This window comes from Dromiciops gliroides, chromosome 4, assembly GCF_019393635.1.
Source record: "Dromiciops gliroides isolate mDroGli1 chromosome 4, mDroGli1.pri, whole genome shotgun sequence".
In the NCBI taxonomy this organism is placed as follows: domain Eukaryota; kingdom Metazoa; phylum Chordata; class Mammalia; order Microbiotheria; family Microbiotheriidae; genus Dromiciops; species Dromiciops gliroides.
The window spans coordinates 201,082,634-201,570,220 of NC_057864.1; the positions used below are offsets into that span (position 1 = coordinate 201,082,634).

The 487,587-nt window shown below is 42.7% G+C and overlaps 1 protein-coding gene and 1 pseudogene across 1 annotated transcript; one reads left to right on the top strand and one right to left on the bottom strand.

The window, feature by feature from the left end:
- The first annotated feature begins 23,772 nt into the window (after positions 1–23,772).
- On the top strand, positions 23,773–486,287 carry SDK2 (sidekick cell adhesion molecule 2). The gene is made up of 45 exons (XM_043963496.1): positions 23,773–24,219; positions 233,835–233,994; positions 281,747–281,853; positions 308,569–308,716; positions 324,631–324,764; positions 342,176–342,287; positions 343,517–343,707; positions 343,899–343,982; positions 347,000–347,194; positions 350,698–350,814; positions 352,217–352,384; positions 359,781–359,883; positions 365,767–365,943; positions 367,134–367,270; positions 367,685–367,832; positions 370,901–371,041; positions 371,968–372,149; positions 372,534–372,649; positions 378,418–378,613; positions 378,814–378,912; positions 380,418–380,609; positions 384,253–384,374; positions 384,986–385,095; positions 385,268–385,418; positions 390,308–390,545; positions 391,718–391,833; positions 392,819–393,008; positions 394,029–394,127; positions 396,581–396,775; positions 404,606–404,807; positions 407,832–407,935; positions 408,570–408,640; positions 414,024–414,159; positions 418,779–418,835; positions 421,295–421,396; positions 421,654–421,769; positions 431,391–431,577; positions 434,057–434,194; positions 437,394–437,555; positions 442,278–442,403; positions 455,621–455,785; positions 457,157–457,297; positions 458,481–458,619; positions 462,217–462,343; positions 480,557–486,287. Exons 1-45 carry the CDS (start codon positions 24,156–24,158, stop codon positions 480,908–480,910), a joined length of 6,519 nt encoding a protein of 2,172 aa, XP_043819431.1. The 5' UTR covers positions 23,773–24,155; the 3' UTR covers positions 480,911–486,287.
- On the bottom strand, positions 452,557–452,866 carry LOC122726059 (annotated as a pseudogene).
- Positions 486,288–487,587: the final 1,300 nt, after the last annotated feature.

A 487,587-nucleotide genomic window follows, 5' to 3' on the forward strand; every position in this document is an offset into this window, starting at 1 on the left:
TCAGAGGTTTCCCTGAAAAGGCATGGTTGGGATGGGGGGGGGGGAGGCGGGATATTTATATTCCCTTGTGTGAGCACCTTGCTCGCTCTTCTAACAAAAATAAAAATAGAAAATCCACAAAAACAAAGCATTAACATGATCTTATCTCCCATTTGTCTGGCTAAACAGACTAAAATCAGAAATAAGGTACTTAGGGAGTTTAAAAGATCCATTTGAAAATTTAAAGTGAAAACAGCCAATACTTAGCAGTACTTTCCAATTTAAGGGGACAGGGTAGGGGAAATTTCTTACCCAACCGGAAGATCAGAAGAAGGAGATTCAGCTTGTCCCTTTGTGGTTGCCATCTGTTAGAGGCTAAAATTCTAGCTAGTCTGTCTAAAATATCTAATGAGTGGTCACCAATAAATTATAAACTTTAGCAAGAGTTAGACTTTTAAGCATTTATTAAGAAGAATAAGAATTGGGTGATGAGAAAGAGAATGGCCTAGATTAATCTATTAAAGGGAGAGCACATTTCTAGCTCCACTCTCCACCAGAGTCCAGACAAAAGAGTCAGCCTCGCCCCTTCTTCCTCCCACAAGCAAATGTCACTTCCTGACGCCAAAGAAAAGCCACATGGCTTGCCCTCAGGCACCTTCTCCTCATGGTGGAGCTTTCCTACAGTAGCTCTCCAGCAAGTGGTGTCATTTCAATTGTTACAATACAAAATTCCACCATCCCATCAAAAGTCTTCATGACTATGTGGGACTGAACCTGATATTGTAGAAGAGATTAATGAATTCAGGCCAGAGTATCCAGATAAACTGACATGAATTCAATCAGCCAGAATGTGGGGGGGGGGGGGAGAGCTCAGGGATGAAAGATACTAGGAAAGAATTCCAGTCTAGAAGGATCCATGAGGGAACAAGTGAAGCCTTCAGGAAAATGTAGCTATCTTAAATAGATTAGAAGCTTTCAGTCTGAGATTGGATAATTTGTCTTTTTATGTATTTCTAATTGTCATATTATTTCTGGATTTATATGTAGGGAAATAATTGAGGCAAAAATACAGTACAAAAGTCAGAAAGTAAGGAAAAGAAATAAGCATTTATTACACAGTATGTAGGGATAATGCTAAGTATTTTACAAATATCACATTTGAATGTCAAAACAACCCTGGGAGGTGGGTGTTTTTGTTTTCCCCATTTTACAATTGAGATTGAGGAAGACAATGATTTAGTGACTTGCCTAGTGTCACATAGCTAGTAAGTACCTGAGGCCAAATTTGAACTCAGATCTTCCTGACTCCTAGTTCAGTGGTCTATTCACTAAGCCACCTAGCTAGGATCTCTTACTTATAGATATGCTTGATAAAGACAGGAATGTGGATTCTGCCTTCTTCATTTAGCTTCATTTACATGCCTAAGAAGATCAAAAGAGGCTTAACCTGGAAGCACATAGCTTCCATGTTATTTTTTGTTTGGTTTTATGGGAAAGAGGAAGAGGGATTTGACAGAAATAGGTCTGAGGGACTCAGGTTTAAAATGAAGAATTAAGAATGAGTGAAGGAAACTTTCTAATCCAAAATCAGATAGCTGTCTGGGACCATGGACCTGAAATCAGTGCCAGGTGATTAAATGTCAGTCAAAGCAAAGATATAATCTTAGATTATTCTTCTGGCTTTTGTTAACTCCTTATCTAGATGGAACAACTCATAACTACAGGAAATAAGAGAATATTAGCCTAGTTTTTTAAGGAGAGGCTTTCTACTCACTGTCCTTCAATAGATGGAAGAGAACAGTAGATAGCCCTGAAGAGAGCATTTTGACAATCATGAAACCAATGGAGATGCCCAAGAGGGACAAAACCCTAGAGGGTAGAGACATGACATCCATTAGGGAACAGCAGAGTGCAGCTGTGATGGTAATACCAGGAGACATTGGCAGCTCTGCAGCACAGAGATTGTGTGAGCTGCCCCAGCTAGATGTGTATCATGCCAGTTTATGTCTCTACATGTGTGGCCTGAATCCACTGGTTCTTGGCATGTGCTCCTTCACACATGCTTAATAGCTCCATGTGTTCCCAGCATGTGTGCATTTCATTCATATTCCCTGATCATATGTTCATTGTGTGTGTGTCCTTCCCCACTGTTGGCATAGTAACCAATGAGAAAGTCTACCACATGTGTGCATAGGTTAAAGGGAGAACAGATCTTTTTTTGTCATTTTCTTTACTCTCTTTTTTTTTACTTTTTTTTATTCATTTTCTAATTGAATCTCTTTTATTTTGAATTAACATGGAGTTATGGTTTGATTGAGTAATAATAATTATAGGTAACATCTGTACAGTATTTTAAAGTTTGCAAAGTGCTTCATATACATCATCTCATTTGATCTTCACAACCACTCTGGGAAATGATATTATTATTATTCCCATGTTACAGATGCAGAAACTGAAAGCAAGAAGGGCCAAGTGATTTGCCCAGAGGCTTATAGCTAATAAGGATATATAGCAGAATTCAAACCCAGGTCCTCCTGTTAAGAAACCCAATGATCTTTCTACTGCACCTACAAAGTATCGTGAATCTGAATAGCTTTTCTGAGGCCCAGGAAGGATGGTGCCTGGTGCTACATATGTCTTACCTTAAAAATAAAAATTAGAAAACACACTCATGGTCCAACTTGTGTGCCAACAGAAAGAAAAAGGGGAAAAGAGAAATAGGTATCAGAATGGGTACAGTGTTCATTGAAAAAGAAAGGGAGGGGCAGCTAGATGGCACAGTGGATAGAGCACCGGCCCTGGAGTCAGGAGTACCTGAGTTCAAATCCGACCTCAGATACTTAACACTTACCACCTGTGTGACCCTGGGCAAGTCACTTAACCCCAATTGCCTCACTAAAAAAAAAGAAAAGAAAAAAAGGGAAATACATAATTAGAGACTGTGTGGAGCAGATTCCCTGAATCTGGGGAGCCAAACAAGTTCATGAGTCTGAAAGTTAATCTTGGGTTAGAATTTAAAGCTTAGAAAAGTTCATAAAAATTAATGAAAAGCAGAGGTCCCCAAAGCCCTATGACTGAAGGTCAAGGGACTCTGTATACTTCCAAAACAATAATGCCAACAATAATTACTGGAACTTGTAAATCCTGTTTATAAATGATTTTATCATTTATAAATTATTATAGCACTATATATAGCATTTAATGTTGAAAAAGTACTTTAGAAGTATTATTTCATTTTATCATCATGACAATCATGGGAGGTAGGTGCTATTTTTATCCCCACTTTACAGATGAGGAAAGTGAGGTGGCCAGAGGTTAAGTGATTTGCCCAAGGTCACATAGCTAGCAAGTATATGAAGTCACATTTGATCCAGTAGATCCCCTTACACTACCTAGTGGTCTCTGAAATTTTTCATACTTCAGATCTCAAACTGTATTATGAAGTAGCAATTATCAAAACAATCTGGTACAGGCTAAGAAATAGAGAGGTAGATCAGTGAAATAGAATAGATAGAAATTACACTATAGTAAATGACTATAGTAATCTAGTATATGATAAACCCAAAGATCCAAGCTTTTGGAACAAAAACTCAATATTTGACAAAATTGCTGGGAAAACTGGAAAATGCTATGGCAGAAACTAGATATGGACCAACATCTCACACCATATACTAAAATAAGGTCAAAATATGTACATGATTTACACATAAAGGATGATACCATAAGCAAACTAAGGGACTATGGAATCATTCATCCATCAGATTTATAGGCAGGGTAAGAATTTACAACCAAAGAATATATAGAGAATAAAATTAAATGTAAAATAGATTATTTTGATTATATACAATTAAAAAGCTTTTGCACAAACAAAACTAATGTAGCCAAGATTACAAGGAAAGTAAAAAATTGGAAAAGAGTTTTTGAAACAAATATCTCTGATAAAGGCTTCATTTCTGAAGAACTGAGTCTAATTTATAAAAATACAACTAATTCCCCAATTGATAAATGGTCAAGAGACATGAACAGTCAGTTTTCAGACAAAAAAAAACCAAACTATCTATAATCATATGAAAATATGCTCTAGATCATTATTGGTCAGAGAAAATCAAATTAAAACAACTCTGAGGTATCACCTTATGCCTATCAGAGTGGCAAACATAACAAAAACAGAAAATATTGGATGTTGGAGGGGATGTGGGAAAACTGGGACATTAATCCACTGTTGGTGGAATTGTGAAAAGATACAACCATTCTGAAGAGCAATTTGGAACTATGCCCAAAGGGCTATAGAACTGTGCATACCCTTTAATCAAGCAATACCACTGCTAAGTTTATATCCCAAAGACATCCCCAAAAAGAGAAAAAGACCTATTTGTACAAAAATATTTCTAGCAGCTCTTTTTGTGGTGGCTAAGAACTGGAAATCAAAGGAATGCCCATCAATTGGGGAGTAGCTAAACAAACTGTGATATATGATGGTGATGAAATATTATTGTGCTATAAGAAATGACAAGCAAGATGACTTCAGAAAGGCCTGGAAAGACATGTATGAAATGATGTATAGTGAAGTGAGCAGAACCAAGAGAACACTGTGCACAGAGACAGCAACATTGTGAATGACTTGACTGTTCTCAACAATACAATGATCCAAGACAATCCCAAAGGACTACTGATGAAACATACTATCCACCTCCAAAGAAAGAACTAATATTGATGGAACAGACTGAAGCATGATATTTTTCACTTTCTTTCACTTTTTTCCTTTTAATCAAGTTTTCTTGTACAAAATGACAAAAATGACAAATACGGTAATGTTTTACATAATCATACATGTATATCCCATATATGATTGTTTGCCACCTCAGGAATGGAGGGATGGAAAGAGAGCTAAAAATTGGAACCCTAAACTATAAATTAAAATGTTTATTATTAAAATAAAGAAAATTGTCATACTCTAGAAAAGTGATGTGTATCAGCAAGGCCTAAGGCCCAGGGTTGTATCCTACCCTTTTGCCCCTGTGTTCTTTAACCATCTTCCACCGGGATTAAAATGTTGAGGTTAGGGGCATCTAGGTGGTGCGGTGGATAAAGCACTGGCCCTGAAGTCAGGAGGACCTGAGTTCAAATCCGACCTCAGACACTTAACACTTACTAGCTGTGTGACCCTAGGCAAGTCACTTAACTCCAATTGACTCACCAAAAAAAAAAAAAATGTTGAGGTTGGAGGGCAGTGAGGAAAAGGTGAACAGAGAGGTAAAAGAAAGGACAACCACATGTCATTTATTTTTGGCCCCAGGGGTACCCCCAGATGCAGACAGACCAGTGCCTTCTGGTGATGTCATTGCACTACTCTCTGCTAGGCAGAATATTCTTTATTGGCTTTTAGATTTTTCCTCTTGTCCTCTGTTTGGTGTCCCTTCTGGTCTCCTGGTCACCTAGCTTCTTGCTGTAACCATACGGTGGGCTTCCTTTCTTTAAAACTCTCATAATAGGTCCCTTCCCATTCTACGTTTGTGATTCTACAATCAACACATTTTCTAGGAGGATTTCAACATTTCCATTAAAACACTAAGTTAATGTTTTAAAAAATCATATGCCTCATGCTTAGGCCTGTTGGCATCACTGGTGCTAATTAGGCCAGGATTTTGAGTTTTATGCCTGCATTGGCAGATGTTTGCTGAGGAGGGTGTAAATTTGGCGATCATAGGGAACACCACGGCAATGAGAGCCATAAAGAAGCAAAAACAATTTTATTAAAGTGAGAGAAAAGATAAGAGAGGGAGATTATAATTCTAACAGTAGAAAATCAAGCTGGCTTACATGGGGAGCTCCCAATATTATGGGTTTAATCTGGGTAGAATCTTTACTGAGCAAAGCCAGGGCAATCCTTTTTATAAAGAATCGAATTCTTTGTCTGGGAACCATGTCAGCAATTGGATCCTGCTAAACAGGTGTGAACCAGTGGTTCAGTACTTGGGCGTTAGACAACACACAAGGTCAAAAAAAGGGGAATTACACTGGCCAGGTTCAAGCAGAGGCCCCTACATGCCCGAAACCAGGAGAGACTTATTTATTCAGCTTGTCTTGATGTAAATAAGCTCTTCTACAAAATTATCTGTCTGCTACAGCAGAGATCTTTGGCCTCAAACTGCAACCCTCCCTTTTCCAGGTTGGGTGTTATTTGTAATGGAATGAGGGTGGAAGGAGGCAGAAGGATGCGGGGGGGGGGGGGGGGGGGGGGGGGGGGGCCGGGGAGGCTAAGTTCAGCACTATCCTATTAGACTTGGTGTACTGTATGTACTAGAGTACTGCTTTTGGAGTAAGGAAGCTCTGGGTTTGAATCCCACCTCAGATGCTTGATACATGTGTGACCCTGAGCAAAGCACTTCACCTCTGTCTGCCTCAGTTTTCCCAAGCTGTAAAATGGGGGACACTAATAGCCCTTACCTCCAGGAGTTGTGAGGATCAAACAAGACAATATTTGCAAAGCACTTTATGGACCAAATAAGGCCCTCTGCAGAGTATTTTGTTTTTGTTTTTTTTGCAGGGCAATGAAGGTTAAGTGACTTGCCTAGGGTCACACAGTTAGTAAATGTCAAGTGTCTGAGGCTGGATTTGAACTCAAGTCCTCCTGAATCCAGGGCCGGTGCCACCTAGTTACCCCCTGCAGAGTATTTTAATAACCTTAAAGGGTTATAAATATGTCCATTATTATTCTTATTGGGGGAGGGGAAATCACTCAAAAGAAAAGTTCTCCAGAAAGTAGATCCAAGCATCATTTTTATTCAATCAGTAAGACCCAGGCACCTAAGGTGACATAACATAGTATTTGTGGCTATGGGGGATAAAGAAAAAAGAGAAGGGGCAGCTAGGTGACGCAGTGGTTAAAGCTCCGGCCCTGAATTCAGGAGGAGCTGAGTTCAAATCTGATCTCAGACACTTGACACTTACTAGCTGTGTAACCCTGGGCAAGTCACTTAACCCTCATTGCCCTGAAAAAAGAAAAAAAGAGAAGCTATCTACTCTCCAGTTAGATCATAATATAGTTGGGAGAGAAAATACAGGCAGCTAGGTAACAGTTAAGGAATGAGACAAGAGAATATATGATTTGATGCTGAAATGAGTGGTACTAACCTGAAGTGTAGAAAACAGGAAGATCAATATAGACAGGTACATTTAGTGAAGGCAGGAATGGGACTCCCGACTTCAGACTTGGGCTGGGTACAGAAGGATGAGTAGGATTTAGGGAGGCAGAGGAAAGGGGATGCAGTAACACCCTCAACTTAATACAACACTTGAGATTTATGAAGGCCTTCACCTACAAGGTTTTATTTGTTTCCTAGAACAAGCTCATGAACTAGACAAGGAAATATGATTATTCCCATTTTATAGATGAGAAAGAACTCAGAGAATCTAATAATAATGGTGATAGCCAATATTTATATAGCACTTTAGGTTTGCATTAGAGCTTTACAAATATTCCCTCATGTTAATCCTCACAATACCCCCTCGGAGGTGCGTGCTAGGGACTATCCCCATTTTACAAATGAGAACCAAGGCAGACAGGTTAAATGTAGTCCATGGCCACACAGCTAGTGTCTGAGGCTAGATTTGAACTCATCTTCTTGCCTGCAAGTCCAGCACTCTATGCATCCACCTTCCTCATGCCTTTCATCTTCTGCTGCTTGTGTCCCCTGAGGGAAGAAGGCAAGGGGCCAGGACTGACAGACATTCATCTGGAACCACACCAGGTAACTCCCACTTCCTGTTATCAGTCTGATCTCCCATCAGCCCCGTGGAGAACTTCTGGTCCAAAGAAGAGCAACCCTCCCTTTGACCTCAGGGCCTTCCATCTTCTGCTGTGCCTTATCCCCCTAGAGAAAAAGGACAGAGCAGGTGGGGAGAGGGACTTACTTCTCCCATACAGGTTCCATTTCATCCTCTGCTGCACCATTTCCTATTAATCATCCCCCCTCTGAAGGAAGAAGAATAATGAAAGGGCCTCTAATATTGATTCACCTGACTAGTGCCTTCTATCTACTACTTCATTTGTCTCCAGGCTTGATCTATTGCCTGTTTGGGGAAGAGGAGTGGGTGGTACACTCCCACTTAACATATACTTTCTCACACCTGTCCATGGCCTTACTTATCCCAGTGATTTTGAACCTCTATAGGTCATCATCTAAATTCATTTCCCATCCCCTCCACCTGAATCTTTATTCCCATCCCTCTCAACCCTCCCACCCTAAGTTTGAACCAAAACACCACATTCCCTTCCCACTATGCCTGCTAGAATGCCTGGTCCAAGGCAACAAACTTTCCTTCCTCCTAAATCTTTTCCTCTCTCACTCCTTCCATCTTCTAGCTATTACTAAAGCCTGATTCCCCTCTGATGATACAGCCTCTCTGGACACCCTTTCCAGTACTGGTTTTGCTTTCACTTATTCCCCTTAGTTCACTGATTGAGGTCAGGGTGTTGAAATACAACTTGTTTTCTGTTGCCACTTCCAAGTTCTCCCCCTACCTCCATCACTCAGGAACCTTTCCACCTTTGATTTTCACAATACTCATCTCCACTACCCAATCAAAATCCTGGTAGCAGTTGTTTAAAGATGCACACACAGCCCCAAGTCACTCCCCTTCTATCCTCAATGAGTTTGGCACACAGCTCACAATTTTTCTCTTCTTCCCAACTCCTGCCCCCAAACTAGGGGATAATAAAAGCACTTACTCCTCAGGGCTGTTGTGACAATCAAATGAAATAATCATTGTAAAGCACAGTGACTGGCACATGGTAAGTCGGGTGTAAATTGTTAGTTATTATTATATAAGGGAGTAATGAGACAGAAGAATGCATGTAAGGTGGAACCAAATCATATAGAGTATTGACTGTCAGATTTGCGGATCTGGACTCACCCTGTAGGCAATGGAAAACCATTGAAAAGATGTACACAGAGGAATAACATCATGAAAAATGCTTTTGAAAGGTCAATCTGGTGTCAGTTATTGTATAGAGTAGTGGCTGAGAGCATCAGTTCCAGGTAGTTTTCCTTTCTTCACATGAAGAATTCCACTTCAGAACAGGTTACCCTTCTAGTCTAAATAGGCCCTTTCACTGATAGGGCCTATTGGTACAATGGCCCTGTCTAAGTTCAGATATCAATTAGGGCCCTCTGTATTCTGGCCTGGTTAGACCCTCATCAGAAGTACTGTATATGAGAACTGTGCCTTAATAACTGTAAAGAAAAACAGCAACAACCAGCTGAACAGAGAAGAGAGCACAATGTAATAGAAAGACCACTGAATTGGGAGTCAGGAGTCCAAGATCCTGGGCTATGTGAACATTGGTTAAGTCATTTTAATCCTCATGACTTCTCTGTTCCTTACTGTAAAATGATGGGATCTAAAATTCTGTGTCTGGTTCCAATTGAATGAAACTAATAATTTTTAAAAAATGTGTTATAATTAATAATAGAGTAAGCTATTGCCTAGTTCAGAGACAATGGCCAAGACACAGCAAAATGTAATGGGAAAGTGCCTGGATTTGAAATCAGAAGATCTGGACAAGTCATTTGAGCTCTCAAAGTATCAATTTCCTCATCTACTATAAAACAAAGGAAATAATACTTACACTATCTACCTCTTAGAGTTGTTGTGAGGACAAGTGCTTTGTAATTGTAAAGTGCTCTAGAAATGTGATCTATTATTATTCCACTTGGTGGGGCACATCTGGCTAATTCAATTATGGATACACCTACCAACAGGTTTCTGTATTAAGGGCATACCTTAGTAAGGCCTATGTAGTAAGAATGAAGCATGAAGAAAGAAGAGAGAGAGGAAGTAAAGAAGGAAGGGAGGAGAGAGAAGGAGAAGGAAGGAAGGAAGGAAGGAGGAAGGAGAAGGAAGGAAGGAAGGAAGGAAGGAAGGAAGGAAGGGAAGGAGGGAAGGAGAGAGAGAAAGAAGGAAGAAGGAAGGAAGGACAAAAAAGGGAAAGAAGGAAGAAAAAGAAGAAGAAGGAAGAAGGGAGGGAAGAAAGAGAAGGGAGGAGAAGGAAAGAAAGAAAGAGGTTTTATCATAAACTACTACAACATCCATTGTTCCTGCCAAACACCTTCTTCCTTCCTGCATAATAGTCTCTACTTTCCACTACTGATACTATACCTTCTCACAAGTCGAGGGAAATTGGATGTTTCTGTCAAGCCAAGCCATTCAATGCACCTGCCTGAGGGAATTTGTATAATGTACCCCTTTCCTATTTCCCCCTTCTCCCTTACATTGTTTGAATTAAGTGACTTTTGAGCTATAAAACAAATGGCCTCCTTCTCCCACCCCCCTTCTCTCAAGACACATGACTCTTTATCATAAAATAATCCAGTATGCTGCTCCAATATTCATGTTTACAGCTAGCCTGCTCATGCTCTTCTTTTTCAGCTTCTTTCCCTCACATACTGGGAAGAAAGGGAGGTTAGTTGAAAAACTTCCCCAAAGGTAGGATGGGCTTATCTACCTATAGGAAACAGATGACTAGACAGAGTGTTCAGAGACTCGGGATTCTGATGAGCCCTTTTCTTCCTGACATTCTTGGATGTAGAAAAGAGTACTGATTTGTCATCAGAGGTCCTGGGGTTCAAATCCTATATCTCAGACTTATGAGACCTTAGGTAAGTCACTTAACTTTCTGGGCCTCAGTTTCTTCATCTACAAAACAAGAGAGCTTAGAATAGATTATTTTTAAGGTCTCTTCGAACTCTAGATTTATGATTTTAGGAAGTCCCAGATACACATCCACTGCCCCCGACATGCTCAAATAAAAGGTATTTGGAAAGTGGAAGGTTTTTAGCAGTTAAGTGGCAATCCAATTTTCAAAGGACATATTTAATCCTATTATGTACACCTTCCTTTTCTCTATCTTTTAAATGTAACAAAAGTTGTAATAGTCTCTCCCATAGATATTATGTATAGTGTTGCTGTATATTTAAGACACATTGATTGGACTCTTAGGGAATTGCAAGTGAATTGCCATTCTGAATAAACTGTTAACTATGATGAGTGTAGAGATGTTCTGAGAATGCAAAAAAGTGGAATCAAAGAACTCTTCCTGAGAGAACTGTTTTAACCCTTATCTTACAAAGAAACATTATAATGGACAATTCTTGAGAAGACACTTTATTGCTATTTTAACAGAACTGAATGGTGGGGCTATGTTTCCAGAACCAAGAAGTAGTAATACATTAATGGTTAGATGCAGTCAGACTGTGAGCCTTTTTCAGCTATACATTGTGAATAATTATTTATGTCTTTGCTTTATTGTTTGTTACATTGTATTTTATTGTTGTTTTGTGGGGCAATGAGTGTTAAGTGACTTGCCCAGGGTCACACAGCTAGTAAGTGACAAGTGTCTGAGGCCACATTTGAATTCAGGTCATCCTGAATCATGGACAGGGTGCTTTATCCACTGCATCAACTAGCTGCCCCCCTGTTACATTGTTATAAATAGTATGGCCAGTTTATTTGAACCCAGGAGATTAGTTGATTTGACAATATAGAGAGATGAATAAAATGTATAGGAAAGCAGATTTCTCCAGTTTATTTGGTAAAAATATTCAGTGAAGACCTTGGAGCTAAATTGGTTCGTTAATGAAAGAAATGTTGTAATTTTGGTAATGAGAAATATTAGAACATATCCTCTGATTGTCAGAATCTGTGAGAGAATGAATAAGAAAAAATGGCAAATAGCAATTAAAGAGAGGAGTGACCACTCTATTAAGACTATACTTGGTGGGTATTTGTCCTAGGAAAGGGAAAAAGGGAGATAGAGGAAGAAAGGAAGGGGGATGGGGAAAAAGAGCGGGAGGGAAAATGAAATGGAGAGGGAAAGTGAAAGAGGGAAGACAAAGAAGAGGAAAAGGAGACAGAGGGAAAGAAAAGAGAGAGGGAGAAGTGGAGAGGAAGAGTGAGAGGGGAGAACATTGATTATTTAAGCCTGGAGTTTTGAGACAATTAGCTGCCAGAGCTCCCTCACATAGAAATCATATTCACTAAGATGAAACTCCTTATTCTAAGGCATACTTTTCCTAAACAGAAATAACCTGAGGCCTTGGGTTATTTTCCTTTTGAAGTCCATTGATTAAGAGGACCTATGACGTTCTACTCCATCTTAGTTAAACACAGGGATGATCACACCATTGATCTGGCATATACCCATGCGTTCCATTTCTATGACCATAAAGAGGTTATATAATTCCTTTGTTACATTTCACTCCTTTCCTGAGGTTCACAAGTCTCCTTAAAGGGCCTTAGAGGTGTCTATTCTCTACCATTGACTCCAGCCCTAATCAATGGTGTTCCTTCAATCTTAGGGGCTCTCTATACTCCCATTTTACTAAATCACTTAACACTGAGATTAGCATTAGAAAGAAATATTTACTTGGAAAATAGAGACATTTTTCTATGAGCTACCTTTTTGCCCTTTCTCCATTTCTCACAGGTTATTGATATCATCCCATATTCCAGTCTTTTATTAAGAGGTAGACTTTATGCTTATCCTGGCTAATCCCCATACCTGTATCTTTGCATGTTATTCCCTTCTTTCTTCAGGAGATTGCCCCGACAAATTTTCCCAGCCCCCTCTCTAATCTTCAATCATTCCTTATCTACTTGTTCCTTCCCCGCTGTCTACAAACGGGCCCAAGGTTCTGCCATCCTGAAAAAAATCCTATTTAGATTCTACCATTCCCTTAAGATATTTTCCTATATCTCTCTTCCCTTTCTTAGTCGGTCAGGCAGTCAATTATCATTTATAAACTAACATTTATTGAATATCAACAATGTGCCAGGCACTGTGATAAGTGCTTTTTTTTTTACAAGTATTATATAATCTTTATACCAACCCTTCAAAGAAAGTGCTACTATTATCACCCCCATTTTATAGTTGAGGAAACTGATGCAAACAAAGGTTAAATGACTTGGCCAGTGAATGTCTAAGGATGTATTTGAATGCAGGTCTACCTGACTCCAGGCCCAGTGCTCTATCCACTTAACTACCAGCTGCCTCTAACAACTATCTAGGAGATAACATGTGAACAACTGCATATCTATATCTATATAGATATATATAGATATATATATACACACACATATCTATATCTATATCTATATAGATATATATATACACACACACATACATACATATGCATGTATATGTGTATATACACCCATATACACATACATAATATACACATATATAATATATACACATACATACATACATACATGCATACATACATATGCAAACAAGGCTAAATTGGAGATCTTCTCTGAGAGAAGGCAGTAAAACTGGGAAAGACTTCTTGCAGAAAGTAGGATTTTCACTGACTGTGGAGAGTAGGAGGGAAAAGAGTTCAGGCTGGGAGGAGGCCAATGTCATTGGGTGACAGAGTATCTGTGTATTGAGGAGGGGAGGTAATAAATTATAATAAGACTGGAAAGGTATGAAGAGGGGGCGAGGCCAGATTATGAAAGGCTTTTAAAAATCACCAGAGAATTTATATTTGATTTTGGAAATAATAGGGAGCTACTGCAATTGACTGAGGGATTGGGGAAGGGCAGGGTGACATGGTCAGAACTTTAGAAAGATCAGTTTGACAGCTGCGTGGAGAATGGACTGAAATGGAGAGCGACTTGAGAGAGGCAGACCAATCAGAAGGCTATTGCAATAGCCCAGTCTTGAGGTATGAGGGGGCTGTGCCATCAGAGGGGAGGCAGTGTCAGAGGAGAAAAGGGGATATTTAAGAGAGATATTATGAAGGTAGAAATGACAGGACTTAACAACTAGTCAAACTGCTAGAAAAATGTGTCAGCACTCCTTGTTACCACTTCACCTCTCACTCATTCCTTAACCCTTTGCTGTCTGGCTTCTGACCTCATCACTCAACTGAAATTAACCTCTCTGGAGTTAACAGTGATCTCTCTTTTTTTTTTTTTTTTAGTGAGGCAATTGGGGTTAAGTGACTTGCGCAGGGTCACACAGCTAGTAAGTGTTAAGTGTCTGAGGCCGGAATTGAACTCAGGTACTCCTGACTCCAGGGCTGGTGCTCTATCCACTGCGCCACCTCGCTGCCCCAACAGTGATCTCTTAATTGTCAAAACTGACAGAATTTTTCTCATTCCTCATCTTTTAAAAAGAAGTTATTAATATATCTTTCTTTGGAAGCACTTATATTTTTGAATGTAGCCCTCCTTCTCCCTCTCCCTCTCTCAAAGAGTCATCCCTTATAATGAAGAATAAAAAAGGAGGGGGGAAAATTTCAGCAGAACATATTCAAAATGGGGGGGCAGCTAGGTGGCGCAGTGGATAAAGCACCGGCCCTGAATTCAGGAGTTCCTGAGTTCAAGTCCGGCCTCAGACACTTGACACTTACTAGCTGTGTGACCCTGGGCAAGTCACTTAACCCCCATTGCCCCGCAAAAAAAAAAAAAATCAAAATGGCTGACATTATAATCAGTGTCCCACACCCATAGTTCTTCACATCTCTGAAGAAGCAGAGGGAGGTGCCTTCTAATATTTTTCCTTTGATTGTTATTCCCACAACACTTTGTTTTGTTGTTGTTCTTTCCATTTATGTTGTTGTAGTCATTGTGGATATTATTTTCCTGATTCTTCATACTTCACTTTGCATTAGTTCATAGAAGCCTTGATGACAGAGATGTTATAGATGCTTCCCTGGATTCATCATTTTCATAATTTCTTATAGCACAACAATATTCCGTTACATTCATGTACCATGATTTGCTTAGACATTTCCCAAATGACAATCCTCTTCCTTCTTGACCTCCATGCATCACTTAACGCTGTTGACCATTATTTTCCACCAAGACACTCTCTCCTCTCTGTTTTTGTGGAGCTGCTCCTTGACTTCTTCCCCTACTTGTCTGACTGCTGCTTCTTGGTCTCCTTTGATAGATCATCACCCATATCCCTGACTCTAATTGAACTTCAGTTCTTTGTCCTGGGCTCTCTTCTCTTCTCTCCACTCTCTCTTGGTAACATCATCAGTAGAAATTTAAATTACACAGTATTACTACCAGGAACAAATATAAATTCCTATGTTAAGCATTTAAAGCCCTTCTCAAACTGGCTCCAACCAACCAGCCTTTCCAACTTATTATATGTTATTCGCCCTTCAAAACATGCTACAGTCCCAGACAGACTGGCCTGTTTTTATTGTTCCTCAAACATAGCACTTTATTTTTCCATCTCCAATCTTTTGAACTGGTTGTTCCCTATGACTGTTGTTTTTATCCAGGTCAATCTGCTTGTTCAGGTTTAAGATGAGAACAAAATGAGACATCTAAAGTCCATTTAACAGTTAATAAATGGAAGTCTACTTAGCTATAGTATAGTAAAAGATCATCAGCAATGACACAACACTGGCTCATGTCTTGTCAGCAGGGCAGGGTGGTGGCATGGCCCTTGTGTAGGGTTTCCTCGAAAAGCAATTAGCAAGGTCCCTTCTGAAGAGATACTCAGTTTACAAATAGATATGGGACAGCTATTGATTTCCTCTACCACAAAATAAATACTTAAAATATAAAAGACTCATAAGTGTGCATTAACAAATGCTTAAAACATAAAACAATAACCCATCGCAATTATTATACCTTCCTAGAGACAAAAATGACTTTGTAAGACTTGCTGGCCAGAGATTTCACTTTCACCATAGATCTATACTATTTGTAAGAATTGGAAATTAGAGAGAACTAGGTGGTACAATGGCTGAAGTGTTGGGTCCAGAGTCAGGAAGACCTGAATTCAGGGCTGACCTCAGACCCTTACTAACTGTGTGACCCTGAGCAGTCATTTTTCTCACCTGTAAAATGGAGATTATAATAGCACCTACCTTCCTAGGGTTGTTGTTGGAGGATCAAATGAGATAATAAGTGTGAAGTGCTTAGCACATTACCTGGCACCATAGTAAATGCTATACAAATGTTAGCTATTATTAAAACATTTGAATTTAATATTATTATTAAAACATTTAGTATAGTGCCTGGCTCATTGTTGGGTGTCTGACTCTGTGACCCCAAGTACATGAGGTTTTCTTGACAAAGATACTAGAGCGGTTGTTTGCCATTTCTTTCTCTAGTGTGTCCCCATTTTACACAGATGGGGAACTGAAGTAAATAGAGGTTAAGTGGCTTGGCCAAGGTCACACAGCTAGTAAGTCTGAGGCAGGATTTGAACTCAGATCTTCCTGATTCTAGGGCAGGTGCTCTATCCCCTGCACTACCTAGTTACCCTCACCTGATACAGAGTAGGCCGCTTAATGCTTATTTCCTTCCTTTACAAGGTCTATATCTCCCGGCAAAACAGGGATGGCTCTTTAGTCTATTCAGGTTCAGAAGGATCCAACTAGTCGTCACCCTTTATACCAAGAAGACATTTAGCTGCAGGAAGTACCTCTAGGACTGACTCAAGGAGCTTAAAATATTCCAGGTGGCCAATGCTATTAGATATATACATTTCTCGGTATCACTGTTTTGGTGATCAGTCCTCGGGGTAAAAAAAACCCAAAGCAGAAGAGGCAACCAGGGACTTGAGTACTCTCAGCTTCCACTAGCCAAGCATATCTTCTCACTGCCACTACAAAGGGTGATGGTGGGAAAGAAAGGGAGAGAGATGGCCTCCCCTCCACCAGTTATAGGCAGGAGGGAGAACTGACAGTGAATGTTTCCAAAACAGAGACAGCCAAGTCCTGATGATGTCCCTTCCCCATCCTGTTGCTCTGGTTGAGAAGGTGATCTGTGTTTTTCAATGTTGTTCCAGTTCCTGTTACATTTGAAAAAAGTAAAAAAGAATATATAATAACTGCTAAAAATCTGAATTGTGCCTTTTTTTTTCCCCTCCCCTGAGGAGAGGGGGAGAAAAAGAAACAAGTTTTCTGCCACATACTGACCTTTAGCTGTTATCTCTTCTATGTGTGATGGGCCTCGTGGGGTGGGGATTCTATTCTTCTGTGAGAATGAGATGATCCCGCTGCCTTGTTCTCCTCCCCCTCTGCCCAGGACACAGTGTAACTCGACTTTTGCCTCTGTAGCAGGGCATGGCTGTTAAATTCTGTACTGTTAATGAGGAGATACACGGTGAACAGCTATGATCTCTAAATTTTTTTAATTGAAATCCTGATAGTCAGAATATTTTTGCACTTACACCCTTCCCCCAATACATTTTTATATATTGCTGTTATTGTTCAGTCATTCCAATCATGTCCAACTCTCTGTGACCCCTTTTAGGGTTTTCTTCTCAGAGACACTGGAGAGGTTTACCATTTCCCTCTCCAACTTATTTTACACATGAGGAAACTGAGGAAAACAGGGTTAAATGACTTACTTAGGGTCACATAGCTAGTAAAGAGTTTGAGGCCATATTTGAACTCAGGACTTCTTGACTTCAGGCCCAGTACTCTATCCACTGCGCCACCTAGCTGCCTACTAATAATTATGTATAGTATAAGACTTACACAAAAATAAAAACATAAAAAAATGAGATAATGATGAAATAATATTTTATCCTATTGTCAATAGGGATCCACTGTAATTTATTGAATAGGGGACTGATATGATCAGACCTGAGCTTTAGGAAAATCACTTTCCTAGTTGAGTAGAAAATGGATTGAAGAAAACAGAGATTTGAAACAGGAAGATCCCTTAAGGGGTTGTAGAAATTGCTAGGGGCAGCTAGGTAGCTCAGTGGATAGAACACTGAACTTGGAGTCAGAAAGTCCTGAGTTCAAATTTAGACTCAGATGCTTGTTAGTTGCGTGGCCCTGGGCAAGTCATTTAACCTCTTTTTGCCTTAATCCACTGGAGAAGACAATGGAAAACCACTCTAGTATCTTTGCCACAAAAACCCATGGACAGTATGGCCCACAGGGTCAAGATGAGCCAGGACACAACTGAACAACAGCCCCAAGAAACTGGTCCTAGCTGAGAGGTGATAAAGGCTTAATGAATTAGGGCTGTGTGAGTGGACAGAAGGGGAGAGATGGGAGAGATGGGAGCTAGAAGTAGCAAGATTTGGCAACCGACTGGATATATGGGGCAGGAGAGTATGATAAGTCAAAGATGGCAACAAAGTAGTTAATTTGTGTGTTTGGAAGAATGGTTGGGTCCTTGACAAGACTAGGGAAGTTCAGAAAAGGAAGAGGTTTTGGAGCAAAAATAATGTAATGAGATCTTTGACCTGTTTACAACCCATCCATGTCTTCTTGTCTTTTTAGGACTCACTATGTTCTACCCAAAACAAAAAAGGGACAAGCCATCCTCTTACTCACTGATTATTGCTCCGGAGTATAGAACCTGCCCTCCCAAGAGTATTTGCTTATGCCCATCAGGTGATCTGGGGGCAGGAGGTAGGGAATGCTTGTTCAAGTGGAATAAATTTTCCCGGTGGCATCTCTGGAGGTGTCTGGGTAGTGGTTAGGTAAAATTGCCCTGAGGAACTGAACTTAGCTCTGGAAGGAAGAGGTTTGGGTAGTTTGTATAGAGAGTGTTAAGGAATAAAAAAGGTAAGGTTACATTGAGGGCAGCTGGGTGGTAAAGTGCACAGAGTTCTGAGCCTAGAGTCAGGAAGACTCATCTTCCTGAGTTCAAATCTGGCCTCAGACACTCACTAGTTGTGTGACCCTGGGCAAGTCACTTCACCCTGTTTGCCTCAGTTTCTTCATCTATCAAATGAGCTGGAGAAGGAAATGTCAAACCACTCCAGCATCTTTGCCAAGAAACCCCAAATGGGAGCGCAAAGAGTAGGACCAGGACTGAAATGACTGAACAATAATAACAATAATAATAATAATAACAATAGCTAGCACTATATATAATATGAGGCAGCTAAATGTCATGGTGGATAGAGTGTTGGGCCTGGAATCAGAAAGACTCATCTTCCTGAGTTCAAATCTGGCCTCAGATACTCACTAGTTGTTTGACCCTGGGCAAGTTACTTCACCCCGTTTGCCTCAGTTTCCTCATCTGTCAAATGAACTGGAGAAGGAAATGGCAAAACTATTCCAGTATCTTTGCCAAACAAAAACCAAATGGAGTCATAAAGATTGGACAAAACTGAAAAAACAAATGAACACGCAAAGTTGTATTGAAGAACAACCCCATGAATGTCCATGGAAGAAAGATTGGGATGAGACCCATCTTCCAACCCTCTGATTGGCTGATCACACAGCCTGTGATCCTTGGGATCACATGACCCCACTCTGGTTCAAGCTCCTACTTTAGAGAAAGGAATCTGGATTTGTATTCAGAGGACTTAGGTTCAAAGCCTGGCTAAAACATAATCTGACATCTGAAAATAATCTTAGAGTTCCTTTTTCTACCTAATCAAGAATCTTCCTTCTTCAACCAGCTGTCATCCAGCTTTTGTTTGAAGAAACAATTTGTCTAAGTTGTATAATCTTGGACAAGTCACAACTTCTCTTTAATTCAATTTGCTTTTCTGTAAAAATGAGAACAGAGGGCAACTAGGTGGTGCAGTGGATAAAGCACTGGCCTTGGATTCAGGAGGACCTGAGTTCAAATCCAGCCTCAGACACTTGACACTTACTAGCTGTGTGACTCTGGGCAAGTCACTTAAGTCTCATTGCCCTGCAAAAACAAAAACAAAAAACAAAATGAGAACAGAAACACCAAAAGGCAGCTAGGTGGCACAGTGGATAGAGTGCCAGGTCTGGAATCAGGAAGACCTGAATTCAAATCCAGCTTAGATACTTCCTAGCTGTGTGACCCTGAACAAGTCACTTAATATCTTATTTGCCTTTATTTCCTCATCTGTAAAATGAGCTAGAGAAGGAAATGGCACCACTCCAGGATCTTTACCAAGAAAACCCCAAAAGGGGACACAACTTAATAACCACAATAAAATTAAGAGGCTGGAGTAGATGATCTCTTCACCCATGAAACTGTACATCCTTGAGAAATAGAATCCTATGAATATGATACTCCAAAATAAAGTGTGTGGGATGCGAAGATGAGGAAGCAGCTCCTAGAGAGCTCAGTGTGTGTTACTTTCTGGGAAGTGTGATGTCTTCTATACTCATTAAAGGTTTTGTGAATTTTGATGAAGATTAGTAGGAACTGCAGGGAGTTCTGGGTATTTTATGGATAAAGGCTTAACTGGGTAAATTTTTTTTTTGGTACCTTATTCCAGAACTCCTTTGGTAAAATTTAGAGGAATCAACTATGGAACAACACTCCATTAGAAGTTAACTGTGGTACAGAAGAAATAGTGCCAGATATAGAATCAGAAAACCTAAGTTCAAATCCTGACTTTGCCTCTTTTTACCTATATGACCTTGTTGTTGGGTCATTTCAGTCTTGCCCAGCTCTTCATGATCCCACTTGGGGTTTTCTTGACAAAGATACTGGAGTGGTTTTGCCATTTCTTTCTGCAGCTCATTTTACAGATGAGGAAACTGATGAGCAAACAGGGTAAGTGACTTGCTCAGGGTCAAGTAGCTAGTAAGGGCATCTGAGGCCAGATTTGAACTCATAAACATGAATTCAACAAAACAGTATGTCTCTATCCCCTGCTTTATGGGCAGCTGGGTGGTGTAGTGGATAGAGCATTTGCCTTGGAATCAGGAAGACTCATCTTCCTGAGTTCAAATCCAGCCTCAGACACTCACTAGCTGTGTGACCCTGAGTAAGTCATTTAATGCTGTTTGCTTCAGTTTCCTCATCTGTAAAGTGGGCTGCAGAAAGAAATGGTAAAAACCACTCTAGTATCTTTGCCAAGAAAACCCTGAATGGGGTCACAAAGATCTGAACAAGACCAACACCTGAACAACAATTTGTTGGAAGAGTTTCTGGTTTGGCATAACTCTAGCTCTTCTGTTTCTGAGTTGAGGGTGCCATGGATCCTGAAATGAGATGTCTCTCAAGGTAAAAGGGACCTCAGAATCCCGCTCCCCAATCTCCAACTAAGTTTTTCTATTCTAGTATTTTGTGGTATTAAGTATCTGGAAAAGAGTGGATGGGTTTGGAGTGTGATACACAACGCTTAATGCCTACACTTTCAGAACAAAATTTGTTCTGGCTTCCATTAAACTGCAGTCTAGATTTCCTAGCCATTGGTTGTTTGGGGGAGTTAAGGCATATGAGAATAAAGGCACTGTGGAGCTCAGTTGTTTATCTATTTCCCTGTGTAGGTGTACACTTATGCTTTTTACCTTTTTCTGCCAACTTAGCTGTGATATTTCTATTGTTTCTTCCCTCAGTTGAAACATAGAAGCAGTTCAAGAATCTGGCTCTGGAAGAATCCTGGAACACACCAGCACAGATTCACTTGGACCATGCCCAACAAGGGTCCCTTCCTAACATAAAGTCTAACTGCTTCAAGTTCAACTGCTCTGCCAATTTGTATCTCTGGGCTATGGTGGGGGGAGAAACATTTGAAGTTAGAGCCCTGAGCGACCTTAGGTATGGTTTTTTTTTGGGGGGGGGGGCGGGAAGAATAGAGGACCTGCTAGGTCCATTCATGCTATCTCTCCCCTACCTTCATCTCATGCAGTTACTAATCAGTGCTGGACTGGGGTGCTTGCAGCCAGGATGGAGTGGAGGTTTTGATGAGAAGCTATCAGATTTGGTCTAAGAGAGAAGACCGGAGGACTGCAGAGAGGCCATACTCCCCCGCTTATTTCATCAAATGTCCATGGTTCTCATTCCAGGGCTTTTGAAATTAAACTAACAAAATGTTCTAGATCAGGAGTTCTTAATGGTTTTTGTGTGTCATGGACTTCTTCGGCAGAAGGTCCCCTTCTGATAACAATTCTTTTAAACACATAAAATACAGAGGATTACAAAAGATGCCAATTACATTGAAAGTTATCCCAAAAAAATTTTTTTAAGTTCACAGACCCCAGGTAAAGAACCCCTGTTCAATGTGGAGCCTAATTTTCCTTTGCCAGCGAAGGGAATTAGAACAGCTCAGTAGTTGAGATGGGAGGGAAGGGGGTCCACAGAATGAGGGGTAGGACTAGACGGGGTGTCATACGCTGAGGGCAGGGAAGACAAAGAGTTCAGAGACTAGCCGCAGTGTATCTCCAGGCCACGCCGACACACACAGGTCCTTTGATTTGCAACAGAAATAGGCAGACACAGAGAACCAGTACGAGTAGACCAGAGGAACTGCTACAGCGCCATCACCTGTTGAGACTTCCAAAGAAGGTAAAGGGGACCTTCTCTCCACCCCCACCCCCCAAACCTAGCTCCCGGGCGAGAAACGCTTTGTGATGACTCAGGGTGGCTCTTCTGCCTTTTCCTGAGGGGGGAAGGGGGGCGGGGCTCGAGGTGACCGAAGCTCCAATGCCACGTTCTCGCGCCCCTTACGGATCCCAATCTTCTATTTTCCTTGTTCCTTTTCCAAGTGTTTCCAAACCCTTTTGAACAGGCACAGGAGAACTCTGCTCCTGACCTTCCCCTCGGTCTTCCCTACCCTGTTGGCCTTGGCTTGTCTCCGCCATGCCATTTCTACCCAGGCATTAAGCCAGACTGGGCGTGTGTGAGGAGGTGGGTCCCCCCCTTAATGGACTAGGGCTGAAATTGGGGGAGGGGGCCATGTGAGGGGCCTGAGAAGGGCTCCTGGGAGGGAGGGAGTGGGAGTGTAGGTCATGTAGCGCTCTCTCTGGGCTCGAAGTGCCCCACAGCACGCCAGCGGATTCCTGAGACGCGGGGGCCGTGGCACTGGAGACAGATCGTGTCTGTGTGGGGCTCACTCCCGGCCCCCCCGGCCCTCCTTCCTTCTTTCTCGGTGCGCGCAGGGCTGCTCTCCAGTCGTGGCCACAGGGTAGCGCTCGGCCCCCCTCTCCATCTCTCCCTCCGCCTCCGCCGCGCTCGTCCCCGGCTCCGGCTCCCCCCCGCCGCCGCTCCCGGCTCGGCAGAGACTCGAGCCTCTGCTCACACTGCAGCCGAGCCCAGGGAAGAGGAGAAGAGCGGCTGGATCGGACGAGTGACTCCGTGGCGAGACCGAGCGGGGTTGGCCGGGGCCGCGGCGGCTCGGCGGCGGCGGGGACAAAGGCGCTTCTCCTCCTTCTTCCCGGAGGGCGCGGAGCCGGGGAGAACCGGCTGCGCGCCTAGCGGACTGCAGCTTTGCCTTCTTCCCCAGATCTGTCCTCTCGGGCTGGGGCCGGGGACTCGGGACTCGGGCAGAGCCGGCCGTCTCTTGCGCCTCCAGGCCAGGCAGAGCGCTCAGTTGCCTGGCTGCCGGCCGGAGCGCGCCCCTCAGCCACACCAACTTCCCCCGGCAGCATCGGGGCTGGGCTGGACGTGGTGGCGCCGGAGCTCCGCACTGGGCTGCGGAACGTGCAAAGTTTGCGAGCCGGGTAGGCGTGGAGCGGAGAGCTTGCTCCCGGCGGCTTCCTTCGGCGTTACAACCACGGGTGAATTCTCTTTTCCAAAAGGGTTGGGGTGGGGACGCAGGAAAAAGGGGGGAGAGTGTTTTAACTCGAAACGGTCTCTCTGCCCGACTTGATGCATTCTGCAAAGTTAAAGAAAGAGAAGAAAACTTGAAGACTTGGATCGATGTGCTAACCTACCCCCAAGCCCCAGGACCCCTAAAATCTCACCTTCACCCTCCACCCCACCTCCGCCCCGCCCCCTCCTCTGGCGCTGGTAAACGGGGACCAAACAGTTCAAAGAGCCAGGACTTCGCCTGGAAATCCGAACTAGGGGGCGGGCAGGCGGGCGGGCAAGCGGAGGGGGCGGGGGGGCGGGCAAACGTGGCCACTGGAGGAAGTTTCTTAAAGTTGTCTATTTCTCCAGAAGCTGGAGCTGAGGCTTCTACCCCGCCTGAGAGCAGCCGTGGTGGCGCTGCCTTTTGGGGGAGAAGGGAACTGAAAAGGAAGTGCTCGATATCAGTGAGGTGGGGGGGGGGGCGGCTAACCCTCTCAGCCCGGTCCAACCCCTTGTTGCTCTTTGTCTTCTGGGAGATTGAGCACAGAAGAGACAAGGGGGTCACCCGTTGTGCCCCTTCTCTCCAGTACGCGGCCCCGAGGACCCGGGCCCCTAGTTGATTCGCCGTGGGAAGAAGCCGCGGGGTGCGCGACCCCACGGGGATTATAAACCGTAGAGGCGAGGTAGGGAAGCCCGGAGGGGCACCTCGACGTCCCGACACCATGCGAGGACTTCTGTTGGGCACCCTGCTGATCCTGCTGCGGATACGTTCTGCCCAAGCCCAAGGTAAGAAGGCACGTGGGCTTTGGGGGACCCAGCGATGGATTTAGCGGCCGCCGCCGAATCCGCCCCGGGGCTTTCCGGGACTTGAGTATGAGACCCTTATTTGGGGTGAGGAGATCTTTCTGGGGCGCCTGTAATGAGGGGAGATAAGGAGATCAGAGAGCTAACGTAAGCTAAGACTTCACCAAAAGGTGGAGAAAAGAGCCGCTATCTGTGGATTGAACCGGACTGGGGGGGGCGGGAAGCTGAGGGATCGTGCGGCTCCCGGCTCCCTAATCCTCCCCGTTCCTCTCCTCTCTCCCCCAGGCTCCACTTCGTGGTGTCGTTCCTCAGGGCTGGAGTTCACCCGGGACTGGAGAAGAGCAGAGCTTGGGGCGGGGGGGCGGGGCGGGGGGGGGGGGAGAAAGGGAGGCAGTAGGGGCGAGTTTATGTCTCTAACCTGATCAGAACCTTCTTCCCGCTCTGCTCCCTGGGGCTGGGAGAGCTGGGATCTCCCTCCTCAGAGCTGTATCTTCCTATCCTGTCGGACTGGGCAGGGGGAAACAACCTGTGAACAGCTCGCAGACCTCTCTGTAGCCAGGCCACTGCGGATGGCAGGGAGGCATAAAAAGGGGGTGCGTCGGCAAGGTACATTATATCAGGAGTCTTACCTTTTCCTCCGTACTGAGAGTGTGATCCTTGTATATACGTACATAACAACTCCCCCCCCCCCATCGTCGTACCGTGTGTTGGCTGAATCCCCAGTGTGTGATCTCAGTATAGCTCTCTGTGAATGTGTGTGTATATATATATATATATATATATATATATATATATATATATATATATATATATATATATATATATAGTACTGATGCATGCAGCCACAACGTAGTTAGGGGTCTCTGAGAAACCTTTGCCCCCCACCCACCATGACATCTACTCAGCTCCCTCCTACCCCACAGTCTGTCTCCAGAGTTGCATTGGCCTTAATGTATATAGACATCAATCAACAAGTATTTATTTATTAAGCACTTACTATGTACTGGGCACGTATAATTTATTGGGGAGGTGGGGGAGGGAGATGACAAGTTTTGTCCTTGGTATACCCAGGACAGAGGAAGAACCGTGGGTCTCACGACTAGTCCTGTATCTTTCTGGAGAAGTGGGGTGGGTGGGTGTGTCTGGTTTGGTGGAAGGTGTATCAGTGGGGGATTACAACTCAGTGTGCTTCCTTTCTGTCCTCCCCAAGTAAGATGGTGTCTTTTGAGGAGAAGCTTGCAGTACCTGAAGGGCATGAAGAGAAAAGAAAGTAAACAAAGAAAGAAAAAGACAAAAAAACAGGAACCCTTTGCTGCTTGTTGCTTGACCTTGGGAGAAAGTATAAAGTACTGAGTGGGTTAAGGCCCAGTTGCAAGTATTTTACACAAAAGGTAACTGGATACCTCCCCTGTATCTAGCAGATCCCATTATAGCCCTTGTCCCTTCTTTTCCAGGTAGGAAACTGTGGATCCAAGGGTAAGGAAGGGGGAGGGTAGCAAGTTCAATGATGTTGTCCAAGGAGATCTAGGAATATAGGAGAGGCAGAGAGTTGATGACATAGAAACCTTCTTTCTCCCCAGCCCTGACTTTGAAGAACTCTACTAGAACGAGAAGGGATTAAATGGGAAGGGGTGAACTGGTCATTTGTTCCCACTCAGAGACCTCAATTGTAATCTTTAAAAAACAAAACAAACAAACAAAAAAACCCAGCTCTTGCCAAGAGCAAGTTGAGTGGCCTGGAGGATAGAGGACAATCGCTGGGAGGGGAGATAGGGAGGAAGGAATGAGGGTGGGGGAGTGGGGGCTTAATTATGCTCTGTTCAGTTTTTCCTCCGACTGCTACTTTACCACCATACTGCTGCTTACCACCAGGCAAGGCACTGAAACTGACACCCCCCCCCACACACACACACACGGTACTACTCCAACTATAGGTGTCACCACACCCAGTTCTTTAAAGTCTTTAGTAATTTTTAAAGGTCTTTAGTGCTGGAAGGGACCCTAGAAATCATCTAAAGTCCCCAGTTCATTCGTTTCTGACACTCTGTGACCCTATTTGGTGTTTTCTTGGCAAAGATACCAGAGTAGTTTGCCATTTTCTTCCCCAGTTCATTTTACAAATGAAGAAACTGAGGCAAATGGGGTTAAGGACTTGCCCAGGATCACCCAGCAGCTAGGAAGTGTCTGAGACCTGATTTGAACTCAGAAAGATGAGTCTTCATAACTCCAGGCCCGGTACTCTATCCACTGTACCACCCAGTTGCCCATACCATTAGGTTTACCAGTAGGTCTAGGCCCCCAGATATAAAATGTGGAATCTTGAGACTATTACCCTATTCTTAGTACTAGATATGGGTTCTAAACTTCTCTGCAGCCCTTAAGCCATAATTGCCTCTTATATCAACCCCTATCCACAGCCCTCTTTCTTTTTCCTTGACTACAATAAAAGGCTATTTGGTACCAGCCTTAGTTATGTTCTGGTGTTTCTCCTCAAGCCCGTTTCTTGAAAGGCCACCTAAGAGCAAAGAAAGAGCCAACCATGGCTGGAAGAGGTTGGGATCTGGGTTGGGACACCAACCTGTGGCTTGCATTTTGTTTGGAGAACTCCCAAGAGCTGGAATCCCTGGGAGTGAATTGGATCCATGGTTAGGTCCCCTCTTTTTCTGCTTAAACCACTTTACAAAGGTGAGATGAGATGACAAGGATACCTCCCACCTGGAAAATGGGAAAGTCATTTTAGGACACTATGCCCTTCAGAAGACTTCAGTCATGGTAGCCAACAAATAGCCAAGATTTAGTCTGTGATAACCCTGCACCAAGGTCCGTGCTAAGGGCTGGGGAGACAAGGCAAAAAACAAAAACAAAACCAAAAAACAACATGGTCCCTGCGCTCATGGAGCTTACATCCAAACAGGGGAGGGCACTCTGGTGTCCTGGGGCCGTATCCACTTCTAAGCCCTAGTCTCTTCAAGGCCTGCCCATAATTTCTTCCTGATGTAGTGAGGCCAAGCAGCTGCCACTCTTAATGCTTCCTAAAGGAGAGGCTTTCTCTGTCAGGAGAGGTAAAGGTCTGATTGATTCTCGATCACTCCCGTTTCCCTTGTTCTCTACCTTTTGAGTGCTTGACTCCCCGCATCCCCTGCTGTTCCATTCATGTTCCCTGTCCAAGAGTATTTTCCAACATCAGGGTTTTTGCTCTTCTTCCATTTGTCTTCAGAGTGACATGCCTCCTTCCCGAGGAAACGACTTTGTTCCATCTCTGGGTTTGGGGCACAGGGCTGTATGAGTACCAGCACCAAGATTATTTATTCTTCTGCTTTTGTGGTTGGTGAGTGAAGTTTGAAATGGGAGTTATTATTAGGTACTGAGGGGAGTAGACCAAGGAAAGAGCAAAGGAGTAACACCAGCCAGCCCCTCTGAATCTCCCTCTTGTAGAAGGGTACAGAAGGAAAGGGGGAATGTGTCCCATTTTGAGCAATAAGCTCCCATTTCTTTGTCTTATTAAGAGTTACAAAAACACTTCCCCCACAACTCCCCAGTGAATTGGGGATTGGAAGAAGAATTATCCTTACTACAGAGATGAAGAAACTGAGGCTAGGAGAATTTACATGAGTGGGTAGTGTGGATTGAGTGCCAGGTCTGGAGCTGAAAAGACTCATCTTCCTGAGTTCATATCTGTCTTCAAACACTTCCTAGCTGTGTGACCCTGGGCAAGTCACTTAACCTTGTTTGCTTCAATTTCCTCATCTGTAAAATGAGCTAGAGAATGAAATGGCAAACCACTCTTTGCCAAGAATACCCCAAATGGGGTCGTGAAGAGTGGGACACTACTTTAAAAAAGACTAAACAACAACACTGGCTTCCAGGACACTGTCTTTCTTCAGTATCTGGCTCAGTTTCTCTTTCCACCTCAGTCCCTGCTGAAAGGTGTCACTGCTTGGAATCCCATCTCTACGACTTACTGTCTTAATTCTAGGCAAATTGTTTGAGTCCTCTAAGCATCCATTTCCTCATCTGCAAAGTAGATCTAATGCTCCTTGCATTTCCTAAATGAGGGGGAATTGTTTTATAAACCTTTAGGTGCCAGAGTTCAAAATGCACACATCTCCCTTTCCCTGAAACATACATACCCTGAAAGTTCCCTGCTATGAGGCATTGGCCTTGGTCTTGGCCTCTGCAAGGGGAGATTTGCCTAGGTACTTGTTTTCATTTACCTTGATCTACCCAGAGCCTCACTTAATGCCTAATAACTCCCATATATATCTATAGTTATTTAAGGTATAAAAGGTACTTCTGGGGGCAGCTAGGTGGCGCAGTGGATAAAGCACCAGTCCGGGATTCAGAAGGACCTGAGTTCAAATGTGACCTCACTCACTCGACACTAGCTGTGTGACCCTGGGCAAGTCACTTAACCCTCATTGCCCCGCAAAAAAAGAAAAGAAAAGAAAAGAAAAGAAAAGAAAAGAAAAGAAAAGAAAAGAAAAGAAAAGAAAACGTACTTCTGTGAATTAATGAAAGAAAATCTGTTTAGTGTTTACCATGTGCCAGGCTCTTTGCTTACCATTTAGGATACAAATAGAAAATTGAGACAGTCACTGATGTTGAGGAATCACATTCTCATTAAGAGAGAGAACATAGAGAACATAGGAGGGTTGAAGCTACAGGGCAGATGGAAAGGCCTGATGGACTACCATCTTCCTAGAAGGATTATTGTTGGGAACTCTGCTCATCTAAGCAACCTCATGGGTCATATCTCCTACCTACACTTGTTGGGAAGGGGGTAGTGAGCCAAAGAGTCAGAGTGCATTGGAGACCCTTGGTTCCTTCCTGAAGGGGTGGGGATGAGAAGGATCAGCACACAGCTGGGCAGGATCATCCAATATCAGCTGGGAACTAGGCAGCAACAAGGGTTGGATTGGGGGGAGATGAAGGGGGGGTAGCCTGCAGCCTGCTCTTCCTTGGTCCTTGGACACTCATTGGGATCTGGGTATCAGTAGGACAATTTCTTCAAAACAGGTCTATGTGATAAGTAATATTGGGATTGCTAACTTCATTAGAGAATGGAGACTCTGATGCCCATTGTATTACCAATATCAAATATTAGGGCTAGGGTTCTGACATTGGTCTTCAGAACCCCAAGTCCAGTTGTCCTTCTATTACCCTGCCCTTGCTCTAATGTTCAGAGAGAGACAGAGTAGAGAGTGGCAACCCTTTCAGCTTGATTCCCGCTACCTGGACCAGCCATGGGAGAGGGAATGGATTGGTTACTTTGCAGAGACCAGGGGAGGAAAGGAAGGAAGGAGGGAAACAAGCATTTATTGAATGCTTACTACCTTCCAGGCACTGTGCTTAAGTACTTTTCAAAACAACCCTGGGAGGTAGATGCTATTATCATTCCTATTTTTCATTTGAGGAAATTAAGGCAGAGCTTAAGTGACTTACTCAGGGTCACACAGCTAACAAGTGTCGGAGGTCAGATTTGAACTCATGTCTTCCTGACTCCAGGCTCAGTGATCTATCTGCTAAGATACTTAGCTGCTGCCTAGGAAAAAGCGAGGAGAAGGTGGTGGGAATAGAAGTCAGAAACAGTAGCCAACGATGCTGCTGGTAAACTCCAAAGCAGTAAAGTTTAGTGTTGGGAGCTAATCAAAATAAAAATCAAATGACCCACAAGGGGAAAAAATGAAAGTTTAATTATAGAAGGTAGTTAAGCTGTAATTATTAATTACTGATGGCAAAAAATACCTTATTGATTAGAGCTTCTTGCTAATTAATGAGGGGCTGGGTGTAGTTTGCATCAGGCTGATCTGGCACATGTCTAATGCCCCCAAGTAGTGTTGGTTAGGGTATAGGGCCCCCAAACCCTTTGCCATCTCCTTCCCATCCCTCACTTCAGGATAGCTAGAATGGACTCAGTTCTTCTCCTCACCAAATGTTGGTGACTCACTGGGGGATGGGGAATGGGTTTGGCATTTTACTAATGGGTTGGCCCAGTTTGGTTGGCAAAGGGAGTCCTTTCTATTACTCAGGTTATAGGAGATCAGTCAGGATGATGTTATTCCATCTTTTTCAGTCATGTCCAACTCTTTGTGACCCCATTTGGGTTTTCTTGTCTAAAGGTACTGGAGTAGTTTGCCATTTCCTTCTCCAGCTCATTTTACAGATAAGGAAATTGAGGCAAAAGGGGTTTAAGTGACTTCTCCAAGGTCACACAGCTGTTAGTGTCTGAGGCTGGATTTGAACTATCCCACTATATCTACTTTGACACCTAGCTTTTCTTCAGGATGGTATATTACATCAAAACACCCTCTGGGGAAGAAGGGACGAGTTCTCGTGGGAGTCTCTGTGTTGTTCTCTATTGAAAAGATGGGATGGGGAACCAGGAACCTTGAGCCTAGGCAAAGGGGGATACTGGCCAAAATTTACTTCAGGCCTGTTTTTATGAAAGCACGTGGACAGGGGAGTCATGGGAACATAGGACTTTGAGGCAGGATGGGTCTTAAACTCCCCATTTTACCATTGAGAAAACCAAAGCCCAGTGAGGGGTGTTGACTTTGCCAAGGTCACCGACATAGTAAGTAGCTAGCAGAACCAGGCCTAGATCCCAGCTCTCCTGACTACAAATCTGCTGTTCTTTCCACTGCCCTCCCCCCCCACCCTGACTCCCAAAATAATGTATTGATCTTTAGGCTGCTATGCTGATGGCATGCCATGTTAAAATGCCTTTGGGGCCCTACAGATTTTAGGTAGGAGGAGGAGAAAAAGCAAACCTGGTCTGTATCCTTGGAACAAAGGTGGGCATTCTTGGGCCTGTACTTTGGCCAAAGAGTTCAGCTGATTGGCTGGAACAAAACTGTTCCTGTGGCCTCCCTTCCCCCTCCCCCAGGGGCAGGTTGGCATTGAGTTAGGGGGTGCATTGAGTGTGACTGTGCTCTGTCTGAAGGGAATTTCCATTCCCTGTTCCCCCAGAGCATGTCGCCACAGATGGCTCCAGGACAACCTAAATCGGTAGGAATTAGTCATCGTAATTTGGGGCCTTGGGATGCCAACAGTAGTTACTGCAGGCAGCAGCCCCAACCACCTCATCGTGGAAATGAAAAGGAAAACAAGGCCTGGGGCTGGGGCATCCTCCCCTGTGTCATCCAGGCCTCCTTGTTTGGGCCTCCCTTCCCTTTGGGCCCTGGAGAAGGTATGGGAAGGGGAGGCTCTGCTTTAGGTAAAGTTTCCTGGGCAGCTTATTGGGGCAGGGGCAGGGGGGGGGGCAGAGAAAGAGCTGTGGGAGATGGAGGCTAAAGAATTCAGAACTTCCAGAACTACCTCAGGGTCACAAAAATACCCGTGTGTTTGCTTTGCTGGAATGTTCCCCTTACCTGGGCCAGAATGGCATCGATGGGGGAAAAGACCCTCCAAAGTGAAACCCTGCCCTCATTTACTGGGCATTCATGAGGCTGGGTAGTAAAACCAGTGAACAAAAGTGAAGGAGGCTTTGTCTTTAAAAGCCTTTTCTACAATATGTCAAGAATTGGTGGGTATGGGGGGGTACCTTCCCAAAAAGCAGATTTCAACCCATCTATAGCTTAGTAGATATGTTTTAAAGAGTTCCTTAGAGTTTGGAAACTTTCTTATTGTAATTTTGAGTATTAATTACATTATATTAATTAAAGTAATGAGTATAGTGCTTATTGTCGTTAATGAGTACCAGACACCGAATTTGATTCCAGATCCTAAATACGAAACCCACATTCTATCCCCTATAATGTGCAAGGTCTCCTAACTAGTAAAATAATAAGCCTTCACATTCTGTGCTGCTTCTAGGTTTACAAAGTGTTTTTTTTTTCTCACAACAGCTCTATAAGGTAGATAGTACATATATTATTCTCCCCATTATAAGGTTGGTAAAACCAAGGCTTAGCAGGATTAAGTGACTTGAATAGTAAGGAGAGAGTTGAGATTCACATTTAGGTGTCTTGATGATGATAGGTCCAGTGTTTTTTCTGTTATGCTACTATACTACCTTTCCCCAGGATAACTGTGGATGACTTTCCACAAACCCACACCTCTTTCCTGGAAGAGGAATCGAACTGAGATTTGGGTAGACCAATTTGGGGATGGACCCTTCTCATGTCTTCTGGGATGGTGAGACCTACCTGAGTAGATTCTTCTTACCCAGTATCATGGTGGCGTCAAGGGCAATTTAGGAAAGTAAGTATCTTTCCCTTTTTTCCCCAATGCCTGTTACTCTAGCTGTTGGGTTAACTCTACTCAATCCCCCTATCTTGTCTCTTGAATGTTACTTTCTGGGGATACATCTTGAGAGATCTGGATAAAGAAAGATGGGTCAAGACCAGCATTGAATAACCAGGCTTAAGCAGGGCTGGAATACACGCAGTGGTTCTCCGTGTTATTTCAGATTTTCTGCCCCTGCGGATACTGCCTTGAATTTCTTTCTGTTCTAATTCTACTCAGATCTGCCCATTCCTTTGGGAACTTGAAGCCCCCCTACTCTTTGCCTTTCTTATACATCCTAAGATCTTTATTGCCACGGTGGTTTACTTTGTATATCTGGGTACCTAATCCTTCTTTCTCATTTTTGACTACTGTTGAGCTTCTAAATAGAACTATTTACTTAATATGTAAAATAGAAGGATATTCAAGTGCTCAAGTTACCTGACTAGAGACAACTTGATGGTACTGAAATTCCTATTTCTAAACTAGTTTCCTTGTAAAATATCATCTGAAAATGATGTCAGGGTCTCATGGCCACTTACTGCCAGCGTCCCTTGACCTCTGACACAGTCATGCCCAGGAGAATAGGGAAAGCCTTAGGGAGTGTTGTCTCTAACCCAGTAATTTCTGCTCAGACCTTTGGTGATGTTTGCCCAAGATCTCAAGCAGAACACAGCAAAACCCAATGCACAAAGGTTTTTCTCCAACAATATACAGATATACAAGGAAATTCACCCTGCTAACCCCACTCCCCAGATGGACCTCTTTGTTAGAAGGAACTCTCACCAACATGTCTTCCTTCCTTATAAAAATCCTGCAGAATTACAGAACGACCTAATACCAGCTTGGAAACTTGGGCTCTTCCTTTTTTTTTTTTTAATCTGTTTCCTCCATTTTGGAGTGGGAGGCCTAGCACCCTCATGAGTGGCTGCTTCTTCTTTACTCCTCCCCCTCATTTCTGCTTTCCCTCCTCACTCTCTTCTCTGCTCACCAGTAGCTGGATGCACCAGAATAGTTTACTGCTTTGTGGATCATCTACTACATTAGTGACTGGCCGGCCACTGACCTAGCAGCATGAGTTGCTTTTAGGCAGAACAAGGGGTATGGAGGGGAAGAAGGGAGATTAAAATTTGATGCTGCTTAGGAAGCTATTAGTAGCCCAGAGGGGTGATGAAAGTTTGATAAAGGAAGGAAATATTATTTGCAATAATGCAGACCATTTAGGAAGGTCAGTTCTATTCTGTCATTCTCCATCTGTGGGGCACAGGTGGGTAGGAGAACAGCGCTATGGCCAACAACCTAGATGCATTCCCTTCTAGGCAATAATTAAAACATTCTCATATTATCCTTTTATGTACATTTCTTGTTGTTGTTCAATAGTTTCAGTCATGTTTGACTTTGTGACTCCATCTGAGGTTCTCTTGGCAAGATACTGGAGAGATTTGACCTTTCCTTCTCCAGCTTATTTTATAGATGAGGAAACTGAGGCACACAGGGTGAAGTGACTTGCCCAGGGTCACATAGCTAGTAAATGTCTGAGGCCAGATTTGAACTCAGGAAGATGAGTCTTTCTGGCTCCATCCATTGTGCTTCCTACCGATTTATTATCTCATTTGATACTTCATTTGAAGCCCCCCTACTCTTTGCCTTTCCTATACATCCTAAGCTCTTTATTACCACAGTGGTTTGCTTTGTATATCTATTACACAGGAGGTAGGAAGTATAGGTATAATACTCACTTTACAGGTGAGGAAACAGGTTCAGAAAGCCAGCACCTGAACTCTGCAGGTATTTGAACCCAGGTGTTCTGACACCAAGTCCAGTGGTCCACCTGGGTATTTGTGTAGCTGGAAAGAAGAGCCCACTTGTTTCTTTGGGGGAGGGGAGGGGAGGGGGAGGTCATGCACATACAGTCTTACCTCTTCCAGGAGCAGTTTATTATCATGTTGAGGCATAGCAGGGACCACAGAACACAACCATGTCTCATATCCAGGCACGACATCGAATGTGGTAGTGATTACCTCCCAACTTTGAGGGCTTCAGGGGCTGCAGAGTCATTGATTGTCTCATCAAAATTAATGTACTCTGCAGGATCATATTCAGAGGTCCCTACTCAACTCAGAGCCCCCTAAACTCTGAATATCTTTGATTTTTTTAATCCTACACACAAAATAAATGCTGACCAAATAGAGTTTACAAAGCATTCGAGTCTCTTTTGTATTGGGTGGCATTCCATGGACAAAGAGGATCCTCCATCCATCCTCTTTTCCTTCCTCCCCTCTTTGTTGCTTTTCTACATGTATTCATTATTGTGACCCCCCTGGATGTTTTTGAGCTTCTACTGTGACACATGTGATTTGAATTATCACAATAGAAGAGAGCCAGGCCATGGAGCATGCAAGGATTTTTCTGGCATTAAAAATAGGTATGTTTATAAAAAGTCAAAAACAAAAGTGTCCCTGTGTTTTTTACCCAGAAGTAACTCTGCCTTCCTGAGCCCAGGTCCTTGTTCTGACTGTGGGGCTGTCTTGTGAGCACCTAATCACTGGGACCCACTAATCTGGCCTACAGAGCAGGAACAGGCAATGGGATGAGCATAAGATCTACAGCAAAGAGAATTCTTGGTTAAAATCCTGATTCAAAGCCTTACTGGGTCAGCTAGCTGGAACAATGGATAGAGTGCTGGCCCTGGAATAGGGAGGACCTGAGTTCAAATTCAGCCCTTAGACACTTATTTAGCTGTGTGACCTTGGGCAAGTCACTTAACCTTGTTGGCCTCATTTTCTCATCTGTAAAATGAGTTGGAGAAGGAAATAGCAAACCACTCCAGTATCTTTGCCAAGAAAACCGCATAAGGGGTTACAAGGAGTCAGACAGAATTGAACAGCAACCCTAGTGGGAGGAAGCTAAGTGACAAAGTGTGGATAGAGTACTGGGCCTGGAGTCAGGAAGACTTTAATTCAAATCCAACCTTAGATACAGACTAGCTGTGGGACATTGGGCAAGTCGCTTAACCTCTGTATGCCTCAGTTTCCTTAACTGTAAAATGGAGATAATGATAGCACCAGTCTCCCAGGGTTGTCATGAGGTTGTAAAGTCGTTAGCACAGTCTCATGTACAGAGTAAGAGCTTAATATATGCTTGTTTTCTTTCCTAGGAAAGTTACCTCATTCTCTGAGCCTCAGTTTACTCTATAATAGCACTTATTGCCTGGAGTCCTTCTTTTTATATCATAGCCCTCTTTGGCAGTTAAAGGAAGCTGATGGACCTCTTCTTAGAATGTTTTGATGAATAAATTAAAATACATAGAATTATAAAGGAAAGCAATTTTATTAAAATACAGTTATCAAGATATATTTTCCTTGGGGCAGCTAGGTGGCACAATGGATATAGCACTGGCCCTGGATTCAGGAGGACCTGAGTTCAAATCCGGCCTCAGATACATGACACTTACTAGCTGTGTGACCCTGAGCAAGTCACTTAACCCTCACTGCCCTGGAAAAAAAAAGATATATTTTCCTTAACATGTTCACAGATCCCAGGAAACCCTGATCTATGAGGAGGCAGCACAGTGGATAGAGTGCTGGAACTGGAGTCAGGATAGATCTGAGTTCAAATCCAGCCTCAGATACTTACTAGCTGTGTGACCCTGGACAAGTCACTAAACCTCTTTCATTCTCAAGTTTCTTCTCTTGTCAGATGGGGATAATAAGAGTACCTGACTCCTAGGGTTATCAAATGAGATAGTATTCGTAAAGCTCTTTTGCAAACCTTAAAGTTCTATATAAATGCATGACGGTGATTATGATGTCAAGGTTGTTGTGAGGAAGCTATAAATGTCATTATTATCAATCTTATAGTAGTAATAGCTAGCAATTATCTAATACATTAAAGTTCAGAAAGTGCTGAATGAGTTTTAGTTAATCTTCACAACCACACCACCATGATGATACAGCTGAGGAACTGGAGGCTGGGAAAGGTTAAGTGACTTGCCCCTGAGTGTCTGTGGCTGGATTTGAACTCAGATCTTCCTGAGTCTAACTCTAGCACCCACTGAGCCCCACCTAATTGCCTACCTTAAGGCTCTCTAGAAATGTGAGTGGGGACCTAAGCTGACCTAGGGCTTGGCAATGGTTCCCCCCACTGTCATTTCTCTGGGTCATCTTCTCACTCCCCCTTTTCACACCCCCACCATGACTTTAAGACCAAGCACTCCCTCTTTTCTGAGCTGTTTAGCTTGAGGGATCAGTGGCAGACCTGTGGCCTCTACTTCTCCCTCCTCCCACATCGGCCTCTTGGGAAGCCTGGGCCTTCCCCGTGCCCCCCCTCCACTCCTGTCCTCACTTTGCTATTGAACTGTTGACCCAGCTAACTGTACTTCAGTTGGCAAGAGCCCGGAGGGTATGGGATTAAAAGGGTCAAACCATTCTCCTGTACTAATTATGGGGATTAGGATTCTGTGTCTGTGCAACAGGTCAGGAGCAGATGCAGAAGGTTTAAGGTGAATCTCACGCTTGAGAGTTAATGGTGAAAGCTGAAGATGGAATGGGGGGAGGGGGAGGGGGCCAATGAGATAGCTGAGGGTGACAGGAAGCAACACCAGGCTCTGCAAAGGCCTAGATGAGGCCGGCTCATGGTGCCCTGAGCGTGACAACGATGCCCCTGCCCTGGAAAGGAGGCTGAGCTGCTCCTCGCACCATTTTAGGCTTGCCTAGGTTGCTGGTCAGTCTATTGTTAGTTAATTTGGGGGACCATGTGCCCTTCGATGGTAACCACAGGAAGAGGAGGAGAGCAGACTAGACTAAGTGACTCTACATAACTCACTCTCTCTAGGTCTCACTGTCTCTTACTTGCAGAATGAAGATGTGGGTCCTCTACCTTCCATGTAGGTGATTAGTAGGAGCAAATAGATAAGGTAACACAAGAGACAGTGCAATAAAGTGCTTAAGTTAAGAGAGACCTGAGGGGCAGCTAGATGGTGCAGTGGATAGAGCACCGGCCCTGGAGTCAGGAGTACCTGTGTTCGAATCCGGCCTCAGACATTTAACACTTACTAGCTGTGTGGCCCTGGGCAAGTCACTTAACCCCAATTGCCTCACTAAAAAAAAGAGAGAGAGAGAGACCTGAGTTCAGATCTGGCCTTAGAAGCTTACTAGTTGTGGACCTGGGGCAAGTCATTTAACCTCTGCCTGCCTCAGTTTCCTCATCTGTAAAATGGGGATAATAAAAACGCCTCCTTTCTGGTGAGGATAAAGTAAGATAACATTTGTAAATGTTTAGTACAATGCCTGGCACATAGTAGGCATTATATAAATGCTGACACCACCACCACCACCATCATCATCTTCATCATTATCATCATTGTATATGCTTAGGGTTTGTAGCCACAATTGGCATTGAGTACATGAGAAGAGGGGAGAAGGAGAGAGCTCACTCAGATACTGCTGAAGACTATAGGTGGCAGCTATGAATGCAACAAAGCACCACCTTGGGGCCTGGATCGGATACCTTATTTGTTGGTATCTGTGGTTTCCACCAACTCCCAGGTTTTAGGGATAAACAAAACCATAAGCCATGGATCAGAGCCAGAACTCTGTATTTATGTAGACTGATTTTACTTTGGAGAGCTTCTCACTAAGCAACTCTTTTGGGCTTATGCCCTCACAAAGGTTTATCCTTGGAATATCTGAATCTGGCTCATGTTTAGATCTCACCAAAAAGGGGTAGTGGGTCTCAGTCCCCATATACTCATTCAGGCTAATAAAATACTAAAGACAGAAAAAGCTTTTTAATTTTTTTTTAGCCTGACAAAAATGCAAAGGACTCATGCCCAAGCATTTAAACAGTTGAGACAATTCTCTTTCCCTTTCCAGTGAGCCCTACCAGTGCCCAGGGGCATACATGATTCTCTGAATTTTATACCATCACCCTAGATTGAGGTGCCCCTTAAGGGGGAAGCATTCAGGGTTCATTATTAGGGAAATGACTTCTTTTCCAGACCCTGCACAGTCTACCTAACTCACAGTACCGACAAAGAACAAGGTCTAGGTTGTTCTTCCTTAGGCTCTGTCCTTTGTTGCTCATCATCTTCACTTTCTGCAAGGCCTGAAAGCTTGGAACTCTTCCACTGGGTCCAGGAGTTTTGGTCTGGGAAACCTTTTTGCTGGGCCAGTAATTCTGCTCCTGAATTTTGTTCACAATGGCATGTGACTCTTGTACTTTCTCTTTAGCCTCTCCCTTAAAAGCCAAGTCCAAAGATATAGCCCAGGTGTATGAACCAGCCATAAATCGACCTGTCATCCTTAATGGGATGTCAATGGGGCAAACCAGAACCAGACAAGGAAATCGCACCTTACCAAGGAGAGACATCATTATTTCGCGAACAAAGTCTTCCACCTATGGACTATTATAGGGAGACATCAATACCCAAACAGAATCATCAAGAACACTGCTCAGAGAAGGTAAATTTACTTCTCCAAATTACTGATCCTTTTAAGGGAGGGAGTTATGGCATAGCAATAAATTGGCAGGGCAGTAATGAATCATAAAATCTTCGAGTCAGAAGGGACCTTAGTTCAAACTTTCACCTAATGCAATAATTTCTTCAGAAATAATCCTAACATGTTGTCATCCACGATCTACTGAAAACCATTTCAGTGATGAGATGCTAATTCCCATGAAAGAGAGATCATTCCTCCTTCAGAAAACTTTAAATATTAGGAAGCTTTTCCTTGTGTGGCACCACAAGGTACCCTCCCTGTAATTATTGCACATTAGTCCTAGTTCCATCCTCTGGAATCATACAGAATAAGTATCATCTGAGGGTATGCTGGTAAATGTTTAACAACTAGGTCTCAGGGGTGAGGGGTGGGAGGAAGATGGGGTTTGGAAATGTCTGCAAAGGCACATTTTAAAATTTAATCTGAATTGTTAACTTTTTCTTCATCACTTTCTTAAGTCTAGAAAAACAACACAACAGTAAAATCAAACCCAGATTTGTAGCTTTCCCCCCACACTTTCATAACACCAGACAATCAACAGAATAATAAATCAAGTCCTTTTGCCAGTTTCCAAGGGGCAAATGCTCACACTGGAAAAAAATTTGGGGGGAGGAGGCTAGTGTCTGAGGCCAGATTTGAACTTATAAAAGTCTTCCTGACTCTAGTCCTGGTGTTCTTTGCACTATGGTGCCACCTATCTGTCCCACCACAACATATAGTTGACATTAAAAAAATACTTGTGGATTGATTTGCAGGGGTACATAACATAATGGAGACTCAAAAGACCTGAATTCAAGTTCTGGCTCTGCCATTTAGTAGCTGGGTGACCTTGAGCAAGTAATTTCTTTTCTCTGAGACTCAGTTTCTTCATCTGCAAGATGAAGATAAGAATAACTACCTAATGAATCTACTGTAGGTAGCTAGGTGGCACAGTAGATGAAGTACCAGGCCTGGAGTCAGGAAGACTCACGTTCCTGAGTTCGAATCTGACCTCAGACACTTCCTAGCTGTCACTTAACCCTGTTTGCCTCAGTTTCCTCATCTGTAAAATGAGCTGGAGAAGAAATGGCAAATTACTCCAATATTTTTGCCAAGAAAACCCCAAATGGGATCACGAAGAGTCAGACATGACTGAAAAACAAATGAACAAAAGTCTACTGTGAGAAAATGGATTTAACATCAACCTTAAAGCAGTATAAAAATGGGAGTTGTTATTGATTTGGCTTCCCCTGCAACTCCTCCATCCCCTTGATGCTATGAGATTTTTGAATCCTGTGACCTTAGGAAAGTTATTCCCCTTATCTGCGCTTCATTTGCTCTTTTGTAAACGGAAGAGGTTGGACTAGATTCAGTTCAATTTAATGAGCATTTATTAAACACCAACTATATGCCAGACACTGTACTGAGTTCTGGGGGTATAAAAAGAGGCAAAAGACAATTCCTGCCCTCAAGGAGCTTACAATCCAATGGGTGAGACCATATCAAACAGATATATACAAAACAAGCTATAGACAGGATAGATAGGAATTAATTCGTAGAGAGAAGGCACCAGAACTAAGAGAGGTGGGGGAAGGGGACTTAAAGGAAGCCAGGGAGGTCAGAGTGGAGGAGGAAGCACATTCCAGGCCTGGGGGACAGTCAGAGAAAATGCCAGGAACTGAGAGATTGAGTGACTTGTCCATGGAACAGCCAAGAGGCCAATGGCCCTGGATCTCAGAGTACATCTTGGTGAGCAAAGGTTCTTAACCTAGAGTCTTTGAACCTTTATTTTTTTTGTCTTGGTAATTGTATACCAGTATGCAGTAACTGATTTCTTTTGTAACCCTATGTATTGAAAAACCTTATCCTGAGAAGGGGTCCATGGGCTTCCCCATACTGCCAAAGGAGGGGTCCATGACACCCCTGGATTAAATGATCTCTAAAGTCCGTTCTGGCTTAAGATCCTATGATATGACATTGAGCTGTAGCTGCTGAAGTCCAGGCCAGAATCTCAGGTTCTCCACATGGTCTTTACCCACATCAAGAGTTTTAAACATGGAGGTAGAAGGAAGAGGAGGCTCATTCTCTTAGAAATTGATAGTGCACTGAATTTAGAGACATACTTCTAAGTCATCCCAGAATTCTCCTGTGCTCTTTGCCCTCTGGTGATCCTAGGTAGCTTAGCTCAAAGGGCTTAAACCCCAGGGATTTCTTAACCTTTTCAGGGTCATGAACCCCTTAAGCAGTTCTGTGAAACCTATGGACCCCTTCTCAGAATAATGTTTTTAAATTCATAAAACAAAGTACAAAAGATTACAAAGAAGCAGATTATTTTGAAATATAGTTATAAATTTTTTTTTAAAACAACCACATTCGTTTGTGCCTGGTTAAGAAAGCCTGCTCTGAGGGCTCACTTTCCCGATGTGAAGCCCACTTCTTCTTACCCTGGTCACTAAGGCGAGGTGACCATCAGTAGTGCCCGGAGCCACTGGAGGGCACCCTCATTAGCTCGCCTCTAAGCTCATTATCAAGTTTCGCATCACTGGGTGAAAAATAGTCATCACTGGGACAGTAATAAATATGCGGCTGTCAGTGTTGATATGATTGAACTAATGAAGAGAAATCAACCACAGCTCAGGAAGCCGCTCTCAGCTACAAAGTGAGCTGTCGGGAGCACTTGCTTCTCTGTATACACATACATACACACACGCACGCACATCCCTCCCCATTTTCTATTGGGAAAATGGGGTGGTAGAGACTGGCTTGTGTTTGCATTTGGTCTTTTATTCCAAGTCTCTCTGGAGGAAGGAACCAGAAGGTGTTTGGAGGGGAGGTCACAACCCGTAGACCGAGAAGGAAGAATTTGAGTGGGGGAATATGTTGGCCCCAGCCTGGTCTCAAAGTCATTTGGATGTAGACAGTGGTCCTTTTGATGTTCCGGTCCTCTAAAAAGTGCTTCAGAAAAAGTCACATTCCAGCCTGGCTTTGCTGGAGAGTGTGGGAATAAACACAAGGCCTATTATCCAGGCCCCCCCACCCCCACCATGCCCACCCCCAAACACGACTTCAAGGCCTAGAATGTGAGATCTTATTGTATATCAAGCAACTTAGAATGTCCAGTTACAGAGCTTATATCTTCCCCGCCTTCCCCCTTTCATCTCCGGAAGTGTTCTCAAGGGCTCTCTTTGGGAGTTGGAGTTTTAAGGTTATCTGCTGATGAAAAAAGATAATGAGAAGACAGACAGGCTCTGAAGGAGATGATGTAATAATTTTTATATTGTTATACCACTTTCTGGTCACAAAGAACCTTTGCTTACAGTAGAAAATATAATTTGATCCTTATAATACAATAGCCCTATGTAGTAGGGCATGCAAGTATAATTCCCATTGGAAGGAAGGAAATAAGCATTTATTAAGCACCTACTATGTGCCAGGCAGTTAGGTGGCACGGTTGATAGAGTTGCAGTCCTGGAGTCAGGGGGAACCTGAGTTCAAATCTAGCTTCAGATACCTATTAGTTGTGTGACCCTGGGCAAGTCACTTAACCCTGTTTGCCTCAGTTTCCTCATCTGTAAAATGAGCTGGAGAAGGAAGTGGCAAACCACTCTAGTATCTTTGCCAAGAAAACTCCAAATGTGGTCACTGAAGCGTCAGACAGAACTAATTGGCCAAAAGCAAAAAACAGTGCTAGGCACTGTGATAAGTACCTTGCAAATATCTAATTTGATCTGCATGATAACCCTGGGAGGTAGGGGCTGTTATAAAATGTTATAGGGAGAATTAAGTATCTTGAACTCAGGTCTTCTTGACTCTAGGACCAGTGCTCTATTCCCTCTGTCCACCTACTGTCGCCTTTGACATCTAGATGGAGAGATTAATCTCTGCATAGACAAGTCTTCTGACTCTCAATTAAGTCTACAGCCTGGGCACAATGCTGCCCTTTGTGGTCTTTAGTGGTACCCTATGAGGCAATGGGACTAGAGGTTGTCACCCCTCCCACTGTGGGGAGGGAGTTGGAAAGCCACACACCTGGACCCCAAATCATTGCAAAGTGCTTTACATAAATTATCCTTTTTGATCCTCACAACAACCCTGCGAGGGAGCTGCTATTTATTATTGTTCCCATTTCACAGGTGAGGAAACTTAGGCTCAGAGAGGTTACAAGACTTGCTTAGGGTCACAAAGCTAGTAAATGTCTGAAATAGGATTTGAACTCAGGTCTTCCTGATTCCAGGCCTGGCAGTCTGTGCACTGCAACACCTACCTGTCCCACAGATTCTGATAAGCCTCAGAGAAGCAAAGTGATTTTCCATGGTCATTCAGCTAGTGTCAAATGTAGGATTTGAACTCAGGTCACCTTTGTGCTGAGCCTCGTACCCTTTCCACTATACATTACATTATATTACAGGACAGCAGACAGCTTCTTCCTCTTCTTCCTCCCTCTGTTTTCCAGGACATCTAGCTGCACACACCATTCCACTGTAGTAAATGATGTGGACAGCTGTAGCTTCTGCCCTTTGGGACCTTAGACTGACTGCAAAAGAGACTCTCTGACAAAAACCAATTCCTCTCAGGCACTGAGACTCAAGGAGAGTTGAAAAACAGAAACATAAATGATGGCAAAACTTTTCTGTTCAATGCATTTGAAGATTGACTACACTTTAGGGTGGTGAACCGGAGAATAATAGCAAGTGGAAGTCTGGAGATCCTACAAGCTGGAGTCAGTGGAGGTCCTCATTCAATTCAATACACACTAGATTAAGTGTCTTCTGTGCAGCAGGCACTGGCCCAGTTGCTGGCTGGGGGTAGGTTGAGGCAGAGGGGGGCGGACAATGACAAATAAGACCCAGCCTCTGTCCTAGAGGGAAAAGACACTGGACTGGGAATCTGGAATCCTGGGGTCTTTCAGCTTTGTCATTTACCAGCCAGGTGACAGTAGAAAAATAATTTTCTGTCTCTGTGTGACCCTGGGCAAGTCACTTAACCTCATTTGCCTCATTTTCCTCATCTGTAAAATGAGCTGGAGAAGGAAATGGCAAATTACTCTGGTATCTTTGCCAAGAAAACCCGCAAAAAGGGCCACACAGAGTTGGACATGACTGAAAAACAACTGAACAATATCATTAGCTATTATTATTACTTTGTACCAATTTATGGGATGATGAAGAGCTGTATATGACTAATTAACCAAAAAAAAAAAGAAGAGGTACAAAGTACCTGCCTTCTGCATGAGGCCTTTCCTAATTCCCCCAATTCCCTAGTTCCCCTAATTCCTCTCCTTCCCCAAATTCTGAAATTACTTGCTTTGAAAATGTCTGGTTTTGGGGCAGCTAGGTGGTGCAGTGGATAGAGCACCGGCCCTGGAGTCAGGAGGACCTGAGTTCAAATGCGACCTCACTTAACACTTACTAGCTGTGTGACCCTGGGCAAGTCACTTAACCCCAATTGCCTCACACACACAAAAAAAGAAAATGTCTGGTTTGGTGCTTGCCCTCCCCAGTAGAACATAAGTGCTTTGAAAGCAGATACTGTTCCCATTTTTGCCTGTGTAGCCCCAGCACCAATCATTCGTGCCTGACACATAGTGGGTATTTAATAAACGCTTGTTGAATTGAATTGAATTGACTTTGAGGGAGAAGGTCAGCGAAGGCCTCCGGAGAGCTGGGACTTTGGAGCCAGTGTGGGGGAAGGGGGTAGGTTAGTGGGGTCTGTGGGATGATGGATGCACAGCCACATGAAGGATTCGTCTGTTTCACAACAGGAAGGCCAGTGACACTGACGAATGAGGAGGCAGCTCCCTGGGTTTAGGTTTTCAAGGACCAGCCAGAGGAGTATGGTTTGAAGCTAGGCCTTTCTTGTCTCCTTGTGTCCTCAGAGTCTCTATGGAAAAGGAATGGGGTATGAGCATCCCTTTGCTGGTGGGGAACTCCGGAACCTTGTATCAGCTGCCTTAATCCAGTCCCTGGTCTTGGGGATTAGGAGCAGGGAGGGCAGGTCCTTGGAAGCTGCGGTCCCAGGTAGTCTTCTTCTCAGTGTTCCATACTTTTGCTCCATCTTCTCCTTCAGCCGGCTCCCGGAGAGACACAAACAGCTCTTGGGCTTTCAAGCTAATTAGTTCTCTTTGCTAATTAGCTGCCTGCTTTCTAGGTTTGGAACTAGAGTGCTAAGTCAGTGAAGATGGGAGCCCAGTTTGGGGGGGAGGAGAGAGAGATAGTTCTCTTTTCATATCTTCCAATTCTCACCCTGCCCCCTTTTCCCCACCCTTCCTGAATCAGGAGTCCAATGTCTTCCTTTTTCTTTTTCTTTTTTCTGGGGCAATGAGGGTTAAGTGACTTGCCCAGGGTCATGCAGCTAGTAAGTGTCAAGTGTCTGAGGCTGGATTTGAACTCAGGTCCTCCTGAATCCAGGGCTGGCACTTTCTCCACTGTGTCACATAGCTGCCCTGAGTTCTATGTCTAGGGCCCCAAATGTTGGGCCTTGGAGGCAGGCAAAAAGGAAGGCATTCCTACCCTCATGGTAGTAATCTCCTGGCCTACTTTGGGGTGTGGTCCTTACTTAGAGTGAAGAGAATTCCTACTCCCCCCATAGCCTGGTCCCTCATCTCACGGGGAGTAACAATTCCTCCATATGTAAACCGTATTCCTACCAATTTATGCTTAGGAAGGACTCAGGCATTCACAAGCTGCTAGTCAGTGTCCACAATGAGGAGAAAGCCAAGCCAATTTAGGCCTAGTATCTCCCTTGCTGGGATTCAGGAGACCTACCCCTTTCACTTACCTTGTGGCTTCATCTCCTATTGAATCAGATAGAGAAAGCTCAAGGTTGGTGGGACAAGGGTGGGGAAGGCAGAGGTGAATGTATCGGACTCAGGCTCAGCTGTAGATATTAGCTGACAGTTCTCAAGCACTTATTTATTATGTCATTACTATCTCATTTGGTCCCCACAACAACCGTGGTTAGTAGGGTGCTATTATTCCCATTTTACAAATAATCTTGGCCTGCCTCAATTTCCTTAAGTGACTTGCCCAGAGTCACATAGCTATTAAGTATCTGAGGTCACATTTGAACTCATGTCTTTCAAGTTCTGACACTAGCTTCTGTGGGAAGTTTCACCAAAAAAATACCCTGAGACATATTAATTATTGGCCCCACTATCTCTAAAGTTTGTTGTTCAGTTGTTTCAGTCATGTCTGTTGTTTGATCGTTTCAGTCTTCTCCAGCTCTTCATGATGCCATTTGGGGCTTTCTTGGCAAAGATACTTGGAGTGATTTGCCATTTTCTTCACCATTCATTCTTCTCAACTCATTTTACAGATGGGGAAACTGGGGCAAACGGGGTTAAGTGATTTGCCCAGGGTCACGCAGCTAATGTCTGAGGCAATATTTGAACACAGGAAGAGTAGTCTTTCTGACTTCAGGCCTGGCACTCTATCCACTGTGCCACCTAGATCTGAGAGGCCCAGTTTTTGTGCTGACATTCTAAGTGACTCTCCGAATGCACAGACCCACTCTCCCCAACCCTCACCCCAAACTATTTCTCCCTTTCTCAAAGTCCCCTACTTTCTGTTGGGTTAGCCCTACCAAGAAAAAAGCAACAAAGGGTGGGGTTCAATATTACTAATGATAGCAACACCTCAGGTTTACAAAGTGTATTCCTCACAGCAACCCAGTGAGGTAGGAATTCAGGTGTTATTTCTCCTTTCATAGATAAACTGAGGCCCAGGGAGCTGAAGTGCTATTGATATAGTCAATATAGCTAAAACAGTTAAAATAGCTAACAAGTGTTCAAGCTAAGTGGAATTTAAATCCAGGTCTTTTGACTTCCAATCTAGTGCTTTTTTTCTGATACTCTACAAGTAATACTCATGGTTGGGCTTAAGGAGCCTCTTCACCCATTTCCTTCCTACACCTAGCAGGATTTACCCAGAGCCATATTTTCCTTGGAAGTAATGAGTGGGACAACCTCTCCACAGCACACTGAACTCATTCCCAGAAAACCAGGCCACTGCTGCTCCCTCCCTACCTAGAAAACAGCAAGCTGGGCAGATTCCTCTCTGGTTTCCTGGGCTTATACTCCACAACTCCTTGGGAGACACCCAGGCCTCAGAGTTGGGCTGCGGGTCTTCTCAGAAGCCTCCCCTCCCCCCCCCCCCACTTCATCTTTCTCCCATCTGCTTGTTAGAATGAGGGGTTGTCTCCTTCAACATTGCTTTGTGACTCTCCCATTCACTGCCCCAGCTTCAGGCTCTATGGGGAGCAATGCTTCGCATTCCTTCTCTCCTTAGCCTGATGCAGACCACCTGTCTCCCTGGAGGGGAGAGAAGGAAGGAGGGGGATATGGGGACTAAGGAAATCTCTGACTGGCTACTTGGGACTTAGGGTAAGTAACCAGATCCCAGAAGAGAAGCGAGCAGGGAACAGGATAGCAACTTTGGCTGGGGGAGGGTGGGACTCCTCTGCTGGGAACCATCTGCCCAACCAATTGGTTTTAAAGTTGATTCCCTTTGGAGGGACTATGACCTAAGGTACAGCAACCTACACCTTCACTCCTGCATGATAAATCCTAATACATAAATCTCTTTGTTCAGATGGATGGACGTTCTGTTTTTAAAGATCAACTTCAGAAAAAAAGATTCCATAGCCTCCTTCAACAACCCATCCCAATACTTCACTTTCAGTTATAGTTAGAAACTTCATCATATCTCATTTAAGTCTCTCATATTCCAGTTTTAACCCCCATCCCTCTCTTCTTTTGGTCTCAGTGGAGGGATGGAACCATGCCAGTGAACTACCATTCTGCCTGACACATAGTAGGTGTTTAACAAATGATTGATTGAACTGTCAACTCTCTTTAAAAATAGCTTTACTGATATTTGTTTTTGTGTCATCCAGATGTCTCTCTGTATCCCTTTCCTCTCCCCCTTCCCAAAGAGGTATCTCATAACAATTTTTTAAAAGAAACAAAGAAAAATAAGAGAATTTTAAAATCAGAACCAATCAATCCATCAAAAAAATTGGGCATTATTTTGTAATGTTCCATATCCGTGGACCCCTTCTACCTCTGCAAAGGAGTCAGGGTAGGTGTCTTCTTGTATCTCTTCTTTGGAGCCAAGATTGTTTGTTTGTTTGTTTTTAATTCACAACTATCATTTTTATCGTTTTGTAATTGTTGAAATCATGTTTTTCTGGCTCTGCTTTCTTCACTTTGAATCAGTTCCTATAACTCTTTCCATGCTTCTCTGTATTTATTATGTTCATCATTTCTTATGTCATAGTAACATTCAATTACATCTTGTACCGCAGTGTATTTAGCCATCCTCTGTCTTGTAGACAACACAGATCTTTCCCTAACTTCCCAGTAGAGGCCACACCATCATGGACAGACATCAGTCAAGTGAAAAGAACTCTGGCCTGGGAGTCAAAACATTTAGTTTCTATTGCTGGCTCATTTCCTGTATGACTTGAGCCTGTCGCTTCCCTGTAAAGCAGAGGTTGAGCTGGGTCACACCCCTAAGGTTCCTTTAACTGCTAATACTCTGTTATTGTGGTTCACCTCACCAGCTTATTCCCAAAAGTTGTCACTTTTTAGGAGAGCCGTGGAAGTAGGGCGGGTCTTCTTTCCTGGAAGGGAGGGAACCCAGAGGAGGAAAATGAATTGTTTTCCACTCTTCCTGGTGGAGTTTGCTCAATATTTGTGTGGGTGAGGAAGGGGAAGTTAGAAGAGATAACAAGGATTTATTAAGCACCTACTATGTGTCAGGCACTACTCTAAGCCTTTTACAGATATTATCTCATTTGATAGGAGGTAGGCACGATTATGATCCCTGTTTCACTGTTGGGGAAACTGAAGCAGACAAAGCTTAAGTGACTTGCCCAGGGTCACACAGCTAGTGTTTAAGGCTGCATTTGAACTCAGGTCTTCCTGTACCAACCAGCTGCCTAGATTGTCAAACACAAAAGACATGGAAGCCCAGAATCAGGGACCAGCAGGATACCATGCAGCTCCCCAACTATCTTTATTCACACAGACCATTCTCTCTCCCTCCACCATACATCACTCCCTTCTAGGCATCCCACCGGCCAACCTCATATTCTAGTTTAATGTTGCTGCCTCAGAGTAAAAACTCCATAGAGGCAGGTTCTGTCTTCAAAAAGTCCTAAAAATCAGCCTGTTACTGTGCTGTTTCAAGCACTGGGTCCCTGCATCCCTGTTGCTATCCTGAAAAGGGAAACTAGATAAAAGAGTATCTGGTTCACTGCACCCCATTCCCCACCACTAGAAAAATCCCAATTCAGAGCACCTGCCTTGCTGACATTGGCATCATTTAAGCAGAAGCACATGTCCAGCATGGGGTTATGGGAAGAACCACTGGACTCAGTGGACTCAGAAGATGTGCATTTGAATGCCATCCATCCCTCATTTACTCTTTGGTTCTGAGGTGACTTTTCTGGGCCTCTGTCTTTTCCTTTGTAAAATTGTGGAATTGTTCTAGAGCAGGGATGTCAAACAGTTGGCTTCATGCCAGCCATGAAACTCTAGAGTGTGGGCCTGCATGAGATTAAACTATAACTGGGGAAATGTTTAATAAAATAAGTAAAAATACAATAGAACGGAGGTATCATTACATTTTCAAACCAAGTCAATACACAGCCCAAAGGAATCCTTAGGTATGGATTAATGGTCCCTGTTTCTGTTTATTTGATGCCACTGTCAGAGAATCTTAACCACCTTTTGTGTCATGGACCTTTTTGCAGACTGGTGAAACCTATTGCCCCTTTCTGAGAATAATGGTTTTAAATGCATAAAATAAAATGCATACACACAAAGGAAACTGATTATATTGAGATGCAGTTATCAAAAAGTTTAAAAAAAAAAAGTTCTTGGATGGCAGGTCAAGAACCCCTATACTCAATAGATGGATTGATAGAGCATTTTTATTAAGTGTTTACTCTGCGCAAGTTTGGAGCTAGTTCCTGGGGATATAACTTTAAGACAATAAGACATTTCTTACCCTCAAGGAGGTTACCCTCTGATAGGGAAAGACAAAACTTTTGGATAAGTTTGGATAAGGATGGGTAGGAAAGGAACCTGGGTGGGGGAGAGGGAGGCAAGGAAGCCATTGAGGAAGAAGTCTGGAGAGTGTGAATTGAGGTGTGAGGGAAATAAAATATGGCTGAGGTCTTTCCTGAAATAGGCAAGAAATCACCAATATGGGGACAGGGAAGAAAGGAGGGGAGCTCAGGGTACAGGTTTCTATAGGGTGGGAAGTTTGGGGAAGAGGAGGAGGAATACAGCAAGTTGTTGTTCTTCCCTCATTCTCAGAGGACTAGTGATATCAGGAGGGAGATGTCATGACTTGCAAGTGAATTGGATTTATGTCATAAGCCTCACTCTGAGTCGGGAGGCAAGACATAGGTCAAGATGGCTGGTGACTAGTGATGGCCCACAACCTAGCAAATGAGTTGAGTTGTTAGGGGGAGTGAGATGAAGCATGTCTGGGGCCCTTTCCAGCTCTAAGACTCCATAATTTATAAGATCTTTTCTACCTCTAAATCCAATGGTTTTCTCCAACTTTAATATTCTGTATTTCTAAAAAGCTGGGGGAAAGTCCAAAGCCAACCATCTTAGATTTGTAAGGGGCTTGACCTGAGTCTGAGACTTCCCAGGACTGATTTATTCTGAGGGAATCAAGGACTGAGTTTAGGTTGATGAGGGAGATTGTCCAGGTCAGCAAAGAACCAGCGGGCCAAATGTGGAAGTGGAAGTGGAAAAGGGAAAGGGGAAAGGGAGAGGGAAGGGCTGAACTGTGTGAAGATAACGTGCTTCCCTAAAAACGCCTGACTGAGCTCTGGAATCCCACTTGCTGGCAGGGAAGACCAGGGAGGACAGCTGGGGTTAATCAAAAGTGCTTCTCCCCCCCCCCATTAGTCACTGACCAATGGGAGCAGCAGTGCTACTCTTCTCTTGTTCTTCTCCCTTTGTCATAAGTCTGTGGGTGGGTGGGATGGGATCAGTATGGACAAGGGTTGATGAGAGGAACCTGCAAAGGATCAAGGTCGCTGTTCTGAGGAGTAACATTGGTGGGGGTATACCCAAGGGTCGCCATTCAGCTGTCCCAGCTCCAGGAGAAACGTCACCTAGAGATGCTTCCCTTGGGATCCTTTCATGCCTGTCATCTTCTTGCTGTTCCATACCACATTCCACCCATCTCCCATTTCCATACCTTTGCACAGGCTGCTTATCCCCAAGGTCCATAAGGCTTTCTTTTTTTCATCTCTGCTTCTTAGAATCTTGTGCTTCCTTCAAGGTTCAGGTCAAACAACACCTCCTACAACGAAGGCTTTTCTGATCCTCTTCCCCTATTCTAATTGCTAGTGTCTCTCCTCTCCCCACCAAATGATAGTCTATTTATTTTTAATATATTTTGCATGTACTCATGTGTTTTTTCTTGGCTGATAACTTTAAGCTCCTTGAAGGACTTCCTTAATCTGTATATCCCACTACATTGTACAATGTCTGACATTCAGTGGATACTTAATAAATGTCTGTTGACAATGTTTGTTCCCTTAGCTCATTTTCTTTAACATATAACATTTAGATAACGTCTTAAGGTTTGCAAAACACTTAGCGACTATTATTTCATTTGATCTTCACAACAACCCTGGGAGGTAGGTAGTATTTTGAAGGGAGGGAGGGACGGAGGAAGGAAGGAAGGAAGGAAGGAAGGAAGGAAGAAAGGAAGGAAGGAAGGAAGGAAGGAAGGAAGGAAGGAAGGAAGGGAGGGAGGGAGGGAGGGAGGGAGGGAGGGAGGGAGGGAGGGAGAAAAAAGAAGGAAGGAAGGGAGGACTTATGTGCCTGCTACATGTCAGACACTGTGCTAAGTACTTTACAACTCTTATTTCATTTGATCCTCACAACAACCCTGGAAGGTACATATTATTAGCCCTATTTTACAGATGAGGAAACTGAGGCTGAGAGAGTTCATGTGGCTTGCCCAGGGTTAAAAAGCTCTTAAATATCCGAGGCAAGGTTTGAATGCAGGTATTCTTGATTCCAGGTACAGTGTTGAATCCCCTTCAAGAAGGGATAAGTAAAGGGGCAGCTAGGTGGAGCAGTGGATAAAGCACCAGCCCTGGATTCAGGAGGACCTGAGATCAAATTCAGCCTCAGACACTTGATATTTACTAGCTGTGTGACCCTGGGCAAGTCACTTAACCCTCATTGCCCCCCCCCCCCAAAAGGATGAGTAAAAATGGACATCCTTGCTCACTGCTATTGTATTTAGACTTACCCATTTCTAGATAATATGACATTTGAGTTTTGGTCCCCCAAACTTACTTGGTTATCATATCAAAAAGATGCCAAGGAAAGTAGGGGGTGGAAAGAGATTAAATCATTTTTAGGAAGAAACCATTGATTTCCTCTTCTCTAGGAAGGTTCCTCATAGCCCTGAAAATAGACATCAGCTTATGGGCCCAAAGAAAACCTGAAGGAATTCAGACATGAGACCAGAGGAAGTCAAGCAAGAACCTTTATGGTCCATACACTAGTTTTTGCAGAATCACTGGACAAATGTCCAACGTGAGGTTGTCTTTCTGGATAGCCTAGTGGCAAGGCCATTTACTTGGGGGGTAAATTGAGGCCCCTGAAAGGGAAAAAATGACATACCCTTTACTGAGATCAAATAGCAAATGATCTATGAAGAACCTTCCTGGAGCACCATGTTATAAAGATACACCCCCCCAAATAATCTCAATCACAATAATAGCTGGTGTATATATATTGCTCCCAGGCATAAAAATCAAAATTATTTGAATTCTATCTCATTTAGGCTCAGAACCACCTTTTGAGCTACATCCTATAATTATTATTAATGCCATTTTACAGATGAGGAGACTGAGACTGAGGAAAGATCAAATGAGTTGACGTGTCAAGTCACAACCCAGGTCCTTCTGACTCCCAAGTTAGCAATTTGTCCCTTAGGTGCTTCCTGCTCATTTGAGTTTTTCTTTTTTCTTTTTTTTTTTTTTTTGCTAAAATAATATTTGACCCCAGAGCTATAAGTTTGGGTGCACTTCTTGCTACTGCCTCTGGGCTATGTCGCCTTTAGGATGCAGCAGGCAGCACACCTGTTTGGTCTCTCTGTATAGCACCCCTTCCTTACACTCTCTCCTTCCCCAAATCAAGGTCAGACAAATACCCTCATGGAGCAGTGTGGGAGAATGCTTTGAGACCTATTTGGTAATGGAACCTGTTGGCACAGTGGTTCAAACCTTTGGTCATACACTACCCAGTGCCAGACATCTCAGGGATGTCCCAGGTTTTTTCAGGGTCATTCATTCCCTAAGGCCATTGTCAGAACCCATTGTCTGGGAACAGTTGTCGGAGGACACAGAAGGCACAATACTTTGGGGTCTTGGTCCCTGTCCTCAGCTCCTAGTAAAGATAATCATGGTGGCAGCTAGGTGGCTCAGTGCATAAAGCACCTGACCTGGATTCTGGAGGACCTGAGTTCAAATCCGACCAAAGACACTAGCCATGTGACCCTGGGCAAATCACTTAACCCTCATTGCCCCACAAAAAACAAAAACAAAAACAAAAGATGCTCATGGTGTGGAGTAAGCAGCATTTCTCTCCTAGGAGAGGTCTTACTTGGCCCAAGCAGTCCTTGACCCAGCCATGCTTTTCTCCTTTCCATCCCCAGCATCATCCTTGAAAAGCAGGCAAAAGGGCAGCTAGGTGGCACAGTGGATAAAGCACCGGCCCTGGATTCAGGAGGACCTGAGTTCAAATCTGGCCTCAGACACTTGACACTTACTAGCTGTGTGACCCTGGGCAAGGCACTTAACCCCAATTGCCCCCCCCCAAAAAAAAAGAAAAGAAAAGCAGGCAAAAGCTTGTTTCTAGAAAACAACCTATATGAGACACCCTGGCTCACTGGGGACACAAATTAAATCTTTGCTCTTCTTCCCTGCCCATCTCTGCTAGTCCAGTTCTGTGAAAGGAGGAGCTCAGTAATTGCTTTGTTTAATGAGTAAATGAATGAATGGAACAAGACCAAAGAAAAAGATCCTTCTCTTGTTCCTTCTGAACATCTCACAGCTGGCTCTTGCAACCCACCTGGTGGCGTGTTGCTTTCTCATGGGCATCCCAAGAAGTTGGAAGCCTATTTTTAGAGTCCTAATTTGTCCTGTTTATAAGTGTGTGTTGGGGTTGGGGGTAAGGGTGTCAAAACCCCATCCCCGCAGACTGGAGGGAATAGGAGAAGGGAGAGGAGGAGACTGTCGGTTGGAACAGCCAAGCCAGAGGACTTGAAAGTGTAGTGGGGACTAATTAAGAGCACCAGTCCTGTCAGAACTGTCACTTGCTGGGTAATGAATAGGTTTCATTTAACAAATCACCATTTTGTTTACCCACAGGTGGGCAAACCTGCTTCTTGGTTCAGATCTCTCCTGCTTGGTTCTGATTAAATTAATGTCTACTTCAGCAGATTTCCCTTGATCTTCCTTCCCTGACCAGCTCCCTTGGGCCACCCAGTCTGTTCTTCCTAGTTCTAGGTTTCCTGGGCCATGTGATAGCCAAGTGTGGGAGAGCCAAGGACCAGAAATAAGGCACAGCAGAAACAAACTTCCCTTGTGAAATCTTCATTTTCATAGACAATTCAGACCTTGGTGCTTTCTCCTGCTTATGAATGGAGACATTTACCCACGTCCTACTTCTATCAATGGCCACCTGTGTGACTCTGGGCAGGTTATCTGACCTCAGCTTCTGGGCCTCAGTTTCTTCATCTGTGAAATGGACTAGATGTCCCCTTTGGGGACCTGGGGTAGGTAGAAGTGGGCTCAGTGGAGAGCTCAGCCTGAAGGCCAGGAAACAGAGGAGGTACTTTCTGAAGATCCTTCACAGCCCTCATGATGAGGCCCCCAAGCCCCTGAGGCACACAGAGGATTCTTTAGTTAATGGCCATAAAGTGCTTTGAAAATAACTAAATGTTAAGTGGCCACGGGGCTGGGGTTCAGTAATTATTTATGAGTTCAGATGAGCTGGTTAATTCGCCAGGCATGGGCTGGCCATAGGAGTAAATCATTTAGGAGAATGTAAATAGCAAAGACTCACCCCACTCTCCCAACCTTCTCCTGCCCTCTGGGGCCCCTGGCTGTGTAATTTGGACAAGCAAAATCTGCCTGATGATGCTGCATTCCTGGCTTTGAGTTTAATAAGGCCTGTTAGGGCTTTCTCTTCTCTCTGCCACTGAGAACCTTAATGCCAGTCCTCCAGGTTGAATCAGAAGCCTTGGGAGGAGAGGGCACTGACCCTTAGAAGTCATTAGGTCCTGCCCTCTACCTCTGGGCAAGATGTTCTTCCAAGTACCTGGAAAAGAAAACCTCTTTCCTTCATATCAGTAAGGTACCCTCTACTCTCTGGGTACCCTGTGCCTGCATCGCATCTCACAGTGCTCAGGAGTGGGAAGTTTGTCCTAATATCTCTGCCAAATCTTTCTCGCTGCTGTTAAGAAACCACTCTTAACACCACTGCCCCCCATCATCTCTTTCTCTCACCCCCCATTCTAATATCACATCTCCCCATCTGCCATCTCTAATCTCCCCTGAGCAGGAGCTCAGCTGTCTCACTCACCCATCCTCACAAGTGTGCTCAGCTGATGTGTACACATTCATTCATGCCTTTCAACAAATGCTTAGTGAGTGGCTACTATATGCACAGCACTGTGACCACAGGCCTGGATTGCTGGACGTCCATCTTCTACTGACGCTGGAGTCAGAAACCTTTTTTTGGAATTTACGTCTCCCCATCCTTTCCCATCTCCACTCCCACTCCCTGCCCCTCATTCTCAGCTGTCCTGGGCCTCAGAACTCTCCTCTCCCACCTCTTCTACCCCCCTTTTTCAACCAATCACCGTTTTCCCCCCTCCCCCAGGCCAGATTAAGAATCCTGTCCCTCCCTTCTGTTGGAGATCTGAATTGAGAAGTGGAATGAAAATTTCCCATCTGAAATCTAAATTACTCCCCTTCGTTCTGTTCTCCTGAAATGAACTCCCCTCCCCCCAAGGTCTAGGGGGAAGAGTAAAAAATCAACACCCACAGCAAAAACTCTGATCTTTCTCTCAGCAAACTCATCACTTTCCCTTTGCCCATTCCCTCCATCCACAGTCACTTAGGCCCGATTTCTCTACTCACTCAACCCCATGTCCTTAGTGGCAGTTACTTACAAGGTAAGGTGGCCAGTGAAACAAAGAAGGGCAGGACTTTGTGATGGAAGGGTGGGAATATGCTGGAGGGGGTGGGGAGAGGCCCAGGCAGTGGCTCAGATTTCAGAAACCTGTATCCCAAATGCCTGAAAACAGCTGACAGCCATTGAAAATGGATAAAGCAGGATTAAGACATCCCTTCCAGAGAAAGAATGATGTGTAGAGAAGCCTAATGTGATCCCCTTTCCCTATAGCATCATGGCTAATTCCTTAGGCTCCACTCACCTCTCTGTCTTGGGGACCGGGCCAGGACAAACTGAGAAGGAGCTGGAGGAAGAGAGAGACAGACGGAGAGAAACGGAGAGAATATTGAGGGGGCCGCTGCTCAGGGCCCTAGCACAGTGATCCTGGCAAGGAGATTGAATCTCTGAGTTGCTGAATCCTAGCTCATCCAAGAATACTCCTCAGCTCCTTAATTCAGTCTTTTGACTTTTCAGGAAGGCCTTCTTTCTATCTAACCTAAATCCCTCATGCTGTAGACAGAACAGAGGAGCCTTACTCAGAAGCTCTGGCAGAGTTATCTATTACAGCTGACAAGTATCTATCATTACAACTTGCTTTCAGAGTTTTTACCTGTCCTCAACTGCCGAGGACAGTTCACGGCTGGGGAGACCAGGCCAGAACCTCTACACTCAGCAGATCCCCTGTGCAATGCATCTCCTGCTTTGGTTGGGATGGGGTCTTGGGAGCACTTGGGATGAGACTTGGGTCTTTCTTGCAGGGGGAAGGGGGAGAACTTGCATCCCCAACATGCTTGGGCTGTGTTTATAGTATATATTTGTGTTTATTTTCTCCTGTTAGAAGTAGCTGCTGCAGTGGTGAAAGGAATTGATGTTTATTTTGATAACGAGTTCTCAATGCATTTGCAAACTAATAAAATCATCTCATTAGGCTGCATGTTTAATTCACAACTGTACTGTGGGGAGACTTCCCTGGTGGCTGATGGGTAATATTAGCTTCCTCCTGAGACTAGGGGGAATGTGTGTATGTTTTGGCTACACTTAGTCTCTCACTCTGGCCATGTGTTTCTCACCCCCCACCCAGGTCCAAGCCATTTCTTTATTGTTCTCCTACCCCACCAAGGACCCCTAACCTTAGTGGGTTATCCAGGACAGTGTGACTATTCTTAGCCACCTTCTAGGAATTCCTCCTCAGCCCAGGAGAGCTGGATCCCACTGACATTGCTTTGCCGAGGGAGGTCTAGGAACAAAGGGAGAGGCAAGGGACAGGGCCACGATGATCCAAGAAGGCTTTGGGGGTTGCCAAGTGTCTAAGCCCCTGTTGTGCCAGCTGGCAGAGGGGACAGAATTGCTGTGGAATCTATTTGAGGGACACAGGGGAAGCATTTCTCAGTGGGTTAAACAAAGGGCAGAGGAGGGTGTGAGTAGAGTCAGAGGCAGACAAGGCTCAGGGCTAGACTTCCCAAAGCTATCCTACTAAAACCTGGGATGCTTCCTGGGAGGGGGCCCTGCTGACTTTGGGGAATCTGTCATTCTCCCTTAGTGATGACCTCCTGGAGGAGCTGAGGCTCAGATTCTCAGGTGCAGACCTCGAGCCCTTCCCTAACTTGTGTGACCTCAGGCATATCAGTCAACCCTTATGAACCTCAATTTCCTTGTCTATAAAATGGGCACAAGAACCTCTGTGCTGCTTGCTTTTACAAGGTTGTTATGAGGCCCAAGTGAGATAATGTGTGTTAAGTACTTTGTAGATCATAAAAACCAGCTATATAAATGTCAGCTATTATTATCGCTACTTGGCCCACTTACTCCACTAACATTGAGGGAAGCATTGCCTCGGATTTGACTTTTCCGCAGCATTGGAAGGAGGAAGGGAGGGACTGCAGAGCCCAGTGGTCAAGAGGGGAATCCATCTTCTTGACCCCATTACCTCTAGAAAGCATAGGGTGAATGTTCTGGGCTAGTGATAGGGCAGATAGGTGTCTCAGTTGATAGTGTCAGACCTGGAATTCCGGAAGACTCATCTTCCTAAGTTGAGGCACTTAACTAGCTGGGTGACCCTAGGCAAGTCATTTCCACCCTGTTTGCCTCAGTTTCCTCATCTGTAAAATGAGCTGGAGAAAGAAATGGCAAACCACTCCAGTATTTTTGCCAAGAAAACCCCAAATGGGGTCATAAAGAGTCAGACACGACTGAAAAACGACTCAACAACAAAAGTGATGGTGATGCACCAGGAAAGGTTTTGGGGACATTGCATATCCCAGTCACAAGGGGATTCCCTTCTATCTAGAATCTCAGGGACACTGTTGCCTAAAGCTGGACTTGTGGCCCTGGGTGTCAGTATTCAATATGAGGGAAATGAAGCCCAGTGGTTTGACATGCACCAGAAAGACTGAGGTTGTCTGCACCCGTCATTTCATTTCATCTGCTGTGGGGAGCTCCTGATATCAAAACTTCCTCCAACTTGGCTGTGATTTATAGTCTTAGAGATTTGTCTGGGACATCCACACAGACAATATAAGCTTCTTGAGAGCAAGAACTGTTTTTTATTTTGTTTTGTTTTTGTTTTTTTAAGGAACAAAGTACCTCTAGTGCCTAATGCAGTCTTTGACAAGTCAAGCCAAGTCAGCAAGCATCTATTAATTGCTTTATATTTATATTATTTATATCTATTATATTTATACTATGCTAGACACTGTGCTAAGCTCTGGGGATACAAATACAAGCAACAAGATAGTCTACCCTCAAGGATCTTCCATTCTAATGGGGGAGGCTAACAAATAAAGAGCTCAGTAGTAGGGCTGGGCAGAGGTACTTATGGAGGTAAAGGGGGGGAATCCTGGTGAGGTCCAGAGGATCCAAGATAGTTGGTCTGGGCCCTTCCAGGAAGTACTCACTTATTAGGCACTTAATATGTGCTTGTTGAATGAGCTAATGAGGAGCCGACTTGCTCATGGCTAGATGGCTAGAGTCTCTCTAGGGTAGGATTTGCATCCCAGGCAGACTCTTCTATCCTTTACCACAATGATGCGCTCCCGTTAACTGTGTACAACCAAGGAGCTATAAAGCTTGTTAATTGTGTGTTTACTCAGAGAAGAGCTTTTTCCACCCTTGTTTTGGATAAGGAAGATGGAGATGCATTTATTAAGTGTCTATTATGTACCAGGAACTTTACAGTTATTACAATTATTATTACAAAGTATTATTATAATTATTATCAACAAGCCTGAGAGGATGTTATTGTTTAACTATTGTAAACTAATCTTTTTTGGGGGGGCAGTGAGGGTTAAGTGACTTGCCTAAGGTCACACAGCTAGTAAATGTCAAGTATCTGAGGCCGGATTTGAACTCAGGTCCTCCTGAATCCAGGGCTGGTGCTTTATCCACTGTGCCACTAGCTGCCCCCTAGTACTAATCTTTCTTAACCATGTAATTCTGTCAGTAGCTTCCTATTGCCTTCTAAGTAAAAAGTCAAAAATCTTTGCCTGGCATTCAAGGCCTTCACATTCAACTCCTTTCCCCTTTCCCAACCACATTTCCTATTTCATATTACTTTCTTCCACATACTCTAAGGACCAACCAAACCACACAACTTTATGTCTCCCAAATATACCTTATGTCTACCAGCTCTATTTCATTACCTATATCTGAAATATTCTTCTTTCTATTCTTTTGTAAAATGTTTTGGATTCTTTTGTTTTGTATATGTCACTGTCACTCCCCATAGACTTTTCCCCACCCTCACCACTAATAGAAGGATCCTCTTCAAATCAACCATAAATAGATTTTTGTTGTTGTTGTTCAGTTGTGTCTGACTCTTGGTGACTCCATTTGGGGTTTTCTTGGCAAAGATATTGGAATGGTTTGCCATTTCCTTTTGAGGCAAACTGGGGTTAAGTGACTTGCCCAGGGTCACACAGCTAATAATTGTCTGAATCTAGATTTGAACTCAGTTCTTCCTGTCTCTAGACCCAATGCTCTAGCCACTGGGTGGTCTAGCTGCCTTTGGCCAACTGGGGTGGAGGAGTATGGAAGATGTCCTTTCATTCTGCACTTCTCCACCTCAACTCTGATCTCATGAGGTTGACTCTGCCAATATCCCACTCAGAACCCAGTCACACTACTCATAGAGCCTCTCTGTTGCTTCTTGTTTTTATTGGCTTATGAGTTTCTTCTTTTGCCTTTTGGAAGGAACATCTCTACCCTCTCTGCTTCATTTAGCACCCAGAATCAGTGATATGTTTTCTCTTGAGTCATCTCCTCAAGGTCTAGCTCCTAGAGGAAGAATGGAGGGGGGGAGTGGGGGGAAGGTAGTGTAAGCTCTTATGTTTTGGCAGGGGAGTGAAATGGGGGAATGTTGGTCAATCACAAAACCAAGGAGAACCAGAGGGAGAAGGAGTGAAGGAGAATGGTCAGGGAGGGGTAGGAGCCAGAAAAGCAGACAGCACAGCAATTTTTGTTTGTCTTGCTCCCAGTGTAGTGGAAATGTGGCAAATTATTATTTGCAAAGAAAAGTTGGGTCTTTTTTTTTCTCTTTTTTTTTTTTTTTTTGAGCAAATCACCAACTCAGAAGGGACTTTGGGAATTGTCCAAGGATTCTCAACCTGGGGGTCTGAACTTGTTTTGTAAAAAAAAAAAATTGATAAATGAATTTCATCGCACTTGCTCTCTTTTGTTATTTTACTTAATGCATTTAAAAACATTATTCTGAGAAGGTGTCCACTGGCTTCACTGGTATTGTTATCTTTATCTTGTGTTAGTCCAGCACGTAAAGGCTCAATGAGGTATTTGCTGAGTGAATGAATTAGTCACATTTTATAAAATGAATATCTGTTGGCATCCTACCACCATTTTCAGGGTTCAGTTCAAATCCTATATCCTCCATGAAGCTTTAGGAGGATAAAGATCTCTCCCAGCTCAAACATCTGTTCTTATGATCCTTGTTACACATTCAGTTGTGTATATCTGTAGGTGTGTGTGGTTTTGCTTTCAACTCAAGTGGGAAAGATTTTCCTGATTGTGTGTTTATGTCCTCAGCTCCACTTCCCCATTATCATGCCCTCTCTTTGCCCCCTCCATCTCACCTCTTGCCTCTGGCTACTCCATCATCTTTATGTCTCCATGGCCCTAGTTCATCTTCTCCACTTTGTCTCCCTTCTCCCCTTCTCTTCCCCTCCCCCCACTCCCACACCCTGTCTCATCTCACTATATCCTATCCCACCCCATCCTATCCGTCCTTTTTTTCTTTGCAGTCATTCCTGGGACAATTATCTTTGTGAGCTGCTCTCTTCTTCGTCACAGCTCTAATTGCATGGAAGAAATCCTATGAGTCAGAGAGACTGAAAGAGTGACCCAGATAGAGAAGATTCTGCCTTCCCTAGGATTTGTAGCATCTTAAGAAGTTGGAGGGGAAAGAATGTGGGGCCCACAACAGAAGCTTCTCATTGACTGATTTCTTTTATTTGCCTTCCCTAATATCTAGGATAGGGGTTGGCAACTTTAGAAAGTAGAGGTGGGGGAGGGACTTCCAGAACTGCACACAGAACTCAACAGAGTTTTCTAAACATCTCTGGTGGTGGTAGAGGGAGGGGCTGGGGGCTTGCTTCTTAAAGAATTAACTAGGTGGCTTGGCTTTCTCTTACCTCTGGCAAACATTTATTCCTGCTAGGAAATGAAGATGGAAAAGCAGGATCATCTTCCCTCTGAAGGATTGGTAGGGGGAGGGCTTCTCTGAGAATCTTCTCTGCTAAGCAAAGAACCAAAAAACAGGAGTCTTTTCCCAGAGTCTCCTCCCACCCTGAACTGTGGCTGAGACTGACTAGTTGAAGACCTTCCTTACATTTTCTTGACATTTCATTGATATAGATAACTTGACTTTTTTCTCCTTTCCTCCCTTCTTCCTTCCTCCCTCCCCTCCCTTAATTCCTTTTTTCTTTCCTTCCTTTCTCACTCTTTTCTTACCCTTCCTTCCTTCCTTCCTTCCTTCCTTCCTTCCTTTCTTTCCTTCCTTCCTTCCTTATTTCCTTCTTCTTCTTTGAGATGTATAAATGTCTTGCTGGGGGCAGCTAGATGGTGCAGTGGATAAAGCACTGGCCTTGGATTCAGGAGGACCTGAGTTCAAATGCGGCCTCAGACACTTGACATTTACTAGGTGTGTGACCCTGGGCAAGTCACTTAACCCTCATTGCCCTGCAAAAACAAAACCAAAAAACAAACAAAAAAATGTCTTGCTCTCCAACTTGGGGGCTAGCTCCAAGATCCAAAACAAATTTATTGAAACTTTGTTTATTCTCTTCTAGAAGATATCCAGAAAATGGAGTCTTTATGACACCATCTAGGTTACTTATAGACTATATGTTTCTCACTTAATAACTACTGATACAAGGCAGTGTATCTTGTTTCTAAACCTCTTCTCCCCAAGGATGGAGACTTTGCTGTGTTCATCTTGGTATCCTTCAAGGGTGCCTAGCATAGAGACCTTCCCATTGTACATGCTTGGCAAATGTTTGATTCATTGGTTTAAAGCCACCCCAATTTTTTTTCTCATCATGACAGTCAAAAAATTCTTTGTTTCCAATACTATACTCTTTTTACACCTTTTAACGCATGTTGGGGGGGAGGGGGAACTACTCAGCACCTTGCTCATAAAATTATGGAGCAACTACTTGTTCTGATTTTTTTTTCTGGAGAAACACCCCCCATCCCAATTCCTTTACCCCTAAATACTTCCAATTCTTTTCTTTCCAGGGCTTATTTTTTAGCCTTTTGTTCATATTTCTTTTCACTCTTTCTCTCAGATGCTTCAAAACAAGTTCCTCTGAAAACTTCTCCACAGCTGTCCATGCTAACTACCTCACACCATACATGGAACTCAGCTCAAGACCTTCCTCCCTCCCCTCTCCTCTTACTAGGCCCAGAATCCCACAGGGGAGCTTTCTCTCCTCCCTCCCACCTCTTCCTTCAGTCTCTGAGAACCACAGACTTTCATCTCAAGTCCATTCGTGTTAGCTGAGGCGTGAAGAAAAGTAATAAGAAGAAACAAGCCCAAGGTGCCCCCCCAACTCCCCACAAATAAATAGGATGTTTGCAAAAGAAAACCAACACAGCCCCATCTCTGCTAATTAGATCTCATCAGCATTTAAACACAGCCACCTCATTTTGTTTGTTTGTGATGTGGGGTAGATTTTTTTTTTCTTTTTCCAGTTTCTTCTTAAAATGGAAAGAAAAAAAGCAAACTCTGCAGCTTTTTGTGGTCCTGTGTGTGTGTGTGTGTGTGTGTGTGTGTGTGTGTGTGTGTGTTTTGGGAGAAGGGGGAGCACCTCTTCCAATTTCCCTGAAAGTATAAAGTATCCCTGAGTATAAAGTGTTAGGAAAAACCTGGGCATTGAGGAAGAGATACCAATCCCTGTTTCTCATACTGGCTCTCAAGAAGTTTTCTTCATTTATGACCTGAGCCCTCAAACCTCTTGTGACTAAGAGATCTTCTAGTAACCATCAGCAGTACCTTTCTGTCCAGTCCCAGGAAACGGACTTTTCTAACCTCTGAATACTTCCTGAAACAGGATGGAGTTTGGAAGGTGAGTTTGCTAGTTAATGAAGAAGAGAAGTAACAGAAGACAAAATAGGGTGCAATTTAAGGGAATCAATTACAAAAAGAAGGCATAGAATTCATCATTCCAAGGCCCTCATCAGACCTTCCTGTCTTCCCTGGCCCTGACAACAACACTCCAGGTTTTGACTTTTTCCCATCTGATTTCTCTTCCTCACACATCTGGTAAGAAGAGAGCCACCCTGTTGGGTCCCAGCTCATTCATTGTCCCCACCCATCAATCACCTGTTAACTTTTCTAAGGGTTTTCTTTCTTTTAATAAGACACTTTCCATATCAAGGGGTCCCCTGGGACTTTAAGAAACACTGGGAAAGGAGAGGGGACCATTCTTATTTAAACACATTTCATGACCCCATCAGCTCTTTCTCCATGGGCAGTCACCCTGATGCTATGATATGACATGTGGTAGGAACTAGCCTCCAAACATCTGAGTCACAGTGGTCACTGGGAATATCCAATTGCTTCCTCCTTAGTCTTTCTCTTTCATTTTACAGATGAGGAAAATGAGCCTTATAAGAGATAAGATGACTTGCCCAAGGTCACATAACTTGTTAATGGGGATGCCAAGAATAGAATCCAGGTCTTCTGTGCTCATGTCCTCTGTCAGTCAACAAGCATTTATAAGGGCCAACTATGTGTCAGGCACTGTAGTAAGAATTAAAAGAAGTGGATGGGGCAGCTAGGTGGCGCAGTGGATAAAGCACTAACCCTGGATTCAGGAGGACCTGAGTTCAAATCCAGCCTTAGATAGTTGACACTTACTAGCTGTGTGACCCTGGGCAAGTCACTTAACCCTCATTGCCCTGCCAAAAAAAAAAAAAGTTAAGAGATACAAAGAAAAGCAACAACACAGCCCTACCCTCTAGAAGCTCACATTTTTATGAAGGAGAGAACATATAAATTGCTAGATACATACAAGATCTATACTGGTTGGTAGTCTGAGAGGAGAAGGGACTAGCAGCTGGAAGGAGCAGGAAAGGCCTTCATCAGAAGGTGAGATTTTGAGCTGAGTCATGAAGGAAGCCAAGGTGAGGTGAGATGGGGAAACAGCTCAGGCTTGGGGGGAAATTTCCATTACACCCCCTACCATCTGTTATGATGCTTGAAATTCTACCATTAGGAATTCAGTTCTAGTCTTGAATGCATTTTGTTCTTGGAGAGTCTATTAAAATGCAAATGTCCCTAGAAGGAGTTAGCCCCTTGATAAGTCATTAACACCTTCCTGGACGGAACCAAGTCCCAAACCAACTTCTCCAGAGCCTTCACTCTCCACTGCCCTTTCTAGACCCTCCCTTGAGGTTCACTTCCTCCATCTGACTACATGGCCCTGCTTCTGGTCCTTGTGGCATCTTCTAGCTTCCAGGGCATCCCCCATCTTTTCTAGAGGAATTTAGTAATTATCTTGAATCTCTCTCTTCCTAATCTTGTCCTCATTCTAGGTTGGTCAGTCAGTCAACTTTTTAAAGATTCTTGCTCTGTGTCAGGCATTTTACTGGTACAATTCGGGAATACATGTTAATGTCCTCTTGAATACCTTAGTTTCAATTGATTGATTTCTTCACCATCCATTCCATTTCAGTCATCCTGTAGAGGGGTGGTCTCACCCTCAGGTCTCACCATCATTTAATTGTGTCAACTCTAATCAATCAACAAATATTTATTAATCACCTATGTACCAGGCCCTTGCAATACAAATACAAAAGTGAGATAGTTCTTGCCTTCAAGGAGCTGATATCCTATTGGGTGATATGTACAGGTTCACATGTAAGTTAATAGTGTATTTGCAAAATCAATACATTAATTATAATGAGTGGGGTCATTAACACCTGGAAGAATCGGGAACATCTTCTTGAAGGCTGAGTCCGGAGGGGAGTTGAAGGGCACAAGAATTTGATTTCACGATTTCAAACTCTGCAATTTCCCTCCATGATCATAATGTGCCCTTCCATCTCTCCCTCACTACAGTTTTCCCTTCCACATCATGGAGGTTAGGGGCCTGGTGCCCCCACGATCTGGAAAATCCACAGAAAAAATTTTTGGCCCTCCATTTCTGATTTAAATGACACAAAATACAAGAAACTCAAGATGCAGAGATCACCATAAGATGTCACCTGAGAGATTGCTGTAAACATGCTTGGCATTCCTAAAACAGTGTGGAGAACCACAGTTCTTTTGCTGCAAATTTAATTTTAATTTGAAAAAACTGTCTAGCTATTCCTTTATGCTATTAAACAGTAAAATACATACTATACAGGTCATATTTTATGCATTTATAAGTTACTAAAATTTTAAAGATATCTCTACATTTCTAGTCTTTGTGTCTTCTGCTGCTTCCATGTCCTTTTCACAAACTTTACTTATTTTAACTTTAAAAGGGGAATTGTATAGTTATGGTATTAAAAGAAACACTGTTGATATTATACAATACTGTACATATATTTTCCTCTATCTCTGTTCTCAGAATCTACAACCCTGGGTTTCTAACTCATTCTCCTTCTGTTGGTCTTGACCCTACCCATGACTAGTTAAAAGATGCAGTCATTCTTTTTCTCCAGCTGCTGTTCACACCTTGCCAGTCCTGATCCCTGGATCATCTCAACCATTCACCTCTTTTTGTGTCTGGTCTGGTAGAGGATATCACAAAACCAAGAAAGCTACACATGCTAAGTGGGTCTTAGGACAAATTCACTTTCTCTAATCTCAGCTTGTGCTTCATTGTTTCAACACTAATCCTTTTATTCTTAATGATTGATTCTCTGTAACAAACCTCTTCTAGCCCCCACTGCCCCACCCCATCTCTCAGCAAAAGGATAGGGTGTCATATTGCAATAGAAAAAGTGCTCATTAGGGCAGTTAGGTGGTGCACTGGATAGAGTACCAGTTCTGCACTCAGGAGGACCTGAGTTCAAATGTGGCCTCTTGTTAGCTATGTGACCCTGGGCTAGTCACTTAACCCCAATTGGCTCTCCTGAAAAAGAAAAATCCTGAGTCTCTGATCCCAAGTTCAAATCCTAACTCTGCCACTTTCTACCAGTGTGACCTTGGGCAAATCTTTTAACCTCCATGGACCCTAAGGTCCTTACCTGTAAAATGAGAAGTTTTGTACATGGGGACTGTGGAACTCCAGCTCTGTTTTCCTATGATATAATTCTGAAAAAATCAAGGTCATTTATCAGGAGTTTCTTCATCACCCATATGTCACACCCCTAAATAAATCCCTCTTGATCTTCAGTAGTCCTTTCCTCCTTGGAAAGGAACAGGTGCCCTTCTAACCTTGAACTTTCCATCCCATTCCCTCCCTTTTTTCTGGGAGCTTGCTACATCAATCATTCCTCTCTCCTTTCTTTAGTTTCTCCCTATCTACTCACTTCTTCCCATTTTCTACAAACATTCCCAGACTTCCTCTCCTTAAAAATAACAACAACTTTCACCTGACCCTGCCAACCTCTCAAGCTGTTGCTTTTATCTCTTCAGCCAAGCACATAGAAATAATCATCTGTTCTCAATACCTCATTACTTTGTCACTTCTCATCCCCTTATAGTCTGGCTTTCAACCCCACTTTTTTTATTGAAACTGTTCTCCCCAGTGTTACTGATAAATTGCTAAACTGCTAGAGCCAAAGGCTTGATCACTGTGAACTTTCTACAGTTAGGGGCAGCTAGTAAGTAGATGGAATTGTGGGCTGGAGTCAGGAAGACTTGAGTTCAAATATGGCCTCAGTGGGGATGATAATCTCACCTACTACCTCCCAGGGTTGTTGTGAGGATCACATGAGATATTTGTAAAATCCTTAGCACAATACCTGGCACACAGTAATAGATGCTCTATTTTTATTAACTCACATTCCATTCTTCTCCCTAGGTTTCTGCAGAAGTAATTCTCTGATTAGCTTTGTGGATTCATCATTCATCTCTCAAGCCTCCTAATCATGGGTACCCATCAGGTTTCTAACCGGGATCTTCTCCCTATTGTTCTCTTTGTTCTTCTTTTTTTTTTTAATTTTTTAAATTTTTTAATTTTTAAATTTTTTTTTTTTGCGGGGCAATGGGGGTTAAGTGACTTGCCCAGGGTCACACAGCTAGTAAGTGTCAAGTGTCTGAGGCCGGATTTGAACTCAGGAACTCCTGAATTCAGGGCTGGTGCTTTATCCACTGTGCCACCTAGCTGCCCCCTCTTTGTTCTTTATCTTGGTGATCTCATCAGCTTCCATGGGCTCAATTATCATCTCTATGCAGATGACTTCCAAATACACACACACACACACACACACACACACACACACATAATTTCCAGCCATAATCTCTGAACTCTCATCCCATCTCTTTAACTGACTATTGGATATTTCCATCAGGATGTCTCATTTGCATCTCAACATGATCAAAATAGAACTTATCTTTCCACCTAAACCTTTCTCTTCTCTCAATTTCTGTCAAGGATATTACCATCACCCCTGTCATTCCTGTTCAAAGCCTCAGAGTCATCCTTGACTCCTCTTCCACACACCCTTTTCCCCATCCAGTCAGTTTCCATGTCTTGTCAGTTCTACCTCCACAATATCTCTTACTTGATGACCTCCTTAATTCAAGACCTCATCTAATCTTGTCTGAATTATTATCATAGCTTCCTAATCAGTCTCTTTCCTTCTACCTTCTCCTTTCCCCAGTCTGTCTTCCAACACAGCTGCTGAAGTAATATTCCTCGAACACAATAATATTCCTAAGACCCTGTGATTTCTCTGCTCAGTATACTTCACTGGCTCCTACCAATTCTGGGCTAAAATACAAAATCTTCAACCCCTTCCAGATTCTAGCTCCAATCTACCTTTTGTGCCATATTTCATGCTATCCTACTTTACTAGATTACTAACTGTACTCTCAAATTCTCCTTCCATGCAATTGTATAACACATCCCTCATGCCTGGAAGGGGAAGATGGAATACTGATTGGAGAGTACAGCTCATGCATTCCCTCCTCCCTTTCCCTCTCTGAATCCTTCCACCAAGGCTTAGCTTAGGTAGCACCTTTTTCTGATTTCTCCCAGTAATTCATGCCCTCTCCCTCTTCATATTACCTTGTATTTACTAATCTGTGTACATTTTTATCTCCTCAATAGAATAAGCTCCTTGTGGACTGGGACTATTACCATTACAAGGGTTTCTGATTCTTGTGTATATCCAAGGCACAGTGCTGTGGATCTATTGGGTGCTTGACAAATATTGGTTAAAACAAGTCCTGTCTAAGCAGTTAGAGCAGAGCAAGACCCAGTGTAAGTAATGAGTAAGTGGAAGAAGGGGGACTGCCAGGGCAGTAGAGGAAAGAGAAAGCACCAGAAGGAGAAGTGAACATGAATTGATTGCCTGTCATTACCAGCACTCTCCCTTGCTGAAAACCTTCTGCCTCTTCCCTTTTGCCCAGGAGACTGAATGAAGGCTACATAAGAAGAATACACTAAAATTTTCAGTTAGGAGACAATGAGGGGCAGCTAGGTGGCTCAGTGGATAGAGCACCGGCCCTGGAGTCAGGAGGACCTGAGTTCAGATCCGACCTCAGACACTTAACACTTATTAGCTATGTGACCCTGGGCAAGTCACTTAACCCCAATTGCCTCAACCCCCCCCCAAAGGAGACAATGAATGTGGGGTTGGGGAAATAAGCTTCATTGGGGCATGATTTATAGAGGCTTGGAGTCTTCTTCAGTCCACTCATCTTGGCATACCCACAGCCCAGGGGACCCCTAAGGAAACAAAGCCCTTTTCTCTCCAGTCCCCCATGCCCAAATCAAAGAGCTGAAGCCCTGAACGGGACAGGATAAAACAAAGAGGAAAGCTAACCCTAAACCCAGTATGGAAGGAGCTGCCCAAGACAGAATTCCAATAAAGAGTAGTCAAGGGGCAGCTGGGTGGCACAGTGGATAAAGCACTGGCCCTGGATTCAGGAGTACCTGAGTTCAAATCCAACCTCAGACACTTGACACTTACTAACTGTGTGACCCTGGGCAAGTCACTTAACCCCCCATTTCCTCACAAAAAACAAAAACCAAAAAAAAGAGTATTCAAGACCCCAGCGTATCATAAAATTTAGAGGCTGGACAGGACCTTAAAGGAAGGAGCCAATATGAGAACCCAGCTAGCATAGTGGATAGAGCCCTGGACTTGTAGTCAAGGAAGAAGACTTAAGATTCTGCATTAGGTATTTACTACTTGTGTGACTCAGTTTCCTTATCTGTGAAATAGTGATAAGTAGCAGGTATTGTAAGGCTCAGATGAGAGAAGAGCAGGAACATGAATGTCATTAATCATTAGTTCTTCTGGTTCCCGACTCCTTCAGGAAGATATGTCCAGAGAAGTACACTGACTCCCTTTGAACTCACTGAATTGCCTTCCTCCTGGAGACAATTGTCATAGTGACTGGGCCCAGAGTCAGGACTGGCATATTGGAACCCCTGTACCCCATGCTCCTATCCTCTTCCAAATTCCTAGGTGGAATGGGGAAGGAGGGAGTTTGTTTCCCAGTCATGACTACTCCTGAAGCCAGGAAGAAGGTGGCTTGGAAAGTTTGGAGGTGGGGTGCTTCCAAAAAGTCTCTGCCGGCCAGTTGTCTGAAGGCAGATGAGAGCAGTGTGGTGAGCGCTATCCCTTCCTGCTCCCACACGCCCTGTCCCAGGATCATGAAATCCTAGGCCTTTCTGTCTAGTCCAGTAGTCATCAATTGCTTCCTCTATTCCCCTTGGGGGCTTTCAGTAAGGGGAAGGTGGGGCATCAAAGGAAGGATGGCAAGGAATTGGGCATGGTGGGCCTGACTCACACAGATTTTCCATTTATGAATGAACTTTTCCATGCTCCTCCCACCCCCAGTCCCTACAGCATCTTAGATCAACCAGGCGGCCTGACTGAATGGAACTCTGTTCTTGAGGAAGAGAGAGAGCATGTATGTTTTTCCACAGACCCCCACCTGGAAATCTCTCCTCCAACCTCGCCCTGGAAAAAACCACTTTGCTGGCGTTTACTTCCTGGATTTGGAAGGGAAAGCGGGAAGAACAAACATGGCAGGTACTAAGGGGCCCTGCTGCCCATTTGGTCCTGGGCATTGAAACAGGCAGTGCCACTCCTGTCATGTAAGGCAATGCCAGGCAGCAGTTAGGGTTATTAAAATGGTTCCAGACCTTTCTTCTATCCCCTCTCCTTCTCTTTACTTTTTCTTTCATTTGCTTCTCTCCAACACTGTTTTTAAGAAAATCCTGTGTACTCCCTGGTCTTCTTCCAAATTCTTCCAAGATGCCAAGTCTAAGATGGCCATCCCAATGATGTTAATAAGCATGATAATAATAACCAACAATTATATAGTGCTTTAAGATCTGCAGGGCACTTTATACATGTAATGTCATTTAGTCCTCACAACAACCCTGAAAGGGTAGATACTGCTATTTTTTTTTTCATTTTACAGGTGAGGAAACTTGAGGCAAAGAGGGGTAAGTGACTTGCCCATGGTCACTTGCCCAACTAGTAAGTATCTGAGACAGATTTGAACTCAGTTCTTCTTGACTGCAGGCCCAGTTCTATAGCCACTATACCAGTTGCAATGGAGTAAAGGTCCAAATTCTATGGAGGGAGTGGGAATCAGAATGGGGGCCAGGGAGGAAACCTGTCATAATTGAACTTTTTCTTGAGCCAGAGAGAGGGAGCATCAGGGGCTGGTGCCCCTGGATAGAGGCTCATGAAATGTTAGTTCTAGAAGAGACCCTAGAGGCAAGTCTCCTGATTTTATAGAAATGGAAAATGAGATCTGCTAAGGGGCTTTTGGTATTGTGTGATCTACACCAGAGAGCACTGTGCTCTTTGGACCTCACAGGTGACTGTGTAGGTATTAAGGCTCTTTGCCTAATCTGTACGCTTTTTATCCTGTCTCCTCCTTCCTTCTCTTGGGGAATCTTCAATCCAAACCTCAGTCATTGCTTTGACTAACTAAGTAATTGTTCCATCCTCCCTTAGATAACCTATTTCAAGGATCCAGACAGTTTGATATCGTGGAAAGAAAGCTGAATCTAGAGTCAAAGGATCTGGTTTACTACCCGTATGACCTTGGAGGAGTCACTTTTCTGGGCCTTAATTCCTTTATCTGTAAAATGAGGGTTTGGGAGTGGGGATGAGGGCCTTTGAGATCCCTTATGACTCTTAACATCCCATGATTCTGTGATCCCATTTTAAGACTAAAGGCTTGGTGGTTTTAAGACTAAAGGCTTGGTGGTATCTCTGAACCATAGAATCTCGAGATTTGGAAAGGATTTTAGACATCAGCTAACCTGAAGTCATCTCCTCTATTACATCCCCGATATAGAGTCATCCAGCCCCTAATGGAGCATTTTCAATGATAGAAAGCTCACTCCTTTGATAGTCAGCCAATTCCATTTTCAGAAAGCTCTAATTGTTAGAAAGTGTTACCCTATATCTGCCTCTCTGTAACTTACGCACATTGGCCCCAGATCTCCCCTTTGGAATAAGTCTATCACTTCTTTTCATAACAGCTCTTCAAATACTTGGAGACAGAACTCATCTCTCTCCCCCCACCCCCCTCAAGGCTTCTCTTCTTAAGGCTAAATATACTCCATTCCGTCAACTGGTGACTATGACATATTCCCTATCTGGAACCTTTAGAGCATGGGTGGGGGCTGGGGGTAGCAGACCTGCATTGCAGGAATTCTCATCTCCTTTATTTAGCTAGACTCTAGTTTATTGATGTCTTTCTTAGTATGGGAACCTAGATTGGAGCACTTGGGAATAGACAGCTCTCCACGATCCTAAAGCTAAAAGATACAAGAGTTCATCCATTTTTATTCCTCTTTGATCTCGTTTCATGTCTCAGAACTTGTTTCCTTATCTGTAAAATGGGGGTAATAATATTTATGCTATTGAGTTCACAGGGTTGTTGGGAGGAAAGCACACTGTAAACCTTAAAGGGTTATATAAATGGGAGGAACTGTGAAAATGGAAGGAACCTTGGAGATCGTTAGTCAAACACCTTCATTTTATAGATGAAATGACTTGCCCAGGTCTACCTTGTTAATTAGCAATGGGGGCAGGGTTTGAACCCAGTTCTTCTGATTCCAATACACGCTGTATCATGCTGCCTTTGAGCCTCAGTTTCCCCAGCTGTCATTTCTCTATCTGTAAAGAGAATAAGTAATACCTGCCCAACCTACTTTGCCAGATGAAATTGCTGAGGATAAAATAATAAATAAATAAAATAAAATAAAAAAGGACAACAGCTAACCCAGTCTGTGGCTGGAAATATTCTATAGCCACGTTATTACAGTTGTGTTCTCTGCCTAGAAACCCATCGCAAAAGTGCAGGGAGAGGTCCTCCCTCTTTCTGGAGACCTCTTGCCTCCCACTCACAGGGAAGGAAAGCTGTAGCCTGTTACATCTTTCAGAAAGATAGCTTGCCTTGCCCCCTGGCCTAGGGCAAAAAGAGGGGCTCTGAGTTGGATGTGATGCCTTTCTCTCCTTCTCTCCCAGGTATCCCTGGGAAGCCCCCCTGCAGGGAGGACATGGGCCAGGCTGGTGGGGTGGGGGAGAAAGGACTCCTCAGGGCCAGAGGTGTTGATTGGGATGCAGAGCGATAGTGTCCCTGGATTAGTAGCTCTGAGCTGCAGCAAGGGCAGACGAAGGAGATTGGGGAGAGAGGGAGGATGGGAGGTGGGGAGGACTGTTTGTTTTCAGGAAAATAAATGCCTCTTCATGGGCTGTGGTTTGCATGGCAACTTAGTGCCAGATCAAGTTGTTCCACATTGATTGGGCAGCTACAAGGACCTGTCACTGGAGCAGAGCAGAATGGGGAGCTGTCTGTCTGATCCTCTCCCTGGTCTAGGGGCCCTTTGACTTGGCCTGGGGAAGGAGGTTAGGGAGAGAATGACCTCTTGGAACTCTCCACCCCAGAAGATGGGGGGGGAAGGGGTCAGGAAGAGATGGCTCTGCTCTCTCAACACACAGCCCTCTTCCAGCAGCAGATCCTCTCACCATTGCCTAGGGGACAGGCATTAGATCCGGGGAGATGCTTTTTAGGAAAGTATCCCACTTTTAATTAACAAATTACAGTCCTTGTTAGTAGTGCCACCCCAGGGGCTGCTGGAGACCCGGGTGCCAGAGCCTTGGAAAAGAGCTGCTAATTTAAGAAGAGGAATAAAATCCAAGCAGGCCCAGCGGTACCCAGCAGGCAGCTTTTTGCCTTAGTCTCCTGAGCAAGAGAGCCTAGTTACTTGTGGGCTTTGGGATTGAGGAGTGAGTGTGAGATAAGGTTAAAAAAAGAGAGAGGAGGGAATTTCTAGCAGGACCCATGGCCTAACCTCTCCACCAAGGGTTAGCTCCACACAGTCCAGCCCAACATTGATCTGAAGGGTGCGTATGAGCTCAGTCAGCCATTACAAAGCATTCTGGTGTTATGACAATGGGGCCCAGAAGGTACTGAATTAATTCGTTCAGGGGATCTATGGAATTGGACTGAGATTGGAGAGAGCAAATCAGTTCACATATGTAAAGTTTTTTTTAAAGAACATTAAAGTTTTATGTAAATGCTATTATTATTATTTATTATTATTATGGAAGGGAGGATATGGGCCTGGGTAAGAAGGTCCTCATAGGGGAGGGGACTGAGTACATGATGAAGATTTTGAGCAATAGATGAAATGAGAGAAATTAATCAGTCGGCAAGCATCTACTAAATGCCAGGCACTGTTAAACAATGGGGATACAAAAACATGGTCCTTGTCCTTGAGTAGTGTCCATTTTAACAGAAACAATATGTGAATAAAGAAATTCATTGTGTGGATTAATAGATACGTGAGCAGTGTGCATAGAGTGGATGGGAGCTGTGGCTTCTGTTTTTTTTGTTTTTTTGGGGGGGGTTTTTGGCGGGGCAATGGGAGTTAAGTGACTTGCCCAGGGTCACACAGCTAGTAAGTGTCAAGTGTCTGAGGCCAGATTTGAACTCAGGTACTCCTGAATCCAGGGCCGGTGCTTTATCCACTGCGCCACCTAGCCGCCCCCGAGCTGTGGCTTCTGGAGAAAGGAGAAAGGTCTGCTACAAAAGGAAAGGAATGGGCTGATTCATTTAGAGAAATAAGGAATCTGGATTGGTCATCGATAGGGGTAATCAGAGACTTTTAGAGCTAAAAGGGACCTTCTTCAATGTTGATCTAATCCCATTCTGTGTTAGTCAATGAGGAAACTGTGATTCTGCAAAAAGTGAAGTGACCTGCCCAAGGTGACGTTGCTAATTAGTAATAGATGTGGGACTAGAATCCAGGTCTTTCCTGACTCCCAGTCAGAAATGAACCCTGGTTCTGTCCACTACCCCACATAAATCCTTTTGAGGTTAAGTCAGATAAAAGTTAAGGGAATGGTTCTGGGTCCTTCTCAGACAAAGAGGAAGCAGAAGGTATCTAGCTCATCTTCATCCCTTTGGTTTTTTAAGTCCTAGTTTTCTTATCTGTGGTCTCCTCTCCAGGATGGTCACTTAACAAGATCCAGTGGGTTAGACAAGCATCCAGCTTGGCAAATGATTTTTACAAAGAGCAGAGCAGCATCCCTGGGGGATAGCAAGGAGAGGCCAATGGAGAAAGGCTTCTGCTCTCCCCCTGCCTGTGCTATGGATTTTATTGGGTCATAAACAGGGCTGGAGGATAAACAATTAAAATTGGCTGATGCACGGGGCTTCAGTGACCAGCTGGCTGTCAGCGTGATGTGCGCTGCCTGAGCAGAGAGTGTGGCCCTGGGAGCAGCTGCTGTTGAGTGCCCCTGCTGCCCTGAGAGGCCAAGACCAGGAGGGTTCCCATCAAGGGGAAAGAGGGGAACACATCAGGGGAACTGGCTTCTTGAAGTTATCCTCAATTAGTGAGCCTCGTGTCTAAACCTTGTCCAGCTAACTGCATTTACTAGGCCCATTCCATGGCTTTGGGGAGGGAGGAATGAATGAAGATTGGAATAAAGCAGGGGGGAGGGAGGATGCTGTTGGCCACACGGTTAGGGATGGAAATTCTTCCAAAGTCCTAGGTTCTAGTTTCCAGCAACCCTATCATTACCACTAGTATTAAGGAAAACCCTGATCAGAGAGTATTACAAAGGAAAGACTTGTGGTGGTCTGGAGTCCCAAGTGTAGGAGGCTGCAAACCGTGGCAGAAAAAATTCCAGTTTGAGGGTGAATGGGTTAAAATATTCATTCTTCTACTCACTCCCTGTGTGATCTCAGACAGGTCATTTAACCTTTCTCAGCCTCTGTTTCTTCTTATGTAAAACAAAAGGATTGGACTAGATGAGATTCCCTCTTAGGTTCCTTCTGGCTTGGAATCCATGATCCTATGAGTGACCCAGCAGCCAACACCCACGGACAGAGCCCCGACTCTGTACAGGCCTGGTTCTGACTGTTTGGTTTCATCAACCTTACCTGAGGGAACTCCCAGGGTAGACAAGATGAAATTCAACAACTCTGTAAGCCTTTATTAAACACCTACTATATGCGAGGTCCTGGGGCTTCACAGACATAAACAAAACAGCCTTCACAGAGGTTACGTTCTCCTTCAGTAGAGGGGAACCAACATAGAAAATTAAATACAATTTTATATATATATATATATATATATATATATATATATATATATATATATATATATATATATATATATACCTCCATAGAGTCCATATAAATCACCCAGTGTATATATAACATGCATAAATACATATATATGCAATATATGCATGGAACAGATAATGACATACATCTACATACATATGCATGTTGTTCAATCGTATCCTACTTTTTGTGACCCCATTTTGGGGTTTTCTTGGCAGAAATACTGGAATGGTTTGCCATTTCCTTCTCCAGTTCATTTTACAGATGAGGAAACTGAGTCAAACAGGGTGAAGTGACTTGCCCAGGGTCACACAGCTAGGAAGTGTCTGAGGCCAGGTTTGAACTTTAGGGCTTCTTGACTCTAGACCGAGCACTCTATGCACTGAGTCCTCTTGCTGCCTGTGTATGTATGTATGTTTGTTTATATGTATGTATATGTATACAAAGTTGCACTAGCAACTATCCAGTATGGGATTATGAGGGAAGAGTTTATTATAGACACATACACACACACACACATGCATATATATATATATATATATATATATATATATATATATATATACACACACACACACTGTAAATGTATATATACATGTATATATATATATACACTGTAAAAATGTACATATGTAAATGTATATATCCATCTATGTCTGTGTGTGTTACTCTAGGAGGTAGTGTTTGAGCTGAACTCCGCAGAAAACAAGGGGTTGAATGAGAATAGAATGCATACCAGGCATGAGGCCTAGCCTGGGCAAAAGCATGGGGGCTGGAGATGGAATGTCACATGTGAGGGACACCAAGGCCTGGTCTAGAACAGAGGAAGGGGCGTGATGGGTGGTAACTCAGAGTTAGCTTGTGAAAGGTTTTAAAAGCCAAACAGGAAGAAACCTCAAGGCTTCCTCAAGAAGCTGCTAGGGCTTCTTGATCCAAGGAATGACCTCGGGTGTGTGGAGAATACTCTTTCAAGGAAAAAACCTCGAAGAGTGGTGTAAGTAAGGGAGACACTAAAGACTCAGGCAAGCATAAAAAAGTCAAAGCAGGCGCTACAAGAGGTATGGGGTGGCAGAGTGAACCAAATGGTAAAAACTGTCTGGGGGTTGTCTCGGGGGTGCTCCTGGCAAACAAAGTCTCTGGGGTGGGGGAAAGACAGAATAAAGACATGCATCAGCAGGCGCCCATCATTGCCCGCCAAGGTCCCCGGGAAGAAAGTTGTTCATGGACCTGCCAGTGTGTTTCCTGGGCTGGGAGAGATTCAAGGGAGCGAGGAGAAGCCACCCAGCCCACGTTTTGTCATTGTCTTCGATGACAAGGTCAGGCCACTCTCTTTTCAAGTCAATCCAACCCTTTTCTCTCTCTCTCTCTTGCCGCTTGGGTGCTGTCAGGCATTGAGCTGTCACTAGGAGAAGCTGTCACACAGCCATGGTGGAGGGAAGATGAGGAGGTGGGAATGCCTGCCTAAGGGTATAGAGGCCCGGGAACAGGCAGCCAGACCTCCCAGAATTCTACAGACAGAGAGGGGGAGAGGAGGTTCTGCCCCATTGCCAGGGTGGCCCCCACACACTTTTGGGAGGGCAACAGAGGAAGGGTCTGAGGTGGGGTCCCTAGGAGTATCAGTATAGATAGGAGCCCTACACATCCACACCCATGCCCTTGACACAAGGATACATGCCGCCTCATGACCGATGCTGAGATTGAGTTGTCCATCAGAAGCTGCCGGGGACCTCTTTCCATCCATCTTCCCTCAATAACCATGTACCAAGACCTGTAAACCATGTGTTATTTTGTCTAGGATTGGCAAACTGTCTGTGTTAGTGAGGTAGGAGAAAGATAGCGTTGGGTAGGGGAAAGAACATTTGCATTTGGGGTCTGAGGATCAGAGTTTCGGTGTCAGCTCTGCTAATTACTGCCTGTGACCTTAGCCAAATCACTTCCTTTCTCAGCCTCCTCCCCCGCCCCCCCCCCACCCATTACCTCTCCATTAAGTGATGGGGTTAGGATAGATCAACGTTGAGGTCTCTCCCAGTTCTGAATCTGTGATTCCCCATCAAAAGGGCTGAGTATCTACATCTCTGTTCACCAACACACACACACACACACACACACACACACACACAAATTCCCAGGGGCACAAAAATTGATTTCTTGATGTTGTAGGAGGTCCCAAAGAACAACTGGGTTAAAGAACTGGGATTTAAAGGGAGAGAGCAGATAAGGCTAGATGGGGCTTTTAGGGTAGCCTGCCTTATGGTCCCAATTCCCCTGGCTTTTAAGGGTTCAGATCTTGCCCCTGCTACTTACTACCTGTGTGTCCTTGGGCAAGTCACCTAACCTTTATAAGTCTCAGTTTCCTTATCTGGGACCTAGATGTCACTGTGGATAGAGAGCTGGACTTGACGTCAAGAAGACCAGAGTTCAAATTCTGCCTCAGATACTGGCTGCATGACTGTGGGCAAGTCATTTAACCTTTCAGTGTATCCATTCCCTCATCTGTAGAAATAACGTTGTGGACTCTGGTCTCCAAGGTCCCTTTCAGCTCCAAATCTATGATCTTCCAAGGCCCTTCTCAGCTGAGCTGTGATCTTATGTCCTAAAAAGCTCTCTTTTCATGGCGGGGACTGCATCACATCTTTCCACACCTTTGGGCTGCTTACTCATAGACAGAGACTTATCATCTCCATCTCTCCCCAGCCTAGGCCTGTATGCTTAATAATATTAATAATAATAAAGTTAACATTTACATTTGACCCCTACAACAACCCTGTGAGGTAGGTGCTATTGTTATTCAGAGATGAAGAAATTGAGACTTCAGGGAGCACATGTCTGAGGTAGGATTTGAATGTGGGTCCTCCTGAATCCAAATCCAGCACTCTATCCCGTGCATCATCTAACTGCTTGGTTCCATTCCTGGGTCTGTATCCAGAGTCCTGTCTGTGAGAGTCTAAGTTAATACTGCCCCCACCAGGACCTCTTTCTGGAGTCCCCACAGAGCTGTAGTAGTCAGGTCTTTGCCTGAATCCCTACCCTTTATCCCATTCCTGCCCCTTCCCTGGGACTATCCCAAGTAAGTGGGGCTGCTGGGGGCCTCTGCTGTCTTAAGCTCAAAAATCACCTCCCTGGGGATTCTACAGCCCCTTAGAAAATGGTTTCTTCCATTAGCTGGCTCTATACCTGCTAGGGCCTTTTCTTTTCCTTTGACACTCCAGTCTGGGTGACTGTATGTCAGTCACAGTCTCAGGCCTTCAGAGTGGGAAGGGCTCTCAGAGGCCAGCTAGTCTGGCACAAACTGGCACAGAAGTTCCTCTGGGGCTAACCCAATAAATGACCAAGCATCTTTTGCTTGAACAATGCCAGAGAGGAGAAGCCCACTACTCCCCAGGGTCTCCTTTGGGATCACTCTGGCTTGGTTCTTCTTATTAGGGAGATTTTCCTTATCTCCAGCCGAAATGTGTTTCTTTGTGACTTTCATCCACTGTTTCTAGCTTTAGTCTGGTCCCTCTTCCAGCTTTTCAAACACTTAAACAGATAATCTTTTCTCCTCCCCCTACACCCCCATCTCCTTGTCTTTAGACCAAACATTTCCATTTCCATCAACCAGTACACATTTGGCATGAACCCATTCCAACACATTGACCATGCATGATAATAAGAGGCCTCATTCTGCACCTGTAGTCCAGCACCCTCGGTCCTGACCCATCCTTGTCTAGTCCAGAGCAGAAGCCTAAGATTTAGAGCTTGAAGAGACCTTGGAGACCTCTTGCCACATTAATAAGGCTTCTCACCTTATTGCTTCAGCATTCACCATCTTGCTGGGTCTGCCATAGACATCCTCCGGTTTTCAATGGCCTTCTTAATTCATCACACAGAACAAGACACAATACTCCAGCAGGATGGAATACCACCATCACCTGGCCACTGTGACTTTTATTGAAGTCTAAGATTTCATTAGCTTTCTTGGCTAACCTATTATGCGTTGACCCATATTGAACTTGTTGGTCACCCAGATTAATCACCTTCTTCAGATTCATTAACTTATGAACAATATTCTCTTTGAATTATATATAGCCTTAAATCTTCTGCTACTGAGGTCTTTACATCATCACGGATTGTCTGGCCAACTCTCTAGTGATGGCAGATTAAGCTCAGTCATGAAGCTGAACCTGGGGCTACATCATCTTTGCTTGGATCCCTTCTTCATAGTCCTCTGTGCCCTGGCCTGTTTTTAATGATGCAGTAGCTCTCTTTGTGTATGCAGAGGGCTTCTTAAGGTCACACCCATGCATAAAGCTATTGTTTCTCATAGCTAGTGACAGCCTAGAAAACAGGTATGGGAATATAGATGGGGTGATCACTACGTGACTTGGTAATGGCAGACCTGTGTTTTCCCTGTTACGACAGCCAGATCACATGTCTCCCCTGTCTAAGACCACACAGAGGGTGTGGTCAGCATGGAACCTCCCATGTGCTCAGGGGATGGAGGAGATGGGCTATTACTGGTTTAAGACATGTTAAGTGACTGGGGTTATTGAATGAGCGCAGGAATAACAAATTCAACTTTGGAGTAGTCTCAAGAATACCTGGACAGAGCCTTGCTATTCCCAGGGGTCTTGACCACAGAGCTTCTGCTGTCTCCATTCCTCTTGAGCTGGCCCTGAGGGGATGGATGTGCATGAACACTGGTTCTGGAAATCTGGTCTGTATCACATGCCCAGACCATGTGTTGCTTAATAGCCACTTTCAGCCTCTGCCCCTTGGAAGCATTCTTTCTAATCTGGTTAACACTTCCTGCAATCCAATTACTCTATGTAAGAAACCCCAGATCTGATCAGTGGGAGGCATAGGGATGGTTGGGACAGAGGCACTGCAGAGAAGGAATTTCACTGTTTTAGATGCCAAATGTTCCTAGGAAGAGCCCTGGCCCCATCCCAGCAGATTGGCCTCTCCCAAGGAAGAGCCAAGAATGTACCCAGGAGACCAGGCCACTCAGCAGAGTTTCCAGGAAGGAGTTTGGGCCACTGAAAATTGACAGTTTGGGTTACTCTCTAGACTCCAGGACACGTTATCCACTGTACTGGTGAAACATGAGTGCTTAAATGGGTATTATTCCTGGGAGTGGTGATGAAGACTGACTGGGTGTTTCTGGAGTAGAACTCACCCTTCCATCCCATCCTGTCCCCCATGCTAATCCTGCCCCACCCCCCAACTATGGCTAGTGCTAGGAGAAGGGAACAAACGTATTAAGCCAGGAACTGTACTAAATACTTTATAAATGCTGCCATATTTGATCTTCACAACAACCCTGGGAGATAGGGGCTGTTATTATCTCATTTTGCAGTTGAGAAAAGTTGAGTCAGACAGAGGTTAAAAGACCTGCCCAAGATCCCACAGCTTGTGTCTGTGGACAGATTTGAACTCAGGTTTTGGGTTTTGGTTTGGTTTGGTTTGGTTTGGGGGGGCAGTGAGGGGTTAAGTGACTTGCTCAGGTCACACAGCTAGTGAGGCCAGATTTGAACTCAGGTCCTCCTGAATCCAGGGCCAGTGCTTTATCTACTGTGCCACCTAGCTTCCCCGCCCCCCCCGAATACAGGTTTTCTTGAGTCCAGGCCCTATATACTGTACCACCTAGCTGCCTCTGACTAAGGTCTCTATCCTTCTGTGGGATCTGGAATGGAGCTATTTGCCCTCCTGTGCCCAAGAGATGACAGAGCAAGTGAGTGGGTGAACAACAGCAGGGAAAATTCTTCCCAGGTGGGGGTGGGTAAGAATGGGATATAAAACCAACTGTGATATGAGAGTCAAAAAATGATGGCAGGGATGGGGAGGGACAGAAAAGGCACCCACCTGTTCCTTTGTCTGAGGCCCCCTTTAATACATCTACTCTGCTAACCTTGGTTTGGCTTTCCCCTCCCACACTGTGCCCAGTGTCTGTTTGATCGTTCCCAGCGTGTGCCTGGTAGGTTCTGGGCAGCTACATTTCAGTAAGCAAGGTAAGCACTGAGCTGGCAGGGACAGATGGATGGAGGACACGGGGCAGAGTAGAGAGGGTTAGCTCGGTGGTAGGTGCTGTCATGGGGCCTGATGCAGGACGCCTCAGCCAAAAGACTCCCTTAGACCCTCCCCACCAATCTTCCATGGTCCTGTTATTGATCCCTCTGTGGTTATTTTTATTTTTATTGCTCAGAGGAAATCTGCACTTAACACAATAGGACTAGAAGGGTACTATTACCCAGGCCCATCAGAAGAGCCTGAAGCCACCCCTCCTCAATCCTGAGCTCTAATGGAGAGAAGCAGGGAAGCACAAGATGGTCCCAAATAGCGGATGATGCCAGAGTCATTTCCATTTGGCTTTGGGATACACTATGTAATGCAAGGAAGCGTTCAGGGGAGGGGAGGGGAGGGACGGGGAGAGGAGAAGGCTTTGTTAGAGATTTTCTTTCCCAATTTTTCTGCTTTGGCTAATATTAGGGCAAGCTGGCATTTCCAGGGTTCACCCCCGATGGCATAGCAAGAGAAAGAGCCGGGAAGGATACTGGTTGGTAACTGAAAATGGAAAAAACACGGAATTGATGAGGGGGAGAGGTGACTAAGTTCCTACCACAGTTATACCTTTGCTTAATTATTTTTAAAGCACTTTGAAAGCTATTAACTTTATTTGATTTTCTCACTACTACTGAGAAGTGAGTGAGAATAATATAGGGATCATACCCTATTATTCCTCAGGAAAGAGTGTCAGGCCTGGAGTTAGAAAGACTCATCTTCCTGGATTCAAATTTGTCCTCAGACACTAGTTGTGTAACTCTGAGCAAGTTTTTTAAACCCTATTTGCCTCAGTTTCCCCATCTTATTTTTCTATGGAGCTCAGCACAAGTGCCAGCTCCTAGAGTAACTCACACAGACACAGATGGATATATACATACGCGTGTACATGTACAGTGTATGGGATATGTATATGTCTGTAATAAACTCTTCCCATCCAACTTTGTATACATATACATACAAACATACATACATACATACATACATACATACATACATAGGCAGCAAGGTGACTCAGTGCTGGGCCTAGCGTCAAGAAGCCCTAAATTCAAATTTGGCCTCAGACAATTACTAGCCATGTCACCCTTGGCAAGTTACTTAATCCTGTTTGCCTCAGTTTCACCATCTGTAAAATGAGCTGGAGAAGGAAATGGTGAACCACTCCAAGTATCTTTGTCAAGAAAATCCCAAATAGGGTCACAAAGAATCGGGTACAACAGAACAACCCAAAGTGATTTTTCTAAAGCACAGGTCTGATCATCACTCTCACACACACACACACACACACACACACACACACACACACGCACACACAAATACAGAAGTGCTTGGTTTGGCATTCAAAGCCCTTTATAACCCATCCCCCTCCTACCTTTCCATTCTTCTTATAACTTACTTCCTGCCTCATATTCTTTGATCCAGTGGCATCCTTGCTGTTCTACGAACAAGACTCTACACCTCTGGGCTCCAGGCATTTTCTCTGACTGCTCCCCCTCCCCCATGCCTGGAATGTTCTCCTTCCTCAGCTCTGACAACTGACCTCCCTAGCTCCCTTTGAGTTCCAAGTAGAATTCTACCTTTTACAGGAAGCCTTCCCCAACCCCATATATTTCCAGTGTCTTCCCTCTGCTAATTATTTCCTATTTATCCTATATATAGCTTGCTTTGTTTATATATGTTTACATATTATCTCCTTCATTAGATTTTGTGTGTGTGTGAGGCAATTGGGGTTAAGTGACTTACCCAGGGTCACACAGTTAGTAAGTGTCAAGGGTCTGAGGCCGGATTTGAACTCAGGTCCTCCTGAATCCAGGGCCGGTACTCGATCCACTGTGCCACCTAGCTGCCCCTCCCTCATTAGATTGTAAACTCCTTGAGGGCAGGGACTGTCTTTTGCTCCTTCTTGTATCCTCAGCCCAGTGAACCAATCAGCTTGAAGAACCTCCCATTATTTCTGGGAGGAGAACAGGAAGGAGGAGACGTGCAGAGAGCTCACTTTTTTTTTTGGCTGAGAGAGATTGTGGTAGTGGCAGAGGACTTCAGAAGTGGAAGGTAGGGAAATTTAGGATTGTCAGGGTATAGGAACTCTGTTCTCAGTCTTTCTCTTTCTTTTACTATCTTTTTTTTTTTTTTTTGCAGGCAATGGGGGTTAAGTGACTTGCCCAGGGTCACACAGCTAGTAAGTGTCAAGTGTCTGAGGCCGGATTTGAACTCAGGTACTCCTGAATCCAGGGCCAGTGCTTTAACCACTGTGCCATCTAGCTGCCCCCCTACTATCTTTCAATAAACCCTTAAAAACCTTAAATTCGTTTATCAGTGATTTTAATCAGTTTCCGCCCAAACTGGGGGGACAGATTAGAACCCACATTTAGAATTTTAAATTATACAGCAAGCAGTGTCTGGCACATAGTTATTGTTTAGTCATTCTTCAGACATGTCTGAATTGTTGTTCAGTTGTTTCAGTCACGTTGGACTCTTCACGACCCCTTTTGGGGTTTTCTTGGCAAAGATACTAGAGTGTTTGCTGTTTCCTTCTCCCGCTCATTTTACAAATGAAGAAATGGAGGCAAAGAGGGTGAAGTGACTTGTCCAGGGTCACACAGCTAGTAAATGTGAGTTTGAACTCCCATCTTCCCAACTCCAGCCCCAGTGCTGTATTCATTGAGCCACCTAGCTGCCATGATCATCAATTATCTCTATCCAGATTGCCGTCAGATCTCTATATCCAGCCCTAATCTCTCAACCTTGTCACCAAATGCTTTGTAGATTTTTTGAATTGACTATCTCCTAGGCATCTCAAACTCAATATGTCCAGAACATAATTCAGCACCTTACCTCTCACCCCCACCAAGCCCTGACTTCTGCACTGCTTTATTTCTCTTGAGGACTACAACATTCTCTAAAAGTCGTCCAGGCTGACGCCATCTCTGTCATCCTTTACCGTTCATTTGCAGTCACCCCACGCCTCCAACCTGTTGTCAGGTGTTGTGATCGCTACCTTCACCACATCTCTCAGGTGTCTCTCTCCACTCATAGTCACCACCCTATCACAGGCCCTCTTCACTTCTGTCTTAGACTATTCCAATAGCCTTCTAATTGGTTTTCCTGCCTCAACTGTCTTCCCACTATAATACATCCTCCATGGTGATTTTTTCCAAAGCCCAAATCTAACCATGTCACTCTCCCATTCAACAAATTCCAGTGATTCCAGGATCAAATATGAAATCTTCCATTTGGCATTTAAAGCCCTTTAATAACCTGCCCCTCTCCAATTTTTCCAGTCACTTTACTTTATGCCCTTCTATGAACTCTACGACTGGCAACTAGGTAGTGCTATAATGCACAGAGCACTGGAATTACAATCAAGGAGACCTAAGTTCAAATCCACCTCAGACACTCAACTGTGTAACCCTGGAGTAAGTAAGCCACTTCACCTCTGTTTGCCTTAGTTTCTTCAAATATAAAATGAGGATCATAACAGCATCTAGAAAGGCCTAGGAGCAGTTAGGTGGTTAAGTGGATAGAGGTCTGGACCTGGAGTCTAGAAAACCTGAGTTCAAATCTGGCTTCAGACACTTCCCAGCTATGTGACCCTGGGCAAGTCACTTAACTTCTGTTTGCCTTAATGCACTGGAGAAGGAAATGAAGAGTCAGACATGACTGAGTGACTAAACAACAACAGCATCTAGCTTGCAGAGTCGTCAAGATCAAGCAGGATATTTGTAAAGCACTTAGCGCAGTGCCTGGCACAAATGCTTATTTCCCCCCTCCACTCCCCACGCCATTTGCTGTTCCTTACATACAACACTCCAGCTCCCAGCAGTGCCTTTGCATGGGCTCTGACCCATCCCGCAAAGCTCTCCATCTTCACCTCTATCTACCCTCCCTAACTTCCTACCCAACTCAGCTCAGATCCATCTTTCTACAGGAGGTCTGTCCTAGTCTCCCATCCCCCCACTTGCTAATGCCCTCCCTCTAAACTTCCATTTATGCCATATATAATCTTCTGTGTTCATTAGAGTGTAAACCCTTTGAGGACAAGGACTTTTTCTAACTCTGCATCACTTAGCACCTTGTCAGACATGTAGTAAACAATAAATATTTATTGGCTCACCAACTGACTGGCTGAATCGCTCAAGGTCTAATGAGTAACAAAACCTCCCAACCATCCAAATATTCCTGACTTTTCACTGCCCAAGTCAAGTCCCCCTTCTTCCAAGTCCCCCTTTGCTTCTGAATTCCTCCAGTATTTAGGCGGGATCATGCAATTTGCAACTTATTTACATACTGTCTTGCATGATTTGCTCTTGTTTTATAGATGTTATTCTTGTCTTCCCAGGCACATCCTAATCTCTATGAGTTCAGGATCATGCCATATACATCTCTGTCTCTCACAGTACCTAGCAACTGCGTTGAACACACAATAGGTGATGCTTGGTGATTAATTGATGTCTGTGCTTTGCTTGTCTAACGTGACTCAATAATGCACTTTATCGTATTATTATTAATATCTTTTGCTTTTATATCACCTTTATTTATGAATATATCCCTCCCCTATCTCTCCCCAACCCAGAGAGTTATCACTTGTAATAAAGATTTAAAGACATACACAAAAAACCCTGTTCAGCTAAACCAACCAAACCAACAACCTTATCTACTAGCATATTCAGTATCCCCCACCCATAGCCTCCCATCTCTTCAAAGAGAAAAAGTAACTGCATGTTCTTGATTCTTCTCTGGGATCAAGCTTGCTCACTGTAATTGTATAGAATTCCATTTTATGCTTTTTGTTCTTTCCGTTTACATCGTCTTGGGACTGTTTACTTCACTATGTATTAGCATATAAATCTTCCCATGCTTTCCTAAATTCTTCATATTTGTCATTTCTTTGTGTAGTTATTTATCCCCATTATATTCCTGTCCTGTCATTTAGCCATTCCCAAAGCAGTGGGCATCTACTTGTTTGAATTCCTTCCTACCACAAAAAGTGGTATGAACATTTTTTGATGTGTGTAAAACTTTTCTTTTAATCTTTAATTTCCTTGGGATAAATGCCTACCGTTGGGATCTCAGTTGCAGAGGGTATGAATATTTTGATGACTTTTTAAGCGTTATTTCCATTTGTTTTCCAGAATGATTTGGCTAACACTATATTAGTGAACCTGTTTCTCAGCAGCCCCACCAAACATTTTTTATTTCCATCTTTTGTCATCTCTACCAATTTGCTGCTTGTGAGATGAAACCTCAAAGTTATTCTGATTTACTTTTCTTTTATTACTAGTGATTTGGAGCAGTATATCATATGGTTTGATACTTTACTTTTGATATTTAATTTTTTGTTAACAAATGGATGGAATGGATTGGCCAACTAACAAAAACAGATCACCTCATTGTCACTTTAGCTAATGTGCTGCTATTCTTCCCATTCATTTGTGTTTGGTGGTGGTGGTGGTGGTAATGATGATGGAGGGATGGGGAGAGCAGAACTATGAGCAGAAGGCCAAAGACCCTTTACCTCACCCCATGGTGTTTTAAGCAGGAGTAAAAACACTAGCATTTCTCTATTACTTCTCTTCTAAGGTTCCTAAGGACTCTCCAACTAAACCAGGTTCTATTGAAACCAGGTAGAGCAGCAGACATAATTTGAGGATGTATGCTGATTTGGGTGTCCCATTCTATCCTCTAGTCAACAAGAATTTGGTGCTAGGTGCTGAGGAAATGAGTACAAAAAAATGAAACAATTTCTACTCACAAGGAGACTGTGTTTTCATAGCCTCTCCTCCCTAGAGCAATCTGTTGGCACAGTAGATAGATCCCTGGGGAGTTAGGAAGTTGTTTCAGTCCTATTCAACTCTTCACGACCCATTGGGGTTTTCTTGGCAAAGATACCAGAGTGGTTTGCCATTTTCTTCTGCTCATTTTACAGATGAGGAAACTGAGGCAAACAGGCTTAAGTGACTTGCCCAGGGTCACACAGCTAGGAAGTGTCTGAGGCCAGATTTGAACTCAGGAAGATGAGTCTTCCTGACTCCAGGCCCAGTACTCTATCCACTGTACCACCTATCTGCCCCAATGGAGCTTATCATCCAGTTTTGGAGTAAGGGAATTAATCACCTTTGTATTTCAATTTTCCCATCTCTGAAATGGGAGTAACCATGCATCCTGCTTCTCTGGAGGGTTTTTTTGTTTGTTTGTTTTTGATGGGGCAGTGGGGGTTAAGTGACTTGCCCAGGGTCACACAGTTAGTGTCAAGTGTCTGAGGCCAGATTTGAACTCAGGAAGATGAGTCTTCCTGACTCCAGGCCCAGTACTCTATCCACTGTACCACCTATCTGCCCCAATGGAGCTTATCATCCAGTTTTGGAGTAAGGGAATTAATCACCTTTGTATTTCAATTTTCCCATCTCTGAAATGGGAGTAACCATGCATCCTGCTTCTCTGGAGGGTTTTTTTGTTTGTTTGTTTTTGATGGGGCAGTGGGGGTTAAGTGACTTGCCCAGGGTCACACAGTTAGTGTCAAGTGTCTGAGGCCAGATTTGAACTCAGGTACTCCTGACTCCAGGACCGGTGCTTTATCCACTGCACCACCTAGCTGCCCCGATTCTCTGGAGGGTTTTAATTAGCTCTTGAGGGACTCCAGGGAATAATATTGCTTTCCTACTTTTTGCCAATGTGTGGTTACTGTCACTGAAAAATGTCAGTGCTGATAGAAATTGATAAGATTAAAGTAGATTCTTTACCCCTAAGATGTTTGAATAACATCTGTAAGAATTCCTCCTCTTTAAGCATGACTGAGAGTACAGCTGTAAAAGGAATAAGGGAAAGGTGGACCTGTCTCTGGGGGTCATGGAACCTACCCCTCTGGGTTATCCAGGCTGTTTTTCAGGTCAAGAAAACAATGGTGGCTTGTGCCCTTAGGCTCATTGCCCTACTGTTTGTTCCCCCCTCCCGAGAGGGTAGTTCAGACTGGCTTTAGGGATCTCTCAGGTGATTATGTGGCAAACTTCCTCTCTTCCAAAATTATGTGCGGATTTCAAAGTAATTTCTGGGTGGAATATAAGAGTAAGGGAAATTTAAATAGATTTTAGAGGTGCTAATGTTGGCAACAAAAAGAGACAACAGGTTATGAAATAAGTGAGTAGGAGAGGTAAATCCCCTGTGGTGTTTCGCTCCAGGTGAGGTGGGTAAAGTTCTTAAGAAACTTAAAAATCTTAGGGGAAAAAAACTGTTTCAGAGAAAATGAGAAGAAGCAGGAAAACCCCTGGGGACCAAGTCCTGGGGCTCAGGAAAAGGTGAGTAGTGTAGGGAAATTCTGTGTTCTAAAACTATGGAGTTAAGTTTTGTGTAGCAGGAGAAAAGCAATTTTGAATCAGTACCAAGGGATAGGATCGTAGATTTTAATCTGGAAGGAACCTTAGAGGTCATGTAGTCCAGATTCACTATTCATTCCACAAGCATTTCTGAAGCACTCACAGTGGGTCAGACTTTGTGCTAGTTGCTGGTGTACGAAGACAAAATGAAGTAATCTGTACCCTTAAAGGTTTTCCATTCTATCTGGGGAAATAAAAGCGAACACATCCATGTAGATCTAAATGTATACAAAGTAAATATAAGCAAAAAATGTATTTATTAAATGCTCAGCATATATGGGGTTATTTCGGAGGGTAGATTCTAGCAGCTGAAGGGATCAGGTAAGGCCTTATATAGGAGGAGGTATTTAAACTAAACTTTGAAGAAGATGGTGGTGGTGGTGGTCCTTCATTCTCGAAGAGGGCCATGACATTGGGGGTGATTCACAGCAGTGAATTGGATTTAAGTGAGGGAGGGCTGTGCAAGGCCTCACTCTCTCCTCTAGAGCCATCTGGGTGCAGTGGCAAGATATACATCAGGACAACTGGAGATGGCTCCAGATGTTTGAGGCAGTTGAGGTTAAGTGACTTGCCCAGGGTCACACAACTATTACGTGTCAAGTGTCTTGAGGCAGGATTTGAACTTAGGTCCTCCTGATTCCAGGGCCAGTGGTCTATCCACTGCACCACCTAGCTGCCCCCAAATTTTGAAGAAAACCAGGGCTTTTGGAGGTGAAGAAGGAGGCTGTTCCACTTATTGGGAACAGCGAGGAAAAAGGGATATGGTAAAGGATAGAATATGTGTGAAGGGCAGTAAGTAGGTGAGTTTGGCTGAACCACGGAGTGTGAGAGAGTGAATCATGTGTGGTAGGTCTGAAACGGTGGGTTAGATTGAGATTATAAAAGCAACAAGAAGGGGCAGCTAGGTGATGAAGTGCTGGCCCTGGAGTCAGGAGGACCTAAGTTCAAATCTGGCCTCAAACACTTGACACTTAATAGCTGTGTGACCCTGGGCAAGTCACTTAACCCCAATTGCCTCACTAAACAAACAAATAAATTATTTAAAGGCAACAGACAACAAGCATTTAATTAAGAGCATCTATGTTCTGAGGACACAGCAGAAGAAATACAGAAAGCCAGGAGCAGAGCTGGCAGGGGAGTAGAGATTGGCCAACCTGGGCCCCTCCACAAAATAGAGGTTCTGAGAGGAAGTCCCCAACAGAAGAGGGTAGCCCAGGTGAAAGGAGTGAGGTTACAGGGGTGACTGGATTTTCCAGGATGGGGAGGTGCAGGTGCTGAGGAAAGTCCCAGAATGAGCCAGCACCTTGAGGCATGATTTTGAAGACCAGCAAACCAAGAACAGAGCTGGGAGGGGAATTAAGTTTGGCCTCCCTGGGCTTCACATGTGAAATAGAAAGGGGTTTTTTGACATTGAAGGCAATAAAGAGCCACCGGAGCTTCTTGAACAAGGAAATGACGTGGTCAGACCTTACTTTTGAGGAGTATATATTAGTAAGGAGAGAGACCTTGGTGTGAGATACTGTTGCAACTAGCCCAGGTGAAAGGCAATAAGAGCCTGAATGAGGGTATTGGCTATCTCGATAGAGAAGATAGGTGCAAGCTCTATTATGGAGGGAGCATCGATAAAATTTGGAAACTGGTTGGGTATGAAGCATGAAGGAGAGGAAATGGGGACACACAGAGGTCAAATGTCCTAGCCAGAATCACAATTTGGTAAGAAGCATAACCAGAACTTGATCCCTGGTCCTCTGGCATCAAACTCTAGTACACTTTTTGTTGTTTTTTGTTGTTGTTGTTCTGTCATTTTTCAGTCGTGTCTGACTCTTCGTGAACCCATTTGGGGTTTCCTGGAGTGGTTTGCTATTTCCTTCTCCAGCTCATTTTACAGATGAGGAAACTGAGGCTAACAGGGTTAAGTGACTTGCCCAGGGTCACATAGCCTGTAAGTGTCTGAAGCCAGATTTGAACTCAGGAAGATTAGTCTTAGTGCCAGGCTTGGAGTCAGGAAGACTCCACTAAACCACCTATCTGCCCTTTTAACTGAGCCAAACTAACTTCCCCCCTCGTTTTACAGGTGAAGAAACTGAATTTGAAAAAAAAAATGTAGGATTGCAAGTTCAATAGGAGTTAATCATTTGATAGGGTGACCAAGAAAGCTAATATAATCTTAAACTGCATTAAGAATGGCATGGTGATGGGGCAGCTAGGTGGCGTAGTGGATAGAGCACTAGCCCTGGAGTCAGGAGTACCTGAGTTCAAATCTGCCCTCAGACACTTAACACTTACTAGCTGTGTGACCCTGAGCAAGTCACTTAATCCCAACTGCCTCACTTAAAAAAAAAAAAAAAGAATGTTCAAATTTTGGGGGCAGCTAGGTGGCGCAGTGGATAGAGCACGGGCCCTGGATTCAGGAGGACCTGAGTTCAAATTCGGCCTCAGACACTTTATACTTACTAGCTATGTGACCCCGGGCAAGTCACTTAACCCCCATTGCCCCGCAAAAAAAAAAAAAAAAAAAAAAGAATGGCATGGTTTTCAGGACTAATGGACCTGCTGGTCCCGTTGTGCTTTACCCAGTTGTGGCTAGACCACATCTGGAGGTGCACTGTGTTTAGTTCTGCACACCACATGAGGGAGGATATGGATAATTGGAAAGTGTCCAAAGAAAGGCAACCAAGATGGTTGCCAATATGGAAATACATTGAAGGAGCTGGGAATGTTGAGCCAAGAGAAGAGGAGGCTTAGGGGTAGTTATTCACAGGAATTTGAGTGAGAACAATTATTCTCCTTGTTCAGAGACAGCAGAACTAAGGAACAATGGGGTGGAAGTTTCAGAGGAGCCAATTTATCGTTGATGTAAAAAACAAAACAAACAAAGCAACTGGGATCCGAGCAGAAAGGACTTTTCTTTACATCCTAGCCAGAAGAACTCCTGAAGAAAAGATACTCCTGTCTGAATTGGGAATCATTGTGAACAATTTGTCTTTAGGTGGGATTTCTGCCCATCTGGTGTGAGGATACAGGCTACTACCTAATCTGCATACAGTAAATTGCCCAAAATTAAGATTCCCTGGAACTCTTAGGCAGTTGGATTTTAAAGAGATAACTGGTAGTGGGGAGATGCTCTGGAGGACACAGTGAGGAAGACATAGGATAGGTCAGTATTCCATGACATACCTTACTGATCTTCCTTAGGTCAGTGGATCCTGCATCAGTACAATCAGGCTGTCAGCCTGAGTAGCAAATAGACAGGCTCAAGCAAACTCATTATGGGGTAAACTGCCAGTAATTGTACCCCCAGGGAGTAATTAAAGGAAGAGAAAAAGTAGCTTCAGAAATCCACTGGTTCTAATCTTTGTCAAAATCACTCATAGTGTTTTTGGACCTCCAAGACAATCTCACCATCACTGGGGTATGCTATTTCGTGGACAGCAGTTGGAAATGGTGTCAATATCCTGGTATCATTTCTGTTCTCTTGGTGGTATTAGAACCTAATCATTCACCTTGTGTGTTGGTTTTATTTAACCTTAAATGGTTTCTCTGGTAGAATGAGGATCCCTCTGAAGACTTCATTTGTCATTGTGAATTCTTTTGCCTCAGGAGTAATCTGGGAATTCACCTAGCTAGCCTGGGGGAATTTAACCGTGAGACTACTCAACTTTGCTAGATAATATGCACCTGAGAACAGTTCTTTCCCCTCCACTAGAGGACAATTTCATGAAAAAACAGTAGTTTGCAGGATCATGGCCGTTAGAGCCGAAAGAGACTTCACATATGACTTACTCTAGTCACCTTCCTTTTACAAATGAAAAAACTGTAGGTCAGAGTGAATTTCCTAAAGACATACAAGCAGTCAACAGTAAATTGAAGATTTGAACCTAGATCTTCTGGTTCCAAATTAGGCAATCTTTTTATAGTATCACAAATAGGGGAAATGTGGTCTTTGGAGGTGAAGCCCCTGATTCATTATGTAGTAGTTGCAACTGAAGATAATACTAGCAATAGTGAAATTGGTCCAGAGGCCTTCTGCTTGCATTTGGCCACAGAAGAGTTTTGGATTTTATCCACATCCCACAATCTTTATAGTAAGTGTCCAGGGCACAGGGAGGCATGAGGGTGAGGCATCAATTAGAAGCAGTGACTACAGTTGGGCAACAGCAGAGATTCCATCCCTTTGTGCTAGAGTTTTCTGATTCCCAAATAGTAGACCTCTTGAAAAGGCCCTGAAAAAGGTGTAAGGCATTCCAGCTTCCTTAGGGATTTAAGAGCCAGAAATTGTCAGGTGGAATGAACATCCCTGACCCCAGAATACCAAGAGAGACACCTCAAGGAAGGCTGCTCATGGTACCTGTGTGAGTTTATAAAAGCTATGGCCATCAGGATATGGATGTGGGGGCAGCTAGGTGGTGCAGTGGATAGAGCACTGGTCCTGGAGTCAGGATGACCTGAGTTCAAATCCAGCCTTAGACACTTGACACTTACTAGCTGTGCGACCCCAGGCAAGTCACTTAACCCCAATTGCCCCACCAAAAAAAAAAAAGATATGGATGTGCTCCAAACATATAGCTATACATATCTGTGTGTGTGTGTGTGTGTGTAAAAGAGAAAGGGGGGGTGTCACCTAGTGGATAGAAAATTGATCTCAAAACAAGAAACAAATGGGTTCAAGTCTTTCCTACAGAGTGCCTATGTGACCCTAAGTAAGTCCCTTAAACTCTCAGTGTTTTTAGGCAACTCTCTAAGACTCTAAATTTCCAAGAAACTGATAACCTGAGTTGGCAGAGATAGATTCTTCACTTGGAAGTTCTCTCTATACCAATGAAATCACAGACTCATTCCCTATCACAGGCCTGCCTCTCTCTCTCTCTCTCTCTCTCTCTCTCTCTAACACACACACAGAGTATACCTATTTCTCTATCTGTATGTATGTATCTATATGTATATACATATGTGTATATTTCTATACATGTGTGCCTGTATATATGTATTTTAGTATATATGTACTTCTACACTACCAACAGTCTTCCTTTCAATGTCTCTCTGGGCCTAGAGGATATATGTGCACGTACACACACAGACACACACAGACACATATCCTTTCCACTGAAATGTTAGAAATTAAATTTCATACAGTGGAGATACTAACTCCTGCTCCATATGTGTGGCTCGGAGGAGGAGATAAGATTTGATTAAGAAGGCCGCTATTAATTTATGGCAAGTGCACTCAGCTCAAGGAGAGGTTTCTTTTAATTAATAGCCAAAAGGAATTTAAACTCTTGGTCTCACTTGGAAGCCATTGGAAGGAGGGGAGCAAGAGGAAGAGAAATAGAACAAAATGAGGGAGAAAGACAAAGGGATCTATTCACAATTTCTTTTTGGTTATCAATCAGTCAGTCCAAGGAGAGGGAGAAGAGGAGGTAAAGGATGGTGTGATGTATGAACTGCGCCCACCCCAGGGCAAAGGAAAGGTGCCCCAAGACTAGGCGCAGGTTGTGATGAATATCACCTCGAGATGGGTCTCCTAAGTGTTAATGACTGGGCTAATAGCAAGTACCACCTAACCTAGAGGATAAGGCTGTAAGGAATCCAGGCCCAGTGACATCTAAACACGCTCCTGATGAGAGGCAGCTCACACAAGCCCCTTCTCCTTGACAAGTTTGGGCTAGAAGTTAATCCACTCCCTGACTTCCCAAAGGTGGTGATATTCCCCCAAGACCCTGGAACCCTTGAAGAAGCACTGTGTTACAGTGGATTTGGGAGCTCACCCCTCATGTTCTTCCTCATCCCTCTGATTTCAAAAGGTGACTGTAGAGTGAAAAGAACACTAGATTTGTCACAGAAAGACCTGGATTCAAATCAAACCTAGGCCACTCCCCTGTGTGACCCAGGGTACATGGCTTCATTTCTTTTGCCCTAGTCTCTTCATCTGTAAAATGAGAGGGTTCCTTCTGTCTTTTAAATACTCAAACTCTAAGAAATCAAAGATTTGCTATTCTATCATTTTTTCTAGTTTGCCTTATAGTCTACTTCAAGATGTCCAAAAGGCAGTTGGAGATGCAAAACTGAAGGTCAGAAGAGAGATTAGGATTAGATCAGTGCTAACTTGAGAATCATCAGCATAGATGTGATCATCGAATCCATGAGAACTAAAATGATCACCGGGCAAAATAATATGGAGTGAGAAGAACTGACTGCCCCAGATGGAGCTATGGAGCTATGGAGCACACTCGTAGTTAGTGAGCATGACCTGGGTGAAGACCCACCAAAGGAAACCAAGAAGCAATAGTCAGACCATTAGAAAAAAACCAGGATAGGGCACTGGAATAGAAACCTAGAGAATAGAGAGTCTCAAGAAGAGAGCAATCGACAGTGTCAAAGGCTGCAGAGAGATCAAGAAGGATGAGGGTTGAGAAAAAAGGCCATTAGATTTGGCAGTTAAGAGATCATTGGTAAGTCTGAAGAGAGCAGTTAAGATTGAATGATGAGGTCAGAAACCAGACTAGAGAGAATTAAGAAGAGAGTGAGAGGAAAGAAAGTAGAGGCACCTATTGTAAATGGCCTTCTCAAGGAATTTTAACCACAGAAGGGAGGAGAGATATAGGATGATAGCTAATGGGGATGGAGAGATCAAGAAAAGGTCTTTTAAGGATGTGGGAGACATAGGCATGTTTGCAGGCAGTCAGTAGACAAGGGGAGATTGAAGATTAGCAAAAGAGTTGGGATGATAGAGGGATCAATCTGCTGGACAAGACAAAATGGAATGAAGTCACATGTGCAGGTAGAAGGGTTTGCTTTGCCAAAGAAAAGAACTACCTCGTTATGTGAGACAGAGGCGAAGGAGTAGATAGTGGCAGAAAGCATCTGGGTGATGTGAGATAAGGTGAATGTGGGAAGGAAGGGAATGGCCTTAGAGAATGGCTTCAATTTTTTTTCCAGTGAAAGATAAGGCAAGGTTCTCAGCTAAGAAAGTAGGGATGGGAGAGACACATGGGAGATTTGAGTATGGATGGAAAGATTTGGAAAAGCCCCTGTGAAAGAGTCACATACCTCTACTTTCAGTACTTCACCATTTGAGGATCAGTCAGGATACCAACACCCATTTTGTAGATGAAGAGTCATAGAAAAATAAAATACTACTACTAAAAAAAAAGAGCCATAGAGGTTAAGTGTTGTGCCTAAGGTTATATGCTTTGGAGAAAAAAGAACCATCAGTCAACTAGCATTTATTAAGCTCCTATTATTTGCCAGGCACCATACTCAGTACTGATAAGTGCATACTCAGTGCACTAAGTCATCCAGCTTTTCTGGACCTCAATTTCCTCCTCCATAAAAGAAAGGGGTTGAGCCAGATGATCTTGAAAGTCTTTTCCAGCCATAAGTGCTAAGCCTGTAAACACAAATCCAGAGGAAACCAAGACTTATGTTTGACCTCACTCATTATTTCATTTCAGTATAGGGAGACTTATTTATAATCAGCAAAGACCATGAAGATGATGGATCTTAGAGGATCCATCACTCGGAGGAAATAAACAGGCCCCTTTAATCTTCATCTTGTCTTACCAGCCTTTCCTTCACCTTTGTTAACAAGACTGGAGGGACAGAGGAGGGGGATGGGAAGAGTATCCTGTGGAACTGCCAGGAATGTAGGGGAGAGGGGATAAGAGTAGCAGATATAGCTTAAAGAGCAAAATAAATCCCTTGTGACAGTTTCTCCTACCTGAATGCTGATAGTAGTCATAGCTGGTGAGAGAATGAGGGCACAGGGCATGGAGGGTGACCCTCAGGTCTTGCACAGCAATATAGTATGCTAAACTTTAGAATTGTTAGGGGAGGTTCCTTTCCCAATGCTAGGTAGAGACTTCAGTATAGGAGTGGGGAGTAGCTGGTATCTGTTTGAACCATTCATAATTAGAGTGGAAAGAATTCTGGAGCTAAATTCAGAAGTGTTTGAACCTCTATTTTGCTGCTTACTACCTACTACCTGGCTGTGAAGAAAGCGCATGGTAAACTTGAAGGTGCTATGTAAATGTGGATTATGTCCAGAGAAGAGTCTGAGCCGCAAAGGGATTCCCTAGAGGCAATGAAGTCCTCCATATGTGTGTTTGTGTATCTTACTGATTGCCTCAAGCCCTAGGACATTGGAGAAATTCCTAAATGAGAGCCATAATCCCATGAAAGAGTTCATTTCCAACTATCTAAGTGGATGAAGAACACCTTTTCACCAAACAGTGATATTCAGTTGAGTAGGCAGCCTGTAGAGCTAGTCCACAAGTGCATATATTTTAGATAGACACCACAGCTGGACAATGAGCTAAGCCTAGAATTGATTGGATGGAGAAAGGTAGACAGGAATGCATTTGGAACATTATGCTGCACTTTGAATGACTCCAAGAATCTCCTTGAAACAAAGACTCAACCTTTTTAACATTCATTATTCTTCTGGTGATACTATATAGCCAAGAGGCATGAAATACCACCATCTCCAAAGAATAAAAAGATTACCCAAAAGGCATCTATCTGGTCAACCAGTTTATTAACAAGTATTTATTAAATGACCACTGTGTGCCAGGACAGCTCCTATGCTAGGAGCTAAGGAGAGTCATGCAGGAGAAGTTGCTCAAAGGAAATCATTAGAGAGATGTATGACAGGAAGAGAAGTGGTCTGGGCATAAAATGAGGGGAGAAAGCCAATGAACAGATTGTCTTCACTCTTAATCTGCATACAATGTTAAGGTAACACAGAGACTTCTAGATCATTGAGTGAACCTCCTACAGAGTCATGGAACATGGATGAGAGCTGCCCAGGATAAGAATATATGGCTGAGGGGCGGCTAGGTGGCACAGTGGATAGAGCACCGGCCCTGGAGTCAGGAGGATCTGAGTTCAAATCTGGCCTCAGACACTTAACACACACTTACTAGCTGTGTGACCCTGGGCAAGTCACTTAACCCCAATTGCCTCACTAAAAAAAAAAAAAAAAAGAATATATGGCCGGGGTGCAATTTACACCATCTACAGTACTATTCACATGGTCACAAACACATCAAAGTATAGGAATACATACATACATATATACATTTTATGTAAGGATAAATGGATGGATGGATGAGTAGATGGATGGATGGATGGATGCGCATTAGTCAGTAAGCATTCACTGAGCACTTACCATGTTCAAGACACTGTTCTAAGCCCTGGGGATATAAAAAAAGATAAAAGACCCTTGTGGAGCTCACAATGTAATGAATTTGTTATTTCTTGTGTGACCTTAGCCAAGTTGCTCAACCTCACTGGGCTTAGGTTTCTTCCTCTATAAAATAAGTGAGCTGAACTAGAACAGGGCTTCAAGCTTTTTCCACTCATGACCTTTTTTTTGCCTTAGAAATTTTTACATGACCCTGGGTATATAGGTATATAATATAGGCAAACATAACTTTTTACTGTTGCCAAATTTTTCATGACCCCCCCCACATTCAGTTATGAGCCCCCACATGGGGTCGCAACACACAGTTTCAGAAGCTTTGAACTAGAAGACCTTGAAAGCCCTTCCCAGCCCCAAATCTTGCATTTTCATCAGGCACAGCCCCATCCTTTATGACAAGGTGGCCCAGAGGTGGAGCTTGGAGGCATGAGAGTTGATGCCCTTCCAGGTAGTCTTTGGGGGGGGGGGCAATGAGGGTTAAATGACTTGCCCAGGGTCACACAGCTAGTAAGTGTCAAGTGTCTGAGGCCAGATTTGAACTCAGGTCCTCCTGAATCCAGGGCTGGTGCTTTATCCACCCTGCCAGGAATTCTTTAGGGAAGTCGAGTCCTTATGTTGTCATATTTTATCTTTCTGAATATATGTCCATTATTAACAGTAATGCATAGAAAACATTTTGATAATTGTAAGTCACAGACTTTGAGATTCATCACCAGCTGCTGGTAAAGGAAAAACACATAGATGCACTCATGCACACAGACACCCACAACTCCCACCTTTTTCCATCTCTCTCCCTGTGGACTTGCATCCACGAGAGGGAGAAGTGGGCAGGACACACCTGTACAATTCAAAAACACTCAATTAAACAAATACAGAGAAGGTGTTCCTTACCACAGCTGTAACAGAGTAGGGAGGTGGGGGAATCATGAGGATTGAATTCAGGGCATGAACATGTGGGAAATGCTTCCTCACCACAGCAGTCTTCCACCCAGGGCAGGGAATGGAAAGAGGAACTCCAAGGTGCCATAGAGTAGAGTAGGTCCTCAGGTTAAAGAGCAGGCAGTGACAGTCTGCTGGACTAGTGTTGCTCTTCCCATACACTAGTGGGGGCTGAAAACTGGTACCCCTCTTCTTCATGCTAGCCATCTGGCTCTAGTAGGTTTGACCCCTAGCCACCCGGGTGCCAATGGGCTACTTTCTCCACTCAGTGAAGTTTTAAGATGGGAGGAATATATCAAAAGATTTTATTGGACAATAAATCCAACCTCCAATGACAAGAACAGCCCCTGACCCTCCCCATCCCAATCTTGGATATTGGTTTCTGTAAAACTTCAAAAGTAAAATACAATCACCCATACCATTCTCTTCTGCAGGGCATGAAATATTATGAAAATAGATTCTCCTCTAGCCTTAGGGTTATATAGATGTACCTAACCATGGCTCATGGGAGGTCATTATTCTTTTATAGTGCCCCTTCAGGTGGCCGGGTCTCAGAGTGATTCCTGGGTAGCAGCACCCAGGGGAGGCAGAGAGGTCTCATTGCTCCTGACCTGGGAGATACCCAGGGTTGGATGTGGTTCCACTGAGGTCCTGACTACTTAATGGTTTTAGAGATAGTTGTATAATCACCCACACCTTACTACACTTCCTCTTAACCCAGCACACAGGAATCTTGTGCAGCCCATTATTATTATTTTTTAATTTTTAAAATTTAAAAATTTATTTTGCCCATTATTCCAGAGATCATGATGGGTCTTGGGTGGCTCCTCTCTCAACCAGGCAAGGGTTTCGTTCATTGAACCTGACTCTATGGCACTGTCGGGGAGGCTTGAGAAGTTCGTATTGGGCAGCATTATCGGGGTCCTTGAGGCATCAGTAATATCAATGTCTCCATTTGCAGGGAGATAGTTAAGGTTGACGGGTTTACACCTTGACTATAAATATTCACTGGAGGATAAAACTGGATATACTGTCTCATCTGGGGAGTAGGGAGATCCTATAGGTAGTGGTAGCTGGCAGAGGAGGGTCAGAGAAAAGCCACCCAAGACTGCTAAGAAAGGACCTTCAGAGTAGGGGAGACTTGGCCAGTGAGCTCCGTAGCAGCAAGCGGTGGGGAGCTCATCATAGAACCGGGGTATGTTAGAGGAGGCCATGTAGTAGAGTGGAAAGAGTGCTGTCTCTTTGGTCAGAGATCCTGGTTCAATTCCTGTCTTAATACTATTTAATACTTCATTGTGTAAACTTGAGGGAGGAAGTTCCGCCACATCCTGTTATCCTCCACTTTCAGACAGTGTCATGCTGGTCACTCTACCTAATGGAAAAAGAGTTCTCTCCGTTAGGCAAACTTCTCAAATTGCGTCAGACCAATTCCCAGAAAACTAGGCCATGATGTGGGATCTGGGGGTTCAGATATGGGTTCGGGGCAGCTAGGTGGTGCAGTGGATAGAGCACTGGCCCTGGATTCAGGAGGACCTGAGTTCAAATCCGGCCTCAGATACTTGACACTAGCTGTGTGACCCTGGGCAAGTCACTTAACCCCAATTGCCTCATTCCCCCCCAAAAAAAATTCCAAAAAAACCAAAACAAAACAAACAGGTATGGATGGGTTCTACCAAAGGCCTTCTTGAGTTCATATCCCATTGCCTTTTGGTGGATAACCAGTCCTGATAAGATCTGACCTCGGTTCCTCCCTGTGCCCCAAGGTCCAGCCTGGTAGACTTAATCAAAAGCCTGAACATCAGTTTTGCCTCCTCAGACCTGCCCCTTCCATTCTCTTTTAGAGCAGAGGTCTCAAAGACCTGGCCTGAAACACTTGAATGCTAACTGAAACAGATTATGATGTAAATTGGGCAATATTTAACAACATAAATAAAATTACAATAGAACATAGGTAAGGTGGCACAGTAGATAACACACTAGGCCTGGAGTCAGGAAGGTTCATCTTCCTGAATTTAAATCCAGCCTTGGCCATTCACTAGCTGGGTAACCCTGGACAAGTCACTTAACCCTGTTTGCCTCAGTTTCCTCATCTGTAAAATGAGCTGGAGAAGGAAATGGCAAACTACTAGTATCTCCACCAACAAAACCCCAAAATGGGATCACAAAGAGTCATATAGGACTGAAACAACTGAACAACAACAGCAATGTTAATATGTGGTTTTCTAAGTTGATATAGAGCCCACAGGGATCCTTTTCTATGGCTTAGTGGCTCCAGTTTCTATGTGAGCTCCTACCACTGCTGTAGAGAATAAAGAATTTGAAAGGAAGAGAAAAGTTTGAAAACAGTGCTTCCTAATCCTTTGGTTCTCAGAGGGACTGGGCTCTATCTCTGAACAGCCTCTCAAGATTCAAGAATTCAAGAACAAGGGTAGACTTAACAAGCAATACCTATTGCACGCTAGGCTCTGGTAATTCTAAAAGAAAAATGAAAGAGAACCTGCCCTCAAGAAACTTACACAATAGGTACACTCCTGAGTAAATACAAGGCAATTGGAGGAAGAATTGGAGAAGTCGGCTAACTTAGAGGTTGAATGATTAAATGCCATGTCATCAGCACTTAGGTACCTTCAGTTTGCAATCTATTTTATTTTTGCTTGGTTTTTAGCATTAATATTCAGGGCCTTTCAGAGTCTAGCTGTGACCCACCTTTCAGATCTTCTTTCCTACCATTTCCTAACAAACTCCAGGCAGATGGATCTGCCAGCTTTTATCTCAACAGGCCACATAGTTCCATCCTGAAAGCCTTTCCATTTATTCACACTTTACTCATCATCCTTAGGGCCCAGATCAGATCCTTCCTCTTCACTCCCTGTACCACTCATCTGACTTCAATATGGATATGAATTGTTTGATCATGTATGTATATGTATGTCTTGTTTCCCCATAGTCTTGAGGTCAGAGACTGTGACTTCATTTATTTATTTATTTTTAGCGCCATTGCTGCTAACATTTGCCCAATACATTTGCTGATTTTTTTCCCACCCTCCCTTCAGATTGCCTCCTCTCAAAGCATAGGAACTGGGTCTTCCCTCTAAGACTGGGAACTCTCTGAAACTTAGCATGTATTATTTTGTAGTTTAGTTATCTCTGTGTATGACATACTCCTATTACACTAATCTCTATGAGGGCAGGAATCTAATCTTATCTAAATTTTTGTAGCTCCCCTAGTACCTAGCACAGTGTTGTGTACTCAGTAGGCATTTAATACATGGTGATTGAATTCAATTGGACCTCATTAAGGAAAACAGACATAAAATTTGCATGCTTGCCTCTCAGGCTTCTTGTGAAGGAAATGCTTTGGAAAATATTAAAGTCCTACTTAGGTGTGAGTCATTGTGATCATTATTATTAATAAATGGATATTGAATCAAATTGGGGAGCATATCTTCTCCATCAAATTGGGAGTTCCCTAAGGGCAGAGGTTTTGCCTCTCCCCTATTATACTAAGAGCTTTTCCCCATCAGAACAGGGACCAAAATCTTCCACCTTTAGACCTGTCTTCATTTCTTGGCACCCCTGAACAATCCTTAAAACAACGGTCAGAACAAGAAATACTGGCGGCCTGATCTTGAGTAACCTCTTCCTAGAACATAAAGAGGAAAGTAACTCAAAGTAAGGTCAAGGTCCAGACTATAACTGATTGAATAGACTGGTTTGCAGGGGGTAAACTGGTTTCAGAAGGCTCTCCCAGAGACTATAGTTACTGTAGCTTTAAGAGCCAGATGGAATGTTGAGGATTGGGCAGTTGGGCTGGCAGTTTTGAGACATTGAGAAGAGAGAAAAAACAATATAAAGAGACCTTCTTTCCTCATAAAGCTGTTTCAACTTTTATCTTTTGAAAAAGATGAAGAAAATTCTTAAAGTGACTTTAATTAAAACCCCAAGTTGATTGAATGTTAGGACTGTCTTGTCAGAAGATATCTGCAATTACAATAATGGTTTGAGGTGACTCTGGCTATGGTCTTGCTAAAGCATTCTAAATAATTATTTTTCTTTGTGATATTACTAAATACATTGTTAATAAGTTGCATATCCATTAGCTTTAATGCTTATTTTTTCTAGGAGATTAAGGGGTTTTGATATAGAGAGATATGATCAATTACTTATGGGAAAAGAGGTTTCTCCAGTTTATTAAATAAATAATTTTATAATAAATTGGGGTGGCAACTCTGAGTTTAATTGATTAATGAGAGAAATTACAATTTAGTGTGATTAATGAGGAGATAGCCAAATGTACTTTTGGATTACCCTAGAACTTAGGATAATGAGAATGAATATGGTAGCAAGTTAAGTAGCAGACTGAGGGGTGACCTACAAGTGTGGTCCACCAGTGCTTCTTGTGCAGACCTTGGTATTAACTACTACTTATGGGTACCAAAAAATGAGAGATTTAATGGGGACAATGTGGTCCTCATTCTGATGGTAAGAAACTCTTAGTATGATAAGAGAGGTAGAACCTCTGCCCTTAGAAAACATAGGCCCTAATTTGATTTGGTCAACACAGACAGGAATAGAAAAATTATATAGGAAATTACAAATTTGAAAGCATACTAGAATTGGAGTAAGAAGACACACATTCGGGGACAGCTAGGTGGCACAGTGGATAAAGCACCAGCCCTGGATTCAGGAGGACCTGAGTTCAAATCCGGCCTCAGACACTTGACACATACTAGCCGTGTGACCCTGGGCAAGTCACTTAACCCTCATTGCCCCCCCCCCAAAACCCACACATTCAAAGCTCAGCTCTGTCTCTTACTATCTATGTGACCTTGGACAAGTCACTTCTAATCTATAAAATGAGGACCTTGGACTTTGGGTATAGTTATTGGATATTTTCCATTCTGGCTCTAAATCAAGGCTCTATGGTATATAAATGGAACACCTTTCCTTGACCTTGAACCCTCCCTGTGATACTTCATTTCTATTAGTCCACCTTCCTTTGCCTGGTAACTCTTTCTCAATTTTCTGACTGCTCAGGTAACCTGCCCATGGCCATTTTCCCCAGTTAGTGTCTCATGCTCTGCCTCTTAAATCTTGGAATCTTGGATATACTGTGGTCCTACCTTGACCTACACATTTAGTTAAGATGATGTTACAGTAATGGAAAGATAGGATTAGGGATTCAGAGCTAAAAGGATCTGTAGTGTTCATGTAGTTTAACCCCCTGATTTTTTAGGGCTGAGACTCAGAGAGGTGTCACGCAGGTTAGCAGGTGGTAGGTTCCAGTCTAGGTCCGCCAACTTCAAATGCAGCACTCATCACTGTACCACACTGTGATGTAGAAGATGCCAGCACTTCTATCTAGCATCTTGTAGCCTGCAGGCCTGGCTCTCCTTGTCTTCTGGAGTGGTAATTACTAATCTGTTAAGCTTAACAGCAGTAACATTAATTAATAGGAGAAAACTAGAAGAGTTTCTCAGGACCTTCCTTATGCCTTATAGGTAAATTGCTATTGACAGTGGTCTTCTAATGGTGGGAATATCTGACCAGTTTGGGGAGGAAGGGGGAATTGTAGCCTGCTGCTGGAGTAGTTATTTGAAAGTGGATGGTGCCTTTCTGTGCAGTGATTTCAGACAGGCCTTTCTAATTAAGTTTTGCTTAGGCCAGTTATAAATATAAGTTACTGGGGGAGCTAGGTGGCACAGTGGATAAAGCACTGGCCCCAGATTCAGAAGGACCTGAGTTCAAATTTGGCCTCAGACACTTGACACTTACTAGCTGTGTGACCTTGAGCAAGTCACTTAACCTTCATTGTCCTGCAAAAAACAAAACAAAACAAGTTACTTTGTGAAAGACAAACTTAGCAGGAGGTGACCCAGGAACATTCTAAGTGGCTGAGAGGAGAGCCTGTGATACACATTTTCATTCCCAATATCCAGAGTATTTCTACTCTAGTCAATCAACAAATATTTATTAAGTGTTTACTATGTACCAGACACTGAGCTAAGCACTAGGGATACCAAGAAGAAAAGCAACCTTTTCCCTTCAAAAAAAAATTAGTCCCATCCCCCAAGGAACTTACATTCTAATGAATGGGAGAGGAGGCAGCTAGGTGGCACAGTGGATAGAGTGCCAGGCCTTGAGTCAGCAAGATTCATCTTCCTGAGTTCAAATCTGGCCTCAGGAACTTACTATCTGGGTGACCCCAGGCAAGTCATTTAACCCTGCTTGCCTTAGTTTCCTCATCTATAAAATGAGCTAGAGAAGAAAATGGCAACCACTCCAGTATCTCTGCCCAAGAAAAGACCAAATGGTCTCACACAGTCAAACACAAGTGAAAGAATACTGAACGACAGCAAATCTACCTTTAGATGGATAGCTAGGGGGCAGCTAGATGGTGCAGTGGATAAAGCACCAGCCCTGGATTCAGGAGGACCTGAGTTCAAATCCAACCTCAGACACTTGACACTTACTAGCTGTGTGACCCTGGGCAAGTCACTTAACCCCAATTGCCCAGCAAAAACAACAACAAAAATAGATGGATAGCTAGATATTGAGAGAAATACACGTGTGTATGTGTATGTATATAATAAATATAAACGTGTGTGTGTATATGTGTGTGTGTGTGTGTGTGTGTGTGTGTGTGCATGTGTAGTGGAAGAGAAGTCACCTTTATGGAAGTAGGAAAGACTTCCTGCAGAAGCTGGATCTTGAAGGAAGCCAAAGATTCTGTAAGATGGAGATGAAAAGGGAGAATATCACAGGCATGGGGACCATCATTGAAATGGCACTGAGACAAGAGATGGAAGTATTCTATGTGAGGAGCAGCCAGTAGGCCAGTAGATCCCAACTGTCGAGTGAGTGAATGAATGAATGAATGTACAATTGATTAAGTATTGTGCTAAGTTCTATGATATGTAGTGAAAAGCAGGAATATTCCCTGCTATCAAGGAGCTCACATTCTAATGGGGAGGGGGGGACAACATATACAAGGTGTCCCTGAATTCTTAGTTCTGTTTTTTAAAAACACCTGCAATGGCACTAAGATTTATGGGACATCTTGTATGGGTGATTTCAGCTGCAAGTCAGGTAGAAAGGTTCCATGGTGCTTAGGGTATAGCAGCAAAGCAGATAGTAATGCCTCTTTTTTTATAAAATCATGTGTTTCTGACATTGAACCATTTGAAAAGTGCCAAGGACTTCAGTATCAAGAGTTTTCTTTTCTGGGTCTTCTATAATTGAAGGTGTTGAGGGAGACAAGGGCTACAGAAGTTTTCCCACTGCGTCTCTGAAATGGTTGCTTCCACAACAATGGCTGAGTGGTCTGGACTAGAAACAGGACCAATGGTTTAGGGAGCAAAGGCTATTCCCAGGCTCTTGGGCCTCTCTGCCAATAGGTGGCAAAGTCAATGGCTGTTGGATATGGTGAGTATATGTGTAAGAAGCCTGGAAAGACAGGAAACTAGAAGATAGGAAGATGGATGGTAGTTTGTGCAACAGTGTTTAAAAGGGGTGGAGTGAAGGTAAAGTTGCGTTCTATTCTGGACAAGTGGCATTTGAAAATCCTATGGGAGGGGGCAGCTAGGTGGCACTGGCCCTGGATTCAGGAGTACCTGAGTTCAAATCCAGCCTCAGACACTTTGACACTTACTAGCTGTGTGACCCTGGGCAAGTCACTTAACCCCCATTGCCCTGCAAAAAAAAATCCTATGGGACATATAGATTGAAATATTTCATAGACAGTTGGTGACAAGGGACTCTCAGGAGAGAAGCTAGGGCAGGATATATAGAGCTAGGAGTTGCCTGCATAAAGATGATAATTGAACCCATAGATGCTGATGAGATCATCCAGAGGGTATCAGGAGAGAGAAGAGAGACCAGGGTAGAGCCCATAGTTATGGGCTAATATGGGGGAATCCCATAGATAGCAAGCATAATATTGTTGAAGGGGCAGTGACAGTCTTGAGAAGGAACAGCAAGACAGGTAGAAGAACCAAGAGTGAGAGGAGAGTACCCAGGAGAAGATGCTCAACAACGTCAAGTACTACAGAGAAATCAGGAAGGCTGAGAACTGAGAAGATGCCTTTAGGTTTGACAATTAAGAAATCATTGTTAACTTTAGAAGGGGGAGGTCATTTGAATGATGAAGTTGGAAGCCAATTTGCTGAGAATTTAGGAGAGTAAGAGAAAGGGCAGTTAGGTGGTACCATAGTGGATAAAATGCCTGGGTCTAGAGTCAGGAAGACATCTTCATGAGTTCAAATCTGGCCTCAGATACTTACTAGCTGTGTGACTCTAGGTAAATCACTTAAACCCTGTTTGCCTCAGTTTCTCATCTATAAAATGAGCTGGAGAAGAAAATGGCAAACCACTCCAGTATCTTTGCCAAGAAAACCCCAAATGGTGTTAGAAGGAGTCAGACTTGACTGAAAAATGACCAAACAACTGAAAGATAAGAGAAAGCTCAGGGTGAATGGTCTCAGTTTTTTCAGCGAAGTATGTGAGGCTCTCAACTGAGATGATGAGGGTGCTGTGGGAGGCTTGATGAGAGAAGAGAAGGTTTTGAAAAGTTGTGGTGAAGGGAATTCATGAGAGGAAGAGAAGGATTGTCTTGCAGTAATAAGGGGTGAGGAGAGATTAGATAATATAAATCCAGCCCTGGATAATCCAGAGTTGATTTACAGAGTTGTCTTGAGGAGGCAAATACATCTGGGGATGAGTTTATCTTTAGGTGCTGTGCTAATGGCTGTTCTCTATGATGAATTTCTCTTCGTGTTAGGTTATCAGCTCCCCTTCCCAACGTCCCTTCCCTTCCCCTGAAGCCCAGCTGCTGTGTCTCGGAGAAGCTCACAGCCAACTGGCAGCCAAGAAATGCTTATTAAAGAAGCCCAGTGAGACACTTAGCATGTCTATTGATCTAGGAGCGGTGGTAGGAGGATGGAGGAGGGAGGCCACATTCATGGGGACCATTTGTTTGCTGTCTGACGGCTGAGCGTGATTGGGAGAGGGAGGGGAGGCACTGAGTGACAATTGCAGCTATTGGGTCCCCACCAAGATTAGCAAGAGCCTTGAGAAAGAGGAACAGATTCACTCTCTGCGTGGGCAGACTCTCAGGTCCTTTCCAGCCTCATGATGCTGCCCCCTCAGGGCCTGAGCTCTTGCTTCTAAGAATTCCATCATGTAGATACCCTCCATTGAGCGTCAAAACTGCACAAGAAATTCATACCACTCTGGGACTGAAGGGTTGGGGGGGGGCATCTTTGCTCCATGGCGCTTTTCCAAGACTAAAGAAATGGCAGTAGGCCAGTCCCTAGGCTCTGCTCAGTGACCAGTCATCTTTAGGGGAGATAATGGGAACATAATCCCACCCTACTTGCTGGGTTAAGGTCTATCCAGACCAACCTGGAAAAAATGCCAGCTTTGGCTCATCCTCAAGGCTCTCCTCCTAGGTAGCCCCCTTATAGACGATACCATCTGGATAACCAGTGGGAAAGGCAGAGAGTTCACTGGGTTGGCAGCGTCTTTGCCTTGGAGATCCCCACAAACAGAAGCAAGACCTTGGTCTGAGGGCACTCAAGTTAGGGGGAGGGAAGGGTGCTGGCTGAGCCCCAGCTGGGTTAACCTTTCTGGGAAGAGCCTGCCGGCAGGGAAGCACCACTTCCAGTAAGTAGAAGGCAGCTCCCACTCACCCCACCCACCCCTCTTTGCAGGGGGATAAAAAAAAAAAAGCCCTTTAAGTTCCTCAGTAGAACATAATGAGTGCAGACGGCTGCTGCTGGGGACTGCTGCTTACAGTTAAGTGAACCATAATGGATTTCAGCGGTCATTAAACAGAGCCAGCATGGAGGCTGGGAGCTGAGGCTGGGCCTCCCCACAAGCTCCAAGGGAACATGGGATGATCAATAACCCAAGGAGAATGAGGCCTGGGAGGGCAGGTTTGCTTATTGAAGAAAAGCATTCACTGGCGACCAACCACCCTGGGGTTCAAGGAACTTTTTCTGGCATTGTAGGAAGATTCCATCCTAAAAATTCAGTCCTTTACCTGGTAGGGGGAGGGGAAAAGAACTGTGGTAAGGTCACCACTTAGGTATCAGGCTAGGACGTGAGGAGATCTTGAAGCAGGCATCACAAGAAGTCTGAATTCGAATTCTGCCAGAGATTTGGAGGAATTCTCAGAATGTCAGAATTGGAAGAGGCAGCTAGGTGGCGCAGTGGATAGAGCACTGGCCCTGGTTTCAGGAGGACCTGAGTTCAAATCCGGTCTCAGACACTTAACACTTACTAGCTGTGTGACCCTGGGCAAGTCACTTAACTCCAATTTCCTCACTAAAAAATAAAAATAAAAAAGTAAATGGATACCCTCTCTCCCCCCTGTCTGTTTCTTTAGGTTAAACATCACTAGTTCCTTCAACCGTCCTCAATATGACCTAATCTGTAGACTTTTCACCATCCTGGTCACTTTCCTAGGGATACTCCACAGGTTATCTGGGTCCTTTCAAAATTGTGGCACCTACAACTGAACCCAAAGTTTCAAGAGACAATGTGATATAGTGGATAGAGCATTGAACTTGGTTTGGAAGACCTAGATTCAAATCCTGCCTCAGTTGTTTATTACCTTCTGACCTTGGACAAAATCACTCAACCTCTCTGGGCCTCAGTTTCACCATCTGTACAATGAGGGATTTTTGGTCAGGTCTGTTGCCCTCTGAAGCTCCTTCCAGCTCTAAATCTATAAACCTATGACGAGGTGGGGGGGGTGAGGGGTCAGTGGTGTGTGGGGGGGAGGGGCTTACAACAAAACCATCACCTCCCTCATCCTGGACTCTGTGCCTCTCAGACAGCCTAAGTTTATATTAGCATTTTTGGCTTCCATATTGCACAATTGATTCATATTGAGCTTTCAGATAAGAACCAGGAGAGGCCAGTGTGTCAGAGAAGCCAAGGGAAAAATGTGTATCCAGGAGGAGTGGATAATCGGTAGTGTCAAAAGCTACAAGGAGGAAAAGAAGAATGAGGTCAGCAAAAAGGACATTGGATGTAACATCTAAGAGATGCAGCCTTGGAGAGAGCAGTTTCAATAATGTAGAGGATTTGGAAGCCAGATTGCAAGGATTTGAGAAATGAAGTTAGAGGTAGTGAGTGGTAGAAGACTAAGGATTTGGTAACAAAAAAAAGGTATAAGGGAAGTAATGGCTTGTGGAGGTTGCAAGGTCAAATAAAGGTTTGGGGGTGCAGTTTTCTTTTTAAGAATGGGGAAATCTGGGAATGTTTGTAGGCAATGGGAAAGGAGAGGGGGAGGTTGGGAATGAATGAATCAATGAAAATATGGGTGTGTGTGTGTGTGTGTGTAGGGGGAGGGAGGGGAAAGAGACAGAGTTTGAGCAGAGAAATGAATTACTATGAGAAAAACTCAAATCAAAGATGGGAAAGGAGAGAATCAAGTGCCCAAGTGGAGGGGTGAGTCTTGGCAAGAAGGCTTACCTTTTCCTTAGTGCTTGGAACAAAGGCAAGTATAGCTGATGATGCAGAGAGGTTCGAAGATATGGATGATCTGAGTTTTCTTAGTAAAAGTAAAAGGTAAAATCCTCTGTGTTTGAGCTTGGCATTGAATTGAAAGTGTTGAGGAAAAAATTTGGAGAAGTTGACACAGGAAACATAATAAAGAAACAAAGATAACGGGGCAGCTAGGTAACAGCAGTGGATAGAGCACCGGCCCTGGAGTCAAGAGGACCTGAGTTCAAATCCAGCCTCAGACACTTAACACTTACTAGCTATGTGACCCTAGGCAAGTCATTTGACCCCAATTGCCTCACCAAAAACAAAGAAGAATCAAAGATAAATAGAAATTTTTATGTGCCATAGTGAGGGCCCACTTGAGATAGATGAGTTAACATGGTTTTTTGTTTAGATGGTCACACAGTCATAAAGACTTGTCATGCATCCAGTCAGCAGGGTTGTATGAATCCCTTCAACACTGAGTAGGCATGAGATGAAGAAGGAAGATGTTGTAGAGGGCCTGGGCTGAGGATTGGCAGGCCCATCAACACTAGGACAAGAGGGCAAGTGTTTCAAGGACAGGAGATAGTGCATAGTTTAACTGGTGAAGTGAAGGGGGGAAAAGGGAAGCTAGAGCAGGAGTATAATGGGATGGAGAGATGAGAGGTCAGGGTGAGGACAAGGAGTAGGTTAAGGAAGAGGCAGAGATGTAAGACCAGGTTATGATGAGAGGGAGGGATTTCAGAGTTCTGGATCACACCTATGGGTGGTAAGATCTGAGCTATCTATAACCATCCTTGTGAGTCACTGAAATGAAGAGTCATGAATGAATGAATGAATGAATTGAACATGTACTCTGTGCTAAGCTCCGTGCATACAAATAGAAAAGTAAGTCGATCCCTGCTCTTGAAGAGTTCACATTCAAATGGGGGAGAAAATACACATGGAAGGTTGCAGGTGCAAATCAAATGGAAAGGTTCCGTGGTCCTTTGGTTGTTGTAGCAAAGCAGATGGTAATGCCTCATATTTAATGTCATTTCTACTGATAAAATCACATTAGTTTCTGATGTTGAACCATTTGAAAAGTGTCAAGGACTTTGATAGCAAGGACTTCCTTCTCTGGGTCTTCAGTAGCTGTGGTGTAGCACCTCCAGGAGCAATTTCCAGGCTACATCTCCACAGGAGTTGCTCCCCAAGACAGTGGCTGAGGGCATTGGAATGCAACCATTGCCAGTGCTTTGGGGATCAGGGTCTTAAGCTGTTTCCATCAGTCTAAGGGGAGATGGTGGTGAAGGTAATGGTAATGGTGGTAGTCTGACTTGCTTGGTATATGCTTCTTCCTGTCTTGCTCTCCAGATGCCTTGCTTGGGCATCCTTGTCTACCCTGTTGGTGGGTAGTTGGTATGGATGGCTGACCTATTCTCCATAGGAGTTCCTTCCCTTGGCTGCTAGCTCTGAAGGCTGGGATGGAAGCATGACTGGTCAGCTGGGGAGAGGGGGTGCTGCCACCCCCCCAGGGCTCCTTTGTTATTCCTGATGGGAATTAAGGTTGATAAATTGGGAGTCCAGCAGTGTGTATAGTGAAGTCCCCAAGTGTAAGAGCAGGGGTTGAGGTAGAGAGAAACTGAGTCAGATGTTGAAGAAAGACAGTGACCTGGAAGCCAGTGTTGTTGTTTAGTCCTTTCAAGTGGACCTGACTCTTTGCAAATCCATTTAGGGTTTTCTTGGCAAAGATCCTAGAGTGGTTCACCATTTCTTTCTCCAGCTCATTTTACAGATGAAGAAACTGAGGCAAACAAGGTTGAGTGACTTACCCAGGGTCACACAGCTAGTAATTGTCTGGGGCCAGATTTGAACTCACAAAGTTGAGCCTTCCTGACTTCAGGCCTGGCACTCTATCCACTGCACCACCTACAAGGAGGAAAAATGGCAAAATGATCCTGGTGTTTGTAATTGACAGTGGAGAGGACTCTTTCTTCTGTCCTGGGGCAGGGAGAAAATAGAGGGATCAGTCTTAACAAGAAGGACCAGCTTTCCATCAGTAACTTTGGAGCAAAGCAAAGGACAGTCAAAGCTGTAGGGAATTTTGAAGGTGGAGAGAATGGATGATCTCTCTTTTCTTAGTAGAATAGAAAACAAGGTCCACCGTTGAGAGACAGGATTGTGGGGGGCGGAGAAGGTGAGAGGAGAAAGGCATGAGAGAAATAACTGCCTAGACTGGAAAATGGTGTCCAGGTGTCCCATCTTACAGAGTGAGCCAGGTTTCCATGAGCACAAGAATGCAGGGAGAATAAAAGGGAAAGTAGGATGAAGGGGAGTTTAATAAGAAAACAAGACAAAGCAGAGTGTTTATTTTAGAGAATGTGATGGGAAAAAGCAGAAGAGGAATGGAACAAGGTGGGGAGGGTAAGATGAGAAGAGCAGAAGGCATGAGTTTGCCTTAAAAAAGGATAAAGGAAATACCAGTCTTTATGGGGCTGTGCCCTTCTGAGTCCTGTGGCAAGGTCATTAGCAGCCTCTATATTCTCTTTCCAAACACAAAAAAGCTTGGCGTAAGGGACAGGAGGGATTTCTGACCAGGCATCTCGGTGTCTCCAGGAGACATGCCCAGCCTGCTGCACTTGAAATTGCTCTGTCCCCATGGATGTGAATGAGGCGGGTGGATGTGGAGATCAAGAGAAATGGGCAGTGATAGTAAGGGCTGGACAACCTTGCTAACCATGGGACAAGAACCCTGTGTATCTGACTCCTGCCTTTAGGTAGGACCTGCACCAGACAGGCCCGGTAAGAGTACACGGATATAGGGGCAGCTAGGTGGTACAGTGGTTAGAGCACTGGCCCTGGATTCAGGAGGACCTGAGTTCAAATGTGGCCTCAGATGCTTGACACTTACTAGCTGTGTGACCCTGGGCAAGTCACTTAACCCCAATTACCTCACCAAAAAAAAAAAAAAAGAGTTCGTGGATAAGGGGCAGCTAGGTGGTGCAGTGGATAGAGCACGGGCCCTGGATTCAGGAGGACCTGAGTTCAAATCCAGCCTCAGACACTTGACACTTACTAGCTGTGTGACCCTGGGTAAGTCACTTAACCCCAATTGCCTTGCAAAAAAAAAAAAATCAGAGTCAGATATTGAAGAAAGACAGTGACCTGGAAGCCAATGTTGTTGTTTAGTCCTTTCAAGCAGACCCCAATTGCCTCACCAAAAAAAAAAAAAAAAGAGTAAGTGGATAGTGGTAATGAGGGCTGGCTGGCCTTGCTATGCATGGAGCAAGGGCCCAGTTTCTGTTCTCACTATGTACTCCTTCCAACAGGCAGGCACCTCACTGGCAGGCCAGGGAACAGAATTAGGGGAGCAGAAGGTAGATTGATCCAGTTAAAACAAAAGAAATACAAGTCAACATGGATCCTCTCCTGTCTGAGACCTGTGAAAAGGATACAGGTGTCCTGGCCCCTAGCCAGATATACCAGGGTGCTTTGAGACAACAGATGAGAGGTGTCTGAGGTCTCTTCCTCTCCGCAGGCTAAAAGCTTGGAGTTAGAGCTCTGGAGCCTCTCGGATCATCCCTCACCCAGATTAAATGGTCTTTCCTGGCCCTAGCCTAGGCCTCCAGTAACTCATCCCATTCCACAGAGATTCTGTTCTGACATTTTTATTGGATCCCATATCTTCTGTAGTTCATTTGGGATCTAACTCTACTATCTTTGGGATGACCTGCAGAGAAGAGGGTGAGGAAAAGATGGAAAGGAACAGATACTGACCTGCCCAGGCCAGGCTGTCTCAGCTTGGGGGTAGGACAGTAGAGGCAGCAGAATTGGGTTCGTACCTACCTGCCCCTCTGGGTTTATTCCAAATGACATTGAAGTGAATTCAAACCTCTTCCCTATGCTACCAACCAACCAGCAGGAGCTGGTACTTAGAAAAGCTATGTAGGATTTGCATATGCATAGCACAGAGATAGAATCTGTTCCCCAGCAGTTTTCAAGATAAAATTTGATGATAGACTGTTACTTTAAAATTTTGTTCTTTATTGTTTCTCCACCACCTGCAACGAGCTTGTGGATGGAGACAGATAAAGGGAGTTGGAAGTAAAAAGGCCACTGGTGGTCCCAAGATTGTTGTTTGGGAAATTCTCCCAGTAGGATTACTTGGACATTTCATTCTCCCTTCATGGTCAGCATGGGCCCATACAAGGGAACTCAGGGCCTCGGAGAGAGATGGACATCATTTTAAGCAAACTTTATCTAGGTAAATTTCACCTTAAGTAAATGTCAAATATAAAAATCTGGTTTTTTAGTTTTTGTTGTGTTTTTCCCCCACGGAAAATAAACAGTGAATTGATGTTTTACTTTACAAAAAAAAACCATAATAAAAGAGATTCGCTCTAATTTGTCTTTTTAATAACAGGCATTTAAAATAGCATTTGGATTACAAAAAAGCTTGGTTTATGTAGGATTTTATAGCAATATATTTCCTTTCCAAATACGACAAGACTTTTAATTGGGTAGTAGTGTAAGTCTCGTTATATTGGTGGTATAACTGAGGAAGCAGAGGTGCAGTGCCTCGCTGGTTCCCCTTGCTTGGGATAGACTTCCTGTCTTCTTGTTTAGTTCTTGAAGACCTTCTCTTCCTTAAAGCCCTAACTCAGATGCTTCGTCCTTCATGGTGCCTTCCTCAACTTGACTGTTGGGGATGATCTCCCTTCAAATTTTTCCTATCACTTTGCCTCACTCTCCTCAACTCCCACTCTACTTTGGGCCAGTCATGGGGCAGCTAGGTTGTTCAGTGGATAGAGAGGGATGAGCCTGGATTCGAGAAGACTCATCTTCCTGAGTTCAAATCTGTCTTCAGACACTCACTAGCTATGTGACCCTGAGCAAGTCACTCAACCCTGTTTGCCTCTGTTTCTTCATCTGTAAAATGATCTGGAGAAAATAGCAAAACCACTCCAGTATCTTTGTCAAGGAAACCCCTGATGGGCTCATAAAGAGTAGGACACAACTGAAAATGACTGAACAACAATGACAACACATATGCCAATCATTATGCTAGCTACTGTGATATAAAGGCAAAAATTTAAAAGTCCCTGGCCTTATAGAGCTTGCATTCTACAGGGGAAACAACATGTATACATCTAAATATACACCGAGTATATATAAAATATCTACAAGTTAATTTTGGTAAGCAGTCGGTACTTGATCTGGGCTTTGAAGAAAGCAAGTGATGCTAAAAGGAAGAGATAAGGAAAGAGTATGTTACAGGGAAAGCTTGGGGTGGGAATGGAGGACAGGGGATGATATAGGCAAAGACACTGAGACTGGAAATGGAATGTTGTGTGTGAAAAACAAGAAGGCAGCCAGTTGGGCTAGACCATGGAATGCATAAAAGGAAATATGTAACCAGCCTAGAAAGGTAAACTGGATCCAAGTTGTGAATCCAGAAGAGTCCATTTTTGATCCTAGAACCACTGTAATTTCTTGAACCTGGGAGTGACCTGTGCTGTAGGAATGAATATAAATTTGGCATTTGTATTCAGAAAGACTCCAAAAGGAAAGAGACTTAAGGTAGGAAGCCAATTAATAATCTCCAGCAATAATCCAGGCAAGAGGTGAGCTAGATTTTCACACATCCTGAGCTAGGCTGGTGGCTGGATTGCAAATGGAAGAAGTGTGATAGGGGCACAATCAACAAAACTTGGCAACTGAATGGCTGTGTGGGATGAGGGAGAGTGAAAAGTCAAAGGTGACTCTGAGATGAAATATTGAAGGCACCTGAAGAGTAATTTATATTGTTTTTGTAAACCTTAATTAGTCTGTTATTATTATTATTATTATACTTAATTCAAGAACCTACAATAACCTCAGAAGAGTAGTTTGTGGGGAAAGATAATGAGTTCTGTTTTATATATGTTAAATGTAAGGTGGCTATAGTGCATTCAGTTTGAAATATCCAATGGGCATTTCTTGGTAATTCAGAATGGGATCTCAGGAGGGAGTCATTGGAATAAATATGATGAATAAATCCATGGGAGCTGATGAAGTCACCAAATGAAAGTGTAGAGAGAGAAGAGGAACTTAAAGATGCTTCAAATGTTAGGGGCTGGGACATGGATGATGAACTAGCAAAAGAGACAGGGTCAATCAGACCTTACACTTTTTTTTTTTAAGCAGTATATTGGAGGAAAGGGTAATAAAGAAAGACAGAGACTGAGAAAAGATCATTGGCAATTAAGAGATCTTTGGCAACTTTGAAGACAAGTCAGAAGACAGATTGTAAAGGGGAGAGAAATGAGTAAGAGGATGGGAATTAGGGGCAAAGAATATAAACAGTTTTTTCCCTAGGTTGTGAAAATGAGGAGAGATATCTAGAACCATAGCTTGAAGGCTGGTAGGTTAAATGAGAGTAGTTCTCTTTTGTTTTGTTTTGGGTTTTTGTTTGTTTGTTTTTGGTGAGGCAATTGGGGTTAAGTGACTTTCCTAGGTCACACACCAAGTAAGTGTTAAGTGTCTGAGGTCGGATTTGAACTCAGGTTCTCCTGACTCCAGGGCCCGTGCTCTGTCAACTGCGCCACCAGCTGCCCCTTGTTTTGTTTTAAGAATTGTGAAAGACTTTGGTATATTTGTAGGCTGCAGGTAAGGGAACAATAGTTAGGAGAGGCTGAAGATCAAAAAAAGGGGATGATTATGTAGTCAGTGTTCCAAAGGAGATTTAATGGAATTAAAGGTTACAAGTTAACAAGCATTTATTAAATACCCACTATGTTCTAGGAATTATGCTATGCTTTGGGGATACAAAGAAAGATAAAAACAATCCCTACCTTCAAGGAGCTTACATTCTATTGGGGAGATAACATAGAAACAATTTGGCAGATAAAGGCATTTGGCAGATGTTGTAATGCGTTCAAATGTTGCCTCAGTTTCCACATTTATAAAATGAGAATAGTAGCACCTACCTCCCAGAGTTGAAGTCCCAAATGGGAAAATATATGTAAAATTCTTTGAAACACTATAGAAATGTTAGGTGGTGGTAGTAGTGGTGGTGGTGGTGGTAGTGGTAGTAGCAGTAGCAGCAGCCACTTATATAATATATTGATTTACGGATGGATGGATGGAAATATGGGGAACAAGAGATTAAAGATGAGAGAAAGATTATTGGCACAGGTCCATAATAAAAATTGAGGGATGTGAGCAAGAAAACAGGGATTAGCCATATCTAAAGAAGGAATATCTCTTTATCTGATAGAAGAGAAGGGAAACTGAGTGGGTGATGATGCTAAAAAGTTTTAAGTATCAGAGAGGGAAATTGAGGTATTCCCCATCTCTCAGGCTTTTCAGAGGTTAAACAATTCTCCCACAGGAACACAAGAAGCATTCCACCTCAGATCAATTCATCAGTCAATCAACATTGGCAGCTAGGTATATAGAACACTGAATCTGGAGTTAGGAAGACCTGAATTCAAATCCTACTTCAGACACGAACTAGCTGAGTGACCCTGAGCAAAAATCACCTAACCTTTCTCAGCCTGTGTTACTTCATCTACACAGTGGGCTTAATAATAACACTTCTCTCATATAGTTGTGAGGATCAAATGATCCTCACATTTGTGAAGCATTTTGTAAACCACAAATCACTATGTAGATGCTAACCATTAACTGTTGTTTAATAAATACTTATGTGCCAGGCACTGTGCTAGGCCTATTGGGGATTAAAATACAAAGAATGAAATAGTTCCTATTCATAAGGAACTTTCCATCAGTGATGGGGGATGATGTTCAGGGGAAACTGGAGCTGGATATATAGCCCTGGGAATCATCTACATGGAGATAATAGTTAAACCTATGAGAGCTGATGAGGTTACCAAGAGAAAAGGTCCAGAGGAAGAAAGGGGCCTAGGACAGAACCTTGGAGAACATCCACAGTTAGAGAGTGTATTGTGGTTGATGAGCCAGTGAAAAGAGCTGAGGAGTGGTCATAGGGGTAGGAGGTTAGCCAGGTGAGAATAGTGTCAAGATAGGAGAAAGGGAGCCAATTGATAGGGAGAGGCTAGAGATTGGGGGCTGATGACTGAAGAGGCAATCTACTAGACTACACATGTAGTACAACATATAGAGGGGTGGCCTGGGCAAGAAGAGGGACCGCCTCTTTGTCAGAGACTGAAGGAAGAGAAGAGAGTGTAGGATATGATGTCAAGGGGGGTTTGAGATGAAAAAAAAATGGGAGGAGGAGCTCACACTGAATGGCCTAAAATTTTTTTCTGTAAAATAAGAGGCAAAGTCTTCAGCTGAGAGAGAGGAGGAGGAGCAGGAGGAAGGAGGTCTTAAGGAAAGAAGAAAAGGTTTGAAAGATCTTGTGTGGGGAGTGAGGTAGGGAATCCATTAAGGAGTAACCAAAGGACTCCCTCATTGCAGTAAGATTAGATAATATAAACCTGTAATGTACTCAGTCAGCATGATTGTGAGATTTCCTCTAGCTTGTTTGGTGGCTAGTGAATAGGAACAGAAGAGGCAAACAGTGGGAATGATACAAGGCTGAGGTTAGACAACAGGAGACCAATGATAAGAATAGAGGCAAGAGATTTAAGATCAGGTAGCAGTCTAGAGTTGAAATGGCTAAGTATGGGGTTAAAGCCAAAGGGGGAGGAAGTAAAGCCAGAATGCTTACCATATGTGTTCGAGTCACCAGGATTCCTGTCTCCAAGATAGTTGAGAAACTGGGCTATGGTTTATTCATAAGCTTATAGGCTCATAGATTTAGTTCTTCCTTCTTTCTTGAAAAACACCACTGACATCTGGAGGGTGATTTCTTGACTTGCAACTGAATTGGATTTAAGTGAGGCAGGGCTATGCAAGGTCATCAGCCTCATTCTCTCCTCCAGTCATTAGAGTCCAGTGACGAGACATTGCAAGACAAATGGCGATCATCAAGTACAGTCCCTTCATTTTACAGATAAGGAAACTGAGATGTAGAGAAGTTAAATGACTTGTCCAAGGTCACATACGGAGTAAGTGGTGAAACTTGAGGTTTCAACCCCAATCCTTTGTGTCTAAAGCCTATGCCCTCCCTTTCTACTAAGCCAAGTTACCTTTTTATTTATTTTACAAAAGGATTCGCTGCAGGATTCCTTTAAATGGCAGTCCTCCTTAGGACATTTAAAGTAGGAAATCAGTTGACAAAAAATGGATTTGGCTATACCTTTGTAGGAACACATCCATTACATAAATTGAAGTGTCCCTGGCTTAATATCAACCCTACTTGCTGGTAGCCATGTTTCTCCCTGAGAGTGGGCCAGTGTCCAGGCTTCCTGCCAGGATTTTCTCTGGCACTGAGACCGGGAGTCCCTTGCAAGCTAGAATAGAATAGAGTTTCCCTTCTTTTCTTCCTCCTCCTCTTTCCCTCCCTCATATCAATGTATGTTTCAAGCCTCCCTTCTCCCTTTTCTTTCTGTCTGGGGCCTCAAGCTCCAAAGCAAGGTCTTAAGGAAGCAGTCGTTCTTTGAGACAGTCTCTTGTCCTCAGGGAGTGACATTTCACTAAAGTCCATGAGACAAGAGGAAATATTAGAATGAAATCAAAAGCTTTTGAAAAAGGAGAAAATATATCTACTATCAAAAACAACTTGAGAGATCATTTGAGAATTATCAGACTCTAAGAAAACCATGACCAAATAAAAACCTGGACATCCAATTTAAAGAAACCAAAAGAAGCCCCAACTATGTATTCATCTCTAATCCTGTACCTTTCCTGATTTCCCTTTGGCTCCTCATTCCTCCCATACCTACTCATGAGGACCTTCTCCCCATAATTTATCAATCAGTATTCTTTCTTTCTCTCTCTCTCTCTCTTTCTTTCTTTCCTTTTTGCAGGGCAATGGGGGTTCAGTGACTTTGCCTCAGGGTCACACAGCTAATATGTGTCAAGTGGCTGAGGCTGAATTTGAACTCAGTTCCTCCTGAATCCAGGGCTGGTGCTCTATCCACTGAGCCACCTAGCTGCCCCAAAGCAGTATTCTGTATCTCACTCTATCAAGTGTTGTCAATTGATTTCCAATAGCTTTGTTCTCTCACCAATATGCCAGGTTTTCTTAGGAGGCCCAAAGAGATGAAATATGTAATAATACAAAGAGATAGGTAATGAGAAAAAGGGTCAGGGAAGATCTAGATTAGAGGAGTCAGCCTTTGGGAAGGGGGTAATGTTAGATATCTCTGAGCATGGATCTTCTTCCTCAGCCCTCTTGGATCATCTGGCATATTCTCTCTGGCTTCAGGGATTAGAGCCAAGGATTGCCCTGTTTGAACTTTCTTGAGAAAACTAGCAGTGCCATTCATGGGTTGACCCAATAGAGTTTGGAAGTTTGAGTCCAGGCCCAGTTCACATACCATAAGATGGAAAGGTAGTAGCTGAGAATCTCAAAGGCTCCATGACCTTGACCTCAAGAGACAAAGGTAACAGATACATAAGGTAAATTCATTGGATCATAGATTTAAAGCCAGAAAGGATATTAGAGGTTGTCTATTCCAACCTTCTCATTTTACACATGAAGAAACAGAGGTACAGAAAGGTCAAATGATTTGCCCATAGTGTGTATATGTGTGCTGTGTGTGGTGTGTGTGTGTGTGTGTGTGTGTATTCTGGCTAAAACCATGGACTCCTCGGAATCATGATTGTTGCTTACATTCATAAATTAAAGAAATGCTAATTTACTATTAGAGGTCAGTGAAAATAAAGATGTCATTTTTTCTTTTTTTTAAAACATAATATCAATTTAATATTTTGTTGTCCCAAGGAGAAAGAAATAACACATGATCATGTGTGGAGTCTTCCCTAAGAGAGAAGCTCCACGATGTCATTTTTCTAGTCAAAGTTCACAACCCCCCTGAGTCTATCCATGGTTCCCTTGGGAACCTACAGATTCCAGGTTAAGAATCTCTTACATAGGGGAGTGCCCTCCTGTTTGGCAGCAGTGGCCAATTATGACTTCAGAAAACTTCTCCCCACCTTTCTCTCTCCAAACTCTCTTTTTTGTTCTTTCTTTACTTTTCCTTTTGTCTCTCTATGACCCTTAATCAAGCTTAACTGAGGAGAGAAAAAGGGAGTGGGGCAGGAAGGGCAGAACCTTCATTCCTGCCCATCCTATGCCAGCCCTGTTATTGTCTCACTTACATGGCCACCAACCACAGTGAACTTTCCAGGTCAAAAATAACTTTCAAAGCCCCTGCTGTGGCTTTGTTGCTAGGGAATAATGTGCCCCAAGCTCCAGGAAGAGGAGGGGCTATGTCAAACAGGCAGCTAAGGGTAGGGAAGGATGTGGGTTCTGGAGGTATATACTCAACACACTCTCCTACAAAGCCTGGGCAAATATGGAATGTGTTGGGTAACTTAGTCTAGCCAAGGATGTCCTTTTCTAGATTGCTCCTTCAGCATTTAATGTGGGCATATAGAGTTTTATGCCTCCCTTATACCCTCCTCCCCTTCTTAACCTAACCCAACTGGATCCAGGACACAGTTTCTCCAGAGGAATTTCTGTTCCTTTGGGCTAGTGAAAGGTTTAGGCTTCTTGGGGACTCCTGCAGAAGGGATGTGCAGAAGGTGTGTTGAGTGGGAACTTTTGTTCAAGCCATGTCTTCTGAGAGTCCATCATTTAAGTAATGGCTAGAGTCCAGGTAGAGAATTGAAGTTGTTTGTCATAGGGCCCAGTAATTCTTTTGTTCATCAAGCTATTTGTTGGACATCCCAGAGCCTTGTCTATTTTGCAGGGATAAATAAGTCAGAACAGGATTCTTCAGAGGGTAGCAGGGCAGGGGGGAAGAATCAAAAGAACCACTGATGAAATAAGTAGCTAGTGAAAAACAAGCAAATGTTTGTGACATAGTAGAAATCAGAATGTATTTACCTGGTGAAAATCAAGCAGCAGACTTCCAGTTAAGATGGCATCATAAAAATATAAGTGGGAGAAGCCCAGCTCTCTGGGCTTCTCTGACACATACCTGAAAACAGTCCCAGAGAGACCATTGATGAAGAAAACTGAAAAGAAATGGAACAAGGGAGGGAGGGAGGGAGGGAGGGAGGAAGGAAGGAAGGAAGGAAGGAAGGAAGGAAGGAAGGAAGGAAGGAAGGAAGGAAGGAAGGAAGGAAGGAAAGAATATTCTTTTTGAAAAGGAACAAAAACTCCTTCTTCCAGTACCAAATTATACAAAAAGAAGGCATTTTAAGTGGGTAGGTAGTAAAAGTAAGAAAGCCATTATAAGCAAAACAATGATAGGACAGAAGTGGGCAACTCAGTCTCTCTAGAAAAGTGAACTCTGATAACCAGTAGAAAAAACTAGAGAGAACAGGGAAAGTAGGAGAGCTAGCATAAATTCCCACATAGAGATCTGAAAAAGTACTCTGAACAGTGCTAGCTCCAGTAATTGGGTACCTGAAGCCAAATCTTGAATCTAACCTCTAAGAACGTAAGTTGGAGATAGAAAAAAGGGAGAGTGGAGACTATAAGACCAACTTAGTTCCTAGACAACAACAACAGGACAGCTGTGCAGAAGTCCAAAGTGATTTCCGGCATCTGACTTGGCCTTATAAAGCTACAAGGAAGTATGGATTCAACTCCTGATTGAGGATCATGCAAAGAGAAGGTAAAAGGGACTAATGAAAAACTAAGATAGAAATTAGGGACTGAGACAGAAGGGTAGGGCTTAATGCCAGCCACCCAATTCAGATCAGCAGTGGTGGAGAATTCCTACTATACAGGGACTGAGCCAAATAAGGCCGGCCCATCCCCTCCAGGGGAACCCAAGGGAACCATATTGACCACAAAATCTCAAACCAAGAACTTGAAGCTGAAGATATGAGCAAACAAAAGTCCTAACACATTGAAGAAATCTATGGGTTAAGACAAGCGCAGGGAGGAGCTAGGTGGCTCAGTGAATAAAGCACTGGCCTTGGATTCAGGACAACCTGAGTTCAAATCTGGCTTTAGACACTTGACACTTACCAGCTGTGTGACCCTGGGCAAGTCACTTAACCCTCATTGCCCCACCAAAAAAAAAAAAAAAAAGACAAGCCCAAAAGATTAACCCAGAAAAAGAGCATAACCTCACAAAACCTTTAAGCAAAACTTCAGAGGGGGAAAATGGCTTGGACAACAAGAATTCATAAAAAAAAAAATACAAGCAAGATATGAGATTAAATTAGAGTTCAAGCATTTTTTAAACAATAAAATGATAACAGTTTAGTACAGACAATGGAAAATTTCCCCCAAACAATGGACTCTATAAAAAATAGAAGGGAACAAACAGAGTTCAAAAACTCCATGAGACAACAAGGATCATTAGCATGAAGTCAAAAGCTCTAAAAAATAATTGACTTGGAAAACAAATTGAGAGATCATTTAAGAATCATCAGGCTCTAAGAAAACCATGATTAAACAAAAACTTGGATATCAAATTTCAAGAAATCAAAAATTGAACTGCTTAGATCTCTTAGAACAAAAGGGCAAAATAATAATATCAAGAAACTACTAAGCAATTCCCAAACTGAATATATCCAGGAATATCATAGCCAAAAAATCTAGAGTTTCTAAAATAAAGAAAAAATATTGCAAGCATCCAAGATGATGCTTTGATGAATCAAATACCAAGGACCCAAAGACCGAGTTGGGCAAGTCTTGATATCAACTCCCTTTAAGGACACCAGGTCTTAGAATACAAAATCCCAATAGCAAAAGAATATACAAAAAAGGAGGTAATGAGAATAGCAGATATCTCATGACCTCTCTCTTATCTGAACCAGAAAAAGGATGCTTGAACAAACACACACACACATTCATAAAATTTGTTGTAGAAATATATCATATTCCACATTGACATAGGTGAGGATAAGGGAAAAGAAGAGGGAAGTTGGAAGAGCAGAATTGGGGAGGGAATAATCACAAGCAAAATAAAATTTAAATTCAAAGTGTCAATTCTAAAAGATAAATAAAAAGAGAGAAATTATAAGAACCAGAGATTGAAGTCTAGGCTTAGTGAAGCTTGGAGGGACAAGGGACTAGGAATAGACTACTCTAATTACAAATTATTAGTGCTTATCTCCTTCTCTTTGTTCTTTTTTGTAAAGAGGGACCTGGAAGGGAAATAGGGAAAAATAAGAGGATCTGATGGAGGTTAATACACAATTAAGTCAAAACAGTGAATGTGAGTGGGATGAACTCATCCATAAAACTATATTATTCTACAAAGCAGTAATCATCAAATTAATTTGGTACTGGTTAAAAATAGAAGAGTTGATCAATGGAATGGATTAGGCACACAAGATCCGGAAACAACGGAACACAGAATCATAGTGTTATATAAACCAAAGGATTCCAATTACTGAGGTAAGGACTCATTATTCCACAAATACTCCTGGGAAAATTGGAAAGCAGTCTAGAAGAAATTAGGCTTATGTTCATATCTTATACCATATACCACAGTGAGTTCCAGATGGATGGATGGATGGATGGATATGTGTGTATGTATGCATGCATTATATATATATACATATATAATACATATATAATATATATATGGCTAAGATCTGAAAGATCATGATTAACAAATTAGAGGAGAATGGAAGGAAATCTCTTTCACTGCTATGGATAATGGAAGAGTTCTTGACCAAACAAGAGGTAGAAAGGATCACAGTGGATAAAATGGATAATTTTGGTTCCATAAAATTGAAAACTTTTTCTACATTGTTGCTACAGGTGTAAATTAGTACAAACATTCTGGAAAGCAATTTGGAATTCTACTTCAAAGTAATTCAATTAGATATACCCATTGACTCTACATAGACTCCAAAGACTGAAGGTAATATACAAAATATAGAAACAAAATGGGTATGCATCAGTTGAGGAATTGATAAATTCTGGTAGATAAATGTAATGAAATATTATTGAGCCATGACAAATGGGACCATTCCAAGAAAGCCTGGAAGATTTGAACTGATGCAGTAAAGCAAGCTGAACTGGGTGAACTATTTAAAACAGTAACCACAGAATTTTAAAGGAAAACAACTTTGAAAGACTTAAGAACTCTAATCAGTGCAGTGACCAATTTTATTGTTGCTCACTTGTTTCAGTTGTATCTGACTCTCCATGACCCCATTTGGGGCTTTCTTTTGCAAAGATAGTAGAGTGGTTTGCCATTCTCTTCTCCAGCTCATTTTACAGATGAGGAAAATGAGGCAAACAGGGTCAGTGACTTACCCAGGGTCAAACAGCTTGTATCTGAGGAGTTGAATTCAGGAAGAGTCTTCCTGACTCCAGGTCCAGCACTTTATCCACTGCCCACAATGACCAATCCAGACTTCAAAAATGATGAATCATGCTTCCCACTTCTTGGTGGAGGGATGCTAGACTAAGGTACAGAACATGACATGCATTTCCAGACATTACCATCACAAATTTATTTTGTTTAATTATTCTTTTGTTACAAGGGAAGGCTTTTATGTGGTGGTGGTGGTAGAGGAAGGGTAAAGTTAGTAGAGGAGTTGACAGAGGGGGCAGTGATAACAATGGGAAGAGAGGAAAAAAAAGAGCACCAACCTTTTAAAAAATACACAGAGGACACAGGGTGGGGGGAGGGGGCAAGTTCGGAGTGGGTCACAGACAAGCAGAGCAATGTTGGCACTAACCTGTTAAATTTAATTTATATTAAAAACTTTAAACTGTATGTAGCGGTTTTGTGGTTTCATGTACAATCCCCATTCTCTGACCACCTTTGTATATGGAAATGTTTATGTTTCTTGCTGGTGGTGTTCCAATCCATAATAAAACGAATACATTTTTAAAATAAATAAAAGTATGCCACAAAGAAAGAGACGCAGACAGCAGGCTTAAAAGAAATTGAGTAGACAACCTCTCTTCTATTCTATTTCTAACTTGTCTTCATTTTCAGGGAACTTTACATCTAGACTGGAGCTGCTCCAAGTGAACACTCAGCCCTCCTTTAGCTTAGTGAGAAAAGGAGATCAGGAAAGGGAAATGGGGACAGAGGGAAAGTGTGTACACATTTTTCAACCAAGGAGAATTTCTATTCACAAACCATTTGTAAAAACTGTTGAAAATTCTAAATGGAGGTTTTAGGTAGCAGGTTTGGGGTGGAGGCTATTTAAATAATTTACTAAAGCAGAACAATGGGGTGACCTGTGGGTTTGGATTCTCTGTGTTGTTTTGTGTGAGTCATGGCGGCAAGACCTATGGGCTTAAATTCAAATTCTGGCTTTGCTATTTACTTATCCAAGTTGCCTAAACTGGGGGCTGAGTTTCATCTTCAGTCAAATGACAGGGTTGGACTATTCTTAATCTGGAGTCCATGAATTTTTTTACATTTTATATTAACTTATATAATTTTTAAAATACAATTTTATATTTTATGTTAATATTAATTGGAAAACTATTTCCATATAATTGGCTTCCTTTGTATTCCTATGTATTTTGTTTTATGCATTTAAAAAAAATTATTCTGAGATAGACTCCATGGGCTTCACCAGACTCCCAAAGTCTTTAAAAGTTAAGAACGGGGCAGCTACGTGGCGCAGTGGATAGAGCACCGGCCCTGGAGTCAGGAGGACCTGAGTTCAAATCCAGCCTCAGACACTTAACACTTACTAGCTGTGTGACCCTGGGCAAGTCACTTAACCCAATTGCCTCACTAAAATTAAAAAATTTAAAATTAATTAAAAGTTAAGAACTCTGGGGTTAGATGATTTCCAAGATTCCTTCCATCTCTAAATCCTTTGATTCTCAGAAGACCATGCCCAGCAACTATGGGGGCTGACTCACTGGTCCCACTTGCCCAGGCCTGCCCCGGACTATACTACTGTCAGTAGCTAGCCTAGCCTGCTTCATAAAACTCTGCTTTTATGTGACATTTAACAAAAGCATAAAAATTAAGTACCAAACTACTCCCTTGAAGCTACATTTTACACTTTCACAAATGTTTTCTGAGCTTAGCTGTGAGCCAGGGAGATTAGAGTGGGTATGGGAAACTGAGGGAAATTTTGATGACCAGTACCAACGTGAAGGGAGGGAAGCCTCTTTTTCTGTTGTTTTTCATGTTTATTCTTTGTCTCTGTCTCCATGTCTCTGACTGGCTATGTCTTTGTCTGTCTGGCTGGCTCTGTCTCCTTTTCTCTCTCCCTCTCCCTCCCCATCCCCCTTTCTTAGGATGATATTTTCCACCTGGGCTTTGTACCTGCTTCTGCTTGCCCTCCGAAGTGAGGTACTTTGGTGGAGAGCTTTGGCTCCAGGGCAAGAGTGAGGTGGCCATAAAGTTCTCTCTCTGTCATTCTCTGGTCAAATGAAGCCAAGTAAGGCAGCATCTCCCCCTGCCTTTTCATATATCCTGTCATTTCATATGACAACTTCACATGTGACCTAGAATGACACTTCTTTGAGGCAGGGATTATGTCTGGGAAGGGAAGGAAAGGAGGGAAGGAAGGAAGGAAGGAAGGAAGGAAGGAAGGAAGGAAGGAAGGAAGGAAGGAAGGAAGGAAGGAAGGAAGAAGGAAGGAAGGAAGGAAGGAAGGAAGGAAGGAAGGAAGGAAGGAAGGAAGGAAGGAAGGAGGGAAGGAGGGAGGGAAGGAGGGAGGGAGGGAGGGAGGGAGGGAAGGAAGGAAGGAAGGAAGGAAGGAAGGAAGGAAGGAAGGAAGGAAGGAAGGAAGGAAGGAAGGAAGGAAGGAAGGAAGGAGGGAGGGAGGAGGGAGGGAGGGAGGGAGGAAGGAAGGAGGAGCAAGGAAAGACCAGGGAAGGAAGAGAGGGAGAGCAGGAGGAAGAGAAGAAAGCTCTACCTCAGGCACTAACTGATTGGATGTATGACCCTGGGCAACTCTTATCCTCTCTGATTTGGTTTCTCATCTATAGAATAGAGATAAACCAGTAATACCCAACTTAACAAAGTTGTTTTGATGTTGAAATAACAGTTGTGAAAATACTTTTAAAAAGTTTAAGGCATTATGCAAATTATTAGCTATTATTTGTATTACTATTAGTGATTTTGCCTTGGAATAGGCCCCTGCAATTCTTCTCCATCTCTCTGTCTAGGCACCAACCTTGTTCATATCAGGTATGCTCTGTGATAGTGCTTATTTTATTCTCAGGGAGTTAATTTCTCTACCATATGCTTAACAATGATGAGGAACATTCTTTTAGCAATTTCATCAGGAGAACCTGGTCATGAATTCACCATCAGGCAGGTCTTTCTCATGTCTTACCTGCATCATTCTTTTTTTTTTTTTTTTAGTGAGGCAATTGGGGTTAAGTGACTTGCCCAGGGTCACACAGCTAGTAAGTGTTAAGTGTCTGAGGCCAGATTTGAACTCAGGTTCTCCTGACTCCAGGGCCAGTACTCTATCCACTGTGCCATCTAGCTGCCCCCCCCCCATCATTTTGCTGTGGCAGCAGTAGATTCACTTAGTGAAACTAAAAGCAGTGGGTAAGTCACTCCCTTCCCTATTTAGGCCTGATAAACTGTGCTGATACTGAGGTTCCCTGCCTTTAGGTTGTTGGGAAAGGACAGATCATTAGTGAAGCCAGGAGCCTCTGTCTAAGAGGAAGAAAAGGGCTTTGTATTTCTGGAGATAGGGCTGGCAGTCCATTGATGTTATAATCACAATAGGCCAAGTCTAGTTTCTCTTGATACTATGTGGTGAAGTATAGAAGGATAGTGCATTTGAATCCACTTAGTACCTGTGTGACCTGGGGCATATGAATTCACCTCTATGAGCTTCAGTTTCTTTCATTTGTAAATAAGGTACGACTGAGATTATCTCCAGAGTCTTTCTGATAAAAATCTAGATTTGATCTCTGTAGAGTCTCCAACTTGAGAATCTTCTCCAAAGCATGTGTGACACCTGATAGGCAGAAAGGGCCCCGGGGTCTGGACAGTCAGGAATTCCTGATGCCTTCTTCCATCAAAGAGACAAGAGCCTGGCCTTTCTGAAGTTTGTGAGAGATGAGAAATACAGACTTTACTGTTATCCTGGGGAAATTATCCACAAGTAGATTTCTACTAACTGACTAAATTTTCCTCATTTAGTTCCGTTAGAAAATTGGAGATGTGAGCCTACAGGAACAAATTTGGTTTCATATATAATTTTTATAGTGTCTTTTAAAATATGCTTAAAAGAATAATGATGATTTTTCTGATTAAACATGAATTAGATTTTTGTTGTTTAGCTATTCTTAGTCATGCCCAACTTTCATGACTCCATTTAGGTTTCTGGCAAAGATACAGAAGTGATTTGCCAACTGATGCCAGCAGGGCTAAGTGACTTGTCCAAGGTCACACAGCTAATGTCTGAGGCCAGGTTTGAACTCAGAAAGATGAGTCTTCCTGACTCCAGGCCCATCCCTCTATCCACTGCACAACCTAGCTGCCCCATGAATGTGATAGTGACTGAATATTTAATTTCAATAGGATAGGGAATTCCCTCTACCAAAACAAATCCGCACATTCTCTCCAACTTATACTTTTAGAGTTGTTTGGGGCATTGAGACAGTAATTACTTTGCTCAGGCTCAACATAGCAAGTATGTTTGTATGTATGGTTTACTTAAAGCCAGGTCTTTCTGAATGTGAGGCCAGATCTCTACCCACCAAATCATGTTGCTTCTTGAAGCATAAATGACATTAAAATATATTGTAATATAATTATTTTATACATTTATGCTTTATGTATGTATATACATGCTTTATCTATCTATGTATAAATATATGTATAAATCTCTGAGAGGCTGCTAGGTGGTGCAGTGGATAGAGTACAGGGCTGGAATCAGGAAGAATCTTCCTGGAAGAAATCTGACCTCAAACACTTAATTGCTGTGTGACCCTGGGCAAGTCACTTAACCTCGCCCTCAGTTTTCTCATCTGTAAAATGAACTGGAGAAGGAAATGACAAAGCACTCCAGTATCTTTGCTAACAAAACCCCAAATGGGGTTACAAAGAGTTGGACAAGACCCAAAAAATGACTGAACTGAAAATCTTTGATTTTCCTATCCATAGTAGAGGGAAATCATCATGTGGAGTGCCTGATTGCTTAAATGCAATCAACAGAAAGGGTACCATAGCATGAGCTGCTCTGTTTTCTTCCTCTCTAGCTTAGATGAACTCTCTCTAACCCCAAGGAAGTTTTATCTTACAAAAACTCTGGGAAAACTTGTATGAACTGATTCAGGGTGAAGTATTAGAACCAGGAAAACAAGTTACAAATGATCCACAATCAGATTGAGCATGGAACCAGGAAAACTGGCCCTGAACACTTCTCAGTTCTCCAAGGGACTCTCTTTCAGAGAAGAGGCCAGTGATCTGCATTGGTTGAGTTTCTTCACTAAGGACTTCCATATACCATTGAAGTCACAGTCCTTATCCTTATCCCTATCTTAAAAACATTTCTTAACAGCTGAAATAGGAAAAATCTTATGATATCTCTGAAGCATTTCCATATTTGATCAAATGGTTAAGCTTGGAATCGTGTATTTTTTTTGAACGTGAATACTTTAGAAGGTATTTGCTCTTTTTGTTGTTGTTGTTGTTTTAGTGAGGCAATTGGGGTTAAGTGACTTGTCCAGAGTCACACAGCTAGTAAGTGTTAAGTGTCTGAGGCTGGATTTGAACTCAGGTACTCCTGACTCCAGGGCCAGTGCTCTATCCACTGCGCCACCTAGCTGCCCCGGTATTTGCTCTTTTGATCTATTTGTCAAGAAAAGGCTTCTTAAACTTTTCTTTGTTTACTAACCCATGGGTAAGTCTGTGTGAAGCCTATGGACCCCTTCTCAGAATAATGTTTATAAATACATAAAATGTCACCAGAGGACTGCAGAGGAAATCAAAGGTTAATGAAAATAAAGATGTATTTTTTTTCCTATCCAGGTTGACAGGTGTCTTAAAGTCTGTAAAAAGACCCCAGGTTAAGAACCTCTACTATAGAAAGAACCTGGCTATTTATAAGCAAAAATCAAGGCATGCCTTTCACATGTGTCAGGTGTTATTAAAAGAAACCAATCTCCTAACTTATCATTTTCCAAGTATGACTTCTTCAGGGTAGCTTTTCTTTTACAGCTGGCCCCTGGAGCCAGAGCCAGAGTCAAACAGGAAGTAATCCAGTCTCTTCCAGAAGCCCTGGGATTTTCCTGATGCTCCCTGGGGCCATCTCCCTAGGAGGGCTGTCTCCCTTGCTTCCCCCATAATGGGGAGTTGAACTCATCCCCCGTCTTCCTCTGGTCCCCTTGTAGGGGCCCTCTTTATGTGATCTGATGCTTTAATATTCCATATCTCCTCAGGTGTTTGGAGTCTGCAGCATTTCAGTGCCGTGTTTGCTTTTTATTAAAGGGAAGGGATCTCCTCTGCAGAATATTAAGTGGCCCAGGCAGCTTTGGGAAGTAGTGCTGTTAATCCAGCGACAGCTGCTGCTTATTCGATCTTGGTGACTGGCGGCTCTGCTTCAACCTGTCCCACCCCCACCCCCACCCCGACAGCCCAGCCCTGGTCCTCTGGGACTGTGGGAATACAAGACAGGAGGCTCATTTATGCAAATTCCCTTCAACTACCAGCCTCATTCTAAAATCCTAAAAACAATTTAAGGTACCAACCCTCTCATTTTCGATGAAGCATCAGGGCTGGTGATCACATAGCTAGTTTGTAGAAAAGCCAGGACTCTTAAGTGTGACCTTGGGTAATTTACTTGAGGAGCATGAACTGGACTATTTCCAAAGACCATCTCACTGCTATCTTAATGTGGAGCCACCAAGCCAATCTTGATGGGCCCCTCAGTTAACTCCTGAACATGTCGGGGCAGCTAGGTGCCGCAGCAGATAGAGCACCAGCCCTGTAGTCAGGAGGACCTGAGTTCAAATCTGGCCTCAGACACTTGACACTTAATAGCTGTGTGACCCTGGGCAAGTCACTTAACCCCAATTGCCTCACCAAAAAAAACAAAACAAACAAACAAACAAAAAAAACTCCTGAACATGCCATACTCATTTCTGCCTTGGCTTCTCTACCTCAAATACTTTCTTCCTATTCTGCCTATCTAAAACCTATCACCCTTCAGAGTCAAGCTCAACAATTGTGAATGACTCAACTACTTTCAGCAATATAATACTATCCACTCCCATAGAAAGAACTGATAAAAAGAGCCCTTGTGGATTGTACATATATAACCTATATCAGATTGGTTGCTGTCTTGTGGGGAGGGGGGAAGGAAAGGGAGGGAGGGAGAAAAATTTGGAACTCTAAATCTTATGAAAATGAATGTTGAAAACTACCCTTACATGTAACTGGAAAAAATTAAACAAATGTTTGTTGCAGAGTCAAGCTCAAGTCTCACTTCCTTCACAAAGCCTTCCTTGACTAGTCCTGGTCTCTAATGATCTTTCCTGTCACTTTAATAACTCTTTGAGCATCATTCAATATTGTTCTCCAAAATGTTTAGATGAGTTCACAGTTTCACCAACAATTAATTAGTGTTCCAATTTTTCCACCTTCCCTCTGACATTTATCCTTTCACTTTCAATCATTTTAGCCAACTAATAGATGTAAAATACTATCTCAAGGTTGCTTTCATTTTCATTTCATTAATCAATAATGATTTAGAGCTGACCCTCAGGGAGCTTCTATTCCAATGGGGAAGACAGCGTAGATAAATCAGGATGTGCAAGATAAACAGAATGGAGGGAAGATAAACATAGAGTGGATGGGATTAGCAGCTGGGGGACCAGGAAGAGCCCCCTGGTGGAGCTGACTTGACATATCACCAAAGAAAGACTTGCATGAAATCTAGCTCTAGACATATTGCTCCAACATGGAATGAGTTCATAGGTTAATAGGTTTAAAGATGGTTAGAGAATCCAATCTCTTCATTTTCCATTTGAGGAAGTTGAGAAGGAAAGATATTAAGTGATTTGCCCAAGGTTATATAGTGTTGAAGTCATGATTTGAACCCTGGTCTGGTTCCAAATTCAGCCCTTTCCATTGTATACCTACACATACATTTAGATAAAATGAGAAAATAGTATCATGTATTCCCTACTAGGTTGTGTTGAATAGGATTTTGAACTTCTACTTCTTTTGAAAAACTCCCTCTACTCCTCCCAAAAGGATGTAAAACTCCTTAAGGGCAGGGACTGGGTCATTTTTAGCTATACCCTCAGCACCTACCTGGTACATAGTAGGTGTTTAATAAATGTTGAAGAATAATAATAATAAATTATATAATTTAATAATAATAATAATAGATGAATGGGTAGATAGATGCCTCTCCATCATCTATCAAAGTCCTGAGCACAGGGTTGACCTGTGGGGATAGTTTACTAACTGGCTAAGACCAGGGATAACATGGTACTGTCAGAGTGGCAAGACTAGGGCATAATTCACATTTCCATCTTACCCCCCAGACCTGTTTATTGAATGAGTCTGTAAACAGAGCTCTCCAGATCTAGATCTCGATTAGAGTGAGAAGATACAGAAAAAGAAGAACACGAAAGCCCTGTCCTTTTGCCACTCAGTTTATCTGGGCTAACAGAACATACCTCTGAGAGTGCCCTAAGGATGCTCACTTCAGAGACTGCATGCAGTGGTGCCAAATGTATGCTGACTTGGGTGGTGTTAACTAGGGAAGGCTTCTTGGGGGGAGGGGGGCTGAATTTTGAGGCAGGATTTGAAAGCTTGGCATCCCTAGATAGGGAGAAGGGAAGAGGGAATGACAAGGAAGTCAGCTTTCCAGATTGATTTGAGCCAATTAGCTGTGATAATGAGATGTGAGGGACAAGGGAGCATACTTATAAAGGACGTGAGTCATTTTTATAGGTTCCCCAAAACTCGAGGCAGGCTCAGATTCCAAGAAATTAAGAACCAAAGTTGGAGGTGTGTTGTGTAGGAGGAATGGGTGGCGCAGGGAGTGATTTATTGGAAGTATAACAGAGTCAGCACTAGGTATTTCTGGGTCCTAGACAAATTTAGAAAATTATTCCTGTTTGTGACTGTCCACCTGAAGCTTCGAATTAATAAATTAATGACAAAGCATTTTGAATAGTAGCTAGCTTTTATAGACCCCTATGGGGTTTGCAAAGTGATTTACAATTATTATCTCGTTTTATTCTCATAAACACACCTGGGAAGTAGGTGCTACCATTATTATCTCCATTTTTTGTTGTTGTTCAGTCATGTCTGACTATTTAGGTTTGTTTTGTTTTGTTGGGGTTTTTTTTGGCAAAGATACTTCAGCAGTTTTCTATAGATGAGGAAACTGAGGCAAACAGGTTTAAGTGACTTGTCCAAGGTCACACAACTTGTAAGTGCTTGAGACCAGATTTGAACTCAGGAAGATGAGTCTTCCCGACTCCAAGCACTGCACTCTATCCACTGTGCCACCTAGCTGCTCCATCTTACAGATGAGGAAACTGACGCAGATAGTGGTTAAGTGAATTGCCTGAGATCACACAGCTAGTAAATATCTGAAACAAGATTTGAACTCAGGTCTTCCTGGCTCCAGGTCTAATATTGTTGTCCACCAAATGTTTCCTATGTGCTATACACTATGCTAAGAACTGGGATTTTTAAAAATGCAAAAGCAAGGACATTTTTGGCCCTCAAGGAGTCCACTAGGGTAGATAACAAACTTAGGGGAGTGGTGGCCTAGGATGGGCACTCTGTTCAGAAAAGTTACAGATGGTGGCTGTGGGTCCATAGGAGGAAGAGAGTGCTTGAATCCCCTTCCCACCAGTCCCGCCCCCTCCCCCCATTTAGGAACACCCATAGAGTCCATTTTATGGTGATTCCAGAATTAGAGGAAAGGAGAGAGAAGAAAGAGTTGGGTGGCAGTAAGGACATTGGAGAGGCTCTGAAGAAGAACAAAATGAAATAAAACATGACAACTGCATGAGGTAATATTTGTAAATCACTTTGCAAACTTTATAAGGTTCTATAAATGCTAGCTATTATTAACAGCAGCAGGGAGCAATGGGGGCCTGAGGGTAGAAGTCCCTCTAACACCTGCCATGGTGGGGTTGGCTGTGCAGAAGCTAGATAGAGAATAAGAAGGGAAACCGAGCTTTCTACCACTTCAATTGATTAAGCAATAAGCAATAAACATTTATTTGTTTGTTCGTTTTTATTATTTTGGGGGCGGGGCAATGAGGGTTAAGTGACATGCCCAGGGTCACACAGCTAGTAAGTGTCAAGTGTCTGAGGCTGGATTTGAACTCAGTTCCTCCTGAATCCAGGGCCAGTGATTTATCCATTGGGCCACCTAGCTGCCTCCTAAATATTTATTTTTAAAATTGAAATCAAATTTATTAACTTAGCATTTATTTTGAATAAATTTTAAGTTCTAAGTTCTCTCCCATCCTCCACACTCTCCCCTACCCATTAAGAAAGCAAGCAGCATGATATCCACTATCCATGTGAAGTCATGCAAAGACATTTCCATATTATCCTTGCAACAAGCATTTATTAATCACTTATTATTTGCTGGGCACTATGCTAAGCACTGATGATACAAAGAGAAAATAAAGCCAATCTGCGTCCCTAAGTAGTTCATATTCTGATGGGGAAGGCAACATATATAAATCAGAACATAGAAAAGTAAATACAGAGGAGAAAGAATATAACCTTATTGGGGTTGTTGGCAATGGGCACCCTTAGGGTCACAAGGAAGGCCTATGGGAGGGGGTGACAACATAAATAAATACCTATAAACACTGGAGAAGGATTTTCTACCTTTAAAAAGATGTGCTCTTATACAAAATGTTAAATGTATGTGCATATATGTGCACTATATATAAAATAGTGTGTATACATACATGTATGTGTCTATGCATGTGCATATGCATAGATATGTCCTTGTATATGCATGTATGTATATTTATATAAACACATGCATATAAAGGTTTACTGGTATGGGACATAGTGAACAAAATACTGGGTTTAGGCTGGATTTGGGACTGACTGGATTCAGGAAGGCCTGGGTTCAAATTCTAGCTGACACTTCTTAGCAATGAGACCAGGTCACTTAACCCTTCTGAAGCCCAAGATAGTTGCTGAAGATCTGTCTACTAAATTATAGACAAATTGAGATCTGCCTCATGGAAAGAATTCTTAAACTTTTGAAATCACAGATACTTGACAGGTTGAGATAATATTAAAAAGCATCATCCAGCACACCTGCCATTGTGGTACTGTAGGTAGCTGTCTGTCTTGGCTTTGCAAGGCTATGGGTAAGGGCTTTTGAATTTAGAGATCCCCTAGGGGGCTGGGGATGGGGAAAGGGTGCACTCTTATAGTTCAGGGTAAATGAAGCAAGAACATGGAACTTAGGTGGTGAGCTGAATGATGATGGGATTGAAGGGTGGACTAGGAGCAGGGAGAAAGATTCGGTGATGCTCAGGCACAAATCATTCCCCACTTTGAGGATGATCTGTGCACTACTTTATGGGTTGTTCTAGCTAGGTTCCATCAGCTAGGAAGAAGTGGGGGCTGGGATGTCTCTGAAGGGGTGTGATTTTGATTTTATTCCAAAGTGAAGGAACTTTGGGTTTGGGGATTACCTGCAGCCTTGAATTATCAGTGCTTCATTAGTGAAGTGAATGGAGTTAACAGTGGCGCATCCCTAGAACTGATTGCCCAAATGTCCATGGAGAGAACTGGTCTGTGTGGGAGGCTGGATGATCCCCTGCTCCTGCCCAAGACTTGAATTCAGGCATATTAGTGGGTATTTTCCTGGAGTCCAGAAGTTGACTTACCTCAGCACTTAAGGCCTGTGAGTCTGCCCTGTGTCTCCTAACACATGTATGTTCCGGGATGTGTGCCTCTTCCCAGTCCCCCTACCTACTCTTATTGAAAATATGTTTCAGGTCTCCTCCAAGCTGCCTTAACACCAGGCAATTATATCTCAAATATGTTGCACAAATGAATAATAAAAACAAAGGAAAATTACTCTCTTTATTGAAACTCATTTTATGAATAAAACAATTATTCTGGTAATTGAAAAAATGTGTCATTAAATTAAATGCTGTGGTTCCTATTAAAATTTTAGTGCGTTTTTGCTGCTGCTGGCTAGAGACTGGTAATTATAGTCGAGAGTTTCGCTTTCTCTTTATTGTTTTTTAATCTCTCCGTGCCACAGCTCACCAACGATATTTTATATCAGAGAGATTTAAAACTGTGCTCTAGACGTGGGAGGGGAAAGCTGGCAGGGGGTGAGGAGCAGGGGGAAGAAGGAAATGAGGGGAAAACTGCATCAACATCTGCCTCTGACATTTGGTTGATTGTCACCCTGCTGGCCGACAGAGTTTGGTTCCTCGGCTCATTCGTCAGGCCGGTAGCAGCCAATCGAAGGGCTGAGAATCCTGTGCCCTTCCCGCCCCCATCCCCTTATCCCTGACCCCTCCTCTATTTGAAAGGGGTGGGAGAAGGGAACCTAGACTTCTGTCTCCATTCTAGCTTTGGTGGTTGGAAAAGGGCATTTGGGCATCAACCAACTCTTGAAGACTCTGCCTTGGGAAATAAAACTACAACATGTGACGCACATGTTAAGGGCCTACTATGCTCAGAGTGATGTAGAGGCGGCATACAGTTTCTGCCCTCATGTGGATTACTGACTGGTAGGAGGAACCACAGTGAGAGTGAACTGTGGAAGATGAAGCGAGAAGGAAAACAGGTCAACCTTTGACCCAAAGGGAGTGTGATTAGAGATTCTTAAAAATTTACTGACTTTTGGGGAGACACTAGTGATTTTTATAGGATGAGCGGATTCGTAAGAGATGCTTCCTTGATCCTGATCAGATCGAGTCAACTACAACCACATTCAAATGAGATATTACTTGTACAGCATTCAGCACCGTTCCTGGCACATAGTAGGTACTTAATAAATGCTTGTTCTCTTCCCCTTCCCTCTCTACAACCTGGAGTCTATGCTACAGACCAGTTGATAAGACTTCTCAATGCCTCTTCTAGGCCAACGATTTCTCTGGGCGTTATTAATTAATAATAATAACTAGCATTTATAAAGTGTTTTTCATAGGTTAACTCCTATGTAACATGTCTCAACTCTGGGGGGGGGTGGGGGTAGGTGCTATTATTAGCCCCATTTTTACAGATGAGGAGACTGAGGTGGACAGAGGTTAAAGTGACTTGCCTGGTATCACACAACCATTAAGTGTTTGAGGAAGGATTCAAACTCAGATCTTCCTGAATCCAAGGCCAGTGCCTTATCCACTGTATTCCATAGCTGCCAACAAGGGAACTATATATCAATTAGGAGTAATATAACATCATACTCTGCCACTCATTAGGTGTTCAATGATGCCCAGCAATTAGGAAGGTATGGGAACACGGAGTGTTTCTCAGTCAAGAGCTCGGATGGTTTTTGCAATGGTGCCACAGGTCTGGCCCCACTTCATTAATCTTCCAGAGGAGGAGACAGAACCATAGAATCTGGAAGCAATCTTAGAGGTCATTGAGTCTTGTCCCCTTATTTCACAGTTGGGGAGGTGAAGTCACACTGTGAGTCAATGTCAGAATCAGACCCAGAGCTGAAATCTTCTCCCGCCTGCCCAGTGCTTCTTTGCCTCCCTTGTTATTTGCAAGACATCCTCCCTTTTGGCTAACTTGAATTCTGAGGGTTCCTCCCCAGAGACAAGCTTTGCTGTAGTTCTCTCCCTCTCTCCCCTTCTCTCCAGACATTTATTTCTCTATCTAGCTTCCTGATTCTCCCCTTCCTTGCTGGACACTGCTTTTGTTCAGCCGGGGCTTCCAATTACAGACTAGCTCGGCTCCATTCCTTCTTGCCCCTCCAAACAAGCAGCTGGACATGTCCAACCCATTCTAATTATCTTTTTTATGATGAGCCATCCAGATAGGGTCGGTACTTCATGCTGCCATAATTGAGCTATTTCTTCACCAGGGCAAGAGGTTAAAGGAAAGGGAGGCTGGGGAGACCCTATTCTCTCCCTGGGGAACTGACACCTAAGCAGAGAAAATTAACCACCATTAACCCTGAAGTTAACTGGGCTCAGAGTTCACTAGGGATGAGTCGGTAGCTCTGTGTCCCCCAGTTCCTTTCTCCAGGACCACAGACAGGGTTATGTAGAATGAGCCAGAGCCCTGCCTGTCCTGTTCCCAGCCTATCCAGTGACCCAGCAATGACCACCAACCTTTGAAGACGAGAAGCAAGAGTCTACTTGTATATGGATGGAGGTGGGGAGGTACAGGGTGGAAATATAAGCATAGGATTTGGAGTCAGAGAAAACTGGAGGACCTGGGTTCAAAACACAGGTCTGATATTTCCTATCTATGTAACTTTGGGGAAATTATTTAACCCTCAGGACCTCAGTTACTCATCCATAATAAAATGAGTGGGTTCAATAGTCAGTGAATCTCCAGCAGGTTCCATACATGCCAGCACTGGAGGTTTCAGAATTATTTAGATCAGCTACAGATAACAAGAGTAACTCGATTTTCTGTCAGTAGACTGGGTTTGAGTTCTGAAGGTTCCACCATTTACATGACCTTGGTTAAGCTCATTGATCTTGTTTCTTACCATATCCACTTCAGAGGGCTCTCATGAAGATTGAATTCCTTTTTGTTTGCTTGTTTGTTTGGTTTTGGTGAGGCAATTGGGGTTAAGTGACTTGCCTAGGGTCACACAGCTAGAAATTGTTAAGTATCTGAGGCTGGATTTGAACTCAGGTCCTCCTGAATCCAGGGCTGGTGCTCTATCCACTGCACCACCTAGCTGGCCCTTAAAGATTGAATTTCAAAATATACATACCACATTCTTTAGCCATGAAGTGCTATATAAATCAATTTTTATTTATTTGTTTGTTTAATTATTTATTTTTTCAGGGCAATGAGGGTTAAGTGACTTGCCCAGGGTCACACAGCTGGCGTCAAGTGTCTGAGGCTGGATTTAAACTCAGATCCTCTTGAACGCAGGGCCAATGCTCTATCCACTGCACCACCTAGCTGCCACTATAAATCAATTATTGAAAAATTATTGTTACTGTTAGAGATATTGCTTGATTGAGCTTGATAGTCCTTAAATGAAATCTGGCTTACACCAGTCCCCTACTCAGTGAACTCCAGTGGCTCCCTATTGCCTCTGGGTTAAAATTAGAAACTCTTCTGTTTGGCTTTTGAAGCCTTTCACAACCTGGCCCTGACCTACCTTAGGAGGCTCATTATAGATTACACCCCTTCCCGCAGTCTAGACAAACTGGCATTCTTCCTTACATGTGTCATTCCATTTTGGATTTTGCCCTGACTTTCCCCATGCCAGGAGTGCATTCCCCACTCACATCCACCTGGGAAAAGCTCTGGCTTCCCACAAGTCTCAGCTCAAGCACTGCCTGCTCCATGAAGCCTCTTCCCCAAACTGCTGGTGCCTTCCCTCCTTCCAATTCCTTACATTTATTCTATATCCATTCTACGTATTCTTGTGTACGTACATATCATCTCCCCTGATCAAATGTAAGCTCCGTGAGAACTGGGATGGCTCCATTTTTGTCATTGCATCTCCAAGCCCCAACACAGGGCCTGATGCGTAGTAAGCACTTAATACATGTTTGTTAGTTAACTTATTGATTAGGGAGAGTGCCACAGTCCCAGACTAGAAGAGAAGAACTCTAATGCAAGACTTTGGGGCAGCTACTTCCCAGAAAAGTTGTCTCCATTGGGCAGCTAGGTGGCACAGTGGATAGCGTGCCATGCCTGGGTTCAGGAAGACTCAGGTTCCTGAGTTCAAACCTGACCTCAGATACTTCCTAGTTGCATGACCCTGGGCAAGTCACTTCACCCTGTTGGCCTTGGTTTTCTCATATGTAAAATGAGTTGGAGAAGAAAATGATAAACCGCTGCAGTATCTCTGCCAAGAAAATGTTACAAAGAGTCAGACAGGACTGAAACTTCCGAACAACAAGAAGAATGGGAGGCTTCACAGGAGAGGAGAGAAGCTATTGTACCAGACTACTATAAGACATCTGAAGCTGGAATCCATTTCTTATTCACTGTTGTGTACCCCACAATAATTAATTCAGCGCATAGCAAATAATAGTCAGAGAGTAGCAATAAATATTTGTTCAATAAATGAATGAATGAAGCCTCTAACTTCTTGCAGAATACTTACTAAGTCCCTTTGCTAGGCTAGCTGGGTGGTACAGTGTTTAAGAGTTCTGGGACTGGAATCAGGAAGACCTGAATTCAGTCATGGCCCCTCCAACATGTAATATCTGTGCGACCCTGGGCAAGTCATTTAACCTCTGTCTGCCTCGGTTTCTTCATCTGTAAAATGGGAGTAAAAATAGCGCTTACCTCAAAGCATTCTTTTGAGGATCAAATGAAACAATATTTGCAAAGCACTTAGCACATGTGGTAGGCGTTGAATACATGTTTGTTCCCCTTCCTCCTCTTTCTCCATATTGAAATCAATTATATCAACCAAGGTAAACCAATCCATTTGCTGTCTTCTAGGTGCCTGTGGTCCAAGACAACCCTTATAGCGCAAGAATAGAACAAATAATTGTTAATACTACTAATTATTTATTGATAATAAATTGATAATTGATAATACTACTAATTATTTCTATATAAGAGGTTGAATTGTATGGTAGACAGATAGCTAGCCTTGTTGTCAAGAAAACTAGGGTTCCAGGTCCTATTCTCTCTTATGACCTCTTTATTATTCTCTCTATGATCACAGGCAAATCACTTAAGAGTTCCCTGGGACCTAGGGGATAGAGAGGTTTAAGTCCAGTCTTCCACCCATCTCCTGGTCCATAACCTAGGCCCTAACTTCTTTCATCTGTCTGTACTTCAATAGTGTGTTCTCTTCTCAACTGGGACTTGCGAGCTCTTCTCTACTCAATTTCCTTTCTTTTTTTTTTTTCTTTTTTTTTTGGGTGGGGCAATGAAGGTTAAGTGACTTGCCCCATGTTCACACAGCTAGTAAGTGTCAAGTGTCTGAGGCTGGATTTGAACTCAAGTCCTCTAGAATCAAGGACTGGTGATCTATCCACTGGGCTACCTAGCTGCCCCTCCAGTGAACTCTTTAAGACTTAAATATTACAAAAGAGTGGCAGATCTGATTCCACTGAGACAGTTCCCAGTATTTATGAACTCTTGGGTTTGGCTCCCCTGCCCCAAGATAAATTATATAATATTCAGCATATTAATTTATTCTTACATTAACCCTACGAGGTAAGCAGTTCAAGTATTACTATGTTCATTTTAAAGATGAAGAAACTGAGAATTAATGTGATTGTCACTTGCCCAATGTTACATGGGAATTAAGAAGTAGAATTTGGAACTGGGTCCCTTGACTAGGAGGCCAAACTTCTTTCCATTGAACTACCAAATAGGTGGGGCTAAGAGATACTTCATGTGTAGCCCCGTTGGGTGAGCAGAGTTATTCAGCCCTACTGTTTGCTCTACACTCTATTAATGACTCATTGCCTAGATGGGTTTCCTGGTTTAAATAATCTCTAGCAGCTCTGGGAAGTTATAACAGAACAATCTATAACTCTCTCTATTTTTAGCTCTGAACCCCCAGCCAGAGAAGGAGCTCTGGCAAAACACTTCAGTGTCAAATTTATTTCTCTCTTAAATCTATTTCTTTCTCTTCTCCATGGGTGCTCCCTCTCAGCTGCCTCTTCCCAAGCGAAATCCTAATAAGTACACCCAGACTTGCAAATGCCTGTGGTTAACACTGTTTTTAAAGACCAAGTAAATGTTTAAAACAAAGAAAGGTAAATAGACTTTTTCCATGCCTGGAGGAAAAGGCTTCAGACTCCTTTGAGGGGTCTCAAGGGGGGAAAAACAGATACAGAATTACCATCTTGGGATCTGTACATCATGGGGAAGAGGGTTGAGTTTCAGCAACATAGCATCTGTCCTAACACTCTCATTCCTGATTGGCCCCACAGCCTCTCTTTAGAGTCCTGGCCCCATTTCATGTGGTGGTTGCCTCTTTTGCTTTTCCAGCTTCATGCAGCTTCCAGAGTCTCTCATCATTTCAGCATTCTCCTTCTCTAGGTACTTCCTAAGCACCTCAATGGAAGATGAATTCCTTCCAGAGTCTGGCTTATTCCTAGACTGACACAAATTGTTCTACTGTCTTTTAAAGGTCACTCTGGGGAGTGGCTAATCATTGTTTGTCCAATGACATGTCTCCTGTTCTAATTCACTCTAGGGAGTTGTTCTTAACTCATAAAGGGATCAGCTACCATGGTGACATTTTTATGGTTAGTTTAATGCTTCCTTATCAGACCCTTTTTGGTGATTAGGTCCTCGTTATTCAAAAACCAAATCTCTTACACATGTACAACCAGGATGGGATCCTGGGGAGATCACCACCTGTTTTCATCTTAGTCAGGGAAGCCTGCCTAGGGGAAATGAGATTTCAGGAGCTGCCAACTGTCTCTCTCCCTATCCCCTTACCATCATTGACAGCTGTGTCCCATGAACTCTCCCCCTTCTTGATCCTGTCAGCTTAGAGATTCCTAGAGAATGAAGACACCTTGTTGGGTTTTATTTTTTTCTCCTTCAGGACCTTATTCCTTTATCAGACAGCACCAGGAACTATGTTCCTGGCATCCGCTTGCCTCTGCTAACAATGAGAAGGCTGATTCCGTCAGCAGTGGCTGGAGTCCTTGATGTGTCTCTTTAGGAGTCGAATGGGGTCATTATTGAAACCTACAGGTGATGAGCAAGAGAGAGCTGTCTGCTGCTGCCGATAACGGCTCACTGGCTGCTTAAGCCCATAATTGAGGCCAAGAGGAGGCACACAAAAGCTTAAGAAGCAGGTGGTGGCCCAATCCCTGAAAGGAGGAGGGGCCTAGATAGATGAAGATTAGAACCCCTGGGCCTTCATGTTTTAGGACTGGTCAAAAGGTATGATTCCTTCCCCTCTCCAGACCACCTGAACCATTTTTGAGGAAGTGAGAATCATAGAGTGTCAGAGGTAGGATTCAACTAGAGACCTTCTGGTCCAATTTGAAGGATAAGGAAACTGAGGCCAGAGAGGTAAATTGAAATAGGTCCTATAGCTACTTAGCAACAGAGCTGGGATTAGAACTCAGCTCCTGTGACTCCAAGTCCAAGGCTCTTGCCATGTTATCACACTGACACAACATATAAGAGGACAGGAAATCATGTTAGACTCATCCCAAAGAGATCAGGCCACTTAGGAATACTATTCTGAGGTTCAGTTTCCCTTAGAAAAAGTGTCTGAGGTCATATTTGAACTCATGGAGATGAGTTCCTGTCCAAACCCAGTGCTTCAGATACTGCACTGCCTGCTTGCCCCTAACTGGGATTGTACAGGTCCTAAAATTCATGCTATTTGAGGGTCATTTGAAAGTTCGACTCAGGGGGACATATTAACTATGTTTAGGTAATTAAAAGGCTGTCATGGGGAACAGGGACAAGAACTGTTCTACTTGGCCCCTGGAGGGTACATCTAGGAAGAATGAGTGGAAGTTATGGAGGCAAACACTTCCTTACCATGAGAGCTGTCCAGCGGTGGAGTGGCTTACCTAGGGAGATATTTAAGCAAAGGCTGGACAGCCCATTATGGAGCGTGTTGTAAAGAAGACTTAGATGGCCTCTGACATGCCTTCCAACTTTGAAATTCTGTGATTCTTGGAGAGATCCACCCTGATGGTGGAACAAGAAAATATGATCTCCTTGGCACACTGAGGTACCAGACCTGTTTGGTGTCCATGTACCTGTGGAGACCGGTAAAACAGGCTCAGGAGGGTTAAGTTGCTGGAGACCAAAAAGAGAAGGGTTCTAGACTGAGAATCAGAACTACTGGGTTCTGTGCCTGGCTCTTGTGTAAATACCATATGTTGTGATGGTGGTAGTGGGGGTCCTTTGTTCTCAAAGAGATCACCAGGATGATGTCTTGACTTGCCTGTGAAATGTATTTAAATGAGGCAGAGCTGTGCAGAGTTGTTGACCTCACTCTATCAGTGTCCCGGCATGCAATTTAGGTTGCTCAGTAGATAGAATCCTAAGCCTGGAGTCTGGAAAACCTGAGTTCAGATATGGCCGCTGATGATTTATAGGCTGTGTGACCCTGGGCAAATCACTTAACCTCTGTTTGCCTCAGTTTCCCCCTCTGTAAAATAGATAGCAAATACCTCCCAGGATTGTTGTGAGAACCAAATAAGATATTAATTGCGAAGTGCTTGCCAAGTGCCTAGCATATGGCAAGCACTATATAAATGTTAGCTATTATTGTTGTGGTGGTTGTTATAGTCTTCCCAATTACCCGATGGCTGCAACTCCTGTTCTGCTCCCCAGTTTAAGCAGAAAGTCTGAGGGTTTGTGGACTTCTTTGCTTTGTGTGATGGCCATGCCCATGAATGAACTCCAGCCTTCATCAGGACCCAGTAAGGCTTCAGCCTTTGAAGCCCCATAAGGTAGCAGTAAGATATCTAGTTCTGCTGATTCTGACCCAGCCGTGCTGTAAAGGAAGCCACTCACCTCTTCATGTGTAGATTCTCCCAATTGCAGAAGAGAAGAGGGTCCTAAGACACCTGTCAGACACACTCTTCATTTGAAAAACCTGTGGCCAGATTTCATTATAAACTCACATTCAAAGTAAACTGACCAAACACTGACTGGTCCCCAGCTTCCCTCCCCCCTTTCCCCATAAATAAACACAGACAGACAGGGTCTTTACCAGAGAACCTGACTTTCATGGGAACATATGAACAGCCTGAACAACCTGCCCTGGAAATTAGCTAAATGACACCAGAACCCAAAGAGACGCATAACTGATAAACAGTTAAATAGGAAGGCAGTCGCTGGACAAGCTGTGGCTAGAAATCCTTCAGTTCCCAACTCAGAGCAAATGTCATTAAACCTGCCAGGCTCACAGCAGTTATCCTGTAGTACACCCTGGCATCGATGAGAAGGGCCCTTGATCAACAACAGATTACCAAAGCCAAATTTACATTCACTGCGCTTTTATGCCCTGATTGGTGATGGGTTGTTCAGACAAAAAAGGTCGTGTTGTGTGTGGTTTTTTTTAAGTAGCACCAGAAGCAAGGAACAGCAATCCAATTGGTAGGCAGCCTCCTCCCTTCATAAGACAGCTTTATTTGATAACTTGATTATATATGGACTATGATTTTCCCTCTGACTGTTTTATAACCTCTTCCCACCCCTTGCTCTGTGAAAGGTCGATTCTTGACAATGTCTCTTTCTGGAGAGTAACTACAAAATGGTGCCTCTGAACATGGATAGATAGACAGATAGACAGATAGACAGAAAGGAAGAAAGAAAGAAAGAAAGAAAGAAAGAAAGAAAGAAAGAAAGAAAGAAAGAAAGAAAGAAAGAAAGAAAGAAAGAAAGAAAGAAAGAAAGAAAGAAAGAAAGAAAGAAAGAAAGAAAGAAAGAAAGAAAGGAATATGGATACATAGATGGAAAGACAGATAAAAAGAAATAAACAGATAAAAGAAAGATAGGTTGATAGAAAAATGGATTGATTAAAAAACAGGAAAATAGAAAGATGGGCAGATTGATAGAAAGATATGGATAGATAAACAGTACAGATAAAACGAAAGATAAACAGATTGATAGACAGATGGCTTGATAGAGTAATAGATAAAGATAGAAAGATAGGCAGATAGAAAAATAGATAAAAGGACAGATAGCTAGGAAAAAGATAGAAAGGTAGGTAAATAAACAGAAAGATAGTTTTCTAGACAGACAGATAAGTAGATATTTAGACAGACAGATAGGAACTTTACCTCTGCAGTGACTGGTAGTGAGCCTACCCTTACTTTTGAACATAAGTGTGTTTCCCTTTGGGTCAATAATAACAAATGAAAATAGCTAACATTTATCTAGCACTTTAAGGTTTACAAAGTGCTTTACCTATACTATCCCATTTAATCTTCACAATAACTGGGATTGTCATTATCTTCTTTTTACAACTATTTAAACTGAGTCTGAGAAAGGTTAAGTGACTTGCTCAGGAACACACAGCTGGTAATTGTCTGACTCAGTATTTGAACTCACAACTTCCAGACTCCAGGTCTTGCACTCTCCCCACATCACTGACTCAAACTTTCAGTCAGGGGAATTGTTTCACATCTTTCGTGTCCCTGGAAGCATGTGGGTACTAAGCAGGGTCTGATTTGTCTGGGGAGATCTGTGGGTGGCAGGAGGTGGCCTGGTCTGAGCTGTTCCTATTACTAAGGCCATGGCAGCTGATGAGCACTGGCACCAGACTAGCCTGGCTGGACTTATGTCTGAACATATGCTTCCAAGGTCCCAGCTGTCTCTAATAGCTGGGGAGGCTATGGAGGGAAAAAAGAGTATGATCACAATGTGTGAACTTGAGTAGACTCCTGGCCCTCTTTGGCTTCAGTTTCCTATCTTAAAGAGAGAGGGGGGGGGGAATGTCTCTCTGTCTTTAATTCCCTCCTTCCTTCCTGTGCAACCCACTGCAAACCAGGATGTGGGGTCTAGAGTCAGCAGCAACCTTCAACAAAGGGGCAAGAGATCTTCTTTCTGGCAAGAGGGTCAACCCGAGGGTCCACCTGTCTTCTTTAATCTCATCATTCCCAGTGACCCCAGTGGCTGAGGGGAGCCAGAAAATCTGCTTCTCTGGAAGTCCAGTTGGATTTTCTTGCAGAATTTAGAGTTTGAAAGGGACCCTAGAGGTCATCCAATCCAACCTCATTTTTTTATAGATGAGAAATATGAGGTCTAGATAGGGGAAATGATTTGCCTAAGGTGTCCCAGGAAGCAAATAGAGGTCAAGATTGGAACTTAAGTCTGTTGACTCCAAATTCAGTTGATCTGCCTTCTACGCCACACTGCTCATATCAGAGATACAGGATAGACATGATGCCTTCTCAAGACCACTTCTAACCCCAGGACTCTATTACTTCTTCCCAGCTTGCCTTCTTTCTGATGCACTGCCTCACACCCAACCCCTGTCCCATACCCCAACCTTTCTGTATGTCCTACTCTTTCAAATTTAGAATTTGAAAGCTAGTGCCTCATGCAGGGCAAACGTCATGAGCAGGTTATGCAAAACATGTCCTCAGCTTCCAGTTTCCTATTCTGAACTACTCAGGGGGTGCAGGGTGGGTTGGGGGTGAAGGTAGTGGCACAGGAAAAGAGGAACAGGAATCTTATTTCTATTTGGCAGATGAAGGAAAAGGGGAGAGACACAAATAAGAGAGAGGAAAGGGAAAAAGAGGAAGGAAGGAAGGAAGGAAGGAAGGAAGGAAGGAAGGAAGGAAGGAAGGAAGGAAGGAAGGAAGGAAGGAAGGAAGGAAGGAAGGAAGGAAGGAAGGAAGGAAGGAAGGAAGGAAGGAAGGAAGGAAAGATGGATGGATGGATGGAAAGATGGATGGATGGATGGAAAGATGGACGGATGGAAAGAAGGGGGGAAAATCACCTTTCAAAGCCAAGCAGGGTCATCCAGAGAGAGGATGCTCTGGTCTTCATTCCACCCTACAGTTCTTGGCCCAAGCAATATTTCATTGAAATACCAAGAGGAAAACAGTGAGCAGTATGAGTGAAGAGTAGGAACCTGGAACCTGGAACCCAGCCACTTTGGGCATAGTTGGTAGTGGGGGAGATGTTGGAGTGAGAGATCTGACTTGTTCCCTAATGGAGTAAAAGTTTAGAGAGTTAGGATAATGTTTTTGTTACTTCCAATTGAGGTCTTCTGCACCAGAGGTATTGAAGGGAACATGATGTAGGTCTTTTCTCACAATAATACCAGCTAAATTGGAGAGAATCATAAGATTTAGAGAAGATACTTTGACGACTATTTAGTACAACTTTCTTATCTTTATTTTTAAGAGGATTAATAGCTTTTGTTTTTATATAGCCTTTATTTCTGCCCTGCTACCCTATTCAGCAAGCGATATCTTGTAACAAATAGTTAAAAAAAAAAAAAAAGGAGGGGAGGAGAGTGGGGTGTGAAAGAATTTGAACACATCCACTGAGTCTGGAGGAATAGGCGGTGTTCCACCCCGTAGTTCCCTGTAGATTTAAACAAGGAAGGGGATGCGTTTTCTCATCTTTTTTTTCCAGTGACAATCAACCAACAATTATTTATGAACTATGTGCCAGGCATTAAGCTAGGCACTGTGGGAAGTCACTGAATTTGATTAGATAGAGGCCAATTCTCTGTTTAAAGAAAATTACTTTGGCCACATTGTGTAGATTGGACTTAGAGTAAGGAAAGACTCAAAACACGGATGCCAGTTAGAAGTGATAATCAAGGCCAGAAGCCAGGAAGGTCTGTTATTCATTCAAACACATGCACACACCATGTGAGAGTAAGGAGTTAGATTTAAAAGGTATTGTGAAAGTAGGAACAGCAGTATTTGATAACTGATTGGCTATATGGGGAGGAGCCCAGGATAATGGAGAGGTTTTGATCTTGAGAGACTGAAATGATGGTGGAAGCTTCAACAGAAATTAGAAAGTTTGAAAGAGGGGAAGATTTATTTTGGGGTGGGGAGATGATGGAGCTCGGTTTTAGATATGTTGAGTTTAAGATGTGTCCCAGGGGCAGCTAGGTGGTGCAGTGGATAGAGCACCGGCCCTGGATTCAGGAGGACCTGAGTTCAAATCCGGCCTCAGACACTTGACACTTACTAGCTGTGTGACTCTGGGCAAGTCACTTAAAAAAAAAATTGTGTCCCAAATACATCTATTTTGAAATGTTCAGTGGGCAATTGGTGATATGCTACTGAAGCTCAGAGGAGAGACTGTGACTAGATATATAGGGAACTGATGAGGTTCAAAGAGAGAGCATAGAGGAAGAAGGTAGGAGAGCCTAGGACAAAACATCAAGGGGTAGCATTAACTAGGGAGTGTGATTTGGATGAAGATACAGCAAAGGAAACTTAGAGACAGGTAGTAGGCAAAGGAGAGATCTGTGTTATGAAATCCAGAAAAGAGAAAGTATCCAGGAGGAGAGCATGGTCATAGTTTTGGAGGTATAAGATGCAGCGAATAGGTTGAGAAAGTTCAGAACTGAGAAGAAATCATCAGACTTGGCAATTAAAAGATCATTGGTAACTTTATAGAGAACTGTTTCAGTTGAATTGATGAGATCCTTGAAATTACATAGAGTGCAGTTAGATTTTTAAAAAAATTTCCATCTTCAGTGTTGTAGGCAAGTCTGAATCTTCCCATGCTTCTCTGAATTCTTCATTTTTTTCTTATGTGCAATACCTTATATTCTTGTATCACAATTTGTTTGGTCATTGAGGGGAATCAACTGGATTTTCAGTTAGTTCTTTGTTACTACAAAAAGTGTTTCTATCAAGATGATGGTGTATATACATACAACCTTTCTCTTTGTCATTACCTTTTTGAGGTATACTCCTAGCAGTGGAATCTCTGGGTCAAAGGTTATGGGTATGTGAGTCATCTTTTATAATATTTTATAATATATAATAGAATATGTATCATAATATAATAATAAATTTAATAATAATTCCAAAGTACTTTCCAGAATGGTTGACTCTTTACAGATGTGTGCAAAATTGGATCCCTTTATCTTACAGAAGGAGAAACTGAGGCCCAGAAAAGTGAAATAACTTGCCCAAGTTCACCCAGGTGGCATGTATTAGAGCCAGAATTTGACCAGACTTCTCGTTTCATGCACTTTCTACCACTACTATGTTGCCAGAGCTTTGTAGGTAATGTACCGCGGTAGACCTGCCACCTCAAGAAAGATAATGAGAGATTTCTCTGGTTTAGGCTCTGATTTATCTAGCATTTTAAAAGCCCTCAGATAGCAAAGTTAAAATCCCTTTCAGGATCAGAGATTCTAAATAATAGGATGTCAGACCAAGGAAGAATCATCTAGTCAATCCCCTCGTTTCATAGTTGGTAAGACTAAGACCCAGAGAAATTAAATGACTTGCCCAAATCCACAGAAACCAAAATGAGACTAGAACCCAGGGCTTTTCATTCCTAATCCAGTGCCTTTCCCTCTACACCATGCTAATTTTCAAGTTCATAATTCCCCCATTCAAATGTGAAATCCTTGGAAGCTGGGGCCCTCTTTCTTTTTGCTTATTTTTATACTTAGCACAGTTCCTGGCACACAATAGGTGCTTAATCAATGCTTGTTGACTTGACATCAAAAGGCCCAAGGGAAGCTGGGGAAGTTCATTCTCCTTGAGTCTGAATAACTGTTTGTTTGCCTGGAGTTGAAGAGCATGGCCCCGAATGTATAGGCAATAGACTAGAATCACAGAAACCTCAAAGGTCAGCCAGTCCAAGGATTCCCTCTACTACACATCTGCCTAGGACTATTCAAACCTCTGTTTGAAGATTCATTTGCTTCAAGTCTCCTACTGAGAAAGAATCTACTCATTGGTGTGCTGGTGCTGGCTCCTACGGGCTCTGATAGGTTGGTTGTTAAATATTTACTAGCATACCACTGAGTCCATTACCTCCTAAGGTGGTCTTTTTGGGAGCACTCATTATAAAGAGGTTTTTCTTCACATAGAGGCAAAACCTGCCTCTCTGAACCTTCTACCCACTGCTCCTAGTTCTGTCTTTTGGGACCATCTGAACAAGGCTTGCACGTGACAGCCCTTCAGCGATTTGAAAGTAACTTTTCCCCTCCAACACCCTTCAAACCTTCTGTTCTCTAGAACAAGCACCCATCGTTCCATTAACCCATCTGAGGTGGCGTTTATGGAGCTGGCATGGAGATCTGGTCCTGGGCAAGCTCATCTATTAGAGCCCAAGGTGTCAGGCCAAGGCCCAAGGAACATAGAGACAATGGCCACAGTGGAGGCCCCACGGTGATGGCACCAGGAAAATAAGAATAATATGTAGTACTTTATATTTTATCTTCACAACAATCCTGTGAGGTAGATGCTATGATCCCAATTTTACAGAAGAAACTGAGGCTAGGAGAGATTAAGTGACCTGCCGCCAGTCACACAGCCAAAAAGTATTGAGAGAAGATTTAAGTCTTTCTGACGCTAAGTCCAGCACTCTACTCTCTAGACCACATGACTTGACTCTGAACATCACCTGGCCTCCTCCCACCATCTCTAGGGTCTTATTTTGCTATGGTGTCCTGTCCTAAGGCCTGGCTCCCCTCCTACTCCCTACCCCAATTCCTGCAGCATCATGGACTCTGAGTTGGTGTCAGAAGGAATGCTGATAATCCAACCCAGAACTGTGTTTTGTATGCAGTAAGAGCTTAATATATGTGTTTTCATTCATTCATTCATTCATTCATTCATTCATTCATTCATTCATTCATCTCCTCCATCCCCCCACCCCAGGCGTGAACTAGAAACTCTTCACCATCCTGTTTGCCCTTCCCTCATTCCAAAGACTGTCCCTTTTTCTAGCTTAAGCCCCCTTGCTCCTCCCCACAGGTAAAAAGCCTTTCCTCTCCTCCCCCTCTCCCCACTTTGGAGTTTCTCCATGGTACGTTTCCCCATGGGCATCTCCCCTCCCCCCATTCTTCTGCCTCCCAGGCCACAGCAGGAGCAGATGGTGCAGGTGTCATTTCAGAACAAACATCCCCATTAAACTGCCATTTGCTGCCAAGGATTTTTAATTATCCCAGAAGCTGTGTTTGCCAAGGGAGCTACTTAATGAATTAATTTATTATTTTTTTTCCCTTTACTGACCATTGGAGGGAAGGGTTGGCTCTTCATGCCTGGCCTTCACCCTTGTCCTGACATTTGGCCAGGATCAGGGCAGAGGGTTCAGGGATTGGACAGAGGCAGATGGGTTTGGAGGGATTTGGAGATTTAAGGGCCCCTCCCTTGTCACCATTCCTCCTCCTTCCCAAGCTCACCAGGCAGGGAGCAAGACAACCCAATAGCCTTCCACTAATAACCGGGTTATTAGTTTAAAGGCAGCAACCTTGGGATTGTAATATCCCAAAAGCAAAAGAGGAAAGAGCTTTGTAAATCATAAATAGATATAAAAATGTTGTCATTATTTTTACCACTGTGACCCTCATTCCCATCCTCCCCAACCCCCAGTTGAAACCTTGGATTCTGAATCTGAATCACCTAGCTCTGAGGGGGGAATTTTTGCCATATCTTGTCAGGAACCAGGTCCCACCATGCCACTGAGCTCATACTCCTACTCTCACCTTTTAAATCTCCTTTATATGTTGAATTCTGACCCTGGGACCTTGAGTTCTGACAGGTGACCTTTATTTCCCAGAACCTTCATGCCACTTCCTGGCCATTTCCACCTCATGCTCCCTCTCCCTGTCCCTCTTCTAGATCTCCATTATGTGTTGTGTTCCCCTACTAGAATGCAAGTTCCCTCAGAGGAGGAACTCTCTTGTTTGGTTGTCTTTGTACCCTGCCCCCCACAATTTTTACACATAATAAATTCTTAATAAATGTTTTCTCTGTCATATTTATTAATACATTATCTATCTGTCCATCCATCCACCCACCCATCCATCCATCCATCCAACTAGCCGTCCATTTACCCATCCATCTATCTATTTATGTAGCCATCTGTCTATCATTACAATAACCCATTCCTTCCCCCCTTTGCAAGGCCTTGATTTTCCTAAATCAGGAAAATTGTGTATTCAGGAATAGGCATGGGAGTTGTGTGGATTTGGGGTCTTTGCTATGTACTACCTTTGTCACCTTTGGCAAGTCAGTTAACATCTCCAGACCTCGCTCAGCTTCTTGATCTGTAATATGAAAGGATAACACTGGAAGGTCTCTCAGGTCCCTTTTAGCTCCAGTCCTATAATCATATAAAGTGCTTAATGACATTCAGATGGCAAGGCTGCCCATAGGAAGTGAAATATTCTGCATTCTCCTACTCAAGTATTTTGCCAACCTCCGTCTTTCTGTAGGTTACCCCAATTCCTGCTCCAACTTCAGTGTCTTTTACTACAGCTTGAGCCAGTTTCTTCAAATGGTATCTTCTGAGGAGACAGAGAATGACTAGTTGGCCATTTATGGACTAGGCACCCATTTTGAATCATAAATCTTGCCCTCCCCCCAAGCCTTCTTTTCTCCCAAGTAGCTCAATCCTCTTCTTTACCCCTTCCTCATATCCATTTTCACCTTGGACTTGAGCCTATCTCCTGTGGTCTAATAGTTCCTGGGTCTTTTAATAGTTCCCTCTTCCCTTCCACCCCCCTTTTCAGAGAACATCAAGGGAAAACTTGGTGTATTCTTTCTTACCCACCTCTATCCCCTCTGTACCACTGCCTCCCTGGGGTGCTACCTCTCTCTTCCTCATACCTGTGTATGCATGTGTGTGTGTGCTGGGGCTAGAGTGGGTTGGAGAGAAGAAGAAAAGAGAGAAGAGGAAGTAGATTGTAGGAAGCTGACTACAGCACCACCCTCTGAGACTTTTCCCTCTTAATTAATTTATGCATCATCATCTCTGCTTGATGGGAGGATGGAGAGCAAGAGAAAACCAGAGAACCAGAGAGGGAAAAGAACAAGAGAGCCTGAGCAGACCTTTCTTTGTCAATCAGACAAAAAGACCAGAAATGGAGAGAAATCATTGTCATCACCCCCACCCCCAGGCTGATTACTGAATATCACGCTGTCATTAGGGGACAGAGTCACTACTTCCAGCTGTTTCCCCAGCCTGATTAATGCCAATAAATGGAAGGCTCCCACTGGGCAGGATGTTACAATGGGAGTTCAACTCTGTGGTAAGTGTCTCCCACTCTCTATGGAAGGTTTCCTTGCCTGGTCACAACCTTTCATTCTGCCAAGGAACTGGACCCATCCGTTGGGCAAATCTGGATAGAGATTGATAGAGGTGCATCAAATGCCATGTGATGTATCATATATACATACAATCAACTGTTGTTCGTCCTTCATTCTTGAAGAAGACCACTGATCAATTATATATAAACTATAGTTATGCATATGTATGCATACATATTTATATGTATTATACACATATGTGCATGTGTTCATGTGTGTTGTGACCCTGTTTGCTTCCAAGCCAATAGTGCTGTTGGATCCAGGGGAAGGGAAGATGAGCAAATGCAAGGACCATGTCTCCACTGTTACCCTGGGAGCACCTTTCAGAAGGCAGGGACAGAGTCAGAAGTCTCCAGAGCAGGACTGTCTCTTCTATCCTTTATGTCATCTGCCTGTCAGTATGCAGAAGGTCCTTAATGGTGCCATCCGCCAAGCTGAATCTCCCAGCTAGATGCAGACAGATTGTGCTGGGCCCTAGAAAGGGAGAAATGGAGGAAGAGGAGGAAGAGGAGCTGTTCCCTGACCTCAGTATTTGCTCTATGCAGAGGACATGCCCTCAGGAGAGCTGGGACGGCTGTATTTCTGAGCATTGTGACTCCCCTCACCCTTCCTTTGCTGCACCCAGAGATCAATGGATCTCTCTTTTTTCCAGGTCTCAGACACACAGCTGCCTCTCAGCCAAGGTGTAGCAGACACTTCCCCAAGCCCACAACTTCTCCTTGTAATTATAACTCCATCACTGATTGGTGGAAAGGTTTAGGAATGTGATATTTTTTTTCTTCCCTTTGCAGAGTGAGTATGCAGTAAAGGAAGCCATAGCTTTGCTAACTGGCTATTTTAAAAGATTGACATTATACAAGAAGGAGTTAGAAGCTGGGGTATGAAACACTGGGAGTTTCTGAGCCCGAGAGATTGAGGTTTGTTGCCTGGTCTCAAGGAAGAACAGCAGGCCTCCCTCCACTCCTGTATGAGTGCCCTGGCGACGCTGGGCCCCAAACAAGGGTGAGATTTCCAGAAGCATCCTGATGGAGGGAGGCTCTAGGTAGCAGGGAGTCTGTACTGGCACTGTTCCCACCTGCTTGGGTCAGTCAGAGACTCTCCCTGACCTCCAGCTTATCTTCACAACCTCCAACCTGGAGAGCCCCATGTTCAGTGTTCACTCTGTTTGTGACCTAAGTAGGAGGATATGAAGATAGAGGAGTCATGCTGTCAGAAGATAAGGACAAACTGGAAAGTCCAGGTTGGTCCTTGAGTTACTTGGCCAAGCCCAAGTACTTTCAGCTAGGGAAATGTACAGTCTGGGGCTCAAGCCTTTTGGATTTGGGACCCATTCCTTGGAAGAATACAAATAAGGGCAGGAAAGGAATGAATAGGGCAGTATCAAAAGATCCTCCAGATGTATCATTTATCCTGCTACAACAGGAGCGTGCCCACCTTTCCCTATTCATGCCATATTAGAATTAAGAGGAGATTATTTGGCCCTACCCCACTTTCACAGATGGGAAAACTAACTCAAAAAGGGAAAATACAAGTTAGTGACAGTAGTGGAATTGAAATTCACATCTCCTTACTGCCCATTTAATGTTCTAATACCCCAGGATGCTTCTCTAGAGCAGTATGGTCATAGGCTCAGGGTAAGAGGATCATAGATTTAGAACTGAAAGGAACCTTAGACATAATCTAGTCCAATCCTTTCATATTTTTGTTTGTTTGTTTTAGTGAGGCAATTGTGATTAAGTGACTTGCCCAGGGTCACACAACTAGTGAGTGTTAAGTGTCTGAGGCTGGATTTGAACTCAAGTACTCCTGACTCCAGGGCCAGTGCTCTATCCACTGTGCCGTTTAGCTGCCCCTCAATCCTTTCATTTTAATGAAAAGGAAACGGAAGCCTGGAGAAGTAAGGAGACTTTTTCAACTTCAGGTATAGTAAAGAGCAAAGCCAAGATTTGAACCCAAGTCCTTTGTCCTCATATCTAGTACTTTTTCTACTGTGCTGCAAAGGTGGAAAAAATAGGAAAATGTTTCTGGATGTCTTCTGAACCTTTCAGTACATTCAGTCGGTTTTCAAATCCTTTCAAACATCCTCTGGGACAAAGAGCTAAATCCCAGAGATGGGAGATTTAGTATCCAGGAGACCTCAGGAATCCATAGCTAGACACAAGCCAGCTTCTGATCATGAGACTGTCTGGGCCTCTGATCCCACCTGGGGCACTATCTTTCTGATGTCAGAACAAAACCCCAGAACAGTTGGTTCTTGAGCCTGGCCATTGGGGTATTTGCTCAGCAGCAAATATGAGTCAGGACCTCTGGCCGGCTAAGTGGTTCCTAGTCATCCTAAGAATATTTCATGGCATCTCGCTGCCCTCTGGGGCCCTTGAGCTTGTGGATTTTGTCTAATTTCATATAAGATCTATCAACATCTCCCTCCAGAGCAATAACTAGGATGGAGTGACCAGGGCTTTGCCCAAGGGTGCAAGATGCTGCCAGAAGCATTGAAGTATAGAAATAACATAACTGAGTATCTTAGCACTTAGCGAGAAGAATTAGTTAAGAGAGAAATCCATCAAGTGGCCTGTTTGGTTTCCATCATGTCCTCCCCAGCAGAGGCCCTAAGCAAATATCCTTTGATGTTTAGCTCTGTCCTAACCCATACCTCAGTGTTGCTCTGGCCCTCTACTCAACTGGAGGTCTGTAGTGCCCTAGTTATAGTTTGTGGTACTTACTCCAGGTAGAAAATTTTCTAATTTATAGCTTTATCTCCTTCCACCAGAGTTGGCCACCTCACTATGCTCACACACACCTCCTCTGACCCTGGAATCTACACTACTTGACAATGCTATTGTTTCACCACCTCCCGTTGGGGAAAGTGTCAGCAGGGCATGGTCAAGCCATCAGTCAACAACTGAAGACCTACTGTGTACTGGGTACCATGCAGGGTACTAAGGATACAAAGACAAAAATGCCAAATGCTCTCCAGGAGCTTACTTTCTGTTGGAGAAATCATATGTGCCTAAATATACAGAGTATGTAAAAATTAATAACAGAGTGAATTTGGGAGGTGACGGCATGAGCAGTGGGAGAATCAAATCAGTCTAAGGGCCTACTTTCTTTTTTTTTTTTTTTACATATAAGGTATTTTATTTTTTCCGTTACATGTAAAGATAGTTCTCAACTTTTGTTTATACAAACTTTACAATTTCAAATTTTTCTCCCTCCCCCCTTCCCTAGACAGCAGGTAATCTGATATAGGTTATATCTATATATCTATATACATATACATATACATATACACATAATAACATTAATCCTATTTCTGCATTAGTCCTGTTATAAGAGAAAAAAATCAGAGCAATGATGAAAAACCTCAAAATAGAAAAAAAACAACAGCACCAAAAACAGAAGAAATAGTATGGTTCATTCAGCATCTATACTCCACAGTTCTTTTTTTTTTTTTTTTTGGATTTGGAGATCCTCTTCTATCATGAGTTCCCTGGAACTCTTCTGTACCATTGCATTGGTGAGAAGAATATAGTCCATCACAGTAGGTCAACACTCAATGTTGATGATACTGTGTACAATGTTCTTCTGGTTCTGCTCATCTCACTCATCATCAGCTCACGTAAGACCCTCCAGGTTTCTCTGAACTCCTCCTGCTCATCATTTCTTACAGCACAATAGTATTCCATTGTATTCATATACCACAACTTGTCCAGCCATTCCCCAATTGATGGGCACCCCCTCAACTTCCAATTCCTTGCTACCACGTAAAGAGCAGCTATAAATATTTTTGTACATGTGGGTCCCTTTCCCCTTTCCATGATTTCTTTGGGAAAAATCTAAAAGTGGTATTGCTGGGTCAAAGGGTATGCACAGCTTTATTGTAAGGGCCTACTTTCAGTCAAGCACTGTGCCAAGTGCCAGAGGTATAAAGAAAGACAAAAGATAGCCCCTGTACCCAAGAAGCTCACAATCTAATGGTAGATACAATATACCAATAATTACATACAAACAAGCTAGATATAGGATTAATTGGAAGGAAGCAACAGAGGGAAGGCACTGACATTAAGGGGGATCAATGGAAGCCTCTTGTAGTAAGTAGGATTTTAGGAAGAACTTGAAGGAAGTCAGAAGATATGGAGATGAAGAGGGAGAGAACTCCATGCATGGGAAACAGACAGTGAAAATGCCTGGAGTCAGGAGATGAGAATTGAGGAAAGGCTTTCATGAGCAGAGCTTTAAAGATACAAGGGATTCTGAGAGTGAGAGGTAGAGTTGAGGTGGGAGTACATTCCAGGCATGAGACCAGGCCAATGCAAAGGAGTGGAGATGGGAAATGGAGTTTCACATATAAGGAACAAGAAGGTCAATTTGGCAGGATTGTATAGTGGAACAATGGGAGTTATGTATAAAAATGTTGGAAAAGTAGTTTGGGGCTATACTAGAGGTTTTAAACACTGGATAGAGGGTTTCTCTAGAGGGAATAAGGAGCCATTGAAGTTTATTGAGTAGGATCAGGTGGGCACTTTATAAAAATGGATTGGAGAAGGAAAGGGAGACCAATTAGGAAGCTATTGAAGTAGCCCAAGTGAGAGGTGATGAGGGGATTAAATAGGATGGTGGCTGTGTAAGTAGAGAAAAGGGGATGGATGTAAGAGATTGTGGAGCTGGACTGAAGAATTAACAACAGATTAGATGTGTGGTGTAAGGGAGAGTAAGAAGTAAATGGTGGGGCAGCTAGGTGGTACAGTGAATAAAGCACCGGCCCTGAATTCAGGAGGACCTGAGTTCAAATCCATCCCCAGACACTTGGCACTAGCTGTATGATCCTGGGCAAGTCACTTAACCCTCATTGCCCCACAAAAAAAAAGAAGTAAATGATAATGCCAAGGTTGCGAACTTTTGTGTCTGGAATAATAATGATAATATCATTTTATAGTGCTCTAAGGTTTTCAAAGCACTTTTTAACTTTTGGTCCTCAAAACATCCTTGAGAGATAGGTGCTATTATTATACCTTTTTTATAGATGAGGAAACCAGGCTGACAGGAAGTTAAGTGACTTGCCCACACAAGTTGTCACACAACTAGGAAATGTCAGGATAGACTTGAAATTAGGCCTTCCTAATTTCAAGTCCAGCCTTCTCTGAACTGGAAAGATAATTTGTGATTTCAACAGATTTTGGGAAGTTTGGAAGAGGGATCGATTTAGAGGAAAAGATGATACATTCAGTCTTGGAATGTTGCATTTGAGATGTCTGTAGTCCATCATGCTTGAAGTATTAATAGGCAAGTTAGAAATGCTGACCTGATCTGTAGTGCTCATGTGCTCATCCAACCATCTTCCAGGGAAAATCCAGCTTGCTCATAGCTGGTCCTTCCTTGAGCTCTTTGGCCAAGTCCAAGTACTTTGAGCCAGGGAAATGCACAGTCTGGGTCTCAAGCCAGGGAAATGCACAGTCTGGGTTCATTCCTTGGAAGAATCAAATTGAGGATAAGAAAGGAATGAATAAGGTAAAAGCAAATGATCCTTCAAAGCTATGGCCTGAGGGTGGGGCAAGAGGGGAGAAGGTGAGGAGGTCTTAAAGACTGTAATGTCTTAAAGACATTAAGGGGAGCTGCTGAATCAGCTCTTTATTTCTCACTCCCCTCACCCCAACACATACACAGATGGGGAGGAAAGGGACTGCAGCCTGGAGAAGCAGAAGGGGATAGAAGCAAATAGGTGAGGATGGAGTTGGCTTGGGTCCCAGCTACTTATTAATCACAACAATAATAAAAAACCTTAACACTTTCATTTGTGTGTGTGTGTGGTACTTTATAGTTTACAACGCATTTTCATATTACATTATTAGAGTCCTATGAGGTGGGCATGGTGGATATTATTATTATCCGCATTTTACAGAGAAGGAAACTGAGGCCCACAATCATACAGAGAGTAAATGGCATACGTAGTAGGGACTCTAGCCCTGGTCTGATTCCTAATCATGTTTCTTCTACTATGTCACACAAATTCCTTTTCTTCAGAAGCCCCTGATAATGAATGATACCCAAGTGAACAGCTATTTGACCAAGATCTCCTAAAGAGAGGCATATAGTGAACTATCACTTAACTTTTTACTCTTCCCTGCTTGCATATATCTCATAGTGTCTATTCCAAAACTTCTCTTCTTTCCTTCAGCCACCCACATTTCTCCCTCCTTCCTCCCTCTCAACAGTGGTCTCACTTCATACCTTTTCCCCTTCATACCCTGTATCTTCTGGCCAAATTGACTTATTTCCTGTTCCCATACTTCATTTCCTACCTCCATGCCTTTGTCCAGGCTATTCCTGGACTGTTCTCCCTAATTACATCTGCCCCATAGACTTTTTTGTCGTTAAGTAGTTTTTCAGTCATGTTCAAATCTTTAAGACCACATCTGGGGGTTTTCATGACAAGGATACTGGAGTGGTTTGCCATTTGCTTCTCCAGCTCATTATTTTTCAGGTGAGGAAAATGAAGCAAACAGGGTTAAGTGACTTGCCCAGGGTCATACAGCTATGAAATGTCTGAGGCTATTTTTGAACTCAGGAAGATGAGTGTTCCTGACCCCAGACCTGGTGTTCTATCTGCTGTGCATCCTAGCTGCCTCTTAAACTATCTAGCTCCAATCATACCTCAACTCAAGGCTTCCCTGAACCCCTCTAGTTGTTATTTTTTTCCTCCTACCCCCAAATGACTTTGTATTTACTATTTGTATATATCTTGTATTAATGTCTCTGTTGACATGTTGGTTGCCAGAAGTAGAATTCATTCACTTAACAAGCATTTATTAGATGCCTACTATGTACCAGGTGCTGTGCAAGACTCTGAAGATGAAAAAATGAAAAATCAGTTTCTACTCTTAAGGAACATGCATTTTATTAGTGGAAGCAAAGATAAAGATTGTGGATGAGACTAGCAACTTTGAAAATTAGAATAGGCCTTGCACATAGGTCACAAGTTGGGATTCGTGGACCTGTCATTCATCCTCTTGAGTGGAATTTTGAGGAAAGATGGAGATTCTATGAAGTGGCAGTGAGGAGAGGTACAGGCATGGAATACAGCCTGTGCAAAGGTACGAAGGTAGGCGATGGGATGTGGAAATGGGCAGCAGATCTCAGGTTTGCTGAGAAAGTATGAAGAAAAATAGCATACAGTATGCTAGCAAAGGTAGGTTGGTTAGAGCCAGATTGGAAAGGTCTTCAGATGTCAAACAGAGGAACTCATATTTCCTTGAAGGCAAAGACTTAATTTTTTTGTCTTTCCACTATCTAGCACATATTAGGCATTTGATAAATGTTTGTTTAATTGAATCGAGTTCATGGTAGGTTGTTTTTTTTTATTTATGATCTTTCCCCCCTGCTTCTTCATAAACTTCTTGTGTAATTTATAGTCTTCAATTGCTCTGGAACACTTAGAGGTTAAGTGACTTGCCCATGGTCATACAATCCGCATGTGTCAGAAAAGGGCTTTGAACACAAAACTTCTTGAACTTTGAACCCAAATAGAATGAAAAAATAAAATAAAAGTAAAATCAGAAAGGTTAATGTCTCACACATACACTCACAAGTCATAATAATGCATGCCCAATTTAAGCAACTTTGGAATTATTTGCTATTTTGAATAGATAAGCTCTCTTAGAGCTTTGATGGGTTCAAATAGCATCTCTCCAAAGATGACTCATAAATCTATATATCTGGCCCTAATCTTTCCATTGAAATCTAGTCATGCATCATGAACTCCCTGCAGGCTATCTCTTCTTTGATGTGACAGAGACATCTGAAATTCAACATGTCTAAAATGGAACTCATTATCTTCTTCCTTAAACTTGCCGTTCCTCCAGACATCTCTATTTCTTTTGAGAGTTCTACCACATTTCCATTAGCAACCATAATACTTCTACTAAAACAGGTTCAGAACCTTGGAACCAGAATGTTGGCCTTGGAGACAGGGAAGTCTGAATTCAGATCCAGGCTATGGAACTGTGGATGAGTCCCTTAACTTTGAGCAACTTCAGTTTCCTCATCTCTCTCAAATGGGATAATAGCTCCCATTTCATTGGTCTATTGTGAGGATTGAATGAGATAATGTGTATAAAGTTCTTTGCAAGCCTTAAAATGTTCCAAAATGCTGTTTATTATTGTTATTATTACTAGTATGACTAAAACAGTTTCATTGTTTCCATGGTCACTCTGACTCTTTCTTCACACAGCTACCAGAATAATCTTCCTAAGACTCAGGTCTAATTCACCTGCTAAAAAGTTAGTGGCTTCTCATTATATACAAGACAAAACACAAACATCTTAGCCTGGCATTTAAGGCCTTGCCTCCCCTCTTTCTCCCTTCTCTCTTCCTCTACTGTCCCTCACTCACTGCCCAGGTTTCTCTTCTTTGGAAGGAGTTACAGTAGACGGGTACAGAGAAGAGGGGAAGATACTGATGTACTGCCTTCTTTTTTTTTTTTTTTTTTTTGGTGAGGCAATTGGGGTTAAGTGACTTGCCCAAGGTCACACAGCTAGTAAGTGTTAAGTGTCTGAGGTCGGATTTGAACTCAGGTCCTCCTGACTCCAGGGCCGGTGCTCTATCCACTGCACCACCTAGCTGCCCCATACTGCCTTCTTTTTAACATTAGGTGGGGAAGGATGAAGAAGGAAGGAAGGGTCTGTGGAGCATGTAGCTGCCACCAGGGAGGTAGGCCCAGTCATCTCAACTTCCCTAGTAGTTGGAGATTGGTCAAGCAACAACAGCCTACTCAGTGGACTTTGGGGAGCTGAGGAGTCTTGTGCCTTCGTGTGGCATGACTGGAAGCCTAGGAAAATATCAGTGGTTTGAGTAATTATCAGGGGAACTGGGTGTAGGGTATTTCAGTCTCTTCCTCTGTAGCCTTCTCCATCTCCAACTCAGGTGGCGTCCAGTTAGACTTAGAGACACAATCTAGTATTGCAATATGGGGACAGTGAGCAGATGATAATTATAACTCAGCAACCTCCTTAGTCCTCATAGATTTAGAGAGCTTGAAGGTATCCTAGAGACCACAGAGAAGGCAAGTAATTATCTAAGGTCACACAGGTAACAGTTTGCAGCAAAGCCAAATGTGAGCTCAATTCCTTTGGATCCAGAAACACCATCTTTTCATTGCACTGACCATGCTATAGGCAGCTAGGTGGCACAATAGATATTGTGCCAGGCCTGGAATCTGGAACTCATCTTCCTGTGTTCAAATCTGGCCTCAGACACTTATTAGCTGTGTTGACCCTGGGCAAGTCACTTAACCCTATTTGTCTCAGTTTCCTCATCTGTAAAATGAGCTGGAGAAAGAAATAGCAAACCACTCCAGTGTCTTTGCTCAGAAAACCTCAAATGGGGTCACAAAGGGTCCAACACAACTGAAACAAATGAACAACAGCAACCATGCTACTATCCTTTATACCCAAAATATATTTCATTTATATGCTAAATTATTTTGGATTTAATTACTTGATCACATGGTGTAGCACACACACCCAATCCCAAAGAATGTAAGCTTCTCGAAACCAGTGAGCATTTAATTTTTGTCTTGGTATCTCAATGTCAGGCTCAGTGCCTTGTATAGAACAGGTACCTAATAAATGTTTGGAGAGAATTGAATATATCCATTTAGCATTATAGAAATGGCTATCCTAGGTTGGATCATAGGATTGAGAGATGGAAAGGAATACAGATGCCATGTAATCCCAGGGTTCCAAACTTTTTTTGTGTCTTAAAGGTTTTGAGCAGGCTGGTAGAGTCAATGGATCCCTTCTTAGAATAATATTTTTAGATGCAAAAAAATAGGATTACAAAAAGAACCAAAAGTGTGTGAAAATAAAGGTGTCATTTTTTCCCCAGTCAGGGTCATGAATGGATCTTCAGAAATGTATTAATAGGGGGTAGCTAAGTGGCACAGTGGATAAAGCACCAGCCCTGGATTCAGGAGGACCTGAGTTCAAATCTGGCCTCAGGCACTTGACTCTGCCTAGCTGTGTGACCCTGGGCAAGTGACTTAACCCTCCTTGCCCCGTAAAAATTAAAAAGAAAAAGAAAGGAAGAAATTTATCAATAAAAACATTTTTTTAAAAAATTAATGTATTTATAGACCCCCTCCCCCAAAGTGGTCCATGGACACTAGGTTAAGAATCCCTCTCATTTTACAGCTAAGAATTCTATCTAGGGGTAGCTAGGTGGCACAGCAGATAGAGCACCAGCACTGGATCCAGGAGGACCTGAGTTCAAATCCGGCCTCAGACACTTGACACTTACTAGCTGTGTGACCCTGGGCAAGTCACTTAACCCTAATTGCCTCACCAAAAACAAACAAACAAACAAACAAAAAATCCTGTCATATGATTTAGTAAACTAAACTGAATCCTATTTTATAAATGAGTAAGTGACAGTACCAGAATTTGACATCGGGTCCTCTGGTTTCTAAATCTGGCTCTCTTGTCACTACACAAAGAATCATAGGCCTTGGAGTTACCTTGAGGATAACCTGATTCAACCTTTTCATCTTATAGAGGAAACCAAAGCCCATCAAGGGAAAGTGACTTGTCCAAAGTTATACAGTTAGGTAATGTTACAACCAGGACTAAAAACAGATCTCCTGACCTTTATCAATTCTTTAGACAACATTTGTTAAGCATCTACTATGAACAATGTACTGAAGATACAAAGACACATGTCCTATCCTCAAAGAACTATGATTGATGCTGAAGCCCCCATTTGACCATAAAGAAATATGAGGCAGGCCACTACTAGAAATATATTATAATAAGGTCAAAGCCAGGAAGAAAGTGAATATTTATTTACAGCATTGCTTTTTTTGTTGTTCCAAAGAACTGGAAACAAAATAGATGCTCATCAGCAAATGGCAGGTTAAACTGTATCATAATATATAAAAGAATATTATTGTATCATCAGAAACAAATATAAAGAATTCAGAGAAACTAAGACATAAACTGATGCAGAATGAAGTGAGCAGAAACTTGGCAGGATGGGGGAGAAATCATTTTAATACCACTGTAATCTTAAAGCAAAACAACTTTGAGGGGCAGCTAGGTGGTGCAGTGGATAGATCACTGGCCCTGGATTCAGGAGTACCTGAGTTTAAATCCGGCCTCAGACACTTGACACTTACTAGCTGTGTGACCCTGGGCAAGTCACTTAACCCCAATTGCCTTACAAAAATACAAAAACAAAACAAAAAAACAAACCCAACAACTTTGGAAGGCTTCAGAACTCTGAACAACATAATGACCAAGCAGAACGGTGATGGATTAGAGATACATAATGAGATATATTCTCAGACATAGTCAACATGTTGATTAGTTTTTCTTAATTTAAATTAGTTATGAGGAATTGGAGGTGGGATAAGTTAGAGGGTAATAATAATAGAGATGAAAAAAGAGATATTGTGTCAATGAAACATTAAAAATACATAGAAGGAAACAAAAAGAAATTCAGAAGGGAACACAAACTGAGAAATATTGCTGCTACCCTGTTTGATTTCAATAATAAATATTAAATTTAACAGGAGTTAAATATAACAGAAGTTCACAGGTTCATTTACAGTCCTCCATTTTTGTTCTTTATTGAAATATTTGTGTGTTTGTTGGTGGTTGTCAAGGTCATAATAAAAAAGAAAAAAAAATGAAAACTGAGGCAGGATAGAATTTTCTCTCAAGCCTGGCAATCCAACCCAACCATGACATCTGTCTCTGTCTTTTGGTATGTCTCCATCTCTCTCTCTCTCTCTCTCTCTCTCTCTCTCTCTCTCTCTCTCTCTCTCTCTCTCTGTCTCTCTCTCTCTCTCTCTCTCTTTTCCTATCTGTCTTTATGCCTCTGTCTCTATCTCTCTCTGTCGATTACCCACGCTCCAACTTATCCTATGGTGTTCTGTGACATAATACACATACAGGTATTTTTAAGGTAGTCCTTTCAAGCTCCTCTGTCTCAAAGACAGAGGGGACAAGACCAAATCATCTTTTTTTAAATTTTATTTTATTTTTTGGTGAGACAATTGGGATTAAGTGACTTGCCCAGGGTCATACAGCTAGTAAGTGTCAAGTGTCTGAGGCCTGATCTGAACTCAAGTCCTCCTGACTCCAAGGCCAGTGCTCTATCCACTGTACCACCTAGCTGCCCTCTCCCTGTGTATCTTTGTCTCATTCTGTCTCTCTCTGTATCTGTCTCTCTCTCCCTTCTTCTGTCTCTGTCTCTCTTTGTCTCTCTGTCTCTGTCTTTCTATCTCTTTCTTTCTTGTTTCTCTCTCATGTTGCTGTTTTTAATTTATTTCCTTTCCTACCAATCCTAGACTCAGTCCCTTATAACCTTAGCTCCTTCGAAGAATTCCCTTTGTTGGCAAAAGAATGATTTTTCACTCTCCATTTGTTGTTTTTTCTCTTTAAAGGGCTTTCTCAGCCTACCCCAGTGAGAGAACTCCAAATAAATTTGAAGTGATAAGCTAGGGAGATAGTTCATCAGGAGGCTGAGCTTTTCATGGTGAGGGAAATGAAGAGTGTCCCCTGTTCTTTCTGTAGGAGTAGACGAAGGCAGAGGTGGTGTGGAAGAGACAGAGCACAGGCTAGGAGGCAGAGACAGGACAGGCTCATAAAAGAGGGGGGTGCTTGATTCTACTTGTCCTCTCCTGGAAGGTTTTGGCTTGACACCAGAGGGAAGTATTAGAAATAATAACTAGAAGTAGCAGAGAGGAAGATTTAGGTAACATAAGTGGAAATCACATCCAGTGAGCCATCCAAAATTAGAATGGGGTGCCTTGGGACAGATTGTATTTCCTGTCACCTGAAGTCTTCAAGGTCTTGGTGACCACTTTCTGAGGATGGTGTAGGGAGGATTCTTAGTGTGGTATGGACCAGATTGTTCTTTCAACTGAGATCATGTGATCTATCCCCTCTGGTCACTAACCCCAAATATTTTTCTTCTCTCTTCTGAGGACTCACCTTTATAACAAGAGCTAGCATTTAGATTGTCTTTTTTTTTTAACCAGATGCATGATAATGTGAGTGTAAGTTCCCTTTGAGATACTTCCTTTTCCAATTCAGATTAAGACCTTTTATGTAACTTAGAGAGTTGTCCGACAGTGCAGAGAGGTTGTGACTTCCCCAAGGTCACATAGCCAGTAAATGTGTGAGGCAGGATTTGAACTCTAGGCTCTCTAACTTCAAGTGTAGTGCTCTATCTACTAGGTCACCCATATGATCTGTGATGAATGAGTGCTCACCTTGCTTTTACGAAGACTTGGCCCTGAGAACCTCTCTATGTTCTAGAGCATGTGGTGATAGTTGTGGGGAAAGGGATATTAGCCACATAGTCAGTGAATTTGGGGTAATTACTGTTTCAGAGAGCTGCCACCATCAAGGCTTCTCTGCTGGGGGTGATAGATGAGGGAGCAAGAAAGGTAAAGAAGGAAGGAAGGAAGGAAAGGAGGAGGGAAAGGAGGAGGGAGGGGGAAGGAAGGAAGAAATGGAGGGAGGGAGGGAAGAAGAGAGGAAGGGAGGAAGGAAAGAAACCAGCTTTTATTAAGTTCCTAGTATGTGTTAAGCACTGTACTAAGCACTTTACAAATTTCTCCCTTGATCCTCACAACAGCCCTGCAAGGTAGGTGTTATTATTATCCCCTTTTTACAGTTGAGGAAATTCAGGCAGAATTTACCCAGTGTCACACAGCTATTAAGTGTCCAAGGAAAGATTTGAACTCAGTTCTTACTCCAGCCCCAGTGCTCTCCACAATGCTGCCTAACTGAAATTGAAAACCCCCAACGTTGACCAATAAGTTAACAGAGGGGTGATGGACAGTGACCTATCTCTATGGACTGAAGCATCAAACACAGGCCTCCCCAAGTGGGTAAGAGGATATACTTGACCATATGAGTGGGATTCTCTATTTATCACCTGTACAGTGGAGATAATGGTAGCATCCGCTTTCACAGGGGTGTTGTAAGACCCAAATGGGATCATATATATAAAGTACTTTGCTAACCTTAAAGCACTATATGAATTCTCATCATCATCATCATCCTTGTTGTCGTCATCCTGCCTCACAGGTGCCATTCTATTTTGCAGTTCCTGATTTCAGGAAGCCTAACCTTTTCTTCCCCATCCCTTACTACTCACCTACATGGCTTTCTCCTTATGGAGTAGACACCACAAGTCCCATTATCTCACTCTGTCCCAGTCTCTGGAGCCCTCTCATTTCTGGGTCAGGATCAAAGAAGGCATTCAAGTGTTAACACTCAAAAACTTTCAGTAGTTCCCTCTCACCAAGTATCCTACAAACTGGGATTTAAGCTTCTTTTTTTTGAGGGGGGGATTGAAGCAATGAGGGTTAAGTGACTTGCCCAGGGTCATACAGCTAGTAAGTGTCAAGTGTCTGAGGCTGGATTTGAACTCAGGTCCTCATGAATCCAGGGCCAGTTCTTTATCCACTGTGCCACCTAGCTGCCCCCTGGCATTTAAGCTTCTTACTAGTTTGAAGCCATCCTGCCTTTCCAAATTTCTCTCATCAGCCATGTGACCTCTCTGTCCATCTCTGTTTTCCTCTCTCCATACCTCTGCTTACAGTGTTCTCTATGTCTGGAATCTATCTTCCCCTTTAAAACTCATCTTTTTAAATAACATTTTTTTTCTATTAACAAACTTTTTTCTCCCTCTTCCTCCCCCCTACTTCCTTACCCAACCACATTGGGGAAATTAAATAAGAAAACACTGTAAAAAATATACAGTCAGATAAAACAAATTTCTGTAGTCATCATGTTCCAAAATTTATGTCTTATTCTGTATCTAGAATCCATCTCCTCCCTGTCAGAAGGTAGTCCATCCATTTTTTGTTTGTTTTGGGGTTTGGGGTTTTTTTGTGGGGCAATGAGGGTTAAGTGATTTGTCCAGGGTTACACAGCTAGTAAGTGTCAAGTGCCTAGGGCCAGATTTGAACTCAGGTCTTCCTGAATCCAGGGCCAGTGCTTTATCCACTGTGCTACCTAGCTGCCCCCATCTGGTTTTTTTTGTTTGTTTGTTTGTTTTGTTTTGTTTTGTTTTGTTTTGTGGGGCAATGAGGGTTAAGTGACTTGCCCAGGGTCACACAGCCAGTGTCAAGTGTCTGAGGCTGGATTTGAACTCAGGTCCTCCTGAATCCAAGGCCAGTGCTTTATCCACTGCGCCACCTAGCTGCCCCTCCCCATCTTTTTTTAAAAGCTTGACTGAAAACCACCACCTCCAAGAAGTCTTCCCTAATCCCAAAGTCAGTAATGCTCTTCTCTCTCTCTCTCAGACCTCATCCCTTTGTTTTATACCTTTCCCACATACTCATTCTGTAATACTGCATATTGTCTGTGTGTATCCTATAACACTACCAGAAGATAAACTCAATGATGACAGGGACTGTGTATTATCTCAATTTTCTACACAATACAACAGTCAGTCAATCAACAAACATTTATTACACACCTACTATATTTTGGGCACTGTGCTAAATTTTAGGAATAAAAAGAAATGCAAAAGATAGTCCTTGCTCTCAAGGAGCTCACATTCCAACAAGCAGCAGAATTTATAGTTAAACATTGTGTGTCAGATGTTACTTTTTCTTTAAGGGACCTCCAATGGAAAAGATAAAATGTATAAACCAGTGTAAAGAGGCCCCACACCCACAAGCCAAAGGGGACTTCTTTTTTGCCCCATCTAATTACTCTGTATTCATCATCCCAGTCTGGAGAACTCCTCCCCACTGACATAGCACACCAAATGAGGCCATATGTCTCTGCCAGCCGGTGGTAGAGGAAGATTGGAGAAGACATGGAGCCTTCCAGGAGAGAATGCTGAACCGTATTCAAGGTGCTAGTGAACTTACCCTCATAGGTGGCCCCAGTGCTGTCTACACTGTGCCAGGCTCCCAGCATCCTCCCCTCTTGCTTCCCCTATTCTCCCACTGTAAGGCTTCCAGTCTCTCCATTGTCAACTATCAGGGATGATAAAATGAACCTTTGCCTTTCAGATCAATAATTCCAACTTTGAGAAATAAAAACGTATGGGGGATGGGGAGGAGGATAGGGAATAAAGTGGAACATGGAGAGAGAGTAGAAAAATGGCAGAGATGAAATGGGGTAGAAGGTGGATGGGGGAGGTAGACAGTCGAGCTCCAAAGGGCAGAAAGTAAAATCAATGGATTTAAAATCTACTTTGATGGTCTCTTCATTTATCTCCCTTGTTAACAGGCTCGTCCATTTGGCAGTGGTGATGGGAGCCAGGGCCCAGTGGCTGGCAACGTTTCAAGTGTGATTTCTCAGGATTTAAAACCTGCCATCACTTTGCATAAAAAAGAGATTAATATATGTGAATATACATTATCTAGACACCTAGACACACACGCTACACACACACTTTATTTGGCAGGACAGCTGACCCAAGAGGGCAGAGTATTAAGTTCCATTACACACCATCTAAGTGGTCCCCATACCTTTGGAGTGGTCCAATGCCCCTATGGCCTAAATAGCACTCCTTCCTCTCCCTACAAATGTACAGGAAGCTGTTTGAGAGAAGAGCTCCTGCTGCCAGTTATGTAAATAAAGCACATTGGCAAAGATTTTTATCCCATTAGGAGGGATTAGTTACTTTGGTGGTTGGCAGATTAAAATGTCAGCAGAAATGGAATGGGGAAGGGACAGTGGGGGAAGTAGAGAGGGCCCCAGTCTGCACCTCCTTTCGCCAACCATTGCTACCTTTGTACTTCCCCAGCATTAAAGGGGCTTCTACTTGGCATTGTGTTACCTACTTGCCTGTTCCTCATCTGTGAAATGAAAAGTTTGGACTCAATGCCTTCTAATATCCTTCTATCTCTAAATCGATGATTCTCATGATCCTTTGATCTCTCTTTCCCCTTCTTTCCTCCCCTGGGATGGATTGCTGGACTTCAGTTCAGAGGAGAAATGTGTTTACACAGTGAGAACAGCACCCATTTGACAACCCACCCCATCTACGGGGGGGAAAGGTGTTTTATCTTCCTTGGGTGGGCCTAGAGAACACTTGGGTGTTATAGAGAGAAAGCTGGGCTTGTAATTAAGTTGGCCCATTCACCAGTTGTACATATCCGGGTCACAGTTTTCCCTCCTATGCTTTTATCTCCTAATTGTATAGAATGAGAAGGGTAAGAATGCTTCTTTCTAGCATAAACAGCACAAAAAGGGAACAATTGGCTGGTCATGTGCAGATCCTGGGTGTCCAGGTTTCCCCGCCCCCCAACTTTGCCAATAACATGAGGCCATGTAAAATGATCTCCATGTCTCTCTCTGTCATCTCAGTCTTGAGATGACATCTGGCTTTGGCTGCACTGAAAAGCAAAAGGACTTGTGCTTTTGAGAGGTTCAGACATCTGCAGGCATGAAGGGGAGATGCTGCTATGCCAAAACCACATAATATCTGGGATCAGGTTTTTTTTTTGGTTTTTTTTTGGGGGGGAGCAATGAGGGTTAAGTGACTCGCCCAGGGTCACACAGCTAGTAAGTGGTCTGAGGCTGAATTTGAATTCAGGTCCTCCTGAATCCAGGACCAGTGCTTTATCCACTGCACCACCTAACTGCCCCTGGGTTCAGAGTTTTTACTTATCTCCTCATTCCTTTTTTCTTATACCTAACTCCTTGTTCTCTCAATGACCTCTGATCCTCCCACCTCTTAGTATGTTCCTAGGCCACCATTCCTGCTCTAAACACACTCTCCTCCCTTTCCATTCTATACCTCTAAATGAACCAATTCAACTTGCCTCAATTCTCTGCCTTGTTCCCTTGTCCTATCCCTGCTCTTGCCTTTACAAACCCCGCCCTGGCTTCTTCCCATCTGCCTCCTCTCCTCCTACGCATGTGTTGCTGAACAAAGCTGGAAGAAATCACTGGTTTCACTGCCAGTTGTTGACTAGGTCCACTACAGAGTTATGTTATCTGATCCCAGTGGAGCCTCACTGCAAGGAGGTCCTTTTACTTCTCTCTAATTGATTCCTTCTTTTAGTCATTGCAGCAGCTGTTCCAAACCTTCCCTTTTTAAAAAATCTGCTATCCTGGGCAGCTAGGTGGCACAGTGGATAAAGCACCGATCCTGGATTCAGGAGGACCTGAGTTCAAATCCAGTTTCAGAAACTTGACACTTACTAGTTGTGTGACCCTGGTCAAATCACTTAACCTTCATTGCCCCACCAAAAAAATATCCAAAAATAAATAAATGAATGAATGAATAATCTGCTATCCAATAAATAGTGTTTATAAAGTACTTAGTGCCTGGCACATAGTAGGTGCTATGTAAAAACCTATTCCACTCTCTCATGCTCAAATCTCCTATACCACCTCTTCCTCCCACCCTCTCAACTTCAAACTTCTCACCTTATACTTAACTGTGAATATTGAGGCTGCTATTCATGATTCCCCTTTTTCTCCTCTTCACATCTTACAACACCTCCAGTCTTCTGTTTTACTCCAGTTTCTGATGAAGAGGTGGACTTTCTCCTCTCCAAGGCCAACCCTTCCGCATGGATCCTTGTTCTATACTCTCCTGCCTCCTCTAGGAGCAGGGGCATCTACCTATACAGTGTTTGAGGAAAGGGACAGCTGAAAGAAGCCAAAGAAAAAATACTCAGAGGTTAGTCCCTCCTCATTTGTATGTTCAACTAAAAAAAGAAACAGTTAGGGACCCAGGCATTTCCATTCTTAGTTGCCATGTCAATGGCTTGTTTCCATCAAGTGCCAGTGTTTGCTTTCCATCACAAGGGTCCCCAAAGGCTAAAGAGATTTCTACCAGATGCAATCAGACCTACTCATCTGGGTGCAACTGATTGTTTGTCATCTGTCCCTTTATCCGGATCCCTCCTTTTCTCACTGCCCTACCTCCCTGCTCTTTGTTCCTTTCTGCCTACATCTGTCTTTAAGCTTCACACTTTCTCTTTTCAGAATGTCTCTAAATATCCCACAATCTCTTCTACCCCCTTTGTCCCTTCTCTCTAGTTCTGGGTCCTTTATTCCTCCCTCAGCTAAGTTGAAGTTTCATAGAATCTGAGATAGAAGGTAACTCAAAGGTATTTCCCCTGGTCCACCCTCTTATTTTTCAGAGAAGAAATCGGAAGTCAAAGAAGTTAAGTAATATTGGTGATAATATGTGACAGAGTGAGAACTTGAACCCGAGACTTCTGACTCCAAACTCAGTTACCTTTTTTTCCTTTTTCAAACCATTACAAATTTAATAAAACTGAAGGTTTTACTCACATGAAAAACCCAAGCTCTTAACTTTGGGAAAAAAGATCTATTGGTATTGCATTCATGGTAGGCTAATGACCCATCTAATCTCCAGAATGGTCCAGTGCTCCTCCCCTACCAGCACTCTAGTCCACTATAACAATGCTTCTTTCTCTTCTCTTCATTTCTAATTCCCCAACCTTCAAATTATCCCACACCTTTCCTTAATGACCTCTCCTTGATTCTTTTCCAGAAATAATTCCCATCCCACATACTTGCTGCTCCACCTGCATCTGCCTCTCACACCCCTTTACCCACCACTACCACCACTCTGCAGCCTTTTGCCTAGATATCAGTTTGGTGCAGAGACAGATTTGGACTTGGCTACTACCAGGCCTTATTTAAGCCCTTCACCTGCTCCTCCTTACCTTATCCATCCCAAAGACTCAGGGTGTCTGTCCTCTTTGGGAGACCCAATCACATTTTTTTCAGATCCCTAACAGAAGGAAGTCCTGCTTCTTTCCTTCATGGGTGAGGGGAAAGGGAAAGGGAGGGGAAGCAAAGAAGAGGGGAGAAGATGAAGAAAGGAGAGGAGCAAAGGTATGACCCCCTCCTGGAGCTGCATCCACTACAGCTGAGGAAAGAGAATGATGTCTTGCTCCAAGCAGATGTACAGATGTTGTCTTAGGCAATAAGCTTCTTCTTGCAGTGGGGTTGTGTTTGAAAAGTGATGAATTTCAGCACCAGCTTAATAGTCTCTAATTAGTAAGTGGAGTGTAAACAATCACAACAGTGGGGGAGAGAAAAAGGAACTTTGCAGTAATGACCTTCTTCCAGGGCAAAATCTCCCAAGAGAGAAATGTCCCTTGGTGAAGCCAGAAGATAGGATAGAGGAAGTAGGCAAAGCTGGGATGGCTGTCCAATGCTAGCAGGTGCCTAAGGAGTGATTGGCAGGCATAGGTGTCTCGGGTCTACACAGGGAAACCTGCTAGTGCTGTGGGAGTGTGCGCTGTGCACATCATGGGAAAAAGAGCTAGGGAGGAAGGTGAGTATAATAGCAAACAACGTGAGCAGGGGGGCAATCCTTAATGGTTGATAGCAGACCCTTAAGGACTAGGCTTAGAAGAAAAAGGAAAAAAGGATGGAAAAGAACCTTGGTGATCAAGAGGAAAAGACTGGCAATAAGATGAGCTTCCCCTCCAAGAGACAATGGGGCATAAGTCTAAAGCGCCTCCCCCAATACTGCCCCAGTGATTTCATCATACTGAGAACAGATAGGGCTTGCTCTGGGGAGGGCCTCTATCCCTGTCTTTTCCAGACAGCCAATCAAGCCATAGTGAAAGTCAGCCATATTGAGCCTGTCCTAACTCAGGGCCTAGCCTTATCCTCCTCTCTAGAGCCATGAAAATGTAAACTCATTGCATAGTAGGACATTGCTTCATTCTTTGTACTTGTGTCCTCAGTTGCCCTACGCACAGTGCTTGGCATATAGTAGATGCTTCATAAATACTAGTTGATCGATAAGAATGAAACAGAGGGGCAGCTAGGTGGCGCAGTGGATAGAGCACCAGCCCTGGAGTAGTACCTGAGTTCAAATCCGGCCCTCAGACACTTAACACTTGCTAGCTGTGTGACTCTGGGCAAGTCACTTAACCCCAATTGCCTCTTAAAAAAAAAAAAAGAATGAAACAGGACCTGGAGCTGGGACAGGGCTCATTGGTGGAAACCCTTCATCACAATGCCTTTGGCCCATGGAGACATGGAGGGAAGCAAGCCTTTGTTCTTTCCCCCAGGCTAAGCCCTGGATTTGAGAGATTCCCTATTAAATTTCCCAAGGAGCAAGGAAACTGGCTGGATATTCCATTTGGTTTCTTATTAAAGAGCTGGTAAACTGAGAAGTGATGGGATAGGTGAAGATATAAAAGGTGAATATATTGGCTCCCTTTCTTTTCATCTGCCTGGCCTACATCAACTTCTCCATCAGGGAACAACAAAGTATGCTGTTTCCCTGTTTGTTTGTAGGAAATAATGCATCCCTTCTAGGTGTTCTCTTTGACAGCCCCAGAATGACACCCCCTTCAGCTCTGGGGTCCCTGGGCTCCTAAGCCCCTAAGGTGGCTACCACCCCACCTGCATTGTAGGGACTGAAGTGATAGGTAGAGATGAGAGGAGATAGAGGAAAGGAGGTGCATAGAGACAGAAATAGAAACAGTGTCAGGAAGAGGAGACCAAAAAGGTAGTCATCCAGGTAAAAGAGCCAAGAGATGAGGGAGTATGCTGAAGGAGAGGATGGTCAATAGCATAAAATATCTGCAGACAGGTAAAGAAGGGCTGAGGATTGAGAAGAGTCCATCAGATTTTTCAGTTAAAAGATCTCTGGTTGGATAAAGCACCAGCCCTGGATTCAGGAGGACCTCAGTTCAAATTCAGCCTCAGACACTTGACACTTACTAGCTATGTGACCTTGGGCAAGTCACTTAGCCCTCATTGCCCTGCAAAAAAAAAAAAAAAGGTGGGGCATTGATTATGGGAGCAATCTGCCCAAGGAGACAGGAGAGGATCGAATCAAAGGAGAAGGACTATCTTTTCATGAGAGACTGGAGTTAAAGGAAGAGAGAATAAGGGATGATAGAGAAAAGAGGGAATTTGTGCTGAATACCCTCTATTTCCTCAGTAAATTATGAAGTGAGATCCTCAGCCATGAGGGATGGAGGGAGTCATTGGGAAAGTCTGAGAAAGAAGAGATGTTTGGAACATTTGCTGTGGTGGCAAATGATCTAGGAAATCAGTTCAAGAAGGATAAAAGGGTTGCCTTGTTGTGAGGGCGCCGTTGTTGTTCAGTCACATCCAACTACTTTGTGACCCCATTTGGTGTCCTCTTGGCAAAGATACTGGAATAGTTTTGCCATTTTCTTCTTCAGCTCATTTTACAGATGAGGAAACGGAGACAAACAGGGTTAAGGGAATTGCTCAGGGTCACACAGCTATGATGTGTCTGAGGCCAGATTTGAACTCGGAAAGATGAGTTTTCCTGACTCCAGGCCCAGCACTCTCTCCACTGTGCCACCTAACTGCCCTAGTGAAGGCTCACTTGAGGTCAACCAGCATAAATTTGTTGTGAATCCAGTCAGCATAGCTGTGTGACTCCTCAAGCACCATTTAGCAGCACATGAATAGGGGGCTAGGAAGAGAATAGTGGCAACAAGATTGGGGTTTAAGTAGGCATAAGCAGCAGGTGGAAAAAAGGAGTGAGGGATTTGAGGAAAGAGGATGGTGGAATATTGAACTTGTTAATTATAGGATTGAGATTGGGAAGGGAGGAAAGTTCATCAAATATAGGAATAATGATCTGGAAGAGCACCAAAGGATGGAGGGAAGACTAGAGATAATGGTGCGGATAAAGAATAGTATTAGGAGGACTGAGGACATAGGGAGAGATGGAATGTTAGGAAGGTGGAGTCAGATGGAAAAATCAGAACTCATAATCATGGAAGTGGAAGATGGAAGTGACAAGATCAAGTGCAAGAGAAATAGGTTGTGGGAGTTCAGGTTATTGAGGAACTGGAAGATTAAGGCATCTGAACATCAGCATATGTTTTAGTCCTGTAGTCTGAGGGCAGGAGCCACAGAGAAAGGAGGGAGAACAACTTGAAAGCCAGGGTCTAGATTGGCTCATATATTTGGATGGAGCCAACCTTACAGGACAAGAGGCTGTGAAGTGATGGTGGCAGACGAAGGCATCAGAGGTGGCTTTGACAAGGAATATTCCATTTTCTTTCCCTCTAGGACTAGTAGGACCTTGAGGACAGGAAAGGGGAGTATTTGTATTTGTACTGGACTGGTGGTCAGGGATTCAGTGTCTTTTGATGGGAGCCAAGACTCAGCAGATGACAGAAGATGACAAGAACGTGAGGAGATCAATAGGGAAAACTAAGGATGAGAAAAGGGGACTGTGGATTTTATGTTCTATTATGGAGAAGAGAAGGGTCAAAGAAAGGGTAAGAGCAGTGTTAAAAGCAAGGACTCTGAACCAAAGTTAAAAACCCCTGGCATAGGGTAATGGTAACTGAGAAGAGAGAGGACAGAACGACTCAATTCCTATTGTTTCCATTTTTTCTGCCAAGGTTCAGAATGTCCTTTGCCATGAAAAATCATGCAACAAAAATAGCTAAGGAGGAGTTAAAAATCTCCAAATAATTAAGGAGATGGTAAGAGAGCACCTAATTGTCTCTGATGAGTTCATATCACCTGGTTCAGAGCAACCACTCAATAGCCTTGGATATTAAAAGAACTGACAGCTGTGAGAGCTAAGCCATCATGAGCGATGTTTGAAATATCATGGAAAACAGAAGGTGCCAAAGTTAAGTCTGTTCAACCTCAGTTCCCAGTACCTTTGCTGAAGGTCACTATTTTTTGGCCGCAGGTGGGATGATGGTGGTGACATAGGGTAATGGAAAGGTGTGATCTAATACATATCTCTGGCAGAAAGTCCAGGGGTCAGGTCACAGCACCTACTTCCCAGAAAGCAAAGTAGAAACAACCGAAGAGTTCTGGGTTGCTCTCTGAAATACAGATACTCCCTTTATCCCACTAAGAGGTGATGCCAAGGGGAAGGGAAATTGAGGGAGAATCTTCCCACCCCCAGAGAAGGAGTGAGGAGAGAAGGATAAACTCCTTATCCTTCTTTTTGTGCCAATCCAAGCCCTAATTAGCAGCCTCATTTGTCTCAGCAGCCCAGTAGTAAGTGGTTTTTTGGGGGTTTTGTTTTAAGACAGGCAATTTCATTGTCTGGCAACGTTAACACAGCCCTGGCAACTTCCCTGGCTAAATTGGTTGCATCCGCCTTGGTTCTTGAAGAAATTACTCTCTGAGGGAGGGATGGAGCATGAAACTAAGGAACTGCTACCCTCAGTCATCTTTCCTAGCTTCTTGCCCTTTTATCCTGCTAGATCACAGACTAGGCTGCAGCTGTAGGCCTGTGGTTTCAATGAACTACAAGATTGGACCCTGGTGCTGAAGGTGAAGGAGGAGGATGCAGATTGGGGAGGAGGCAAGTTTTCCATTGGCTGTGTCTGGAGATGGGCGGCGGTCAGTGTTCCCCTTTTGTTCTAAGAAGTCATCAGCAATCCATCTTCCAAGGAGTTAAAAGTATTGTACTATGCTTGAATTTAGTGGTTGTAATGAGGGTGAGGGGGGGTGAGGGAGGGGGAAGGTGTAGAGGGAAATGTTTTAGTCCATCCCTCTGTCTCTATGAGTCCTATATATCTTAACTCCACCAAGGCAAACAGGAAATAGATCTACCACTTACTACCTGGGTGACCTTGGGTACGTCAATTCCGTTCTAAGATTCTTTCTAGTTACTCATGATGGAAAATGTTCTCCACATCCAGAAAACAGAACTGTGTATTCTGAATGCAGATTGGACCATACTGTTTCTCCTTTTTGGTTGTTGTTTTTTTTCTTTTTTGAGGTTGTTTCCTTGTGTTCTGATTCTTCTTTCATAACATGACTAATGCAGAAATATGTTTAATGTGATTGTACATATATAACCTATATCAGATAGCTTTCTGCCTTGGGGAAAGGGGAGGGAAGGGAAGGAGGGAGAAAAATTTGGAACTAAAAATCAAGAAATAAATGTTGAAAACTATCTTTATATGTAACTGGGAAATTATAAAAGACTTTTAATGAAAAAAAAAAGATTACTTCCAGTTGTAACATCTTGTGATTCCAAATAAATGCAAAACCTCTGTTTATACCTCATCTCAAGTATTTCTCTCCCTTCCACCATCCTTCAGAGGATATGCTTTTAGGTTTATCCTAAGTCCTTTTTGCTACAACTTCAACTTTTTCTCTTTTTTAATTTTGTTATATAACTTTACAGCATGCCAGAGAGTTAGGCCTTGGCCAGAATAGAGTCTTGTTTGATGAAGGAGGAAACTGAGGTTCACTAAGTCCCAGTAACCAAATAGGGATTTGATAGAACAGATTCTTAGAATTAGAAAGAATCTCAGAGAGTATCTAATTTATTTTTTGACATGTCCATTTTTATTATATTTTTAAAACATATTTAGAAATTTGCGGGGCAGCTAGGTGGCGCAGTGGATAGAGCACCGGCCCTGGAGTCAGGAGGACCTGAGTTCAAATCCAGCCTCAGATACTTAACACTTACTAGCTGTGTGACCCTGGGCAAGTCACTTAACCCCAATTGCCTCACTAAAAAGAAAAAAGAAAAGAAATTTGCACATGAGAATTTAAGCATAATCAATGGTCAAGTTAAAATCTTCTAACATAAGTCAGTATTTTTCATAGGACATAATCCATCATTATTTTGAACTTATGAAATAAAAAGGCATTTCTATAACATTGTAGAATAAAAAAGGAAAATTGCACATGAAACTGTAAATCTATTATATACAATTTGCCATTCCTTAAATATATAATAAAGTTATCATGTAAATTTTTTTCCTTTTTTTCTCTTCCCTTCTCCCCTTCCCCCTTCCTAGAGATGGCTCCCATTAGACATAAATGAGTGTGTATATGTGTGTGTGTATATCTATGTAAAATTATTCTATACATACTTCTATTTGTCATTTCTTTATCTGGGTATAGATAGTATGTTCCTCCATAGGTCCTTTGTAGTTAATTTGGATATTTGTAATAGTCAGAATTACTTAGTTGCTCAAAGTTGTTCTTGAAACAATATAATTTGGCCAGTAGATAACCAAGAATCCCTTCTGCTAATCATAGATCTGAAGCTGGAGGAAATATCAGGAAACCATCTAGTCCAAGTTCCTCCCTTCATTTTACAGTTTGAGAACCTAAGATTAGGTGACTTGCCCAAGGTCCCACAAGCAGTAAGCCTTATAGTCAAGCTTTGAGCCTAGGTTTTCCACCTCCAAAACTAATGCTGTTTCTACCATACCAAGCTACCTCATCTTTCTTTTTTTCTTAGTATTTTATTTTTTTCCAATTACACATAGTTTTCAACATTCATTTTTGTAAGACTATGAGTTCCAAATTTTTCTCCCACCTTCCCTTCCCTCTTGCCTCCCAAAGCCAGCAAACAATTTGATATAGGTTATATACATTACATTCTTATTAAACATATTTCCACATTAGTCATGTTGTGAGAGAAAAATCAGAACAAAAGAAAAAATACAAGAAAGAAGAAACAACAACAACAACAACTAAAAAAACAACATAAGTGAAAGTAGTATGCTTTAATATGCATTCAGATTCCATAGTTCTGGATGTGGAGAGCATTTTCCATAATGAGTCTTTTGGCATTGTCTTGGATCATTGTATTGCTGAGAAGAGCTAAGTCTATCACAGTTGATCATCACACAATACTGTTGATACTGTTTACAACGTTCTCTTGGTTCTCAAGCTGCTTCATCTTCCCCAATAAGTGGTTATCCAGCCATTGCTAAAAGACCTGTAGTGAGGGGAAACCCATTTCATACTGAGATCAGTGGGAATGGGAAAGAAGGGGTGAATGTAAGAAATATCATGAAGAAGAAAATGATAGTAGGGTGGGGACATGGAGCTGATTTGAGCACATTGAAATGGAGATGATAGAACAGCCAAGTGAAAATGTCTAGAACAGTTTCTCTCTGTCTCTCTGTCTCTCTCTCTCCCTCCCTCCCTCCCTCCCGCCCTCCATGTTTAAATTCCTACCCAACTCATAAAGCCAAATTCAGGAAACAAATAGGAGGCAACATAGTATGATATAAAGAGTGCTGACTCCTGAGTCAAAGGAACTGGGTTAAAATTCTATCTCTGATGTTTACTATTTATGTGACCCTGGACAAGTCACTTAACTTCCTTGGACCCCATGTAAAATGGTGGGGTTGGACTAGCTGACTTCTGAAGCCTTCTCCATTGCTATGATTCTATGACCAGTTTTTTCATAAGGCCTTCCTGATATGTTCAAGAGGTGGGCCTCCTGCTACCACTTCACCCCCTCAAACCTCACCTGCTCTAATGCTTTCATCATATGTAATTTCATATTCTGGCTATTTGTATTTGTCAGATACAATAAAGTCCACAAGCATAGGATCTGCATGTTGTATCTTCCCCCAGTGCCTAGTACGGTGTTCTTCACACTGTAGATACTTGATAAATGTTTGCCAAATGAGATTGACTGAGGCTCAGGGAAGAGGTCTTTCTCTGTCTCCCTTACCAGCTATTCTTCTACCTTTGAAGGCAGCTAGGTGGTGCAGTGGATGGTGTGCCAGGGCTTACAGTCAGGAAGACTCATCTTCCTGAGTTCAAATCCAGCCTCAGATACTGTATAACCCTGGTCAAGTCACTTGACCCTGTTTGCCTCCATTTCCTAATCTGTAATACGAGCTGCAGAAGAAAATGGCAAACGACTCCAATATCTTGGCCAAGAAAACCCCAAATGGGATCAGGAAGAGTCCGATATAACTGAAAAATTATTAAATGAGAAAAAAAGACAACTGAAAAGTTGTCAAGCTTTCTTTTTAAAGATGACCAGGGATGTGGCCTGTTTTCAACCATTCAATGGAAGTAGACCATTCTAATTTAATAAAAGAGGTTTTTCCACATAGCATAAAGGTATAGAAGACCCAAATATATCTTTACATCGAGTTTAACACATAGTTTCTTTTTTACTTTCTGTGATTATGTCCTGAGCTGGGAGCTGATCAGAGATCATCTTCCTTCTGTACTTCCCACCCTCCCTATTCATATAGTGTATGTCTTCCCTTTTGTTCTTAGTCAGCTTAATGGTATCTAGGATGTAGTGGAAAAAGATCCTTGAACCTGGAGTCAGAAGATAAGTATTCAGGCCCATACTAGCATTGTAGCCACATAGGCTTAGTTCTGTAGACCTCAGATTTTTCCCCTAAAAAATGGGGGTACTGATATTCTTTATTACCTGCTTCCCAGGGCTTTTGTGAGTATCAGATGTAATAATGTATGTAAGTATTATTTAAGTATCACTAGTCACTTGGCAATTAATGACCTACTTGTTCCTGGGGCAACTAGTGAATAAAGCACTGGGTTTGAAATCAGAAAAACTCATCTTCCTTGAGTTCAAATCTGACCTCAGATACTGTGACCCTGGGCAAGTCATTTCACCCTGTTTGCCTCAGTTCTTCATCTGTCAAATGAGCTGGAGAAGGAAATAGCAAGCCACTCCATATCTTTTCCAAGAAAACTCCAGATGGGGTCACAAAGAGTGAAAGGACTCAACAACTTACTTGTTTGTCTTGTCCTCTGACTCCTGTCTTGCTAGGCGACCAAGCTGATAGAGTATTGAACCTATAGTCAGGGAAACCTGAGTTTGAATCCAACTTCAGCTGTGGGACCCTTGGGAAAGCCACTTAACCTCTGTTTGCCTCAGTTTCCCCAACTGTAAAATGTGGGAAAGGACAAAATGTACCTCCCATCTTTATCCTGGGTATCAAATGAGACAGTGTCTAGAAAGTGCTTACCACAGTGCCTGGCATATCATAGGTGCTATATTAATGCTTATTTTGTTTCCCTTTCCCTCTCCTGGAAAGGGGCCCAGAGATAGTCTTCTGTTTTCCTTTGTGTTTCCCTTCAAGCCTAGCAGTGAGCTATGCAAAGAGTAGGAGCTCAGTTAATACTTATTATAGGAGTGATGGGGTAATTATTTCATAAGTATTTCTATTTTATTTTAGTGCCAGAATGAATGAATTCTATTTTAACACTTTCTATTAATCTGTCTACAGAAATCTTTGTGAACGGCACTCTGCTATGCCTTGTGCAGAACCAGTGCCATAGCCCTGATACACTGGCATGAACAGGAAGCTCTATGAGGTCATGGACTGGATCTTTTCCATTAATGTGCCCATTATCATTCATCTGCCACCCCTTACTACACCAATGGCTAACAACCTCCAACCATCTGTTTCTCTCTTTCCTTGTATTAATCAATTCCCAGCTACAGAGAAGCAAACTATCCCCTACCCCTACCTCCCACTATCTCATCCTCATCCTTCCCAACTCTATTATTCCATACCCCATTCCACCCCTGCCCATCCCTTCCATTCTCACTCCATGGCGCACAAACTCCCCTTCCTTCTGGACTTCTTTCTCTCATACTCTTCTTTACTAGTCCTCACTGATACCTGGCTTCCCTGTGATGATACCCCATACCTGATTATCCCCCACTCCCACTACCTGACATACTGGTCCTAGAAGGGAAGTCAGAATACTCCTTCCCCCGCCCCCACTGCCACTTCAAGACTTAACCTTTACCTCTATCATAAAGCAACCTCTCCTCCTCTGAAATACACTCAATTTAAATGTTCTACCCAATCCAGATATAGGTGACTGTTGTGTACCAGCCCTCAAGTCATTCTTCATTTCTCAAGGAGTTCAGCAATGCGTATTCTTCCATGTCTCCCTAGTTCCTGACCTAACCCTAACCCTAACCCTAACCCTAAGAGACTTCAATATCCATACTGATGCTTCCTTAAATTCCTTAACCTCCCAGTTCCTCAGTCTCCTTAGCCACAAATTGGGATGGTTACACCCTGGATTTCACCATTCCCCACAAATGTTTTACTTCCTTAATAAAAAAAAAAAAAACCAAACTTCTTACCTTCTTCTATCTATAACCACCAATTATTCCATCTCTCCCTGTCCTTCACCATTCCCAAACCTTTTCTTCATCCACATCCTGACCTCCAATTTCTCTGCCCATTCCTTCATTACTTAATGTTAAGTACTTTTTCAAGCTATTACCCCTGGTTTAACTTTACTTTCCTCCCTTTCCATTTTCCACCCTTTAGTTAGCCAATTTAATTTTACATTGCTGTCTCCTCTCAAATCTCTCCTCCCCTTGTCCTATCAACCAGTCATCCCTTTCCAAACCATCTGCCCCCTCAGCCCCTACTTGCTTATTATCAAAAAGAGTTGGGGGCAGCTGGGTGGCACAGTGGATAGAGCACTGGCCCTGGATTCAGGAGGACCTGAGTTCAAATCTGGACTCAGATCCTTGACAATTACTAGCTGTGTGACCCTGGCAAGTCACTTACCCCTAATTGCTTCACACACAAAAAAAGAGTTGGAGGAAGTTACACAGCCATGCTAAATAGATACATTATCAATTCAAGTTATCCATCTTTAACTGAGCCCTCACTGCAACAAGGTACCCTCTTTCATTCCTCTTTAGTTAATGTCCCATTTCACCCTCACCCAGAATCTATTCCAAACCTTCTCTTCTCTCCTCAAGCCTTCCACATCTTCTTTTCCCCTCAACCCTTTGTCAGCTGAAGGCCTCACCCACTTTTTCTGAGAAAACTGAGGCCATGTGATGTGAGCTCTCTCCCTTCTCTTTATCTCAAAACCCTGTGACATCATTGTCCAGACTTTCACCCCCAGTCTCTGATAAGGAAGTTGTCCTTCTCCCTAGGTCCATCCTATCAGCATTGCCCTTCATGCCCTCAAATATTTCCTCTTATTTTCTATTCTTCAAACCCTCCCTATCAAGTAATTCTTTCCCTACTTCCTTCCAACATGCCTAGGTCTCCCCATCTCCTATCTGTTCTCCCTTTCTCAACTAAACTCTTAGGAAAAAAAGTCACCTACACTTAATGCCTCTACTTTCTCTCCCCTCACTCACTCTTCAATGTCTTCTGACCTCATCATTCAACTGAAACTGCTCTTTCCAAAGTCACTAATGATCTCTTAATTACCACATTTAATGACCTTTTCTCAGTTCTCATCTTTCTTGGCCTATCTGTGCATTTGACACCTCTAACCAGCCTCTCCTTCTGGATACCCTCTTCTCTTTGGCTTTTTATGACACTACCGTCTCTCTTGCTTCTCTTCCTATCTGCAAGACACTGTCTTGGACCCCCTTCTCTTCTCTCTCTTGATGACCTCATCAATTCCCAAGAGTTATTATCTCAATGACAGTGGGATATGTGTACTTATACATATATGTGTGTATATACACTTACATGTAATATACCCATGTATGTATGTACCTGTATGTATTATATATACATATATCACATGTGTTGATGTAGTATTGTATATGCATATATTGTTAACTCTATGACAGTGAGATATATATTACTGTCCTAGAGATAATATATGTATATTATTTTATATAGTATGTGTGCATATATGATGTTGGGTTTGGAAATATGTGTATATGTATGTATCTCCGCTGATTTTCAGTACCCCATCACCAATGGCCCATTGGACATTTCAAATTGGATGTTCTGGGGGCGGCTAGGTGGCACAGTGGATAAAGCACCGGCCCTGGATTCAGAAGGACCTGAGTTCAAATCCAGCCTCAGACATTTGACAATTACTAGCTGTGTGACCCTGGGCAAGTCACTTAACCCTCATTGCCCCGCAAAAAATAAATATATAAATAAATTGGATGTTCTGGAAACATTTCAAATTTAACACATCCAAAACAGAATTTATCATCTTTCCCTTCAAACCCTCCCCTCTTCTGAATGTCCTTAGTTCTGTCAGGAGTGCTACCATCCTTCCAGTCACCCATGCTTACAACCTTGGCATTATCCTTCATTTCTTACTCTCCTCTCACCCCACCTATCTAGATCAGAGTGCTGCTACCTTTACATGAAACCTTTGCTGATCCCCCACCCCCCACAAATGCAAATGTCTTCCCTTCCAAATGATCTTTTATTTAACAACTTTGTATTTATTGGTGTTTATTCATAACTTATATTTGTTCTGTACATACTTTTTTTTTTGGTGAGACAATTGGGGTTAAGTGCCTTGCCCAGGGTCACACAGCTAGTAAGTGTCAAGTGTCTGAGGCCGGATTTGAACTCAGGTCCTCCTGAATCCAGGGCCAGTGCTCTATCCACTGTGCCACCTAGCTGCCCCTCTGTACATACTTATAAATGTACCAGTTATCTACCCTGTTAAAGTATAAGATCCTTGAAAATAGGAGTTATATTTTTTTCTGTTTGTATTCCTAGCACTTAACATAATGCCTTGTCCTTAATAAACGCTTACTGATGGACTGGTCTTTTCAGCCCCTATAGTGCCTAGCACAGAGCCTCATCTCTAGCAGGTATTCAGTATATGTAGAAGGAGCCATACAAACAGGGTATGTTTACCATATACATATCAGGTTCTTAATAATCATTTGCTAAATGAACATAGGAAGATTGCCAGTTTAGAAGTGAACATGGTAAAAATACCAATTTAGAGGCAATTAACAAATAATGAGGTGTATATGAAATACATCACATACAGTCTGAGGATTAATTGCCTTTTCGTTCAATTCATTCATTCAGCAAACATTAATTAAAAACTGACAGTGCAAAGAACATTGTTCTTGGTGCTGACAGAGATACAAAGTTTCCAAGTCACATTTTCCTTGCCCTCATGTAGCTCCCAGTCTACTCTGGAGTTAAGACAAAGACAGAGCACAGTATAATGTACAGTGTTAGCCTATAAGAGCAGTGGGGTGGGAGGAGAATTAAGGAAACTGGCAATCAAAACAAAGAGATTTTGGCCAAAGTGATCATCTCTCACTTAAATAGAACTGGTGAAATTTGATCCTTTATTTCAGTGGAGGAAACAGACAGTTGTGGTCATCTAAGATATGAGAAGGATAATAGGGCATGAGACACAGCAAAAGCTCCTAAAATATCAGGGTTGGAAAGTGACCTCATCTAGTCCCATGCCTTCCTGAGCTTTTAACTCCTGCCATAGTATCCCTGATAAATGGTCATAGAGCACTTACTTCACAACCTCCAGAGATGAGGAACTTCTTCCCTCCCAAAGCCAGTTGTCCACTTTAGGAGAATTCTAATTTTCTGCAAGTTTTTCCTGTTCCCAAGACAAAAAAACTGCTTGTCTGTAACTTCCACCATCAGCCTTAGCACTGTCCTCTGGAAGCAAGCAAACAAATCTCATTCCTCTTCCATATTACAGCCTTTTTTTTTTAAATTTTGGTGAGACAATTGGGGTTAAGTGACTTGACCAGGGTCACACAGCTAGTAAATATCAAGTGTCTGAGGCCGGATTTGAACTCAGGTCCTCCTGAATCCAGGGCCAGTGCTCTATCCACTGCACCATCTAGCTGCCCCCATATTACAGCCTTTTAGACATTTGAAGAACCCAAGCAGGTGTAACGATTGGAATGCCACCACCTGCTGGAGACTTACTATAAGAAAGCTCTGCCATGAGGAGAAGGTGCCTGAGGGCAAGACTTGTGGCTTTTCTTTGGTGTCAGGAAGTGACGTTTGCTTGTGGGAGGAAGAGGGGGCAAGGCTGGTGCTCTCACTCTTTTTCGTCAGGACTCTGGTGGAGAGTGGAGCTAAAAATGTGCTCTCCCTTTGATAGATGAATCTAGAAAGGCCTAGGCCTTTCTCTCTCTCTTCACCAAATTCTTATTCTCCTTAATAAATGCTTAAAAGTCTAAACTCTTGCTAAAGCTTATAATTTATTGGCGACCACTCATTAGATATTTTAGACAGACTAGCTAGAATTTTATCCCCTTACACAGGTATTCTCTAAGGCTCTCTCCCAGTTATTGTTATTGTTGTTCAGTTGTACCTGACTCTTCATGACCCTGTACAAGACCATACTGTCCATGGGGTTTTCTTCGTAGAGATACTGGAGTGGTTTACTATTGCCTTCTCCAGTGGATTAAGGTAAACATGTTGACTTGCCCAGGGTCACACAGCTAATAAGTGTCTGAGGCCAGATTTTTTAACTCAGGTCTTCCTGACTGTAGAGCCAATCTTCTATCCAGCTGTCTCTCTCCCCATCAAACAACCCCAGTTCCCTTCCTTAATCAACCTTTATAAGGCATAGATTCAAGTTTATTGTGCTCCAGCTTGTTAATACCCTTTCTAAAAGGTGATGCCCAGAATGGGTCACAGTGCTCCAGAAATGGTCTGACTAGGGTAGAGTCCAATGAGATTATAAATTCCTTGGTTAAGCATTTATTAGTACCTACTATGTGCCAGGTGTAAAGAATTAATTGTTATTTGAGGTTTTTATGCCTTGGGGCACACTGGCTTGGGGCTCCGCAAACTGCATGTGTTCCACCCACTGGTTATAGCTGTTGCCATGGCGCTGGCACCTCACATCATCACCACCCACCGCTGCCTACATGGGCCTGGCAAAATTATAATGATTGGAAGCCTAGTGAGGGCACTCATGTGACTGTCAGAGTGGCCAGACAATTGGTTGGGGGCTGTGTGGGGTTTGTGGGAATGGGGAGAATTCGCCATTCTAGTTGGAAGCTGGAAGGCGACAGGAGGTCTGCTGCATATTCTCAGTTGATTCCTGGGCAGTGGTATTTTTCAGGTTGTATAATTTCCCTTTCCCCATTTTATTTCCTTTCCCTTGATCCTACTGATCCTGTTTGTGTTTTGTTTTAAGTTCGTTCTTGTTAAAATAAATCCTGTTCTGTTTTGAGGGAGGCTGCCAGTCTCCTTCCTTGCCCCAATATTGCAGCAAGCCACTTAGCTAACACTCCCCAATTAAAAATTGGTCCCCACACAGGCACTATGCTAAACACTATACAAATATTCTCCTATTTAATCCTTGTAACAACCCTGGGAAGAAGGTACTGTTATTATCCCCATCTTGCATATGAAGAAACTGAGGCAAACAGAGGTTAAATGACTTGCCTAGGGTCAGCACAGTTAGTAAATGTCTGAGGCCAGATTTGAACTTAGGTTTTCTCAACTCCCAGCCCAGCACTTTATCCACTGAGCCTCCTAGCTGCCTCTATATTTCTATTAATGCAGCTTAGAACCATATTAGCCGTTTTGACAGACATGTCACGCTGTTTGACTATATCAAGCTTGCAATCCACTAAAACCCCTAGGTCTTTCCTCCCTAATGTTGTCTAGCGACATCTCTCCCATTCTTTGTGCAGTTGATTTAGTCCAAGCCTAGGACTAAATACTTACCTATATTAAATTTCATCTTATTGGATTCAGCCTAGCACTCCAGCCCGTCAAGATCTTTTGAAATCCTGATTCTGTCATCCAGCATATTAGCCATCCCTCCCAGCTTCATGTCAAATCTCATAATCATGCCATCTGTGCCATCATCCAAATCTTTGCTAAAAATGTTGAACAGAATAGACCAAGAACAGATCCCTGGGCTCTTCTCCCAGAGGCTTTTCTCTAAGAGGTTGATATTGATTCATTAATCAAGACTGTTCAGGTGTAGTCAGTAAATGAGCTACAAGTCCAATAGCTGTACCATCCCATGGTCCATATCCTTTCACCATATCTTGGACACAAGGATATTGTACAAGACTTTCTCACATGCTATGTTGATATCCAAGTATACTATGTCAATCAATCAGCAATCATTTATTCAATGCCTACTATGTGTCAAGAACTATACTAGGTACCAAGGAAAAGGATAGAGACTGGACCTATGATTTCATTGGTATAACTAATAGTCCTAGAGAGTTGCCTAGAACGCTGAGAACTTAAAGAACTTGTCTAGGGTCATATCAGAGGCAGAACTCAAATCTAGTTCTTCCTGGCTCCAGATTCCAGATTCCGTTCAGCCGCTATGAGGCTTCTCTGAGATCAATGATATAGAAACAAAATGAAACAACCCCTGCCCTCAAGGGGCATTTCCCTCATCTACTAGACTATTGTCAAAAAAGAATCTGAGAGGGGCAGCGAGATGGCGCAGTGGATAAAGCACTGGCCCTGGATTCAGGAGTACCTGAGTTCAAATCCAGCCTCAGACACTTGACACTTACTAGCTGTGTGACCCCGGGCAAGTCACTTAACCCCCATTGCCCCCCCCCAAAAAAATCTGAGATGCATCTTTTATGACTTTTACTTGATGTGGAGGGGGGAAAGAGCAGGCACCAGGTACTGGGCTAAGTGCTTGACAAATACTTTATTTGACATAACAGTCCTGTGATGTGATTACAATTATGTTATTTTTTCTAGCTTGATAAAATATTTTTGGTAGTTTCAATGTTATGGCACTGAATAAATAAATTAACTTAGGTAGAATTGTCATTTTCATTATGTTAGCTCAGCCTATCCATGAGCAATTTATATTTTTCCAATTGTAGGTCTGCTTTATTTGTGTGAAAAAGTGTCTTGTAATTGTGTTCATATCATTCTTAGGTTCACCTTGGCAGATAGACTACAGTTATTTTAAATGAAATTTCTATATCTCTTTTTGGGTTTTGTTTGTAATAAATAGAAATGCTGATGATTTATGTGGGTTTATTTTATATCCTGCAACTTTGCTGAAGATGTTAATTATTTAAAATAGCTTTTTAGTTGATTCTCTAGGATTCTTTAAGAATGCTATCATAAGAGGCAGCTAGGTGACGCAGTGGATAGAGCACCAGCCTTGGATTCAGGAGGACCTGAGTTCAAATTTGACCTCAGACACTTAACAATTACTAGCTGTGTGACCCTGGGCAAGGCACTTAACCCCAATTGCCTTACCAAAAAAAAATTAAGAATGCTATCATACCTGAAAAGAGAGAGTTTTGTTTCCTCAGTGCCTATTCTAATTTCTTCAATTTCTTTTTCTTCTCTTATTGCTAAAGCTAACATTTCTAGTACAATATTGAATAATAGTGATGATAATGACCATCCTTGTTTCACCCTGATCTTATTGAGAAGGCTCCTAGCTTGTCCCCATTAAAGATAATGCTTACTGATGGTTTTAGATAGATACTACTTATCATTTTAAGGAAAGTTCCATTTATTCCTGTGCTCTCTAGAAATGGGTGCTGTATTTTGTCAAAAGCTTTTTCTACATTTATTGAGACAATTATATGATTTCTGTTAGTTATGTTACTGATAATGGTCAATTATGCTGATAGTTTTCCTAATATTAAACCAGCCCTTCATTACTACTATAAATCCCAGTAGGTGTAATTTTATAGTTGAGGAAAGTGTGGCTGACAGAGGTTAAGTGACTTGCTCAGGGGCATATAGCTAGTAAGTGTCTGAGGCTATCTCTTCCTGATTCCAGGCTCAGTGCTCTATCCACTGTGCCATGTCAGTGGTGAACCCATGTTAGGTTATGGTATTCATGTTTCCCTTTACAAGTATTCTCAAGTCATCTCCTTAATATGTTCTAAGTAATATGGAATTATGCTGAGAAAGTTACTGAGATATCCATACCCCTCAACCCCTACATTGCATATCTATGCCTGCTATGTATATCTCCTGGGAGGCCAAAGATAAAAAGAAAGATACCTTAGATAACAAAATATATCAGTACTTTTTAGGAGCAAAGAACTAGATACAAAGTAGAGGTCTAATTATTAATAAGAGGCTAAACAAATTGTGGTACACGAATATAATGGAATATGAAAGTGCTGTGAGAAAAACTAATGTGATGTCTACAGAGAAGCATGAGAAGTCTTATTATATGAACTGATGCAAAGTGAAGTGAGCAGGTAACTAATATACCCAATAACTAGAAAAATTGTAAATGGGGATAAAATCAAAACAATGTTGTGTAATTGAAATGGCCCTAAGAAAGAGATGTGAAAGAAAGGCAACTAGGTGGCACAATGGATAGAGCACCAGCCATGGAGTGAGGAGGACCTGAGTCAGACACTTGACACTTACTAGCTGTGTGACCCTGGGCATGTCACTTAACCCCAAATACCTTGCAAAAAAAAAGGAGAAGGGGGAGGAGGGGGGGGAGGAGACATGAGACATGAGAATGTACCTGCTTTCCCTCTTTAAAGAGGTGGAGAACTATGGGTATGAACACTGAATTTAATGTCATACTTGGTTGATGTGTTGGTTAACTTTGCCAAACTATTTTTTATGTTCTCTTTGGGTTTTGCTTTTTATTAAAAGGGGTGTCTTTTGGTGTAAGGGTAGGTGAGGAGGAATATATTCAGGAAATAAAGGTGTTAAAAAAAACAAGAGACATCAACAAAAGCTTTTGAAATAAAATGTTCTTTTGAATTTATAATTTTGCCAGGAATCAAAGTCAAGTACACCAAATTACCCATCCCCCATAATCTGTTGTTTCATACCCCTTTCTCTACAGACTAAGGATTAGATAGAATAGGATTGAAAAGATTAGTGGAGAAGAGAGGGGCTGGAGAGCAGGAGAAAAGAAAGTAAGCAGCCTGGCACAGTCTTGGAGTTGTAAAGTCTTGGTTTAAGTCCCAGCTCTTCCATGCAAGCCTGAGCAAGTCACTTCACAGTTGTGGCTTCAGTTCCCTCATCTGTTTAATAGGAATGATAATAATATTTGTACTACAAGCCTCCTAGAGTGATTGTGAGAAAAGTGTTCCTTAGACTAGAAAGTGTTGGTGTTATGTAAATGCAATAAATTATTATGCTAAGTATCTCTGACTGCATCCCTCAAAGTTCCTTTATAACAACCCCTCACACACCTCTTTCCCCACCAAAAAAATTTTTATATCTCATTCATCTAATCATCTTGCATGGGACTATTTTTCAAATTAATGATAGCTAGTATTCATATAGGGATTGAAGATTTGCAGAGCATTTTACATATGTTATCTCATTTGATCCTCACCATAACCTTGTGAGATAGATGCTATTATCATCACCTGCATTTTACATATGGGGAAACTGAAGCAAAGAGAAGGTAAGTGACTTAGCCATAGTTACAGAGCAAGTGTTTGAGGTGGGATTTGAACTTAGGTCTTCCTGACTCCAAGGTCAGCATCCCACCTACCCAGCTGCCTTGTGTTTCTCCTATTACCATACAGGTATTTTGCTTAATGTTAATGTATCTCCCTTTCTAGTAACTTGTAGATTTCCTATAAACTTCTATTTCTTCACACTAATCATGAGATGGGTTGCTTTCCATCCTCAAAACCACAGCCTCTGAGCTGTTGGAAGTGGGACAGCGAATGGCATGGCAAGTAGAAGCCTCTTAGATTCCATTCCAGCCTTAACTTTTTCTAGATCATCTCATCATCTACACTCCAGCTCTATTCATTTTCTACCATGATAAGAACACCCTAAATTATTGTAGTTCCTCCTGTCGTTTCCATTAACTTGTCATCTCACTTCCTTTGAGTATGAGAGAGGATTCTACTCATATAGATGAAGAAGCTGAGATCCAAAGATATAAAAGAAATCATGTTAAGTGACTAGAATGATGAGCCAAAAGTATATGTGTGTGTGTGTATATATACAATTTAATTTAGATAAATGTCAAGTACTACAGTTTGGTTCAAATAACCAACTTCACAAGTGAGTTGGGGGGGAGTAAGCAAAACTTTGATGATAGTTCGTATGCAAAATAATCTGGGTATTAGAGAACATTTCAAGTGGCAATCAGAAAAGCTAATGCAATTCTAGACTTCAATGGAAGGCATAGTGATAAGTCTTCCTAATCAGACCATATCTAGAGAATTAGGTTTAGTCCAAGGTGCCATGTTTTAGAAAGGCAAAAAAATAAACTAGAGTGCATCAGTGAGTTTGTGATGGTGAGGATACCTCATGAGAATAGGTTGAAGGAACTAGAGATATTTGGGAAGAAGGAGGAGGAGAACAAGGAGAAGGAAAGAGATGATAGCTGCCATCAAGTATTCAAAGGGCTAGCTTGTGAAAGACAAATTCAAATTGGTTTTCCTTGGCCCCAAAAACAAAACTAGAATCAATGGGTAGAAGTTGCAGAGAGGCAGATTTTGGCTTCCTAGTAGGAAAAACTGCATAATTGTTTAGTCATTTCAATGGTGTCTGACTCTTCCTAACCCTATTTGGGGTATTCTTGGAAAAGATACTGGATCGATTTGGCATTTCCTTCTCTAGCTCATTTTATGGACAAGGAAACTGAGGTAAACAGGGTTAAGTGACTTGCCCAGGGTCACACAGCTAGTAAATGTCTGAGGCAACATTTGAACTCAGTTCTTCCTGACTCCCAACCTGGTGCTCTATCCACTGAACCACGTACATGTCCTCTATCATGATTAGAGCTATCCCAAAGTGTATCCCAAAGTGGCTACCCCAGCAGGTAGTGAGTTCCTAATCACTTGAGATCTTCAAGGAAAAGCTGGATGGACATTTGTTGGAGATCATGTAGGGAGATTCCTGGCCATATGTATGGTATAGTAGGGATTCCTTTCAGGAATGGGTTAGACAGGTCCTTTCCAACTCTTAAATTCTGTGATTCTGCGAGGGAATCGGGGGATTGGAGTGTGAATTCTGTTCCTGTTTCCAAGAAAAGCCCCCACTTGAAGAGCTGTATCTTGTAGGGGTAGAGGGAATGAAGGACTTCCAAAGTATTAGTCTAGTCAAGCCAAAATACTGTCCCCATTACATCCAAATTCCCAACTTAGTACTTCTCTCCTAGATAAGATTCAGACACTAAGAAAAAATGCACGGGTAGGTTAGGGAGCACTGCCCAATATGTAGCATGGCCACAAAGCATAGGAGCATGCCTACCTTAAATCCTTGTCCTGCCCCACCCCTCCCAACCATGAGGTCCATTTCAGAGAATGGCCAAGAGCAGCTCAGTCATTTTAATGAGTACATGAAGGTCACTTCCACTCCATTTACAGGTGACAGGAAACAAAGTCTCTGTGATGGCCCTAGGAGAGTAGTAGAGAGGACATCAGAACGGGGGAGGAGAAGATAGGGTACTAGATCGAGATGAGCCTTAAACTCATAATCAAAAGATGTTAGGTTTTGGCAATAGGGGAGGGAGGAAAGGGTTGTGTTAGTCTCCTTCCCAGAAAGGAACTGCTTCCTGGGAATGAATTGAAAAGGCCTTTTGCCGCACTGCCCCATCAATCATGCTGACTTCTCCTGCCAAGATGCCAGTCCCACTGCTGCCCACTACTCCTGCTACAGAATGATGTCGTCAGTCACTATTAGCAGGGTTGGAGTCAGGCTGGAGATGGGGCTTGTGGAATAGGCTGCCAGAGCCATACTTGTGAGGGAAGTCAGACTTGGGGGCCCTGGTTTGATTGTTTGACCTTGGTTTCTATAGAATCAGAGAGCTAATTGTATGTGGAAAAGAGTGACAAAGAGTATATACCATTACTAGATCATGTTCATATGGTCTGCTCAAGGGAAAGGCTTCTTTTTTAAAAATTAATTAAATATTTCCTAATTACATTTTTTTTTTAGTGAGGCAATTGGGGTTAAGTGACTTGCCCAGGGTCACACAGCTAGTAAGTGTTAAGTGTCTGAGGCTGGATTTGAACTCAGGTACTCCTGACTCCAAGGCCAGTGCTCTATCCACTGCACCACCTAGCTGCCCCTAATTACATTTTAAATAACTTTTTAATTCATTTTTTAAAATGCTGAGTTCCAAATTGTCTCCCTCTCTCTTGCTCCTCCCCCAGCCCTTGAGAAAGCAAACAATGGGGTGTTCATTATACATGTGAAATCATGCAAAATATTTCCATTTAGCCATGTTGCAAAAGAAACACACACAAAACCCCAAGAAATATAAAGAAAGTTGTTTTTTTTAAAGTATGCTTCAATCTGCAGTCTCTCTGGAGGTGAATATCATTTTTTGTCATGAGTCCTTTGGAATTGTATTGGATCATTGTCAGAGTAGCTAAGTCTTTTTGCAGTTGATCTTTCTTATAATATTGTTGTTACTGTGTACAGTGTTCTCCTGGTTCTGCACACTTCACTTTGCATCAGTTAATATAAGTATAAGGGAAGGGCCCTTAACACTGGGATAAATGTACAAATAAACCCACCAAAGTGGAGGGAAACCAGCTCTACATGAGGAAGACAGGATCAGAGAGGAGAGATAATTTTCAGAATGAGAGAGAAAGGCTTTTTACTGAAAAGAGTGCTCTCTTTAAAGCCATTGGTTCTAGGTATCAGTCCTGACTATATCACTTAATACCTCCATGACACTGGGCAAATCACCTGACCTCTCTGGATTGGTTTCCTAATCTATCAGATGAGGGCATTGGACCAGATGACCACTGAGTTTCCTTTTATAGCCAAATTCTCTTTCCATTTGATGGGTACTTTAGTCATACCTAGGCAGTGTCCCATTGAAATTAATGGAAAGGGGAAGGGGAAATTATAAAGGTCAAATTCTACATTGGATTTTTTTTTTCTAAAAAAGGGAGGAAATTAAACTTTGGGGTACATCTTCCAGGGAACAAGTCTGCCTACTTCAGCAGCCCCTCTGCCTGGTAGATAGTTTTAATGTATCATCATGTATTAGAAAAAAAACAACAACACTAAAACTGCCAGTCAGGAAACCTTGGTTGGAATTCTGCCCTAGACATTCATTAACTCTGAACCTGTTTCCTCATATGTAAAATGAGATTAATAATAACCTCGGGAAAATTCTTGTAAGGACAAAATGGGATACTGTATGCAAAGCATTTTTCAAAACTTAAAATACTACATAAATATTATCATTTTATTATGGTTTTTGGTTTATTTTTATTAATAATTAATATCATATTTTATTATCAACTCTATAACCAGCTATGTGGCCTTGGGCAAATCAGTTTGGTGCCCTGGGCCTTAGTTTCCTTATTTATGAAATGAGAGAACTTGAATATCTCAAGTCCCATCAAGTTCTAAGATCAATAATCATGATCTGTGTTTGATAAGAGAGGAAAGGAAAAGGGAAAGAGCTGTGACCCCCTTGAGCAGGTATTTTAGCAATCCCAGCTCCCTCTTTCCCCTTTAATTCTGCTCCAGGCAGAAGGATTACATTTGCCAGTCCCAATGAAGTGTTTTTCTTACTAAACCAGAATTATTTCCTCATTTGTATGTATGACTTTCTCTCTCTCTCTTTCTTGTCAGCTGTTGGGTTTAGGCTCTTTTTTTCCCCTCTCTCTCTCTTTCTCTCTTTTTTTGGTGAGGCCTAGGATGTCCCGATTAGATCTAGGGACATGGCATTGATGGAGGGAAGCAGCTAAGTATAGAAAAGGCCCATCTGACCTCCCCTGGCGGATAAGCATCCGGGGATCAATAGTGGAATAGAGATAAGCATCACCTTCTCCTCTATGCCATTCGCCAACTTTTAATTCAGAACAGATGGGCTGGGGATTTTCTAAAGGACAAGAAGGAGCAAAGCTAGGGCTGTTAGCTGGCTGGAGTAAGCCCAGTGTTAATAGATTTGGGTTCCCAAGAAAAATAGGGGCTCAGCAACCTGTTCTCTGCCCCCTTGGCCCCAGACAAAAGGGCTTCTTCAGCACAGAATAACTGTTTCCTCAGGGTTCCCTGAGGCCGGAAGGGTAGGTGATGACAGGTCCTGGATAGAGCCATCTCAAAGAGTCACCTGTCACCAAAAGCAGACTTACTGTATCATCTGGTTTATGCCAGTAAAAGTATAACTGGATGTGTGTGAGGAGTGTAACCATATGAGGTATCACATAGGTCGGAATGAATTCCAGGCAGCCTTCAGTTCAACTTTATCCCTTCTTTGGGCTTTGTCTACCTGGTTCTGCACCTATACACTCCCCAAGATTTCTCTTGTTTTTTTACAGTATCTTCATTTACCTAGACCTGCATACACAAGACACTCTGTATAGGTTCTTAGAGCCCATGAGAATGGGGGAAGGGTTTAAGTGCTTCAGATCTATAGATCTGGGCAAGTGTAGACTGAGGGCTGGCTCTGGGGACCAGTAATAGACCCTGCTGTATCCCTAAGATGACCTAGCCACCTAGTGACCTGCCCCATCTCCAGCTCCCTGAAGAAAAAATAATAGTAATCAAAACATCAGTGTGGTGTCCCAAAAGTTTTAGTGTGGTTCTGAGCTTTAAAGCCCAGCTCTACAGCTTTTGGCGTGCCCTGGTATATTACAAATGACCCCATGAAATTGACAGTACAGTGGTGACCAAAAAAATAAAAGTTGTGCCAATCTCATTTTGCACATGAGGAAATTGTTGTTGTTGTTGTTGTTGTTGAGTTGTTTCAGTTGTGTCTGATCCTTCATGACCCCATTTGGAGTTTTCTTGGCAAAGATAAAAGGTTAAATGATTGACCCAAAGTCACACAACTAATAAGTTTCAGAGCAGGATTCAAGCCAGGCCCAGTCTCTACCAATTCCAGGTTCAGCATTCTAGGTGGGAGGAGATAGGGTTACTCTGGGGGGGGGAGGCGGGGGGCGGAGGGGGGATGACAATATTACTTCAAACTTATCCAAAATCTCCCTCATGAGGAAAGGGTAGGACTATGCAGAGGACAACAAAGCACGAGTCTGGGGACTTGGAAGAGAGCCTGTACTGGTTACTTTATTCCAGAAAGTGTGGGGACAACAGGGATGTGGGAGGGAGGCTCACCTTCTCTGTCAATGATACACACGCCGACATTGTCGCCTGGATATTTGACAAATAATAAATATAACCATGTTTGCTTGGTGAGAGTTTCACCCTCATGGTGTTGGGGGGGGGGCGGCGGGGAGAAAGAAGCGGGGGAAGGGAATGTGGACAATGTAATACCAGGACTTAGAAAGCATGAAATGGAGGCAGCTAGGTGGCGCAATGGATAGTGCACCGGCCTTGGAGTCAGGAGGACCTGAGTTCAAATGTGGCCTCAGACACTTAACTCTTACTAGCTGTGTGACCCTGGACAAGTCACTTAACCCCAATTGCCTCACTTAAAAAATAAACAAAAAACAACAAAAAAAAGAAAGCATGAAATGTATGCCACAAGATAGAAGAAAAGCAGGGGCAGCCATATAGGGGGCCCGACTTCCCATCTACCCCAACCCCTGTGCATAAAGACATGCCTGGACCCCTTATTACACAATTATAATGGTTGTGTATGAGTGAGTGTGTGTGTGTGTGTGTGTGTGTGTGTGTGTGTGTGTGTGTGTGTGTGTGTGTGTGTGTGAGACCCAGTCTGTAAATTGCTTTAGGACCCTGCGGGCTAAAAAGGGTCATAGAACTGTTTGATGTTATTATTTATGATAAAGCACATAGGTGCCAGCCAGTTTCGGGAATGGGTTGAGAATTGAGCTTGGTTAGGATAGTTGGCAAATTGAGCTCCAATTTTCTGCTCTGCAGTCTTTGTTATACACCACAAAGCCCTTGTATGCACCGGGGTCACCCAGTTTGATGAATATGCCTTTTCTATCAAGGAGTTTCATCCATCCTTCAGTTCCTAAACAGAAAGCCTCATTTTTCCCTTCCTCCCTGAGACTTCCCTTCAACAATTCAGGGGCTGCTTTTCTCACTCTTCAGGGCCAGAGGTGACCAGGCCCAGAACCCAAGGGAGGAATGGGGAAGGAGGAATCTAGAGGTCATGGGGGTTTAGGGAATGGCCTACTGGAAAGAGAGCGGAACTGAGAATCAAGAGAAGTGTTTTTTAGCCTTCCTCTGCCACTGTCGAGCTCTGTGTCTTTAGGAAATTCACTTCCCCTCTGGTCTAAGCTCCCATTTTCCTTATTGCTCAAATGTAGAGGCTGGACTAGATAGATCAGAGGCTGGGGACTCGTAGGGGTCTCTAAGCCTTTTCAGAGAGTCTATGAGGACAAAACTATTGTCATAGTATTATTAAGACATTTGAATTTCTAACATGGCAAATGTTGACAGATGTAACCTACATAAATAAAAGCTCTTTGGTGGGGGATCCTAAGTAATTTTTATTTTATTTTATTTTTTGAGATGTTCAGTATTTTGTTTTCCAGTTACATATAAGGATAGTTTTTAACATTTGTTTTCATAGGATTTTCAGTTCCAATATTTTTTCCCACTCTCCCTTCCCTCCCTCCTCCCCAAGACAGAAAGTAATCTAATATAGGTTATATATGTGCAATCACATTAAACATATTTCTGCATTAGTCATATTGTTCAAGAAGAGTCAGAGAACAAGGGGAAAACCTCAAAAAAGAAGAAAAAAAACAACCCAAAAGTAGAAACAGTATGGTTCAATCTGCATTCATAAACCACAGTTCTTTTTTTGTGAATGTTGAGTATATATTCTATTATGAAGTTCTTTGAAATTGCTTTGGACCATTGCATTGCTAAAAAGAGCCAAGTCTATCGCCATTGTTTATCACACAATGTTGCTGTTACTGTATACAATGTTCTCCTGGTTCTGCTCCTCTCAGTCAGTATCAGCTCATGTAAATCCTTCCAGGTTTCTCTGAACTCCTACTGCTCATCATTACTTTCCACATTGGTTTTTTAAAACTTTGTGTTCTAAATGTTCTTTTTTCCCTTCCTCCTCATCCCTCCCTATGAAATACAGCAATTCAATATAAGTCATACATGTTCAGTTATGCAAAACATCTTCTCATTGGTCAGGTTGTGAAAGAAAATAGAATACCTTTAGAAAGAGGAGCTAACAAATAAAATTATACTTCAATCTGTATTCAGATATTGTCAGTTCTATCTCTACTGATAGTTTGCATTTTTCATATGTCCTTCTGATAGCATCCTGCCCATCATTTCTTTCACAGTTACTATTATTAACTGTATTACCCTCCATCTTATTCCATCCCTTTGATATTTACTCTATTATCTATCTTCCTTCACCCTATCCCTCCTTGAAAGTGTTTTGCTTTTTATTGCCCCCTTCCCCAATCTGCCCTTCCTTCCATTGCCTCTCCTGACCCCCATTCCCTTCCCCTCCCACTTTCCCACAGGGCAAGATATCCCCTCTTGAGTGTGTATGTTATTCCCTCTTTGAGCCAATTCTGATGAGAGTTAGGCTCACTCACTTCCCCGCTCCTTACCCACCTTCCCTTCTACTCCATAAGCTTTTTCTTGTTTCTTTTATGTGAACTACTTTTCCCCAATCTGCCTCTCCCTTTCCCTTTCTTCCAGTGCATTCCTCTTACCCCTTAACTTTATTTGGAAGATGTCATCATGGGTCAGCTAGGTGACAGAGTGGACAAAGCACCAGCCCTGGACCCAGTAGGCCCTGAGCCCATATCCAGCCCCAGACATAAGCCACCCCACCTTGCCTGCTCCACAAAAAACAAGGATAAACAAAATAAATAAATAAATGCTTTACAGATATCATCCCTTCATATTCAAGTCACACTTAGGCCTCTAAGTATATTCCTTTCAGCTGCCCTAATACTGAGAAAGATCTTATGAGTTAGGAGTATTATCTTCCCATGTAGGAATGTAAACAGTTTAATCTTTTAATATCCCTCATGATTTCTTTTTCCTGTTTTTATGCTTCTCTAGGGTCTTTTATTTGAAAGTCAAATTTTCTTTTCAGTTCTGGTCTTTTCATCACAAATGCCTAAAAGTCCTCTTTTTCATTGAAGTCCCATTTTTCCCCTGAAATATTATATTCAGTTTTGCTGGATATGTGATTCTTAGCTGTAGTCCCAATTCATTTGCTCTCTGGAATATCATATTCCATGCCCTCCAGTCCTTTAATGAAAATGCTGCTAGATCTTGTGTTTTTTTCCTTACTGTAGCTCCACAGTATTTGAATTCCTTTTTTCTAGCTGCTTGCAATATTTTCTCCTTGACTTGGGATCTCTGGGATTTGGCTATGATATTCCTGGAAGTTTTCCTTTTGTGATCTCTTTCAGGGGGTGATTGGTGGATTCTTTCAATTTCTATTTTGCCTTCTGCTTCTAGAATATCAGGGCAATTTTCCCCAATAATTTTTTGGAAGATGATGTCTAGGCTCTTTTTTTGATCATGGCTTTCACGTCAGCCGTTTTTTCCAAGGAGATATTTCATATCGCCTTCTATGTTTTTATTCAGTTGGATTTGCTTTGCTGTGTCTTGGTTTCTCGTAAAGTCACTAGCTTCCATTTATTCAGTCCTAATTCTTAGGCAATTATTTTCTTCAGAGAGCTTTTCCATCTCCTTTCCTATTTGACTTTTCAAGCTATTGACTTTTTTCTCATGACTCTCCTGCATTGCTCTCATTTCTCTTTCCATTCTTTCCTCCACCTCTCTAAATCTTCCTTCTATCTCTCCTACTTTCTCTTCAAAGTCCCTTTTGAGCGCTTCCATGGCCTGAGACCAATTCATATTTTTCTTGGAAGCTTTAGATGTTGGAGCTTTGACTTTGTTATTATCTTCTTCTGAGGGTGTATTCTGGTCTATCTGTCCCCCAAAGAAGTTTTCAATGATCTGCTGTTTTCTCTTATTACTCATCTTGGCTGCCTATTTCTTGGCTTTCAACTCCTTCTTAGAGTGTAGTGCTGCTTCCAGGATACACTGTTTGAGCTACAGCATGGCCCAGGGGGTGATTGAGCTTCTTCTCAGCTTGCCTGGCCTGTGAGTAACCATGGCCACTTTCTCTTTGACCCAGAAACAGAAGTCTGATTGAAATCTGATTCTCTATGGTCGAAAGCTTAGTGTACCTTTGCCCCTCTCGCACTAGGCCACCACTACTCAATTCAGTCCACTGGTTCAGAACCAGGGTACTTCTCCCCGACTCCAGCAGAGAATGCAGCCACTTCACCTGGGCCAACCACTGAACCCCCTCACTGGTCTGTGAGTGGAACCTCAGAAGAAGCTTCTGGTGCTAAAGACTCCGAGGCACTGGAAGCACTGTCTGTTCCTGGCTGGGACTGGACCACACGCTGAGCTCCTCTCTCAGCCCAATCAGCAGGTGATCACAATTGCCATCTTTTGCTGAAAAATAGTCTCACACTGTTCTTATGTGCATTAGGCTGTGCATTGTTATTTTGGTTTTTTGGTTTTTTATGGCATTATTTGGGACAAAGTGGACAGGTTTATCTGGAGCTTGCAAGAATCACAGCCTCTCCTCCACCATCTTGGCTTCACCTCCTTGCCTCACCTCAGTAATTTTTTTTTTAGTGAGGCAATTGGGGTTAAGTGACTTGCCCAAGGTCACACAGCTAGTAAGTGTTAAATGTCTGAGGCCGGATTTGAACTCAGGTACTCCTGACTCCAGGGCTGGTGCTCTATCCACTGTGCCACCTAGCTGCCCCTACCTCAGTAATTTTTAAAAGCAATTTTTAAGTTTCAGAACCACTTAATTAGATGACCCCTCCAAATCTACCTAGTCACTGATTCATTTCTTCAACAAACATTAATTAAGTACCTACTGTGTGCAGTGTCCTATGGAGTCACCCAAACTCCATCTATAGAATGTAATACACACCTTACCTTCAAGAATCTTACAGCTTGGGGAAGGGGAAGAGAACTATTATACGAAAGCAAGTGAGTTAAGTATAAAATAAAGATGACTTCTTTTGCTGTCTACAGGCAAATAGGTGGCTGGGTAGGTATAGTCTCAAGCCTGAAGTCAGGAAGACTTCAGTTCAAATCTTGCCTCAGACAATTCCTAGTTGTGTGATCCTGGACAAGACATTTAACCTTTGTTTTCCTCAGTTTTTTTTCTGCTGTAAAGCAGCTGTGGTGAGGCACAGGGTTGTGGTGAGGGTCTAATGAGTTAATATTTGTAAAGTACTTAGCACAGTACTTGGCATGTAGCAGGTATGATAGAAATGTTTATTCCCTTCCCACTTTCACCCAGGAGAAAGGGAAGGGGAGGGAGAGTTAAAGGAGTAACATATTCTATGTTTTACCAACCTTAAGGTTCTCTATAAATCTAAACTATAATTTTTGTTTTGTTTTGGTTTGTTTTGTTTTGTTTTTGTTTTTGCAGGCCAATGAGAATTAAGTGACTTGGCTGGGTTACACATGTAGTAAGTGTCAAGTGTATAAGGCCTGATTTGAACTCAGGTCCTCCTGAATCCAGGGCCAGTGCTTTATCCACTGTGCCACCTGGCTGTCCCCAGCTATAATTCTTATTAAAGAAATGGGGAGGGGGGCAGCTAGATGGCACAGTGGTTAAAGTGATGGCCCTGGATTCTGGAGTACCTGAGTTCAAGTCCAGCCTCAGATACTTGACACTTGCTAGCTGCGTGACCCTTGGCAAGTCACTTAACCCCCATTGACCCGCAAAAAAAAAAAAAGAATGGGGGGGGGCGGCTAAGTGGCACAATGGATAAAGCACCAGCCCTGGATTCAGGAGGACCTGAATTCAAATCCAGCCTCAGATACTTGACACTTACTAGCTGTGTAACCCTGGACAAGTCACTTAACCCTCATTGCCCCGCAAAAAAAAAAAAAAATTAAAAAAGAAAACAGAGGGGCAGCAATGGGGAAGCTAGGCAGTGCAGTTGATAAAGCACCAGCCCTAGATTCAGGAGTACCTGAGTTCAAATCCAACCTCAGACACTTGACACTTACTGGCTGTGTGACCCTAGCAAAGTCACTTAACCCTCATTTCCAGAGAGAGAGAGAGAGAGAGAGAGAGAAGTTTTTCAGTAGCCAGATATGGGGAATGGAAGGACGCATTCAAGGCACAGAACTTTATGTGAGCAAATAGGGTATAAAAGGGTCCAAATTTGCAAGGGCTATTAAGTATTAGCGATAAGAGATCCCCTCAACCCAAGACCTCCCTGTTTTCCCCCTATAATGATAGTGTCAAACCAAGTAGAATTAGCCCATTGAATTTCTCACTGCAAAAATGAGATAATTTCAACTAATACCAATTATATTAATACCCATCAATTTAATTAATACCCACTGGTGATAGTTATCCACCAGTCCACTGGCTTCAAAGATGGTAGCCTTTACTGGCATAGACTGTCAGAAAAGGAAAGTTACTATCAATCAGGTCTTAGACAAGGGAATAGTAGGCACCTTGAGAAGCAGGATTCCTCGGTTCCATTGCCCATAGGGATGAGTTTTAGAATGGCACTTGAAGAATAGTGCACTGATAGACAACTGACAAACCAGCCTGCCTTTTGTGAGGTTCACATTGCTGAATATGAGAATGAATGATAAAGTACTAGGATGCTTGCCTAGACTTGGGTATGGTGGCCCAAGGTTCCTTCCCATTTCCCTCTGTGTTTGTTCAGTATGGCCCTAGTTGCTTACCCTCTGTAGCCCTGAGATTACACAGCATTTCTGTATTCCCTCAGGAATTGGTGTTCTCAGAGAGCCAAAACACAGAGTAATGTGAAAGGAACAGCAGAGTCGAGTCACATCTTACATGGGGGTTAGGTTCCCATGGGGAAGGTGAAAATCATGTATCATCACAATTACCCTTGAAAATCGCTAAATTGTCTGGCTTTGAATTCTTCCTCACCAGATGGCTGTTTCTCCTCAAACCGGCAGGTTCGAGCAACACATACAGGTTAAGAGTCTGTTCCGACAGTGTGTCGTCATCAGTAGGCACACATTTATATTCCAGAGCTTCCAGGCCCAAGTTTAATGCCTTTGCAGTCTTCACTATGGCCTTTACCACTTTTAGTTAAGCTAGAAAGAGCATTGCTTCCTTATTTGGATGGAATATAACTTAAGAAGCAAATTCATTCATTCAATAGATATTTTATTCAATAAGTCTATTGCAAGGTTATATTGCAAGGAATGCCCAAATGAATAAGGAAGTTATTGCAAGATAAGAAACCTTAGGAAGAACAGCTTACAAAATGAGAATTCAAAGGGGGCCCAAGCAGCATAGTGTTGTTGTTGTTGTTCAGTTATTTCAGCCCAGTCCAACTCATTGTGACCCCATTTGGGGTTTTCTTGGCAAAGATATCAGAGTGGTTTGCCATTTCCTTCTCCAACTCATTTAGAGATAAGGAAATTGAGGCAAACAGGATTTAATGACTTACTCAGGGTCACTTAGCTAGTAAGTGTCTAAGGTTCCCATTTGAATTCAGGTCTTCCTGACTCCAGGCCTGGCACTCTATCCGCTAAGCCACCAATGTGTTAAAAAGAGTCAAAAGAAGGGGCAGCTAGGTGGTGCAGTGGATAGAGCACTGGCCCTGGATTCAGGAGCACCTGAGTTCAAATCCAGTCTCAGACACTTAACACTTACTAGCTGTGTGACCCTAGGCAAGTCACTTAACCCCAATTGCCTCACCAAAAAAAAAAAAAAAAAAAAAAAAGAAGCAAAAGACTTTGGTTCAGATCCTGGTTGTGGAACCTTGGACAAGTCCCTTATCTTCCTTAGACCACATTCCTGGGTGGATCAAGAAACTCAGTTCCCACCCCTGCATTGGCTTCTAAACTGTAAAATAATGAAGGAATTGAGCTAGTTGGTTTCTAAAGCCCATCTAAATATAGACCCCCAGCCTAAAGACTAACTTTTCAGTTGACTTCAAGTCACTTACCTCACCTTTCTAGGTCTGCCATCTTGGTAGCTAGGTGGCCCATTGGATAGAGTGCTGGGCCTGGAGTCAAGAAGACTCTAGTTCAAATCTGGCCTCAGACACTTAGAAGCTGTGTGACACTGGCAAGTCAGTTAACCTGTCTGCCTCAGTTTCCTCATCTGTAAAATGGAGATAAAACCTACCTCCCAAAGTTGTTGGGCAAATCGAATGATATAGCATTTATAAAGTCCATAATAGTGTGCTTGGAATATATATAGTAGGTGTTTAATAAATGTTTCCTCAGAGTTGTTGCTGCATCTAGAATCACTGCAGATAAACGAGGTATTCAGGGAGATACATTGGAGTTCTTTGTGAGACGATACATGGTTTGATGTAATTGTTATTCTTTTATAGCTCAACGTTGACTCTAGTCATAATATACTTGAACACTAAGGGCCCTGTTAGCCAAAAACACGTTAGTCAATGACATTAATTTAAACTCTGTGAGTCCCTGAGCAAAAATGTCAGTAAGGGTATTCTTCCTTTTTATTAATTACAAGTAAACACATCTACAGGGGGCCTTTTTTTCCCATGAGTCCCTGAGCAGTGCAGAGACTGCTTTGGTGGTATTAACATCTATTTTTAAAACTGTCTGATAATATAGTAGGTATCCAGAAATCATATACTCATGTGTGTGATGATGATTATTATTATTATTTAAATTTTTATTTATATCTTTTGTTTTATATCATCTACATTCCCAGTATATTGCTCTATCCCTTTTCCAGAGGCCTGTCCTTAAAACAAAAAATAAAATTTTTAAAAAAAACCAATTCAGTAAAACTAACCAACACATTAACTTCTGACTTTCCTGGCTTCCTTCGAGTCCCAGCTAAAATTCCACCTTCTACAGGAAATTTTTCCTGATCCTCTTAGTGCTAGTGCTTTCCTTCTGTTGATTATTTCCTTATTTTCTAGAGTCATTTACATGTTGTATCCTCTATTAAATTGTGAGCTCTTTGAGGGCAGGCATTGTCTTCTGCCTTTCTTTGTATTTCCAGCACTTAGAATAATGCTAACTGACTGACTAGTCTATACAGTGTTTTATAGCCCTTGTCCCCCACTTCAACAAGGAGCTTCATTCTTATCTCTGTCCTTTGGGAGCAGGAAGAAAGGGAGGAAGCCATTCAATTAAATACATCCAAAACAGAACTCATTATCTTTCCCCCTAAGTCTTCTCCTCATTCAAAAGCACCACCATTTTTAGACTCCCACATTCATAACCTCACTCTTCCTCACCCCACATACCCAATCAGATGCCAAATCTTATCATTTATGGCTCCAAAACATGTCTGACCCCTTTTCTCTACTCACACAGCTACCTCTTCACTTCAAGTCATCATCATCTTTGGCCTGGACTATTGCAACAACTTCCTGCTCTCAGGGGGCAATTGGTCTTCCTGCCTTATGTCTCCCTCCCCAATCAGGCCGATCCTACACACAATTGCCAAAGTGATTTCCCTTAAGTGCAGATCTGATTTCCCTACTCCATCAATTCCAGTGGCTCCCAGTTGACTTTTTTTTTTTTTTGCAGGGCAATGAGGGTTAAGTGACTTGCCCAGGGTCACACAGTTAGTAAGTGTCTAGTGTCTGAAACTGGATTTGAACTCAGGTCCTCCTGAATCCAGAGTTGGTGTTTTATCCACTGCACCACCTAGCTGCCCCCTCCCAGTTGACTTTTAAAGCTCTTCACAGTCTTGCCCCATTTTGTAGCCTCATTGGACATTACCTCTCACAGTCTGATGCAGTCAAACCAACCTTCTCCTTGTTCCTCATCCATGACATTCCATCTCTCATCTCTGTGTCTTTGTACTTGTCACCTCTTATGCCTGGGATGTACTCCTCTTTCTTCCACTTAATCAAGCCCCTCTCTTCCTTTGAAATGTAACTCATGTCAATTCTACATGAAGCCTTTCCAGGTCCCCAAAGGTAGAGTGCCCTTTTTCCCAAAAAGAATTTATATTTAACCACTTTGTGTTTAATTATACTTACCATCTTTATATTTATTATGCATATCTATTTGTATCACTATAAAATATCTAGCACACAGTAGGTGCCTAGTAAATACTTCTTGATGATTGACAGTAATTTCACAGCATTCAGTTTAGATTTTTATATTTCAGTTTAGATTGCTTCATTGTTTTTGTTCTTCACATTTACGTTGCGATAATCATTGTGTATTTTCATGGTTCTTACTTCAGGGTGCATCAGTTGATGTATCATTCATGCTTCTCTATATTCATGTTTCTTATAATACTGTAATACTCCATCATATTCATGTACCACAATTTTTTTAGTTATTTCACTCACTACAAAAATTGGGTAAGTTTAATTACTACCCATTGTTATTATTACCCATCAATTTTATTAATACCCATTGGTGATGGTTATTACCCACCAGTTCCATTAGCTTCAAAAATTAAAGCCCCTACTGGTATATTCTGTCAGAAAAGGAAGATTGATGTCAATCAGGGCTTAGATCAACTAGTGGGCACTTACTTTGTAGTCACACTTATCTTAAAATCACATGACAGATTCAGTTAGAGATGTTAGAGCTGGAAGGGATCTCTTCAAGATCCTTTAGCCATAGAACCACAGGATTTAGAGTAGGAAAGAACCTTCTAGATCATCTCATTGACCTCCCCTCTCCCCTCCTCATCCTTTCCATTTTGTCATTATGCAGTTGAAGAAACTGTGTTAGGCAGAGCCAAGACTAAAACCCAGAGTTTTTGACTTCCAGTCCAATATCTTCCCATCCTACCTCCCAATGAATGATAAATCCCCAGTTCCTTAAGAAATCACCTAGTCAGGTTGCTGTAATGCCAAACTTTCTTTTGACAGCCCTCTGTCACTTCAGGTTTTAAGTTCCAGTTCAGCCCTAATTCATTCATTTATCCATTTATGACTCATTCATTTGTTCATTCATTCAGTCATTCAGCAGATGTTCCTCCAGCCAGTTCAAGGCATTGTTCTAAGGACTATGGGGAGATGCTACATAAACAATATGATCTTTCCCCTGGGAAGAGAGAAGGGGGGCTGTACTGGAGGGGTCAATGGATTCAGCTCCCACTCCTCAGACTTTCAGGCTTTGCCCCCTCCTCTTCCCCTAGAGACCTGCCTACTTTCAAATTTCTCAGTCCAGCAGGTGGTCAGCTCCCCTAATTAGATTAAATCCTCATTCAAAGAAATTGATGGTTCTTTCCATTATATTCTTTTCAAATATGATTCTCTGAATGGGAAATCCATGTTGCTGCAGCAGCATAATTGATTACACTATCCTTTCAGGTCCCCAACATCATAAGGGGCCTAGATCCTGAAGGTCACAGTAGAAGATTAGATTAAGGAGGGTGAGCGACTCCTTCCCTGGCTAATGAATCACTTGATATATACAGGCAGCACCTGGCTGTGGAACTGGCTAAGGCATCTGCCAAAAAGGGGTGGGGAGAAGAAGGGAGAGCTGAAGAGTCATGAGCTCAATGAGTCTAGGCATAAAATTAACATTTCATTCCTGGGAGAATGAGTTTGATAATGAGTCAGGGAAAGAAGGTGGAATAGGACAGGTAGCTGGGGAAGGTACTGTGGGTTAGGGCAAGCATGGAGGCAGAGATGTTAGGGGGAGGTATTAAAGATCTGACTATTATATTTATGAGCAGAGATAAGTCTTCTCATAGGGCATGAGATGATAGAGTAAGGGTGGGGGGAAAGAGAAGGGTGGGGCTGGGAATGCTATTTGCTTGTGTCTGACCCTCCACTATTCCATCTTTCTTCATCTCTCTCCCCAGTAGACCAGAGATGCATAGAGGCAGCTGTGACCTCTGCCTTTTTTCTGTTCCCTTTTCCCTGATGTCAGGGTGATGTACCTGGCCCCTGGAATTCTGATCCTTTACCTTAGTGTTTGATCTCCTCTAGTTTGTCATTCACTTGTAACTAAACCATCTGGCTTGGTTGATTGTCTGATCCTCCCTGCACCACCCTTAATTCTTTTCCTCTGCTCCCCCTGCTCCCCCTGCTCCTACAACATGCCAAATGTGCTGTCTAGACTACAAAGGCTTTCCAATTTTCCCTTCCAGTCTCACACACAGACTTCAAATTACTCATACAAGCAGTCTACATTCCCCACTGATGCTGCTTTCAATGACCTGTTACTATCCCCCAGCCTTGCTACTGAACTAATTCTGCTGGTGAATTGACAAGCCAATACCTGAATAAGGAAGGCAAAGAAGTGGCAGGACCAATCGAAGCTCACCTTGTTTCATCTATTTGTGGTGAGAGGGCTCCATGCTCCTCCTTAAATGAGTACCTGGGACCAAAATTCTTAAAGGTTCAGAAGTGGGACCTTAACGAATGGGATGGCTTAGGTTTAAGAAATGTGTTTTGACAAATGTTGAAAGCTATCTTCACATATAACTGGAAAATAACAAAATACTTTGATGATTATAAAAATAAAATTTCTGGATCCCATTAAAAAAAAGAAATGTGTTTTGAGGAAAAGGAGGTTTAGACATTCATGGGTATCATATTTCTAAAGCTGGAAGGTCACTCAGAGGTCATCTAGTCCAATGCCTTCATTTTACAGGTGGGAAAACTGAAGTAAAGGTACCTATCCAATGTCAGAGATAGTCAGTCAATAGCAGAGTTGGGTTTCAAACTCAGATCTTGTGAGTCCAAATCCAACACTTAAATTTCATTTTTTGTTATGAACTTATCCATCAATGAAGATCAACAAACACAAACATTTCAATGTACAAAGCAGAAACAAAGATTATATCTGATTCTATGAACCTGTTATATGCAGTTTAACAAAGTCGTAACAAAATTTGCCTTGTTTGTATCCCCTTTTGAACTTGATGTTTACTTTTGTGCGTTAAATTAATGTTTATCAATGCTTTATTCTTTCTTTCCTTTTACATCTCTTATCAGTTAGTTATTTTTCAGTAGGGTCTGACTCTTTGTGACCCCGTTTGGGATTTTCTTGGCAAAGTTACTGGAGTGGTTTGCCATTTCCTTCAGTAGCTCATTTTACAGATGAGGAACTGAGACAAACAGAGTTAAGTGACTTGCCCAAGGACACACAGCCAGTAAGTGGCTAAGGCCAGAGTTGAACTCAGGAACATGAGTCTCTCTGACTTCAGGGCCAGTACTTTATCCACCATGCCACCTAGCTGCCCTACATTTTTATCATTACCTAATAAAACACCCCCAACCCCAAGGGAAATATGTCCTTATAATAAAGAAGTATAGTCAAACAAAACAAATCAATACATTGCTGATATCTGAAAATGTATGTCTCATTCTGCACTTTTTTTTTTGGTGAGGCAGTTGGGGTTAAGTGACTTGCCCAAGGTCACACAGCTAGTGTCAAGTGTCTGAGGCCGGATTTGAACTCAGGTCCTCCTGACTCGAGGGCTGGTGCTCTATCCGCTGTACCACATAGCTGCCCCCAAATCATTTTTATGATTATATCATATCATGTTATCCTAAAGGCAGATTTTTTTTTTTTGCGGGGCAATGAAAATTAAGTGACTTGCTCAGGGTCACACAGCTAGTAAGTTGTTAGGTGTCTGAGGCAGGATTTGAACTCAGGTCCTCCTGACTCGAGGGCCAGTGCTCTATCCACTGCACCACCTAGCTGCCCCCTCTCATTCTGCACTTCTAACCTATCATATATTTGCCAAGGGGCAAGAAGCATGTTTTATCAGCATTGGTTTCTACATTGATCAGAGTTCTACATTAATCAGAGTTCATAGTTGATTCCTTTATATTGTTGTGGTCATTGTGTACATTATTTTCTTGGTTCTGTTCATGTCATTCCATATCAGTTCATATATTTATTTCTCCGAACCCTTCATATTTGTCATTTCTTGTGGTGCAACATCAAAACGTGTTTGCTATAAATATTTTTGGATGTATAGACCCTTTTCACTTTTTTTTTTTTACCTCTTTGAAGTATAAGTATAGTAATTGTATCACTACAGCAAAGGACATGTAGAGTTTAGTGACTTTTGGGGGGACAATTTCAAATTGTATCTTAACTTCTTTCCTTTCTTTTCTTTATTTGCTTTTTTCTTTTCCTTCCTACTTCTTTCCCTCCCTTCTTTCTTCCTTCCTTTCTCCTTCCTCTTTCTTTTTCTCTTCCTTCTTTTCTTCCTTCCCTCCCTCTTTCCTTCATCCCTTCCTTCTTCCTTCCTTCCCTCCTTCCTTTTACAAGGAGGCTTACTCAGCCATAACATGAAAAGGATATTCAGCAGGGTCATGGTATTGATTGAGTTGAACACAACTTCCCTGACTCTGTGTTTGGCCAGGCTGATAGCCTGTCAAGAAATTCCTGACTTCTTGTCCACTTGTTTTTGTACTTAGGATATCAGGAAATCCAATAAATGGTTCAAGTCTTAGCACCGTGATTCAATTAATTCTCAAGGATGATTTCAGTACCTTTATTTTAAAATATTTATTCAATTTTTAAGCATTTTTTCTCCACAATTCTCCCTTCCTCCACCAAAAATAAAAATGAAATCATTGCAACAAATAAGCATTATCAAGCAAAACAAATCTCCATGTTGTCTGTGGACAGAAATATGTGTCCCATCCTGTATCACCTCTCTGACAGGATGTGGGTAGCATTCTTTATCATCACTTCTCTGGAATCATGGTGGATTGTTGCATTGATTGAAAGTCTCAAGACTTTCAAAATTGTTCCTTTTTTACAATGTTGTCATGGTATAAATTGTTTTTGGTTTTGCTCATTGAACTTTTTATCAGTTCATGCTAGTCTTTCCAGGTTTTTCTGAAATAATCTTTTTCTTCATTTCTTGCAGCACAGTAGTATTACATTATATTCATATACCACAATTTGTTCAGGTATTCCCAAACTATTGATCACCTTCATTTCCAGTTTTTAGTTCTTCCAGTCATTACCAAAAAAAAAATCTATAAATATTTTTGTACAAAAAGGGCCATTTCCTCTTTCTTTTTATCTCTTTGGAAGATAATCTAGTAGCAATAATAGTTGCTGTGTCCAAATTGTTTTCCAGGTTATTTGGACCAACACAGAGTAATAATGCATTAGAGTATCTGCCATTCCTTAGCTCCTCCAAAAACTGCCATTTACCTTTCTTCATCTTTGCCAATCTGATGGCTATGTGCTAATAACACCATAGTGTTATTTTAATTTGTATTCTCTTATTGATAGTAATTTTGAGTGGTTTTTTCATATGGTTGTTGATTCCTTGCATTTCTTCCTTTGAAATTGCAGTGATCAGTAATTTGATGTATTGTTCACTTTTTTCCAACCACTTCACCTCCCTGGCTCTCAAACAAAGGAGGGGGGAATGGAATTAAGTATATGGAAATGTATTATGGTATAAAAATAGAGAGCTAGTCTCACAGCCAAGAAGAGCTAAATTCAAGTTCTGCCTTTGATATATACCAGCCATGAAACCCTGAGCAAATCGCTTGATTTTGCAGTTTTCTAGGCCATTGTCTAAGACAATAAATTACAGAGAAGGTGCCAATTTGCACTGGTAGAGGAAGTTCCATGTACTAATGAATCTGTGATCCAATCCTATCATCATCTAATTACAGTTGAATCATCTACAAGGGGCAAAGGCAAACCAACAAGGCAAAATCTTCATGAATTCACACCATAGAGTTTTAATCCTTAGAGATCTGTCAATAACCTTCCCCCACCAGCCTCCAAACACTGACAGGGCTTACCTCACAGATTTGCAAAAGGGATCCATCTTGGAATTGCTAACTACTTCAGAAAGTCTTATGGAGCTCATCCCTTCTCCCATCTCCCATACAGAACACTTTATCTTTGCCCAGCTATATCAAGCTGATATGGAGAAAAAACAAGTGAACTGAGACTATACTGCTTTTTGATTGAGACCGTAGGTGAGGATCCTTCATAACTGTAGAGACTGTCTAGAACTACCCACTCATCTTCTCATACCACCCCCCCCAAAAAAAATGCAGAACTCTTGATTCTTCCCAGCCATCAGAAGAGCAGAGGAATTAATCAGGGCAGAGAAGCCAATGCATATGACTATGCACTGAGCTTAAAGAAATTGAAGTTGAAGCCAATCTTGAATTTATACTATCTTTCTAGAGGATACTCAAAGCAAAGGACCCAGGCCAGCGAATCCTACATCCCCCAGCTCAAGGAGGCTAAAGCAGCCTTGCATCACAGCATTGAGGTCTCCCTACTAACAATAGGGAAAGACCAGAAAAAGAGTTTTGGAGAAATATAAAGCAAGGATAAAGTACAAGATTTTAAGAGGGGGAAAAAAGCTTCAATAAAATAGTATTGCACAAAGATATAAATCATCAGAGAGGATCCTAAAACTAGAACAACGGAGAAGTAAATATAGAGAGAATATAAAGCTCTCTTAACAAATATTATAACACAATGGAAAATGAACCGATGCCTAATGAAATGCAGAATCCTATGGACTCCCAAGAGAGAATAGAACAGCAACAAGAAACTGCAGAATCATTCAAAAGAAAAATGAAATCCATAAAAAGAAGACATTCAAAATGAATATAGGTCAAAACTTATAGCTCTCAACACAGAATTTCAAAATTCAATTAGCAGATTAGGAAAAATTGAATCCATACTATATTCTTCTCTAAAGAAATAGGAGCGAGAATACTGAAGTAGGAAAATCTGGCAGGAGAGAAGCAAAAAATAATAATGTTAAAATAACATATAAATTCTATACAAGCCGCAGTGACTGACTTTGAAAGCAGGATGTGCAAAGGTAACCTAAGGAGCATAGGTTTTCCAGAAGAATATGATATATCAAAAAACCTGAGCAAGAAATAAAATAAAACTTCTCAGATCTTCTGAATATAGACAACAAAGCATCAAACAGGAAAATCACAGATCACACGAAGGTGGTTAGAAAAATGCTTCAAACCCATGACATGTATGGTGAAAACTATTAAAGTTCCCTGACAGGAGACAAACATGTAACATCTCCTCTGTGTTCACTCACCCAACTCTCATTTATAGTAGCAGGTTGGACCCTCAGAGGGCAACTTAGGAGTCTAAGGGTAATCATTCACAAGTCCCAATCTGATGTGTCTCCATAATATTTGATCACAAATTGATATCAGTCTAACTTTTAGAAAAAGGTATTTATTGATAAAATAGGAAGGGTAGTTACAAAACAATGTCCCAGAGGGCAGCTAGGTGGCGCAGTAGATAAAGCACCAACCCTGGATTCAGGAGGACCTGAGTTCAAATCAGCCTCAGACACTTGACATATACTAGCTGTGTGATCCTGGGCAAGTCAATTAACCCTTCATTGCCCCATCAAAAAAAATGTCCCAAACCAAGAAGCATACTCACTCCTTTGTACACATATGATCCCTGAGGAAAGTGGTCTCAAACTTAAAGCACAAAGGTAGTGAGGTGATTTGGCATACTCCTAGCCTAGATCTAGTCTAGCCAGTTATGTTGGCTCCTCACCAAACTTAGCTGTCGCTGCTACAATCTTCAATTATCAGTGAGACCACTCTTGATGGCTCTAATAGATTCTCCAAACCCACTGGTTACCTGGGCATCCCGTCTCCAAATACATATTTGTCTAAGGAAAGGTTCAAGAAATTAAGGAAAGCTTTCAATAATTGGGACTTCAAGGATTAATCTCTTTATTATGTATGTTTGTGTCCATTCCTAAATATCTGGGATATGATGACCTTTGTTAGAGAAATTTTCTTCAAAGATAGTTTTCTCATTAACTTTTTAAAATTTTAGCTGCCACAGATTTTTCTTGTGTAAAAGTTTTTGATTTTACCTAATTGAAATTGTGATTCATTTTCAGTGATTATCTCTATCCCTGTTTAGTTAGTAATTCTCTCTCTAGCCATAGTTTTGAAAAGTATCTTTCTAGCTTTTCTTCTCAATTTTTCTTACATATAATACAATATTTAATATATGTATGTTAGGTGTCGCATTATACATATGCACACATCTGTTTATAGATACATAGATATGTATTCTGGTACATTGTACATTTACATTATGTATTCATTTGGAGATTATTGTGGCATATGGTGTAAAATGTTGGTAAGAAGTTTTCTCCCAGGCTGTTTCAACTTTTCACAGTAAGTTTTTTTGTCAAATAGGGAATCTTTACTGTAGTAGCTAATGTCTTTGTGTTTATTGAACATTATGCCACTATTTGAATACTTAGTCTTTTTTTTAGTTTATCTCTTTCATTGATTCACTTTTCTGGTTTGTGGTTGCTAAGTCATTTTTCAGTCATATCTGACTCTTCATGACCCCATTTGGGGTTTTCTTGGCAAAGATCCTAGAGTGGTTTGCCATTTTCCTTCCTCCATGCCATTTTACAGATGAGAAACTTGAGGCAAACAGATTTTAAGCAACTTACCCAGGGCACACAGTAGTAAGTGTTTGAGGCCAAATTTGAATTCACCAAAATGAGTCTTCTTCACTCCAGGTTGAACTGTATCTCTCTGTGCCACCTAGTTACCCTTTTCTATTTTGAGCAGGCACAAATAGTTTTGATGATACTGCTTATAGTATAATTGAACCTAGTACTACCCAGGCCCTTTCCTTCCTATTGTTTCATTATTTTCCTTTTGAGATTCTTTTGACATCTTGTTCTTGCAAACAAATTTTGTTTTATGGTGTCTAGTTCTATAAAGTAATCCCTTGATAGTTTGATTAGTAGTACTAAACCTGTAAATTAATTTAAATAATATCATCATTTGTATTTTATTAGTACAGCCCAATGATGAAAATTTTCTTTCTCTTCAATTATTTTCTCCTCCTTTATCGTTGAAAACAGTGGTTTGCAGTTGTACTTGGGTTAAATCCTGAATGTGTCTTGGTAGATGACTTCCAGATAATTTATACATTTTTCTAGTTATTTGAATGGTGCTTCCTTTTTCTATCTCCTCTTGATGGATTTTGTTAGTAATGTGCAGAAAGGCTGATGATTATTGTGGGTTTATTTTATATCCTTCTACTCCAGGGCACCATACTGCCTCTATTCTAGCTTAACTCAGTCCAATTAAACAGTCATTTATCAAAAGACTACTCTGCTTAGTTCTGGGGATGCAAAGATGAAATTCAATGTGATCTCAGGCCTCCAGGATCTTAGTCAGTCAAGAAACATTTATTAAGTGCTTTCTGTGTGCAGGAACTATGCTAAGCACTTGGAATACAAAGAAGGGCTCCTCCTCAAGGAATTCAAATTTAACTGGGGAGACAAGCAAATCATTATATACATACAAGATATTTATAGTTTAAATGAAAGGTAATTTCACAGGGAAGGTTCTGGGTAGGAGAACGAAAGAGGTGCAGGAGGCCAGAAAGGCCTCCTGCAGAAGGTGGGATTGGAAGCAAAGTCTCGGGAAAGCTAGGAGATGGAGATGAGGAGGGAGGTTATCCAGACAATGGGGACAATCAATGAAAAAGGCAAAGAATGGAAAGATGCCGTTTTGGTCCCAGCCATACTAAACTAGGTTAATGTAGATAGAACATAGAATGAGTGGACAAAGGTTAAGCATAAAATTAGAAAAGTAGACTGGAACCAAGTTGTGAAGGATTTTAAGTGCCAAACAAAATGTTATAGTCAATCCTTAAGGTAACATGGATCCACTGGAATCTATTGAGTGCAGTCATGGTCAGGGAAGGGGTGACATAGACCGACACTTTAGGAAAATTATTGGTAGTTGAGTGGAAGATGTGAGGACATCGAGAGAGGGAGAGCAATTAAAAGGCTGTTGCAATAGTCAAAAGTGAGGTGATAGGGTCTATGCTTGATGGCGATGTGTTCATCTGGAAAAATTGACATATATGGGAGATATTATAAAGACAGAAATGCTCAAACTTGACCCATATATTGGATATGTGAGTGATTAAAAAAGAGGAATCGAAGATGACACCAGAATTGTGAGCCTGAGGCACTAGAGGACGGTGTGACCTCAACAGGAATACAGAAATTCAGAAGAGGGGAGCATATGGGGGGGAAAGATAATGTGGTGCTTTTGGGGGGAACTGTTGAGTTTGAGATGACTATAGAATAACCAGTTGAAATGTCCAAAAAATAGTTAATGATGTGGACCTGGGAGAGAGATGAGGGTTGGAAATGTACATTGAGAATCATCTTTATAGAGAGGGTAATTGAACCATGGGACCTAATGAAGTGAGATAGTTATAGAGGAAAAAAGAAAAGAGCCTGGAACAGAACATTGGGGAACCCAAAGCATAATAGGCATGATGGGATGAAGATGCAGCAGAGGAGATTAGATAGGTAGGGTAGCTAGGAGGGGCCAGGTTGGAGATCTTGATTATTAAGCCAAATGGGGAACCTCCGAAAGGTTTCAATATGACCCACATCTGTAAGCATCAGACGACATCCATGTCCTAGGGGAGAAATTAGACTTTCTCCAGGAGGAGTTCGAATCCAGATCTTTCTGATTCCCACGTGCACACTGCCCCACCTATGCTAATTTACATGCGTGCTAAAAATGGTTCTAAAATTTGAACTATGAAGCTTCTTAGAGTGAAAGCTTGAAGCTTGTCCCTGGGGAAATAGGCAGAGGCTTTTTTCTCTTTACCCAAACCAGACTTCTTTTCCATATAAAAACCTTTTGGGAGGGGCAGCTAGGTAGCACAGTGAATAAAGCACTGGCCCTGGATTCAGGAAGACTGAGTTCAAATCCACCTCAGACACTTGACACTTACTAGCTGTGTGACCCTGGGCAAGTCACTTAACTCTCATTGTCCTGCAAATAAATAAAAGTATAAAAACCTTTTGGGTATCAAAGCCCTGGGGCTAACAAAAATAAAAGGTTCGTTTCTTGAGACAGTGGCCAGGAAGTGTCTGAGTCATAGTATATTCAGTAACAACCACCCCTGGTTTAAGCGACCATTGCCTCAGACGTCTATCATACAGTGCACAATCCTATCCCTTTGGTATCTTCTGGCTAAGATCAAAATGAAGGAAATCCCTGTCATCTTCTTCCATGCCCCTTCTTTTTGTTGAAACCGATGTAATAGCCTGGCTAGAAGACACAAATTTGGGTAAGGGGTGGGGAGAGGATTGCCATATTGTAGTCCAGATGACCTAGGTTTAAGTACTGGTTATGCCATTATCTGGATGACCTTAGGAGGTCACTTCCCTTTTCTGGGTCTGTTTTCTCAACTTAAAAAAATGAGGTGGTTGACACATATTGCTTTTGTGATCCTGAGCAAGCTATGTGACCTCTCAGTGCTCCAAACAGTTTTCTAAGACAACAGATTGCAGAGCACTTGCAGATATGCATTGATAGAGGCATTTTGCTCAGTGGGAAGCTCTGAACATATAGGTACACACCTCCAAAAACAGGGGGTTGGACTCAATGATTCTCAAAGTCTTCTCTACTTCTAATATTTTGTATTACAATGGTGGCATTTAGATGGTTATATAGTCATATAACCAACCCAATGTAGTAGAACCTCTCAAGCATAGAAAGTTTGCAGGAACTGTTACAGGACTTGGAAGGCAGACCCTTCATTGGTGTGGGGTAAACATGGCATTACATGAGAGTACCAGCATCCAGACAAGCATGGCTTGATTAGCCTCACCCCTCAACCGCCTCACTCTGAAGATCCCTATCTTCCTTTCCTTCCTACCTCTGGTAGTTTCTGAATACAGAATTCTTTGTCCTGTCCCACAACTGATTTTGTCCCTAATGTCAGGACTCCTAGTTATGACCCTGTGGATAACTCCAATGTTTGTAGACATTTAATGAAATTTTGTAAATGATCCATAAATGACATGAAAATTCATAGGTTGGAGGGTGGAGTACTCCTGTTTTTCCAATCCACACCAGTACTCTCATAGTAGCAGGATGATGGTATTCAAAAGAAATGTTTCCCTCTTACTTAAAAGTTTGGACACCTCAGCCTCCTGTCCAAATTTTTAGGAATTCTAAGAAATGAATGCAGGGGCAGCTAGATGGCGCAGTGGATAGAGCACGGGCCCTGGATTCAGGAGTACCTGAGTTCAAATCCGGCCTCAGACACTTAACACTTACTAGCTGTGTGACCCTGGGCAAGTCACTTAACCCCAATTGCCTCACTAAAAAGAAAAGAAAAAAAAAAGAAATGAATGCAAACTGGACCAGGGAGGAGGAAGCATTTTATTTCTCAGAATTTGGAAAATAAATCTTCAGTATCCTGTTGCCCCTCAGAGCCTATCTTGGAGAATTTAGATGGCTCTGACTCTCCCCTTGCCAATGTGATAATGAACAGAGGTATTTACTCCATTTTTCTCTCTTATCCCCAGCACCCCCTTGTATTCACCCACACAAGACCACCCTCTAAAGACAGAGAATATATTTACATTCATTATCGCTCTCCTCCTATTCCTGTCCCCCTCCTCTTCCCTAAGGAAGAGCTCCAAGGACCAAGGAGAGAGCTTTTCTGGGAAATTGGTTTGGTGCCAGGAAAGAACTAGAGTATGGCACAAAAAGAACCCTTTGGACTTTGCCTCCAAAAAATAAAAGATTAGATTATTTTTCTTAAAGGGAAAAAATTGACATTGGCTTCCCTATGGGGCCATTTAGCCCCAAGAGCCTGGTATCTGAAGATGATAATAGGAGTAGTTAGTGGAAAATCAAAGGGAAAAAAAGACAGCCCACAAGCCCCAGGCTTGTTATAGAAAATTAAAAAGAAATCTAGACCTAAGGGAAGACCCTTCACTTCTTGTCTCTGAAAGCCTTTTCATCATTCAGATCAATCAATCAACAAGTATTTATTGTGTCAGGCACTGTACTAGGCATTGGGGATACAAAGACAAAATGGAATAATTGGGCTTAAGTAGCTTATGTTCTATCCATGGAGATAACGTGTATATGCATAAATATAAACAAAATATCAATATAAATTGTAGCTGCTGAGGATATCAGGAAAGAATTTTATGCAGAAAGTGTCAATTTAGCGCAATTTAGAAGGAACTAGGAATGAAGGTAGAGGTAAGATGGGAGTTCATTCCAAGCATGGCACCCAGCCAATACAAAGATGTGGAAGCAGGAGATGGAGCGTCATGTGTAAGGCAGAAGAAAAAGGCTAGTTCTTCTGAACTGTAGAATTCATGAAGGTGATATGTGTAATGATGCTTTCCCAGAGCAAGGCTGGTTATGTTTCCCTTAGCCTTCTGGGGTTGCTCTGAGGAAGCTGAGAGTAATACTCTAGGATAATTAACTTAAGGTCCCATTTCAGCATTTTCTTCCCACGTTAACTGCCAGTGATTAGCACTTTAGTTCCATTTCACCAGTTAACTAGCTTTTACAAAGCAGCTAGGTGGTCCTGTGGGTAGAGCACAGCCCTGAAGTTTGGAGGACCTGAGTTCAAATCTTACCTTAGATACTTACTAGGTGTGTGACCCTGGGCAAGTCACTTAACCCCAAATGCCTTAAATATCTGGCTCCATCTTCAGTCATCCTGATATATATCTTGCCACTGGACCCAGATGGCTCTGGGGGAGAAAGTGAGGTTGGTGACCTTGCACAGCCCTTCCTCACTTAAATCCAGTTCACTCAAGTCTTGACATCACCTTCTAATGGCATGGTCCTCTTTGAGAATAAAGGACAAACAACAACAAAAGGATATTTACCTTGAGGACATAATAAGGGGATAAGTACAAACATTTCCCCACAATGGAGGCACCCTCTATCCATACTATTTTGGTTCCTGGGAAGAGTGGGCTCAAACTTAATGGCAATGTCTGCATAACATTTGTCCACCAAGTTTGATCTAAATGCAGCTTAGCTTCTGAATGATTCTTTATTTCAGCTACCTCTGGGCTGGGTCCCTCAGGTTGTTCTTTAGGGCCTTGATGCTAGGTTCACTGGCCATACAACATGGATTCTATCTCTTAGACCTCTGCTTGACATTCTGACTTTTCAAAGCTCAAAAGGTTGTAGTCTTCTCCAATCTCCTTCACATAAGAGAAAGAAACAATGGACACAACAGAAATAAAAGAAACAACAGGACCATGTGCTTATGAGCCATATAAGATAGGTATGCCAAGGTATTTGTCCTTGCCCCTTCATTTGAATACGGCCAAGCATGGATGATGGTGAGTCCTGGCTTTGGGAAGTGGGTGCCTTTTGAGTGAGCCCAGCTCTGACTCCTCAGTTAATCAGAAAGGTTTCTCTTCACCACATGGTTAGTAGATAAGAGACAGTTACAGAATGTTTGTGTATGGTCTGAAGCACACATGGGATTGCATTAGCCACCACACTGAAAATTTTCATAAAGACTGGGCTCTTTGGCCAGTTGTAAAAGGTTTTTAAGGCTAAACAGGGGAGATTATATTTGATCCTACAGGCAATAGGACACCATTGGAGTTTATTGAGTAGTGGCTTGACACCATCAGACCTTCACCCTAGGAAAATCACTTGGGCAACTGTTTGGCAGATGAAATGTAGAGGGGAGATACTTAAGGCAAGGAAACTAATCAGGAAGCTGTAGCAATGGACCAAGAGAGGGCATAAAGCAGGTGGCTTTGGGAGCAGAAAAAAAGAGGTGGGAGAGATATCATGGAAGGAAAAATGACAAGATCTGGCAACTGATTAGATATGTACAGAGAGGAAGAGTGAGGACTCAGGGATAATGCTGAGAATACACACCTAGATGACTGAAAAGGTAGTCCTTGGCAGAAATAGGGAAGTCTAGGAGAGAGGTAATTTTGAGGAGAAACATGATGAGTTCGGTTTTGAACAAGTTGAATTTAAGATGCCCATGGAACATCCAGTTCAAAATATCTAATAGGCAGTAGTTGATGTGTGACTAGAGCTCAGGAAAGAGCCTAGGGCTGGAGAGCTCTAACTTTGGAAATCATCTAGAGGGATATGATAATTAAGCCCCGTGAAAGCTGATAAGTTCACCAAGTCAGAGAGTGAGGAGAAAAAAATTGAAGAGTACTCAGGACAGAGCCTTCTAGGGGAAGGGGGGGGGAGTTTGTGGGGTTTTTGAGTTTTCAACATTTGTTTTTATAAGATTTCTAATTTCACATTTTTCTCCCTCCTTTTCTTCCCTCCCCCCTCCCCAGAAGAGCAGGTAATCTGATATAGTTTATATATGTTCAATAACATTAAACATATTTCTGCATTAGTCATGTTATAAGAGAAGAATCAGAGCAAAAAAGATAGTTCAATCCACATCCATATTCTACAGTTCTTTTTTTTTCTGGATTTGTAGAGCCTTTTTCTATTATGAGTCCTTTGGAACTTTCTTGTACTGTTGTATTGGTGAGAAGAATCAAGTCTATCACAGTTGATCAACACATAATGTTGATGATACTGTGTACAATGTTCTTCTGGTTCTGCTTATCCAGGAGAACAATTTGTAACTATGTCCAAAGGACTATAAAACTGCATATCCTTTGACCCAGTGATACCCGTACTAGGTCTGTATCCCAAAGAGATCAAAGGAAAAGGAAAAGGACCTATATGTACAAAAATATTTATAGCAGCTCTTTCTATGGTGGCAAAAATTGGAAACTGAGGGGATGCCCATCAGCTGGGAAATGACTGAACAATTGGTGGTATATGATAGGGATAGAGTATTCTTGTGCTACAAGAAATCTCAAGGGAGGAAGGTTTCAGAAGAACTTGGGAAGAAATATGAATTGGTTCAAAGTGAAGTGATAAGAATCAGGACATCATTGTGCACAGTAACAACAATATTGTAATGATCAGCTGTGAAAGACTTGACTGCTTTGATCAATCTGTATCTGATCTATACAGTGATTTGAAAAAATTCCAATGGACTTGTGATAAAAAAAAAATGCTGTCCACCTCCAGTGAGAGAACTGATAAACTCTGTTTTCAAATAATTTTTTTGCTTTCTTTTTCTTCTTTTCAACATAGCTAATATGGAAATGTGTTTTTCAGGATTCCAAATGTATGATTGATATATTGCTTGCCTTTTCAGTGCATGGGAGAGGGTGTGGAGGGAAAGAATTTGGAACTCAAAAAAATTAGATGAACATAAAAAGTAAATAATAAAAATTTTAAGAAAATAAAACTATTTGGGTAGAAAGTATGAGAGGTTCTCCTCATCCTAGAACAGGGCTTCTTAAACTTTTTCCACTAGCAACCCCTTTTCTCCCAAGAAATTTTTATATGACCCCGGGTATATCGGTATATAAAATAGGTATACATAACCTTTTACTGTTGCCAAATTTTTTGCCAACCCCCATATTCAGTTACACACCCCATAAGGAGTCATGACTCACAGTTTAAGAAGCTTTCTCCCAGATGGAGAGATGGTAGAGAAAGGGTTTGAGAAGAGAAGAGATTTGGAACATCTCTGTGGCTAGTGGGATAGAGAATCAATTAGGGAGATATAAAAGGATTATCTTATCTTGGATAGATTAGATAACATAAATTTGTCTCAATAACTTGGTCCTGTGATTTCTTCCAACTCTGTTTAGCAATTTGTGATTAGGAAAGGAGGAGGCAGATGGGTAGGAATAATCCAGAGTTAGGGACTGGCAAGGTACAAACATCAGTGGCACACTAGGACAAGAGATGCAGGAGCCAAGGGCAGTGAAGAGATGAACTGGCTAACTAGGTCAAGGTTAGAAAGAAGGAAAGTGAGGCTAGAGCATGGGTGATGACCTGGGAGACTATCAAAGCATGAAGGGATTGGATATTTGTGAGGACAATGAATACATTTAGGAGAGACAATGGGGTGGTATGTAATGATAAATTATGAACTGATAAAAGGCTATTGGGACTTTTGAACATAGCAATGGAGCCCTTGTGGGTGATGGAAAGATCATCCCTGTGTGTAACTGAGGAGTGGGGCATGTGAGTTGAGAAGACTAAGGATTTGGAAATTTAGGGACTTTTTAGGGAGGCATCATTCAAAGGAATTCCCTGAACAACCCTAACTCTCAAAGCCTTCATATTAAGAGTCCAAGCAGAAGAAAGATCGTAGAAACTCAAGAGGAGAAAGACCTTCCAAAAATCATCCCTTCTTTTTCTCAACCTCTAGGAAAAATGGTCTCACAACCTCCCAGATCAAGGAATCCCTTCCCTACTTTTAGTTACCAGGGCAGTATATGGCAACCTCTCTCTTTTAAGTAGATCCATCCAGACCCTACTTCACAGAGTCTGAACTGTTAACTATCAAATCAGGGCAGTTTTTACACACTTGAAGTCTCATTTGAATGAGTCCAAAGTACATACAGTATTAGTATCACAGACTTAGAGCTAGAAGGGACATTTGGAGGTCATTGAGTCTGACTCTTGATTTTATAAATAAGACACAAAGAACCACACTTTAGAGAATAGAGGCCCAGTTCATATGGGAAGTTTTCTCTACTCTCTCCTCCCATTTTCCCTTTCCCCATTCTTATAGCTCCTGCACCTTAAATTATTCTGCGTATATGAATTTATGCATATAATATATTAAATGCATTAAAATATAATCCATTCAAGGTTAAGGATCATTTTATTTATCTTTGTAGTCCTAACACCCAGTGCATAGTTGTTGTTTGTTGTTTAGTCCTTTCAGTCTTGTCTGACTCTTTATGACCTCATTTGGGATTTTCTTGGCAAGGATACCAGAGTGGTTTGTCATTTCCTTCTCCAGCCCATTTTATACATGAGGAAACTGAGGCAAACAGAGTAAAATGACTTGTCCAGGGTCACACAGCTAGGAAGTGTCTGAGGTCAGATTTGAACTCAGGAAGATGAGTCTCCCTTACTCTAGGCCTGGCTTTCTAACCACTGCACTATCCCTAGCTGCCCCAGAACATAAATTTTCATTGAATTTAATCAAATTTCTGATTACAGTAGCATGGGTATTACATGTACACAGACACACACACACATACATTGTAACTCCTCTATAATTTAATAGATAATTTGAAAGATTTGGTTATAGCTGAAGAATTCAGCACTCTACAGACAACAAATGATAAGCTTCCAAATGTGTATCCAAGCTATCACCTAGCTGCTCTCAAGTCCTTTGCAGTTTGGTAGGAAGTAGAAATTCCCTCCTGCTTCCTTACTCCCACCAATGGGTCTACCCCTACCCAACTTTGCTGTTTTGTACTCCCATCCCAGAGAGCAGCTAGATGCCTCCGTGGACAGATCCCTAGGTCTGAAATCATGAAGACCTGAGTTCAAATCCAGCCTCAAACACTTGACACTTACTAGCTGTGTGACCTTGGGCAAGTCACTTAACCCTCATTGCCCCACCAAAAAAAAGGAACCGTGTGGCCTTGGGCAAATTACTCAACTGTCTTAATCCATTGGAGAAGGAAATGGCAAACCATTCCAGTATCTTTGCCTAGAAAACCTCATGGACAGCGTGGTCCATGGGGTCATGAACAGTCTGACATGGCTGAATAATGATTCCCACCTCATCCCTAGCTAAGTGATGTATAGGCACCAGTTGGTACCATGGACAGAGCCCTAGTTCTGGAGTCAGAAATATCTGGGTTCAAATGTGGCCTCGGAGACTTACTGTGTGACTCTGGGTAAGTCATTTAACCTTTGTCTGCCTTAGTTTCCTCTTTCTCTCAAGGTTATTAGTGTGAGATTTAAAATTGACTATTGGAGCATTAAATTCCCCCTTTAACTTTTCCCTTCATATATCTCCCAGACCAGTAAGAAAAGAAGCACAATGCCTGGCACATGGTAGGGTGCTTAGTTAATTGTTTCCTTCCTTAACATCTGTAGCCCATATATTTCTGAATTGAACCAGCTCATCCTGGAAACACAAATGATTATATTGCACCCTAAGCTACACCATTTTTTCCCTGGCCCCAAAAAGAGATTATTTTTGCTGGTACTGCTGTGAACCAACTTCACTGAAGGGATGGGGATAGGGAAGTGTAGACACTTGCTAGTATCACTCTGGGTTTCCTGAGAACAAACCACTTCCTCCTCTTTGTTCACTTGGACACAGCAAGTCTGAGATACAGATATGGACAATTTTAGCTTTCTGCCTACTCCCCACATGCCAGATAAATAAAATATCAGTGTTTACCTGGGAGCAAATTGCCCAGCAGGCAAGTTTGCAAAGGCTAATAGTGTTTGTGGGTTTCGTGTGTGTGTGTATGTGTGTGTGTGTGTGTGTGTGTGTGTGTGTCCGCGAGCATGCGACTGTGCACGTGTATGCATTAGGAGAGGGGGAGGGGAACTTGTCTGCGTGTGTGTCTGTGTATGCATGCCTACCTCTGACTGTTCCTGGCATGGAGTCATTCCCCATATCGAGGGGATTTAATCACTTTGGGGGCTGAGAATATTATTGTTTTAAAACAAACAAGTGATGACAGGAATGAAAGGAGGGTTTTTAAAAACGGATTCAAAGGGTTCTTGAAAGCTGCCGGAGAATATGAATGTGCCTTTGAAGTGGGGAAAGCTCCCATTTGTTCGGTTGAAAGTGGAGTTTGCCTCAGTATATCATTTTCCTTACTAAATGGATGCCCATCAGCTCCTCCTCCCTCCCCAACCTACCCTCTCCTCTCAGACCCTATGACAGACCTGGAGAGATGCTGGCAAAAGAGATTCAGGGCAGTTCCTGGGGAGCTTCTGGAGTTCTGGATTAGGCAGTTAACTGAGAAGATGGAGGAGAGGCAGGGAAGAATTCCCTGGAGCCCACAGAACACACCCCCCAACCTCTCCCCAAGTGGCTGCAATGTTCTTTTCTGCTCCCCGGAACAGCTGGCCAGCCACAGCTGGCAGACCAGTCTGGCATGGATTCCATATCTGTTCCTTCCCAACCTTGAGACTCACCCAATGACCTTCTCGTTAGTTCTTTTCTCCATTCTGAGAAGGCAACTCTTTTTGTTCTGTTCAATGGAGAGTTCCAGAATTCGAGAGAGCTCATTGACCAATCGACCTATCATGGATAGGTGTGGAATCCCCTTTAATATTCAGGTCAATACCTGGTTCTCCCAAGAGTACAGAACTAGAAGTAGTGGATGGACTTTGCAGGAAGGCAGATTTCAACTCGGCATAAGCTTGTAGAATCCTTGTTGGTGTTGTTTGTTCTCAAAGAGGACCCTGACATTGGGAGATGATGTCATGACTTGCAGTGAATTGGATTTAAGTGAGGGAGGGCTGTGCAAGGTCACCAACCTGACGCTCTCCTCCAGAGCCATCTGGGTCCAGTGGCAAGATAAACATCAGGATGACTAGAGATGGCCCCAGATGTTTAAGGCAATTGGGGTTAAGTGACTTGCCCAGGGTCACACAGCTAGTAAGTGTCTGAAGCGAGGTTTGAACTCAGGTCCTTTGGACTCCACAGCTAGTAAGTGTCTGAAGCGAGGTTTGAACTCAGATCCTTTGGACTCCAGGGACAGTGCTCTATCCACCTGCACCACCTACCTGCCCCCAGCATAAGGGAGCATAATCACAGTTGCCCCTAATACAATGGTCTGCCTCCAGGTGAGGGTAGTGAGTTCCCTGTAACTGAACGTATTCGAGCAGAAGTTATATATATGGTCAGGTTTTTGGGGATGCAGGATTCAGAATTTGGTTAGCAATTTGACTAGTTCCCCTTTTTTTCACTTTTGGAGGCAGTCTGGGTTAAGTAACTTGTCCAAGGTCACACAGCTTGGGTCTGAGGCCAAATTTTAATTTAGGTCCTCCTGACTTCAGGGCTGATGTTCTATCTACTGTGCCACCTAGCCGCCCCTGACTAGATCCTTTCTGAGATGTTCCTAGGCTCTTTTCAACTTTGTCTCTTTTTCTAATAGATTATAAGCTCCTTGAGAGCCAGCACTATCTTATTTCCTTTTTGTGTCTTTACCACCTAGCATATGGTAAATGCTTAATAAATGTTTATTGACTTGACTTTTGCTAGGTAATGTTTCCTTGAGATACCTGTACTGAGCAAAATAAGTAAGTAAATAGATAGATAAATAGATAAATAAATAAAATTGAGGGGTAGATCCTTCTCCTCCCCAACTCCTTCCCATTGGATTCTTTCAATATAACTTTTCCACCCCTACTCACTCTCACTGCCACATGCGAAGCGGAGGAAAGTTTTCTCCCCATGTGGCAGTAGAGTGACCTGCCCAGGTCCACTTCTCCCATTCCTCTCTTCGCCTCACATCCCCTTTTCCCCACCCTTTTGTTAAGGCCTGACAACTTTTCTTCCCTCTCACTGGCCAAGAGAGAGAGAGGGAGGATGAGAGAGCTTGGGACCCCATAGCTTCATTTGCAAACTAATGTTGTTATCCTAACAAGTCACACTGTCTGCCATCCCTTGAAGGATGTCAGCAGAGAGGGAGACAGATTCGGGGCCAGAATTGCATTATCTCCAGTGGCGAGGAGCATGTGCTCAGCAGGGACTAACTCAATCATGTCAGAGGGGTTGCAATGACTTTGCTTTTAGCTACCGCCAGAGCTCCTATCCACAGGAACAATAGAGAACAGAGTCATTCCCCTGATTCAAACTTGGTCAGATGGTCTGACCATCATTTGGTGGGTGGTCTCAGTCTTTCCCCAAATGGGACAGGGCAGGGTGGGGAACAGAGAAGTGTAAATACAGAGGTGGACAGTCTGAGGCATCCCAAAAAGGAATTGGGATGGTGAAGACCCTGGGGAGAGGTCTATTAAGTATGCTGTTTTCATGCAAGTGAATGGATCGAGGTTCTTGGAACCCAAAGAGAGAAAGCCTTGGGGGTCTAAAACCCCTAAAATGTAAGGAGCTATCTTGAGTTGAGAATAGTGAGTCAGTTGTCTCATAAGGTCTTGAGCTCTTATGCCTTCTCTTTGCTTGGTATCCTCAATTGTCTATATTTTGAAAAGTAGAATTCTCACTGGATTGGAGCCATTGAACTAAGAGGAAAACATGGGGGGGGCAGCTAGATGGTGCAGTGGATAGAGCACTGGCCCTGGAGTCAGGAGTACCTGAGTTCAAATCCGGCCTCAGACATTTAACACTTACTAGCTGTGTGACCCTGGGCAAGTCACTTAACCCCAATTGCCTCACTAAAAAAAAAAAAAAAAAAAAAAAGGAAAACATGGTTCTGCAAACAAAAATGTTAGAATTGGAGTCAGAGGGTCTGGGTTTGAATCCTGGTTCTTCTTTCTACCCATGTGGCCTTAGGCAGGTCACTTAACCTTTGTGGGCCTCAGTTTCCTCATCTGTAAAATGAGCCAGGTTGGACTAGGCAGTCTCAAATATTCCTTCCTGTTCTAGATCTGTGATCTCCAGATATCACTATTTACCTTCTTTGGCCTCAGTTTCCTCATCTGTAAAATGAGTGAGTTAAAATGAAGGAATTTGTTTTTGCTTGACTGGGCATATTGTTTACAAGGGCTATGTTTTTGCTTTTCTTTTCCAGTTCAGGTAGGGGACTAAGAGGGCTAGGGATGTTAGGATAGGGAAAAGAAAGGCAGCTGGGTGGTGCAGTAGATAGAGCACCAGACTGGAGTCAATCTGCCCTCAGATACTTAGTATCTGAGTGACCCTGGGCAGTCACTTAAGCCTGTTTGCCTTAGTTTTCTCATCTGTAAAATGGGTCACTTTAGTATTTTTGCCAAGAAGACCCCAAAAGAGGCCATGAAGAATCAAACATGACTAAAACAACTGAACAACAACCAAGGAAAAGAAAAGGAAAGGGAGTGTAGGGCGTAGTGGATAGAGCACCGGCCCTGGATTCCGGAGGACCTGAGTTCAAATCCAGCCTCATGACGCTTAACACTTACTAGCTGTGTGACCCTGGGCAAGTCACTTTAACCCCAATTGCCTCACCAAAAAGAAAAAAAAGGAAAGGGAGTCATATCATTGAAGCATTTTTTTTTTATTGTAGAGAACTAAGGAGAGTTAGAAAGAAGCACAGCACAGACAAGCAGGATAGCTTTGAAAGTTACAGATTGAATTTGCCATACACTTAAAAAGAAAAGCAATCTACATAACATAGTTTCATGTATAATCCTGTTTTTCTGTTCTACTATGTAGATGTAAATGGCCATTTATTTTGGTCAGAATAAAAAAATAAAATTTTTTTAAAATTTAAATGATGGATTTAGACTGTATGGTCTCAGAGGTCCCTTCTAGCTCTACATCTTTGACCCTAGAATCCTGGGATCACTTAATATTTCTGGGCCTCCGTCCTTTCATCTGTAAAGTGAGAAAGTTGAAGTCAATGGTCTCTGAACCTGCAATCCTCACTCTTCTGTTGAAATGTGTGGGGAAAGGGTGTTTGATTTTCTGAGGAGCAGGGATGCAAAAAGAACTTAATAGGGCTTGGTTAGAATGTGGGAGTTGTGCTATTCTCTGTAGAGAGGACATCCCTGAAGGTAACTTATGTCTTTCCTGTGCTTTGCAGATGATGTCTCCCCATATTTCAAGACGGAGCCTGTCCGGACTCAAGTACATTTGGAAGGGAACCGTCTGGTACTTACATGCATGGCAGAGGGCAGCTGGCCCCTGGAGTTCAAGTGGCTGCACAACAATCGAGAATTAACTAAATTCTCTCTGGAGTACAGGTAAACCCCATCCCTGTGCCCTCCCTCATCTTCTCCCCCTTCCAGCCAATCCTTGGCCACCTGGTTCTTAGACTAAAGGCATCATGATGTCTAAGGAATAAAACAGGGATGATTCAGAATTTAGAGGTGAAGGACCTGTGTTCAAGTGCTACCATCTGACTGTGTGACATTGATCAAGGGATTTTCCCTCTTTGGAATTCTGTAAAATGAGAGAATTGACCTCTAAGGTCCTTCCATCTCTAAATCCCCTGATCCTATGGGAGGCACACCTCATCTTCCAATAGCACAGCTGCAGTCTGAGCTTCACCCCACTGAGCCTCACCATTTGTTCTCCATCACAGTCCCAGCTAGCCAAGCTTTACCTGCTCTATCTATCCATCAAGGGGACCTTACTTCTCAAGGTCAGAGCCACTTCCAACCCCCTAACTTTCTGTTGGGTTCCAGTATTAGGAATATATCCATTGAGAGTATTCTTGACACTAGGACAGGACTGGACTTGGTAGTATTTTTCCATCTGTAAATGCTCCTTTCTTCCTCTGCTTAATATCCATTCACCCAAGAAGAGCCCTATGGGTTTCTAGCCACTTCCCTTGGAAGGAATTGAGACCCGTTGGCATGTGCCAAGCTTGGAGGCCTGGGTTTCACTGCAATCTGGGTGCCTGTTCTCAGGCAGGGGAAGAAGAGTAGCCTCTGTCTGGGAAATGAGAATGACATGAATGGTAGTAGTAAAGACCCAAGGAGCTCCAGGAGGATGCCTCTCTACACTGCAGAGGCGTCAGTAATAGGAATCAGTTCACTTGGATGGGGGCTGCAGACTTTATTTGGGGAGGCAAGAAGACAGTGCCCCTAATGTAGGCATCTTCCCTCCTCCCTCTCTGGGGAGAAGAGGAAAGATGGGAAGAAAGTTAGAGTGGAGAGAGGGAAGGCCAAAGCAAGCTAACCTATCCTGGCTCAGAACCTGTATCTGAGCCAGGGCTCTCCAGCACTTCCTTACAGACTGAGCTCCTTCTCACCCTCATCTTCTCATCTCCACCATGAGAGAGTTGCCTGGACACAGGCAACCTGTGGTAGGCAATTAATTCCCAAGTTTGATATGCACTAATCTGCGCTGTCAGTATCACTCAGGATAGTGATTACCTTGCTTTGGAGAGGTTGTTACAAGTTGGTTGCCAAGACCAGGGGAATGCAAATGAGAGGTATGGGGATTTAATTGCTTGAACGAATGTAATCCTTCCCAAGAAAACACTCCTCTTTAGGGGAATTGAGGAAGCCATCCATCCTCCAGACTTTATAAGAAAAGAAGGGTAAAATTGGAAACATCTCTTCATTTTGGAGGAGGCGATGGGAAAGGGAAGGGAGTGATGAGAGAGGCCATTGACCAGCAGGCTGCCTTCTATCCTGCTCAACATGGGGAGGGTCTTGGACCAGGACTAGGGACACAAAAATCAAAACTTTAAAAGCATCCCATAGGGGGCAGCTAGGTGGCGCAGTGGATAGAGCACCGGCCCTGGAATCAGGAGGACCTGAGTTCAAATCCAGCCTCAGACACTTAACACTTACTAGCTGTGTGACCCTGGGCAAGTCGCTTAACCCCAATTGCCTCACTTAAAAAAAAAAAAAAAACATCCCATAGGCTAGTGAGTGGAGTTTTGTATTTCAAGTCAGAAAGATCCGGATTCAAAGTCACCCTCAAATACAAGATAGTTGGATGACCCTAGGCAAATCACCTAACCACACCGAGTCTCATTTTCCTCATCTGTAAAATCGGAATAATAGCATCTACCTCACAAGGCTGTTGTGAAGATCAAATGAGATAACGTATGTCAAGTAGTTCACAATCCTTTAAGGGCTACATAAAAACAGCATTGGGTGGGGCAGCTAGGTGGCACAGTGGATAGAGCACCGGCCCTGGAGTCAGGAGGACCTGAGTTCAAATCCGGCCTCAGACACTTAACACTAGCTGTGTGACCCTAGGCAAGTTACTCAACCTCAATTGCCTCACCAAAAAAAAAACAAAAAACAAAAAACAAAAAACAGCATTGGGAACTCCCAAATGACGAAACTCCCTCTACCCATTCAGGTCAGCATCTGCTATACAACTTCTAGTCTTAGACCTAGAACACTAAGGGTTAGGTGACTTATCCAAGGTCATACTGTCTGTGTCACCAATGGTCATGAACCCAGGTTTTCCTGGCTCTGAAGCAACCTCTCTATCCACTATATCATACTGCCTCTGGATATATAAATGTGAACTGTCATTTTTTTCTTATTAAGCCTACCAATGGGCAGCCCTAAGCTCTACAACACTTGGCAAATATCTGATCTCCAAGGCCTCCTTCTATAAATAGGAGTTGTCCCTCTGGGAGAAGAAGAAGAAACAGAGTGTGATCTATGTATGAGACATGAGTCTGTCGCATCTTTGTGGGACATTGGGCTGCTTTCTCTCCACCAACAGAGTTGCTCATGAGAAAGCAAATGGAAAAGAACATTGCATAGGGATGCAGAAGAACCAGCTTTGTCCTCATCAAGCTGTGTGACCTCAGACAAGTCACTTCCCTTTCTAGGATTCAGCTTTTGTAAACATAAGGAGATGCAGAACCTTAGGGTCCTTCCTAGGACCCTAAGATGGGCAGGAACAATAATTTACAAAAGATTTACAAAAGAAAAAACTGATCAGATTCACTCTTAGTTGGAGAAGAAAAAGGGGAAGCAGGATTAGAAATCAGAAGTCCTGACTCCCATAAAATTACATCCTCCTCCTGGCTAAACTGCCTTAAATTCAACTGCATTTCCCACTCCCACTTGCTGCAGAAGGAACCTCGCCATCAGCGTTCATATATGTGGGTCTATGATTTTTGAAGCTGACAATTCTTAGGGGAGGCTGGGTTGGGAGTGGAGTCTACTAAAGACAAAATTCTATGTATGTGATGGAGACTATGTGTGTATAACTGTACACAAGTGTGTCTGGGCAGAGGGGCTATACTTATAATTGAACAGAGACAGACACAGATATAGATATAGATAGATAGATGGACAGACAGACAGCTTTTATTAAGCACTACTTACGAGGCAAAGTGTTAGGAATATAAATGCAAGACAGATGGTCCCTGCCCCCATAAGCTTACATTCTAATGGGGAAGGATAATACATAAAGGGGCCCTTGGTGGGGGGAGAAGAACAGCAGCATGAGCTCAGCAGCATGGTTTAGAAATGGCAGAAAGTGGCTTGGAGGGGGCAGCTAGGTGGCACAGTGGATAAAGCACTGGCCCTGGATTCAGGAGTACCTGAGTTCAAATCCGGCCTCAGACACTTGACACTTACTAGCTGTGTGACCTTGGCAAGTCACTTAACCCCCATTGCCCCACAAAAAAAAAAAAAGTGGCATGGAGGAGGGGGCCTGGTTCCCTGAGATAAATCAAAAGCTCTCCTATCAGAGCCAGGGGAGATCCAGGGGCAGAATATAAGGCTGCAGTGGAAGGTGGCAGAGTGTGATATGAGGATAATGTCCAGGTTATAGTCAGAATAGCGAGGAGATGACCAGGAAGGAAATTAATATGTTTGTGTATACATGTGCACAATATATATGTACATACGTGTGTGTGTTGTGAGTGTGTGTATGTCTATGATCATATATGTATGTGACTTATGAGTGTGTTCCTGTATCTCTGTGGTTTTGTGTGTGTCTGTGTGTGTGGTCAGAGGCAGCAAGGCATAGTGGGTAGAGTGCTCGGCCTGGCATCAGGAAGACCTGGGTTCAAATTCCACCTCTGACTCTTACTAGCAATGTGACCATGAGAAATTCAAGTAACTTCTCTGTGCCTTAGGCAGTTTTCTAGGTCTTAGGAAGGTGTCATTGCCATTCATCCTGACCTGTGTATAGCCACTAGATGCCAATGACTCTGAAGGAGAGAGTGGAGCTGATGACTTTGCACAGCTCTGCCTCACTTAGAGACAATTCACTTGCAAGTCAAGACATCATCCTCCTGATGTCATTGGGCCTCTTCAAGAAAGAAGGACGAACAACAGCATCTTAGGAACTACTTAGAAAGGAAATGGACTCCCCTTCATTGACGGGATTGCCCAAAGGCTGAAAAATTACTTATTTGGTCTTTTGTAGAAGAGAGTGTTTTTCTGGTATGAGTTTTAGGTATGGCCACTGAAGTTCTTTCCAATTCTGAAATTCAATGATTCTTAGCTTCTTTCTTTCTCTCTTTCTTTCTTTCTTTCTCTTTCTTTCTTTCTTTCTTTTTTGTGAGGCAATCAGAGTTAAGTGACTTGCCCAGGGTCACACAGCTAGTAAATATTAAGTGTCTGAGGCCAGATTTGAACTCAGGTCCTCCTGAATCCAGGGCCGGTGCTCTATCCACTGTACCACTTAGCTGCCCCTTCTTAGCTTCTTTCAAATAGAAATTATTTCATTTTTTATCCTTGTATCTCCAGTGACTAGCACAGTGCCCAGCACATCATAAAAGTTTAATAAATGCTTGCCAGTTAATTGATTAATTCATAGATGGAGTGTGATCTTCATTGATGAAGGGAATTCTCACATTGGGTGTTCCCTTAAGTGATAAAATAATTTACTTGATATTTTCACCATATGAGGTCGAAATAAGATATTGTGATCGATTTTAACAAACATACTAGAATTTAAACATCAACTCTTTTTTGTAAATAGTGTTTTATTTTTTACAATTACATGTAAAGATAGTTTTCAATATTCATATTGTTTGAATTCCAAATTTTTCTCCTGCCCTCCTTCCCCTCCCCCTTCCCCAAGATGGCAAACAATCTGATATAGGCTATACAAGTTCAATCATGTTAAACATATTTCTACATTAGTAATGTCATGAAAGAAGAAACAGAACAAAAGGGGAAAACCACAAGAAAGAAAAAGCAACAAAAAAAGAAAATAGTATACTTCAATATGCATTCAGACTCCATAGTTCTTTCTCTGGATGTGGATAGCATTTTCCATCATGAGTCTTTTGGAATAATCTTTGATCATTGTATTGCTGAGGAAAGCTAAATTTGCCATAGTTGATTGAGTGCATAGTTGTTACTGTGTACAACATTCTTCTGGTTCTGCTCACTTCACTTAGCATCAGTTCATTTAAGTCTTTCCAGGTTCTTCTGAAATCTCCTTGCTCTTCATTTGTTATAGCACAGTGGTATTCCATTACATTCATATACCACAACTTGTTCAGCTATTCCCCAACTGATGGGCACTCCCTCCGTTTCCAGTTTTTTGCCATCACAAAAAGAGTTGCTATAAATATTTTTGTACATGTAGGTCCTTTCTTCTTTTTATGATCTCTTTGGGATACAGACCTCATAGTGGTAGTGCTGGATCAAAGGGTATGTACAGTTTGATCCCCATTTGGGAATTGCTCTCCAGAATGGTTGAAACAATTCACAACTCAACCCACAATGCATCAGTGTCTCAATTTTCCTACATCTTCTCCAACATGTATTATTTTCCTTTTCTGTCATAATAGCCAATCTGATAGGTATGAGGTGGTACCTCATACTTAATTTGCATTTCTCTAATCAATAGTGATTTAGAGCATTTTTTCATACAACTAAAGATAGCTTTAATTTCGTCATCTGAAAACTGCCTGTTCATGTACTTTGAGCATTTATCAGTTGGGTGAAAACATCTACTTCTAAATTAATCACCAAGGGTGGTTATTCATTAATTTCCCAGCTTTCAGAGCATGGTGTAGATGCTTTGGCATATCTTCAACAATGAACTTTCCTAATTCCTCCAGTGAGCAACCGTCCTTCCCTACCTAACTCACATAGCCCTTTGTTTTACACATTTACCTAGTTGCCTAATTCAGTTATCATGTATTATTGTGTATCATAGTTTTCTGCATTTGTGTTTTATTTACTTAGTAAACTGTAAGATTCATGAGGACAAGGATGGACTGACTGTGTCTTATCCAAACTTTGTATCTCTCTTAGCTTCTAGCACAATGTATACTGTAGGAGAGCAAACATTTGTTGCATTGAATTGAACTGTGACTAATTTTCATCCTTTGAGAATGGATTGATTTTTGAAAACAGCAAAGGTCGTGTAAAGTCAAGTATGCTGAACTAAGCTTGTGGAGCTGGGTAATAGCATTATGAGGTGTAACCATAAAGACTTTCTGGGGGGAAATAAGAGGGAGACAAGCATTTATTAAGGTCCTACTATGTGCCAAGCATGTTATTAGGTGGCAAAGTGGATCGAGTGCTGGGCCTAGAGTAAGGAAGACCTGAGTTCAAATGTGACCTCAGATACCTTCTAGCTACATGTCCCTAGGAAAGTCACTTAACCCTGTTCAACTCAGTTTCTTCATCTATAAAATAAGCTGGAAAAGGAGATTGTGAACTGCTGCAATATCTTTTCCAATAAAACTCCAAATGGGGTCACAAAGAGTTACATGACTGAAATGACTGAACCACAACAATGTACCAGGCACTGTCCTGAAACCACTTCCCAGCATGTTACAAACAGCAGCAACATTGTGGTACGTTCAAAAGAGGGCTGAAAATGGAATCAGAGGACCTGAGTTCAAATTTCACTTCTGATGTTTACTATCTTAGACAAGTAACCTAACTTCCTTGGGCCTTAGTTCTCCTACCTTTAAAATGAAATGTTTAGCCTTTGCAATCACAACTAATGATCACACAAGGCCCCACTGGCAGTAAATATGGTGAAGGAGGTTCCCTCACAGTCCTCCCCCCCTCCCCCAGTCACTATCCACTCAATCAATTTATTAACAAACATTTTTTGTTCCTGCTAGTGGCAGGCACTGTGCTAAAAGTAAACACATTATGTTATACATACTACACTATATCCACATATATAACCATGCACAGATGGCAACACATACATATACACACACGCAATTGTTCATTGTGTTGCTTTATAACTGAGCCCTTTCCTCTTTCTCTGTTCCAAAGGACAAAATGTCCCAGGTCTAGTAGGGCTCTTCTGTGGGGTAAAATAGGGTAGAGTAGATTGGGGACGGGGCAGGGCAGGTAGGCAGGAGACGTGTTGTACCTTCTTTTCCACCCCTTCCCTCCGTGTTGCACTTTTTAAGTTTCACATAGCACCACAAAGAAAAGGAGAAGATACAATCTTGCCCAACAGGCATACATTCTTTTCACCTAAGTTAAAATTGAAAGCTAGGAAAAACAAACAGGGTACGTTATCAATTTTAAAAGTAAAAATTCAGAGGCCATCTCATTTGTCCAATTTGCTTCATAAGGAATGTAGTACTGATCTCTTTCTTTATGATTATGGGTAAAAAAAATATGTGTTGACTACATGAAGTCACTTCCAAAGGTCTTGTGCAAAAAGGAAAGAACCATTGAAAAATATCCAGTGTTGACTTAGCTTGTGTGTATATGCATGCGTGTGTGCATGTGCGCATGTGTGTATTGCCAATCACTTGCAATAAATGCGTCATCCAGCATGTGTCAGGAAAATGAGAAGGGTCGGTAATGAACAACTGCATCTCTCCTGTGCTTCTGGTAGTTAGCAGCTGTTCATCACAGACCCTTCTCATTTTCCCAAAGCATTTTTCACCTCATGCCATTAGTTGGTTTTCTGGGCACAAGTCTCTTTGGTTGTTCTAATGACTGCCTTTTCTCTATAGCTTCCAGTTTCTGCCTTTCTTTCTGGTGGGGGGGGGGGTTATCCATAGTCCTTAATATATATAGCCCCCCAACTACCTAGAACCCACTCCCAAACAGAAGATACCCCTGCCCTATGAGTGCTGTCAAGGGGAAGACGTGCATAACAGGGGCAAAGGAAAGGACTGAGCAACTCCTGAATTTGATATCTCCCTGGCTATCTGTGTTTTTATCCTTAGCCCCATTGTGAAGTCTATATCCTTTCCTAGTGGGGCTACCATTGTCTGTGATATTGTTACTAAGAGAAGAGAAAGATCAGCAGAGGTCTGACTCTAAGAAGTCCAAAATGGGGTCAAAGAGGCCAGAGAGGCAGGCTTCTTTGAAACTTATCAGAATAAATGAAGAAAGGACATTTCCAAAGCCACCTCTTACTTAACCTTCCTCATCATCCAGCCCTCTTCTCTGTGCCTTGCCTTGGAAGAGGGGAAGAAAATAAGGAAAAGAGGGGAATAGCTCGGATAAGGAATAAAGAGCAGGGACAATAATGGCCTGGCCAGACAGAGGGTAAGGCTGATATATTCATTCATTCATTCACTGAGAAGGTCTTTCTTGATCACCGGCTATCTGCATATTGCATTGCTAGGCACTGAGGAGGATGCAAAAAAAGAAAAACCATAAATAAATAAACAAAAAGCAAGACAGAGTACTCTTCCTTCTAAGAGTTTATAATCTACCTAGGGACATAAAACACGGGCACATAAAATAGTCAACTTCCAATTCAATTTAATAAACATTTTGTGGAGAGAAGGAACTGAGCAAAACAACAACAACAATAAGCCCTTATTAAGCACTTACTGTGTGCCACACACCGTGCTAAGCCCTGGAGATATGAAGAAAGGCATAAATATGGTAACTGCTCTCACATTCTAAAAGGGGAGGTGGGGAGAGACACCATGCAAATAGTTATATGCATACAAGATATATACAGTGTAAATAGAAGGAAGTTTCAGAGGAAAGGCATTAACAGTAGTTGGGGGTTGGGGGGAACTGGAAAAGGCTTTTAGAAGGTATTTGAGCTGAGGCCTGAAGGAGTCCGGGAAAATAGGGTCAGGGAGGGATGCAGGAAGGGGAGGGGGGAAGCATTGGAGGCCAAGTGTCATTGCAGCTCATGCACAGTGTCATGGATTAAGAGAAGTGGGGAGGGAGAGTCAGAGAGCTGGGCTAAGGGGAAAATCATCATGACAGAATGGGGATTTGAGTCAAGTCTTCAAGAATGGGTCTAGTTTGGATGAGTACAGAATAAAGGGGAGAGCACTCTAAGCTATGGGAATGTGAGCAAAGGTACAGGAGAAATGATGGGTATACGTCCAAGGGATGGTAAGGAAACCAAGTTGGTTTAAACAGGGTGATTGTATTAGGGAGGAGTGGAGGAGGGTCTTGAGTGCCTGGCTAAAGAGTTTGACCTGAGGGGTGGCTAGGTGGTGCAGTGGATAGAGCACCAGCCCTGGATTCAGGAGGACCTGAGTTCAAATCCGGCCTCAGACACTTATCACTTACTAGCTGTGTTGTGACCCTGGGCAAGTTACTTAACCCCAACTGCCCTGGGGGAAAAAAAAAAGAATTTGACCTGGAGTCTATAGGTCACTTGTTGTTGTCGTTGTCGTTGAGTCATTTCAGTAGTGTTTGATTGTTCTTTCTTGGCAAAGATACTGTAGTGGTTTGCCATTTCCTTCTCAAGCTCATTTTACACATGAGGAAACTGAGGCCAACAGTTAAGTGACTTGCTCAGGTCACACCACTAGCTAGTGGGAGTTCAGATGTGAACTCAGGAAGAGTCTTTCTGACTCCAGGCCCAGTGTTCTATCCACTGAGCCTCCTGGCTACCCCTAGGGTAGAGCATTTGCAGATTTCTTATTCTTACGCTTTGGGGGCTGCATGGAAATTTGAGCATGAAAAGCTATCCCCCACTTTATTCCAGATATGTTTGGTTCATTGATGAGATGAATCCTTCCATTTGGTTATTGAATTGGAAAAGCTGTTGAATGCCATATGGGGCACCCATTGAGAAAACAGTGTGACTCTAGTTGAAGGTAGAGGAAGGAAGGGCCCTTTCCTATCTCAGCATAATGGCAGGGCCACCCCTAACCAGAGACTCCTGACTGATCCTGTTTCTTGCTGTGGCTCTGAGAGGAACACTCCCATTTGCCAGAGCTCAGACTGGCTTCCACCTTCCCTTAAAGGTCCCTACCCAGATCCTGCTGGCTTCTTGTGAAGTCCTGGGCTAGGTGGAAGAGCTTATTGGTGTTTATCTTTGGTTTTCTTGATCATTGTTTCATTTTGCTAGAGTGTCAAGAAAGCTGGAATCCTCTAGGACATGGGTTCTTTTTTTTTTTTTTTTTTTTTTTGGTGAGGCAATTGGGGTTAAGTGACTTGCCCAGGGTCACACAGCTAGTGTCAAGTGATTGAGGCCGGATTTGAACTCAGGTTCTCCTAAATCCAGGGCCAGTGCTTTATGCACTGCACCACATAGCTGCCCCTAGGACATGGGTTCTTAACCTGCACTTTGTGAACTTAAAAAAATATATTTATAACTATATTTTCAACATAATTATTTTCTTTTGTAATCCTATGTATCATACTTTATGCATTTAAAAACATTCTTCTGAAAAGAGTTCCATAGGGTTCACCAAATTGCTAAAGATTTTCATGACACAAAAAGAGGTGATTCTGGTCTAGGACCTTTCACAATGAAAACAAGGCCCCCCTGTAGAGACTCTTACTCTTCCACATCGTTCCAATTGCCGTCATCTTTAGTCTAGAGTAGATGTGTCAAATATAAGGTCCCTTCCCACAACACTCCTTAGTAAGCCAAAATGAGTTTAAAATATAATTGGGAAATGTTGAACAAAATTAATAAAATAGAATACAACCTAGATAATGTTAGTGTATAGTATTTTGGTCAACATGTGGCTTTCACGGATCCTTGTGTACCAATGGCTCTGTTTCTATTTGAATTTTACATCACAGATCCAGAATCTTATTACCTCAGACCAGATGATTATGGCAGCCTCATAACTGCTTTTTGTCCTCCACACATCACAGACAATTTCATTTTCCTAAACAACACTTTCATCATTTCACTCCCCTTGCTCAAAAACCTTCAATGACTCCCTATTACCTATAGATGGGGGATAGGTGGCACAGTAAAGTACCAGGCCTTAAGTGAGGAAAATTCTTGAGTTCACATCTGGCTTCAGATCTTTACTAGCTGTGTGACCCTGTCACTTAATCCTCATTGCCTCACTTTCCTCGTCTGTAAAATGAGCTGGAGAAAGAAATGGCAAACCACTCCAGTATTTTTGCCAACAAAAGGAATGCTCTAAGAGAGGCACCACTAGGGAGTACCACAGTGATAAAAGCAGCAACTTTGGATGTAATGAAAAGACGCTGGCTGATCATGCAAGAGAAGGGATACATGGAGTTGCTCTTTCCACTTTTCTATCCCATCCTTGTCTTCCTTACCCCCAAGTCCACAGTTCTCAGCTCTCCCTCATCTCAGAATAGGAACAAGGCAGAGGTACATAAGAGAATGATGCCTGTAATCAGAGACTAGCCAATTTGATATCCTAAGATATATGAGATGAACCCACTGAGCAAAGCTTTTAAAGTGGGACTCCGAGAGATCCCTGGAATAGACCTGGACAACCAATTTCTGCCCAGTATCAGGTATGCTCAGGTCCACTGTACAAATGCCCAGTTGCCCTCTGGAACAGTCCAACTTTGCCTCAGGGGACTGGCTTTATAAACAAGGGAAGGCTCTTCCCAAATTCTTCCTCCCCACAGCTGCCCCATCCCCATCACAGCTGAGAAGTCTGACCTCCAGCATGCTTAATATAGCCCATTCACATCTGACTGTTACCAAGTCTCTTCTGAGATTTAATATGATTCGGCTAAGAGTTTGGACATCTTGTCTGGAAATTGAAGGCTGCTGGTGGGGAGCCGAGGTGCTAGCACTAGTTATGATGGGCATAAATCAAATTTTAATAGAGATGTACATGGCACAGAGCCAGTGTGCTCAGGCAGAGCGAAAGTTGTAATTAAAAGTTTAGAAATGTACTAATCCTCAGGGAGGAAGGGTGAGGGTAGGGAGGCCTGGAGGGAAGGGAGAGGTTCCTCCCTCCCTCCCATCAAGCATGCTGTCCTTCTGGTGACCGAGGGTTAGTATCCCTCCCACTGCCAAGCAAGATGGGAAAGGCGATTGGGATGAAAGGGAACAAGTAGTTCCCCAGGAAAGCTCCCTGTGCAAACTCTCTGCAAAATAGACTAGTGGTAAGATCATGCTAGAAAAGTCAGATGAGTAAAAATCCAAGAATACCAGGGTAGAATCTGCCTCAGAAGATCCCAAACTTGGTCCAAAAGCTTGAAGATAGTCAAGCAGATGTGGATGCGGAGAAGAAATCCCCTAGCCCTTAATGACAACTTTAGTAATGTCTTCTGGAAGCTTTGATCCTAACTTGAGAGGATACCCTTTTCTATTCAAAGCAGAAGTTTCTACTCTCGCCTTCAGAACTGGGCTATTTTCTTCCTGCTGAGATTCACTGAGCTGCCTTTGAGCTAAAATGTACCCATTACATTGAAACCCCACCCCCGCACAACTCTGCTACCTGCTTTGGTGAATCAGAGACTTGAATCAAAGTGCTTGACTAGGAAATTCTAGCATTGATAGAGTCTATGGTTCTCACCAGACTTCCAGAGGGGTCCAATGACACAAAATGGGTTAAGAACCCCTGATCAAGTCTGGCAGCCTCATTTTCATTTCGTGGGGCTTGTGTTTCTAGTCCTCAGTCTGACACAACCTTTCCCTATAAACTGGAATGAATGAATCACTAGCACCCTTCAGATCTGAATTTCTTCATCTTTAAAATAAGGGGATGGTGGCTGTCTCATCATAGATTAATAATAGTAATGCCAAACAAACATAAAAGAAAAGAGCATCAATGAAATATTTTTAAAATGCACAGTAAAAAACAGAAGGACATTCAGAAGGAAGATGCAGATAAGTAGGACAGATTTGGAAAAGAAGTATTTAATATAATATATACTTTTTTAAAATAAGCTATACATAATTAGAGATTCACAGTTTCTAATATAATCCTCTTTTTTCTCTTCTTTGTATATGTAAATGTTAGTTTTGTTGATGTTTCTCAAGATAAGTTATTTATATACACACACATATGTGGATGGATGGTTGAATGGATGAATAGATAGATCTATATACAGATATAGATATAGATCAATAGATAGATAGATAGATGGATGGATGGATGGATGGATGGACAGATAATTGTTGTTCATTCATTTCAGTCATGTTTGACTCTCCATGACCCCATTTGGGGTTTTCTTGGCAAAGATCCTGGGGTGGTTTGCCATTTCCTTCTGCTTGTTTTACAGATGAGGAAACTTGAGGCAAACAGTGTTAAGTGACTTACCCAGGGTCATACAGCTAGCAAGTCTCTGAGACTGGATTTGAACTTAGGTCTTCCTGATTCCAGGCCCAGTAGTCTAGCCACTGTGCCACCCAGCTTCCAGACAGACAGACAGATAGATAGAAAGATAGATAGATAGATAGATAGATAGATAGATAGATAGATAGATAGATAGATAGATAGATAGATACACACACAGATAGATACACAGATAGATACATAGATAGACAGGCAGACAGGCAGACAAATAGAATGAAGGGGGCTAATGAGATAATTTCTAAGATCCCTTACATGTAGTGTGACAGACAGAATGGATAAAGTTGGACCATGAATCAATGCCTCTGGCATTGACTATTCTTATGACTATTTGTGGACCACTTACCTTCTGGACCTCAGATTCTTCATCTGTAAAATGGTGCTACTAATTTCTAAATTACCTACTTCACAGGGTTCTGGGGATATAACGCATTTTACAGACTTTGAAGCACGTAAGTTTCTGGGACTGTGATTATCAGCAATGTGGAGGAGAAATCCCTCCCTCCGACATAGATCCATGACTTGTCTGTAACTTAGGTAGAGCTTACTTGGTCAAATAGCCAGTTGGTGTCAGAGTCAGGCCTTGAACAAAAGACTTTCTGACTCCAAGGATAGCTTTCTATCTGCTCTGATTATTCCTTTCAACCCAAGCAGCCTATGAATTTCTGAGTTTTCTAGCCCATGTTGCTGTCAGTTTCCTTGGCTGGCCTTCACCTCTCAGCCTCCACTCTCCTCTCTGTAAAATGGAATTATTCATCATGCTTTTTCCAGGAGACTTTGTTAAGAATCCACCAGAGCTATTGTTTTATCCCCAGTGCCTACCATAATGACTGCCCATACTTTTCACCATTCTGACAAAGGGGTAAAGAACCCTTCATCTGGTCTGTCAGACTCATTTTTCAGATAAGGAAACTGAAGCTCTGTGAGTAACTTACCCATACTCTTACTGGCTTCCAGTATATTGTTCTTAATATAGCCCGTTCATATCTGACTATTACTGAGTCTCTTTGGAGATGTAATACGATACAGCTAAGATTTTGGACATCTTGTCTGAAAACCAAAAGCTACTGGGGCTGATGGTTCTTTAGCTAGAATTAGTTATGATGTCAGTCAATCAATAAACATTTATTAAGGGCCTACTATGTGCCAAGCACTGTGCTAAGCACAGATGGGCATAAACTGGATTTTAATAGAGATGTATGGGGCAAACCTAGTGGCACAGATAAAAACAATATGCAAAGCATATTACTTAATTTTATCCTAAATAGGATTAGAGGGGCAGCTAGATGGCGCAGTGGATAGAGCACCGGCCCTGGAGTCAGGAGTACCTGAGTTCAAATCCGGCCTCAGCCACTTAACACATACTAGCTGTGTGACCCTGGGCAAGTCACTTAACCCCAACTGCCTCACTAAAAAAATACAAAAAACTAAATAGGATTAGAACCTGGGTCACCTGACTCTCCATCCAACATAGTCTCTCCTAGCTGGAGATAGAAAGATGCTATTTTTTGTTCAACAAGTCTCTTTGTACAGCCTAGGAAGGGAACCCACTAAGGGAGAGTCCCTAAACTAGCATGGAATATTCCATTTCCTTCCTGGTATGGGGTAGACAAAGGCCTGGAAATGAGGTAACCTCTCCTTCTCTGAGTCTTCATTTTCTTACCCTCTTCCTCTTATCTTCATTATCTTCCTCATATCTTTCAATGCATAAGTTAAAGGGTTTTTTGAAGGGGAGGGGGGGGCTGCAAATGTTACCTACAGAAAAGATAATTTGGGAGTTTATCCATGGATTTTTTTTTCCTTTGTTCCCCATCCCCAGAGACCTGATAATTGTCCATGTCACTTTGACCTATTATTAGGACCCAAAGACATGACTTAGTAATAACAAACCTTTGTTATGAGTCTGTAGGGTTGAAGGCTCCTCTCTCCATTTTGGGAGAACCAGTGTGGTCTAATGGAAAGAAAGCTGGGCAAAGTCAGAAGCTATCTAGATTCAAATCTCATATCTGACACCCATTTGATGGCCACAAGTAAGTCTTTGAGTCTTCGTCGGGTCTCATTTATCTCATTATCAAAATGATGAAAAACATCTCTGCCCTAGGAGGATCCCTAAGGAGCCTCAGTTCTGGGCCAGATTCAGTGTAGATCTGATTCAGTCTGGTGGATACTGGTTTCTAAAGAGATAGGTCAGACTTTTCCGTATCATCACTGGCCTGTTAAGCTCCCACCTCAGAGTTCTACTTGGGGAGTATTTTTTTTTTTTGCAGGGCAATGAGAGTTAAGTGACTTGCCAAGGGTCACACAGCTAGTAAGTGTCAAGTGTCTGAGGTCGGATTTGAACTCAGGTTCTCCTGTATCCAGTGCTGGTGCTTTATCCACGGTGCCACTTAGCTGCCCCCAGGGAATAATCTTTTAAGCAAAGCTTAGGCTTCAATCATGTCTAGAAACTTCCCAAAAAAGGAGTCACTATTCAAGAAAGGTATTCAGTGAAATGCAAATTAAAACAACTCTGAGATACCACCTCACACCTTTCAGATTGGCTAATATGACAAAAAAGGAACAAGATAAATATTGGAGAAGCTGTGGAAAAATTGGAACACTGGGCAGCTAGGTGGCACAGTGGATAGAGCACCGGCCCTGGAGTCAGGAGTACCTGAGTTCAAATCCGGCCTCAGACACTTAACACTTATTAGCTGTGTGACCCTGGGCAAGTCACTTAACCCCAATTGCCTCACTAAAAAAAAAAAAAAAATGGAACACTAATGCATTGTTGATGGAGTTGTGAACTGATGCAACCATTCTGGAGAGCAATTTGGAACTATGACAAGGGGCTGACCCAGTAATACCACTAGTATGTTTGTATCCCAAAGAGATCATAAACAAGGGAAAATGACCCACATATGCAAAAATATTTCTAGCAGCTCTCTTTCTGGTGATAAAGAATTGGAAATCGAGGGAATGCCTATCAATTGGGGAATGGCTGAACAAGTTCTGGTATATGAATATAATAGAATACTATTGTGCTATAAGAAATGATTGGCAGGCAGATTTCAGAAAAACCTGGAAAGACTTAAGCGGACCGATGCTGAGTGAAGTTAGCAGAACCAGGAGAACATTGTACACAGTAACATTGTGCAATGACCAACTGTGATAGACTTAGCTCTCCTCAGCAATACAATGATCCAAGACAATTCCAAAGGACTCATGATGGGAAATGCTCTCCACATCCAGAAGAAAGAACTGTGGAATCTGAATGCAGATTGAACCATACTGTTTCTACTTTTGGGGTTTTTTTCTTTTTTTTTGAGGTTTTTCCCTTTTGTTTTGATTCTTCTTTCACAACATGACTAATGCAGAAATATGTCTAATGTGATTGTACATATGTAACCTAGAGCAGATTGCTTTCTGTCTTGGGAAGGGGGTGGAGAAGGGAAGATGGGAGAAAAAATTGGGAACTCAAAATCTTATAAAAACAAATGTTGAAAATCTTTACATGTAACTGGAAAATAATAAAATACTTTCATGATAAAAAAGAAAGGTATTCAGTATACAAATGTTCAGGGCTAAAATTCTAGCTAAACTGTCTAAAATATCTAATGAGTGGTCGCCAATAAATTATAAGCTTTAGCAAGAGTTAGGCTTTTAAGCATTTATTAAGGAGAATAAGAATTTGGTAAAGAGAGAGAGAAAGGCCTACATTCCTCTATCTATTAAAGGGAGAGCACATTTCTAGCTCCGCTCTCCACCAGAGTCCAAAGGAAAGAGTGCCAGTCTCTTCCTTCTTCCTCCCACTAGCCAATGTCACTTCCTGACTCCAAAGAAAAGACTCCTGGTCTTGCCCTCAAAGACCTTCACTTCATGGGCGGAACTCTTCTACAGTAAGTCTCCAGCAGGTGGCGTCATTCCGATCGTTACACAAAGATCAGGCATAAGTCAGATAGATATAAGAAATAGATATAACATATAATATATAGATATAAGAAATGCTTAAAACACAAAATACATATAAATACACATAGACCAACACTTAAAACAGAAAACAACAAATCATAATTCCTCCTACACGCTTATGGAAAGTTTATACTTAAAATATCAGTGAAATAGTTTGGGGCCCAAACAGGTATTTTATTCACCCTCATCTCAATTCTGCACTGTTTGAATAACTCACCCAAGCTGCATATCTACTAGTTGCATATATACTGCCAGGGTTTGGCATGGGTTCATCTTCTTGTTTGTGGTCATCTTCTCCTCTGTGTGATGTATAAAAGGTTCAAGAGACATAGTTTCTGAGTAATTAATCATGCTAGCAATAATTAATAAAAGGCACTCTCAAATGCCAAAGACCCCCTCATGGAACCCACTCAATGTTTATATGCCCTTGGAAGAGTGGATGTTACTAAGGGTGACAATCAATTCTGGTTAATGAGTAATGAGAGAATGGACATCATTATTATCAGCCTTGCACTTCAAAAGCTGCCTGAATAACATACAGGGGCTGATTTCTGAATGAGGAGTAGAAAGGGGGAAAAAGCTTAGTTCTAATTCAATCATTGGTTATTAATATAAGAAATAATTTCTCTCATCTGAGAAGTATTGTAGCAGCTGCGAGGCATCTAACACTGACCCAGGAACCCTTGAACTCCAGAAGTAGCCATTGGACTTGAAAAACCCATCTTTCAGGATTACTGTTCAGTCACCTTTGCTCAGGGAAAGAAATACAAAACAGAAGAGGTTGCTAGACCTTGAGAGCCTGCTTACCTGTACAAGGACATGGTCTCTTTGCCTTATGCAAGTGGTTACCATAACTGTTGGGCAAGAAGGGAAAAAGAAGCCTCCCCGTTCATCAGGGAAAATCCAAAGGAGAGCTATCAGAATGCCGAGCCACATGTTCAGAAGAACGGAAGAAGAGAGCATGGACAGAGGGTGTCATTCTCATTAAAGTCACCCAGTAGCAGCCTCTTGCTGTTCAATGTTCAGTTCACTGCCTCAACCCTCAAAGGGTGGAGAAAGAGGAAACTGGTACCTGGGGACCAACTAGATGACTTTAGTTGAACAAACTTTTCATCAATCAACCAAAGCCTATGTTTCAATAGAAGTAATCCCAGAAGAAAAGCCTATCATTGGAAGTTGCTATGGTGCAGGTGCACCCCCCTACATACCCTATATGGTACCTACCTCACAGATCTTTTGAGGAGCCAGTATGTTCATGTGTATCAAGTGCTTTGTAAAGCTTAAAATTCATTGTGATTGTGAGTCATCGTTATTTTCTTGGGGGAACTGGGTGAAAGGGGTATTGAAGAAACAGGGGAAAAAAAATCAAGCAAAGTACAAGGTTCCGTGATTACGGAGTTAGAGAGCTATGGAGACTATCAATGTAGCTAGCTGGCACTCACTTTCTCCTTCCCATGGCTGTGCAGCAATTATGTTATTAAGAATAATAAGTTCAAAATATAAGGCTGGGGGGTGGGGGGAGAAGAAGGAGAACTCCCTAAACATGCGTCCGTTCAGTTTCCATAGCAACCCCTTTCCTGACTGTTGCAAAGCCAGGAATCTCAGCTGCTCTTCCAAGACCCCTGGCTTAGGTAGGAGGCAGGGGGGGCCCAGAAAAACAGCTGGATCTGGGCATACAGGCTAAACCAACCCAGGCTGGCACAGTAGGGAACCAGCAAAGAAGCAGGGGCCCCCTGCACGGTCACTTCCTATTGTCAAGTAATGTGAGCATGTAGTTCTTTTTGGTGTGAGTCTTATGCCATACCCTGAATGCCTTTTATCAGAGGGATGTAGCACCATTTCTAAGCATTATCATTTGGAGGAGGGATGGGGTGGGGAAGAGGAGGGAGAGAAGGTTGAAGGTTCAGGATGGGAGAGGAAGGTTCAAAGCTCTGCTCATCCCCTGAGGATCCTAGCTCTCCAGTTCTCATCCCAGTTTATGAAAGCGCCAGAAGTCCTCTAACAGAGACCACTCTAGCCCTTGCCACAGGCCTCCAAAGACAAGTGGTCTATGAAGAATTTCCCCAAACTCATGAGTTCCCTTTAATACTTACAATGGGAAAGTTGAGCTGTTACAAGTTGACTTCAAGATCCATCTCAAATGCCACCTCTCCCCATACACACAGCTGGGAAGAATTCCTCCCTTCACTGATGTTACAGCATAATATATTCATATTACAAAGTGAACATGTTCTTTTTTTTTTTTGTGAGGGGCAATGGGGGTTAAGTGACTTGCCCAGGGTCACACAGCTAGTTAAATGTCAAGTGTCTGAGGCCAGATTTGAACTCAGGTTCTCTTGACTCCAGGGCCGGTGCTCTATCCACTGCGCCACCTAGCTGCCCCAAAAATGAACATGTTCTAATCTGTATTATTTTAGCAGGTGACAGAATTGCTCTTGCTAGAGGGTAAGGTCCTTGAAGGCAGAAAGTATACCTATCTCTTTATTTAAACAGTACCTGTCATGAACCCACAGAAAAGGCACACGAAAAATATTTGGACTGAGAGTGCAGATTGAGACTCTTTTTTTGGACAAGGCTAACATAGGAATTTGTTTTACCTGACTATACAGGTTTGTTTTTTTTAAAAATGGGGGAGGGGTATTTTTCTTGCTTTCTCAGTGGAACTGGGAAGGGAAGGGAGAAAGAAGGTAAATCTTCATGAAAACAAAAAAATTTAAATGTTTATTGATTCATTATGTATGTACATTCATATAACTACAAGTAGATTTACATTTGGCCCAGATGAATACCCCCACATAGGTAGTATTAGTAATAATAATAAGAAGAAATAATAACTAAAATATGATTTAATAGTTGTTAAACAATTAAATTTAATAAAATAATAAAATTTAAAATAACTCAAATTTCTATAATCTTCTAGTGATTAGAAAATGTTTTCCTTTGCCCTTTGAAGTAGTCCCCTTTCCACTCCTTTTTTTGGCCATACCTGTGATTTCTATCAGTATAGGGAACGATATTGTTGCCTCTTACTTTCCCTGGGGTTCTTTGAAGACTCAGCTCAAATCCTACTTTCTGCAAGAGGCCTTTCCCATTCATCTCAACTGCAGATACCTACTGCTTTTAGATTATGTTCCATCTTTTCTGTATATATCTTTATTTACATATTTTCTCTTTCATTAGAATATATCTCAAAGAGGGCAGGGACTGTTTTTTGCTCCTTTTCTATCTCCCAGTATTCAGTATGACACCTAGCACATTTTGTTGTTGTTGAGTGGTTTCCGTCACATCCAATCTTCTTGACCCCATTTGGGGTTTTCTTGGCAAAGATACTGGAATGGTTTGCCATTTCCTTCTCCAGCTCATTTTACAGATGAGGAAACTGAGACAAACAGAGTCAAGTGACTTGCCCAGAGTCACACCCAGCTTAAGGTCTGACCCTGGATTTGAATTCAGGAAGAAGAGTCTTCCTGATTTCAAGCCCATCAGCACTTAATAAATGCTTGTTGACTGACTCCCTCCATTTGTGCAGATTAGACGCTTGTCTAATGCAATTTATCATTTTAAAGAGCTGCCTGGGACACTGAGAGATTAAATGACTTGTCCATGTTCACACCACCAGTGTATGTCAGGGGCAGAACTCTGGAACTTCCTGACTCAAAGATCTGACCCTGCATCCATCATGCCATATTGTCGCCCCCACCCCACCCCCACCCCTACACACCCTCCCCTCCCCACACCATTTTATATCTGAGGAAATTGAGGCTGTGAGGGAGGGATTCAGTGACTTAGCCACAGTCCCATAGCCAGTTAAGTGAGGCTGACACACCCCAGTTGAGGGCAGCATCCCCTAACGCCCAGAATAGTCTTCCATCCTTATCCTGCTTTTCAGGGGATCTTGTATTTTTCCCGTTTAATCTCAGCTGCCCAGGGAGCCCCTGCTTCCAGACTCCTTAGAGCATAGGAGCTCTGTAGACCAGGCCAGAGCATGCAAATGAAAATGCTTGATGTCTGTAATGAAAGTCTCCCAAGGAAAATACTTCTCTGATGAACGGAGACTATTTATTTCCACCACAAGAAAATTTAACATGCAAATTAAGAAGGACTAATAATTTATCACCTGTAATGGACCTATTTGAATGTGTCCTAAATCCTGGGGTCCTATGGAATCTCTAACTAATGCGTCTAAAAGCATGCATATGAAATGGATATATCTCTGTCCTCTGGGGTCTGTGTAGGGGGGGAGGGAGGGCTTCTTAGTGTATGCCCATATGTATTATATCTAGAATATGTAAATATATGTAAATATCGCCTCCATTTCTTTTCCCCACACAGCTGGGCTGGAAATTCTTGGCTACCTTGAGGATTGGCCCCTGCCTCTCTGCAAGCCTCTTGGATCCCAGCCAGAGGCCAGGAAACTAATTAGATCTTTGATTCAGATAGAAGCTCCATCAAGCATATTGCTCAGACAGCTACTGGGAGAGTTAGTAACAGCCATTGGTTCCTTGCTCTTTATGCCCTCTGCTCCTGCTCCCCCAGACCCATTCATTAGTCACTTCCCCACTTCAATGGAGTAAGGAATGGTCTCTTTCCCCATTCCTTTTATCAAACTAAGATGAGTCTTGGGCTACCCATCCCTGCCCCCCCCCAACTCGTCTCTGTCAGTGTGAGTGAGCCTCCCTGCCCTGTGTGGGACAGTCTTCTTACAGCAGACCTATTAATTCCCAGAGATATCAGGACACTGGGTGGTACTCCCAGGTAACTTGTGGGAAAGGATTAAAGAAGACATTGCTGGGACTGATTGGAAGCAGAGCTCTTCCCTCCAATCTGTAATGTTCAGACCATGATAGGTTTCATTCATTCAATCGTTCCTCAAATATCCATTAAGCTTCTACTATGTACAGAGCATAGGAGCAACATGGCCTAGTGGATTGAGAGCCAGTCCTGGAGTCAAGAATGTCTGGTTTTAAGTTCTTCACCTGATAAGTTAGTTATCTGACCATAGGCAAGTAACATAACCTCCTAGCTGTACCCCCACCCCCACCCCGGGTGTAAATTACACATGGGTCACCAGTCTAAAATGGTGAAGGGAGATACCTACACCAATGAAATCTTAGTATCAGGATTTAGATTTAGAAGGGACCTCAGAGGTCATCTAGCTCTTTTATTTTTTTATTTTTATTTTATTTTTTTCAACTAACAAAAGTCTATTTTGTCTCTCCCTCAATGGAAAAGAAAAACAGAAACCTCATATTGGATATTAATAGTCAAGCAAAGCAACTTCCTACATTGACCATATCCAAAAGATACGGTCTCATTCTGTATCCTTAGTTTATCAGGTTAGTAGCCTTGTTTTACAGATGAGAAAACAGAGCCACAAAGGGGTTAAATAATTTTCCCTAGCTCTCCTTGGTAACCTAAGAAGAAGCATGGCACTTGAACCCAGGTTTTTTGACTCAGCACTTTGTCCAGGATGCCACATGAAGATGCAGACTAAAAACAATGAACAAAGTCAGCTTTGTTCCACCAGGAGGTTTTGTAGAAGGGCTTTAAGAAACCATTTTCTCCAGTAGCGTGATTAGGACACTTTATAGGCAGTGTCCAGGGTGGGTTGATTGCCCCAAAGCACATTGAAAGGACAGTCGGAATGCCAGGCAACTGAGAAACGGTTGGGGATAAGAGTCATTCCTACCAGCATTATCCTAGAATAATCCAGGCATGTCCAAAGATTCCCAAGGCTTTTGAGTAGACAACATGCTTTATTGTTCTCTAGAGGAGTCCGACTGTACCTCTATTTACAAACCTGGGCCCAAGGTCTCACACTCAGACTCCTACTCTTGTTCCAAATACTTGCATATTCTGACCTATTCAGCTATATGGAATGTGCAGCATGGCTCTCATCTCACTGATATTTTTCTATTTGTTACTGGTCTGCCTATATAGGAATGAAGGTCTTCAGAAAACAATGGAGTGTGTGGATCAGAGACCAAAGCTGAATAATACATAAAGGATGGGGACAGTGGGGAGGGGCGTGTTGAAAAAGTTGGAGTTTCCTTAGGGTGATAATTACTTCTATCATCTGAGAAGCCAGACAGATGAAGAAAAGGGAAAAGAAGGAAGGAAGGAAAAGGAAGGAAAAGGAAGGAAGGAAGGAGGGAAGGAAAAGAATTTAATAAACACCTATTATGTGCCAAGTTCTGCATTAAGTCCTAGACACACAAATGCAAAAGACAATCCATACCTTCGAGTACCTTAACTTCAAATAAGGGAAGACCACACATATGGAAAATGGTGGCCAAACAGGAGTGTTTTGGTTTGAAAAGTTACCCGGAGGGGGGGAGGGCAGCTAGGTGGCACAGTGGATAGAGCACTGGACCTAGATTCAGGAGGACCTGAGTTGAAATCCAGCCTCAGACACTTGACACTTACTGGCTGTGTGACCCTGGGCAAGTAACTTAACCCTCATTGCCCTGCCCAAAAAAAAAAAAAAAGAAAAGTTACAGGGGGGAACAAAGATAGATAGATAGATAAACAAACAAATATGAAAAGTTACAGGGATAGTGAGTAGAAGTTGATAAGCTATTTTTTAAAATAAATGAGTTAATTTGATTGTTGTTGCATGACTGAAAGGAGAGTGGGATGTGAGGTCGTGGAAGGATGGTTGTTGGGAAGATGACCAGGGAGTGACATGAAGCATATCTGGGGCTGGGCCTATGTATAGAGGGCTTCTAAAATAATCACTTTTCATGAATTGATGCCCAAGGGTAGAAATTCTGGGCATGAAAGATTTCAGTCCTCCAGGGCATAGTTTCTGGTCTGCAGGTCCAGAAGATGACTGGAGAGTGGAGAAGCAAAGACGGATAGACCTGAGTCTCTGTAATACAGCAGGTATCACAGATCCTGACAGCTATTTAAGCGAGACCCACAGGCTGACTTCCCCCCATATGGCTGCTCATGAAAATGAATTATAGGCCTTGTTTCTAGATATTAAGTGGTAAGAGCAGCTTTCAGGTTTCCTTGGGAAAAACTTAGAGAAAAAGATAGAATGTAGATAGTAAAATCTATTGATAATCTGAAAATCTTCTTTTCTACCTCACCTCCACACAAAATTTTATGCCATAGCTATTTAGAAGGAACCAAACAGATTGACTTCTCTGCTTTTGAGTACCCCTAATCCTAGAAGGGAAACTAGAAGATTCAATGTCAGGCCTAGAGTCAGGAAGACCCATCTTCCTGAGTTCATATCTGGTCTCAGATGGTTACTAGCTGTGTGACTCTTGGGCAAATCACTTAACCCTGTTTGCCATGTCTATAAAATGAGCTGGAGAAAGAAATGGCCAACCACTCCAGTATCTTTGCCAAGAAAACCCCAAATGGGGTCCCAAAGAGTCAGATATGACTGAAACAACTGGACAACAACAACAAATCCTAGAAGCAGGAATGGGAAGTCAGAATCAAATAATCAGCCAAGTTATTGTGCACCTAAAACATGTAAGACACTGTCCTAGACAATGTGGGAGAAGATAAAATAATATTGCACAATCTATTCTCTCATAGGATTTACAATCTAGTAAGAAAGGCAAGATATACAGGGTCATTTTTTTTTTTTGAGCTGCGATTTCACTCATGGAGGGAAATCCCAGTGTGGAACCCTCTCCTCCAGAGCAGATCAGTCACTCATCTGCAAGTTATAAACTTAGAGGGATTAACCTTGGGAGTTGAAAGGTTAAGTGACATCCATAAACACGCAGCTAGTACATGTCAGAAGCAGGCCTTGAACTCAGGTCTTTCTGTATCCAAAGCTGACCCCTCCAAATAAAATGGAGGCATATCATTCTTTTCAACAGACTGGCTACCAACCTCCCAGGGTTATTGTGTGTAGACCTTAAAATATTACAAAACATGAGCTATTGTTACTTCTAAAGAGCCAAAAGGCCTGGAAAGGCTGGGAATGGAGGCTTCTTAACTGACTGACTGCCCCTCTAAGTTTAGATGAAAGCCCCCTTATGGCATAGCCTCCTGGTCAAACAGGGAAATGTAGCAGCAGCCCTTCCTTGGGCCTCACTGACATTCATTAATCCCCTGAACATCTGGTGCCAGCCTATCAGGAAATAAGTAAAGATCAATAGAATGGGACTCAATCAAATCATGCCTGGCACTGAGCTCAGACTGGGTCTGGGCAGGGCCCTGGCACTATCTAAGCTCACTGAATGCCCATCCATTCAATACCCGCCTGGTACTCACTGATCATAAAACAATGTTTCAAAACCCTATTTGCCTGCTCCATGCTTTAGTATGAATTAGTCATTATGCTTTATGGTAATTAAAGAGGCTGGAGGCAAAGCTATTCCAACCCCAATATGAGCCTGATTGAGGGTGCTGGGCCACTGAATGTTTAACCCTTTCGACTAGGACCTCTTTCTACAGAGAGTATTCTCTTGAGGCAGAAACAATTCAGCTGTAAGCTCAGGGTTGGTGAACAATGAGTTTCTAGGAGGATTCTGGATTCAGAGGAAGAGTTGATGGTGCATAAAACAAGAAAAAAATAGGTTTGGGCTACAGTAAGAAATCTGGGCAGCTGGGTGTCATGGTGGATAGAGCAGTGGGCCTGGAATCAAGAAGACCTGAATTCAAATGTGGCCTCAGACACTTACTAGCTATGTGACCCTGGGCAAGTCACTTAACCCTGTTTGCTTCACTTTCCTCATCTGTAAAATGAGCTAGAGAAGGAAATGGCAAATGACTTCAGTATCTCTTGCCAAGAAAAAACCCAAATAATGTCACAGAGAGTTGGACATGACATGAAGAGATTTTTAGGCTAGATGTCAGACCTCCTGTGAAAGTATGAACTGGATGGCTGGTGCACATAGGCATTCCTTCAGCAGAATGTGTATACACAAACACACATATTTTAAATGATAATAGTCAATACTGGTGGGACCAGGAACATATAAGCATACTAACACCCCGTTGTCCAGCCATTCCAGATATCCATTTGGAATTCAATTGGTGTGGGGGGTTTTTTGAGTGACTAAAACTGTTCATAACCTTTAACCAACCAATCTCATTACTGAGTGTATAAACCCAGAAAGTCTGAGTGAGCAACAAAGGGTATACTCATGCTTGTGTGTGCTTATTTACACACATGCATATACACATATGTGTATGTATGTGTATGTATACACATGCAAAATATTCATCATGATGCCTAGCCCAGTGCCTAGCACATAAAAGACATATAATAGGTGCTTGTTGATTGAGAAACAAAGTTAGGTGCCTACTAATCAAAGATGGCTGAATAAACAACAGCATATTAATTTGAGGAGGCGGGGGCAATGAGGGTTAAGTGACTTGCCCAGGGTCACACAGCTATTAAGTGTCAAGTGTCTGAGGCCACATTTGAACTCAGGTCCTCCTGAATCCAAAGCCAGTGCCTTATCCATTGCGCCACCTAGCTTCCTCCAGCAGCATATTCATTTTATAGAATATTACTTTGCTCCAAGAAATGACACATGTGGAAATTAGAGAAAGACAGGAAGATTTCTATGAACTGATACAGAGTGAAATTAAGCAAAACCCCAAAATCAGTGTACCTAATGATTACAACAGTATAATTGAAAAGGTCATGAATAGGAAGCAGAACTCTCAGTAAGTGAAATAACAATAATGATCCAGAATAGATGTCATACATCTAGAACAGAAAGGGACCTCAAGGCCTATCTAGAACAACCCCCTTCCTCATTTTACAGATGAGGACTCTGAAGTCCTGACATGTTAAGCAAATTGCCTGAGATCACATGGACAGGACATGTCAGAGGTGGGATTTTAACAGTGCCTTCTGGTTTTAAAAGCCATTAGTTAATTTTGTACCACAAAGCCTCCCTCCCTGGAGAGACAGTGGATTTAGTAGCCCAGAAGGTAAACTGTTTTTTTTTGTTGCAAAGGAGAGTCCAATTAGGGTGTGGGTAGGGGAGAGGACGTATTTCCAGAAAAAATGATAAAAAAATATCAACAATATTGATGTTGGGGGCAGATAGGTGGCGCAGTAGATAAAGTACTAGCCCTGGATTCAGGAGTACCTGAGTTCAAATCCGGCCTCGGACACTTGACACTTACTAGCTGTGTGACCCTGGGCAAATCACCTAGCCCCCATTGCCCCACAAAAAAAAAAAAAAAGAAAGAAAGAAAGAAAGAACAATATTGATGTTGTTGTTGGCTGTGTCTGTGTTTTAGAGTGAGGCTGTCATGGGTATGGGCTGAGTTAGATACAATCCAGCCTTAAAAATGACCCCCAGACCCCCAGCCTAGCGTTTTTGTTTAGGAGTTCTGTTTGTTACTGACAGATGACTCTCTTGACAGCCTTGAAGGAGAAGTGAGTCCCTCAACTCTGTGCCCTCTCATTGACATCCCTGCCTCCAAGGACATGCCCCTGCTTCCTGTGAGCATGGCCCGGAGCCAAGCCCAGTCTGTCCTACCATGAAAGAGCCTCCTCTGTTCCTATTGATCTGGATTAGGCCTGTGGTCAATGAGATCGATGGCAGCCTTATTGAGCTCTGGGGCAGTTAACACAGTGACAGCCCAGAGCCCTTGGTTCAGGGGAGGGCCTAGGGGATATTGCCAGCCCTGTGACTTTCTGGGTCAATTAGCTACCCTCAATGAAGAGGGATAGGGACTTCATTAAGCTATTATCCATCAGTCTGGCAATTGTTGCGGAGAACTCTTGGAACCAAAGACAGGCTGGGAAAGAGAGAGGCATGGAGAAAGACCTAGCTTTTGACTATGCAGCAGGTGGGTAAGAGGGAGAAAGAGCCCTGGAGTCTTAAGGTGGCCATGAACCTAGCCTGCACTGATATATATTCAAGGGCATTAGAGAAGGGGAGAAACAAGAGCCATCCCCTTGTCATCCTTAACCTTTCTGGAACATCCTCAAAGTACTGCTTTGGTCTCACCCACACCAGCCTCTACTGCCCCATTGCTGGCGGTGGTCAGCATTGCCCTGTGATTTCTATCCACTGGTTTGATTTTTTTCTACCCTTGACCATAGAAGATTCACAAGCCACATCCCATGGGGAATTATCCTGCCTTCAGCCTAGAGATGGGCTCAACCTGACTATCTTCCACATCCCCCTGGAACTCCAAGCCACCTTTAGTCAAACACATGCCCGTGTGCTCAGCTCCCAGTAATCTACCACCAACACAAGTGCCCTTCATTTAATATCAACGGCACCTTATGAGGCTGTGACCATGGGCAAGTCATTTTATACCAGCCTCAGTGTCCTAAGATGTAAGAAATTTTGACCTTGTAGGCTTGTAAGGAAAGTGCTTGGTAAACTTAAGTGCTATAGAGATATGAATGAATGAATGAATGAATGAATGAATGAATGAATGAATGAATGATTAATTAATGAGCATTTATTAACTGTTTACTGTATGCTAAGCACTGGTAATACAAATAGAAAAATTAAACAATATTTGCTCTCAAGGAGCTCAAGGTTTCAGCTGCAAGTCGGATGGAAAGATTCATGATCCTTAGGGTAGAGGGGCAAAGATACTAATGCCTCTTCTTCAATGCCATTTGCACTGATAAAATCGTGGCTGTTTCTGATGATGAAGCACTTGACAATGCTGAGAACTGTGGTGATGAGAACTTTCTTTTCAGGGCTATGGCTGCAGCACCCACAGAAATGGTTGTTAAGCCGCAACTCCATAGAATTTGCTTCTTGGGATGATGATAAGGGGGCTGGGATGGCAGCAAGTGGTTTGGAACAGCTAGGTGGATATAGACCGTTGAACTTTGAGTCCAGAAGGCTTGAGTTCAAATCCTGGTTAACATAACTAACTAGAGGAGCAGCTAGGTGGCGCAGTGGATAGAGCACCGGCCCTGGATTCAGGAGGACCTGAGTTCAAATCTGGCCTCAGACACTTGACACTTACTAGCTGTGTGACCCTGGGCAAGTCACTTAACCCTCATTGCCCCGAACCAAAAAAACAACAAAAAAAAAAAACTAACTAGCTTTAGGACCCTGGGCAAGTCTCTTAACATCTCTCAGCTACAGCTTCCTCATCTGTAATATGGGGGTAATAAAAACATCTGATCCATAGGGGCACCACAAAAGGCAAATGTGTTAACAACTCATGTTTTGTTAACCAAGAAGTGTTATATAAATGTTAGCTTTATAATTACTGTCATCAGCAGCATCATCATTGGAAGGAGGTGGGATGTTGCTTTCACTCTTGGGCTTACCTGTCAGTCAATGACAGTTGATCAGGAGTTGTTGGAGGTGTTGAGGAAGATCGACCCCTTCTCCAAAGAGATTGTTCCTCTCAGCAAGAGCTTTGGGGAGTGGGCTGGAAGCAGGGCTAACGGTGTAGGGGGCATTGCTATTCCTAAGGCTCTTGGGTGTAGGGTTGCCTCCACTGAGGTCTGAGTGCAGGGGATGGGGGTAGTTTGATGGTGCCTGATACAAGTTTACTCCTTCCCATCCGCAGGTGCTCCAGGACCATTTTTATTATCAGCATCTGATGGAAAAGGAGAATCAGAAAAGCTCAATGAGGTCTTAGATGCATGGATTGAGATACCGGCCCTGATGGGTTTGCCTTCCTTTTTAAAAAATTCTTATTCTGGGGTGGCGCAGTGGATGGAGTACCGGCCCTGGAGTCAGGAGTACCTGAGTTCAAATCCGGCCTCAGACACTTGACACTTACTGGCTGTGTGACCCTGGGCAAGTCACTTAACCCCAATTGCCTCACTAAAAAAAAAAATCTTATTCTGTTTGTTTTTTAATGATTTAGAAGAAGGATTATTGAGGATCAATCTAGAATGCAGTGGGAGTATTACCTTGTGGGTTTGTTTGGAGGATTTTTTTTCTCTAGCAAAAAGAAAAGAGAACAAAAGAGGCCACTTTTCGACCACACCAGTCTCCCCCCTCAAACTTTTTCCCATTTTCCCCTCTTGACTTCTTTCACTCTTTCTCCCTCCTTTCTCTACCCTGAATTTTTTTTTTAATTCCATTCAACTGTATGGGTACTGGAGCCCTCCATGGCTCCTTTGTCCCAGGCTCCTGGCATAGGTCTGAAATCAGCCCAGATCCTCTTCATGCTGAGGGAGAACAAAAAGGAAGCCAAATTAAAACAAACTGATAAAAAGCCTCTGTGGAATCAACCCTCTAGGAGCAAAGCCTCCCCCTCTGATTTCGTTAATCACTGGTGGGCAAGGCCAAGCAGGAAAACCGATTTATTTTCCTAAGGCTATTTTCATCCATTCTGTGTACAAAGGGGAAAAAGCAGACTTTAATGGCCTCATACCCCCAAAGGCTGGGTAGAACAGCCTCCTAATTAGGCCTTTGGAGGTATTTCCCATCAGAGAGCCGATGAGTGAGGACCAGCAAAGGCGAAAGGGTTGCTGGGGCAGTGAAAGCTCTTTCCTTCTCCCCTGAAGCAGGTGGAGGAAGTTGAGGGTCCCAGGGCAGGGGATGGGGCACCCAGAGAAACCCACCTGATCCTGGGGCTGACAGAATAGAGGACCCAGGGCTATTACTGTAGAGCTCAGGGTGGGAAGAATTTGTCATTCAAGGATGGAAGCTGAAGTCATTCTGAATGATTGGGCCATGAATACTGAGAGCCAAGAGTCCAGAGAGAGAGAGTTCCCAAGTGGGAAAGAGGTATGTTGTACCCAAAATACCCACTGGAGGCTGGCAGAAATGCATAGAGTCATTCAGTAGGGAAGGACTAGAGAGGTCGTCTGGTCCATTTATTTCAGTCTCACATACATACAGCCACAGTTTTACTGGAATGAAATGAGACCTTACCTTCAGGAACCCAGCCCATGGTGATTTCTCTCTCCTAGAAAATCATAGTCCTTATGGTTCTCCAGACCACTCTGAGACAGTGCAGTGGAGTGCATAGAGTGCTGGACTTGAAATCAGTAAGATCTGAATTGGAATCTAGCTTTTGACATGAACCTGCTGTGTGACCATGGGGAAATGACTTAACCTCTGCGGCTCATTTTCTTCAGCTATAAAGTGAGAATACCAGTATCTTTTACCATGGAGTTTCTGTGAGGATCAAATGCAAAGGAAGGAAGGGAGGGAGGGAGGGAAGGAGGGAGGAAAGGAAGGAAAAGAAGGAAAGAGAGAGAGAGAGAAAGAGAAAGAAAGAAAGAAAGAAAGAGAAATAGAGAAAGAAAGAGAGAGAGAAAGAAAGAAAGAGAAAGAAAGAAAGAAAGCTAGAAATGCAAATACTAGCAAGAAGTTTAGGTTCTGATAAGGGAAAACAGCAAGAGTCATGAAGCAGAGAGGAGAGGTAGGAGGGGGAAAACAGAGCAAAGGGTACTTTTACTTAGAGATGGCCAGTAGTGCCATGGTTGGGCTGAGGCTGGGTAATATAAGGTGAAAATTCTCCAGTTGGAGCCTAGGGTTCAAGAGTGTAGTCAGCATTGCTTGGGGACAGCCAGGAAGTGTGTAGGGATGTATATACAAATTCCGCAACCATCTTCTTTTGTCTCTACTATGGTTACTACCACCCACCACCCTTCCTGTCAAAAACTGGCAAAGGGAAATGAAGAAACTGAGGGTGTCTCAAAATAACAAGGTAGTTTTTTTTAAATGCGGCCAAGTATCATAACTCACTGTTTTGGAAATTGTGATCTGGGCCATCCCTGTGATTCTGGGTAGAGCTACTCTTGTATCATCCTGGACAGAGTTGTCACTCCCATCCTTGAAAAACAGAAGGTATTGCTACAAAGTCATTTTACATTTTTACATTTCCAACTGTCATTGGGGATTTCTTACTTATTCATGGCAATCATAACAGTAACTGATATTTATATAGCACTTTTCAGTTTATGAGGCATTTTGCATTCATTAATTAGTCAATCTTAAGCATCTACTATGATATGTGCTGACAAAAATAACAGAACTTACCTTTGAAGAGCTTGCATTCTTTTACAAATACAATTTATTGATATCTTTTTGTGTTTATATCACCTAAATTTTTTCCAGTGTCCCTCCCCATTCCCTTCTCATTTTATGCTGGGCCTATTTCCTCATATACGAAATAAGGGAGTTGGACTATATAGCCTCTGAGATTCCTTCTACATCTAAATCTATTCCTGTGAAGAAATTTTTTAAGAATACCCATCCAGGGGCAGCTAGGTGGCGCAGTGGATAGAGCACCAGCCCTGGAGTCAGGAGTACCTGAGTTCAAATCCAGCCTCAGACACTTAACACTTACTAGCTGTGTGACCCTGGGCAAGTCACTTAACCCCAATTGCCTCACTAAAAAAAAAAAAAAAGAATACCCATCCAAGGAGGAGCCAAGATGGTGATATACAGGCAGCAATCCAGCTGAGCTATCCCAAAATTCCCTCCAAACAACTTTAAAATAAACCCTCAAATTGAATTTTGGAGTGGCAGAGCAAGAGGTTAGAGTGAATTTTTTTCAGCCTAAGACAACTTAGGGGGTCAGCAGGAGAGGTCTGTGATATTGGGGTGGATGCCAGCCCAGAGAACAATTTGCAACACCAGATGTGGGCCTTGGAGGTGGCTGCAACAGCAGCAGCAGCTTTGGAGGCTTCCAGCCCAGAGATTGTAAAAAGGGGTGGGGTATGAAAAGGAGTATGAAAACGGATCAGAGATTCTTTGCTGCTGGCAGCAAAAAGGGAACCCTTTGCTGGCACTGAGTGCAGCTTATGCTGATTGGCAACTCTATTGCCCATAAGAATTTCTGGGCTCCAGGGTGGAGAGGAGAACTTCTCATTTGTCACAGGGGAGCAGGAGCCCTGGTCACAATTCTAGGGTTAAGAGAAGAAACTAGCACTTGCAGCTGCAAGGAAGCAGGGGCCATTTCTGGATAAAGACAAAGTGCAGACCAGGAGAGACAATGACCATACCTCTCCCTGTATCACAGCACCCTGGAAGCACTGAAAACCCCCAGAACTAGGTCTGAAAACAGCAGCACAAAGGAGCCTGGTTTGGGACAATGCCTCCCTACCTCAAGGTGAATAGAGCCCAACTTTAGCAGAAGTTCAAAGTCAAGAAATAAGCTGGAAAAATAAGCAAAAAACAAAAACAAAAAAAGAACTTAATCATAAAAAGCTACTATAGTGGCAGGGAAGACAAAACCATAAACTCAAAAGAAGAAAACAATATGAAAACAACTACAAGAAACATCTCAAAGGAAAAGACTAGTTGGACACAAGCCAACAAGAATTCCTGGAAGAGTTAAAGGAAGAGATAAGAGTGGTAGAAGAAAAATTAGGGGAAAAATGAATAATGCAAGAAAATTGTGAAAAGAGAATTAACAGCTTGGAAAAAGAGGCACAAAAAAAACCTTAAGAAAACACCTTAAAAAATAGGATTGGCCTAATGATAAAAGAGGAACAAAAATTCACTGAAGAAAAGAATTCCTCAAAAAGCAGAATTGGCCCAATGGGAAAAAGAGGTATAAAAGCTCACTGAAGAAAACAATTCATTAAAACTTAGGATTGAGAAAGTCAAAGATAATGATTCCATAAGACATCAAGAAACAATAAAACAAAGTCAAGAAGAAAACAAAATAGAAGAAAATGTAAAATAGCTCCTAAGAAAAGCAACTGACTTGCAAAATAGATCCAACATAGATAATTTAATAAATATTGGACTACCTGAATGCCATGATCAACAAAAGAGTCTAACCTCATATTTCAAGGAAAACTGCCTTCTTAACTTAGATCCAGAGGGTAAAATAGAAATGGACAGAATTTGCCTTGTAAAAAAGACACCAAAATGAAAACTTCCACGAATATTATCATCAAATTACAGAGTTCCCAGGTCAATAAGAAAATATTGCAAGCATCCAGAAAGAAATCATTCAAATATCTTGTAGCTGCAGTCACAATCACACAAGATTCAGCATCTTCTATGTTAGAGTAATGGAGGGCTTGGAATAAATATGACATTCTGGAAGGCAAAGAAGCTAGGATCACAACCAAGAATAACCTGGGGCATCTGGGGCAGCTAGGTGGTGCGGTGGATAGAGCACTGGCCCTGGATTCAGGAGGACCTGAGTTCAAATCAGGGCTCAGAAGCTTTACACTTACTAGCTGTGTAACCCTGAGCAAGTCACTTAACCCCAATTGCCTCACTTTAAAAAAAAAAAAAAAAGGATAACCTATCCAGCAATGCTGAGTATAATGTTTCTAGGGGGGAAATGGATTTTTAATGAAATAAAGGACTTTTGAACATTCCTGATGAAAAGACAAAGATAAATAGAAAATTTGACATCCAAACACAAGAAACAAGCATAAAAAGGTAAAAATGAAAGAGTAATAATAAGGGATTCGGGGCAGCTAGGTGGCACAGTGGATAGAGCACCAGCCTTGGATTCAGGAGGACCTGAGTTCAAATTCAGCCTCAGACACTTGACACTTACTAGCTGTGTGACCCTAGGCAAGTCACTTAACCCCAATTGCCTCACCCCCAAAAATTTTAAAATAAAAAAAAAAATAAGGAACTCAATAAAGTTAAGCTATTTACATTCTTGTATGGGAAAATGATACATTCTGTAAATCACTATTGATTAGAAACATTCAAATTGAAACTCTGGGGGGCAGCTCGGTGGCGCAGTGGATAAAGCACCGGCCCTGGATTCAGGAGTACCTGAGTTCAAATCCGGCCTCAGACACTTGACACTTACTAGCTGTGTGACCCTGGGCAAGTCACTTAACCCCCATTGCCCTGCCCAAAAAAAAAAAAAATTGAAACTCTGAGAAATCAACTCACACCTATCAGAAATGACAAATGCTGGAGGGGGTGAGGGAAAATGGGTATCCTAATAAACTGTTGGTGAAGTTTTGACCTGGTCCAAACATTCTGGAGAACAATTTGGAACTATGCCCAAATTGCTATAAAACTGTGTATACCCTTTGATCCAGCAATACCATTACTAGTTCTTACCCTCAGAGAGATAAAAGGAAAAGTACTTATATGTACAAAAGTATTTATAGCAGCTCTTTTTGTGGTTATAAATAATTGAAAATGAGGAAATGCTCATCAATTGAGGAATGGCTGAACAAGTTGTGGCATATGATTGTGATGAAATACTATCATGCTATAAAAAATTATGAAGGAGGTGGTTAAAAAAACAACAACAAGGCAAGACCTATGGGAACTGATGCAAAGTGAAGTGAAAAGAACTGGGAAATCATTGTGCACAGTAATAACAATGTTGTAATGATGATCAACTGTGAAAGACTTGGCTACTCTGATCACTACAAAGATCCAAGACAATTCCAGAGGACTCGTGATGAAAAAAAATGCCATCCACCTCCAGAGAGAAAACTGATATACTGAGTGCAAATTGAAGTATAGTTTTCTCTCTTTATTTTTTGCCTTTTTTGCAATATGGTTACTATGTTTGGATGATTTCACGTGTATAATTGATATCATTTGTTTGCCTTCTCAATGAGTGGGAAAGGAAAAGAAAGGAGGAAGAGAGTTTGGAACTCAAAATTTGAAAGAAAAGAATGTTAAAAGTTTTTTTAAAAAAAAATATCCATCAGGGCAGGCAAGCTAACTTAGCTGGGGCAGTAAGTCACCCTCAGCGAGAGGTAGCTGAGGCAAGTCAAATTGTCACCAGCACCTCAACCACCCTTCAAGATTCTGGTGGGGACAGCCTAGGTCCTTGAGCCCAAGAGCACTGGGACAATAACACCACTGCTTCCTCTCCAGACCACCAACCTTTCTTACAACCTGCCTCTTTCCCCCAAAAGACATCATCAGTGGAAGCAGTCCTATAGAGAAGGTGCCCACCATCCTCACTACCACCAAGACCAACCACCTACCAGGAACCACCAATGGGCAAGTAAACCCAATGGCTCTGAGAAGAACATAGCCATTCCTCTCTGCTCCTCCCACCCACCTCACTCCTTCCAGAACACTAAACTTGCTTCCAGCCCACACACCTGCGGCCATCATCCAGGGAAGAAACCTTCATGTGCTCTGGCAACTGCCACTACAGGTACTTCAGTTCCCACCTCCTTAGCAACCAGACGCTGGGAGATATGGAAAAGCAAGTTTTTGCCACCAAAGTCCTTGGCACTGTCAAAATTTCAACATCACTAATAGATATGGTTTTATCAGTGGAAATGACCTTAAAAGAAAAGCATTACCATTACCTGCTAATATACCCTAGGACCTCTGTGGACTTTTCCATCTCACTTGTACCCAAAACTTCCTCTACGGATGGTCTCCCCCATTAGAATATGAGCTCCTTGAGGGAAAGAACTATCTTGATTTTTCTATTTGTATTCTCAGTGCTCTGTGTATAATAAGCACTTAATAACTGCTTTTTCATTCATTGATGCACATTGATGCTTGTGTACATTTTTTTCTATTTGCATGAGTGGGCTTGTCTGTATGAGTGGGGGAGAAAGAGCAAAAAAGGAAGAGATTGTGTGATTTTGTGAATGATCAATCCAGCGTAATTGTGTGTTGTATGTATGGACCTGTAAGTTCTAATTTACGTGTGGTTTGGTCAGTCCATGTGGGTGCATGCACTTCACTGTGTGAGTGCATCACAGCCTGCATCTCTGGGTATATGATTTATTAATGAGGACAATACAAGGAGAGTCTGCCTATTATTTCTGGTGTCCGCATCAGCTCCTGACAGCTTCGTGGAATTGAAATATCTTATTTAATGTGAGTAAGAATCATTTTAAATATCAGCTGTGACATTCAAGAACTAAAACCAAAAAGGGCATTGTGTGTTTCCCTCATGTGGGTGTGAAGATGCCACATTTGTTAGGTGGTTATTTTCTCCCCAATGCCTCTCTTGTCTCCTGGAATCCAATTAGCAATCCTGCTGCTTCAGCCTGTTATCTTCTCCTGCCCTCTACTCCAAACTTCACTCCTCAACTAGGGGTAGGTGGGTTTGTCTAAGCCAGACAGGTCTTATAGGGTTGAAGAAGGAAAAAAAAATCAGTTCTTTTAGGGAAAGGCAAAAAAAGTATTTTGCCCTCTCTCCCCTTTTTCTCTCATATTACCCAACCCACAAACCCAAAGGAATGAGCAGGGACGGTGAAACAAATCAGAATATAGGACTGGGATGACTATGTATTGCTGGTCCTTGGCCTGCTCCTTTGGACCATCTGTTGGTAAGAGAGCAAAACAGGGACTGTAGCCTGGGAAAGAGGAGATAGGGAGAATGTTCTAGCTGTCTTCCAGTATTTGAGGATTTTGTTGTTCAATTGTTCAGTTGGGTCCAAATCTTCATGACCCCATGGATCATAATCTTCCAGCCTCTTCTGTCTTCCACTCTCTCTAGAAGTCTGTCCAATGTCATGTTAATTGTTTCCATGACACTATCTGTCTCATACTCTGATGTCCCATTTTCCTTTTGCCATCAATCTTTTCCAAAATCAAGGTCTTTTCCAGTGAGTCCCATCTTCTCATTATATGGCCAAAGTATTTAAGCTTCAGCTTGACCTTCCAGTGAATGACCTGAATTAACTTCTTTATATGTTGCCTGATAATATCTCCTTGCTGTCCAGGGGAGTCTCAAAAGTCTCCTCCAGTGCCCCAATTTGAAAGCACTCAACTTTTCTTATAGTCCAACTCTCACAGCCATACATTGTAATAGGAAAAACCATAGTTTTGATTCTCTGGACCTTTGTTGACAAGATGATGTCTCTGCTTTTTAGTCTGCTGTCCAGATTTGCCATAGCTTTCCTTTCAAGGGTTAGACTTTTTCTAACTAAGAGCAATGGATAGACGTTGTGGAGAGGCAGATTTAGACTTTGCATAAGAAATAGCTTCCTTACAATTAGAACTAACCAAAAAAAAAAAAAAAACCCCAACCCAACAACAAAACAATTAGAACAAGCCCCAAAGTGGAATAGACTGCTTTAAGAAGTAGTGAGATTTCCCCTCCTCCTCCTCCCCCAACCCTCACTCCCAGGGTGTTCAAGCCAAATTGTAGTCGGATTCTTTGTCAGTTGATAGTCTCTGAGATTCAGTCAACAAACATCTATTAAGCACCCAACTCCTGCCCTCAAAGAGTTTACATTCTAATGAGAGGATATGACAGTTGGTATGGGCTAGCTATACACTTTGTGGTGCTACAGAAGCAATAACAGTCCACACTGGCCATGTTTCCCTGCTTTCTACAACCTACAGAAAATCAGGCTGGCAGTTAATGTATTTGGTGGAAGAAGACCCCATACAGTTGAAATCTAGTTCTTCTTTAATTCCTAAACTTTAAGTATTTTTGTATAGATAATTACGGCCCCAGGGTCTTAATGCTGGCTCATTTCTTGGAGTTTGTCTGCTGTGAACTTAAGGGTGTGTCAAATGCTATTCTCCTTTCCTTCCTCCTTCCTTTTTTTAGCATAAGGCATCTTTGGTTATATTTAGAAGCATTATCATTGTGTAATGGTTAGAGCCCTGGGCCTGAAGTCAGGAATATCTGGATTCAAATTCTGATTCACACATTTATTGGCTTTGTGCCTTTGACCAACTTACTTAACTTCCTCAGAGCCCTCACTTGTGGACCTCTAAGATCCATTCTAACATAAAATCTATGATTATATGACACCCAGTATATTCATTCTAACAAGCCTCTGTTAGGTATCCTCTGTCTCTGGCCAGGGATCTCTCTTCCTATCTTTTAAGATGTGGTCCAAAAATCCAAATCCCATTCTCAATCAAGACCTTAGCCAGCTGTTCACTTCCCAAATCAAATTTCCCCTTCTTTAAATCCCTTGACTTTTATGGGCATTATTGAGGAAAAGCCAACCTATGCCTCATAAACTCTGGCAATGCTTTTTGAGTTCCTTCTGGCACTATCTGACAGCATGCCTGTGTGTATCAACAAAAGTGGATAGTTGTCATCTATTTTGATAGGTATGAGTGGGGTCTCTGTTCTCTCATGAAGATAATAGTTTCTTCTTCTGGGAAAGATAATCTTTTTCTCTGTTGTGCTTATTCCTATTGTCAAATCCTACCTCACTACCTTTGAGCAGAGAATCATCAATTATACAACTGTTCTCTAATTCTTCCTTTGACTTTGGTTGAATGACCTGATAGCTTCAGCGGCTCTATATAGCCTTCTTTGGAGGACAAGGAGCTGCTTCCTCCTGAGAACATCCAGTTCTCTTCTTTAGGAAGAGCCTCAAATCTCTTTTTTTGAGGCCTAGCTACACAGTGTCAGTTCTTTTCCTTCTCTGTGTAATGCTTCTCCATTCTCCAACATCATGACTAAATATTTCCCTCACATACTTCTTCCCCCTTTGAAGACTTGCTTCTGGCTCCTTTAGAAATACTTTATCATCCCTTGAAACCCATAGTGTAGAGGCATTACTCAAATCCCTTTGCCTTCTTCAGAAGGAAAACCAGCCTGCACTGGCATCACTGAACAATTCCCCTACTCTCCATCCTGGTTGGAATTATCAGCCTGAGTGTTTTCACTTTAACTCTAAGCACTGGGTTGAATTTTTATAGTCAATGGTTACTTCTTTGTTTTTTTGTTGTTGTTTTTTAGTGAGGCAATTGGGATTAAGTGACTTGCCCAGGGTCACACAGCTAGTAAGTGTTAAGTGTCTGAGGCCGGATTTGAACTCAGGTACTCCTGACTCCAGGGCCGGTGCTCTATCCACTGCACCACCTAGCTGCCCCCTGATGGTTACTTCTTAATAACTTCATAACCCTACTGGGCTACCTTTCCTTCCTCTCATCTCCTTCTGCCTTGCACCAACATCCTACAAATGTCCCTAACAATCAATCCACTGTCTTAATATATTTAACCCAACAATTGGCCCATTTAACTTCTCTTACTTACTTGCTTACTCTATCTTGCTAACTATCTTCTCCTTTTCCTTCTTGAGTTTTCCTCACTAGTCCTTTCCTTCAAATCCTTCTATCTCCTCTTTCATCCTCCTTGATAAGAAGACTCCATCTCCTTCGACCTTCTTTCATATAACATTGGAGTAAAAACTCCAGTATCATGACCTGGAGATTGTTCTCCTTCAAATGTTCCTCACTTTCTCCAAAATTTCCCTAACCTTTTCTACCCCAATTTAATCTCTGGCCTTCTTTACTAGTCTAAACCCTCTAAGTAACCTCCACAATTTCCTTCTCCTATGGAAGCTGGAAGTAGAATCCTGCCTCCAACACATAGCAACTGTGTGAAAATATAGTGTCAGTTTCTTCATCTGTAAAATTAAGATACTTAGAATTCTTTTTTCACAGGGTTATGAGGATAAAAGAAGATGATAGATGTAAATCATTTTGTAAATATTAAAACCCTATGGGGTCAGCTAGGTGGCGCAGTGGATAGAGCACCGGCCCTGGATTCAGGAGGACCTGAGTTCAAATCCGGCCTCAGACACTTAACACTTACTAGCTGTGTGACCCTTGGGCAAATCACAACCCCAATTGCCTTAAAAAAAAAAAAAAACCCTATGTAAATGTCATACATTATTAAGTTCCAGAAATGCAGTGGAAAAGAACACTAGATTAGGATTTAGCAGACCTGGCAGGGGTGTGCTGGAGGCAGCTCTAACTGGCTTACTAAGAGCTATTGTTAAAACTTTAGTGTAAGCATTTATACCTCAGAAATAAGCAGTCTACAAGTCAAGGCTTCATTGTTTTATTGATTGTCTAGACTTTTCTTTAAAAAGCCTACTACTGCGAATTAAACTTAAAGTATGTGTGCATACATTTTTTTCTCAGAGACACTGGTTGTTAAACATTTACCAGCATACCCTTATATTGTTCTATAAATATTGCTTGAGCTCATCAAGAGTGCAGTAGAATGAGAATAATTAATAATAATAACAATAACAATAATGACTGACATTTATATAGCACTTTGCAAAGTGTTTTACATCTATTACCTCATTTGAGCTTTACAACACCCCTGGAACCTGGGTTCTACTTCTGGTTCTGCCCCTTCCTGTGTGGCTTTGGGTAAGTCTCTACATCTCTCAGGTCCTCATTTTCATCCCCTATAAAGTCAAAAATTTGGTAAAGATCATCTTTAAGGTCCTCACCAGAACCAACATTCTATGATGCTATAATGTAGAGGGGATCTATATATCAGGTCAGAGATTAGAGTAGGTAACCACTAAGCTCTATTCCTATTCCAGATTCAACTCTATTCAATAAATAATTATTGGGTATGTGTTACATATAAGGAATTGTTGGATTCCTTATATGTAACACATATTCAAAAATTAGTAGGATATTATATTATTAAGGAACTTACAAAAGAGTAGGAGGAATAGTAGAAATGCACAAATAGACACAAACTACTTTGGGGTGTTTTTGCTTTAACCCTAAGCACCTGATTAAAATTTTTACAGTTAATGGTCACCTGTTAATGACTTGATAACCCTGCTGAGCTTCCTCTCCTCTCAACAACTCTACAACCACACTGTTCATCCCCTTCTGCCTTGTCACAACATCCTATTATTTCATCAAATTTCCCTACCAACAAATCCACTCTATCAATATTTAACCCCACGTTTGTATCTCTGTCACCTAGCACAATGCCTGGCACATAGAAAACACTTATTAAATGCTTATGGATTGATTGATTGATTGATATAGTACAAGATAGGATATGAAATGAGTATGGCTAACTGGTACAGTGGATAAGGTGCCAGGTTTGGAGTCAAAAGGCCTGAGTTCAAATGTGGCCTCAGACACTCCCTAGCTATGTGACCCTAGGCAAGTCACTTAATCCTGTTTGCCTCCCTTTCCTCATCTGTAAAATGAGCTGGAGAAGGAAATGGCAAACAGACTCCAGTATCTCTGCCAAGAAAACCCCAAATAGGGTCATGAAGAGTCAGAAATGACTGAAAAGGATATGAAAAGTATCATGACATAGATATTCATGCTTTGGGGCAAAGGGGGTGGGCGATGTTCAGAAGAGGTAAGCATAATGTCCTATCAGGTCTTCTTGGTTCCATGTGGTTCTCTATCCCCTATGTCATGTTGCCTCTCCTGTTTAGGATTAGACAGGCAAAATACAGGGGAATAGCATTCTAGGCAGAGGGAATGGCAGAGGAGCTGAGCTGACAAAATGGGGTCTGTGTTCAGACTACAGTGAATAATCCAATTTGACTTCACTGTCTTCCTTGGTAAATTGAGGGGATCTAAAATTTTATGAAAATGTTATGATTGGAGCATACATAGAAGAAACAGAAATATGTTTCAGCACATAGGTCAGGGTCAATATTGTGAGAATTCTGAATTCTAGACTAGGTTTGGATTTTGTCCTGTGGGCACTAGGGAGCTACTGGAGGTTTTGAAGCCAAAGAGTGACATGATAAAGTTGGTGTTCTAAGCAGGAATATGTACTACAGACTGGAAGAGACAGAGATTGGAATCAGAGAAACCAGTTAAGAGACTATTATGAGAGTCCAAGAAAGAAGGAATAGGAACACAGTGGGATGAAGAGAGAGACTCTACAGAAGTAGGATCAATGGTCGCTGGATTGATATGCATGGTGAAAGACAGGAAGAAATTGAAGATAACTCAAATTCAATTCGATAAGTACTTTTTCTTATCCTCTGCTATGTTTGAGGTGGCTGGGGATTCAAAGCCAAAAATGAAAACAATCCCTGCCCTCAAGGAGCTTGAATCCTACTGGGAATGTATACAAACAAGTACACTAAACATGTACAAAGTCATTGCTGATAAAGAGATGCAAGCATTAACAATTGTGGAGTTCATGAAAAGCAGAATTTTGAAGCTGAGTAACAAGGCGAATAATGGCTTGGGACAACCCAGGTGGGAGAATCTGGTTTATATTTTGAGATGTGGAATTGGAGCTTAAGAGAAAAATCGAGGGGGGCAGCTAGGTGGCACAGTGGATAAAGCGCAGGCCCTGGATTCGGGAGGACCTGAGTTCAAGTCTGACCTCAGATACTTGACACTTACTAGCTGTGTGACCCTGGGCAAGTCACTTAACCCCTATTACCCCGCAAAACAACAACAACAACAACAAAGAAAAGTCAAAGCTAGACTTGGAAGTCCCTACCCAAAGGTAGTAGATAAGAGGGCTAAAGTCAGAACCTTGGGAGATGCCCCCATGGGGCTGGGAGGAGTGTTAAGGACAGGAAGAGAAAGAAGAAGCTACAGAGGAGTAGGAGATGAAACAGGGGGGTTCAGCATCAGAGAGAGAGATTACATGATTATTTAGTTGTGTATCTTTGAGCATGAAAGAGAGAGGAGAAAAGAGGAAAGAGAGAGAGAAGAGGAGAGAGAGAGAGAAGAGGAGAGAGAGGAAAGAGTGAGAGGAGAGAGAGAGGAGAGAGAAGAGGAAAAAGAGAGGAAAGAGAGAGAGAAAGAGAGAGAGAGAGAGAGAGAGAGAGAGAGAGAGAGAGAGAGAGAGAGAGAGAGAGAGATAGAGAGAGAAAGAGAAGAGGAAAGAGAGATTCAAGTATGTTGTCATAGCAATGAATGGAGGCCCAAGGTGGGCAGAGAAAGGTTGTGGAACAAGGTAACTAAAAGGTCATGGTTCCATGATTCTCATACAGGGCAGGACAAGGGAAAATGGACTTAAATCAATGCATGAGAGATTTAAGCTAATCATAAGAATACCTTATCAATGAGAAAGATCAACATAGAAGTTGTTCTATAACCAAGATGTGTTGTAGCATCTCCACTGAAGGCCAGAGAGAAGCAGTTCACTTCTTCTTAGAGGCAAAGGAATGGACCAGAAGATATATTAAGCAAAGTCATCTACAGTAAAGAGACAGGAGCTAAGCTCTAAATGTGTAGATGTATGTAGTAACCACCAAAAGGAGGAATTTCTATCCTCCTATCCTCTCTTCTCCATGTTAAGCCCCCACAGCTCCTCTGTTCTCAAACCAAACCCCCTGGCACCTACCATCCCTTACTATAAGATAGGACCTACTCATCCTCAGTGTGAGGATCAGAGATCAGCATCACTGAACATGACCTACTCCCTAAGGTCATTTCATCCATTCCCCTGCCTCTTGAGGCAAATGTTGAGAGTCCTGATAAGGAGCCTGGACAAAATAATTATTATTATTAATAATAATAATAATTAATAATAAAACTAACATTTATATAGCACTTACTATATGACATGCACATGGGTAGCTAGGTGGCACAGTAGTATCTGGCCTACAGTCAGGAAGACTCTTCCAGAGTTCAAATTTGGGCTCAGACACTTACTAGCCATATTACCCTGGGCAAGTCACATAACCCTATTTACCTCAGTTTCAACCCTATCTACCTCAGTTTCCTCATATGGAAAAATGAGCTGGGGGAGGAAATGGAAAACCACTCCAGTATCTTTGCCAAGAAAATCCTAAATGGTTCAGGAAGAGTCCAATGCAACTGACAAATAACTGATGGAATATGCCAGGCACTGTGATAAGCTTTTTACAAATATCTCATTTGCTCCTCACGACAACCCTGGGAAGCAGATGCTATTATTCTTTCCATTTTACACGCAAGGAAACTGAGGAAAACCGTTTAAGTGACTTGTCCAAGGTCATGCAGGTACCTAAATGTCTAAGATCATATTTGAATTCAGGTCTTTTTTATTCCAGGCCACTGTACAACCTAGCCAGGGTGGTTCCTTCCCATAGTCCTGGGGCTCTTTGCCAGAAGAGCCTTAGTCAGGCCTAGTTCTGAGCTAAGTGTGCCCCCTTTGACCCAGCAGGGGGCATTCTGAGTATAATCAGGATTATTATTTTTATTACTTGGCATGCATGTGGTAATTTATATTTGTAAACTGCCATGTTGGCCAAATGTTTTTCCCCCACCCTCTGGAAGCTGGGGGAGGGGAAGATTGCACTTTGGGTTGAATCCAGTGAATTTGCTTTAGTGAGGGAGGTGGTGGGTGGAACCTGTTACTTTAAATAATCTTGTCTACCAGGCCAGAAATAGACCTCAGAAGCAGAGGGAACGTGTAGGAAAGAGAAATGGGCTCAGAGGGAGAGAGAGACTAGAGGAGCAAGCCTGAGAGAAAGTATGACCCAATGGCAAGAGGGCTGGATCTGGAACCAGAGATTCATACCCTGACTCTGACACTTAATACCTGTGTGACTTTAGGCAAATCTACTTAAAGTTTCTGGCCTTGAGTTTTCCCATCTTTAAAAGGAGGGCTTTGGACTAGGTTGTCTCTGAGGTATCTTACAACTCCAAATCTATGATGCTAAGTGGGGGAGAGAGACAGAGACAGACACAAAGACAGACAGACAGAGACAGAGAGAATATGAGAATATGAGAATATGGCCCTTCCAGGCCAAACAAGCCCTTATACTCTTAACCTCTCCCAACTGGAACTGGGGAGGTCAAGGTGTCATTTCCCTATACCACCACCATTTTCCAGTTGGGGATGAATGAAGAAAATTAAGGAAGCAAAGTCACGGAAGCAGTTATTACAACTGTTTCTGGCTCCTGGTAAGGGGCTTGGAGTTTTTCATCTTATTGGCAATATAGAGGTTGATTCTTCCTAGCAAATACACTTCTATTAAAATTTCATTAGGGCCATATATCAACAGCATCCACACAGATCCTCTAAGTTCCTGGCACTTTTTTGAACTTGATTCGTTTTCAAGTATTAGAGTATTTCCACCCACACCCTCTCTCCACATCCTGTTAGCAGCACCAAGCAGTTCCCCAAACACAGTCACCATGGCACCTCATCTCCAAGAAACTATACATCTCTTGGCAAGTTCTTTCCTAGACAAAGCAGCTGGGGAAGGGACAGTCCCCAGCCCCCACAAAAGGGCTCAAGGACAGAGGAGAAAAGAGGAAAGTGTGAACAAACCCAAGCACCTTGTCTCTATCTTCTGATAATCCCTTTTGTGCATTGGAGCTGAGGAGAGATAAGCAATAAGGTGCTAGAGCGGCCAAATAATCTTGTTCTCCTGCCTGGACAAGAACACCCTTAGCATTCACCCACAGAGGGTCTAAGAAACAGGCCTGGATGCTCGGATCTCTCCTTAGAGAGAAGCAGTGAAAAGGAGCAGGAGTCAAGAGACTTGATTCAAGTTCAAATTATAATTCACTGTGTGACCTTAACTAAGTCCCTCCCCCTCTCTAAGCGTCACTTTCCTCGTATGTAAAATGATGGGTTTGAACTCTCTTATCCTACTCTGATTGGAATGACAGTCAACAGCCCTTCTTAGAGAAGGGAGCCCATTACATGCTAATTCTTCCACTGCTGATCTTAAGGGAATCTCTGCTACACCTTTGGGGATGCCAGCTTTCTCAGGGTCTGTCTCCTAAGGGATCTTCCCTGATCTGAAACTAGTCACAAGGAGGAAAGCCAGCAAATATTGGCCAAAAGATTCTCTCTGCTTTCACACAAAACCACCACAGATTTGCCCCAGTTCTAAGGATGCAAAGCATTTTAAGAAATATTCAAATGCTTCTCCTCTTGTCATCTCACATCATCAATTAATATTTACTGAGCAGTCCTCTGTCTGGCGGCTGAAAGGCATCCACTCATTTCTTTGCTGGATAAATGATAGGCAACGCAGGACAACATCCACCCCACACACCAGACAGATGCCTAAGATGTCAGACCCTTGAGCAGAGCTTCCAGGGCCTGAGGCCAAAGTGTTACTGCTCCCCCTTGTACATGGTAGATTCTGTAGGCTCCTGGACAAATACTTATTGTCCTTTGGGGAAGGAAAGAAGGGGATGACGAGGGGCAGCTAGATGGCGCAGTGGATAGAGCACTGGCCCTGGATTTAGGAGTACCTGAGTTCAAATCCGACCTCAGACACTTAACACTTAACTAGCTATGTGACCCTGGGCAAGTCACTTAACCCCAATTGCCTCACCAAAAAAAAAAGAAAGAAAAAAGGGGATGAACATTTAATAAGCACCTACTGTGTGTTAGGCATTGTTTACTTTACAGATCTTTTCTCATTTGACCTTTACAACAATTCTGTGAAGTAGGTGTTATTATTATCTGTATATAATATAATATGATATATGTACATAGGCATATATGTAATATATTATTATATGGATAGCTAGGTGGTACAGTGGATAGAGTGCCAGGCCTAGAGTCAGGAAGACTCATTTTCCTGAGTTCAAATCAGGCAGGCCTCAGATACTTACTAGCTGTATGACCTTGGGCAAGGCATTTAACTGTTTGCCTCAGTTTCTTCATCTGTAAAATGAGCTGGAGAAGGAAATGGCAAACCATTCCAGTATCTCTGCCAAGAAAACCCCAAATGGGGTCATGAAGTGTCTGTCAGGCATGACAGAAAAATGACCAAACAACATAATTATTTTGAGGAGACTGAGGCAGACAATTTATATGACTTGCCTAAGTCACACAGCTAGTAAGTGTCTGAATATGGTTTTGAACTCGGGCCTTCCTGACTTGAAGTCCAGTATACCACCTGGCTACCTCTTTGGGAAAGTCCCACCCCAGTGACTGGGGAGTCTTTTCTCTCCCAGCCCAAGTCCCCTCTTCAGGAGGAACCAGACCTCATGCAATGGGTGGAGAAAAGCAAAGTACCTTCCTGATTGCATTTAAATCCTCTGCATAGAATAGTCATTTAGTAGAGATTGTGTTTATTGAGTTGAAGTCCCACCGTTGGGGTCCTCATCGGTGGACCCCAGCTTATCTGACAGAATCACTGAAGCTATCTGACTCTATCCTTGTCTTTTCTCCTGAAGGTACATGATCACTAGCCTAGACCGTACCCATGCTGGGTTCTACCGCTGCATTGTACGCAACCGGATGGGGGCCCTGCTGCAACGGCAAACAGAAGTCCAGGTGGCTTGTAAGTAGAACTGGAGACTCTTTGCCCAGGGTATGGAAGGATGTCTCAAAGTAATCTGCCTCTCTGCAAACCCAGTAGCACAACCTCCGATCGTCAGAAAGGTAGCTCTTAAAAGAGGAAAGACAGGGGGCAGCTAGGTGGCACTGTGGATAAAACACTGGCCCTGGATTCAGGAGGACCTGAGTTCAAATCCAGCCTCAGACACTTGACACTTACTAGCTGTGTGACCCTGGGCAAGTCACTTAACCCTCATTGCCCCACACACACACACACACAAAAAAAATCAAAAGAAAAGAAAGAAAGACGGGGCCTTCACTTGGCCTCTTCTTTTTGGGTTTTGTAGTCCTTCAAGTCAGAAAGACTTGAAAACTGAAAATATCAAGAAAACTTTCTGTCTAACCTAAATCTCACTTCCTGCAGTAGAAGCTCATTTTCCTCCTACACAAATTAATTCATCTCTGTCTTTTATATCCCCTAGCCCAGCTAATGCCATAACATTCCCTATAACCTTAATTGAAGACCGGGGGCTGGGGGAGGAGGGGGACCCTTAAATGGATGCCATTAATCTCTTGGAGTAGGTATTCCTTAACAGGATGATGACATTGTTCAAGCCTTTATTGGCCAATAATAGGTCCCAGCCCAATCCTCCCTTGCCCATTGTTTGGGTATTGATAGCCTCAATTTTTGCCTTTCCTTTTTCCTCAGTTCTTACCTATCCTTTAATCACTGAATGGGTGTTGCTTCAGACAAACTGAGACTTGGAAAAGACCTCAACTTAAAAAAGGCCAAGGTCTCCCACTGCATTCTAGGCCATTACCAGCTGTTTTGACTTATGTCTTGCCACTGGACTCTAATGTCTCTGGAGGATAGAGTGAGGCTGATGACTTTACACAGCCCTGCCTCACTGAAATCTAGTTCACCTTCAAGTCAAGACATTGCCCTCCTGATGTCATTGGTCCTCTTCCAGAATGAAAGACAAACAACACTGATCTATTGTCCCTGCAGGAACTCCAAGGCTTTTTTTATTGCTGTTTTTCAGATGAATCTGATTATAAAAGTCGAGCTCTTTATAGAGCCTTGGGAAGTTGGAGGTACTCCTTTCATTTTGAAATGACGGGTCTTTATTGTCAAATGTAAGTTCTGTAGTTAGTGTGTGCTAATATGTATAGAGTTTATCCAAGATTTACTAGAGTATACTTAGCCTTAGCATCACTTGACAACATCATAATAATGATGACGAATAAACTAAGAATAAAGGGCAAACAACAACAGTTAAGTAACTCAGTCATCCCACTTATTACCTGGTTGGCCTTTAAGCAAGTAAGTCACTTAACTTCCTTGGGCATCATTTTCCTTTTCTGTAAAAGGGAGTGTGTTGGATCAGATGACTTCTGATGTACTAGATCCATCTCTAGACCCTCTGACCCCCTTCCCTTCCATTGGCAGTTTCCCAAACTCCTGGTGGATGCTATGGGAGAGCTCCAAAAGAGACTCAGAAACCAAAGTCTCATTGTTTCTAACAGTCATTCGATGGTACCCAAAACAAATTTGCTAATGCAGCTAAAATTAGACAGCCTTCCATTTGATTTTCCAGCCTTTTATCCCCAGCCTCTGTCATTCCCTCTGTGAAGGTCTCTTTCTATACCAAGATAGACCCTCACCTGTAAGCTGAATCTGGGGTGGAGGGAGGAGTAGAGTTCTTCATGAAAGGGCTTTTTGTGAAGCATAAAAATCCTAACACAAGTGTCTGGGTGGGTCATGAAATGGGAAAGTTGAGTCACTGTTCTACAACAGAAATCTGCCTCTGGTATAACATGGGCAAGAGTGGACTACTCTAAAGGAGTAGGGAAAAGGGGAACTGATACAAAAGAAAACCCCAAGTCAAGCAAGACAGTGTAGAATAATTGTGGGGAACAACTGTAATAAAAATGGACTATAAATCAGCACTAAGGCACCTGAACTTATTACAAAAGATGGAAATGCCCAGAATTAAAATGATGGATTTCAGGTGGCTGTCAGCATCACCTGAATGACTTCTGTGCAGCATCATTGAGCTGGTTCACTCTTACCCATCAGTGAGGCAGAGGAGTGTTGAAGAAAAGGGGAAGGGGGGAGAGAAGGTGGTAGAGGATAGAGAGGAGAGGGGAGAGAGAAAGAGAGGAAGGAAGGAAAGAGGGAGGGATGGAGGGAAGAAAAGAAGAAGGGGAGGAGGAAAGAAGGGAAGGAGGGAAGAAAGAAAAGAGGAAGGGAGAGAAGAAAAGAAGGGAGGAGGAAGGAAGGAGGGAGGGTGGGAGTAAAAGAAGAAAAAAGGGAGGGGAGAAGGAAGGAAGGGAGGTAGGTAGGGAGGAAGGAGAAAAAGAAGGGAGGGGAGGAAGGAAAGAAAAGAAGGGAAGGGAAGAGGAAGGAAAGAAGGAGTGGGAAGAGGTACATATATACATACATACACATACATATACATATATACATATACATACACACACATATATATCATTAGGTATAGATAAAAAAGAAAGAAAAGAGAGGGAGGAGGGAGAGAGAATGTGAGTTAATGCATATAAATGTGTCAGCCTGTATACATGTGTGTGGAAAGATCCTTCTGAGCCAAGCCTGTCAGGGAAGTCTGTTCCAAGCCTTAGCTCATAGGAAATTAGGAACAGGGAACTTGCTATTTCTGGAAGAGACTCCGGAAGAGAACAACGGTCCTTCAACTAGGCACTTTCTGCTCCATGTCAAGGAGGAATATTAAAAAAATATAGTCTTTGGTCTGGTATTTCAGCTATACTAACTGAAATGCTCTTCTTTAGTGCTGCAGTTGGGAATTCAGCAGCCACATCCCCTGCCCCTTGCTTACCATCATTGCTGAGGGAGCTAGCCTCTGTCCCTTTCTTTCTGTTACCCTAGACAAAGAACACATCTCTGGAGGAAAAATAGTCCCTCCCAAGAGAAGAATCACAGAATCTCTGAGATAGAAAAGACCTTAAAAGCCCTCTTGTCCAACTCACACCTGAACAAGAATTCCCTCTATACTGTACCCAACAAAGAGTCATCCAGCCTGTGACCAAAGACTTCAAATGAAGGAGAAACTGCCCTCAGACACTTACTAGCTGAGTGGCTCTGAGCAAGTTCTCAAACTTCTGGGTCTCAGTTTTCTTATCTGCAGAACAAGGGGATTAGAATCAAATGACCTCTGTGATCCCTTGTACTTCTTAATCTGTGACCCTATGATCCTGTAGCCTTTTAAGCTTTTGGGTGGCTCTATTTGTTAGGTTGTCCTTAAATGGAGCCTAAATATGCAAATTCTACTCATTTTTTCCTAGTTGTTCTCTTTGGGGCCTGACAAGCAGAGTCATAACTAGAGCAGGGAACTGAAGGAAAGACAGCCAAGGTACTGGCATGGGAAGGGAAGTCCCCACAGCAGACCCCATTCCTCCCAGTCTAACATTCCTCCATTGGTTCCATACCCACAGTTTGACTATCCCCATGCCCCAAAGCATCCCCAGGCCAATAACCAGGTGCCTTTACCCCAGGTTCAGTTTCCCCTGCCTACCTCATCCTTCTGCCTGCAACTTCCCTCCCACTTTGCCTCCTCCTATGGGTGAGGGTTTAGGAGTTGTCAACAGTACCACCAAGGCCTTCAGGCTAGATTCTCTGAGGGGTGCTCCACTGGAGCAAACTCCAGTTTACCAAGGTAGACTGTCTTCTATATGTCAGCCTTTAACATAGTTGAAGGGAGCTATCCTATTCCCCCCTAAGTCTGTCCCATTTATTTTGCTTCATCCTCATATGGTGTGATCTCCATTTACCTTCCTGATAGCTTGCTCCTGGATGTGCTTCCTAAAACATGGTGGTGGTGGTGTTTAGTTGTTTTTCAATGGTTTTCAACTCTTCGTGACCCTATTTGGGGTTTTCTTGGCAAAGATGCTGGAGTGGTTTGCCATTTCCTTCTGCAGTTCATTTTACAGATGAGGAAACTGAGATCAACAGGGTTAAGTGACTTGCCCAGGATAACACAGCTAGGAAGTATCTTAGGCCAGATTTGAACTTGGGAAAATGAGTCTTCCTGACTCCAGGCCTGGCTCTCTATCCACTAAGTCACCTCACTGACCAAAACATGGTACCCATAACTAAAATCCCATGTTTCAGATCAAGCCCGACCAGGACTATGCATAGTGGGACTTGTCACCTCTCTAATCCAGGATTAGTCCTCTCTTAATTCAGCCTAAGATTAAATGAGCTTCTTTGGCTTGTTATTGACTAATAGTGAACTTGCAGCTAACTAAAAGTCCCAGATCTTATTTACCTGCTATCTAGTCATACATCTTGTATTTGTGAAGTTGACTATTTGAACCCAAATGTCAAATTTTACATAACTACTATTAAATTTCATGTTATTAATGCATCTCGGTGTTGTAGCCTGTTATCTTTTTGACTCTTAACTGTCATCCAGTGTTTAACTTATCCCTCTCTGTTTTGTTTCATCTGCCAGTTTGATAAGCACACTACCTATGCCTTTATCCAAGTCATTAATAAAAATATTAAACAGCACAAAATCATGGCAGCTAGGTAGTGAAGTGGATAAATTGCTGGACTTGGGGTCAGAAAGATGTGATTTCAAATCTAGCCTCAGGCATTTACTAGCTGTATGACCCTGGGCAAGTCACTTATGCTCTGCCACAGTATCCTCAATTGTAAAATGGGCATCACCATAATAGCACCCACCTCCCACAGTTGTTATGAGAATCAAAAGATATATTTGTAAAGCATTTAGCACAGTGCCTGGCACACAGGAAATGCTTCCTTCATTCCTAGAACAGATATTTAAGCATTCCATTGGAGACTTTCTCTAAGTTAACATTGAACCATAAATGACCACTCTTTGGGTCTGACCATTTATCCAATTCTGAATATCAAATACTATAGTCTAGCCCACATTTCTATACATTTTCCACAGAAACAGCATGAGAGACTTTGCTTTTTTCTAAAATCCAAGTAGATTATATGTACACCATTTCCCCGTGATGTATTGATCTGGTAACCCCATCAAAAAAGGAGTAAGGTTAGTCTGTTCTTAATGTAGGAATGCAGAGTGTATTGGTGGGAGCTCAAGGGCTAGAGCAGTGAGTAGGAAGCATGTATTTCCTTTCATTAGCTTTATTCCCTAGTACCCTAAGAGAGTTTGAGTGTAAGCATATAGTGGTGATCTTTCTCTGGGTACCTAGACCTGCTAGTGTGAGGGCAGGTTGGAGTGAGTAAGCTAACCCAGAGAGTAATACATGTTAATACACTTTGTAATTTATTGTGTTACATTGGTGGGTGGCTATTTGTTTGTCTGGGTCTATATGTGAGTAGTTCATTTTGTGCTTTGAGATCACCATTTCATCTTCCAAACATTTACTAACTGTTCCTTTCCTGACACAGTCTAGACAGTTGCTAGGGATCTAAGTTTAGCACTGACTTCTAGTTAGAAGGCTCTAGTCTCTTCCTTCCTTTGGTGTTTCCTTCTTTCCTTCCTTTGCCCTTCTCCAATCCCCTTATTCCCATTCTCCATAATCTTTCAAAGATTATCAACAGTGGCAGGCTCACCAGCTCTTTCAGGACTCAAAAACACAGTCTATCTGGCCTTGGTGACTTGAACTCATCAATGACAGCTAAGTGCTCTCCTACTCTATCCCTGTAGTAAGAGATAGTGGGTATCATTTTATTAAACCAATTTGTTCTGTCATTTCCAATCCAAATATCATTCTCCTTGCCAAAGAAAACAAAACTACAGAAGAGTCAGATGACATCAGAAATCATTATCCTGTCCATTCTGAAAAGTATTCGTGTCCTTCTTTAGTCCTTTCCGTAATATAGCTAAAGGGGTGAAGGGGGACTTGCAATGTAGTTTTTTAAAAACAAATATTATTTTTCCTGGGAAGACCTATATGAACTGATGCAGAGTGAAATGAGCAGAACCAGGAGATCATTGTACACAGCAACAGCAATTTTGCAACAATGATCAACAGTGAAAGACTTAGTTACTCTAATTAATACAATGACCCAAGACAACCCCAAAGAACTCATGGTGAAAAATGTCATCCACCTCTAGAGAAAGACCTGATGAACTCTGAATGCAGATTGAAGTGTTATTCTTTTATTTTCTTTTTTCTGGGGCAATGAGGGTTAAGTGACTTTGCCTAAGGTCACACAGCTAGTAAATGTCAAGTGTCTGAGGCTGGATTTGAACTCAGGTCCTCCTGAATCCTGAGCCAGTGCTTTATACACTGCACCACCTAGCTGCCTCCTATTCTTTTACTTTCAAAAAAATAAAAGTTAAAAAAACCTTCTTTTAGCTTTTCTCATTGGCCTAAGTTCATTCTAAGTTTGAACATCCCTGACACTATTCTTACAGGACCACAGTTTTGCACACACCTTTCACAACCTGATCTAATTTTTATTTTCTGAATATGTGTTTTAAAACTTTAAATTGGTTGGTGAGTTCCCTGAGTATCCACATTGATTTCTTTAGACAATCCTTCATTTTCTGCCCCATCAGAATTATTTTTTCTTGAGAATTTCATTACTGAGAGTTTCTCATTCTTCCTGGGATGACTTTGCTGCTAGAATTTAATATCATGAGATCCTACGTATCTCTTATCCAAAATATGAAATGTATCTCATACTACTCCCAGCTTTCCTCTATCACAGACTCTAAATTAGAATAATCATTTCTCCCCTTCTCTCTCCAGGTTACCATCATTTCCACTCCAGGTGCAAAGTAAGGTGGCAGAGTTAAGAAGGCTAAACAGGGAGTCGGGAAGACCTGAGTTCAAATACAGCCTCGGATGCATACTAGCTCTATGTGTTCTTAAGAATGTCAGATAACCTCAGTTACCTTGTCTGTAACATGGTAATAAAAATAGCACCTACCTCCCAGGGCTGCTGTGAAGATAATTTTGTAAAGCACTTTGCAACCCTTAAAATAATTTATAAATGCTAGCTATTACTTTTGTTGGAAAGAATCAAGTCCAAAACAAAAGTTCCCTTTGTTTATTCCTTCATCTTTCAGAGGTTGAAGTTATGATTACAGCAAGTTAAAAATGTATTAGGTACTCTGTTTTGAATAGAAAAAGAACTCCAGCAAATATGCTGAATATACTGATAACTGAAGCCTCCAACACTTCAATTTTATGCCTTCATGACAATATATGTTCTATTTCCTGAAGTCTTCCTCTATCTCCTCTTTTTATCTACATAGTGTGTAATAAATCTCTTTTTTCTTTTCTTTTTTTTTTTTGTGAGGCAATTGGGGTTAAGTGCCTTGCCCAGGGTCACACAGCTAGTAAGTGTTAAGTGGCTGAGGTTGAATTTGAACTCAGGTCCTCCTGACTCCAGGGCAGTGCTCTATCCACTGCACCATCTAGCTGCCCCTTGTGTGTAATAAATCTCAATGATAGTATCCTCTATATCTCTACCCTGATGAACTTCACCCAAAAGCTCTCTTTCCTAGTTCTGGGATTTCTTCACATCTCCTTAATATACAGTGTTATTCTGTCACCTTTTTACTTAGCATCTTCTTTTTTGTATTGTATCCCATCCAGAACATATTATAATTTCAATAGGGGAAGGAATCCACATGGGGATTGGGGGACAGTGTGGATGTAGAGAATCATCTAATGCCAACTAATGATAGGTGCCAGCAGCATTGCAAAAAGAGCCACTTGAACACAGCTTTGTTAACCTACAAACCTTTCTGCTTACAGGCTCATTTCCTTGTAAAGTTTTTCTCCAGGTTCAAAAGCAGTCTACAGGGTCTAGTTATGCTCAAAACACCTATACTCTCTAATTGGCTTGCATTCACCCTAGTCTAAACTGGGTCAAATATATCTTTATTTTTTATACACTACTCTCAATCTTGAACAGAGCCCTTATAGACTCAAGACAAAAATCATTATGAATGACCACATACTTTAATATCAGTATCAAATAGCATCTTTTTAAAAGATACACATTAAAACAAAGATCAGCAGTCTACAATATAAATTGCAGACATTGGGTTGAAGTTCTTCTTTCCCTACTCCATCCCTCCTTCCCAAAAACCAGAGTGGAAAAATAGAGGAAAAATGTGATTGGAGATGTTAAGGGAAGTGATAGTTTCCTCAGGCAGCACTCCAATGAAGAATGGGGAGAAAAAAAGAGAATGGACTGTGTTTCACTATGTGACTACTGTTTTGGCACAATTTGCTGTTTACTCCTCTGCTTAGTCCCAGTTTGTCCATGATTAGCTACTCTTAGCTCTTACTTGTATCTGATTAGCATCTAACTTCCATTCCCAGTCTAATAGCTTCTCTTCCCTGCTTTTAGCAGCAAGACTGCCATATACCGATCTAAAGCTCCCAGCTAGGATTGGCAGGAGAAGCATAGAATTGAACCTTTTCCTCTGTATAATTATGTGGCTTCTTCCTAAAGGAAGTCCCTTCAAGGTCAGAAACTTTGGCTAATGCATGTGTAATGACAATGGAATGATCATCAGTGTCATGATGTGAACTAGCCACCCACTAATGTAACAAATTATCAAAATCAGAATATGCTATTTCCTAGACTGGCTTTTCTCACTCCAATCTCCCCTCATACAAAGGGAAATACCTCAACCACAGGGTTAAACTCAAACTCTCTCAAAGTCCTATTGAGGGAAAATATACTCTCACTTATCACTAATGTAGTTTTCAAGCCACCATTGATTTGCTTCCTATCCAAACAACCAGCCACTTGTAATGTAACACAAAGTACCTGATATTTACACACCCAGCCACTCACAATAAAGACACCTTCAAATCATTTATTTTAAATTAAAAATTTTTTAAACAACCATTTATTTAATAATTAGGTAAAAATAACATTATAAATTCTTTTATACTAAAACAGATGTATAAATCATTAAATATAACACAATCCACATATAAACCTAGGTCACAATCTCCCACCAGTACACTTAATATCTATGAGAAAGAGTGGGAACACACTTATAGGAACTTGGCAGTGAAACAAATGAGAGCGAGAAACCTATGTGCTTAGTATACTCACAACTCTGGACTACAGAAAAAATGTCATTGGTACATTCAGGAACATCTGTACTATATGAAGCTGTTTCTCTGCCTGCTGTTTGTCTCTTGGTCCTCTGCTGTCCAATGGAACAGGTCCTCATCTCTTATTCAGTCATAGCATTTAAAAGCTTTTTATTTATTTATTTATTTACTTACTTACATATTTATTTGTTTGTGTATTTATTTATTTGTTTATTTTTGTGGGGCAGTGAGGGTTAAGTGACTTGCCCAGGGTCACACAGCTAGTAAGTGTCAAGTGTCTGAGGCCGGATTTGGACTCAGGTCCTCCTGAATCCAGGGCCGGTACTCTATCCACTGTGCCACCAAGCTGCCCCATTTACAAGCTTTTTAAAATTTAAAATAGTTCTTTAAATTTGTTTGCTAATATATAGCTAGCATTTATGTAGCCCTTTAAAGTTTGCAAAGCACTTTATAAATATGTCATATCCTCATAACAACCTTGGGAGATAGGTGCCATATTATCTCCATTTTACAGGTGAGGAAAGTGAGGCAGGCAGAGATTAAATGAACTCACCCAGGGTCACACACAACTACTAAGCAAGTGTCTGAGGCTGGATTTGAACTTTAGTCTTCCAGACTCCACTTCTAAAATTCCATCCAGTGAATCACCTCAGATAGTTTAGAAATTGTTACTTCTTAACCTGAGTAACATTTTCCAAAGAACAGCAAAGCTCATCAAACTAACTCACCCAAAAGCTGCTTTGTCCAATCAGAACAAAACTCAAAAATCACTTTGATACATGCATCCTTTGGATTCAAAACAGCTACAAAACCCTCTTCTGATTTTCCTCCTCAAACCAGAGATGGCAACAGGAAGCAACAAGTACCATCTCTACAAGGCATTGAAAGACCAGGGTTACTGAAACTAATGCAATGAATTAATTCTCTACCACCAATCTGGAATCACTTAATTGTAGTATTTTCTACATGTAGCTGCCACAGCTCTAATAGAGCAGTTTTTCAGCCTCCCACCCCCTGTCATATCTTTAATTCTTCTCAGGTTCCTAGATAAGGCTCTTCCCTTGGGTTTCTATATCTTCAGTGACTTAAATGAGAATTTCTTGACTCTCAGTGACTTGTCTCTCGCTTAAAAAGTAACACTTCCACAAATTTCCCCTTTCCTTTATTAATCATACCTTAGTGCTCAAATGTCTGTATGATTCCTCCCCCCCCCTAAAGTTTTGTCCTCTTTAGAGCAAATAGCTTAGGCACCATAATCCCATGAAACTCTAAATCTCCAACACTGTCCGACACCTTCCTTAGTGTCCTTGAAACAGTGATCCTTTACACTCAGATTTATCCAATCTTTTATAAATAAAAGTACTCCCTCTGCCTCTTTAAAACAACAAACTTCCCACACAAACAAGGTATCATTCCACATGATTCATAAGGTGATTTGAGTTTTTGTATTTATAGCATAGTTCATTTTCTGTCCAAAATTGCTTAAATCCTATCTGGAAAGTTGTTTCTTCAGACTCATAGTTATAGTGCAGTTTTAAGGTTAGCTTAAAATTGTATTGTCGGGGCAGCTAGATGGCGCAGTGGATAGAGCACCGGCCCTGGATTCAGGAGTACCTGAGTTCAAATTCGGCCTCAGACACTTAACACTTACTAGCTGTGTGACCCAGGGCAAGTCACTTAACCCCAATTGCCCCTCAAAAAAAACAAAAACAAAAAAAAAATTGTATCGTCTTTTGAGACACTGTATTTTAGCAGTATGTATTAAAACAAAGTCTTCTTTCTACTCCTTTCAGTTATCAAAATGTTCTATAACAGCAGCAATGTATTACATCCACTGACAGTTAATATAAATCTTTTTCTATACAAAAATCTCTTCTCATTACTAACTACACCATGTGAAAAGAAACTTTAAGGGACAGTGTACTCTGCACCTGCAATCCCCCCGGGTAAACACTCTTCCATCCCACCAAGCATCTATGACAACATCTGAGAGGTGGGGGGGAAGCAGTCTAAACTTTTGAGATTCTGTCACAGACCTCATCCCTTTCAGTCTCAGGGATTCAGTGATGTCTGTGGTAAGAAATTTGCCTCTTTGAGTCTCTAGTTCATCTTGCTTGACCAGCAGGGTGTCATCCACTACAGGATATCAGGCCACTGGGCAGGTGTCCAACCACTCATCTGAAATCTCTGCTACTTCCTACCAGTCTACAATCCATTCCCACCTTTCTGGGAAAACTGCAAAAGGTACATGTTATCCCTCGGGCTAATGCCATACTCCATTTTTAGAGAAGACTACTCCTGATATTCCAACAAGTCACAGGACCAAGGTCATGCTGTGACTTGAACAGAACTATTACCTTTTAATCACATCATACAACTTTTGCTAAAGGGCACATTTGGATCTGGCATCGGCTAGGTACAACATACAAAAATTGAAACAGACATGGTCTCTGCCCTCGAGAAGTTCTCAGTTTGGGGTTGAGAGAGATGGAAGTGAAAAGCAGGGACCTGGAACAAGAATATAATGTATAATACAAAGTAATTATCATAATGTATGTGTAATGTATAATGATATACAATTATTATAATATGATCTATTTTTCCTAATACCTTGACCTCTCCCCAATATGAAATCCTTTTTTTTTTTTTTTAACAATGCAGGGTAAATTATTTCTGGACCTCTCCTCCATCCTAGATCTAAACTACTGTCAGCTTAGGTCAGGGAGGTCTGAACCCAGGAGGCAGGGGAGTTTATGGGGAAAACCCCAAACTCTGAGCCGAGTTCAGGGATTCTTGGCTATCTTTGGGTTTGAGACATGATCCAAGAGGAAAAAGTATGACTGTTCGGCAACACTGACAAATTATGGGGAGGTCAATTTTCCTCTTGTAAAGAGAAAAACAAACAGTGATGTGATATAGAACTTGGCTCATTCCAACCATGGCTGCCTTTAGAGAATCTGATAGAGATTCTATTCAAAACAATAGGATTGGGGCAGCGAGGTGGCGCAGTGGATAGAGCACTGGCCCTGGATTCAGGAGGACCTGAGTTCAAATTTGACTTCAGACACTTGACACTAGCTATGTGACTCTGGGCAAGTCACTTAACCCCAATTGCCTCACCAAAAAAAAAAAAAGTTAAAAAATCACAATAGGATTCTATTCAGCACCTATTTCCCATGACTGTTGTGAGGATCAAATGGGATAAGAATTGTAAAGCATTTAGCACAGTGCCTAGTACATAGTAGGCCCATAGCTATGGTAGACACATGTTTGTTTCCCTCCCCCTTTGCCCTTTGTCACCATAGCAGCAGTTAACATTTATTTAGCCCTTTGAGACCTATTATTATCTCAATTTTAACCCTCACAATAACACTGGTAGGTCAGTCCTATTATTATCCCCACTTTACAGATGAGGAAACTGAGGCTGAGAGAGATTAAATAATTCACCCAGGGTCACATAACGAGCAAGTACCCAAGGCAAGATTTGAACTTAGGTCTCCCTAACTCCAAGTCTAACACCATCTCCACTGTGCCACTTAGATGTCTAGAATACCCCCTTCCAACTTTCCTACTTTTCCCCCAGAGAAAGGTGTTAAGGATTTCCCTCTCTCTTTTTTCCCATTTCTCAAAACCAAGTGGCCAGATGCAGTCCAGCCTCCAGGAAGTTTCTGGATTCAGTTATCACCAAGATGGGTAGAAAGCACACCAAGATGCCAATTTCTTGGGGCAGCTAGGTGGTGCAGTGGGTGGAGCACCAGCCCTGGAGTCAGGAGGACCTGAGTTCAAATCCGGCCTCAGACACTTGACAATTACTGGCTGTGTGACCCTGGGCAAGTCACTTAACCCCAATTGCCTCACCCAAAAACCAAAAAAAAAGAAAAAAAGAAAGTGCACCAGGCCACCATCATGTTAAACTGGCCAGCTATTAAAGAGGAATGACCAGGGAGGCCTTAGAGAGGAAAAAAGAGCCAGAGGAGAGAGGACTGCAGGCTTCTCCCCCTACAAGGACAGACAACATATAACCCTGGAAAGCCGCAGCATTAACCTCTCCTCCACCAGCGGCAGCAGCTCCTCAAACCCCAGTTGTTGACACTTGGGCCCCCAATCCTTCAGCTGTTTTATACTTTAGAAGTTCTCTTTCTCCAGAAGTTGTCATTCCCCCTAATGAAAGAGCTTGCAGCAACCCTCTCAGTGAAATCTCAAAGTGGAAAGAGCTCTTTGCAGCCTCTTTAGTTGAAAAGCCTGGGGAATTAGGGAGTCCGCAGGAAGCTCATTCCAGGAGCTGAGAAAGCTCTAACAAGCTAATGAATATTTCTGAGTGGTCTGCTTCTTCTGGTGATGATGGTAAGTGAGGTGGTAGGATCGAGAAGGGATTGGAAACCTGTTCCCAGAGCTGGGAGGCAGCGAGGAGGTCTGGTCCCATTCTCCACTCCTCCCTTGTCTCTCAGTTCATTACAGGCTCTCGTTTGATACACTCAATTAGCCCAGGGCCTCAGCTAACAGCAGCCATGGATGGAAGATAATCCGTCCCAGCCTCTCGTTATGTTCCAGTGATATTGCTTAAGGCTAATTTTTAGTGATTTGGGGGCATTTAAAGCTCTTTATTTATTTACCATAATTTCAGATCTAACCATGTCACTCCCTACTCAGTAAACTCTATTCCTTCCTCTTGCCTCTAGAATCAAAAATAAACTCCTCTCTCTGGCTTTAAAAATCCCTCTAACCTTTCTCCAACATAGCTTCCCAGCCTTGCTGGATATGATTCCCCATCCCGCACTCCAGGATACAGCCCAAACTGGCCTTCTCTCTGTTCCTCACACACTGCCCTCCATCTCCTATCTCTACCCTTGCACTGGCTGCTCCTCATACCTGGAAGGTTCTCCTTCCTACTTTCTGCTCTATAGATCCCCTGTCTTCCTTTAAGATGCCGCTCAAGCACCAACGTCTTGAAGCCCTTCCTGGTCCCCCTCAAATTCCCCTCCCAGAGTACCTTGTATTTAAGGACTTTGTATTTATACTGTTTATACTGACACCCTTGTCTCCATCATTAAATCGTATGCTCCTGGGGGCAGCTAGGTGGCGCAGTGGATAGAGCACCGGCCCTGGAGTCAGGAGTACCTGAGTTCAAATCCAGCCTCAGACACTTAACACTTACTAGCTGTGTGACTCTGGGCAAGTCACTTAACCCCAATTGCCTCACTAAAAAAAAAAAAAAAATGTATGCTCCTTGTAAGTAGGTATTGTTTCATTTAGTACAATGCCTGGCCCCTCAGCAGGTGTGTGATAAATGCTTGTTAATTAAAGGGTAAAATATGAGGCCTGGAAGAAGTCACCCATGTTTGAGAGATGTAAGATCAAAATTGGAAGCCTGTGTGCAAGAGATGAGGCCAAGGTGGATGGAGGAAGGAAGATGTTGATGATACGTACAAGGCAAAGGATCACCCATAGCAGCTAAGGGGATACCTTTGGAGCCAAGTGATCAATTTTTAAATGGTTTATTGATGCTTGATTTAAACATGACCATCACTCCTCTATCACACCCTTTCTACCCCTGAATCCTCCCTCATAACAACAAAGTACAGTTAAGAAAAATGGGGGGTGGGGGGCAGGTAGGTGGTACAGTGGATAAAGCACCTGCCCTGTATTCAGGAGGACCTGAGTTCAAATCTGGCTTCCGACACTTGGCACTTACTAGCTGTGTGACCCTGGGCAAGTCACTTAACCCTCATTGCCCTGTGGAAAAAAAAAAAGTGGAGGGCAGCTAGGTGGCACAGTGGATAAAGTGCCAGCCCTGGATTCAGCAGACACTTGACATTAGCTGTGTGTCCCTTATTGCCCTGAAAAAAAAAATGTGACCCACAGCTCAGGGGGTGCCCCCTTTCTACAAAGAGCTTGGGTGATTGATCCTAGAGAGAGCCTGAAGATCGTCTTCAGAAGAGTCCCATAGTCACAAAGACCATTATTAAGGGATTTTTACTTTCCACAAGTCCAGCTCCATTGGAGGTGCCTCGATCCATCGGATTACTAGATCACTCCTGTTATACAACTCTTGTTACAGGAGGAAATCAGTACATTCATTGACCAAGTCTTGACAGTGTATGCTTCATTCTGTTCCTACAGTCTTTGCCCGCTCTACTGAGGTGTTTGTCTAGGCAATTTGTCTATACTTACAAATGGATGTTTGCCCCTGAACCAACTTTGAACAAGTTTTTATGCTAAACAGACAGGAAGAAATCTAGTCCCATGCCCTTATTTTACAGAGGAAGAAACTGAGAGCCAGAAAAAGGAATGAATTTGCTTAAAGAGACCTAGAATTAGGTCTCTTACATTTTCACCTGCTATACCATGCTGTCTCCATCTTTCCTTTCCTGCCATTTTTCTTCTTGTCTGAGGGCAAGACTAGACGGTGAAAAATGTTTGTGACGTTTTTTTCTAGATCCTTTTTTGTATAATACTTTAATTTTCCTGCCGGGGATATATCCCCTCTCCTTGGAAAATCAATTTCCATTTTAAGGGGCCCAGCATAATATAGAACATATATTATTCTTCCCTGTGTAGCCTGGACCATCTCCCCTTTCAAACATGGACCCTGTTAAAGCTGCCCCAAGTTCAAGGAATGCTTTGAGTCTATATATATATTCAAAACTAAACTTAGGGGCACCCGCCAATGTCCCTTTTAGCAGATCTGCTAGGAAACATGTTTTGTTTTGTTTTTAGTAAGGCAAATGGGGTTAAGTGACTTGCCCAGGGTCACACAGCTAGTAAGTGTTAAGTGTCTGAGGCCAGATTTGAACTCAGGTACTCCTAACTCCAGGGCCGGTGCTCTATTCACTGTGCCACCTAGCTGCCCCTAGGAAACATGTTAATTCAGGGCAAAAGATATTTGGGATCATAGAATCACAGTTGATCAATCAACAAGCATTTATTAAGTATCTAATATATGCTAGACACTGTGGGAACTGACAGACTTCAAACCCATTGGTGAGTTAGAGAGTTGTCTACCCCAACGATGTGAAGACTTCCCCTGGTGGAATAGATAGATGAGAACAATTTGTTCTAAGGGCCATGAAGATGGCTGAAATAGGCACTGTGGAGCACTTAGAGCTTGGTCAGACATTGAAGGAGCCAAGATCATTCACTATAACCCAGGTTATTGCCACTTGTCTTGATTTTTTGTCTTGCCACTGAACTTGCATGACTCTGGAAGAGAGAATGAGGTTGAAGACTTTGTACAACTCTGTCTCACTTAAATCCAATTGAAGCTCTAGTCAAGACGACACCCCATGATGCCATTGATCCTCTTTAAAAACAAAGGATGGGGGGCAGCTAGGTGGCGCAGTGGATAAAGCACTAGCTCTGGATTCAGGAGGACCCGAGTTCAAAGCCAGCCTCAGACACTTGACACTTACTAGCTGTATGACCCTGGGCAAGTCACTTAACCCTCATTGCCCCACAAAAACAAAAACAAACAAACAAACAAAAAAAAAAAAGGATGAACAACAACTGGAATGGGAATACATTTACAAAGAAGGTGATGGTTTCTACACTCGAGGAACTAACATTCTAACAAGATTATTTGTGGGGTCTTAATATATCATGTATCTAAAATCATGTATCTAAAGTTGGAAGAAAATTCAAAGGTCATGTAATCCAACCCCTTTGTTTTATAGATGGGGAAACTGAGGGCCATAAAAGTAAAAAGGATCTGTCTAGTTAAACAGAAGAGTAAAATGAGACAGAAAATTATCTCATAAACACTGGGGTCTACTCTGTCATAGATTCCCCACGAGAAAAGGAGCACATTCAGGGAACACTTATGTGAGAGAGTACATGCTTAGGGAACACGTATAATTAAAGCAATTGATATTCCTAGGTTTTTGTCCCAGCTGGAACATCTCTGCCTTCAACATTGTCTATATGTGCTTTCCTATAGAGGTACTGGTGTTATAGAATATTTTGTGATGTCATCATACTGTGACTGGCTGCTGTTTTCTGCTGGGCTATTCAACTCTCTTGCCCTACCATTTGTTGGCTCTTGACACTGAATTGCTGCCTGCTATCTCTCCACAGTGGTCTGCTGGTATCCCATTTAAGTGCAGACAATATGAGGCCACTTCCCTGCTGGGAAGGATTCTCAGCTCTTTAAAGCCTATAGCCTCAGGGGCTATTTCAGCTTTTTTGTACATCAGACCTCCAGTTGTACCTAGCCAGCTAGCAAAAGCCCTTAGGCTAAGGTGGTTCTGCCTTTTGAACTCTTTTGCTTGTATCCACACTGCCACTGGTATTTGACTTTTGGTAAACACACTTTTTTCAACTCCCTTCATGCTCTGACCCTCAGGAGGACACCAAAATGCAATATCTCTTTCATCCAAATCACTATCAGAATTATCATCTACTTAGAGGCAGTGAAGTAGTGCTATGGATAGAGCCATAGTCAGGAGCCACTCCCGGATGGAGTCAGGAGGATCTGAGTTCAAATTCAGCCTCAGAAACTTACTGGTTGTGGGGCCCTGAGCAAATCATTTAACCTCTGAATTCCTCAGTTTCCCCAACTGTAAAATAGGAATGATAACAGGCCCTGTCTCACTGGTTTATTGTGAAGATCAAAGGAGATAATTTCTGATAAGATAATAATTCTGATAATAAGATAACTTCTGGCATATATTATGTTTGTAATAAATGTTGTTTCTTTCCTTCCTCTTCAGGTGGACCAATATCTATCCCATCTGTTATTGTCTGATAGGTCCTTCCCAGGGCCCACATGGCTGACTTCCCATTGTTCTTATCTTCTTGATGCTCAAGGAATAATTAACTCCCCCTTGGACAATAAATAGTCACATATTCTTTGCAGGATCCCAGCCATTCTCCAGGATTCTTTTGTAGACTAGATCTGACATCAGTTGCCTTTTCTGCTATCTGATGTCTTCCTTGGACACTAAGGTTTTGTAGCAGGACACTAACCACTTGCTGGGGTTCCTAGAACAGAACTCAAGCCTCATATTACTGCTTGCTTCTCCATGAGCTTTTTCTTTTCTTTTCTTTTTTTTTTTTTTGCAGGGCAGTGAGGATTAAGTGACTTGCCCAGGGTCACACAGCTAGTAAGTGTCAAGTGTCTGAGGTGGGATTTGAACTCAGGTTCTCCTGAATCCAGGGCTGGTGCTCTATCCACTGTGCCACCTAGTTACCCTTCCATGAGCTTTTACGAGCTGAAGTCACAGCTAGGCTGTAGAAATTAGAAAGCTTCAGCTGGTCTTAGTCAAAAGATGTGCTACTTGTGAGTTTTCTCCATCCTCTGAGCTTCCAAAGCATGAGATAAATGTGGCTCTCCCCTAAACATCATCAGCTATGGTAAAAGCCTTGGGAGATCATCCTTGTAGCGTCATGTGAGTGCCCTCCAAAGGGTACATAATGATTCCTCTATGCCTTCTGCTCAGGCCTCAGCTCAGTAACCTTCCGTTAAAAAAAAAAATGGCCTTGTCAGTCTCCTTGAAGGTGTAGCCCTAGTCCTGATTTCTGCCAAAGCTTGAGTAGCTTACTCAGATCCTTGCATGCAAGCCATACACAGAGAAATTTCCTCTCATCACACCCCTGGCAACTGTAGAAAGGTTCTGATTACTAAGTACTTATGCTTGTGTATGCCTGGTAGACATGTCTCTATTAGGGTGTTCATATTTTCCCTATCTCCTTCCAGTATTGGGTTTTGGCGCGGCAGGGCGGGGCGGGGGGGGGGGGGGTTAAATCTATATATACACGTGTTCCAAAGTTTTGCTGGTATTTATTCTCTCCAAGTAAGGGGAAAGGAATAAGTATATATTAAGTATCTGCTGTCTTTCAGACTCTGGGCTGAGCACTTAACATTATTATCTCATTAGATCCACACAACCCTTTGAGATAGGTACTATTATTTTCCCCATCTTACAGTTGAGGAAATTCAGGCAGAGGTTAAATGATTTAAAGACAGTCACACAGCTAGTAATTGTCTAAACTTGGGTCTTCCTGACTCTAGGCCCAGTGCTCTATCTACTGCACCACCTTGCTCCCTGGTAAGGAGTACAGATCAGTACTTTCCTTTTGGACACATAAAGCACAGGTTTGACCCCTCCTACCAATAGCTTCTGCCATCTTGGGCCAGTATAACCTCTTTTGTACCAGCTTTTGGTAAGACAGAAACCTGGTACACAATAAGCTTTCACCTTTCTGGTGGTGGTGGTGGTGATATAGAAGAGGATGAGATGGATAGTGCTATGGAAACAATGAACATAAACTTGGATAGACTTTGAGAGAGATTGGAAGACAGCAGGGTCCATGGGATCACAAAGAATTGGACACAAATGAACAAAGATAGGACACCTCTTCCTCCTTTATCTCCACCTTTAAACACATACACACACACACACACACAAGTACATATATACACACATACACCCAGAGGTAATTTAAGAATAATTCCAGAGGGGCAACTAGGTGGCGCAGTGGATAGAGCACCAGCCCTGGAGTCAGGAGTTACCTGAGTTCAAATCCGGCCTCAGACACTTGACACTTACTAGCTGTGTGACCCTGGGCAAGTCACTTAACCCCAATTGCCACACTAAAAAAATAAATAAATAAATAAAATTTTTTAAAAATTAAACACACACACACACACACACACAAGTACATATATATACACACATACACCCAGAGGTAATTTAAGAATAATTCCAGAGGGGCAGCTAGGTGGCGCAGTGGATAGAGCACCAGCCCTGGAGTCAGGAGTTACCTGAGTTCAAATCCGGCCTCAGACACTTGACACTTACTAGCTGTGTGACCCTGGGCAAGTCACTTAACCCCAATTGCCTCACTAAAAAAATAAATAAATAAATAAAATTTTTTTAAAATTAAACACATACACACACACACACAAGTACATATATATACACACATACACCCAGAGGTAATTTAAGAATAATTCCAGAGGGGCAGCTAGGTGGCGCAGTGGATAGAGCACCAGCCCTGGAGTCAGGAGTACCTGAGTTCAAATCCGGCCTCAGACACTTGACACTTACTAGCTGTGTGACCCTGGGCAAGTCACTTAACCCCAATTGCCTCACTTAAAAAAAAAAGAAAGAAAAAAGAATAATTCCAGAGAAACATATCCAAAAGTATAAATCCACATAGTCAAAACTGAATTTTCTAAAAGCTGAATAGGGGATTGCTCCTTGGGTGGGATTAATCTAGGTAGGTTTTACGGAAGAAGGCTCCTCGGATCTTTCAACATATGGTTCTCCTCTTCTGGTCCATGGTCAGAGGCAAAATGGCTTCTTGCCCATTCTACTTTCCCAGTGCTGACCTCCAGGTCCCTGTAGCAGCTGCACTTTTTAAACTCAAGCGTATCAGGCTCCTAATTATAAGAATGGAGAAGATACTCTCTTCCCCAGTCTGACCTCTGCTACTCCAGGGCAGAGTGCCTCTGACAAGTACCACCTGGATGACCTTGAACAAGCCATACTGTCAATGGGCCTGAGTTTCATCCCATGCCTAATCTTACCTTGACCTTGGTTTGACATATGAGAGTAATGGACTAAATGACTCCTGAGGTCCCTTCCGTCTCTATATCTCACTTCTGTTCTCCAGGCCTCAGTTTCTTTATCTGTAAAATTACCTCTGATATCCATTTCTAAATTCCCTGGGTGGCCTTACAATCTCCAAGTGACCAGTACTCCCAGACAAGTAATCTCCAGGACTTTTCCAAAGAAGGAATGGGTAAAACAGGTATCATCTCTTCCTCTTGCCCAGCATGAATTCCCCCTTCCCAAAAAGAGAATGCAAATCAGAGTCCTAATGAGAAATTAATAAGTCAGCTGTGCTAACAACTAATGATAATGGCAAAGTCATTTAAAAAAGATTCTTTTACATGTTTTTAATTACAGCAATTAAAAGGAAGTCAATAAAACATCTCCCCCCTCTTTCCCTTCCTTCCTTTTCCACTCAACTTCTCTCTCTTTTTTTTTAAGTTGTTATAAATTTGCAGCACGTGGAAATGAGGAGAGATAACTGAGATGCCTGGGAGCTGACCCAGAAGTCATCTTCCTCACACAGATAGCCAAGGTCACACTGTCACCCTGTCATCAGCTCAGGATTACTCTCAATCCTGCTGAAGCCACTTTCATCCTTTAAATGAGTCCCAAGGCACCCTCCACACCACTCAGACATCCTTATGCACTATGTCTTCAGTACAGTTGTCAACCCTTCTAGCCTGGGAGCTGGACATAGCCACTGATTCCTGCTGAGCAGAGCTAGCCCTGTGAAATGTAATCTTCCTCTTCTCATTCCCTGACCTCTTCTTCACTGCCAAAAATAAGTGTTTCAAACACTGGACTTGACTTATAGTTACTGACAATGGTGATAGCTTGTACTTTATATGAGGGTTTTGGGGGGTTGCTAGTGCCTAAATAGTCAACAAGTATTTATTAAGTATTTTATTTATTTAGCAATTATTAAGCATTTATTAAGCAATTATTTAGCATTTATTAAGCAATTAAGTATTTAAGTGCCAGTCACCATGTTAAACTCTGGGAATACAAAGAAAGACAAAAATACTCCCTTCAGTCATTTCTAAGTCTTCATGACCTCATTTGGATTTTTCTTTTTTTTTTTAGTATTTTATTTTTTCCAATTAAATGTAAAGACAATTTTAACATGTATTTTTTTTTACAAAACTGTGAGTTCTAAATCTTCCTCCCTTCCCTTCTCTCTTCCTAAAATGGTAAGCAATTTGATGTAGGTTATATATGTTCAATCATGTAAAACATATTTCCATATTAGTCATAGTTGTGAAAGAAGAAATAGAATTAAAGGAAAAAAAACCTCATATTAAAAAAATAAAGTGAAAATAGTATGCTTTGATCTGCATTCAGACTCCATAGTTCTTACTATGCATATGGAGAACATTTTCTATTATGAATCCTTTGGAATTGTCTTTGTATTGTATTCCTGAGATGAGCTAGCTCATTCATAGTTGATCATCACACAATGTTGCTGTTACTGTATATAATGCTTTCCTGACTCTGCTCATTTCACTTTGCATCAGTTCATATACATCTTTCCAGGTTTTTCTGAAATCTGTCTGCTCATCATTTCTTGCTGCTCCAGGAATTGTCTTATGACATTATTTCCGCTCATCATTTCTTATTGCACTATAGTATTCCATTACATTCACATACCACAGTTTGTTCAGCCATTCCCCAATTGATAGATATCCCCTCAATTTCCAATATTGTTCCTCCACAAAAAGAGTTCCTGTAAATATTTTTGTACAAATAGGTCCTTTCCTCTTCTTTATAATCTCTTTGGAATACAGACCTTATAATGGTATTGCTGGATCAGAGGATATGCACAGTCCCATAGCCCTTTGGACATAGTTCCAAATTGATCTCCAGAATGATTTGATGAGTTCACGACCCCATCAACAATGCATTAGTGACCCAGTGTTCCCACATCCTCTCTAACATTTGTCATTTTCCTTTTCTGTCATATTAGACAATCTGATAGATGTGAGATAATACCTCAGAGTTATTTTAATTTGTATTTCTCTAATCAACAGTGATTTAGAGCATTTCTTCACATGACTATAGATATCTTTGATTTCTTCATCTGAAAACTGCCTGTTCATATTTTTTTTTTACCATTTATCAATTGAGAAACAGGTCATATTCTTCTAAATTCAACTCAGTACCTTATATATTTGAGAAATGAGGCCTTTATCAGAGCCATTGCTGTAAAGATTGTTTCCTGACTTTCTATGTTTCTTCTAATCTTGGTTGCATTGGTTTTGTTTGTGCAAAACCTTTTAATTTAATATAATCAAAATTATCTATTTTACATTTTGTAATGCTCTCTGTCTCTTGTTTGGCCATGAATTCTTCCCTTCTCTATAGATCTGACAGGTAGACTATTACTTGCTCTCCTAATTTCTTTATGGTATCATTCTTTATGTCTAAATAATGTACACTATCCTTAGCGTATCCTTATCATGTCCTTATCTTAGTATATGGTATAAGATGTTGGTCAATACCTAGTTTCTGCCATATTGTTTTCCAGTTTTCCAAGCAGTTTTTGTCAAATAGTGAACTCTTATCCCAGAGGCTGGGATCTTTGGGTTTATCAAACACTAGGTTACTATGGTAATTTACTACTATGTCTTGGGTACCTAATCTATTCCACTGATCCATCCATTTGGGGTTTTCTTGGCAGAGATACTGGAGTGGTTTGCCATTTTCTTTTCTAGCTTGTTTTACATATGAGGAAACTGAGGCAAACAGCATTGCCCAGGGTCACACAGCTAGGAAATGTGTGAGGCCAGAGAGTCAGAAAGATGGGTCTTTCAGATTCCAAGCCCAGCACTCTATGCACTATGGCACCACCCAGTTCCCTACCCTCAAGGAACTTACAGTCCAATGACGAGAAAAGATGCAAATAACAATACACAAACAAGATGGATTCAGGATAAATTAGAGGTAATCATGGAGGAAAGGTACTAGTATTGATAATAATAATGATAACAATAGCTAATATTTATATGGTAGCTAGGTGGAAGAGTAGATAGAGTGCTGGTCCTGGAGTCAGGAAGACCTGAGTTCAAATGAAGCTTGTTTCTTACTACCTGTGTGACCCTGAACAAGTCACTTAATCTCTGTTGTCTTAATTCACTGGAGAAATAAATGGCAAACCACTCCAGTATCTTTGCCAAGAAAACCCCATGGAAAGTGTGGTATACAGGATCATGAAGAGTCAGACACAACTGAATAACAACAAAAATATTTATATAGCACTTTTAGTTTAACAAAGTGCTTTACAAACATTATTTCATTTTATCTTTACAACAATCATGAGAGGGAGGTGCTGTTAGTATTCTCATTTTATAGAAGAGGAAACTGAGCCAAGCAGAGGTTAAATAACTTGCCCAAGGTCACATAGCTAGTGTCTGTGGCCAGATTTGAACTCAGGTCTTCCTGACTCCAGGTTCAGCACTCTATATACTATATCACCTAGCTGTCCCATTAAGGAGGAACAGGAAAGGGTTCTTGTAGAAGGTGATATCTTAGTTGAGGAAGCCTCAGCTTGGAGAAAGCCAGGAGGCACAGTCAAGGAGGGTTAGTTCACTGTTAGAGATTTTTCCTTTTCATTGGGGGGGGGGGGAGCAGGGCAATGAGAGTTAAGTGACTTGTCCAGGGTCATACAGCTAGTAAGTGTCAAGTGTCTGAGGCCAAATTTGAACTAAGGTCCTCCTGAATCCAGAGCTGGTGCTTTATCCACTGCATCACCTAGCTGCCCCTTTCCTTTTCATTTAAGGAATTTTCTCTCTTAAAATGCAAGAAGCCATAGCTGCCCAGAGGCAACCTAGTTGGATAAAGATACTGGGTATGGAGTCAGTAAGACCTGAGTTGAAATCCTGCCTCTGACAGAACTGCTAGCAGTGTGACCTTTGGCAAGTCACTTAACCTTTGCATGCCCCAGATGACTCCATGGGACTTATTAAAATCAGGGCTTATTACTCTATGTCCATGAAATTGTTCTTTTAATATTTTGATAACATTTTCAATATCATTGGTTTCTTGTGGAATTATAAATTTTCATTTTATGGATTTTAAAAACATTCTTGTGAGAAGGGGTCCAGAAGCTTCCCCAGGCTATCTAAGGGGGCCATAACATTTGGGGGGGAAAAAGGTTTAAAAAAAAACCCTATACTAAATTATGTACAGGTTGTTGCAATCTAATCATCAGGGTGGCGCTAAATTCCCACTGATTAAATCCCAGATCCTCTGGGTATCTCTGGGGTCTAAGGCATAATAAGTGCTTATCAGTCATTTGGGCATTACTGTAAATGAGTGACTCCCTGGTGGTTCTGGTTTATTAAACAGACGATCCAAGACCGGGTCCTCCTGGCAGGTTTTCTCTGCCACTGAGAAGAATAGGAACATTTGGAGGGACAGAGGGCAGCTGGCAAGGTCAAGCTGAGATTCGACATCCTTCTGAAAGAGGATGGGAAGACGATGCCCTTCCTGGATCACAGAGAGCAGGGGAGGGCAATTGAAGGAGGGGATGGGGCTACTTTTTTTCTGCTCTTTATGAAACACTCATCCCAATTTGGCATATTATAAAGGAACACTTATCCTGGAAATGACTGGCTGCAAACCAGGAGGAAAGATGGAGCAGAGGAAGAAGTGTGGGTCTGCTGGGATTTTGCCCTCATTACTACACTGAAATGTATCTTAGTTGTTAACCCATCTCCCCTTCCAGGTCTCCTCTCCCATTTGTTATTATTGTCATTCAGTTGTGTCCAACTCTTCATGACCCCATGGGCTTGTCCATGGGCTTTTCTTGGCAAAAATACTTGAGTGGTTTCCCATTTCCTTCTCCAATGTGTCCCCATTTTACAGATCAGGAACTGAGGCAAATAAGGGTCAAATGACTTGTACAGGGTCATACAGACAGTGAGTGACTGAGGCTGAATTTGAACTCAGGCATTCCTGATTCCAGGCCCAACACTCTATCCACTGTACCACCTAGCTCCCCTCTTTTCCCATCTCCTTTTTCTAGGGATTGAAGGAACTTCATTTCCCAATTTCTCCCTCTCAAAAATAAAAAAATGTCCTCCTAGGTTCATCTGGGGCTTGCCCTGCTGCAAGACTCTGTTTGTCTTCTGCCTTCTGGAAGGGGAGCAGAAGCAGGTTCCCCCAGATATCTCCCCACTGGAAGGTCCCCAGTGGGGCAGCCAGTCTGAGAAGTCTTACACCTTCCTCATTTGCTCTTCCATTTCCTTCTTGGCTTTTAGCTCATCACTTCAAGGATAAGTGTTTTTCCCTTGCAATGTGCCAAATCAGCAAGGGTTCTTTGTCAGGAGGAGTTGGATGCTGTTCACCACTCTCCCCCTGCCCCCTATCTAGACAGTTGATAGGATGGTACAAAGAGGAATTTAGTTCAAATTTTGCCTCAGATACTTCCTAGCTGAGTGACCCTGGGCAAGTCACTAATCTATGCCAGTCCTGAGATTGGTCCTTATCTATAAAACTAGGATAATAATAGCATCTCTCTTCTAGGGTTGTTGGTAAGAATAATAAGAAATAATATGTGAAGAGTGTTTTGTAAACCTTTAAGCACTGTGTAAATGTCAGCTAATATTGTTGTGGTCTAGGAAGGAAAACATTTTCCTCTCTACTTTCTGAAAGATATCCAGTCATGGTATCAGAGGAGAGAACCTCTCTCTCCTTAGGGGCAAGCCAAGGGGTACGGAATCTCATCCAACAATACCTGAATCTGTATCTCTAGTACTAAGGCTAAGCCTCACTAAACATGACCCTACCTCCCCACCCCCCTTTCCTACAGCCCGGGCAGCAGCAACTGATTCCAGTTAGTACTGAGCCCTGGACAAAAATCAAAGTATTAGCCAAGACTACAAGAGATGGTACTACCCAACCTCCTAATTGCCTTCCCTTCATTCTATTTTCTATTTGCCCATCATCCTTTATTCTTTATCATGTCATCTGTCCATTATTCTTTCTGCTCTCCCCACCTCCATCACAGGACCCAGATGCTCAGTGGGCTGACCCAATCCACCACAACCCCCCAGCCTTTCTCACAGGCTTTCCTCTCCTCCTCTTTCCTCCTGCAGATATGGGGAGTTTTGAAGAGGGTGAGAAGCACCAGAGTGTCTCCCATGGAGAGGCAGCTGTCATCAAAGCCCCTCGAATTTCCAGCTTCCCCCAACCACAGGTCACCTGGTTCCGGGATGGCCGGAAGATTCCACCCAGCAGCAGAATGTGAGTACAGTTGTCCTCATGGGGCAGGTCAAGTTGGGCGGAAGCATTCAGACCAAGTTATGAGCTTGGATAGACCAGACATCTGGAAGAAACAATAAATAGAGGAGCCCTCTCAGTGAAATTTCTTCTCAGTCATTGTTGACTTTAGTGAGAAAGGGAACACATCTTGGGTGATTGGTGAAAGGGTCTTGGAGAGGTCAAAGAGAGAAGTCATTGAGAAAAATGAACTGCCCTGGAGTGAGGGTTACAAAGGAGAGGCTGCATTTTATCCAATGTAGGGGATTTCAGAGTATCATCCCTACCTTCTGGGGGGGGGGAGAGGGGAGAAGAATGAGAGACAAAGACCAGAGACGAGACAGACAGAGATAGAGAGGGACAGAGACAGAGACACGGAGAGAGAGAGACAGGGACACAGAGAGATCCCTAAACCAACCTTTCATTCGTTCATTCAGCAGCATTTATAAAGCGCAGGTATGAAATTGACAAGGGCCAAACACTGTGAAAAACCCTGGGAATACAAATACAAAAGCAAAAAATAGTCCCTTCCCTCAAGGAGCTTGTATTCTAATTGGTGGAGAAAAGACATCCATGGGAGTGGCAGTGTCCTGGTTTGGGAAGTCCCTGGGATGGTGAGGGGAAGGGCAGGTGTTTCTAGTATCTATCAATCAATGGCAGCATTGATTGGACTAAGGGTTTTGAAGCTGGAAAGGTTGGGAGTGAGTAGTACTTGCATGGGTGCAGAAGATGGCCAAAAAAAAAATGGAAACTCACCAATCAGGGAAGGGAATAAGCATCTATATAGCACCTACTCCATGTCAAGCACTTTTTGCAAATATTATCTCATCTGATCCTCACAATAACCCTTCGACATGGGTGCAATTATGATCCCCACTTTACAGTTGAGGAAACTGAGGCACAGGTGGGTGAGGGGTTTAGGTGACTTGCCCAAGGTCACACAGCTAGTACCTGTCAGACATCAGATTTAAACTCAGATCTTCCTGACTCCAGGCCCAGCACTTTATTCACTGCATCACCAGCTGCCTATGGGATGTGCTAGGTTCCCAGGTTCCAGAGATGAGGCATTTTAGTCTCCCAACAAGGTGCAATAACAAGGTTCAGTGGTACAGGAGGTACCTTGCCTTGCAGGGTGAATGGAAAGGAAATGGTGCCCTCCAGGAGGAGGACACTTTGGTTGATCAATATGCATTTATTAAATAGCTACTGTGTGCCAGAACTATCTAGGCTGAGCACTAGAGATTCCCCCAAAAAAGGCAAAAGACGGTCCTTGCCTTACAGTCTAAAAGGAGAGAGAGCATGTAAACACCCCATACCAGAGTGGTGGCAGTATCAAAGGAGAGAAGAATGAGAGGTGAAAGCAACAGGCCTTAGCATAAGATTAACTGTGGAAGGGTGGAAGTCAGACATAATGAGGAATCAAAAGATGGCACCTAGGTTGTGAGCTTGAAGCACTGGGAGGATGGTGGTGCCCTCAACAGTAATAGGGAAGTTTGGAATGGAGGTGGGTGAGGCAGGAAGCATAAAGAGTTCATTTTAGACATGTTGAGTTTAAGATGTCTCCTGGACATCCAGGTCAAGATATCTGAAAGGCGGTTGGAGATGAGAGATTGGAAGTCAGCAAAGTTTTTAAGACTCTATAGGTCCATTTGAGAATCATCACCATAGGGATAATAATTAAACCCACTGGATCTGATGAGATCACCTAATGAAATAGTATAGAGGGAGAAGAGCAGAGGGCCCAAGAAAAGCCCTGTGGGATACCAACAGTTAATGAGTGACCTAGATGAAGATCCAACAAAGGAGACTGAAAAGGAGCAGTAAGATAGGTAGGAAGAAGGGGGTGGCTAGGTGGCACAGTGGATAAAGCACTGGCCCTGGATTCAGGGGTACCTGAGTTCAAATCCAGCCTCAGACACTTGATACTTACTAGCTCTGTGACCCTGGGCAAGTCACTTAACCCCCATTGCCCCACCAAAAAAAAAAAATAGGAAGAAAACCAGAAGAAAGGGATATACTGAAAACCTAGAGAGAAGTGTCAAGAAGAAAAGGGTAATTGGTAGTCAAACACTGCAGAGGGGTCAAAAAGGCTAAGGATTTCTCAAAGGCTATTGGATTTGGCAACTGAGAGATTATTGGTAACTTTGAAGAGAGCAGCTTCAGTGCAATGATGATGTGGGAAGTTGTATTGTAGAGAGATAAGAAGAAAGTGAGAAGAGAAAAAGATGGAGGCACCTATTGGAGATGGCCTTCTCAAGGTGTTTAGCCACAAAAGGCAAGAAATATGTGGGACAATACTAGATATGGAAGGATCAAGTTGGGGGGGTTTGAGGATGGGGAAGACATAGGTATTCTTACAGACAGAAGGAAAGGAACCAGTAGACAGGGAAAAATTAGAGATAAGTGAGTGGAGATAATAGAGGGAGCAATATGCTGGAGGAGATGGGGTGGAATAGGATTGATTGAACAGGTAGAGGGGTTGGTGAGAAGAAGAGCCATCTTATCATGTGAGACAGGGGTGAAGAAGGAGATAGTGGCAAAGGGTATCTGGGTGAGATGAGATAAAAAGGAGGGGAGAAGAGGGAGAGCTCTCAGCAAAGGGCCTCACATTTTTCCATGAAATATAAGGCAAGGTTCTCAGCTAAAAGCGTGGTAGGTGGAGGAGCCATGGGAGACTTGAGGAGAGATGAAAAGATTGGGAAGATTTACTATAGAAGGTGGAACGGTGAGTTAATTAGTGAGGTGTAAAAGAATTTGCCTTGCAGCAGTTAGGACCCTGTTGAGGTTATGTAACATAAATCTGTAGTAGACCCAGTAAGAACAGTTACACCGTTGTTTTTTTTCCCTCCACCTACATCCAGCTGCACATGTATAACAAGAAAGGCAGTGGATTGTGGGAGTGATCTTAGTTGGGGCTTGGTAGGTCAAAATCAGCCATATAATAAGGGAGCAGAGAGCAAGAGAAGAGGACAGAATAAAATTGAACTATTTCACCAACGGGACAAGATGAGGAAAAGAGGAGGGTGTGGCTTGTGGAAGGGTGATGTCTTGTGGGAGAAAATGAGAGATGGAGGCATTGGAGATCATGGTATGAACCCAAAAAAAAAAAAGGTTTGGTAAGGGAAGGCCAAGGGAGAGGTAGAAAGCCAACAGACTGTGATCAGGTAAGAGAATTTCAGAGTTCAGGGACATGAAAGTGGACACTAAGATCAATCTTTATATGACAATCTTTATATGTGGCCGATGTTGGGTAGAAGAGTAAGTAATGGGGGGAGGGGCAGCTGGGTGGTGTGCAGTGAATAACTCACCAGCCCTGGATTCAGGAGGCTTGAGTTCAAATCTAGCCTCAGACACTTGATAGATACTATCTATGTGAACCTGGGCAAGTCACTTAACCCTCATTGCCCCGCCAAAAAAAAAAAAGTAATAGGAAATGAGTTAGGTGAATGAACTTGGAGATTTCGGTTGTTTAAGGGAGTGCAATATCAGTGTGTACATTGAAGTCCCCTGGTATGAGTTGGGAAAGAGAGAAGGATTGTGAGCCAGTCACTGGATTCATTGAGGAAGGAAGGGACATGTCCTAGAGGTGTGTAGACAACTGCTACCAGGATTTTTATTGGATGGTAGATATGAAAAGCATGAACCTCAAAGGAGGAGAGTTTAGTGTGTGATGGAGATAGAGAAAGAACCTGGAAGTGACAACTGGAAGCAAAGAGTATTCCAGCTCTCTTGCCTTAGCGAGTTCAGGGTGGGAAATGAGTGAGTGTGAAATGAAAAGCAAGTACGGGGTGGGGGGATAAGTGACACTTGAACTGAGCTTTGAAGGAAGTTAGAGACTCTATTAGCTAGAAGTGAGGAGGGGGGTGCTTTCCAGGCATGGGGGGGGGCAGCCTGTCAGAATCATGGAAACAGGAGATTGAATGTTGTGTACAGAGCACAAGAAGTTGGCCAGTTTGCCTGGAACACAGAGTACATGAAAGGGAGTTGGGTACAATAAACCTAGCTGGAGCCAGATTGTAAAGGGCTTTAAAAGCCAAACAGAAGAGTTTATATGTTATCCTAGAGGCAAAAGGAAACTGCTAGAGCTTCTTGAATAAGTGAGCACCATGGTCAGACCTGTCTGTATGTTAGGAATATCAATTTAGCAGCTGGGTAGAAAATGGATTGAATGGGGGTAAAACCTGAGGCAGGGGAACAGGTTAGGATACTGTTGCAATGGAGGTGGTAGCTGTGTTGAGTGGAGAAAAGGGAACAGATGGATGCAAGACTAAGTATGAAGGTGATATCTCCTTGGACTGGAGTTGTTGCTATGGATTGGGAGCAGCTTGTCAAGGCTGCAGAACCTCAGAGGGCCTGGACAGTTCCCCTGGGGAAGGATGAAGAGACCCACACAGCATAGGACTATATGGGAGAGAAGGGGAGGAGAGCTTGGATGTGTGCGTTTGTGGCTTGCACTCATGTATGTGTTGGTCCATGTGTATTTTGGCTGTGGGAGGGGAGGAGTGGCAGGGAGGAACCAGGGCTGGCTTTGGTTGGGAGGCTAAATAAATACACAGGCCCTTTCAGCACAGACAAGGACCCTCTGTGAACACCCTGGGTTTGGTTTTGGCAGTTTGACTCTTGGGTAACTGAACATTGGAAACAACATCCAACACCTCTGAAAAGGACTGTGAGCAAAGGAATTACTTCATCCACCACTATAGAAAACTCCCTGAAACCTTCCTTCCCAGCCTGGGCGGTATTATAGAATCTCTAAATTGGAAGAGACCTCAGAGGTCATCATATTCAACTTATACTCCATCATGTTAGAATATAAACTTATTTGTAAAAATCTTACAAAGACGAATGTTGGAAGATTATAAGCAGCAGTATCTCAGAAAGCAGAGAGAAGCAGTGGGAGATAAAACCAGCTTAAAGAAAGCTTTGTGAGATATCCAGCTAAGCAAAGTCATCCCTGGGGCGTTTAGGGATGAACATGGAAGGAGGACAACAAACAGAAGAAAAATCGAAAAGATTTGCAAAAATCTTTATAACAAACTACTTTCTCCATCAAAGACGGTGGGACCACCACATCAGAGTCTTTAAGGTGCTTCTAAAGAAGGTAGAAATGGGGGCAGCTAGATGGCAAAGTGGATAAAGCACCAGCCCTGGAGTCAGGAGTACCTGAGTTCAAATCCTGCCTCAGACACTTAACACGTACTAACTGTGTGACCCTGGGCAAGTCACTTAACCCCAATTGCCTCACTAAAAAAAAAAAAAATTAAATGAAATTTTTAAAAATAAATAAAATAAAGAAGGTAGAAATGGCCGTAAAGAGAAAGACAGGAAAAGCAGTCAGTTAGGACCAATTCTACTCAGGGAAGATTCTTCCTGGAAGCATAACAGTTGCAAGGTCAGTTTCTGAGGAAGAGGAAGATACAAAAGACATGGGTTGAGGGGTGGTAATCTTAGACTTTACATGGGAGTAGGCATATAGGGCAGGAGTTATTGCTTTTTCTTTTGTTGTTTTTTTTTTGGTATTAACAAAGTATATATATATATACATATACACATACATATATATATAAATATATGACCAAAAAAATGAAAACTGATCTAGAATGTGAAGCATGGCTCATGGTTGGGGCTACCCAGAAGTCCATGTGACAACACTCACCAATCGGGGAAGGGAATAAGCATCTATATCATTCATATATGACATATACATATATGTGTATATGTATATATACATACATACATACATATATATATATATATATATATATATATATACACATGAATCATCCATAAAGAAATCAAAGTCATCCTCAATGAGGGTATTAGTAGCAAACTTTTGGAAGCAATACTCAACAATGAACCACATCTTTACCATCTCACAATTAAGTGAAAGGCTTAAAGCATATAAGCTCCCATCATGCTTGCTGTTTGTAGATGACAACAAATCATGTGATTCTGAAGAATGGAACAATGCTTTGTAGTACTGTTTACAAGGTGTTTCCCATCTATACATCAAGATCATTCAAGATTCCTTGAAAGATATAATAATAGAAATAATCTTATTCAATGATTCTCTGAGCATAGACATCAGATGAGGCATTAAACAGGGAGATGAAAGTTCACCAAAGACATTTGCCACTGAGGTGGAGGAGATACATCACAGAGCCCAAGTTACATAGAGATTCCCATCAGATCCTCCTGCTGGTGGCTAATAGTGTGCTGACTGCACCAAGGCTTGGAACATTGAAGGGCATCCTGGAAGATATCTGTAATCACTTAAAGGATTCTGGCTTGGCCATCTACGAAGCAAAGACCAAGTAGATGAAGCATATCATACTGCCCAGATTTCAACATGCATTTGGATAGATATCCTAAAAAGCTTTCCAACAGTATGTGTATCTGAGACAGACGGTAGAGATGGACAATAAACTTGGCCTGGAGTTAAATAGAAACAGAGCAGACTGGGTTATATTTAGGAAAATGCAAAGTTCCAGTATTAAGTCCATGAACTCCATTTAAGCAAAGGCCCACCTTTTAATACCAACATTTTACCAGTGTTGCTATATCAGAGTGAGACCTGAAATACAACTGTCTCTGAGGAATTAAAACATAAAGTGCAGTTTATTGAATAAGGAATGATGTGTTTTCTTTCACAATATGACTAACATGGAAATATGTTTTGCATGACTGCACATGTATAACCAATATCAAATTGCTCACCTTCTCAATGAGGGGGGAAAGGAGAGAGGGAGGGAGATATTTGGAACTCAACATTTGAAAAAACGAATGCTTAAAATTGTTTTTCGTGTAATAGAAAAAAAAGAAGAAAGTATTGAGGGGCAGCTAGGTGGTGCAGTGGATAGAGCACCAGGCTTAGAGTCAGGATGATTCTTCTTCCTGAGTTTAAATCTGATGTCAGATACTTACTAGCTATGTGACCCTGGGCAAGTCACTTAACCTTGTTTGCTTCAGTTTCCTTGTCTGTAAAATGAGCTGGAGATGGAAATGGCAAACCACTCCAGTAATTCTGCCAAGAAAATCCCAAATGGGGTCACAGGAGTTAGAAATGACTGAAATGACTCAACAACAACAAATGGAAGATGGACCATAATGGGGAGAGATTTCTGTTAAGTCAACCAAACAAGAGGCTGTTGTAATAATCCAGGCAAGACGTTATGGGGGAAAGAACTAAGATGGTAACTTTGTGAGTGGTGATGAGGTGATGTTATAGAGATAGAGATGACAAACTAGGCAATTGATTGGATATGTGAGGAAAGTGAGAGTGAGGAATCAGAGAAGATACCTAGCTTGTGAACCTGGGTGACCAGAAGAATGGTAGTACCCTCAATAGTAATAAGGAGGTTCTGGAGAGGGATGAGATTTGGAGCAAAGGCAGTAGTAGGTTCTATCTTAGACATCTTGAGTTTGAAATGTCTACAAGACATTCATTTTGAAATGTTCAATAAGCAGTGTGTAATGCAAGCCTGAAGCTAAGGGAAAAGACTCAACTATGATGTACTTACAATGTATGGAAGTGAATCAAGTCAAACCTCTGCTATCTACAGCAATGACAACTTACATCCACATAGCATGGAATGCTTGCAATGTATTTCATAAGCATTATTTCATTTGATCCTCCCCAGAGCCCCATGAGGCAGGCTGTGCAAGGAAAAGTACTGGATTCCAAGTCAGAGGATCTGGGTTCAGTTTCCAGTTCTACCTGTGTGGCTTTAGCAGTTTTCTCATCTGGAAAATGATGAGCCTAAATTTATGTCCTGTGATTGTTATTCCCATTTTACAGATGAAAAAACTGAAGCCCATAGAGGTGAATTGCTTTGCCCAAGGTCACTCAAACCTAGGTCTTCTGACTACATAGTTGTTCTTTTCCATATCTATCGCCCAAGCTTGCTAGTACACAGTTAGCATGGATATTAATTCTGTTCTTTTATACCACTGTCTAACTTTACAAAGCTGAGACAGCCATCCTCAAAACTATCTTACAATGCTCCTCTGAAATAGGGAGCTTATCCTCTGTAAATATGAAACACCACAATTCCATCACCTCTCCATTCACACCATCCTCCTTCCCATTATCCCAGTCTCATTTACCAAACCCCTCTCAGGTTATTTTAATTCATAACCTCATCCTACCCCATGATCCCAGCATACACAGAGACACTCTTTCCCTCCTCTTCCCACTACCCCATCCTCCATGCCGACTGTATGAGAAAACCATTCCAGTGGTTTTATCTCAACAATTACGGCAGATTAATATTCATAGTTGAGTAGACAGGACCCCTGGCAGCAAATTCTCTGGCATCTGTATGCAGGGGATACATATCCAATGAGTGCTATCAGCCATAGAGAGCTGGAGGGGAGGAGGGAGGCGGGGGGGGGGGGGGTTGAGGGAGAGTTCTGTCTATGGGCTACACTGCTGCTGGGGTCTAAACAGTGATTAGTAACACCTTATCCATCCCCCGGCTGTATGTTGTGGGAATGAAGGCAAGAGGAGTAACAATAGGAAGAATGTACAGGCCGCTGGGGAGCTTTCAGTCTGACTTACTCAGTCAGTTCTCTAATTAAATTATCAAGTGTCCCCAGGCATGGAATACCATGAGCTCAAGAAGGGTATAGTCATGGAGAAGAGGACCGGAAGGTGGGAACTTGGCCATTCGGAGCTAACCCAGCTGGATAGTGTGATGGATCTGGTTCGAGAAGGGGTCATGGCTGTGGAATCCAGCCCTGAGTCAGGAGGCAAGGAAACATTCTTTAAGTATCTATTACATGCCAGGCACTGTGCTAAGTGCTTTGCAAATATTATCTCATTTGAGCCTCAAACAACCCTAGGAGGGCAATATAATTATTATCCTCATTTTATAGTTGAGGAAACTGAGTCAGGCAGAGGTGAAGTGACTTGCCTAGGGTAATACAGCTAGTAACAAGTGTCTTGAGTCCATATTGGACCCCAGGTCTTCCTGATTCCAGGCCCAGCCAGTGCCCTATCCACTGAACCACCTAGCCACCTCTCAAATTCTGATACATAGCGTCTACAAACCCCTTAGGAATTTCTACATTTGGAACTGTAGCCACTTTGTTCAAAAGCCTTGATTCCTTGTCTGGAAGTTCCTCACAAAGCTTGGATACTGCTATATACAATTTGGAGAGTAAACTAAATGATCTCCTGTTAACTTCAGTCCGGTCCTAGTATGTTTTCCCTTGGGATGTAAGGCAGCTGGAGGATCCAACGGATCGAACAAAGAATTTGGAGTCAGGAAAAGCAGCGTAGTGATGAGAGCATAGCCCATGGAGTCAGGAAGACCTGAGTGCGAATCCTGTCTCCCAGGGTCCCAGAACGAGTCAGCCTCTCTCAGCCTTAGTTCCCACATCTATAAATGAGATTAATAATAGCATCAACCTTGCAGGGCTGTCATAAAGATCAAATGAGATAATGTATCATAAAAGTACTTTGTAAATCTTAAAGGGTTATGCAAATGTTAGCTCTTATCATCTTGTCTTTAGCCATCAACTGAGACCACAAGGGAAAATGGAATCTTTCTAGTAGGGTGGAAATCATCTAGGTGTAAAGTAAGCTTCATTGGTCCTCTCTGCCTCCTTGCTTCTGCTAACTCTAAAATTCTCAGAGCACACGGATGGAGGATCGAAACTCTCACTCTGACATTTTTGTTTTTGTTTTTAATAAAAGACTGACGTGAAGAGATGTGTCCTTAAATTAGCTGAATTTGAGCACAAGGATCTTAAAGAGAGGGAAAATACTGTTTTGTTTTTGTATTCATAACCACAAGACCCAGCATACTGCCTTGAACATAGTGTGTGCTATGTAAATGTTTGGTCAATCCATTGAGGTAAAGTTATTTTTTTTTAAACTTGGAGGCAATTGGGGTTAAGTGACTTGCCCAGGGTCACACAGCTAGTAAGTGTCTGATCTCAGGTCGTCCTCACTCCAGGGCCAGTGCTCTGTCTTACTATGCCACCTAGCTGCCCCTGAATTGAAGTTATTTTTTTAAAAGTAAACTGGAAGTCTTCAAAAGTAGCTCTGAAACAATAGGTCCTGTTATGTAGAGATGGAGAAACTAGTTTCCCATGTGACTGAACACGGTCATTTTGGTAAAGTGAAAAAAAGGCTGACCTGAGCCCCAGGAGGCCTGGGTTCTAGTCCCAGCTCTGCCATTAACTAGTCATGGGACCTTGGGTATCTTATCCCTGGGCCACCATTTCCTCTTCTATTGGACTGGATATGGTCAATGGCATGTTCTAACTCTGACCTTCTGAGGGGGTAGACAGGAGCCTAGAAATTGAGTAGAGGGGCCAGTTAGGTGGCACAGTGGATAAAGCACTGGCCCTGGATTCAGCCTCAGACAATTGACACTTACTAGCTGTGTGACCCTGGGCAAGTCACTTAACCTTCATTGGCCCACAGGGGGAAAAAAAAGAAATGAAAAGAAAAGAAAAAAATTGAGTAGAGAAGAGTTCCCAAGTCTCAGTGGAGGAGAGAACACACTATGGAAGTATAGACAGATGAAAGAAGGTAGGGCCTAGGTTATGGACCAGGAGATGGGTGGAAGACTGAAATTCCTCCAGGCAGGCCCAAAAAAAGCACTAACTTTATAGAAAACAAGCCTGTTTCAAAGCCAGCACAGTTTGAACCAGGAACCACAAAGGAGTACATGGGGCCCAAATAGACAAAGAAACTTTGGGCAAAGACCAAAAAGGTTGGAGAGAGAAAGTTGGAACTAGAATGTTAGAGAAGGGACCTTACAGGTTCCCTAGTGTAACTCCTTTTAAATCCCAACTAAAATCCCACCTGGTACAGGAGGCCTTTCCTTAAGCCCTCTTAATTCTATTGCTTTCCCTCTTTTATTATTTCCTATTTATCCTACATATAGCTTACCTTGTATATATTTGTTTGCATGTTGTCCTCCCCCATTAGATTGTAAACTCCTTGAAGGCAAGGACTGTATTTTGCCTCTTTTTGTATTCCCAGTGTTAGTTAACACAGTGCCTGGCACATAGTAGGTGCTTGATTCATTGATTGATTGATTGATTTTATCAAGGTTCCAGGTGGCTCAAAGACTAGAGCACTGGGCCTGGAATCAGGAAGAACTAAGTTCAAATCTGGCTTCAGATCATAACTGTGTGACACTGATCAAGTCACTTAACCTCTACCTGCCTCAATTTCCTCATTGTAAAATGGAGGTTGTAATAGTAGCACCTACCCTGTAATTGTTGTTGAGAAGATTAAATGAGATAATACTTGTAAAGCGCTTTGCAAATCTTAAAGCATTATATAAGTTCTAGCTGTTGTTGTTGTTGTTATTTGAAGAAGAGAGTGAGGAAAATAGGTTGCCTGAAGTCTTTTTGTTCAGTCATTTCAGTCATGTCCAACCTTCATGACCCTATTTGGGTTTGTTTGTATTTTTTGACAAAGATACTGGAGTGGTTTCCCATTTCCTTCTCCAGCTCATTTTACAGATGAGGAAATTCAGGCAAACAAACTTAAGTGATTTGCCCAGGAAAACACAGCCAGTAGGAATCTGAGGTCAGATTTGAACTCAGAAAGATGAATCTTCCTGATTTCAAACCCAGGGTTCTATCTGCTATGCCACCTACCTGCCCCCAAATTCACACAGCTGTTTAGTGGCATTGCAGGGATGCCCAGGTCTTCTGCCATCCAGTTCTCCATTCTTTCCCTGATACCTCATTGCCTCTGTAACTGTACCCAGGATTGCCTGAGAGAAAGAAGAGAAAAAGAGTGAGGATAGCCACCACCTAGGTGTTAAAGGTGCAGTGTTATTTTTAAATTTAAGCCAATAATTGCAGCCAAGGCAAGACGACTGAATGAGGACACTGAGATCTGCATGACCGGAGTTGATTATGAACTTTAAATAATACTAACCCTATAATCTTCTGACTTTATTCTCAAGGTCATTTGCACACCAGAAGGTCTGCGTGTGTGTGTATGTCCATGTATGTGTGTGTGTGCATGTACTTGGCTACTGTACACAGGGTGGAGGAAGGGAATGCTAAGAGGGAAGAAGAGGCAGGGAAGGACCCAGGTCTTCTTGAATCTTTAGCCACTACAACCATACTGCCTTTCATCTATTAAAAAAAAAAAAAGCATAATACCCATATCTTTGTCACAGAGTTGTTCTGTCAGTTAGTCAATAAGCATTTATTAAATACCTACTATGTGCTAGACACTGTGATAAGCACTGGAGATACAAAAAGAGGCAAAATATAGTCCTTGCCCTCAAGGAACTCACAGTTTAATAGGGGATACAACCAGCAAGTATTTAAAAAAGAGAAAGCTCAAGAATTAGGAGGGATTTGAAAAAGCTGCCAGAAAAAAATGCAATTTTAGTTAGGACTTGAAGGAAAGCCAACAGGCAGAAATAATGAGGCACGGGAGCCACCCAGGGAAAAAGCCTAGAACCTTTAAAACATGGAGAATCTTAAAACAGCAAAAACTCCTCTTCCTGAGTTCAAATCTGGCCTCAGAAATTTACTGGCTGTGTGACACTGGGCGAGTCACTTAACTCTCATCTGTCAAATGAGCTAGAGAAGGAATTGGCAAACCACTCCAGTAACTTTGCCAAGAAAACCCCAAATAGGGGTACAAAGAGTCAGAAAGGACTGAACAACAAAGGTTATAAAGGGCTTTGAATGCCAAACAGAGGGTTTTATATTTGATCTTGTAGGTGATAGGGAGCCACTCAAGTTTATTGTGGTGGGTGAGGGGTGAGATGATCAGGTTTATGCTGTAGGAAAATTACTTTGGCAACTGAATGAAGGATGGAGTGGAGTGAGCAGAAACTTGTGGCCAAGAGAACAACCATCAGACCATTGCAGTAGCCCAGGTATAAAGTGTAGAGGACCTGCACCTGAGTGGTGGCAGTGCCAGGGGAGAGAAGGGGGAAGGGCATTTGAGAGATGTTGCTAAGGTAGCTTCAACAGGACTTGGGAACAGATTAGGTATGGGGGGGTGACGGTGAGAGCTAGCAAGGAGTCAAGGATGCCCTACCTAGGTCACCCCTGGGGACTTGAAGAATGATGGTACCTTCAACAGTAATAGGGAATAGGAGATGTTGAGTTTAAGATGTCTACTAGATACTATGTTTGAAATGTCTGAAAGGCACATGGAGACCGAGACTGGAGGTCAGCAGGATAGGCAGGTTTGAGGATCCCTGGGATAGAGATGGTAATTAAATCCCCGGAGCCCATGAGGTCACCAAATGTAATATGGAGGGAGAAGGACAAAACTCTGTAGTACATCTGTGGTTAGTGGGCATGACCTGGATGAAGATCCAGTAAAGGAGTCTGAGAAGGAGCCTTCAGATAGGTAAGAAGAGAACCAGGAGAGAGCAGTGTCCTTAAAACCTCAAGAGAAGACAGTATCAAGGAGGAGGGTGATTGATGGTCCAATGTTGTACAATGGTCAAGAAGGATAAGGACTGTGGAAAAAGTCATTGGATTTGGCAACAAAGAGGTCATTAGACTACCAGCATCTTGACAGCAGGGGCCATTTTTTGCCTGGCACATAGTGGACACTTAATATATGCTTACTCAGTGAGGTCAAAGCAGCTACTAAGTTCCAGAGGCAAAATTTGAACTCAGGTCTTCCTGATTGCAAAGGCAATACTTTATTTATTACCACTACATACCACCACAATTTGCCATGCCTCCATCCAGAGCTACACCCTACCTCTAACTCCCAATGTCCATGTTATTGGGAGAAACAAAGAGGGAACTCTTCAGGAAGGAAGGAAAGAAGTAATTCTTGGGGAAGAACAGAGTGGATGAGTGAGCATTCTCCGCAATTCCCTGCAGCTCTTTTTTCTTTCTTTTTTCTCTTTCTTTCTTTCTTTCTTTCTTTTTTTTTTTTTTTTGCAGGGCAATGAGGGTTAAGTGACTTGCCCAGGGTCACACAGCTAGTAAGTGTCCAGTGTCTGAGGTCAGATTTGAACTCAGGTCCTCTTGAATCCAGGGCCAGTGCTTTATCCACTGTGCCACCTAGCTGCCCCTCCCTGCAGCTCTTTTCATGGCAGGAAGACTGACGTGTAAAAGACCAACAGAATAAAAGAAAAAAAGGGCAAAACCCCCAGCTCTGGTGAAAGTATAAACAAAAGAGACATTTGTGAAGCGGCTCCTTTGAGAGGCTCTTTTTAAAACTCTGTAACATTCACCTTATGGGAAAATCTGAAAAGGATTCAACTGGATTTGTCCTTGTTAAACTAACATTAAGGATGTTTAACAGCTGTCTCATGCACATCACATTAAAATTTGGAGCTAGACTTGACAAACTAATGGTTTTGTTTGTCAATGGGGAAATGAATAAAAGAAGATGGAAAACAAGAAAAGAAGAAAATTTGTTGGTGGTCAGACTTTTAAGGGCTATAATGAAGCCCAGTAGGTTCCCAGCTGGGATGTATACTCCCTCACTTGAGTCTGGGATTCTAGTCTCCAATATTGGTCCCAAGGGGAAAAAACGTTATTGAGATTTGGGATAAACATAGTTCTATCTTTGTACCACTCTACCCTCTCAGACACCTGTCCATCCTCAGGAAGAGAAGAGATTTCTCTAGATGGAAAAAAGGCAGGTTTGTTTTGTTTTAATCCTGATTCACAGGGGGAAACTGAGGCACAGGGTCAGGGACTATTGAGTTCTAGGCTAAAGGAGACATGGATTGAACCCAACAGTACATTTGGCTAATAATACCTTATGCCTGGGGCTTTCATCTAAATTATCATCTTTAATATCTACTACACCCTTGAGGACAGGGAATTTGTCTTCATCCTATAATTATTCCCAGGCCCTTACAGAGTACCTTGTGCATATAGTAATAGGTGTTTAATAAATATTTGTTGAATTTAATTGAATCAAACCATCAACTACGTGATGTTATACTCATAGATAAGTTCATATAGGTCAGGCACAATTTAGTTTGGCAGTCATTTAGTATGTGAACTCATGTTATGTATAGGGGCTTGTCTGGTCCCAGATAATCTTCCTGTTCTCTTAGAGACAATATCCCCTAGAAGGCTGTGCTTGAGGAATCTCTCAGCATAAGAGTTCTTGAAAAATACTGGGGGACACATTACTTCATAGCATGTCCCCCTCCCCCCAGTGCTTTTCAAAACCTCCCATGCTAAATTACCTCATACTGGGAATTTATGCAAAACCTTCTGGAGATAGAATTACAAAGTGAACATGAAATTAACGGTCAAACATAACCCAATTCCTCCCACCAATACACATGCATATACACGTATGCACACATACATCTATTTTTGATTCTGACATTGAGGAACCTTGTAGAAGGGTATGAATTTCACCATAGGCAAAGAGGGACTGTGGGAGGAGAAAGAATTGGGGGCCACTGACATCAGCTATAGCAGAGGCTGGGGCTCAGGCATAAGATGAAATTAAGGGGATGGGGGCTGAAATGCAGCCCTGTCAAGGTTAAGGAATACCTAGACATAAATAGATAAGGGGTAACTAGGTTTCTATGCACCTCTATTTCCTCACCTCAAAAATAGAGATTATACTCTTCATCCTGCCTTCCTTCACGGGGATATGAGGATCAGAAAAGATAATGTCTATGAAAATGAATTGAAAATGTTAATGTTCAATATCAACGTAAGGCATTATTATTTTAGCTTTATGCCTGCCTGTTATCATTTCCCATTTCTCATCAGTGTGCGCGCGCACGCGCGCGCACACACACACACACACACACACACACACACACACTCTCCCTCCTCGTTCAGTCTTCCTTACCTAGTAAGTCCCCAGAATTCCTCCTTCCCCAGCCCCATGCTGCTTCAGAGGGAGGCTTGGGGGTGCCCCTGACAGAATCTCTCAATCAGTTCTCTGTCCTCCTCAGAGCCATCACGCTGGATAACACCCTAGTCATTCTGTCAACTGTGGCTCCCGACGCTGGCCGGTACTACGTGCAGGCCGTTAATGACAAGAACGGGGATAACAAGACCAGCCAGCCCATCACTCTCACCGTGGAAAGTAAGCACAAGGCCTGGGGAACTGATAAAGGAGTGGGCTGTTCAATCTTCAGGAAAGGTGCTGGGGAGGGGGAGATACCTGGGAAAGAGGTGGACTGCAGAGAAGGATATGTATCTGGCTTGAGGGCATAGAGGGGAGGTAGGAAGAGGCCTACCTGCAGAGCAGCAGGGGATGGGAGAGACAGCATGCAAAAAAGACAGCCAAGGGGCTGAGCACTTAACATTGGCTCCCTTGACAAGTGTGAGATCCCAAGGCTTCATCAAAAGAGGCTCCTGGGAAATTGGGAGTAGTTGCAGAGTGAGTGTGTGTGTGTGTGTGTATGTGCGCATGGGAGTGTGTGCAAAAGAACTACTAAAGAAGGGGTTCCTAATTTTTGTGGCAAGGACCCCTTCCTCAGCCCAGAGCAGCCTATTTTTCAATAATTTTCTAAAAACATCAAATAAACTACATAAGATTTTTAAAAGATTATAATGAAATAAAAATGTAATTTTTTCCATCCATGGACCCCTATGCCCCCAAAATCTATCCACGAATCTTTGGGAAGAGGGGAGAATCTGTATGCCACAGGTTAAGAACCCTGCCCTAATTTTTGGGACCAGAGACTGCCACACTTCTGGCAGTGAGAGAGAAGGGGGTAGGAAATCATGGGGCGGTTTTTTTTCTTTGGTTTTGGTTTGGGGTTTGGGGTTTTTGCAGGGCAATGAGGGTTAAGTGACTTGCCCAGGCTTACACAGCTAGTAAGGGTCAAGTGTCTGAGGCCGGATTTGAACTCAGGTCCTCCTGAATCCAGGGCTGGTGCTTTATCCACTGCGTCACCTAGCTGCCCCAGGAATCATGTTTTTAAAGAAAGCTATTCCTAAGCAGACATGTAAAGAAACCTGTCTGCCCTGAAGAACTCAGCCCAGGGTATTGTTCCCATTGATAAGAATCAAACAATCATTTATTAAGCATCTAATGTGTGATAGGCACTAGATGTACAAGGACAAAAGCAAAACAGTCCCTCCCCTTAAGAAACTTATATTTTATGAGTGTGTGTGTCTGTTTATGCCCACACATAAAAGTTTATGTGTATATATCATTCAGTCATTTTCAATTGTGACCCCATTTGGGGGGTTTTCTTAGCAAAGAAACTGGAGTGGTTTGCTATTTCCTTCTCCATCTCATTTTAAAGATGAGGAAACTGAGGCAAACAGGGTAAACTGACTTTCCCAGGGTCACACAGCTAGGAAGTGTCTGACCAGGCTTGAACTCAGGAAGAGTCTTCCTGACTCCAGACCTAGCACTCTATCCACTGTACTATTTAGCTGCTGCATATGCACATGTTTGTATGTGTATGTATGTAGTATGTATGTGTACATATAGATAATATATTATATGTGTGTATGCACACAAATATATATTTGTGTGTGTTCACATGTGTGTACATCTACATATATGCACACATTTCTGTGTTGTGGGCATATGTACATGCATTCACACACAAAATACAAAGCAAAAACAAGGCAGGTACGGGGATGTAGAAGGTATTAGCACTTGGGAGAAAGAGGGAAGAGTTTCTACAAAGGGTTAAATGCTTGAGCTGAGTCTTGAAAGAAACTAAGAATTACAAGAAGCAAAAATGAGAAAGAAGCAGATCCCAAGCTTTGGAGACAGCCATTGGAAAATCCCAGAGATGAGAGGTGGAAGGTCATGTGTGATAGGCAGCAAGAAGGCTAGTGCACCTGGACAATAGAGTACATGGAGGGGAAGAGTGAGTAAGAAAATTGGAAAGATGTATATCAGATTGCTTGCTGGCTTCAAGAGCAGGGAGAAAAGGGAGGGAGGGAGGGAGAAAAATTTAGAACTCAAAATCTTACAAAAATGAATATTGAAAACTATCTTTACATATAATTGGAAAAAATAAAATAAAATACTATTTTTAAAAAAGAAGATTGGAAAGATGGAAAGGAGATAAATTGAGAAGGGCTTTAAGTGCCAAATAAGGAGTAGATATTTATTCTTAGAGACACCAGAGTTAAAGGGGGAGGCAGGGATCAGACCTGTGCTTTAGGAAGATTACTTTAGGAGTTCTGTGTTGGATGCATCAGAATGAAGAGATTTGAGGCAGGGAGATCAATTAGAAACTATTTCAATATACCAGGGAAGAGGTGATGAGCGTCTGAAGGAAGGTTTGGCCATGTGAGGGGAGAAAGGGGGGATTGATTGCATGAGGGAGATGGAAATGGAGGCCAAAATATATCAACTGATGGGATATATAGCATGAAAGTGAAGCGTTGAGGTTCACACCCAGCTTGTAGAAGCACATGACTAGAGGGACCATGGTGTACTCGGCAGGAATAGGAAAGCTCAGAAGAGGGGTAGGTTTTCAGGAAAGATAGTGACTCCTTTTTTTGGACATGTTGAGTTTGAGATTCCTACAGGGCACCCAGTTCAAAATGCCCAATAGCTAATTCATGATGTGGGACTGAAGTTCAGGACAGACACCAGGGAGGTCTAGTCTAGAAATCAAACTTCATAGAGATAATTAAACCCATGTTGAAGTCACTGATGGATTGTAGAGAAAGAAGGGAAGGGAAGGGAAGGGAAGGGAAGGGAAGGGAAGGGAAGGGAAGGGAAGGGAAGGGAAGGTTAGGTTAGGTTAGGTTTACCTCCAGGTATGGGGACATAACATGGGTGATGGTCCAGAAAAGGAGACGACTGAGAATGCAGTCAGACAGGAAGAAAACCGAGTAAGGGCAGTAACTAAAAGATGAGAGATCACCACAGAAGAGAAAGCATCCAAGAGGAGAGGGTAGTCAACAATGTCAAGCACTGAAGAAAAAATGAGAAGGGTGAGGACTATGCCAGTTTAAACCCTCAAGCTGAATGTTAAATTTTCAGTGGGAACATTTACACCTCAGAAACTGGCAAACAAGTCAGGGTTTGATGCATTGTTTTGTTGATTGCCTTAAGACAGTGGAAAAAAATGTTAATCATGGTGATTAAACTTAAAAATGTGTCCTGTGTCTTCTTTTTTCCCCAGAGAGCTAGTTGCTAAACATTTACCAGCACATTCATGAGAAAAGGTCATCAGCATTGGCAAGTAAGAGATCATTAGTAATTTTGGAGAGAGCAGATTCATTTGTAAGATGAGGTCACAAGCCAAGCTGCAGAGGGTTGATTAGTGAGTGAGAGGAAATAGAGGAAAGAAATGTAGATAGATTCTTCAAGATGTTTGCTGGGAAAAGGGGGAGACATCTAGAAAGATAGCTAGTGAGAATTACAGAGTCTAGTGAAGGATTTTTTTAAGTATGGAAAAGACTTGCATGTTTTAGGTGGCAGGGAAGAGATTAAAGGTCAGAAAGAGGAGTGTTGAAAGAGAGGAGTGGTAACAATCTTCTGGTAAAGACAGGAGTGGATGGGATCACAAGTTCATTTAGAGAGGTTAGTCTTGGCAAGGAGAAGGTCCACCTCTTCAATAGAGACTTAAGTAAAGGAGGAAGTAACGGGAGATGTTCTCAAGGAGTTGGGAGGAAAGAAGAGGGAGTTCGTGGCCAATTACCTCTGTTTCCTCAATAAAGTGTGAGTCAAGACCCTCAGCTGAGAGTTTGGAGGAAGGAGTGTTACAAAAGACTTAAAGGACAACCGAAGTTTGGCAAATGGACTAGAGATTCAATTAGGGAGGATTAAAAAGATTTCTTCACTCCAGTGAGGGCACTGTTGAGATTAGATAATACAAAGTTGTAGTGAACCTAATCAACACGGTTGTATGATTTCCTCCAGCTCTGTTCAACAGCATGAGAAGAGGAGAGGAGGAAATTAATGGTAGGAGTAATTCCAGGTTGGGATTTGCAGAGAGCTGTGTAGCCATAGGTCATGAGAGCAAATGATCCAAGAGCAAAAGATAGTGTAAAGTTGAAAAGGTTAACTAAAGGTTTTCCAGGGTTTGGAGAGGGTCAAGATTTAGAGGAGAATTATCCAGATCAGGGCGATATCTTGAGAAAGAACCAAAGAGTGGAAGGATTAGAAGTCATGGTGAAGGTAAAGAATACATTGGGGGCAGTTGGGTGTCACAGTAGATAGAGCACTGGCCCTGAAGTTGGAAGGACCTGAATTCAAATCTCACCTCAGACACTTACTAGCTTTGTGATCCTGGGAAAGTCATTTAACCTCAATTGTCTTAAACATCCGGGGTCATCTCCAGTTGTCGTGATACATATTTTGCCATTGGACCCAGATGGCTCTGGAGGAAAGAGTGAAGTTGGTGACCTTGCACAGCCCTTCCTCACTTAAATCCAATTCACTGCAAGTCATGACATCACCCCGATATCACGGTCCTCTTTGAGAATGAAGGGACAAACAACAAGTAACAACAATGAATAGATTTAGGAAGAGTAAAGAATAGGGAGAGATGGACTGATGCAAGATTGTGATAGAGTAAAGTAATATCAGACTTCTTGACCAGAGAAGTGGAATACTTGTACATGATGGAAAGATCAAAGGGTGTTGCTATCCCCATGAAGAGTTGAAGTGGAAAAAAAGAGTGGGTCATGGGATTTGAGCAGATTGGCCAACTGGGAGGTTAGGGTGCTTGAGAGAACATTGATATGTATGTTGAAGTCTTCTAACATAAGGGAAAGAGTTGGGGTGGAGAGAAAACTGTGAACCCGGCACTGAAGTCATTGAGAAAGGAGAAAGAATAACCTGGCCCTCAGTAGATAATATCCACCAGGATGTGGTTTGGGTGATAAATTTGGAGATAGTGAACTTCAAAGGATGAAAAGTTTCTGAATGATGGAAGCAGAGGGAAAGTCTGGAAATGACAGTTGAAAACAGGAGGCATTCTGACTCGCCTCCTCTGAGACTAGTATATCAGGGGGTATGAGAAAAGAAAGGTGAAACAATTATTGGAAAGGATATCCAGGAAGATCAGGGGCATCTTGGGGGGATCCAGGTCTCTGTGAGTTCCATAAAGATGGAAGGAGAGTTAGAGGAAGACAGATAAATTGGAGGGAAATTTGTTCATTATGGACTAGGAGATGTACAGGGAATGGTGAAGGGGGCAAGCAGATCCAGGGTGGGACCTGGGAGAGATGTAGGGTTGAAGTGGATGGGGATGCAAGAAGGGAAATCAGGAGTGGGGGAAGTAGATAACTTATACATCAAGGAAATCAGCAACGCCAGGAGTAGAAGAGTAAGAGTGGGGAGGAGATTGCTAGTTAGTGAGAAGGGCAGAGTATCAGTCAATGAGAGCAGCTCAGCTGATGATGGCAAGTGAGTAAAAGGTTCCAGATCACAGCACAACTTGGAGTTCTTAGAGTGGTCAAGGTGTCAGCACAGTTGTGGTCTGACTACAGCCTGTCTCAACAACATCCTGTCTCAGCCTGGTTTGACTGTATTCATCTCAAGTAGATGAGTAAGACTTAAGGAGCTCTACCTGCTGCAGGCATTGTAGGCATGGGACAGGGAGTCAGTGGACCTTGGTTCTAAGCTCAGCTCTATTGATCAGTGCTTATTGAACCTTGGGCAAATCACTTTACCACTCTAGGCTTGGGTTTCTGTATCTATAAAACAAGAAGACTGAACTTGATGCTTTCTAAGACTCCTTACTGTTCTAAAAACTTCAGTGGCTCTTGGAATCATTAGGCAGGGTACTTATGTAAACAATATTCATTATTCTCCTCATTGACCATGAGAAGAACCAGTCTTGCTCACTGGGAATATAGTGGTGCAACTGAGGCTTGGAGAGATTTGCGCTCTCTCTGAAATTGTTGTTCATCCTTCATTCTCAAAGAGGACCAATGACATCAGGAGGGTGATAACTTGACTTGCAAGTGAATTGGATTTAAGTAAGGCGAGGCTGTGCAAAGTCATCAGCTTCACTCTCTCCTTCAGACTTTCTCCCTGGAATAATCAGAATCTAGGAGAGCAGGTAAGGAACAGAAGGAATGGTTTAAGGGAAGAAGGATTGGAAATTAAGGTAAGTGGATAAAGCACCAGCCCTGGATTCAGGAAGACCCGAGTTTAAATCTGGCCTGAGACCCTTGACATTTCCTAGCTGTGTGACCCTGGGCAAGTTGCTTAACCCTCATTGCCCCGCAAAAAAAAAAAAAGAAAAACAAAAGAAATTAAGGTAAAACTGAGCCATGAGTCAAAGAAGTATGCAAGATTTTAGTGATTTCCCCATCTATCCATGGACAGATCCCAGGAACACTGATTCCTTATCCTATTTTTAGTGTCTAGAAAGAGGTGGTTGACTCAAGAACCATGCCCAAGGAAGAGGTCAGAAGGAATCACTGAATGAATTTGATAGGAGCAGAACTCTTCTTTCTAGCATTAGAGCAGCTGCAAGCTGGGAGAACCAGATGTTCACTTCCCTCCACATCTGTACAACTCCTGCTTAGAAAAGCAAGCCTCATTAATCATCCATGGTTAGGCTGAGATAATACCAAGAAGAAGGTGCAGTGAATGTTGTTTCTGAATTCCTGGCTGTCCCACCTCTGGTTTCCATATTCCCTCAAACCAAGAAATTTACAAGATATGACCCTCCTAAGTTCCTCCAGGACTTCCTCCTCAGTATCCCAGAATCTATTTGCTTCTCCCAACTCAAAGTTCCTTGGAATCCAAACCAATCCTTCTAAGAAAAGATGTCCTCTAATCAGATCCACAGCTTCCCCAGATTGGAAGGGACCCTGGGAACTGTGGAGTCCTACTGGTGCCCAAATCCAAGTAAAGCCATACAGTTTAGCATTTTTTAAAATAGAAGTTATATAACATTTTAGAGCTAAAAGAAACTTTGAAAATTGTCTCATTCCTGCAGTGGTGACATTCTCTCCTGTCTGATTTGCTTCCTGCCCCAAGGAAGGAAATCGGATCTTTTCTTTTTTTTTCCCTGATCATGCTGGGGTAATGATATAAAGTTTATTTTCTAACTTCATGGATTTGTGCCCAAGTTCCTTAACTGGCTGAATGAAGTTTTAACCATCTGAAGATGGTGGGGTTTTTTCCTTTGAATTTCTCCTGGTCATTAAATCATTTCGATTCTTACCTGTCGTGGAGCAAGAGCAAAACACAAATGAGGAGGGGGGAGGGAGAATTGAGCCTCATAAAGTGAGAAGCCAATGTGCAGACTCCAATGCCCTGACTCCTTACCAGCCTACCTCCTAATCTTATGGGTCTCTGCTCACTCTGGACAGGAGTGAATGGAAGAGAGTGAAGGCACCCACAGTGCCTTCTCCTCTTCGGTCCCTGGGTGGCATCAGAGCCTGCTTTTCATGGGAAGTTAAATAGCTATACCCTCCCACCAAAATATAGATGAAATGTAGATACTCCCAGCTCAGCTGTCACAGGCAACTTTGCCCCAAGAGAAAAATAATCATCACAGCATCTCTCTGCTGTGCCTTCCCTCCCCAGAGCCCTCCAACAACTCAGAGGAGGCGGGAGAACCCACCTAAAGCCCTCACACTCCAACTGACAGGCATAAGGAGAAAGCAGGCGCTCCTATTGTAACTTGCAAACCAGATTTCTCTGTTTTCCCAGTTCCAAGCGCCCTTTGCCTCCTTCTCCCACTCAGTGATTTGTGTTGGATTGAGAGCAGAATCAGCCGCTATTTTTTTTTAGCTAATTTCTCCTCCCACGAATGACTACACTTCAAAACCCTGTTCCTGTCACTGACAAGAAATCCTCCAGACTGCCTGCCAATTTACAAGGAGCAAGCGTCGCTTTTCCCACTACCAACTCTGTCTGTCTCCTCACCATCTCCCTCTCTCCTGCTCTATCTCTACCTCCTCCCCTTCCTCTTCCACTCCCCGTCTCCAGTCCCTTTGCTCAGTTTTCCTCTCCATCCAGAGCAACTGTGGTGGCCCATCCTGGCCAGTCCACCCTCCATCCCAACTCTAACCTTCTCCCATGGCAAAGAATGCACAGTCACCAGTTCCTGGAAAGGCCTGTTATCCTGGGATTTTGTCTATTTCATTGAGTAGAGTGTGTCCAACTGTGCTTCTGCTGGATAATGATAAGAATATATGCAAATTACTCATATGCATAACTCAGTGGCCCCAGATTTCCTGTCATCACAGAAACTCTAGGTTTCTTCAGGTCTGACATGCTTACTCCCACCCTGTGTGGACTTATCAATGGCTTAGAATTCAGACCCATCACCTCCCCTGCCCCACCCCCAGCCAGTTCTGGTTGGCTCAGGGCCAACTTTAATTTGCAGTAAATCGCCAAGGCTCCAGCTTGTGCTGACTTCACAATCCCAACTGCGGGAGAAATTTATTTGGACACTTTTGCCCATGTCATTCCTGCTGGCAGGGCCTGGGTTATCATGACACACTCCCCAGCCTTCTAACTCTTTTCTGCCAAAGACTGGAAGGCTTCGATGAAATCCCAAATGAGTTTCGAGCTAGAGGAGCCAAGGATGATCTGGGTGAGCTACCGTCACATGCTCAAAGTCACTCTGTCTTTGCCCACATTGAGAGTTTTGTGCTTGACAGGTTAATGATAATTACTCGCATTTAGTACTTGAAGGTTCACAGAGTACTTTCCTCAGAACAATCTTGTGGGGAAGAAGTTAGTGTGTTCTTACATTTTACACATGAGGAAACTGAGGCTGAAAGAAATGAAATCACTTGTCCACAGCCACATAGCCAATAACTATCTGAATCAAGGTTCCAACCTAGATTTCCTAATGCCAAGTGCTCTTTCCGCTACAACCATTTTTGAATCATGGACCCCTCTCACAGTCTGGTGAAGCCTCTGACTCTCTTCTTAGAATAATGTGTATAAATGCATAAAATCAATTACATAGAATTGCAAAGGGAACCAATTATATACAGTTATCAAAAGATTTTTAAAAAACAATTTCACAGAAGCCAGGTTAAAGACTCCTGTAGCATACTATAGCATCTCTGCTTTTTCTCCTCTCTGGTTTCCTTATGCCACCACATTCTGTTCCTGTCCCATATGGGCTTTTAAAGAGTGCAGTGGGTATTCAGTTCAATAAACATTTGTTGAATTGAACATCTTTTTGAATAGATGCAAACCCACAGATTCCTTTGAACCTGGGGGGAGTATTTCTTTTTTTTTTTTTTTTTTTTAGTGAGGCAATTGGGGTTAAGTGACTTGCTCAGGGTCACACAGCTAGTAAGTGTTAAGTGTCTGAGGCCAGATTTGAACCCAGGTACTCCTGACTCCAGGGCCGGTGCTCTATCCACTGCACCACCTAGCTGCCCCTGGGGGGAGTATTTCTGAGGGTCCTGGGGGCAAAGAAGGACAAGAGAACCATGGGCGCTATTTGACCAAATAAAGTGTATAATATTAAGGTAGTTGCATACATAATAGGGACAAAGGAGAGACTACAAAGTGATCTAAAATAATTTGAAAAGAGAGAGAGTGGAGATTTCAGTTAAATACGTTTAGCCAGGGAGATCAAGGAAGGCTTTAGGGAAGAGGTGACATCTGAACTGAGCCTTGAAGGATTTCAGTAGACTGAGATGAGGAGAGAGTGTGCTCCAGCCTTCAAGAATGTAGAGAGCTCAGAGAGGAGCAGGAAGAGATTGAGGGGGAGCCAGTCTTCTAGTGTGCCTGAAATGCAGCATGCATGGGAGGAAATAATGAGAAATAAGCCTGAAAAGGATTTCAATATTTAGACTAATGAATCTGTAGTGGGGTGGGTTTTTTTTCCTTCTGCTTTTAAACTCATTTTGTTTGTAACCCTAGCAGTTAACACAGCACCTTGCACATGGTCAGCATTTCAAAGGTGTTTATCAAATTGAATAGATTCACACCGGTTGAGTCCTCAAACTGACCTCAGAAGGTCAGTTGGTTTTACTCAGAGAAAAGTTATTGTCCAAAATCGAACTGTGTCCTTACCCTTGGGCCAAACGTCTCAAAAATGCATTCATTTTGGTCATGAGGTAAACTAAGTGGAAGAGAGAAATTATTCAGAACAGCCTATCCCCATTGCAGGGAAACATGTTCTAATCACATTTAGTCAGATATGTTATCTCTAGATCCCTTTTATTCCCTCATTATTAAATTTTATTTTTAATTTGTGGAATAAAACAAACATTTCCATAACATAATACAATAAAGAAGATGATTGCACATGAAACTGCGAATCTACGATGCACAATTTGCTGTTCCTTTCAATATACAATAAAATTATCATGTAAATTTCTTTTTTTTTTCTTCCAACCCCCCCCCACCACCATGGCTACCATTAGACACAAATAGGAGTTTGTGTGTGTGTGTGTATATGTTATGTATAATACACACATACATACATATGTATGTGTATATATATATATATGTAAAATTATTCTATACATATTTCTATTTATCAGTTCTTTCTCTGGATGCAGATAGCCTCTTTCTTCATATGTCCTTTATAGTTAATTAGGGTATTTATAACAGTCAAAATAAAGTTATTCGTTCAAAGTCATTCCTCAAACAATATTGCTGTCACTGTATACAATGTTCTCTTGGTTCTGCTCATTTCACTCTTCATTATTTTGTGTAAGTCCTTTCATGTTTTTTCAGAATCATTGAAAAATTTCCTTTATCTCCCCATCAGGGATTCAAACCCCAGTGTCCAGCTTGACAGGCAGGGATACTCACTATACTCATGAGGAGTCCATATTCAAGCTCTCCCTTTCCATTGGCTTTCTTCCTTTAGCCTATCAGCAGTAAGCATTTATTAAGCACCCATGATACCCTGTACTAGGCACCAGAGTTACAAAGACATAAGCTCCTGTCCTCAAGGAGCTTACCTTCTAAAGAAGCATACAACATACACACAAATACAAGGCAAAGATGAGATGTTAAGCTTGGGGAGGAGGCAGAAGCAGCTAGAGGAAGGCTTTATTTAACCAGGAGATTCTGTGTGAGCTGAGCTTTGAAGGAAAGTAAGAGAGCTAAGGGTACAGAAGGAGCTCATTCCAGGGATGAGAGGATGGGAATTGGGTAGTGGGGGGAGAGCCTCTGCAAAGGCCCTGGGATGCAAAATGGAATGTTCCATGTAAACAACTATAGGAAGGCCAGTTTGTCTGGTTGCTTGAAGAGGGAGCAAAAACGAGTAATGAATAACAAAAGTAGGAAGGTAGTTTGGAGCCAGGTTGGCTTAAATGCCAGAGGATTGGGGCAGCTAGGTGGTGCAGTGGATAGAGTACCAGCCCTGGATTCAGGAGGACCTGAGTTCAAATTCGGCCTCAGACACTTGACACTTACTAGCTGTGTGACCCTGGGCAAGTCACTTAACCCCAATTGCCTCACCAAAAAAAAAAAAGCCAGAGAATTTTATATTTAATTCGAGAGGTAATGGGGAGTCACTAAAGTTTATTGAGCAGGATAGTGGTACCATCAGACCTGGGTTTTAATAATATCACTTAATAATATATATACAGGGGGCAGCTAGGTGGCGCAGTGGATAAAGCACCGGCCCTGGATTCAGGAGGAGCTGAGTTCAAATCCAGCCTCAAACACTTGACACTTACTAGCTGTGTGACCCTGGGCAAGTCACTTAACCCCCTTTGTCCTGCAAAATAATAACAATAATAATAATAATCTATATACATATTCATATGCATACACAAACACTTTGGCAGCTGTGTAGAGGATAGATTAAAGAACATATGAATATCCTCCCTTCTTCTATTTTAAAAAAATGATCCTTGACCCCTTGGGCTCCTTATCACCTGTTCTTGTTCAGTCATGTCTGACTCTTCATAGCCCCATTTGGGGTTTTCTTGGCAAAGATATTGGCATGGTTTGCCATTTCTTTCTCCGGCTTATTTTACAGATGGGGAAACTGAGGCAAATAAAGGTTAAATGACTTGTCCAGGGTCACACACATAGGAAGTGTTTGAGGCCAGATTTGAACTTCCTGACACCAGGTCCAGCACTCTAGCCACTGTGCCACCCAGATGCCATTCCCTATCCCCTATTTCTCTTCTTTTTCTCAACAATAACCTATAATCACCACCTTCACTTCCTCACAGTCCACCTTCCTGCAGTCTAGCTTGTACACCTCACAGATTGTTGTTGTTATTTGTCCTTTGTTCTCAAAGAGGACCAAAGACATCAGGAGGGTGGTGTCTTGACTTACAAGTGAATTGGATTCAAGTGAAGCAAAGCTGGGCAAAGTCATCAACTCCACTCTACTCCAGAGTCAATCGGATCCAGTGGCAGGACATATAGGTCAGGATGATTGGCAATGGCACAGGATACAGCGGGAGACCTTGGTTTTTTTTTAAGCTAAGGTCTTTCCCTGGTCTCAGTTTGTCTAAGACAACACTACTCTCTCCAAGGTTACCAGGGACCTCCTAATTTTTTTTTTTTAGTCTTCATTCTCCTTGACTTCTCTGCATTCAATGCTTGTTTGACCACCCCCCTTCTTTAAATGTTCTTCTGCCTTTATCCTAATTTTCCTCTTCAGCTGCTATTTGTTTTCTCCTTTACTGGTTCTGCTTTTTCCTCTCACCCCCTAAATGTGACTGTGCTCCCAAAACTCAAATCTTGACCTTCTGCTTTTTTTTTCCTATAAATCCTCTTTCCTTCTTCAGTCTCACCTGCTCTTGTGGGTTTGACCATCACGTCTACATGAATAACTCTCAAATCTATGTCTGCATCTCGAATCTGTAGTCTCGAATCTCTAACCATCAGCCAGACAGACACATTTGCTTTGATGGTTCCCACTATTGCATCAAGTTCAGAATGGCTAAAAGAGAATTCATCATCTTTCTCTACAAATGACCTCCCCCTCTGACCCTCCTGTTTATCTCAGTGGTACCAGTTAAGTGAAAAGCTGCTCAGATTTGCTGAGAAAGGGAAACGTCAGAGACTGCCAACAAACCCGATGATTCTTCCTTGCATGATGCCTCTCATTTCCATCCTTTCCTTGGCATTCCATAACACCCCAGCCCAGGCCTTCATTATTTTCTGCCTAGACTATTGCAAAAAAAACCTAATTGGTTTCCCCCCCATCAGTCTCTTTGCTCTCCAGTCTCACTGCCAGATTCCTGGTCTCAAAACCCATTTCATCATGTTACTTCGCCTCCCCTCTTCCTAACTCTAACCCTAACCCTAACCCCTTCTCTGCTTATGTACAGTTATCTCTTCCATACTGCAGGAGTGCAACGCCTTTGTGATCTAGAAAAATCCGTGTAAAAATTTTTGACCCTCCCTTTGTACCAGATAAGAAGTCTGAAGTATTATGGTATTAAAAAATAAACTATGTTGATATTATAAAGTGCTATACATATATTTTATGCATTTCTGAGTTTCTAAACTTTTTCTGTGTCATTGCTGGCCTGCAATATTTCATGGTCACTATGGAAAAAATCATGATATGGAAGGGATAACTGTATAAACTTTCAATACTCCTCCCCTCCCCACCATGTGCTATAGAATAAAATCTAAACATTTTATGCTGGCATTTAAGACCCTCCGAAATCTTGCCCAAAACTATATGTATTAGTCTTTTCTTCCTCAGCTGTCCTATAAAAATCCAGTCATTATAGCGTAAAGGAAAAGCATCAATGGGTTCAAATCCCACCTTTGACATTAGCATCACATGACTTGACAAGTACTTTTTTTTTTTTTTTTAGTGAGGCAATTGGGGTTAAGTGACTTTCCCAGGGTCACACAGCTAGTAAGTGTTAAGTGTCTGAGGCCGGATTTGAACTCAGGTACTCCTGACTCCAGGGCCGGTGCTCTATCCACTGCGCCACCTAGCTGCCCCTTGAGAAGTACTTTTAATGGAAAATAATTAAGCTACTTTGAGCTTGTTTCCTTATTTGTAAAATTAATGCAAAATAATTCTAATAATACTAACAACATGGTTGTTGTGAAGTTCAAAAGTACTCATCACTCCCCAGCTTAGGAAGTTCCCTTGTCTCCAGGAGAAATACAAACTCCTGTTTGTCCCTGAAACCCTTTACCATGTAACTGCAGCCTGCCTTTTGTGGGACTCAGTGTAACACTGCTCTCTGCCCAATATTCCACCCACACTGATCCCTGTACATGAAATTCCATCTCCCATTGCCATGCTTTTGTCCAGGCTGTGCCCCTTGTCTGAAATGTATATCCTCATTTCTACCTTTTAAAATTTCTATTTTCCTTCCAAGCCTAGCTCCAGTGCCCCCTCCTAATTATTCTGATTTGTGCCTCCCCCCTACAGTTATTAGTGCCTTTCCTACTGAAAATTAGTTTCTATATTTAGTGTTTACTTTTCTTCTCCTCCTAGTTTCTCTGCCTTCCTTAAAATCTTAGCTAAAAGAATCCCACTTTATACAAGAAGCCTTTCCCCCTTAATCTAGTGACTCCCCTCTGGGATCACTTCTGGTTTATCCTGTGTATATCATGTTTGGACATAACTGTTTGCATGTTTTCCCCCTTTAAACCCTGAGCTTCTTGAGGATAGGAACTGTTTTTCCCTTACTTTGTATTCCCAGTGTTTAGCACATTGCTTGCCATATAGTAAGTGCCTAATAAATGTTTGTTGGCCCTGACTGACTAAGCACTGGGGCTACCAAAAGAAAAGCAAGCCAGTCCTTCCTCGCAAGGAATTCTCCTTCCAATGGGGGAAACGACACTTTATTTTCCCCTCAATGCCAAGAACAGGACTGTACAGAGTGCTGCTCAGTCCTTGCCAGTCCCCATGATGCCCCATTCCCCTCTGTCCCAAACCCAGGAAAAAATTGTTTTTAATGTTTGATTTCCACCTCCCCACCCCAACTCTCTGGGTGCATTCCAGGAGGCTCATTCATTGACCCCAAAGGATGGTGTGTCCCAGTGGCTCCGACCACTTGCTGTTCCCTCCACGTAGCCCACAGCCCCACACGGGAGACTTTCTAGGCCTTGGGAGTGTGTTGCCCTCATCATTCTTGCGGAAAGGTATCCACGGCTCTGTAAAAACAAACATTATGGCCCCTGAGTCCTCCTATAGCAATTGTATTTTTTAATAATGTCTGAGCTAGCTATCTTCTTGGTTCTGTTTACTCCCTTGTTCTATTAGCCGCTCCAGGTTAGGCCCTAACATATCTCTGTAAGTAATATACAACTTAGAGAACCCTTTTATGGATTCAGCTTTCAGTCTGTTCCCTTTTTACAGCCCTTACATGAGGCTTTTATATTGTTGTAATTATTTTGGTTTATATTCTTCCTTTCTATTCTCCTGTCATTTTATTCCATTTTTTACATTTTATTCCTGTTCTTGAGTTTTCCAGGAAGGCCAAAACATGGGGCCTGATGACCTCTTCAAAGCAGGACAAACATCTGTCTGGAATACCAGGCCACTGCTATTCCTCTAAATTCAGTGCTCAGGGACTGGGACTTATCCTCTGGAGGGGTGGGGGGAGCAATCCAATCCTGCATGTAGATAGAGAAGGGGTGGGGGAGATGATCTCATCCATTCTTTCAGTCAGTATGGATTAAACTGCTATGATGGTCCAAATCTCACCTCTAACACTTAATAACTTAACATCAAACAGGTTGTTTAACCTCCCTCGGCCTCAGTTTCCAGATCTATAAAATAGAGAGGTTGGGTTCTGAGCTCCCTTCTAGTTCAATATCTATGCTGCTAGGCTGGATTTTAATTCAGAAAAGCTGGATTCACATCCTAACTCTGACCCTTACTAGCAATGTGACCCTCAAATCTATTCCATGTAATGCATTGTTATAGACATTGGGGAGCTGTGCAGAGAGGGACGGCAGCAGCCCCTGCCCTTGTTACCCATGCCGGTCCCAGTGGCTCCAACCACTGCTGTTCCCTCCAGGCGCCCATGGGCTGGTGTCTGGTCACCATTTTCCAAGGATGGGAAATGGGGAATGAGCTCAGTTGGTACAATTAAGATAAAGCAGCGCAGGGATGGGTTTGCCGTAGACTTCCTCATTTCTTACATCCTCAGTTCTGGTACAACACAAGTTATAACACTGGAGTGAGCCAAATGCCAAATACCACACTGTATAGAGTGTGGTATTTGTTATACCACACTCTATACAGTGACACCACCTGGGAGGAGGCCCCTGGACTAAACATCAGCCCTGCTATTGTACTGTGCCTCCCCGGCTCCAGAATCTCTCTTGCAAGATTACAATGTACACATACACACTGACTCTCACCACATGCTTTCTCAGTGCCAAGTACAAGCCCATAATGGGGGGAGAGAGAGAGGGGCAGTAGGGGGGGGAAAGTTAAGGGAGGGAGGGAGAGAAAGAATTGGTGTGCTCTAAGTAATATCAAATCTGAAAGATTACAGAGATTTGAGTATGGTACTCATTGTCTGGAAGGGTTGAGTAACAATAACAAAAAACAATAAAAACTAACATTTATATAATGCTTTAAAGTGTGCAAGTATAAAATACTGTAAGTGTTATCTCATTCAGTAGCTGAAGAATGGGGATCCATGGCTTTAACTGCCCTAGTTTAAGGCCTTCCACTTCCTAATACCTTTTTGATGAATATCCCCTTTGTTCCCCCAGGAATGATCCCACCACACTCTCATATTAAGAAGTAAGTGGGGGAGGGGGGGGCAGCTAGGTGGCACAGTGGATAGAGCACCGACCCTGGATTCAGGAGGACCTGAATTCAAATCCAGCCTCAGACCCTTGACACTTACTAGCTGTGTGACCCTGGGCAAGTCATTTAACCCCCATTGCCCCGCAAAAAAAAAAAAAAAAAAAAAGCAGCAGAGGGGCAGCTAGATGGCGCAGTGGATAGAGCACCGGCCCTGGAGTCAGGAGTACCTGAGTTCAAATCCGGCCTCAGACACTTAACACTTACTAGCTGTGTGACCCTGGGCAAGTCATTTAACCCCCATTGCCTCACTAAAAAAAAAAGAAGTAAGCAGAGTGGATGTTTTGTTCATCCTTCGTTTTCGAAGAGGAGCATTGCCATCATGGGGGTGATGGCTTGACTTGCACCTGAATTGAATTAAAGAGAGGCAGAATTTAACAAAGTCATCAGCCTCATTCTCTCTTCCAGAGTCATCAAAGTCCAGTGGCAAGACAAAAGTCAGGATGACTGGCAAGCACTTGCTTCACCCGCCTTCACGGCCATTGGAACATTGTTCTCAAATGCCTATTCCTCTGGGAGAATAGTAGGTAGATCACTGGACTTAGGAAGACCTCAGTTGGAATCCTTCCTCAGTCATGACCCTGGGCAAGTCATTTAACTTCTGAGCTTAAGTTTTCTCATCTGTAAAATGGTGATAATAAGAGTTGTCGTCTCACAGGATTGTTGAAAGGATTAAGTAAGGAAATGTATTTAAAGAACTTTGCAAACATTAAGGTGCTATATAAATGTCACTGATGATGGTGATGGGGATAGTGATGGTTCCTAGGCCTCTGTAATCTCAGCTCCCAAAGACTAGGCTAAGGGATATATGCAATTTCTGGTCTGTTTCTTGGACTACCTTTTGCCTTCTTCCCAGATGTAGGTGGCCCTGCAGACCCAATTGCTCCGACCATCATCATCCCTCCCAAGAATACCAGTGTGGTGGCTGGGACTTCAGAGGTAACCATGGAATGTGTGGCCAATGCCAGGTCAGTAGCCATCTCCCCTGTTCCCTCCTCTCCAAACTTAATCACTGACCTTCTGCATTTCCTCTGTTCTTCATCATGATTGACTCCAATGTTCTACTGGACATTCCTGGTCTGACTCTAATTGATGCCTCTTTTCTATGCCTCTATTAATCTATTTTAACTGCATGTCAGGGAAGCTAGGTGGTGCAGTGGATATAGTACAGGCCCTGAAGTCAGGAGGAACTGAGTTCAAATCTGGTGTCAGCCACTTTGACACTTACTGTGTGACCCTGGGCAAGTCCCTTAACTCCAATTGGCTCACACACACACACACACACACACACACACACACACACACACACACACACATGAATAAATAACTGCATGTCTCTGAATAGCCAAGAAGGGACTTGAACAAAGTTTATGGAAAACCAGAGTCTGAGAGACCTATGCAGACAGGATGGGGAAGAAGGGCATTTTATGGAAGGAACACTGGATTTGCATCCAGGAGATTCAATTTCAGTTTTTGGCTCTGAAACTTACTAGCTATGTGACCATAACTCAGTCATTTAACCTCTCTGAGCCTTGTTTTCTTCATCAAGAGAATAAAAATAGAAATATTTCACGATTTAATGAAAAGAGCATTGGATTTGAAATCAGAGAACCCAGGTTTGAATCCTAAACTCTGCCATTTAACGTATGACCCTGGGAAAATCACCTCCTTCAGGCCTCAGTTTCTTCATCTGTAAGATGAGGATACGGAATAAGAAGACCTTTAATGAGATTTTCTGTGATCCTATCTCCCAGGACTGTGGTGAGGCTCAAATAAGATAATGTCTGTCAAATACCATATCAACACCAAAAGAAAATATGAGGGAAGACATTGGGGGTGGGGAACTGTTGGTCATGTATGTATGTTTCATTATCTGTACATGTGTCTATAAGCTCCTATATCTCTTTTTCTGCTTCCATGTTGTCTCACTTTGGGTGTGTTTTTCATATTTATCCATGTTTCTCACACCTTTCCTGTCTCCCTCTTGATTCCCCTCCCTTCCCTTCTCCATATTCAGTGGGTTATATTTGGAGAGTATGGGGAATAGAGAGGGAAAATAGAAAAGGGAAATATCAGGAGACAACTTTTAAGGTGCTTAACTGAATTTTAAAAGTCCAATTCTCTCAAGTACAAATTACTGCATAACCAATGCAGATTTATGCAAATGAGCCTCTCTACTTTCTTTGCCTCCTGCCAGGCCCCTGATCAAGCTGCACATCATTTGGAAGAAGGATGGGGTGCCGGTGTCAGGGGGGGTCAGTGACCACAACCGACGGCTCACCATCTTGAATCCCAAAGGCAGCAACACCGGCTACTACGAGTGTGAGGCCGTCCTGCGCAGCAGCAGTGTCCCTTCCGTGGTCCGGGGTGCTGTCCTTTCTGTGCTGGGTGAGCACGAAGCATGGAGACTGGGTGGGGATGGGAGTGGGAGGGGAGAAGGAGGGAAGAAATACTCCACAGAAGTATGGTGGGGAGGTGGGGGAGGGGGACTTCCCATCCATCAGGGGTTCCTACTGAGTGACCTACCCAATAGGAGCCAGGCCTCCAGTCCAATGCTGTCCTCTTCCTTCTCCTCCCAGAGCCGCCCCAGTTTATTAAGGAGCCAGAGAGACACATCACAGCAGAGATGGAGAAGGTGGTGGACATACCTTGTCAAGCCAAAGGTAACAGACATGAGTTCATTGGGAAGAAGAGGAAGAATACCATACCCCTCCCCACTCCCCGTCATGGGCACAGCTTCCGTTGCTGAATTGTGTCTGCTGCTCCCAGGTCCCCCTGAAGTGGACATATTACTAGGAAAGAAATCAATCTGGCCGTCAGCAGGCACCTAGGAAAACAAAGAAGCCAAATTACCGTAATTTCAGGGCTATAAATCAATCCAAGTTATGGTAACTTCAGGGTTACAAATGAGCCAAAATTACCGTAATTTTGAGGCCACTGACAGCCAAATTGCCCATAATTTCAGAGTCGCTGACAACGCCAAATTACCATAATATCAGAGCTACACTAGTCGAGAAGGGAAAGCACCAGCAGTGTTAAGGCCTTAGGTGTGTCTATGCTGAGATATACCTCATAAAGCAGCACTTGGGTTCTTAGCCATTTTATTCAGTCACCAGACAGCATTCTCCACTTTCCCAGCTCTTCTGTCTTCCCCAAGTTAATGATGAATTCTCATCCTGTTTTGGTTCCCAGATCTCCTTTCCTGCCTTAGATATAGCTAAATCAAAAGACAATCTGGGGCAGCTAGGTGGCGCAGTGGATAGAGCACCGGCCCTGGAGTCAGGAGGACCTGAGTTCAAATCTGGCCTCAGACACTTAACACTTACTAGCTGTGTGACCCTGGGCAAGTCACTTAACCCCAGTTGCCTCACTTAAAAAAAGACAATCCGAAGGCAGATGAGCTTTATAAGACCATACAGAAGGCACAGTGGTAAGTCACAGAGTCCGTCATAGACAATATTATGGTATTAAATAAAGAGCTGGGCCAGCTTTTCCCCAGTGGAATGATGGGCAGGTGAGAGATGAAGATATGGAGAGGCACTACAAATCCCCATCAGGAAAGGTTTAGGGAGGGAAAGGAGAGAGCTGAGAGTGAATTGTTGGGGATGGGGAGGGTGGGAGAAGAGGAAAAAAAATAGTTCAGTACCACATTGTATAGGAATAGACTTGGACCACCAAAGGTCTTTTAGGGTAGTTAGACTTTAGAAATAAGGATGGGGCAGGTAGGTGGTGCAGTGGATACAGTGACAGACCTGAAATCAGGAACATTCAACTTTGTGAATTCAAATCTGGCCTCAGATACTCCTAAAGGAAATGGAAAACCACTCCAGTATCTTTGCCAAGAAAATCCCAAATGGGGTCATGAAAAGTCAGATACCACTGAAAAATGACTGAACAACAACAACAACAGAAATAAGGATTCTGTGACAACTCAATTCCAAACTTACAAGATTCAAATTCTCACATACCTGCCTGATTACTGGTAGGCACTTGATGTTCTACTCATATTCCTGTATAATCATTGGCTATCAACATTGGGAATAAAAGCCATTATCACATCCTCTCAGGTTTTGCATTGTCTCCAAAATAGAATAAAGCATCATCCCAAAAGTACCTTAAAGATAAAAATATTTCTAGGCAGTTCAGTCTTTAGAGTGCTGTGTCTGGAATCAGGAAGACATGAGTTCAAACCTGGTCTCAGACATTTCCTAGCTGTGTGACCCTAGGCAAGGCCTTTAACCTCTGCCTCAGCTATAAAATGGAGGATAAAATAAGTTTTTGTGAGAATCAAATAAATTGATATTTGTAAAGTGTTAAGCATAGTGATTGATGCATAGTAAGAGCTTAAAAAATAGTTTCCTTTACTTACTTACTTCTTTCTTTCTTCCTTCCCTCCTTCCCTCCCCTCCTTCCTTCCTTCCTTCTTTTCCTTCCTTCTTTACTTCTTTCCTTCCTTTCCTCTTTCCTTCCTCAAAGGCCCCAGAGGAGGAGGTAGTATGGTATAATGGAAAGGAATCTTCATGAAAAAACCTTGTTCAAAACCACTCCTGGCATTAACTAGATTGTGACCATAGACAAGTCACTGAATCTCTTGGACACCCCCCCCCCCGCTCAGTTTCCTCATCTATAAAAGGGGAAACTTCTAGAATTTATAAAGGGCCAAATGAGATGATGTGAATAAAACCAATTTGCAAACATTCAAGTGAGGTGTGTGTGTGATGTAGGGGAAGGAAGTTGGCCCCTCTTTCCATCCCAGGCTGGCCCATTTGATGAAATCCCAGAAGGGGCAGAAATAGGAAGACATTAATATGTTCAATGAAGTACAAAGGAGAGTCTACATCCTGCTATTCCTTTATGAAGTGGGAAGGGCTGGAATTCCTGGTGTAATTAGAGTTGAATATTTATTGGTTATGCTCCTGGTGGCCCTTTAAAAGACAGCTTGCCAACCCTGAGTGATAGTTATAGCACAGAGTAGCTTGGTGGAGTGTGACTCCTGAACCCCTGCTAGTGGACAAAGCGGATTTCTTCCCCCACCCCCTTTCCCTTTCCTTCCCCTCAATCAACCGTGAGATATTGAAACAGAGCTGCTCATTCTGGAAAAATCACATACAGCAAGGAGAAGGAAGAATCTTAGGGCAAAAAGAAGCTTCAAGGAACATGGCCCTTGGCAACAGAGAAGAGAGCAAACTAATTCAAGGGAATTAGCCCTGGCAGTTGGGAACTGAGCTGTAGAGAAGAGCAGGCCCAGAGAATCTGACTGAATGACCTTCCCAGCACACACACTGTGCCCAGGGGTGGGAGCGGAGGAGGAAGAAATACAAGGATACCACAAGAATAAAGGACATTGGGACCCCAAAATGTTCCCTGAATATATGCCTCACTACCAGTAGACTGTAAATTTGTGCCCACTGTTCCCATTGAAATTATGTGCATTTGTAGCAGGGTGTATCTTGGCTAATCTTCTTGCTTCTTACTATGCCATCCAAGTAAATGCCTTGTTTTGGGGCTATTTGTATATACTGACTCATGGTTAAAGGTAAGATCACCAGTGGGGGCTTCTGAGTCATAGTTTTAAGAGTGCAAACCTTTGAACCTGCATAGTAGTCACACACTTGGAGACCCATAAGTGCAAGTATAGCTTCCAAAGGATATGCTCTAGATATTATTGTCTCCCATGTAGGTGTGCCATCCCCTGTCACCACCTGGTACAAAGATGCCGCTGTCATTGATGTGAAAAAGCTGTCGAGGTTCCGGCTACATGGAGATGGGAGCCTGCAGATCAGCGGACTGGTGCCTGATGACACAGGCATGTTCCAGTGCTTTGCCCGAAACTCGGCTGGAGAAGTGCAGACTTCCACCTACCTCGCTGTCACCAGTAAGTTGAATTGTGGGAGAAACAGGGAGAAAGGAAGTCTTAGCTTTTCCAAAGATGAGTTCAAACCCAGCTTCCGACATTTGACACTTACTAGCTGCATGACCCTGGGCAAGTCACTTAACCCTCATTGCCCCGCCTGCCCCCAAAAAACCTATCATCCTATCAACCTAGGATGGACTACTCCAAAGGACATCCAAGTCATTTGTCTGGTGGCCCAAATGATGACCTGAACTTCAGAAGAATTATGATATAATGGACCTAGAATAAGGAAATCTGGGTTTGAATCCCAGATCTACCATTTATTAGCCATGTAACTCTGTGCCCTCATCTGTAAAATGGTCATAATATTTGTACCATCTACCTCCCCAGGTTGGTGTTAGGAGAATACTTTTTAAGCTGTAATGCACTGCATAAATGTGAAATATTATACTTATTTTGACATAAATTGCTAAGCATTACTGCTGCACCATTCCAAACTCTCATCACTCAAGAGATATCTAATCCCTTGAAGCTCAACCCTGGTCATTCTTTGTAGGGGTTTACCCACAGCTACTTACTGGAAGAGATTGTCCAGTCTAGGCCTCAGTCTATAGGATTATATGATCCTACATCTGGAAGGGGCCCCCATAACCAATTTCAGACACCCTATTTTATTTTGAAATATAAGACAGTATTGTAAAATTTAAGATAGTCGACCTGAGAGTCAGGAGGGCTAGATTTGAGTCCCAACTTTGCCATTTTCCTGCTATATGACTTTGCTTAAGTCACTTAACCATCTCTGATTTTCCCATCTGTAAAATGAAGAATGTGGTCTACATGATCTCTAAACCTCAAAATGTTTATGGTTCTATGAGAACACCATTCATTGGCTTCCTTTGACAACTCATCCCAGTATTTGTCACCTGGAATATCTCAATAATGCTTCCAGTTGTCAGTGGGCAACACCTCCGATGAACCTGAAGAACCCAGGAGGAGGAACAGAGTTTTGTTCAGAGAGCTGATCTCATCATACTACTTGCTGACTATTTATGAAAACAGATTTATTTTACCCATGTTTGGTCTTGGTTTCCATATAAACATCACCATATTGTTAACCTGGCCTTGATTTTAGAGAGGCAAAGGAACTCATCATTTCTTCTACATTCCATCTCCAGCCTCCAAGATTTTGGATAGGCTATTTTCCATGCCTGAAACGTAATCCCTCCTCATTCCCACCACCTCATGGAATTGTTAGTTCTCCTCAGCTTGGGCAATACCTCCTAGAAGAGGTTTTTGCTGATACCTGTAGCTGTTAGAGTTACCTCCTCCTCTAAAATTACTTTGCTATATACATATACATAGATGCATACATAGATATATATATGTAAGTGTATATGTGTATTATATATACCTATATGCATTATATGTGTGTATATATATGTATGTATGTATGTGTGTGTGTATTTACATACACAGATATATATATGTATACACACACTTTGGATTTGTTTCTCTGTGTGTGTGTGTTATTTTCCTATGATGGAATTTTAACTCCTTGAGGGCAATGACTATTTCATTTTCATTTTTGTATCACCAGTGCCTGGCACAGTTCATTGTATATAGTAGGCGCTTAATAAATGCTTAATGAATCTAATTAAATTGAAAGAGATGATCATGCTAAAGATAAAGGTACTCATTTTACCTTCTGGGGAGAATCACAAATTTCTGCCCAAGGAAGAGACTTGAATAGAGCCACTCAATGATTGACTGCTTGGAAATATGGTAGTCTTTTACATTATCAGCAACAAGTAATGATATTTGTCATTGTAATAGATTTAAACACTTCATTTACGCAGCAAACATTTATTAAGCACCTATTGCATTCATTAGGCTAAACAAAAAAGTGAAATAGTAGCATTTTAAAAGGTTCAAGAGACATAATTTCTGGGTAATTTGATCATTTTATTAATAATACCAGCATTTTAATGAAAGGATGTTCATTTGACTGTCCTTCTCTCAGACCAAAGACAATCTCAAAGAAGGGAAGTGGGCTTATATACCCATTGAAGGGGGGGGGGTTGATCGGTTAGCAATTATTGAAAGAATGAATATTACAATGAGGGGCTGGACCTGAATTTTTATAAGTTACCCCCACCCTTGGGCAATCTATTCAAAGAGTATATCCTCCTGCCCAAACCTGAGCAGAAGAGAGTTTCACCTTAGATTAGAAATCCAATCTAGTTGGGTGGAGTAGCAATACCCAGAATGAGGAGAATGTTAATTGCATTTTCTATTTTCTATTCAGCCCTATCCTTGTGATATTGGCCAAGGAAATAGGACAGGGAAAAAAAAACTGGGTTCTCCCCCAATTTTAAGAATTGGCTGTTAATGAGAGAGGACCAATAATTTCTCTCATGACATCCCCCTGAATTGTCAAAAGATCTATAATCTCACCAGTATCTGTATTACCTCCACAGAGCTGGATTGTCATCCATCCACCCCACTTCAATTTAAGATTTTTCATGAATTTCTGTGCCTCACACATATACACCCACACTCCAAAAATTATTATCTGCTGGACACCTTTTCAAAAATAAACTTCTCCAAGCTTAGCTTGGCTAAGGGTGAACCACCCAAGACACAGTCTATTTCCAAATGTTGCATTCAGCTTAGTCCAACTTGTCAGAGCTTGCCTTCAACCAGCATAGCTTTTTTTTTTTTTTTTTGTGGGGCAGTGAGGGTTAAGTGACTTGCCCAGGGTCATACAGCTAGTAAATGTCAAGTGTCTGAGGCTGGATTTGAACTCAGGTCCTCCTGAATGTGCCACCTAGCTGCCCCCCAGCATAACTTTTGAGAGCCAGGATCAATGATGCATGACAATGTAGTATTCATTGGAGGATGAGGTTAGTGAAGAATAGTAACAATAATGACAATAATAATAATAAATCCCCATTCATGTATGATTAACAATTTCTCACTGTTGTGAAGAATGTAATAAAAATTCTAATGAGATGGATTTGTCAGTTATAATGCTGGGTCTTAAGTGCCTGGAGAAGTCTGGATCTTTCCCCTTATTGGGGCCTGTGAACAAATAGGAGAGAATGATTGATATCATTCATTTTCCTGGCAATGAACTTCTACAGAGTAGGTTAAACTGGAAAGGTATTGGGTGAACTAGAGTGTTAAGGTATCTGAGTATGATGTGGATTTCCTGCTTCCCTGCAAAGGGACCAGACAACAGTACCTAGTATGATGCATTGCATGAATGAATATTTGTTGAGTAAATGAATGAATGAATGAATGAATGAATAAATGAATAAGTGAGCGAGTGAGTGAGTGAGTGAGTAGATGGATGGATAGATGGATGAAGGATGGATGAATGAATGAATGAATGAGAGAAATAATAAAATGGGACAGGGGCAAATATGACATTGTATGCCTGGGGCTTAGAGTCACTTCTGTTCACCAGCTATGGGGATCCCAAATGGAATCTTCCTAACAAGTCTGTCCAACTCTTTCCCAAGGCATTGCCCCCAATATCACCAGAGGCCCTTTGGACAGCACAGTGATTGATGGCATGTCTGTGGTGCTGGCATGTGAGACATCAGGAGCACCCCGGCCAGCTATCACTTGGCAAAAAGGTAAAAGGGATGATATTCAGGAGGGGCATATGGGCAATGGGTTATGGTAACTAGAGTGTGACACTGAGGTTTACAAAACTTGGATTCTAAAATTCTGGCTCTGCAGTCATCTATCTTTGTGACTTGAAACAAATCATTTCACCTATCTGAGGTGTACCCTAAGGGCTCCTGGACCCTGCCACTGTACCTGAAGGATCACCAGACCTTCCCATCTTTCCTTCAGCTGAATTCTCCTCCATGTGTTCCTTTGATTAGAATATTACCTCTTTGAGACAAGATACTCTTGCTTTTTTACTTATGTCCCCAGCACTTAGCACAATGTTTGACACATAGTAAGCACTTAATAAATCCGTTTTCCATTCGTATACAAATCCATTCATTCACAATCTATCCAGGGATACTTTATTTTGTATCCAACATACATGGGCTTATGCAAATGTATAATAAATCCCAGATGTGCACACACAGAGGTATACTCATAGAGGCAGACAGAGATAACCTTAGGGCACGTCAACAAGACTTTACAAGGGCATTTCCCAGCCCCATCCACTTGTTCCCTCCTTCCCAGTGCTTCCATTCTGCCTGTCTCTCCCATCATCCAAAGCTTAGGCACTTGATGAAGGTGACTTTTTCCTGAAGCGTTGAGCTTCAAGATGCCCATCATCACCTCATCAAAATGATTTGCTTCTACCTGATTCGCAGGTGCTGGCTGCTTTTGTGTTTGTGCGAGACTAAGAAGGAAGGTGTTGAGGGCTGAAGGAATTGATGGAATCTAGTTAGAGCACCAGGGCTTAGGAAAGAATGAGCAATATTTATCTATTAAGAATTAAGTGCTTTATAGTAGACATTAGCACCGAACTAGAAATCAGAAGACTTGGATTCTTGTCCTCACTTTACCATTAACTAGCCACATGACCCTGAGCAAGTCATTTTCCCACACTTGGGGGCCTTAGTTACCTGATCTATAAAATGAAACGAGAAAAAGATAATTTCTAAGGTCCCTTCTGGCTATGAGACTGTGAATCTGTGATTGACTAGGATGTTTCTTGAAGAGAAAGGCAAGGTCGAGACAAACTAGGTGTACAAAAAGTTTATGAGGGGCAGCTAGGTGGCGCGGTTGATAGAGCACCGGCCCTGGATTCAGGAGGACCTGAGTTCAAATCCGGCCTCAGACACTTAATACTTACTAGCTGTGTGACCCTGAGCAAGTCACTTAACCCCAATTGCCTCACCAAAAAAGAAAAAAGAAAAAAAAAAGTATATGAGGTCATCCTGCCCACAATCCACTATCCTTTAGTGTTTCTCTCCATGTCCTTCCTGATCTTGGGATATCCTGGCAGTGTCAGGAGAAATAGGAATTGGGGGTCATGCTGGCTACCTATTTCTCTGTCTCTCTATGCAGGTGAACGGATCCTGGCTAGTGGCTCCATTCAGCTCCCCCGCTTCACTCTCCTGGAGTCTGGCAGCCTGCTTATCAGTCCCACCCGAATCTCAGACGCTGGCAGTTACACATGTTTGGCCACCAACTCACGGGGAGTAGATGAGGCATCAGCAGATTTGGTCGTCTGGGGTAAGTTGGCATTTCCAACCAATAAGAATGCAAAGTGTTTATATGTACCCCATGTGAAAACACACACACACATACACAATGGACATATGCAAATATATACCTGTAGGGGCAGCTAGGTGGCACAGTGGATAGAGCACCAGTCCTGGATTCAGGAGGACCTGAATTCAAATTTGGCCTCAGATACTTGACACTTAGTAGCCGTGTGACCCTGGGCAAGTCACTTGACCTCAATTGCCCCCCAACACACACACACACACTGTGAGATTTAAAATTGGATATTAGATCATAAATCTCCCCTACTTAACCTTTCCCTTAATTTATCTCCCAGACTAGTAAATGGAAGAAGCTTCTGGTTTTCTAGTTAGAGCTTTTATTGTATGGGTAGTCACAAGGTGATGTTGATTAGAAGGATAGGAAAGTAGAAATACAATACAAATCGTCTTAAGTCTAGGCTTAGTCTATATTCCGTATAAAACTCACCAAAAGCCAAAGGCCACGTTTGGGAAGAGAGAGAGACCGTGTGTGTGTGTGTGTGTGTGTGTGTGTGTGTGTGTGTGTATTTATCTGTAGATCCCCCTCTCCCTCAGTATACATGATCATATAGGATACCTACAGATGCAGTCAACATCTCTACCTTTGCAAATATATTCAATCCCAGGTGTCACATTTTTTTAAAGGAAATTTACAAGTTAGAGTGGGTTTTTTAAAGGAAGGCAACCAAGACAGTGATTTGTCTGAAACCAATGTCATATGATAAGTGGTTGAAGGAACTGGTAATGTTTAGAACAACCAGAAGCTCCCAGGCAACATGCACAACCAAAGAGGTATGTGTTAGAATATTACTTCTCTGGAATACATGCTTGTTGAAAGAGGCTAAGGTTGACGCTTAAGTCGTGCAAAATCAGTGTGACTTAATAACACCTAACATTAGCAAAGGTTAGAAGTGGGAAGAAAGAGAGCAGCCAAGCAAGGCTAAAAATAACATTCCCTAGAGCCCCTTAGAATTAGGAGCTCCCAGAAAAAACAAAAACAGTGAAGAGGTCAATTTGTTGTGGCAATTATAAAGTGTCCTCATTATCTCCTAGGTACACACACAGCTATACTCATCTAAGCAAGATAAATTGACCTTGCTGCCAGTCATCAGACTCTCGGTCTTCCCTGGCGAGGGTACCTGTCTTTGTATTCACACCTGTCGTCATCTATGCTTCACTCTACCCTCATCTCCTTCCCTTCTCCCTTCCATTCTTTGTATGTCCCTCCCTTTATCCAAAGCTGTATCTCACATTGAGAGAAGTAGGGACAAAGAAGTATGATCTCCAAAAGAACTATCCCAGTGACTTAGCAGGGATAAGTTATGTGTATCTCCCTGCCTGAGGGTGATCAACAGTGATGTATGATGTAAGTACAAGCTGATTTTCCTGCTACAGAAGAAGGTGAAAGGGCTTGAGGGGCACCTCTTTATTCTTTGAGTTATTAGAGAAGACAAAGAATTCCTACATAAGAGAAAAGGAATAATCTAGGGAAGTGGCCAGGTTTTTAAATATATATGTGTGTGTGTGTGTGTGTGTGTGTGTGTGTGTGTGTGCATATATATTCTGAGAAGGTTTTGAAGAAGGAAAATTAGTGATGGGGAAGGTTGGCTTTGGGAAGAGAATGGGACAAAGGAGAAAGAAGAAAATATTCTGTACCACTGGAGTAAGAAGGACTCTACTCAGATAGAAGATGAAACAACCTTTCGGAAAAGAGACAGCCATTAAAATATGAGGATTCAGCAGGTACCTCCATGACTTTTACTTAAGAAATAGAGAAGTAAGATGAGGTTGTGGGTGATGACTTCCCACTGGGAAGATACATGTATCAGCTTATATGAAGACATGGATGAGTAGGTCAAATGTTAGTGATGGGGGGACTTCAGACCATAGAAGCAGGCCAGAAGTAAGGCCTGGAAGACTTTAGGAGGTAGTGGCAGGACCAATGGTAAGGGCTGCTGGTCCTTCATCTCATCAGAAGGAATGGAGTTGATGACTTCCATCTTATTCAAAGCTTGTGATCAGTCAGGTAGCCCAGTTAAAGGGGGAAGGCAAGAGAGGAGAGCACCTCAAGGGGTAGGATGGCCTTGGGGTGGAGGAGAAAGCTAGGGAGGAAGGGAAAAGAGAAACATTACACACACACACACACATACCCCATGGGTCTTCCCATTGCTCAGCTATTCCAGATGGATTCTGGGGTAGGGATAAGGACTAATTTATGTGGAAATTAAGAAAACACTTGCAATGGCTTGCTAATGACTTTGAGGTATTAGATAGGAAAATAAAGCTTTAGAGGGAATGGGTGGAATTATCATCTTTCCGTTGAAGGTCATAACATTTGAAAGAAAATGAAGATTTTGTTTGCGTGCGAACTCTTCTTTGGTTTACTCATTATTGTTGGTAATTTTATTTTTCATTTTCTTTTGAGGATTTCTGCTGGTTTTGCTTCTTGGGGGAGTTTCTATTGATATTTTTGAGGAAGATCTTGAGGAATCAGCCTTGCCTCCTTTTTTCTTCACTGTGGTCCTAGAGAGAAGTTGTTAAACCAGAGGGAGACTATGGGAAGTGAGCAGCTAGCTAGCTATGAAAATGGGAGTCAAAGAATAAGGTTTCTTTTTCTGGACCATAGCTTACAATGGCAACTCCATGGGAATGTAGGGATGGAATGCATCTCATGAAGAAGGAAAAAAAAACATTTGACAAGAGACCTGCTGAGTTAATCAAGAGGACTTACAGCTGAAATTTGAAAGGGAAAGAAAAGGAGAGAAATGTCCAGTTGAGCTGACAGTCTGGATACTAAGGAAACAATATGGTATATTGGAAAGAGCTCTAAGTTTGGAGACAGAGGATCAGATCCCAGCTCTACCACTAAAGCAAATCACTTACCTCTTCTGGGTCTTAGTTTCCAACTTTGTAAAATAAAGGGGTTGGTTGGAGTAGATGATCTCTAAGTCCCTTCCCATATCTTCAATCCTATTAATGATGCCAACAAATGTGACACAGAAAGAATTATCGATCGAAATTTGAGTAATTCAGTTTAAAAAACTAGAGCCTAGGGCAGCTAGGTGGCACAGTGGATAGAGCACTGGCCCTGGATTCAGGAGTACCTGAGTTCAAATCCAGCCTCAGACACTTAACACTTACTAGCTGTGTGACCTTGGGCAAGTCACTTAACCCCAATTGCCTCACTAAAAAAACAAAAAACAAAAAAAACAAAAAAAAACTAGAGCCTAGCACAATTTGTAGATAGTAGATACATAGCAGGTGAGTAGACCTTGTCCCCAAATTGGTCAATTCCTCCCAGAACCTTCATTTTAAGGAAAGTTCCCTGGGGTCGCCTTATTCTCTCCTTAATTCCTCTCTGTACTCTACTCAACTCTCTGGGCTTCTCTCTCTGTCATCTGGACATGCGCGCGCGCACGCACACACACACACACACACACACACAAACACACACACGCACACACACACACATACACACATATACTTTCAGATTCCTTTTGTGTGTTGTCTTCCCCATTAGAATATAAGTTCTTTGAGGGTTTACTCCTCAAAGGACTGACTTGTCTTTTTGCTTATATTTGTATCTTCAAGGCTTAGCACAGTGCCTGGCACATTTTTTTGTTCAGTCATTTTTCAGTCATGTCGGACTCTTTGTCACCCCATTTGGGGTTTTCTTGACAAAGAGACTGGAGTGGTTTGCCATTTCCTTCTCTAGCTCATTTTGCAGATGAGGAAACTGAGACATAAAGGGTTAAGTGACTTGCTCAGGGTCACATAGTGACTGTCTGAGGCCAGATTTGAACTCACTGAGATGAGTCTTCCTGACTCCAGGCCCAGAATTCTATCTGCTATGGTGCCACCTAGTGCCCACCTGGCACACACTAAATGCGTAAAAAATGCTGTTGAAATTGACTTGACAAGTAAATAAGACAAATAAAACTTAACCCTTCCCTCAAAGAGTCTTGGAATTAGGATGGCATTGATAATTATATAGCTTCATATGTCTCTGGATCAATGTCCAAAGTATGAGTAGCCAACAGAGTGAACTTGACATTTTAAGACAGTACTTTCCTAGACATCCCTAAGGCCGATTAGAATGTAATTCCTGACCATAATGTAGCAACGTACGGTTCTAAACTTCATTCCAAAGAAATCGGTCTGACAGAAAGGAGTGAGTGAGCAGTACTGCCTGTCAGGAGGGTAATCTATGCTTGTGAGGGAATCCACAAACCTGAGAGTGGACACTTGATGGTCAGAATGAGGGTAAGGATAAGGAGGAACTGGCTCGTGATGTGAAATTGACAGGAAGCTAAAGAGAAAGTGACCTCATCAGCTTAGAATTCACAATAACTAAGGAAGGGAATTCTGGGTACAGTCAAGCAGGTTTCCAAAAGTTCATATCAGAGATAGGTGGGTAGAGTCTTTGAAAGAAGACATGGCTTAGGAAGGAAAGGAAAGGCAAAAAGTGGAAATTCTGACAAGACGATTACAAATGATCCCAGTGAGGGAGGAAAGGGGAATGTGACTAAAGGAATTTCCACAGCTGTTCAAGGAGAAGAATAGCCTCATGGAAGCTCAAGGTTAGAGGGGAGCAGGGCAGGGCCCAGGGAAAATTGTGAGAGAGGTTAGTTATAAACCCAAAGCCACCCACGACTTTCCCAACCACAATGTGAACAGGGATCCCCTCAACAATATCTCTGACAAGTGGTCATTCAGACTTTGCTTGAAGTCTGCGTGTGATCCCTATCTCCCAAGGGAACCCTGGGATTTGGGGCCAGTTTGAGGTACTGGAAAGTTTTTTTTTTCCTTTTATCAAGCTAACATCTGCCTCTCTGCAGTGTCTACTCATTTATCCTAAGACTACCCCTCCAGAGAAGAGCAGAACGGGCAGCTGTGTGGCACAGTGGGTAGAGTCAGAGTCAGAAAGACCTGAGTTCAAACACTTACTAGTAGGCAAATCACTTAACCTCTGTCTGCCTCAGTTTCCTCAGCTGTCAAATGGAGATAATATCAGCTCCTACCTCCCAGGATTGTTGTGAGGATCAAATGAGATGGTATTTGTAAAGTGCTTAGTACAATGCCTAGAGCATATTCAGTCTTATATGACTCTTCATGACCCCATGGATTATACTGTCCATGGGGTTTTCTTGGCAAAGATGGTGGATGGTTTGCCATTGGATTAAGGCAAACAGGTTCAGTGACTTGCCCAGGATCACACAACTATTATCTGGGGTCAAATTTGAATTCAGGTCCTCTGCCATCTAACCGTCCCCAGAACAACCTTTTATTTAGTGCTTACTATGTTCCAGGTGGGGGCAGCTAGATGGCTCAATGGATAGAGCACTAGGCCTAGAGCACTGAGGCCAAATTTGAACTCAAGTCTTCCTGAGTCTCTGCCCAATGCTCTATTCACTGAGCCTCCTAGCTACTTCCAAAGGAAACAGAGGTTAAGTGACTTGCCCAAGGTCACAAAGCTAGTAAGTATCTGAGGCCAGATTTGAACTCAGGTCTTTCTGGCTCCAGGCCAGTGAGCCATCTAGCTGCCCCTACCTAGAACATAGTATGAGCTAAATAAGAAGTTGTTCTGGGGCAGCTAGATGTCAGAGGACCTGATTTCAAATTTGACCTCAGATACTTACCAGCTCTGTGACCCCAGGCAAGTCAACTTAAGCCTGATTGCCTCCAATAAATAAACTAACAAATAATAAATGCTTGTTCCCTTTCTTCCCTCCCCATCTTTCAGATAACTGAAGGCTAAACAGTCCTTCACCCAAACCTCATAAGACATGATCTGTAGCCCCTGATCCTTTTTAGTCTTCCTCCTTTAGAGGAAAATGTGGTACCCAGAGCTATACACTGTCTTCCAGATGAAGCCTCTCAAGGCAGCATATCACAGGACTTATGCCCTTCTTTATTCTGGACAATACACTGATCTTAATTCAACCCAAGATCACATTAGCTCAGATTTTTAAAGAACGTGTACTGTACAAAGGGTAGAAGGAGGGCCATCTAACAAAAGATGAATGCAAAAGAATGGCATATGCCTATCAGAATAATATCAGGAAGGTGAGGGCCCAGAATGAGCTGAGCTTTGCCAAATAGGCTGAGGATTTTTTAAAAGGCTTTTTGAGCTGTTTGGATTAAATGTGAAAACAGGGAAGAGGTAGGCTCAGTGTTGGGGCCAAATGGCATAATGATAACAGACAGCAGAATTCAATTCTTGACTTCCATTTTGTGGGACCACTGCATCTTCAGAGGGATGGTGGCACACAAGCATGTGCCCAGAGGAAGAGACCTGAGTTCAAATCCTACCTCAACACACTTCCTAGCTGTGTTTTCCTAGCTCCAGAAAAGTCACTCAACCTCTCAGACTCAGTTTCCTCATCTATAAAAATTAGGATAATAATAGTACTCACATTACAGGATTGTTGTGAGGATAAATAATATAGCATATGGGGGCAGCTAGGTGGCGCAGTGGATAAAGCACTGGCCCTGTATTCAAGAGGACCTGAGTTCAAATCTGGCCTCAGACACTTGACACTTACATGCTGTGTAACCTTGGGCAAGTCACTTAACCCTCATTACCCCACACACAAAAATTTTTTTTAATAATATAACATATATAAACCACTTTATTAAACTTAAAGTCCTATGTATTCGCTGTTATTATTACCTTGGGAGGTAGGTGCTATTATTATCCCCAATTTACAGTTGAGAAAACTAAGTCAGGCAGTGGTTAAGTAACACTCAGGGCTGCATTTGAACTCAGGTCTTTCTGATTCTAGCCCAGTTCTCTATCCCCTGTTCCCTGTTAGCTGTCTCTAGCTTTCCCACCTTTATTGGAGAGAGTCACCCTTGCCCTTCCCTACCCCAAAAAGAACTTATGACAAGAAACTTTTTGGTTGGGAAGGGTGGGGTTTGTCTGTGGTTTTTTTAATTTAATTTTTTCCAGTGAACAAAAGTCTGTTTTTTCTTCATTCTACTTCCCCCAATTGAAAAAAAAAAGAAAACTCTTATAAGAAATATGCGCAGTCAAGCAAAACAAATTCCCACTTTGGCCATGTCCAAAAAATATATGTCTCAATCTACAGCAAGGAATTTGTAAGGATGGGTAAGATAAGATGAGAAAATAGTTGTAAAATTGCTTTGAAAGTAAAAGTAGTATATAAAAATGGTTTACTTATCCGAAATTTTGTGACTATCGTTATTTTAGCCCTTTATACACAGTGTCCAGATACAGAGATTTAAACAGATTATAGCTATATACATCGAGTTACACACCTACCCACGGGGCTCCATCAGACAACATTCTCCTCCTTTTGCATCCCTGCTCACTCACTCCTGTTACTGCCTCTGCCTTTCAGCCCGGACGCGCATCACCATGGCCCCCCAGGACCAGAGCGTCATCAAGGGCACCAAGGCCTTCATGACGTGTGGTGTGACCCATGACCCCAGCGTGACTGTCAGGTACTTCTGTCAATGACTGGGAGTGGGTGGGTAAGACAAGACTCCTGGGGCAATGGAGTGACCAGGTAGTACAGATACTATCAGTATCCTGTAGAATTAAAATAAAATAGTCATGTGTCCAGTGGGGTCAAGCAATACCCAAGGGGCTTTGGGTCTAACTAAGCATAACATTGAACTCATAGGAAACACTTAATAAATACTAATTGAGTTGATTTGAATTGATTCAAAAGACATTGCATTCCACTGAATGAAAGGGGATAAGGAATAGGAGTAGGAAAAAATAATAAGGAAGAGGCAGAAGGGGGAAAAAGAGCTAGGTGATGCAGTGGGGGCGGGGTATATACATCTGCATTAAGGAAGACCTGAGTTCAAATCCAGCCTTAGACTCTGTATAACCCCATACACAAATCACTTTACTTCTGTCCATCTCAGTTTCCTCATCCACAAAATGTGAATGATAATAGCACCTACCTCCTAGGGTTGTTGGGAGGATCAAATTATATGATGTTTGTAAAGCACTATACAAATGCTAGATATTATTAGGAAGGAAACAAGCACATATTAAGCACCTATTAAGTGCAAGGCACTTTTCTAAGCACTGTTGTTGGATGATCTCTAAAGGTCTTTTCCAAGCCTAATCTTTTCTCTGTCTCTCCTTCCCCTATTACTTTTTTACTTTGTCTATAGGACAAGAAGGGCCTGAAGCCAAGATCCTCTCCAACCCAGCATTGTATATTTGGAAAGAGTGCTAGATTTGGAGTTGAGAGGTCTGGATTCAAATCTTGACTCTGCTCCATGTATGACCTTGGACAAAGTACTTAACCTCTCCCAGTCTTAGTGATCTAAGGCTCCTGATGGCTCCAGGATTATAATGTATTCATTGGTCCTGTGGTTGCTTTCAACTAGTGTAGACACGGCACTTTGAGTCAGAAAAACCTGGGTTCAAATTCCATCTCAAGATACCTACTAGCTGAGTGACCCTGGACAGATAACCGGGACCAGAGGGTCCTCAGTTTCCTTTTCTGTATAACCAGGGATTGGTCTCAATGGCCTATGAGCTCCCTTCCAGCTCAATATTTATGATCCTGTAAGCTTATAAACCTATGATCCTATTATCTATGGTAAACAAGCCAGAAAGATAAACCCTGCCAGGGCCAGGAGCTCAAAATTGTGAAGAAATCTTTCTCTATCTGTGCTTCTCCCTCCATCTCATAAAACCCAGTAAAAAATTTAACTCTACTCTTAAAAATTAATATTCCCTAAATTTTACATCTCCGAATATTTTATGTGGGCAGCAGGGCAGGCTGGGTGGCGGGTACCAGTTTGTGGAACATCCCCCCCCCATCTTTTTTAAGGAACAATCCCCAGAGAAAACTGCAGCCCTAGAGTGCCATCTGGTGGTCACAGCATATGACAACTTATGGCTGATGGGTGTGAGCCCGGGAGAAAGAACATTCCTCTGTTAGTCTAAAGCAGAGGTTCTGAAATTACTTTTCCCCAAAAACAGTTTTGAGCTGGAAATATAGTAACCAAAGACATAAAGGAGAGGGGAGGGGTCAGAGAATCTGGCAGGCATAGAATAGGGAAACAAGATGGTATAATAAAATGTCACAGTACCGGGAGTCAGGAAATCTGAGTTTACATCCCAGCTCTACCACTTAACCTTTATGTGACCTTGGACAAGTCATTTCACTTTTCCATGCCTTTATTCCCTCATCTATAAAACGAAGAGTCTGAAAAAGATGGTCTCTAAAATTTCTTCCATTGGGACTTAAAGAATTTATGGGAGGTCACCAACATTTTAATGTAGAATGAGAAAAATTAATTCTATTTTCATACTGAAAAATAGCCAAATGTAATAAGTGTCTTTGATATATACATCAGATAATAGGATCATATATTGAAAGCTGGAAGGGACCTTAAAGGTCCAAAGCCCATGTTTGGCATTTAGAGTCCTTTGCAATTTGGCTACTTCCTACATTTCTAGTCTTTTAATAACATTACAACCTTCCCTGCACTCTATCACCGGGATTCTTGTTGTTCCTCATGCTAATTCCCCATCCCCTACCTGGGTGTCTAGAATATTCTCCCTCCTCTTCTTGGAATCCAAGAGACTTTTACCAATTTCCAAAGCTTCTAGTACCTTCTCCTTTAATGCCCCCTTCTGTCTACCACTAGTTCTCAATTAATGTGAAGAATGAATCCCCTCAAGTGGTCACATTTGTTGGAATTCACACTATTCGAAGTCATAATTTTATAAGATACGGTCATTGGTTGCAGACCAATGGAAATAGGTAGGACAAATTCAAATGATGTGACCACTTCAGGAGATTCATTTTTCTCACCAATGGTGATCTAGATGTACACTGTATTTTTCTTGTGCTTACAGAAATATGTATGTGTTGTCTCTCCCCATTAGAACGTAAGGTCCTTGAGGGAAGACACTATTTTTGCTTTTTCTTTGTATCGTAAGCACTTAATATAGAGTCTGGTATGTAGTAAGGTCTTTTAAGTCATTTTCCAGTCATGTCTGATGCTCTGTGACACCATCTGGGGTTTTCTTAGCAGAGATACTAGAGTGGTTTGCCATTACCTTCTTCAGCTCATTTTACAGATGAGGAAACTGAGGCAAACAGGTTGAAGTGACTTGCCCAGGGTCACACAGCTAGTACATGTCTGAGACCAGGAGGATGAGTCTTCCTGACTCCAGGCCTAGATACACAGTAGATGTTTTTGAGTATACCGATGTCCACATTAAGCCATTACCACAAAAGTTCATTATTGTCTGAAATACCTAATTTCCCAGGTCTCTGTCTTTGCACCAGATGCCTCAATCCTGATCATTTCAAGCACATTTGGGGGAGAGGGGGAGGAGGACAATGAGGGTTAAGTGACTTGCCCAAGGTCACACAGCAAGTAAGTGTCAAGTGTCTGAGGCCGGATTTGAACTTAGGTCCTCCTGAATCCAGGGCCAGTGTTTTATCCACTGTGCCACCTAGCACCCCCTCCAGCACATATTTTCATATGTGGTCATAGAATAAGGATTCTTAAACATTCCTTGTGTCATGGACTCCCTCTGGCAGTCTTGTGAAAGCTATGAACCCCCTCTCAGAATAATGTTTTTAAATAAATAAAATACGTAGAATTACAAAGGAAACGAATTGTATTGAAATAAAAATATCACTTTTTTCCATCCAAGTTCACAGATCCCCTGAAATCTATCCATGGATCACTGTCTCTCCCTTCATTTAAGAACTCATGACCTCTAGGGTCATCATCATCATCCCTTCAAAGATCATCCATAGCATCAGCTCACATCTCAACAACACTGCTTTACTTCTCTCACAACAGTCATGTATAGTAGGTAGTACAAGTATTATTATATACCCTGTGATGAGTAAAATTTAATGTGTAGTAGCCTTATTCTTGTCCCAAGTGTAGGGAAATCTAGGTAGGGTTTACTTATAAATTAGAAGCCTTAGCACCAAGTTTGGCATTAAGCATTTATTAGTGAAAAAGAGAACACCTGAGTCAAAAAGCCAGGAGAAGACCTATCTAACCTAGTGTTCTCAGCTTCACCCACCAACAGTCAATCTGGGAAAGGAACTGAGAGAAGAAACAGCACTTTCTGCCTCCCCAAGAGGCTGTCCTTACACACTGCTTTAAGCGAATTGGTTAGCATCACCTAAATCCATCGGTTCACTGGACTTGAGGGTGGTCTCATTGTTGAGTTCAAAGTCCTGAGCTTCTGAGAACAATACCCTCTTGAGGGACAGCCAGGTATGGTTTCAATTTAATTAACTTTAAGTGGGTTAATCAGTGAAGTCAATCACTCTCAGTCAGTCTCACTTAATTCAATCCATCTAAATCAATCTCCTCTGGTTGGGCCCTTTGGGCGTTGGCAAATCCCATTATTTTCTCACAACCCATGTTCTAGATCAAGAAAGCAAAATTCCAAAAAGTTGACTGACTTGCCAATGACCAATCAACAATCACTATAAAATCAGAGGGCATAGAATGCTCTGCTGAGGGCTTAAGAGATGGGCAGACTGAGACCCATGGAAGGTGAGGGCCCAAGATGACACAAGTAACAGAGGTGGGATTTTTACTCAGCTTCTCTGCCTCTAAATCCAGGGATCTTTTAACTTTTCCCACTTTATCTGAAGTTCAGATGTTGAGATAGTCTGGTGTGATTGAAAGATCAGAAGACTCAAAAATCAGGAGTCTCAAGTTCCAGGTTCATCTGGGCCACTAGCTACAAAGTGACCTTAAGTCAGTCTCCTCTTCTCTCCCATCCCTGGCTTCCTCATTACTAAATGCAAATAAGGGGTTGGATTGGTGGGTTCTGTGGCTTTATATCTTTATGACAATTCTATTCCAGAGCATCCACATGGCCACAGTTAAAGGAAAATACAACCTGTACCCTAGCAAATACACCTGTAGCTCCCCAAACATGTATTTTCAGGGCCTCTGATTTAGACAAGCTTCAACATTGCCTCCTATTTTTCCCTCAGTGTATTTAGAAGTTCTCAGATCTGGGCAGCTAGATGGCGCAGTGGTTAAAGCACCGGCCCTGGATTCAGGAGGACCTGAGTTCAAATCCGGCCTCAGACACTTGACACTTACTAGCTGTGTGACCCTGGGCAAGTCACTTAACCCCCATTGCCTGCAGAAAAAAAAAAAAGTTCTCGGATTGCTTTACAATAAAATTGCATGTATGAGGTAGATACATAAGTCCTGTAATCAGTGTTGAGTTTGCTGATGATATTCACTCAAAATTCTGCAAAAAAATAAGTTACAAGTTGTCAGATATAGCCACATACATAATTTCTCAAGTCTCTCTTTGTAGCATCTGGCACACAGTAGGGATTTAATAAATTAATTTAGTAGATGAATTGTTTTGTTTTGCAGGGCAGTGAGGGTTAAGTGACTTGCCCAGGGTCACACAGCTAGTAAGTGTCAAGTGTCTGAGGCCAGATTTGAGCTCAGGTCCTCCTGAATCCAGGGCCAGTGCTTTATCCACTGTGGCCACCTAGCTGTTCCCCTTCTCCCCACCCCACCCCCCTCGCATTAGTTTTTTACCAGATATCTCAAAAGTGAAAACAGGAGTTGTTTTAGATAGTCCTTGGCCCTGTGGTACTATGAACTGGCCTAATTGTTTCACAATTAAGACCAACTCTAAGACGTTACCTTGTACACTCAAAAACTCTTCCTGTTCTCTCCAAAATGTTTAACTTCTCCTAAAGAATTTCTTTCTGTTCTTCATTGCGGAAGTTCTGCAATAGCCTTTGGTCAAAACAGTGACATTCTGTACAGAGCCTGAATTAAAATCTAAAGGATGAGTAATACTTTAATATGGTAACTCTTCAAGGAGATTTTACATTTTTACAGTGGAAAGTTTCTTAGTTAAGGAAGCTGCTCTGACGGTGGAATTTCAGGCACCATGACATACCAATGAGACAACTATTTCTAGTGAAAAGGAGAAACCAACTCAGCCTCTGAGCATGAGGGATTGAGACTAGATTTAAAGGATGGTATAGCGTAAAGAATACTGAATCTGGAGCTTAGGGGACCTGGATTCGAGTCCTAGTTGTGTTATATATGACGTTGGTCAATTTCATCTATCTATCTATAAAATGAAGAGATTTGAATAGGAGATCTCTAAGATAATTCCCAACCCTAAACTATATCCAAACCAAGCCCATGGAAACTGCCCAGCAACCCAAGTAGGATGGAGTCAGCCTGCTTTGGGAAAACTGTCCCAGCCTGGAGCAGATCTTTCAGAAGGAGGACCACAAGTCAATTGATCCACACTCCTTCCTGGCAGAACACTGCCATCCCTCTCACTTGACTCTGACAGGTGCATTATTTTTTCTCTACTAGGTACGTCTGGGAAAAAGATGGATCAGTGATTAGTGTGGACAGCACTCCCCGCATGCGCCTAGACAAGAATGGCTCTCTGCATATCTCACAGACCTGGTCAGGTGACATTGGCACCTACACCTGCAGGGTGCTATCTGCAGGAGGTAACGATTCCCGAAGTGCCTACCTGCGAGTCCGGTAAGGATACTCTGCCTCACCCTGGAAGTTAGGCTTGGGTACCCCAAGGAAGGGTTGGAACAAGGTTCTTATAAAGTTCCTGGATCAGTTCCCAGGACTAGTCTGTCTGTCTTCTTCCCCCATCCCAAATGATTCCCAAATCATGTTATCTGTACTCTTACCATGATGAGGCATTTGTACATTGTTCCTCCAGTATGTTACTTGTCACTTGAGGCTTAGAGCTCTCAACACATATTTGCTTTGAAGGGTGGGATTTCCTGGCATTAAAAATATGTGTATTTATAAAAAGTCATTGTAACACCCACCCACACCAGATGGGTGATTTTTCTAAGGGACAGCCCTGTGCTTATATGTTGTATAAGCAAAGGGAAACTTGACTCCTGATTTCACATCTATCGTGTAATATTCAAAGTTTCCATTATTGCATGCCCTGTACGTTGCGCCCTAAGCAGCTGCCTACCTTGCCTACCCTTAGTTCTAGTTCTGTCTGTCTCTCACTAAGCAATTATGCATTAATAACTATAGACATCCTCTCACTAAGCAGTTATGCATTAATAACTATAGACATCATTGTGGCTAGACAGGCAATTGGTTTCCAAGGATGAGACAGGTGAAAGCGTCCTCTTGCCTTAACATGATATCCCCACCAAGATAATAATAACAACAACAATAGTAATAATACCTGGCATTTATATAGTTGCCAAAGTACTCAACGTTTATTATCTCATCTGACCTTCTTCATGACCCTAGAAAGTGGGTGTTATTGTTATCCCCAATTGTTTATCTTTTTTTTTTTTTTTTTGGTGAGGCAATTGGGGTTAAGTGACTTGCCCAGGGTCACACAGCTAGTAAGTGTCAAGGGTCTGAGGCCGGATTTGAACCCGGGTACTCCTGAATCCAGGGCCGGTACTCTATCCACTGCACCACCTAGCTGCCCCATCATCCCCATTTTTTACAAATGAGGAAACTGAGGCTGAGAAAGGTTAAGTGACTTATCCAGGGTCACACAGCTAGTATCTGATGAGGGATTCAAACTCAGGTCTTTCTGATTACAAGGCCAACACCCTATTCAGTATGTCATCTCTCTGGAAGCTTAGTATCTACCCCTCTGAGAACCCCCAATGGCCCACCATTGCCTTATATTATTATGTATCATGGTCATACTTCCTGTACTACTTTCTCTCTTCCAGGCAGTTGCCCCATGCACCAGAACATCCCGTGGCAACCCTGAGCACAGCTGAGAGACGCTCCATCAATCTGACTTGGGCCAAGCCCTTTGATGGCAACAGCCCCCTGATGCACTATGTTCTGGAGATGTCAGAGAACAGTAAGGCCCTTCCTCTTTCACTTCTCCACATCCTCCTTTGCCCAGGACTCTGCCATATGAAAAGCATGGTGCAAACCAGTCAGGGATACCTTGCCCATCATCTCAGTCTCCTCTCCCAAAGTGTCAGTGCAAGAGACTCCAAAATAATGCCCACTAATTTGAAAAGTGATTTTTACATGACATGCATGGACCTAACCATTTGCAAAATGCAATTTAATTAGTAAAATGCAACCCTTAGTTAGCACTCCTCCTCCCACTCCAACCCTTCCCATATCTACTCAGGCTCCCCTGGATGGCCCGGATTTAACTGTGGCATTAACACAGTGGATAATTGTCCTTCCCCCTATCCTAGACTAACCACAGCTTGGGTAGTAATAACAGGGATCCACTCTGCTCTCCCTCTGCCCCCTAAAGATGCCCCCTGGACAGTACTTTTGCCTAATGTGGATCCTGAGGCTACTTCAGTGATGGTCAAGGGCCTGGTTCCAGCACGCTCCTATCAGTTCCGTCTCTGTGCAGTCAACGATGTGGGGAAGGGGCAATTCAGCAAGGACACAGAAAGGTGAGGAGATCCAAGGGATCTAAACCACAGTCATGTTATAGAGGCAAATTCCAATTGATCTGAACTAATGGGACAGGGAGGAAAGAAGGAAGAAATGGGTAGAATATGAGCTCCTAAAGGGTGGAGTCTCAGTCTTTGTAGGTCTCTCTGTATGGTACCAAGCATGGCACCATTTTGTTTTTTATGGGGAAATGGGGGTTAAGTGACTTGCCCAGAGTCATACAGCGAGTGTCAAGCGTCTGAGGCCAAATTTGAACTCAGGTCCTCCTGAATCTAGGGCCGGTGCTTTATCCACTGTACCACCTAGCTGCCCTCCATCTTTTTATTTTAATTAAATATTTTTCAATGAATAAGCACTAATTTTCTCTCTCCTACTTCCCCCACCCCCACTAAAAAACAAAAACAAAATACTTGTACCAAACATGCAGAAACAAGCAAAACAAATTCTCACATTGGATTTAGCACTTCACTTGCTCTGTCAGAAGGCAGGTACCTGCTCCAGTCATGGGTCTGCTGGAATAGGGGTTGATCATTGTACTGATCAGAGATCTTAAGTATTTCAAAGTTGTTAGTCTTTATAATGATGTTGCTGTAGTATAAATTGTTCTCCTGGTTCTATTTATTTCACTCTGCATGAGTTCATACAGGTCTTCCTGAGTTTCTTTGTAACTGTCCATTTCATCATTTCATATACCATATGTACTTTGTTCAACCATTCCCTATTGACAGGCACCCCCTTGGGGTAGCTAGGTGGCACAGTGGACAGAGCACTGGCCCTGGAGTCAGGAGTACCTGGGTTTAAATCCGGCCTCAGACACTTAACACTTCCTAGCTGTGTGACCCTGGGCAAGTCACTTAACCCCAATTGCCTCACTAAAAAACAACAAACAACCAGACAGGCGCCCCCTTAGTTTGCAATTCTTTGTGACCACACAAAAAAGTGTAGCACCATTTATTAAAAGCCATTCAATCAATATTTCTTCACTAAGAATACAAATGGAGCAGTGTTCAATCCCCCCCAAAAAAAAAATTTTACAGTAACTGCTTCTCTAGAAGTTAGACTTCCATCAGTCTCAACACTGAATCCAGTTTAGTCATTTTTAGTTGGGTCCAACTCTTTGTGACCCCATTTGGGGTTTTCTTAGCAAGAATACTGGAGTGTTTTGCCATTTCCTTCTCCAGCTCATTTTACAGATGAGGAAACTGAGGCAAACAGGGTTAAGTCATTTGCCTCAGAATCACACAGCTAGTAAGTGTCTGAGATTTGAACTCTGGAAAATGAGTCTTCCTGACCCCAGGCCAGGCACTCTATTGGTACCACCTAGCTGTCTCAGTATTGAATATAATAATGAAATGGTTGTAACAAAGCTCCTGAGCTAAAGATTATGTAGTTTGTCCACAGGGTAATGACTCAGGGCCTCTAGAGACTTAAATCAGTAGCCTTACTTTGTACACCATTCTAACAAATCTGCACATCTGATTTTAAAGTACACAGCAGATAAGAATCAGGAGGAAAGACCTGCTAAAAGTACATTGTGGTCTGGGAAAAGTGATCATGGACATCCTGATCTTTAGAGAGTTATGCAGAAGAACCAACAAAATCAGGCACCTAGTGGCTAGAGCAATTTAGCAGAGGACAGACAGTCACCTCAGCAATATTTGAGGCTCTCGCTAACCCAACAGCACAGTATAATCATTATCATTTATACCGATGACCTGAGAATCAAGGAACGGTTCAATTATGTATGATTTTCTCTATTTAAGAAGGTACAAAAGGTATAATAAATTTTAGAAACATTTCTATTAAAATGATTGGCATAAAGAAAAGTTAGGGCAGCTGAAAGAGTAAGTTTAAGTTCTTGGGGGAAATAGACTTGTGTAGAAAAGCTCATTCACCAATAATTTCAGATAACCTGTGCTTGGTTTTGCCAAATGGACACACATGCTCTCACTCTCTCTCACCTAGCCACCTACACAGGTGCCTACTCTGCGCCTGAATGTGGTCTGGAAAATAAATGGGAAAATGATAGTAATTGGGAGACAGAAACTAGACCAGTCATTTCACCAACATAGAAATTCCATCTGCCAATGAAGGTCAGAACTTTCTCCAATATTTATTGCTTTAGAGAGTTGCCTAGAACATTTTAAAGGTTAAGTGACTTGCTCAGGGGTCACAGATCCAGTATGTGTTAAAGACAAGACTTAAATCCAGTTTTCCTGACTGGCTCTCTGTCCAATACGCTTTGATACCTCAAAAGTAACATATACAGCCTCAGACACTTGACACTTACTGCTCCGGGTATTTTCCTATAGCGTTATTTGGATGTTTTTTGGAGCAATCGACACTTGACACTTACAAGCTGTGTGACCCTGGGCAAGTCACTTAACCCTCATTACCCCACCCCACCCCACCAAAAAAAGTAACATATAGTAATTGTACTTATTGATAATTTTTAATTACTTGGTGGATTGTTGTCCACTTCATCTAGGTCCATAGTCTACAGATTAGAACTGGAAGAAACCTTAGAGGCCACTGATTTCTACCTCCTCATTTTACACATGAGGAAACTGAGTCTAAGAGATGTTAAATGACTTCCCCAGGATCACGAAGCTAGTAAATGTCTTAGGCAGGATTTGCATTCACTGACTCAAATCCAAGTGCTCTCTCCGTTGCCTCCCCAACACATATGCAGTGGCCTGGGAAGGATATTTTGACTCGGTAAATGCAGAGGTGGCAAGCGGTGTCACTGGAGAGTCGGTTGACATTTCCAGGAAAATAACGGCATTATTTGTTTACAGGTTTAGATTTGGAGGTAGGAAAGGCAGTCATGAAACCTTTGCCAGTAGCATGTAGTGACTGGTAGGGAGATATCCAGGGAGTGAATCAATGTAAGGCAACATCCTGGACCTAGTTGTAGTGGACAACCGGGGTCACAAGTAATCCACGGATTGGGACTTGCAGACACCTCAGCCTGGGAACTGGGGCACAAAAGGGCTAGGTCTTCTAAGCCTTGTTTTCTAAACTAGTTGACAAGGAATAGATGTACTTTTTGACGTTTGCTGCCCAGAGTCTCCCTCCCTGAAGAGCCACCGACAGCCCCTCCACAGAATGTCATTGCCAGTGGCCGGACCAACCAATCCATTATGATCCAGTGGCAGCCCCCTCCTGAGAGCCATCAGAACGGCATTCTGAAGGGTTATATCATCAGGTAAGCCACCCAAGGAGGGAGGGAAAGAGCTTGACACTGGAGAAGATAGAGAGTTCTCCTGAAAATATACTGCGTGTTCCTACACTCAATGATAATACCAATAGTAATAATTCACTTTTTATAACTCTTGAAGGTTTACAGAGCACTTTACTCTCAACAACCTAGTGTGGTTATTATTATCCCTATTTACAGGGGAGGTAAATGAGGCTCAGATGGATCAAATGATATTCCCAAGGTCACACAGCTGATAAATATGATAGCCAGGAGCTGAGCCCAGGTTTCCTGACTCTGGTGCCAGCATACTGCCTAAAAGGTACTGTCATGTGTATGAGACAAGAAGCTAATGTGGGCCTCTTGTGTGACTGCCACCAAGCCATCCTAGTGGGCCAATGAGAGGTGGGCTCTGGTTAGACTATGAAGGATTTAAGCTAGACATCAAAAGGAACTTCCTGTCTGTGGAATACAAAGTGGATGACAGAAAGTGGTGCAGTGTCTACCCTCTTGTGAAGGCTTTAAGACCAGAAGAGAGTATCCATCCTCCAAGCTAAGTTAAGCATCATCTTCTATGGAAATGGAAGAAATGAGATGACTTTTGGAGGTCCTGGCCTAGAGGTAGAAGACATCCCAAGCTCGACCTAGTTGTAACAAAATAAATATAACAAAATGCCCTTGTCCACACATCTGTCTGATTTCACAACATATATATCATCAGACCTCTCCCTTGGAGCCCAGAGACAGTGTTCCTGATTGGCCAGTCTGAGTCCTAGCTTCCCTCTCCCACCAAGAGAGACCAGGCCTTTCCCCAAGATCCCAAGCTACTAACAGATGCCCAGGGGCTCCTTTCTCCTTAGAAAAATGTCAACAGAAAGGCTTGCCCAACAAAGTCCTCTAGGAAAGTCCCACCCTGCTTTTCCTTGCCTCTCCAGGTTCTGTCTAGCTGGGTTGCCTGTTGGGTACCAGTTTAGGAACATCACCAACGCAGATGTCAATAACCTGCTCCTTGAGGAACTCATCATCTGGACCAACTATGAGATCTCAGTGGCAGCCTACAATAGTGCCGGTCTGGGCGTCTACAGCAGCAAAGTGACAGAGTGGACCTTGCAGGGAGGTGAGTGGGAGAGGGGTTCAGGTTTGCTAGTGTAGGTCAAAGTTCATGATTCAGATACAGATCTTTGTCTTCAGTTGCTGCTCTGTCCTCACTCTTCCCTCCTTATACCATTGTTGAAGAGAGGTCAGGCACACCTTGGGTTGGTTTTTCCTGACCGAACTACTCCCACCATCACACACCAGTGCCTTTGTCATCTTAATGCACAAATGATTAATGCAGTGCATGGCCCCTGAGAGTTTCCTATGCCTGTGTCACAGGTCCAGTCCTTTTTATCCCATTATAGTCATGTACCTGGTTACTTTTTTGCAATAGGCCTACAGTTTTGAAATCTCTGATATTTTAAGCTTTTCCCATTTCTTCCTTCCCTCCCTTCTCCCCACCCAGTTCCCACAGTCCCTCCAGGCAACGTCCGAGCTGAAGCCATCAATTCCACAACCATACGATTCACTTGGAATGCCCCAAGCCCCCAGTTCATCAATGGCATCAACCAGGGCTATAAGGTAAGAGGGACATCAGCTTACTACTCTCATTTAGGGTCCCCTGTATTTTTACAAAAGATACAGGGCACAAATGAAACAGAAAAGATCCTTTGAGGTAATGACATATTAGTCTGGTCCAGGCAGTGGTGTCCTGGTAATTGTTTAACAACCAGCTCTCCCCTCAACAACAACAACAAAAAATTACACACTTTTAACATACTTTTTTTTTAATGAGGCAATTGGGGTTAAGTGACTTGCCCAGGGTCACACAGCTAGTAAGTGTGTGTTAAGTGTCTGAGGCTGGATTTGAACTCAGGTACTCCTGACTCCAGGGTCGGTGCTCTATCCACTGCGCCACCTAGCCACCCCCCTTTTAACATACTTTAAGTTTAATCTTCATTATTGACATTTTCTCTATCAGTTTCTTAAGTCTAAGCAGTCAACAAAACAATAAAGCAAGTTCTGATTTGTAGCATTTGCTGATTTTTAAAGTATGAATTTTCACCCTGAAAATTTAACAATCAGCCAGTTCAAACTGGCTCCAGCACACTCTCAGATCAAAGCCTAGACCAAAGTAGTGGTAAATGTGGCCTTTGCTATAGGTCAAGTCCACTGAAGGAGCCAGTGTGACTGAGGTGAAATGGGGCCTGGAATTTGAAATGGGATGTTTTGGTTCTATCAGGAAGTAAAGAGGTTGTATCCTACCACAGAACACGCTCACCCTTCTTTGAGTATCTTTCTTTGGTCTGACAGACAGCTAGGGTAGAGGTCCCAGCCTCTGTGACTCAGTTTCCCTTTCTTTCCAGTGAGAGGAGTCAGAGACTCCTATGGGAGTCTCTCCCTATGGGGATTGAAGACAGGGATCTATAGCCTCACCTATGGGATTGTCCTTCCTGACAACAGATGGGTAAACTAAAATTGAGTGACATACAAATGAGCAGCACAGCAGAGTTGGAATCTCCAACTCTAAAATTATTTGATGGGGCTTGTTTATTGATCTATGATTGAGTTACTGCTGATCTTATCAGTCTTATCTATCAGACACCTGAACCTCCTGTGAAGGACCCATTCATGTGTGTGCAATACCTATAATTGTTACTCTAATAATTGCCTTGATCTGGGATTATGGCAGTGGGAACTATTGAGGCTATACCAGAGGAAAATGCTTCCTGGCAACACTAGAGAGGAGAGAGCTTTAGAAACAGGCAAAGCCGTAACTAGCATGGGGCAAATGGGGCTTTGCTTCATGATGTTAGTGGAATATAAAGGCATCCTTCCTCAATACCACATCCATCACCTCCAAGCCTTGCCTTGGTGTACAAGTGCTCCCTAGATGTCATCTTCAAGATCCTGTCACTGTGGCATCCCTCTCCCAGGCCCCCCTTCTGCTCCTAGTCCAGAAGGGGAAACAAGCCACTCTCTCTAGAAGATGTACCTTTCCTTGTCTACATAATGAATTACTGCTGGAGGAACTGTTGCCTTTCCTACCCACTCTTTCATCAAGTTTTGCCCTAGACACAACTACGGCAGGTTCTAGTTCTGGAGAACAAAGAAGGACCCTCTTATCTTCCTGGGCTCACTAAACTTAGGTAGAGACCTTCCAGGCACACAGACAGCCTCACCCAAAAGAAGCTTACAGAACATGCGTCAAAGGCAGATAGATGAGACAGTTCCTGACCTACGAGGGAAAGGAGAAGGGAAACGGAGCTGTTAACACTTGGTCATGAAACCAGAAACCATGAAAGCATTCTTGGCGTTAGTAGGGAAGGACTTTTTAATTGAGACTCAAGAGGGAAGCAGGAGGCAGATCTCTCCACCAAGTCACCGAGTTGGGAACAATTAGCTCCTTCAGCATAAAAGTTTCATACCCAATTGGGAAACTTGGGCTTCAAATGAGACCATAGGAGAGGGAACTTCAAAGGCAAAAGAGGCCCAGCAGGGCCAGAGAAGCAGGTTAAGGAGGCCAAAGCAGTGAGGCCTCAGCCTATGATTACCCAGATCAAAAGCAAGCGATTCAGAAACACCTGATTATGCGTCATGGAGAATTCAGAAGAGTGTGGGAAGCCAGCAACCCAGAAGAGGACAAGAGCCTTGGTAAAGATGGGAGGATCGGTTTCTCTTTCTCTTCAGTGTTACCACGTTCTTTTCACCATCATAAAAACGCTTTCAGTAGGTACTTAATTATTATTCTTAGGTGACATACAGTGAGCACTCATAGAATCATAGGTTTGAGAACAGGAAAAGTCCTTGGAGAAACTGTTTCATCCAATTCCCTCACTTAAATCCAATTCACTTGCAAGTCAAGATATCACCCTCCTGATGTCACTGGTCCCCTTCAAGAAGGAAGGACAAGCAATTACAGGCAAAGGATGCTGAGCCCTAGTGATGGGGAGTGGCTTGAAGGGCACACAGGTAGTAAGCTAGTCTCTACCCACTAGGTCTAAGTGGGATGACCTCTCTCTCTTGAGCAGGTTAAATTGATTCCCAGGAGGCCAGGCTCCTGGGCAGAGTGTCCAAAGCCCTCTAGCCACTAACGTTCCCTATCTAATGATCACCACTGATATTAATAGCTCAAATTTCTATGGTATTATGTATATAGAATTTACAAAGTGTTTTCTCCACAGAAATCCTCTGGAATAGGTAATGCATGTCCCATTTTCATAGGAAATAATGGAGACTCAGAGAGGTTTAAATGACTTCTCTAGGGTCATACAGCCAGCAAGTATTACAGCTGGTACTCAAGGATAGGTCTTTTGGTTCTAAGCCCAATGCTCTTCCTATTATGCTGTGGAATAAAAAGTCAAGAACACAGGCCTTAGGGTAAATGACCCATTGCCCTCTGGGAGAGTCTTCTAAACCCCCTCGCCCCACCCTGAATGTAAGAAAGACATTGTTTGAGATAAATAAGGGAAGGATCTATATTCAGCAGAAAAGAAAAAATGAATAGACACATAAATTGAGAGTAAAATATTGGTGTTCTATCCACAGACATTTTTATAAACACGCATATATATGTGCTAACACATAGTAATGTTAGCTAGCATTTATACGGTGCTTTATAAATATTAGCTCACTTAGTCCTCACAACAGCCCTATAAAGTAGATGGTATTATAATTCCCATTTTACAGATAAGGAAACTGAGGCTTAGCGGGCAAGTGAGTTACTTAGAGCCACATTTCCAAGAAAAAATTTGAGCTCAAGTCTTCCTAACTCAAACTCCAGTACTTCATCTACTGTGCACCTAGCTGCCTAAGGTGCTTTTATGTGTATATGTGTGTGTGTAAATGCACATGTGTACACATTCATATGTATCTGTTATACATGTTTGTATATGTGTGTGTATTATATACATGTATACATATAAGTGTGTATCTACATAAATGCGCACAAATACAGTGTTCCAAAAGTAATAGCTTAAAGCTACACAAAGACTTTGGGTACACCCTGCATGTATGTATGGATGTGCATATATATATACAGATATATACTTATGTATATATATGTGTGTGTGTGTGTGTGTGTTTTAATACTGTACGTTCATATGCACAATATGTGATATGTATGTGTGTATAAACAGGTCATGCCTATTCTTTAACCCAAACTTCTCCATAGGAAATGTGTGTGTGTGTTTATGTGTATAGTGTGTATGTATGTACAAGTGTGTGTATGGATAGAGGCACCTATGTACTAGTTGTTTGACCATGGACAAGTCATTTAACTTCTTTGTATCCCACCCAACTATCCAAAATTGTAGGCTACATACAAGTTGCCTATCTGCAGAGTTCCCCAGGAACACCAGGAGTTCTCTGCAAATATGAAATTATAGGATTTGACTAAAAAAGAAAGACACAGGTATGCCTTGGGAAACATTGCTTCATCCAGGCTTATTTCCAATTTCACTCTAATGTCATAGAATCCTACAGGTCATGTTTCTCTTATGGAAACAGTGTAGTGCCTACATTTACTTGGTAGGATGAGTCTGGGAAAAGCTATCCCTTCCCCTCTGATCAACTGGAAGAGGGAGAAGGTCAAGAACTGTTTCAGGAGTAATATACATATGTATGTATATGTGTGTATAGTATCAGAAATTACTAGATCGTTACTAGTTCAGTGCCTTCCATTCAGACCCTGCCCAATAGTCTCCTCCCTAGCCTAGCTGGGCCATGCCTGTTCTTCCAGCCAGCCTCCTCCATAGGTAATAGATGTAAACAATAAGCAAGTGTGTAACACCTTTTGAGTTCTCTTACCACTGCTCAGCTTTCCCATCTATAAAACAGGGATCCCAACCCTACTGGCAGAAAAGGAGTGATTCACCCCTAAACTCTCTATAAACAGAAGGATTAAACCACAGCCGCCATCTTGGGTTTCAAGCTTGGAACTACAGTCATAAAGTCAATATTGTTTCTCCTTAAGATCTCATTTCCTTAAATGTGTCTGTTCGTTTCTGGATGTTTTTTACTGGCAAAATGATGGGATGAATCTGTTGGACACCTTCCTACATGCGCTTTACAATCTTTTAAAACAGTCATTATTCTAATTGGTCCACAACTAATAAAATATTTACCAAGATTTAACACTTACTGGAGAGCAAAGGCTTAGGTACTATGTAATTAATTCTAATTCATAATTAATTCAAATTTGCATAAATTAAATTGAATTAAAACATTAAACTTGCTTCTAATCTACTCAAAAGAAGTTTGGCAATTTAATTGCCACAAAACAAGATAACTAGAATAAGGAGGATATTTAACATACTTATTAAATGCCATTTAGTATTTCTGATTAGTATTTTTAGGGTCTAATTAGTATCTAATTAACTCGCTATAGGCTATTTTGCACAATACTAATTAAATGCCAAAACATGGTTTATAAACATAAAACCATGAAAGGAAGAAGATTAAGCATTGTTAGAATCATGAGTTAATCAGGAGACATTGGCCGCGGTATTGTTTTATATCTATAAATACTCATGCTTATTAAAACTCATCAAGTGTTGCTTTTCATCATTAATTGATATTTAATCAACTTCGAATAAATGAGGAAATCTCAGGGACCAGCTGTCATCCTGAGAGACAGATGAAATGACTGGAAAACAGGAGAGTGAGATGGAAAATGGGAGAGGAGGAAGGAGGAGGAAAGGGGGGAAACAAGCAGCTAAATGGCATGGGGTAAAGGAAGTGATTAGGAAAGAGGGCTAGTTGGAACTTCCAGATGAAGAGGATTTTTTTGGCTGAAGCCCAGTGGATAGAGCACCAGGCCTGGAGTCAAGAAGACTCATCTTTCTGAGTTCAAATCCGACCTCAGACACTTATCAGTTGTATGATGCTGGGCAAGTAGCTTAACCCTGTTTGCCTCAGTTGCCTCATCTGTAAAATGATCTGGAGAAGAAAATAGCAAACCATTCCAGTATCTTGTCACAAAACTCTCAAATGGGGTCACAAAGAGTGGAACATGACTGAGAAATGACTGAACAACAACAGCTTGAATAATCTGAAACTAAAGCAGTTTAGGGAAAAAAACAAGCATTAACCCCAAGCTAAAGGCCCCAGAAGCCTTAGGGTGGGTTTTTTAATAAATGGAATTACATCAAGGCGGTACTCCTCCTCTAGAGGATGTTATAGTGTGGGGGTGGGGGAATGGGAGCCTATCTTTTTTGCGTCCTCTCAATGGAAAGAGGAGCAGCAAAGGTTTGTCTGCCCAGCAGCCTGGCCTCCTTAAGGCCAAACTTGGCTTGTTTGATAGAGCTCCTCCTACCCCACCTGACATACTGAGCATCCCATCTCCCCAGCTGATCGCTTGGGAACCTGAGCAAGAAGAAGAGGTTACCATGGTGACAGCCCGGCCCAACTTCCAGGACAGCATCCACGTGGGCTTTGTGTCAGGCCTGAAGAAATTCACAGAGTACTTTACCTCGGTCCTGTGCTTTACCACACCTGGAGACGGACCCCGCAGTCTGCCCCAGTTGGTGCGCACCCATGAGGACGGTATGTACCTCTGTCCTCCTCTAGTACCCCCCACATACCTTTTCTTTGCAAAAGTTGCCTGAGTTCTTCTGCTGTTGTCTCCGACCCAACCTAGGCCACAATCTTGTCTCTTTGAAAAAAGCAGTCACTCTCTGATTCTAACTTTCCTTGTGTCTGGGGGTGGGGATTGTGGGATTTGTTTGTTTGTTTTCTGGAAACAGTGCCTGGCCCAGTGGGACACCTAAGCTTCAATGAAATCCTGGACACCTCCCTGAAGGTCAGCTGGCAAGAGCCTGGGGAGAGGAACGGCATCCTCACTGGTGGGTCTAATCCTTTCCTTAGTGTCACAGAATCCCAGGGCCGGACAGACAGGACCTCAAAAGATTATCTTTAAAACACCATCATCCTCCTACCTATTTTTTAAAGAATATCCAGAGAGTTAGAAAAAAATTTTTTAAATCAATAAAAATATCCAGAGAATGAATGAGAAAGAATTTAGTAAGCACTTTCTACATGCCAGGCAGGCACTGGTGATAGAAATACCAGGAAGCAAGACAGGCCTTGCGTTCAGATTCCAACTATACATCCTGGGTGACTAGAAAATGGGGGAAGGGATAGAGGCATGGCACAGGCCAGGGAATGACTGGAGGCCTGGTTCAGGGAAAGATAAGGTTATTGATAGCTCACCAAAGTCCAGGGACCCAAGGTCAAAGTCCAGGTTCCTCTTCCAGAGGAAGAATTTTGATTAAAAGAGCTAGAATAGAGGTGGTATAGGCTGAAAATGATCAGGAGTAGACAACATTTATATAATGTTGGCAAAACACTTTATAAATCTTATCTCATTTAATCATTGTAACAGCCCATGAGGCAGGTGCCGTTTTACAGATGAGGAAAGTAAGGACTAGCGTTCTCTATACCACCAATCAATAACATACCCCAGTATTTCCCGTTAAAAGTATCTGGCTTTCTTTTTCTATGGTTGGTGTGACTACCATGGGCTTCTAATATCTCTTCTGCAGCAGCCATGCTATCTCAGTATTCCATTGGTACTGAGAAAACCATATTTGGCCCCTTCTATTCTAACTGCTATTAGTTGGGTTGATGATTGGTGCTCAAAAGATGCCGATGCCTCCCACCTTTCCCTGGTAAGGGTGGAGCAATGGACAAGCAACAAACATTTATTAAGCACCTACTATGTGTAAGGCCTTGTGCTAGGAACAAGGGATAAAAAGATGGTCTCGGCTCTCAATGAGTCTTCAATTTACTAGAGTGGGAGGATATACACAAATAACTATGGTGAAGGGACAGCGAGTTAAAAATGAAAGAAACATTTACAAAAGAAAGGCCAAGGCAAAGTGTTATGAGAAACGTAAGAAACCATGAAGTTATTTTCACTTTGGGAGGTGGGAAGGGAAGACTGATCAGAGAAGGCCTCATGGAGGAGGTGGCATCTAAGCTGGCTTTTGTAAGAAGTTAGGAACAATGACAGATTAGAAAAGGGGGAAGTGGGGTTGTTATAGATTTAGGGAAAAGCATGATCAAAAACACAGAAATGGGTCAGAAAGCACGCCCAGACCTCCAGAATGCCAGGCCACTGGGCAAGATATTCAGACATTCAAACCAATGCCACCCCTTGTCCTTCTTCCATACCTGAAAAGCACAAAGAAAATAATCCATAGATCTGTACTAAGAACTCCCAGCCCCTTGGAGTACATGACTCATTTTCCTTAAGGAGCATCTTATCAGGTGGGAAAAGTGGGTCATGACCTCCCCGGTAGTTCATAGCTGAACATGTATCTATCCCTCTCCCTGTTTTTCCCCCTAGGATACCGGATCTCCTGGGAGGAATATAACCGCACCAACACCCGGGTAACACATTACCTACCCAATGTCACCCTGGAATACCGTGTCACTGGCCTAACTGCCCTCACCACCTATACCATTGAAGTGGCAGCTATGACCTCAAAGGGCCAAGGCCAAGTCTCAGCCTCTACCATCTCCTCAGGGGTCCCTCCAGGTAAGTTGGCAAAGGTAAAACCACCTCAGATATCTTTCTGCCACCCAAGACCCCAGTGAAGAGTTTTCTTCTCTCCTGGAAATATCCCTTGAGGTCCAGGATAAGGTGCCTCTAAGGAAGATATTGTATCCCCATAATTCCAGGATATTGGGGAGAGGGTCCAAGGAATAATGCTTCTCTAGCACCTACCCCCACACACACACATACACACAAAAAGAACAGGACACTGGCACATACTCCTTTGTGCTCAAGAGCAGCCCCACTTTATTAGAGGTCCTGTTATCCCACTGGATCATGCGCTATAATAATTTTTACATTGCATTTTAAGGTTTGAAAAGCATTTTGCATATGTTATGTAAATGGTATAAAAATATATGTATTTATATAGCATTACATATGCTATATGAAGGTTATAAATAAAATGTAATTTCATTTTATTCTCCTAGGCACCCTGTGAGGTAAGTGATATTTTTACCACCATTTTATAGATGACAAAATTGAGACAAATAAGGTTAAATGACTTGCCCAGGGTCACAAAGCTAGCAAGTGTCTGAGGCAGGATTTGAACTCAGCTCTTCCTAAATCTAAGTCCATCACTCTATTCGCCAAGGCACTTAGTTGCCTCTATATAGAGTTTCTTGGTCAGGACTCACTGGTTCAGTAAAAGACCCCTCATTTTGTCTTTGTGGACAAAACAGAGCAACGTGGGGTAAATGATAGTACTCTTGGATGTATTAGAATGATCAGGCCCAGTGATTAGTGACTAACAGATTTATTTGTAACCCTGGAGGGTAGTATGTAGTGACTAACCCAGGGACCTGTTTGGGGCCCTTTTCTTTTGTCAGTGACATAGATAAAAACTTTTCAGCTTTGCAAATGATACAAGGCTGGGAGGGATGACAGAATCGGGATCCAGAAATCTCTCAAGAGGCTTGAACAATGGGCCGAAAACAATAAGATGAAATATGATGATGATAATGAAGTCTTTCACCTGGGGATCAAGAACCAATCACATAAGTAGAGGACGGGGATGGGAGAGGAGTGAGAGGTGCCTAGACCACAGTTTGTCTGGAAGAGATCTGAGAATTTTACTATACCATAAGCTCAGGGTGAGTCCATAGTGTGACACAGTGCCCCAAAGACTAATGTTTTTTTTGGGCCATGTTACTAGCAGCATAGTAACCAGAATGAGTAAGGTATAAAATGAATGGCTATACTAGAACACTGGTGTCAAGCACAAACAGAACTGGGGGCCACTAAACCATACATAAGGATCCCCGGGGCTGCATATTGACTTAGAAAACCACATATTAACATTATCTCTGTCTTATTGTATTTTTATTCATTTTGTTATGTATTACCTAATTACATTTTAATCTGGTTTGGGCCACCCCAGGGAATGTTGTGGGACACACACACACACACACACACACACACACACAGCCATGGAATTGATACCTCTAAGCTAGATGGCCTTGAAGGTCACTTCTAGTTCCAAATCCTCTGATCACTGTGATAGTTATCTGTCACACCAGTTTCTGCCGTGGTCAAATCCTGTCTGGAGTTACTGTGTTTGATTCTGGGTACTACATTATGGGAAGGACTTCAACAAATTCGAGCGAGGCCATGATTTTAAGAAGACCAAAAAAAAAAAAAAAAAGATAACCAGAAGGAACTGGAGGTGTTAAATCTGAAGGAAAGATGGTTTAGGGAATCACATGATACCTGCCTTTGAGGATCAACAGGATTGTTTTATGGGAGAGGGATTAGGTGTGTTCTGCTTGGCTTCAGAGACCCTACATGTCACTCAGACTCCCTGAAGTCCCTTCCTGTCCTGAAATTCTTTGATTCTAAAGGCCCCCCCAACTCCTTGTTCTAAGTCGTTGACTCAGAATATTAGCTGTCAAGTGTTGGCCATGCCCCAAACAATCTTGATCCAGGGTCATTGTGGAACTTTGCTGTTGTGATGTTTAAAATCTAGCCTAGAGTTCCAGCCTGGTTGGGTTCTTCCTGAAGTCCTCCTCCATGAGCCTGCTTTAATCAGGAACTCTCTAGAAAGCTGATTGTGGAAGCTTTTTATAGGTCTGGAACAGAGGTGGTCCTTACACACTGCTTCAAGCTGATTGGTTGGCATCATCCAAATCCATTGGCTTTGAAGGTGTTCTCAAATTGAGTTCACAGTCTAGTTTCTGAGAACAATACCTTCTTAAGGGCTAGCCAGGTGTGATTACAATCCAGTTAACTTGAAGTAGGCTTAATCAGCAGTCAATCACTCTCACTTGATTCAGTCAGTATAGATTAATCTCCAGGTGGGTCTTTGAGTATCTGCTAAATCCCATTATTTCATCACACTGCAGCTCCTGTCCCATTCCACTCCCTCTTAGATATTATTAGATCGTCCTCATAGATGAGCTCAAAACTGTCACCAGTGCACAAATATTTCCTTACCATTGACCAGAGAATTCCAGTGACTGTAAGATGAGGAGTGAATACTTCTTGGCCTTCTGGTTTGAGGTCCCATTTTCCCAAAACTCAATTAATTCATGCAAAACTCTCACCTAGCTATCTTTACTCACACACATTCTATCCCACCATGAGAGGCTATCCTAGGGGGAAAAACTTAAGCCACATGACTCAAAGCTGCCTTTCTTCCCCAAATTCCTTTTATCTTGTGAAAGAACCTACTTGTTAGGACCATTCTGGAAGTGTTCAAACCTTCCACCAGCCCCTAATATATAAGCAGTGCACAATAAAAAATACAACCATAATTATAAAATTGAAGGGTCAAAATGAACCAAAACAGTGCTGACCAGCAGATAGAATGATAGAGGTCTGGAAGACTCAAATCCAAATCTCAGAGGCAGCTAGGTGGCACAGTGGATAAAGCACTGGCCCTGGATTCAGAAAGACCTGCATTCAAATCCGGCCTCAGACACTTGACACTTATTAGCTGTGTGACCCTGGGCAAGTCACTTAACCCTCATTGCCCCGCAAAAACAAAACAAATTCAAATCCCATCTTAGATGCTTACTACCCATGTGACCCTGGGCTTCAATTTTCTCATCTGTGAAAATGGGTGGGGGCAGCTAGATGGCACAGTGAATAGAGCACTGGCCCTGGATTCAGAAGTACCTGAGTTCAAATGCGGCCTCAGATACTTGACACTTACTAGCTGTGTGACCTTGGGCAAGTCACTTAACCCTCATTGCCCAAAACAAAAACAAAACAAAACCAAAAGAAAAAGGAAATGGTGGGGGGGAGGGAGTTTGGACTTGATTACCCTCCAAGGTCCCATCCAGCTCTAAATCTCTGATCTTATAAACTCCAAGGAAGCCTTCAGGCATTATTAAAGAGGAGATGGTGGGCATACCAGGATATCCAGTATAGTTTTTTGGTTTTTTGGGTTTTGGGGTTTTTTTTGGTGAGGCAATTGGGGTTAAGTGACTTGCCCAGGGTCACACAGCTAGTAAGTGTTAAGTGTCTGAGGTCAGATTTGAACTCAGGTCCTCCTGAATCCAAGGCTGGTGCTCTATCCACTGCACCACCTAGCTGCCCTTATCCAGTATAGTCTTGATTGGTGGGGATAGAGTAAAGATCTTTCTCCCTTCTTATATAATGTCCCTGGGTTTTTTTTTTCTTTCAGAACTCCCTGGAGCTCCCACAAACCTGGGCATCTCCAATATTGGCCCCCGCTCTGTGACGTTGCAGTTCAGACCTGGTTATGATGGGAAAACCTCCATCTCCCGATGGCTGGTGGAGGCACAGGTAATCCCAGAGAAAGGAGTCTCCATCTCTATCCAGCATGCCTGAGACAAGCAAACTACATGTCCAGTCTTGCCCATAAGAATTAGGTCATAACCCTATTGTAATGAATGTCTAAAATTTTAATTCCAAGATGATTTGCATATGAAACACATGTGCATGCTGACATATCAAATGTTCAAATGCACTAAAAATACCCAACCCTAATCCCTGCTACTTCCTCTGCCCCCAAAGTCACATATACCAATATCAGTCTCTGACTATGTGGTCAACCCGAGGGTGGGGGGAAAGGAAATTGGTTAGATTTTTCCATTGCTTCCTGAAACACCAGCCAGCAAAGTTATTTCAGTCCCTAAGGAATTCTTCACAGTCATGCTAAAAAGTCACATTCTGGGGTTCAGGAATACGGAGGCCTGATTTGGGGCCTGATTCTTGCTATCTACAAAATGGGTCTCCTGTGATTTATACCTTGAACCCTGAGCAGAAGCAGAGAGCACTGAGTGTATCTGTAACTCTTAGGATTCTGGGCCAGACTCAGAGCTCCTGGAAAATGCCTCCAGGCGGCTGAGCAGTGCTCTAACCTTTCTGCTCTGATGACCCCTCCCCTTTCTCAGGTGGGAGTGGTGGGTGAGGGAGAAGAATGGCTACTGATCCACCAACTGACTAATGAACCTGATGCCCGCTCCATGGAGGTGCCCAACCTCAACCCCTACACCTTCTACAGGTAAAGCAGATGGAGGGGCAGGATCAAGGTGAAAGGGGTAATTGGCACCAGGGGAGCAAGGGATGGGAAGCTGGTTTTGAGGGTTGCAGCCCCAGTCCTCCCTTTTGGGGACAATTTGCTTGTCATCCTCACTAGGTCTCTCATCCTCCCCTTTCCCTTCCCCTACCCTTAGCTTCCGCATGCGCCAGGTGAATATTGTGGGCACCAGCCCCCCCAGCCAACCCTCTCGCAAGATCCAAACCCTCCAAGCTCCACCTGACATGGCACCTGCCAACGTGACCCTTCGTACGGCCAGTGAGACTAGCCTTTGGCTGCGCTGGATGGTGAGACAGACTCCTGGGAAGGGATGGGGGGAGTAGGGAAACGATGTCACTGGAGCAGCTTGTGAGTCTCTGCAAAGGTGTCATCACTAATTGGTACCCATAGAGGACACTGAACATGACAGGTGCTCTGAATGCCCATCACCCATCAGAATTCGGCACAAGGCAGAGAAGCATTCTGCTGAGAGAGAGAGAGAGAGAGAGAGAGAGAGAGAGAGAGAGAGAGAGAGAGAGAGAGAGAGAGAGAGAGAGAGACAGAATGGAAGAGAGGGAGACAGAATGGGAGGGAGGGAGGGGCAGGGAGAAAGAGACAGAGGAAGGTTTTCTGCTGTCAAAAAAAAACCCTCTGTTCAGGCATACCTATGTTCTCTTTTTAATTAATCCACAAGTTTTTATTAAGCATCTGCGATGTACAAGGTACACACTAGACACTAGGGAAACAAAAACAGCCTCTGCCACAAGGAGGTTACAGTCTAGCCTGGGGAGGAGACAACTTGCACATCTATAGGCATGTACAAAATAGATAGTAGGTGATTTGAAAAGGGTTAGGCATTAAAATTCAGGGGGATCAAGAGAGACATTATCCCTGTGCCTGAATATATCTCTCATATACCTAGTTATTTCTATGCCATTCATTAGAATGTAAACTTCTTGAGGGCAGGGACAGTGTTTTGGTCTTTATTTGTATCCCCAGTGTTCATTGCAATCCCTAGCTACATAGTGATTGCACTGTAATAAATGCTTCTTCACTTGCAATGTGACCTCAGACAAGATACAATCCCACTCTGAGGGAGCTCTCTTCTGAGACATAGGAGGGAAAATCCTTAACCCTTATATTCCACCGAGCAGATAATGGACAGTCAAGATGTTAGAGCAGTGGGAGAAAGCATCATGTGATCTAGTAGAACTCAGGAGACCCAGGGTCAGGTTCCTCCATTTGCTAGCTCTATGACCTTGGACAAGTCACTCATTTCCTTGAGTCTGTTTGTTCATTTTGTCCAGTGAGGAAGTTGGACTACATCAGTAGTTGCCAACATTATTGGTTTCATGAACCCTTTTCAACAACCCTCCCCACCCAGGACAATTTAATATACTATTCATGATATCCTTTACAATTATTTAATACTTAAAGCACCATTAAAGAAATTTTTAGTGTGAAACCTTTGGACAATCGTTATGAACCCCCTAAGGGATTAGCAAACTAGTAAATGGGAACTATCGGGCTTAATTATCTTTGAGCTCCCTTGTAGCAATAACAACTTATGAATCTTCCAAAGATAGCTCCTGGCACCAAAAATAAGCAGGGGTTATTACAAAGAAGTAGTGGAGAAAGGGAAAAAATATTGAACCTGGGGTTTGATTCCTTCACCCCTCATTTTCTAAATGTGTGACTTTAACTTCTCTATAAGCCTCGATTTTCTCATCCATAAAATGGGAATGATACTACTTATACTATGGACTTCGTGGAACTGTTGTAAGCTTCAATGAGATCCATATCCATACTTTGAAGTGTGTTGGGCTTGCCTTGGAGATACTTTTATTTTTTATTTTATTTTTTTTTTAGTATAACTGTCTCTACTCACATTCTGCATCTCCTTACTAAGCAATGTTTGAGCCCCCTTCAAGAGTCAGCTTCCCCTTTCCATAACTCACAGGGTTTTAAGTGTGCCAAGTAGCTAAAAGGTTAACCCTCTAATACCCAAGGGAGAGTAGATGGGGAATAAAAAAAGTAATCACCGACTTAGTAGAAGGCCCTGGGCAACTCTTAGCTTCACTTAATGGTGCATGGCCCATTACCTTTCCTTCACAGGTACCAGATCATGGGAATAAAGTTCCTTCTCCCTCTTAGCAATCCCATCAATTGCCATCCTAATGGTCTCTGGTCTGTTACACTAAGTATTTTCATGAGCCAAGGGTTGGGAGGAGGGAGGCTTATGTGGCAGTTAGATAAAGCAGAAGATAGTGAGGAGAGGTGGTAAGGCATGTGTGTATGAATGCTACGGATGAGGAGGTCAAAGGGCATCTGGGACTGTTCTGAAGGGGCCAGGAGAAGGAATAAGGAAGAGATGAGATCAAGGCTACCCATCTGACTCTTTGTATGACTTGTATTTCAACTATATTCATAAGCAACCTTCAGGATTTGATGAGAAATCTGTATCCCACATACCTACACCACCTACTAATGTCTACCACATACCAAGTCAACTTAAGGGTAAATAAAGTTCCTAGGCTACCTTGAGTTAACAACCAAGGAAAATAATCCCAAATTAGACATATGCTGTATACTCTGACCCTACAAGCCAAGTCATTAGACACAAGATGGTGACCTTTCCTTGATCTCCAAAGAGCAATTCAATTAAATTCAATTCAACAAGCATTTATTAAATGCTGTCTATATGCTCCACCCTGGTGATACAAAGGTGAATTGGTCCCTGCCCTGAAGGAGTTTATGTTCTATTAGGAGGAGATCCCTTCTATTGGGATAAGTAATACAAACTCTATACAAAAGTATGAGGATGACCTACATTTTCATTGGACCTCAGACAGCTGTATAACTCTTGAATAGTCACTTAACCTTTTACAGCCTCAATTTCTTCATTTATAAAATGAGGGTGTTGGACTTACTGGACTTGAAGGTTCTCTTTCAGATCTAAATCTATACTCTTATGATCCTAACTGGGGGTGGGGGGGGGGATGAGGAGATAGAGAAGAAGAACAGCTGGAAAGATCAGGAAAGACTTCACAAGGGAATTGTTTGCTGAACTGAGAACCTTAAAGGGAGCTAGGATAAGGAGGTCCTGGTTGGCGCAAGTAACGAATCCGTGAAGTAGCCACATGTGTTCAGATTGGTACTATTCAAAGTTATAATTATGTAAAATATGGTCATTGGTTCCAGTCCAGCAGACCTGTGCAGTGCAAATTCCAATAACGCAACCGCTTCACAGGATTTTTTACTCATACTAATAAAGACCTAGTTGGATTTCCAAGAAGTGGAGGTGGGGAGAAGGAGAACATTCCAAGCATGAAGAACAATGCCTTCACAAAGCTAAAGAGACAGGCTATGGAGCACAAAACTTAGGAAACATCAAATAGGCCTGTTTGTCTGAAATGTGATATATACGGAGAAGTTATATGAAATAAGACAGGAAAAGCAGCCTGGGGGCCAGCCTATAAAGGGTTTTAAATGCCAAAGAGGCATTTGTAGTTTATCCTAGAGATAATGGGGAGCCACTGAATTTCTGAAACAGAGGAATGGAAAAATCAGGTCCATACTTTAGGAGCATTGTGGAGGGGGTGCAGCTAGGTGGCGCAGTGGATAAAGCACAGGCCCTGGATTCAGCAGTACCTGAGTTCAAATCCAGCCTCGGACACTTAACACTTACTAGCTGTGTGACCCTCGCCAAGTCACTTAACCCTCATTGCCCTGCAAAAAAAAAAAAAGAAGAAGAAGAAGAAAAGAAAAGAAAAGGAACATTGTGGAGGGTAGATTGAAGAGGCAAGATACAGGAAGCAGGAAGACCAATTAAGGGAATTACTGAAATATGCCAGCTAACAAGGGTTGAGGGCCTGAACAAGGTAGAGTCCATGTGAGTAGCAAGAAGGGATTGGACACAATATTGTGGAGGGAGAGCCTACAAAACTTAACAATTGATTGGATATGGGAGCGATGGGTTGAGCTTGGGGGAAGAATCAAGGATGACTCCAACATTGTGAATCTAACCAGGAGGATGGGGGCTTGAACTACCTTTAGAGGAATTGAGTTTAGACAGAAATAGTCCTAATAATGAGGACTAGGTCTCCTTACTTCTTCCGTCAGCTTCTCTGATGACTAGTTTTTAGCTGAAGCTACATCATCATCGGTGTGTAATAGCTAGTACTTTTGTAAAGCCCTTTACAAATATTATCTCATTCAATCCTCGCATTATCCTTGAGAAGTAGGTACTATAACTATCCCCATTTTACATATGAAGAAACGGAGGCAGCCAAAGGTTAAGTCACTTGCCTGGAATCACACAGCTAGTGAGTGTCCGAGACCAAATTTGAACTCAGGTCTTTCTGACTCTAGGTTCAACACTCTATCCACTATACTACCTGGCTTTCTACATTACTGTAATTAAAACATTTCTAATGATTTACTGGCAGATTGAGGGAGACTTGGTGGGAAGTTGGGTGGGGACAGAGATGATTACACCTGGCCCTACAATGGTTTTACTAATCAGTTCACCTGTCATCAAGACTTAATGAGCAGGGGCAGCTAGGTGGCACAGTGGATAGAGCACTGGTCCTGGATTCAGGAGTACCTGAGTTCAAATCCAGCTTCAGACACTTGACACTAACTAGCTGTATGACCTTGGGCAAGTCACTTAACCCTCATTGCCTAACAAAAACAAAAACAAAAAGACTTGGGGCAGCTAGATGGTGCAGTGGATAAAGCACCAGCCCTGGATTCAGGAGGACCTCAGTTCAAATCCGGCCTCAGACACTTGACATTTACTAGCTGTGTGACCCTGGGCAAGTCACTTAACCCCAATTGCCTCACCCAAAAAAAAAAAAAAAGACTTAATGAGCAACTACAGGGTACCTAACAATGTATTGGATACATAATAGAGAACAGATACTGTCTATGACCTCAAGGTCTAATAGATGAAGCACATGTGGTCAATAGAAATACTACTATCAATTTACAGTATTACTAAAATGGCAAGGAGGGAACATCTGGCCTCCTTTTCTCAGTCTGGAAAATGGGCTGTATTAGTCATAAAGCTCTCCTGGATAAAACAGGCTCTTAAAGATGGCAACTTCAAGATAGGGAGGGATGGGACATAGTGGACAGGGGGAAAGCCATTTGTATATTCCAGTCTCTCTGCTCCATCTCTCCCACTTTGCTACAGCCTCTCCCAGAAATGGAGTACAATGGGAACCCAGAGTCAGTGGGCTACAAGATCAAGTACACCCGATCCGACGGGCATGGCAAGACCCTGAGCCACGTGGTCCATGACCGGATTGAGCGAGAGTACACCATAGAGGACCTAGAAGAGTGGACTGAATACCGAGTACAAGTCCAGGCCTTCAATGCCATTGGAACTGGGCCTTGGAGCCAGATCGTTGTGGGCAGGACCAGGGAGTCAGGTACTTCCCCTGCCCCATACCCTTACCCCATCCTGATACCTCCTAACATCACCCTTTGGAATTCTTTGAGTATGCATGTAGATGCAGCTAAGGGCTATCCCAGTACAGAGTGTTATCTGAGCTGTTATAAAGGGCAGGGGCAGAGGGACCAAAAATGTTCATTTGTATTCAGTTTATGTGTCACTTCTCAATCAAATGGAATGATATTCTTCAGAGCACCTGCTCTCTTTCCACAGTTTCCTAGTCCTTGCCTGCACCCCGCCCCAAATTAGATCCCCTGTTCCTTTCAGGCAAGGAGGGCTGATCCAGACAAAGCTAGTGCCATGAAGCTTGCTACCTGCCTCATGACCAAAAAGGGAAATAAAAGGGACCAACTCCACTTCTCCAGAACAAAATGTACATTTTTGGACCTGGCCAATATGGGAATTTGTTTTGTTTGCCTGCATATTTGTTACAAGGGGTTTGTTTTCCTTCGGTGGGAGTGAGGTAGAAAAGAGAAAATCATTGTTTGCTCATTGAAAAAAAAAAAGTTTTAATCTGGTCCGACTCTGCCTCTATGGCCACAGCCTTGACCAGGGCATTAAAGATGTCTATCTTTCCAGAAGGGCTCTGGGAGAGATTAAGACTGGAGAATGGAATGGAAGGTTACTATAGAAAATACAAGAATGAGGTTAGGTCTACCTTCTCTCTCCCCACCTTGCAGCTGTCTAACTGTTAACCAACTGCTAGGACCTCACGTCCCTCCAGGTCACAGCCAGTTGTCTGTGTTTCACACATGAATTATCCACTTTATAGATTTGCCATGGCAAATTATTGATCCCAGGCTCACCTCCCCAGGCCACCCAGCAAGTGCCTGGGTCTCCCCCTCCCACTATCAGTTGTTATGTTCTCCACACATGCAGTCTCCTTTTAATAGTAACCAAAATATAATTAGGGAGATAGATCTCTAGTGGGAAAGGCATGTAATGTGTTCTGAAGCAATTAGAAGTTAGTGTGGAAATTATCTGCCATTGGGGAATTACCTCTGCCTCTCCTCTCTTTCATTAGTAGGGGGTACAGAAGGTAGACTGTATTTCCCCCCCTCTCTTTGTGACTCCCTTCTATGCTTCACATCAAAACTGAGAAGAATTTCAGTCCTCAATTGCTCTCTTCTGCTGTCTCCACTCCCACAGTTCCCTCCTCAGGTCCCACCAATGTTTCTGCACTGGCTACCACCTCAAGCAGCATGCTAGTACGCTGGAATGAAATCCCAGAGGCTGACCGAAATGGGCTGGTACTGGGCTATAAGGTGAGTTCCAGGATGAGAGAAAAGGAGGGAGTCAGGAGTCTCAACACCCACAGTGTCACTGTTATGCACTATCCTTTTCCTTGGGATCTCCGGTCCTGGGCTCTCTCATTGCTTAGAGAAAGAGGATTGGGGGACGGGGAGTGGGGGGGTGCAGGCAAAAGGAACCTTGCACCCAGGTTGAAAAAAAGTTCCAATGTGATGATGATGGTGGTGGTGGTACTTACTTTGCTGGGCTATTGTGAAGAAAATTCTTTGTCAGGTATAAGGTACTATATAAATGTTAGCTATTATTGTTGTCACAATAATCAACCTCATGGGTGTTTTGTAAGGAAATCTCCCTTTAAAGTATTATATAAATGTAGTTTACTATTAAAAAAAGGTGAGCAGGATGCTATCAGAAAAACCTGGAAAGATTTACATGGACTGATGCAAAGTGAAATGTACTGTATACAAAATAACAGTAATATTGTAAGATGATCTGCTGCGAATGACTTAGTTATTTTCAGCAATGCAATGATCCAAGATAACTCTGAAGGTCCTATAAAAAAATAGAGTCCATCTACAGAGAAAGAACTGATGGTATTTGAATACAGATGGAAGTATTTTTAAAAAAGAAAAAAGTTCCGATGCCCCCAAAACAGAGCAGTAGGTTGGGAGTCCTGAGTCTCATTCTCATCTCTGCCACTGATAGGCTCTCTTACCTCTAGCCAGTTACCACCCTTCTCTGGATCTAGTTGTAAGAGGAGAATTTCTCCCCTATACTGGGCTTAAGAGGTTTTAAATACCCTAAAGTCTTCATTCTTTGGTCCCTGCCAACCCCAACATAATACTTAGTTCCCTAGAGAACCATGCCCCACACCATGCGAAAGCCACCACTTTCTGTACCCTATTCCTGACCCAAGCCCTGGGGGTTGAGATTCACTGGCTAGATCCTGGCTCCTGCAGCCCTGGGGCCCTCACACTGCCTGTCCTTCTGTCTGGTCAGGTGGTATATAAAGAGAAGGATTCTGACACCCAGCCTCAGTTCTGGCTCGTGGAAGGAAACTCATCTCTCAGTGCCCAGCTCACTGGCTTGGGCCGCTATGTGCTCTATGAGATCCAGGTACTAGCCTTCACCCGCATTGGGGATGGCACTCCAAGCTCCCCACCTATCCTGGAGAGGACTCTGGATGATGGTGAGTACACAGCTGAGGGACTCTGGGAACTGAGACTCACCTCATATCCCATTTTAGATTATTCTTCCTCAGCCCCTTGCCCTTTATTGATGCCTGACCCTGGAGATTTGCCCCAGCTTGAAAATAAAACAAAATTGCTTTTCCTGGAGGGAATGCAGCTGTGAGAAAAAAGGTCCTCCTGCAGGGACTGAAATATTTACCTGCTGCGATTCATGAAGGGCATTAGTAGGGTGGGGACTAGGCTTGTGCTTTCACTGGTATAGGAAACTCTTAGGTGAAGAAGTTCCCTCCTGGCAGGGAACTGCAGTTCAGGACTTTTAAAGAGTTTCCTAGAGAACTAAGAGGTTGAGTGATTTGCCCAGGGGCACAGTGTGTGACTGCCAGTACTGCCAGAGATGGTACTTGAACCCAGGGCTTCCTGCCTCAGAGGTCAGCTCTCTCTGCACAACTCCATACTGCCTCTAGGGGGCAGGAGATGCCACTAAAATCCGAGATTGTGACTTGCTAAGGGGCAGCAGCTGGAGAATTTCTCAGTCTCTGCTTTAGTTTCCTACTCACTCTAGGGCAGGTTGCCAAAGGTTCTTTGAATACCAGCTTCCTACCCAATTTTGTTTCCATTTCAAGCTGGGGCAAATCTCCAAGTGAAGCATCAATAAAGGACAAGGATGTGAGGAGGAAGAAGAGGAAGGATTTCTTTCAATAGATTCTCTTTCCTGCATTTCAGATCCTTCTAGGTCTTTAAAAAAAACCCAGCAGACCCAGTGGGAGCAAGTCAAGACATCACCCTTGTGATGTCATTGTTCCTCTTCAAGAATGTAGGATAAGCAACAATAGCACTGACTGACCCCAACACAGTCTAAGAGGTTCCCCAAACATGGACTCCAGCACATATCATTCCTGCTTGTATCCCTTTCCCACTGACCTTCCCACCCCCTAAGTGAAATACATGCAACTGGAGTTCAACTCAAACTCAGAGTCGTGTGAGGGATCTCACTATGACCTTCCTGTTTCCCATTCTAGTACCAGGACCTCCCATGGGCATTCTCTTCCCAGAAGTGAGACCCACATCGGTCCGACTGATTTGGCAGCCTCCAGCTGCCCCTAATGGCATTATATTAGGTAAGCCTCAACCCTTTCCCTTGTAGAAATAGGAAGATTTTCCGTTTTCAAAGGTTTCTAAGTCAAAGAAAGGTGAGACTGAGATTGTCTACAGACAGTGAGGACCATAATTGTTGGAAAGAAACTTTAGGTAATGTGGATTAAGCACAAGAAAATAAAGGGGCACCTAGGCAGCACAGTGAATAAAATACTGGACTCAGAATCAGGAAGACTCATTTCATCTTCCTGAGTTCAATTCCAGCCTCAGACACTTATTAGATGTGTGACCCTGGGCAAGTCACTTAACCCTGTTTGCCTCAGTTTTGTCACTTCTCAAATGAGCTGGAAAAGGAAATGGCAAACCACTGCAGTATCTTTGCCAAAAAAAAAAAAAAAAATCCAAATGAGGTCATGAAGAGTCAGACATGACTGAAATGTCTCAACAACAAAATGAAGAGGAAGGGATCTCAAGAAATATGCAGCTTTCTCCTTCTGCAATGATGGGAGAAACATTGCTTTGCTGTATCCTACAGGGGAATACAGAGCAACACATCTCCTGGTCTACTTTTCTTGAGCCCAAGCCAAGAAGATGGTAAAGAAAAAGCAGAGACCTTTGGTGGTCCAGAAAGAAGTCCCTGTTCTCAGTTTTCCCTAAGAGCACTGGCATTGGTAGACCAGACCACTCTCTCTTTTCTAATCAAAGAAGAAAAGCCTTTCTCTCCATTTTGAGCACCACCCCAACAGAAAATCCTTTCTGGTTAAAGGCCACACTACAATCGTACCTCTCCCAGTTTTTATTTTATGCCATCTTTGGGCATTAAATATAGATATAGATATACACATACATATATACATATAGTTTATATGTGTATATATTTGTTCAGTCATTTTTCAGTCATATCCAACTCTTCATGACCTCATTTGGGGTTTTCTTGGCAAGAGATACTGGTGTGGTTTGCCATTTCCTTCTCCAGCTCATTTTACAGATGAGGAACTGAGGCAAATAGGGTTGAGTGACTTGCCCAGGGTCCCCCATCTGGTAAGTGTCTGAGGCTAAATTTGAACTCAGGAAGATGAGTCTTGCTGACTCCAGGCCCGGCGCTCTAACCAGTGAGCCATCTAGCTGATGGATATATATATATATATGTATATGTATATGTGTATATGTATATGTATATGTGTATATATGTATATGTGTATTGTGTATGCATATATATGTATGTATGTATGTGTATACATATATATACACATATAGTACATATACATACATATGAGATAGATGGATAGATAAACAGAAGATGAGGAGAAAGAAATGATGGTGGACATAGGCACCCATATAATTCCTGACCTCTACATATCTATTTGCATGTCTGTCTCTATACCATAAATATGTGTTTCTAAACTATAAACGCCTTGAAACCAAGGGTTTGCATCTAATTTCCCTGAATGGTTATAGCAATTTGTTAGAAAATGTACTAGAGAAAAAGATCATGTGATGCTATTATGATAAAAGGTCTTTGTACGCCTTAAAGCACTGTATCAATTTGAGGGTTTTATTAGCATTGTTAATATTATTATAAAGATCTATTCATTTTGCAGCAGCCACAAATTGTACCTGCCACTCTGGCCAACCTTTCTGTGAATTATATACTTGTCGTTATGAGGAAAATTAGGAAATAGTGAATGACTCACTCAATGCAACTCGGAGGGGGGGGGGGTGGGAGGGTGTATCTGTGTGGGTGGGGGGTGGGGGATGGGTGGGTGTGCCCTGCTGAACTTGTGATTATATCTTTGTAAGGAACTCTTAAGATTCCCCTGTCACTGTCTTAAAGAGTTGCCTTGGGTACTGAGGCAGACAGGTTAAATGACTTGCCTAGGGTCGAATAGCCAATATGGCTGACTTGAACCCTGGTTTTCCTGAGTTGAGGTGAGCTCCCTAAACCATGCTACCTCTTAAGAAAATCTCTAAGAATAAAAGTTGCAAAGATGGCTATATGCATTGATAGATTTTTTTTTCCCCTAGAGAAAATCCCTAGACCAATGAAATCACAGTGCTAGTCCAAAATATAAGCATACATAAATATATATTTGTATGTTTCATATTTATTTACGCACTCATTTTCTGTAGAATGCCAATGATGCCATTAAAAACTGAAAGGATGAGCTGTCTTCTTTGCATACAATGCCCCCTAGTGTCCTGTCCCAGGAGTTGGAGTTTTTTACCAATTGTCATGTTGCCGATTCCCAGTCACAAATGCCAAGTCATTCCTCACCTAGTCCAGTATCACTTGTTCAGAAAAGAATCACTTAGAATGTATTATGTGAGTAAACTGCTGAAATTGTCAGTAGAACGAGCCCTAACTCAAAGATGTGAGGTAGGGTCCTCTCTGCCCGTAGGAAAGGGTTGGGTGAACTGAAGGGTATGGGGGGAGAGAGTCTATCCTGCTTTCCAGTGTTATCCTGCTTCTCCACAGCTTACCAGATTACCCACAGACTCAACACTACTACAGCCAACACTGCCTCGGTGGAGGTGCTAACCCCCAGTGCCCGTCAATATACCGCCACCGGTCTCAAGCCTGAATCTATCTATCTATTCCGTATCATGGCCCAGACTCGTAAGGGCTGGGGGGAGGCAGCTGAAGCACTTGTGGTGACCACAGAGAAGAGAGGTAACTGCCCAGGGATGGTTGGGAAAGATTGAGATGATAATGAGAATTGAGATCCCAAAGTCCTGTGGATCTTTCCCTTGGGTGGGATAAGGGATACTAGCCTGATAACCCCCAGAGGCTCTGAGAAAGAGTCCAGATCAAAGCCAGAGTCTGAAATTAAAGTCAACAGCCAATAAATTACCCCAAAGAGCCCAGGTGAGACTCAATAGTTAATAAACATTTATTAAGCACCTACTATGTTCCAAGCACTGCATGCTAAGTGCTGGGGGCGGAATACAAAAAGAGGCAAAAGACCATGCCTATACTCAGGAAGCTCACAATCTAATGAGGGAGACAAGAAGAAAATAAATAGGTACAAACAAGACACATACAGGATAAAATAATTGAGAGAGGGAAGGGACTAGAATGAAGAGGAGTTGGAGGGGCAGCTAGGTGGCGCAGTGGATAGAGCCCCGGCCCTGGATTCAGGAGGATCTGAGTTCAAATCCGCCTCAGACACTTAACAATGACTAGCTGTGTGACCTTGGGCAAGTCACTTGACCCCAATTGCCTCACACACACAAAAAAAAAGAGGAGTTGGGAAAGGCTTTGTTAAGGGTTAAAATTCTAGCTAAACTGTCTAAAATATCTAATGAGTGGTCGCCAATAAATTATAAGCTTTAGCAAGAGTTAGACTTTTAAGCATTTATTAAGGAGAATAAGAATTTGGTAAAGAGAGAGAAAAAGGCCTAGATTCCTATCTATTAAAGGGAGAGCACATTTCTAGCTCCCTTCTCCGCCAGAGTCCACAGGAAAGAGAAAAGCGCGAGCCTGAGCGCCAGTCTCTTCCTTCCTCCTCCCACTAGTCCGCGTCACTTCCTGATACCAAAGACAAGACTCCTGGTCTTGCCCTCAAAGACCTTCGCTTCATGGGCAGAACTCTTCTACAGTTAGTATCCAGCAGGTGGCGTTATTCCAATCGTTACAGTCCCCCCTGTTGTTCCTCAAGAAACAAAATGTTTCCTTGACGGAACAGTAAAAAGAATATAATAACTATTGATAACTAATAATATGTGAACAACAATATAGAAAAGGAAGAGAGGAAAGTTTTGTCCAGAGGGGCGATTTTTTTTTTTCCTCATGAACCGACGCTTTGACATTAGTCTTGCAAAGGGAGGGCCTCTACAGAGAATACATGTTACAGATGGTGTATATTATAACAGAAAGAGAAAAAAAAACAACAAAAACAACAAATCAAAACTGTTCATTTAAAGTCTCTGAAAGTCTTTTCTCAGATGTCCTCTAGGTGTAGTCGTGGAATGAAAGTCTCTTCAGGGGTTGATGTGTGGATGCTGGTAATCAGCCAGGAAAATTTCCTACAAAATTGAGCTTAACACAACCCTAAAATAGCTTTGTCAATAATCAAATCAAACAATGAAAGTTCTCAAAAACATGTCTAAGGGAATTCAGAATCTTAGTTGTTACACATGAAACATATAATAAAACAAAAATTGAACCATTCTTTAAAATTATAATATTACTATAGTCCCCCCCTTATGGAGGGTAATTGAGAAGACAATTGCTGCGATATTAATTATTAAAAATAATTTTTTATCTTTGTTTCATCACTTTTTGCATCATCTGCCTAATTATCCTCATGCCATTATGAGAAATTAAAAAATCTAATATAATTGGTAACAGGTGTCAAGGCCAAATTCAACACTGTATTTATCATGACACCTGAGATAATTATGGGGGTTACCATAAAAGAACAGAGAAATGATGGGATATGAGCATTCCCACACTTGAGCAATATGTTCTGCCCATACAGTATGCCAGGCTTAAAATAGGTGGATGGAATATATGTCCATGCCACCGAACATATTGGAAGAAACTGAGTCAGACTTAATCAGATGCATGGGACTGAGATGTCCATGGCATCAGGCATATAGGAGGGAGCATGGAAGCCAGGTGTAGAAGTGAGATGGGTGGGATGAATACTTCCAGCCATCTGTACAATATTGTGGGGAAAAATAAAATAAAATATTAAACCAAGAGAATCCAACCTCAACATTTGTCAAAAGCCGTTCCCTCGGCCATACCTTGACTTCATGCATGTCTCCCCTCATGTGACAGTTCAGTGTCTGCTCTTGCATGTATTCCTCTTGTGATTGGATGGCATCTTGGCCAACTGGCATCTGATAACTCAGAATAAAGGCAATTAATGTCTTAAATGATAAGTTCCCATAATCCAAGTCTCATATGGATTTAAAAATTGAGGATAATAAATGATTGCAAAAAATGTGAATACATCTTGACTCAGAACACAATATATAATTATGCAACAATTTCAAATAATACCCCCTTTTTTTTTACTTAGTATACAATTACTTTTGTGAAAAATCAGAACATACTTAAATACAAGTTAAAGCACAACAGAATCTCAAAGAACTTTTTTTTTTGAAAAAAGAAAACTTTTACAAATGTTCCCCTCTTTTTTTTTTTTTTTTGGGAATATGCTTATCAAAAATAATACTTCTAGAATCAATTTACACTTGCCATGGCAAACAATTTGCCAGGGAAATGCTTTAAAGAGTTTGATCAAATAATCAGTTGAGAAAAAATAACAAAAACAAACAACTCAGAATATGGGAGCACAATACTCCTAGAATTAACATTGTATAATAAAATCAAAACCATCTTGCAATGTTTAAAAATTAGATAGACAAATGAATAGAAGAAAATACACATGGAACAATAAAAGACAATGAAATTCAAACTAAGGAAATCTAAATGAATATGAACTTAATATTAATAAGAGTATTATAAAATATAAACTTGATCACATGACTATAAAAAGCTTTTACAAATATTCTCCTTGTTTTAGAAACTAAGTATAAGACACAATCTCAAAAGCATGAAAATCTCTATGAAAATAAACCCATACCATTAATTTCAAAATGTATATATAATAGCATAGAAATCCTATGTAACCTCTGAACTGATACTATTACTCTGAGTGAATTCAGAACACTTTTGATTCCGGTATCTAAAATCCCCAATACTCATATCAATACCTTGCTGCTTACTTCTACATTTCTGTAAAATATATATACTTCCATGGCAAAAGAAGCGGAGTCTTGAACTATGGTGATGATTGTCATTCTTATTCAGCTTAAGTTTTTCTTCTTTAACCCCTCTATATTGTCTGTCAGTCTTTTCACCATACAAATGCTTTATAAGATTACTAATTAAAGACAAAAGCAGGTTAGCAAAATTATGAACAAAACGAGCATATCTGGAATTTAAAGGGTTTTCTAAGGTTGTCTCAGAAGCACAGCCAGGCTGGGGAAGGGCTGAGCCTGAAGCTGCAAATGTAGTTAGAGAAAGTTGAGCATGCGCATTAGATCTTTGGACTTCCCGGGCAGGGGAAGCAATGGGCTTGGCCATGGGAGGAGTAGAGGGTGGGGTCTGGAGAGGAGGGGAGGGACCAGAGCAATTTGAATCAGACTTGATTTTGAACTCAGGCCTGGATTCCTCTTCCCCCACTTTGCCTCCAGGTGCTAGGGGATTAAAAACTTCTAGAGGGTGGGTCATTGCCTCCAGGCATGCAAAATTAGAGCAACAATTAGTGTTAGAACTGGGAAAAGCTGCAGGAATCTCTTCAGGTTTCTCTGAAAAAGCATGGTTGGGAGAGGGAGAGATATTTCCTTGTGTGAGTAAGTTGCTGGCTCTTTTAACAAAAATAAAAAGAAAAATAGAAAATCCACAAAAACAAGGCATTAACATGATCTTATCTCCCATTTGTCTGGTTAAACAGACTAAAATCAAAAATAGGATAATTAGGGAGTTTAAAAGGTCCATTTGAAAAAATTTAAAGGGAAAACACAGCCAGTACGCCAGTACTTAGCAGTTAAAGGGATAGGGAGGGGAAATTTCTTACCCAACCAGAAGATCAGAAGACTGAGGTTTAGCTTTCCTCTTCGTGGTCAGCCATCTGTTTAAGGGTTAAAATTCTAGCTAAACTGTCTAAAATATCTAATGAGTGGTCGCCAATAAATTGTAAGCTTTAGCAAGAGTTAGACTTTTAAGCATTTATTAAGGAGAATAAGAATTTGGTAAAGAGAGAGAAAAAGGCCTAGATTCCTATCTATTAAAGGGAGAGCACATTTCTAGCTCCCTTCTCCGCCAGAGTCCACAGGAAAGAGAAAAGCGCGAGCCTGAGCGCCAGTCTCTTCCTTCCTCCTCCCACTAGTCCGCGTCACTTCCTGATACCAAAGACAAGACTCCTGGTCTTGCCCTCAAAGACCTTCGCTTCATGGGCAGAACTCTTCTACAGTTAGTATCCAGCAGGTGGCGTTATTCCAATCGTTACAGCTTCCTGGAGAAGATGGGATTTTAGTTGGGATTTAAAGGAAGCCAGGTTAGCCAGGAGGTGCAGAAGAGAAGGGACAGCATCCCAGGCATGAGGGACAACCAGAGAAAATGTCCAGAGCCAAAAGAGATGGTTCATAGAACACTGTTCACGTTATTCGTGGAATATCAAAGAGGCCAATGTCACTAGACTGATGAGCAGATGAGAGGAGTAAGGCATAAGAAGACTGGGAAGGTAGGAAAAGACTAGGTTCTGAAGGACTTTGAATGCCAGGATTTGGGATATGATTCTGAAGGTTATAGGGAACCACTGGGGTTAATTGAGTTGGGAGAGCTGAAGTAGCAGAAAGGACAAAATTGAACCTGTGCTTTAAGAAAATCACTTTGGTGACTCATTGGAGAATGGATTAAAGTGGGGAAAGACTTAAGGCAGGTAGATCCACCAGCAGGCAGTTGTAGTCATCTAGGCATGAAGTGATGAGGGCCACTAGAGTGGCAGCAATGTCAGAAGAGAGAAGGGAGTATACTCGAGAGATGTAGAAAAGGTGAAATGGATAGGCCTTGGCAACAGATTGGATATGGGTGGGAGGAGAGATAGTGAGCAGTCAAGGATAACAGCTAGGTTGCAGGCCTAAAGAACAGGGAGGATGGTGTTACCCTCTACAGTAATAGAGAAGTTGAGTGGGGGAGAGTTGGTTTAGAGGGGAAGTTAATGAGTTCATTTTTTGGATATATTGAGTTTAAGATATTTACTAAACTGGGGCGGCTAGGTGGCGCAGTGGATAAAGCACCGGCCCTGGAATCAGGAGGACCTGAGTTCAAATCCAGCCTCAGACACTTGACATTTACTAGCTCTGTGACCCTGGGCAAGTCACTTAACCCCCATTGCCCCGCAAAAAAAAAAAAAAAAAAAAAAAAAAAAGATATTTACTGAACATCTAGTTTAAGGTATCTGAAAGGCAGTTGGAGATGTAATATTGAGGTCAGCAGAAAGGTTAGGACAGAATACATAGCTCCAAGAATCATGAACAGAGATAGTAACTAATTCCATGGAAGCTGATGAGATCACCAAGAGAAGTAGTATAGAGGGAGAAGAGATGGGCCAGGCATGAACCCCGTGGGTCACCTCTGGCTAGAGGGTCTGATCTAGATGAGGGCTCTGCAAAGGAAGTGGTCAGAAAAGTAGGAGAAGAACCAGGAGAAAGTGGTGTCCCAAAAACCTAGGGAGAAGAGAGTATCAAGGAAGAGAGACTGATCACCAGTGCCAAAAGCTGCAGAGAGGTCAAGAAGAGTGAGGACTGAGGAAAGACCACTGGATTTGGCAACCAAGCGGTCATCAGTAACTTTGGAGAGGGCAGTTGGAATGTTATGGTCAGAAGGCAGATTGTAAAGGGTTAAGAAGAGAGCGAGTGAGAGGAGAGAAAGTAGAAGCCCCTATTGTAGATTCAACGTATTGCCTCCCTTCTTCCCACAGGTATCCCATTTCAGATAATCAGCACAATGGAACAATTTCCCAATTTTCCCTAGGGAGTTTACCAACTCTCTCCCACAGGGTCTTGTCCAGTACCTTTGAATAAGCTCAGATGGTGCATCCATCTGAAAACTGGAGCTCTGATTCCCATTGTATCTCTGAAACTGCTCTCCCCAAGGTTACTATTCCTCTCTTAATTGACAAATCTACTGGCCTTTTCTCTTCACTCATCCTATTCATCCTCTCTTTCTGCAGCATTTGATACTGTTGACCACCCTTCTCCTCCTGGATACTCTTTCCTCTCTGGGTTTTCATCACACTCACACCTGTTTGACCACTCCTTCTCAGCCTCCTTGGCTGGCTCTTCGTCCATAGCATGCCCCCTAGCTCTGGGCGTAAGCCCTAGACTCTGTCCTACCCTTTCTCTCTTATCAGCTCAGACCTCATCAGCTCCCATGAATTTAATGATCTTCTCTAAGTAAATGATTCCCAGATGGATATATTTTGTCCTAACTCTTCTAAGCTCCAGGCCTACATCACCAACTAACTTCTTGTTGGACATTTTAAAATGGGTGTCCCAGAGTCATCTCAAATTCAAATTCCAAAATGGAAATCATTCATTCTCTTTCTCCAAAAACTCATCCCTCTTCTGAACTTCCCCATTTCTGTCAAGGGCACGTCCATCCTTCCAGTCACCTAGGTTTACAACTGAAGACTCCTTACTCTCACTTACTGCATATTAATTCATTGAAACATATTATAATTTCTGCCTCTACCAACTTCTTTGGAATTTGCCACTACCCTCGTTTAGAAACTTGTCATCTCCTATATGGGCTATTTTGTGGTTGCTTAATCATTTTTCAGTCTTGTCTTACTTTTTGTGACCACATTTGGGGTTTCCTTGGCAAGGCTCCTGGAGTGGTTGTCATTTCCTTCTCCAACTCATTTTACAGATAAAGAACTGAGGTAAATAGGGTTAAGTGACTTACCCATGATCACATGGCTAGTAAGTTTCAGTCACGTCTGACTCTTTGTGACTCCAGTTGCTTTTTTCTTGGCAAAGATACCAGAGTAGCTTGCCATTTCCTTCTCCATCTCATTTTACAGATGAGGAAACTGAGATTTAAACAGGGTTAAGTGACTTGCCTAGGGTCACACAGCTAGTGTCTGGAGCCAGATTTGAACTCAGGTCTTCCTGATTCCAAGCCTGGTGCTCTATTCTCTAAGCCACCTAGTTGCCCATTTTAGTAGCCTCCTAATTGGTCTCCTTGCCTCAAGTCTCTCCCCACTACAATCCACCAAAATAGTTTTCCTAAAGCACATATTTGACCATATTACACATACATACTCCCTTACTGTATAAACTCCAGTGGCTCCCTATTGCCTCTAAGACCAAGTATAAATTCCTTTGTTTGACATTCAAAGTCCTCCACAAATTGGCCCCAACCTACCTTTCCTGTGAATTGCTTCCCTCTACACACTCTGCAGTCTAACCCCATTGGCCCTCTTAATGTAGCTCCCACCTCCATTCCTTTGCACTGCTAGGCAGACGGGCCTAGAATGCATTCATTCCCCACCTTCAAATTCTTGGGTTCTCTGGTTTCCTTCCAGACTCAGCTCAAGTTCTACTTTCTGCATGGGCTTTTCCTGGTCTCCCCACCTATTAGCCTTCCTCCATAAGTACACACAGTATTACCTTGTATTTGCTTTCTTTGTTTTTTGCATGATCCTATACACACACACTTTTATCTCCCCCATGAGAACATAAACTCCTTGAAGATAGGGACAGTTTCACTCATTGCCTAACCCATAAGAGACACTCAGTAAATGCACATTGATCGATTTCCCCCTCATTGTCAGGACACCAGTCCAAAAAGCAGAATCCATCAGCTCAGGCTATTACTGTCCTTTCTCTACTCTGAAGGGTGCCAACAGGGCAAATGCCCTACTGTTGTCTAGGATCATTCATGAGAAATTTGACCTTCCTCATGTCTCCCCCCTTACAGACCGTCCACAGCCTCCTAGCAAGCCTGTAATAAAACAGGAGAATGTGAAGGCACGGAGCGTGCTGCTGTCCTGGGAGCCTGGGAGTGATGGCCTCTCCCCCGTCCGCTACTACACCATCCAGACCCGGGAACTCCCCAGTGGCAAGTGGGCCCTGCACTCTTCCTCTGTGACCCACAATGCCACCTCATTTGTTGTGGACAGGTGAGACTCCCCACCCCTATCCCTGGGATCCTACTTCAGTCCTGGGGATCCACCCTGCCCAAGCAGAGCATTTGTTTACATTTCATTTGGTTCATAGAAAGGGATTCACAAAACAATTTCAGACTGAAACCCCACCCACCCCCATTCTCCAAACCCCAACCTTCTATTCCATTCAGTAGCTCCCAACCTTCTTGTAATGAGTGCCTGGGGCCCCGTTACACACTCAGTTTCACCTTCCCATTCAGTCATCTGCCCGAGTCCCCCTCCCTCTATTCTAACCAGCACCTCCTCCCTGCCTGGCTCCGACCCAGCTTCCCATGGTGCCTTATTAGAATTTCTTCTTTATTGTACATTTCTGGAGCCCAGAGTACAGTATCAGTGGGGTGCTTTGCAGTCTTTCATTAACCATTCTCTGCAACCACAGCATTTTTCCCCTCATCTTTAACAGGGAAACTGAGCCACACTCCAGATTGCTGGCTTTAATGTAATTTGATTTCGAGTAGGTTATATTTTTATTCTCCACTTTACATGAACAAGAATTTCAACCATTCTTTTTCTAAAATTAAAAAGAAAGAAATTGAAGCTTGGAGCGATGTACTACACTTTAACTCTTAAGATATGTGACTCTTTTCAAGTCTCTTGAATGCAGGGAGAGGATGGCAATATTTGGGGAAGAGCTAACTAACTCAGATCTCAGCAATTTGATGATACTCTCCTTGGTACTAAAGTGAGTGAGTGAGAGACAGAAACAGAAAGAGATAGACAGAGACAGAAAGAGAAATAGAGAGTGCACACACACACACATGTGTACGTGCGCACACACGTACATACACACACTATGTGCTTGCAATTTGAAATGGATAAACGTATCTGCAGCAGCTTCCTGCTCACAATTAGATTTTTTTCAGGTTAGTCTTTTTTTTAATCATAAACGTATTTTATTATTTTCCAGTTACACATATAGTTTTCAACATTTGTCTTCATAAGCTTTCTAGTTCCAAATTTTTCTTCCTCCCTCCCTTCCCTACCCCCTCCCCAAGACAAAAAGCAATCTGATATAGGCTATATATGTACAATCACATCAAACATATTTCTGCATTAGTCACATTCACAATTAGATCTTAAAGGAAGCCAGAAAATTAAGCTACTGTGAGGTGCGAGCCCTGGCCTGGAAGTTTGGGACAGTGGTCTCTGGTGCTCATTTTTCCCTCTCCTCATTTGCTGTGTGTTGTTAACAGAGGTGAGATAATGCATTTATACTTAATAGGCCAGGTTTGAAACTTATAGCCCCTCCACCTCTCAATGAATTTGAAAATGTTGGCCCTTGCATGTTACTATCCAAAGGGGACTTTGAACCTTCGTTTTAATACGTGCTTTAATTACCACCTACATGCTATGGAAAGCACAGTTTTCTGGACTGAAACATTTGTGCATCCTAATGTAATTATAACCATCAACCTTGGTGGCCAAAAAGAGATGAGGAAGCATCTCCCTCCTTTCAGGAGAGTTGGGAGATTGTGGTTGTGGAATGTTATATACACCATGAAGTAAGGTCACTTTGTCACTTGATTTTTTTTTTTTTAGTGAGGCAATTGGGGTTAAGTGACTTGCCTAGGGTCACACAGCTAGTAAGTGTTAAGTGTCTGAGGCCGGATTTGAACTCAGGTACTCCTGACTCCAGGGCCGGTGCTCTATCCACTGCGCCACCTAGCTGCCCCGACTTTGTCACTTAATTTTGCTTAACTATTTTTCATTGTTACAAGTGAAAACTCAGTAGGGAGAGGGGCAACAGTCATATCCAGAAATGATGGGTGTGAAGCTAAAAGCTTAGCATTATATACAGATGTGATGCTCTAAGCACATACGCATTCAGGAGCCCTTGCTTGGATTGCTTTGGGTTTCTTGGCTCTGGTTCTCTTTAGGATATAAGAAAAAAGCAAATACTTTGAGCTAAAAGGCATCAATAGAGTTTCTCTCTTAGGGAAGACTCCACACATGATTATGTGTTATTTCTTTCTTCTTGAGACAACAAAATATAAAATTGATATTATGTTTTTTCTGTCTGTCTCTGATCTCATTTTGTCTCATAGGAGATATTAAATTCTATGATCTGGTTCTAAAAAAAATTAAACAAAAATAAAAAATAAAAGGCATCGATAAAAATATCTTAAAATAACAATGTAGCTTTTGTGCAATGGTTAAATCACTGAATGTGAAGGCAAGAAGACTTTTCATTCAAACTCTACCTCTGAAGCTTACTAGCTGTGTGACCATTGGCAAGTCACTTAACCTTTCTGTGCCCCAGGATTTTTTTTTAATCTGTAAAATGAGGGTCTTGGCTCAGACACTTGACACTTACTAGCTGTGTGACCCTGGGCAAGTCACTTAACCCTCATTGCTCTGCAGAAAAGAAAAGAAAAGAAAAGAAAAGAAAAGAAAAGAAAAGAAAAGAAAAGAAAAGAAAAGAAAAGAAAAGAAAAGAAAAGAAAAGAAAAGAAAAGAAAAGAAAAGAAAAGAAAAGAAAAGAAAAAATCTTAATGGGGGCAGCTAGGTGGCACAGGGTCCTAGATTCAGAAAGACCTGAGTTCAACTCCAGCCTCAGACACTTAACACTTACTAGCTGTCTTATCCTGGGCAGGTCACTTAACCCTCATTGCCCCACCAAAAAAAATGAGGGCGTTAGACTCAATGGCCTCTAAGATAGGTCCTTTCTGGCTTTAAATCTATGATCCGGTGATCCTGTATGAATTTATAATTAATAACATTAAAAGTGTCCTTGTTGCATTACTATGTATGGTACATTAGATAGCCACCTATCTTGCTGGATATTGACCAAATCAATTAACCTTTCCAGGATTTAGTTTTCCCATTTGTAATTTGGAAATGAGAATGCCCATGCCCCTTCTCACCAGCTCAGGATGGACAAATGAGAACAAACAGGTCAGAGGCTGGGGACAAAAGTCCTGTTAGAACCTGGGCTATTATTCATTCATTTAATCAGATTATCTCTTTATTTCATCTCAGGCTCAAGCCCTTCACCTCCTACAAATTCCGAGTCAAATCAACCAATGACATTGGGGACAGTGAATACAGTGAAGAATCAGAATCCCTCACCACGCTACAGGCTGGTCAGTGCCCTTTTCTCCTCCCCAGTCTATGATGTGATCTTACCCCGCTCCATCTCTCTCAGCCCCTGAGGTGGGAAAAGCTGCAGGACAGTGTCTGATTGGACTGGGGCATTCTGTTGTGGAGAATGACCCGTCTTAATGTGACTACAGGCTTGGGGGAACAAGAAGCGGGGAAAACCTCAAGGATACCAACTTAAATGCTATCTAGTCTATGGTCCAAGTATTTGCCCTTTTCTTACATTCCAAAGCAATCCAAGCCACAGCTTCTGAATGTGGCTTAGATACTTAGAGCATCAACTCAGAAACTGCCATGGACCTAAAGAACAAGGCAAAGGGAGCCAGAAACACCTAAACCCATGGGTTTAGGTGGCATTAAAGCCCCTGAGCCTGTTGTCCTCTGTCCTTGGTCCTTCCCTTGTAGTCCCCAGCAGATCCCTCTCTCCCTCTCTGAAGGTGTTGGCTTGACCTCATTTTCCCCCAGCTAGGGGGTCATTCTTCAGCCCCTAGCACCCATGGAGCTTGAAGGGTTACTCACACTGGTCTACCAACATCAAGAAATCACCGGGCTGGCTCATCATCCCAGCACTGAGCTCCTGGATGTCACCATTTTCCCTCTCTCTCTCTCACTCTCTAGCCCCAGAAGAAGCTCCCACCATCCTCTCCGTTACGCCACACACCACCACTTCGGTACTGATCTCCTGGCAGGTATGCAGGGCCTGGGAGGAGGAGGAGAGGTGGGATAACCATCTCCTAAAGAGATGGCCTTATGTTCTATGCTGGGACCTTTAGGAAAGCCTTGAGGAATGTACATAATACTATAGACAGAAAAGGAAAAGGCACCAAGGAGAGAGATTAACCACGGCAGGGACAGAGAAACTTCTCCCCAAGCACATACAGGGATTGCACTGAGGGTACGGGCGGGACTCATCAACGTCCTCCCACATGGATTCCACCAGCAAGTGAAGAGATTCCCAACAATAAAACCTGGGGAAAGATATGTGTCCCTTACTTTACAAATGCCTTCCTTCCCAGGTCTGTGCTTGAAGTCTTTTTTTAGTTTCTTTTCCTCAGCAGTCCCCCTCCCTTTCTTCAATTCTCCACTAAGTCACACACTCACTGATGCAGGGATAGAGGATTACCCTCCCCTCCCCCTTGCCCCCACCATCCCCTATAAGCCTGAGAGGATTTGGGCCAGGGGACCAGATTCCTGTCAGTGACCTGAGCCCCTCCCTTGCCCTCTCCTCATATCCTCCAATCTCTCCTAGAAAGAGTTTCTGACACTGGCCCTCGATGCCCAAGGAGCAGTGCTACGGGCTTTACCTTATAGGACCCCAGGCCTAGTCTGCCCTGCTCCTCAGCAGATAGGAGCCTGGATTGATTAATGAATGAAGAAAAAAGTATTTAATTAAGTTCTTACTGTGTGCCAAGCATTAGGAATACCTAGAACGATTGAGAACTCCTGTTCTCAATTAATTAATTAAACTCAAGAACTCTCACTCTAATTGGAGGAGATGATAGATAAAGAAAGTCTGTGCTCAACTCTGATAGACTTAGCTCTTCTCAGCAATACAATGATCCAAGACAATTACAAAGGACTCATGATGGAAAATTCTGTCCACATCAGGAGAAAGAACTATGGAGTCTGAATGCAGATCAAAGCATGCTATTTTCACTTTAGTGTGTGTGTGTGTGTGTGTGTGTGTGTGTGTGTGTGTGTGTGTGTGTGTTCCTTTTGGTCTTTTTTTTTTCATAACTGTGACTAATATGGAAATATGTTTTACATGATTGCATATATAGAACCTATAGCAAATTGCTTACCATTTTAGGAAGAGAGAAGGGAGGGAAGGAGAAAAATGGGAACTCAAAATCTTATAAAAATGAATGCTAAAAATTATCTTTACATATAATTGGGGGGAAATAAAATATTATTAAAAATAAAAGGGGGCAGCTAGGTGGCGCAGTGGATAGAGCACTGGCCCTGGAGTCAGGAATACCTGAGTTCAAATCCAGCCTCAGACACTTGACACTTACTAGCTGTGTGACCCTGGGCAAGTCACTTAACCCCAATTGCCTCACTAAAAAAAATAAATAAATAAAATAAAAGGACAAAAAAAAGTCTGACTCCAGGGCAGACAGAAAGGTCCTACAATCCAAAGGCTTCAGCGGAGAGGTAAGTGGCACAGTCCAGAGGTCCTTGGCTTATATAGCTAGTTAAGATTGCAACTCCAGAAGCCTGCAAAGTAAAGAGGCAGAGCCCATGGCAAGGCCTGACATTCTCCCATCCCACCAGAAGGAATGGAGTTGTTGGTTTCGATCTCATAGAAAATTCCATGAGTAGTCAGGCAACCTGGGGAAAGGGGGGAAAAAAGGTAGAGAGAAACTCCTTGTTGGTAACAATGTTTCCTGCCTTGCTGTCACCTGGAGTCCTGCATGGGTTCTGGGACAGCATGGGAGATGGGGAGAGCATAGGAAGGGACAGCGAGGTGGGAGGGTACCGGCTTTTCCCAGCAGCCAGGCATTCTGGGTGGGCTCTGGAACAGTCGATCAAAGAGGGGGAGAGGAAAGAAGGTTTAAGGCTAGATAAGGGGATCCCGGTTTCCACTGTTCTGGGACCGGAGGTAGGGGGAGAGATAAAGGCAAAGGCGGTGATTTACCCTCCAGTGACACTTACTAGCTGTGTGACCCTGGGCAAGTCACTTAACCCTCATTGCTCTGCAATGAGCTATCCCAGCTATGGAAAAAGTTCCCACTCTGACCCCTGACCTAAGGGGGGATAGCATCTAATCTAAATTCTTGGGTTTTATTTTTGAGATCTGAGGCCCTTTGAATATAAATGCCCTCTCTTCTCTAGTTTAAAACCAGAGCAGTAGGATAACAGAGAGTATGAAAACCCCACCAGCAAGCTGAGAGGCAATTAAGGGGCTAATTAAAGCAAGAACCATTTCAGCAGGTTTCATAAATTTGGTATCATTTTTTAAAGGCATCTGCCTGATGGCTCTTCACAGCCCTGAGCTACACATAAAATCCCTATGGATTGGGGCCATGATCAGAGAAAAGGAGGACAAAGACAGAGACAGACAGACAGAGAGAGGCAGAGACAGACAGAGACAGAGACAGAGGTGTGTGTGTGTATATGTGTCCACATGCTTGTGTGTACATGTGCTCCTTAGCTCTGGAAGATTCAGGAGACCTCTGTCATAGCCTCTCAGAAACCACAAAGAGAGGTGGTCCAACAAGTTTAGAATGATGGATCAATGGCCATAGGGCAGATAGCACCAAGCATAAAGAAGAGGCAGCAGCATCTAGTACAAAGAATTAGGTTTCTGGATCTATTACTAACTTGCTATATCTTTCTCTAGGCTTCAGTTTCTCTCCTTATTAAATAGGAGATAAAAATAATAATAAATACCTGACCCTACCTATCTCGCAGAGATCTTAGGAAGAACAGGTCAAAGATATGAAGGGATGGTGACTGAACCTATAATTTTATTGATATTATGGGGGGGTCCTAAATGAGGAAGCTTCTTCTCCCAGTGCAGGTCAATACCTTCTCCTCAACTTTTAGACTCATCAGCTAGGTGGTACAGGTGATAGAGAGCTGAACTTGGGAGTCAGGAAAACCTAAGTTCAAATCCTGCCTCAGGTATTTACTAGCTGTGTGACCCTGAGCAAGTTACTAAAACCTCTGCCTGCCTCATTTTCCTCATCTATAAAATGGAGATAATAATATCACCTGCCTCCCAGGGTTGCTATGAGGACAAAACAAAAGAATATTTGTAAAGTGCTTTCAAACCTCAAAGCACTATATAGATGCTTATTATGTTACCTTTGCCATATATGTTATATTTCATATTATTATATAAATGCTTGTTAAGAAGTTAAGTGACTTGCCCAGGGTCACACAGCCAGTATATCACAAAGGAAAGACTTGAACTTGGGTCTTTGAGGCTCTGAGGCCATCACATGCATCAGAAGTCCTTTCTCCCTCAAATACCATGCTTGCCTCTCTTTGTGAGAATTTTTTTTAGCACAGTGCCTGGCTCATAGCAAGCACCTAATAAATACTTGTTGAATTGACTTTTAAAAATTGTATTATTTTTATTTTCATAGCTCAGATAAATCTACTGTTAAAACATTATAACAGTACAGACCTGTATACCATAGTTCAAATTTATTTGGCATTTTACAGTTTATAGCTTTCCCTGGCTTTATTCAAGACTCAGCTCAAATCCCATTTGCTATAGGAGTCCATGCCTAATCCCGGCCTCCCCTCTTCTGACCCCACAACTTCCCAGCTGTCATAGTCTTCCCTTTACTATCCCACCCCTTTACACTGTATACCCAATTACTTGCATGATGTCTCCCTATTAGAATGAAAGTTTGGGCACCTAGGTGGCACAGTGGATAAGGCACCGGCCCTAGAGTCAGGAGGACCTGAGTTCAAATCCAGATTGTGTATCTGAGTTTAGATTTGAACTCAGGTCCTCCTGACTCCAGGGCCACTGCTCTATCCACTGTACCACCTAGCTATCCCAGCTGTCACCTTTCAAGAGAAGAAGAGGTTTGACACTTGACACTCACTAGCTGTGTGACCCTGGGCAAGTCACTTAAACCCTCATTGCTCTGCCAAAAAAAAAAAAAAAAGAATGAAAGTTTATCAAAGGCAGAGGCTGTTTGTTTTTTGCGTTTCTTGGTATCGCACATGCTTAGCATAGTGTCTGACATGCAGTAGGTGCTTAGGAAATCCTTATTGACCGAGAGACTTTCATCCCAACAACTCTGAGTTGAAATAATGCAAGGGTTATGTTGCCCATTTTGCAGATCAGGAAATCTAAGCTTGAGGGGGTGATTACCTAAAGTCACACAACTAAGCAGTATTTACACCAAAATTCAAAACCAAGTCTTCTTTCAAGTCCAGTGTTCCTTATGCTTTCTCCTTCTCCCCCTGCCCCATAATTTTCAACAACAGATTACTGTTCCCCCCCTTTTTTTGAAGAAATTGGGATTAAGTGACTTGCCCAGGGTCATACAGCTAGTAAGTATCTGAGTTCAGGTTTGAACTAAGGTCCTCCTGACTCCAGGGCCAGTGCTCTATCCACTGCACCACCTAGCTGTCCCAGCTGTCACCTTTCAAGAGAAGAGGCTTGGACTGAAACCAGCTTATACCATCTTATACCAATCAAGACAGCCAATTATTCAATTTTCAGCATGAGCATTTAAACCTCAGAAATCAGGGGTCAAATTTTGTTTTGTTGATTGTCTAAACTTAAGAAAGTGAGGGAGAAAATGTTTATAACGCAAGTGGTGTGTGTGTGTTCTGAGTACTTCCTCCCCCCACCCCACCACCACCACCCAGTTGTTAAATATTTAGCAGCACACCCAGTGGGTATAGAAGTATACTTGAAAGAACAAACAAATGATGGAGAATGGCGTGAGGTAAGTATATGTCAGTAAACAAGTATTTATTCAGAACTGACTGTGCTACATGCTGGGGATACCAAGAAAGACAAAAACAGTCTACCCCTAAGGAGCTCTCTCTCACCTTCTAATGGGAGAGGCAACATGAAAATGACTATGTACAAACAAGACATAGATAGGGTATATTGGAGGTAATTTCAGAGAGGCGCCCCTAGCATTAAGGGAGAAAGGCTTTCTTGTAGACCGTGGGATATTAGCTGAAACCTAAGGGAAGCCAGAAGACAGAGATGACAAGGGAGGGAAGTCTAAGCATGGGGGACAGACAGAGAAGATACAAAATTGGGAGAGGGGGTGTCCCCTGTGAGGAATCACAAGGAGGCCAGTATCCCCAGATTACAGAGTACCTAGAGGAAAACAAGGTGTGAGAAAAACAGGAAGACAGCAAGGGACCAGGTTATGAAGGTCTTTAAAAGTCAAACAGAGGATTTAATGTTTGTTCCTGTACATCATCGGGAGCCACTAGAGTTTATGGCGAGGGGAGGGTGACACATTCAGACCTGTGCTTAGGAAGATCACATGGGATCTTTACGTGTATGTGATTTGGAATATCTCCCCCCTTCACAAGTATATGATCTAGAATATCTCCCCCTTGGGTCCCCTCCATCTCCAGCCACCAGCTGAAGACAAAATCAATGGAATCCTGCTGGGCTTCCGGATCCGTTATCGAGAGCTGCTATATGAAGGGTTGCGGGGCTTCACGATGCGAAATATCAATAATCCCAGTACCAAATGGGCTGAGCTCACCTGTGAGTACAGAGGCTTGGGAAAGGGGGGATGGGAAGGGAATGGAGGAGAGAAGGAAGGAGGGAAGAAGGGAGGAAGTGTGAGGTGATCCTACCCCACACTAATAGGGCCCCAGTGGTCCCTGGCATCCTATCCTCAAGCTCTGTTCCTGAAGCCAACCTTTCAGCCATCCGATAGTCTTGAACCCCTTTTCCCCCTCCACTCCATTCTCAGCTACCTCCTTCAGTCGCTTCTTTCCTCTTTCCACCTTCATCCTCTGTTCTAGAATCAGTAGCTCAGGGACATCCTTCTTCTTGCTTGCCCTGTGTTCTTGAGATGATCACCAGCCTACCCAGGTGCACCCTGCCCCTCCCCAGAGCTTGACTGTCTACATTTGGGGAAAAGGGACCCAAAATCAGTAGGATTCGGGGCAGCTAGGTGGTGCAGTGGATAGAGCACCAGCCCTGGATTCAGGAGGACCTGAGTTCAAATTCGGCCTCAGACACATGACACTTACTTGCTGTGTGACCCTGGGCAAGTCACTTAACCCCAATTGCCTCACTAAAAAAAAAAAAATCAGTAGGATTCAGTCTAGCAAATGAGACGCCCTACCTTAAAAGAATGGCCTATCACCATGTCTAAGCCATCATTCTCTCTGTTTACAAAGTCCTTGTAAGGCCTGATCCCAGTAAAGGGGGGCATCACACACACACACACACACACACACACACACACACACACCCCACATGTGTAACTTAATGCATGAAGAATCAGTCAGCAAAGGGCAGCCAGGTGGCACAGTGGATAGAATGCCAAGACTAAAGTCAGGAAGACTCATCTTCCTAAGTTAAAATCCAGCCTCAGACACTTACTAACTGTGTGACCCTGGGCAAGTCACTTCACCCTGTTTGCCTCAGTTTCCTCATCGGTAAAATGAACTGAAGAAGGAAATGGCCAACCACTCCAGTATCTTTGCCAAGAAAACCCTAAATGGGATCACAAAGAATCAAACACTACTAAAAACAACTTTAAAAAAAAAAAGAATCAATCAGCAAGCATTTAAGTGCCTACTATGTGTCAAGTACTGTGCTAGGTGCTAGGGACAGACACAAAGGCAAAGAACAGGGAACAGCTAGGTGGCACAGTGGATAAAGCACAGGCCCTGGATTCAGGAGGACCTGAGTTCAACTCCAGCCTCAGACGCTTGACACTTAGTAGCTGTGTGACCCTGGGCAAGTCACTTAACTCTCATTGCCCCACCCCCCACCCCCCCAAAAAAGACAAAGAACAAAATAATCTCTCCTCTCAAGGAGTTGGCATAATAACAAATCTGTCACTTCACTGATTTGGGTACCCCCTCCACCAAGGCTGATCACAACCACTCTGCAACTCCATAGGAGGCCTCCAGAAGTCCTGTAGCCAAATTATTCATCATCCTGGATCCAAACTGGTAATGAGCCTCTCTAAACGTAACTAGGCTAGTCCCTATATGTACAGTCCATCTACAGACTCCCACTCAAATCCTTTCTTACTTGTTAGAACTTGCCTAGCCTTTGAAAATACAGGGTTGCGGGGCAGTTAGATGGCACAGTGGATAGAGCACTGGCCCTGGATTCAGGAGGACCTGAGTTCAAAGCCGGCCTCAGACACTTGACACTTACTAGCTGTGTGACCCTGGGCAAGTCTCTTGACCCCAATTGCCTCACCAAAAGAAAAGAAAATACAGGGTTGCTTCCATACCAAAAGGAGTAATTCAAGGGGAGGAGGATACATATACTTAGATGACAGAGAGAAACAGACAGACACAGAGACAGAGAGAATTAGAGATCAATACACAGACATAGATATAGAAAAATAATTAGAGATGAGAGAAACATCTAGAAAAATTAGAGATGTTAAGAGATAGATATAGATGATTAGACAAAGATAGAAAGATAATTAGATAGATATTGATAGATAAGAGACAGAAAACTAGAGAGGTTATTAGACAAATATAGAAAGATAATTAGGGATGATAGATTAAGAAGGATTAGAGATTGATAGATATAGGTATAGAAAAATAGAAAAGACATAGATAATTAGTATAATCAAAGCTAGACAGATAACTAGACAGAGATACAGAGAATAGAGATTGATAATTAGATAGATATACATATATAGAAAGATAAATAGATGATAGATAAAATAGAGATAATTATAGACAGAAAAATTAGTCGGAGATGATAGAGAGATAAATATAGATATAGAAAAATAGTCAGATATGTTAGAGATAGATATAGTTAATTAAAGATAGAAAGACAGGTGGGGACAGATAATTAGAGATAGATAGATTGATATATAATAGACATAGAAGGATATTTTAGATAGATATAGAGGGACAGCTAGGTGGCTCAGTGGATAAAGCATTGGCCCTGGATTCAGGAGGAGCTGAGTTCAAATCCAGCCTCTGACACTTACTAGCTGTGTGACCCTGGGCAAGTCACTTAGCCCTCATTGCCCCACCAAAAAAAAAAAAAAACAAAGTGGGGGGGGAAGGCAGCTAGGTGGCACAATCGATAAAGCATGGACCCTGGATTCAGGAGGACCTGGGTTCAAATCCAGCCTCAGATAATTGACACTTACTAACTGTGTGACCCTGGGCAAGTCAAAAAAATAAAATAAATGAAGATGGATATAGAAAGATAATTAGCCAGAAATTATCAAAAGATAATACAGAAATATAAAGATATTTAGTCAGAGATAGATGGATGGATGGGTAGATAGATGGATAGATAGATGGATGGATGGACAGATGAAAGAATGGACAGATGGATGTAGTAGGGCCTCTATAATGAGTAATAATATAGTAGCTCACATTTATATTACACTTTAACATTTGCAGAACACTTTATATACACATTTGATCCTCACAACAACCTTATGAAATAGGTGCTATTATTATAATAGGATAGTGTCGAGGGGCAGCTAGATGGCGCAGTGGATAAAGCACCGGCCCTGGAGTCAGGAGGACCTGAGTTCAAATCCAACCTCAGACACTTAACACTTACTAGCTGTGTGACCATGGGCAAGTCACTTAACCCCAATTGCCTCACTAAAAAAAAATAAAATAAAATAGGATAGTGTTGAAAGGACAAGTGGATTCAAATCCTGCCTCTGACACTGACTAACTGTTGTGTTGAGCAAGTCATTTAACCTGTTTGTGGCTTAGCCAGTTCCCTAAGACTTCCCTACTAAAGGCATAGAGGAATTGTGACACTGGGGAAGGGAGTTTCACTACACTGATGAAATCTCTGATCCTTTTTTTATTTGCCTGTGGAAGCAAGGATTTCATCTGTGTTAGAAGAAGGTTGCAGGGCAGCTAGGTGGCACAGTGGATAGAGCACTGGCCCTGGAGTCAGGAAGACCTGAGTTCAGATCTGGCCTCAGCCACTTACTAGCTGTGTGACCCTGGACAAGTCACTTAACCCCAATTGCCTCACCAAAAAAAAACAAAAAGAAGAAGATTGCAATGATTTTACTGTACTTACTGTTTATTACTGTATACTGAAAAACTGATCTTTCCAAGAGTCTTATAATACCAAAACAAACACAAGAGAATTATTGTATGGGTTTTTATGAGTATTCATATATGGCATAGCCAAGAAGTTATGAATGCAACTGTTTCTACAAGGCATGCAAAAAAATTCTCATTTTTAGAGCCATACCATATACATGCATTATAAATGTTCGCCATATATACATATATGTGTGTGTATGTATATATATACACATATATACATATATATATATATATATATATGTATATGTATTTGCAGGCATGTATGTGTTCTCTCTCCCTACTTCCAAAACCCTACTCCCACTCCTGCCTCTTTTTTTTTGGTCTTCTAAAACTACATAATGTCCGTGTAGCCTGGTGATTGCACTGTTGGACCTCTCAGAGTTGGCACTTCTACCTCCATCCCTCGCTAGGTAACTGAACAAGTCCCTCCCCTCATTAGCCTTGGGTAGCCCAATGGACCTGGAGATTCCACTTATAAAATATAGAGAGACCCATCAGCAAAGGCTGAGGTGCAATCTGACCAGTTTTAGAGTCAAAAGAACTGATTATGAATCCCTTTTTCATATTCACTTCATCCTGACCTGTGGTAGAACCTTCTGAGATCATGTTGGTCTGATCAGCCACAGTCGGACACATTGTACCTTGACCCCAACACGGTGACGCCATTTTGGTCCTCTTCGGGAAGGAAGGACAACAGCCAACCACCTCCCTTAGTTGGGATGGGAGGCAAATCCTCCAAGCCTGTCCCTTTCTGCATCTGTAAAATAAGGGCATGTTTTAGGATCTTCTGGGCCTAAGATCCTACCCCTGTGATAGGTGCTTTCATCACAGCTTTCTCCTCACCTCCCACTCATTCTGACCGCTAACCCAACGTCTACATGTTCATTCAGTAACACGCCGTTCCTTTCTCACTTGTGCTAGAATTCTTGACTCCTGTTAGCAGCTGTCTTTCTCCCCTTCCCCATACTAGTGTCAACATAATTGGTGTCTCTGTGTGAAATGTTCAGTGTGCGTGTGTGCACTAACCTCTATGTACTCTATCCCTTCTGACCCTCCTCCCCACCTCCCCATACCTGCCAACAGCTATGTATGCTGTGCGGAACCTGAGCCGGCCCAGCCTCACGCAATATGAACTGGACAGTAAGTCTGCTTGTTTCTCCACTCTGGTCTCTGAATTGACCCTCCCCATTTCCCCAGTGGGTGCTCTTCAATTATTGGGCAGGGACTGTGGCTTCTCCTGAAAAATACCCTCTATTCAAATGGATTCCTGACTTGGGGAAAGAATATCAAGTAGAAACATCTTTGTTTTGATGGAGAGATGAGAGTATATAGGTGCAGAATGAAACTACTATGTCTAATGATTTTTTACACTGCTAGAAAGGGAGAATTCACTGAGGGGGCAGGGGTACAGCATGGGCAGAAATGACTGTGATGTAAAAACAAAGGCATGGGGGCAGCTGGGTGGTTCAGTGGATAGAGCACTGGCCCTGGATTCAGGAGGACCTGAGTTCAAATCCAGCCTCAGACACTTGACACTTACTAGCTGTGTGACCCTGGGCAAGTCACTTAACCCTCATTGCCCTGCAAAAAAACCAAACAAACAAACAAAGGCATGACATGTTATTGAGGGACAGGGGGAGCATATTGCTAAGACTATTACAAAGAAATGGAGGTAGAGAAGGAGGTACCATTCTGCCCCCAGAATGCTACAGCTAGCAAAGCCTACCCCAACCCATTTCTACCACCACCACACACATGCCCTTCCCCAACAGACAGAAAAACTGGCAATGTCAAACCCAGTGGGGATTTGTTGTATCATGGAAATTCTCATCTAGTCGTCCCCACCAAGTGTGAACTGAAACATACACACATATACACATATATCCTATCCCCTGGTGAGATAGGAGAGAAAGAAATCAGGGTGGTGGGGGCTGGGAATGTTGGATACTGTGTGTTGTATTATCACACATATGAACCCACACTAATCAAGGGGTACTATTTTTAAGAATAGCATTTAGCAGGGGACTCTCTAGTGTCCTCTGGGGCAAGCCTCATATACTTGGCTTTGGCGAGACCCCTTAGATCAGGGGTTCTTATCATTTTTTGTGTCCTGGATCCCTTTGGTAGTCTGGTGAAGCCTATGGACCCCTTCTCGGCCTGATATTTTGGTCGATTAGATTAAAAGCTCTTTGATATCAGGAAATGTCTTTTGCCTTTTTTTTCCCGGGGCAATGAGGGTTAAGTGACTTGCCCAGGGTCACACAGCTATTAAGTGTTAAGTGTCTAAGTCTAGATTTGAACTCAGGTCCTCCTGAATCCAGGGCCAATGCTTTATCCACTGTGCCACCTAGCTGGCCCTTGGCCTACTGTTTTTAAATAATTGAAGAAAATATTAATTTTTAATTAGAGGTGAATGAAAATTAAAAGATGTTTTTTTTCCCTCCTGAAATCTATCCACAGTCCCCTTGAGGGTCCATGAACCCCCAGTTAAGAACCTCTGTCTTTTGATTTGTTCATTCCATACTTCAATCTTGACACTGGGTCCAGAAATCCTCCTTGCTTCTCCACGCCCTCCAAACTTCTTCTAACTTTCTAACATCACAGCAGTGACTTCTGAAGGCCAAAACTGACAGGGACCTGGACAGGGAAAATTAGAGGGAGTGGACCCTAGTTTCAGACAAATAAAAGTTCATTCCCTCTTCCTTTTCAACCTGTTATTGTTTTTTAAAAGGGATTGAGGTTAAGACCTGTTCACACTTTCTATCTGGGAAAGCCACCCAGCACTGTACATGAGGGTATTATGGATCAAAGAATGAGGCAATCTTGGGAAACCCTGAAAGGGACTGAGATTCAGATTTTGGCAGAATTCAGGGGTGTGCTGGACCCAGCTCTGAGCAGCTCTTGAAAGCTGATTGTTAAATTTTCAGAGTGAGCATTTACACCTCAAAAACTGGAAAACACTACAAATGAGGGCTTGTTTTATTTTTTTGATTGCCAAGACTTAAGAAAATTATAGAGAAAATATTAACACGAAGATTAAAAGTGTGTCATGTGTATACCTCCTCTGCAACCACACCCATACCTCAGCCAGTTGTTAAATGTTTACCAGTGCATCCCTGTAGTCAGGGAAGAATATGAACCTTTTGAGTAGAAGATAGATGCTGCAGTGGAATGATATGCAAAGTGATGCTGCAGGGGAAGATATTCAAAGCCAAGGTGTATCCAGAGAGAGGGAGAGCTACTCTCAGTTGCATGAGGCATGAGGCCATCCCCAGCCTCCCAAGTGCTGCTTTCACCCTTTGATCTGCTCCATCAGAGCTCAGAACTACAGGCTGGTAGATAGAGCACCGGCCCTGGAGTCAGGAAGACCCGAGTTCAAATCTGACCTCAGACACTTGACACTTACTAGCTGTGTGACCCTGGCCAAGTCACTTAACCCCAATTGCCTCACACACCCCCAAAAAAGAGAACTACAAGCTGTCCCATTCCCTGAGTGATCAGAGCACCCATCCTCCACCCCCACAGTTCCACACCCCCACACATACCCTCACCTTCACAGTAACTTCTCTCTGTGCCCTCTTCCCACTCCCCTCCACCAGACCTAAGTAAGCACAAACGCTATGAGATCCGGATGAGTGTCTACAATGCTGTGGGGGAGGGGCCATCCAGTTCACCCCAGGAAGTGTTCGTGGGAGAAGCAGGTAAGTAAAGTGAGATGTCGTTTCTCTTTCCCCGCACCTCTCTATCCTAGTGTCCGCCCCTGCACCCATCTCCTTGCCAGATTGTCCTCTCCCAGCTACACTTTAAGGCCAACCAGAAAAGATGGCAGCAAGGGGACCCTACCCATCCTGGGCTGCCCTTCCACATCCTCCAGCACACACATGCATGCGTGTGTGCACACACACACACACACACACACACACACAATCATCCTCCTTTTTTTCTCATCATCCTCTAGTGCCTACTGCACCCCCACAAAATGTAGCTGTCCATGGTGCCACGGCCACACAGCTAGACGTGACTTGGGAACCACCTCCATTGGAGGCACAGAATGGCGACATCCAAGGCTATAAGGTATGTATAATGGTCTTTGGCAGAGTGCAGGAAACCAAAGAGAAAAAGAGGCCAAGGCCTTAGCAATCTAGAGAATGACCTGCAGGGTTTTAGCTGTGAAAAACTTCTCAACTGTTTTCTGTCCAAGATTGGGGAAGAATTGTAAGATCTAGGTAGGCTTTGCTAAAGGGGAAATGCTTTGCCTAGGTTTACACAAAGAAGCACAGTGAATAGAGTATCAGGCCTGGAGTCAGGAAGACTCATCTTCCTGAGTTCAAATATGGCCTCAGCCACTAGCAGTGTGACCCCAGGTAAGACACTTAACCCTGTGCCTCAGTTTCCCCACTTGTAAAAATAAACTGGAGAAGGATGTGGCAAACTACTACAGTATCTCTGACAAAGAAACCCGAAATGGAATCACATAGAGTCACGCATTACTGTAAATAACTGAACAACAACATCAGCCAGTAAGTGTCAGAGCCAGGATGAGAATTGTCTGAAAATATTTGAAGAGAAAAATAAATATCCAAAGGGCTGTCACATGGAAGATGAGTTAACTCCATTCTGATATGGGGGGCAGGGTTGAGGAAGCAGTCATGCACTTTAGCTCAGCCTCAACCAGGTCCCCCAATTCTTGGGACCTTCCCCTCCTACCTACCACTCCCAGCTCCAGTCCTGTTCTGTCTGTCTCTTCATTCCCCAGCCTGGGCTGCTTGCTGCTAGGTTCAGTTCTCTTAGCCCTCTTTATAAAGTCTTCGTGCAGTTTCTCCATTCGAGTCCTCCTCCAATGTCTCATCAGAACATGGAGGTTACCAGTGAATCTCAGATCTAGAAGGGACATTGAAGGTCACCGGTAAAAGGTCCAATCTGTAAAAAAAAAAAAAAAAAAAAAAATCCCCTCTACAACCTAGTTGAGAAGCAATCATCCAGGATTTGCTTGAAGACTCCAATGAAAGGAGAATCCATGACCTCCTGGGACAGCCCATTCAACTTGAGGATAATTCTTGTTGTTAGGAAGTTTCTCCTTACCCAACACCCAAACCTGTCTTTCTGTAGCTTGCACCTGTTACTCAGAGTTCTGCCCTCAGAGGCCAAGCAGACCCAGGTTAGCCCATCTTCTGTATGACAGTCTTTCAAATATTTTAAGACAGCTCTCAGTTATTGAGTCTGAAAAATAAAGCCATGTGTTATAGTTTTTAAAAAAAAGGAAGGAAGGAAGAAACAAACAAACCTGAATTTGGAGTCAGCAAGCTTGGGCTCAAATCCCAACTCCACCATTTACTAATTTTTGTGACTCTGGGCAAATGATTTAACTTTCCTGAGCCTCAGTTTCCTCATGGTTAAAATGAGTAAATTGGACTAGATGACCTCTTGAGGTCCCTTCTAGTTCTACATCTAGGCTTCTGTGATCTTATGACCTCCTTCCCTCTGTTAAGGGCTAAAATTCTAGCTAAACTGTCTAAAATATCTAATGAGTGGTCGCCAATAAATTATAAGCTTTAGCAAGAGTTAGACTTTTAAGCATTTATTAAGGAGAATCAGAATTTGGTAAAGAGAGAGAGAAAGGCCTAGATTCCTATCTATTAAAGGGAGAGCACATTTCTAGCTCTGCTCTCCACCAGAGTCCTCAGGAAAGAGAGTGAGAGTGAGCACCAGTCTCTTCCTTCCTCCTCCCACCAGCCCACGTCACTTCCTGACGCCAAAGAAAAGACTCCTGGTCTTTCCCTCAAAGACCTTCACCTCATAGGTGGAACTCTTCTATAGTAAGTCTCCAGTAGGTGGCGTCATTCCAATTGTTACACCTCTCTCCACACCTAACCTTGCAACCTACTATTTTTCCCCAATGTGTAAATGATCCTCGTTACAGCAGTGGGGGAAGGGGAGAGGGATAAGTTTGTCCTTCATTGGCTTCAGATGACTCACTCCATAACAAGGGCACATGCTTCCCCCAATCCTTTGGCATGGGGAACCCCAATTCAAAGAGATTCTGCAGAGCCGAGACAAAGATAGAAAACAGCATTGGACAGGAAGCACAGCATTGTGGGGAGAGCACCAGCTTGAAGTCAGAAGACTTGGTATCGAATTCCAGCTCTACCACTTACCAGATAAGTGATTTGGGATGCATCGTGTCCCCTCCCTAACCTCAGCTTCCTCCTCTAGAAAATGGAGAGGGGTGGAATTGTAGTAAGTAATTTCTAAGGCTTCTTCTAACTCTAAATTCTGTGATTCTTTGTTCCCAAGGGGCTTAAATGAGGGTTTTCTACCCAGTGTGGGACCCTTTAAAGACGTTATTTGGCTCACAATAAAAATAATTAGGACAATGGCACAGGCCAAAATCTATTACAACAAACTCCAGTTCATATCTTGTACTGAAAATAAAGAACCATTTCCCAGGAGAGATATGTGTGTGTTTGTATGTAGGCATTGTACATATACGTGTATACATAATTATCTACATGTCTGTATACATATATGTATGCATTGTGCAAATCTTGGTTTCCTTACCTGTAAAATGAAGATAATAATATTTATATTACCTTCCTCACAGGATTATTGTGGGTAATGTATTTTTTAAGGCTTTGTTCACTTAAAGCCCCAAAAAAGCTGAGCATGGAAACCTATGCTTGCAATCCTTTCTCCTGGGGCAGACTGAGGCTGGTGGATCACTTGAGCTCTGGAGTTCCCAGTTGCGGTAGTAGGGATAAAGGCAATCCGAATGTCCACACTAAGTCTGGCACCAATATGATAAGCCCCCACGATTGGGGAGGGAGGGAGGGATGGAGTGAGTGGTGAGAAGGTTGCTGCCTAAGAAAAGTTGAACCTGCCCAGGTCAGAAATGAAGTAGGCCTGGGGCAGCTAGGTGGCACACTTAACTAGCTGTGTGACCCTGGGCAAGTCACTTAACCCCAATTGCCTCACCAAAAAAAAAAAAAAAAAAAAAAAAAAGAAATGAAGCAGGCCAGAACTTCCATGCTAATCATCAGAGGAGCTGGGCCTGTGAGTAGCCACTGCTCTTTCCATCCTGGGTAAGATAGGAGGAATAACAAGTCTTTTTTTTTTTCTTTAAAGGCACTATAAAAAATGTGAATTGTTGCCATTTTAACTATATAAAGTAGGTAGAACAAAGAATATTGACCCCCATTTAAAAAATAATGATACAGAAAGCCAGTCCCTTCTAAAGCCCAGAGATTCAAAGCTCATGTTCTTCCATTCTCCTAGAGTTGTCAATATAAATATTTTCTCCTGGGCAAGAATAGTTGAGGGCCGGGGAAAGAAAGGAGATGACAGGTGCACAGCTGTAGAGTTACAAAGGACTTTCAACAAAATCAGTAACAGAATTAGAACCCGGGTCTTTTGATTCCTAAACTTTTATGTCCTCCTCCCTACACTGGCCTTTTTAGAGACATCCCCCCATTCTGAGGCAGTCGTGTCAAATTCCCGACTGCTTGTCTCCATTCTCAGACCTTCTGCCGACAAAAGAAATGGGCCAGGCCACTGGATTAGGTGGTTTGTTTGTAATAGATGCATTTCCCACTGCTAGCATCCGACCTCAGTTCCTAATGTACCTTTAATTGGGTGGAGACCAGAGCCAGTTCTGGGGTTTCTTGCCCTCCAGAGGTTCAAGGAAGGCATCTGGCCAAGAGAGCCGTAAGGACATATGACACCCCTAGAGGTGTCACCCCGGAACACTTGGCAGTGGCAGCTGGGAAAAACAAACATTGTGCCTATAGCATATGCTGCCCATGCATTGGAGTGAAAGAGAGCCAAAAAACAGTTGGGCAGCCACCAGCCTGGCAAGGTGTTAAAGAATGGAAATTTCACATGCAAACATTGAGACTTAAACTTCCATATGCACACACACACACACACACACACACACACTCAACAAGAATTTTTTTTAAAGTCCTACTATGAATCTAACCTATTCTAGGCATGGTGGGAAATATAAGGGAAGGGAAGAAGCATATATGCCAGGCACTGTGCTAAGCACTTTTTAATCATTATTATTATCTCATTTGATCCTCATAACAATACTGCCAGGTAGGTGCTATTATTATCATATACATTTTACAGATGAGCAAATTGAGGCAGACAGTGGTTAAATGATTTGGCCAGGGTCACACAGCTAGTAAGTGTCTAAGGTCAGATCTGAACTAGGATTTTCCTGACTTCAGGCCCAGAACTACCAATGGACTCTAGAAATAGACGATGTGGGCCCAGCTCTTATATACATGAAATGGCTAAAATGCATAATGTGAAACAATATATAATCAAGGATAGTATACAGTATTAATGCAGTAAGAAGTCCCTCAAATATACATTTATTTATATATAATTATTTGCATGTGATAGACATAGGATCATATATGTGTGTATATATATGTGTGTCTCTGTGTATATATCTGCATATATGTTTATATGGGATATATGTATATTTTCCATTCTCTGACTAGGTAGTGGAATTGTCTAATGTTAACATTAGCCAATTAATTTTTAATATTCCTTTTTTCTTTTGTGAGGCAATTGGGGTTAAGTGACTTGCCCAGGGTCACACAGCAAGTAAGTATCAAGTGTCTGAGGTCGGATTTGAACTCAGGTCCTCCTGAATCTGGGGCCAGTGCTCTATCCACTGCACCCACCACCTAGCTGCCCCAGCCAATTAATTTTTGATGCTATCTAAAACAGCCAATTTATAATCAATGTAATAAGAATGAGGATTGTTAAGCTAGTGCCTTAAAATTTGCAAAACACTTTAGATAAATGATCTCACTCAAGCTCTAAAGTCTTAACAAGCCTATGAAATAAAATACATTATAATTATTATCCTTCTTTTACATGTAAAGAAACCAAGGCTCTGAGGGGGTTAGTTAACTTGCCCGTAGTCATACACTTAACAAGTATCAAAGGTAAGCTTTGAACCCAGACCTTCTGGGTCCCATTCTCTATCCCCTATACTATATTGCCTCTTTTGTTTTTAATATCACCCAAATAACATTATTAGCTAAACAACTGATATTAACATTAACCAGTCAGATTTGGGACTACTAGCCTCCCAAATGAATATCATTAACCAACAAGTTAATCTGACAATGACATAGCACTCAGATCAAACATCGGCTATAAAATCCCTATGTACTACTAGGTACAAACACGAAGGTAAAATTACTGCTGTTTATTGTTGTCATTTAATCGTTTTTGTGTCTGACTCTTCATGATCCCATGGACCATACCCTGACAGGCCCTTCTATTCTCCTCTATCTCTCAAAGTCTGTCCAAGTTCATGTTCATTATTCCGATGACGCTATCTATCCGTCTCATCTTCTGCTGTCCCCTTTTCCTTTTGTCTTCAATCTTTCCCAACATCAGAGTCTTTTCCAATGAGTCCCATCTTCTCATTATATGGCCAAGGTATTTACACTTCAGCTTCAGTATTCGACCTTCCAGTGAATTAATTTCTTTGAGTATTGACTGATTTGATCTCCGTGCTGTCCAAGGGACTCTCAAAAGTCTTCTCCAGCACCACAGTTCGAAAATCAATTCAGTGGTGCTCAGCTTTCCTTATAGTCTAACTCTTGGCCATACATTGCTACTGGAAAAACCATAGCTTTGACTGTACAGGCCTCTGTCAGCAAAGTGATGTCTCTGCTTTTTAGTGTGCTGCCCAGATGTAGACAAACACCTTATAAGTAGACACATATAAACTCATGTATATTCACATGCTCCAATATTTATAAAGACCTAGAGATATACAGTACACACAGACAAATGTTCACCATTACTCATACCGTTCTTTAGAGAGTGAGGGAGCAATGGGGAAACAACAAGGTGGCTTAGTGGATAGAGGGCCAGTCCTGAAGTCAGGAAAGAGTCATCTTTCTGAGTTCAAATCTGGCCTCCGGCACTTACAAGCTGTGTGACCCAGGGCAAGTCACTTCACCCTGTTTGCCTCAGTTTTCTCATCTGTAAAATGAGCTGAAGAAGGAAATTGCAGACCACTCCAGGATCTTTGCCAAGAAAACCCCAATTGGTACCATGAAGAGTCCGATGCTACTATAAACAACTAAATAACAACTGAGGGAAGGTGTAGGAGAAAGCAAGGGTTTAGCATCAGTGAGCCTGGTTTCTGGGCTCCTTATCAAAGGGAAGATTCTATTACTGTAATAGGCTGAGTGCATCATACCTAAGTAGCCTGTCCTGCTCTCTCACTTGCCAGCTGAGAATAGTTCCCGTGGTCCTTCTGCTGCCTTGAAGAAGAAAACAAAATCCAAACCCCTTGAGAACCTAGTACCTGCAAAGATCAATTTAGCCAGCAGATGGCATCAGACTACCTGGAATTGCAAAACTAATTTCTCAATTTCCTCTAGCCCAGGGCTTCTTAAATTTTTCCCACTCATGACCCCATTTCGCCTGAGAAATTTTTACAGGACCCCGATAGTTATACATAACCTTTTACTGTTGCCAAATTTTTCATGACCCCCCACATTCAGTTACATGAACCCGTTTGTTCTAGTCCAACCCTTCATGATTGAGGTTGAGATTCATAAACTATGGGACCTCGAATGAATCATCATTAAAAATTACCTAGGGGGGGCGGCTGGGTGGCGTAGTGGATAGAGCACCGGCCCTGGAGTCAGGAGGACCTGAGTTCAAATTTTACCTCAGACATTTGACACTTACTAGCTGTGTGACCGTGGGCAAGTCATTTAACCCTCATTGCCCCACCCAAGAAAAATTGTCTAGTTTAATACCCCTCACTTTATAGAGGAAGTGCTTGGGGCCTCTAGTGGGCTCCAGAATCACAAAGATACTAAGGTTTAAGAGGCTTTGCTCGGTTATTTCCAGATGGGAAAGCTTGCAGAAGAGTCCAGAAGAAGAAAGGAGAATAGAAAAAAGAAAAGGAAAAAGAAAGGAAGGAAGAGAAAGAAAAAAGAAGGAAGGGAGGAAGGAAGGAAGGAAAGAAAGAAGGAGAGAGATTCAGTGAAAGGTGGGAAGCCAAGGCAAACTTCAGGAAATAAGCAAGAACCAAGGAATACTAGAGAGATATCAGTTGCTTGTGGTTGGGATGTGCCAGTATAATTTTTTAAATGACAATATCAACTCCGTTACTCTACATTTTCATGACATATCATACCACCAAAGGGTTACTTTACCGAACTAGAAAATATAAAAACAAATTCATGTAAAAAGACAAAAGGTTAGCTATCTCAAGACATGTCACTTTTTTAAGTGGAAAGGAGGGGGGCCTAGCAGTACCAGGTCTCAAACTATACCACAAAGCAGAAATCAAAACTATTTTGTACTAATCTTTTTTTTTTTTTTTTGTGAGGCAATTGGGGTTAAGTGACTTGCCCAGGGTCACACAGCTAGTAAGTATCAAGCATCTGAGGCCGGATTTGAACTCAGGTTCTCCTGAATCCAGGGCTGGTGCCACCTAGCTGCCCCTGTACTAATTTTTAAAATAGAAAAATCTTTCCATACAACAAGTTAGATCCATAAGACCCTGAAACTAGAAGATTCCAATAACTAGGTAGGGACTCACTATTCAATAAAGATGGCCAGGAAAACCAGAAAGGAGTTAGACAAATTAGGTGTGAACCAACATCTGAGATCATGTACCTCAATAACCTTCTCCAAATGGATACATGACCTAGATATAAAAGGAAATGCCTTTCAGAAGTTTGGAGGGGAGACAAATCTTTGACTATACAAGGAATAGAGAAGCTCAGGAAACAAAATGGGCCATTTTGATTGCATAAAATTTAGGGTTTTGCACAAACAAAATCTACACAATTAGAATTAGGAGAGAACTGGTTAACTCAGAAAAATATCTTTGCAACAAATTTCTCTGATGAAGGACCGAGATCTGAGCTAAAAAGGGAACCGATATAAATATGTGAGAACAAGAACCATTCCCTAATAGATAAATAGCCAAAGGATAATAATGAGCAGTTTTCAAAGAAGAAAGGTAAGCCATCAATGACTATTTAAAAAATATTCTTCAACTCGTTAATAATAAGAGAAATGCAGGGGTAGCTAGGTGGCGCAGTGGATAGAGCACTGGCCCTGGATTCAGGAGGACTTGAGTTCAAATCCAGCCTCAGACATAACGCTTACTAGCTGTGTGACCCTGGGCAAGTCACTTAACCCTCATTGCCCTGACCAAAAAAAATAAATAAATAAGAGAAATGCAAATTAAAGTTACTCTGAGGTTCTAGCTCATATCTATCAGTTTGTCAAATATGACAAAAATGGAAAATAACAATTGTTGGCAGGGCAGTGAGAGAACAGTCAAGTTAGTGCACTCTTGGTGTAGCTGTAAATCAGTCCAACCATTCCAAAAGCAAACTTGGAGCTATACCCCCAAAGTGACTAAACTATGTAAAAATACTAGATTGTTGTTCAGTCATTTTTCATCCACACCAGACTCCTCTTGACCCCATTTGGGGTTTTCTTGGCAAAAATATTGGAGTGGTTTGCCATTTCCTTCTCCAGCTCATTTTTACAGATGAGGAAATTGAGGCATATAGGGTTTAGAGACTTGCCCAAGGTCACACAGCTAGGAAGTATCTGAGGCCAGATTTGAACTCATGATGATAGGTGTTCCTGATTCCAGGCCTGGTACTCTGTGCCACCTAGATAAATACTAGGTGTATATAATCCCAAAGAGATCAAAGAAGAGGAAAATAAGTCACATGTACAAAAATATTTGTAGTGGCTCTTTTTATAATAGCAAAAATAAATAAATAAAATAAATTGATGCTATCAATTGATAAATGGCCAAACAAATTTTAGTATTATGAATGTTACATAGTACTATTGTACCATAAAAAATGATGAAAAGGCTGGTTTCAGAGAAAACTAGGAAGGACTTATGTGATGTAATGCAGAATGGAGTGACTAGAACCAGGAGAACAATTTCTATTATGACTACAAGATTGTATTCAATGAAATAATCAAAACAACTGTGAAAGACTTAAGAATTCTGAGTAATGCAATGACCAGTCAGGACTCCAGAAGACCCATGATGAATCATGCTTCCCGCTTCCCGCTTCCCGCTTCCCCCTTCTTGGCCGAGAAATAATGGACTGAACGAGGCATACATTTTCAATATAGCCAACATGCTTATTTGCTTCACTTGACTATATTTGATTAAAGCAAGAGCTTAAATCTTTTTTAAAGGCTGGGGGAGGGGGAAACAAAGAGTAGGAATGGAGTGATAGTGATAACAGAAAAAGAAAGAAAAGAAAAAAGAAGCATCAATAAGATTCTTTTAAATTCTAAAAGAAGCAGAAGGAATTTCAGAAGGGGACATAGACAAGCAAGGCAGTGTTAGAACTAATATGTTAAATTTGAAACATGCTTTAAAGAAAATAATCTGTATATAGTAGTTTCACAGACCTCAGACAGGGATTTGGTTCCTTCTCTCTCAGACTCCCACAGTCTATCAGAGACATTCTCTGTAGGTAAACATAAGGGAGAACAAGTGTTTCTTCCTGGTGGTTATGGAAGGGCCACTGAAAAGTTATTCGTTTTGATTCCTGAAAAGGACTCAAAAGGCCCATGTCTTATGGGAACTGGGGAGCCCAAGAGCCCCAGTGTTTTGAGCCTCACCCACCTCCCTCCAATTACCTCTGCCCACAGATTTATTTTTGGGAAGCTCAACGGCGGAACGGCACAGAACGGCTCAAGACACTCTTCTTGCCTGAGAATGGCGTGAAGCTCAAGAACCTCACTGGCTATACCGCTTACCTGGTCAGTGTGGCAGCTTTCAATGCTGCGGGGGATGGGCCACGGAGTGCCCCCAGCCAAGGACGAACCCAGCAAGCAGGTTGGCTATGGGAGATACTGCCCACATCCTCCTTGTCCCAGGGAATGTGGGAGCTGAGATTGTGTTCTGGCTCAGGAAAGGAGCACCTCCCTGCCCGGTTACTGGGCTCCTTAGAGAGAGGAAGATTTTATTATTATTATTATTCAGTCCTGATGTACCCATGTCAAGTACCAGGGCAATAGTAGTCTTTGTTCAAGTACAAAGAGTAAAGGGAAGAGGAAAGCTAGGTGGCGCAGTGGATAAAGCACCGGCTCTGGATTCAGGAGAACCTGAGTTCAAATCTGGCCTCAGACACTTGACATTTACTAGCTGTGTGGCCCTGGGCAAGTCATTTAACCCTCATTGCCTTGCAAAAGCAAAAAAAAAAAAGGGGGGTGGTGGTGAATAGGAAAGAGAGGCTGAGATCTAAGGTGTAGCAGGAACAGAAGAGAGAAGCAATCTCCATGATGAACTAACTGGTGGGAAGTACAGAGATCTCATTCCTCTATCTCTTCCAGCTTGACCTCAAGCATCCCTGGCTTTGCCCATCCTATGATACTTCTCTGCTGCCTTGTAATCCTTCCTGTTTTCCCACTTCATCTCCCTACTTCCTCTTCACTCACCTAGTACTGCTGTCTCTCTGCTACCCATCCTTCCATTCCCAGGAACCCATTCCAGCCATGACAAGCATCCTGTAGCTCTATATGGCTCCCCAACAGCTTCCTTTGCCCCTCTTGTGTTTGAAGGGATGGGACAAGTTTGATTTCCTGATTGGATTGGATTATTTCATCCAGCCAGGCAGCTAGGTGGCACATTGGATAGAGCACTGGCCCTGGAGTCAAGAGGAGCTGAGTTCAAATCTCACCTCAGACACTTACTAGCTGCGTGACCCTGGGCAAGTCACTTAACCCCACTTGCCTTAAACATCCGGGGCCATCTCCAGTCGTCCTGATATATATCTTGCCAGATGGCTCTAGAGGAGAGAGTGAGGCTGGTGACCTTGCACAGCCCTCCCCTCACTTAAATCTAGTTCAGCGCAAGTCACAACATCACCCCTATGTCATGGTCCTCTTTGGGAACTAAGGAGAAACAACATTCAACCTCCTGCCCCCAAACAACAGAGGGAGTTTCCTTACTTCTCATAGGCTTTTAGAATTCTAAACTTTATAATCAGTGTCCAGTTATCCATTTGGGGGACAATTTTCCCTCACCTTCGGTCTTCTTTGCCATCCCGATCTGCCATGCCTACAATCTAAGCCAAGACTAAAAACAGTGGGAAGCAGATGTCTGCGTGTGAGTGTATATATCTCTGAGCATACTCCAAAGTCAAATAGAAAAGGGTTGAATTTGATTTTTTTTTTTAATATCTGGGTCCCTTCTCCTTCCTGTTGGTATAATTAGTTGCCTACATACTCCCTGGTTATTTAGAAACTTCACCCGCCTGGAAGAGAAAGGACATTGTGTTCTGTCTCCATTTTCCTTGTAAGCCCAGGGTACAGGGGGGCAACGCTAGACTTCAGTGAACTTTCCCCCTTCAAAGACCGCTGGCAGACGCGACTTCCCCAGAGTCCGAGACGGAAGTCGCCTCTGGGACTAGCTCCAATTCAGAGGGAAGGTGGAGCCGGACAATAATAACCACGGTTATCAGTGCCGGTGCCTCCTGGCAGGCTTCTGAAGCATTGGTGGACTGGGATGTTGTCGCTGGGGTTTTTTTTTTATTCCCTTCCTCCCCTTCCCCTCTCCCCCTACTTGGCTCCCCAGACTTTGTGTTTTCAATGTCACTCCAGGGGTCTGGAGGCTATGAAAACATCTTCTGTCAGAGGGTTGAATGGACTCAACAGATCCCCGGTCTCCGGCTCTCTGATTCCTCCTTGGGAGGCCCTGGCAGCCTCAGAGGCCTATGGAGACGTGTCCATTGATGCTCTGGGAGTCTTCCCCAGGGTCCGGGTCTTGTCTCCTCTTCTTGTAAAAACGCTTTTCTACACACCTTCTTTTGTTGTCTCTCTCTCCTTCTCTGGCCCCACCTTCCCCCTAGAATTTTCAAGGTGTAATTTGAAAGCAAAGGAAATCTCTCTGCCCCACAGTAACCTAAGGGGCCCAGAAGGTCTTGGCCTTCCCCCTCTAGCTGGGAAACCTCAACCGCAGAGTGGGATAAATCCCTTCCTCCGGTGACTCTTGTGAGGTCAATGCCAAATGAATGTTGAAGAAAAGACCTGGGATCTACTGGATTCCTTTGTGCTCTGTTTTCTCAGGGGTCTCAGCACGTGGGCCTCAGAATGTCAGGTCACCAGATGTGTCAGGATGCCGAGGCCTAAGACAGAGTTGGGAAGGCGGTTTAGATTGGGGATCTCCAAAAAAGGGGAGAAGCTGAACTTGAGAATGATTGCATCCCGCCAAGGGTATTAGACAGCCTTTCATCGTTCAGCTGAACAGGGAAATGGATTGCATGGGCTTTGCGATGAATTCTGAAGAACTGTTGTCTCCTCCCCCCCCCCCCCAGCTCCTAGTGCACCCAGTGCGGTCAAATTCAGCGAGTTGACCACAACTTCAGTGAATGTGTCCTGGGAACCTCCACTCTTCCCCAATGGCGTCCTTGAGGGCTACCGGCTAATCTACGAGCCTTGCACTCCAGTGGATGGTAAGTGACGGCTCTGTATCCCTATGAGCCTCTTGGTTCCAAAGCTTTTTGATCTCACTGCATCCTTTCAGCATGGATGGATTTTCCCTTAGGCGAAGTGATTTTTTTTTCCCAAGGTAACACAGCAGGTTAAGGCCAAGGCAGGATTAGAACCCAGGTCTCTTGATTCCATGGCTCACTGGAAGGCAGACAAGGTGAAATAGAACTAAGGTTCATCTAAGTAAAACATAAAGTCTCAGGAAGATGGGCAGGCCTGGAGTCCTTGGTGAGATTAAAAAGCAGCAGGAAGCATATGAGAACTTCATTTGTGGCACTGCCTAAACCTTATAACCTTGGTCTCTTGGCAGAGCTGAGATAGTGGTAGTGGTGGTGGTGGTGGTGGTGGTAGTAGTAGTAACATTTATATATAGCTCTTACTTTGTGCCAAGCACTATGCTAAGTGTTTTACAATTATCTCATTTGATTCTCACAACAACCCTGGGAGATAGAGGCTAATATTATTCCCATTTTGTAGATGTAGAAACTGAGGCAAACAATGATTTTTTTTTTAAGTAGCTTGCCCAAGGTGACACAGCTACTAAGTGTCTAAGGCCAGACTTGAACTCAGGTCTTTCTGACTCCAGGCCTGATGCTAGGTGGCACTGAGCCACCCAGCTGCCCCACAGCTAGGGTAAGGATGTGCAGGTGCCTCTTTTTAATACTCAGTTTTTACAAAGGAACAAGTATTTCATGCCAGAATACTCTATCCTCAGTGGCATCCAATTATTAATTTTGTGGTAAGTCTTGAGGGTTACAATGAAAACAAAGTTTCTAGGGGGCAGTGACATACAGGATCCAGATGTCCAACCTTGCTCAGGCTTTGCCTTGTCAGTTCTCCTTCCCCTGGTCCTGTCCTGGAGGGCATCTCCTCCTCTCCCCAAGCCTTTTCTTTCTTTTTTGTTTTTTTTTTATGCAGGCAATGGGGGTTAAGTGACTTGCCCAGGGTCACACAGCTAGTAAGTGTCAAGTGTCTGAGGCCAGATTTGAACTCAGGTACTCCTGATGCCAGGGCTGGTGCTTTAACCACTGCGCCATCTAGCTGCCCCCTCCCCAAGCCTTTTATATCCTCCTCTGATATTTGGATCTAGGTCTCCTGTACCCTGCAGAAGTTCCCTCCCACTGCTCTTCCCCAAAGCAGCTTCTCCCAGAGCTTTTGGATCCTTCCCCATCCTGTCCTCTAAGCCCAGACAGGATTTTACTATGTGACCCTTGGACAGCTGCTGGATCCCTCCATAGTGATGGCTGCCCCGACAGTAACCAGGGTACATTGAGCCCAGCAGAAGCCAAGTGCCCATAAATCCCAAAGGAGAGCCCTGGAAGGGCCTAGGGTTGGGCCAGGTGACATTACAGGACACTGAAGGTGAGTGTCTCCAGGTTGTCACCCTACTCTTACCCTCACTCTGGAAACTTCCCCCAAGCTCCCTCCAGATTTCCCCCAGAATCCAGCTGGGAAGATTCATCAGGACACGGAGCAGAGAGAACCCATTGGACCCTGGGAACACAGCCTCTGGCCAACATTTCTGGGTCAGCCCCAAGGGCCCTGTCCACAAAACAATGGCCCTTCAGTCTTCCCTGCTGCCACCTGCGTGCCCAGGGCTCTCTTTTCCAAAGCAGCTCTGTGTATTGTCAAACTGGAGAACGTAATATGGGAAGCTGGGCCCCAAGAAAGAGATAGGATCACAGGGGAGGGAACCGGGATCAGGGCTGTGTTCTCTGAAAGCAAGAGGAGAACTGGTGGAGGAAGTACACATGGCAGTGACCACCTTTTCAGTCCATCCAGAAAGGTTCTCAGCCAAGGATCTCAAAGCACTTTGCCTTGATCAGTTTGTCAGTGGGCTGATGGCTTATGTGTTGCCACAGATGAGTCGGTGACAAGATTCTCTTGCTAAACTTCACCCTCTTCCTTTCCTTCCACTATTCCTCTTTTTTTTCTTTTTTTTTTTTTTTTGTGGAGCACTGTGGATTAAGTGACTTGCCCAGGGTCACACAGCTAGTAAGTGTCAAGAGTCTGAGGCTGGATTTGAACTCAGGTCCTCCTGAATCCAGGGCCGGTGCTTTATCCACTGCACCACCTAACTGCCCCTCCACTATCCCTCTTAATGATCTCACACCCACATATACACACACACACACACTCTCTCTCTCTCTCTCTCTCTCTCTCTCTCTCTCTCTTAGCAGCATTAGTTTTAATTGATATCTAAGGGGACAGCTAGGTGGTGCATTGGATGAAGCACCGGCCCTGGATTCAGAAGGAACTGAATTCAAATCCGGCCTCAGACACTTGATACTTACTACCTGTGTGACCCTGGGCAAGTCACTTAACCCTCATTGCTCCACCAAAAAAAAAAAAAAACATTTGATATCTAAGAATAATTACACACAGACATTTTAAAAGTCCCCTTTGCCCCACCCACCCCAGCCCTTAGTCTTTGGCCAAGTACTTTTTTTTTTTTTAGTGAGGCAATTGATTAGGGTTAAGTGACTTGCCCAGGGTCACACAGGTAGTAAATGTCAAGTGTCTGAGGCCAGATTTGAACTCAGGTACTCCTGACTCCAGGGCCTGTGCTCTATCCACTGCGCCACCTAGCTGCCCCTGGCCAAGTACTTTTAATCCCATTTTATCTCTGCTGCTTAAGTCGTCTTTAGTCATACAAGTAGTACAGGCAGTATTCTTTTCCACAAGGGGAAACTGAGGTCCAAGTAGCTTTCTTTAGGGTTGTCCAAAGACAAAGACCCAGGATTTCTGACAGGTGAATGCCCCCCAGGCTTTCATAACAATTCATGGGTGAAGAAAGGAATGAGAATCCCCTTAGATATGGTAGCACAGCAAAAGTCTTATCTTTTATCTGTCACTTGTGTTACAATCAATGCCTTCTCCCTGCTACTAGATATGATTCACTATTCTCTGACTCCCTGATCCTAAGAAAAAAATGGGAAAGGGGAAATACCTCCCAGAACAGGAGCACTGACTATATGCTAGGCACTGGGTTTATAAAGACCAAACAGTTCCTCTGTCGTCGGGGAGATGATATACTGCTGATTTTACCTCCCTTCCTTTTCCACTATATCCTATTGCCTCTTATAGTACAGCCCCCCCTCCAATAAATCCCTGGGCAACCTCTATCCCTGCAATCCCCACTCTTTGTGCTTGGTTCCACAGGGGTCAGCAAGATCGTGACTGTCGATGTAAAGGGGAACAGCCCCTTGTGGTTGAAAGTGAAAGACCTAGCAGAGGGCATGACCTACAGATTCCGAATTCGGGCCAAGACCTTCACCTATGGGCCAGAAATCGAAGCCAATATCACCACAGGGCCCGGAGAAGGTAAGGAGGGGCCAACTAAGCACCAGCTGTCCCTCTCCTATTTTAGCTCCGCCTGAAGCATCCTTTCAGCTGAGATCTTTGTCAAGAAAAGCTGGGGAGTGGTCCAGTTAATCCCTAGAAGAGACTCCAAGTCACCGGGTTAGGACAACATCCTCCACGTGGGCCAGACAAATCCCCAAACTAGCAGGGTACTGGACTGCGTCCAGCAGCTCATGCCACTGCTGCTTGCTCTCCTAGAAAAGAGAGATTAGTATAAGTCACCCCCACCCAGCCATCCAGGTCACTAAGCCCCATGCTCCTTACTCCATGTGGGAGTCCTACCCTGCCCAAAACCCAATGAGTCAGCTAAAGGCTGTGATAGTAGATAAGAATAATCCCTGTGTTTGAAAGAAAAACACCTATCAAAGGGGATGGCCTGCGTGCTGAATTCAAGCCAAAAAAAATGCAACAAATGATAGAAGACTTAGAGCTGAAAGGGACCAGAGGGATCATCTGGTCAAGTCTCCTTTTTTACAAATGAGGAAACTGAGGCCTAAAGAGAGAGGTTTGCCCAAGGTCACATAAGTGATAAAGTACAGAGCCAGGATTCGAACCTGGGTCCTCCAACTCCAAATATACAAGTATCACAGGCAATATTCTTTTCCAAAAGGAGAAACTTTCCACTCTTTCTACTACGCAAGTAATCCAAACCCAAGTCAGCAGCAATGGGAAGAAAGTGAGTCAAGCCTCCAGCTATTACCTCCTTTGCTTTTTTACTACAAAAGATAGTTCATGGGGCAGCTAGGTGTTGCAGTGGATAGAGCACTGGCCCCTGATTCAGAAGGACCTTAGTTCAAATCCGGTCTCAGACACTTAACAATTACTAGCTGTGTGACCCTGGGCAAGTCACTTAACCCCAATTGCCTCACCAAAACAAAACAAAGCAAAACAAACAAACAAAAAAAAGTAGTTCATTTCACCACACTGTTTCTGGCAGGCCAGTTTTTGTTTGGGATTTCTGGTCGCATTCCATTTCCAATCCCCTTCTCACTGAACTGTGCCTCAGTCCCCAGGGTACCCCATGAACAAGAATCTTGCCCTAGAGACTTCCCCCCTCTAGGCCCCACCCCCCAACTTCCCCACTGACTTTCCCAGGCTTCATCTGTCCCCAGTCCTTGCCCCTAAAATTCATGGCACTGCTCAGCCAAGCCACCTTGCCCACTTACTTCCCTTACAAATACCAGGAAGAGAAGAAAGCCAGCAGGCCAATCAGTGGGCAAGCTTACCAGTGATATGCAAGCAGGGACGGTTTGTTTTAGACTAAGCCATAAAGTGTCCCAGACTGCTTAACCCTCTGAAGAGAAAGGGGTGGGGGGAGGGGACCCATAAAAAAGTCTAATTTTAACTAGAGGGTTTTAAATGAACCAGATTAGAACCACCAGATGTTGGTCTTTTAAAAAAGAAAATCCAGCCAAGTAGGTGTAAGGGGAAAAGGTATCTGGGGTAAGTATAAACTGCTTCTCTCTCCTAAAACTATATTCCTGTTCCCTCCCAGCCAGGTAATGGGGCTAGGACATTGCCAAAAATTTCTGATCTGAAGAGAGATGAGAGGTCAAGGTGCACTTAGTGTGACTTTTCTTGTCTCTGGATTGCATGGACCCTGAACTCCACCCTATGTTCTGAGCCCTCATGTTCTGAGGATGTTATAAACATACCCATTCAGTGGACTGTCACCCCACCACCCCAGCCTGATCACCTCAACTACTTTCTGTTTCTCAGCCATGATAATGCCAGGACCAGAGGGTGGGATGGATGGGTAGGAAAGAAGAAAGGATTTAGACATTATAAGGTCGAAAAGAAAAAGAAATTATAAGGTCATAACTTATTATCTGGGGTGACCTTAGTCCTCATTTTCCTCACCTGTAAAATGAAAGAGGGAGAGTCAGACTGGATTACGTCTACCTTCTAAGAGACTTTGTGTGTGTGTGTGTGTGTGTGTGTGTGTGTGTAACAATGAGGGTTAAGTGACTTGCCCAGGGTCACGTAGCTAGTAAGTGCCAAGTATCTAAGGCTGGATTTGAACTCAGGTCCTCCTGAATCCAGAGCCAGTGCTTTATCCACTACACCACCTAAGTGCCCCCTTACCTCTACGTTCTAGCCCTACATCTGTGATCCTGTGATTAGGAGTTGCCAAGGTCTGCAGGTCCCCACTTAGCCTCCCTTGGGCTCAGTTTCCTCGACTACAAAGTGAAGGGGTCAGCCTCTGAGGTCCCTTTCAGCTTTAAGTCTATGATCAGTCCTAAGACAGTGTGAGTGACACTTCTGTGACATCCAGGCCCTGCCGGTCATCAGACGGCAACATTCCAGACTTGGGCAGCTTCTCCGTGTTTGACCTGACTTCCCAGCAGAGTTGATTTTGTAAAATGAGCCAAGTTTGTCTTAAGTGCTCTACATTGTCAGCATTTCCCTCACCTTTCCCCAAACCTCCTCCTCTACCCCACCCTACTCTGCTCAACACGCTCCCTAGACATTTCAGTGTAAGAGGGATCTGATACACCAAGCAACCAAGGTCTGCCCTGGTGCTGCCCCTCAAACTGCCCTCCTCCTGCCACCCAGTGTTCATCGATGGCCTGCTCCCCACCTTATTCCAGTGAACTGGAAACTTCTTTGTCCTATGTTTCCTCCACAAAGGTAAAGCATTGTCTGTACCTTCAGTGGTCACAATTAGCTACTCTGATAAACTCATCTTTGGTAACAAGAGGGCCAGAGGGGACAAGATGAGCCCTCCCTCTCCTCCCAGGAAACATATCTGTCTTTTCAGAAGTGGCTTTCTAGTAATGGGGCCTCCACTATGAATGTCTGACCCATGGATGACTATGCCTCAGAGATTATAGCAATATTAATAGCTAGCACTTACAAAGCACTTGGAAGTTTGCAAAGTACTTTACACGTCTTATCTTCTTTGATCCCCAGAAAAACCCAGGATGTGGGTGCTATCATTATTCCCATTTTACAGATGGGAAAACTGAGCCCTAGGAAGGGCTTACTCAAAGTCATACAAGCAGCCAGTTGCAGAGTCAGGATTTATAAGATCATAAACTTATACCTGGCAAGTACTTTAGAGGCCACCTAGTCTAGATACATCATTTTACTAGATATGAAAAAACTGAGACACAAAAGAAAAGTAATTTTGTCCAAGGTCACAATAGTATGTGTCTACTGCTAGATTTGAACTCAGGAAGATTCATGGTGCTCTGTGCACTATGGTGCCACCTAGCTGCCCAACTATTCACTTATATGTCTTGGGCCATGATGCCTTCAGTCACATCACCACCGCCGCCTCCTCTGGCTTCCCATTTCTATACAGGAAACATTTAAGAGGATTGGGTACATGCCTAATAGAACGCTAGACTATTGCAAGCATTGGGCCTCACAGGTGAAATCTTAGGTCAATCAGCAAACATATATTGAAGGCCTACCAAGTTCCAGACAACAGAGTTCCTTTTTTTTTTCTCTAAATGCTCCTCAATTTAGCAGCCCCGGGGGAAGATGAGAAGATAGGGCAGTTCCCAATGAGTTATGCATGCACACCTTCCTCCCCAGCCATTTTTCTTACCTGTTATTCCCCTTCACATGCTCAAGAATCAAGTGACTCTGGTCTCCTTGCCATTCCTCACACAGTGCACTCCAGCTCCTCACTGCTCATCTTCACCGGCTCTCTTCCATGCCTGAGTGCTCTCCCTCATCTCCAAATCCTGGCCTTCTTCAAGTCTCCACTAAAACTCCACCCTCTGTAAGAGGCCTTTCTTGGTTCTCCTTAATGCCAATGCCTTCCCTCTGGGATAATCTCCCATTTTATCCTATATATCTCGTTTGTACATAGTTGTTTCCATGTCATCTCCCCGATTAGTTTATGAGTTCCTTGAGGGCCCGGAGACTGTTTTTGCCTTTCTTATTATCCCTGACGCTTTACATAGTGCCTGGCACCTAGTAAGTGCTTAATAAATGTTTCTTGATTTGACTCTATCCCTAATTTGTATATATTTGTAATTGACTTTATGCCATATAGATAGGTAAATACATACATACATACATACATACATACACACATATACTTGCCCCTCCATGACCAACTCATTGTGGGTAGGGATTGTTTCATTCTTTGTACTAGTGCTTAGCACAGTTCCTAGGTTTGGTAATTAATAAATAATTGCTGATTGATTGGGGCAGCCAAGCGGCACAGTGGCTAGAATGCTGGCCCTGGAGTCAAGAGCACCTGAGTTCAAATCTCACCTCTCACCTCTGACACTCACTAGCTACTAGCTGTGTGACCCCTGGGTAAGTCACTTAACCCCAATTGCCTTAAACATCCGGAGCCATCTCCAGTTGTCCTGATGTATATCTTGCCAGATGGCTCCGTAGGAGAGAGTGACGTTGGTGACCTTGCACAGCCCTCCCTCATTTAAATCTAATTCAGTGTAAGTCATGACATCAACCTGATGCCATGGTCCTCTTTGATAATGAAGGGCAGGAGGCAGTTAGGTGGCACAGTGGATAAAGCACCAGCCCTGGATTCAGGAGGACCTGAGTTCAAATCCAGCCTCAGACACTTGACACTTACTAGCTGTGTGACCCTGGGCAAGTCACTTAACCCTCATTGCCCTGCAAAAACAGAGAGAGAGAGAGAATGAAAGACAAACAAGAACAAGAACTGATTGATTGATTGACCTTGAATTCTTGCAGGTGCTCCCGGACCCCCTGGAATTCCCATCATCATCCGGTACAGCTCAGCCATCGCCATTCACTGGTCTAGTGGAGACCCTGGCAAGGGCCCTATCACCCGCTATGTCATAGAGGCCCGACCATCAGGTACATTCCACTTGTCCTCGGTCCAAAGCTGTCTTTCCCTTCTAGCCTTCCTGACATCATCTATTCCACAATCCAGCTTCTTCCCTCTCTCCACTTCCCTTTTCTTGCAGAACCTTCTTTCCCCTATTTGAGAAGATGCTGGTCTTGTTTGAGAGCCTGCAGTATCTGCTAACATCTAGAGTTTAAGGGGCAGCTAGGTGGTGCAGTAGATAGAGCACTGGCCCTGGATTTAGGAGGGCTTGAGTTCAAATGCAGCCTCAGACACTTGACACTAACTGTGTGACCCTGGGCAAGTCACTTAACCCCAATTGCCTTTTCATCATCTATGGAGAAGAGGCTGGATTCTGGCTCAGAGGTCACCCAGGTGCCCCAGAAATACCAGCTTTGAGTTTTAATCTTTAGCACTAGACAGACTATGAATTTTTGGATATAGCCTGAGAACTATCCTTGCCTAAGGCAAGTGGTTTAAGCAGACAAGCCCCAGGTGTTTTAAGGCTCACTCAACCACCAGTGTTGGAAAGGGAGGCTGCCTTAGCTGTGCAGCTGCCTAGATTGTCTTTGGCCTGAGCTTTTGTATTCAAAAGACTGCAGTGGCCTGACATAAGGAGCATGCTCACAATTGGTTTGATTGCATGGATTTTACTGTAGAGAAAACAAAGTTAGCAGTTTCTAGATCAGCAATCTACAAGGTGGGGCACACACACACACACACACACACACACACACACACACACGGTAGTGCACAAGACGGTCCACTGGGGAACTCAAACAAAATATTAGGACTGAGGAGAATAGCATCAACTGTTCTTGGCACTCGAAGCCTCCTCCACTGCCCCCCTTCCCAGCCTGCACTCAAGTTGCCATGTAGTCATTACCTGCCTACTTCCCTCCTTCCCCCACCCCATGTATCCCTGTCCTCCTCTCTACTGCAGCAGCACTCCCATCACCATGTCCCCTGACTGAGCTTCATACACACCTCTGACCCCAGACCCCTGACCCTGCCTGGGGAAGGACTAGCTGCTCCAAAGATAGCCACATCCTACTTTACTCCAGCCATCCTTCCTGGGTCTCATCCTGGGAGGAGGATGGATAAAAGAATCGCTCCACAATCCAGGACAGACTGAAAGCACAGCATGAAAAAAATCCCAGGATGATAGGACCTCCATGAGGCCAGGCTGGCCCAGGAGGGGAGACATAAGGGAGACACTCCCTTATGCCCTGGGCAGCTAGACTGAAGAGCTATAACTGTTCCCATGACCCTCTTCTCCCACCCCCAGCCCAAACCCTTTGGAAAGCCAACCCATTAACCCAAGAGAAACTGACAGTGAGCCTGGGAGGAACTTCAGGAATGAGAGCCCATGAGGAACAGTCAGTAACTAAACTAACAAGAGATGAGGGGCAGCAGCAGTGGGTAGAGGGCTCAGATAAATCTCAGATTTGCAAGCCCACTCCCAAGACTCACCCACCCATCCCCCAGCCGACTGGACAATTTAGAAACAAATAAAAAAGGTCATCTGCCACCGGGAACCCAGGGCCTCCCCAAGCATCTCACCACAGATGGTACTGCCTCCATCTCCCCACCCACTATAGCCACCTTCTGGATGGAGCACCTGATCTCCAGAGGCTATGCCCCAACCCCTACTTTCCATCAAGATGGAGGGGAAATGTACTAGCTATGATTCAACAAAAAACTTTGGAAAATTGATGGATAAGAATAAAAAAAGGAGTGTTGTCATTTACCAAGCACAGACAATAATGTACTTCTGATTGGGTCTGCCCATATCTTTTTCAACAGTGACAACCACTCAAAAACCAAGAGCGGAAATCAACTGAATTTAGAACCAGACCTTTAAATCACTGCATGACTAATTGTTAAACCACAGCTTCAGAAATAACAAAACATAATCAATCACACCACTGTGGCTAAAAATTAGCATATTTTTAAAGTGAGAACACAAAGGGGGGTTTTGCATCAATAAGATAATCATTTTTAAAATATTGTTGATCTTATTTTTATCTCATCCTTTTATTTTTAAACTTTTATTTTTGTGCCACCAAAAAACCGTTTGGAGACCATTGCTCTAAAGAGCCCTAAGTAGTCAGAGCCATTCCTCATGGTTCCCACGGCTCTGGGAATGCCCCCTCCTGGGGACTGGACAGCAGAAACTCTTGAGTTTGCTCTGTTTGGGCTGGGATTTCTCTAGAGCTGATGAATCCCATGTTTGTAACATAAATATGGACTCTGGGCCAGAGGATCATGAGTGAAGGGGACTTGGCTCAAGCTCATCCCAGCCCAGAGGTAGGTTTTCCCCCCAAAGAGAGTTTTTCCTCCCCGCTGAGGTCACACATCGGGCATATTCCCAGGACCGGAGTGATACATGCAGGCATAGGAAGCTGTGATGGCTCCATGCCCGGATCTCCTTTCACAACGGAGGTTAGACAGAAGGGGTCCATAACCAAGGCGACCCCTTCTCCAGGACTCTCCAAGAGGGCTCTTTAAATCTTCTCTCTGGCCTATAGCTCCTGGAACTGTCCTGAGCCTCTCCTGTCATGCCTGAAATTAAATCACAAGAACTTCCAAAGCCATCAGGGAATGAGCAGCTGATAAGTTCGCTCGGGGGGTGCTGCTCTCCTAGCTCCCGTTTCACAACTGGCTGTGGCACCTGCTTCTCCACGGCTCCACTGACCCCAAGGAGCTCTCTCTCGGTCACTGCCAGCTACCTCCGTTGCTAGGCTTCCGAGTTAATCAGAGGTGCCGGAGCCAGGAACGGAGCTACTGTCACAAGACATTGAGTATTTGGTGACATCAGACATTAGGTGATTTAAGTTTAAAAGGGGGGAGGGGACGTTTCCTTATGATGATAATGTCAGTTGTCACACAAGGACAATCAAGAAATCACAGTGAATTCAAGCTAGTAATTAAAATGGAAAATATCCAATAATTTCAATTTTTTAAAAAAGAGGAGGGAGGTATTTCTGTACCTGTTCTGATGTCAGTAATTACTTGAGGACTGTCAAGAAATCACAGGGAATAGCTAATAATTAAAATGGAAAATATCCAATAATTTCCATTTTTTTTTTAAAAGAGGAGAGGTGTTTCTGTACTTGTTATAATGTCATTAGTTATTCAGGGACTGTCAAGAAATCAAAGTGAATAGCTAGTAATTAAAAGAAAAAATATCTAATAATTTCAGTAGCTAATAACATTGATAGCAAAAAGCAGTAATAATATTGATATTGATTTAGCTGCTAAATAGAGTGTACTGGACCTGAAATCCGGAAGATATGGGTTCAAACCCTGCTTTGGACACTTACTGTCTGTGTAACCTTGGCAAAGTCACTTAACCTTTTTTTTGGCCTCAGTTTCTTTATCTTTATGGTGGGGATATTAAAGGCCCTTATCTCACATGTTTGTTGTGAGGAACAAATGAGATAATAAAAAGTTCTCTATAAACCTTAACACACTTTATAAATGCTATCATTATTAAAGCAAAGAGCTCATGATTATAATAGCAAATATTCAATAATTCTAGGAGTATCAAAATATTTCAGGCCCCTAATATTCAACCATTGCAACAGCTAATAATTGAAATGGTAAACATCTACTAAATCTAGCTGCAAACATTCCACATGAGAAGAATAAACATCAGTCTGGCTCTTTCTACTCAGTCCAACTGGCTTCACAAATATAGCCCTAGTGCTCCTAGCAACAAAGCTCATTCAGCTAGACAAGAAACCCTCAAACCATGGTGCATAATAGGTGCTTATTAACTGACTTTTATTTTATACTACTAAGGTATAGAGACATAGGACAGGGATATGGAATGTGGATGTCATAATGGAAGTCCTGTTGGTTTTCCAGATTTCCCAAGTGTTCCAATTCGGGCTTTCTGTCTGTCACCATTTCTTTTTTTTTTTTTTTTAGTGAGGCAATTGGGGCTAAGTGACCTGCCCAGGGTCACACAGCCAGTAAGTGTGTGTTAAGCGTCCGAGGCCGGATCCGAACTCAGGCACTCCCGACTCCAGGGCCGGCGCTCCACCCACTGCACCACCTAGCTGCCCCCTGTCACCATTTCTATAAGCGTTTCACATTTCCCATTGTCCTTTTTAAGACATACTGCTTATAAGACTGGAAAATGAGTAGAGGCTCTCCAGTGTGTTGTTCAAATCACCTAAAGTTTTACTTTGTGGTGCCTGGCCTTCCCCCTCCCCCCACCACCGTCCCGTCCCCAACCCCCACCTCCCTCCATCCTTTTTCTTTTGCTAACCACAGCACTTCTACTGTTAGGAACTTATGTGTTTGTTGCTCTGAACTGAAAAAGATTGTACATGATTAATTTCATAGACAGCCCCTGCCCTCCAGCACCATCAGCCAAGCAACCATTGAATGTGATTTTTTAAAAAGGGATGGATCCTCACATGCTCATGCACACATTCCCTAGAAACAGGTTACATTAGCCCAGGGATGGCATCCAGACCTGTAGCATGACTGTCTAGAAACTTCTAAGGTGCCCCCCCCAACTTTATTAGACCCTATCTTTTTGCTCCATTTTGCTGTGGGAATAGAGTAAGTTAAATAGCAGGAGGGAGGCCTCCACTTCTTTTCTTTTGTACATTTTTTAAATTTTTTTACCGCTTTTAGGTTTTTACACCATCAATATTTCCCTATATGTGCTTGCCCCTCCTGCCCTCAGAAAGCTACTCCCTATAACAAAGAACACAAAAGAAAAGCAGGAAAGAGTTCAATAAAACTACCAATACATGACTGTTGGTGTTCCACACCCAAGGTGTGTAGGTAACCTCTGCAAAGAAGAGAGAGAAGTGCCTTCTCTTATGTCTTATGCCAAACTTAGTCATCATAATTTCATAGCATTACATTTTTAATTAATCTTTTTGATGTTGTTAAGTTATTTTTTCAGTCAAGTCTGACTCTTCATGACCCCATTTGTACAAAGATACTGGAGTAGTTTGCCATTTCCTTCTCCAGTTCATTTTACAGATGAGGAAACTAAGGCAAACAGGGTTAAGTGATTTGCCCAAGGTCTCATAGCTGAGGCTGAATTTGAACTCAGTAAGATGTCTGATTCCAGGCCTGCTGCTCTATCCACCTCGCCACCTAGATGCCCCTTAATTAATCATATTGATACTTTTCTTTTTAGATCACCTAAATTTCCTCCTCATGACAGCTAGGTAGCTCAGTGGATAAAGTGCCAGGTCTAAAATTAGGAAGAATTATCTTTGTGAGTTCAAATATGGCCTCAGACACTTACTAGCTAGATGACTCTGAGCAAGTCACTTAACCTCATTTGCCTCAGTTTCCTCATGTATAAAATGAGCTGGAGAAGGAAATGGCAAAACCACTCCAGCATCTTTGCCAAGAAAACCCTAAATGGGGTTATGAAGAGTCAGAGACAACTGGAACAAGTGAACAAGAAATTTCCCCAGAATCCTTCCCCCTCTATCCTCCTGAAAAGCCAGTCCTAAAAAAAATTAAATTAAATTATAAAGTAGAGGGGGAAAAAAACAATATATCAGAAAAAAATCTGACAATATATATAGCCTCCACACCTTCCGATACTCTCCCCAAGACAGTGGGGGGCGGGGGGCTGGTAGTTTCTTTTTTCTTTTTTTTTTTTGTGTGGGGCAATGAGGGTTAAGTGATTTGCCCAGGGTCACACAGCTAGTAAGTGTCAAGGGTCTGAGGTCGGATTTGAACTCAGGTCCTCCTGAATTCAGGGTTGGTGCTTTATCTAGTGCACCACCTAGCTGCCCCTGTAGTTTCTTCTCTTATCTCTTCTTTGGGCCTAAGATTGTTCTTGGTAATTTGTAACATTCATTTTCTTTCCCTCAAATTTATTAAAATTTTAAATTAAATTTTTATTTTCATTATGCATTCTCTTCCTCCACCCCACCCACCCAATTTGAGAGAGCAAGAAAAAGAAAATCCCTGTTACATACATGTAAAGTCAAGCAAAACAAATTCCCACATTGGCCACATCAAAGAAATGTCTTCATCTGTATTCTGAATCCATCGTCTCTATGTCAGGAAGTAAGCAGCAAAACATACATTTTCATTTGTTTTGTGGAGATGTTTTTTCCATGTACATTGCTGTAGTTCAGGTGTATATTTTTTTTCTTGGCTTTGCTTACTTTACATGGGACAATAATAAGAATAATAAAGCATTTCTGTATGGCTTAGAAGTTTACAAAGTTCTTTAGAAATATTATCTCATTTGATAAGCCGAGATTTTATTTTATTTCAGTTTGTTGTTTCATTTTACCTCAGTTCATGTACATAATGTTTCTCTGTATTCATCATATTTGTTGCTTCTTACAGCACAGAAATATTCGTGTGCCACAATTTTGTCCAATGCCCAATCAATGGGCATCTACTCTGATTGCTGTCGCTTGCTCCCACAAAAAGTACATAGCATTCAGTTTTTATTGTGTTGTTGTGTTCTCCATTTGCATGTTTTCTTGGTTCTCCTTATCTCACTTTGTATCAGTTCATATAAGTTTTCCCATGCTTCTGTGTACTCACCATAATCATTGTTTGTTACAGTTGGCAATATTACCTTCATGTACTTACAGCTTATTTAGCTGTTCCCTAATCAATTATCTTTTTTTTCCTAGTCCAATTAGCCAATTTTCTAAGTATGAGCTGAAACCTCAAGAGTTCTTTTGATTTTGATTTCTCTAATTTGTAGTGATTTATAGCAGTGTTCCATATGGTTGTTAATAGTTTGCGATTTTCCTTTGAAGAATGTGTTAGTATTCTTTGAGCACTTATTTACTAGGAACGGCTTTTGTTCTTCTATTATTTCTATAGCTATCTGTGTATATGGTATAAGATGTTAGTCAAAACTTAATTTCTTCCAAACTACTTTCTTATTTTCCTAGTAACTCTTGTCAAGAAGGGAATTCTTTGCTAGGTAATTTATTTTTTTGGATTTATCAAACAGTATGTTATTGAGGCCATTTGTTTCTTATTTTTTCTCATCTAGTCAATTCCATTGATGTGCTTTTCTGTTTTTATTTAAAACTAGTACTAAATAGCTTTGATGATTACTGCTTAATAATATAATTTATAGTCTAGAATTTTTAAAGTTGTTTCTACTTTCTCTGCTACTTTTTTTTCCTAAATTTCTAAACATTCTATATTTTCTGTTCCTCCAAATGAATTTTGTTATTATTTTGTTTAGCTCTGTAAAATATCTCCTGAGAAGTTTGATTGATATACAACTAAATCTTTAAATTAATTTTGGTAATATTATCATTTTTTTATATTAGCATGTCCCTTAAATGATCAGTGAGTAGCCCTCCAGTTATTTGAACTTATTTTAAATTTAAATTTAAGCTAAACTTAAATTTATTCTTTATTTATTAAAGAATTATTTTGTAGTTGTTTCTATTTAGGTCTTGACTGTCCCTTCAAAAATCAACTCCCAGATATTTTATGTATTTTCTAGTAATTTCAAGTAGGATTTTCCTTTCTATTTTGGGTTTTGTGTAATTACTTTGTATCCTGATACTTTGCTAAAGATCTTAATTTTCTCAGTTTCTTTGCTGATCCTCCAGGATTTTTAAACTATCATATCATCTACAAAAAGCAAGAATTTTGTTTCTTCTTGACTCTCTTCATGCCTTTCATTTCTTTCTCTTCTCTTATTACTATTGTTAGTATTTCTAGAACTATGTCAAATAACAGTAGAGAAAAGAAAAATACTTGCTTTACTTCTATATTTGTTGAGAAAGTTTCTAGTATTTCCCCTTTGTGTGTAATACAAAGGCAACTAAAATGGTTCAGTGAGTAGAGGACTGGACCTAGAGTGAAGAAGATCTGAGTTCAAATCAGGCCTCATTCACTTACTAGTTGTGTGACCCTGGGCAAGTCATTTAACCTCTCTGCCTTAATCCACTGGAGAAGTAAATTACAAACCCTTCCAGTATCTTTGCCAAGAAAACTCCATGGACAGTATTGAAGTGATATTGTCTACAGGATCACAAAGAGTCAGACACAACTGAATGAGTGAATAACATGTAATTACTAGTTTTTGGTTTTAGAAAGATACTTCTTATCATGTTAAAAAAAATTATCCTTAGTGCTTCTGCTAACATGTTAATTTTTTAATGATTCATTGACTCAACTTCAATCTTTTTCATTTCTTAAGCATTATCATTGCCTTCTATTTCCTGTATATATTTCCTCACCACCACCCCCCCAAAAAAAGAAAAAGTAAAATTTTTCTTACAATTAAGCAAATTCATATGTTGAAAATATCGCAAAAGTTTCAATATTAGAATTAATTCTTCTTTAATTATTATTCTGCTAATTTGGGGCAGCTAGGTGATGCAGTGGATAGAGCACTGGCCCTGAGGAACTGAGATCAAATCTCACTTCAGACACTTACTAGCTGTGTGACCCTGAGTAAGTCACTTAACCCCAATTGCCTTCAAACATCCAGGGCTATCTCCAGTTATCCTGTTGTATGTATTGCCACTGAACCCAGATGGCTCTGGAGGAGGGAATGAGGTTTGTGACTTTGCACAGCCCTCCCTCACTTAAATCCAATTCAGTGCAAGTTATGACATCACAGGTCAAACAACAATAACAAGTCTGTTAATCTGGGCATTTTATTTTTTATAAGTATTCATTTTACTTAAGATATCAATTTTTGTCATATAACTAGACAAAATAATTTCTAATAAATTCCCTTTCTCCTCATTTATTTTGAGTTCTTTTTCCATTTTTTGATATAAGCAATTTGGCTGGCCTCTCTTATTTTATTGGACTAGCTAACAAATGTATTTATAAGTTTGCTTTTTCATTTTTGTTACTTTGATTTTCTTTGTTTAAAAAAATAGCTCAGGGGCAGCTAGGTGACAAAGTAGATAAAGCCCTGGCCTTGGATTCAGGAGGACCTGAGTTCAAATCCAGACTCAAACACTTGACACTTACTAGCTATTTGACCCTGGGGAAGTTACTTTAACCCTCATTGCCCTGCCAAAAAAAAAAAAAAAGCTCCTAATTTTAGTTATCATTTTAGTGGCTTTTAATTTGAGTTTTGTTTATGTCTTCTTTGAATTTTAGAATTAGTATTTTTGTGTTTTGAGGGGTTTGGGATTTGTTGCTTTTCTAATTGTTTTTTTAGTTACAGGCATTGATTTGTTCTTTTTTTCTTTTGTTAATCAAAGTGCTTAGAGATGTAAAATTCTCATGACTGCTTTGACTTCATCCCCAAAGTATACATTGTCTCATTGTTTTCTTTGCTGAAATTAATTATTATTATGACTTAGTCTTTGACTCACTAGCTTTTTAAGAATAAATTAGTTTCCATTTAACTTTGAATCCTGTCTTCAAATGCCCTTTTTATTGCATTATGATCAGTAAAAAATGTGTTTAATTTTTCTCCACTTGTTTATGAAGTTTTTACACCCTAAAACATGTCTAATATTTGTGAAGGCATCCTACACAGCTGAGAAATATATACATAGGGGCGGCTAGGTGGTGCAGTGGATAAAGCACCAGCCCTGGATTCAGGAGGACCTGAGTTCAAATATGGCCTCAGACACTTAACACTTACTAGCTGTGTGAACCTGGGCAAGTCACATAACCCCAATTGCCTCACGCCAAAAAAAAGAAAAGAAAAGAAATATATACATAACTCTCTATTCCTATTCAGTAATCACCAAGTTTCTATCATGTCTATCTATTCCAGTCCTTAACTTGTTTCTTATTTATAATTTTTTCAGATTTTTCTAGATTTGGAAGGGTCATATTAAGGTCCCCAACTATTACAGTTCTTTTGTCTAATTCTCCCTATAATTTGATTAACTTTTCTGAAGGAAGATGATATCCCATTCAGTGCATGTATATATATTAAGTAGTGATATTATATAGTATAATGCAGTTTCCTTGCTTTCAGGCCATAACATTCCTTGATGTTTTCAGTTAGGGTTTCTTTCTAGATTCACTTTTATGTTTTCTTTTTTTTTTAATTCAAATCTTTTTATTATTTAAGAACTTATTGTAAAACATCTTTATCATAGTACAAGGAAAATCAGAAATTTCAAAGTTAATTTGTCGTGTAAATTGTCTTCAACATATTTCATAGTCAAGATTTTAGTATTATTTGCATGTGGTTGCAAGATGTTAAACAGAAGCAGCAGCTTTATCAATAAATTGAGCCAGTTTTACATCTCTCTTGGTCAGTCTACCACAGTCATGTGAAGTAAGAGTTATCTGGACTTTGTTATACACATTGTACCATTCAGGGTGGTGATTCATCTTTTCTACTTGTAGTGCAACTTGGGACATAAATCCAAAAGCCTGATTAAAAATTTTGAAACAATTCTTTATATATAGCATCTCTTTCATTTAATTCTGACTATCCTGATGCTTTGAGGTCATGTATAACTTGGTTCCTTCCTTCTGTTGTTAACCCATGAGATTCTGCAGACATGGCTGAGAAGCTCTGGCAGCCGCCCAGAGTGAACCATGGCGACCGGAGGAGGACAGAGAGAAGCTGGCCCGGAATCCCAGTGCCACTGCCACCAACCCCACTACCGACATGGGCCCGTGCCCACTTTTATGTTTTCTTAAAATATGATGTCTAAGTTTTTTGTTTGGTCCTGGTTTTCAAAAAATCCATTGATTCTTTAATTGTTTCTCTTCAATCTTTTCCTGGTCAAATCTTTGTGATAGTACAAACTTCACATTTTCTTCTCTTTTTTTTCAAATTTTAACTTTGTTCGAATTTTTATTTTTATATTTTATCTCATGGAATTGTTGAATTCTGGTTGTTCCATTATATTCTTCAAAGAGTCTACTACTTGGATAAAGTTTTCCATCTTCTTTTTTAAGCTATTTATTCTCTTTTCCATCTTTTCTCCCAAACTCTCATTTCTTTTTTTTATTTCTTGTTTCATTCCTTCCAGCCACTTTTATAGTCCTTGTAGCCAAGACTTTTTTTTCCCTCTGAGTCTCTGTCATTAACACAGGCTTTCTTTCTCTTCTTTTGAGTTTAATCTCTTAGCTTCTCTTACCTTATATTATTTCTTCATTATAGTCCATGTTTTCTTCTGTTTACTCATTTTTGCAGCCTCGATTCTTGGTTTGTGATTTTGTTCTCAGGCAAGTTCCCCTTGACTTTTTAAAATTCCATCCTGTATATAAGAGATCCTGTCTGGATGTTGCTACCCTGGGGTAACTTGTTTTCGCTCTTGCCCTCTTCCTCAGTACCTAGCTTCTGCCATAATCTCCTGAGAAAACCACTTCAGGTTCTAACCTTGACTGGACTCTGGCTTCTCCTTGCATAATTTCCAAACAGAAGTAGGTTATGTCTCTTACTGTAGCCCTGACAGGCTCTAGTGGGATACCAAAAATCACTCTGGTCTCAAGACTCCTGCATTGTCCCTGTTTCCTACTCCGGTTCCTGGGGCTCCAAGGAGTCTTCCCGAGCAGTGATCTTTGTTCCTGCTTCTGTTCTAACCAGCCATAGTTGATCAGGGTCAGGATCTGGCTTCAAGTCCCCACTTACTGGAACCCATTATGGCTTGTCTTTCCCCCAGCTGGCTGGCTTCAGGTCTATTTGTGGGAACTCACACTGTCTTCCCTGGCACAGTGACAGTCCTTTCCCAGTTCTGCCAGCTTCTCATTGGTTTATCTGAGTTTGCACTGGCTTCCGTGGTGCATTCCTCTTCTCATCCCCACCTGCATCTCTGTTTGTCTGCTCATGTACTGGCTTTCTTGGCGAGACCCCTTTACCTCCCTCTGCCAACTTCTGGCTCTCTTTGTGTCCAGTTAAGGACTGGATAGAAGAGCTTACTAATCATTCTTTTCAGGTTTCCTTATTAGTCTTTTGGGGATCTCTTTCAGATATTTGGTGGGGTCTTATGGGAGAAGATGGCTTCTCAATGACCTTTCATATAGTCATTTTTTTTTTTAATGAGGCAACTGGGGTTAAGTGACTTACCCAGGGTCACATAGCTAGTAAGTGTCAAGTGTCTGAGGCCAGATTTGAACTCAGGTCCTCCTGACTTCAGGGCTGGTGCTCTATCCACTGTGCCACCTAGCTGCCCCTCATATAGTCCAATTTTATAGGTAGCAAGTACAGAACCAAGTTTCAAACCCAGATCCTCTGACTTCAAACCTAATGCCCTTTCCATTACACCAGAGTGCCTTCCATTGTCCCTCCAGAGAACTGCCTTTTGTTAACTCCTGTAGGATCCAGCATTGTTTAGGACCGGGGTACCCATACACAAACCCTTCTCCAGCTCAAGTTCTATAACTTCCTATCTTATAAGATCTCTGCCCTTAGCACTGAGTCCCACTTGGTCAGGGCATGCTCCTTTTGAGACAAAAGATGCCCCTTCCCTCTCCCACCCATTTCCCTGTTTCCATGATAGGTGTTTGCCCATTCCTCTTGAATTTATACAGCCTCTGATCATTGCTGTTTATGAGATCATGGCAAATTACATTCCATTAAGGAAAGAACCATATAATCTCAAACAAAATTAAGAAGGTACCCATGGGGGCAGCTAGGTAGCACAGTGGATAAAGCACCGGCCCTGGATTCAGGAGGACTTGAGTTCAACTCCGGCCTCAGACATTTGACACTTACTAGCTGTGTGACCCTGGGCAAGTCACTTAACCCTCATTGCCCCACCAAAAAAAAAAAAAAAAAAAAAAGGTACCCACAGAGCAAGCTCAAAAACTATAGAGAAGTGATTCCTCAAGGAAAAGGTGAAACAACAGGAAGGAAAACAAAAACAAAAACGGAGATATTGACTGATATTTAAGCTATAAGATATACTGCTCTCTGGATCCTCTACCTTGCTAATGAAAAAGATGAGGTGCAACCTAATCACATCAATGTTCTTGACATGTACAGAATGGACAGAATGAATGCTTCATGAATGCTTATTGACTGACATTGAGTTTCTCACATTCTTAAGGCTCTTGTAGGTAAAAATTTGTAACATAAATACTTCCTGCTACAACTTAAGCTTCTTTCCCGTCTTTGACTTAGTGAACAAAGGACTGCTGATAAAGTTGGCTACAGTGGGATGATGGAGGGAAGGAAGTCCAGCACCATGGGCATATACCAAGAAAAGACAAGAGTCATGGAGATGGAGGTGCAAGATGAGGTCCATTGCCTCCCTCTCCTTCCCCCCCCAGACCCATAAGGTTAACCTCCTCTTCTCTGGTCTTGCAGATGAAGGGCTATGGGACATCCTCATCAAAGACATTCCTAAGGAGGTGACCTCATACACATTCAGTATGGACATCCTAAAGCATGGTGTCAGTTACGACTTTCGAGTTATTGCTGTCAATGACTATGGCTATGGCACACCTAGCAGCCCATCCCAATCTGTCCCAGGTACTGGCCTTTGGGGACTGGGGAAGTGGGTGGTGGGAAAAGCTGATCCCACACAGAGAATTCAAACATGTCACCTATCTTCATGGCAGGTGAGGAAAGGAAGGGAAGGCACAGCCAGGGTTCACTAGGAGTTTTGGAGTGGCCGATTGGGGTGGTTAGGATTCAAACTAAGTCATTTTCCTATATTCTTCAGAACAGTAAGACATAGAGGCAAGCCACTGCTTTATTTGTTGCTTTATTGAAAATATAAAAAACTTTCAACTTTTAGGAAACTGGAGGGTTTATCTTCTTTAGACTCAGCTGCCTCTTTTTGGTTACTATTAAAGGAATCTAGCAGGGGAGGGGGAGGATAAATCAGTCAGTTTGAGGTGAGATTGTCAATGGAACTGGAAATGGAGATCTCTAGAAAGGCCTAGGGCACCATGCAAACAAGTTATATGTTTCCTTGGTAACCAAAAATTCCCAGGCAGGGTCAGTAGCCCATGTAGAAGCAACTCCCAAGTATATTGGGCAATTACCGGGATGAACTAAGAATTTTCATCATCACATCTCCAATCTTCTTTGCCCTCTAAAATATTCTGGTGTTTAAGATGGGATTGGATTACTTAACCCTACGCCCCAAATCCTAGTCATTATTTAAAATCACTTTAAAACAGAAACTCTGAGCTGTCTCTCTGCAACTTCCCACCCCCATAAGTCAGGGCTATAACTAAAGTTTCCTGTGCTCTGGGTGAGTTCCAAGAATTCCTCTGCCCCTTTCCTCCTCCCACATACCCTCATGAGAAAATGACCACCTTCTCCTAAGATGCAATAAAAATACCTAAACTTCCAATCAATCAGCAATACCAACTGAACCCATACTATGCATACATCATCATACTGGACTCTTTAAAATAATTCAGAGAAGAGGGTCCTTACACTTGTCACATTCTAGTGCCTTCCCTCTAGTTAGAGAGTACATCTGAGAGGTGACAGTCAGGCCCAAAAGGGCCTTCCTGGAGAGAATCCATTCTAAGGCCCTCAACCAGATTCATCCCCTTCCTCTTGACCACCAGAAAGAGATTCAGAGTGAAAAACAGAATTGATCTTGGGAAGTACACTCCCAGACGACCTGCAGAGCAGACTATACCCTTACCTATGATAACTCCTTTCCCCACCCAGGACTGAATCTACCAATCTACCTCTGGCTGTTCCCCGGAGGGGGGTTGGGGGTGGGGATCTGGGGGGCAGGGGTGGTGGTTACCAATGCTGCCCATACTTGGGACACAGCTAGCAGGATCCCACTTGTGGAACACATCCCCTGATCAGTGGGAATCTAAGCCAGGAAAGGGAATGAGCATCCTAGGCACTAACTCCCAACCCATGTTCTAGCCCAGAAAGCTAATCCATTCTATGAAGAGTGGTGGTTCCTGGTGGTCATCGCCCTGGTTGGCCTCATATTTATCCTCCTGCTGGTCTTTGTTCTTATTATCCGTGGTCAGAGCAAGAAGTATGCGAAGAAGTCAGACTCTGGTAAGTGGGGACTCCATTCCACTAATGGACTCAAGACCACTGCTTATGTCTAGAACTATAAGTGGAATATTTTGACCTGGTCCAAAAACTGTTATGGGCCAATGGAGAAGATAAGGAACATAGAGATGGAGTGTACAGTTGGACAACAGGGACAGTCATGTCAGGAAAGGGGAGGAGGAGGATCTGACCTTTGCCCATAGTGATTAAAGAATAAAGTTGAAACTTATGACAAGAGTGGAGGGAAGAGAGGGGCAGCTAGGTGGTGCAGTGGATAGAGCACTGGTCCTGGATTCAGGAGGACATGAGTTCAAATCCGACCTCAGACACTTGATACTTACTAGCTGTGTGACCCTGGGCAAGTCACTTAACCCCAATTGCCTCACCCAAAAAAAAAAAAAAAGAGTGGAGGGAAGAGGAATTAGGAGAACCTGGAAAGAACTAGAGGACCACAAGGGTGTAGAGATATCAGTCATCAGAGGGAAGAAATGTGCCCCACTGTTGTCCTGGGACAAAACACTATTGGTTCCATACTAGTTATCGTTGTTGTCTGTCCTTCATTCTTGGAGAGGACCATGATATTGATATCATGACTTGCAATGAATTGGATTTAACTGAGGGCTGTGCAAAGTCACCAATCTCTCCTCCAGAGCAATCTGGGATCTTGCTAGTTACAGCTCTACTGAGGAGCCAAGGACCTGGAAACTACTGCTTTGTCTTTGTCAGGGGACTGAGACCAGCCCCAGAGAATTTAATTCAGCCAAAGGAGAAATTTATGTCAACTGAAAGTGCTTGTAGTGATCAGTAGATCAGTGCTCTGGTAGCAGGGGAGTGGGATGACAAGGCCAAATCCAGGCATTCATTTTGGAGTGGTGGTCTTTAAAAGACCCCTGCCCTCCTCATAGTGGAAAGAGGAAGACCATGAAGAAGACCACACAAGCAATCTAGAGAATTATAATAGGAGTGACCAACCATCAATAATCCCTCCTCCCCTCAGGAAAACATGCACACACACACACAGATGGTGGTTGAAAATTATCCCTTCTCTTTCCTTCTTGCCCTCTCTAGTATTTTCCCATCCATTTCCTTCAGTGCTTTTAATCTGATTCCAACTGGAGAAACCCAAAGGGAAGATAAAGAAGAAGTGATTAACTGTCCATAATTCCCCCTCTTCCCCTTCCCCTAGGGAACAATGCCAAATCCAGCGCCTTGGGCCATGGAGAGATGGTGAGCCTGGATGAAAGCAGCTTCCCAGCCCTGGAACTCAACAATCGCCGCCTCTCGGTCAAGAACTCCTTCTGTCGGAAGAATGGTATCTACACCAGGTAGAGCATGTTCTGTAGGATGGGCAGGGGGCTGGAAATCTTCTGAGCCAGAAATCAGGACCCCCAGAATTCCCAAGTGTGGAAGAGAGGGCCAAGAAACTGAAAATAGCCAAGGGATTAAGGCCAGTCCTGAAAAATTTTAATCCTCTTAGAAGACTGGTAGTGGTCAGTGAATCAGAGTTCAGGATAGCAGGAGAGAGGGCTGCCAAGGCAACACAGGGCAAGGCAAAGTGGCATTTGTTCAAGTTGGGTTGTACCTGACGTGGTAGGTCATTAGGGACAAAGGAAAGGGGATGTGACTCCTGGTTTTTATATGTGTATGTGTGTGTATAGATATAGATATAGATATGCATATACCTGTATTACATAATACATACACACATATGTGTGTGTGTGTGTATATATATATATATATATTCATTTCTACTAATATGTCACATATACATGAGAGGAAGTGTGGCATAGTAGATAGAGTGTTGACCTCAGAGTTCAAGCCCTAACTCTGACATATACTGGATGTGTGACCCTGGGTGAGTCACTTACCTCTCAGTAGCACAGACAACTCTCCAAAATTATCCATTGAAGAGCTGGTGACAGTCCCCATTGGCAGAAATGTTTTCATCCCAAGATCTCTACACCAATAAAATCACAGGTCTACCTTTTTTTAAGCCATATGTAGTTATCATGTTTTTGTGGTTGGCTTTTTAAAAATAAAACTAATATTTCTATAGTGTATTGAGGATTAAAAAGTGCTTTACATTTTATATCTCATTCGGTCTTCACGACAACCCTATGAGATATCTGCTATTATTATCACCAATTCGGCAGATGAGAGAACTAAGCGGTATAACTAAGGCAGATAGACATAACCAGTAGGTGTCTGTGGCAAGATTAAAACTCAGGTCTTCCTGATCCCAAGTCTAACATTCTATCCACTATGTCACCTAGCTTCTTCCCCTGTCTCTTTTCATGCCATTTTGTAGAAAGACGCAGTACAAAGCAAACTGCTTCCATTAATCAGACGCTTAGGCTTTTTTTTTTTTTTAAGTGAGGCATTTGGGGTTAAGTGACTTGCCCAGGGTCACACAGCTAGTAAATGTCAAGTGTCTGAGGCCAGATTTGAACTCAGGTACTCCTGACTCCAGGGCCTGTGCTCTATCCACTGTGCCACCTAGCTGCCCCTAGGAATTTTTAATAAAAAGGAAGGTCAGCGGGGCAGCTAGATGGTGCAGTGGTTAAAGCACCGGCCCTGGATTCAGGAATACCTGAGTTCAAATCCGGCCTCAGACACTTAATACTTACTAGCTGTGTGACCCTGGGCAAGTCACTTAACCCCCATTGCCCCACAAAAAAAAAAAAAAAAAAAAAGGAAGGTCAGAATGAGCTCCCCCCCCCCAAGCTTAGTGATCTTCAGTGAGAAGGGCTGAAGATTTTCCCCCAATATGATGTCACCTTACTTTTACCTTCTCCAAGAAGAAACTAGCAACCTGTCGGGGAAAAGCATAAAGAAACATCCAGATCCCAAGTCTGCCTTGTCCGTAGCTTGACCTAGCAGTTTCTGTTCTCAATGACCACCACTTGAAAAGAAGTACCTAGAAAGGGGAGGGCAGGGCAGCCATGGCTGGACATCAGACCTCTCTTTGTGGCACCATTTTCCTTTTCTAAGAGTCTCATACCTCAGGATCTAGGGAGCTTCTAGAAAGGAAGGAAAGTTTCACCAGGTGGGCGTCTGGAATTCTGTTGGGACTGGTCTGCCCTCCTCCCCTCCCCAGCCACCCCTGTTTCTTTACAAAGTCCCAGGCATCCTTTCCCAGATCCTTCTTTATACATACATAATAGAAAAGTATTTGCCAATCCCTCCCCCACAACATTCCCCATTCTGGATCAATCCTGAGATTACTGGGTTGTATCTTGGCCTCTAAGAGTTAGAAGATAAAGGGCAAGACAATATCGAAAGGATGTTTTCCTTTTTCTCACCCCAACCTCATTTCAAACTCTATGCTCCTTCCCATGGTCGATATTTCTGCTGTGCTGAAGGCCACAGGGCTGATGCAAAGTTAGAATACAGAGTCTATTGGGGTGCAATGCTGTCACCTTAACTGACCTGGACATTTTATTTTTCTAGGGTTTAGGGCAAACAGGGAAGGGAAAGAGGCCAGCAAGAAGGGTTCGATGGCCCCTCCCCGGGATCTATTTAGCATGCATGTCTCAGGCTCATCAGGAGAAGGCAGCTCAGAGAGGAAGGGAGTTCAAGACTCTCCCAGGCGAGGCTAACAAAGCACTCTCTGTTCCCAGGGCCTGGAGTGGAAGAAGCGATGTGTGTGTTCAGCAGGGGGAGGGAGGGAGGAAGGGAGAGAAGAGAAGAGGGCTGTTACAGGCCAGAGAGGCCGAGCTCTCATCCCTAGCCAAACCCCAGGCCTTCCCAAAGAAAGAGCTGTTTGAGGCCAGAGCATCAGGACCCCAGCAGGACTCAGGATGGCCAGATCAGCCCCAATGGGCTGATTCCCCTGCCCAGCCACAGCCGAACAAGGGGACATTTCACAGAGCACCTCACTATTCCTCCTTCCCCTCCCCACCCCACCCACCCTCAGAATACACAGACCTGGGGCCCTCTCTACACCACTGTGTACACACGGAATGCCTCTCCAGCCATACACACATGCCCTAAGCTACCCAAAGCTGCTTCTAGGTCTCACTGCCTATATGAGAAACTGTTGACACTATGATCCTTTACCCTGGCATTCTCGGTGCCTTCCAGTCAGGACAGTAGCAGGTCCCCAGCTTGTTTTCAGTCACCCCCTTTGAGATGAATGAGATCTACTCAGATGGTGTGAGGAGCTGAGTTAGAAAGGAGGTGGGGGGGCAGCTAGATGGCACAGTGGTTAAAGCACCGGCCCTGGATTCAGGAGGACCTGAGTTCAAATCCAGCCTCAAACACTTGACACTTACTAGCTGTGTGACCATGGGCAAGTCACTTAACCCCCATTGCCTAAAAAAAAAAAAGAAAGAAAAAGAAAGGAGGTAGGGACATGTGTGATCCCAGGTCACCCCTTAGAAGCAAGGCCAGCCAGTCAGTCACCCTGCTACAGAGACAGCTCCAAGTCAAAGCCAGGCTGGGCAAATCCACAGAGCCTCTGGCCCCACGGGCTAGAGATCCAGCTCCTTTCTTTGAGAGAGCAAAGGCAGCACAGGTTTCCCCAAGGCTCCCAGGAACAGCAGTGATGTTCATGTTGAGGAGTGCAGAAGGGGAATGGGGCAGCAGGCAGACACCTCCTGCAGTTACTACAAACATGTCTAAATTAGTCAAATGAGCACCATCCTTATCTCTGACATCTTTCATACATACCCCCTCCCCATTCTTCCTTTTGTTGAAAGCCAGAGACTCATCAGGATGAGCCAGAAGCCAGACCCCCACCTCACCCAGGGAGATGGAAGAGATTTAAATGACCTCTTGGCCAGAGCAGGCTAACATGGAAATGTTAAGAAGTCCTCTGTTTAAGAGCCGGCCAGGAAGAAAACCTTCTCCCTGCAGTGAATGGGACCTCGGAGACTCTTGCTTTCCCTTTCCCATTATCCTGCCTTCCTATCTCTTTCCAGGTCTCCTCCAAGACCCAGCCCGGGCAGTCTCCACTACTCAGATGAGGATGTCACCAAGTACAATGACCTGATTCCAGCAGAAAGCAGCAGCCTGACAGAGAAACCGTCTGAAATCTCAGATTCTCAGGTGAGGAGAAGGGTCCAGCTGAGATCTAGGCTTACTACCCTGAGCCTGGGAAGGAAGGTAGAGACATTAATACAGTACTGCCATGGGAACAGGGACTGCATGCACGAGCAGCCTCTGCAAGGCTAGGGAGCCAATGAAGATGAGGGGGCTCCCAAGAGTCCAACCCACAGGGCACAGAATCCAGTTGGTGGTAGCCCCCTACCAACGTCCAGCTTCTGATAAAAGAACAAGGGACATGTGTGTGAACACTGAATTCTAAGGCTCTGTCAGAACATGCAAAGTTCGCACCAGGACAATGCACGCAACTTGAAGGAACTCCTTATGTACTGAGGGTTAACTACTCAGAATGTTAGTGGTCACTAATGAGCTAGACAGGGAGGTAGTGCCTCCCTGCTAATTAGTGGGAGGATTCATTAGTTATACAGGTCTCATCTGCTTGGAGAAAGTAACAAAGGCAATGGAGAGCGAACCAGAATGAGAGAAAGGGAGCCAGGCAGTATTATCCACACAGATATGGATAGAGAAAGATCTATATAAATATCCACACGGACTGTATTCTCCACACACCAGGCACTATAATAAGTGCTAGGGGTTCAAAAGAAGGCAAAAAACAAATCACTGTTATCAAGGAGCTCCCAGTCTAACGGGAGAGATGACATACAAAAAAGACATATACAAACCAGAAATGTACAGGGTAGATTGGCAGTGATCTCTCAGAGGGAAGGCTCTACTGTTAAGAGAGACTGGGAAAGACCCAATGGAAATATACAGTATGAATTTGAATGATGGGACCACTTCAGGGGAATTACACAAATCAGGACCTTGTTGGAACCCCTGTTACCAGGGAGGCTGGGGCTGATGGATCACTTGAGCTCAGGAGTTCTTAGCTGTACTGGTCTGAATCAATTCAGCATCCACACACTCAGTTCAACACCAATGTGGTAAATCCTTTGGAGATGGGGGGTTGCTGAACTGCCTAGGGAGGAGTGAGTCAGCCCAGGTAAAAAATGGAATGGGGCAAGGATTCCTCAACAATAAGCATTAGACCCAAGATGTTCTTCTACATTTCTAGCCTGGGTAAGATAGGGACACCCAAGCTCAAAATTTAAGAAAGAAAGAAAGGAGAAAAGAAAGAAAGAGAGAAAGAAAGAAAGAGGAAGGAAGGAAGGAAGGAAGGAAGGAAGGAAGGAAGGAAGGAAGGAAGGAAGGAAGGAAGGAAGGAAGGAAGGAAGGAAGGAAGGGAGGGAGGGAGGGAAAAAAGATTAGTGTATTTAAAATCAGAAGACTAAATTCTTGTCTCATTGCTGACATTTTGTAGCTATGTGAATATTGGCAAATCGCTTAATATCTCTTAGATTCAGTTTCCTCTTCTGAAAAATGGGGGTGATAACAGACCCCCAAGTCACAAGGCCAGTTTGAGAAAAGTGCTTTGTAAACCTTAAAGTTCTATTTAAAATGGGAGTAAGAATAATAACGAATAAAATTTACACAGTGTTTTAAGGTTTACAAAGAATTGTGTATATCTTTATTTCATTTGATCCTCAGAACAACCCTGTGATGTAGGTGCTATTATTAACCCCATTTTACAAATGAGGAACCTGGGGCTGGAGGAAGTTAAGTGACTTGCCCAAGGTCACACGGATAGTAAGTGTTGAGGGCAGGTTTTGATTTCAGATCTTCCTGACTCCAGGCCTGGTGCTTTATCCACAGAGTCACCTAACTGACATCCCCAAAACTGAGAAATAGGGCCACTGAGTTCCTGGCTTGTTGTAGACATGCCCAGAAAGGCATAGATCCTTTTACTAATACATGAATTTATTTGATTTCCTCTGGAAGTGATACAGTACAAAGGCTGCTTAGGTAGTAGTCACTTCTACTGAAAGAGGACAAAGAGGAAGCTGTCTCCCAAAGCCCACCTCTTTTCTGCTACCCATGACTTTCTGTACTTTCCCTGGACACACTAGCGATATTTCATTACTCTGAAGGACCTGTGATCTCTCCAGCCTGGCTACTTCCTTCTCCTGTGGGTACAGATCACAGCCCATGCATGCCTTCTTGTCACATTCTCTTGTTATTCTCATCCATGTCTTTCCATAAATCCTTCAAAAGAGTCCAATGGGCCAGAGACTATTCTCTGGTTATTTTAATGTTTCATAGATACCAGTCCAATGCTTGAATGATCCATTTGTCATCCTTCTCTCAAAAATAATCTATGGACTATTGTGCCATAGACAAGCCTAGAGGCCCCTTCTTAGAATATTTTTTTTTACAATGCATAAAATAAAATACTTAAGACTACAAAGGAAAGCAACTATATTGAAATACAATTTATCGAAATACTTTTTTAAAGTTCATGGCCTCCAGGTTAAGAATCTCTGCTCTAGTCAAACACCATCATTCTAGTAACAATAACAGTGACAATAACTGATGATTATTGGTACTTTTAGGTTTACCAAAAGTTTTATATTTATAAGATTAATTTTCCCAGCCTCAGACACTTCCTAGCTGTGTGACCCTAGGCAAGTCATTTAACCCTGTTTGCTTCAGTTTCCTCATCTGTAAAATGAGCTGGAGAAGGAAATGACAAACCACTCCAGTATCTCTGCCAAGAAAACCCCAAATGAGGTCATGAAGAGTTGAACGTGACTGTAATGACTCAACAACAACAACAATAAAAATCTTCATTTAATTTTCACAACAACCCTAGGAAGTAGATAACCTAGGAGGTATAGTTATCCCCATTCTTTTAGATGAGGAAACTAATATTCAGAAATGAAAAAATTAGAATGAACATGTGAAAGCTACAACAAAGCACATTTGGGCTCAATACTAGGAAAAACAATTAGGGCTATCCACAAGTTGAATGGGCTGCCCCTGGCAAGAATGGGTTGTACCTAGTTTCTAGAAATCTTCAAGCAAAAGCCTAAAAACCACTTTTCAGGAATAATGTTGTAGAGAAGAATCTTGCCTGTGGCGAGATGTCCTTAGAAGTCTATCCCACTCTGATATTCTGTGATTCTAAGGTTAAGAGGGGAAGGAGAGAGAATAAATATGTATACAGTGACTACTCTGTGTCAGGTGCAGTGCTAAGTGCTTTATAAATAGTTCATTTGATCCTTATAACCTTCACAACCATTATACAGTTGAGGAAACTAAAGCAAACAGAGGTTTAGTGGTTTGCCCAGGGCCTCACAGACAGTAAGTTTCTAAGGCCAGATTTGAACCCAGGCCTTCCTGACTCCAGGCCTAGCACTCCATCCTCTGCCCCAACTCCCTGAAAATACAGTTAGTTATTGTCAGTGGCAGGATTAGAATCCCAGTTTCATCTGGCTCTAAACCCAGGGCTCTTTCCATTGTGCCACAAGGCTTCATTTTACAGTTAAGGAAATTCAACAAAGCAAGAAGTCTTAAGAATTGAAGTGAAGTCAGTAAGTGAATCAAACATGTCCAGTAACTCTAAGTCCAGATGACTATGCCATGCTGAATCCTTTCTATGGGCCTGGTTTATCTCCTTTTCCATTCATCAAAATCCTTGATTATCTTTTTATGTAACTTTTCAGAAGTTCTAGAGCCATATGAGAATTAATCCATAACAAGTCAAGAATCAGCACTTAATTGCTTCCTGTAAGTTTGGAGAACTTTTTTTTTTTTTTAGTTAGGCAATTAGGGTTAAGTGACTTGCCCAGGGTCAAACAGCTAGTAAGTGTCTGAGGCCAGATTTGAACTCAGGTCCTCCTGAATCCAGGGCCGGTGCTCTATCCACTGTGCCACCTAGCTGCCCCAAGTTGGAGAACTTTTAGGTAAAGGAAGTACCAAGCCATGTTTGACTGAGTCTTGAAGGGGTCAGTGATCACTCTGTGTGAATAGCCTCTACTGAATTATGAAGGTCAGTCAGTGACGAAGGTCAGACAGGAAGTCTCCTCCAACTTATAAAAACAACAAACTTCATTTAAATAGCAACCAGGTACAGAACATTGCATGAGGTACTAAGTGAGATGCAAAGATTAGATGATACCTAATCTCAACTCCCAGAACATAATAATATGTGATAAGTGCATTGGGGAGATACAAAGAAGTGTACTGTGAAGTCCAAGAGAGAAGGTTATTACCAACCAATGGACTCAGGAAAGTTTTCATGGGACTTGAGCTGCCATATTTCATTTGAGTTGAGTTGAGCTTTTAAAATGGGTAGGGTTTAGGGGCAGCTAGATAGCGCAGCAGATAGGGCCGTGGCCCCAGAGTCAGTTACCCCATATACCCAATCAGTTACCAAATCCTATAATTTCTTTTTCCACAACTTCTCTCACATATATCCCTTTCTCTTACACGGCTGCCCCTTTTGTTCAGGTCCTCACCATCTATCACCTGGACTCCTGCCATAACCTTCTAATTAGACTCCATGTCCTAGGCTCTTCCTACTCCAACCCATGTTCTACATAGCTACCAAATCAATTTTCCCATTATTATTCCATCCCTTACTCAGCAAACTTCGGTGGTTCCCTATTGCCTCAGGGATCAAATGTAAACTCAGGAGAAGCAGCCAGGTGGCATAGAATGCTGGGCCGAGAGTTGGGAAGACCTGAGTTCAAATATAGCTTCAGATACTTATTAGCTGTGTGACACTGGGCAAGACACTTAACCTCTGTCTGTCTCAGTTCCCTCATCTGTAAAGTGGGGATTAAAATAGTACCTTTCTCTTAGGGGTATTGTAAGGATCTAACTATAGACATGCATATGTGTGTCTGTACATACACATGTACATATATACGTGTAAATATAGACATGTGTGCATAAATATGTGGGTTATATTGTGTTGTGTGCATGCATGCATGCATATGCATCTATACATATGCATGTGTATACACTGTGTAAATCTAGGCATGTGTATGCATATGTATATAGGATATATAGACGTGTGTGTGTGTGTGTGTGTGTGTGTACATATGCATATTGTGTGAATATATACACACACTCCTCCAGTTGACATTCACAACTAGGCCTCTTGCTACTGTTCCAGTCTTTGGATTCATTACTCCCCATCATGAATGCTACAGCCCCCCAGTTGTACTTACCTGTTCCTCATACACAACCCTTCAATCCCTTACCTCCATAGCTTTGTCCTGGCTGACTCCCAGGCCTGGAATTCTCTCCCTCCTAACCTCTTAGAGTCCCTGACTTCTTTTAAGGCTCAGCTCAAGATACACATCTCTTCAGTCCTTTGCAGATATAACATCAGCTTGTTTAAATGTATTGGCTTTGTAGAACTTAGTTTTTCTTCTTCCCCTTTTTTTGGGGGGGGGTGGGGCAATGAGGGTTAAGTGACTTGCCCAGGGTCACACAGCTAGTAAGTGTCAAGTGTCTGAGGCTAGATTTGAACTCAGGTCCTCCTGAATCCAGGGCTAGCGCTTTAACCACTGCGCCATCTAGCTGCTCCCAACAAATACTTTTTTAAAAAGAGGAAGAAGTGGAGCAGCTCGGTGGCACAGTAGATAAAGCACTGGCCCTGGATTCAGGAGGACCTGAGTTCAAATCTGGCCTCAGACACTTAACGCTTACTAGCTGTGTGACCCCGGGGGGCAAGTCACTTAACCCCCATTGCCCCGCAAACAAAAAAGTATTTGTTTTTAAGGAATAGCTTTTTGGAGTAGGGAGAAAGAGAAAGATGCAGGGGGAAATCTAGGAGATAAAGTAAGATATCAGTAAAAATCCATTTTTTAAAGACTGAGCTCAACCACTACCTCCTGTAGGAGGGCTTTCCCACAACCGGTAGGGCCTTCCCTTCTTCCATCTGCTCTATATGTCTCTTGTAGGTCCCATTGTCTTTTTTTTTTTTTTGGTAAGGCAATTGGGGTTAAGTGACTTGCCCAGAGTCACACAGCTAGTAAGTGTTAAGTATCTGAGGTCGAATTTGAACTCAGGTACTCCTGAATCCAGAGGGCCGGTGCTCCATCCACTGCGCCACCTAGCTGCCCCACACATTGTCTTTCCTATCAGAATGTTAGATCCTTGAGAATAAAGACAGTTCTTGTTTTGCTTTGTATCCCTAGTGCTTAGCACAGTACTTGGCATGTAGTAATATATCATATCATTTTAATATGTATAATTAATTAATCATCTGAATATTAAATCACTAAATTCATGATTATCAATGTTAATATGTAATATAATTGTAAATACTTATATGTATTTGTAGGGCTGTCCTATGGGAAAGAAATAAGGTTTATTTTTCTTGGTTTAGCACAACAGAAATTAGAAGTGATAGGTTGAAAGTTGCAGAGAGGCAGATTTAGACGTGATATAAGGGGGGAGGGGAGGCAGAGGGGGAGGAGGAGAATGTACTAACAGTCAGTGCTGTCCAACATTGAATTGGAATGAGCTGACTTGGGAGGTAGTGTTTTTCCATCTATTGGAGGTCTTTGAGTGGAAGCTGGCTGACCACTTATGCATATGGAAGAGGAGATGCCAACCCCCACCTTGAACCAGATGATCTCTGAAGTCCTTGCCAAGATTCTGTGAAAGTAGAGGCAGGAAGGCCTATTTACTGGGCTCTTACAATAGGCCAGGCAGGTGGTAACAGAATCACAGGACCATAGATCCACTTCTGAAAGAGACCTTACAGGTCCCCTACCTCAACCCGCGTGGGCCCCCCCGCCCCCGTTTCCCAGAGGAAAGGTCAGGTGACTTGCCAAAAGTCATACTAAGGGGCAAAGCTGGGGTTTGAACCCTGGCCCCTAATTCTAAACCTAGCACTCTTTCTGCTCTGCCTTAGAAGCTAGACTAGGGCAGTGATTGAAGCTATGACTATGAATGGGATGGCCATGAGAGAAAGTATATACTGAGAGGAAAATATACTAAGCGTACTGGAAGCTACATAGGCAGGAGCTGTTCCTTTGCCCACAGACCATACTTTTTTGGAAGTTAGCCCCTTTTTGGGTTAAGGATGCTCTGAATGTTTTATTAACTTGATTGGGTTTGCTTAGGATTTAGCCAAGGGAATAGATCAAACCCATCTAAGAGAGCCATTGTTAAATTTTCATCGTGAGCATTTATGCCTCAGAAATCAGCAAATACTCTAAATCAGGGCTTGATTTGTTATTTTGTTGAATGTCTAGAAATTAGAAAGTGATAGGGAAAACATTAGTAATGCAGATGAAATTTAAAAGTGTGTCATGTACACACTTTTTCCCCGAAAGCTGGTTGTTAAACATTTACCAGATCACCCCTGGATGTAGCTATCTCCAAAATCTTTATGCCAGTGGAAACTTGGATACATATTTCAACTGATAATAAATCAAGCAACTCCAAATTCCATTTCTTGGAGAGAAAAGGGGGATGGTACAATGGTCTCAATTTGCCCTAGGCCCTAGGGAGTAATTGGATAGGAGACTTTAAAAGCTCTCTTTCAAAGAGGATTAATATCAACACTGGCCCCAAGTGTGGGTTGTGTGGTTATTTTGTTAGGTTTTATTTTATAGAGAGAGAATGTGGTCATGCGGAAGCTGCTGATCAATCTGGACTGACTCCAAGCCAAGGGTAGGTCAGCAAGATGGCTGGTGTTCACCAGCTGGTGAACAAGATAGCAGAAGTTAGAGGCATGATTATAAAGTCATCCGACTGCTTTTGCTTTGGGGGTTTTTTGGGTTTTTTGGTGAGGCAATGAGGGTTAAGTGACTTGCCCCAGGGTCACACAGCTAATAAGTGTTAAGTGTCTGAGGTCGGATTTGAACTCAGGTCCTCCTGACTCCAGGGCCAGTGCTTTATGTCCCCTCCCGACTACTTTTTAAATGAACCAAATTCATATGAATGAATGAATGCGCTTGTAAGCACTTACTACTGGCCAAGCACTGTGGCTAAACTTAAGGGCTACAAACATAAGCAAAGACAATCCCTGCCTTCAAGGAGCTTACATTCTGCTGGGGGAGACTACAAAACAAAGGAAAGTGGTGGCCAAGAAAAGGTATTTTGGACAAAATTATAGGAATGTTTGGTGGAGCCGTAAGGGAGTAGACTAACACATCCTTATCCAGGAACCTTGGGAGTATGGATATGATTGTGGTTTATGGTTTCAAACTTATGGGGTAGGAAGGGGACGAGGAACAGGAGAGAGAAAAGGAAATTAGTGGAGGTTGGAGAAGAAGAGATAGTGGGAGAATAAGGAATGAAGTCATGGTATCCGGTACTTTTCTGAAATAGTGGTCAAGGAGAGGCAGTCACCAGTCAGGGCAAGGAAACCTTCAGTTCCCTCATCTTAAAAATGGGACAGTATTTTCAATACCCACCTCACAGGTTTGTTATGCTCATGTGAAACAATGCATGTAAAGCCCTTTGTCTGTTATTTTTTTTTTTTTAGTGAGGCAATTGGGGTTAAGTGACTTGCCCAGGGTCACACAGCTAGTAAGTGTTAAGTGTTTGAGGCTGGATTTGAACCCAGGTACTCCTGACTCCAGGGCCGGTGCTCTATCCACTGCGCCACCTAGCTGCCCCTTGTCTGTTATTTTTAAATCATTTTAGAAATATGTTATTAGTATCATCATCATCATCATCATTAGACCTGTTTTGGGGAATTCTGACTTTCAGAGGCAGTTTATGAGTCACATGACAAAGTCAGTAATTGATCTATAGCCCCTCCTCATTTCTCTGTACTAACATTAGTTCGCATTTCTGTAGATAACATTTCAGTATTACAAAGCATTTTACATATTTGGGACATCCCAAAAATCGAAGTGCAATTTTAAGCTGTCTTAAACTATTAAAAGATTAAGACTGGGGGCTAGCTAGGTGGTGCAGTGGATAGGGCACTGGCCCTGGAGTCAGGAGTACCTGAGTTCAGATCTGGCCTCAGACACTTGACGCTTGCTGGCTGTGTGACCCTGGGCAAGTCACTTGGCCCCAATTGCCTCACTAAAAAAAAAAAAAAGATTAAGACTGTACCAAACCTTTTCAGAAACCTTGTCTGCCTTCAAAGCAAACCTTTTGAGGGAGATGTCCTCATTTTCAGTTTGTTGATGAGGGAACTGATGTCCCAGTGGTGCTACCCATGGATCACTCATTTATCACATTTGGTTCCAAGGAATTCTTGGCACTATCTGAAAAGTAAATCCTCCTTCAAAGGGAAAAAGATTTGTCTCCACTGGGGATGTTCAAAAGAATGTGTGTGTCATAGGTCCCAGAGCTAGTTCCCAAAGAGACACTTCAGACATGTCTCCAGATATGGCAGCACCATAGGAATGAATTACCAACCTCCCAATGGGAACAACATTGGTTTTTCTTAATGAATATGCTAGAATTTGTATTTTCTGAAGGAAGTGTTGTCACATGTAACCTCTTTGTTTAGTAGTCACACCCGTAATGTTCCAGGTGCTAACTGGGCCTGCCCCAAACCAGCAATGGCTGTGTAGCATCTTCTAGCAACTTCAGGATGGGAAGGTAGCTACATCCTCACCTGTTGCTACCTCCTTTATCTTTACATCATCATATGATTGTCCCATCAGACCCTAGTTTGATTTTATAAATATCAAAAAATAAACATTGGTTAAGCACCTACTATGTGCCAGGCTCTATGCTAAGCAGTGGGGATACCAAAAGAGAGCCCCTGACCTGGAGGGACACAGCATGCAAACATAGACAAAGCAAGCTATGTACAGGATAAATAGGAAATCATTAACAGAGGGAAGGCACTAGAATTAAGAGGTTTAGGAAAGATTTTCTGTAAAATATGGGATTTTAGTTAGGACTTAAAAGGAGGTAGGGAAGTCAGTAGACAGAATTGAAGAAAGAAAACATTCCAGGCATGGAGGACAGCCACAAAAAATGCCCAGAGCTGAGAGATAGAGAGTCTTGTTCATGGAACAGCAAGGAGGCCAATGTCACTGGATCAAAGAGTGTCAGGGTACTAGTAGTGAGGTGTAAGAAGAATGGAGAGGGGGCAGCTAGGTGGCAAAGTGGATAAAGCACTGGCCCTGGATTCAGGAGTACCTGAGTTCAAATCCAGCCTCAGACACTTGATACTTACTAGCTGTGTGACCCTGGACAAGTCACTTAACCCCCATTGCCCCATGCAAAAAAAAAAGAAGAAGAAGAAGAATGGAGAGGTAGAAAGGTTTAGGAAGGGCTTTGAATGCCAAGCAGAGCATTTTGTGTTTGATGCTAGAGGGGAGAGGGAGCCACTGGAGTTTATTAAGTAGGGGAATTAAATCTTGATATATAAGAAATAAAGGCTGTTCCAAAAGTCTCAAGCTATTAAGGCCTAAAACTTGGGACAACCTACATATAATATTTTCACATCTAAAATCTAGATATAACCCAAAAAAGACTTTCCAGGCCTAATACCCCACCCCCCAATACACACATACTTCTTTCAACGTAATATTCAGTACAACGAAATATCCAAGAAGCTCACAGAAGAGCATTTAGGACTATAGAGGGAAAAAAGAAGGAAAATTCAAATCTAGCGACAGGCCTGGGCCCTGCTTCTGTCTCTTCCAGCACATATACCCCAAGACCTTTCCAAAGGGGGAAGGGTCCTAGCTCTCTGCCCCAGCTAAACCATCCTCTGTGACTGTGAGAAAGATACATGACTTCCATTCTGGGGAAGGGGAAGGTGGAGAGAAGTAAGCCCAATGACATGAAATTTTCCATCACTTTACTTAAAAGCATCACAGATTGTGAAATGGTCATCAGGCAAGGCATTTGAAGAGATGGATAAGAGCAGGAAAATAGCTTCCTATTTTCATTTAGAGAGAGAAGGACGGAGGAAGGGAGGAAGGAAGGAAGGAAGGAAGGAAGGAAGGAAGGAAGGAAGGAAGGAAGGAAGGAAGGAAGGAAGGAAGGAAGGAAGGAAAGAGAAAGAACCACTAACCCAACTCTATCCTCAGTATAAGTTATCAGACTGCCCTGTAGGTGAGTCTGATCCAGTCCATCAAAAGGGGCAGTGAGGTGGCACAGTAGATAAAGCACCGGCCCTGGATTTAGGAGGACCTGAGTTCAAATGTGACCTTAGACACTTGACACTTACCTGTGTGACCCTGGGCAAGGCACTTAACCCTCACTGCCCCACAAAAAAAAAAAAAAAAATCCCACAGAGGCTATTAGGATATTGTCCTTCTTCTCAGAAAGCCGAGGCAGCTAGATAGTAGAGTGGATAAAGCTCTGGACCCAGAGTCAGGAGGACCTAATAATAGTAATAATAATAGCTAATATTTCTATTGTGCTTACTATGTGCCAGGTACCATGCAAAGCACTTTGCAAATATTTCATTTGATCCACACAATAATTTTGGGAGGTAATAATCCCCCAGTTGAGTAAACTAAGGTAAACAGTTTGAGTGACTTGCCCAGGGTCACAGAAGCTAGTTTCTGAGGCCAGATTTGATTGAGCTCAGGTCTTCCTGACTGCAGGTCCAACACTCTATCTGCTGTGCTGCATAGCTGTCTCAGTTCAAATCCAGCCTCAGACACCGCCTAGCTGTGTGACCCTGGACAAGTCATTTAACCTCTGCCTCAGTTTCCTCATTGGTAAATTAGGAATAATAATAGCATCTACTTTTTAGGGTTGTTATAAAAATCAAGTGAGAAAATACTTGTAAAACTCTATGTAAACCTTAAAGTACTATATAAATGCTAGCTATTATTAATCTTTTCAGTCATAGCCCATAACTGAACTTCCCTCTCCAGAAAGTCTGGCCAGAACAGTCATAAAATTGTCACCTCCTCATTCGTGGAATCAGCGGTCTCTCTTAATTCAGCCCAGGGTCAGATTAGCTATTTTGGATGCCCTACCACACTCCATCCACTACACCCCACTGCCTTCCTCTAGGATCCAGGAGCCCGTCAATAAACATTTGTCCAAATGCCTCCTGTGTGCCAGGCACTGTGTTTAGTGCCCCGAATACAGAGAAAGGCAAAAAGAACAGTCCCTGACCTCAAGCAAGTCTCATGGGAAGACAACATGCAAATAACTGTGTGCAAACAACTTATATACAGGATAAACAGGAAATAATCAAGCGAAGGAAGGCACTAGAATTAAGAGTTTGGAAAGGCTTCCCGTAAGGGTGGATACTAGTGGGGAAGGGGGCCTTGCAGGGTGACAGCACATTGAATTTCCCGGTCCTGTGCCCACAGCCTGCTTTGTAGCAGAGTGACACTCCCCCCACCCCCTCAGGGCTTTCATCTCCCCACCATCCCCATTTCTTCTCTCCATCTCCCCACTGGAAAGCCTCTCCTCCTGCCCGTGAGCCCAGGCAGCGCTATGGAGATGAGCCTCACAACGAGAAGCCCTCGGCTCCCCCTCCATTCGGTCCTGACTGTTCTCCGTGGCCCCCACGTGGTTCCTCTCCCTTCCCTCCGCCCGGATTCCGCGCCCGCCGCTGGCCCCCGCTGCCCCTCTCCTGCCAAACCCTCCTCTCCTCGATGATGGAGTGGCTTTGAGGAGTTCTTAAGAGGCGCAGGAGCCGAAAGCTGTCACTCCATTGCCAGGCTGGTGGAGTGCAGGGCTGCCCATGAATGGCTCGCATTGTGTGCAGAGTTACGGGGAAGCTGAATTCAATTATGGGGAGCACAGGGAAAGCTGAAAGCGCATCGGAGCCCATACTCCCCCCCACCTACTCTCTTTCTCTCTCTTCTTCCTCCTCCTCACACTCCACTACCAGCCTGAAAAGAAACAGATGTTGGATGAGACAAAGCCCACCCCTCTATCCACCCCCAACCTCCCGCAGGCGGCGGCAGCAGGAGCAGTTATTACAGGCCTCTCCCTCCCCTGGGCTTGGAAGGGCTCAGGGCAGCCACTTTAGCCTGACCTGGCCTGGCCAGAGACAGGGAAAGGGGTGGGGTCGCTTCGCAGAGGTGGAAGCAAATGCAGGTTAGATAAAAAGATTCTCCCCTTTCCCTTTTTTTTTTTTTTTGGTTCATTTCTCAGCCCCTCCCCCTATTGAGCAGGGCCCCTCCCCCCATTTGTGCACTGGGTTTTCCCCCACCCCCATTCCTACCGGGAACATAAAAAGTCCCGTCCTGCATTACAAGTCGACGGATGGGGTGCGCGATGGGGGATGTAACCTCCCGGGAGGGTATGTGCCAGATGCTCAAGAGGGAAGCAGAGAAAAGACCTCCCCTCCCCTCCCCACCCCACCCCACCCCACCCCACCCCCCCACCAAGCTACAACCATTCCTCCCGCTCCTAGCCTTGATGATTTTATGCTAATAAGAGGGGGGAGAGGGGAGGTTTCCTTTTCCCACCCCACCTGCTCACCAGCTTTCTTCTCGCACGGAGATATGAATACCACCCCCCACCTACCCCTACCTCCCTGCGCTTCCCCCAAACCCCGTTCTTGCACCCCTCCGACATTTTTACAAGAACTGCCACATATGCCCCATTGTCTCCCTCTCTCTCTCTCATCCCAGAACACACGAGGCCGGTAACCTGAAGCTCCGGACTTCACCAGCCTTGTCCCATAGGTCTGCCCAGTTCCGATTCAGCCCCATGTCAATCAAGCAATCAACAAGCATTTATTAAATGCTTAATATGTTCTAGGCAGAACTAAGCCCTAGGGTTATAAAAAAGGAGGGGGGAAAAATACACCCAAAATCCCAGTCCCTGCCCCACCCTCCTCAAGGAGGCGTTCCAGTACGGGAGACAACTCTTGGGAGACAATTCTTGCAAGACTAGATGCAGAATAGATCGAAGGTAAAGGTCATGGGGAAGCCGGGAAGTGCAATGGATAGAGCTCTGGAGCCTGCAGTCAGGAAGACCTCTAAGTTCAAATCCAACCTCAGACACTTTCTGGCTTTTTGACCCCAGACAAGTCACTTAACCCTGTTTGCCTCAGTTTCCTCATCTGTAAAATGAGCTAGAGAAGTAAATGTATCTTTGCCAAGAAAACCCCAAATGGGATCACAAAGAGTAGAATCTTGGAATGCCGGGATGGATGCCTTGAGGCCATCCAAAAACTGAGTTTAGATCCAGAACAGTTCCAGGGGTTTCTCCAGAGATCAAGATCCTGCTATGGTGAACAGAAGATGAGATTTGAAGTCAGAGGCCCTGGGTTCAAATGCTGGCCTTGCTATTTATTACTGCTTGACTTTTTTTCTTTTCTTTTTTTCTGTGAGGCAATGAGGGTTAAGTGACTTACCCAAGGCCACACAGCTAGGAAGTGTCAAGTGTCTGAGGTCGGATTTTAATTCAGGTCCTCCTGAATCCAGGGCCAGTGCTTTATCGACTGTACCACCTAGCTGCCCCCTACTGCTTGACTTTTGGCAAGTCACTCTCTTGCCTCCCTGTTTTCTCAGCTCTAAAGTGAATGAATGAGTGAAAAATCAACTATTGAGTGCTTACTGTGTACCAATACCATGCTAAATTCTGGGCATAGAATTAGGAAAATTGAGACAGTTCCTTGCTCTCAAAGAGCTTATGCTCTCACTGAAGCAAACCACAGGTGAAAGAAAGTTCAGCATCAGATACAAGGAAAGATCCAAGCCTTGGTGGTATCACAAGGGTTCACAGATCCTCAGGTTGTATAAGTAGGGCAGATAACCTTGGGAGACTGCAGGGCCTCCAGGTCAGGTACGTGGCAAAGCCTGGAGGACCTTAGCATCAGTGGCAATGCAGATGGTAAAGTGTGCTGGTCCTCCATCTCATCAGAAGGATGGAATTAGAGATTTTTGCTTTGTTTGTAGTTTGAGGCAGTGGGATTAAGTGACCTTTCCAGGGTCACACAGCTAGTAAGGATCTGAGGTTGGATTTGAACTCAAGTCCCTGACCCCAGGGATAGTGTTCTGTCCACTGTGCCACCTAGCTGCTGCCTCAGATAATGTTTCAAAATGCATAAAATAAAATACAAATAATTACAAAGCAAGGATGCTCTCTAGGGCTTATTCAGACTAAGCCCCTTTGAGGACCAACCCTCAGGCAGGGATGGTCCAGCTAGAATTCCTTGGTACTCTTTTTTTTTTTTTTAGTGAGGCAATTGGGGTTAAGTGACTTGCCCAGGGTCACACAGCTAGTAAGTGTTAAGTGTCTGAGGCCGGATTTGAACCCGGGTACTCCTGACTCCAGGGCCGGTGCTCTATCCACTGAGCCACCTAGCCGCCCCTCTTTAGTACTCTTAATTGTACCATGGTAAAATTCCAAATAATAGTTGACCTCCCCCACCCTAGCCCCTTCCCAGGTACTAACCTTAGTTAAAGTCCCTACCCACATCCCTGCTCCAGGGCTTAAATGGATGATAGAAAAGGGACCATTAGCTCAAGCATGGCACATGCCCTCCCCCACCCTCCCAGCTTGGTGACTTGGAGACTGACTTTGCTCTGGGATCAATCCACCCAGCCCCTGGCCTCCTTCAGCCAGGTGACATTGGGCCAGCATTCCTCCCTCCACACTCTTCATTGGGTTGGGGGCGGTGAGTGGGTCTCTCCTCTCTGCCCTATTGTCCCTGCGTCCCTCTTTGTTCCACTCTAGGCTAGCAGCTAGGCAAATGAAAGGAAAAGAACTGGTTTGTATTGTGTGGGATTGTGTCACAGAGGGAAGAACAGGAGGCAGAGCCGGGCAGAAGGATTTTCCATTGTCTGGCTGCTCTGGGCCAGCATCGCCAGCTGCCTGACAAGCTGAGCCTCTGGGGCTAGAGGTGGTTACAGAAGTTTTTCATGGGTTGAGGCAGGGGAGCAACAGGATCTGAGGCATCTCTCTAACTTGGCTTTCAGATGATTGACTCGGAGATGCCTTGGCTGCCGAGGAGAACAGTCTCATGGGAGCAGAGAGATAAGTTAGTTTAGTGGCCAAATTCTCATGACTAAAAGTCTAGATTTGTCCAGTGATATACTCAGTGGTCTAGAACTAGAAGGGGCCTCAGAAGCCATCCAGTCCAACCACTTTATTTTACAGATTAAAAAGTTCAGGGGCAGCTAGGTAGCACAGTGGATAGAGCACCAGCCCTGAATTCAGGAGGACCTGAATTCAAATCTGGCCTCAGACACTTGACACTTACTAGCTGTGTGACCCTGGGCAAGTCAATTAACCCTCATTGCCCCACAAAAATTATTATTATTAATAATAATAATAACAACTTTAAAATAAAACAAACAAATAAATTTAATGGCTTTTTCCTTCATTTGCTCTCTGAAGCATCTGCCACTGCTGACCACCTACTTCTCCTGAATACGCTCTCCTCCCTGAGTTTTTGGGACGTCTCTCTCTGCTTCTCCTCTTACCCATCAGCCCCCTCATCTGGCTCTTTTGCTGGCTCTTCATTTGTGTCATGCTCATTAACTGAGGGTATCCCCATCTTTTTTTCCCCTCTCATTAAGTGATCTCATCAGGTCCCGTAGGAACCTGATTATTATTATTAATAATATTATTAATAATTATTATGTCTATATAGATGATTCTGTACAGATGATGGTGGTCAGCTAGGAGGCACAGTAGAGAAAGCACTGGGCTTGGAGTCATGAAGACTCCTATTCCTGAGTTCAGATCTGCCTCAGACACTTACTAGCCTTGTGAAACCCTGGACAGGTCCCTTAAGCCCGTTTGCCTAAGTTCCTCATCTGTAAAATGAGCTGAAGTAGGAAATGACAAACCACTCCAGTATCTTTGCCAAGAAAACTCCAAAACGGGATCATGAAGAGTTTGAAACTACTGATCAACAACAAAAAAGTCATGCTGTCATCACCTGAACTATTGCAATAGCCTTCTAATCAGGTGCCCCTGCCTCAGGGGTCTTTCCACTCCAAACCATGCACCACTCAGCTACCAAAGTGATTTTCCTAAAACATGTCACCCTCCACGAATTAAACTCCAGTGACTCCCTTTGTTTGACATTTAAAGTTCCTCACAACTTGGCACCTTCCTACCTTTCTAATCCTCTTACCCTCTTACCACCCCCCTCTGATCCCCATTCACTCTAGGATCCAATATTACCCAGACTCTTCACTCCTATCAGTGTCTCTGCACAGTTAACAAGTGGCTGGAATGCTCTCTCTCTCTCCTAAACTCTGACTTTTAGAATTCTCAGCTTCCTTCTTTTTTTGGGGGGGTGGTGGTGGTGGTGGTGAGGCAATTGGGGTTAAGTGACTTGCCCAGGGTCACACAGCTAGTGTTAAGTGTCTGAGGCTGGATTTGAACTCAGGTCGTCCTGACTCCAGGGCCAGTGCTCTATCCACTGCGCCACCTAGCTACCCCCCCTCAGCTTCCTTCTTGAGTCTGTTCAAGGCCCACCTTCTCCAGAAGGCCCTTCCTGCCCCACCCTGAGCCCCAGCTGCTAGTGATATCCCTTCTAAAGTTATTCTGTATTTCTTTTTTTTTTTTGGTGAGGCAAGTGGGGTTAAGTGACTTGCCCAGGGTCACACAGCTAGTAAGTGTTAAGTGTCTGAGGCTGGATTTGAACTCAGGTCCTCCTGAATCCAGGGCCATGTTCTATCCACTGCACCACCTAGCTGCCCTTGTATTTCTTATCATAATAATAATTATTATATGGTGCTTACTATTTGCCAAGTACTATACTAACTGCTTTACAATTATCTCATTTGATCCTCACAACAACCCTGGGTGGCAGGTAAAGTGCTATTATTATCCCCATTTTACAGATGAAGAAACCGAGGCAAACAAAACTTAAGTGACCTATCCGGGGTCACACAGCTATCATGTGTCTGAAACTGGATTTGAACTCAGGTCTCCCTGAGCTGGAGAAGGAAATGGCCAATCACTCCAGTATTTTTGCCAAGAAAACCCCAAATGGTGTCACGAAGAGAGTCGGACAGGACTGAAACCAATGAGCAACAATAAAACTTCTTGACTCCAGAGCCAGCACTCTATCTTGCGTGTTCTAGTTTATATAGCTGTCTTCCCCCATTCTGGAACAAACATAAGCAACTTCAGGGCAGAGACTGTTTTGGCTTTTTTGTCGTTGGGGTGCTTTTTTTTTTTTCTTGTATCCCCAGCACTGAGCACAGTGCTAGGTACAGAGCAAGTATTTCATAGGTGCTTATTAATTGATTCCAGAGAGTGTCCTTATTTACCTCATCTCAGTGGGCCTCAGGGCACTGCAGTGAGGCTGAGAAATTGGGAGGTTTGTTTGAAGAGCATGAGGGTCTAAAGATCCGGGCCTAACTGGATTAGGATCAGTACAAACCAGAGCCAGAGTCCAGGCCCTCGCTCACTCTGTCCCCAACTGGGTGATGTCTGACCCACTTAATGTCTTAGCCACTAACATGCCCTCTTTCCCCTCAGGGAAGTGACAGTGAATATGAAGTTGACCAGAACCACCAAAAGGCCCACTCATTTGTCAACCATTACATCAGCGACCCCACCTACTACAACTCATGGAGGCGGCAGCAGAAGGGTATCTCGCGGGCCCAAGCCTACAGCTACACAGAGAGCGACTCAGGGGACCCTGAGCATGCCACCGTCGCTAACAACAACAGCACCCAGCAGGGCAGCCTCTTCCGGCCCAAAGCCAGTCGGACTCCAACGCCCCAGAACCCTGCCAATCCTCCTAGCCAACAGAGCACGATCTACCGGCCCCCCAGTAGCCTAGCTCCTGGGTCTCGGGCCCCTATAGCTGGATTCTCATCATTTGTTTGATGTTGGAAAGGAAAGAAAGAAATGGTACAAGATAAATCCTCCTCCTCACCCACCCCACCCCCAACTTTTCCTCTCTGAAAACAAAACAAAACTCAGAGTCAAGTTGACTTTTCACCTCCCAACTTTATTTTTCCAGAGATTCCAGGGGCTAGCAAAACCTAATCCTGAAAGGGAAGGAAGAAAGGGGAAAAAAAAAAGCAAGCAAATGTGTTATGTGTCTGTGGAAGACAATCAGCCCTAGTTAAGTTTTCTAGGCCTTTGCTGCCTTGAGGGTTCAACAGAGATGAAGAAGAGAACCCAGTGTCCACAGGGTGGCAAAGTTAAGTCCAGGCCCCTACAGAGAGGGGGAGAGAAATGAGAAAAACCAAGAAGCAGTTAGTTGGGACACTTAACCCTTCTCCACTGCAGAACACAGGATGAATGTCCCTGGCCTCGATCCATTTTCACTATGGCACTTGGGGTACACTGTTGGGACATGGAGATACCAATGCCCACACCAACATTTTGCTGCCTTTTTCCACCAAGATGGGAATCCTTCAAGCCAAAGCCCCACCCTTCTCCATCCCCTCTAACCCAGGGTGGCCTTGCTAATTCCTCAAGGGTGGGTTGGGGTGGGGTGGAAATAGATAAAAGAGGGAAGTGGGAAGAAAGACCATGGTCAGTTAGCTTGATCCCCCTGAGGATCTGGGAATCTAGACTAGGTGAGGACTCAGGGTGAGTCGGTCCCTAGGCAGAAGATATTGGGTTCTATCCCATAACCCACCAGCTCCTGCCTTCAGGGTGGAGTTGGAAGAGAACTATAACATTCAGTGCACTGTCAAAGCCAACCCTGGGATAACTGGCCTTGCAACAGGCCCCCCTTCCTCCCTGTCTGGACCTGCCTGTGCTCCCCTGGATGGGGCTCTGGTTCAACTCCCAACAAGTTTTTTGTTTGTTTGTTTTTTGTTTTTGTTTTTTAATAAGAAAAAAAAAATTAACCTCAGGAGGCAGCCCAGCTAGCTCTTTTTACCTCTTGTTGTTAAGCAAGCAAGTGAGGGGGTTGGGTAAGAGGACCAGGCAGCTAAGTCCTATAATCACTTTACTTGAATTCTGTGTCTTGAGTGCAGGCTTAGGAGGGATAGAGGCTGTCAGGAAGCAAAGATGCACCACTGCAATGAAGGCATGGCTCACTGGGGAAGATGTTGATGGAGAGTGACAGCTTGTTGAGATTAAGGATGAGGCTTTGACTCATCTTTCCTTCTGTGCTTGCCCTGGCCCTTTAAGAAAAGAAAGAAAGAAAGAAAGAAAAGAAAAAGAAGAAGGGATGGTCCCCAGGAGAACTCTTCTGGAGAAGTGAGAAACCAAAAATTTTAAAATTGTTCCCTGGAGTTGGGAGCTGGGTGGGAGGCTGGGGTCCTTATCTCGGCAAACACCAGGCTTCTCCCTCCCCATCCTCCAATCTCCTTCTGTGTTGAAGGAGCCCCCTTCTCCCAGCGCAGAACAGGAAGCAGGAAGAAAGAGAGGCTGGGCTTGGTATTCTGTAATCAAAGCCTCTTGGTTTTTAGAACAGAAATCACTTGGATTTCTTTTCATAGCATAGCAAAACAAACACACATTCGCATTGGTGTCTCATTTTTCTGTCTTACACACATGTATACACATGCCACAAACAGAAATCACACACGTACATTCAGTGCCTGCCCAGAAGTGAGGCCTGAGGAAACTATGTTAATGTCCTATCTCCTTCTCCCAGGAGGCAGAAGAAAAAGACAGAAGGAAGGGTCGGATCATTCCCAACAAGGGTACAGGCCATTGGCACATTCCCTAAAACACCCCATTTATAAAGAGCCAAAGACCTCTCTTGAGAGGAAAAATATACCTTTGAGATAAATGGGAGAATCTGGCCACAGGGTGTGGGAAGTCCCCTGGAATCAGCCCCAGGAAAGGGCAGCCAAGGGGATGACCTGGGAGACAAGAATAGTTGACAGGGAAAAAGAAATCCTTTTCCAAAAAATTACCCACTTGGAAGAATGTTCTTTTTAAAAGCCACTTTCTTTGGCTCCTCGGATACTCTCACCACTTTGTCATGTCTAGATGCAATGTGTCTGTAGAGCAACGGAAAGGGGTGGTATGGTTCACACCAGATCCCTACCCCAGAAGAGGTGCCTAGGACACCCAGAGGCCAAGAAAGGGAGGGTGGACATCCTCACAGCGGCCATCAAGTGCTGGGATTCCAACGTCATTACTTTGTAGGGGGAGAGGTGAGAACTCAGTCTACCCCTGGAAAGCTGACTGGAGAATGGAGCCAGCGGTTTCCTGGTGATAGCAGTGGCTAGTGAGATGATTTGGGGGACAGGCAGGTCTCTTAGAAAAGCCCATCAGAGGGTAGCTAGGTGACGAAGTGGATAAAGCACCGGCCCTAGATTCAGGAGGACCTGAGTTCAAATCCAGTCTCAGACTCTTGACACTTAGTAGCTGTGTGACCCTGGGCAAGTCACTTAACCCTCATTGCCTCGCAAAAAAAGAAAAACCCATCTGACTATTGGAAGGTAGAAAACTGGATTAGCACAACTATGCTCTGAGAAGCCTTAAAGAGTAGGGAGAGGGAATCTAAGCCCTAGCCCACCCCAAGAAATGGACAAGAGACAAGCCCTGGAGAATATGCAGATGGTCCTGGGATGTCACTTTGATTGCAGACTGGTTGAGATAGTCTGCCTTTTCCATGCTGACCATCCCTCTAGCAATGACCGCTGCTTTCCCTAAGTGACAGGAGCCTGCTAACAGGGCAAAACCAATCATTGATTTTTAGGACTGACTTAGATGCTGGCTAAATGTGAAAGAAATGCTCTCGGGGACCAGGGAAACAACTTAGGTGACAGGTTGTCTGTGCACTGGGTGTCAAACTACCTGGCACGATATGGTCCAGAGATGGTTGTAGGAAAAAGAACTTCGCTAAGGAAGAGGTGTCACAGAATGGAAAAACCCTACCCTCGGGTACAGACTAGGACAAAGAACCACCAAGCAGAGGTCTAGGGCTTTCTTCTTGTGCTGTTGTTGTTTAACCTGGGCCTTAAGCTTAGTGAAGGCCTTGTTTGGCGTTGAAGAAAAACCAGAAATATCCAGCATGGAATTCAGGTCTCATAATACCCTTCCCCCAGCCCCATATCAAGCATCCCACCATCTCCATGGCAACACATCTGCCACTGTCCCCATTTGATCATACTGCTTTTCTTTCTGCTCTCATTACAAAGAAAAGAAAAGAAAAAAATAACCCTCTCCTTTTCCCAACCCGCAATGTGTTTGGGCCCCTTAAAGAAGTTTCCAGTTAATGTTAGGAAATGATTAAAACTCCATTCCATTTAGAGAATTGTGAACTTTTAAATATAAAAATATGGGTATATGTATACAGATATATATTATGCACATAATATATAGCATATGTATGTATATATACACATATGTATCTTATACAGCCAAATTTTCTTTTTTTTTTTAATGTGCATACACTTTTTTTTTAAATCAGACCTGTGATTTCATTGCTATAGGAAAATGCTAGTGAGGAACCTTCCCAACCAATATAGATCAGCACCTTCTCTGCATCTTACAGTCTTAGAGTTGCCTGGAACTCTGAAAGGCAGGACTCAAAGCCAGGTCTTCCTTACTGTGAGGCCAGCTGTCTTTTTCTTATACCACACTGCCTCTGTACACAAAAATAGACAAACTTGCAATCACACACACAAACATATATACAACCCTCATCTGACCTCATGCTAAATGCCCTCCAGTGCTTCCTTGGGGAGAGAAAAAAAGCAACACCCCAGGTAATGCTTACCTGCCTCTCTTGAACGAGGCACAAGTAGCTGGCCAGCCATGAGGCTGGGCTAAAACTAGTGTTTGAGATTTGTAAGGAGAAGGAGCAGACCACGGGTATGGGTGGGATCAATTGAGCTAGCCCAAAGGTGAGTCTTCTTCACAGAGCAGATCCCCATACATGTGGACATTTGCCTTTTGCTGGTTATAGCTACATATGGGAACCCAAGTTTCTGGCATCTGGAACACCATATTTTCCAAAAGAAGCTCCTCTCCACCCCTGTTTACATATTCACAGAGCTGGAATGTGCTTGCTCTCTTCCATCTCCTAGAAGATTGTCTCAGGCGAGTGGATAGTATAAGGATACCGAAGAGCATCCTGAGCAAGCATGGCTCATATGCCACATCATACTTGACTAGGTCTGGGAAGGGATGCCAATGTGACTATCCACAAGGGTCTAGGAGAAGCATATCACACCTAGAGATGGAACCACAGCACCCCATGGTTTCATGCAGCCATGACCTATGGATGACCCCATCTAACTACAGGAAGCAACTAAAGTCACCTGTGTTGGCATCAAGGAGCCCATTTATTGGGATTCTTTCACTCCCTCTTGCACACAGGGTCAGCCGAGCACAAGGACTGCCAAGATGAACCAAATAACTCCTACCTTGGATTCCAAAAGCACCTTTTCCCCTGAATTGAGGGGGATTTCCAGACACAGGCCTAGCTCTAGTGGTGAAGATCCCAAGAGGTCATCGACCACTCTCCTGCCTACTCACCACTGCCATCAGTTAGAGGAGATAGATAAGAATGCTGTCTTAAGATTGTCTCCAGCCCAACCTGCCTCAGCCCAGCTCAGCCCTGCCCAGCTCATGCTGCCCTGTGGCCTTCTGACATTGTCCACACCACTCTTAGGGCAGTGATTTTAAAGGTGCCAGAGCCCCACCCCTGGGAGGGGACTCCCTTTATCCTTGGTGTCTTCAGTGTGCCAAGATCAACCTAATTGCCCTCTGGGGGGTCAGCAAGTCCTTGGAAGTGGCAACCCCTTGGGGAATGGAGTTCAAAGAGAAGAGGGATGGGGAGTGGCTCAGAAGCCATCTGAGTGGCCAAAGTCAGCCCTATGAGTCCTGTTACATGGTCATTCGTGGTCATACCTGGCAGCATCCAAACAGGCAAGCTGAGAGGGGTGACTTTGACCTTTGCCCGAGTCTAGCTCCCACTGTGGACTGCCAGCAGGCAGGTCAATGTCAATGCCTCCCCTTCCCCGGTGTCCACTCCTTTGTGATGTGCTTGTGTCCCCTCTGAATAACCCAAAGTGTTTGAACATGTTATTTTTCTTTACTCTCACATTCACTCCGAACAAAAGGAAAAACAAAATCAGCAAAAATCTTTATTTTTGATTTAAAAGAGATAATGAAAAAAAAATATGAGGAGAGTATTTAATCATGGCAGGTGTCTGTAAGAAAATATATATATCTATATATGTCATATAGCTTGTTAGCAAGTTTATTTTTTAAATGAAAGGCAAGGAGGAAAAAATGGTTTGAAATATAATGCCGCAAGATGTCTCATGTCCTGTCAAACTGTCAGCATTTTCTAAATAAATTTTTTTTTGAGATTTGGTGGATTTTTCATTCTTTAGTGCCGCCCCCCCCCCCCCAGATTATATTGGGAAATGTCACATTGACCATAGGCCTTTCTTGTTGCTTCAGTGCCTTAAACATGGCTGGGATTGAGGGGGAAGGGTCAAAGAAATCAATCATTTTCAGAACTCAGACAGTTGAACAATCAACTTGAGATTAATTCCTTGTGATTAGGGTCAGATCTATAAATAAGTTCAAAGGTCTGGCCTGCATTCTTACTGTGTTCTCAGATAAAATGGAATCTATACTTAACTGGGAAAGGCAGAAAGTTGTGACCTCGAAGGTAGGAAGATCTGAGGTTAAGTCTGCCTCTGACACAGACTGCCTGTGTGAACCTGAACAAGTCATTTAACCTCTCAGTACCCTAAGCATCTCTACTGACTATATGTTTCAGAGCACATGCCATCCTGAGTTGGTAGAGGAAGTTGAAAATTCCCTGTACTGATGAAATCACAAGTCCATACCTAACTATGCCAGCAGAACACTCAGACTGGGCTTTACCCAGACCCCTTCCTAGTGGGCTCCCTCAGAGCAGATCTGGTTCTGAACTCTACATACTCAAGGCATGAGGAAGCTCTGAGGAACTGATTCAGGATACCTAGATTCACAATCATAGGAATCTTTTTTTTAAAGAAATCCCCTTTTAACAGCTTTTTGTTATTCAGTTGTGTCTGAGTCTTCATGACCCCATTTGGGGTTTTCTTGGCAAAGATATTGGAGCAATTTGCCGTTTCCTTCTTCAGCTCATTTTACAGATGAGGAAACTGAGACAAACAGGGTTAAGTGATTTGCCCAGGGTCACATACAACTAGTATGTGTCTGAGGCTGGATTTGAACTCAGGTCTTCCTGACTCCAGACTTGGCACTCTATCTACTGTAACACCAAAGCTGCCTCATTTATTTATCCATTTATTTGTTTATTTTTCATACTTGAAGGTTTACCTATTGTTTATGAGTTATTTGGAAATACACATATTGTTAACCAAACTATATCATACAAGTATTCATCTTATTATTGAAAAACAACCTAAAGTAGAGAAAAGACCAGAGATTTCAAGCAATAATGGATCTCAGAGGTGCCATCTTGGTGTAGTCCCCTCATTTTGTGGCCCACAGTGGTAAGGTGACTTGCTTGTCCAATGTCACACAAGAAATAAATGGCAGTACCAATAGGACGCTTTATTACCTCCCCAGTGATTTGGGTCAGCCTGCTATTCAAGGCATCCCCTTTGCTATATCAA

Coding starts and splice junctions, on each gene's coding strand:
- SDK2 (XM_043963496.1), top strand. CDS start 24,156: ATGCGAGGACTTCTGTTGGGCACCCTGCTGATCCTGCTGCGGATACGT. Junction 378,614..378,813: donor GGTGCGCACCCATGAGGACG/GTATGTACCTCT, acceptor TTCTGGAAACAG/TGCCTGGCCCAGTGGGACAC. Junction 407,936..408,569: donor CCTCACCACGCTACAGGCTG/GTCAGTGCCCTT, acceptor CTCACTCTCTAG/CCCCAGAAGAAGCTCCCACC.